The sequence below is a fragment of the Pholcus phalangioides genome, unplaced genomic scaffold (assembly GCF_987345545.1).
Source record: "Pholcus phalangioides strain wild (caught in Gottingen) unplaced genomic scaffold, Ppha-v1.0 ptg000009l_1, whole genome shotgun sequence".
NCBI classification, from domain to species: Eukaryota; Metazoa; Arthropoda; class Arachnida; order Araneae; family Pholcidae; genus Pholcus; species Pholcus phalangioides.
Genome location: NW_028301602.1, coordinates 2,560,266 through 3,070,060, shown reverse-complemented (window position 1 = coordinate 3,070,060; position 509,795 = coordinate 2,560,266). Strand labels below are relative to the sequence as shown.

The following is a 509,795-nucleotide window of genomic DNA, read 5'->3' as shown; positions in this document are numbered from 1 at the left end:
TCCCAAGTGCTGTATTTTTTATTGTGCTGTCTTCATTTCTAGCTTCATTCTCTAGCGAGTCCAAAAAAAAATGTAATTAAAAAAAGAATATATTGTTAGTTATAATTTGACAAGACAGCTTAACACAGAACAAACATGATAAGAAAAATGATTATTATAATATTTATCTTTACAATTTTCATTACGTTCTTTATTCTTTATGATGATTTAAGTTTTTTAAAGCAGCGTTTCTCAACCTTTCTGAACCGAAGGACCAGTAAGATATTTGAAATAATTAGACGGGCCACTTGTGTCCCGTATTACGGGACATTGCTGTATTTTTTATTCCGAATTGTTTTATATATTTGTCCTGTTTTTTTCACCGACATTTACTTAAATTTATAATTTTTCGTTAATTCGTGAATAAAGTGTTTTCATAACTTATGATAATTATAGCTATAAATGCAAAGATTTATCTTACATATCAGTCAGGTCAAACGTTTTTACCTCAATTTTTCAGTGATTTTAACTACAATAGGGGATTTTGTCGACTTATGGCAACGCTTTGATGGAAATTGGTGACGTCCCGTATATATATATATATATTTCACCGTATTTCATTTTTCAGTTCCCCTTATCTTTCTCAATAAAAAATCATGTCGTTTGAATGCTTTTTTCGTCAAATAATTTCTTGTTTACTCTGATTTTTAGCAGCTTTTTATTTCCCCACCCTTCCTCCATTTTTGCAGTAATTAGCCAACTTGTCGTAAATTGCATCTTTTGACAATTAGTAATATCCAGTATTTAGGATCGCAATTTCCGGCATTTTTCATGATGATGTCTGGATGATGGAGAACTCAAATATGAAGGTACAACTTTTATTTGAACCCATATCATATTACTAATATCAATTACAACAAATGAATAATTTTTACCTACCAGCTTAGGCGTACGCAGAATTTTCTCGGGGGTTTCAGATTTTTTTCCTTCTGGGGGGGGGGGGTTTATGTTTTTCCCAGCAAAATAACACTATAGTCTTGGCTCAAGTGGGGGGGGGGGTAACCCCTTTGCGTACGCCAATGCCTACCAGTATACAGTATTTATTTTTCAAGTACAGTATTTGTTGTTGTTTAAACACCGTGTCTCAACAGTTTTACACTATTTATACAGCAGTGATTCTCAAACTTCTCTTACCAGCTGCTCACCTTGTCAAATTTATGGTTCGTCTGCGGCTCCACAGAATAGTTCGTTAGAAATTTTCCGTTAAAAAAACAACCACTTCAAAGCATAAATGCACACGCAAATTAATATCTTCAGCTCACACCACGACACCCCTGACAAAGGCTGGCGACGCCCACATTGAGAAACGCCGCTTTACAGTATCAATTACACAGTCGACTTTCATTATAACGACCCCTATCGTTTCGTCGAAAACGGACGTTATATTAGGTGTTCGTTATATCGAAAGGTAACCATATAGGATATGTCTTATATGAACGCATTTGGGACTTATATCCTACCGGTCGGATTAATGGAATGGCTGCTATAATGTGAGGTCGTTATAGCTAGCGTCGACTGTATTATTCCGGTAGAATCAATGCTCTATTTTTGCACTATCAAATGATTTGATATGCATATTAGTATTGATGGGTCCCGAAGTTATTATTCTCATTATGTTGTGTACTATGGTCCCCCCTCCCGCTCTGGTATGCCATAAGTTATAATAGCGGCAACAAATTTGTATTGAACGTATAAACATACGAAAATAAAAATCTGTACAATTTTAGCCACCTCGTTGGGCATTTTGCCTGCCGTGGTCTTGTATTTGCATTTATTTGTATAGTTTAATAACACTTTGTTGCAAGTTGGTCAATGCATTGCTGCAACTCGATATAATTAATCGACTTGCAGTAATAATTATAATTTCATTACTGTAAGTTTATTAATGCCCTGTTGGAGCAAATGCTTTGCAATAATATTGTTGGAGCAAATGCTTTGCAATAATGTTGGAGCAAATGCTTTGCAATAATATTGTTGGAACAAATGCTTTGCAATAATATTGTTGGAACAAATGATTTGCAATAATATTGTTGGAACAAATGCTTTGCAATAATATTGTTGGAACAAATGCTTTGCAATAATATTGTTGGAACAAATGCTTTGCAATAATATTGTTGGAACAAATGCTTTGCAATAATATTGTTGGAACAAATGCTTCGAAGTGCATTGTGGAAGCAGGTTCTACGTCATCTATTGTTTTTTTTTTATTGGACAGACAGAACACGTTACGGAATACAAAGAAAGACAGATGACAAGACAAAAATGCATAAAAATAAAGAAAGATAAACAAAAATGGACATACATATACAACCGATTTGTGACCTTCAAGGGACTGCTTGTCCTTCCAGAAGGTCGAAATAATTTATAATAAGGTACTGTTTATAATAAGGAAGCAATTACTTCAAAATGTACTGTTGGAAAAGGTTTCGTGATAAAAAATGCAAATACAAATTAAAGGGTCACAACAGGCGAAATGCCCAACAAGGTGGCTGAGAGAGAGAGAGAGAAAAAAAAACAATGATAAGCCTGTAAAAGTAAGGATGCCAAATATACATGTATCTAAAATACAGAAACCCAAAATTATGTACTTCATTGATGTATTGTTGTAAGTGTTCATTAATGCATTTTTGCTCATGAGCAGTAGATGCACTGTAGTTTGCTCATTAAATGCAATGTCACAGATGCTCAATAAATGCAGTACCACGGGTCGTTATTAACGCATTGCTGCAACAATGCGATAGGAAGCGTATTTTTCACGAATGCAATAAAAAGAATTAGTTGCACTAATGCAGTAGGAAGCATTTGTTTCGTAAATTCAATAAGAATAATTTGTTGCAACAATACTATTCAAATCATTTGTTTCAGCAATGCGATAGAAAGCATTTGTTTCAGCAATGCGATAGAAAGCATTTGTTGCACTAATGAAGTAAGAAACATTTATTTCAACAATGCGGTAAGAAGCATTTATTTCAACAATGCAGTAAGAAGCATTCACTTCAACAATGCTTTAACTCTTTAATGCACGATTTTTTTTCTATTTTTATATAATTTATTACAAAATAATTTTTTCATGGTAATTTCTTGTGTTATTTTGTCATATTTTGAATTTAAAAGTTACTATGGGAATTAGAACAAAAGAAAAAAATAATCGAAAATATTTTATGATTTCAATTCAATATATATGTTACGCACGGTAAATGCGATAAATCCGGTTATATTATACATAATAACTGGTTATTATGCATAACCACCAAGCATTATAGCAAGTTTGATAAATTTCCCTAAATTGATCACTTTTATCGGCGATTATGCATTGTACGCCAGCGTCGTCGGTAAATTTCACAAATACAAAAAAAAAAATTATGAATTTCACCGGTGATTATTCATAATACAAAAGCGTCGCGTCGTTGGTAAACATAAAGTTTACCAATGACTCTTGGTATAATGCATATTCGCCGGTAAAAGTCATATATTTTTCAAATTTACCAAGACAATTGGTGAGTTTGCATAATAACAGGTTATTATGTATAATAACAGATTTATCACATTTACCGTAACATACACAGTATATTGTTAATATCATCATGTGATGAATGCATCAATATGTTAGTATTAGTAATGTTTATTCGGGACGTAATGTTGACTTTAAAGGACAAATCCATCATATACTGTAAACTTCATCTCAGACGAATGCACGGTGATTCACCACCGACAACTTTAAAGCCTGGATAGAATAACACTTCAACATGATCACCAGTCATAATTTTCCCTGCAATTTACCTATACAATTTGAAAATTTGCAAGTGTATTTCATTGTAATTTTCAGACTATTAGCATGAAAACAATAAGGTTACTTTAAATTGTAATTTGAGCCCACGAAATCCGGGAGTGAAAAATCACAGGCACCAAAATGATATATAAATCACCGAATCTTTTATTCAAAACACTTTACAACTAACCAGGAAAAGAAAATCATAAGTTTTCCAGTACAGATGCTTGTTTATTGCGCGTTTACTGTAAGTTTAATAATAATAATCAAATCACACATCCAAAAATATTCATTTATAGACGCTCCATTGAATTGCCATTTCTTTTCATTACCAGAAATTATGATTTTTAGGAGAAATAATTGAACTGATGAATTTTGATGAGCTAAATCAGATTTTCGCGTATAATATGATGCTTATTAGTTACATAACATATAATGTCTTGAGAAATATTACCTATGAAATTTTGATTGTGCAGAATTGCGTACATCTGCTTTGAGGGTGGACTTCACGTTTCGAAGTATGCCTTTTTCCCATCATCATCATCATTTTTAAGCGAAACCTTAATATGATTTGCGATATAAATTTGCTTTGGGCACGTGAGGAGTCAATTTCGTTCTCCCCCCCCCCCCCCCCATCTTAATCAATAACGGCTGCTCATCAATGATGAGATATTTCGCATCCAACAAGAACGTAATTTTCAAAACGAGCCTCCGATAATTACTTCGAATATGATCAGTTTCATCGATTATTTTCATAGAATAATCCCCGATTTAAAGAAATAGGATATAGATTTTTTTGCTTCATTACATTCATTTTTACGGTGAAATGTTGGTCGGATATTAGAATACAAATATCCTACCGCAGGAAAACTTCCATGTGTGTACGAACCTGCTTTTTTTGAAAAAAAGAAAAGAAATAAGTTCAAGTTTCTGTTTTTTCGTGTATGAATAATTTACTGTTTTTGCATCTTTTCCGTTTATTTCATGTTATCTCATAAAAACAGTAGCGATAATATTCAGTTCTTGCACGATTCACTACGTTTTCATGTCATCTATTACATTTTCAAAATGTTTGTGTGCTGTGAGTGGACGTGTGAGAAGAGTCTGTTTCTTGCATGGGTAAACGGAGCACATGCTCAGGTCTTGTTTCTTGCGTGAGAAAACCGGGCATGCGCTCAGAGCTTCCAAATATTCGAAGCCCATTTGGATGCCCAAATTGACACATCTTCCTTCAATATTTTAATTTTTTTCTCAAAAATAATAAAAAATAGTTCAAATTTTTTATCGTATTGAGAGGGGGGGGGGGGGAACTAATAGCTATTGCTGCCATCCGGCATTAGTTGATTGCTTACTCGTCCGGCAAGCGAGAGACCGGGGTTCGAGTGCCCGTGGGGGCATCTTCTTCTTCCTTACAATCTTCATCTCCACAAATAACCAGTCGTTCAATGAATCTTGTAATAACAGGAGATACTCAAAATTTCGCCTATTGGTATTGATGCACTACGGCGCATAGATTGCCGAACATTTTCAAAGATACCGGGCATTTTGAGGATCACAGCAGCATCGATGGCAATTCGTGCCACCTACTCCATGTCTGAATCTACTGGAGTTTCGTAAACAATGACCTTAAAGGCACCCGAGAAAAAAAAATCAAGAGGAAATAAGGTGATCTGGGGAAAAAAAAACAAAAAAAAAAACGGTTTTGTTTATTCTGAAAGTTTTCCGCGTTTAAATACTTTCTTAATCAGGATCATCTTAAGAGCATCATGGGACCCCGGGCCAAGTGATTTTTCTGACTCCCCATATGGCAAAATCTCAAAAAATTCAACTATTCCTCATTTCTCTGTGGCCCCCTCTTCTCTTGAAGCCCCCGGCCCGGGTGGGCCTATGCGCTAAGACGGTACTGTTCTTAATAGAGTAAAACTTGGTTATAATAAAATTGAGGAGCCTGCGGAATTTTGTCGTTATAATTGAGGCTCACGCCTTCATGTCAAGATTTTTTTGGTAGAAAAATATAATCAGATGCAATAAAATACAATGCATCAAGTTGTTCCAGTGTGATATTCCGGTGACAATGTTTTATCGGGAACATTGTCAAAAATTGGAATTATGAATACGGGAAGTAGCCCATTCTCGCCAAAAATGTTGCCAGTTGTCAGCAAAATCGCTAATTATTGCTCATAAATGATCTTCGGGAGGAATTAAGTGCTACAGCAAGTGAAAGAGAATTAAAATTTATTTTATCGGGAAAAAATTGTTGAAACAGGGAAACATGGCAAATATGTGGATGGATATTTATATTTGTAGTTATATTTGTGACCAAATAACTTATGAGTTATGCAAATCATTTTCATTCGCTGATTTCAGCAAATATTATCAATTGAAATGATCATTGTGAAAAAGCTGGACATTTTTACAAATGAAAAAGTCTTGAAGGACAAAATTACGGTGATATTCCGTACACGGATAATGTCCATGAGCAAATTGGCGTGTGTGTCAAACATATAATAAATCTGTTAATAAAATCATAACATTTCCTCAATTCTTGAGCCTTAAATTCCAGGATTTTTTCCAGACCTCTATAAAAACGGAAGTAAAAGTGATGAAAAAAAGGTTGTTATATCCGAGGTCGCAGTGTTTTCATCGACGTTATAACCAAGGTTCATCAGCATTATTTTCTACGCTTGCTAACCCGAACCACTGGTTTTGGATTTTATAGCCGAAGTATTGAAAAAACTAAGGTTTTTATAACCGAGTTCGACTGTATTTGTGTATTGCTTTTAAATATTCTGCTGTAAAATCGATAGTTCTTGACAATTAAAATTTGTCAAACGTGATGAAAAGATTCAAGGGTAAAAAAAAAATAACCCGTCATCAAGGGAAACCATCGTCAAAAAATTTTGATTTCTCACGCCATCTTTCTTCACCACGATCACGTACGTACGTGTCCATTAAAACACAACGATGTAATCACCAGTTGCCTTTCTTATTCCAGCTGTCACCAATTTCACGAAGTGTCATTTCGCTTCTCCAAAATTTTCTTCCGTAACTAAACCAACAACATTATTATTTTTTTCTTCCAAAATCCAGAAAAAAATAAGAATAGAAAGAATTGTAGAAAATCTATCCAGTGTGTCACCTTTTCGAGACAAAAAAAAAAGAGTAAAAAGATGGGCAAAAGAGAGACATTTGAAGCTCGGGCCGTCCCTATCAAATTACTTTTAATGGCTGCTTCCGTTCCCTTAATTCAGTATTATCGCCAATAAATGCTACATACGTACGTACACAGCCACCATGACATGATGACTTCCGTCTCCCAAAATGTTCACGCAAACACTGGGTGGTTACGGACACTCCTACAGTTCGGCCTTCGTGTCCACCTACTGATTTTCCAGTGTCACACCGTCGCCTTTTTCTATTTTTTTTCTTCGTATTTCTCCACTTGATGAGTCGGAGCGACATTATCAAACCTTAAAGCTTGCTTGATAATGGCGACTTTGACTGAGCGGGGAAAAGAAAGCCTCTCTCTCTTTTCTCCAAGAAATCTCTTTTTCTTTAATACGATACTGTCCATCGCTCACAACACTTACTATTCCAGTCTTTCTGGTGACTGGTACAGTGGAACCTCGTTTATACGACGTTTAAGATGCCAGGTAAAAAACGTAGTATAAATGCGTAAGTCGCCCAAGTAAGTGTACTTTGCGACCCCACACCCTACAGCATAAGCGTACGCAGAATTTTCTCAAGGGGGGCGGGGCTTTCAAGTTTTTTCCCTTCTCGGGGGGGGGGGGGTTACGTTTTTCCCTGCAAAATAACACTATAATCTCGGCTTGGGGGGGGGGGTGGGTTAGAACCCCAAAACCCCCCTTTGCGTACGCAATGCCCTACAGATATACAAAATATTATAAAATGGTATAACTCGATGCTTTTGATTGCATCACCAATCTGGTTTAAAAAAAAAAAAAACCAATTTCAATCATACGTGAGGAAAAGAAAAAGAAAAACAGTTGAATTTTTTTAAAATTCTATTTCAAGTCGCTTAGAGAGTAGAACAATACGTTCTCCTTCCATCTTTTGACAACAGATGAGCTGCAATCAGCGGCTTCTTGGGCTTTGGTTTTATTTCACTGTTTTGAAATCGTTTTAAAAGTTGACACAGGGATATTCAATTATTTCGCAAGATCAACTTTCGTCATTAATTCTTGTAGTTTATCTTTTAGAGAAAGCGCCTTTCGTTCTCTTGACGTTTCGAACGGCGGATTTGATACAACGAGCACAACGAAACATCACAAGTAAAATTCCACTGCATGTGATCGAAAAAATTGATACGTTACTGTTATGTGGGTGCGGTATATATCTCTTATTGGCAGACCCCTGTACCCTGTAATTGCTTACAATGGACTTTCTCCTCCTTAGGGGATAATGCTAAAAACATTGGGAGGAAAAAATTCTGGAAAAAGGACATATATGGCCCTCTTACAAACAATTAAACCCGTTTCTTCGGGAATCCGCGCGTCTGCATATTCCCAGAAACTAGCAACGAACAAATCGCTTAAGTGTCCACACTTAATGGTCATCAGCCAGCTCAACGGATATTTTCATATGCGTCAACAATCACCCTAAAATTTACGGCTTTGAAGTGGTAATATGCCATAAATGTTTCAGCACCGCGTTTCGCTGTCGGCAGAAATTGAGCGCATTAGGTGGATATAAATGAAGTTTCTTTTAAAGACAAATTGGAGGGCGAGTCGAAGTGAAAACGTCGAATAAATGAAATAATTTGGCATTAAAAATGCATAGGAATTAGAGGGCTGGTCTGATCAATCGTGTCGGTTAATCGATCAATTGTTAATCGCAGTTAAAAGTTTTAGTTGAGTTAATCGACTCAATCAATCCAATCAAAGTTCGATTAAAATATTTATTAAAAGTTTATCATTTGACTTTTATTATTCAACTATACTAGGGCCGGACAAATTCCAAGCGCCAGGTTGCCACGGCGACTGAAAAATTGGTATTGACACCTAAAATTTTTTTTGTGTAGTTACTAAATTGCAGGTTGAGAGCAGCACGTAATGTTGGGAATTTATAGCAGCATATCTGCAAATATGAAAGGATGTCACTATGCCCTGTAATGTCAAAGCATTATTTTGGACCTTTTCCTTCGGGTAAAAAATTTTTGTGCCTAAAAAATTGTTCTGGTGCAAAGATTTTTTTTTTTTTTTTTGCGATTTGTCTGGCCCTGGAATAAACTGATTAGACAGCTTAAATTATGTTCCTGTACATAACACTCCGGGTATGTGACCATATTTCGATCAAATTTTGCGACATGAAGTCGTCAGTCAGTTTCGAAAACTCAATTTAATGAAAACTAGTGAGGTTTCAGATTCAAATCAAGTTTCATGGGAGTTTTGGAAAATTGACAAAATTTATTGTATTTACTGTGAATACCACTTTTCTTTTTCAGGAAACATCCACCAGTGCCATTTGAGAGCAATTTCAAGGGAGAAAGTAGCAGTACGAGAATCAAAATTTGTTTCTAAATCAGTGACTGACCTAACCAATCGGTGATATTGACTAACCTAAAATAACTGATCCAAGTTAGTGAACCCGACGAGATCCATTATTAAGAAATTCCAGGATATAACAAGCATGTTCAACATATCAAATGGCTTTAAGCGGGCGGCCTTCATTTCTTAACCTGCATTTCTTTCTTGCTTGTTTAGGTGTCTTATGTCACCTTTTAAAGTTTTCCCATGAATTTAGAATCACCCTGTATAGTTACGAATACTATACGTTTGTTATGAATGATTAGCATTTGAAAATATTCGACCAAAATTCGATTATTCAGTCGATCAATCGATTAAAAATTTTTGATTCCTCAGTTAAACATTTTCATTGATTCCCAGCCCTAATAAGAATCAATTGCAACCGAAGCCGAATGTCGTATAACTGAGCGACGTATAAACGAGGTTCCACTGTATATCTTCTAATTTTTTTTTTTTTAAGTGATGGCCTAGATGACGCACAAGGCAAGGTCCTGTCACAGAGATTCCCATCTTATCATAAACCTGTAATAATGACGATTCGCGGCATCTTCTTCTCACAACTGGAAGAGGAGATAGTGGAGACAGACAGATAGACCCGATCTAATTGCAGCACATATTTCGAGTCTGGCATAACATATAGGCCTTGGACTTCTCGTGGCAAAAAAGGAGGGTGTAATGGAAGATTGGCAATACTCTGAGGAGGCAAATTTTTTTTTCTCTTCTCTTAAAGAGGAGACAGAGGGTGAGGCAGGCAAACAAACCATGGCGTATATGTGTCTTCACGAAGATGGACGGACTTCGTAAGTGTTATTACGGGCGAGTTGATTGTCGGGTGGTGAAACCACGAGTTCCGTCCCTAAATACAATCCCAAGATATTGCTAATGGGTTTCAAATGAGCGAGAGAGAAGAGAGAATTTTATTTTTTATTTTTCTACGAATCTGTAACCTGTGGTTTTCGTGGCATCAGGTATATAAGTAGTTAAAAGCATAATTTGTGTTTCGATGGTCGTCTCTCTGTGTTTCCCTCCTCCTCCTTCTCTTTCTTTTATGTACGAAGAAATAGAAATCTAATATTTAATTTTTTTTCCGTGTTCCTCTTTGGAAACTTCCAGCTGTAATCATACGTATAATAATAGTATACACACGTACTCAGAAGTATGAATACTGATAGGCTATTTTATTTATTTTTTTACATCAATTTTGCTAGATTTCATACAGGCCTATTCGTGGGAAGCGATCATTGATGAATTTTATGATTTATTGATATTAATTAAAATCCTGATTTTTCAACGAACTGTAAATGAATTTGGTATTGCTATAAAAGGCTGGGATTACGCAATTATATTTTCGTTTGAGTTCTTTCATAAGACTTGAAAAAATGCGATTAATAAGCTTATCGGTTACATTAGAGCAAATGGAACAGATACGATTATGTATTGGTTGCATTTGTCATGTTTTATGAAATAATTTTTTATAGTCTAATACCGGCCTAAGTGAGGGCCACATGCGTCCAGGGGCGGGGGTGGGGGGGGGGGCTCGTGATAATGAGATGAATCATGAGATTTCGTGCAGCGATTTTCGAGATTAAGTATGAAAATTTATGGATAATTGTGCTCTGAGAAACGTACCTTATAGAACATCACTTTGCCCATTTCTGTTAAAACGACACTGTTTTAAGTATCATGTTAGAATTTGTCACATCAGAGAATATTACAGACAATCCTACTTATAACGTTTTGCCACTGAGAGTACGACTTATTTTCGTGCTCCGAACTCTAAATTTCATAAATATTTCCCGTTTACAGCGTTTTCCCACTTATAAATTTTTTTCATGACGGGTTTTTTGAAAAACTTTATAAGCGAGATCTACTGTCGACTCCACTTAATCGGATAACGGTCAAGCGATACCCCGCTTATACGAATAAAATCCTTCGGAACCAAAATTTTTCCCATAGAGACAATGTTCAAGTTCCCCGCTTAATTCAGTAAGTTTAGAAACACCCCCCCCCCCAATCCAATATCATGATTCATACGACAATTTGTTAATTCACATCAACCACTATGAATGTAATGTTTTTATTGAATGAAACATTTGAAATTAATGGAAAATATATATTGCAAAGTCAGGAAAAGTAAAAAAAAGACTTAGATTTGGAAGTGAACACTGGATTCGAACTCAAGTAGTACGTCTATTTAATTATTTTATTTTTGTTCTCTGCTGATCCCACAGAGAGCGCTCACTTCTAGTAATTAAAGACTGAAAATTTTGTGTATATCACAAAACCCACACAAACGACTTCCACTATTATTTTTTTAATTCCATATAATTTTCATTTTGATGCCTGATTTATTACAGAAGCTTTACAAATATTTATCCTTCATCAGTTTTCAACATACAAACTGAACAAACAGTGTAATACAGCAGTCACAGTGTTTCCCGCTTAATCGAATAGCCCGCTTAATTGAGTAGGCCCATTGTAAGCTGGAATCGTTGATATCCGTTTAAGCGGAGACCGACTGTACGTCCAGAATGTTTTGAATGTGAATGCCTTATATATAGGTCTGATAATTTCACATTTTTCAATATCCTAGAATCGTAGTATTCATGAGTTTCGTTAGGTTATTAAGATGAATAATTTTTTTAGACTATCATTGGCCCATGAAAAGTTCAGCCTTGATGGAGTGGGCGGGTAGGTTGAGGTTCACATCACACAGGGCCGTCATTTCAACTTTTTCCAGAGGGGGGGGGGCAAAGCACATGTACTCTATATGTACTATATATATATATACATCATTTTTAGTGTATTTTCAAAAGCCAGAGAGGGCAACGGCCCCCCTTACCCCCTAAATGACGGGCCTGAGAACAGATTATGGATACTCTGCTTAGACATGAGCATCGTCTATTGTTATTAAGTTGCCTTTCAACTCAATTCAGAGGAAAAAAAATTAACCATGAAATATTAACTTCAGTTTTTAAATTTATCCCATAGAAATATTGCAATTTTAATTAAAGATTTATTATTTGTAATTGTACTTCATAAAAGGTTTTGATAATTGCAAAATTAGTCTTTAATGTAGAAAAATTACTCGGAATATTTTTTTTTGGAAACCAAAAATAATATTTTTATTTAAAAAAAACACTTTGAATATAAAGAAATGATACATATTGAAAACTGTGCATTTAAAAAAAAAATCTATACCTTTTTCAAAGAAATGATTTTAGTTTTATTTTCTCATTTCAATGATAGTAGATGGAAAGTATAGATGATTTATCATTTGTTTTCTATATTCCTTTTTTTCTTTAGCTCCCTAGAAATGAACTTCAATGCTCATTCATTAGTAGATACTTTTATTCTCATTACCGTTGACTATCTTAAGTATTACCGAGAAATCATTCACCTCAGTGGTATTAGTCCGAGAAATGCTTTCTATTTCAAGCTTTTATTGACCAATGTTGTGTTGTGTGTACATCGTTAAATCATTGGTAATTGCAGTCGGTCCCGGTTATAACGTTCCCACTTATACAAAAGAAAAAGGGCAGATTTAAAACGTTTTCCCGCTTAGTACGACTTATTTTCATGGTCTCAACTTCAACTAATTCTCATTAAGATTTCCCGTTTAAAGCGTTTTCCCACTTACAACGTTTTTTCATGACGGTTTTTTGAAAAACGCTGTGATCGGGATCCACTGTACATATCATAAAAATTTATTATTTGCCATCTGTATATCGATCGATTATACATAAAATTTCAAATTTACTGAGCTTATGTAATGACATATATGGCATATTCTTTTAATTTAACAGTTTGAATGTTCATATAAAATCCCATAACTTCTTCAAAGTTTAAAATAATATAATTTATATTCAATAACTTAAAATTTATTTGAGCCTGATTGGAGCAAATGCTATTATTATTATTATTATTATTATTATTATTATTGATTTACTTTTCAGCTTAGATGTTATAAGTAAATAGCTCGTGTTATTGAAAAATATTTTTCAGTAATTTCATAATAATTATTAGTATGATGCATATCGTCTTGTAGTTATATGTTTGAACACAGATATATTTTAACGCGTATATATATATTAGATGCACTCATTATATATTGGAATTTAAAAGACATAAGAGAGAAATGAAAATGCACCTATATTGTTGATGGGAACAGGAGAGCAAACAAAACATTGCAATATTGCACAATTAACACAATAATTATACTCGTAATAATTGTGTTTATAGATCACACCACACATATTTTTCTGTAATATACAATTTATTCATTGGTATTCGAAGATAACTAAATAAATAAAAGTGAGATTTACGGATTGAATGGCAAAGTTAGTTTGAATTTATCTTCAAGGTTTCCCTCAACACTAGTGATGTAAATCATCATCAGAACGAGTTCACATTTTTTGTTGTACTTTTTACTTCCACAGACATCGTGATCTCAAAAGAATACCAGACTCGTAATAATGATGAAAATCACCAATGTTTAGGAAAAACTCAAACCCAATGATATGCCTTTAGCCCGAGACATTAATCTTCATTATTACATAAATTTTTCCTTAAAAGAAAAACAGAATGAAAATTATTTTTTTGAAGGAAAAAAAAGAGATTTCAATCATTAGGTGCGAATCGGAAAAATCCGAAAATAGGTCAAGGCAGCCTCTTTGTCGATGCCTGAACACAGTTCTCTTCATAAACGATATTTTACGATTAAAATTTTCCCCAGTCTCAATAATCACTTTGTTATACGTAGACTTCATTATTAAACAATAATGTATAATTATTTGATATATTTATATCATAATTTCCGTGGGTCCCGGTTTCTCATTATCATATAATGCGAAAGCATTATCCCTATGTTGATATTTGCATGCCATGTACTACAACATAACAGGAAAAAAACTAATTTAATTCTTCTGGTGATTCAGCGGTTTCAGCAATAATTAGCCAATTCTTCATAAATTCATTTTTTAGATACAATTATGTACCGTATTTAGAATCGTATTTTTCTATATTTTTTATTGTTGACATATGGTTACCCAAAGAAGGTCTAATTTTCTATTTTAAACCATGACTATATTTTTGTAGTTACAATCAATTACAAAAATTCAATAATTTTTCGGTCAGTTGGAATAAAATTACCAAGGATCACCACCTGTGCCATCGTCGTGGACTACTTTCGGGCTACGGACCACAGGTTGAAAAATACTGCTATTGAGTATGACTAGGATGCTCTTGGGAGGCAATTGTAGTGTAGTTCTTCAACAACCCCCCTCCTAGAATGATCCAAGAACTGAAAACAATGTTGCTGGAGGAATGAGAACTGCAACAGGGACTCCTAAACAGTCTGATTTCCAGTATAAAATCACGTTGTGTGACTCGTATGTAAAGTAACACAGTAAGAGGGGACTATACCATGCATGTCTATATAGCAAGGGCTCTCTCACCACAGAGTGCACCAGGCTTACAACGGCACAGATATTCAAAAATTACATTTCATTCGGAATTTGAACTATAGATGGTGCAATTAAAAACTAACAACACTATATACGCACACAGACTGTTAGGTACACACACACACACACACACACACACACACACACACACACACACACACACACACACACACACACACACACACACACACACACACACACACACACACACACACACACACACACACACACACACACACACTCTCTGATTTCCGGCACAACTCAACCGGTAGTAAATTGCCCATGGCGATAGACTGGAGTTGTACGCGTTTGAAAGAAAGGAAGTAAAGTAAGGGCTGTTTCATCTCTTTGATGTTGCGCTTGACGCCTTGGCTCAGTGGGCGTGGTCTCGGAGCTGCTATGTGACGTAACGGCCCTGATACTTTTTCCGCTTTTTTTCTCGTAGACCATATCAGCTTTCAAAACGAAGGGTATCGAAGAGGAAGGTTTTATATTTTAGTGGCGTATTTCACATCTTGAAGTCAGAGATTTCTCGATATAGTGCTGTTTTAGCGTCACTGCAATGCGCGTGTGGTATTTTTATTACCTTTTTATAATCAATAAGTTAAAAACTTCTCATGTTATTAGAAGCATTCGAAATAATAACTTCAAGCATTTTGTATCAGGATTTTTTTATACTTGCTTCCCATGTATGTTCTATGTTGCAGTTGTATTGGTAACAACGAAGTCTCCAAAACTTTTAAAAGCTGCACATGATACAAATGAAAAAAGAAAGGTAATTAAAAAGTATCAGAAAGTTCAGAAGATCCCTTGTTATATAGCTCTTGGTCCTGTCGATTTTGTAAACTGTGTTAGACCGTCCGGTGTTGATACGTCGTACGCACACGATCACACATACACGCTGTTCACGATGTACAATGACTATTGCATGCTTATTTTGTTTGGTATAAAATCTGAACAAATTTTAATTTTATTCAGCTGCAGATAATCTGCATACAGCTTCGGAATAAAAATTTAAATTTTTTTCAAATAATTTACCCAAAAAAAGATCTTTTAATTTTGAACACCAGTGTAGATTTTTGAAACTATATTTGAGCTAATGCATCGGTTGTTTGTATTTGTATATTTATTTGTATTTGTATATGGATTTCATTGTCCCTTATTGAACCTTTAAATTTTTTTGAATGTCCTGGTTATTATTATGATCTTGTGATCATCATATCACAATTTATAAAATTTGAAATCTCTCGATAAATTTTCGATTTATCTGTGAGCTAAATACAAATTTTCAAGTAAAAAATCCAAACTATATTACTAAACAAATTAAAAAACAAGTTTTTAAAAGGTTTACTAAAACCATTTCTCAGTAATACCGAGGCCATATCTGCTCGATAATGAGTCATCAGTATCTGTACTGACTGTAATATCTTCCGTGTTATTTGAATCACCGGGTGTTTAAACATTAATTCGAGTGATTTACATGTTCGTAGCCTAATGAGTTTCGATGTGAATAATTGATGCATTTTTACATATTTCGATATGCAATATGCCGCTCGATGCAAACACGACAAATTGTAATTTAGTACATTTCACATTTATAGGAATCATTTCCATAAAGTGATTAAAACAAAATGATCTGAATCTCTGTAACACTTTAATCCCTTAGTACGCAGAGTAGGTGTGTTTTAATCCGCCCTCGAAAATTACCATGAGAAATCGTACACCTGATGTGCTTACACGTGTGATGATATCGCGATATGACATTGACGTCTTAATCGTACTCTGGACGTAATCTTGTTGAATCGATAGCGTACCCGGGTACTTGCCTACACGTAACTACTCTAGTAATAAATGTATTGTATAAAATATACAGATTATATTATTTTTCCCCCGGTTTGTTCAACCTCTTCATTGAATATAGAACAGCAACAATTTTCTACAAGTCAGTAATTGCTTCAATTTGTATTCAAGTGATAAATGAATGATTCTGTTCGGCTTTGTTCGAGATTTGACTATCAATAATAGCGGCACGTATACATTTTTAATTCCAGTCATAGAAACTCCCACCAAGTGAGGTGGGAGTCCATATATTGGACTATTATTGTACTGTCGGGATTCTGACTCACGGACCTATAAATTTTAAAATATGCGAGAACAATTATTATATGAGATATTTTCATACAACCTAGGTTCGGTATATTTAAAGTAGCATGGATACGAATACATGTAAATAAAATTTCACTGTTTTATTAAAAATATCAAATATTTTTGCATGTTTATAATTATATTATTTTAATATTCTTTTTTTTTTACTTGCAAACACAAACACAAAAATGCATTTATATTTACGAAATACAAAAAAAATACATTTATGTTCACAAAAAAATACAAAAAAAAACCCTTTATATTTGAAAAATACAACACCAAAAAAAACGTGTACATATAAAAAAACCTATTAGGCTTCAACGGACATAACGTCCTTCCAGCTAACCCCATGAATTAAATTGGTATATACTGCCGCCACAATGTCCAAAAACCTTATGTTGTATTAAATGCTGTGTTTTTATTTTGGTAATATATGAATTTTAGTAATATAGACATCCAAATACTTGTTATGGGGATCTTTTTCTCAGCCACCTCGTTGGGAATTTTGCCTGTTGTGGCCTTGTATTTGTATTTGCATGAATGCGTGAAAATGAAATCTAATGAATTATCACATTTCAAATATTTAAATATTTTACACAAATGAATGAGTCGAAAATTAAAGAGTCTATAGAATAAATATAACTTTGGTTTCATGTACTATTTATACATACATATACGCACATATATATACTCACACAATGCTCATACAGATACATATATAAGCCTAGTCATGATGCACCACGACACCGTGGAAACAGAAATCGAGATTAAAATTGATTAACAGCAATTGCTTAAAATAGCATATAAAAGGAATTTTTTTCCGATATTCATTACTAATATTATTATTATTTTTTGAATTTCTGGTTGCCTTGGGGCGGGGACACGAGCACTCTTGTCCCACGTACGTCTCTGGCTTGGCTTCACATGTATTTTCCACAGACTCCGCAGCTGTTCCAAGAGAATAAAAAATAAATCGATAAATTCAGTAAAAATAAATAACAAAAGTAGCTGGAGAGGGTCCGCTATAGAAATTAATTCCAAAAGGGCTCTACGAGTCAAAAAGGTAGGTTGGGAAACAGTTTTAGGCCACGGGTGCTCAAACTAATCTTCTTGTGGGGTGATATTTTACCTACTGTAGTTCTATTTATTTTGTATACCGAATGAGAACCGAATTAATTTTGAATGGACTCTCCCACGTCCATTGGAACAAAGTTAAAAAACAAAAAAAATAAATGATTTTCTTTCTGAAAATAAAGCTCATAATATCGTAGCTTCGAGGAAAAAATCGAGTGGAAAAAAGCATTTTCATTAATGTAAAATACATTTTCAATTGATAAAACTGATTTTTTCGCATTGGGAGAGAGAGAAAGAATTACCTGTTGAGAATAAAATAACTAAATGAAAATTAAACTAAAAATGTGACAAGTAGTATTATAGCACTTCGCATAACAATTCATAAAACTCGGAGTGTTGATATTCTTACTGTACAGTTCACAACCCTTATCCATAAAAAAAGAAAATTAAAAATGAAAGCAAAGAAAATGAAATAATTTTTTCCGAAAAAAAGGATGATGAATAAATTTATGGCATAAATGCTCAAATGAACGGAATTTTTTGTTCCTAATAAAGTTTACAATCTCGTACTTTCGGGAAAAAAATTGAGTGTTTTCATAAATGTAGAAATGAGTAAAAATTAGTGTCAAATATATAAACAGAAAACCAGGATATATATACACATATATATATATATATGAAAGCAATTTAAGCATACTGTACTTGTTGATTGGAGGGGGGGGGGTTGCAGATAAATTCTCTCGCCAATTACCTTCAGTTATCACAAATTTATGTACATGCTACAGCAATGCCCTATCACATTTTCAAATTAATTAAATATTTTCAAAATCATTACGCGGGCTAACTTTAATTCGATAAAAATGAATACAGTACTAGGACATGACACAGGCAAAATGCTCAACGAGGTGGATGAGAAAAAGATGCCCATAGCAAATAAAAAATATGGATGCCATATATTTCAGAAATACAGCAATTCAATTAAAAATGCAATTAATAAAAATTATAAACAATATATACACGTGATGAAATATTATACAATGCCCATAAGAATACTTATGGTTGTCTTATTCTAAGTATGGATAGCTTCTTGACTTACCTCAACATGTTATCTTATTTCTCTTTTTAAACGTATCAATCATGTTAGAATTTACTACCCCCGGTGGTAGGCCATTCCATTTATTAACAGCCCCATTAGAGAAAAATTCCCTGCGACACCACAACCTAGAATTATCCCTTACCAATCGATACTGATGTCCCCTTTTAAAACAGCCGATTGACAGCGAATTAATAAATCTGGTCCATCTTATGCATACCGTCGAAAATTTTGAACACTTCGATCATATCCCCCTCGTCTATGTACCATGGCTGAATCAGTCCATGGTCAATTACAGCTCATTGGACAACTTTTTGCATCCAACAAAGTGATTTCAAGAACATTTCATTGTTTTTAAACTACAATATAGGATGTAAAAGTATACATGTTACACGAATTAATAATCATTATGAAGATTACTGTTTATTAATCAAAACGAGTCAATCACTTTATATATTGGTTTTCAAAATTTGGCTGAAAACAAATTCTTCTCGTATACGGGTACAATTCCGATGTTTAGTGAAATAACGGCTTTTAAAAGGCATAGGCCGGGATTATACTATGAAAGTTTCAGAAATTTTTTTTTATAAAACTTCAAAATGCAATTAATAAGCACATTCGTTTCATTCGAGTGAATGCAACCAATAGGTTTATTGGTTGTTTTAAGTTTTATAAAAGAACTTATCACTCTTTTATAGTGTTAGGGCCGGGATTACACTGTAAAAGTGAAATAAAATATGTTTTACAAAACTAGAAAAATAACCCCAATAAGCCTATTGGTTGCAATTCGCTCGAATGTAACCGTTACGCTTATTGGCTAAATTTTTTAAGTTTTATCAAAAAACGTTTACAAAATTTTATGGTGTAATGCCGGCCGGGCTTAAGTAATTCAAAAGTTTGTGTAATGTGTTTTATAAAGGCATTTTGCGAGCTTAATTTACGGACTAAACCAGTAATGAACAAATTTTTTTAAAAGCGGGCTAAAAAAAAATAAGTTTTTTTGGTGGGCCGATATAAAATTTATTATAAAACCAGAGAATGAAAAATTCTAGGCACCAGGTAACCATGGTGACTAGAAAATATTTATTGGCACCAAAAATTTTCTATTAATCATTGTTAAATTCGCGTCTCTGCATGACACAAAATTTTCTGGTTCCATCAAAATCTTTTAACATAGGAACAGCATAGGCTATATTTATCATAAAACATTTCTCTACTATTATTTTGAAATCTGCGAAAGGCCAGATAGAACGTCTAATAAATGGGTCACATCTGGTCCGCGGGCAATAGTTTGTTGATCTTACTGGTCTAAAGGATTTCAAACTCTGAAGATAACCATTATAACTAAGAAATTTGATCAGCGTTCTTAAAACATGGCCTTCCAACTTTCAGATCTATGAAATAACATATCCTGACCGACTGATTCATCATAGTGAGTCAAAACCACTGAAGCTATAAGTATGAAATCTGGTTAGTAGTTTTGGTTTATGATGCTGAGCAAGGTGCACAACATCCGGCCCATGGGCGAAATGCGGAGTTCAATCCGGTCTGCGAAAGTTGTTCCGATAAAGTAATATCAATTCCCGATAAAAGCCTAGACTGACCATATTTCCTTCAAAAAATACGGGTAATTCGAATGCATGCGGGTACCGTTTGCTTCATTTCATGAACTGAACAGTTTCCTTTATTTTGAATCAATTTTTATTCTCTTATATTGATATCATGGTATTTTATCATGGGCGTAAACTCTGTTTTTAGTGAATTTTTTTTTTTTTGAAATTTTACGAAAAATTAAGTATTTAAGATACGTAAAATTTTAAACCCGCGTGGGATAACACATACAATCAAGAACATCTGCAAAAAATGTGAAATAAATAAATGGTTAAATAGTATTTTTAATGATATTTCTATTAGAAAGTAGTTTTTCACCATGTTAAAAGGTACGAGACCCCTTGAGAACGAATTCTTCAAAATTCATCCCGCTAAAGTAGTCATAAGGGGAAATTTTCAGACTACGAAATACACTCGAATGAAGTCGCGGGTAACAACTAGTCTTAAATGAAATATGTAATCTAATAAATAATGAATGTGTTTTGCAATACGATGAGAAAATGATCCTGAAAGTTTGAAAGAAAAAAGAAAAGAAAGTTGTCTGTGTGTGTATATATAAAAGATGTCAAACAAAACATTTTTTTGTGATTAGCGTAATATAAAAATCAGTAGATGGCATATTTTGTGCCGGAATCGAAGTCCGATTCGGTTCTCATTCGGTACGCAGATCCTGAGCCGCAAGATGGCCGCTCCACGCATTACCGCGCACCGCACAAAGTGTCATTCTGTGCACCGTTGGTTCAAAGATGTGATCTCGTCCGACGGGTAACGCAACAGGGCGGTTCATTTTGAGTCGTTCATTTCCATATCTGGCTGCAAAATGCCCGCCTACCTGACTATAAATTATATCACCTTTTCTTTTTCCCTCTCTAAACACGATACTATGCGTACACGTCTAGGCGTGCCCTCCTCGTGTCATGTAAGGTCTCAACACTGACGTCATGTTAGGCAGTAGCCTTACAGTTATCATCATCATCTTTTTTTATAACATAAATGAGACAAACGTATTTTTTTTTATTTTATTTTATGTAATAAAGATCCCTTTATGTGTTCAAGGCGTTTTTATAGTGGTGTTGTGGGCGAGACGCGTGTGCACGCTATACTGTACCGCAATGCTATGATAGCGATGAGAATTGTTCATCAAAGACACTTTTTATCATATAAAATGGCGTGTGTATATTTTTTGTGTGTCGACATTGACAGATTGGCATTGAATGAAAGTTTACATTTCTTTTTTTTTTTTCACACGATTCGTATTATTTTCCGAGTAGTATTTTATTCGATTTTTATCAGAGTTTTTTGTTCAATGTTACTGTCTTTTGTACGATTGTCATCGGAAATGAGAGAGAAAAAAACTGCAACACTTCATATTCACGGTCTTTAAACAGTGTTCAACTACTTGTTGGATTATTCGCTCAAATGTGTAGATAGATGGGAATGTACGGTTGTATAACGAAAAAAAAGGAGCTTCAGCTTTATGCTATGAAGTGAAGGTCAAGTTTTTTATTTTCTGATACGATCATTCATTCATTGTGAATGAAACTTGAATGAAAACAGGAATATTTAAAAAAAAGAGCTGGACTTTAATCTTTCCTCTGATACCTAAATCCTTAATTCGCGATGTGAATGAATTCGAACTGTACAGTAATCACCGAGAATATCAACACCGAGTTTTATGAACTGCTATATGAAGTGTTGTAATACTACTATTTGTGTATAATTTAATTTTCCTATAATTATTTTATTTTCAACGGGTAATGCTCTCAATTGAGAACATCAGTTTTATTAATTAAAAATTCATTTTTACATTTATGAAAACACTCAATTTTCCCCCGCAAGTACGAGATTGTAAACTTTATTAGGAACAAAAAATTCCGTTCATTTGAGCATTTATGCCATAAATTTATTCATCATCCGTTTTTTCGGAAAAAATTATTTCATTTTCTTTGCTTTCATTTTTAATTTTCTTTTTTTATGGATAAGGGTTGTGAACTGTACAGTAAGAATATCAACACTCCGAGTTTTATGAATTGTTATGCGAAGTGCTATAATACTACTTGTCACATTTTTAGTTTAATTTTCATTTAGTTATTTTATTCTAAACAGGCAATTCTCCCAATTCAAAAAAATCAGTTTTATCGATTGAAAATGTATTTTAAATTATATTAATGAAAATATATTTTATATTAATGAAAATATATTTTATATTAATGAAAATGTATTTTATATTAATGAAAATGTATTTTATATTAATGAAAATGCTTTTTCCCCACTCGATTTTTTATCCGAAGCTACGATATTATGAGCCTTATTTTCAGAAAGAAAATTATTTAATTTATTTTTTTCTTTAATTTTGCTCCAATGGACGTGGGCGGGTCCATTCAAAATACAGGATTTTTTTAAATTACTATTACAACTGCCATATTACTCTTTTCACAGTACCTTACTCTTCGATCAATAGAGAGAAATATATACTCGGTATATATACTGTATAAAATATTTTGATATTTTTTTTAAAGTGTGGAATTTACGTTATACGTCAAAAAAAAAAAGGTTACATTTCCTACAATGTAAGTAAAAAATGTAGGAAACAATATTTTATGAGAAAAATTTCTAATTTTACAGGGTGACTGGAAAGATTTTTTACATAATTGAAAGATTAATGCAGAAATCTAAATAAAGCATGTATTTCACACTTGATGTAGTCTATTATCAATTAATTCCAAATATTAGGATATGAATTTCGTGCATGAACTAATCAATGCAAAAAGATAACTAACAAGTAAGTAAACTGAAGAGCCAAAAAAACTGGCACAGGCATGCGTATGCAAATAAAGAGATATGGAACCAATCAGAGTACGGCGCTGCGGTCGGCAACGCCTATATAACACAACAAGTGTCTGGCATAGTTGTTAGATCGGTTACTGCTGCTACAATGGCAGGTTATCGAGATTTAAGTGAGTTTGAACGTGGTGTTATAGTTGGCGCACGAGAGATGGGACATAGCATCTCCGAGGTAGCGATGAAATTTGGATTTTCATGAACGACCCGTGTGAAGGCCGAGTCACGAGTGTACCGTGAATATCGGGAATCCGGTAAAAAATTAAATCTACGACATCGCTGCGGCCGGAAAAAGATCATGCAAGAACGGGATCAACGACGACTGACGAGAATCATTAAACGTGACAGACGTGCAACCCTTCCGCAAATTGCTGCAGATTTCAATGCTGGGCCATCAACAAGTGTCAGCGTGCGAACCATTAAACGAAACATCATCGATATGGGCTTTCGGAGCCGAAGGTACCCTTGCACTCATGTACCCTTGAATACTGCGCGACACAAAGCTTTACGCCTCACCTGGGCCCGACAACACCGACATTGGACTGTTGAGGACTGGAAACACGTTGCCTGGTCTGACGAGTCTCGGTTCCAATTACTTCGAGCTGATGGACGTGTACGGGTATGGAGACAACCTCATGAATCCATGGACCCTACATGTCAACAGGGGACTGTTCAAGCTGGTGGAGGCTCTGGGATGGTATGGGGCGTGTGCTGTTGGCGTGATATGGGACCCCTGATACGTTTAGATACGACTCTGACAGGTACGTAAGCATCCTGTCTGATCACCTGCACTCATTCATGTCCGTTGTGCATTCCGACGGACTTGGACAATGCGACACCCCACACGTCCAGAATTGCTAAAAAGTGGCTCCAGGAACACTCTTCTGACTTTAGACACTTCCGCTGGCCACCAAAATCCCCAGACATGAACATTATTGAACATATCTGGGATGCCTTGCAACGTGCTGTTCAGAAGAGATCTCCACCCCCCTCTTACTCCTACGGATTTATGGACAGCTCTGCAGGATTCATGGTGTCAATTACCTCCAGCACTACTTCAGACATTAGTCGAGCCCATGCCACGTCGTGTTGCGGCACTTCTGCGGGCTCGCGGGGGCCCTACACGATATTAGGCAGGTTAACCAGTTTTTTTTGCTCTTCAGTGTATAATAAGTTTATTAGGTTCTGTGCCGTGAAATGTAACGTATGCTGTGAAAATTTCTTATTCGCAACTGAAAAGGTAAATAAGAAATTTTATAAGGTTTTTAAGAGGTTTTCATAACTTAAATGTATAAATGAAAAATAAAAAGTAAAAGTCTCAAAGTCAGCTCAGCATTTTTCAGTATATCTATGCAACTACAGTTCTAGTGTAGTAATGCATGAAATTGTACATGCATTTTTCCTGGACAATAGCACCTTTATGCATTTGTCCAATTTGGAATTTTTCGCAACCTTATTAATATAAGAAAGAAAAAGAAAATGCCTGCTATATACATGATGGAACTTTCCAAGGATTTGCAAAATGAAACTAGAACATGGAACCCGTTCACGTTTAATTAAGGCCATGCTTAAATGATTTGCACTATGTGTATTAGAATAATAACAATAATTGCTTGTTTCTTTTTTAATAATAATTACCTTTATACACACATACCCATATTCAAGTTGTCCGATGTATGACTCGTTCTCGAACACTTGGCACAGTTTTGCGACAATTTATGCAGGACACTAATGTGATTAACGACAGACCGCATTCCTTTTTCTTTTCTGCGCACGTATCATAAGAGTAAGTTTCGACGAAACGATCATAAAACAATAAGATCTGCTATTCAAGGTACTTTTTGAAAATTATAAAAGTATTTTTTTTTCAAGCGTAAAAGTGTTCAGGGCCCGTAAACATTTGCTAGGACACAACACAGGCAAAATGCTCAACGAGGTGGATGAGAAAAAGATGCCCATAACAAATAACAAATATGGATGCCATATATTTCAGAAATACAGCAACCCAATTAAAAATGCAATTATAAAAACTAAAAACTATATATACATGATGAAATATTATACAATGCCCATAAGAATACTTATGGTTGTCTTATTCTAAGTATGGATAACTTCTTGACTTACCTCAACATGTTAGTTACCTCAACATGCCCATGCAGTCTTCTACATGGGCAAAAAGGGCATTTTTCCAGGGTTCTATGATTTTATGACACCCCATAATTTAATCATACATTCACTGACTGATCTTTGATTTAACTCTACAGAGCGTACTGTTGTCGATTGGCAACATCTACTTTAAATATGTTTTTTTTCCCTTTGCCAATTGGCAATTTCATGTTTGAGACTTTCATTATTCCCATTTTTCATTTTCATTCGAAATCAATTGATAGATAGCAGTATAACTCTTCAATTAAAATAAGAAATGCAAATCTTCTGTACCCTGTCAAAAAAGAAAATCGTGCTCTGTAGGGTCAGAGAATGATTTATTAGCATTTCTTTTCTTTTTTTTACGTTGAAGTTTGCAACCAATTTTTTTTTCTTTCTATAGTTTGAATCACAAAGAAGGTAGTTATGTATTTGGAAAGTAATAATACTCCAATACATTTATTTTATATGCGATTTTGCGTCCTCTTTAAGACCCTGTATATGGAGTAAAATTTGGAATAGATTTTTTTAAATATTTTTCTTGGCTTTCTGTAGGCTTAATTAATTATGGCAAAAATTATCAGCTCAAAATAAAAAAATCATGCATTGTAGGGTTAAGTAGCGAAACCTCTCTTCCTTGCTCTACCCACGGCCCTATGGTTTAAAACTTACTCAGAAAGTGTTCATAATATAGAATGATAACGAATCGATAAATAAGAATTTCCACCCGCATCATTAAATAGTTACGCTCTCTCATTTCTAGAGTATATATTTCACTTCAAATGTAATTATGATTTCGTATAATCATAATTATGATTTTATGATATAATTTTCAGTACGGAAATTATGTGATCAAATTTTCAGTATTGAAATTATGTGATCAAATTTTCAGTATTGAAATTATATGATCAAATTTTCAGTATTGAAATTATATGATCAAATTTTCAGTATTGAAATTATATGATCAAATTTTCAGTATTGAAATTATATGATCAAATTTTCAGTATTGAAATTATATGATCAAATTTTCAGTATTGAAATTATATGATCAAATTTTCAGTATGAAAATTATGGAACTGCACAAGAATAAGTACTATTTTGTCGAAACAGTTATGTAGGCCCTGTAGTGACAGTGTAATCTCCCATAACGGACGCTCCCTGTTAGCGGACACCTCCCGTTAACATACACTTTTTTGAATTACGAATTACATTGACGGGCCGCAATGAATATTACTACCCATTTTACTACTACCCTCGTTAGCAGGCAAAATCTTCTGTCTCAAGTGTGTCCGTTATCGAGAGGTTTTACTGTATTACAGTAGTTCTATCTATATACGGTATTCCGAACATTCTGACATATAATAACTTTTTTTTTGAAATAATTATCATACTCAACTGTATTATTATTCTTATAACAATATCAATTTAAAGTAATTAACGTTAATATTTTATTAATTTGGTATTAAAAATCTCGGAAATAATTTTACGATGTGAAAGCTTTGCGGAAATTGAAACAATTTAGTAAAAAACTTGATATTCTCATCGAGATATTAAGTTGCATTAAAATATATCGTTTCGAAATTCAGATGATCAGATATTAACTAATTTCTAATCAAATGAAATGCTTTATGTGTGAAAAGGTCTTTTACACATAAAGCATTTCATTTGATTAGAAATTAGTTAATATCTGATCATCTGAATTGAAATGAAAAGGTCTTTTACACACACACACGCACGCACGCCCACATCGAGATCTCACTCCCACTTCATGATCTTTGAATTCCTATATGACCGAAATAATAGATATATTCATGGAAGTGAATGATTAATTAGCGTCTGTTAAAATTATGCTATTTTTTTGTCTCCCGGTCATAAAAAAATAGATACATAGTATTTAAATTGGTGGTTTAAAAACAAATTTCACTCTTAAATTCAGCTCATATAGTCAAAGTAAATTACATATTTACGCACCTAGATTTGACTTACAAATATTAAATTTTATGATCGCATCGGGAAATTTTTTTGGGGAAAAAATATATCTGTGAAAAAAAGAAAAAAGTGGATTTAATAGAGGTTATTGTTTGTTCGTGAAAAAATTTGATAATTCGAATGATTATGAAATCCATTTGGAATGAGGGACTGGTCACTTATAGCGATTGATATCCTTGTAAATTTTACACTTATGCCCACATCTATTCTAGTAAAAGATAAAACAGAATATATAAACATTTTCGTGTATAAGTTCGTTTATGAGTCAATTATAAATTTCATAAATTAATAACCATGTGTAAGCGATGTATCAAAAGTGATAGTCGCTTCGTGTGAGCTCTGTCGGAATCAGTGACGTACAACCGCCACTGATTCCGTCGTCTGAAAGTGTAGTAAAGGGTGCTCAATCTTTGTAAAGCAATGACCACCCCAATATGATTTGATAACCTGCTGTGGGTTATAACAAAAAAATAAGATTATTTGAGGAATCACGGGCCATAATTAAATAAAACTTCGTAATTTAAATTTTTTTCTGTTTCAAATAGTGTGATGAGACTTAAATTTGACTCATGTTCATTGGGCTTTCGAAGGGGGCATACGCGTGGAATCATTCATTCATTCAGGAGCTTATGCAGAATTAACCTTTATAGAGGGCACGCTGAATTTGGGAGAGGATACAAAGAATTTCTTCTAGTGAATTTAGAGTTACTAAACTTCAAAAATGCTATCAAATTAATAGGAAAGTAGAATAGTAGATAGCGTATAAAGGTATTTTCTCCTTCAATATTTTGATTTCTTTATCACAAAAATATTAGAAAACAATTCAAACGTTGATCATTTTGGAGGGGTGGGGGCACGGGGGGGGGTCCCCTTGTGCTCCTCCCTGCGTACGCCTCCGGGCTTGCATGTGTTTTTCATCAGTGGCTGGTAAATGTTCATAATTAAAGACTCCTTGAAAAATCCCACATAGAAACCGCAATTCAAATAAGGAGTTTGATTACTAAAAGAGGGAGGAAATCATATGGTTTTTAAAATGTCAGTTTTTTCTAACTCTTATTTTTATTGATTAATTATTATAACAGATTTGGTGTCCGCTGTCACATTTTTGGCCACCATTTTTGGTCACGACATTTGGCTCCCGTAACTATGGGTCGGGCATGTATAACTTAAATCAGCGGTTCTCAACCGGTGCTCCGTGCGCGCTTCCCAGAGGTTCCGCGTCCGATCGAGGAAAATAAAAAGAATTAGCAAATTTTATAAATAAATAAAAAAAGGGCCTGTGGAGCTTCGCCATAGAAATTATATACTAAAAAGAGGTTAAAAAAGATTGCGAAGCGCTGTCCTAAATCATACCCTACGTACAAATACAAATACAACGCCACAACAGGCAAATTGCCCAACGAGGTGGCTGACTTAAGAACATCATGGATCCCCCGAGCCCCTACCTACTACTGCTACACCCCACACGCACACCCCCCCCCCCGCGGAACCCCCCCCCCAACGAATCGGTAAATGCGGGAATGTGCGTGTACATGTAGTGCAACCTGACGTATAGTTTGTTTCTGTGTAATGCTTGTTATGTGTAGTGCTGTCATCTGCCCCCAGTTTTACTAACTATGAGTGAAGTGTTATGGTTGAATGATTTACCGTTGTAGGACTGTTGCTCTCTGTGGCGAGACTTTTTAACGGGGAGATCGGCTCACATTTGCGCCTTGAAGTTGGGAACCACAGAAAACCAACTTCAGCCGACCACCACTGTGGGGTTCGAACCCGGATCCTCGCATCACGAGTCCGGCACTATAACCACTCGACCACCACAGCGGCGAAGTAGGTTTGCACGTAGGTTTTGCAAATCTTTTTCCAACTCATTCAAGAACATATATTGAGCACGTGAAGTTTTTTGAGTTAAATGATTGAGTATTTATATGCAATTTCGTAATTATATTTATATATACAAAATACGTAACGAGGTCCCACTCTCTCATAACGTTCTCTCTTAAAACACTCTCTTTCTCGCTTATCACGACTGATTTTTGTGGTACCAACTTTCACTAATGCTCTTCAAGATTTCCCGTTTAAAGCACACACAAACCTTTTATTTGGAAAATATTCTCTTGGATACCAAAGGATTTGTAAATTACAAATTTTTAAACATTTGCTATTCGAAAACACTTACTGGAGTCGTTTGTTAGTTTTTCTTCATTTCTCGAATTTTCGAATGAGAAGTAGCTAATAGAAAGCATTACATGTCCTAGTCCTAAAATGATTTTGCATGAACGCAATCGTATCTTATCAAGTAGCCATTTCATTACAAAGAAAATCCCAAATTGAAATATAATGTTGCCTTGAAAACGCCTCCAACATTCCTTGTCATTGTTATTATCCTTTACTGAGGTTGCGAGGACATAATCTCATCTAAGGTAAGGATAAATCCTATTTGTGTATGGAAACCCTAGGATCATTTTAGAATGAAGGCTATAATCCTATCAAACAGTAGCTGAAGTAATCATGTATTTTCTTTTTTTTTCTCTAATAGGGGGATTCAAAGGAGTAAAGAGGATGACTGAGATTCTTGATGCGTTGCTAATGGCTTATTTTGGATTCTCTTATTTGCTGTTACAGCCTTGCGTCACGTACAGGATACTCGAGAGCATATCACTATTTTTCAAGGAAACACCATCTTTATCCCCCAAATTTTTTTTACGAGCTTATTTTTCTCCCAAACTCGGAAATATTGAATGAATTATTTCGCATTTTGTGTGATGGAAGAAAAGCCTTACGATTTAATGCTATAACAGCTTTTCCATGCGAATAGTGAAGCATACAAAAGGGAGAAGAAAAAAAACAATTTTTTTTGAAAATTTATTCAGCCGTTCTAAAAGGCAATAAAATGCTTTTCGAATAGCCACAAGTAATAAAGTGAAAATTGAGTTTTAAGGTGACTTTTTCCCATGTTTTCTGCTTGGAAATCCGGTCCCGTCATATTCTTATCACAGAAAGAAACGAAATATTTTTTTAGAGCTAGAGGACGTTACGCGTTTTGACTTTCGGTATCCATCAAAACCTTATAATAAATCATTTATTCATGAAATTCACAAGCACTTGCTACATTATTTCATGCTTTATCACACTTGACTGTAAGATGACATACTGTTTCAGCAAGCAAATACACTATTGATTACATACATTATGCAACTACCAAAAGAAAAACTAATATTTCGATGTTTTTAGACCCGGTGTTTTAAAAAAAAAACAACAAAAAAACTATTTTTCGATAATTTGAAAATTTAAATAAATTATTTATTAATAATTGTTATGCACATTTAGAATAACTTACTAATTCATTATTAAGCATTGATTTTTTGTAAAGATTCATCTGCGAATATTTTATTTTCCCGCAAAGACTTCGGTCATATTACCAAGAGTCCATCTCTACTACAGTAGAATCTGAACAACAAAATTAAAATCACTTTTACCAGCACTGGTGGCTCAAAAGGTCGTCCGACTGGGCCCATAGGTGAATGCTTGATCTAAGAGTTAACTAATTGGTGATTTTCTTCACGAGGTACAGGAAGTAATATTTGAAATACAAATTCAAGGACACAGCAGGCAAAATGCCCAACGAGGTGGCTGAGAAACATATGCCCATAATAAACACGGATGCCATATATTTCTAAAACACAGCAACCTCCAATTAAAAATGCAGTTATAAAAACCAAGAACTGTATAGAAGTACCAAGAACATGATAAAATACTTACTGTACATAGTTCAAAAATCCGTCAGTAATTAAAATTTATCAAAATAAAATATTAATACAGATGGTGTACGCTGTTCCACATTTCAAATAACTTTTTGTACGTAACTTTCTTCTTTAAATAGTCTATTTAGTCATTTGAATTAAACCAATTCCTCATTCACATAGTTGTATGAAGTTAGAGGGGTCAATTTGTGGTTGCTCACAAGAGAAAAGATAGTAGAGTTCTAGCTCGAACTCCTGGAGAGCTCACATTATCCAGTGGATCCCGCTTATAGCGTTTTTGAAAAAACCTTCATAACAAAATGGTGTGAGCGGGAAAGTGTTTTGAATGGGAAATCTCAGTAAGCAGTGCTCTTAATAAGAAATCTTAATAAGAGAGAAGTTCAGGTGAAATGCCATAAATACCTTTTTATTTTCAAACATTTTCTTGTAAAAATGCCTATTTTGAATTTTTGCTGCCGTTAATTCCTATTTAAATATTGTTTTATATTTATTTGTGAATTTCAGAGGGCATATTCTGTAGAACTTGGATGTTTTATCATCTAGAAAATTTCAAAAGAGTTTTTTTAAAAAACTTCAACCGTTAGTGTTAAGAGGCTCTGTTGATCGCCCTCCAAATGGAAGAGTTTGAATTTTGAACGTGTTCCTGCAGCAAGTAAATTGTCCCCAGTCTGATTTTCTTCATTGTAGGTGATGGAAGTGGGGAAGGATTTTGAAACCTCTTAAACATGTTATTTAAGTAACCAGAATCATATATAAAAATTATGCGGAACTTGTGGGGTTAAGAAATCGAAACAATGAATAATTTGTTGATTCCACAACCAGAAAAAAATATTTTTACTAGGGTCCTCTGCTGTTGACTTAAAAAAATAATTTCTGTATTGATGCATATGATAGGAATATTTTTCCTCTTGATTTAGAGAAATATATGCTCTAAGTTATTATTTTAATAAAATTCACTAAGTTGAACTCAATTATAACAAAATTTGTTTCATGTCAATTTATATTTCGATTTTATGCGCACATGAATAAATTAGTTTCGTTTTTTTTAACGTCATCAATCATTGACCTTGAATACTATTTTCTAATTTTACACGATTTAGATTTTGGTCATATTTTTCCACATTCTATCGTTTTTTCCTTATTCAAGAAATCGATTTCTCAATAATTTATTATTTTTATAGTGTGCCCATTTCTAAAATAATCTAATACAGTGAAATATTGGTAAATACGATGTTTCTTCCGCTTTCACGAGCCCGAACTATTAAAATAACTTTAAAAAGTTTTTGTTCAAGGAAATATTCTTCACAGTCTATTTTTCTGTATGTCTTGCACAAATATTTCCTGTACATTTTTTTCTATTTCCACGAAAATTATTATAATCTATTATTAAAATATTAGATTCAGTCAGTGTAGTCTATTTTTTGCCATATTTCGGACCCTTAATGTCATATATAGCTTTTAGTTACTTTTCCTTTTTTTCCCATTACTTATAAATGGCTTTTTTAATGCCTATTTTAGGCATCTTCAGTGCCTTTTTGCCTGCCGATTTTGACCATTTTTAGCGGCTAAACTTTATGGCTCTATTAATGAGTATTAGTTAGAGTTAAGACCACACGAAAATAAGTCGCACTAAGTGGGAAAACGTTCTAAGAGGGAACGTTATAAGTGGGATACACTGTATTCATTAAATTTATCTTATTAATCGATTAGATAATGAATTCCCGCAAGTGTAAAGAAAAAAAATACAGAATCATAGACTGTGTCTTTACGATATGGAAACTCTGGCTCAAATGAAGCAAGAAATTTTTTTCTTACTTATTGGGTTATATTAAAATGCAGGACATACAGTGTATACTTCTTGGTGACGGACACTTATAAACTTACTTGAAGAGAATGCGGAAATTGATAATTTAGGTTAATTTTTTTTTATAATGGCATAAAAAATTGTGATAGCATAAAAAATTTAGCATTTGAAAATAATAAAATAATAGCATTTAAAATTTTTGAAACAATTCTTGAAATACAATTGTTGAAATGTGCCTACAAATTGAAGGAGCTGATGCTTCCATCAAGATAAAAAATAGTAAAATCTTGAACTTTTTTTCTCTCCTGAATCTTGTGCATTCTTTCCAAACAAAATTCTTTCTTTTGAACCTTCAATTTTTTGAATTTTTTTTAAAATCTTGATTCTTAAATTCTTTTGAAACAAAATTATTTTTCTTGAATCTTGAATTTCTTTTGGAAAAAATTCTCCAATCGGATCTTTAATTATTGATTAAAACCTAATTTTTTTCCTTCATGTGTAAATATTAGAATAAAATTATATAGAATTGATTCTCAAATAAATTTTTTAAGGGCTCTAACTCTGTGGGCTAGTCAAGGAATGTTCACAAATTTACTAAGTTATTACAGTATTTGTCGAATGAATTTTAAGGGTGTTAATAGCTGTCACTTTGACTGTAGGGCAATCAGAATGATAGCTAGAGTCCCCGGATAAGCTAGTCATATGCTTAAGAAAGTATATCTTAATTATATTAATAATAAAATTGCATTTATTGATTAAAAGAGCGAGGCTTTTCGGACTTTAATTAGCTCTAAGGTCCTCAGAAAAACGGCCCTGGTCATTTAGATATCATGTCATGATCATCTTCACATCCTATAGTCATTAGTTATTGTCTATCACAAATCTGATAAGAAATGAGGTAGGGCTATAGATGAGTATTTTTGCTTTCTACTTACTCCATTCTTGTATTACGCTCAATAAACCTTTTTGAATATGCGCAACGCTTCGTTTAAATTTTTTTTTTCAATAAACTTCCAAAAATGTTAATTTCATACAAATATTTGTATGAAATTAACATTTTGGAAATTAAAAGGTCTAATGAGTGTCGTAGTATTTAAAACAAAAATTGTTTGCAAAGAAATTTGATTTTTTAGAACTTTTCAAAAATGAAATTTTCGGAAAATTTATCCTGATTTCTCCGATCTGTATTGACTATGACCCATGACTCTATGAACAGAACTTTTTTTTTAAATATAAGAAAATAGTTGTCTGAAATTTCTTTTGTCACGTGATACATGAGATTTCCTAAAATCATAATTAACAATTGTTTTAATTAAATGAATTTAATTCATTGATATCAAGACTAAAAAAGTTAATTAATTGAAAATTTGCACTAATTACAAACGAAAACATACTGAAAATCAATATCCATTTTTTTTAAACTTCTCAAACATGCTATTTACGCAACAACCAGTTATAATATATGAAAAAAAAAAAATTCTGCAATTTTTGGTGACGAGTGATCAAAAATTTGTTAAATCGTCAAAAGGACGCGTTTTGTGGCGTTTTTTATTAGATGATCGGTTTTATTACGAGCAAGGTCTTATATGAAATGCTAGATCATAGTTTCCCAAACATTTTATTCCATCGCCCCCTTCATCAGCAATTTTTTTTTTCTCATCGCCCCCAACTCAAGTGAACCCATAAGATCCTATGTTAAGTCCATAGCTTCTATCGCCTTCCCGGACCATTCCATCGCCCACTTTGGGAAACACTGTGCTAGATCATTTCACTACTCGTATTTACTGAGTTCGACTATGCACACATCGAAAAGAAAAAAAAAATTGTGCGACTCGGAATTAATTCCTAAAAATAGAAACTAGTAACACAAAGCTGATTGTCATACCATGTTTTCATAGTATATACACGCTATGTCCAAAGTAAACGAAGTCTTTCTTGTGGCGACAGTTCGTTTGAATGGCATGGGCGTGGCCCTCTCCTAGTTTCTTAATGAATTGATCCAATTAAAAAAAATAAATCATGAGTGTTACATTTCGATTGCGTCAAATAGAAACAAACTAGTGCTGGAAAGTAAATGCTTCCTTTGACTTCTATTCTGGATCGTATCTTTCGACATCCAAGAAAAATTGAACTTCTCTTATCGCTGATTTTATGTACGAATTTGAACAGGGCCGCCCTTACTAGACGCGGAGAACCGGTTCGAAAATAATAGAGAGACCAGAGGCGTCCCAAAAATTTCAGGGCCTCCCTAGCTCCGATTTTATATATTCTGTGGGAAAGAGGAGGGGGGGGGGGTTGATCGGCACATCCAAAATGCTGAAAATTTTTCATAAAGAAAAACTTAGACACAGAGTAAAAATTTGAATTAAGAAAAAATTATGAAACTTTCTTACTGAAAAAAATTTAAATTGACGAAAAAAATAACTTTCGGAACCAATAACAATTGGGACCAAATGAAAGAAATTGTCTGAGAACTAATGCAAATTAAGAATCGATGAATCTGAAATGGAAAAAAAAAAATTTACAGAGATAAAAATCCCAGCACAAATGAAAATTCAGAATAAATGAAAGAAATAATTTCAGACCTGATGAAAATTCAGAATAAACAGAATACTTGAAAGAAATATTTCTAAATTGATGAAAAATCTGAATAAATGGAAGAACTCCAGAATTGATGAGAATTCAAAAAGTTCTAGAATTGACTAAAATTCAGAATAAACAGAATTGATGAAAACTCAGAAAAACATAAACAGAATTGATGAAAACTCAGAAAAACATAAACAGAATTGATGAAAACTCAGAAAAACATAAACAGAATTGATGAAAACTCAGAATAAACAGAATAAATGAAAGAAATACTACAATTATGGAAATTCTGCACAAATGAAACAAGTAATTCCAGACCTGAGGAATTCAGAATTACAGAATTCACGAAAACTCAGAATTTACGAAAGAAATTATCATTATCGTGGGAGTTCCTATTTCCCCCTTCCCCCAAAACGCAGGGCTCGGTGCGACCCACACCCGCCGAAAACACCAAAAGGTGGCTCTGAATTTGAATACAGTAAATAAAAATTCTTATTAGCTTTTTTATAATGTGTCGAACGACAGTGCTGGAATATTTTATGTAGTAATATTACTCATACTGCACATTTAACATAATCAAGAGTAGGAGCCAGGGGAGCACGCGGCCCATTCAGACCCGTAACTAAGCTGGAACAACCGGGGTCCCGAGCATAGCTCCACAAAGAAAAAAAGTACACTTATTTAGCTTTCTTGGAAATTTTGTGATTCTTATTTGAAATAATCTGCAAGAGAGACTTGTTCCAAAACGAATTATTGGGGAAAAAGGGAGGGAGGGGGGGGGGGGCAACCCCACCTTTTCATAGCATAACCCTTTCCAGTAGGGCCCCAAGGACAAAGACTGCCCAGGGCCCGGGCATTTTCTAAAACAAGGATTAGGAAGCGTTTTTGCACTAGTGATTTCAATCATCTGTTTGTTGTCTCTCTCTATCCAATAATTTCAGCCGGTATTTATCTATGGGTACCTTTCCTATTTTAAAGATTTAGACATGCACATGTTAAGGTGACAACGAAATTCTCGAATATTGCCCTAATCTGAATCCCAATCCGATTTGCCATTTTCCGTTTCGGGCGCCCCTGAAGAAGAAACATTTGGTGACTGAGACATTAAAAGAAATTTTTCGAAACAAGTTCAAAAACAATTCGATATTTATTAATTATCGATTATATATCGTATGTACGAATTGTATTTTTTTTTGTTTACCGAATGCATCAAAAATTCCGAAACCAGATGGCAGCACTGACGAGAGTTAAACTAAATTGAGTAAAGGACTCTAACATGGATTGAAACATTGGTGTACGCAAAGGGGGGAGGGATTTAGGGGTTCTAATACTCCCTCAAGCCGAGATTATAGTGCTATTTTGCAGGAAAAAACTTAACCCCCCCCCTCCCCGAGAAGAAAAAAAAAAATTGAAAACCCCCTTTGAGAAAATTCTGCGTACGCCTATGGATTGAAATATAATTGAATATAATATTGAATATATTGAAATATAAAAGAATTATGATTGTATTATATAAATTTTCGATTCTTTTTGAAGCATTGTCAGCATGCCCCAAGAGTGGGGCTGACAGGGTTCCAACCCGGTGTCCCGGGACATTTCTTACCATTGTTTTGCCTTCACGCTATAAAATCACTACAGAGGGACCTGTGAAAAGTCTGGTCTAGAGCAGTGGTCTCAACTTTTGGAAGCCCGCGGCCCGGTTTCATTTATTTTTGTAAGCCCGGTCAAATACACGACTAATGGAAAATGAAACGGCACATCACAGTCAGTCGTAACCCGGCATGAATGATGTCAGGGCCCAGTACCGGGCCGCGGCCTGGCGGTTGAGAAACACTGTTCTAGAGCAGTGGTTCTCAACCTGGGACCGTATGGCCCCCTTGCGGTCCTGGGATATTCTGGAGGGCCACGGGAGAAATCAGGAGAGAGGTGATCCACGACAGGTGGTGAAGGGAATCATAGAGAGCTGTGAAGAGAAATGCTTTAAAAGTGAAACGTAGTTGAAAAATATTACTACTTTCAAAATTCTTCAGATTCGTGCATAAAACCAGGGCATCTTAACCCTTGAGTCTATGTGGGCATGACCCGGGTCTTCATGTCTATAATGGAAGGATTCGTTGGACAGTCTCCTATTTTACACAGATCCTTTTTTACCATATAATTTTACTCCTGGGAGAGATGATAATCCACCATTTGAATCCGTGCCTAGCCAGGATGTTAGAGATTGATCTGATTTATTAAAATTTCATTCATAATAAAAAATAGAAAGTATCTCACTCTTGGATGAGGATAGAGGGAGCCCTGGATAGGGGACAGTGGGTCACGAGAGAATAATGTGATCCATGGGGGGGGGAGGGGAGAGGGCATGAGCTTTCAAAGGTTAGGAACACAGTTCTAGAGGACCCCCCCCCCCCCACTAAAAATTCTAGCCTAGGGCCTTGCTCTTGCTGCAGGATGTGGAGGTTATGCATTGCAGAATATTCTGTTATCCGTACTTCTCCGTACTTCTTTTCTCTGTTGTTCAGAAAGAGGGGTACGTGCTCTCCCGCAGGCGATTAAAAATTGTAAAGTTAAATTGAATTTTGTCAGTAAAACCATCTTATTTGTTGTTTTATTCAATTTGCGTTAATTTTAAATGCTTTTTGAATGTAGATTACTCAAGTACTGTGGAAAATATATTCCTTGTACCACCCCGAAAACACTAATTCACCAGTGCACTCCCAAAAGTAGGTTCCGTATATGTCTTTAGTCCACGGCATCAAAGGGGGCTTATATATGAATTTAATTAATTTATATATTTATTGATTGAACAAATATTTTTGAACATTGTCCCATTGGGGACCTACTTAATGATTTTTATGCCAAAGCCCCTCTTTCACACCAGAATCGGAACTGAATGTTATCATTTCTAGCTCCGAAGTTATACATCCCGGCATACTCACTTCGTTTCAATATTAATCACTTCCAGATATTAATAATTTCCAGTCACATTCAGACAAAGAGAGAGATGGATCGTCTACCACGGATAACAATGAATAATTTTCTTTTTCCCTTCAGAAATAGATCGGGTTCTTTTCTATTATCTTTTCTGGATTAGTGTTTAGCTCCGTGGCACCACTCGATGAATTTCGGCGGCGGCCACGTTTCCTGTTCCATGGAAATTAGGGCCAAACAGAGCAAATCTAGAGACCATTTGTCTTGTTTGACCCAATGAGCCAATTTGGGCGATTCGTGTGCCCCCCCCCCTCAATTGTGCACACAATGCATGGAGTACTAAAGGGGTACGAGGTAGGGGGGAATAAATGAAGGGGTCGAGTAAATTGACCTCCGGGTGGCAAAGGCCATCCGCAGTCTTTTAGAAAATACCGCTCCTTTGGTGTTTGTGGCCTCCAGAGAGACACGAACCCTATAATTTAGTTTCTCTTTCGGGCTCCATCTCTTCATAATATGCTGAAAGTTATAACACGCATATTCACGTTCTATTTTTTTTTATAAACCGCTGGTAATTTCTTCACGACTTCGCGTCGCCCTTGTCACTCATCCGAGTTTTTGCACCATCAAAACCATTCTAAACGAATCGTCACCATAAAGAGTATAACTGATTTTTTCTTATGTTATAAGTACCCTAAGAATCTTTTCTGGGCAATGTTTGAACACTTTACGAAGATTGACTTGGGATAAGATGAAGCGATATTATCGCAATCTATCAGTTAAAAATCTGAGTAAATATTTGATGGTTCAAAATTTTCAAATGTTTACGATATTCATACAAATTAACGTTGATGTTTCATTAAAAAAATTAAAGTAGTTTGGTGTAAGTGGTGTGTCATCAGAATTTGGTAATCAAGTTACACATAAATTAAACAATGTACAGTAAAATTCCTCGTAACAAACACTCCGCGGCCACCTCTATTTTAAGCCAAATAACAATTTCCCCTTGTATAAACAAAAATATACATTTCAAACCACTGGTTAACGGTCACTCCTCTTTTACGGACAAGTTTGTTTTTGTCCCACCTGTGTCAGCAAAAGACAGGTTTTAATGAATGTAATTTTCAATTAAGTGGGTTCAGGATATGCATCCCTGTTATCCGGGGACTTACCCGTTGGGGTAGGGTGGCTAGAGGAGGTACCTGCGAAACCGGGACAAATCCCGAAATTTGGATTTAAAAACCGGGACATAACACGGAATCCAATAAAAAAGTTCCGGGATGAAACCGAGACATTCTCCAAACCTCATTTGATGAGCATTACAGTGCGAAATTCTCAACTTACAATGTGATACGAAAATATTATCGCGTTACTTCTACACAGCGGCGCCAAAACGTGTAAAACATCAGGATTGGGCTATAATTGTCATATATCCCGTATTTACGGGAATTCGAGAGGGTACGCCAAGAAGGGACGTCGATGTTCCACTTATTTAATTACAGTGATACCTCGCTAAAAGAATAATCGATACAACGATAAATTCCACTTACGTATCATTAGTGATAATTTTATTCACCATCGTATCATCATTTTTAGAATTGTCATTCTTAAATTCTTTCTCACTGTTGTCGCTTCTGCATTCATATTTCTTCAAAACCATTTTTTTTTCAACAACAATGAAAATCTGACCTCTCTCTGGCGCAAGAGAAATTCCCATCACATGCAATTGATGCGATGATCAAGTGAAATATTATGTATTTGGTAGTGGAACTGTGTGTGTGTGTGAATAAAGCAATTATAACTGTTAAATAATAAATTCCGTCCAAAATACCTCACACAGCTTAAAGTCTGATTGGATATAGGTAACGTAAAAATCTATTGATTTCACACACAATTCATGTAGATTATAGAAGTATATTATATGTGTGTGTATACGTAGATATTTGTACAGTACATGAAAACGTATAACGCCATCTAAAGAGCTGTACATACATTAGAATTCGGCAGTGCTTGTGAGTAATCGTTAAAAAATTTTCACTCTTTTTTTTGTAACACTGTTTAAAAATAATTCTATTCTTTGATTGCGCAAGGGAAAAACTGGGACAAACATGCATCGTGAAAGACTTTTTTGGGACGTCTAGTGCCCCTGCAGCAGCTGCCAGGGCTGGGGAGCAGGCGGATTTGATGCTTCGGGCGCTGGACTCGAAGAGGCGTCTAATTCACCCTTTAACAGCTTCTTCTACTTGGCGAGGGTCGCTAAAATGCTCGTTCATCCCGGGTGACAAAGTATGTGGTCGGCCGGGGCTATCTTAACAGTACCATGGGTCTCTTGGGTGGGTGGACTTACTTATTTACCGAATACGGCGAGACTCTGTCACACGCGCAATTTAAGCACATTTTCCTAGAAGGTGTGGTCATATGGAAACATTTTTATTTATTTTAACACAGCATTTATATGTATACAGGAAAGAGATACACAGATAAAGATACACATAGAACGTGCTAAACAGAAAAGGGGAACAACTTTTGCAGCATTGAAAAATACAGGGCATGTGCATTTAGAAATATCTACACAGACGCACACACACACAAAAAATACAATATAATAACTAGAGCCCGGAGGTTCAGGTAAAATGCCATAGAAACATTTTTTTTTTGCCTATTTTCAAATTTTTTGTATAAAATGTTTTTCTTTAATTTTTCCTGTCGTAAATGCCTATTTCGATGTTGTTTTATGATTATTCGCGAATTTTAGAGGACCTTATTCTATAAAAATTAGATGTTTTTAGCATTGAGAGACCTTCACAACAACTTTTATGTTTAAAATGTCTAACCCTTAATACGAATAAATTGAGGGTGTTTGGTCGATTGCCATCAAAATGGAAGGGTTTAAATTTTAGTGTTCCCGCCGGACAGCTCGATTGCCCTGTCTGATTTTCATCATTGTAGGTGATGAAATGGGGATGGGGTGATTTCGATACTTCTCAAACGCTATTTCAGTTATCACATGTATGAATTTGGTTAAGAAATTGGAAAAGCGATCAATGTGTTGATGCGTGCACCAAAGAATTGTTTGTACTACCGTTGTACTCTGTTGTTGAATTAATACACTAATTTATGAATCGAAGCGTATTATGGGAATATTTTTCTCTCTTTTTTTGAAAAAAAAATGTGTTGCCAGCTATTATATCTATAAAATTTCAAATTTATTGTAGTTGAGCTCAATCATAGTGAAATTTGGTGGGGTCAAATATCGGTTAATTAACTTTTATCTTATTTTGTTGCGTTCAACAAGTATTACCTTTCGAAACAGTTTAAGTTTCGATTATGTTGCGTTGTCAAAATGAATTAGTTTTTTTTCCCCTAGCGTCATCTGTCTTTGTCTTTGAATATCATTTTCAAACTTTACACGTTTTAATTTTAGTCGTATTTTTTTCACTTTCGGACGTTTCTTTTATTCAAGAAATCAATTTCTCAATAATTTACAAAATAACTGATTATTTTAGTAAGTTGTGTCTACTTATAAAGTAACCGCGCGGATATCAGTTAATGCGACGTTTTTTTTGTCTTAATGTGTCAGAGCTATTAAGAAGCGTGCTATTATTGAAACAGTAGATCAAACGAGTGCGGCCAACTTTTAGCCAGTTTTCGAACCGTTAATATCGTAGCTTTAAGTTACTTTCCATTAATTACAAATACCCCCTTTTTGATGTCTATTCTAGGCAATTTTATTGCCTTTTTGCCCGCCTATTTCGATTATTTTTAATGCGTGACTAAAACTATATGAAATTAAAACTAACATGAACTAACTCTAATAATAACAAATACGTGGAAAACAGAAATGCGAACCAGAAAATGAAGTAAGGGTCAAAATGTTCCAGATACTTAAACATTTAAACTTCCCAATGCACTCAGAGCCAGTGGGCCATTTGACTTGGCACATGCAGTGAGGCGGCTCCACGAACCAATAGTACAAGGGTTGAAATAGAAATGAATTACCTTCTGGGTGAGACAATATAAACTGAAGAGCCAAAAAAACTGGTCCAGGCATGCGTATGCAAATAAAGAGATATGGAACCAATCAGAGTACGGCGCTGCGGTCGGCAACGCCTATATAACACAACAAGTGTCTGTTATAGTTGTTAGATCGGTTACTGCTGCTACAATGGCAGGTTATCGAGAGTTAAGTGAGTTTGAACGTGGTGTTATAGTCGGCGCACGAGAGATGGGACATACCATCTCCGAGGCAGCGACGAAATTTTTATTTTCAGGTACGACCATTTCACGAGTTTACCGTGAATATCGGGAATCCGGTAAAAAAATTAAATCTACGACATCGCTGCGGCCGGAAAAAGATCATGCAAGAACGGGACCAACGACGATTGACGAGAATCATTAAACGTGACAGACGTGCAATCCTTCCGCAAATTGCTGCAGATTTCAATGCTGGGCCATCAACAAGTGTCAGCGTGCGAACCAATCAACGGAACATCATCGATATGGGCTTTCGGAGCCGAAGGCCCACTCGTGTTCCCTTGATGACTGCACGACACAAAGCTTCACGCCTCACCTGGGCCCGACAACACCGACATTGGACTGTTGAGGACTGGAAACACGTTGTCTGGTCTGACGAGTCTCGGTTCCAATTGCTTCGAGCTGATGGACGTGTACGGGTATGGAGACAACCTCATGAATCCATGGACCCTACATGTCAACAGGAGACTGTTCAAGCTGGTGGAGGCTCTGTGATGGTATGGGGCGTGTGCAGTTGGCGTGATATGGAACCCCTGATACGTCTAGATACGACTCTGACAGGTGACAGGTACGTAAGCATCCTGTCTGATCACCTGCACCCATTCAGGTCCATTGTGCATTCCGACGGACTTGGACAATTTCAGCAGGACAATGCTACACCCCACACGTCCAGAATGGCTACAAAGTGGCTCCAGGAACACTCTTCTGACTTTAGACACTTCCGCTGGCCACCAAAATCCCCAGACATGAACATTATTGAACATATCTGGGATGCCTTGCAACGTGCTGTTCAGAAGAGATCTCCACCCCCTCTTACTCCTACGGATTTATGGACAGTCCTGCAGGATTCATGGTGTCAATTATCTCCAGCACTACTTCAGACATTAGTCGAGTCCATGCCACGTTGTGTTGCGGCACTTCTGCGTGCTCGCGGGGGCCCTACACGATATTAGGCAGGTTAACCAGTTTTTTTGGCTCTTCAGTGTATATACTAAAGAAAAAACCCCAGGGTTTTTTTCAAAGCTGTCTGCTAATGGTCAATATTCCAGTCTTGAAAACTTATTTGTCTCATGCAAATTGTGTATTAGTAATATATTGTTTTAGTAAACCCTTAAAGTAAAATACAGCGGCTCGTACGAAGCGTCGGTGTTTCCACCAATATATTTTTCTCGTGCCATTTTTCTAGGTGCGGCTTATTTACAGGAAACTATGTTCCGTTTATGTTCCGTTGTAAATACAGTATATCTTACCCTTTGCTCCGTATCATACTGACGAACATTGATTTTCATAGTGTTTTCCACTGCCGTAATTTCAGATTTTTGTAGCAATATGCCCCCCCCCCCCCCCCACCGGAGAAGTGACGTCGGACATCGGACGTGCTGGCTTTTCTGATTGCTCTGAGTAGGTCACTGCTGTTGCGACCTCTGCGTGGTGGCTCTCCCGGCCTGGATGCTGAAAGGCTTTTCCAGCATAACTTCTTAAATGCTTATACCCCTTTTGGGGACAGAGTGGGAGTCATGTTCTGGTTTGGTGATGGTGTAAATACAATGTAACTGCTTATTCGTACAAAAGAGTATGCACAATACTAGTTTCACTTAAATCTCAAACTTATGCAATTAAAATTGAATATATTTCTAAATGAATTATTTTAAAAACTTCAATAGGAACCCCATTTTTTACTGTGACCCCACTCTTTTAAGGTCGATCTGTTTCTGTTCCACCGGCAGGGCCATAACTAGTCACGAAAATGTACTCTGTCTCCCGGGGCTAATGTCCATTTTGGTTCTCCTCCTCCCCGTAATTTTGAACAAAAAAACAATAAACTCAGCGTCCTTGCTGATCCTGCTCCCGGGGCACCAGACCCCGATGGGGATTTAGGATTAATCCCCCCTCCCACTTCTTGATCCGAAATTATGGTTAGCAAAAACAAAACAAAAACACGCGCGCGCGCGAAGCACCCCCCCACTTGAAAAAAATCCTGCGTCGCTCTAATGGACCCTTGTAACCAATTTATAAAAATATCAAAATCCCATCCTCCAAATTTTGGAGGATTGGATTGGGAAATAATTCTATTTTCCATAGAATGGTATATAATTTAATAAATAGAAAACGCTCTCCGACACGACCCAGCCTCCTAGGAGGTAAGGAGAGAAAGTTGTCTTGCACAACAGCTCTGGCAGTGAGTGGTCATCAATCAATCAATCTAATCTCCGAAATATATACGACCACACTCTTCCATGTTCTGTTTTCCGTAAGAAAGCAGAACACATAAACTTTACATCAAATATGTTAGAAATTATAGGACCACACGGATATCTGAGGATGATGTCACTCTCCGCTATCCATACGAAGGTTTTTAACAACTCGCTGTTGCGAAGATATATTTTGGAAAGAGAGAAAATTCAACTGCCCCTGCCGGGAATCGAACCCATGCCCTAGACCACTAGACTACAGAGGCACCGAATCTCTCAATCTTTCCTTGGAGCTCGTGTACACTGAAAGGAACCGTACATGGACGGCCGGACCAGACTCAGGCCAAGCTCACAACTGCTGACGCTGCCACCAGATGGCGACAGGCCTGAATCTGGTCCGGCCGTCCGTGTACGGTCCCTTTCAGTGTAGACGAGCTCCAAGGAAAGATTGAGAGATTCGGTGCCTCTGTAGGCTAGTGGTCTAGGGCGTGGGTTCGATTCCCCGCAGGGGCAGGTGAATTTTCTCTCTTTCCAAAATATATCTTCGCAACAGCCAGTTGTTAAAAACTTTCGTATAGTTAAGGTGCTCTCCCGGCAATAGAGAGGACGTTGGTTCGATTCCACGCAATGGCAGCAGAATTTTGTCTTTCCTAAATATATTTTCGCATCAACCAGCTGTTAAGAACCTTCCACACATGGATATGTTAACTATGGGAAATGGGATAAAAAATCTTGAGCAACTTGGGAACAGTTGCCGAATTCACCAACATAGAAAAAAATCAGAATAATGTTTATAAGAAGTAAAATTGAGTTTAATAAGTGAATAGCACTTGTCCATCTTAAACAGTGCAACAACATTCTGAGTGTCTCATTAATTCAAATATTGATATTTGTTTCGTGTGTAAAATATTGAGAAACATGAGAAAAATTGGATGATCATACCTCCATTAGTTTTGAGCATATTTCATAACCTCATTTCAATTTCATAACCTAATATTTTTGGTTTGTAGAGGAATGTTGAAGATATTTAAGCACAAAAATTACAAATTTCTAAAATATCAGCAGGGTATGTTTCCGCATTGGGCAAATAGGGCACGCGCCGAGAGCCCGCAGATTTTAAGGGCCCCGAATTGGATGACTTTGTATTTTAGAGACAGCCTACACAACCACTTTCTCTGCTTACGTATCTGCTTCAAAGACTAAGCATAAGAGCCCCGAAAATTCATATTTGCCCGAAGGCCAAACTTATCGGAATATAAAATTGAAGAACTAATTATTAATTTCATCCCCACAATGAATGCCATCAAGAAAATATTTACTTTTATATGTAGCAGTTTATCAAATTATCAATCCACTTATTTGACCAATTTATGTAATTGAAAGTGTTCGAATAATTTTTATCTCCCATTTTTTTAAAAAATACACAAGCGAAATTTAATTTGAATTGACGATGTATGTGCTGCCATCAGGTAGAAATAAAGACACTTATACCACTACAAGGTTTTTTATTTTTTAAGTAGATGGCGCTGCTACATTTGATAACGGGTTGATGAATGTTATGACTCACTGCTGCCATCTGTACATCAGAATGTGAACTGTGCACTTTTCTGATTTAGCAGTTGAAGTCATTGAAAAAGATAAGGATTTTTCAATATGTTTTACGTATACTTTTTATTTTCATTACTTTTTTTCTTAGAGCTCTGTCTTGCGGCCGCTGCTATTTACTCTTTATATTAATGATTTTCCAGCCCCCCAGCGTGGCATGCTAGGATTGTTTGCTGATGATGCGATCATCATGACAAACCACGTAAAAGGAGCTAAATGCCTCAAAAATCTTCAAGAATCAGTTGAAGATGTCGAGGAATGGTGTGAGGATAATGACATCAAGCTAAACTATCAAAAATGTAATATATTTTGTTCATCAGAGGCTTTGTGTTTTTAAATACATAAATAAAATTTTTTTTTCTTTTCACAGATAGTGTGCCAGGTAATATGGGATACCATATGCATTATCTGAGTTGGGCTAGAATATCTCTTCAAGATGAAAAGTTCCGTTAGATAGAAGAGGAAAGGTCTAGAAATAATGCGTGTCCTGTTCTCTGTGGGCCCACCTTGAATGTTTTGGGGCAGAAGTTATTTCTTCGCTTCCCAGCCCAATGGGGCTGTCCGACGACTTACAAATAGCCTTTGCGGCATTTATTTATTAATTAATCCTAAATTTTAAATATGACATAGCGGCCTGTGGGTTCCGACTGAAATTGGCAATCAGTGCATACCCCTGAGTCATTTCTTAGCCATCCTGGACTAGTAGTGCTATTTTCGCCATGGTTGTATATGTTTTACTTTTAAACTACTTAGAGTTTAATATTACCCATATTGGGTTATTAATCTAGGGGGAAAAGAAAGCTTAAGTAGGCTGGAGGAGAAACAGAAAGCAGAAAGTGTCACTCAACAGGGCAGTGACAGAATGTCACTTCATCAGCCTGTTAGGACGTCATTAAGTTATAATTAATGCTATTCTTTTAACATTAATCATTCATCATAATGCATATATTACCTACTCTCATTTTTATGTTCAGCGTCAACTATAGATCATATTAATAAATGCGATTATATGTTATTAAATGCAGTTAATTATGATTATTTGATTAAATATATATTATCTACAAAATTTGATATTTTGCAGTTGGTCTAATTATTTACATCATATATAGCTGCTTATATACATTTTTCACAATCCCGGTACCTCCGGTCTTTTCATAACCAGAAAGTTTTTGGGTCTGGAAAAAGCTGATATCTGATCTTTTGGGTAAGTGGATATTTCCCTAAGATGTTGGTATTCTGACTCTTCAAGAGTTTGGAAGAGATTATTAGCCAGCTTTTGAGCAAAGGCGTGTATGGTGGGCATTCCTATATCGTTTCTTATACTTCTATTCCTTATGAACCAATTGGCTCCCAGCATAGCTCTAATTGTTTTGTTTTGATATTGTTCTAATTTAACCATGTGTTGATTGCTCGAGTAGAGCCACACTGGTGCAGCATATAAAAGTATGGATCTGATAGCCATTTTGTATACATTTAATTTGTTCTTGATTGTCAATGTTGATCTGCTTGCAAGTATGCGTTTTAAAGTGTGTTTTGCTACGTCTGCTCTTCGTATTACATAATTGCGTTGTTGCACAAATGTCAATCGTTTGTCAATTATTATTCCCAGGTATTTAGTACTTATAACAGGTTCAATGAATTTCCCCCCAACCACTATTCCGGCATCTGGGGGTAGATCTAGTTTTCCTGTGATCCACATAAATACTGTCTTGTCTGCATTAAGTTTAACTCTGCTGTTTTCGCACCATGTTTCGACTTGATCAATTAATTCTTGTAAATTACTTAATGCCTTCTGTGGTTTTCTATCTGTACAAATTATCATTGAATCGTCTGCGTACAGCGCAGTAATACCCTTAATTGCCACTGGAAAATCATTCATGTGATAATTGTGGAGGCAAGGTCCTATAACACTGCCTTGCACTATAGATGATCTAATTCGTCTAGTTGTAGATATTGTGCCATTGATTTTTACATAAAAAGTTCTTGCTGCGAGATAATGACGTACAATTTTAATTATGCTAAAGGGTAGGGCCATTCTAATCATTTTATAGAGCAACCCCTCATGCCACACTTTGTCAAATGACTTACTTAAATCCAACAGTGCAACTGCAGCTGTATCATGATAAATTCTAGCTTCTTGGAGTGTTTCTATAACTCTTAATAATTGTGTGGTTGTAGAATGACCGTCTCTAAATCCATGTTGTTCGGGCCCAATTGTTGGATGAGACTTTTCGTAAGTGTTGATACGTGTTACCACAACTCTCTCGAATAACTTTCAAAAATTACTAAGCAATGAGATGGGTCTCCAATTGTTTGGAAAGTGCAAATCTTGGCCAGCTTTTGGTATAATTTTAACAATTGCTGTTTTCCAGTTAGATGGGAAATATTTGAGCTCCAGCAATCTATTAAAAATTTTGACAATATATTCTAAAATATTATTGGGCAAATTCTTCAGTGCCATATTTGAAATTAGGTCATGCCCAGATGCTTTCCGAATTTTCAAATGTTTTATTATTGTTTTTAATTCATTGATATCTGTTGGAGTGAGAGCTGTTTGTGTTTCAGGTGGAGGATTATCAAAATATTCATTAATAGTTCTAAGCACTCTCTCGACCTGAACATTTGAAGTATTAGTGTTTGGTGAGAATTGCAGTTCAAAGGTATCTGCAAATACTTCTACCTTATCTTCATCTGTATATACCAGTCCATGCGGGCCATGTATAGATGTAAGTCTTTGGCTACGGGGTTTCTGTGCTCTATAAATTTTATAGAACGACCCATCCTCACAATTAGCATCTTCTAGGAACCTTAGAAATCGTTCACTTGTAAATTCCCTGATTTCTCGACGTGTATTGTTTCGTAATGTTGCATATCTGAGCCTATGTGTCTCTGGTTCTTTGCCACCTTCTTCTAGCTCTATTCTTTTCTCTTATCATTTCCCTCAGATATCTGGGGAGTGCTAATGGGTTGTTTTCGTTTGACCTTTCCCGAGTGGAATTATTAACAGTGTCCTGCAATTTTTGTGTTAATGAGTTTATTTCATTTTCTATATCTATGGTACACTCACTAGCATTATCTGGTGTTTCAATTCCTGTAAGCACTTGCCTGTATAGTGGCCAGTTTGTAATTTTTTTGATTTTTTGTTGTATGGGAATTTCGAAATCAACATCAATAATTGTTGGAATGTGATCTGATGAAAGTGCAGATATGACCTCTACTGCTAAAGGAACACTGAGGTTTTTGGCCAGTGTAATATCTAGGACGTCTGGTGTTCGGTTGCTGTCATCCGGATAGTGTGTCGCAGCACTTGGCCCGTATGTAATAATATTTTTATTTCTGCAATACTGCTCTAATATACGTCCTGCTGCATTGTAATTATTTGAATTCCAAATTGGTGATTTAGAATTTAAATCACCGCTAAGAATTGTTGCATAATTGCAGTCAAATATATGATTTAACAGAGAGATATCAAATTGATTATTTGGTGGTTTGTATAAAACACAAATTCGGATTTTTCTAGTGCTAGTGAGGTGCAAATCCACTGCCAACGCTTCGCAATCTCGGGAATGTGGGAGGTCAACAATGTCATAATTTAAATGCCTTTTGATATATAAGGCTACTCCCCCTCCTCTTTCGTGCGTTCTATCTTTCCTTATACAATCATAATTTGCTATCTTAGCTGTATAACATGGTTTTAAAAATGTTTCGCAAATTAACATCAGATCAAAATCTTCATCTGCAACAATTTCTCTAAATTCTTGGAGATCACGAATAATACCTCTGGCGTTCCACGCCATGATCTTGAGATATTTTATTTGTTGTGAACTATTATTGAACATTGGTGAAGTTTACCGATAATAGTTTCATAGATATTTCAGTAAAGCTATCAATAAATACTGAGTATTTTTCTTGATATGTCTTAGCTTGTAATATGTTATTAAAACATTTTCTCATTAGACCCATTAACTCCTGTAAGGGGAATGATATCTCATTATTACCGGTATTCACAATCTGGGACACCTCCCCATCTATCCTGTTGGGAGGGATCTTTGCGGTTACCTCATTATTTACACTTTCCCTACGTTCAACTGCAATAGTTGATGTGGGTATAATTTCTAGTACAGAGTATACATTATTGTTTGTTTCAGTCATGTTAACATCTTTTGATGTCATTGTGTTTTTGTTAGTTTCTATTTTGTTATTTTCCACCTCTTCGTGGACATTTGCAACTTTTGCATATGTCTTATGCCTTCTTGTAGGTCTATTATTTACTTCTGTTGGTTTTTGCTGTTGAGGTAATTCCTCAGCTTCAATGTCTATTTTCTCAATTTCATCCTCACTTGAACTTGTGACGGAAAAAAGCCTGGGCTTTGGTGGTCTAAGTTTTTGTGACCCAGTAACTGCTTTAGGACCAGATTTTTTTAAGGTTTCCCGGGTACCTTTTACATCCTCGGAAACTCGCCGGATGATTTAAGGAACAGTTTATACACACTGGTAAGTCCTTACCCTTTACCTTATCACACTGTGATGTGTGATGTTTTTCTGGACATTTGACACAGCTGGCTTCGTTAAAACAATTTCGGGCTGTGTGCCCATTCCAGGCTTGGCAGTTGTAGCACTGCGTGTACCCCTTCCTTCTTTTGTATGTTTCTACTCTTATCTTTAAGTAATTTAATGAAGATAATTGATATATTTCCTTGCTTTTATCTGTCCTGGGCAAATCAATGAGCCATAGTGGTATTGGGACCATAACCTTTTCACCATCTTTATGACGGGGGCTCTTTAGCTGTACCACACTAATAATTGTGTAACCCAACTCCACGAGAGATTCTTTGATCTCATCGCAAGATGTTGTTGTATCCAAATCCCTAATAACCACTCTTATGTTTTTGTCTGACTTTAGTGTGAATGTGCTAAAATTTACTCCCTCTTTTTCAAGCATTTTAGTCACAGCTCTATGATCATTTTCTGTTGTTACGTGTAATTGCAATGTTGTGCCAGTTTTTTTGGCATCAAAATTTGATTCACAAACACCCCTAATTTTAACTGAGAGTTCTTTCCAGTTCTTGTATTTTGTCAAATTTAATGGGGGTATTCTGACTTTTTTCTTCTTTTTTTCAACCAACTGCCACTCATTTGTGTTAGTGGGATCTGGATCATTTGTATTTTCTTTTTCAACATTTTTACTTATTGACTTTCCATTAGCCCTGTTGGGCAAACAATTATCAGGTTGCTTAGATGGGCAAGCCACCTGATCATCTGCTATGATTTTTGTTTTTTCTTGTTGAGTGTTTTGGGAAGGCTGGGATTCATCCGCAGTCCGTGTTTCCTTTTCAACAATTACCTTTTCGTTGACAATAATGCCAGGAGTTACTTTAGTTTTCTTTTTACTTCGCGTCCCTATCGGATATTTTTCGTCATCCCTACACTTACTTAAATACAATCGACATTTCTGGAAATCACGATTGTATAATTTTTTCATACTACAAAAAATTTCGGTACTAATTATTTTATCAGACGCAGCATCTTTTGAATTTTCGTAGTCTCCAACTAATTTTATAATGGTACGTAAGATACCATTAGTTTCACATTCACTATCAATTTCACATAGCCATTCACTGAACTTATTATGATTCATGAACTCTTGAATAATTGGATCCAGTTCATAAAAAATAAACTCTATAGTGTCCTGAAGAGGTAGCTTTTCATCATCTACAGTTTCTTTGATATTATCAATTATATTACTAACATTTAACTTATCATTATTTAGCAATACACTATGCGCAAAGCATACCATCATCTTATTTTTACCAACCATGGTCCGCGACATTTGCACTACTATTCACAGATGAAACTCGGCCAAAAAGAAAATGACAACAGAAGCAGCACTTACCATTTTGTCGCCACTAATACAGTTATCCATTCATCTAGCCGATATATATCCAATAGGCACTAAATGTCTCGGACGTGAAATCCAAAGTATCAAAATTTGCAGAAATACGTTGGTCTCGTTAAGACCTTCCCCTTTAATTGTCGTAAGCATAAATAAATAAATAAATAAATAAATATATATATATATATATTGACCGGTATTTTGGCAAATAAAATTTACGCCGGTATGCTGTGCAAAAATAATTACTATACACCGCATCATACCATATATTGTTCATTTTCATGTTGCACACCGGTTTTAAACAACAATCAATTTCACTTTGGCAATTATAACAGATAGTTTTGTTCATTTTGATAAATGGCAGCAATGTTCCAGCGAAAAAAATTTTCTCTCCTGCATGTGGTAATACAGAATATAATTATTACCATCTAAAATTCTTGTTGCCATCTACAAAAAATAAAAGCAAAATTCCCCTCGTAGTGCGCTGTCTGTTGCAAATTATTTTTCCTGCTGGTACGCAAAATTGTTCAGTTGATTCCACTGGTCCCATTTGATTTTGGTCCCATCCCAAATAGAAAGAAAAACTTGAATATTGGTACAAAAAGCATTTACTCAGTACGAAATACAAGCAGTTTTAGAGAAGTTTTTAATTTTATTGAGAAATTTTAAGAGTAGAGATGAATGATAAAAATAAACATCTTCGTTCTCTAAGTTAAGCAAAGAAATACTTACTACAGAAAATTTAGTTATTTATGAACGAAGTTTTTGCGATTCTAAAAAAAATCGATTCCAAATTTTTGCTCGGAAGAACGATAAACAATCGTAGAGAGGTAATCAACTCTCGCATTCTTTATCATTATGATGCATATTAATTTGCCGAAACAAAGAATTCTTCAGAAAGTTGAAAGAAAAAGATAAATATTTCTAAGCGCATTAAAAGCAATTTGAAGCTAAAACAAATACCATAATATGAATTTCAAAATGTTATTGCTGCTTGTCAGATCAATGCATATTATCATATCAATGTCTTCCCTATTCAAGTTAAGCACTCATTCAACATTTTATTTTTAATTCATACAATGATCATGGATTCGCTTATAGCAGGATTTCTATTCATATTAAAATGAATTACTTGTGAGATTTGGAATATTATCATCCGATACTAGCCATGTTTAATTATCACATTAATTATCTTCGACAGTTTACTTAAAAATTAATATTTCTTTCTCAAACAATTGAAATAATTTTGAAAATAAATCCTTTGAAAACTTATTTAAAATAAAATTGTTTTATAGAAATTTTTATACAATTCATTCACTCGTTTAATCGTAAAAGACGAAAACAAAAAAAGATAAAAACTCAATAAAACTTAATTTTTTTTAATCGAAAAAAGTGCTCACTTATAATGAAAAAGTTGTCATAGCATAATTAAATAGCTATAACACCCGCGGGGCCAGAATTTTTCTCATATACAATTATACCTCGGCTAACGATGAAGATCCGGAATCGCATTCGTTAGCCGAAACGTGATTTCCTCCTACGCTTCTATGGAAAAAAAACCGTTTACTTCTTTCAAGAAACAGCCCAAAATTTGGAGATAAGTTTTTTCAAACATAAGGAATGTTATAAAAAAAAGACCAAAAACTGACACTAATGGTGAAAATGAACAGCTTCAAAATTGAATAAATGAGAATTTACACGAACATGAGAGATTCTGAAGATCTTATTTTTCAGTATGTACACAACCACAAGTTTGCACAACCACAAGACTGCTTAGTCTACTAAAAATGTTGTTGCCACAACCCCCGTAGGTGTCCCCATCCCTTGGTGAACTTTGGCTAACTCATTCATGTTTCTGATACGTGCAGATAGGGGAAAAAAAAGCTCCTAGAATGACCAGACTTTTCAGTTTGAGGCTAACAGTCCTAAAGAACGGGAGACGACCCCCTGAGAAGCTCTGAAAGAACGCGTATTCGGAAAACATAGGCTCCTCTTTTTACTACGCATTTTACATTTTAGCTGAATCTTTCACATTACATGAAACGATTCAAAAATTACAAAAAAAAATTGAAGGTGCATCTGAAAAAAAGATTCCGAGGTAGACATGAGTTAATCGAGTTCGAGTGACGAAAAAAACTCAGGCAGAAAAATCCCGAAAAAAAATTCTTCGTCAGCCGAAGTATCCCTGTATTTCGTGGCGTTAAAGAAGTAACAAACCATTATAAAGGCATATACCTGTCTAAAACACGTTAGCGAACCACGGTGACCTAAGTAAACATTCCGAAAGTCAATGTCGAGGCACAAAATTCATCGTTGCCCGACCGTTTTTCGCCCATTTCGGGCATTTTCCCTGCTCTGACGAACTGTTAAAGTAGCCTATCGTTCAATCCGGGTCCTGCTCCGTATAAATGTAAAGTTTGGCGACGATCGGTATAACATTGTAAATTTGTCTAGAGAACATGCACACACACAGACAGACAGAAAAATATTATTACGAATAGAGACTGTAAATGAATGTTCGAATGGTTATAATCAATTTTAATTATAATTAGTCGAACATCCATTATTCGTAATAACATTAATAATTGTCACAAAATGTTCTATTTGAAACATGTTATTGGAGAAACATTTTGAGAAATATTCCATCAATACTTTCTATGAAAAGGAAGATATTTTTAAATAAATAAATTTAATTTTCTGAATTTTTCACACACACACACGCACACACACACACACACACACACACACACACACACACACACACACACACACACACACACACACACACACACACACACACACACACACAATATGTGATGATATTTTAAAACAATTTCAGTAAGACTCTAGGTTAATAATTAAAATTATGCATGAATATTTGCCATCTTTTGCACGTTAGTTATCATAATTATTTATTTACCCAAGAAACTAATGTAACACTTGCACAGTAACACTGTATGTTTATTGTAACATACAGTAACACTGTATGTTTATTGTAACATACAGTAATACTGTATGTTTATTGAATATACGTTACACTAGAATTCGGTTACCACGATACCTCTGATATAATGCCATTAAAGAGGTCACGGACCTAGGCTTTTAAAGTCGATGCAATACAGATTGTCCCATAAATTGGTAGGTAGTTAAAAAATCCATAAAAATTGAAGTTGGTATATTTGAAAGCGATTTGCGAAAAATTTTATTCTCAAGGTTTTTTTTTTCACAGGAAAAAAAAAAAATCGAGTTCCAATATTTGTCGACAAAAGGCGCTGCACGTATGCAAATCGTAATCAGAAAATTCTGGACCTAAACGTATCTTAAATCTCTTTGTCAGAAACATCCATAAAGCTTCAACTGGCGATTCCTCGGTGAGGTAAAACAACTTCATCAATAGTGTTTTACCCACCAAAGTCATCAAATCACAATGGAAATCTTTTATGTAAGCACCAGTAACAGAAAAGTTCATAAATAGCTGTCAATTTGTACACCCTGCATTTTATAATTCCGATTTTCATATTCCTAGTCATATATTTGCTTCCGTCAAAAAAAAATAAAACTCTCTTCGCGAGAAGAGAACCGCATTTAAATATACTAATTTTTTTCAATTTTTATGATTCTTTACGGATTTATGGGACACCCTGCATAAAGATCTCGGATATTACGATTGATTTTTTGGCATTTCGGTTCTAGAGTTTTACAAGAAATTCGAAATTTTGAATCTGCGTCCTTTGAAGTGTTTGCCTTGTATTTTCTATCGATTAACTATGACAACAAAAGCAGAATTCGTTGCGTGATTTATCTATCATTCTTCAATTTTCGCCAAAGACGCCGGAAAATTTGAAAGTGTTGGGATCGAAGCTGAAATTCAGAAAAGGGCGATTCTTGGAATCATTTCAACATATTGTCACGCTTTGGTGACAAAGCTAGAAACTAGAGAAGATAAATGACATAAACGTATTTCAAGACGACACGGACTTACTGGATAGGCGACGGACAATCGAAACTACTAGAGCAAATGCGCCCTTATTCCGCTTTGCAAAAAACCAGACTCCTCTTTGCCTCCTGTGTTCGTCGTCCATGGTTTTTATTCATTGTATGTCGGAACGTTGGCATAGTTCCAATAAGATATGAACTCCTACTAATGTGTTTTTCCGTCTGTAGTACCCATAGCGCCTCTGCGCAGTCGTGTGATCATAGTGACGAACTCGCATCCCTCGTACAGTATCGGTGCAATTCTTAGTATATATAGTGCGCAAAAAGTCCGTCGAAACTTTAAAAATGAATAAAATCATTCCCGAGACCTAGCAATGCTAACCCTGCAAACCGTTTTTTAATTTCGGTTATTTTTCTGGTTTTTATGAATTTTTAAATTTTTTACGGACTTTTTACCAACCCTGTATGATTGATCTCTCAAAAATGCTTGAAATACAATGACCAATGAATGACCTTGAATGACCAATAGCTCGAAAATGCCCAAAATATGATGTCATGAAAATCCGAGCACTAGTCATCATATACCAATACTAAGTCCCCTACGTATACGCCTTCCTATACAAAGGGGTTCTAACTAACACTAGCTTACAGTGGTGGTGGTACACGCTCTTTGTTTATTTCTGCATTAGGTAAATAAACCAATTCATATACTGTTCATATACATCTGATACTATGTTTCAAATAATATTATGTAAATTAGTAGTATGAGCATGACTATGGCGCTTTTTTTTCGGCACGCCCCCTGTGCTGTGGACCCTCCGTCTCAGGTGGGCGTGGTCCAAGGAGGGGGCGTGGCCATATTGGATGGTCGTGTTGTTGGACGGTGGTTTTCTTTATGTGCTGGCTGTCGTTGGGTCACGTGATGTGAACACTCCTGGGGGCGTGACGGCCATATTAGATGGTCGTGTTGTTGGACGGGATTTTTTTTTGTGACGTCATGTTGTCGTTGGACACAAGCGGCTACGCGTTGCCCTGATGGAGAATACAAATTCTCCATTAGGTCGTCCTCTGAAGGACAAACCTTTTCAGGTTCAGGAGGTTTCACCTCCGTCACCTTCTTCTTGGGCTCTCCAGCGAGTAAATCATCCCGGATCTTCTGGCTTCGGGCTTTGTTGGCCCTTGCCTTCGCTCGCCAGTCAGAGGGATACGAAAAATCCATGACAATGGTTCATGCTCGGTATGAACTCGCTATTTAAAGGATCCTGGACCCTAGGAAGCGATGTGATATGTCTGACTCCGCCCCCTTCCGCAATACAGTACGTACTGGCCTATCCTATTGGTTCTCCGCTCATGGCTTGACTCGACTTGTGGGTTTTGAAAAGTTTAGAATTTGCGCGTTGGCAACACGTGAAAAGACGATTCTATTGGCTCTTTGTGACCACGTGACAACATTCGTCCAATCGCGAAGTTGTTTGGTCCTTGGATTTACTTTGTCGACCCCGTTTCATTGAAACCTTGCTCGTGGTCTTTGCTTTTCGTCATTTTCCTGTTTGAATGCCGTTGGTGCAAGACGTCCGTCATGACCGATGCTAGTCCTCCAGCAAAGAGAATGAGATCAGAGGTAAGTTATTTTGCATACTGTGTTTATTTTAGCTTTAAAAAATATATATATATAACAAATAATTTAATTTTAATAATTTGTGATATAATTATTTAATATTATGAAAACGTTAAGATTTACTTAATATTTAATATACGTTAAGTTTAGAATATTGTAATAGATATTTTTCTGTCTCGTAGGGTTTCATCTCGCATTTAGCAACTATCGTATTTTTTCACGCTCTAACATGATTTCTTTTTTATATTTTTCAGGCTGACCAAGAAAAAATGGCGCTACCAGTTCATTTTTATTCGCTAGGAGACTCCGTAATGGCAAACGTCTGCACCTACAAAGGAAAGATTTTAGTGCACATCCGAAAATTCAACTGGTACAACGGTCGCTGGCATCCTACTGATCTTGGTATAGCTATGAGCCAGGAAGCGTTCAGTTCTTTTTTGGCATCTTCGTACAAGGTCACCTACGAGCTGGATTTCGCTACTGCAGTGGCTTACGTGAATTCTTCGAACAGCATCCAAGCAACGGTCAACCCTGCAGGAAAGACGGTCACGCTCAACAAAGAAACTACCTACAAAAGTTTGACAAAGAAGACATCTATCGAGTTGAGCAAAACTCAGTGGGAGAATTTGATGGAACAAGTGCCGCACATTCAATTGAGTGTAGAATGTTTCAAGCTGGACGATATGGACATCACTTCGTGTTATGAAGAATATGTGTGTTTCGACAACCCTCGAGAGCCAACCATGCCAGAACAGGAGTCCATGAAGGAGTGTCTCCATACTGCATTTCGTACGCACATCGTGAAGAAAGGGGACTTGAAGCCGGAGAGGTATATTGAAAAAACAAACTATCTTAACTCTCTCCCGGAATTTGTGAGTGCTGTGCAGTTCGTTCGTATTTATGATGTTATAGACGAATTTATTTCAGCTTTACCACAAACCAATGGTAATCCGAGTTTGTTAAACCTAGTGAGTCGCGATTTCATGAAGTCTATAAAATTCACTGATATTGTTATGGACGCAAAACGTCGCCTGGTTGATTAATTTGTATCTGTTAGAAGTATGTGAAATAAATCCATTGAATTAAATTTTTGTGTTCGTATTTTATTTATATTTTTTGAGTGTTTTTACTATTTATTTAAGTGTAACTCAACAAAAGTTTCATTATACTTATGGATGGCGTTAAGGCAGTTTCATTCGGTCCAGTAACCGTTGTTGAAGTTGAAAGTTATTGCAGGCGCGGGTTCTGGGCTGAGGACGCTGCGAGATTTAAGTACAGAGTTTTAGAATTTGAAAAGATCTGGATAAATACTGTGAAATGGAAAAATATACAGATCCAACAGAACCAGGTAGTTTTGGAGGAATAAATTCTTTGCATCGAAATTTAAAAGAACAAGGTTATAACGTTTCGCAAAATGAAGTTAGAAAATGGTTAGATGGTAATGAAGCTTATACATTACATAAGCCAGCGCGGAAGAATTTTCGCAGGAATCGTGTAATTGTTGGTGGTATAAATGAACAGTTCCAGGCAGACTTGGTAGACATGCAATCTCTGAAAAAAGAGAATAATTCGTATAAGTATATTCTTACCTGCATCGACGTGTTGTCAAAATATGCTTGGGCTATCCCTCTGAAAGATAAAACTGGAGAAGAGGTAACTAAAGCATTTAAAAAAATATTCAAAGACAGAATTTGTCAAAACTTGCAAAGTGACAAAGGAACAGAATTCCAAAACAGGGTAATACAAAGATATTTTAAATCAAAAAACGTGAATTTTTTCACTAGTGAAAGCGAGAAGAAAGCTTCAGTCGTGGAAAGGTTCAACAGAACGTTGAAACAGAAAATGTTCAAATATTTCACGTTCAAAAATACTCATAGATACATCGATGTTTTGGATCATTTGATCAAGAGTTATAATAACACTTGGCATCGTAGTATCAAAATGAAACCCATCATGGTGACAGAGAAAAATCAGTCTCAGGTATGGCAAGAATTATACAAAGACATCCTTGGTGAGAAAAATATAAAATTCAAGTTTTCTGTCGGTGACACTGTTCGAATAAGTCGATCAAAGATGATTTTTGAAAAGGGTTATGAACATAACTGGACTCGCGAAATATTTACTATAAAGCAAAGAATAGGCAGAGATCCCCCTGTTTACAAGATAGATGATGCTGATGGAGAACCTATAAAAGGAACTTTCTACGAGCACGAGTTGCAAAAAGTGATACCTAGTGAATATTACCAGGTTGAGAAGATCTTGAAAAAGCGTAAAGTTAAAGGGAAAATTGAATACTTTGTGAAATTCAGAGGTTACCCCAATAAATTCAACGCCTGGGTCCGAGAGTTAAAAAGGATATAAAAAGACAGTAACCACTAACTTGTGACTCATTAGGAAAAATGTCTTTCTTCCTAACACTTCCTAGCGATAGCTCAGCTGCGTACTACCCAGGTAACACGATATCTCATTACATTACCCAACTGCCAAAACCGATTCATTTGTCCGGAGATTGGGAATGTGGACTATCTGAAATAATTTACCCTCATTGCTGGTACAACGTGACGGAAGACTGCAATCTTATTGGATTTGACTTGGGTGATGGTGAACTGCAAGGACGACATATTCCAGCTGGGAATTATGAAACGGTGCCCGATCTAATAAAAGGTATTGAAATTGAATCTTTCAAAAACAGAATTACATTCCACTACAACCACAGCTCCAAGAAAGTAAAAATTATCCTGAACGATGGGGCAAGATTAATTTTGAACACTGGTATTGCTGAACTATTAGGTTTTGAGCCCACACTTCTAAAAGAAACTACAGAGAGTCCTTTCGTAGCAGACACAAATGTATTTTATCCTGTTTTGTACATTTACACCGATATAATAGAACCACAAGTGGTGGGTGACGTTCAAGCACCCCTCCTACGCGTAGTAAGAGTTAAAGGAAGAGACAACGAAATAGTTAGTGCATACTATGACCGACCACACTACTTTCCTCTTTCTCGACGAGTATTTCAAACCATCGAAATGGAGATAAGATCAAGTTCTGGTAAACGCATACCTTTCAACAGAGGTAAAGCCATTGCAGTATTGCATTTTCGCATTAGACAAATACTATAAAACTGTTAAATATACAAGTTCAAGATCATTTTCGAGTGAGATACGAAACTGTAAAGATGAAGGTTCCATATCACTGCTGTACAAAATCGTTCGAACAATATTATTTGGAGCAAGCAGGAAGAGGATTACCATACTATTCTGGAGTTACGTTGCAGCGAGGAAATGGATTAGGCAATATATTCGGGAGTTTATTCAGAGTCGCGTTACCATTTTTGAAGCAAGGAGCCAGAACTGTTGGAAAACAAGTACTAAGATCTGGAGCGGACATTGTGGGTGACGTAATCAAAGGGGATAAAATAAAAGTTGCTGCCAAGCGTCGTCTCAAGGAAGCTGGAAAGATCTTAGCCGATAAAGCACTGAACAAGACAAAAACCATGTTTGGTGAAGGCCATAAAAGGAAGCGCCGAAAGGCTCAACGCGTCATTTTTGCAAAGAAACCCAAACGGAGTACACGTGACATATTCGATTCGTGATGACTTACCGACTCAAAGATTCCCCTGAACTTGTGAAGTCCGAGCTAAATTTATTTTCTTTACCTGGCACGCAAACAGTAATAGAAGGTGGCAAATGGGTAACTTATCACCCAATAGCAAATGTATCAGATGGAGGTCCCATAGAATTTTACATTTCTGGCAGTGGAGAAGAATACTTGGATCTCACACAAACCCTGTTGTACGTCAAGGCCAAAGTGGTGAAAGGAGATGGAAAATTTTTGACCAAAGAAGACAAAGTAGGGCCCGTAAACTTATTTTTACACTCTATGTTTTCACAGGTTGATGTTTCACTTAATGATCGCCTGGTTTCGTCATCAAACAATACTTACGCTTACCGTTCAATAATTGAGACACTTTTGAATCACGGTATTGATAGCAAGACAAGTCATCTCACTACCGAACTGTATTATAAGGATACTGCTGGAAAAAATGAACATCGTTGATCCTGAAGCAAAGGACGGAAACGAAGGACTAGCCGAAAGGGCTGAATTTATAAAAGAAAGTAAGACGGTTGACATGATTGGATCTATCCATGGAGATATTTTTTGCCAAGGAAGATTATTATTGAACCTCGTTTCCCTAAAGATAAAACTTATTAGAAGCAAGCCCGAATTTTGCCTCGTATCTTCAACCTCAAAGGCCGATTACAAAGTCATGTTAGATCACGTATCTATTCAAATAAGAAAAGTGAAAGTCTCACCGGGTGTCCTCGTTGGTCATGCCAAAGCATTGTCTCACACATCCGCAAAATATCCGATAGATCGCATTGTATGTAAGGTCTACTCACTTCATCAAGGAAATATGTCCTGGATTCAGGATAGTATAGTAGTGGGCCAGTTGCCTAAAAGAGTTGTCGTTGGTTTAGTAGATAACGATGCATTTTCTGGCTCGTACAATAAATCGCCTTTCGAATTCAAGCACTATGATTTGAATTACATAGCAGTGTATATAGATGGCGAGCCAGTACCCTTCAAGCCCCTGGAACCCCAGTTTGACCAGAATCAATACGTACGAGCCTATCACAGTTTGTTTCTTGGAACAGAAAAGGCCTGCAAAGACGAAGGTATTGATATTTCTAGAGAGGAATATCCGAATGGCTATTCGCTCTTCGTGTACGACTTATCAGCCGATTTATGCCACGGTGGTCATTTCAATCTAATTAAACATGGAAATCTACGACTGGAAACCAAGTTTAAAGCACCGTTGCCTAACCCAATCTCCATCATTGTGTACTTGGAGTTTGATAACGTGATAGAGATCAACCAGACCCGCAACATATTGTTTGATTTCAGCAGTTGAATATGTATTCCTCCCAGATAGAGAAAGTGTTAAAGAATGAATCACCAAATTTTATCGGCGTGTTTCCCTCTGATAAGATACCCAAGGACATTATTTACCCGGCTTCCTTTGTGGTCAACAGCGATGATCACACCAAGCCTGGGTCACACTGGATGGCGGTTAATTTACCGGATAAGAAAATAGTGGAGTTTTTTGATTCGTATGGACAGAAGCCAGAAGCATACGGAAAAGACATCGCTTCATTTGTTGATAGGTTCCCAAAAGTTTTGCGGAATGAAACACCTCTACAATCTCTGACTTCAAATGTTTGTGGACAATATTCTATGTATTTCTTAATCAAGCGCAGCGAAGGAAAATCTATGGAAGATATTGTAAATTTTCTGAAAATGAATGGTTGTGACTTTACTTTGTATCAATATTTCAAGAAGAAATATGGTGTAAGAATGATTTTTAATAAATAAATAATAATAATAAAAAAAAAAAAAATTAAAATGAATATTTCTTGTGTTTGTCGTTATTGTGTAAATTACTGTTTGAAAATAAAAAGACAAAAATAAATCAGAAAAGACAATTTTTTACATTGTTGATTACATTTATTTTTTTTTCTCATAAATTAGTACATAGTTAACCACGAAGGGTTTTTCATTTCTTTCATAGCTTCATCAAATAATTTTTTTCCAGTGGGTACATTATTTTTATTCAATCGATTTACACGTTTCTTCTTCTTCTTCTTCATAGAATCTTTGAATAGTTGAACAATATCGCTTCCAGGTACAACTTCACCTTTATACACGAGTTCTCCTTTTTCGTTCCAGAAAATCAGTTTGTTATTTTGTTTCATTTTCTCGATCAGTTGCTTTGTCATCTGCTTTTTCTTTGGAGCTGTAGATTTCAATATAGAATTTTCATATTCTATTCCATCGGATTCTTTGGTCTCGTTGTCGACTTTGACGTCGGCTTGAAGTTCTTTGGATGAATTGTCAGCAATTTGCAAGTATTTTTGCAACACTTGCAAATATTGTTTTGCTTTCTCACCGTCATCAAGAACTTTTTTCTTTAGAACGGAATTAATATCTTTGTCCAACAGCCCGAGTTGTTCTTCGACGGCATTGAGATGTCGGTCTGCCGCAACAATGACGTACTTTTTAGCGTGTTCCATTTACTAATGTGGAGATGACGGAAATCGCAGCGGGTAATAACAGGCTTAGAAAGCCGTTGCCTTTCTGAACCAATATGCGTCTTTTTGTATATAAAGGTACCTTCTTGGCGGCTAAATTTCTTAAACTTTTTCTATACTTGCTGAGTTTATCTCTTCGGGATTTGGTAACGGGTATATTTCCTTTTAGTAAATTCAAACAAACCTCACACAAAGCTTTGATGACGCTATTACGACTTTTTTTAATCAAGTCGAGGCGTTTCTTTGGTTTGGCTTGGGAGATCTGTTGTAGGAGTTCAAGGTGGTGATGCGCGTATCGAGACATCAGGATCACAAATGGGGAAAATTTATCTGTTGCCTGCTATACATACCGAATTTTACAGCCTTGGTGAGCGCGCAGTGGTCAAAATTCGCACTGTGCTTGAAGCACTTCACGTGAACAGGGGGTAAGACAGAAACTCGGGGAAAATCTTCTAGGTCGTTGCACTCCATGTCACAAACAGAAGTTATAAACTTACATTTCTCGAGTCCCTTGCAATATAGTTTGGAATGGGAGCGGGATAAAAAGGTTAGTATGTCCGTGAGACTTTCGTAAGGGAAGTCACCGCCGGACCAAGACATGTTATGGAGATTGGCCATCACCCATACAGCAGAACACTTCTCTTTCATCGTTAATTTCGCCCATTCGAACGGTGGTTGGAAAGTGTAAACGCCGTAACTACCAGAATCTACCGAGAAAAAGGCAAGTTCCTTCACTATGTATCCCTCCGTCTCAGACTGGAACCCTTCGAAGTCAATTATTACACTCCCCATGACCGCTGCTGTTGGTGGCTCAGCTAAAACTGACTTATCTGGACTGATAGACGTAGTGTATAACGTCCCGGAAAATACCGGTTTTTAGCCTAAGCCCCTCCTCCGTAACCGGTTTTAAATCAACTAACAAGTATCCATACGCCTGTTTGGTTGCGTCATCAAAAACTTCCTGGAGAAACTTGCTTTTACCAGGGTACATCTGTCTCGCTAAATGTTGTATTTGACTACGGTCCCTAGGATTTTTAAATAAAATCAAATAATGGGCGTTCAGGGAAATTTCCCTCATCTCACTTCCTTTATGGAAAAAGTTCTGGACTATAAACACCACCGACAAATTTTTATGATGACTTCCTCGTGTGAAAATATTTGTTAATCGCTTGTCGCCACCCAATTCTGACATCAAATCGTCAATAATAAACAATGTTCTCTGACCGATGAAGGAGTTGTAATTTTCGGGTAATCCCTCAATAAATTGAACTCCTGGAATTTCTTCGTAAAATGACTGGTAGACCCCATAAAACCAAACTATTTCGGTAGGGAAAGGTTCTATCATCTGCTCTGCAAGCAACCTTGATACAAACCTAGTTTTTCCACAGGAAGTGGGTCCAGAGCATACTGCCGTAAAAGGGTGTTGAAGCTTCAACACGTCCATGTCGAATGAGAGTTACCGAAGGCTGCGATCTGCTATATAAGGAAGAAAATACATGTATAAAGCACTAAAAAAAAAAAAAAAAATCTGATCTTTATTGAAAAACACTCTTTTTTCTGAGCTCTTAAAAAAGCTTGTTAGTCAGGAATGCGATTCAGCTACACCTCTAATAATTTGGGTGGCCCTTAGAAGGGCCGTTTGTCTACAATCTTCAAAAACCTAATAACCGTATGGGATGGTTGAAAAACCGTCTATGATGACCCTCTTGTCATACACCAGACCATAATCTTTGTCTTCTGGTTTGCTTAGCACTTTTCGACTCTTAGCATCTCTGGTGATTTTACCCGGGTCGTGAGTCTTGATTTTTTTTGAGAAATCCAAATCTGAGACCAGTTCTTTCATAGTTTCGTAGTTAAGAAGCTCGGAATTCCTGTAGTTTAAGGTGAAACCTCTAATCTTGCAACTGGTACTTTCGTCATCTAACATATAGGCATAGTTTTTCGCCCCTCCTGGAAATTAAGTATAAATAGAACAGTTATTTTCTTTTCATTCTTTAATTTTTCAAAACATGGAATGAACCATTTATAAAAAAAAAATTAAAGTGGTTCTTACCTGAAACAAACGTTTTTATGTTCCGACCAGCCAGTTCATCTGTGAGATCTCCAAGAAAATTCCCCAATTTCACGTCGTTTGAACCGTCACTTTGATATATGATGCTGTCAAAGAGGATGAAAAATAAACTTTAAATATCACTTCTAATAAAATAATAGTAATAAAATGTATATAAAACTCAAATTTATAGAATTAATATGATTTTTTTTTTTTTTTTTTACCTGTCGGTATCGAAATATAAAACAGCTTTTCCCAACTTTTCAAGCTCTTCATAGAGTTTTAGTCTCGCATGGGCTGTTGTAAATGTAGCGAGAAAAATATTTGTTTTATCTGTCTGGGACACAAATTCGCCTTTGTAACTCCATTGAAGAGCTGCTACTTTGTCTGACGTTAAATACATGTCCTTAACCTGAAATAAGCAGATACCATAGCGAAAAAAACAATTAATAAACGAGTAGGGAAAAAAAAAAAGTTTTTTTAATTAAAAGAAACTTGAAATTTTATAAATATTAAACAAGATTTAAAAAAAAAAAAAAAAAAAAACCTCAATTTTGCTGTCGGCCATCATTTCATTAAACTCTTCTAATTCCGTCACGAAAGATAGCTGGGTCTTGTTTTCCGCCATTCCCCATCGTCCCCAGAAACTTAAAAAAATAAAATAAAATAAAATAATAATGTGAGTCGTTATAGGTAACAGTACACACACACACACACACACAAAATGCATTTTGTTAAAAGAAAATACATAACGTACCTATTTAGACATAGCTTTGCGACAGCTCTTTTTCCCGGATTCTTTTCAATGTTCTGTGCTTCTAATGACACTCCTTCTCTTTCTTTGTATAAATCCATATACGCTTGCTTTGCTTCCTCACTCTGACAATCAACAGGCCAACCACTAGCTTCTTGCTTGAGCTGCAGAAATGTGTCTACGTATTCGGAAAATAGCCCGACACGTGTTTCCTCAAAGTGGTAAACCTAATAGAGAAACATAATATAAATAATTAAAATAAATAAATTGTTTAATAAGTAATTAACACTCAGTAAATTACAAACTAATTAAAAAATAATTATATTAATAAAAAAAAAAAATCTCACTTCATGGATTTTATGGATTTTGTATCCTTTTGCAACGGCTTTTTTAATCTCTTCTGATACCCATGTGCCTCGCAAAGCTCTCTGGCTGTCATCGTGTTCACATTTCTCTTGAGCTCTGGTGCCTACACACGTTCGACATAATGGGAATGTTAACTTACCACTCGATCGATAAGGAAGCACTGGAAGATATAAATTTCGAGGTGGAAAGATCGTACATTGGATGATTCCAAAATAACTGTCAACGTTTTCGAAATTATCAGTTATTATCTTTGGGTGTTTGACTGGATATCTGAAACAAAAAGAAGAAAGATAAAAGTCAAAATCAACAGAAAGTAGAAACATATCATTCACATGAAACTTATATTATTGAAATTGAAAACTTACCTGCAGTATTTGTTCACCCATGGGTATAGACTAGTAAAATCCACATATTTGATATTTCCCTCGGAAAACAGTTTCACGGCATTAGTGCGACCACCAAAGAAAGAATCTCTTGGGTTTAGCCTCGGGATGACATCGTGACCTTCCAGGAAAGACTGAAGGTCTCTGTCAATCATCTTCATACGAGAAAATTCATGCTCCCATATCGATACCACCCTGTATCCAGCATCAATAATTTTTCCCTCGATGAAATCGGTTTTCTGCGACAGTTCCCACATAAACATATCGTTTACAGGATTTTTATCTGATGGGTTGTAGCAAATATTACACCCGTGCCAAAAACAACCTAAAAAATGGAAAAAAAAAAAAAAAAATTAATTAAACGGTACATGAATGATGCACAAATTACCTGTGTATATAAGGTTTTAAAAGAAATAAACCTTCATTTTATCGCTATGAGATTTAACCTTACCTTTGAATTAGTACACGACTTGTGATGCCTCACAGAAGCCGTCAACGTAATGACCACAAATTTTCTTTTCCCCTATACCATTCCTAGCATGCAGGATATTCTTATCTTCTTTGAAAGAGATGTAGTCGAGCCACTGGATGCTTGACACACTGTATCTGACGCTGGTAACATACCCATGTTGAGGTACCATTGCTATGGTATCTTCAGGGATAAAATTGGCTCTGTACGAAGCCATACAGGCACTTGCTATCGTAGTGTACGCAAAAGGATCCACTTTGGCAGCAGCAATAAATTCAGCTTGGAATTTCAGACAACACTGACGAAGGACTTCAACATCGGATCTGAGAAAAAAAGGTAAATGTAATCAAAATTAATATATTTATGTTAATGAATAAACAAGATAGAAATATTAAACTAAATATGATTTCCGAAAAAAAAATAATAAGTGAAATGCGAAAATAATCTAAAATAATGCTTTGATTACTCACCTACAATACTTCAGCATCTCTTCCTGAAAATTAAATGCATCCCGTCTTCTTTCATCATACCATGTATGAAAGTATTTTCTCATATCGACGCGCATCGAATCTGGGCTGAAGAAGTGTCTCTCCGGCAATGGACCTTTATAATCTTGATTTTCTGGAGTATTGAAGAAGTGTGGAAAAAAACCTTTGGCCACAATGTGTTCGAGACCAAATGTTTTCGGCATGTTGCTTAACGACATGGCCAGAAAATTGAAGGAATCTATCATTCGGATGGACAGAGATTCCAACTCCAATGCCATAATTTTGGAGCCGTTAGGGATGATTTTCGGTTTGAGACCCTGATCAAGCAAATACCCCAAAACAAATTGTCCATCAAAACCTTTCATATTATGTGCAATTGCCACATAACCCTTATGCTTTGGACTAAATAAGAATTTGCAAAACTTTTCGCAAGAGTCGTATCCTTTAAAAACGAACTCTGTACCGTCAGAGTACATGGCAACACAAAAATTCACCACATGTGTTCCACTGCTCTGATCTGTTTCGAAGTCAAAGAACAAGATTTTTGACACAGGAGGTTTTGGCTCAACTCTCTTCAAAAAGCAAAAATGTTGCCCGTTATGAAAATCCTTACAATTCGAACAGAAAATTTCACCGCATCGATGAAGAAGCATGGGCCTCTTATTTGATTCCAAAAACCTTCGGCACTTTGAACACTGATAGAATTGTTCGCAGTAAGACCGAATCTTACTTCCACTTGATTTGTGACGATCAAAACAATCGTTTGACCTGCACGTTCTATTGCAATCCTTGCAGAGCACTGGGGTTCCATGATCGCAATTTTCAAAGCACACGTTGCATCTCGTCACACATTTGTGGTATTGAACATGGTCGAACTTCACTTCGCAATCTGAGCAGTAATAGTTAGAGGAATAGAAAGCATTCATTTTGCGTATTAGGTCATAATGGTCATCGTGCAGGTACAAGTATATTTTTTTCTCTCTGTTCGGGCCCTTGTATGTAACCTTAAAAAATAAAAGAGCATTTAAATTTTAACAGAAAAATAAAGGAACAAATAAAATAATAATAATAATAAATATATATTACGGATAAAAATAACCAGACATATAAGACGTATAAAAAAAAAAAAAAAGACTTGCTTTGTTTCGATGATCAGCTGAGATTACGTGCACTTGCACGTCGAGATGATCTTCAAAGGCTCGGATTTGTATGGGTCCACAGGGACCTAGAGGAACACCCGCGCTGACATGCAGCTCTTCAGCCATAGTTCTCTGCATAGGCTTTCTACCATCTCTAATAGTGTTCAATTTGGGATCTTCTTCCAAGTACGCTTTTCCAACAATGATGGCACGAGCGCAGCATAGATTCGATTCATCTATTGGAATAGAAACTATAGACCTCTTTTTCAATCGATCCACCGAGATGTTAACAAGCTTTCTCTTTCCACCTCCATCTGGAACACGAACCGTAATAACTTCTATCCTCAGCGTTGGGTCATCCATGGGAATTTTGTCTTTGCTCTATGGAACAAAATGAATGAGAATTAATTCATAAGCAACCGAAAAATAAATAAATAAATATTTGTTTAATATATATTATTAAACTCAAAATGAGATTGGGCGGAAAAATGTTTTACCTGTAAAACTTTCAAGATGACAGATAATAAATATTCAATGGTCATTTCTTTCACCGTCCTCAAATTTGTAGAAATTGGCTTGTCTAATCCATCACAACTAATACAGAACCTAATAATGAAAAATTTGTTACTACGTATACGAAAAAAGAAAAAAAAAATGTTATTCATTATAAAAAAAAGAATACCGTGGCATTTGCGTAAAAGGTTTTCAGATCACACATCAGAAATCACATCAATGCGAGTTCAGAATCTGTAAATAAATATTTTGAATAAAAATACTCCAATCGAAAAATTACTCTAAATGAAAATTAATTCAATTTAGACTTAAAACAAGGCATGGAAAAAAAAAGGTTTTACCTGATGTAGTCATTTCCTGTCAGACCTTGTGTTGACCGTTCGATTATGCTGGTAAAAAGGTTCCTTAAAACGCTACGAACTGAACCCAAAAAGTTTCCCCCAGTTGATGGAGCAGGTATAGCCTCAGGGTTGATTGTAACTGTATGGATGGTTTCGACAGCATTCAATCGTCGGTTATGACGTCCAGTTCGTGTTGTAATACTAAAGGGTTGCCTTCCCGAACCAGCTCCCCTTTGTTCTGTGAAGTCGTATACAATCTAACAAAATAAAAATACACATTGGTTAGGATAAGAGTTTGAAGCCAAAAAAAGAAAAAAAAGAAAAGAAACAATAATAATGTATCGTTGAATAAAATAACTTCACACTCACGTCATTTTCTATCTGAGTCCACGGAATATTCTGAGAAAATGGGTTAATGGCCATGATCCAGTCTTCTTCTTCAATGGACGGCAGCGAATTATCTGCGAATTCCCAGTCGCAAGAGTCGATGGAAATTGAAGAAACAAATGCTTCCTCTTGCGTCCATGATATATCATTTGGAAAAGAGTTGTTTAGGAACACCATACTGACATCCTGAAAAAAAAAAACAAAAACAAAAAAACAGTTAATTTATGTAACAAGTGATTTTAAAATAATTCTAAAACGTTTGAAATGATTGTTATTCTTACCATAGAGCCTTCTTCTGGCGTCGAGTGAACAGCGAACTGAATCGCCTCTGCTTCTGAATCGGTAAACTGCAAAAGGAAAATATGAATTAGCGTCGAAATCTAATAATGAAGATATAAACAAGAAAAATAAATAAAATAAAAATAAATAAATAAATGAATTTACAACACTTACCATAATAGATTTATCAGTGACAAACGGAAAATTATAAGAACAGCGAGAAATCTCAGGAGAGAGAGAGAGAGAGAGAGAGAGAGAGAGAGAGAGAGAGAGAGAGAGAGAGAGAGAGAGAGAGAGAGAGAGAGCCTTGAACGAGCGATAAGATGAACGATCAAAGAACGGACTGAAGCTCTGGACATCTTGCTATTTAAAGGGGGTCAAGCTGTCAATCAAAATGCAATACCAGTGCGTACACAAGGGGCAGAGTCAGACCAAACAACTTCGCGATTGGACGAATGTTGTCACGTGGTCACAAAGAGCCAATAGAATCGTCTTTTCACGTGTTGCCAACGCGCAAATTCTAAACTTTTCAAAACCCACAAGTCGAGTCAAGCCATGAGCGGAGAACCAATAGGATAGGCCAGTACGTACTGTATTGCGGAAGGGGGCGGAGTCAGACATATCACATCGCTTCCTAGGGTCCAGGATCCTTTAAATAGCGAGTTCATACCGAGCATGAACCATTGTCATGGATTTTTCGTATCCCTCTGACTGGCGAGCGAAGCCCGAAGATCCGGGATGATTTACTCGCTGGAGAGCCCAAGAAGAAGGTGACGGAGGTGAAACCTCCTGAACCTGAAAAGGTTTGTCCTTCAGAGGACGACCTAATGGAGAATTTGTATTCTCCATCAGGGCAACGCGTAGCCGCTTGTGTCCAACGACAACATGACGTCACAAAAAAAAATCCCGTCCAACAACACGACCATCTAATATGGCCGTCACGCCCCCAGGAGTGTTCACATCACGTGACCCAACGACAGCCAGCACATAAAGAAAACCACCGTCCAACAACACGACCATCCAATATGGCCACGCCCACCTGAGACGGAGGGTCCACAGCACAGGGGGCGTGCCGAAAAAAAAGCGCCATAGTCATGCTCATACTACTTAAATTTCAAACTAGATTGGAGATATCGAATTTGTTTTCAAGTTTGTTGAAGCGAAATATACTGATGTTCAAAACTCCAGCGCGAAAACTCACACAATCCAACGAAACAGATTGGGATTTTCATAACTGTAAACGTTGCGTGTGTAGAATCTGCACACATCTAAACAAATATTTTTATTTTTTTGGTAGACATAACGTTGTCTTCTTTGTATCGAATTTTCAACTTGTGTTTCCATTGCTTATGTATATTTATGCGTTATGTGTTTGTTTTATTGATTTTATTTTTAACGTGTAAATTTGATGAATTATTATTATTATTTTAATTTTCTTTTATATTGTATTTTTGGTATTATTTATGTCCGTAGCGGTTTCCCATCTCTGTAATTGGGCTCAGCCAGTTGAGATGTGTAAATAAATAAATAAATAAATGCTCATATGGGGTGTCATGAGATATTTCTTCATGAAAATGAGAGGAATCGCCAATGGGGAATTTCGTTTGTTAGCAACTTTGGATTTTGAAAACTAAAACTGAATTAGTGAACTTATTTTTGTGCCGGAAAATATCTAGATGAAAACAATCACCCAGGAATAGAGATTTGCGAATTGCATTGGGTGCCACACTGTTCTGAGCTGTATTTTTAATCAATCGCAATGTTTCAAACGCATTGTTGGCACGAATGCAATGCTATTCTGTTACTTAGTGGCAGGACTTCTGCAGTATGTAGGGCTAAATGCCCTAAAGCACGGGTGCACAACCTGCGGCCCGCGTAAAGTGTTCCGGAAGAAAAGTATAAAAACACACAGTACGACAAATGCCTAGGCTGACCATATTTTCATCATTGAAATACGGGAAATCGGGATCCATACGGAATACCACCAATTATCAAGAAAAAAAATCAAGTGCAAGTGAAGTTTCCAATTATCACAAAAACATCGCAAGTAAAGTCACCAATTCTAGCCACAAAATTGTCAGAGGTAAGTAAATTTATCAGTCGACAAAACAATTGTCGAAGGCATGAAAATTTCTCGATTGCAGCCAAAGCAATTGATGAATGCGAGTAAAGTTGCCAATTACTGCCAAAAAATTGTGAAAGGCAAGTTAAATTGGCAATTATAGGCAAAAAAACCTTTTAAAGGCATTCATTTATGTCACGACTTGTAATAATGCGAATTTTTTTTTCAAAACTTTCAGCAAGCTTCGTTGAAAATTAGGGGAAAAAAATCGGACACATTTTTTTAATGAAAAAGATGGGACGATTATTGGAATGTCCCGCAAAATCACAGGTCATATGGTCACTCCTCATATGGCCTGAGATAGAATACAAATTTTTGGCCCGCGGACTAAAAAGGTTGTGTATCACTGCCGTAAAGCCTTTACTTTCAGTCTCTCTCAATCAGAACTTCAACACAATACTTGTACGACACGAAAAAATTGTCATTTGTCATATTCACTTCAAAATATGGAAGACAGATGACAGCACCATTACAAATCGAAACAAGCATAGCTCTGACAACATAAGTACGTTAGGGCCACACATACACGCAAACAACACGTTCCAGCAGGTAAGCTGTTCATTATAAATTCTTCAGAGGAGTATTTACGAGGTACATATTTGATTACGAGTAGTAGTAGTAGTATTCTCAATCCAGCCGTGTGCAAAGTTTTGTCAAAAGTAGCATAAGTCAGAGAAGTCCTAAACTTGCAAATGTATTCCTTCGAGATAGATAAAGAAGAAATACAGGTTGTTATCAAAAGCTAAAATTATCCTAAAGTAAAGATTTATAGCGAGAGAACCGCACTTGTGCTTTGGTATGAAAGTACCGGACCGTTGATAAAAGGGCACACATTGGATTGTTCCGTGTTTTTTTCTTCCAAGTTTGCTACCAAGATCGCGCATGCGCACTGTCGACAGCCGCTTTGAGATGCTTTTCGCAGCAGACCTGATGACTACCAGCATGGGGACGTCGTTGTCGGTGTAAGTTCGTTTTTTGAGGTTTTCTGACTTGAAAGTGCAAATGCGAGCCGGTATTCAAAAAAAGCAATCAAGCTTACAGCATTTTAAATTCACGCGTGGTACGTAAAACATACAAAATAAAGTGCCACTTCTCCACATTTTCCTAATAGGGTTGTTAATAAAGGGAATTGCTTAGCTCCGGGAGGCGCGAATTCCAACACAATTGACACGTTTAAAAAGAAGTATGATAAACATCTTGGGGTAAATCGAGAAGCTATCCATACTTAGATTAAGACAACCATAATTTTATTTATGAGCAGCGTATTAATATATACAGTCAAACATCGTTAGTACATCACCCGGGTAACGAGTCACTCCGCTTATATATCTCAGGTCACTTTTTATAAATCCAAATTGTCCTGTATGGGATTCTAATGTTATTTAAACTCCTGATAATACGATACGTCCCCCCACTCCGCTTAAGGAGTCACTTGTGAAAGCAACTATTTCGAAAATTACCATTCAAATCGGAAACTCTGCGCACAAACACGGTAAGTTAAGCGTTCACTCCTCCATGTTAAAGATCTGCATAGCAATTCAAGCAGAAGCCACTGAAGCTTCCATTTCTTCCCCCCCCCCCCACTGCAGAATTGTTGACAGATTCTTTCAACATTGGGCTACTTCTCAGTTAGAAAATGGTTCAGAGATAATTTTTCTTTTCTTGGCGAGTTGCGGTTCTTGGTCAGCTTTTGCTGAAAAAAAGTTTCCATGGGAGAAATTTGCGGTATTTTGTTATTTTAGAGAGAGAGGAAAAAAGTTTAGTTAAAGTCGCTCAATATTTCGGTCGGCTTAAACAAATCTCAAATGGATGATTATGGATTATCGAGCAATTGTAACCACGTGTCAAAATGTTCTCCAAATTAAAGTTCGTTCACCTTAATGACAGAGCAAAGTTATAGTGAAGAAATATGTATTAATAATCGAAATAATGTATCGGGACTGGAAAGCACAACAGACAGACTTCCAATTTCTATCTTCTTCGGCGAAAAGGATCCCTTCCTTCTTCAACTTCCAATTCCATACAAACAAAACTCGCCGGTGTTTTTTCAGTGGAAAATAAGCAATTTTTTTTTTCGATTTCTGAAGAGAATGTTTTATTTTCACTTAATGATGTTCCAAAAGAATTGTACTGCCATTCATGAGGACTATACTTTGATTTTCATAAACATGCGGAAAAAATTTGTGAATTTTCAAAAATCGAAAAAAAGTAATTTTTTATGTTGTTCAAATGCGTAATTGTGTTGAAAATAAATATTAATTAGTTGAGAAAAAGTCGAGTAATCGATTTTCATGACTGAACTCGTTTGAATGATTGAAATTTGGTTTTTTTCTGCATAAATACATCAACAGGGAGACGGGAATCAGCGCGGGTATAACTTACTCTGTTTAATGAGCCACTCCGCTTACTAAGTCATATTTTTGATCTCTCACATAAGAGTGAATTATTAACGAGGTTTGACTGTATTATTATTTTCGATTTATTATATTGGGCTGATGTATTTTAGTTAAGTTTGACATCTATATTGTTATGGACATTTTTTTTCAGCCACCTCGTTGGACAATTTGCCTGTTGTGGCCTTTGTGTTTGTATTGATTAGTAATTCCTGGAAGATTTTTTGCTTCTTTCAAGGAATTTAAAGAAATGAAATAATATAAAAAACTAAAGGTAGATTTTAAATACTATGCTATAATTATACCTCTGCTCTCTCACACATACACAAAAAAAAAACGCAAATCTATGATGATATATTTTCCAAAAAAATGTATTCAATGTTATCATTAATTATGATTGGAGTGAAATCGGATTTACCGACGAAATAATCACAGTTAAAAAAAAAAGATTTTAATGATGTTTATCAATTAATACGAAAAAATTAATTAAGAAAAATCTGCTATTTTATATTAAAAAAATTCACGTGCATTAAAATCTTCATCAAGACTTTTTCATGTATTATTAAAGATCATTAAATCGGTACCGATTAATTATAAGGTTTTGATGGGATGAATCATTAGGGGGTTTTTGTGACTCGCGAAATTATGAGGAAACGAAAGGAAACGAAATGCGCGGATACGTCATCGACGTGTAAAAGACGTGAATAAATTTTGAAATGTATTTTTTTACGTCAAAATGATTTAATAGTGGAATTTAACGACGTTGACGCGTATCCATTTTTTGGCTCCTTAATATATATCTTAGAAATATCGGGTTAAGCTTTTTTAATCTTTCCCATAAAAAATGGCATATAAAAATCCTTTTTGTTCAGCTCTACGCCTCTTTTGTTTTGCCTTTGGTTGAAAAAGTGCTTAGTTTAGATTAATGATTCACTCGAAATAATGTATTTATGTAGTTAAAAAAAGTACAATTTTTTTAAGGGGATTTAATTTTTAAAATCATCACTACCATTAAAATTTGATTCGAAATGTATGATAAGATTTCCTAGTATGAGGAAAAATATATTTTGTTATAAAATGCGAATATCTTTTCAGATATTTTACGCATAATAAGATACAACTAATGTAATTACTTCTGGTATCAATGTATTGCTTCATGAGGATTTTCTATTCATTCATTCATTTGCAAATCATTATTAAGTCTACATTTTACATTATTTCTTTTAGTTGCGGTTATGGTGAATATCCTTTATGCGGTACTGCACAAACAATATCATACTGCGGGAAAATTGGAAATTTGATGATGATTAATCTTGGCTGATGATGAAAGAAAATAAATTCGGTAAAAACTTTTATGAGAGCAATTCAATACAAATAATGAATGATGAAATTACTTATACTACAGCTTAACCATACATGCCCCTAATATACATTCCACTGCGGAATTTCTAACAAATCGGTACGTGGCGGATCGTGTTGGGTGAGTGTATGTATATGCATGGCCCTAAAGAGAGAGAGCCCATGGCTACTTCACTATTTTGAAAACGCGTCGCGGGCCACTTCATTAAGTGATCTTGAACAGCACCACAGGTCTATCAAGTGATCTGTCAATATACCGCGGGACAATAAAGTGAACTTGAAATGTGCCACTAGCCGTTTCAGTGACCTGGGACTGTTCGATTTTGAAGTAAGGATGGTAAGATGGTAAATGCTGGAATTTTCATGTTACGTAAGGTGATGAAACTGCTGCATTACTTGATTAAAATGTATTTATTCTCAAAAAAAAATTAAGAATGGAAATGAAATTACTTAATACATATTGTTACCATTCCTTGTTACGAAACCCTAACTAAATTCTCTTTTCATGGAAATCGGATATCGTGCAATTCAAAAATACGCATGAATGCAGGAAATGGTTTGAAGCGATTGCAAAAATTACTCGATAGTTCTCGACTATAATATTCTGTAATCAGTCGTATAAATCTAAACGTTTATGGAAATGATTCGTAATGGAAATTACGAGAAAGTCAATTAGTATAAACTTTGATATTTCGAGAATGCATGACAATCGAGGCACGAATCTCTATAAAATGAATTTTATATATTTATATTATTTGCTGTCGTTTAAATGCCAAAATGGAAATTAAAAATTAATGAATAAATGTATTTCAATGCAAAGTATGATGATATTTCAATATAAAGATATAAAATACATTCAAGGTATAGAATGTTATTTTTGTAAGTGGTGTTTAGGAAAGAGAATAAATGATAGATTGATGATAGACATAATTGTCTACTAATTCATGTACGATCTTTCAAAAAAAAAAAAAAAAATGTCACTCATTCATTGGCTATTACCGTGCAGTATAAATAACAAAATTCGAATTCAATGCATTTAAACGAATATTCCATTAACTGCAAGAGTTATTCAGTCAACAATTCACAGATCAAGTGTTTAAATTTGATTCAAAATCCGATTGCTTAATTAGCCGGGGGGAAAGACTAGACGCCGCATATAAATTCGTTAGCGTTTATTCAATCAACACCAGACAAATTAAAACCTTTATCGGAAAGTATTTCCTAGACGTGCGACGAGTTGTTTGGAAATATTTGCATTCATCTGGATTAATTAGTTTCATGAAGAGGTGGGCTTATATTTCCCTTCCAATGACTGCTTACGTTAATTTGAGTCCTGAAAATATTTTTGTTTTAATTCAAAATATCAGTGAAACAAAACACAATTCATATTTTCATCGTTTTAGGATACAGTCGAGAGTAAGTATCAATATTGAGTATTCAATGATTAAAAGACACGTTGCATGGTTTCAATTTAATTCTCTGATAATATTTTAAAATTGATTTTTTTTTAGGTATCTTTTAAAATCAGTTTTGTCATACAACGCTATTGTATTTTAATATTGACCCCGCGTTTAGGAAAGTCAATTTTCATATCTGAACATTTTCAAAATCATAGATGACATTTACTTTTGTATGCTTACCTGAAAACAAATACTATATCTTGAATATCTGTTTCGATATTCCTCAAAAATATTTACTTACCCGAAAGGGAAGTATGTATCCCATGTATACGAAGCGGAAAGCACTTGAGAGAAGTTCTATATTTATATGAATATTTTTCTTCATGTTTTTCCATAAAATGAAGTTTCTTGGACGTGAGCATGTACAGTTTATAATACATAGCTTTCTTTTTCTTCATTTAGTCGAGGTTTCTGCAATAAAAAAAATATGTTTTTTTTTCAATACATGCTTCAAATTTTATTTAAAAAAATATATATTTCTTCAAGATTTTCGATTTGTTCAGATTTCTTTTTCTTATCTTCTACACGCAGGTTTTTGGAATTTAGTAAAATATACATATTTTTAAAGAATAACGGAAAATAAAAATTTTCAAAACACACCAGGGATTTTCATTGTCGTGCGAAGCTCGATATTGCTTATCACTTGTATTTCCCCTGGGAAAAACGCGCATTTGTATTTTGTCCCCGTGTGTTTTAGAATTATGTTCACAATATCATGGAAAAATGATTATTTTTCAAATTATAGTTTGATTCATCGGATGGAAAATTAAAATGTATGAAAAATAATTTTTAAAATGATTTTTACAGCAGTTGAGTACATTTTTTTATTAACTTCTGTACAGAATTGTAATGAATGTTTGTATGATTTTTTTTACAAATGTATTTGTACTTCTCGGATTATCTCGAGCTAAGCTAATCTCATAGAAACGATTCTTTTTCAATTCCAGACATGTTTATCATATTCGCAAAAGTATAAATTAATTTTCATTTCCTTTAAAGATATAGCATATAGATAGATTATTCCTTTGTAAGATATCGTGACTTTTGAGGCTTCAAGAACTTAATTTTTTGGAAATGGCAAATAAAATATTTTTGACTTCAATGTAAGGAAATAATGTTAAGGCCGCGCACATGGTGGGGCGAAAAAGAGGTATGGGAGTGCGTTATAGAGACTAGTGACGAAAACAATTGTATTGTTTTCTTCTACACCGCGTATACTCGTGAAGCGAGGCGAAAGAGAAAATGAGGCCACTCAAGATGCGTGACTTGAACAAACCTGTTTGTGTTCCTCTCGATCTGCTGATTGGTTCGTTTCTTCCTTTTTTTTTCTTTCCCTATTCTGTGGAGTAATAATTATCACCACACCCTTACATTTCAGAACCACTCCGGCCATTAAGTTTGTAGCAAAAGTTTTGTTCTGAAATGTTTATGTAACATGCAGTGTGTATGCTCAGCACCTCCTAGAGATAGAAGACCTCCACACGGGTTGCCAAGTTCATCTGTTCCGTCATTAAGACTACCTAGCAAGTTTGCCACATTTTGAATCACAGCATACTATTTTGTTTCTTCTGATTTTGACGTAGAATCTTCCTAGTTGTATCACAAATTCCGCATGGTGATTGAATGTGGGGCATAGAAATCGCCAATTCTGAGCCCAATCATTTCTTTTCCGCCCAACGATGAAACTGGCACGTGCAGTGAAACTTTTTCCCCTGAATATTCTGAAGGAAAATGGGCTACTTGCTGACGTCACGAGCAAAGCCTTCTATCTCTACAAGGTGTTGGTATGCTGCGGTGTCAAAGTACTTGTTAAAAGTTAAAAGTGTTAAAAGTTTATAAATTTTATATTGTTTGAAAAAAATGCTACAATTTCAAATTTAAATTCCACAGTTCTTGAGAAATACTCTCTTTCATCAGTTGGTAAATATGAGGCTAATTTCATAACATATTTAACTAATATCAAAAAATGAATCAAAATATATTTCATTCCATAAATTTAATTGTCTCTGGTATATATCTCCAGTAATCTTACAGATCGTGGAAGACGTGTGAAATTTCTTAAACAACCATGCAACCGAAACTAAAAAAATAGAATTATTTATGAACATTCAAATTACTGATAACTTGTAAAAAATCAGAAATAAATTGAAAGTTTTAGTTTATATAACAAATTTTATGTAATTTTTTCACATAATTCCTATAACTGAAATGAATTTATTAAACTGTCCAAGCCACATGAATTCAATGTCTAAACACGAATTTCACTTTCAGAAATTCCTATGAATTACTTTTCATTTTAATCTATACATATAAAGTAACATAATATTAATGACATAATTCATCATCGTGGAGCCGAAACCGCTGAAACTAAAAATATGAAATTTGGTCAGTAGTTTTATTCCAGGAAGCAAAGACTCACTAATAAGGATTGTTTTTTCTTCGAAATTCGACCTCCAAGTCATGAGGAAGGCGGGTGTTCCATGGTTACATAGATAAATCAGGACGAGTCAAAAACCGCCGAAGCTACAAATATGATATTTGGTCAGTAGTTCATTTCATGATGAAAAAACCTCACTAAAGAAAAAACCCCATCTATATAATAAAGAAGGATTTTTCGAAATTCCACCCTTAAATTGTCACAAGTTGAATTTGAAGCTTGTATACAGGCATCACGCAGAGCCGAGCGCTGAAACTATAAATATGAAATTTGGTCAGTATTATATGTTATAGTGTAGACACCCACTAAGAGACGGAATTTTTGAAAATTCAATCCCCAAGGACATCATGATATGTTCAAATGCTATATGGACGAATCATCGCCGAGTAATTTTCAGATTACTAAATCCACGCGAAGCCGCGGGGTGACAGCTATATATAGTAGTTTTTATATAATTTTTCTCCTATAGAGGTTATTTTTCAAATTAAATATACAAATATAATTATAGAAATTTAGATATGATAAAATTAAAATTTGTGTAGGTTCAAAGAAATTTACTAAAATATCTATATCGAATACTGATAATGTACTGTATCACTCAACCCGGTACACTGCAACCATATTTAAATTATGAGGCAAATGAAACAAATATTCGAGATTAAAGACAAGAGATTCCTCAGGTTATCTATAATAATACCACAAATTTCTTCAAATTGGCATTGACATTGAACCACTTTAATATTTCAACGAGATACTGTACATCATTATCATGGGAGAATAAAAATTGTAGGATATTCACGAAACCGATTAATGCTAGAATGTTTGTAAAGATAAGATACATTTTTTTTCTAAAAATGTTTCTTGAAGCTACATTTTTGTTTTTTGGCTCGTTATCTCCATGAAACAGGTATCACAAAAAACCGATTGTTATGCTACTTATTTATTGGATTAAAAAAAAACCTGTTCGTTATTAGATAATGATAAATAAAACCTCTGCCAATCATTTGGATGATTGTCTCAAGAAGTCTACAGGCTCATGTGTTTAATTTTTTACCTTATAACTTCAAAACTAAGGTTTGAGATGTATTTGGAAAAATAGAAAACTGAGAAAATAATGAAGCCAGAAATTGAAATGAATAAATAAAAAATTAGTAAATCACAAAAATTGGGATTTAAAGGATTTTCCTTTTATACAAGTTCCCGTCAACTTCATTTCAAAATTTGTTTATTTTTTTACCCCCCGGGTTATCCAGAAATAATTATGATTTTTGGAATGCGATTTTTATTCCTCAACAAGACATTTTATTTTTTATTTTTCTACAAAATCACGCATACTTGGAAAAAAATCGTTAAGCTGCGACAATTTTTCGTATTTATCTTATTTTCTTTTATTGGAAATATTCGTGATAATTACTCGGATATGTTGGATGGAAATCATTAAAATAGGTAAAGAAAAAGGGAAAATAAAGAAACAGGCCTTTTTTAAATTAATACGGATGAAAATGGAATAATGAAGAGATCTTGTTTCCCACATGCTTTTTTTTTCCTATTTATACGAAAATTTCTTTAATTACATTCAAACGAAAAAGAAAATATCGAATCAGATTTCTTTACGGTAATGGTATCATTAGATCCCGATTCGGATTTTATGAAACTCCCAATGCATTCAAATATTTTTTATGAGAGATATATCCAAAAAAATTATTTTATTCACGTTAATAATTAAGTTTCACAATTTTTTCCAGAAAACATGGCATAATTAGTTTATATTCTGTATAATTATAGACGCAAAGCAAAAAAAAAAATATAATGACTTGTTAGATACGTATTTAGCGATTTTTTTCGAAAAGAAGGCAATAAAATTTTCTTGTTAAGGAAACAATTATATGTTGTTGTTTAAAAATTGAATATGATTGTGCTTGTAATTGAATATCAAGATATTGCTGGTTCTGATATGACTCTGATTAATGTTAAGCGTTTGTTTTAGATATGCATGAATTATTCAGTTTTTTTTTATATTATATGCGTCAATGAATAGTATTAGTCGAAGATTTGGTCATTCTTTGGAATATAAAAAGTGATCTCTCATATTGCACTTTTCTTTTCTTTGTCTGTCATTAATGAATTTGCGAAAGGATGGAAATATGTGAAAACCAATTACATGTTACAAAAAATAATTAAGAAGCGGAGAGAACGGAAATTGCGTTTATTGATGAGATTGGAAGTCATTTTGTTTTTTGAAAACCATAGAATAATTAACGCGTGATTACAATCATGAAGATACGAGGGTGGATCAAATGAAAATGGAACAGTTGTTATAATTTGGTTAATTTTTGTATGAGTACGGCGAAACCTTGTACAGAGGTACAGCGGGAGGGGTAAGGAAAGCTAACCCTACAGTGGAGTGGACTCGCCCCATTTGCTCGTATGCGCAGGACTGGCACAAGCGTTTCCACAGTGCACTCACTTTCCTGTAGTAAAGTTTCTCTGCAATGATGGCATGAACGGAACCGATATACACCCCCACCTTCTTGCTGATGTTCCTCATTGTGCTTCGTCTGTTTAGGTTATTTGCCTGGTCGACTTCTTTAACCAAAGTGTTCGTGATGACGAGTTGACTTTTACCAGGTCGCGTATCATCGTTCAGAGATTCTTCCACCATAAAGGTTACCGTTAAGGTCCACGGGTTCGAATCCGGGGAAAAGAACATCGGAAACAAGTCCTTTACCTACTGAGCCTGGGGGGCGACCACCGATAGATGACGCCTTCATTACCCATCCAACTCCATTGGTTGGAAATTGCCGAATGGCGATATGACTGGAGTTGGTTGCGGTAAAGTAGTCCTGCACACGGGTCAATGACCGCCCATGTTCACCGTGCCCTGCCTTCGTTCACCGATGCACTTTGTGAACTCTCCACCTCCTTCTACCACTAAAAAACGAAAACACCACGTTGCTCTTCTTTATTCGCAAATATTTCTCAGACGCAGATGAAAAAAGAAACTGATATGACGGTGCTCTCAGCTTATCGCCAGGACATATCACGTGATTCCACTCGACCTATGCAAAAATAAACCAAACTATAAAAACTATTCCGTTTTCATTTGTGATCCGCCCTTATATATATTAAGTTTGACATTTTTAAAATTGTTTGAGGAAAGACCTTTCGACACTCAGGTAATATACAACGTTTCATAGCTTATCATTCCTTTCCAAACTCTCCAACAAAAAATAATTTACGTTCCGACAGAAATAAACAATTAATTCGTAGCATATAAATAAATTATCAATCACGGCAGTATCTGTCAAGTAGCGAGTTTAGTTCGTTCCTGCAAATGGTTCGTATCATTAAAAAACAACGCACCTCGCGGCAAATTTAACGGAATTAATTCACTATAATGGAGATCTGTTTGACACTTTGACTGTCACAATTGACAAGAAAATAAAAAATAAAACCTTCTAACAGATCGACCCACACATTATTTTGTGTTGTGCAGTTTTCATTCACGTCATCGGCTCACATGTGAGACATTAGAACCTACGATATGTGTGTCTGGGGAATGAAACCCCAGAACAACTCTAATATGAACCACGCGGTTGCCGTTGGCGTAAATCTCACGTTCCACATCATCGAAATATTATTACTCGTACAAAGTCAATTGGCATTAATACTTTACAGCATAGTGTATGCAGCAAAATAAAAATAACTTTGCTTATAAGGTTCATAAGGACTCAAAAGGAAAGGGTCTCAAGGTGTGACGTTTTCAAAAACACGACACCTTGAGTGACGCCTTGACTTCCACCTAAGTTAGAAAACTTAAGCACTGTTTCTACTCATTCAAATATGCACAAAAATACTTTAAAAAAATCCGGCTTAATAATTGTGGCTCACTGAAAAAAAGTAAATACGTATTAATATTTTGAAAGCCAATAGAGGCCAAGAATGAATTCAGAAATCCCGCAAACATGGAGTGATGTCATTCAAACAACACATGATCAGATACAGCACAGACAAGGAAAGAGAAGGAAAGAAAGAAATGAAAAATAACTAGTTTTTTTTTCTTTCCAGGAGAGAGAATCTGAGGGAAAAAGAAACTGCAGAGCTATAGAGTGTGTGTGTGAGAGAGGGTCAAAATAAAGTTTTTTAAATAGATAAATCTCCAAGAAGCGCGAGAGGTGACGAGTAGCCAATTCTTTCAATAATTTGTTGTCATTTTTAATAATGTTTCGCAGCTTCAATAATTGCCATCCGAAGCTAATTTTTTGTTTTGTTTTTAGTGTTTGCGGGTGAATGTACTTAATTATTTTCATAATTTTTTTAGGATTACACCTTGGGACCGTTTTCTTTAATCAGTGTAATACGTCATTCACTGTCACTTTCAACTTGTTTAAAGCCCCTGAGCTTTCGTTCCTCGCAAGTTGAAGCATTTTCAGAGAATATAATTTTGTTCTCATATAATAATCACTTATAATACTTGCAAGTCAAGACAATCGTAATTCGAGGCTCTAATATATATATAAAAAAACAAAACAAAAACAAAAAGCCATTCAGATATCCTATGAGATTTGAGACATGTTGATATACAGTGAAACCTCTCTACAACGATACTCGATATAACAAGAAATCCCTCTGCAACGGTACTTTTCATATCTAGTTTGGAACTACTTATAGTCTAACGTCAAAAACTCGATGCAACGATATCCATTACAGAGATAAATCTCTGTATAACGATAATTTTTTAGAAAAATTTTGAAACCACGATATTTTTTTGTATTTTGCTAAAAATCGTTTTGAATTTAATTTTAACTTCGGCACTTGTTTTCGTTCTGCTGAAGGTGTCTAATTTAACATTGATATTTTTGCTAAAGACACAGTTCTGTGTAAGACAAAAAAGTACAATGAGGTAAACATTTTCACAGGGGCAATGCATCTAAGTGAATTTTATTAATATAAACGAACCATACACAATTATTTACGGTGAATAAATACATAAAAGCACATTTTCTGGTGGTATTAACGATGCTGATCTAGAAAAAGGTGTGACAACAATAGAACAAATTTGATCACAGGTAAGGATAATGTTGTCTCTCGATATAACGATAATCCTTCTACAACGATATTTTCTCTTGTTCCGCAGAATGTCGTTATATCGAGGTTTCACTGTATTTTGAAATCAAATTTTTATTAACTTTTTTTCTACTTTTACTCAAATTCCTTTCTCCCCTAAGGGAATCGATCATTAAGTCTCTCTCATTAGTCTCTTACGAGTTTTATACGAAAAGAAAAATTTATTTCTTGGTGTATAGAAATTTATTTTCATATTTAAATAGAGGAAAAAGGCATTGTATAGATCGAAGAATAATTTATCGTCATAATTTGATCATTGATACAGTCAATGCATCTCTTTTAGTAAAAAAGAGTGAATTGCGGAGAAAATAATCAACGCTCCATAACATCCATTTGTCGTCACGAAATATGCTGATCCTTTTATCGTTCCAGGGACTATCTCCAAGGATTAGCGATGTTTTGCGCAATATCTTCAGATTATAAGAGCTTGGATATTTGTTCCTGTCTAATCAAAAGAAATAAATACGCTGTCTCCTTTCGTGCTCTCTTCCCTTTGCCTTAGCAATAAATGGCCCTTAAAAATGCATTGAATACCTTGCGTTTATAATTCTTCTTCCTTATGGGAAGCTCATATGTATATACAGTCTCATAAAAATGGTTAGAATTACATGATGATAGAATTATATTTATAATAGACTTTAAAGAAATCTTCCATAAACAGCCCTAAGGAGACTAATTGGAATGAATATTTATAGGGGAAATTATTCTCTATTAATTATAAATCATTATTATTTTTTATTGGTACAAAGCTGTAATATATTAGAATAATGTCTGATTTATTTTAATCATTCATTTAAATGAGCATTTAGGAGCCGTTCAAGTTTTACGTCAAACAGATTTTTAGCTGTATTTCACTCCCCCTCCATCCCCCTCGTTAGCAAAATTTCGTTAGTTCTGCCCCTACCTTCTAACGCATATTGGGATCACAGACGTATGCCGAGGGGAATGGGGGGGGGGATCACCCAAACGATCAAAAATGTATTTTTTGGATGCAAAAGATATTTAAAACAATTAAAATGCCGGAAGAAAATACATTTATGAGTTATTCTAATCAATTTCTGTTAATTTCAATGCTATTTGAAGGCTAAGGACTCAAAATTTCTTTTTAAAACATTCATTGCGACTCACCCCTTTAAGACATATATGCTAAACCCATGGCCCACGCGAAAAATCCGTCCCTTAGGGTTATGCCGTCCCTTGGGGTTATATATAGGCCACCTCAAATCTAATTTTGTAAAACTGAACTAAGTGGCACATTCACAGATCACTTACGGGACTCGCGTCATGGTTCTAGAACATTTAAGCTGTCCTGGTACATTTGACTTGACTGACATGTGGCATAGTTTTAGAGCACTTGAGGGGCCTCGCGGCACGTTTTGAGATTACTTAAGGGATCGGTGGCATGATTACGGATCGATCACTTGAGTGGCACGGCATAGTTCCAGAGCTCTTAAGCAGCCGGCGACACATTTCTAGAGCATTTGAGCATTTTTCGAAAACACATTTCCAGATCACATCAAGGATCCGAAGAACATTTATAAATCCTTAGAAGACTTATCAATGGGCACCATTTGGTGGCACCTGTTGAAATTCTACCCCTTGATATAACAATGACACCTCTGCAACGACATTTCTCTTAATCAGCAGACTATCGTTACATCGAGGTTTCATGGATGAAATTATTATTCTCCGATTGTATTTTTACGTTAGTTAATTTTTCTTGATCGGCTATTGTTTGGACCAGTTGATTGAATTTTTATTATTGAATCATGCATAGTTTGTGGATGTTGTCCTACATTTTTTGGAAGATTTAGGACCTCCACGTCTTCCACTTGGATATCGTTGAGGATTTTATTACCCCACCCAACACCCGTACATTGAATATCATTATCTCCATTAAAAACCGACGCGAAAAAGTCATTGAAAACACTACACATGCCTACATTGCTCACAACTTTAGACCCACATATCGAGAGGGGAGGGGGGGGGGGACAACCCTTACATCCATTACTGACGTATCTAAAAAATGATTTTGGGTGAGAGAGAATGTTATATCGGCCAACCTAGATTCAGCTTACTTTCTACTATCCCTTATCGCTTTTTCCAACGCCCTTCTTTTATCAGTAAACAATGACACGTCATCTCGTACATTTTTATACTCTTTAAATACTATTGTCTTTTAAGGATAAAGGTTATGCACGCTATATCCATGAACCATACGGGGAGCGATGTGCAAATACGCTTTTATCGAACAAAGGGTATGACTTCGTGAAAAAAAGAGAGAACAGCTTTGTACTAAATTCTTCTCATTGACTTTTCCAGTCCGCCTTTAGTCCACCAGTTCCTGACCGTCGTGAGACAAGATGGCGATGTCTGTTCAACAATTAATCTGTATGGCCTTAGGGTTGGGTCAGGAGCCTGATATGCAGTACCTATGGTATGCATAGAACCAAAGGGGGAGTGATGTACAAACACGCTTTTTTATGAAAGGGTATGAAATATCTAAACCGGATGAACAGCTGAATCCAAAGAATAAAGTATGGGAAAGCTTACAGGATGATTTGCGGACATTAGAAAAGTGCATCGTTGAATGGCAAAGTAATAAATGGTTGAATGGCAAGGTAATAAATGGTTGAATGGCAAGGTAATAAATGGTTGAATGGCAAGGTAATAAATGGTTGAATGGCATAATAATAATGGCCTGTTGTGGCCTTGTAATCGCAGGATGACCAAATCGATGACATGCTCATCGTGAAAAAAGTGCACCGATAATCTATTAGTTCAGCGTATAGATTTATAAAATTTTGTTCAAAGAACCACTTCACACTCATTCCCATCTGAGTTGTACACTATGTAGACTGCTTCACGAGTTATTTCAATTTTACTGCTTTACGGTTTGTGGCTAAACGAAACTGAGTGCTACTTTGCTAATATATATATACATGTATATATATCTGTGCCGCTCACTGCAATATATATTTTTTCATTCTATAAACACAACAATGAAAACTAATCTGGAACTTATAAAATATTTTACAATCGGATATAATTAATTGCATGTATCATAAATGTCTATTGTTCATTGATGGATATGGAATTATAAATTCATGCGTTGATACGTTTTATGTAGGAAAAGCAAAGAAATAAACAATGTGCAATGCATAATCCTTTTATGAAATCTCATTCACAACACTAGCAAAGTAAATATGATATCGCAGTGATGGAAATAGAGACTTTCCAAGCATCGAGATTATTCCGAGCACACTGGGTTTTGAAATATTTCATCGTTAAATCTAAATTTTTAGAGAAGGGAACGCGAGGAAGTCTGAATATTAATCAGTTCGTTCGTACTGGAAAAGGTTCCAACGTGAAATGTACAAAGGCTTAGACATATATAACATCATCAGAAAATTCCGGATTCTTTGAAATCTGAGTACTTACCTCCAGTGCTACTTCGAATTTAGTCTCTAACCTTAGGTAAGAGTTGAAAATAAAGCGATAGGGAATATTCTCTACAAAGGAAACAAAATGATATTTTATAGAGTATTCTGACAAACATATATATGGTGCAAATCGGATTAAGTTTTGTTTTTATATGTGTGCATTCTAGTTTGCTCTTAGTACAGACGCGTGCTTGTATCGATATGAGACTCGATTATATAGACTCGATTACGAGTCTGCTTCTGCAGACGTTTCTATTAAAGATAAATAAATATATATGACATGATGTCGCTCTCCACTTGTTAATGCAAGATATACAGAAAACTGGATGTTGTGAAGATATTATTCGAGATGTTGATTTTTTAAGGAAGGAAAAACTCATCTCTGCCTCTACCGGGAGTCAAACTCGGGTCCCTCGATTGCCGGACGTGCTCTGACCACTAAGCTAAATAAATATAATAATTCTTTTCTTAAAAAATCTAAATCAGTAATTTTGTGTGTGTGAGTAGAACTTATTTACATTTTACCATCGCAGTATTTTTATGCGATATTAAGAAAAGTGCCACAGCTCACATTATTCTAATCATTATACTATTCACATCATTCATCTAATGTAAATTTAATTCGAATCGAGCAGTGGTTCTTAGGGATGCCTGGACCCCTAGGGGTCCAAGAACCTTGAAACTACATTCGTATACAGGGATGCCATAGATGAGACATCAAAAGCTCATACTCCCCGCCTCCCCCTCCATCATAGCTCTGCCAATTAAATGCAGTAGGTTTGGTATGAGGAAATAATGATGATGATACTTTAAAAAGAGTTATCTCAAAAATTTAGAAATGCGAAAATTTTGTTTCAGAAATTTAGAAATGTGATAATTTTTGAAAATTTTTATAATTTATTATTGCATTTAGAAAAAATATTTTCAAAAGTTCCATTTGATGTTGTGTTACTGAGATTTGAATCAAAGATCATGAAACTGATCTGTACAATATTTCGGGTTATATCAGTTTTTTTGAATGTCGAACTAGAAATAGATCAGGAGGCGTTATTGCATACGTAAATAACAAACATTCATTTTTAAGTATTGCCTTGAGTATACTCAACTGTAACTTTTCCTTGGGTAAGGTTGATAACAAAAGACTGGTCCCTTGTTTTCGGAGAACTAACTTTGATGTTTTGAGAGGAAGGTTAGTGGAAGTTTTCAAAGACCGGTTGGACTCAGTAGGGGTGGTAAGTCAATGGGTAGAATTTAGTACGAAGCTGTCCTCAGCTTCGTACGAAGCTGTATGTCGACGTCATACCCTTTGTTCGAAAAAGCGTGTTTGTACATCGCACCCTCTATGGTTCACGGATAGCGTGCGGAACCTTTATATTGAAAAGAAAAGAGCATTCAGAGAGTATAAAAGTGGACGAGGTGACCTATCATTGTTTACTGATGAAAGAAGAAGAAAGCGATAAGGGATAGTAAAAAGGAAGTTGAATCTAGGTTGGCAGATAACATTGGCTCTGACCCAAAATAATTTTTTCGATGCGTCAATAATGAATGTAAGGGGACGGTTGGCCCCCCTCTCGATAGGAGGGTCTAGGTTAGAGAGTAATGTAGGCATGTGTAATGCTTTCAATGACTTTTTCGCGTCGGTTTTTAATGGAGGTAATGATATTCGTTATACGGGTGTTGCATGGGGTAATAAAACCCTCAACGATATTCAAGTAGAAGACGCGGAGGTCCTAAATCTTCTAAGAAATGTATGTGCAAGCAAAGCACCAGGACCAGATGATATCTATCCCAGGGTCCTCAGGGAATGTGCTAATGAATTGTTGGGTCCAGTCGCACAGATATACAGAAGTAGTGTTGCTGAGGGTATCGTCCCAAGGGTTTGGAAACTTGCTAATGTTGTTCCGATATTTAAGAAGGGTAGTAGAGAAGTGGTGTCTAATTATCGTCCAGTGAGTTTGACGAGCTCCCTCTCGAAAATTTTGGAAATTATCATCAAAAGGCAGTTTGTGAAGTGGATAGACGAGAATAATGTATTGTCGGATAATCAGCATGGGTTCAGGAAGGGGAAGTCATATGTAACTAACCACCTTTGCCTCTATGATCACGTGACTAAGGCTTTGGGTAAGAGCAAAAATGTCGACGTTGTTTACCTTGATTTCCAGAAGGCATTCGATCGGGTCCAACATGGTAAACCCTTGAAGCGTTTACACGAGATTGGAATTGGGGGCAACTTGCTGAATTGGATAGAATCGTGGTTAAGAGATAGGTCGCAACGAGTTATGGTGAACGGGGAATTCTCTGGTTGGACAGGCGTGACAAGTGGAGTTCCTCAAGGAAGTGTCCTTGGCCCCATACTTTTTCATTTTTTATCGATAAACTCATCAGGGTATCGATGGGATTACTAGCAAATTCGCAGATGATGTGAAGCTGAGGGGGGTAATCGGGAATGAAAGCGATAGGAAGTTGCTCCAGACCAATCTAAACAGGATTGCAGCATGGGCAAATGAATGGAGCATGACGATTAGCGTTGATAAGTGCGAGGTCGCTCATTTTAGTTCGAACAACCCACGGTTCTCTTACGAGTTGAATGGTGTCACTATCCCGGATGCAACTAGGGTCACCGATTTGGGAATTCTCATTGACGAGCGGCTTAGGTTTTCTGAACATTGTTCAGCGGTGGTCAAAAAATCGAATAGAATGCTTGGTCTCATTTTCAAAAAAGTCTCCTCGCGTTCTCCTAAAGTCATTCTTTCGCTTTTTCGAGGTTTAGTTCGTGGACTGGAGTATGCTGTAAGGTTTTTGAGACCATATCTACAGAGAGACATAGACTTGGTTGAAGGGGGTGCAGAGAAGAGCTACGCGTGTCCTTATTGGCACACGGGGCTTGAGTTATGAAGAGAGACTTCATTTTATGAATATGTTTACACTGGATGAACGCAGGTGTCAAGGAGATATGATCGAAGTGTTCAAAATTTTCAATGGGATGGATAGGACGGACCATGAACTTTTAGTACACCGCCAATCGACTGCTTTTACAAAGGGACACCAGTATCGATTGGTGAGGGACAATGCAAGGCTATGGTGTCGCAGGGAATTTTTCTATAATAGGGCTGTTAATAAATGGAATGGCTTACCCCCGGAGGTAGTAAATTGTAACACAATTGACACGTTCAAAAAGAAATACGATAAACATGTTGGGGTAAATCGAGAAGCTATCCATACTTAGAATAAGACAACCATAAGTATTCTTTATAGGCATTGTATAATATTTTATCATGTGTATATTGTTTATAATTTTTGTTAATTACATTTTTAATTGAGTTGCTGTGTTTTTTAAATACATGACATCCATTTTTTTATGGGCATCTTTTTCTCAGCCACCTCGTTGGGCATTTTGCCTGTTGTGGCGTTGTATTTGTATTTGTATTTAGTATGAATACAGCTGAAGGCTTATATTTGTACAGTGAAATGTTAGATCTACGCATAATTTTAATTTACAGATCTCATGATTTTTCTCGAATGAATTATACAAATGAATTCAGATCAATTATTAGTAATTTAAGGTATAAAAATATTATCTATGCTGAAGATATTAATATTGATATGTTGAAGTCACCGATACGGACAGTGATGAGTACATGAGTGTCATGTCTGAACTTTTGGTTTTTTATCATACATAAATACACCAACAAGACAGTCAGCGTGTTTATATCACGTTTTCATTCGAAACGCGAAGCTGAATTATAGATATGACTAAGCAGAATCAAAATTAGAGATAACGGACCATTTACCACTGGCTATTAAATGTAATTTTGGAATTAATGCAAAGCTTTTAAATAATAAACAAAACAATAGTAGTCGTTTTTTGTTAAAATGTGGATTGTGAGAAGTTTGAAATACGTGTAAGAAATTATGAATTGATGAAAACATGCTGACATTTCACTTTTAACATTTATCACTGGTTTAAAAGTTATCTGCCAAACAGAATGTGCAAGCAGTTAAAATAAATAATACAATAGGTACATATAGGATTATTCAAAATGGTGTCCCACAAGGTTCTGTTCTTGGAATAATTTTATCTCTAATCTTTGTTAATGATATCAATTATCTGGATCTACATGGGGATTTGATAACCTATGCCGATGACAAAGCTATTGTTTTGTCAGAACAAACATATACCATGTTGAAATCTGATACTGAAGAAGATTTAACAAAAATTAACACTTCGTTGTGACATAAGTTGACCTTGAATCTCAACAAAACTAAGTATATAAATTTTCAATTATATAATATAAATATTGAAACACTTTGATGTTCTGGTGAATAATGTTTCTGCCTGATTGTCTCGGAAACTGAGGAGTTTAAATATTTAGGAGTCACTATAAACAAAAATTTGAAATGGATCTCTCATGAAATTGCACTTAGTAACAAAATAAAGACATGGAGGTTTGTTTATATTGCTTGAAAAGTATTATGTGTGTGGCTCCTCAATTTATTCATACTCTTTATTTTGCTTGGTTCTACTCGCTTATTCAGTATGCTATATGTGTTTTGAGAAGTGATTACGAGTCCAACTTGAATGTGTTAATAAGTGCTCTGAAAAAAAAAAAAACTGTAAATATTATTTCCTCTCGTAACCCTACACCATCTGCCTATAATTATAAATCTGACTATAGATTTAATATTGAAAAACTGTATATATACCGAAGTCTAATGTTTATTTATAAAAATCCTATTTGGTTTGAAATCAGGCAATGGCCAGCAAACACGTCACCGTCGGGGTTTTCAATATAATATTATACAACCTAAAAAGCATTAACCCAAACGCAATTCATATATATTTGGCTCCATTATATTTTAATAATCTGCCAAATGAAATAAAACATTAAAAAAGAATTAAGAGCTTTCAAAAAACTAAATATTAATTATATTAATCTTTTATTACAATAGGAGGATAGGAGGGTACTCCTTAGGTCCCAGTATACAGTGTTGTCACACCAAGGCGTCTGTTTGTATATTTGAGAAGAAAGATCGAGATATTCGTTGCCTCTATAATCTAGTGGATCTAGGTCACCCGGAAAGTGAAAAGACGTGAATTCGATTTCCAGTAGGGGCAGTTGAAGCAGCTGTAAAATACCTTTATATGGATAGCGGAGAGTGACATCATCTCGAATAAGTCGCCATCTGGTGGCATTGTCAGCAGTCGTGAGCTTTGGCTTGAGCATCCATGTACGGTTCCGTTCAGTACACACTAGCTCCAAGGAAAGATTAAGAAATTCGCTGCCTCTGTATTTCTTGCCTATAAGGGTCGAGGGCGTTCACCCGGAAAGTGAAAGGACGTGGGGTTCAATTTCCCGCAGGAGCAGGTGAATTTTCTCTCTTCCCGAAATATATATCTTCGCATCAACCAGCTGTAAAATACCTTTGAATAAGCTTATATATCAAATCATCAGATTTTGTCATATCGATTAGGGTTGATAGTTAACTATCGTTCAGTTGTAGAATTACAAAAAAATAACGTAAGTTAACAAAAGATAAATATATAAATGAATTACTTAAAAACTTTTTTTAATTAAATTCACTTGAAAAACCACTGCTGCAACGTTGGTTGAATATTATATGGTATAATATTGCTTTAATTTGAGAAAAATTGTATTTGTGGCGCCATCCCTCGATAGGAGTATTAAACATTTTTTTAGTTGTTTTGCAGTCCATAAGATGCTGTCGCATCACATTTCCTAGTAATGAGTAGAATGAACTCCATTCGAAAGCATTCCCGCTCGTATAGATGGCTGTAGTTTCTACTGCTATAAATGAGCAGGGGGAGGGGGGTAAATGGCACACACCAAGATAGTCTCGGGAGGGGCATGACTAAAAGTATTTGGGAACCACTGGAATTCAGCATACTCAGTTAATACATACAAGATATTTAGAAAACCGGTTGTTGTCTGTAGAGATGATGTCTAGTAAATAAAAAAAAAAATTCCTCGACTAGGATTCGAACCCACATCTTTCTCTCAGTCCCTTGTGAGTGCGCTACCACTACGCTATAGAAGAAATGAGAAATTTCTTCCATGGAGCGTTTATGCTGCACGGTATCGTGTGACGGACAGTGACAAGCAATCAAATAATGGCTCTTGAACGACATCAAGGGCACCATAGAGTGATAAATATGTTGACAATTCTCTATACAAGGCCTTGATGTCGTTTACGAGTCATTAGCTGATTGCTTGCCACTTCAAGGAAGGAATTTTTCATTGCTCCTGCAGCGTAGTAGTAGCGCTCTCGCCCGGAATGCGAGAGGACCATGGTTTCCTGTGGTTCCCAGTGGAGGCAAAAATGAAATTTCCTTTCCTAGTCATGATCTCTGCATAACAACCAATATCTTGCATATCTTGTACCGCCAATGTTCGTTATAACGACCCCTATCGTCCAGTCGAAAACGAACGTTGTATCTGAAGATCATTATATCAAAAGGAAAAACCTGTAGTTTAGTCGTTATTTGAAAAATAAAAAAAATTAGGACTTATATTACCGGTTGTTGTAATGGAACGGTTGCTATAATGGGGGGGGGTTGTTATAACGAGCGTCGACTACATTAACAAGCAAGGAAACATCTTTCTCTACCCATACTGGGTTATGAGATTGTTTTGCATTTTTTGAGGGTATGATTAATGCATTTCACAGCTTTTTGAATTCGTGTGCTGAATACTCATCATAAACTAGAGTGGAATTTCATAGTTATTTTTGTTAGACATCCATACTCATTGCGTACAATAAGTCATCATGGCTTTCGGTGATTAACTTTATCCAAATTAAATAACTTCATTTGTTTATAACCATTAAAAGGTGATGTGCTTATGACTCTGTATAATACTCATAATTGAGTTACACTCTGATGAATTCGACTGAATTCACGCAGACCAACCGTGGAAAAATCTTTACCTTCAGAAACTATTTTCCCTACTGTTTTGCACACAAGAGAGTGCTAATTTTCATTTATTCTCTATCGAGAGCTTCGCTCCCGAAAAGTGGAACAATGATGGAACCGGCAGCATTTTAATTGGTGCGAGGGAAACAATGGCGGAGAAAATTTAATTGCTTGCTAATTAGGCGTTCGGTTTTGCTTAAGAAACAGCCCCGCGCACACAAAAACATGTTCCAAACAATAAGAAGAGCAGCGCAGCAACAAACAAAACCAAAGGTTAACTCGGCCTTTAACAAAAAAAGCGCGAAATTCTTTCACGAAAGAAAGGAAACACACAATAGGCTTCCACGAACAGAAACATTCAAGAGTTCCCTTCTTTTTTAAATAAAAAAATCAATTAGTTCAGTCGCTTCTAGAAAAACGCATGTTTAAGAAAGAGACGCTTATGTCGTGTAACGTTGCGTATATTTAAGATGTTTGCTTCGTAATACGCCTAATTGTTGCTGTATCTCGAACAGAGGAATAAATTTCGAAGAAGTGCTGAGAATCTTGAATTTTATGAATATCCCATGAGTAGCGATGACATTCAAAAACACATCCTCGGGCAGAAGGAACGGCTTGTTTTTAAATAATTTACAGATTCTCATTAAAATATCAGTAACTCCTGCGAAAAATATTTAACTACTATTTTCAAGATGAAAGCCCGTGAAATCGCTAGAAACGTGAGAATTTTAGGAAAGAGCAAAAAGCTGATTTTAACCCGTATTGAATTTACATGAATTACTAAAATGTGAGGCCCTATGCAACAAGATTTAGTCAATATTATGATCGCATTGGAATACAGTCAAACTGGATTATTATAATCCAGTTTAAGAATAGGCGAAATTTCGTCGTTATCAAAATATTGCCAATGGTCGGCAAAATTGCTGATTAATGCTTATGAACAGGCTTTGGCGAGAAATGCAGTGATACAGCAAGTCTGCAGAGGTCGGAAATGTATTTCATTGCGAGTGGGGGGGGGGGGGATTGAAAAAAAGCATGGCATATACGTGAGATGAACATCTATATTCACAGTAATTATCATATAATTTAATTTATAAATTATATCTTCATTCCCGAATTTTGTAAGTGCTACAAATTAAAATAAACGTCGGTGAGAAAAGAACTAGACATTTTTATTTAAAAAAGTCGGCACGGGGAAAATTCCGAAACATTCCGAATACGCGTCATATTAGTATCCTAATTACAATAATTAATAACGAAAAACAATTGTCATTATATCCGAGGTCGTTGCGTTTTCATTGACGTTATAAGAAAATTTTATGGATATTATTCTTTATGAGGGATCTGTCGAAACCGCCAATTATTGACGTTATAACCGAGGTGCTGTTCCAACCTTGGTCGTTATAACCGATTTCAACTTATCTTGATATCACTAAATTTGATAGGGAAAATTAGTCGACAAATAAAAAGAGATACAAGAAATCAATAACGGGGACTAAAATGAAGAACGCGCGAGGTTTCCGAAGACATTTACAGGACAAACATGAATGGTACCAGCATGTTCCTACAGCTATTAACACTTCAATATCCAAGTAGGTAGGCTATTAGGATAAGAAATGATTAAGAAGCTCCATCATAGCTGTCTATTATTTTCACTTTCAGGTTAATACGGGTATTTGTAAAAAATAATAGTCGTAGAAATGTTTTTGAATTGGTTTTGGACTAAAACTTATTAGAACTTGGACAGTTTGCGCAATTCCTTACTGTTTCAGTTTATAGGAAAGCCAGTGAAAATTTTCATTAGCTCAATAGATATCATGCAACAAGTTACAACCAAATAATTGAAAAAGAAGTTAGAAGAACTATATTTAAAGCGTCACGTTGAAGTGATTGTGCTAAGAGAACTTTTATGTCTTCACTACCTAACCAAATCTGAAATAAAATTGAAAAAAAAAAATTATATATATTTCCGCGAAAATTGCTGCTCGTTATAGTTTGCGGATGCGTGCATCTGCACACATCCAGTGTTTCCCAAAGTCTATACCAGTGTTTCTCAAAGTGGGCAATATCGCCCCGGGGGGGGGGGGGGGGGTGTGATTGAAAGACCCAAGATGTAGGGGGCGGTAGAAGCTTTGGGTGTAGTATAGGATCCTACGGGTCGGTGTGGGTTGGGGGCGATGACAGGAAAATTTTTTGAAGAAAAGGGCGACGGATCAAAAAGTTTGGAAATACAGTACTATGAGAGTTTTATTGTGACCAACGAATATCGTGTTTGCTGGAAATTCTGTAGATTCTGTCCAGCCACGGACCTGAACATGTTTTGTGATGCTTGAAAGTTATATAAACCATTTAATGAAGAAAAGAAAAATTGGGAATTTTTTTTCAGTGATTGTATTTTCGGCCATTTAATACCTTTTATTTCCCAGCAAAAATGGGTGAGATTGGAATTTTTCCTTTAGGTTTAGTTCAGAATAGGCTGCTTCCAGAGGTGGGTGTGATATTCGCTCTAGATTCTACTGCCATCTATCTTTCACAACAGCAGTTTACGGATGTAACGTTGAAAATACTGATGACATGTCAAAAAAAATTTCCAAGGAAAAATTCGAAATTTACGCTCAAAGTGAGATGTATATGTCACGGTAAATGTGATAAATGCGGTTATTTTACACGATAACCGGTTATTATGCATACTTACCAAGTTTGATAAATTCCCCTAAGTTAATCACTTTTACTGGTGAATATGCAAAAAGTGTCGTAGGTAAATTTAATAAGAACTAAAAAAATATAACTTTTATCGGCGATATTCCATAAGATGCAAGCGTTGCGTCGTTGGTAAACATGAAAAGTCGTACTATATGATATACTGTATATGATAAATCATATATGTAATGTATCATTATATCGAGATCCGACTATATTCATCACTCATACAAGACTCATTTGGATTTTTTTTTCATATTTATTAAATTCACCCATTCCACTAGGTACTAGGGTATTATGAATAATCGCAGATCAAGGCGAGAAATTTCAAGTATTTATCAAATTTTTCAACGACAATTGATTGTTATGCCTAATCTCTGATAAAAATTATAGCGTTTTCAGTATTTATCAAATTTGCTAACGACACTTGGGTATTATGTTGTTACGTATAATAACCGATTCATCACATTTACCATAACATATATAACTTGGGACGAGTTTCAAACTAACGAAACGTGTACGAGACACATGTTAGAAGGCAGAGCTCCTGGAAACTCCAGTCCTGCTCATCCGCCATACTTGTGTGAAGTGTGACGTCAATATTATCGCTGCAGCCAATAGCTGTTCCCTATGTCGTTTTGTGTCAACATTAGGCGTCACTTTGAACAGAAAACCGGTTTTTGCCCCTCTAAAATGAAGGATGATGCGGCCGTTCGGTATATCCCAGAGGCCGTATTAGAAGGTCACTCCCGCTTTACTACGGCACAGGAAAACAGATGTCAGTGGGGACAGCAAAATACACTTATGGTATACGTCACTGCAAATCACCGTTGTTTCAATACGTGATATGGATATTACAGAGAAAAAACAGAGGAAAGACGTCACTATATACATTTATCGATTCTCTTCCTGTTTTTTTTTGAATCAGCCGAAGGTTATAGGGAACATATATTTACTATTAATAAAAATCTTTCAAGTTACTCAGAAGAATATTTACGAAGTGTATGTGCGGGTTGGTAGTGGTAGTAAAAGAAATCTCTCGAACAAAAAAGAAGAAATATCTCGAATGAAAGGTAGAAAAATAAATAAGGAAAATGAATTGTTCTTTTGTTTTCTCTATCAGCGATCTATCGATTCTACAAAATGAACTTTGGAACTTTTGTGAATCATATGTGAACTATTTGAAGAGCATCTTTTCAAAAAGGAACATTTCCATTTCATTTTCAAAATTCAATTTTTAACGATTTCTGAATCTTCGGAATAAGCTCTATCGGATTTGGCAACGGGGTGTATTCCAATGGAAATGTTTTTGGTAAAAATTACAATGTAAAGTTAGTCGTTTCTGCTAAAAAAGAACATATCCACCCCGTTCACTCACTTCGGTATTTGCTGGTAACGATAACGGTCACCCATGGGACCTAAAAAAATTTCCACTAACGAGGAGCGTGCGTTAATAAATAGCAAAACACACCAAGTCCAGTTGACATAATTCAAAAAGTGTTCGTTAGCGGAGGTGTCCGGTAAAGGGAGTATCCGTTATGGGAATTTCCGCTGTAGAATGATCGTGTTTCTTATGTTAATGACAAGAGGACAGTGTAGGGGTACCTTCCTGGGCTAGGTAAAACCAGCGCGATATAGTAAAAGCTATCTCATCCCTTTGAAATTGCTCGTGCCGCTTTGGCTCAGTGGGTGTGATCGCGGTTCAGGTGCGTCACTGCTCTAATACTTTTCAATTAAAGAGCGAACTTGAAATACCAGGGTAGCCAATGGCGACTAACCGGTTCTGTCAGGACAATGATTTCCGCTGGTACCGACACTCACGAATCATGAGACAGGTTATATGGCCCTGGGTAAAACCTTCTAGAATTAACAGGTGGCTAGAAATTTCCAATTTTTTCAGACTTAACCAGCTCCAATTTCAATCAAAATGGAACATTTCCACTAATTTTGTTTCAAAACGGAACATTTCCAAAATGTAGATAAATCCCTTGAATGTTGATCACGAAACGTAATATTTAAATATTCTTCCACCATCCCCGCATGCTACCAGTTGGGATTTTTGGCGATTGTGCGAGACATATCGCCTTGTTAAAAACCTCTCATTTCGGCAATGATGAGCCCAGACACTGCGTTATGTTTTTTTCACAGTCAAACGTGTGTTTCTTTCTTTCAAATTGTCAGATCAACTGCCAATTGGTAGAGTAAGCTTTTATTTAAAGTTTGATAACAAAAAGAGAGAGACATTTTTTTTACCCTTCGGGGTAGCATAGGAATCTGCGTACAGTATACAATATAACAGCAAAATTCAGAGTACCTCTCTTCCTCAGTTGTTTCTATCTATTATTCTCGAAGTTGGAGGGAAGCACTATCAGCTGCATAAAATTTGAGAAAAATATTCTTCTGGAAAAAAAAGTGTGGCATTTTATAGAGGGTTAAAAACCCACTAAAGAGTAAAGGTCGTATTTAATTCTCGTATCCCTTGGCTTATCTGCCGCATGGTGTAAGTGTTGCGGTCGGGAACTAAAAAATACTGTTTAACGTAGGTGCCGCACTTTTCAGGATTCCACTTTCATATAACATCAATATGACTCATATTCTATAAATAAACCGAATAAAACTGCTAATACTCCGAATTATTTCGAACAGGAGAAACACCAAATAATTATTAACTAATTGATGAGCGTTACTATTATTTATATAGTAAATTCCTTGAAGATTTTGTGTCGGAAAAAGATTTACCACCACAATAAAAGCCAAATCAGTATAAACACCACAAACGTAGAACAAACCGAAAGCATCGCGGCGTATAAGCCAAGAAATGTTGTTTTATACTATTCAATAAAAATATCAAATGAATATGGAATAAAATTGTATTAAATGAAGTACTGTGCTTTATTTTTATAACCTATAACATTTCTAATATCACCGTATCTTTGGGAATAGTACCTTCATATAACACGGTCAGGCTCTTGCAACATACTGAGCTTTGGTTGAGCTAGCTTATTGCAATGAAATGCATTTCATATGTTTTTTTTGTAATACCTATATACAGTTTTTAAGAATTTTGAGCATTTTTGTCTCACCACGGTCATTATTTGTACACGAAGGCTAATTTGACCGGGATCTACAATTTCTTGCTGACTTTAGACGGCAGCCTTTTTTATACTCACCGAGAGGTTGGTGCTCCAACTCCTTGATGTGGGACTCCCTGCGGTAGCAATTTTTTCCTGTGGTTATGTCACAGTTTCTTCTGAATCTCCGCATCAGGAAAGTTTCTGACTAGGACGAACCGGGTATCGAACTCGCGACACCTCTAAACATCCTTCGGTACTTCAGGCGACTATCTTATCGATCTGGGCTATCGCGCCCAAATCGATGCATAGAAAACCCTTCGGATAATCGAGGTCTTACTGTATGTGTGGCACACATTAGTCAGTTATTTTCATAGGTTATTTGTACCAGTTCCGTAAAACATTTTAGGAAATAAGGAAAAATTCATACAGAATTTTGGCGAGATGTACGATTGATTCTGTGGTTGATATTCTTGATTTCTATGCATTTCAGCCAAGGCTCAACAATTTTCTATACGTGAAAAAATTAAGACTCCCCTGTAGCTTATATATGCTACAAACAATTTTAATTCAAACGTTGCGAGAATTTTTTTTTAATTGCAATGAAAAAAGGAGCTGAACCAAAAGACGTTTTTTTGGCTTGGGCCGTACGGATATTGACATTTTTATGTTCGCGAGCAATTATTATTTTACAGAGTTTGAATTCAAGGAAAACTTTCTCAGTTTTTTTGTTCTGACGTTTCCTCATTTTTTATTTTAATTTCAGAATCAATTTTGGAATTTTCATTACTTTCGAATACTCCTGTTGGAACACTTTGCGTGATATTTTCGAAAATTTCTACTTCGAAGTTAGTACGCAGCACATAATCATTAGAGAATCACCGAGACAAGAAATATAGCCGATGTATAATGATTTATAAAGGTTTCAATTTTAATACAGTAGAATCGACAGGATAATAAATGCAGTAGGAACCTGAACAATTTGTTACCTTTGGCCTTTTATTCGAGATATTCCTATATATTGGGTAAAATATACTATCATAAACTCGGCTTAAAAAAAGAAAAGTTTGAGAAGAAATCGACAGAAATTCGTAGCAATTTAAACTTTCGTATCAAAATAAATTGCACAAATCGAATGAGAAAACTTTTTTTCTGTACCTGGTATGGGAATGAACATCGATAAAACGCCTACAGGGTTTTCTTCTTCACCCAAATACCTTATCTTAATTTTTTTCTTTGCCTTAAGTTCATCCCACACACATATATATATATACACAGAATGGAGAAAAGTTTTAACTAGAGGCGGAGTCAGGTAACGTTAACTTGAGATGCTATTGGTCAGGATGGAATGCGCTTGCGGCTCCATTCGTGTGGTGTGGGCACCGGGTGCCGTTTATAAAAATGGACTTCATTTCCATTCTCATCCGCTGTTCTGTCGTTAAAGGTTGTTCCAGAAAACGAGCTGCTGCAAAAAAGTCCGAAACAGGCGATCTTCCTGCTCATCTCACTCCCATCTACGAAATTTCAGCAGTTAAAGTAAGAGTTATTGATTTCTTTTGTGTTCATCACATTTAGTTTTGCTTTAAGGAAAATTTATAATCCGTTAAATACTTTTCAAACTTTACTCTCAAATACTTAAAAGTGTAACTTTGTTAATTACAGCACTGTTTATATATATAAAGATGCACTTACTTTGCACTTAAATTGAGAAGAAAATCATCATCTAAACTCGAAAATTTTCGTCTCGTGAAATTTATTAGCATTTCTTTTAAAATATAGAAAAGGTGTAGTAAAAAAAAGACATGAAGATAAAATACTTTCTTCTGATTCATAAGTTAATAAACATTTATACAAACGAACGAAACAATGATATTATTCGAATAAAGGATCATTTTGCAGATTATTAAACATTTAAAAGAAAAAAAAATTCAACTTTATTTATAAGACCTCATGCTTTTTCTTTCACTTCAATGAATTTGATTTATTTGATTTGATAAATTTGGTGTTCAATAAATTTTCAATTTCAACCTACAAAATGTGTATGAAATCCCTCATTTGAAAAAAAAATGTTGTTCGTAATTTATCGTGATATTTTTAAATACCGTTTCATTTACAAACAAATACGGTATTATATAGCTATGCCTTCCGGTTTCACAGTTTCGATTCCATTTATTAAAACAATTTTTGCAGAATAGAATATATACCCATATCTTATCATTTTTTGAAGACTTTTTTTAATCGATTTTTTTATGATTCCTTTTAAACAGTTCCTCGGTTTAAAATTTTGAATTAAAACGAATTTAAAAATTTTTCATAAAATTTATAAATTATATATTTATGCACGAAATATTTTGACAACGTTTTGCGCAAAAAAGCAAATATAACAAATTTAAATGGTGCAAATGAAATACCAACTAATATCATTAGAATGTGGGAAAAATATTATTTTTGAAATTCTGAACGTTTATTAATGCGCATGTAATGATCTGAGTTTTTCAATATTAGTTGAGAGAGAGAAGGAAAGGTTTGTTCCCCCCCCCCCAAAACATTAAAAAAAAATTCCAAAATTTCCTACTTTTTTCAGAACCTAGTTAATAAATTTCCCGAAGTTTATGCTCTTTTTTGAAAATTTGTTCGTTTCTTTTGTACGGTCAAGCTTTTAAGAACACTCATTAAAGACGAATGAATTGATAATTTTTCGATTCAATGCTCATCCTTCATGAAACCTAAAAAAATTACCGTTAAAGCAAATGCGATAATTGACACAATTAAAATTCACGAAAAACAACAAAAAAAAAATGTTGCATAAATATTAGGAGAATATCTGAAGTGATTTTTTTTTTATTTTATATTATTTTATAAAATTTCTTTTCAATAAAATGTCTTTTTTCCCAAAGTTTTGCTTTTAAATCTCACTTAAGTAGTGAACACACATAATATAATTTCATAAAATAGGATTTTATTACTTTTTTTTCCTTACTCCTATCATATGTTATCTTTAAATTATACATGGGAACTTGATCTTGTGTGTCGAACTGTTGAACATTTGAGTTTCATTGATGGATTTCTGATACCTTAGATTTATAGAACATATAGATAGTAAATGGTCCCAACGGAATATTGAGAGTATTTGGAAGCATCAAAAATTCGAGTTATAGAAGTTCGATTACAGTTTTAGAAAAGAGGAACAATAGCATCAAAGGCTGCAAAATCTGCTATCTTACAAAACACTGAAAATTCCAGAACTGTGTACAGTATTATGGCGTAGTCTGTGCATCTCAATCTATTTCCCATAGTTTTTCCGAACTTCCAGCAGATCATTGGGCTTTTCCAGTGCATATCGAAATTTAAATTATTAAAAAAATGTAAATACTTTCAGAAGTATTTATGAGGGTTGTATGTGTCATAATATGGAACTTATAAATTGATAACTACATTTTATGCAACGATAGACAGTATTGAAGTACATATTGTGCATTGAATATCGTACTGGTCCGTGTACACTTTATCGTACATAAATATTTCTACCAATTTTAACTTCGAAATCGTCCTCACAGATTTGCTTTCTAATGTAAGGAATGTACATGATTATATTGTAAAAATCTGCAGATAATTTGGAAAAAAAAAGGAAACAATAAAACGTTAAAATACGATACAAAACGATATATTGTATGCTATGAATTAATGATAATTACGCGGAAATAACTTCTTCTACAATTAAAAGAAAATATTTTCATAATGAATTCATTAAGGTTGTTCGTTCTTATTTGGCCTGCGAAATGGTAATTTAGCTTTTATACGACCATCAAAATTATTTCTTGCAGAAATGAGGTCAACAAGCAGAAACGTCTGTGTACCCAAGCAGTAAAATACAACACTTCTTTGATATTTTTTCATAGCAGAAATGTTCGGTTCAAAACATGAATAATTAATTATTAAAAATTAAATAAGTGGGTAAAATTAAGAAAGAGAAAAGGGAATGAAAAACGCAAGATAGAGATTCAGCTGCTGAATGACACAACGATAAAGTATGTGAGAAATACTGAACCTTTACATATTGTCAGATTTCTCAAATTTTTTTTCACGTTGGAGGTTACCCTTGAGAATACGATTAGATTGTTAAATATCTTTCGACATCCTCAAATGCTAGAACACTTCAGTGGTCCACTGATTTCAATGACAGCCCTATGTTCAGTATAATTTTGTTAATGAAATATCCGGTCTTCTTTTACAGATATTCTCGCATAGTATAAAAAAAATACTTACGGATTATGGGAAACCATAACGTGCCATCAAATATATACCAAGAAAAATCTGTTGAGGAGGCAGGTGCATGATTTTCGCTTTCTGCCTTTAAGGAACATCTAAAACTTTAAGAATTTAATTTTTTTTCTCGAATTTTTATACAATTAAACGACAGCTTTTAGGATTTTATATATCGTTGTTGGTTATTTTTTCAATCATAATTTTTTTTTTTAAAAATCACCGAAATTTACCACAAAAGTTTTATTCCATAAAATTTTTTTAAACAATTTTATATAAGAAGTCCTCTCGTTAAAGCATGTAACATCCCAGTGCTGAGAAACAAGCAAGTTTCAAGACATTCGAACTGAAGGTGTTTGAAAAACTTTTCTTTATCTAACAAAGAACTTGGTTTTTGGAAAAAAATTTAATTTTAATGGGAAAAACTTGCATATATATATAAATATATAATACCTGCCAGCAGCTTATATTAAAGTATTTTAAAAATACTTTTAGTGCAGGTCGAACAAAAACTCGAACACAGACGCAAGAAACTTTATAGTGCAACATTTATATAAAAATTGAAAAAATGTGTGTGCTTCTCTCGCCTCCCCTTAAATTTCTTATGGTTTCGCATTTTATACTTCGTCCATCTTCACAGAAATTCAATTTTTTTTTTTCAAGAGGTATATAGTAAAAGAATATATTTTTCTCCAGGAATGATCCTTCTTCCTGAATAAAAAAATGTTTATAACGCAAAACGGAAAAAACAGGTATGGCTGATTCGTACATTTTTGTATCCAACACAGCCGTACATCCATGACAAATATCACACATATTTCTTTTGAAAAAAAAATCTGATTTAAGATTCCCCAACACGAGAAAAATATGATACAATGTTTTCTTTTCCTCATGATGATAAAAAAAAACCCCAAGAAAGACGGAGCAACTGAAAAGTTTCCAGGATAGCAAAAAAAAAGTCCTATTATCAAGAGCAGATAAAAACCTTTTCCGGAAACGTGTAGATACGTCATTAAAAGGCAAGTATCCGCATGGGGGTGCTTCAAGTGGCCCCGTGTTATCAGCCAATCTTCGCGAACCCTTAAAATTTATGTCACTCGGCAATTTCTCTTTTTCTAGTTGTACATGGTGGTAGAAATGTGTTGGTTAAGAAGGAAAACGGAAAATGCTACTCTCTGCCGTCAGAATATTCGGACTGTTTTTTTGCCGTAGATTATAGCCTGCAACTAGAAAGAAAAAAAAATTGAATTTTAAATTGAAGCTTTCTATCGCGTGTAATGGTCATTCATAGTCTAGGGCAAACTATCGCTAGAAATCATGTTTAATAAAGAATAAAAGTATTAAGATTTTTTGCTTTTTATTCTTGAAAAGTTTTATGTGGATTGGTGAGAGGAGACTTTTTATTCATTAACCAGTTTATGTGAAATTTTATCCAATTCCAGAAATATTTTCAATGATTTTTCTTATATTTCTTTTGTTTTTTGATTGAAGGGCAATTGCCAATCAAATAAAAAAAAAGTAAAAAAGTGTTAAAATCGAATTTTCATTCATGGTTTTTTTGAATTTTCTAAATTTAATTGAAATAGAAATATATTTTTTGAATTTTAAGATTTTTAATAATTTTTTGTACAGTATTAATCCCTATAAAAACAGTTTCTAGTTATTTGATTACAATTCAGTAATGAAACAAGGAAATTGTTAACTTATATATAAATTTCCTTCAAAGAATTCAAGAAAGAAAATATTACAAACTTTCGGGATTTGAGTATACACATTGTATGTAATGTCACTTAATTGCATACACTGCATTCTTTATTATGGGAGAAATGGGAAGTTTTTATCTCCTTAAAGGTACGGATCTTCTGTTACGCATTACCAATTTGATCTTATTCCGGGATCTTCGGACATCTCTTTTCGTAATGGACGACAAACATTCCGGATGTGATATCTTATGCTTCAAAATACACGCGTCTGAAACATGCCTTCTACATTCTAAACACGTTTTGATAGGGGAATTTCTGAATGTGATGTTATACACACGACAACGTGAAAGCCGGTTCTTAAATCTATATTAACATTGACTGAAATTAACTTGGTTAAGTTTGCAATTGAACTAAAATACAGTAGATTGCACTGTGAAATGAACTCTATTCAATGATTTTGAGCAGAACGTTCACATCAACGCGAAACTTACTCCTCTTTTACGAACTTTTTTGATGGAACCTTTTTGACTCCGTTATATGGGGACTCGACTGGAAATGCATCGATGCTTTCTTTATTATGAAAAAGTACAATGTCATCTGACAGTCAAGGGGTTAGCGGATCCCTCTAGTTAGATAAAGTTCGAATACCGATGTGTAGCATGGAAGAAAACTTGCATTTCGGAATATTTCTTAAGTTATATTTGTCGGCCAAGTTAGTCCTCATGTGCCTAATCCTCAATGACAGTGGTGCGACAAATACAAATACAAATACAAATACAACGCCACAACAGGCAAAATGCCCAACGAGGTGGCTGATAAAAAGATGCCCATAAAAATATGGATGTCATATATTTCAAAAATACACCAACCCCATTAAAAATGCAATTAACACAAGTTATAAACAATATATACACATGATAAAATATTATACAATGCCCATAAAGAATACTTATGGTTGTCTTATTCTAAGAATGGACAGAGCTTCTCGATTTACCCCAACATGTTTATCGTAAATAACACAGGTCTGCGATGAAAAAGCTTTCCCAAAAATAATTAGTGTTTTTATATGCTAATTACTGGAGAAGTAATTAAAAAACTTCATCACGTCTAGTTTTTGAGATAAAGGGGCATAAAAATAAAGGCAGCAAACAAGCCACATTGAAACTGTGTGCTGTAAACAAGTATAGCAAGTCATTCCAAAGAATAATCTAGAGATTTTGGAGGTGCTGATTCCGAATAAATTGGTTTTGCCTTATCGGCTCTACTTTTTCAGAAAGAGTGAAACTCTGACACCGACCTCGTCTCCAGAATCTCCGTCGCAGCTATAAAAGTCCTCGAAATGCCTTTGAAAGGCTATGGCAATCAATGCGTCACCGTTGTGAAGCGTGCATAACTGTGGATGGTCAGAACTTTGAGCACTTGTGAAAGTTAATGTCTATACGTACTGTCCTCGTGTAAATATTAGCGAAATAATGAGTTTTTCCCACCCACTATCGGCCCACTATTGCTGATCAGGGGTTCGGGTTTCCGGTCATATTTCTATGTGATTCTGTTTTGTTTTTGTGTTTTCTACCTCCCCTAAAAGTCTGTACGTTGAGTTTTGAAGCACCCTGTATTTGTGGATTTGAGTTATTTTCCCCAAATTATGGAATCGCTTTGTGAAATAAAGTTACGTGATAGAAAATAAAATGTATTACATTTTTGGAAACAGCACTGAAAAGAATATGAAAATCAGTTACAGTCAAATCCCGTTTTAACGAATACCGTTATAGCGAAAATCTGGTTGTAACGAAAACTTTCAAATTTAAATGAGTTCACATACGAACAATGTATTGCGAATACGTAAATTTTTTTTCTTTCGTTTTATATGTGTTTATATTGGGTTCCTACATTTTGCATTTATTTAACCAGTACGATGAGGCTTCCGAATCTGAAAGTCGGTGCCGTTACGTATTGGTTGAAAACCCGAATTTCAAGTAGTTTTTTAATCAATCCGTGACGGAGCCGACTCGTAAAATCGGGAACCAGCGTACAATATGTTCGAACCCCTAGGAATATTTCATATTTATTCTGTTTCAAAATGAGTGGCCGCGGAAGGAAACAGTTTTCGATTAAAGAAAAATCTGAGATCTTTTCTGCAGTTAGCGCTGGAGAAAACAGGGCATAGCAACTGGCAAACCGTTGATCCTTGAGGCAAACTTCCAAAATAGCTCCAAAATCGAATTAAAAAGTTGTTGCCCTGTTTCTCCTGATGACAACAAAAAATTTCTTGTTTCCAAGTGCAATATTCATTGAGGTATTCGAATTTGAAAGCGGAGGAAAGTTGAGAAAAAATCAGCGTTAAATGCGGAAAACCCGTTGACCCGCATTTGACGCTGGTTTGTCCCCAAATTTCTTCCGTTTATCAAATTCGAATACCTCAATGAATATTGCACTTAGAAACATGAAATTTTTTGTTGGCATCAGGAGAGACAGGTCAACACCTTTCATGATGTGGATGTAACTGTCTTTACACGACATTCGTTCAAGACGTCTTCTGGAAATATGCATGATTTCAGGACATGTGCCAGTTATCAGCACACTCATATGAGAAAAGAATGGAAATTGCATGTGCTTTTTTGGACACGAAATCTTTCAAGCATTGTACGTGTGTGGGCACGCGCATGTTTTAGAGGAATTTTTGTTTCCTCGTCTTCCCCAATACTTGCACAAAAATGAAAATAAGGAAATTAAAGATCATTTGCCTCAAGTATGTTAAGCAAGAAAAACAAATCCAAAAATTATTCAATGCCCAATTTCTGAAATTTAACTTCATTCTTTTTATTATGAAAAACGCAAATAAGTAATATTTTCTTAGAATAAAATTCTGCTACAACGAAATTTTTTAAAGTCTGAAATTCCTTTATAATGAAATTTCATGACAACGAAGTGATTTCTTCTGTCCCTTGGAGTTCGTTATAACGAGATTCGACTTGTACATATATTAAAACTAAAAAAGCTTTCAGAAAGTATTTTTTTGTAGACCTGTGCGATATAACTTAGTCTGCCCCACTTAATCGGAAAACGGATATACAATCTTTTCCCATAGACACAATTAAAGTTCCCCACTTAATACGATAATTTCAACCATTTTTTCTCGCTCAATCGAATATTACGCTTCACACGTCAACTGTTATTACACAATAACCACTATACACATAATATTTTCGTTAAATGAAACATTTAATGAAACAAACAATACGTACGAAGTACGAAAGCCTGGATAACCAAGCGGAGATCGAGAAGTTGTTAGGAAAGAAAATTCACATTCCTGGTTTAGAACACTCGCCCGGACAGTGAGAGATTGGTGGTTCGATTCCCCACACAGGAATGTGAATTTTCTTTCCTAACAACTTCTCGATCTCCGCTTGGTTCTCCAGGCTTTCGTACTTCGTATGAAAAGCGGAGATTGACATCGTTTCTCTCTACAAACAATACGTGTTAATAACTTAAGATAAATACATTTGAGATTGGTACTTTACTCGAAGTATACAAGTTGTCTGCAATACGCACATTTAATTATTTTTTATTTTTGGTTTCTGTTGATCCAATAGAGGTCGCTAACTTTCCCAATGAAAGTAAAAAATTTTAGGCATTGTGATTATTGTAATTAAATATAATTTTCATTTCATTTTTGATGTCTGATTTATTCGAGAAGCTTTATTGATGTTGTTCATCAGTTTTTATTATACAAACAGTAATTACGTTGTAAAATGGCAATTGAATTGTTCCCCGCTTAATCGGATATTGTCGGCTAGAATCGTTGATGTCCGATTATGCTGGGCCGACACTCTATAGTACCATAAATCACATTTTTGATAATAAAGTAAAAGTTCAAAAACTAATTCATAAAAAGGGCGTTTGAACCGTGTTCACTAAAACCACTCTTTTGCGGACACAAGTGGGACAAAAACATTCGTTCGTAAAAGAGAGGTGACTGCATCTGAGGAGTGTCATGAGGTGAATATGAAGGAATTCTTGCTCTTTCAAAAACAGTCGAACTTCACTAATTCGAAGTTGAATGGGGGGCTTGTAAATTTTTTTTAAATTACCCAATATTTTAACCATTCCAGTCAACAAAACCGGATCCGTAAAATGCAATTTAGTAATCAACACACATTCACATAGAATTCATAAGTGATCCAAATAAACCCATTGTCCTTAAATCGGCATCACTAGAATTTCTCAACTGTACTTAAAGTCGAATTTACGAAAGAAATTCATGATTATTGGAGTGACCATTAACCGTGACCTAGTGTGCGTCTGACGTTCTCCGCTAAAACAGCGCATTTCTTCACACATCACTCCAACAATAATGCAATGTAGCTTTACAAGCCAGACGCTATAAGATTGAGAAAAATGACACTCTATTGTGTGCCGAAACGTACGTCATGACTTTTATCCCTTTCAGACCCTCGTACCACAAATGTGCGGGTTCCTTTTTTCTCACTGTAGAATTTTTTGAACTCAGGGAGTTAAGCCAGCACCTCCTAGAAATAGAAGGCCTCCGCAGTCTGCTTGTAACGTCAGTAAGTAGTCAATTTTCACTCCGAATATTCAGGGGGAAAAAATTCCCTGCTCGTACCAGTATCATAGTTGTGAGGAAAAGAAATGATCGGGTTCAGAATTGGCGATTTCTATGCCCCACATCCAAACACTACGCGGTATTTGTGAACCAATCAGGAAAGATTCTACGCCAAAATAAGAAGAAACGAAATAGGATGCTGTGTTTCAACATATGGCAAACTTGCTAGGTAGTCTGAATGACGTTTATGACAAACAGTGCAGAGGTCTTCTATATCTAGGAGGTGCTGGTTAAGGTCTCACTTACAAGAACTGTATAACTTTTGAGTTAGAAATATGGTGAATAAAGCTTGGGGGATTTTCACTTAAGGGAGTTTTCACTTTGGGGGCTTTCAAAGGCCAGCACTTGAAGTTGACCTTCAGGGTTTAAGATGGCTTCCAGGAAAAAGTGCCTCCGGGAAAAGTGCGATTCATTACATAAAATTTAGCCATAAAATAATGGAAAATATTTTTGTGTGTGACGATGAAATACACCCTGAATCATCTTGGGTGAAAAATATTGAACGATATTGAATGGAGTGAATTATTTCTTCACAATAAATAAATAAATAAATAAATAAAAATAAAATTGAAATTTGAAAAAAAATTGATGAAATGAAGATTTGCTGACATTTACGTTTTTAATGCATTTTTTAGTACCAAAAATGCAAAAACATTTTAAAAATTTATAAAAAAATGACTGCTCGGGGGGTCTGAAAGGGCTGAACGTTTATCAATCGTTGAGGGTTTATTGATAAGCATTTTGGTCGATGCAAAATGCAATATTGCTAGAAGGATTTTCTCAAACTGTGTATGTTCGCTAGTAATTACCGAATAAAAAATCACGATTCATTTCCCCCAATTTTGAATTATTCAAAACATGAAATGGACTGAATTAAACAGATAATTTCACCATTAAAATAGATAAGAGAGAGAGAGACTCAAGGGGAGATTGCAATTTAAATTTTTAGAAAATCAACCAAATACCGTAGCATTATACATATGTATGTGAGTGAGAGAAACTTAAAAAAAATCATATGGAAAAAAAACGAACTTTTTTTGAAGAATAAATTGCTTTTAAATTTCAGAATAGATAAATGCCTTCTTTTCGTTGAATATTTACGTTTACTATTTATATTACGATGTTAAAAAAATGTAACCGTCAACCCGAATTCCTCAGGTGAAGTCAGTTTAAGCGGGGGAACAAAGAGTGAGTTTTGTGTTTACGCACTATGGAAACAGTGTCAAAGTACGTCAAATAAGAGCTATTTTATGTCTACGAAACAAGCTTTCAAAAGTCACTTTTTTGACTCGCTCTGGCAAGTATCAAACCCAGCTGCCCTGGGTTTTTTATTTCCTTTTTTAGAACAAGAATAAAATCAACAGCCGGAAACATAACAGGGCTTCCAAATGCTTCTTTTGATATTCGTACAAAGTGTTGTAAATATTTTTATGTTAGGGAAGAAAAAAAAAAGGTTTTAAATGGAAATTTTGAACGCAATCTTGAATGATTTCAATTTAAAATAATTTGATAAATTATTGCACGTAGTTTCTTTACATCTGAAATTTCGCAAGAATTATACGCTCCCGAAGTAAATAACAAAATAAAAATTTAATCTTTGAATGTCTGCGAAGCGTCAGAATTTGTAATTTGTGTTTGCAATTCAGGTACTGAGTCTAAGCGAATGTCATAATCGCCAAGAGGTAACGACTAGATTAAATTCTTTTTTTTTCACCAAGTTCAGTCTAGAAAGACTAGCCTGCATGGAAATTTGAAACGATCACCTGAAAAAATATGCTGCATTCAACACTTATTCACTCTGATTCGTTGAAATTTTCACAAATTGACGTCTGATAACAAAACAACCAAACCGTTACCATTATAAGATCCTAAAATTTTATAAGCACGTTCAGCATAAGTCCTTTGGTAATATGTGAGTTACAATAACACTATGACAACCTTGATGCATTCGTCACGTCAGTTTCAACCGAATCATTAACACATGTGCAGGATGGTAATAAATAAATTGCACTACTCAGTCATATGTAGTGCCCATTGTGATGGGTGTTCTAAAGAAACTTGGTACATAGGATATATGGAACAAGGGGGAAAAGATTCGATAAAAAGAAGCATCACTTGTCCACCAAGTGAAAAGTGGCGCTTTTTTATAGCAGTTATGTTTCCCATGGTCCTATTAACGTATATATATACCAAGTTTCAATGAAATACGTCCAACACAACGGGCGCAACATAGATCGGAGTAGGGACAGTTGCATTATACTGGCATCACTCCGACCTATGTAGCGCCCATTGTGGTGGATGTATTTCATTTAAATTTGGTATATATACGTTATTTAGCTCATGGAAAAAAGATTACCGAAATAAAAAACGCCATTTTTTTCACCTGGTGGTCAAAACTGCAACTACATTTTAATTAGACCTTTCTCCTTCCCCTGGTCCATATATCCTATATACCAAATTTCATCAGAATGGGCGCTAAATACGTCTGAGTATAGTGTCAGTTTATTTATAATCACCCTGTAGTAACGCACAGTCGGACCCGCTTGATACAATCACGGCTATTACGAATTTTCACATACTACGAAGTTTTTTGTTGTTACTATATTATTATTCCTCTTATGTCTGAATATTCTGAATACATCGAAATAATAACTTATGAAAGCTCAAAGTAATAATTTGTATTGCTTATATCAGAATCAACCACTGTAGGACAAAACACGAACGCTTGACATCGTAATTTCTACTGTCTGCTAACGACCTTCTACGTGTTATAAAGGACAGAGAATGTATATTATATAGTTGCTTCGTCATTAATAACAATACAGCATTTCTCAGCAGGATCAAGTCGCGGAGAAACATCGCTCGTCTCTACACATAACTTCCAGTAGAGATGATGTTCACGGTCTAGTTGAGATGATGGTGTTGTAATGGATGTGAGAGCGTTTCATCTTGCACATTGGCCTTATTACACACTCATCCTGCAGCGGGTAAAACTCTTGTTAGTTCGATCCATTAGTTAGAGAAGTAGCACGTTTTCTTCACTTTTCCCGTGACAAAAATTATTGCGGTGTATTTCATGCGAATGAAATTATAATAATAGTTATAATAGTCTTTTAATTGCTCATACTTTTCCTCGAAAACTTGTGGGAATGGAACTACTTATAGTCGAGACAAACCTCCGGTTGAGTAGATAGGTTTGAATCTCATAGAATGTGCGTTTTCACGCTGCCATTCAGACTCGGGTTTTGAGACCTAATTAGCTCAAAGACGTGCATGAAATTCTTGTATTGGTCTTTCGATACTCGCGGAACGAGAACTATAAGCTTATTACATTTCTTTGGTACAACTGATACCAAACTGAGAACCACATTTGGTCGGGGCATTGCTTCACGTGTATTCCCTTTGTATTTATAATGTACCGTTCTCTCCAAATAATCAGTAATTACAAAGGCTGCGATTTATATGACTTTGCATATATATATATATATATATATGTATGTATATATATGTTTTGTTTTTTTGGAGTATTTCACTATTTTTATGTAATAAAGCATAATTTAATACTTTAAGAGCATTATTTTGCACATTTATTAATTTTCAATGAGAAGTAGTTTTTTTCCTTGCCATCCCATTTTCTACTAAAGACTTATTCAAGCTCAAGATAAAATAAAAGAGAATCTTAGTGTTCAGAACGTCTTTACATTGGTCTTAGTGACAGCAGTGACAATACCAATTCCTCCTCCTCGCTTTAAGCTAAAGACAGAATTTTACAAAATAGACCTGTTGCGCTAGAGAATCTTATTCACAAGGTTTCCTGGTGATCACTGAAGTTCTCCTTCCGCTGTCCTTTTCCCCCGAAGAATACAGTCGAACTTCGTTAGGAAGTTTAAAAAATGTAAAAATATATTGGAATAAACGAATTTTTTATTAACCAACAAAACGGTGAATTGATTACGCCCAACGTGAAAAATATTTTATTCGTATTAAGTGAAAATTATATTGAGCCAGTTTGCCTTGAGTAGATTCGACTGTACTTCCATTTCACCATCGAGTTCATAGTGAAAAAGAAAATTTGCAAGTTTTTTTTCACCTCTACGGAGGTATGTTTTTAGGCAATAAACTTTCAGTTTGGTACAGAAACCAAAATAATAATAATAAAAAAAGCTTTGTAACTGTGAGGACATAGAGAGGAGTGTCTCATTGGTGTTTTTTAATCGGACACACATGTGTTCCAGTGGTATTATAATAATAAGTAAAATGCAATGAACACAACTAAGTTATTCTTATTTAAATCAATTTTGTGTAAAAGAATTTGCTCATCGGACGTTTACATCCCAGTGGTAGCGAAAGGGTTATAATGGGCTATTTAAAAATTCTTAAATTATAGATGTTGGGGAATTATATTTCCACTGATTATAAAAGTTTCTTAAATTATCAAAGATTTTATTTTTACATTAGTTATCGGTAGAAATATAATTAATTCCCCAATGTATAATGTCATTTTTCTTTTGAATTGTCCATTATAGGTGTTGTAATATTTATACCATTCGATTCATAAAGATATTTTCTGAAGGTAAAATTATACTAATTAATTATTTTGGGGTCACAGAGCATTTTGTCCTCTTGCAAGCACAATTGATTGAAATACACGTAAAGCAATGCCCTCAACGTATGTAGTTATAGATTTGCTACGATTGTACCGAAGAAATAAAATGGGCTTTCGACTTAACGCTTTCAAATGTTTTCTTTCAACCCACTAGATTTGGATGAAACTGATACCTTTATATGAACCCAGATATTTTTTCAAAAAACACTTTTTTTATTCCCTCTATAAATGCCCGTGATGATACAGTCGACGATCCTTATAAGAGCGCCCCACGTTATAGCAACAATTCCATTACAATGACCGGTAAGATAAGTAAGTCTTAAAAGTTTCACAGAACAACTGTCACATATGTTTTACTATCTATATAACGATCCTCCCAGTATAGCGTCCGTTTTCGACGGGACGAAGGGAGGTCATTATACCGAGCGTCGACTCTATCAGCTTTTCAATATGCAGGTGAATTAACGTGAGAAGTTTTTCTCCTTTTGTAACACTTGAATTGCATTCACCGCATTTGTTGATATAGCATAGACGTCTATTGAGAAGAAATAATAATGAACAGTTATGCTTTATGACGAATGAATAGCTCATTTTCATATTTGAAAAGCTTATTTTTAAAAGGGGACACATTTCCGTTTTTTCTTGCACTTTCAACAGTATCTGAATCTTTGGGAGGAGCTCTGTCGGATTATGCAACATGGTTTATTCAAACGAGAATATTTCCGGTCGAAATTACAATGTAAACTGACTCGTTCCTACCAAAACAACAAGGTGTAACATTTTTTTTTTTCAGAAGCACTTTCAAAGTCGCATTATGCTGGTAGAACCTCCCCATAACGGATACCCATGGGACGGAAAAATTTGTCCTCTAGCTAGGAGTGTCCGTTAACGGGTACTATGTACATTGATCCCCGTCGACGTGATGATGTGATTCAAAAAAGTGTTCATTGATAGGTGTCCGCTAACGGGAGTGCCGATTATGGGAGTTTCCACTGTAGAATGATCATGTTTCTTATGTTACAAGAGAGTATTAAGGGTATCTTCCTTGGCTAGGTGAAACCTTCCGGAATCAACGGAAATTTAAAATTTTTTAGATTTAACCATCTTCAATTTTGATAAAAAGGAAATATTTCTACTAATTCTCCTTAAAAATGAAACATTTCCAAAATTCAAATGAAGATAACTCCCTTGAATACTGATCGAGAAACATAGTATTTAAATATTAATTTACCATTCTTACATGCTACCTGTTGGGCTATTTTCTATTTTTGTGAAGAGCAGTCCATTCCAGAGAAAAATAATTATATTTCTACTGTAAATTTAGCAGAATTGGAATAGAAATTAGAATGAAGTATCGTAACTGGCTTTTGGCATGAGAAATCGAGGGTCTTCAGATACCTTGGTGTGTTTAACAAATCGCAGTACTAATTTAAAAACACTGCAACAGATTGTGCAATATGACATTCCAGCCCCAGTTCAGGCTGATTCCGTCTATGAGGCTGAATATGCTCAAAGAATCTCTCTATTCATGCAGTTTAACGTCTATAGAGCCTTCAGTTTTACCGCTTGATGATCAGATACTCTCTTCGAAGGGTTTTAGCCCTAACTAATGTTATTTTTTATATTTTCATGCAAATACAAATACAAATACAAAGGCTACAGCAGGCGAACTTCCTAAAAGGTACACTTTTCAAATTTAATACATTTTTTAAAAATACATTTCATACAAATACAAAAAAAAGCCACAACAGGCAAATAGTCTAAGGGGGTGACTGAAAAAAAAAAGTTGCCTGTAAAAATGTAGATGGCGATGTCACAATTTAAAAGATATAAAAAAAATTCAGCAACCCTAAATAAAAGCACTTTGATGTGAAAAATATTAAACCTATAAGAAGAATATGATAGTTTGCCCACAAGAAGTTATGGTTGTCTCCATCTAAGTATGGATAGCATACCTATTTATCCCATATTGGAATCTGTATAATTTTTGTTACTTACATTATTGCAATCAACAAGCCGAATTTGCTACAATTGGCAATGATAAATGACATTTGTTAAGTAAAAAAGATCTCTTTGTGAAAAAAAAAAATTATTATAAAAAATATCTTTTAAAATATCTCTTTTAAAAAATATATATATCTTTTTTATAAATGCAATGCATAAACGTACATCTTTTCATCTCTAGAATTATGGTGATCTAAAAAAATAACCATTACCGAAAACAAAAGGAAATACAATATGTAGCAATTAAGTGCTATTCTCCTCTTCCCCTAAAGTTTTTTCTACGCTTTGTCATAGCGAAATTCCCCATAAATGATCGCTTCTAAAACTTAGCTCGATAAAGTGCTTTTTTCCGTCGAACCTACACAATCTGAACAGAAATGTTTGCTCAATTTAATTGATGTTTAAACGCTTTTTTCCCCCACTACAGATAAACGGCAAATAAGCTTTTGAAACACATTATTAAGCCGCTCTTATGAACGTTACTAAGTAATTCAATGACAAAGAAAAATCGTTGATAATATAGAAAAGTGAATGGTTATATATCAATCTTTTTGGTCATCGTAAATATTGATACAGTATTTCGCCCTTTTTCAGCGATATGTTTTGAGAGGGAAAAAAAGTTTTCTTTTAATCCTTTTGCACAAAACGCCAATTCAACCATGTTTTAAGGATTTAATAGTATTTCATTGACTTACGAGCTCATAAAGCTATCATCAAGAAAAAAGATCATCAAAGTGAAATACAATTTATTTTCTAAATACTGCGTGTGCGAGTGTTTTCATTTAATTTTTTTTTTTTTTTCAAATTATTGGAAATTTACTGAAATAGTGTTTTGGCTGCAAAAAGAAAATTGTTTTCGTAGATTAGGCGGCTGTTTCATTAATTGAATATATTGGAACGTACATCGAGAAGCATTGACTATTACACGAATGCTGGCCGAAAACAATAAATGAATAAAATAACAAAATAAACAAGAAAGGCTTTCATTGGGAGTTAAACAAAAAAGAATTATGACTCTTTTAGCAAATGGATACGAATTATTTATACATTGAGTATTTTGCGTGATACTTTACATTCGCAATTTAAACATTTATCTAATAATGCAATTAACTTTTGTATTTCAAAGTAAAAACTAATTACCAGATATACAACTCGTGTATACCATAAACCTCATAAAGTGGTTCTTCCACTTTTCCGAGGCTTAGTTCGTCCTGGATTGGAGCATGCCGTCAGTTTTTGGAGACCATACTTACAGAGGGACATTGACATGGTCGAGAGGGTGCAGAGAAGAACCACGCGTGAAAATTTTTACATTGGACAATTACAAATATTACAATTTTTCACTTTTTATCGATGAACTCGATCAGGGTATGGATGGAATTGCTAACAAATTCCCAGATGACGTGAAGCTAATGGGGGTAATCGAGAATTAAAGTGATAGGGAGTTTCTCCAGACCAACTTAAACAGGATTGCAGCATGGGCAAATGAATGGAGCATGGCATTTATCGTTGAAAAGTGCATAGTGACTCATTTTGGTTCGAACAACCCACGTTTCTCTTACGAGTTGAATGGTATCACTATCCCGGATGCAAGTAGGGTCACCGATTTGGGAATCCTCATTGACGAGCGGCTTGGGTTTTCTGAACATTGTTCAGCGGTGGTCAAAAAATCAAATAGAATGCTCGGTTTCATTTTCAAAAAGGTCTCTTCGCGTTCTCCTAAAGTCATTCTTCCGCTTTTACGAGGCTTAGTTCGTCCTGGACTGGAGTACGCTGTAAGGCTTTGGAGACCATACCTATAGAGGAACATAGACTTGGTTGAGAAGAAAGACTTCATTTTTGAATATGTTTACATTGGACGGACGCCGGTGTCGGGGAGATATGATCGAATTGTTCAAAATTTTCAACGGGATGGTTAAGATGTGTCATGAATTATAAGTACGCCATCAATCGACTGCTTTTACAAGGGGGACACCAGTATCGATTGATAAGTGGCAATTCTAGTTGAGGTATCACAGGGAGTTTTTCTCTACTAGGGTTGTTAATGAATGGAATAGCTTACCCCCCGGGGGTAGTAAATTGTAACACAATTGACACGTTTAAAAAGAAATACGAAAAACATGTTGGGGTAAATCGAGAAGTTATCCAACTTAGAATAAGACAACCATAAGTATATTATTTATGGGCATTGTATACTTTTTTATCATGTATATATTGTTTGTAATTGCATTTTTGAATGGGTTGCTGTATTTTTGAAATATATGACATCCATATTTGTTATGGGCATCTTTTTCTCAGCCACCTCGTTGGGCATTTTGCCCTTTGTGGCGTTGTTTTTGTATTTGGAAGAATACAGATGTCGGAGGATATGATTGAAGTGTTTAAAATTTTCAGTAGGATGGATAGGATGGACCAAGATTTATTACTACACCGTCAATCCATTGCTTCCTTAAGGGGACACCAATATTGTATTATTCCAGGTCGTGGTGTCGTCGGGAGTTTTTCTCTAATAGGGTTGTGAATAAATGGAAAAGCTTACCTCCCGGGGTCATGAATTCTAACAAAATTGACACGTTTAAAAAGAAATACCATAAATATATTGAGATAAACTAAAAAGATATCCATTCTTAGATAAGAAAATCATGATTTTTATTTATCGGCAGTGCATTATATTTTAAATACAAATACAAGGCCACAAGAGTCGAAATACCTAACGAGGCGACTGAGCCATATCATAGTTATTGGTTTTTTATTGCTCTTATTAGATTGCTGTATTTTTGATAGAGTTTCGATATATATTTCGACAGCCGTACTTTTCATGGGCATCTTTCCAGCAACCTTGTTGGGCATTTCGCCTGTAGTATTTGTATATACTCGTGTATAAGCCGACCTCCTCTCTTGAGGAACACCAAAACTGCAATAAATTGAAAACCAGTGTATGAAAGCCCACCCCCAAAAATTTTTCATCGGGAGAAAAATTCGTATATATTCATGTTGTCTTTAGTCCGTTCATCGCGTTACTGATGCGTTGCACTGTTTAAAGGATTTGATGATGATTTTTGTGGAAACAGAATTCCACGCCTTGTGAAACCACTGACACATTAGTCCAGACTGGTTTAGTTGAGGCAGCACTTTTTGCTATGTATTTATCTTTGGAATTTACACACATCCATACGTTCCCATAACTTCCGTTTGAACAACCTTTAAAAGGTTTGTTGATGCTCACATCTAAAAGCTGTAATATCTACCGGATAACAAAACCAACGACTTTTATGTTTTTTTTGCATTGGCTTTGACATCTTGGGTTCTGTGGGGTTTGAACATAGCTAAAAAAAAACGCTCTACTTTTTAGCAACGCATTCATAGCTACAAAAATGCCCCGCAGATTAGTGACGTCATCTGAAGTAGTCCAATAATGTCGGGAATTTTCAAGCAAGAAGTTCAGAGGTCATGTAGCTATATCATTTAGTAAAGTGGGGTCGATATTTTCCACTCAAAATCTGACCCGAGTAGAAGCCGAACCCCTACTCAGATTAGGGAACAAATTTTTCAACAAAAAATTCATTCGGCTTATACACGAGTATATACGGAATTCCCATGCTATTGCAGATATATTGTGGCATGTGATATTTTACTGCAGACACAAATAAGAACAAAAATGCCACAACATACAAACTGCCCAACGAGGTTTCTGAAAAAAGATATCTATAAAAAATATAGTAGCAATCAACTACAATAACATGGACGGGCCAGCGGCCATCCAAGTACGGAGCCATTAAACATATATATATGCACCAAAGAACAAACATTCTGATTATTATCATAGCTTAGGGGTAGAGCACTCGTCCGGAAAACGGGAGACCGGGGTTCAAGTTCCTTAGGAGGCAGACTGTAGGGCCCTGTGGACTAAATTTAACCATTTTTCCGCGAAATTTTGTATTAAAAAATGTGGGCAAGACATCTTTCTCTGTTTAAAAGAATATATCTCGAAAATAATTAAAAATATCTGCCCATGAAAAAGATTATGGTTGTTTCGAAGCTAATTATGGATTTCTCTCTCGATTTACCCCAACATGATTATCGTATTTTTTTTTAAACGTATCAATAGTGTCTTCTCACGACCCCCCGTGGTAAGCTATTCCACTTATTCACAACCCTATACCAGAAAACTCCCTGAGGCACCACAATCAGGAATTGTTCCTTACTGGTGTCCCCTTGCCGAAGCAATTGATTGACATTGTATTAGTAACGCATGGTCCATCCTATCCATCCTGCTTAAAATTATAAACTCTCCGATCATATCTACCGATACCTGCGTTCTTCCAATGTAAACATATTCAAGAGATCAAGTCTTTCTTCATGGCTCAAGCCTTGTGTACTAACAAGAGCACTTCTCTGCACACCCCTCAACGAAGTCTATGTCCCTCTGTAGGTTTATGTCCTCCAAAACCTTACGGTATACTCCAGTCCAGGGCGAACTAATCGTCGGAAAAGCGGAAGAATGATTTTAGGAGAAGTACGTACTTGTTAACCATATAGTGCATCTTTGCGGAATTTCTAACAAATCGATATATGCCTGAATACGTGTTCTGAGTATATGCTTGACCCGAAACGTATTTATGTTATCAGAGTTATTCTGGATTCGTGTTCTGCTAGTGCTGCCATCTGTCTTCCATTTTTATCGTCGGAAGGGCAGGTACACACTCTCACTCACTCACACGCATACACACACACACACGCATATACACACACACACGCATAAACACACACACACACTACCAGAATAGCATTGGGTGCGAGGAAAATGTTCTATAGATAGCAATAAATATTTTAATAATTATATAAGAGTTATATTTGTATATACGAGTGGCCAAATTTAGACTATAGGTGAGATCAGAGCCATTACTAGGATTTTTCGGGGGGGGGGGGGAGGAGGCATACATGATTTTGCGTTTCCAAGAATGACGAATGGAAAAATGTTCAAATGAAAATATAAAGGAATGGGAATATCAACTGATAATTATTTCACAAATAATTGATTAACCCCTGATTTGATTATTACTTATCCAGGAAAATACAATATCGTTGAAACATCGATGTAAGTTATAGCTCATTACGCAAAAATAGCATTTTTCAAGGAAATACAGAAAAGAATGTCATTACTTCTCAATAACTATACAAAAAATATATTTTTGACATTATTATCATTCAATAATGTTGTCAGTCGGAGATGGTGGAACGAGTAAAAAATATGCGTTGTTCCACTTGAAGCGAGCTTAGTGAGTGCGCCCTGCCACGTTTTGCAACATCTCGTTTTAATAACAATATTGGAAGCATATTTCTAGCGCGTATCGATCGATCGAACCCTAGAGAAGAAAATACAGTATGAGAAACAAGAAGAACTTTGAATAACGAGCAGATTCCGCTACCGAACTTTAGAATTAAGAATCTTTATTTTTCGATATTTTCAAACCTTATATTTTATCGATTCCATCAATCGTTTTATTTTGTGTCAAAATCATATTTTACTAGGAAAAGATAGAGATAGAGAGATAGAGAGAGAGAGAGAGAGAGAGAGATAGCTTCTGCTTCGAGTATATTTCTCAAACATTGTTATTCGAAAAATATTTTCACGAATAGCGAGAAGAAAATGCATACTCGAAACAAGTTTAATTATTGATTCGACCGATATATTTACACACGGAATTTCAATGTTAGAATTTGTAATATTTTCAACTTATTTACTTCCAATAATCAGCATTTCATATGAATTTGGAATTGAAGAACGTCACGAAATATTCCAGACAGAACAAATGTTCACGTTATAAAAATGGTATATTCGATTAAAAGAGTGATATGATAATGCAAATATTTCCAGCAGATTGGACCATTGTTTTTGCATTGCCCAGTGTCGTAGAGATTCAGATGTCTGCGGGATCGGAAGCAGTTCCACTAAATAACAGAAAACAACAATTCAATTCAGAAGAAAAAAGAGGAGTGGGTGGAGTCCATTAAGATTCTATTTGAAAGTGTTTCTCACAAAAGTGCTTCAAAGCCAACGGCAACAACTTGGATGGAAGTTTACTTGCAAACGCACTATTAGGTACATTTAACCACCCTTCCCAATACAGTAGACTCTCGCTAATCCAGCACATATCAGATCAGGGTGTGCCAGATTGCTGGAGGTCAATTGAAAAAGCCCATTTAAATAATATTAACTTGAATTGAAAAAGCCCATTTAAATAATATTAACTTGAATTGAAAAAGCCCATTTAAATAATATTAACTTGAATTGAAAAAGCCCATTTAAATAATATTAACTTGAATTGAAAAAGCCCATTTAAATAATATTAACTTGAATTGAAAAAGCCCATTTAAATAATATTAACTTGAATTGAAAAAGCCCATTTAAATAATATTAACTTGAATTGAAAAAGCCCATTTAAATAATATTAACTTGAATTGAAAAAGCCCATTTAAATAATATTAACTTGAATTGAAAAAGCCCATTTAAATAATATTAACTTGAATTGAAAAAGCCCATTTAAATAATATTAACTTGAATTGAAAAAGCCCATTTAAATAATATTAACTTGAATTGAAAAAGCCCATTTAAATAATATTAACTTGAATTGAAAAAGCCCATTTAAATAATATTAACTTGAATTGAAAAAGCCCATTTAAATAATATTAACTTGAATTGAAAAAACCCATTTAAATAATATTAACTTCTGCGCAAAGACATGCAATGACGTGGTTTCCCCCCAAATGCTAGAAGAAAACCAACCTAAAAGCACCGGATTACTGGACATGAAGGATTAGAGCATTGCGGGATTATCGGGACTCGACTGGATAGGTTTCATGAATTCTACCATTATTGACATATTCAAAAGGGAATGCGTTATTTATAATGCGATGAATCGAGAAGCAATACATACTAACATAAGACAACCATAATTTTTTATGGGGCAGTCAGTGTATTATATTTTATTATAATTATTAATATTAATAATTGATAATTTCTCTTACTGTTAGTTTCTGTATTTTAGATATGCAGTCAGTCAGCCTTGCTTAAACAGATAAAATCTTCTGGCACCAAAATCTCCCGCAGAGACAATGTTCTCAATATGACAACTCCAACGACTTTTCACACTTAATCGCTCCACACATCATCAACCACTATACACTTTAATGTTTTTATTGAATGAAATGTTCGGTAATAATGGAAAATACGTTACATTAGGTTAAAATAAATACATTTAAGAGTACTGGCCTCCAAGCATTCAAGTTGTCTTCAATGCATACATTTAATTATTTTATTTTGTTCTCTGTTGAGCCAATAGAGGGCGCTAACTTTCCTAATTATTATGAAATCTCTTAGATATGGTGATCATTGTAATTAAATATAATTTTAATTTCATTTTTGATATTTGCTTTGTTCGAGAAGATTTATTAATATTGATCCTTCGTCTGTCTTCAATTTCAAAACTATAGTAACGGCAATTGAATTGTTCCCCGCATAATCTGATATTGTGTATTGTAAACGTTGATATCCGATCCAATTATGTGGGGCGACTAAGTCTCGCTCTCTGAAAATTTCATTTATGAGACATTAACTGATTACTTATCAATGTCCATCGCACGATTCCGTTCGGCATATAAGCTCCAAGTAAGAAATTTCTGATTGCTTCTAATGTTAATTAATGTTGATCTCCTTCATCAGCTTTCAATATACAAACTATGTATATGTTAACGTTGTAAAATGACAGTTGAATTGTTATCCGCATAATCGGATATCCAGCTTAATCAGATGTTGTGTGCTGGAATCGTTGATATCCATTTAGATGGGGCCGATTGTATTTGACATCTATGTTTTTTCTTCAGCCACCTCGTTGGGCAATTTGCCCTTTGTATTTTTATATGTATTTAATTCATTAAGCCTAATCGCCGTCAAAAATTTGCATAAAAAAGAAGTTTTTATAAATGTAAGGTATATGTATCACAGTCTCCCAGAAATTCGAACGTCACTATTACTTATAGCAACGATCATGCTTCAAAATTGTTGAAAATGCCATTGACAATTCTGAGGCGTACGTAGAGAGGAAAAAAGACGATCAAAAATTTTAAATAGTGTTTTATACACAGACATGACCACTGGCCGCCCATAGAGACCATCTTGAAATGGTAAAAAGAGTGATGCCAACAGCACGCGGTGTTCCCCCTCGCAAGTACTAATCGCGCCCGATGCTGCTTAACTTCGGTGATCGGACGAGAACAGGTGTTTTCAGCATGGTATGGCTGTTGGCTAGTGTGTGGCTAGTAGTGTTTTATGCAGTGGATCTTGGTTAATTCGAATTTTTGCAAACCGCTCTTGAGTTTTATATCCAATTTAATGTAAAAATTTATTGTTTAATTCGATTATTTTTTGAAAATTTGAAATTGGAGGCAAAAAAAAAATTTAGTTTGGAAAAATTCTACAAGAAGTCAGATTTTTCTTTTCTTGATCAAGTTGTTAAACAAAAATATTTTGAAGACAAATGAAAATTTGAAAATTCTGTTTTTCTTTACTCTTTTTTCTTGATAATTACATTTGAGAGTGTAATGAATGCACATACAATATCAACATTGTTCAGCTGGAGTTGATTGAGAAAGTGAACACTTGATACCGATTGCGGTTTTAAACCTATGGATGAAGGTGCACCATTCAAAATCTGAATCTTCTTATCGTCATTAAGAGTATGGAGAGTATCGGAAAAAACAAATTGTAATATATAGAATGAAAGTATATTTCCTTGATAGCATAAGAATGAGAATTTGGGAAACAGTTTCGTAATTGATGATCGGTAACTGTTTCCTAACTCAGGCTATGAACATGGTCAAGAAATTCTGAAATTCTGCAGTGATGCTTACATTACAGAACGGTGGAATAATGTAGCAGCTAAAATCAGTTATGTAGTATATTATAAATTATTAAAATTTTGGAAAAGTTTCGCAACTGATGATAAAGTTTTAATAAATGACGATTATTATCCTATGTGAATGTTTTCATGATTAAGTTGCACAAACAATTTTTAGTCATTTTTAGGACCGGGACAGATTAATTGGGCAATTCGAACTTTTTCCCAGTATCTTTGGTTTTTGAATAATCAAGTTAGACTGCATTCACCAAATTTTCTGATGCATTCAAGTCAAGTGTTAGCCTCAAGATATGAGAATAAATATCGAATTTCAGACTGTTTGAAAGTCCATCCAATAACACGTATGCAATGCTCATTTGTGGAAGGTCTAAGTTATAATAAAATTTATGTCTGTATTTCAGACCGCAAATCACAATTATCGCATTTCAATCACTTCCGTGATCAGTGAGCTCCGACAAGCCTCTCAGCCTCATACCTTCTCGGTACTGTCAGTCCGTCGAGTGAAACTGTCAGAGAAAGTAAACAACTTCATCCCCGGGAAAGGTGTTCTGTCAGCCAACTACTGTGATGAATTTAATCGGCAAGTAAATAATCGCTCGCTAAACAGTCTCGACAACATTTTCGTATAATGAGCGCGAATGCGAGGCTCCAAATGAGTCGTGACATTAGCATTAACGGTTGGAAGGGTCAATCTCCGAGTTTATCGAGAGAAATTCTACCTTAAAATTATTCCCATGACTCGGAATAGACTTTATCAGACAGTCTTTGTTCAATAACATCGGGTTATTTCGGTAGAATAACCGAGAAATTGCGGAAATACGTTGATTCGATTTCAGTGTTTGGAAATCCTTATTATTATAATTGAAGAATTATTAACATGGTATAAGGTTTCGCTGAATGTAAATATGATAATCGATTAAGTCAATCATTGTGTGTTTTTCCATGGCTTTAATCGCATAAATATCGGACATTCACCTCCACACGCGCTAGAAAATATAAACTTTCTGGTTTTCGGAAGCTTTTCGATTTGATTGCGCTTTCTTTAGAGGAGAAAGGGGAATGGCGGTTGCACTAAAAACATAATCTTTTTGAGACTTTGCTAACAAACTAGTTTCTCTAAATCTAGGGTTACCAGATTCGAAAACTGAGAAAGGAAGACGCCTGCACACACATCGTTGCTAATGTCACTTTTACCAACTTTCACAACAGACGCATCACATCTTCATGGCAGTGCTACTAGGAAAAAAAAAAACACACCCCCACCCCCACCATAGTTAATTTTTCCCAACTAAAACAGAACCACTAAGAAAAGCAAAAAAAAAAAAGAGCAAATAATGATTCATCCCCCCTCACTTATAATGAGTTGTTCTCACAGTCTGGTAAATTTTATTGGTTTGCTCCGGGCAAAGAAAGAAGGTTTTCTTTGGCAAAGGACCTTGCCTTCCGTTGGATATTATGTCAAAGATGGCACCATGATGACGCATGAAGAGGGGTCATTTCTATAATTATTTCCAAGCTTTTTCGAGCTGTTCGGATTTTCCGAATCACTACAGTGAATCCCGCTTGTAGCGTTCTCACTTGCTTTTTTCGCTCAGTACAATTTATTTTCGTAGTTCCAACTTTTACTACCATTCATCGAGACATCCCTTTTACTGTATTTTCCCACTTACAAAGCTTCTTCAAGACGTTTTTCCGAGAAACGTTATAAGCGGGATGAAATGCGGTGTTTTACATTTTCACACCATCCACAAAGCATAAATTTCTATTGAAATTGCGATAATCAATCTACAGATAATTCTGAAGGTAACGCGGAAATTCCATACCGAAACCTCTCTGGGAGTATTCAGTCAATTTAATTTTGATGCATTCGATTGACCCCAGAAAAATAATTCGCTTATAACAATGTGAGACGTATTATGATAGGAAAAATGGCGTAGAAAAAAAATAGATATCGAAATATATAAATGTAGAGAGAAAAGAGATAAGGGAGAAGAATCTGAACTAACATCCTTCATGTTAAGGCACCAGGGCGTGAAAATAATGTGGTAGGAGTCCGTTTGATGGCACACATTTGTCAAATACATTTTTACTCTCTCTCTCTTGCCTGTTAAATGATAATGCCTCTCCATGCGGAGGAAAAGAAATATAGGAGACCTTCTTACGGAGGCGAATGAAAACGTACGAGATGCACTCAATACAAAAGAATATGGCGAACGCAAGAAACAGAGCGATCACATAATATAAAAAAAAGATGCCAAAGGGTGCCCATAATTTGCCGACTTCCAGACACTAAAGACGCCAAATAACAAGAAAAGAATTCAATACACGATCTTGTGATCTCGGTTCATAACTTTTTCTCACACACGTTACATTCATGTTTCGATAATAAAGGAATTGTCAGAAAAATTCCGAAAGAAAATTATGAATATTTCGGTTTCGGAAAAACGGAAAATAAAACCATGTTGTCTGGATAGAATTCGTGAAAAAATTTAATCGCCATCGAACCATCGTTGTGTAAGATGATTGATAAAGTTTGATCCTTCTGAACGGGAAATGTTGCTTTGTTGGGAACAGGGAAGACCACTTTCAAGGAGGTTGGCAGCAACATTTTGTTTGTCGGATATCCAATGTTAACAATTTGTAAATAAGTCTGCATTGTGTTACCGTTTAATATGTAACCATTTCGATATCTTTGAAAAAATATGAATGACAGCATCGAAAAAACTCTCACAAACAGTTTCTTTAACCCTTCAATTGGCAAACATTGAAATATCCTGAGGAGAATAATTTTGAACGGGCTATATTAATAAGTGTGCTACCAAACGCCGAGAGCTCCGGCAACATCGGAGAAACGCAGTTTTCGGGGGATACGATAGAAGTGCATGAGTTATTATTACACCGTCAATGCTTCGACAAGAGTCGAGCGGTCATAGTGAAGGACTCGCATCGCGGGGACCCAGGTTCGAGCCCCACCATCACCACACTGGTGGGAAGTTGGTTTTCTGCGGTTCCCAACTGTCAAGGCGCTAATGCGGGCCGATCTCCCCGTTAAAAAGTCTCATCACAGTGAGCAACAGGCATACAAGAGTACAAGTATTTAGTCATTACAATTCACTCACTTCACTTCTGAAATATAGATGGCAACACTGAAAAATCAACACACAACACTAGATACGCACTCAGATTGTTAGGTACTTACACTTTCAGCACAACTCAATAGGTAGTAAATTGCCCATGACGATAAACCTGAGTTGTGCTCGGTTTAAAAAAAATGTTTCCACAAGAGGACATTAGAGGATGATATCACTCTCCGCTATCCATACGAAGGCTTTTAATAGCTGGCTGATGCGAAGATGTATTTAAGAAAGAGAGAAAATTCAACTGACCTTGCGGGCAATCGAACCCACGTCCTTTCACTTACCGGGTGAACGCACTAGACTACAGGACGTGGGTTCGATTCCCCGCAAGGACAGTTGAATTTTCTCTCTTTCCTAAATATATCTTCGCATCAGCCAGCTGTTAAACACCAGTATCGTTCCGTAAGGGCAATTCCAGGTTTTGGTGTTTTTTTCCTAATAAGGACGTTAAATAGAATAGCTTACCTCCAGCGGTCGTGGGTTCTAACACAATTGACATGTTTAAAAAGAAATACGATAAACATGTCTGGGTTAATCGAGAAGTTATCATAATTAGATAAGACAACTATAATATATTTTTTATGGGCAGTCTATTATATAGTATTAATTATTAGTTTTTCTCTTTCGTGAAACATGCTTTTACATCGGGTTGTTGCATTTTGGCTGTATTTTATATCCATATTTTTATGGGCATCTTCAGCCACCTCGTTAAGAAATTTGCCTGTTGTGACCTTTGCATTTGTATTTGTATAAGTATTAAGCAAATGAGATACCCTGAATGCTATACCGTGACAAAAAAAAAACGTTGTCAATATTAAAAAAAAAAAAATGAGTTGTTGCCTGTCAGGGGGCACTCTTTTATGATTTTTGTAGATTTGAATAGTTTCAAAATGTGGTTGATTGCTTTGCCAACTTATTTTTCTATCATTGTTGAAGAATGCACAACAATATGTCTCCTCCGCACACGGTATTCCTATCTCCGAAACGTAAGGGGTAAAAATCGTTCTTGCTTGGCTTATCAAGAAATAGGTGACATGTACCTTTCAGCCATTCTGCTGAAAATTATAGAAACTTCATAAACAACCCATAAAGTGAAAATCGAATTTTTAGGAGTTGCTCTTAGAAGCACCAATCCTGAAACTCATTAAAAATACAAAATGCTTTTACTTCAAGAATGTAAGAAAAATATGTTGTGCTTGAGTGTTTCCAGAGAGGTTTCAGGTAGTCCACGAGAACCCTTTCCTTCGTCTTATTGACACAACGGGTCCGTGGAACACAAAAAGGTTATGAACCCTATATTTGGTTGACGTCTGTGTACTTTTTTTCGCTGATAAATGTCAGACTAGTGGTTAACGGTAAAAGTTCTAGTTCAACAAGTTTGAGTTCCAAGATTTAACCAATTGAAGATCTGTAAAACTTCAGTATCTGGTACTATCACGTCTCTAATCTGAAATGTAGATGGCAGAAGCTTTTTAGACATCCATGTTATACGTTAAGGAATAAATATATATTGTGATACTTGTAGGAATTTTTAAGACGTGCATGTGTTTTTTTTCGTCTTCCCTTTATCATTAAACAAACTCATTATCGTGAGTGATATTCAAGATTCGTATCAGGTTCAGTGGAGAAAGCAATCCAGTATTCTGTCACCTCGTTCAGAATCGTCTCCATCTGTATGTTTCGAATGCTCTTGACCAAAATGCTTGGAGTAATAGAAAATTTACTATTTGTGCAATGACGGTATTGACAATGACAGAGTTAGATACTCAAATACAAATACATATCGGGAAATGGTATTTTTCGTCCTCCGAAATATACTGAGAAATGTACTAGAAACTGTATGTTGTAAATGAATAAATTGATTTGATTTGATTTGAAAAAATTGAGTTTTCTGGATTTCTGGAATTTTCTGGATTTCCAAAAAATTCAATTTCTTAGTACAAATACATATCGTCTACCTTCACTTTAATGCAACCTCATCGCATAAAACATCGTCATTCCGTTTTAAGCATCGTCTCTACTACACTCAGCTGACTTAAATTTTCCTTTTAAACTTTTATTTAAATAAGTCGTGAGAAAAGATAGTAATTGTGTGTGTGTGTGTGTGTGTTGTGTTTGAAGCATCTAGTCAAATATAGACAGAATTTTCCTTACACAAATGTCAAGACTTTAAAAATTTCATGAACGATTGTTCGCATTGTATTGCTTAAAACCTAAAAATAAAAGTGCCTAAAAGGAAAAAATAAAAGTGCCTAAAAGGAAAAAATAAAAATAAGGCTTTCTCAACATCCACTGATGTATTTTCGATGTAAAACTCTCTGTTCTAATATGCACTACTTCAAATGAACATAGCTATCTATTGTTGAAGAAGTTTTTCTCAAATAATTATCAACTCACTAAATTTCTGGATCTTTACAAAGAAATCTTTTGTCAGCAAATTTTACACGAGGAATACATAATTTTTCTTCCAAATGTGTGTCAGCCCAAAACAATTTTGCTCATAAGGTGCTGTAAATCCAGTGTCGATTTTTTTTTCTTATTTCAAAGTTACAGCTGTCACACAATTAATTACAACCTTTTTTTCAAAAAACATTACCGAAGTTCAAAAGCAATCGTAATTACCAACGATAATTATTTTGCATTTATTACCTGTTCTTTGATGTTTTCCTGACGTTTCTCCGAAATTAGGGGGGGGGATTCTTTCCGCCTTTTGACTTGCTGTCATGAAATATAAGTCGTAATTTTAGTGAGAGAATACACAATTATTATTCATGATAATGAAACGGTAAGCCTCGAGAGGAAAACTGAGTTTCCATAAATATAAATTGTTGCAAGATATATCGACTTAATTAAAACTTCTTTCCAGATGAATGGAAAAAAGTCTATGGTTGATAAAATTTTCTGTCGTTCAATAACTCGATCTGAATCACAAATCCGCTAACATAGCTTAGAATCCGGAGAGAAATAATCCGATTGATGGCTTGAAATGTTATTCCGCAAACATTTATTGAACGTTTCAAGCTCTTATTCCCCATTGCATACGTTCTCCTTCATTTACGTCTCCATAAGTCTCCAGAAACCTTTACCCCACGAATTCCAAATGAACAAATGCGATACGGAATCCACGCGTTGTTTGCATGAATCTCTCGTATGAGTTGTTTTGACAATTAACGAGCAGCGCAGCTCGACACAGAGCGAACCTCCTGATGCGTGTGGTATGTATTCAGCTTGGAAAAGAGAGTTATCAAAAATATTCTCAACCTCCCTACCTCACTTCTTCCAAGACGGAATATCTAAAGACACGTGTGACGATTCCAAAGATTCTTTCATTAGGATGGGTCCCACACAAACCTCACAATTTTAATTCGAGCAAGATAACTCGGAACTTTAATGTGAAATTGCACCTCGGTGAATCTGTTATACCCGGAAAACGTTTCTTCATGCGTTATTCATGAAGCAATAGACGCTGTTTAAATGAGCCCTTTGTGAGATTCAGCTCGACGTTGAGCCACGAAAATTGTTTCAATAGGAAATTTGAATCCGTCGAGAATGTCTGTGGTAAATAAGTACGCGCGTGCAGCTTTTGTTTCTATTTTTAGCCTCACCTCTACTGAAAATATGAACTTACGAGCAAAAATTAGAAACCTCCTACCGTTTTAGAGTGTTTGATTAACATGTTATGAAAACTATACTAATTTTGTTTTGATATGTGATGTGCAATGTAACTGAATTTAACTTTGAATGATTCATATTCATGAAAAATACTTTTTAAAAGAGGTAAGACCTAAGTTTTATTATTATAAAATATATATATGATATGCCACAAAATAGTCACGTACATAGCAAAATACACTGAATGGTCACTATTATGGCCACCTGACAGTTTCAAGTAGTTTTAATGAGCTATGGCGTCACACTGTCATGTAATTTCAGGCATGTAGAAAACAATATTTTGAACTCACACTTCCCAGTGCAGATTCGGTCACGAATGTTTTTAGGGGACCAACAAAAAATTTAAAAGAAGAAAAAAAATTTGATTAATCCCGAAAAATAAAAAAGCTACAAATAGTTTTTAACTTTCACGAAACATATTACTTGCCTTTTTGCAATACTTTTGTGCATTTTCATGTTTGTAATATAAAATGTAACAATTTAATATTCGATGGTTAAACAATGGTATGAACATTTTAAGTAAATGATTTTAAATATGATTTTACATATGCGAAGTAAATATTAATTTTATTTTTTCCTAATATGGTTGTCAGATCTATAGTTCAACTTATATGAAAATTCCATTTGAATGTCACGAAAATCGAGAAAGATGTCGGCGATACAGTGAGCTGTAATATAAGTCGCTACCTGAAAGTAACTTCCATAGGAAAATCCCGTATCATCCAGCTACTTTCTGGAAATTGTTCAAATTATAGTTCACTGTATCTTCGACATCTTTCTGACTTTGCGTGATATTTAACTGCAATTTACATATAAGTTGCCTTATATATTTCAAACGATTTATGAAAAACAAAATTTATATTCCCTGCGCATGCATAATCAAAAATCTTTTACGGAAAATTCTCCTATCTCATCGAATATATTAATATGTTACATTTGAAATCTCTTTACATTGTGTCTCATGCATAGCGTCGAATTTTGTGTGAGTCTCGTAAAAAAAATCGGTCGAAAACTCCTCATACTTATAAGAAACGTGTTTATGAATATACTTGCAATATATATTTTCATGAAAATGCACAGAGTAAGTTAAATATTACGTGAAAGTTAAAAACTAATTGAAGCTTTTTATAATACAGAGTTGATCAAAAACATTTCTTTTACATTTTTATTTTTTGGTTCCTTAAAAACATTCGCGACTGAATCTGCACTGGAAAGTGTTAGTTCAAATATTATTTTGTACATGCCGGAAATTACAGAACAGTGTGACGCCACACAGCTCACATTTGCTTCAAACTGTCAGGTGGAGCCGTAATAAAGTTGCCACTCAGTGTACTAACCCCATAATCTGAAGTTTTTAGTATGCGAAACTATAAAATTCTGTTCTCACTTCATGAAAGAAATGTTTTTTTTTATAATATAAATTGGATATAATGAGAGAAATGGTGATTAAAAGCAAATTCTAAATAATTGACGAATAGTTTTCAAAATCCATTAAAATGGATTTCAACTCCGAAGTAATTACCGAATTCCCTTGCAGTTTTCGCATTAAAAATAATTAATAGAGAAAGTTAATTACGTCAAATACCAACCTTTCAATTCTGGCTTTCAATTCGTGATTTTTGAAATTTTATTCATTCAATTTCATCGAAAGCATTTGAAAAAAAAATCCGGAAGAACTTTTATGCGATTTTTCTCTAACATTATGTGAATGGCGTTAGAAGTGTTTCTATGCTTGATGATTACATAAGCGCTAAATGTAAAATTTAGAGGTGAACAATTATCACGATTGTATATTATTTATTTAATTATATGAACTGCTATGGTATTTTGATGGTCAAATGCCAATCTTCAATTTGTTCAGCAGCCCACAAGAGACGAATGAAATTGGAAACATTAGCACCAATCCCACGTGACTGAAATGGGACTTGAAAGCCATCGTCAATTTGCAGATATTGACGCTCTAGTGAATTATCAAGAATTTTGATGATATCCAATAAGATTAAACAATTCGATTCGACTCCGCAAACTTAGCTCCTGTTGCCACGGACATTATTATTCCAATGTCGTGCTTTGATAATGGACGTTTCTAATGTTATAGCTCATTCAGAATAACGTCGTCGTGTTGGTTAGAAATACTAAGAAGCGTCCCTCTCGATAGAATTCTCTCTTAATAAGAGCATATTGGCGCAGGTGAAGCTCTATAAAAGACTTGATCTTTTAGCTCAATTTCGTGAGCTATTATATCGCTAATTCACTTCGTCTCGAGTCTCTTATCATTCGGAAATAATATAATTGAAGCAACGCTAGGCAGTCATCGTTATACTGTACATGATAAGAACAGTATTTGTGCTTCGATTGCTAAATGTCTGCCGACCACAGATGCCGTTTTTGGAATTTTAGAAGCAACTGAATAAGAATTAATTTATTTATTCATTTAGGCCGGAATCTCAGAATTTGTACAAAAATTTACATTGCAAATAAATGCATAGTTTCAAGGCAACATCGAAGAGAAGAAAAAAAAATTACAAAGGGGTGAGTAAAAAGAGCGAAAAGATAAAACCAAGGGTGACAAAGGGCGTAGGGAGAGGGAAAAAAGTATTGTGCAAAAAAAACTGACTGTAAGCTACTAAAAAACAAAAGTCACATGCAATAATATGACGAATATGAAATAAAAAAAAACAAATTATGAATCAAAATACATATATCTGTACATAACATTTAAAAATTCAGATGTATTTTAATTGTTTACGAAAAAAAATATCTACATATGTATACACATATGGATGACTTGCTCTCTCTAGTATTCTCAGCTTATGGGAGAAAAATCGGGGTTTCAAAAGTGTCATCGCGTTATAAGATCTAAAAATCTAGTGATCTTATGTGGTTCATTTACCATCAAATATGCCGCCTCTGAAATCGAGACTTATTGAACATTGAGCGATAACGATCTTATTCCCTGTAGCGTGAAAATAAAATTGAAGATTTTAACTGTAGAAATGCGGGAATTTTTAGTGGGGGTTTCCTGTCACATCGATAATTTTAAAAATTACATTAAATGCTCGATTTTTGAAGCATTGAGTTCGCTTAGAGATATGAAGTCGAGAAAATTAAATATGAAATAATTCGTCGGACCTACTTTTGAGTTGGATATCCATGCAATAACATATTGATTTAAACTTTTATTTATATGACATGAATGTCGCTCTCCACTTGTTAATACAAGATATACAGAAGACTGGATGTTGTGAAGATATTTATTATTTGAGATGTTAAATTTTTTTTTTTTTTTTGGAAGGAAAAAACTCATCTCTGCCTCTACCGGGAGTCGAACCCGGGTCCCTCGATTGCCGGACGAGTGCTCTGACCACTAAGCTACAGAGGAGATAGAGATTTTCCTTCGCTAGAGCGTATATATGCCGAACGGAACAGTGCAATGGACGGTGAAACCGATCAGCTAATAGCTCATGGACGACGAGCCACCAGAGGGCTATATATATGACATGAATGTCGCTCTCCATTTGTTAATACAATCGAGGGACCCGGGTTCGACTCCCGGTAGAGGCAGAGATGAGTTTTTTCCTTCCTTAAAAAATTAACATCTCGAATAATAAATATCTTCACAACATCCAGTCTTCTGTATATCTTGTATTTTTATTTATATCTTCGCAAGCATGAAAATTAATGTCTCCGTATTGTCTTTTAATATTCAACTGCATAAATTCATATGTTTTAAAATTAATTATCAGCCCATAAAGTGCATCGAAGAAATTTCACAGCTTTAACTAAGAAATAGGCGAATGGATAACTTGAAGTTCAAGGGAGGGGGGGAATCGAAATACCTGTCCCCCTCCAAAAAAAAAAGGGAAAAATATTCATTCATTTCTACGTTTCTTTAAATCTAGATTTGTTTCTTTCATGAATCGCGCAGGAAGTCGCCATACTGGTTAACCTGGACACGATTTTTATGTCCCTCAAAGAGAGGGGGATATCACGTGATCCAAAAAGCCTCATTGAAGGAAACTCAGGCAGCGCCGGGTATTATAGCTAGTCATTAATATTGTTTAACATTTGATCAAAATAATTTGGACTGAAAAACAAAACATTTCATTTCAATACTCATGATTTCAATGCCAATGAAAAACTTTTCTCTAAGTAACACAGAGTATATGACAGAGAATTTCTAATAGCCAGTAGCCACCCAATCATATATCTACCTCTCGAGGAGGTTCTAAAACTCGGCTGAAACTCGTAATTGAAATCACATAGCAAATTTTTTACACTTACATTCAGAACGTCAGTCCAGGTTTCACATAAGAAACACACATTGCATTTCAGAAGAGTACTCCAGCTCTCTGATGATTGGCCAGAGATTCCAGATACATTCCAGAATATCAATCGCAGCGAGGTCCGGCAAATACCCTAATCTGTCGCGCGCGAGAGACGCTTTGTCCATCTGACCACCGTTACACTGTCAGATTCCTGGTCATAGCGAAAACGGTGCCACCGATCACAAGAGTATCATACTGCACTTTGAAAGAGGTTTTTTCTCTCGGCAGAAACATTTTTACCATACTCACTGAGCGTCTTTCTCAAAGTGCGGGTACGGTACGAATAGTCTCTAATGAAGAATTTAGTACCTTCAAACTTACTTGCGCTTTTTAGAACTCGTTCACAGTCCTTGTACCTTAAAAATTTACAAACAATCAAGCGAGACTGTCCAACGCGACCTCGACCTATATGGTGACACTGTTTTATCTCTAAATTTGAGACATCTAATTTCTGCTCATAGAACCGCAACACTATTTTTTCGGCCACGGACCAGTCTTCATCAGGCTCTTCAGGGACTCGCACAAATATCAAGTTATTTCGTCGTGACTATCCTCTAATTCGTTCATTTTATTTGTTTGAATTTTCAATTGATGTTCCATGGTGGTACAGAGTCTTTAGATTTCCACCAGCATCCGTAATTTCAGATTTAAGTTGCTCGGTCGTATCCTTCAAGCATTCCAAACGATCCTCATTTGCCGCTAAAGCTTCATCGATGCTTTTAAACATTCTCTCACATTCTCGAGGCCAGCGCTCAAATCCGAAATCGTATATTGCATTCGACTTGCATTTTGATTAGATAACGAAATCGCCCAGGTCGAAATCGCCCTCGAACTTGGAAAGCAGAGTTAATCTCGTCTCCTCATCTGTCGCAGCTCGCTTGAGGACACTCGATTGCTCTCCATCCCTTGGAGAGAACGCTTTCCCTCTTCCAGAAACAAGAGAAGTATATTTTTCCATCCCTAGCTGCTATAATTCCAAAAAAAAAACCACTTAAAGCCTACAGAATAGCGATATCTCAAACAAAGTACAAAGAGCAAAAAAAGCCTGAATAAGAAATGATATCGCAGATGACTTCATTTTTTTCATCTTTGAATAATAATCACTTAATTATTTCCAGTAAGTATTCACTAGCACACATATATGCGACATTTTATCACACAGAATAGATATTTTACCTTCATCGAATGTTCGAGGAAAAAATCAACAAATACTAATGCGATAAATGTTATGAGTGCAAACTTACATTTAAATTTCATATGGGACGTACAGTATTAATTAAAAACTTAAAAAATCAAAAGATTCAATTTCATTACATTTGAAAAAGAATATTTCTGTATTTAGTTTTTTCAGGACTGATATGAAAACAATAATTTCGAATGTGAATATATATGATATACTGTTTATGAATATTTTGACATCATGAAAAGAATAAAACAGTATAGGTATTTCTCGCTTTACGCGACTTCGAGAAGTTAATATTAGAAATTGCGACCCGCAAAATCAGGTCTGTAGTTTGATTTTAATCCTGAAAATGGGATTGCAAATCAGCACGGCGTAATTAAAAGGAAAACTATGTAGGAGTTGTTGATGTAGCTGAGACAAATATGGAAATCATACTCAAATCCATCGCATCAGATCTCACTAATGAGCATATTTTGGTAACACATTAACAATGGCATCAGGATTTTAATCAAAGAAAATGATCCTAAGGAATTTAGTGTTGTCGTATGTAAGAGGGATGTTCAGAATTCCGCAACTTTGCTTCTAAAGTTATTATAAAGGGATCAATAATTCGGCTTGTAACCTGAATTCCGACTGTTTCATTAGAAAAAGTTATTAGCCAGTTATAATGCCAGGTTCTTCAGAAAAGAAAACATCCACACTCATAATAGAATCATTCAAAAAAAGTGAAAATAGAAGTAAAAAGTATTAATTAAATTTATCCATATAGCCTAAATTGGTGGGAAATATTTATAAGGGTGAATTATTAATTTATTCAAAAAGAATATTTTAATGCGTTGAGACGTTTTTTAAAATCTTTCTGAAGAACGCCCCTGTATCTCTATATTTCCGATATTAAATTTAACTCGCTTTACGCAATTATTTTGGGGAACCAATTATTCGTGTAAAGATAGATACGTAAGTAAATGTAATCAGTATTTGTTGAGAAATATTTCTGGACAGAAAAAATTCTATTTAAAATATTTTTTTAAATAGAATTTCTATATAGTAAAAGAAAATAATGTTTTTTTTTTTCAAATAGTTAAAAAATAATTGTTAGTTGTCTTCAAAACTACTAACAAAAACATTCAATATCATTATTTTCAATGATTATGTTGACGTATTTTTAATCAACACAACTTTTTATGACAAATATTCCCAGTTGAGTTCCATTTAAAAGGGTTGAAAAAATAAAATGATTTAAATTTTCTTTGAAATTAAGATAAAAAAAATAAATTATATAAAATAATAATAATGTACTACCCAGTGAAGTTATTTCCTGATACAAACTATAAAAGAACAATTTCAAAGCGAACTGGAATATTTTCTTTTCTATGGGACAAGCATTACATAGATAAAGAACAAATTGGTAAGAACAGCATAAAATAAATGCATAAAATAACTTTTCGGTATAAAACTTTTTTCTTATCATTCCAGATTTTTCCCCGTTTTTCTTTTTTTCTTCAAATTGCACTGATTTTGCTTCGATAATTTTTCTTTCCTCTGAGGAAAACTCCCGCATAAGGAAAAGATCGAAAAGTCTCTCTGTCTGTCTCAAAAGAAACCGAAACCTTACGCAGCAGAATTGGTTTTGGCGTTATTTGCTCTCATCCTTCGTATGCTGTATGCTTGCTACCTTTTGTGCGAGTAATGTCCTTGTTTTGTCGTTTTCGGAAAATAGCTCGCGACAAGAAAACTCAAAGGCACGAATCTCTAAAGATATTTCTTGCTTCTTCTCATTCTACTTATTCCCGAATTCTTTAGACTCTCGATGTAATATGGAATATCTGCACCGAAAGAAGTATCGAGACATGTATTTTCCCTTTCTTTCTGTCTCTGATATGATCGAGTTCTTCATTTCTTAGATTGACTGAATCCCTGTTGATTTATCCGTATTGTTCATGACAATTGTACCTTCTTTTATCTAACACGTATTTGGCTTACAAAACAAGTGTGAATCGTACGCTGCCTATTTTTGGAATTCATCGCAATCCCAAAACAAAGCTCGTGCAAAACAAGAAGTTATACAACAGTTATAGAAACCAATCAGGAGGATGTATTCTTCAATAATGGAAATCAGCTTGCCAGTTTTATGGCTTTAATGTAGCAAGATTACCATACTATTACAGGAAAATGGGTGAACTTTCATTCTATATTAATCAATAGATAGCAAGAGGGAGAAAACTTCCAGCTACACCATCACAAACATATCCAGTATTTGGTAGCTTTTAATTAATTTCTTTACGAATTTCGTAAATTTTCTACATTAATTTTTTATTTGAACAATTTTTATTCCAAATATATTTTTACCTCAAGTTTTGTAAATCCAATAACCATGATTTTATATTTTTTTTGTATTTAAGCCAATTAAACTTTAAAGCCATTGATGTTATGCACGTAAATAATTTTTTCACCGCATTTTCAGTAAAATACTTGGAAAAAGAATTCTATAATGTCATCCGTTTACTAAGATAAAAATGGTAAAAAATGCAGCTCTTTCCGGATGGCTAAGGATGTGTTTTTTATACGCAGCAGTTTTCTATTTTTGGGATTACTCATTTTTGCTATTGAATGTGAAAATTCATATGACTGTTCTTCTGTCCCATTCTTGACTGACATTGCGTTTGCACAGCGCTCTTTAATTAAAAAAAATTAATTATGATATAAATGTTTTTTGTAAAATGTACATTCTTGAAAACTGAAAGGTCTAATGAGAGCGCCATAGTCATTTTTTTAATTGCTCATAGAGAAATTTGGTTTTTTACGACTTTTTAAAAATGAATTTTTTGGAAATTTCATTCGGATTTTCGATCTGGAATTTTTTTTTCAAGGCCAAGAACAGAAATAAATTTTTTGAAAATAAAAAGAAAGAAAAGTTTTTCTCAGTTTTTTCTTTGCCTCATGATACAAGAGGTTGCTCAAAATCACAACTACTAATTATTTAAATTAAACTACACTAATATTAAAATGGTAATGCATTAGAAATTTACATTAATTACAAAGAAAAACATGTTAAATTAGTATCTAATTTTGCGAAACTTTCCAAATATGTTACTCAAGAAACCAGTTATATGTAAAATAATTGCGAATTGGGTCACTAATTGGAAGAGCGGTTAAAAATGATCTATTTGATGTGCTCGACAATACATTAGTTTGAAACCCACTTGGAGAAATATCAAAAAGTAAGGAACAAAAACGCATCAGAGGGTAATTATTTTTCCTGGACATATCGAGTTTGAAATAACTTTTACAATGTCGTTTACATTATATTATCTAAAATGCAATAATTTCATCATTTGCACCATTCAATCATATCTAAATTTTATTTTAGTCGTTAGAGGTTTTACTTCTCAAGTGGAAAGGAAAAAAAGATAAAAAAATATTTCAAGTCTCATTTTCATATAATCAAGAAATAAACGTTCCACCCCCGCCCTGACAATTCACTCCAAAATTCAAATAATAATATTATAGTTTCGATATTTCGTATGTAAAGGATTATTGCTCTTCCCGATACTAATTGAATATCTACGGTTGTGTAATATTTATCAAGATTGAGAGCTGGAATTTCAGAACCAATAATTGAATTATTTACTAATGAACCCGACGACGCATTGGATCAACGCTTTCACTACTTCTTGTTTCTGTCTCACATTGGTTAAATATATATATATATATATACAGTATATACGAAGTCTCACAAACGCCCCCTACATTTGCAAATTAATAGCTTCGTTAAAATCGCAGTCTTTTCAAAAGAGACGTCTTTTCGTGAAAAGCCATAACTGTGTCCTCAGTGGGAATCGATATAATACTTCTGGAAGCCGCCGACTTTACGTCGACTGTTTGTGTGCGTGTGCATCACTGGGCAAGTTGTGCATTTAGACTAAATACGCTAGGGAAAACCAGACTCTTTCTTTACGGAAAGTTTAACGCTTTAAAACAGCAATTAAACATTCCTACGCACTTGGCCTTACGCCTTGAAGAGGACTCACGGTGGTTATCTCCCGGGTTTAATGCACATTGTGCACTGGAAGAGAGAGCTCACCCGAAAAATATATGCAAATAGATTTATCCCATTGCGTTTGATTTTAAGGGTTTGATAATTAAGTTCCCGTTCCTTACACACAACTGTGCTTATTCCTATTCTGGAACTATACATTGTGATTACTTAATTCCCTCGCCACATTTCAATGGCGAATCGTTGATCCTAGAGTACGGATAGTCAACCTTTTTACACATCGTGGGCCAAACTGAAACTTCCTACGAAGCCCGCGGGCCACCAACTGCTGAGATGTTTTATAATTGTAAGAAGAATCCAGATACAGGACTTTTCATCTAATTTACAGTGGATAATAGATGGCCAATTAAACAGGAACCAAAATATCGAAGACTTTTATTTATTCTGGAATTATTTTATTAATTGTAAATTTTTATAAGTTTCGAAATCATTTTTTTTCACCAATTTTGAAGGATTTTCTGATAAATTACTTTTTACAATCTCATGTCACTTTTAATGATTCCCTGATTCTTATTTCGGTAATTTTGAAATTATTTCTTCTCAATAAATCTAGAAATTATCTCTCAAAAAGTCTTGGAATTATTTCTTTCGATAATGCCGCAATATAAATTTCAGTTGTCTGCGGACTCGATAAAATTGTTTTATTTAATTTGATCATCTTTTAATATTTTTTAGCTCGTATTTTAATATTTTTGGTCTATAAATATTTGGCGGGCCATAGCAAAAAGCATCAAGGGGCCTCATTCTGCCCGCAAGCCATTGGTTGAAGGCATCCGTCCTAGAGACATACTTCCAATTAGACAAAGTATCCAAATAACGTGTAGACCTGAGATACATTCATATAGCAATTAAAATTTAAAAAAAAATAGGTAGTCGTTGTCTTTCCCGAGGCAAAAAAAACGTTTCTAAGTGAAATATTTTGCACTAAATTGTCTTTATTTGCTCATTAATGTGTTTTTTCGTTCATTCATGAAAAATTTGCACCGTATCAACCGTCCAACCGAAAGATACCCAGGCCACATCGCCATATGGCAATATCGGCTCATTGTACACACGGACAGGATACCTCTGACAATTTATTCATAAAAAAGCATACATTACAAAATATTCGGCCACTATATCAACCACTATGGGTTTCTTGGCCCCTTGGCTAATTATTTCCTCTCATTTTGAATTTTTGTAAAAGATGAAATTAATTGAAATTTGTAAAAAATATTCTCTTAGATATTCGAAATCAGAGAAAACAAATTTTCTGGAAATATTTCAGAAATGAATATAATTTTTTTTGTTTCCATTAGTTACTTCCATTATTAAAAATAATTTTTTCAAAAATACTTCCATCTGAATAATTTATGGCTAATTGTATTTACATAATTTGGTTTCGCTTTTATTTGGATCGTGCTTTTGAATAACCAAAATATTGATAAATAATAACAGAGAAAAGTTCTGAAAGAACAGAATAAAAAAGATGCGTTTTCCGTTAGTTTTTGCCGATCTTTTTCAATTTTTCAATTCGACTATCTCAGTAAACATTGCAATTGGATTTTTGTGGGGCTCGGGCGAGACAGGGCAAACAACTGTCTGATTGGGTTTTTTTTCACAGAGTGTCCGAATATAAAGTTATTTATTTTATTTTGATAACTATTCAATCTCCCTTGCACCATAAATGACGTATCTGAGGTCTACACGTTATTTGGATACTTTTTTCTAATTGGAAGTACGCCTCTAGCAACAAGGGTTTGCCTGTAATTTGTGGAGCGAGATGTTAGCTGTGCACAGTGTATATATATTATCTTAAATGAATGATAATTCAGAAATTAATATTTTCGATAATTATAAACTGTAATTAATATACTTTTTTAGGTATAACACTGCTCAACAACACTTATTTTGTTCACAAATATATTTCAGTGATATTAAGATGATTTTAACACACTAATTTCGAATCTGGTGCTGGTGTTGTTAGATTGGCTCTAATTTCTAAGATAAAGTGAAAATTAAATTTAAAATTATCTTATTAATATCTCAAAATTTCTAGAGAAAATTCGGCAAAACTAATAGCAGTTTTGAAATTTATCAGCCCAAATATACCCCAAAACCATTATAATTTTGTCAAGTATATGAATTTTTTCTGTTGAGCAGTGTGATACATGAATATGATAATATGGTCCTGAAATGGTTTTGAGAAAACCATTTGTTTCATTAGTGAATGTATTTACTCAATAATGCATAATAAAATGTTTTAATAAGTTTACATGTTATGAAATACATATTTGAAAGAAGATTAAACAAATTAAAAGAGATAAATTTCAATGAGCTGAACAATTTTTTTGGAAATATTTCAGAAATGAATAGAATTTTTTTTTGTTTCCATTAGTTACTTCCATTATTAAATATTTTTTTCGAAAATACTTCCATCTGAATAATTTATGGCTAATTGTATTTACATAATTTGGTTTCGTTTTATTTGGATCGTGCGTTTGAATAACCAAAACATTGATAACAGTTCAATTTGAAGCATCTTTCTACTCTAAAGTTTGGTTGTAATTAAATGTATATAATGTGTGTACACTTTTCAAATTCTTTTAATGAGTGATTTACATAAGAATGAATGAAGAATTTTATATTAAATTCAGATAAGTAATGAACCGAAATAGGGAATTATATGATTTTACGTTAAAAAAGTTTACTGAAAGAGCGTTATTAAAATGGCATGATATGAGAATATGTTAAAAAGAGCAAATATTCGGTGGGAATTATGGAAAATAATTAAATTTGGTATTTAATTAGAATACTTTTCTATCACATAAAGAAAAACGTAAGTGTATCTTAACACATGGGAATCGTATTCATCGATATCTTGTCGTGGTACAATTTATTTTTATTCTATGCTTTTATTAATGAAATAATTGAATTACGTTGTGCGTGTGTGTGTGCTTTAATGCATGTGTTTGAGAGACACCTTATTTTATTTTAGTTAGAATCGAAATTATTTGAATTTCTTTTCTTTTTTTATAATATTAAGATCAAATTTTCCTTTGAGTTTCAAGTTCCATTTTCTCAACTTTTTTTTGGGTAGAATCGAGAAAAAAATTCTCAAAGGAATTGGAAGAAAAAACTGAAATTCCATTAAACTTAATTTTTTTTCTTCCAATTTTCGGGCATAAAAATTGATTTCATTTTTTAGGTGAAATGTGATATTGTATATAGGGAATATCGCATTTCATAAAAAACAATGAAATGTGACATTGTACTACGTAGGGAATTCGAAACATAATTTTTTTAGAGTACATATGCTCTTTTTTAAGAGTAAATACTAATTTAAAAATTATATTCTATACCAGAATATTTAGTGGAACTTAAAAACTAAAAAAATATGATAGGCCTGTTAATTATTATAATTAAGGACCCTTCGTTTTTTTATCAAATTACTCCACTCGAAGTACTATTTAAAAAAGATAGGGCAATTAAAACCCTTGGGTAATGCAATATAATGATGAAGAGAAAGAAAATGAAAGAGGAGCTGGTCCCAGGTTTCCATTTATGCGTCGTGTTCACAAGATAGACAAGCTATAATATAAAAAAACTAATACTGGTGTTTGTTAATTTAGAGCCTCATTCTTAAATGGTGTCCTTCTTTTCCACACTTGGCAAACATTATCTTCAATGAAAGCACCTTTATCGTATAATTACGTTGCGTATGATACGAGAAATAAGAAAATTTGAAGAGCACTTTCGCCTTACTTTTGGGTATTCTTATACCTTTGTATAATACGCCAGGTGGTATTAAAAAAATACAGAACCTAAAATTGTCTAAAAATGCTTTTAAGGGTAACGTAATTAAGTTATTAAGAATAAGGCCTACACAAGAGTTTCTCTTGCACCGATGTTATTCGAACCGAAAGTAATTATAGGTTAAATTATCGTTCATGTGATAACTATCGAATTTAAGAGAGACAGAGAGACTTTATAAAGTATACGAAAAGGGATTATTCTTTACAGTGATATTCCACGCTCAAGGACTCCTTTGAAAAATTAATTGAGAATTTCACGGGTCCTATGAGATATAATAGAAGTTGTGTTATGTGAATCTGAAAAATAAAAAAGATCGTTGATCATTTTCTTGTCGAACCACTGTCATTTTCGACACATGAGGGCTAATTGGAACGGAACTTGCAATTTTTATTGCCGATTCTGAACGCAAGCGTTCGGTATTTTTGCTTTAATTTACTCACCAATATGTTAGTGAGCTGACCCCCCCCCCCCCCCCCGGTATACGACTCCCTGCGGTAGTAATCTTTTTCTGTGGTCACTGTTTCTGTTGTACCTCTGCCTCAGGAACGTTTCTGACAAAAACGAATCAGGTATCGAACTCACGACGCCTCTGAAAATGCTTTGGTGCTTTAAGCGAGTATCATATCGACTTAGTCAACCACGCTCCATATTATAAGAAACGTAAGAAATACTTACACATGAGCACGCATATTCATGCTTTTACTTCTACAATAATTTGTAGGCGTGTAAAAATTTGAAAAGTATACATTAGCCGCATCCCAAACGTAATTTTAGACAATGGAGTCTCAACTGTGGAGAAGGACGCAGTCCCAGAACTTGATTTCCTCAAAATCATTGAGATTTTTATTGTTTAATTTGTTATTGTTTGTTTTAATTTTTTTTTTGTAATTTCATTCAATAAATTACAGTTGGGAGACATTTTTTTACAGCTGATCAAATGTGATTCCATTTGTAACAGAGATCACTACCCTGGTTATGGAAACAGATTTATCACATGAAGTAGTTATCCGTTACCTTACACTTTCTACAATCGTTATGGCCACGAATTATTTTCCAATTTTTCCAATAATTGCCTAAAGTGACTCCCCCCCCCGCCCTATAGAGTTAAGTTTCGTAGCAAAGCTCAGATACCAAATAGCTTTGATGCCCCTTTAGTTCCACCCGAGAATGTATTTACTTATCGTAACCTCTCCATTTTATTCCTGCTGTCAGCTTAAACGAATTTAAATCGATGCGTATTATATGATTCCACCCTTTAATTGGTAAGAATTGAAATATCTAGAACAGAAAATTTTCGAGGGGTTATATTAACAAATGAGGTTGTGTACCCTAAATGCATATTACATGACAAGGAAAAAATTATTGTTGATATTAAAAAAATTATGGGAAGTTACACTTTTTAAGGAAAACCCTGTATTTACATGCATGTTTACATATAGATTTCAATAGTACTATATGAAATGTCATTTATTGTTTGCTAACTAACTTTTCTATCATTGTTGAAGATTGAAGAATGCACTGCAATATGTCTCCCCCATACATAGATATTTACAAGAGTCAAAAATCATTCTTGATTGTCTTGTCAAGAAACAGGAAACGCGTACTTTTGAGTCATTCTATTGGTGGTTACAGGAACTTCATGAACAGCTCTCAAGTAAAATCGAATACTTAGGAGTTCCTAAGAAGCATCAATGCCGGAACGAGCTCAAAATGTGTAATTCCTTTACATGAAAAATATAAGAAATATCTATGGGGATTAAGAACAACACGGGTAGAATAAGGGGTGAAAAAATTTGAAACGTGTACGTTAACTGGATCAAAAATATAATTTTAGATAACAGAGCCTTATCGTGACGAGAGGGGCCCAGTCCAAGGGCCCAGACACCATGCAAATTATTGAAGATTCTTATTGTTCACTCCAAGGTTTTTTTTTCAGAATCGAAAATTCTGTTCGATATTTTACCGCTATGAGGCATTTTTTACAGGAGATAATGTACTATAAGTGTGATCCAGACCCACAGATTCGTTCTATAGTAGTGTTTCTTAAAGTGGGCAATATCGCTCTCTGGGGGTGATGGAAGGCGGTAAAAGCTTTGAGTTTAGAATAGGATCCTATGGATTGGCTTGAGTTTAGGGGATAAGATTTTTTTTAAAGAAGGGGCGATGGAATGAAATGTTTGGGAAACTATGCTCTGTAAGGAACTGGAGCCTTGTTACGTTATCCTTTTATTACGATGCATTTCCTCTATCTACCCCCAGACATTTCCTCTTGGCTTGAAATATTCTTCTTAAAGTTTTGAACATTGCCATGATTCGTATACATGAATATTATTGAATGTTTTTTCTTGAAGAAAAAATTATTTCCCGATAATCTTAAAAATTTCTGTGGAAAATATACTGACATTCGAAATGCGCAGGTATTTCTAACATTTACCGAATGGGTGCATACAAAAAAATATTATCACAAAAAAATTAGAAACTTTGCCTGGTTTTAATTTATACAAAATTTGCCACGTTTTCAAGAGAAATGAATTTTAATTGGTCGAATGGTCGACGCTTTTCGGCTCTTTAATGGTGAGCCGTCATCAGGACTTCGTGGTCAGAATTCACACGAATGAGTCGTGAAGGGGTAATGTTTACGTCTAATCGTTCGAAGAGTTCGCCTTTGTATTTGCTGCGTCCGAGCGGTCTTTGGATGCGAATTGGGGAGCCATCTGTTGCAAAGTGTTGAAAATTTTGTCTCGAATGAGGTTAATAAAGCCTGTCCAAGCTGACGAAATAGGTGGTGTGTTTCTTTCATCATTAACGAGGAAATTCTGGCATGTTCTGATGAAGTATCCCTCGAGAAAATTCAGTTATGTGTTGCTTATTTAAAAACAAACGCTTTATCAAAATCAAAATTGTGTGAAAATTGCCAACAGTGTTGGGCAATACCCGAACTATTTGTCTGTCCCTTTTAAACATGCTTTCGGTGTTCGAGAACTCGAATATTTAGATTTCTCCTAGTTTGGCCAATATACCCATTTTCGCAATTCTTACATGGGGATGAAGTAGATAAAAGATTCTTTTGAGGATTCTTTTTCCAAAGAATCTGGTATCTAGAAATGCAGAGATTTTTCGAACGTTAACTGAATGCGTGCATTCAGAAAAATTTTCGAAAGTCAGGATTTTTTTTCAGATTACTCTGACTGGAAAATAACGAAAAATTCTCGTCTCTCCAATAATTGTCTTAAATGAGTTGCTTTTCTTCAGCAAGTCAAGTTTCGTAGCAAAGCTTAAATAAGGAACAACACTTGTGTATTTTGATTCAAGTGTGTATCTACTTATATTGTTACTTCTCTTATATAAGCTTAAACGAATTTAAATCGATATACGCTCAAAAAGTTTAAATATCCGCATACGCTTTTCGGAAGTAGGAATTGTAACGCTCCTTCTTGAAAGTTAATCTTGATTACAAGAATGCGTAGATTTCTCGTAAGAGGAATTCCCTGTACGGCCTCACGTCTAGCAAATCTCATTTTCGCTGCAAATTAAAAGAATGTCAATATAACCTGGACAAAAATTAAATAAACGCCCGGAATAGAGATATAGGCACATGCTTTTCCAGGGAGACTTTAATATCCGGTTCCCTGTCAAAGAAGCTGGGTGCTTGCGAAGTCAAAAGTATGCGTTGTCCGGTCAATTATTTGTCAAAGTCTTTGACACCCTCAAGTCCTGGAGGAGAATTTTAAATGCTATTAAGCAATTTACACGTCTTCAAGACTTGGTCGTTCGAAAGGCGTGACAAAACATATCGCTTGAAGAGTATGGGGGAATTTTTCGGATCAATCACAATAACGATCAGGACACGATGAGGCAGACAACAGTAATTTGTGCCTCAGGTGGCAGTTTAATCAATGTCTAGTGTGATATAAATTTATTGGTTCTTCAAACTGTTTTTTTTAATTACTTCAAGTGTCATCAGCAGGAAATGTAGTAGATGTAATTGAGCGTTTCCTTGAAGTCTTTGATGGAAGAAAAAAAAAAACCACGTCACACTCTGTCTGGCTCATCCCGTACAAGAATGAGACACGGGGATTTCACTTAGTTAGATAAAACTTTTTTGACGTATTAAGAAAACATATTGAAAATAAAAAGACGATCGTGCATCAGAAATATCATTCGAGGTCCGTAAAATTAATTTTATGAAATAATTTTATAATTCTGTTTTATTAGTTCAATGATAACGTTTTCATGGTAAAGTTCGTATTTTATACAAATACAACGCCACAACAGAAAAAATGCCCAACAAGGTGGCTGAGGAAAAAGATGCCCATAACAGATATATATGAATGTTATATATCTCTAAAATACATCACTCAATTAAAAATGCAATTACAAAAACTAGAAACAATATATACACATGATAAAATATTATACAAAGCCCATAAAATATATTTATGGTTGTCTTATTCTAAGTATGGGTAGAACTTCTCGATTAACCCCAACATGTTTATCGTATTTCTTTTCAAACGCGTCAATTTTGTTAGAATTTACCACCCCCGGGGGGTAAGCTATTCCATTTATTAACAACCCTATTAAAGAAAAATACTGCGACACCATCAAATTTGATGTAAAAAAACACATGTGTAATTAAGCAACTATTTTTCTGCAACTTTATTGCCTTTGTCGGAAGCGGCTCTGTGTTACTTGTTATTTAATCAAATTTCCGGACACATCCATCCTTCGGGAACACTTCGGTATCTCTCTGAGAGATGTGAAGTGCGGTGTCCGGTCCTTTAATATTCAATGTTTTGCAACTTTTGTTAATTTTGAAATGATAATTTCCTAATGTTTACTAAAAATAAAGATTTCACAAAAAAAATTTCAAAATTCAAATTTAACCGAAAAAATTCTAAATTTAAATTTGGCAACAACGTAAAAATTTAAATTTAACAGAAAGAAATCATTCACATTCGGTTGTATTTGCTTGACTATAACCGATGTGCTTATTGGATGCATTATTTGAATTTTATGAAAGAACGTTTACAAAACTTTTATAGCGTTATACCTGCTTAAGAGAAAAGAATTCGTAAGGATAATATATGCGTTTTCTTTCAGACAATTAAAACCCATTTCTTTGAGGCTCACCGCGTCTGCGTATTCTCAGATACAAGCAATAAGAACGCAAACGCTGGTATTACACTATAAAAATTTTATAAAAAATTCTTTTATAAAACTTGGAAATACAACCAATAACTTCATTAGTTGCACTTTAAAATTTTCATAACAGAAGTTTTTACAAAACTTTTATAATGTAATCCCGGTCTCAGACATATAAGTAACAAAACATAAATAACATTTGAGAACCTCGCAAACCTCTTTTTCAGTCTCACTACAATCCCATTTGCAATCTTGTCATCCCATAAAAAATACTATTCATTATTCTTAGATTATTAAACCCAAGTGGGATTCCCGGTCAGAGTGAATAATTATTATGTTATATTTATCCTCTGAATACGGCACCAATAGTGTGTCGAAATGCAGGAAGAACTGCGTAGTTCTCCATATATTTGTTTTTTTCGCTGATCTCCATTTGTGATTTATTGAAAAAACGAAAAAAAAATAATTTTATAGAAACTTTAACAATGTAGTATAAAGTTTGAAGTGGAATGTGCACAGTATAAACACAAAATAAAATCTCTTTTCCAAGTACACACATTATGTACGAATATGGCCCTAAGGCTGGGATTACACTACAAAAGTTTGATGAAATATCTTTAGCAAAAATTGAAAAGAAACAACCAATAGGGCTATTGGTTGCATTTTCTTGAATGTTACCGATGCACTTATTGGCTTACGGAAAATTCATCGCCCGAAAATTTGCCGACAACAATTCACAGCTGGGAAAATTCCCCGACAAAAGTTTGACACGAGTCAGTAAGTAAGAGAGGAATGCCCGAGTGAGTGAATGATATAGTACTAATTAGTGAGTTGACACAAAGTAGAAATAACGACCTATAGATAGAATATGACTTAGAGAGTGAGTAACATGGTGAGCGAGCCAGTGATAGACTGAGTTAGTGGCAGAATGAGTGACCTAGTGAGTTGGTCGGCGCAATTAAGAGGAGAAAACTCCGCCTTCCAAGCGGAACTACTACTACTACTACTACTACTACTACTAAACCACACATGTACCTCGACCATATTCCTCTGCGGAACCTCTAACGGATTGGTACATGCGGGAATGAGCGTGTACGTGTAGTGAAACCTGACGTGAAGTTTATTTCTGTGTGATGTTTGTCATGTGTAAGTGCTGCCGTGTGAAGTGCAATGATTGAATAATTAATCGTTGTAGGCCTGTTGCTCTCTGTGGCGAGACTTTTTAATGGGGAGATCGGCTCGCATTTGCGCCTCGAAGTTGGGAACCACAGGAAACCAACTTCAGCCGACCACCACTATGGCGACGGTTGGGTTCGAACCCGGATCCTCGCGATTCGAGTCCGTCATTATGACCACTCGACTACCACAGCGGCTCCAAGCAGAACTGCTAGCCATACAACAAGCAGTACAAGATGCAGTGAGCCGATGAGAACCAGCCACAATCAAAGCTGATAGTCTCTCTAGCCTCATGACCATAAAAAATCCACTAACTTCTGACGCAATGGCAAGAAGAACCTTACAAACCCTCCTCAGGCACCCTGAGATCAGACTGGCTTGGGTAAATGCTCATGCCGGCCTGTGGGGGAACGAAGAGGCTGATAAACTTACCAAAGAGGCAACCAGGAACGGAAATCAATACAACGATCCTTTACTTCCAGCCTCAGCAGCCAAAAACAGACTGTGGAGGGGCTTCCAGGGCAGATGGCAAGCTCGATGTAGTGACCTCCAGGCCTCCGGATACACAGGTCATTCTACCAAAGATCAAGACCACGAATAGAAAATGGAGGAGAGAGGTTATGATGTTCATAGTTAGCCATGGTCCCCTCGCTGCCTACCTCGAAATATTCAAGATAGCTTCTCAACGAGAGATGTGAATGTGGAGAAGTGGGGAAAACTCTTCACTACGTCAGAATACCAGGCAGTTCCACTTCCCCCGGCCGGCTGAAACCATGCACACACAATGGCTGAGCTGCATACTGCAGAGGGAGAGCTCTAAGAGGCAACTTACTGGCCTCGTACGCTACCTGCAAGCAAATCTGCAGATTGTACAGGATAAGACTAGAAACCCAGACCACGTAGAACCTACCGGACAAATGGTCAGAAGATCTACAAGGGTCAGGCGACCCTGGTTTCACTCGTGATCCGACGTAGGGGCTGTTCTTACGTGTACACCCCTTATGCAGTGCGCTCCTCACCCTTATGTATATATTGTATAATTTTATTTTTCTGTGTTTACTTGATGCCACCGCATAATGCATTATTATGTTCTACGTGTATATAGTTTCTGTATCTTGAATTGCTCTTTTTCTTCTATTTTCTATTTCATTATGTTATTTGTGTTCGCGTATAATAAAGTTCGCCACGGTCCAGCCCCATTGTTGAAATGACTAAAATTGCCCGATGGCGATAGAGCAGAGGACCGTGTTCGCTTTGAAAAAAAGAAAAGAAAGAAAGTGACATACACCACAGAGTGAGCGACCAGGTGAGTTGATGATAGAATGAGTGACCCAGTGAGTGAATGACAAAATGAACGTTCTAGTGAGTAAATGACAAAATCAGCGACCTAGAGATCAAGTAAGCGACAAGCCTACTGAGAGAGTGATCGAGGGACATAGTAAGCGACATTGTGAGTGATTAACCTGGTAAGTGAGTGACATTTTGGGTGAGTGATATAATGAGCAACCTATAATAGTGAGAAATATAATCAGCGGCCTCGTGAGTGAATGACAGAGGGAGTGACCCAACCCAGTGAATGAATAATAAAATGAGCTACTGATTAACTGAGCGACCAGGTGAGTGAGTGAGCTGACTCTAGTGACAGACCGGTTTCGCTCATTCATTCACTCACTCGTTCACGCATGTCGAACTGTTGTCGATGAATTGTTTGTTGGTGAATTTTCCGGACATGGTAAACATCGCTTGCGTTCAACATTATGTTTAAATATCGTAAGAACATTGATAAACACGATATAATTCAATTTTCAGTACAGAACAATTTTCAATGTGCAGTAGCAACTTAGAAAATTTTCCTTGACGTTTTTTCTCTCTTTACATGAAGATGAATGAACGAAGAATTTTCAATCTATTCCACGCGTTAATCAATCATGTTTCTCCGTTGATTTTGTAAACCATATTGTTATAACAACATGAAGACAAATATCTATCCTGCGCGCAAATATCTACACTGGGTGCCATACTTCAGTTCTTAATATATTTTGGCTATTTGAATTGGGAGAAAGAGCGACGGAACATGTTTTAAGCGATGGAAAGAAAAAAAAGCTTCTCAGTGCGTCAATATTTCAACACTTTTGCGAAATATTCTCATCATACATCGAGTGTTCATGAGACATCATCCTAATTACTGTTTCCAGGTTCTCGGATAATGAGATAATTAATCTTGTGAAAATGAAGTTGTTGAAACAAGGCCGGGCCTTCGTAATAAATGGAGTTGTTGGGAACACATCATCGCAACCATCATTGCGCCAGGACTTCATCGATAGTTTTTCAATCACCAAAAATGAAATATCGTTTTGAAGCATATCCGCAGAACCCACAGTGAAGAAATACCACGCGATAATGTGACGAATGTACTATATACGGGGTGTCCTCTAAGTCCTAATTTCAATTTAATATCGATTGAGCTGTGCCGGAAATGTAAGTGCTTGTGTGTGTGCACTTAACAGTCTTAGTGCGTATCGAGTTTTGCGTCTGACTTTTTAGTTGCTGAGTGCTGCCATCCATAATTCAAATTGTGAGGGGAGTGTAATGATTGGATATTTGTGCCGTAGTGGGCTGTGGCTCTTTGTGGCGAGACTTTTTAACAGGGAGATCGGTTGCTCTAGATAAACACTGCCCGTTCGGGGACCCGCACATACACTTAGCACTTTCCTGTGTCTGCTAATTCGTTATAAATTCCTTGGAAGAATGCTTAAGAAATACATTTCTTATCTAGTAGTAGTGGTGGATGAAGCACCTTCGCGATACTTCGGCACTAACTCTGGCCACAGCGTACTTGATTCGGCACATCCATCACACTTTTCTCAGCTGTCTGGTTTCTCAGACCGGGCACATTCTGCACAGTCATTACAAATACAAAACAGGGAGTGTTGTAATTTTTTTTAGTCATCCCAATACGCTACCGTCAACTAGGGTGACTTTGCTCACTTTTAAAATTGAAAGTAAGAATTTCCATTCAACCCGTTGATTAAAACTCGAAAATTAAATGTTTGTTTGGTTCATGATTCGGAGATTGGTTTTATGTTGTTTTTATTTTATTACAAATACAGCGCCACAACAGGCAAAATGCCCAACGAGATGCTGAGAAAAAGATGCCCATAACAAATATGGATGTCATATTTCAAAAATACAGCAACCCAATTAAAAATGCAATTAAAAACAATAAATATACATGATGAAATACTATACAATGCCCATAAAGAATACTTATGGAGACTCCTATTAATGGACCAACCCTCCTTTTTATGGGAAAAATAAAAGCAGGATGGGTAAAACCACCCGGCATAATGGGGTTACTTTGCCCACTACTTGATTTGTGTATATAACAAGCATGAGAGGTGATTTAGAGCAATGTGACCAGCAGGGGATGTCAAAAGAATGACAATGAAGATAACACAAAACAATGCAATGAAATTTTATTTTTGAAACATAAATGCCATAACTATAACTCTTCCTTAAATCGGTGGGGTCACGAAATATTACAATGAATTAGAAAAGTACACGTTAAAGTTGAAATTAGGTTAATTTATATATATTAAAAATCCATTTTTTGTTATATGGAGATGTAAGCTTTCTAGAAAAAAAATTATTTCAAACTCGAATTTCGAAGAGAACGAGGAAGAAATAAGAAAAGATCGACCGAACCACATGTTTCACTGCAATATAACTTAATATACACAGAAAACAACTCGACATAGTTCAAAGCTCCACAAGCACGTATTGTCTTCAGAAAATACGTTAAATCTAATATTGAAAGAGTTGAAAAAATAATCAGAAATCAGAAGGAAAACATACGATTTCACTGAAAGTTTCAGATTGAATGGTTTCATGAGTCCGTATTGGAACAAATCATGAATTAAGTCAAGCTATTGTCTGTATATATTCTTATACGAGTGGATTTCGTATTTAAAATGACTTTTTTTTGAAGCAGTTCAATAGTTTAAATTTATATTTACGTTATAAGATTTCATTCATTTATACCTTTCAAGTTGATATATCGAAGTGACCCCCAAATAATCTCCTATAGAACCTGGGGTGACGTTGCGCACAAAAATAAAAATCTTCTGGTAATAACCAAAACCTCAATTGATTTACAAATACAACGCCACAACAGGCAAAATGCCCAACGAGGTGGCTGACAATTTTAATTACATCTACTTATGATAATTTTAACTTATGGGACTCACCTGGTTATCAAAAAAGCTTCACAAATGAAAGTTTAAGGTCTGTTAAGGAAAGTTAAGGTCTTCAAATTTTTTTCGACGTATGAAATTCGTCGAAAAACCGGCTTATGGGCAATATCACTTATCAGGAAACGCCCCCTAACTTAAGTCGTCTCATTTACATGACAAAGCGAATTTCTTGACTACTGCAGCACCACAAAACGGTGAATCAAGTAAGTTTTACACCGCCAAAATCATCCTTTTTTTTCAAAACTGGGAAAAGTCACCTCAGTTGACGGTACATATTTCACAGTTCTTGTTTTTTTCATTCGAACAACCTAAAATTCTATACGGGTATAGAACATTATAAAATCTGTTAAAAGTCTATGAGCAACGCATTCAAAAATGTTCATTAAAGTTGATTGAGATGACAAATGAAATCACCTGCAAAGTATCTGAGATGAATTCAGTATACGAGACTAATCATTACAGTGAACTAAACACACATCTCTTTGGAAGGCAAGACAAAAAAAGGACAAATTTTTCCTATAAGAAGTTTTTCCTTTGATGATGATGATCATAGTACAGCAAAAATTCTTTCTATTGACTTTCATCTTTCTCTTTTCCTCTCTTTTCAGACCAATTCACGACACAATTTTCTTATTTCTTTTACCATCTTTTTCTTTCCAACTTAAACGAACGTTACGACGTTATGTCTACATACAAATCAAGCTCTTATTGATTTCACGTAAATGGCGGAAAAAGGTATAAAAAATATACAGACGGTATCTAGGAGAAGCGAGTTTCTTGTTAAAAGAGAACAAAGCGGCGGATAAGCACAGATTCCTTGTGTACTTCTTTCTTTCTAATGAACCTCGAAATCTATAAGAAAAATACTCAAACGCTCGCTGCAAAAAAAATACGGTTTATTTACCTTATTACGTAGAAGTTCCGTGGCCCGTTAGAATTTCTTCTCTTAATTCTATTCATAACGGGGTTGAAAAACACAAAACTATGAGAACTATTCAGCGGAAAATTTTTTCAACTGGAGGATAGGATTATTCTGAGCCGAGTGCTCGAAATCTATTACACTTGAGAAAATTTCTAGTCCTGCGTTTGATACATATTAAATAGTCTTTATCTGTTAAAGGAGTCAGTATGTATCGCAATTGAACCTTTGACGTTTTTGTGGCAACAAAATACTTTCCAGAAGAGGGATAATATAGTAGGAATAGTCAGGGATAAATGTTAAATAAAATTCTTTAAAAAAAATCGTTTTTGTAAAAACAAACATCTAATGTTCATAACGCGATTATTCTATTTAACTAAAAAAACTCCTGGTCGGTCCGTGACGATGGTATAGGTTGTCTGCAGGCAGATTTGATCACTGAATTTTAACTTGTGAAAAAATATTCTCGATTGTTGTAATTCATATTAGAAGTAATATTCCTTTAAGTTCAAACAAAAATTAAATATCCATACTTAGGTTGACCATACTTCATTTAAGAAAATGCGGAAAAATTGCGATCCTAAATATAGCTCACGAAAAATAGTTAATTGTAGCCAAAAAATGCAATTTACGGAAAATTTGTTAATTACCTTTTAAAATGTGCGAATGATGTTGAATGAACGGCTGATATAAATAATCGCAATAAACAAAAACTTAATTGACGAAAAAAAATTTCAAATGACTGGATGACGATATTTCATTAAAAAAAAAAGAGAACAGGGATCTTAAATACAGAATTGCCATCAGAAACGTTGCTATAAGTCGGCGAAATATCCCTATTTGAGGTTAAAATCATGAAAAATTGAGTGGAACACATTGAACCTGACGATTATATAAAATGCATACGCGTATTTGTATTTTAGCCATATAATTGCCAAAATAAGTTATGAAAATGTTACTTATTTCCGGTTTTAATAAACATTGCAAATTCGAATAAGCATCGTTTAAAAGCAGGACAAATGTACAAAAAATTTCGGAACAACAAAAAACACAGGAATTTTCCCGTAATATACAGACGACAAGTGGTCTATCGAATTGTTTCAGACAATTTACTGATCCTTGTGTTCAGAGAAGCTGAGAAATTCTGATTTAAAAAAAGAAATAATGGCAAATCGAGCAAATGCTATGAAAAAATATGAGGTTTGCATTAAAATACTTGGTTTGGAGTAAAATTTTGTTTTTTTTTTGATAAATTAGAAAAGTTGATTTCACTCACAGGTGTCACTGTAAAACAAAGTACTCGACAGTACACAAAAAATGCAACACGAACAGTGCATAATTAATGTTTATGACAATTTACGTTACATAAAACTATTCTTACATTTCAATAAGATACTCATATTGAAATTTGATAGTTTTATGTAAGGTAAATTTTCATAAATATCAATCATACACTATTTGTGTTGCATTTTATATGTCAAGTTTTCGTTTTATAGTGTCACCTGTGGTTTTTTTTTAAATTTATCAAAGAAACTCTACTCTATACTGAATATTTTAATGCAAACCGCACACCTTTCTACGTTGATTGGTTGATTTATTATTAATTTTTAAAATGTGTCTATATAGAATTTCTCATCCAACCTGGATTGTAAATTCGTTACACATATTGGGATAGTTTTAATAAATGTTACATTTTTGGTGATTGATTTACAATTATGCAATTTCCAAGATGCCCAAAGCAATTGCAATCAAAACTCGCCGTTATTCTCACCGCTTCAGGTTCGATGCGTCATTTCCATGTATCAGGACATCCGAATATTACAGACTTGGCTTGATGACAGCCCATAACTGTTTGGAGAAGGATATTTGAATAGAGATTTAGCCTTCCACGCATTCATATTCAAATTGAAATTTGACAGAGACAGAGACGAAGCACCACCTCCCCATTATTATATTGTCACCGAAAATCATTACGCTTAGGCAGAATGTCAATATCGTCCAAGGGGGAAAGATGCCAGTCTGACAGGATGCGCCATGTCAAGATAAGTTCATCAAGAGCTTGCTAAATCCCAAAAGAAAGCCATCGATACCTGTTACATAGACTCTACGAAGGAAATACCTTACGCAATGGGCGATTATTTCTCTTCTAGGAAATAACATATCGTAATATGGTGCATAAATTGTCAAAATTTATCACCACTGCGAGTAGCACACCTGCAACATTTAATAACATTCATGAACATGTTCACTTAATTAATTAATTTTAAAATTGTTGGTTTGCAGGATAGATGAAAGCACTTATTGAGCACATACAAGCGTGCTACAAACATGCATACGCCAAAAATGTAGTAAAACGCATTTCCAACTATGTTTTTTTTCTTCGGAAGTAAAATGGTAGGAAATCACCGCTCTCATGTACAAAAGACAGGATGCAAAGCGGAGACGTGTACGGGAAAGTCTCCGGAAGAAAATTTCACCGAAAACAATTCATCAGACGGAAAAATTCACCGCTACGAAAATTTACCGACAGGCATCGACAAAGGGACATAGTGAATGAATGGATGAGCAGGTGATTGAATTAGTGAGCAAGAAAGTCAGGGAGATGGCGAGTGAGTGAGTAGATGAGAAAATGAGCAAGTGAGTGAGCGAGTCACTCATACGGTTACTCACGCAATGGCTCACTCACTCGGTCATCCATACCTTCACTCGATCACTCACCCAATCACTCATACGGGTAATGACTCACTCTGTGTCTCTTTCTCTCTTTCATTCTTACATTTACTCACTCACTCAATCAATCATATGATTACTCATTCACTCCGTCACTCACCACTTGGTCACTCATTTTGTCACTGACACGATCAATCGCTCACTCAGGGTGCAACTTACCCACCCGCTTGATCATTAATACGGTTACTCACTTGCTCGGTCACTCACCCAATCACTTGATCACTCATATGGTCACTTTTTAGTTTATCGTGAGGATACTCACTCAGTCACTCATAAAGTTACCCACTCGGTTACTCATTTACTTAAATTTTTGCTAGTTCATTTGGTCACTCACGTACTCATTCACTCACTGCCTCAATCACTCGGTCGCTCACGTACTCATTCACTCACTGCCTTAATCACTCGGTCGCTCACGTACTCATTCACTCACTGCCATAATCACTTGGTCACTCACTCACTGATGATGAACTTTTGTCTGTGAATTTTCCATTCGGTGAATTGTTGTTGTTTGCGTATTTTCAAATTTTTTATTAAGTCAAGAAGCGATGGATTTCGGGAAGGAAATTCACATGCGTCATCAGGGAATCGAACCACCGTCTTCTCTCAATCCGGGCGAATGTTCTACCCTAAGCCAGAAGACTAACTTTTACTTCCCTCAGTCAGTTCTCTGATAAGTAATCAGTCCTCTCGCAAAAAATCGCAGTACCAATGGAATTTCTTGATCAATAGTCAAAAATTAGCCAAAGCCATTACGGAAAAAAAAATGAATTCAGTAACCGGTTGATATGCAATTTTTAGAAAATAAATGCCTTAAAATCTGAAGAAAGATCACAATCGTCAAATTTCGCGGTTTTCATTTCACCAGTTTCTCTTTTATTACAGTCTCGAAACGGCTTATTATACTCACGGATAATGTTATCATTCGGATTAATTAGGATTTTTAAAACCTAAAAACCGACAGAATATGCTCCATAAAAATACATTTATGCCCTCATGTCGCCAATGTGTGCAGAAACGTCCTCAAAAGATCTATGGAAGGTGTTGTACTTTGGAAAAAATTATCACAATTTGTGATATATAGTGAAATCTTGATATAACGATATTCTGGGGACCCGGAAAATATATCGTTGTAGAGAGAAATCGTTATATCGGGTATCGTTGTAGCGAGGTTTCACTGTACATTATAACACCTTGTAATGGATAAATGAGAAAAATGCAGGATTTTAGCTCAAGGGAAGCAAAAAAATCCCGTTTTATAGAATGAAAAAATGGAATGATTGAGCATTTTAGAACCAATTGAGTGGAAAATTAAGACAGAGTTGTCCTGGTTCACAAATACTTGTTTACCATACACTTCGTTCGACCAAACGTACGGTGTGGTCACAGTACTTGCAAGCGGGGCTGTTTTCGGATATAATTGTTCTTGGTTTTTTTTTTAATCATAAACTTCGAGTCACGATGTGATCACATTAAGCGGCGTTGACTCTAGTAGAATGACAAATTAGGTAAAAAATGAAGTAAGAGAACCTATGAGCGATTATTCTGTATAACAAAAAATAGTTGACATTTTGGCTGTCATTAAATATGCACAATACAAGAGGTCATCATACGTTCGTCTTGTTTTTTTTTCTCATATCGTTATTCCCTTTGCTTCGGGCAACGATGTCAAAGCAAAAATAAGAAGGCAAGAAAAAATAGAGGAATAAAATTTCTCTACTCATTAACAATGGAAACGTTGCAGATGAAAACTGTATTACAACTAATTTAGTACCCCTTTTTTTTTCTCTTCTCTCGCATCGTCTTCAAATGGTAATAGCTTCTTAGAAGTTAATTACTTTCCACCATTACCATCAGGTGGAGACTCTCTCCACCATCTACAAAAAAGAAACAGAGAGCAACTGAATTTTTGATGGACTTTTTTACTCTTTTCCCTAAGAACTAATCTCCGTAAGATACTTGAAGCAATGTCACTTTGGCTGAAGGTTTTTTTTCCCTCTTCCTATTGGATATTTCTAAGACCAAATACCTATACTGTTTGATAGTAAAAAAAATCAAAGTGAAAAACACGTGTTTTGTCGTCTCTGATTTTATCGCGAAATTTTATCTGGCATCGTGAATAATTTTTGGTTTTTCTTAAATGAAATATAGACTTCGTTGAGCAAAGCATCAAAAAATAATTACTTTCTTTTCAAACTAGATGGAATGATGGTTATGTTACGGTAAATGTGCTGTATCGGTAGTTATATGCATAATTACCAATGGTCTCGATAAGGTTGATTAATACAAATACAAATACAAATACGACGCCACAACAGGCAAAATGCCCAACGAGGTGGCTGATAAAAAGATGCCCATAAAAATATGGATGTCATATGTTCCAAAAATACAGCAACCCCATTAAAAATGCAATTAACACAAATTATAAACAATATATACACATGATAAAATATTATACAATGCCCATAAAGAATACTTATGGTTGTCTTATTCTAAGAATGGATAGCTTCTCGATTTACCCCAACATGTTTATCGTATTTCTTTTTAAACGTGTCAATTGTGTTACAATTTACTACCTCCGGGGGTAAGCTATTCCATTTATTGACAACCCTATTAGAGAAAAATTCCCTGCGACACCATAACCTTGCATTGTCCCTCACCAATCGATACTGGTGTCCCCTTGTAAAAGCAGTCGATTGGCGGTGTACTAAAACTTCATGGTCCATTCTATCCATCCCATTGAAAATTTTGAACACTTCGATCATATCTCCTCGACACCTGCGTTCCTCCAATGTAAACATATTCAAAAAATGAAGTCTCTCTTCATAACTCAAGCCCTGTGTGCCAATAAGGACACGCGTAGCTCTTCTCTGCACCCCTTCAATCAAGTCTATGTCCCTCTGTAGGCATGGTCTCCAAAACCATACAGCATACTCCAGTCCAGGACGAACTAAGCCTCGAAAAAGCGGAAGAATGACTTTAGGAGAACGCGAAGAGACCTTTTTGAAAATGAGACCAAGCATTCTATTCGCTTTTTTGACAACCGCTGAACAATGTTCAGAAAACCTAAGTCGCTCGTCAATGAGAATTCCCAAATCGGTGACTCTAGTTGCATCCGGGATAGTGACACCATTCAACTCGTAAGATAACCATGGGTTGTTCGAACCAAAATGAGCGACCATGCACTTATCTACGCTAAACGTCATGCTCCATTCATTTGCCCATGCTGCAATCTTGTCTAAGTTGGTCTGGAGCAACTCCCTATCGCTTTCATTCCCGATTACCCCCATTAGCTTCACATCATCTGCGAATTTGCTAGTAATTCCATCGATACCCTGATCGAGTTTGTCGATAAAAAGTGAAAAAAGTATGGGGCCAAGGACACTTCCCTGAGGAACTCCACTTGTGACGTCTGTCCAACCAGAGAATTCCCCGTTCACCATAACTCGTTGCGACCTATCTCTTAACCACGATTCTATCCAATTCAGCAAGTTGCCCCCTATTCCAATCTCGTGTAAACGCTTCAAGAGTTTGCCATGTTGTACCCGATCGAATGCCTTCTGGAAATCAAGGTAAACAACGTCGACATTTTTGCTCTTACCCAAAGCCTTAGTCACGTAATCATAGAAGCAAAGGAGGTTAGTTACACATGACTTCCCCTTCCTGAACCCATGCTGATTATCCGACAATACATTATTCTCGTCTATCCACTTCACAAACTGCCTTTTGATGATAATTTCCAAAATTTTCGAGAGGGAGCTCGTCAAACTCACTGGACGATAATTAGACACCACTTCTCTACTACCCTTCTTAAATATCGGAACAACGTTAGCCAGTTTCCAATCTCTCGGGACGATACCCTCAGCAACACTACTCCTGTATATCTGTGCGACTGGCCCCAACAATTCATTAGCACCTTCCCTGAGAACCCTGGGATAGATATCATCTGGTCCTGGTGCTTTGCTTGCACATACATTTCTTAGAAGATTTAGGACCTCCACGTCTTCTACTTGAATATCGTTGAGGGTTTTATTACCCCATGCAACACCCGTATATCGAATATCATTATCTCCATTAAAAACCGACGCGAAAAAGTCATTGAAAGCACTACACATGCCTACATTGCTCTCTACCTTAGAGCCTCCTATCGAGAGGGGGCCAACTGTCCCCTTACCTCCATTATTGACGTATCGAAAAAATGATTTTGGGTCAGAGCCAATATTATCTGCCAACCTAGATTCAACTTCCTTTTTACTATCTCTTATCGCTTTCTTCAACAGTCTTCTTTTATCAGTAAACAATGATAGGTCACCACGTCCACTTTCATACTCTCTGAATGCTCTTTTCTTTTCAAGATAAAGGTTCCGCACGCTATCCGTGAACCATAGAGGGTGTGATGTACAAACACGCTTTTTTCGAACAAAGGGTATGACGTAGTGCAAAACAGAGGACAGCTTCGTACTAAATTCTTCCCATTGACTTACCACCCCTACTGATTCCAACCGGTCTTTGAAAACTTCCGCTAACCTTCCTCTCAAAACATCAAAGTTAGTTCTCCGAAAACAAGGAACCAGTCTTTTGTTATCAACCTTACCCGAGGAAAAGTTACAGTGAAATCTGACGATACGATGATCACTGGAAGAAAACTCTTCCCCCACCGAAACATGTTCAACTAGATCATCAGAACTAGTAAGAACTAAATCCAAAATAGCAGTACCCCTTGTGGCTTCTGATACATGCTGATACAAAAAATTATCGAGCACCAACTTAAGAAAGTCTCTTTCATACTGATTTCCAGATGAAAAGTTCTCCCAATCAATACCCGGGTAATTGAAATCCCCTAGTATGAGAACCCTCTGTCGCTTACACATGTAGGAAATTTCATCATGCATTTTGGCAATGTAGCTTTGATCCCTATTCGGTGGATTGTAACAAACCCCAACAATAAGTTTATGACGTCTTTTGCTCTCAAGTTCAACCCATATGGTTTCAATATCACTTCTCTGCACGTTACACTCTCTAGCCTTCAAACAGGATTTCACGTATATCAACACTCCACCCCCTTTCCTATCAGATCTATTTCTCAAAAAAGTATCGTATCCTGAGATGTGTAAGAAAGATTCATCCCCATCCTTTGCCCAAGATTCTGTAATGGCTATAAGATCCAAGCCCTCCACAACTATCATAGTTTCTAAAAAATCTTTCTTATTACCCAAGCTCCTGGCATTTATTAACACACATTTTAATTTGCCCGGTGATTTAGTGTCAATCGAGAAGCCATCCAAATCAGAGGTGGGTAATTCCCCGGCAGTACTGTTGTGATTATCATTAACTAAGCCGCATTCCCGACTACGTGGTCTGGGAGTAAAAAACCTGACCTAAGACTATCGTAAACCTCCCAGACCCCTCTCTTATTTAGATGGATCCCATCAGAACGAAGCCACCTATCGGTAAATGCGGGAAGCTCCAAGAACGTGACCCCAAGTGGGGAGCAAATGTCCTTCAGGCCTATATTGAATTGGTGGATCCTACTCCTATATCCCCTACTACCCCTTGGCAGCACTGGAATCACTGCCACATCTGAACCCCCCTCCCTAGCGGATAATAGTAAATCCCGGTATTCTGACAGAGACTCACTAATATTCGCTCCTACCTGATTTGTTCCCACCCACAGAATCACCCGCAAGGGCAACTTTCGGCGATGAAAAACGTCTCGAACGTTGCCAATCTTCCCCCCAGGAAGACAACAGCGCTCGAAACCCCGAAGATCCCTACACACTCGGTTCCCAAGTTCCCTAACCATAGAATCGCCGATGATTAAACCCCTATCACTATCCCCCTCTACCTCATCCACGACCACCCATTCGCCCTCTAAAATGTCGTTGTTCGTGGAGATTGCTTCTTCATCAACAGGTGGCTCGACGACCAGAGGCTCCGTTATAACCGGGCCCTCTAGCACCCTAACTTTTTCCCGTAAAGCTTCGACCTCGAGTTCCAGCCTTTTCCTAACCAAGCACCCTTTACATTTGAAACTATCAGCTACTATACCCCTAGACCAGGGAAACCTCCCGTCGCAAGCTCTACACAACACTAGTCGAGGTCGAGGCATACTAACACTATTGCTAAAGCTAGATAATAATAATAATACTTAAAAATAGGAAAATGAGAAACGTTAACTGGAAATTAAAATAATGTAAAATACATTACTATGCAAAATATACGTAAGAGATTATACGAAAAAATTACGTAAAGTAGAATGCTCAGCACTAAATCACGAAGAATAAAATAAATATGTATATAAAGAATACAACACCACCCTCTAAAAAAAAGTATTAAGCTACGAAGTACAATTTATACTTATTAGAATTAGCTAACTATCTCAAAACACTTACACTACAACAATAGGCCCAAATGGAAGGAAAACAAAATTATTGAGAGTACCCGGGAAAAAGTATACACTGTTTGCTAACACTAACGTCCAAAAACCTACGAACTTATATCAAAGAAGCGAGCGAACCTGGCGAAAAAACAACGAAAATGAAATGCGAACGAGAAAAATAAATTTAAGTCGATCGAAAATACACAACGAAAATTAACAAAAATGAGAGCAATATAATAAAAAAAAACACTTATCTCACAATCCAACGTGCGCTGAAAAAAAGAAAATCACCGCAGAATATGACCCAAAAATAAACAACACGCTAAGTAAAACTCACGAGAACGAAGAAAAACACAAAGAAAGACACAAAAACACAAAGAAAGACACAAAAACACAAAGAAAGACACAAAATGGCACACTGGCGTGACGGTAATCCTTCGGTAATCCCCCGGCAACGGTTTCGGATAAAACTTCTTCTATTGGTCGGTGAGCGGAGCGCGATAATAGCACGTCCGTTCCCAACGACGGCGAAGACGATGTTCCTTCATTGATAACAGAGGTGGCCAGCTTCTGTGTTCGACGGCTAACGTAATAGTCAGCTGTCGCGTCGCGGGTCGCACCAGGTGTAACACTCCGTTGTATAAGCGGCATCAATAAAATGACGTGCAAAACTCGAAAATTAATATAGGGAAACACTTCAATATAGCCATCAAACTTTTGCTCTGGGCTTTGTATTCTTTCACTTCTTCATAAATTGATAAATACCTAAGTATTCATTGCTTATGTGGTTGTGTTTCCAGCTAGTTTCAATGCATCAAAAATTACAGTTTCTTCTGAAAATTGTCCCGCCCAACACGTCCATAGTTTGAATTTTACAGAAAAAATATTTATTTTTTCCAAATTTTTCTGTCATTATTTTTTTTCCTTCTTCCCTGATTTGGCATCCCTCATATAGCGGCGATGCGTGCGGCCGAACGGGTCGAATAGACGCTCAAGGTACTGGTTTACGCATCGGTAGACTTCGAGTGGTGTTTTATTAACGGGATAAAAAGAATACCAAAAGCCAGTCACGTAGACATTGTTAACCCTCGGAATAGATAATACCAAGATAAGATAAACCAGGTAAACTCTATGTAGATGGGAAAAGATGCACGCGCGGGCCAATACCTGGAGCCCCTGTACGTCCATGAGATTGCAGGGAACCGGATTTGCTATACATGAGTTCAAATTACACGCACTACGTTCTTTAACCAAAATGTCGGTGGTTCGGTTTGAAGAAAGAACAGTCTGGAACAGCATTGAATGTCACCAACTTGCCATGTCGAAAGTTAGAAATGCATGGTTCTCTGTTTTCGGTACAAATCAAATAATCATCGTAGTCGTGCGTGGAACCCCGACTTGATCAACGGCAGAATATGAACCCGACCATCAAAAAGTCCCCATTCCAAACTTCAAGAGCAATTTGTGTGCTCGCGTAAAGTCAGTTTGGTGAGAACACGGCAAATAATTTTCATTCCTAGAAATAATAAATATAAATACACTGGAATACACTGTTAATCAGGAAGTCTGCGGTTGGAACCAATAACTAAAATAATGATCTTAAGTTCAGTTTAATGCACAGTATTTTTACCTAGTTGGCCAAAGTGACCTCACAGACCAACTGTTGGCCACCCCGGATTTGTCACACTTTTACCGGTGATTATATATAAAATTCCCTCTCTCTCTCCCGATTGAAGTTGGTAAGTATAATAAAAATGAAAGTAATAACGCGGAATACAGTTTTAAATTTAATCATTTTAATAAAGTTTATTCCGTATGTGATGGGTGCACTGCACATATTTTGCTATAAAAGTTAAATTAAATAAAATTAAATGTTATAAGGACAGAAAGTATAAATTATTATCAGTCCTGTAATGTTTGCTTTCTTCACATTCAACAACATTTTTAAACATAATTAGGATCACCGATCGAAGACTGAAGTTTGAGCAAAATTTCCAGTAAATTTAAGTAATTAATTTAAAATTTATCACATTTGCCAATACGAGGTGGGGGTAATACATAATCACTAATAAATATGATAAATTCACTAAATTTAATCAAAATTCCAAATAATAGTTTAAACGAGTTTATCCTCATCTTTGAAATGGTATTTGGATAAAAAGAAATTAAAAATTATTTCAATAGCGTTTGAATTTTGTTTAAATTTTGATCACCAATTTAGTGCATTTTTAAAACCAAGGCAACACGTCGAGACCAATTCCAAGCTATTCGAATAAGATATTAAGTTTTCTAGTATCCTTTAGTTTCAAACACACCCTAAAGTATTAAGTTATTTAAGTGAATGGCTCTTGCAATCTGGGTGTTTAATCCAAATTATAAGAAAATAATTAGCAACAACAATTTGGTTCTCATCTGATCGAACAACGTCTACTGAAGCTAATAAGAAATCCAGAAACAAGAAAAGAAAGAGGTAAATCTTCGTGGTAATCTTCACTCGAGTCCCCAGCTTTAATTAGTCTGTCAATGGCACTAGTTTTGCGCTAATTTTTGCTACAAGAATGCCCGTGCACGTTAGATATGTACGTGGGACATAAGCTTCGGTTCTGTAGATAGCTTTCGCGTTTGGTTCTGCCTAATCTCTAAAAGCTATTAAGTTTCTTTACTTTGCCTGATAAAAATGAAATGAATAAATAAAAGATAGAGAGCATCTTTACCTAATGCAAGGATAGCGGGAAAGTTTTATCTTCAAGGGTCTGTTTAGTGAATTATCGCATTAGAATATATTTATGCTCGGAAATATTTATTTTTGCCGTGCTGAGGTTTTCGTTCCCTGCAGTCATTTTGTATTTAGTTTCGATCCTGCATCGTTTGCATACATTTTGTTCGATCCAGAGCCACGTTGTCTCTGATGCAATCTGTAGTTTCTTGTCCTTTCCCACTTTTTCTATTATTTCTCGAGTACAAGAGAGATCTTATTCTCGATATACGTATATGTATATAGTACGTTATTCCTCCCGGGTGTATTTAAGATTTCGATATTCTTGAAGACAGGCTTCGAAGTTCAGTCGACGTAATATAGAGATACATCCTATGTTTTTTTTTTTTGTTTTTTTTTTTTTTACAAAAATAAATTTTATCATGAAAATTTTTGATTGATAATTGTTATGATAGAATTTATAAATAAACCGGTATATTTCCTAAAATTGGCACATTCTTTCAGTTTAGACACAAATGCAGTTCACAGAATGAATCTCCGCCGAAAACATCAAGGAAAGATATTTTTCTAATGTTATGCGAAAATGGATTCAGAAAGAAAAGTCTACTGGTCTCTGTCTGAAATCGAATCCTGGTCTTCTTGCAATTCTCATTACCCTTATGCACCACAAGAAACACGCCTTCGGTTTCTTTATAACATGCACAATAGTCTGACACGCTGAAGTAGAGACTTAGCAGCCCCTCCCTTGAGTTCAGCAAATGTCTGTTCACAGGTGGCGACATTAGAGAGAACACGATTTTGTTTGTTTTTTTTTCCTCACGGTAATACATGAAGAAAAAATACTTCTTTCTGGATATTACGCCGAGATGGACTCAGGGGCGGATCTAGAAGCTGACTGTTGGGAGGGGTGATTTTTTTTACAATGTGAACAGGATAAACATACGTCCCGCATTGTTCCATATTTTCCGGGACAGTCACGATTTTTTCTCTGTTCTGCCTTTTTATTTTGAGAAAAATATCCCAGTTTTTTTCTATTTTTCGCTCAAAGTTTCCTTGAATTTGTTCTTTAATAAAAAAAATTGATACAAATAATTTTCAAAGGATTTATTAAATACAATATTATCATATTCGTATTTCTCTTGGGGGGGGGGGGCAATAACCCCGATCACCCCCCCCCCCCATAAATCCGCGCCTGGATTGACTAGAAAAGAAAGGCCTACTGGTCTAGTTAGATTCCCGGCAAAGACCAGTGGACTTTTCTGACACAGCTCATCTCGACATAATATCCAGAAAAAATGTAGTAGTTTCCTTGGAAAGTAGCGTAGATGAATTTTATTTATGGAAACAACAAAATTTTACAGTGTAGCAAACTTTAATTCACAATAAGCACATTTCGTATCATGCTTCATTTCACACGTCATCGCATTTTTGAGTCTTTCCAATAACGTAATATCGTATTCTAAATGCAGTCAAGCTTCATCATAATTATCATTGATCAATGATCCTCACATGATGATTAAAAGAAAATTCAAAGAAATGTGGCTAATAAAGTCATCAGCAGTGATGTTCGGCTGTGGTCCAAAAATCGAATAGAATGCATGGTTCATTCTTAAAAAGGTCCCTTCGCGTTCTACAAAAGTCATTCTTCCGTTTTTTCCGAGGCTTAATTTGCCCTAGACTGGAGTATGCCCTAAGGTTTTGGAGTTTATTCCTATTAAGGAATAAAACCTAGGGATAGGATCTCCAATTTGAGAATTCTCATTGCGAGTGGATTAGGTCCTCTGAACATTGTTCAGCGGTGATCAAAAAATCGTAATGAAAGCACCATGATAACAGGATCTGACGATACCAAAACTATAATAAATTTAACCTTCTTTTTAAATTTTGTACTCTAATATATTTTTTTTTGTCGCACATCATTCTGATGTGTTTAAAATATGCTTTATTTTACGGAGATGAAAAGAAAATATGAATATCTGAAACCTTCACCCATTAGCTTGAACTATCAATACACGAGTAATATTTTCATCACACTTCCTTTAATAAGCCAATGAGAAATAATGTTAGACATCACTTAATATCGAGCCACGATGAACAACACCATCGTGTTTAATGCCCTCTTTTTTCAATAGTTTACTTGAAGTAGTAGGATTTTTTTTTCTTTTTATCCTAGTTGGCGAACTTCTCGAGAATTTATACGGCATAGTACCATACGTATGCAATTAACGTTAAAATCAACAAAAGCATGAATCATACTTTCCGCACGAGGCTTTACATCACATCTTTGTCTTCTTCCTTCACACTTCTTCAAATTAGATGAATGGCTCTTGTTGAATGTTATTATTATTTTGTTTTGATGCTCGTAATCCTGTAAAACTTTTGACAGGTGATGAAGTGAAGTGTCTCTGTGTGCGGCGGACTATAATTACCTCTCTATACTGAAAATAAAAATTGGTTTTCACGTCGCGGATGGACCTTTCGCTTCTGATAATTGTGAAACCATGAAAATAATAAATAGACGAAGCTCTGGAAATCTCATTTTTTTACCTTTCTAACACGAACTCGTAGCAACATGTCGAGCTCGTCTAGAAACTAACGCAAAAATATTTTTTTTTTACGAATTTGGAAAATTTCTCTCATCGTAACAATTCTCGTATAAATTTGAGATTTTAAAAGGAGCAAAAATGCATCCGATCATCTGAACGACGCCAGTTTGAATTTCTCGGATGTGAAACTTCGAAGAAATTGATTTTGACTTTCTGAAATGTTTGAAATTTCTCTCTCGTATTTTTTTCTTTTTTTGTTTTTGCCTTGTTTTCAAAACAAAAATATTAAATACATACTTGAAACGCATTTAATATTCAAATCAGTTATTTAAGATTTCGCCGTTTTGTTTCAAGCGTTACCATTTCACAATCAAAAATTTACATGAAAAAATTTCGGATCCTTATTTTGAGCTGGAATTTTTTTTTAATGTATGCAATAGATTGCAATTTCTTGGAAAACATTTATTGCATGCCTACTTGTGGATAAACTGAAACAATGAGTATTATCATACAATGATTTATTAATGAACAGATCGGACGAAACTATCGTGGAAGGGTTATTTATTGGTTTTGTGAAACATCTAAGAGTTTCTATTTCATATTTTAAAAAAAATCTATTTTTTTTTATCTTCCTTTCAAGTATTTTATTCATAGCTAATAACTGGTGCTCTTTGCCACCTTTTTCTGACAGTTTGAAGAATAAGTGTTATGGCGCATACGAATAAATGCATAATTTACGGGATTTTTTTCGACAAGCCAATAATTTTCCGTTTGAATTTCTTTTGGAAAAGATGGAACATTAATTGATGATTACACTATAAACGTTAGGTAAAAGATCTTTTGCAAAATTCTAAAAAACCACCAATAAGCTGATCGGTTACATCCGAGCAAATGCAACCGATCGGTTTAATAGTTGGATTCTTCAAGTTTTACAAAAACACTTTTACAAAACTTTTATAGTGTAATACCGGCTTAAGGCCGGCATTACACTACAAACGTTTGATAAAAGTACTTTTATAAAACTTAAAATGCCACCAGTAAGATTAATGGTTACATTCTAGACAATGCAACCGATGATCTTATTGGTATAATTTTTCCAAGTTCTATAAAAAGACTTTTACCACACTTTTATAGTGTAATCCCGACCTATGAAAAATCTCGTTGCATCTTGGGACTACGCACGACATTATGGAGCAATTTTGAAATTTCATTGGTATAGTGTAGTGATGGGAAAACCATGATTAGCGGACCAGATTAGCGGTTCTATCCACCCAGATTTTAATATTATAGTAGAGCAATTTTTACTTTCAGTGTTTTCAAATACGAGTATCAATCCAGTACAATGATATTCTGCAGACCAAAAAAAAATATCGTTCAAAAGTATAATCGCTATATCCGGAGGCAGCGTTAACATCACATGCCACCCAATATATACTGCTTCCGACATCTTTTCCAAATTGGCATCGTTGATATCACTAAAAAATGTTTATTTGCCACGAAAAAATTGTAATTGATTAATTGATTAATAAAATTCAGTTAAATGCATTCCCCCTGTAAAGAGGTTTATCGCAGTGCACTTTGGTGTAGCACAAAAAAAGTAGCCAAAGCAACAATCGCAGCAACACTTTCGATGGTGATAGGATGCAAACTGTCGACGTTATTAGCTGCCCTTGGAAGAACGGAAACAAGTGATGAAGTTAAAATTGAATTGAAGAACAATTTTGAGCGAAATATAAAAAAATATCGCTGTAAAGGTCGCAAAATACCTTTAAAAACATCGTTATAGAGGGATTTATCGTAGTAAAGAATATCGTTGTATCGAGAGGAGTTTAAAATTAAAAATTTTTAATTTCAAATTTAATTTTAAATGAGATTGAATCAATGAAATCTCAAACTTTTGCCTCATTTGATGAACTGAACCGTTCCTTTTTTTGGATTGATTTTTATCCAATCACATTTGTGTCACGGTATTTTGTCATGGGCGCAAGCTGTTTTTATTCCTTTTGTTTTGGATATTTACGAAACTTAAGTATCAGAGATATGTAAAGCTTTGTACTTGCATAGGATAGCACGTACAATCAAAATTTTGCGTAAAATATTTGAAATAAATCAATGATTAAATAGTATTTTTTAAGATATTTCTATTAGAGCAAAGTTTTCCCCATGTTAAAAGGTTTGAGACTCCCTTAAATAGAAGAAAAGATAAATTTAAATTTTATTATGACTTCATACTAGTATAACAGCTAATTAAGAGAATCAGCCACAATAAAAAAAATCTAGAGGGCACGATATAACATGAGTGTAATTGATTATTAAATAGCTGTAAAATGAATCAATCATGTGACCAAAATTCTTTATGGATAATAACTGACTAATCAGGAAAGAAAATTGAACATTATAAATTTTACTGATTTCAATAACTTTAATTTCAGCATTGATTCTACGTAAGTCAGAAGAATAATGAAAACTAATATTTAATTTGATAAGAATGGATTTTAAGGAGTTTTTAAATTCTTCATAGCATCAGAAGATAACGCTAAAGATCTTTGTTATAAAGGTCAATGAATTAGAACAAATGGTTTAAGCAAAAAAAAAAGGTAAAATTCGTTTTTTTGTGTCGACACTTGAAACAATAAGAAGAAATATTTCTTATGTCTGTGCTTAGTTATTCCTTAATCTAACTTTGTTCTTCAATGCGAAAAAGAAAAAAAAATGCAAGAAAAAGTTCGTAAGAAATAAGAAAAAAGAATATTTCCTGATAATTATGGGACGTTTTAACCAATTTCCAACAACGTGCTTCGCTTCCTCAGGAAAATAATTAGAAGAAGTTTACTTTCCTGGTTTTATTTTTTTTTCTTCCATTTTTTTAATGTTTAATACGAATTATTCCATAATCGTCACCTCATTTATTCCCTTTGCTTTTCGTGCTAATTGCTTTTCACTAGCACGCAAATTGAATGAATAGACAATGTTCATGAAGGAAAAGAGAAAAGAAATGCCGATTGCGCTATTAACTTTATACATACTAACAGTTTTTTTCTCTTTGATTCAGAAAAATTTTCCAGTTCAATTCCTCTCAACGATGTTCCCATCAAGATTGTTTTTCATTTGATGTATTAATTTTCATTATAATACCGAAGTTTTAAAAATCACTTTTCTAAATGCCTCATTAATCCTAAATATGCATTGTATTTGTAGTACCGGAGATTATGCATAATACCCATGCGTCGCGTCTTCGGTAAACATGATAAATCGTACTATATGATATACTATACATTATAATTCATTCATGTATTGTATCATCATATCGGGGTACGATCGTAAAACTTATTATCATTATAATGGGAGAGATCCGACTATATTCATCACACATACTAGAATCATTTGGATTTTTTTTTCGTATTTATCCAATTCACCAATTGCACCAGGGTATTATACATACTCAAAAATAAAGGCGATAAGTTTCGCGCATTTATAAAATTAACCGACGACACTTGGTTATTATGGATAATCTCGGGTAAAAATGATGCTTTTTTAAGTATTTATCAAATTTACCAAAGACACTTAGGTATCATGCATATTTACTAGTAAAAGTGATAAATTTGTCTGACTTACCAAGACGATTGGTGAGCATGTATGATAGCCGATTTATGTCATATTTACCATATAAGATATATATAGATATTTACCAGAAAATTGTCAGGTATTCCCTAACTATTAATAATGTTTGGCGGGAAGTAAAGTGCTACAGTAAGTCTGCAGTGAAATAAAAAGCATTTCACGAAAGGCAGTTAAACATGTTAAATATATGAGATGGGCATTCATTACCGTATTCATTTATAAAAAAAAAAAATTTCATTCAATGGGCAAGTTATTTTCATCCCGATGCTAGTAAAGATTGAAAGTTGAAATTAGCATTCTTTGAATAACAAGACATTTTGTTAAAAAAATGTCAGGAAAAATACTACTACTAACAAACCAGACATGCACCTCTTCCATATTCCTCTGCGGAACCTCTAACGAATTGGTACATGTTGGAATGTGCGTGTACGTGTAGTGAAACCTGGCGCGAAGTTTGTTTCTGTGTAATGCTTGTTATGTGTAGTGCTGCCATCTACCAACAGTTTTTCTAACTTTTAACAGTTTTTCTAACATTCCAGTTAGCAAGTTCGATCGTCAGACATCTTATAAACATATAAAAAAAATTTTATCGTTAGGTCTCAATAGAAAATATATATAAATATAATATGAAAAAAAAATATGTATAATATATATATATATATAAATTATTCTTAATTTATATATTCTTATAAAGACAAGACAGTATTTATGTGGATCACAGGAAAACTAGATCTACCCCCAGATGCCGGAATAGTGGTTGGGGGGAAATTCATTGAACCTGTTATAAGTACTAAATACCTGGGAATAATAATTGACAAACGATTGACATTTGTGCAACAACGCAATTATGTATAACGAAGAGCAGACGCAGCAAAACACACTTTAAAACGCATACTTGCAAGCAGATCAACATTGACAATCAAGAACAAATTAAATGTATACAAAATGGCTATCAGATCCATACTTTTATATGCTGCACCAGTGTGGCTCTACTCGAGCAATCAACACATGGTTAAATTAGAACAATATCAAAACAATACAATTAGAGCTATGCTGGGAGCCAATTGGTTCATAAGGAATAGAAGTATAAGAAACGATATAGGAATGCCCACCATACACGCCTTTGCTCAAAAGCTGGCTAATAATCTCTTCCAAACTCTTGAAGAGTCAGAATACCAACATCTTAGGGAAATATCCACTTACCCAAAAGATCAGATATCAGCTTTTTCCAGACCCAAAAACTTTCTGGTTATGAAAAGACCGGAGGTACCGGGATTGTGAAAAATGTATATAAGCAGCTATATATGATGTAAATAATTAGACCAACTGCAAAATATCAAATTTTGTAGATAATATATATTTAATCAAATAATCATAATTAACTGCATTTAATAACATATAATCGCATTTATTAATATGATCTATAGTTGACGCTGAACATAAAAATGAGAGTAGGTAATATATGCATTATGATGAATGATTAATGTTAAAAGAATAGCATTAATTATAACTTAATGACGTCCTAACAGGCTGATGAAGTGACATTCTGTCACTGCCCTGTTGAGTGACACTTTCTGCTTTCTATTTCTCCTCCAGCCTACTTAAGCTTTCTTTTCCCCCTAGATTAATAACCCAATATGGGTAATATTAAACTCTAAGTAGTTTAAAAATAAAACATATACAACCATGGCGAGAATAGCACTACTAGTCCAGGATGGCTAAGAAATGACTCAGGGGTATGCACTGATTGCCAATTTCAGTCGGAACCCACAGGCCACTATGTCATATTTAGGATTTAGGATATTCTTATATATTATATAAATTAAGAATATATGTGACGTAATTGACCTCTTATTCTGAAAATGTTTTCAAAAACACCCATAAAAACGGAAGTGAGAGCGGTGATAACTGTATCCCTATGGCCGAGGTCGTTGTGTTTCCATCGACGTTGTTCGTAAAGTTTATAAATATTACTCTCTATGGGAATCGGCCGGGACCACCATTTACTGACGTTATAACCGAGTTCGAATGCATAGGGCTTTTAACAGCATCTAGAAACATGCCAGTATAAGCTTCCACCTTCTCTTGGTTACCGCATTTTTTTAAATTCAATGTAATGTAAATACACGCCATCAGTTGAATCAAGGGCGAGCGGTGTCATCGCACCTTGAATCAAGGGCGCTCGACCTTTTGAAGAGTGTGGGTCACTTCATTGTTTGAAAACGTGTCACGGACCACTTAAATGATCTGGAAAATTACCTTAGGTCATTTAAGTCATCTGTGAATGTGCCACAGGTCACTTGAGTGATCTGTGAATGTATCGCGGGTCACTTAGGTAATCTGGAAGGGTGCCGCGGACCACTTAAATGATCTAAAATGTGCCGCGTGTCAACTAAGTGGTCTGTAAATATGCTGCAGACCACTTAAGTGATCTGTAAAAGCGCCCCAGGTCTCTCAAGTGATATGACGGGCTTTTTAAGTGATATGGAAGTGTGAAGAGTTTTCCCTTAAGTGGTCTGGGAAAAGTGCCGCGTGTCACTTATGTGGTCTGTTAATGTACCTAGGACCACTTGAGTGAAGTAAGAATGTGCCACGAGCCACTTAACCAGAACAGTGAAAGCGAACTAGAACAGCGTCCCAAATCACTTAGGTGATCTGCAAATGGGTCTCGGACCACTCATATTCCCAGGAAGCTGTTTTAGATCACTTAAGCAGCCTTGGAATGTGCCGCGGGCAACTTAAAGGAAGTAAGAATGAGCCCCTTAAGTGATCTAGAACAGCGTCCCAGGTTACTTATGTGATCTGTGAATGTACCACGGTCCCTCCGGTCACTTAAAAGATCTGGTTATGTGCTGCTTGGTTAATTTTTACAAAATTGAGTTTGAGGTTGCGGGCCACATTTGTCTCGGGGGCCCAGTAGGTTGAGCATGTATGCTTCAAACCCATTATTTCTTCACTTCCATTTTCAGAATCAACTTACTTGATATATAAAGGAAATTTTGGAAAGAAACTTTCCCTAATTCAACCTAAAAATACTGTAATTAATGTCCAGTAAAGAAAAAAGAACACACGCAAGAGATTTTTCAAAAAACTCCAAATTATCCTGAAAATTTTCGACTTTCGCGCAATATTTCACACATCCTCATGAAAATTTTATTTAATATTTCCTGTCTTAAGAAAGAAAAAACGTACATAATTTTTAATAAGTTTTTGGAATTTTTCTTCTGGTGGAATTTTAGATTAAACTCGTTACTGTCGAGAAATTCTCATCCATTTGTATTCACGTTTTGTTGAGTTTCTAGTTTATTGCACTTGATAAAAGATTCCTTTCATCTTATTTGCTTTTTTCCCCTCGAAAAATGAAAGCCTCTTTTGTAATTAAACATTTTTACGATCGGAATTTCATTTGTTGCTGGAAATACGCTATTTTTAGGTGATTCTGATTGGATAGAAATTCTTTAGTAGAATTTCTGTTTTGAGTGAAGACTCGCGAGAGTATAGCGGCTTTAATAATATGTTTTGAAACGAGGCATTTATTCAATAACCAAATCGAACGTATGTATATATGCAGTTTATACAATAGCACGTACGAACGCATTCGTTGACATGAATCGAGTTTTCAACATTCATGGGGACATACTCATGCGGAATGCCGAAATGCATTTCGAGCGTTTTTCCGATGACGATAATGGAGAAGAATGGTTTTGAATAGCCCTCATTTTTTGGAGAGTCTTCTTTAAAGGTTTTTCGAGGGTCTTTTCAGTCGACTTACAGCCATGTCATTGAATTGATTTACAAATATACATGTATATATATATTTCCAGAGACATCGTTGAGCCAGTAGTTATCGACGTTGATTGTGTGAGCATGGATGGCTCTGACTTGCTCGAATTTTTTCGAAGTGGATATTTCAAACTTTTTTCAGTTGTATTTCACTGGAACAACTTTTCGAAACAAGCATTAGTTTAGAGTTATTATGCGTTATTGTGTTTAAACAAAGGACGCATCGAGCTACGGTTTGGCAATTGTGGCATTCAGTTCTATTACGATAGAATAAATAGGAAAATTTGAAATTATTTTAAATATAATTTTACAACGAGTAAATTTAGTTTGGTAAAAGTATTTTTTTTTTTGGCAAATGTGGTTGGTAAAATCGTATGAAATATAATGCCAAGTTTAATTTTAATGGATTTCTTCTTTGAAAATATTGAGAAAACTATATGTATATCACATAAATATCAACAAATAATGAAAATTATACATGACTTGCATTGTTATATGGTACGACCTGATATATATATCTGGCTGGTGCATAATTTTTTCTTCAATCCAGCCAAGTTAAAATTTTTCAATTATAGCTACACAAATATCACATTCTAACAGAAAAAAGAAAAACCCTAATCACTAATCTTCACCGATCTCTTCGGCATCATTTTAATTTTCTGATAATTTTGATCATGCATTTGTACCTTCTCTTGGCGGTTCGTAAGAATATGTGACTGGCCTTTATTCTTTACTCTAACAAAGGCACTTTGCATATATTTAATTCTGATGTCAGCTTTGTAATCAATCAAATACCTAAAATAATCTATACCAGTCACAATTGTTCTCAGAACAAGGACTAGTAAGATGTCTGAAACAATTTGATGAACCACTTATGTCCCGTATTACGGGATATTAATGTAATTTTCGCTCAGATTTTTTTATACATTTGTCCTTGAATTTTATTTATTCTTCAGATTCACCAATTACACTAGAGTATTATGCATAATCACAGATAAATTCAAAAAATTTAGATATTTATCCATTATATTCCAGATATTTATCAAATTTGCTAACGACGCTTCGTTGTTATGCATAATCGACTGTTAAAGTGATCATTTTAATAAATGCCCAAGTGGAGTTCTTATTTTCAGTTCTTGATCAGTTTTTAAAAGAAATGTTCAATGTTAGTGATAGTAAAAAATATGTTTTTTAAAGATTTTCATAAAAGCGGATATGTACTGTTAATAATTTCATTTGGTAAATTATTGTAAAGATTTGGAATCAGATAGGTGAAATGTTTTTTACCAACTGTTTTATTAAATTTTGGAATCAAATAAAAATGATTTAATCTTGGGGAAGATCTAAAGCTATATTAATTGGTAAAGAAATTTGTTTTGTTTTTTCCAAAATAAAAATAGATTTTGGAAAGTTTAAATGCCGCAAAGGGAGGACATTTAATGAAAGGTAAAGCTCATGTGACGATGAACTATAGTTGTTGGTGATTAGTCTGATTAGTCTTTTTTGAATACAAATCAAAGGGAGAAGATTAGTAATGTATTCAGATCCCCAAATTGATAGTCCGTAAAGCAGATAAGAATGACAAAAGACGTAATATAATTCCAAAAGAAATAATGAGTTGATGTATTATTTGAGGTAGTAGAATCTAAATTAGATATCGAAGTTTAGAATGAATATGCTGTATATGTGATTTCCATTTTAAGTTTGAATCGATTAAAACTCCTAGGTATTTAATGGTATTAATCTGCTGAAGATGAACAGACTCACAAAGGGTACGGAGACAATCAAATTTGTGAAAGATAAGATTAAAGCTTTGTTGAACATCTGATTGCAAAGAAAAATTAATGAATTTGGTTGTGGAAATATTTAGTTCGAGGCAATTAGCAGAAAACAAATTCCTGATTTTAATTAAGTCACTGATTAATAATGCTTTAGTCAGTGAATGGCAGTCTTTTGCCTTATAAATTAAAACTGTGTCATCGGCAAATGTTATAATCTTGCCTGCGGAATTGAGCTCACAGAGATCATTGATGAAAACTAGAAAAAGTAAAGGTCCAAGAATCAATCCCTGAGGTACACCTGATTGATTTTCATTAACTTACTAACTACATCACAGCATTTCACATATTGTTGTCTATTCGTTAGGTGGGATTTTAATTGGTCCAACGAAATCCCCCTCTCCACAAAAGTTTAATTTCTCAAGAAGTATTTTAGGGGACGCACTGTCGAATGCTTTTTTATATCGAGAAAAATAGTCAACTGTAGAGCTAAATTCGAAGAAGGCCGATTCAGTACTTTTATTTGGTAGAAATCCAAATTGATTTACTGAAAAAAATTGAGTGATGAAGAAAGGAATAAAGTCTATTTCTAATTAATGTTTCGAAAATTTTTGCGATAGAATTCACAACAGAAATTAGGTTTGTAGTTGTTTATGCCGTTTATGCCACCTTTTTTTATACAAAGGTGTGACTGCAGCACTTTTTAAGCAGCATTGGGAAAAATACCATTTACAAAACAGGAGTTTATTAGCTGAGCCATCGTTTCAATCGTTTTAATGTTTAAATAAAGTTTTTTTCATAATACGTGTATGAAGGATACCAGCGGAAACAGTAGATGGAAAATTATTGATAAATTTTTTGAATTTTATCGCTTGTGTGGGGGGAAAAATATTGTGTTTGGATGGTATGAAATAAATTGCCTGCATGTATTAGGGGAAAGCGGGAAAAATCGTCAAATTTGTAAAATGAGTATTAAAGTTATCAGCGAGAAATCTCAAGGCAGTTTTAGAGAACAATTTTGATTGTTTATCAATATTACCAGTTAGTTTTTTAATGAATTGAAATCTTTTAGACGGAGTAATACATTTGTTAAACTCAGATGTGTAGTAATTAGTATTTCAATCTTAATTCGTGATCTAATTAGTGAAACAACATTTTTGTAAGCTGTTAGTATGAGAATATCATATGGGAATCTTTTAGACTTAAAATAGAGCTTTTGTTTTATTTTTTTATGAGATTACTGAGTTCATCAATAAACCAAGCAGCATATCTACTTTTTTTAGAAGCACTTAAGTATGATTGAGTATGATTTATCAGTACTGTTTCGAGTTTAAGAATAAAGTCATAGAATGCAGTACCTGCATCGCAAAAATATGAGCCAAAATTGTAATTGGATAAATAGGAAGAAATGACATTATAATTAACAACTTTAATAGTTCTAGGCAAATTAATTGTTGGTAAGACTGTCGATCATGGTTTTTTAAACGTCAAATTACAGAGAACAGGAAAATGATCAGTTATATCAGTAAAAAATATAGCCGAATTATATTTTAAAATATTAATTAAAGAGTGGATGTGTGAAAATATGATCCAGACAAGAATGAGAAAGAGGACGGGTTATGTCAGTAATTAATGGTTTTAGTCCATTAGAAGCAAGTAGATCAATATACTGAGTATGGGTATTCGTTTCTGTATTCAAAAAATCAATATTAATGTCACCTATTAACACTAAGAGTTTGGGGATTTAATATTTCTTTATACATTATCTAATTCAACAGTAAATTCAGTAGCTGTGTAAGCATGTGATCTATAAATCTTGAGTCAGTTGTAAATCATTCAAATAAACAGCTACAGTATCAGCAGAGTGCATAGTGACGAAACTAAGTTTAGTTTGAATCGATAAATTTGCTTCGTGTAAACAAATATTCCACCAGAAATTTTATTATGAACTACAGCAATAAAACAGATCAGATCCTGAAATTGTATATAGTAATGCATATAAAATTATGGAGCTATAAGAATGAATGGCAGGATAATCAATTGATATCACAAATTGAGAATGACTACTGAAATTAATCACTATTATGGCTGTTGGTAGAAGAGGAAAGTAGCATAGATATAATGATTGCAAATCCTCCCCAGGGTACACAGACTGAATTTATTTATTTTGGTTGTAGTCAATTGAATGATTCAGATCATCAATATGTTTAATTCTGTGCACCCCGGGATTTTCAGATTTACGCAAATACACACGCCCCTCTCGTGTCCAACAAAAAAGCATAGCCATTGTCTGTCTTAAATGTTTTGCAATAAAAAAGTACCTGCTTAGTGTAATAAATGTAGTAATTATTTATTGTCAATATGTGAGACTATATATATAATATATGCTTTTTTTTTAAATCTAAGGTTGTTAGACAATATAAAAACACCTAGAAGAAAGTAAGAGAAAGAAAATGAATCGCTTGTCAGTAATCGCTTCGATCCTGCTCATGTTCGTGGTAATGGCATCATGCCTTCCAGCTCCGTCAAGTCTATTGCCACTGGACAGACAAAAGAGAGGATTCAGGAACATGGAACTCTCGACGGCCAGAGGATTTGGAAAGAGAATGCAATCTGGGAACGAGAATAGAATTTACGATGGGATGAAGCTCTTCGGTGCCGACAGAAGCAGGTAATGTGGCTCCTCGTTTAAAAAGAATTATTTTCACGGGAAAAACTACTTTCATTAACTAAAAATTCTTGAAAACAACTTGTTTTTAAACTTACGTTAAAAAATGATAACCATTCAGTAGAAGTTAACGATAATACTTAATATGATTGATAACAGATAGTATAACTAATTTGATCTGAATAAATATAACCCCGTGAAATGTCATTTTGTTCTGGGAACTCGCATGAAACCAATAGTAGAAATGTATTTAAAATTCCTGCAAGTAACGTCAAATGAATCAAAATGAGTGATATTTCAGCGTTAAGGTTGAATTCAAAATGATGAAAATTACTTTCGAGTTTTCAAAGAGAAGATAAATTTTCAAAAAAACTCTATTTGGTTCACTGGAACCTATTAGTAAAACGGAAACATTTTAAAATATCAATATGAGTTAATGCATATCTAAATACTTTCTTTTTCGAATTTTTTCAACAGTTTCACAATCTTACATTCTTAAAACTCATGGTATTTTGTCTGTCTTGTGTAGGGAGGAAGCCATCCAGTTTCTTGCTGATCTACTCAGTGCAAGGTCAAAGATATTCTCGGAGAAGAATTCTGAACCGAAAGGTATGTAATGCCTGTTGTCTCTGAAAATGCTGTGATGTACAATCGAACTTTCTTAATTCGAAGCTCACGGGGACAGCAAAAAAAAGTTTGAATTATCCAAGTTTCAAATTATCCGATTCGTCAATTTAGGACACATATACTTTCACTAAAAAAAATCAAAAAATTCTTAATGTTTACAAAAGTGTAGTGAGTGTTATAATTTACTATGCCCGTTTTCTTATTGTTGCAACTAGTGTTTGTATGCATAAAACGTAAACGAAAACTACTAAAATAACTAAATTCACTAATAAACAAAATTCACTTGTGAATTTGTAGTTTTCATTTGCCTCCTTTTTGATGCTCTTGAACATTGCACAAAATCTTCAAGTTGATTTAGAAAATGAAAGATGCGATTTTTGAGCTTCAATGGACTCATTTACTGAAACATGTTATGCTTCTGAAAGTGTTTGAATAGGGGCTTCAGTAGCTTTAGTAGATTCGTTTCCGTTCCCTTCATGAGAATATTCAATGTGATTTTATTCGCTACTTCGCCAATGTCCTCATTCGCAAATCCACAACAGCTTTTTAAGAGTTAAGCTAGACGTATTTTGACATGGTTAAAAATGTTGCTAAGCAAGATTGGTATTCTAAAGTAAACGAGCAATAATGCTAGAGACATGAATATCCAACTCATTTCACCAGCCAAATGACTGTGTTCAGCAATCCAGCTTAAACATTCCGTCTGTGTGAGAGTGATACACAACAAGCTTCGTATTTTCTGAGTAGTATTTGCATCTGCAGATATTGGCAATTGCTGATGAAGTCATCCAAGATCCGACAAAACACCAGCAACTGCCCGCGGAAAAACAAAAGCCAGTGTGTGTGGGAGACTGATAACGAAACATTGCATACAGCCACAACAACAAAAAAAATCGGATTTTTTGTTTTGTTTCCATAATATACATGTATTTTAGAAAGATCAGTAAATCACGGAATGAAGTAAAATATGAGTAAAAGTTTGTCCGGAATTCAGAGAAGAGTTATATATTATGAATGGCATATCGAGATCAAACTTCGAATTATTCATGACATTAGCAAAAAAAAGAGATCGAATTAAAACCGATAATTCCAACATTAAATTGAATAGGAAACTGAAGAAGCATTCCTAAAATTCAAAATGTTCAAAAATTCGAATTAATCAATTTCGATTTAGCCAAATTCATCTGTACATTCAGGGAATCACAGTATACGCACAAATCAGGCTTCAGATACTGTAATCAGTATTTCCGATATTTGTATAAAATATGGTATAACACGAGTGGTTATAGTGACGGACTCGCGATGCGACGATCCGGGTTCGACCCCCACAGTGGTGGTCGGCTGAAGTTGGTTTTCTGTGGTTCCTAACTTCAAGGCGCAAATGCGAGCCGATCTCCCCGTTGAAAAGTCTCGCCACAGAGAGCAACAGTCCTACAACGATATATATTTTCTATGCTTAGATAGATAATTTTTACAATTTACAATAATAATAACCCCAGAAGGCATGAAATGCACTTATACTGGAAGAAAAGAAAAAAAAAAAATAATAATAATAGTCAGTACGGGAAGCACTTCGCATACGGAGCCAGGTCGAAATCCCCAATATTGGAAGCAAATCTTGCGTAGGAGGCACATACAAGTTCTGATGGAAGACTGTTCCATATTCTTGCCACACGGCATCTATATCCGTGGAAAAAACAATCCCTTCTAGCCATTGGTACTCTTATTTGGAAGCGATGCCTACGTAGGTTAACTCGCCTGTCTATGATCTCAAAGAAAGGCTCTCTCGCTGGTAGATAAACAATTTGGTGGACTAGTTTGTAGCACATCTTCAGATCTGCAGCGATTCTACGCCATTCCAGTGAGTGTAAACCCAGAAATTGAAGTCTCTGGCAATAGGATAGACCGCTCATGCCAGGTATTCGTTTAGTAAACGACCTCTGTGGCTTTTCGAGGAGCTGTATGTCCTTGATTTTGTAAGGGCTCCATACTTGCGAACAGAACTCCAGGGTCGGGCGAACGTACACACAGAAAGCATATGACAACGTATGCGCATCACACTTACGGTATGCCGTACGTAACATATATGAAATTCTATTAGCTTTGCAGACTATGCCATGATAATGATCAGTGAAATCCAGAATGCGGCTCATTGCAATACCTAAATCCACGCATGTATCCAATTGCTGTAACGTTTCATTACCTAGTTGGTAATATTCAGGATCGGTGCGTCTACCTAAATGCATTGATCCACTTTTTGATGATGAAATAGGTAGCTTATACTGACAACTCCACTGGAAAAGTTGTTGGCATGCAATTCTTAAGCCCCTAGTGTTTTCCACTGGAGAGAATAACTTCACGTCATCAGCGAATTGCAATAGAGAGATGGGTGACACAGCCTGAGTAATATCGTAAGTGTACAAAGTAAATAAGATCGGGCCTAACACCGATCCCTGGACAACTCCGCTTGGCACCTGACATTCTCTAGACATGACGCTGGCTACGCGAACCTGATGAACTCTGTCTGACAGCAGTTCTTGAATTATCCTCACAACTTTATCCGGAACCCCCATGCAAGCTAGCTTCCTCAGTAGTAGCAATCTGTCTACTTTATCAAATGCCTTTTGGAAATCGACGTAAATTACATCAATCTCTTGTCCAGAGTCTATAGCACTCTCCCATATATCATGACAAATCAACTGCTGCACTGGTAAGGAGCGGCCAGGAATGAAGCCAAACTGAACTGAGGGGATTAAGCCCATATCGTCGGCAAATGGAAGTAACTGATTGACGATGCATCTCTCGAAAATTTTGCAGGATATATCGGTTAACGATATCGGGTGATAATTATTCGGATAAATCATTCAATCATAACACTTCACTCATAGTTAGAAAAACTGGCGGCAGATAGCAGCACTACACATAACAAGCATTACAGAGAAACAAAAACTTCATGTCAGGTTTCACTACACGTACACGCACATTCCCGCATGCACCGATTCGTTGGGGGTTCCGTGGGGGGGGGGGTTGTGGGCGGAGTGCATGTGTGGTGTAGCAGTAATAGGTAGAGCCTCCAAAAAATGGCTCGGGGATCCATGATGCTCCTAAGTCAGCCACCTCGTTGGGCAATTTGCCTGTTGCGGCGTTGTATTTGCATTTGTATATCTAACAGTTCTATATTTCCCTTTCGTATTGCTTCTTTTCTTTTCAAACCTTATTTGTATTTGGCAGTGGCAGTATTATTCTTTGTAAAACTCTTATCAACAATCATTTTCATTTTTTTCCGAGTCAGCTAATAACTTTCCAAACCTGTATTGCCTAATCACTGTATAATTTGAACGCGAAGAGAAAAAAAGGCAGTATAAAATCTAGTTTCTTGGTTATCTTATCAAATAATTTCATTACCATAAAATAAACAAAAAATCCAAGCTACTATATTTAATAATAATAATAACGTGATCAGCACGTATTCCCAGCAGGTCGTTACGATCTGTCCAGGGAATTTGTTTGTATTAGTAGACATCCATGCCCGAACCCAGACCTGCACAGTCAGAAGCTAGCTCCCTAACCACTGGACTGCCAGGCGGCGATTTATGATATATAATCATGGTAATTAAAAAAATGAATACTTAGATATTCAGTTTTACGATTATTACAATGCTACTCGGAAATGCGCAGGTAGGATTTATTTTACAGGGTATTGTTTTAATTGCTTATCGAGGACGAGATCATCAAATACCAGCAAATAGCTGACAGTAACGGATTCTGTCACCAGATAAATTGGACATCGAAGAAATAAAGTAATAGTAAATAGATTCTTTTTCTGAAAGATTCCTGTGTAAATGCGCGATCTTTATGAAAATATATATCTTGCAATGGGTGAAAATGTAGTCTCATCCACCATGTGCGTAACGTATTGCATCCATTCATAAGCATAAACATTTAAATTGTCAAAGAAAATTTGGAATCTTTTCATTATATTAGTCAGCAAAATATTTTATCAATGGGTGGACATAAATTGTAGTTACTCGTGTGAACGGGAATTTTATTTTAGTTTGAAGCATCCGTACAGATTTAACGAGAAAAATATGTTAAAAAATGGAATCAATATGAAAATAAACGACAGGGAGCTAACACTTAACATTCATCAACATTATTTTCTCCAACGGTGAAAGAAGCTCTAATCTCCTTTTACTTCCAGACTCGAATATTTTATCATCTCATAGATAAAATACGGATTTGAAGGCTATACATAACCATTCCAAACGGTTTAGCGGATTATGTTTCATGCATTTTAGACTGTGCCATATTTCAAATTAATTTAATCATCCAGTCTCTGTACGTGAATGCTGATGATTCATTTGTTTTTTTGTTTCTCAGCCACCTCGTTGGCCATTTTGCCTGTTGTGGCTTTGTATTTGTATTTGAGTTTTGTATTTATTTAAAGATCTCAGGTTGAAAAAATGACAATAGTCATCTTTCCTGTCTTGAATCAAAATTTTTATTGAAACATTAACTATAAATAGAAAAATATAGTTACTAATTTAATTTTTGATTGATTATTAATTTATTATTTTAACTATTATTTTTAATTAATTAAAATATACAATATGTAAACGTACTAAGGGAAATTAAATATCTAAATACAGTCGAATCGCATTCTAACGAACTCCACGAGACCGAAGAAATCACATCGTTATACGAAATTTCGTTATAAAGGAATTGCTGGTTTTCTGCATTATTCCTATGTAAACTTATCTGGAGGATTAGAAAAGTGTTCGTTAAAATGAGATTTTCACTACAACGGTATTCGTTAAAACGGGATTCGACTGTATATGTATTATTTGCAAAAAAAATTCATAAAAATTCTTATTTCTTGAAAATTTTAAGTATAAATATTTATTTTTCACATTTTGAAATATATATGTCAAAACCATTGAGCGCATCAATTGGGACATATAAGAATTTATATTCATTTCATGAGAAAAAATCATTTGAATATTTCTTTTTCTTCGTATGAATTTGTTAATATTCAGGTGATTTATCACATTTTTTTTAAGTTGGGGAATGAGAATGACATTTGACAGGCGTTTATTTCATGCGATTTTTATTGTCACCTAAAGATTCTCCATTTCATAAAAGAAATTAATAAAAAAGAATGTTTAAAAAAATTTGGTAATTTTATTCTATATCAACTCAATATGTATTTCTGTTTTTTTTTAAATTATTGATCTCTGTTTTAACAGACGTTTTTGGCACATCATGAGATATTTTACGGAGAACTATTTTATTTATTTATCGTCATTTTATGACATGCGAATATGGATGTCACCTATTTTACATTTTTCGCATCATATAAATATAAATTTTATTTATTTTTTTTTGCAAACGAGGGGACATCACGAAATTCTTTTTCTTTCAGTATTCGCATAATATGCAATAGAAAAAATGTTTCTCAAGTTATGAATTTTAAGAGTGTCTCTCAGAACAAAGTTAATTTTGCAAAAATATGTAATAAACCCACAAGGAAGTTATACTAAGAAGGAATTAATTTGATTCAAAATGTTCCTTTTAGGTTCTTTCAGTAAAATCGGGAAGTGTAATTTTTAATTAATCAATTTTACTCCATAAATTAAATTTGTATTTTCTCTAAGGAACGTTGATTTTCTTTGTCTTACACTGGATTGTATTGTTTTTATTATTAATTATTTTTTTATTATTATTATTCATTTCGCGTTATTATTTTTTCATGTATTGCATTTATAGTTTTATAGTATTATTTATGGTTTCAAGCCTAACAAAAATATGAAATTCCACTAGGAAAAATCTGCGACGTACGTCACTGACAATCGTGGTACCGCAGCACAATCTAGAAGAATTTTAAGAATAGCGTAGAAAATGCACACTATTATGAAGACTATTATACCGCAGAACATTTCCACTCAGGTGACGGCTCGTTGCTGAACAATGCAAAGCATTCAGCTTTGGGATTGGGAATCAAAATTAACCCATCTTGGTGTGAGAAAATTCAAATTTCTTCTTTTAATTTCGAAGTATCGAATTTAAAATTAGAAAATACAAAACAGTTTATAAAAAAAGTGTATAAAATTGTTTCAAATTTTTTATTCACTTTAACCAAGGGTATATATTTCTTATCTTGAATATATAAAATAATTGATACGCGGTGTAAAATTCAATGGTTTTTCCATTCCAACGCTAAAGGTTTTAAGAAGTTTACCGATAAAAGCATTGGAAAAAAAATTTTCTTCTGTAAATGTTCGAATTAATATGAAGCTAACACTCCAAAGACTTTCCTTGGTTATGTGTTAATGCTCCACAATGGACTCACAAGATGATAGTTATTGCTTAATGATACTTTCGCATGTTTTTCGAACGTTTCGTTGGATTTTAGTTTTTTTTTTTAACGCTGTAATCTCGGGCCCATTATTTGGTGGAATTTCACAAATAATGAAATACACGCTGGTTTTGCCCCCTAAGTAAATTGTATGTTTCTAAATTTTTATTGCAGGTGATGGAATTATGAGTCCTGACGAGTACCTTCAAGGACTTTAGATGAAAAATATTAGAAGAGAGAAGTTTCCTCTCACACATTCCACAGAAAAGATTCCGATCCCATTATACACATGTGTACCCTTTTTCCAAAGAAATATTGCCCCGAAAAATTTGTGGAAAACGAAAAAAATATTGCTTCTAATTTGATTTAAATTTATGAAAGCTTTTCGACCGTTGAACTTTTAGCGTACATATTTAAAACGTGAGTGTTCATTATACTTTAGTGACATTCTTCGTTATTACTGTATTTTCTTTATGTTTAAGAACAGAAGATTCAATGGAATTGAAGTGACGTGTAATGTAAATATTGTGCAACATGGTAATCATAAATAAAGTTGATGGTCATGCGTTCAAGAATAATGCGGTGTTGATAATTATGATTTAAACTTATAAAAATGGTCTCTTGTGTGTTTATCACTCGCTTTCGATGTAAATATTCGTTTCGGTTTTGTTAAATTTTTCTATTTTTTCTCCTGGAAGGAAGCAGAAAACAATCTACGTATTCATACTACATCATTTTAATGACATTATTTTTACTAATTCAGAGAAATCCTGATTTATAAAGCGATTCCGAGAGTTTACTTTTTTTATTATTTTACTTTATGGAATGGGTGCATTAATAGGTACTGTGCATTGCACATTTTCTCTCCCTCGATGTTAAGTCATCTGTTAATGTTAGTAAAATATGTTGTTGACGATGAGATAATTTCTAAAATACATTAATAAGTGCATGGTCGCTCATTTTGGTTCGAACAACCCACGGTTCTCTTACGAGTTGAATGGTGTCACTATCCCGGATGCAACTAGAGTCACCGATTTGGGAATTCTCATTGACGAGCGACTTAAGTTTTCTGAACATTGTTCAGCGGTTGTCAAAAAAGCGAATAGAATGCTTGGTCTCATTTTCAAAAAGGTCTCTTCGCGTTCTCCTAAAGTCATTCTTCCGCTTTTTCGAGGCTTAGTTCGTCCTGGACTGGAGTATGCGGTAAGGTTTTGGAGACCATACCTACAGAGGGACATAGACTTGATTGAAGGGGTGCAGAGAAGAGCTACGCGTGTCCTTATTGGCACACAGGGCTTGAGTTATGAAGAGAGACTTCATTTTTTGAATATGTTTACATTGGATGAACGCAGGTGTCGAGGAGATATGATCGAAGTGTTCAAAATTTTCAATGGGATGGATAGGATGGACCATGAACTTTTAGTACACCGCCAATCAACTGCTTTTACAATGGGACACCAGTATCGATTGGTGAGGGACAATGCAAGGTTATGGTGTCGCAGGGAATTTTTCTCTAATAGGGTTGTTAATAAATGGAATAGCTTACCCCCGGAGGTAGTAAATTGTAACACAATTGACACGTTTAAAAAGAAATACGATAAACATGTTGGGGTAAATCGAGAAGTTATCCATTCTTAGAATAAGACAACCATAAGTATTCTTTATGGGCATTGTATAATATTTTATCATGTGTATATATTGTTTATAATTTGTGTTAATTGCATTTTTAATGGGGTTGCTGTATTTTTGAAACATATGACATCCATATTTTTATGGGCATCTTTTTATCAGCCACCTCGTTGGGCATTTTGCCTGTTGTGGCGTTGTATTTGTATTTGTATTTGTATTTGTATTCTGATTTTGTAATCAATTGTTACTCCATCGAAGATAGAGGTATTTAAAAAAATGCAATCAGATTAATTACCAAAAAAATCGTGAAGTTGCATTTAAATTTGATATTACGGTCCATGCGCAAGTTAACGCATTATGTTTTTCAGAAAGGTTAGAAAAATTATTTTTATTTTGAAACAAAAAAAAATTGAAACCGATATTCAAAGAAAAATTAATAAAAAATTAAAATTTAATTAATTGTAAAATATTAAATAAAAAATTAGTTTAATTTTTTTAACAATAATATTTTATAATAATTTTTGTAAACTAATAAATTCTTGTCATGTTTGCAAATGTAGGAAATTAACTTGAAAAAATGGTACTATTAGATTTCACGTTTTCGATTCAAATCGATCCTTGCGCCAAAAATAAAAAAAATATAAAATAAAAATTTCCTTTTTCATACATGATTTGAATACGAAATATATATTTTTCCTATTAGTTAATTTCAATTTTTTTATGAACATTCCGCATTATAATTCACATTCAAAATGTTGGTTTTAAATGATGAAAAATATAATTACACTGCTGGCCACCCAAATTGCAACACCAAGAAAGACAAGAGATATCGCAACAATATTTATTTTGTAGATAACATGTTGACCAAGCATCAAATGATTAAATTTATAGACTTCTGTGAAGTGTGGTTCCTGCCAAAATCAGTAGCCAGAATAGCCGCCGTTGTTGGAGATCACCGCTGCCACACGCCTCGGCATTGATTCAAAGAGACTTTGGATGTGTTGTTGAGGTACAGCAGACCAAGCAGCTTCCACGCGTTGCCAAAGTTGATCTGGTGTGGCAGCTGGGGATGTAATCTGGGTCAATCGTTTAGCAACCATGGACCACATGTTTTCTATCGGCGAAAGATCCGGAGAGCGAGCTGGCCAGGGAAGCAATTCAATCTGGCGATTGACGAAGAACCTTTGGACAATGCGTGCCACGTGTAGTCGCGCATTATCCTGTTGAAATATGGCTGTGGGCAAGTCCTGAAGGTAAGGAAGGACAACTGGCTCCAACACCTCGGAGATGTAGCGCTGGCTTTTTAAAGTACCGGCAATGCGTACTAGAGGAGTGATAGTGATCTAGTACTAGAGTACTAGATATCCAATACCGCCCCATAATATAATACCCGGTGCAGGACCAGTGTGGCGGTGCATAACGCAGCTGTTCAGCATCCTCTCTCCACGGTGTCTCCAGACTCGAATCCGACCATCGTGGTGTTGCAGACAGAAGCGTGACTCGTCAGTAAAGACAATTTCATTCCATTGTGCCGTCCACATCCTTCTTTCATCGCACCATTGGCGGCGGAGACGTCTGTGGTTCTGCGTCAAGGGTAGACGAAGCAATGGACGTCTTGCGGACAGACCACTCTGCTGTAAACGGCGTCGAGTGGTACGCGCAGACACTGGATGATGCGGTACAGACTGAATGTGCTGTGCTATGGTTCGTGATGTGGCTGAGCGATCCGTCACTGCCATACGCACAATACGCCTGTCATCACGTGAAGTGGTGCACTGAGGTGGATGCGATCGAACACGTCGGTCCGTCGTACCCTCCTGCATCCAACGATCACATATCCGCATTACAGTTGTTTGGTTTCGTCCAACACGACTACCGATTTCCCTGAAAGATAATCCACAATCTCGGTAGGCCACTATCCTTCCTCTGTCGAACTCGGATACTTGATCAAAAGATGATCGCTGTTTTCTACGAGGCATAATTGATCGTTTTTTTGAAAAAACCATAAGAAAAACACAATTGCCGTACTTCAAATCGTCGAAATCTCCAAGCCTTAAATAGCGCTTTGAAGTGGCGCCACAGGCGCGCGTGATGTGCGTCTGCGCTGAAATTCTAATCATTTGCATATCTCACCTCCGCTAATGCATGTTGTAAATTTCATATTATTTGCATGCTTCCTTCAGGGTGTTGCATTTACGGTGGCCAGCAGTGTATTTTTCTAAAATAAAAATATTATTCAATTTATTTGGATTTGATTTCAAAATTAACATAGTTTAAATACATTATTTGCACGAATCTAACTAGCACCTTATTCTTAAGAAGCAAACACATTTTTTAAACGCATATTTTTTTTCGTAGTACTATCTCTGATTCTCCCTCACCATAGACTAAAAATAAATTTATTTATTTTACGTCTTGTACCTTACACATTTGATTGAACAAGTTTGATTTTGGAAAGAAAAACTGTGTGTTAGATTAGGAAAAATACTTTACGGATCTTAAGTTTTTTTCATGTACGAAATTACATATTAATCATTTGTTACAAATTATATTTCGGTTGAATTAAAGAAAAATACAAATACAAATACAAATACAACGCCACAACAGGCAAAATGCCCAACGAGGTGGCTGATAAAAAGATGCCCATAAAAATATGGATGTCATATGTTTCAAAAATACAGCAACCCAATTAAAAATGCAATTAACACAAATTATAAACAATATATACACATGATAAAATATTATACAATGCCCATAAAGCATACTTATGGTTGTCTTATTCTAAGAATGGATAGCTTCTCGATTTACCCCAACATGTTTATCGTATTTCTTTTTAAACGTGTCAATTGTGTTACAATTTACTACCTCCGGGGGTAAGCTATTCCATTTATTAACAACCCTATTAGAGAAAAATTCCCTGCGACACCATAACCTTGCATTGTCCCTCACCAATCGATACTGGTGTCCCCTTGTAAAAGCGGTTGATTGACGGTGTACTAAAAGTTCATGGTCCATCCTATCCATACCATTGAAAATTTTGAACACTTCGATCATATCTCCTCGACACCTGCGTTCATCCAATGTAAACATATTCAAAAAATGAAGTCTCTCTTCATAACTCAAGCCCTGTGTGCCAATAAGGACACGCGTAGCTCTTCTCTGCACCCCTTCAATCAAGTCTATGTCCCTCTGTAGGTATGGTCTCCAAAACCTTACCGCATACTCCAGTCCAGGACGAACTAAGCCTCGAAAAAGCGGAAGAATGACTTTAGGAGAACGCGAAGAGACCTTTTTGAAAATGAGACCAAGCATTCTATTCGCTTTTTTGACAACCGCTGAACAATGTTCAGAAAACTTAAGTCGCTCGTCAATGAGAATTCCCAAATCGGTGACTCTAGTTGCATCCGGGATAGTGACACCATTCAACTCGTAAGAGAACCGTGGGTTGTTCGAACCAAAATGAGCGACCATGCACTTATCTACGCTAAACGTCATGCTCCATTCATTTGCCCATGCTGCAATCTTGTCTAAGTTGGTCTGGAGCAACTCCCTATCGCTTTCATTCCCGATTACCCCCATTAGCTTCACATCATCTGCGAATTTGCTAGTAATTCCATCGATACCCTGATCGAGTTTGTCGATAAAAAGTGAAAAAAGTATGGGGCCAAGGACACTTCCCTGAGGAACTCCACTTGTGACGTCTGTCCAACCAGAGAATTCCCCGTTCACCATAACTCGTTGCGACCTATCTCTTAACCACGATTCTATCCAATTCAGCAAGTTGCCCCCTATTCCAATCTCGTGTAAACGCTTCAAGAGTTTGCCATGTTGTACCCGATCGAATGCCTTCTGGAAATCAAGGTAAACAACGTCGACATTTTTGCTCTTACCCAAAGCCTTAGTCACGTAATCATAGAAGCAAAGGAGGTTAGTTACACATGACTTCCCCTTCCTGAACCCATGCTGATTATCCGACAATACATTATTCTCGTCTATCCACTTCACAAACTGCCTTTTGATGATAATTTCCAAAATTTTCGAGAGGGAGCTCGTCAAACTCACTGGACGATAATTAGACACCACTTCTCTACTACCCTTCTTAAATATCGGAACAACGTTAGCCAGTTTCCAATCTCTCGGGACGATACCCTCAGCAACACTACTCCTGTATATCTGTGCGACTGGCCCCAACAATTCATTAGCACCTTCCCTGAGAACCCTGGGATAGATATCATCTGGTCCTGGTGCTTTGCTTGCACATACATTTCTTAGAAGATTTAGGACCTCCACGTCTTCTACTTGAATATCGTTGAGGGTTCTATTACCCCATGCAACACCCGTATATCGAATATCATTATCTCCATTAAAAACCGACGCGAAAAAGTCATTGAAAGCACTACACATGCCTACATTGCTCTCTACCTTAGAGCCTCCTATCGAGAGGGGACCAACTGTCCCCTTACATCCATTATTGACGTATCGAAAAAATGATTTTGGGTCAGAGCCAATGTTATCTGCCAACCTAGATTCAACTTCCTTTTTACTATCCCTTATCGCTTTCTTCAACAGTCTTCTTTTATCAGTAAACAATGATAGGTCACCACGTCCACTTTTATACTCTCTGAATGCTCTTTTCTTTTCAAGATAAAGGTTCCGCACGCTATCCGTGAACCATAGAGGGTGTGATGTACAAACACGCTTTTTTCGAACAAAGGGTATGACGTCGTGCAAAACAGAGGACAGCTTCGTACTAAATTCTTCCCATTGACTTACCACCCCTACTGATTCCAACCGGTCTTTGAAAACTTCCGCTAACCTTCCTCTCAAAACATCAAAGTTAGTTCTCCGAAAACAAGGAACCAGTCTTTTGTTATCAACCTTACCCGAGGAAAAGTTACAGTGAAATCTGACGATACGATGATCACTGGAAGAAAACTCTTCCCCCACCGAAACATGTTCAACTAGATCATCAGAACTAGTAAGAACTAAATCCAAAATAGCAGTACCCCTTGTGGCTTCTGATACATGCTGATACAAAAAATTATCGAGCACCAACTTAAGAAAGTCTCTTTCATACTGATTTCCAGATGAAAGGTTCTCCCAATCAATACCCGGGTAATTGAAATCCCCTAGTATGAGAACCCTCTGTCGCTCACACATGTAGGAAATTTCATCATGCATTTTGGGAATGTAGCTTTGATCCCTATTCGGTGGATTGTAACAAACCCCAACAATAAGTTTATGACGTCTTTTGCTCTCAAGTTCAACCCATATGGTTTCAATATCACTTCTCTGCACGTTACACTCTCTAGCCTTCAAACAGGATTTCACGTATATCAACACTCCACCCCCTTTCCTATCAGATCTATTTCTCAAAAAAGTATCGTATCCTGAGATGTGTAAGAAAGATTCATCACCATCGTTTGCCCAAGATTCTGTAATGGCTATAAGATCCAAGCCCTCCACAACTATCATAGTTTCTAAAAAATCTTTCTTATTACCCAAGCTCCTGGCTTGTAAAAAATGTATTTTTTGTGATTAAATTTGGGTAGCTAGTTATATCTACAGCATGAAAGGAGAAGTTCATATTTACTGTTAAAATTTCATAATATTCATGAACTTTCAGTGACAAATAAAAAAAAAAAATTAATGAAGTAATGTATAAGTTGTAATGGTTCGCGTTTATGCACGAAAATCTGAATATGGGGACCTTGGAAAATCCATTCTCGTTTAATTAAAATACAAATATGCTTTGGACCTGGACAAATTTTTCAATTTTTCATCCTCCTAACTATTAAAAAAGCAAATGGTGTTATGAATCTTATTTTGTAATCAGTGAAATTATAGTTATATTAGAGCTAAATATTAATTTAGAATTTTATTGTAGACATTTTTTTTATGCTCTAGTCATTACGTTTCCTGAAAACTTATTGATAAGATCCATAATCAACAACGTAATTAATGAAGCATTTACACACGACAAAAATAAGGACAAACAAATTATTGCAGCGACATTTTATTTAGAAACATAATATTACCTCATGGAGGCCGAGTTGATAGCAGCATTTGTATTACAAAATAGGATCCTACAACAACAACAACAGTGACAGAGAAATAGAGACGGGAAAAAAAACCGTATCACACAAAGAGTGAAATACATTATCAGATGCACCCTAATATAATTGAAATATCAGTTCGACCAAATCTTTGTAAGTTTTGATAATTTCTAAAATATTTCCAACAGCAATAATTTGATAGATTGCTTCATAATTTACTGAATATTCTTCAAAATTTCCAGTTGCATACTCTAAAAATATTCAGCATATCAGATTTTGAACGATTCCAAAATAATTCTTTTAAAATCTCTAACAGTTTTGACTGTAATTATTAATAAAATGTGAACGATATTATTGTAGTCAGTTTAATTTCAAGTGGCACACCAACGATAAATAAAGTTTATATCTATTGGAAATTGTATATACTTATCACAATCAATATTTTTCTCCTAAAATCCATTTTGTCAAAATTATCAATCGTTTCTTCAAGTGAAATATATGCAAAAAATAATCAATTAAACTTAAGCTATCAGATTTTCAAAAATTAACTAAAATCCTCCCGACATAAAAACAAGTTAGAAAGAATAGCGAAAATATTTATTTTATCCATAACATTTACGTGTTTTATGTTTCGTCTCTTAGGCCGGTATTACACAATAAAAGTTTGATAAAAGTTATTTCATAAAACTTGGAAAAACAACCAATAATCGTATCAATTACATTCGTTCCAATGTAACCAATGCGCTTATTGGTGGCACTTTTCAAGTTTTATAAAAGTTTGATCAAAATTATTTTAAAAACTTTGAAAAAAACAACCAATGAGCCTTTTTATTCCCCAATTACATTCGCTTGCATGTAACCGATACGCTTATTGGTTGCATTTTTTAAAGTTTTATGAATGAGCTTTTATCAAACTTTTATTGTGTAATTCCGCCCTTATACGAGAAAATTGAAAGATAAATGAACATCCTATGTGATATTATGAGATTAAACCATGCGATGAAATGAAAATGAATGCGTTTTGTAAAGCATTTATAATAATTCGTAATACATAATGAATGAATAAAAACAGATTAATTAAACCAAATAAAGTTTATAATTGAAGTTTCGCATAGAATGTGATAGTATACAGGGTGGTTAAAAAAATTGACACTAATCAGTATGTAGTGCCCATTCTGGGGGAGGTATTTTGATGAAACTTTATGTATTGGATGGATATCTGAACCATGGAAGAAAAGAGATTCAATTAAAAAAAATAGTTCAATTTTTGACCAAGAGGTGAAAAAGTGGCCCTTTTTTTCGCAGTTATAATTTTCCGATGGTCCAAATAACGTATATGTTGTTGCCAAAGCCCTAAGTGCAGCCACTTCGCGAATTGGCCGAGAGTTTGGGTCAAAGTCTTATTTTCAGAAATTATTCAAGCTTTGGCCGGCCAATTCACGAAATAGTCTGTGTTTCCTGGCCAAAGTTCAATGTGCTGATGTAAGACGGTGTGGTAGGGGAGGCCAAATCAAATATTTTTTTCATCGCTATATATAGTAGCTGTATTGAATTAGCTCTATGTGACGAGAGAGAAAAAAGAGGAATTTGAGACAAAAAAAATCATAATAATCATAATACATACAGTTTTCTGTCAAATTTTGGAAACAAAAATAATTACTGAATCGTGACGGCAGTTTGATGGGTTATCATAGCTAATGTGCACATAATTATCACAAAAAAAAAAAACGCCAACTTGGCGATGGCTCCAAATCATGTCTTTTGCTATCCGACTGTTATCAGGGATCTCCAGGCCCTTTCACGAACTGGCTGGCCGAATTCAGGCATTAGCCGGGTCAATTTACAACGAAATTGACCAATGCCAGAACTTCCGTTGTGGTGGAGGTATTTCTTGAAATTTGGTATATACATTATTTGGACCATGGGAAAAATATAACTGCGATAGAAGCACCACTTTTTCACCTAGTGGTCAGAAAATAAACTGCATGTATTTTATTTGTCTTTCTCTTCCCAATGGTCCATATTATCCTATGCACCAAGTTTCGTGTATTTTCAGTAAAACTTATTCCAAGTTTGTATTTACGTGATTAAGAACTCGTAGAATTTTTTTTACAGAAGATACTGGGTGCGTGGAAATTAATGTACTGTGTAAATGGGTCTCACGATAAGCATTAAACACCAATAATTTTATTATGAGGAACACACTTCATGGTATAAAAATTAAATAACTTTTCTTTATCACTTTCTTTTTTTCAAATTAACTCAAATTTTATTTCACCAGCTACATGCTTAATTTTAATGAAACACGGAAGGAAGAACTAGAGAATTAAAATATGATTTAACAAATAAGACTAGAGAAATCATTTTTGTTTTCCGAAAAATTCTTATATCATTGCTCAGAGAAGCAGTTCAATTACAGATCCTATAATTCTAAAATTAAACTGTCACTGAAAAAATGCTAACAAAAGCCATATTTAAAAAGTACTGAAATTTTAGTTTCGACAAATTTCTCGAACCATTGGCATCCAGCTGCTACCAATACTTGTATAAAAAAATTTGATAAACCTCAACATTTTTTTTTGGCATATCTACTACTGCACGTGATGCAAAAGGCTGGTAAGAGAAGCAAAGAATATCTTTCTTAATAATTGATATTAGTTTTGTTTTAATTTACTCTTAAATTTATACATCGTAAACTTAATATTAAAATATTCACTCAAATAGTCAACATCATATTTATAAAAATCGAAGAAAAGGCGAAATATACGGATGAATTTTTTGTATTAAATTACATTAGTGTTTGATTCAAATAGAAAAATCAGTAGTGACTATTCGGGAGAAAACTCATTTATAGCTTTGAATAGCAGTGGAAAAAAACCACTGTTTCGTTTGTCCTGAAAGGTAATAGAGAAAACTGCAATTTTTTTATGTATATAAAATTTCTATATCTTAGACTTCACACAAATTACTCACGAGTAGATTGTTGTACACAAAAAAAAGAATAATAATAATTATAAAATACGTTTTACTGACGTCCATGTGTAATCCAAATCATCTCACACAAGTTATATTATAGAAGAGCTGTAACACCAGTATTATGCAGCGATTGCGTATGTAGGGTACTTTAAACGTGAGCTTGATGGTTCCCTCACGATGACTAAAAGCTTCATTTCATAAGCACGAAATGAGAATGAAATGCATTCGTTCGATTATGACATTATAACCTAGCAAGGAAGACTGCGTGGCCTATTGCTATTATTTCATTCTACACATGCTTCTATTTATTTACTCGAGATTTATATCATCGATGTCATCAAAAAGCAGTTACAAATGTTTTACTACATTTTTTTATCTCTTAATTTATCACTGTCGAGTTACAATACATAATCTTGAATTCATATACACTTGTGATTATGCTCCTATAATAGGTTGATTAATTATTTGAATCACTTGGACGAAATTGGTCACTAAATCATTAAAACTAGAGGCATCAGATAGATAAGATAGAGAAAAAGAAAGTAAATTTGTCTAATACTGCGGATTTTAAGCACACTGAGAATGAAAGAGTAAACTGTATTTGTTACTAATACAAATTTTTTTTTTTTGAAAAATTAATAATATTACCTCAATTATGCTAATCATTCCGATATCATCTATTCTATCTTCTCGGATTTCCATACCCAAGTTCTCCATTGTCAAGCTTCAAAACGTCACATGTAGATTTAATTTAATAATAACTATTCTTTATTTTATTGCTGGTATTTAATCAACACCGTTTGCATATTTCCATGGTGCATAGTTTAATAGTTTGTCGCTGTAAATAAAAAAAAAATAAAAATTTGGAAGCAGATTTCATTTCTTACGCAATCTTAAATAACTGTAGTATATATTTCAAAATCGTCAAAAAAAAGTTCATTGACTTTTTCATTAAAAAAAAAGTGTTTGTAAAAGGAAATATTTTTTTTAATTTTCATAACCAATTGATAAATTATTTACAACAGTTTTGAATCTGCTTCCAAGACACTTTTTTTAATTTTTTTGAAGAAGTAATTAACCATAATGAGAAAAAGTGTTCAATGAAAACCAATGTAATTTACATATTTCAAAATTTATGCATTACAGGCAGAAAAATATTGTTTGGAACCTTTTTTGAACAATAAAGCATTAACTTCAATTGCTAAGTTAAATACTTTTCTCCTCCAAAATTGTGAATTGAAAAACCATAAAACAACATGTTCTTAATTCCTTCATAGTGACAAATTATGTTTCGAAACATTATATTCGAATAACTTTTCACATAATGATTTCGAATGGGTCCCTTATTTAATAACATACGCTCTGGAAAAGGTGCGTCAAGTTTGATTTTGTGCATGTGTATTTAGGAGTTGTGAATCATATAAAAAAGAATCATGCATTCGTAATACATAACAGTGGAAACAAATAATATTAAACTTTTATGAAAGAAAAAATCACGGTAACGTTTTTTTCCGAAATGATTGTTGCGCTTGCAACTACATAATCTACAAGTTACTAAAGTCGGAACTTTACATTCCTTTGGACATTACAATAACGTATAAGCAATTTTATTATTGCAGCAGTCAAGAGTCTCTGCTAGCAATATATAACAGATCTTCTTCCAACTTTATCGAAATTCATCATCAAAGTATAAAAAGTGGCATTAAAATTCGCAAAACATTCAGCAACCTCCTTCTTTTTTAATCTTTGAGCTTAATTTATCTGTAATAAAATATAATGAACTACGACTAAGAATATAAATTCCAACGAGGACAGGTAACATGTACAACATTAACATATATTCATGTATAGATATATACGAACACGAGTGATCAACGGGAATCATACAACGACGACACGGAGGAGAAGATACACACACATTTCTCTGTAATGTACAGATAAATATATACACACATACGCGTATATATTATACAAATATACATACGCAAAAAATAAAATAAAAAATAAAATAAAACACCATCATAAATATGTCTATATTTCTATTAAGAGAGAAAATTTATGAATCACAACACAATATATCTTTCTGAAATTCTGAGAATTTATTTACCGGGAAACCATATCAATGGATATTATCAAAATACATATCTATATATTACATTTTGCATTACTGATTGACTAAATACTCTCTTTGGAAAAAAATCTTTGAATTTGAGATAATTGAATATATTTATATTAAAAGAAATTGTTAATATAGCTTCACGATAACAAGTTATGTGATTACTAAAGAACTCTGCAAAAATATCATATTGATTGCTCGTTAGAGTACTAAAATCTGAAATTCAGCATAAGAAGATCAGCATAAAGATCCAATTATGTACAACGGGGGAACTTTTCTTCATATATGTTATGAAATAAAATTACTTCCCTTTATTCATTAATCACGGGGTAGTTGCTTGAAAACATTTCTTGAAATTGGCATGAATTTCGAAATGAAATAGAAAGGAAAAAATACGCTGGTTATATATTTAAAGTTAAAGTTCTGGATTTTACATTTGTATCTCTAATGCATCAACAGGCCAGTTTGTTAATGGTGAATTTACAGTTTACCTTCCCAGTAAATGAATATATTTTCGGTCAATCTTCCCGCAATAACAAATTTGTTGATATATTTAGTGCATTAACTAATTGATAGAAGATTTAATGTAAACTTTAAAACTCAACAACTTATCAATTTTATCAATTATTTCCCCAATGGCATGGTTTACTTAATGTAAATAATAATTTAATAAGGAATTAGCAACTTTATGAAATAGTAAACTGTGTGGAGAGAGAGAGACAGCAATATTTTTATTCGAAATTTTTATGAAGAGTTTGATTTCAAATAAACAAAATACACTTTGTACGAATAGATCTGAAAATATAGACGAAAGACATATTAGAAAGAGAGAGAGAAAAAACCCATTTATGAAGAAGGAAATAAATTTAGTTTGGAGGTTGACATCTAAGATATACATTCACCAATAAACTACAGAATATTATTGAAACGGCTTTGTACTAAAATAAATGGAATTTATTCGTATTCTTCTGAGTTTCAAATCATTAAAAAAGAAGCTTTATCTTCATCATAATTTTATTACAGAACTTATGACATTGAAATATTGTTTGGTATTTCCTTTGATGCAAATAATAAAAATATAGTATTTCTACATATACATGCAAGCAACATAAATATTATTTTTCTTACGTTATTATTAAAATTTAGTTTTCTTCTTCAGGAAAGTTATTCTTATTACAGAAATACAACTGTCATTTATTACTTCGGTTGGCTAGAAAAAGGTATATTTAAAATCCACATTATTAATTTAATATTTTCTTTATAAAAAAATTAAGCTATCATTTAATTCTCTTTCCTATTAATTTTTGATTTTTTTTTTTGCTTACGCATAAATTTTAATCAGTAAAAAATTCTAAAAATTTAATAAACATTTTCTTCAAAATAAAACAAATTTCGCCAAGGAGTGAATAAAGCTTAGCTGTCATAGATACTTATACACGAATGATATAAACAATGAAAAATTTCACCATAAAAACTCAAATACAAAAGAAAAATTTGATCATCTTCAAGTCAACGTTAAAGTAAACTTAAATCTTCCATTCAATCAAAACAAAAAAACAAAGCATTGACTAATTGCTGGAACAAATTCTCTACGGAGATAGATTTACTTCGATATTGTAAAACTATCTATAACAGAGCATTAATTATTACTCTCTATACAATAATATATATATATATATATATATATATATTTAATTTTATTTTTTCATTAAAATAATAACTTGGCATTTCATTAAAATGATGTAATATAGCAAGGATAACGAATAACGAAAGGTAACGCTATCGCGATTTTTTTTTTCTTTATCTTTCTGGAATTTAGAGAAATTTCAGACATAAATCCTCATTATATCCTCTTCATTGTGAATCCTCACGATAAAATTAAGCAGTTTTCATTTAATTAAAGTAAAGAAATATTTTATTATTTTTAAAAATAAACATATACTTATATTACTGATCAAAACTGTTGAATTTATTTTCTAAATTATAAAAATATTTAAAAATTAATACGTACATATCGGGTTATATTAAAAGTCAACTTTTGTTTTTTTCATCCAAAGGGAAAAAAAAGCTTTTCAAGATCTCAAGACCTCGTTTCTTACAAATTATTATTACAGATGATCGAAAAAATATATATTTCATTTTTTTCAATCATCCCTAAAACAATTATAATATTATTTTTCAACATTAAACATATCCATGTAATATGTATGTAATATTCATATATATTTATTCATTGATAACATAGAATTGAGTATATTTCTATAAATGCAAAAATTCCACAATACTCGTCAACTGGCATTTTCCAATGTATATTTTAACAGTATATTTTCAATAGCCTAACTTCAGTTAATTTAAAGTTCCACAACTGTCTGCACTATATTGCCATTCAAATTTCTTGAAAACTACCTATACATTTTTTTAAATTTTTCTTGTTGTAAATACTCTCACATAGCAAACTACTGCGACTTAGAGTTGACTTCCTTGATTATTTTTGAATGCTATGCATTAATAATTAATTTTCTGAATCACAAAGGTTTTCTAAGATATTTGGGGAAAATGCACACAAACTTCACGATTCACTCTCACGTAAGACTAATTTGATTGTCTTATAAAAATTTTGGTTCTTTTCAAGATGTTTCAGAATTCTTCTTCCGTTTTCTGTATTTTTTTTAATTGTGTACAAGTTTAATATTATTTAATGACGATGACGGTAATGTGTACGGGTAATTGATTATTTTCATTTTTGTTTCTCGTAAAAACATTTTTGCGTGGGAAAAAGGAATTGAAATAGTAAATCACGCCAGGAAAAGATAACCATATTTTTATCATAACATAATAAATAATATGGCATAATAAAATAATAAGATGACGTAATAAATAATAAACTATATCGATAAAATTTATGATAACCATCAATTGTTATTCCCAATATCTATACTACTATTATAAAATTATACCATTTATTATTAACATATGAGAGGGTTATAGTCACAGTGGTGTAAGTCAATTAAATTTTACTAGAGTTGTTGTCATAGGTTCCCACGTTCAAAATTTTGTGACTTCAAAACGTAGAGTCGAACTATTGAGACTTTATTTTTCCTTTCATTTAGTTTAGTTCAATTTCTTTAGTTAGTTTAGTTTTTTTAGTTTATTTTTTCTTTCAACTGTTTAGTACTTCTAGATTGTATTTCTAGACTGAACCCTTTTAGATTCTACATGCCCAGAGTTAAGCCCTGGTTGAAAGGATTGTGCATAAGTTAGAAATGCGGTGAATATACTTTGTGGGGGCTTTGTCTCACCAGAGGGCAGCACTTGAAATTGAAATTTCAAAGGGTTTTTAAGATGACTTTCAGAGAAAAGTGCCCCCGGAAAAAGTGATTTATTACATAAAATTTAGCAATAAAATTCTGGAAAAAAATTGCATGTGAAGATGAATATACCCTGCATCATCTTGGCTGAAAAAATAAAATTGAATGAAGTGAATTAGTTCTTCACAAAAAGATTAAAATTCGAAAAAAATATAAAGATTTGATGACATTTATGTTTTTAATGCATTTTTTGAGTATCAATATGCCAAAGCATCTTGAAAATTCCAAAAAATAAATATTCGGGTCTGAAAAAGTTCAGAATTGTTGAAAATGTGACTTATACCAATCTGACTTTTACCCCATTATATGATGCTATTGTATATAGTGGCATGAATATTATATTTTTCAGATAAATTCTAAAGTTAAATTTATGATACATCATCGATAAAATAGAATACAAATTACAAAAAATATCAAAACAATAAATAAAAAAATACGACGGCCACAACAGGCAGAATGGTAATGAGTGGAAAACTTTTAAAAAGAAATTATAATGTCCATGATTATATTTAGTGACTTTTCTCCTAATAAACATAACTGAAATGCACATTGAGCAAACATAAATGCAATAATAACAAGTTCAATCTTGAATGTCCGTATTAGTTTGTGAAAGATATTATTCAACTCCATTTAGGAATTTTACGGCAACGAAATTTACAAAGAGAGAGAGAGAAATTATTTGGTCATGAAATTGTAAGTAAATTTTTCGAAGCATTTGATTTGACAAAAGTCAAATGTACTTCTTATTACACCAAATCAACTACACTGTTTCAAAGGCACTACAAAACTTATTCGCAGATGCAAAAGTTAAAGAAGATAAAAAACCGCAACAATTTACTCAAGCGTTGTACTTAGAATATCCAAAATGGCATTTTCTGGGGTTCAAAAGATAATGATAGCAAACACTGAATGATGTGATTGAGAAAAAGAGGGAATGGAATGACCCAGTGAACACTTTGAATGAGATAATGAAAGATGCGATTATTTAAATAATAACAACAATATGCAATAAATAACAGTTCAGCGTTTTGTGGGAAATATCCAGGAACAATGAGCTGCTTTTATAGATTTTTTTATTAATGAATGAAATCCAAACTTTGTCTCGAAATCCAGTTTCTACCTTACAATAGTCAAATTTTAGAAATTGCTTAAAATGATTTAATTGTACTTTAATCAGAGAATAAAAATATAACAATTTGTTCACCATCGGTACACATATGACCGAAATTGCTGCACCTTAAGAACTTGATTTTCCTCTCCTTAAATGCTAACAAAAGTTTTAAAAAATTTCAGTTTGATGAAAGTGACATATCAAGGGCCCTTATCCGAGATGCAAATAAAATAAAATTTCCTATGATATTTTTTTCCCTTAACTGAGCTCATCGTTTTGCTTGAATTTTATCATGTGTCTCTCCTGGCAAATCAGAAGAGCTTTTATAGAGACGAAGAAGGCAAATGGTAGATTTTTGGGAGGAGATTTAAATGGAGACTATTTTCACAGGCACTCGCTTCAGAAAAGCCAACTTGCAATTTTTGAGAGCGCTAAACAGCGCTAACCTACCTATTGCGGTTCTATATCGAGGTGGACTCGACATAGGATCGCATCAAGAAACAACGGTACATTATTCTTACAACCGATCCTTACAATACACGGAAAGCTCCTGGAAATTCGGCTTCTTTCCAGAACTCTCGAACTATACAAAAAAAAAAAAAAAAACCGGAAAGGAACAAACATCTAGGAGCCATTCTCATTGCGAGGAGGAGCTGAAAAATATAAACTGCACCAAGGGCAGAAAAAAAACTCTGGACCACAGAGGACTAAGAGCAAGTCTTTCCCACTGTTTTTGACTTCGGTTATCTGGTACAAAAGACCCTTTCGGATGGAAGAGATGTTGAATAGAAACCCATTCATTTGATTTTTTTTATTATGTATGAAACGGAATGAGTGAGCAGTATATATAGTTTTGTCATTAGCACTTGACAATTTGGATAATTTTGTAACGTGAATTGCAATGTCCTAATTTTTAATAGAGAAGAAATCAAAAATATAGTAAATATTTGTTTTTCATAACTTGTCGTTTGCTTTTTTTGATTCCGTTAATCAGTAGTATATTTGTATTTATATTTATCTTTAACGGGATTAATAAAAAAATATGTTGTAGTTCTCTATAATCAACATTGAGACCTTAAGAACTTTTACTCTTAAAGATGTACAAAATATTAATTTTATTAATTTTTTTAATGTACAAGGTGCATTTCATAAGAAAACATCACAAGAAATATAGGTACAACACTTTTTTTTTCTTTGAGCTGCCTCAGGGAACAATGTACAACTGAAGTAACTAATAATTCTCCTACGGAGCTTTTCCTGCAACGTCAGAAACAGCCAGAAATCGCATGTTGCAAGATCCGGACTATAAGAGGAATGTGGTACGATTTTATTATAGCATTTACACATTATGTTTTAGATTTGAAAAGTTTGTGACAACACATATCGTGAACTGGTAGAAATTTCAGCTGTGCAGAATTTACTGAGGTAGGTTCCAGAAAAAGCCTTCTCTGCTCTCTTCGAAAAGTGGATTAAACGATGAGACCGTTAGATATCATCTGAGGGAAGATACTTTGAACAATTAATTATTTTTAGTTATACCTATATTTCTTGATTATTTATGATTTTAATCTCCGTTCTTATGGAACGCACTTTTTAGTATTATTGTATCACATCTAATGAATTTTAATGTTATAATTGGTTTGATGGGAACCTACCGATTAGGTCGAAATATTATTTTAGTGAAACAGAAAAATGTTCCATTTGAATCAGCAGATAGTTGTAATTTTCGCGAGCCGTTTTTTGCATCCAAAACACCATGAACATCATTTATAAAACCCACATACTGCCATTTCAGTAAGACCAACATGAGCCTTTCCATCTGCTCATGAGAACATGCACACATGCTCCCCTCATGACCATCCACTATCACGGCTAATTTCCGGTAATGTGTTTTAAACAATATCATATACAAGTACAGTATATCAGCGATATTGTTTCAATAATTTTTCTCTAAATTTTTTTAGACAGCTTGTTCCCGAATATTAAACCCGTTTTCACAGAGACAAGTGCAACGATATTGCTATTAAATGAACATGTACACATGCATATACACACACATATATACTGTATATCTTATGTGGAAGTTTTGTATATAACATTATACAAAAATAATTACATACATTGCCAACATTAATGTTATTTATATCTTTTAAAACTTTCAGTTATACCACCGTGAGAATTCTGTGTTTTCTGATTTTTATGTATATATAATATATTTTTTGCAGTGGATTGCTTTCACGAATCAGCACCGAGCTTTCACAGAAATGAGCAAATTGACGGAGTCCATTTGGTAAGACATTCGCCATCGCAAGAGAAAGGTTAAAGAGCACCAGAACGTTGTATTTTGTGTCATTTTCTTCTGACTTCTTACCTCTTTAATTACGTTCTCTTTGTTCGATTGTGCCACTTGGAAGTATAGGGGCCTAATTATCTTTCTGTCGTTCGTTCAAATACTTCACACAGGCTTTGATGGTGAAGGCTCCGGAGGTAAGGAAGAATTGAACATTTTTTGATCCGTTATTTTTCTCTTCTTTCTCTAAAACAAAACGTGTTGTAAAAAAAATCAATTAATTGTGGATTAATTAACGTTTACTATCTTCGCCTCTCGGATTGTGAAGGTGGTCTTTCTTCACCGTCCGGTAATCCGAAACAGGTATCCAAGAAGCTCTCCATAGTTCTGTACAGGTGACCTCTGACATTGGATAAGCTGTGGGACTCGTCGGGATACACCTGCAATCAATCGATGTGGTATAATGTTTTATTGTGACAGAAATTTCGTGAAATAATCATTGCTATGTCGGGGAATTTCAAAACAGCAGATACCGTCTACTAGGATAACTTTGCCTAGTTTTGAAAAAAAAAAATGTTTTCTGTTGGTGTAAAAAATACTCAGTTCATCGTTGCAGACATCAAAGCATTGGCTTTGAATGTAAATGAGATGACCTGAGGTTTTGGGGGCGTTTCTTGATAAGTGATATCACCAATAAGGCGGTTTTTCGACGGGACTCAATATCAAAAAAAATTTGAGGACCGAAATTTTCATTTATGCAGCCTTTTTGATAACCAGGTGAGTCCCATCAGCGAGTGTTATTATTAGTGGATGTAATGAAGATTATTGTTATGATTAGTACATGTAATGGCAAGAAATCGTCTATCTCCCTCTACCGTCCCACCTGGGGGACCATTTGCTGAAGTTAAGAGAGGCTCTAATGCCTCTACTTCAGTGCCTCAAGCCACAGTGCGTGAAATAAGGAACGCAGGGGCCATGTCTCCAGTGGTGCAGATGGTAGCATGCTTTGCCCGGTATGCAAGAGGGACCTGAGTTCGAGTCCCGGCGGAGCCAAGATCACTTTTCTTCCCGAGTTCACCTCAGCATAATATTCAAGAAATATCCGGTTCTGGATTTTTTTTTAATTCCTTCAAGATTAGATTTAATGTATTTTCTAAAGATAGTACGTGCTTGGAACACGTGCTTTGATAGTACGTGCTTTAAACATTGAAAAGTTGTTTTCTGTGTACGTTAACTGTATCTGCAGTGAAACCATCTGTTCGGTCGACCTTTCCTCATTTCTCCTTCGTTTTCTTTGAAATTCGAATTTGAAATTAATTTTTTCAAGAGAGTTTACACCCATATAATAATAAATGCATTTTTAATGTACATAATTTACCTAATTTTTACAATCAATTTTAATATGCACTTCTCTTGTTTATAGTAATGTTTCTCGTGGACCCATTTTAACCCCTTTACGATCATGGACGTAATATTGCATCCAAACGCTAGTGGAATAAATTCATGCAAGTTCTGAGTGTCTTTTTTCCTCTTTCTTCACCATCGTGAAGCTTTATAGTAACCCTATCAACTGAAGTTGTTTTTCCTTTCTCCTTTCTTTCTATACTCTTATTAATGATTTTCTTTCCACGAATATAATCTATCTTTCTACTATAAGCGTGCCTTAGAGGAGAAATGAAATATATATCTCCTGTAAGATGCATGTAAAAGCGAAAGAGGACACGTAGGGTGAGGGTAAATAGAGTATAAAAAACTCCCTATCTCTATTATACTTTTCTTATCTTAATCTTACAATTATACTTTTCTCTTTCATATTTATTTTTCCTTTCCCCCTTTTTTTTAACGTGCAGGTTAGGTTAGAACGACGTTACCAAATTTATCGCAGATTTGTCAAATGCAAATAATCCAGATTTCTTGCCAAAAGTATGTACGTGAAGTGATTGAGACAAAGTCTAATTTAAGTGATATGTTTTAAAAAATAAATTTCATTGCATTGTTTTGCATTATTTTTGTTGTAATTGGGGTTCTCTGAGCATTCCGTGTTTTCACACTGTCCTAAGTGCACTCACAGCCTTGTTATATACACAAATCAGGTGGTGAGCAAAGTCAACCCATTAGGCCGGTAGACTTTGTTCCCCGTTTTTCTTTTTTCATAAAAATGAGGGGCGGAAAGGCGACCCATAGAAATAAAATCTACATAAATCATATCTACGAACCTTGACCCAAACATTAACGTTTTATTTTTGACTCGGCATGGTGTCATTCATGATCACCTGGTGAGCGGCACGACGAACGATGCTAGCAGTGGTAGTAACTCGTGGGACATTTCCCATATTCATGGGAAAAATTGGCCAAAATTTGTCCTCCCATCAGAGAAATTTGCAGATCGCAAAGGGTTAAAACTAGACAAAGTAGCACCATTTGACGGTATTTTAATTTTATACCTCGTACTATATACATACAAAATATATTAAAAAAATTTTGTTCACAAAATTGAATACAAATACAAATACAAATAAAACGCCACAACAGGCAAAATGCCCATAAAAATACGGATGTCATATATTTAAAAAATATAGCAACCAAATCAAAAATGCAATTACAAAAATTATAAATATATATGTACATGACAAAATATTATACAATGCCCATAATGTATTTATGGTTGTCTTATTCTAAGAATGGATAGCTTCTTGATTCACCCCAACATGTTTAACGTATTTCTTTTACGTGTCAATAAACGTGTCAATTGTGTTACAATTTACTACCTCCGGGGGTAAGCTATTCCATTTATTAACAACCCTATTAGAGAAAAATTCCCTGCGACACCATAACCTTGCATTGTCCCTCACCAATCGATACTGGTGTCCCCTTGTAAAAACAGTTGATTGGCGGTGTACTAAAAGTTCATGGTCCATCCTATCAATCCCATTGAAAATTTTGAACATTTTGATCATATCTCCTCGACACCTGCGTTCATCCAATGTAAACATATTCAAAAAATGAAGTATCTCTTGATAACTCAAGCCCCGTGTGCCAATAAGGACACGCGTAGCTGTTCTCTGCACCCCCTTCAACCAAGTCTATGTCCCTCTATAGGTATGGTCTCCAAAACTTTACAGCATACTCCAGTCCAGGACGAACTAAGCCTCGAAAAAGCGGAAGAATGACTTTAGGAGAACGCGAAGTGACCTTTTTGGAAATGAGACCAAGCATTCTATGTTGAACAATGTTGAGAAAACCGCTCGTCAATAAGAATTCCCAAATCGGTGACCCTAGTTGCATCCGGGATAGTGACACCATTCAACTCGTAAGAGAACCGTGGGTTGTTCGAACCAAAATGAGGAGCGACCATGCATTTATCAACGCTAAACGTCATGAGTTAAAGAAAATTAATAAAACCACACAAGTTCCAAGCACGAACTTAGATGTTTACTCCATTCATTTGCCCATGCTGCAATCCTGTTTAAATTGGTCTGGAGCAACTCCCTATCGCTTTCATTTCCTATTACCCCCATTAACTTCACATCATCTGCGAATTTGCTGGTAATCGCATCGATACCCTGATCGAGTTTATCGATAAAAAGTGAAAAAAGTATGGGGCCAAAGAGCCAAGGACACTTCCTTGAGGAACTCCACTTGTGACGTCTGTCCAACCAGAGAATTCCCCGTTCACCATAACTCGTTGCGACCTATCTCTTAACCACGATTCTATCCAATTCAGCAAGTTGCCCCCTATTCCAATCTTGTGTAAACGCTTCAAGAGTTTACCATGTTGGACACGATCGAATGCCTTCTGGAAATCAAGGTAAACAACATCTACATTTTTGCCCTTACCCAAAGCCTTCGTCACGTGATCATAGAAGCAAAGGAGGTTAGTTGCACATGACTTCCCCTTCCTGAACCCATGCTGATTATCCGACAATACATTATTCTCATTTATCCACTTCACAAACTGCCCTAACTGAACCTAAATGTTTTTAGTTGAAAAATATGGCACATCTAAGAACGATATATAAAACACCCTAATCAGTGCCGATGTTTACAAAAATGAATAATTTTAGAAAAGAGTAAATTTTAAAAATTCCTGGTTGGTGAGAAAAGCCATTTGAGTTAAAAAAAATTAATAAAACCACACAAGTTCCAAGCACGAACTTAGATGTTTACTCTCCGCATGTAATATACGCAAGCATACGCGAGAAATATATTGTTAGGAGAGACAGGGGTAATGCCGGTCACGGGGTAGTATTTCTCAAACATGCTATGCCGTAGAGTAGCCCTGACAAGTGCTGCAGTGTCGCGACCGTGAAGGGAACTACTGACGCAACTATCGCCATCTTGTTAGAATTTATTCGGCTGCTGTGTGTGAATTGGAATGTGCTACTTGACGTCGCACGTCGCAAGAATTCACTGTTTTGACCCCGGTAAATGAACCCATTTTTGTTTATTCGCCAAATAATTTCAATCTTTCATGACACTACAATGTCTGCCCTATTCACGGTGATGTCAATGTTTCTGAAGTTTTTCGTCAGAAATTTCGTTGCCACAGTGGTGTTCAGCAGAAGTTGGTTTTTTGTGGCTCCCAACTTTGAGCTGATCTGCCCGGTAAAATGTCTCGCCACAGAGAGCAACAGGACTACAACGGTTCAATTATTCAATCATTGCACTTCACTCATATATAAAATACCTAATGGCATAGAGCAGCACACTACACATTCCAAGTATTACGCAGAAACAAACTTTACGTTAGATTCACAACACGTACACGCACATTCCAACATGTACCAGTTCGTTAGAAACTCCGTTGAGGAATGTGTACAAGGTGCATGTACGGTTAAGTAGTAGAAGTAGCACGGCATGCTCTTGACGTAATGGTAAGTCAAACCGTTTGCTGTACGAATTCAGGAATCTGCGTTTACTGTGAAGAATTCGGAACAGATGAAAAGGTGTAGTTCCGCTTTAGCTGTGAAGGATGAGCGCAACAATAGTGTTTACGATGGAAGACTGCAGAGGGGCTACATTTGTGACTTCTATTGTGTAAAAGCTAATTATATGTTTGCTCACTGTTTTTTTATTTTTATTTTTTGTGTATTTCATTTTTTAATATTATCTGATTAAATATTGCATTTATTCGTATAAAAATTGGCGTTTTGTGTTATTTTCCCCTAAATTTCATGTGATTTTAAATTTCTGAAAAGACTGGCCACCCCATCATCCCTTTTTAGCGAGTAATACCCATCAACGCTGATTTTTTATTAATTTTCTTTTATGAAAAATATATACAACTTTGAATAAATCCAATAAGATTGTTTGAAAAGAGCAGCCGCGACTCATTAGTTTTATCATGTGTTTTAGTCAAATAGCTACTACTACACCAAACACCAACTCTGGCCATATCGCTAGATTGCAATTTACTGCCATTAATGAGATGGGTTGGAAATGAAGGCACTGTCTATCCGTGGTCACCTCAAGTTCGTTATGGAATATATCTTATCTATATCCTCCCTTGGGTTCGAACCCAGGACCATGACAACAACCCTCACGGTGGTAAACGAACATCTTACCGCCATGCCACTCGGGCGGAAAAAGAGTCAAATAGCTGGCAAATAACTCATGTAGCATGAGATTATCCTCAGATCACCACCATTACCCCGGTCATCCCTAATTACATTCAGAGAAACTCCGGACGAAATGACGTTTTCAGCTTTGAATGTGAGAAAAAATTTGGATATAGTAGCATGTACGAAAAGTACGAATTTTTATATTGATCGAAGTGTAATAAGTATACTTTCAATACTTTAAATTTGAACTGCAAAATCTGTTCCCGAGTTTCGACGCTCAAAAGGACGACATATCACTGGTTCTATCTCTCGCTGAACGGCAACTCAAACTGGTAAAGGTCCTTGAAGAATTTTGGGTATCCCACCTCATCACAGCTCTGCCGAGTAGTGTAGCATCGCACTACTGGACAAGATCGTGTTTAAAATTTTAGTTCTTTTAACAACAATTTAAAGAACATTTATATCATCGAAAATATTTCAATGTCTTAGATGTCAAAGAAGAAATAATAATACAGCAAACCGAAACATACTTGTGCTCTGTACATCACCCCAGCGTCTGTGATAGCTTTCATCAGCATCAGAGATTGTTGAGCATGTACATTATCTGGAACACAAAAAATATACCAATTAAAATAGAGTGCCAAATTGATACCATATTGCAATTGCAAAGGTGACAACAAACAAAGATGCCCAGAATAGTGGTAATTTCTAAATAGTAATTCCTATATTTGAGTGCCCTGTAATTGCTATTCATTCCTAAATGCGGCAATCTTCAACTGATGGAGTTCAGTGAGCGATGAAATTACCACCCATGAAAGAATATGATTAAAATACAAAATTCTCCAAGAGTAATTTAATTTCTTTAAACATTTTTTATGCAATTAAAGTCCTTTTCTTTTGCTTGTAATCACTATACATCATTTTTATGCCAAAAACATGAATGTGCAAATTTCCGAAACGTGAGGAATCACGCATTTGAATGTTTACTCTACCCATATTACTCTACGAACGTCATTTTTTCTTAAATGGTTTTCAAGAGGGATACATATTCGCGTTTCTAAGAAAAACTCAGATATCAAAATCAGTTCTCCAACCAGCTGATAAACCCAAAAAAGTGAGAAATTGCATATTCAACGTCTCTAACACGAGGGGGGATGACATGCAAGAAGCATTAACTTTTGTTACAGCCGTTTCTCACCATCTGCAGTTCCGTGAATGAGTAGGAGTTTTTTATCTTTAATGTTTCCGGCTTTCTTGACGACATCAGCGTTCTCGTAACCTTGATAATTGTCATCTTGCCAAGGCATCTGCATATAACGTTCAGAGTAGACGGAATCTAAAAACGACAAAAAAGTATTATGGCGTTAATTTTTTTGAATGAAGAAAGAAGACATTCGAAATTAATAAAAGAACGAAACAAATGTGCTGACATATAACGCTATGGAGCAAAAAACAAAAATGTTTCAACATGCTGTACTGACTACCGTAATTTCACACAACTATGGCCCAAAATAACACCATTTTCTACATTCATCATAATAACTTCTGTATTCAAACTATTAATTTTTGTTGCTGATATTGCCTGTAGAAAGATCAACCATTAACAGTAAACACTTTTTTATTTCTTATGCAGCTCAAATATGGATTTTTTAAAAATTAAATTTTCGATCATACATAGTTGTGTTACGAAGTCCCAACTACGAAATCTATCATATGTTTCGTGTTATAAATCGCTTACGAACTTAGTTAAGAAAATCTACTTCAACTAAATCATATATTCATCTTTATCTTATTTGCTAAAACAAGATGAAGAAGGAGTTTTTCTAAATTTGACCTTGGGGGTCGAATTTAGAGTGGGGGGGGGGGAGGTCAAAAAGGAGGAGGGGTTCATACAAAAATCACACCGAGCCAAAACTACCGACGCTCATCATGAAATTTGGTTAGAAGTTTCGTTTCATGACCATGTGAGAGGGTTTTTCAAAATTCCACTGCTAAGAGGGGTTAAATGGGGAAGGGATAATAATAATAATTTGATCAGTATTTTTGTATTGTAATGCAGAGATGCACTGAGAGGAGATTTTCCAAAATTCAGCCCCCTTAGGGAGGGGGTTCAAAGATTATATGGAGCAATCATAACTGAGCCGAAATCGCTGAAGCCATAAATATGAAATTTATTCAATGTTGTATTTTATAATGTAAATACCCTCTATGACGGGATTTCTGATAGGAAATTCATTCCCTAGGGGGATTATGAGGGGTTCAAATGATACGTGGGGGAATCATCTATGAGTAATTTTCAGATTACCAAACCCAAGCGAGCGATGCTGCGGGTAACAGCTTGTGGTCCATAAAAATGGTTGGACCATAATTGAGAGCAAAGTACAATTTTCTATTATTTTTCCTATAAATATTATTATCATATGCACGCAACAGTAAAAATGTTTATAAAACATATGTAAATAATAAATTACCTGTAATACAGAACATTGATAGTGCAAAACAATTTGTTCTAGGCCGAGAAATTTTGTAGCTGGGGATTAGATGTATAACGTGAAAAACGTAACCCCAACTAACAGCTGCTTTGCCCGAAAGTATCGGAGAGAGGGCGTCCGAACGACATCTCTATATTACACTATCTATGTTCTTTGCTTTAATAATTAAATAGCTCAGTAGATGTTGTTAGCATTTCGATTATCAATGTGTGAAATTACGGTATTTATAAATAGATGTTCCGCCGAATACTGCGGAAATTTATAGCGCATACTTCCAAGTATTAGGATGTATAGTATATTTTACCATAGTAGAGCCAGCTAGTGACAGGTGCCACGGCTATTCCACAATTGAAAACTTGATTGTTTGTTGCCAAAGCCATAATTGTGCTGTAACCACCGTATGACCAGCCCCATATAGCTGTCCGGTACCGATCTATGAATGGTACTTCATTCTTGAGATAGCTGCAAACGAAGGAAAATATATATAAAAACCAAAAACCATCATATATGATAATGATAGGGATAAAAGAATCGATGAGATATAATTTTTTTAGGTAATTCGGCAATACCGCACTCAACAGACACCCCCCCTCCCCCAGATACGGTCATCCCCCTTTTACGGATGATTTTTGTTTGTCCGCCGCTGTCCACAAAACAGAGATTTTACTGTTTTCATAAATTTCAATTTTTTGTAAAACAATCTCTACTACTTGAACGTATATGTACTTCGTAAGCATTCCTCTGGAGAACTTCTAACGAATTGGGATGTGCCGGAAATTGTGTTCTGAGTCTATGTGTGGCTCTAACGAATTTCATGATGCTATCATCTGCCGTTTCCATGTTTTGAAGTGAAATTGCAGATGCTTGAATTTTCGTGTTACGTAAGTATCGTGTTGAAAAAAATCTCTGCTCTCTGCGGAAAATTTTTTCACGAACCTTAATACTAACGTAAGCACGGCCTACTTTAGACCGCGGGTTCCAAAACGAGAAAAAAACCTATTGAAACAGTCGTGCTACAAGCTGATTGCTTCAAGGTCGCATAATAGCCGATGATTTCGCCAGGCAGTAGCACTAGCTAGGCAAGTCCACCATCAATAGAGTTCTAGTATTTGCCGATAGATTGCAGCAGTGATGTTTTCATAACCCTGTTAAACACACGTGTTTTCGCTATCACCGAGCATGGCCCTTTTCCGGTGTATCTTCTGCGTTTTAAACGTTCTAGTAACAGCGTATGCATCTGCGGTTCAAATGGTTCCCTATGGCACTATATAACCACGTGTCCCCAGACGAGAGACTTCCACTTTGGCCAACTGCCAGAGTCCAGAATGCTTGCTTGGAAAATGAGAATTCTAGATAGCCCTCTGAACTTTCAACGTTTGCAGAGGTTGATTCGATTCCTGGACCGCAACCTACATCTACTCCACAATAAGACACGAGCTGCGGGATCAAGGGGACGCAATTCGCGCTCGGAGGACCCGTCTTACGAGCCAACAAGAGAGGTAACACGGTTACCTATTAAAAAGTATAATTTACGGCCAAGAAGACATGCATCGGTTGTTTCACCGACATCTAATAATCGATACAATTTACGCCCAAGAAGACAAGTGTCAACTGTTTCATCCTTTTTCCGGCGGGTGTGAATGAAATGGTGATGCCGGATATATAGACGTCAATTTATATCTTATTACAGCTTGATTGCCTAGATCGTTATATTCTAGATTGGATAAACTCACTTCCAGATTCTATCACATACAAGACAAAAATTATTCTTTGATTTTATATAAGGACTATTACGATTACGGACTGATTATCTGTGGATGATGCTATATGATCACAATTTGTACGATTATTTATTCCAGATTATTTATTGTATACATGTATATCATTGTTATTTTCACATAAATTAATAAATTTCCGGATACACCCATTCCCCGGGAAAGCTTCGATATCTCTCTGAGATGGGAAGCGGGGTGTGTCCGGTCCTTCAATGTCAAACTTTCGTTTGTGTAAGGAATCAAGTACATGTTTCAGTTTAGATAAATACCAAATTTTAAAGCCGATATCATCCTAATTAAAAATAGACAAAATCCTTTTGTTGAACTATCAAAATCTTTTGATAAAATGCATGCATAGATCGAAAATAGTCCTGGTTATTCCGAGAAAACAGGACTACTTTGTCCGTAAAGGAAACTTGGACAAAGCAACGGAAAATGCTCGAGCAACACCGGGAACAAGTAGTGGTAAAAATTAACAAGAGAGATCGGCTGACATTTGCGATCAACTTCGATGTGCAAATACGAGTCGACCTCTCCATTAAAATGTTTAGTCACAGAGAACAAAAGACATACAACGGTACAATTAACCAATTATTACAATTCATTCATAGTTAGAAAAATCGATGGCAGATGGCAGCACACGACACATATACAAATACAAATACAACGCCACAACAGGCAAAATGCCCAACGAGGTGGCTGATAAAAAGATGCCCATAAAAATATGGATGTCATATGTTTCAAAAATACAGCAACCCCATTAAAAATGCAATTAACACAAATTATAAACAATATATACACATGATAAAATATTATACAATGCCCATAAAGAATACTTATGGTTGTCTTATTCTAAGACATCACAAGCATTACACAGAAATAATCTTCACGTTAGGTTAACAGCACGTACACGCACATTCCGGCATGTACCAGTTCGTTAGAAATTCCGTAGATGAATGCGTGAATGTCTGCGAGGTACATGTACGGGTAAGTAGTAGTGAAAAAATTAACAAGTCTGTTGAGGAAGAGCCATTGGAATCAACTCCGCCAAAAATTATGGAAACACCATCTCTAGAGGAAACTTCACAATAAGGAAAATAGCAGTTGCTTGGAAAAAGGAAAACAATTTTCCAGGATCGGTTATGGAGTGCAGCAGAAACTGGCACTATTGTGGATTGCATGGAGCCTGCAAAAAAAAAACTTGGGTGTTTTCAAAAAATTGAAAGTTGTTTTTGAACTTATAAAAGACTGACGCTAAGAATATACTTAGTTGCCGTACCTATGTAGGATTTCTAATGAGACTGATGTTGTTTAGTGTTTTCCCTTTATTGATTTATAAAAATTTTTTTGTTCTAACAAAGAAGTACCAGTGTAAATAAAGTGTATTTTTGAGTTTTTATATGTACATGTGAGAAGATGGATATCTTCAAAAGATGGATATGAGATATGGATGGATATCTTCAAAAGCAATGGGTTGCCATCGCTTCAAGCATGTTGTACAGTGTTTTAAAACAGGAATATTTGATATGAGACAAAGTTAACCTAACGTATGTCCTAAATATAAAAACAATAAATGCACAAAATAAAAAAATAAATAAATTTCGCAAAAAAATATTATAGGAAGTGGATTTTTGACATCACAGTCTATTAGAAAAAGGTTTAAACTATTTGAAAATTATTTTGAATCGCTGTATTTTTTAGTTTTTTTTTTCTAGCGTAAGATTAAATAAAAAGTTTTACAAAAGTGGGCCCAAATTAACCCGTGTTAATCACGGTACCTGGCGACAGTGAGCTGATCTTCGACTTCGCTGGTACCAAGCTTCCTATAGACCTCGTGCAATCGCTTATCACCTTGGTCGCCGCTTCCTCTTCCATCGATCCACGTGTACACGAAGTTCTTCTTGCTAGCCAAATAACTGCCCCAGTTTACCGAGAACTTGTCCGTAACCATGTGGCTTCCGGGATTGCCATGACTGGATATAACACGGATAAAGGAAAACTTTTAATTATTATTTATCTTTGTACCAGAATCGCGGGATAACAAATAGCATCTACATTCTCTCACAAAAATTGTTAGCATATACACATAATACAGTATAAATACCTTTTAATAATGAGTTGCAAGTTGTTTTCGTAGTCGGTTTGTTACTAACTTTTATAGATCACTCATAAATAGGGGATCGGGTATTTATGGACCAAGTCTTCTGATAGATTAAAAAACCTGAATTTCATAGTTTCTTAACGGATTAGCGAAGATGTTTCATCTTTTGATCCCAAAAATCCGATTCCCCTACTCATAAGTAATGATAAGAACTTCATTGTTGTAAGCTACTTGTTTTTCCACGACAATTAATTTATCAACTTATTGAACGAGTATTGCAAAAAAAATCGGATCTTACACGTTTACTACAAGAGGGTATTTTATCACTTCTTCATCTTTCATTCCTGGTGGTAGAAGAAGTCTTACATTCGCATCTGGAATAGAAATGAATAGTGTAAATCAGATGCTACGAAGAAGTAGAGAATATTTTCGAAAACAATTTCATTATTACCGAGTTTAGCAAAGTGATTAATAAAGGTAGAAGAAAATAACCAGATCACGGCAGACCGTGATCTGGTTAGGAGGAGCCTGCACGCAGTAAATGTTAATTAGTTTACATATCGTTATGCGGAATTTATTTATTTTTATTTTTTGAGGTAGGCTTTGATCGCCTCTACAAGACACTTGAATGAACATTTTTGCTTTGTGAGCTCTGAAGTCAGATGACTTCAACCAGGGGTAGATCCATCGGGGTGATTCCCCCCCCCCCAAAGGGAAATGTGGTAGTTTATGAAATTTTCGGAACTTCTATATGATAATATTGCAACTAAAAATTGAACAGCAAATTCAAGAAAACTTCGACTAAAAAACGGATAGAACCGGAACATAAAAATCATAAAACCCCGATAAAAAAATCGGGATGGAGGGGGGGGGGGCGGGGACCCCAGAAAGACGGGACTGTCACGGAAGATACGGAACAAAATGCAAGATATAGGGTCACTGTGTGCTGAGACTTTTTAGCTACCTGTAAAATTTTTGCTGCACACGAAAACAACCTGTCAATGGTGTTCTATTGCATTTAAAAATGTTAGCGGAAGCTATGCCTTTTACCACTGGTAGAATATGAGGCAGGGCCACAACTAGGGGGGGGAGGCGGGTCTGATGCCCCGGACGCTGGACTAGAAGGGGTGCTGAATTCAACATTTAACCGCTTCTTCTACATGAGAAGGGGCGCCAAAATGCCTGTGTGCCACGGGTGATAAATTATATAGTTGCGGCCCTGATGATTGGTATAATAATGCGGAGATACGAGGGAGGGGAGGGGCATTCCTCCTCAGCGTCTGCATATATATATACCTCTTTTGAGGTAACGGAAGTAAGGTGCTTTGCATCAGTCTGGGGCTGTGAGCCGTTCTATCTATCTATCTATCTATCTATATATATATATATATATATATATATACATGAATTGACATCGTCATCATCATCATCATCGCGCACCCCCCCCCCCTCTACTTTCAAGTCTATTCCCGCCTATGTGTATAATAGAGAGAGATTTAATTTTCCTCTTCATAATAAAAAAAGCAAAATCGCAACCTTGTTTAAAGATTGTTTTAATTATTGTAATGAAATAACTTAATGTATATTCGTATTTTCTTTGCGTTGTCGTGGGATAACTTCATTATTATTTGAATTATAGGAAAACTACGGATTTATGAAGCGTCATCTGTTGGGAATTGAAAACAGCTCATATCAGATTTTTTTAAAACCGGACAATTTCTGTATTCTAAAATGACTAATAGATGGCGCTGCGTACTTTTCAGAAACTATAAAATTCGGAAACAAATGAAACTTTATACAGAGATCTTCACAAAAAAAAAGTCCAAATTGACATTAAAAAATATGAAACAAGCGCTATCTGTTGGAAAGAGACGAGTACTTACTATATCCTCCTTCTATAGGCACATTGAAAGTTCGAAGCTGAGGCATCGCCGTGTTATCAACAGAATGATTAACGTTATCATTACTGTCCAGGATGACCACTAACAAAGACAGAAAAAATAATAATTTTGGGCAAATAATTATAAGGGGTGCATAACATACAGAGATTATGACATTTACTGGTGAACCGTTTATCTTAGAGGTATACTTCTAATTAGAATAAGTTTCTAAATAACGTGTAGTACTTATATATGTCATTCATGTTGCAAGGGGTTGTATACTTATTATTGACTGAGATAAGATATACTAACCCCCGGCTTATAACTGAGATAAAAAAGTTCAAAATGCGGGAAAATCGTTTTACTAGCATTTAACGCTGATCCCCCCCCCCCCCCATCCCAAATTTCCTCCACTTCTCGAATTCGGATATCTCAGTGAATACTGCACTTAGAAATGTGGAACATTTTGTGTTTGAATCAGGAGAGACAGAGAAACATTTTTTTTAATTGGGTTCTGGGGCACACGTGCACTGTATAAAACGTTGATTTGTTATTTTAATAGCTATAACATACAATCCCTTGAAACATGAATGACATGTCTGAGTACAACAAGTTATTTGCAAACTTTTCTAATTAGAAGTATAGTTCTAAGACCACCGGTTCACCAGTAAAATGCCATACCCCCACTTCTTTGTTTGCTATGAACAATGTATATACAGAACGATAGAATCGTCAAAACTTAAAGACATAAAAAAAAAGAATGTGCTTACGCCTCTGATGATCGTCTGAGGACCGTAAGTCTATCCAAGGCACTCCGGGACCTAGACATTCTAGGATGTAGTATTTGGCTCCGGGACTAAATATCACATTATTGTATGTGCACTGATTCCCGAGGTCACACGTGTGGCACTGCTCTCTTTTGGGGTAATCGGATTCGGTGTCTGTGACGGAAAAAAGATGGCGCTTTGCTGGGTCATCAGCCAAAGTCGTCAAATAATATCTATACGACAGAATAAATTAATGTGGTAATGGTTTGTTCAAAAAAATGTAGACATTATTGAAGTAAGAAAATGTGCATTTCAGTGCTACTTAAAATACAGGGTAGATCAATTTTATTTTTTTAAATCGATTAACAGATTGCATTGAATAGTATAAATTCAGTGCGTAAGAATATATTGTATAATTGAATGTGTCTGTTTCCTTGAATCAATCGTCAAGGTTTTACTTCTAATTTTCAATCCCTTTCATACTCAAGCTTTCGTGTAATGTTAATTAATAAATCATGACTAACATGTAGAATTATAAACAGAAGTGTTACAAAATGTAATGTAATGAGCAGGGCTTGGATTTTTATGCCCTAAAAACTTCTAAAAACTTATCTATAAAAAAGGCGTTCATGCCCTTAAAAAACTGCAAATATTCCCTATAATCGAAAAATATGTTATTTTTATAGTATAAAAATATGTTAAACTATTCCATATGTTACTCAATAGTAACATATGGAATTACTGCCTGGGGAGTTGCTTATCAAACAGATATACAAAAGCATGATAATATATATTATAAAATAAGGTCCATAATAACAAATACCACAGCAAACAACAATGCGACAGAATGTCTCAAACTAACTATAAGATAAAACTATATTTATAGACTAATAAAATTTTCATTCTTAAACAATAAATGGCTAGAAACAAAACAAAATAGAACCTCATCTAGATTGAATAACATATATCAAGTGCCGAAAACAAATAAAACGTTATTCCAAAAGAGTTATAGATATACTTGCCCCAAAAATAATGAACCTATACCATGCAATTAATCAGACAATTAATAACATAAAATCCAATCACAATATATTTATATTCTCAATAAACACTTGTCTTGAATCCATACTACAACAATAATAGATCATAAACCAACACAAAATAAATCATTCTACGAAAAAGAGGGGAGAGAAATTTTAAAAATATAACCATTTCTGCTATCAACTGAAAAATACATGTGATGACCATACTTGTATGCCAACTGAATAATTTATTATGTTTGTATTTATATATATATAAACATATATAAGTATGCATGTTATTGTTTGTTCAGCTAAAAAGGAATAAAAGGGGAAAAAAAGTAAAAATATAAATAAGACTTTATAAACTATTTAACGAAGTAGTACATTAACAAGGCTGTTGCAAACTCTTGATTTTAATTTATATTGACCCACTGGAAGGACTTGTAGCCCCTGGGGGTCACAGAGTATCTGTGTAATTTTTTTTCTTTTATTTTCCAGTGTTATGATTGTATGTTTTATGTGTAGTGTTCAGTCCAATAAACAAAAAAAAAATGTCCTAAAAAAACTTTTCATTCCTATCTCAGATAACATTAGTTTTAGCAAAACAATATTATAATGTGATGTATATGTAATAGTGTTGATGCAGTCTAAATTCTTCGTTTCACTAACCACTACGAGTATTAGAGAATCGATATCATTGGTTTCTTTTTTTTACAGTTAATGTACCAAACGCACACATACACAGAAATTTTGTAATGTAAAAAACAGAGGGAAAAAAAGATTTTTCTCTAGTCAATTGAAGACTTCGTTTATGTTTTCGGTGTTGGAGCGGATTTCCTTTCTGCAGCAACTTTAGTTATCGCTCAGTTTGTGAAACAAAAAATTGTTTCATCTGTACAGAACATTTTTTAATCATATTCAGAAAGGAATTTCTTCAGTTGCTGTGAAGTTCTCTGCTTCACTTTAGGCATGTTGAAAATTCGATTTCACAACGTAATACGGATTTTTCACAATCGATACTAAAATTATCAACAGATACTCATCATCAATGGCACATCAGTCCTAAGACTGGTCACCTCATGATGAGCAGCCTCCGCTCATCTCTGTCTGGGACTTTGTTCTTCAGTTGGTTATAGCTGGTACAGTCTGCGTCATTTAGTAGCGTTGATATCCAGGTGATCCTGGGCCTCCCCCGGGCCTTTTCCCTTCTATCCTGCCTTCAATCACATCTCGTAGCAATCCATTGTGACGGAGAACATATCCCAAGCAATGTAGCTTACACTGGTTGAGACTGGTTGGTTAGTCTGCATTTTATCCTTTTCAGCATTTGGTGACTCTCTCCAACCTTTGTTAGTACTTGTGAATTTGATCTTTTCAGTGTCGAGCTTATGCTCTCCATGCGCCTATAGCACCACATCTCCAGCACTTCCATCGTTTCGCGTCTCTCTTGTTAATGGTCCATTTATACCATAGTTTCCCAACCTTTTTTGTCCCATCGCCCACCAACGCAATCTAACCCATAGGATCGTATGTTATACCCGCAGCTTCTACCGCCCCCCTGGAACATTCCATCGCCCCCAAGGGGGCGTTAACGGCCACGTTGGGAATCACTGATTTATACCTTAATCAGGCGTTTTCGTAGTTTAATCGGTAAGTTTTTATTCGTTAACAATCCTTGTTCAGCGCGGATATCTTGTTTAGCAAGGGTGATTCTAGATCTTTTGTCATTGCTGCAGTATCCATCTTCCGTGATCAATCCTCCTCCAAGTATTTAAACGATGTTATTTGTTGCAGTTTTTGACCTTTGATTTTTTTTTTTTTTTGTGAAGCGACATTGTTTTCGTTTCGCTTATACCAATTTTCATCCCGTACTTCTGAACCTTGTAGTGAATCCTCGAGAGTAGTGTCGTCAGTGTTGTAGGTCATTCGTAAACTTTATCGTTTTAACTATCCAGCCTCCTTATTCGTATACGAGAATTGTATTCACCAAAAGCCTCATTTAAATTTAGTCAACAGTCATTATAAGGGTAAATTCCGAAGAATTTGAAAATATTGAAGCCCCTATGACTTTTATCTGGACCTGCTCGAACTGGATCAGATGCAATAATGCTTACTCATTAGTCCCGTTCACATGTGCAAATATTGCGGTAGCATTGGGAGTTCTGGCACCAGCTTGACAATTTTTTTCCTTCGTAAGGAAAAAAATGGGGAGCAGCCATTGGTGAAAATTCTTGAAGCGGTTGTAAACTCACTTTTTGCATTTCCCATTTGAAAGGGGCTATTAAACCAAAATTTCTCTTCAAAAGATCTCCCCGTCTCTCCAACAAAATCATAGTTAATGTGCTGTCATTTATAGATAAAAATATGTAGCTGAGTATTTTTATCTTCAGAAAAGCATTACACAAAATTAAAAAAAAAATTTAATGGTTATTTTTTTATATGATAAAAACTCCATAATGGACCAATTTCAGGAAATTTTTCCCACGAGTTACCAACGCAGATTCAGATGATTAATGTATTCACAGCTACACATCAATGTCATTGAAAAGGGCTATTATTTTTTGTGCTCTAAGAATTCGGTGTCGTTGCTGATTGGTTGGGAGAAAAGAAGACAGAGCTCTCATCAGAGGCGGGAACAGAAAAACCAGCCTGAGGTGGGATTGGAATAGCGGGGAAAAAATTTACTTTTTATCGAAAATTATGAAATATGCCTTAAAATTATCAAAATATAGTCTATCACGTAAAAATAGTGAAATATCCAAAAAAATTAAAAAAAGATATACAAAGACATAGAAATCAGAGCCCTAGTAATGAGTAACGAAATGTAAATGAGTGAAATAAATAGATTTTGAGTGATTAATTTTTCATTTGTGTCTATCTGAACAAAAAACAGAAAAAGTTCAAAACTCACACAGTATGATTATCGTCAGAATGCACAAGAACCTTGGTCACATCGAACTGGCCACCTGTGAGAAATGTTTTTCTCCCATTCTGAATAAATAAAACAAATTAAATTAATTATATTTTATATCACACAGATTTACACTTATATTAACCAACTTATATTACCTTTAACAAATTTACACTTTATACGCTTTTATCATCCCATGTCGAGGTGGAACCAGTATCAGAAAGAAGCCGATACTTCATTGTTGTAACAGCCCCTTACGATCACAGGAAGGCCTCTGCGAATTTGGTTCTTTGCTTAGCAGAACTCATAAGCCAATCATAAAATTCAATAGCTAACTCCAGATAAAGGGGGGGACGGGGGTTCTTATTGCGGGGAAGGTAGAAACTCTAGTACGAACTCTACCAACATTGATAACATGCGCCACCTTTTACTATTTTTTAGGGAAAAATAAGTAATTTTTACAATAAAAAAAAGGATTTTTTTTTCACATAAAGCTTCCACTTTAACATTGCTACAGTTGTTGATTTGCATGTTATTGATCTACGCATAAAACTGTACAAGAAAACCATAGTAAGCCTTTTCCACCCCAGGTGGCACAATTTGAGGTCATTTTCAGGTTTGGCTCATGGACTGCAACAAAGCATCAGGAAACCTGTGAACCGCAAAGGGTTAACACTTTCTTCACTTGCAAAATATTAAAAATATAAAATATTCGTTTTTTATGAAATTTCTGAACTTTATTTGGTGATCCTCCGATTTCGGTTATCTGCATAAAATAATTCCTTTTGCTTCACACGATGACCATCAAGTATTATCGTGCTTCTAGAACTGTCTGCTAAGACCCTTAAGTTTACAGAAACATGATTTTCGACAGTTTCGGAGCCTGTACTGAAGACACAGAAACGTTAATTCATGTTTTGAAACACAAAAAAGAAGCATCGCGTCACATACATTTCAAATATCTATGAATTCAATTTAATTAAATCGTATAGAAATTCTTGGAGAATATAGAAAAACAGTGATTATATGAGAAATAAATTTCATCCTGGTAAGTGTTGCGCCGCTTATTCGAAGAATTACTTATACGCAAATATATTACTGCCAAAGCCCAAAATAGTACGAACTGGCATTCCCAAATGTCGAAATTTCGGGCTTTTGTCGGCCTCTATATATAGATCCCTAAAAGATACCGAAATTACGATTGCTTCGATCGTTAGGGTTACCATAGCTGACCATAATTATCACACAAAAAAAACGCCAACGCGTGGCGATGACCCCGAATCATAGGAATCGGTATATAGGGATAAATAGGAATCGATATATAAGTGTAGGCGAAATCTCGAAATTCGGACATCGACCAGGAACGTGCTTTTTTTGTGTGTGTGTGCGTGGCTCTAACATATTTCTGTTATCAGAGTTTTGCTCATTTCATGCTTTTTCTGGTGCTGCCATATGCCTTCCATATTTTGAAGACAGAACTTTAGACTCAAATGCTTGAATTATATGACTGCTGAGGAATGGAAGAGAAAAAGATAGCATACTCACACTTGTGTTGATCATGGCGACATGCCTGAAATGTCCCGCGTTTCCATCAGCAAGTGGCAAACGTAGAAAATAATATCGCTTGCTCTCGGAGAACACGAGTTGCTCATTCATGTCTACCCACCCATGACCATGGCTATCATGCCTGAGGTGCTATCATAATTAAAAAGAAACAAACATTGTAAACAAATACATTCGTGTACAAACCAAATATAAATTCGATGGTCTTTCACAAACACGGATCCATCAAAGTTTCAAACTGATGCACGAACTATTTCAGACATGTATCATAATTAGGGATACGTAAATTTCGTATTTACGAAATATCCGCGATAAATGCGGAATTATCCAATTTTAACGAATAAGTGCTGAAATTTAATTTTTTATAAAAGAAGTCTAGGTAATTTACACTTTTTCAAGTGAGAAAGTCGTCATTTTCGTTAGTACTTGTAAGTGTGCTTGAAAGGGAAACCGCAAGAGTCACTTCTCTCCCCCCCCCCCCCGACATTGTGTTAGATGTGAATACAGTCGAGTTCGGTTATTAGGTTATAACATAGCCCCTTGGTGATTTTTCCATTGTTTTTTGCAGCATGTTATATCCGGATTATTTTCTTGGTTAAGACCATTCTTTTGGTTTGTCATATCCACAGTGTATGCTTTAAGCAGGGTGTGTTATGACAGAGGTGAAAATAAATAAGACATGAATGGGCCAAATTTTAAGTATTCCACATCTGTATGTTATATCCGGGTTATGTTATAATTGTACTCGACTGTATGTGCAACTTTTGGAATTTCGAGAAAGGATGCTATAAAAGCATTTCAAAAATAAGGTTAAATTAGAAGAAAGTAGCGATATAAATTAGAAAGTAGAGGTAGAGATGTTAGTTTCATTTAAGTACTTTAACATTTCCCAGTTACACGGCCGGTTCTTCTTAAATGCGAAGTTTTTTATTTCAGCTATGTTTTATGTATTCGAGAGTTTTCTTTGTGAATGAATGTGAAATTTGTCATTTGAAATTCGTTACTGCGAATAAATGCGAAATTTCTGACTAAAACTTTTTTTTTTGGAAAATTTACGTGTATCAATCATAATCATAATCAATTCAACAAAGATAGTATAATACCTTACTTAATTATTACTCACATGAAAAGAAAATGAAAATAAAGGATAACATGTGACGAGATTACACTCACTCTATTACAAAACCAGGTAAGGCCAGCAGGATCACAGATTGAGATTAAGGAGGAATTCTGGAACCGCTTCAACCATATAACTGCTATCCTGTTGTCGTCGACCCACTGAACGGATGTGAAATAATAATCTCTGAAAATGAAATTTTGAAAATCCATTAAGCAATTTACTTACGTAAAAACTGATGACTTAGATTACTTTCACTTAATCGCATTTGAAAAGACTCTGTAGTTCTAGGAGAAATAGTGTTCATGCAATAGGGTTTGAAAATGGGTCCCAATTGAAAAAAAACCATTTAGATTTAATCTTGATTTAGATCTAGTAAATGGTTTAAACAAAATTGGTAATGTAATATGTGTATCTTTCGATTATAAACGGTGGCTTGTAAGCGCTAATGTGGACTTTATTTCGCAAACCGTCCGTCGTAGAAATATGATTCTAATTTCAAAAATTAGACGTTGAAAAAGTAACCTGTAATAGTTTTTGTTGCCCTGTCTCTGCTGAAGAAAACAAAAAAACAATTCAGTGTTTCCAAGTGCAATATTCGCTAAGATATTTGAATTCACAACCGGAGAAAAGTTGTGAAAGAACAGCAAAAACTAACGGACAAAGTATTTTCTCAACTTTTTTCCAATTTTTGAATTCGAATATCTTAGCGAATATTGCACCTAGAAACTTGGAATTTTTTTTTTGGACTCAGAAAATATTGATATACAACCTACTAACTAGAAGTTAGAGGACAGGGGGACCGCATAAAAAATATATGTTTGTGGTTGCGCACTATATTACTGGTGCAGAGCAACTTTTGAACACCTTTTGAGTATTTTAAAATTGAAACTATAACTCTACGGTGGACGGTTGATGATAGATAGATAGAACCGCTCACAACCCCGGACTGATGCAAAGCACCTTACCTCCGTTACCTCAAAAGAGGCAGAGTTGTGTCGGAAAAGTTAGCAAAGATTTATAATGATGGCTCTTCTTGCCCCGTGCTCGCAAGTTTCGAATCACTCGCGTCGCTCTTCCCACGAAGACAGCCATCAACTCGATGCAACGTACAAAGCATTAGACTGAAATGGACAGCTGAACCAAATTACTAGGGAGAAAAATTGCACGTGCACCCAGTGGCACATAAGGGCCGGAGACCGCAGCCTGGAATTTGACGGGAAACGAAGAAACAAAGCCTCCGTCCACAGTGCTGGGCCGCGTTTTGTTTCCCTTCCCTTTTACAGAATATGCAATATACACACACAGAAAACACACAGAGCCTGCACAGCGACGGGAATAATCAAACAGGACGGTTGAAGAGATGAAGGCCGCATTAGCACATAAATGATACCCTGTATAAATGGAATGATGAATTCTCAACATACTTGCCAGTGTAGTCTGTTGGAGGCACGAGTTCTTTCCTGGCATAGTCCATCCTTGCGAGATCCACTACCCATAACCTAACTTTCGGGTTTTTCTTCCCAGCCTGCGGATAAATTACATCATAAACACACTTCAGAATGTCAGCAATAGAATATCGATACGTTGAGGTCGGCGTCCGATGTTTGGCCAGTTCGCGAGATGGACAACCACTTCATGTTTCCTAGATCTAAGTTTCTCAACGTTTATGAATCCTAAAGCCAGTAAAATATCTGAAGTAATTCGATGAACATTAATTGAAATCATGTCTCTAAATGGGATTAATGGCTCTTACACAGTATGCGTTTTTTTATTTGAGCCTCAGATATGTGTGATTATGATCCTCACGATATTCGACTTTCACTTAATTATGATTAAAATTTCATGTCTGCCTGCTGACCTGCCTGATTTTCACGGATCATAAGTTGGGATGGACTATTGGCCGAAAGCCGAAGTGTATATGGAAAGCTTGAATATTTCGGACTTTCCCCGGTTATTTCGTGAATTGACCAGACTACGGACACTTGAACATTTCTATTTTAATTTAATCAAGTAATTAGTTTCTAAAAATATTTGAACGATTATCATAAACAAAAGCAATTTTTCATTCTCGACAATTTCAAAATTTACATTCAAATATCTAGAGGCTAATAAATTAGTCAATTTTCTCCGTGAAGCAGCTTCTGTAATTTGCCATTCAGAACAAAATCAGTAAAATTTTATAATTTTTGAATCGAACTTGTCAAAACCTGTGTATGGGCAAGCGATGATACAAAATTTATTATTATTCTATTGTATCATCAAAAATAATGTATAGTATAGTCGAGAGGAAATAAATCCCTTTTTATTTTCAACCCTCGCATTCTTATATACATAACCTATTTCTTTAGTTTGAGTAATGGTGAATGAAATTTAATACGCAATTTATCCATTTATAAATGTTACATAATGTAGTTATCAATGAGAGGAACTCACTTTGGGATACCTGAACCTTCTCATGTGTGGATAGATGTTTGTTACATCATGGTAGTTCCCGTACCTCGGCAGGGTCATGAAATCGACTTCGGAATCGTTGAAAGTCGCGTAACATATCTTCGTCCCATCTTCAGACCACCAAATTGCATGATTGCTGAACAATATCTCTTCTGAAAATCAGTATCGAACAATAATTTATCTGTACATTACATTTAAAATATATACACTTGTAAAAGAATTTATCCATATCCTCCTCAATCCTGAACGAAAGTTTGCATTTTAAGTTTTTTAAGTTAATTTTAAACTGCGAAACCGCCTAAAACTGGTTTGTCTTCAGATGGGCTGAATAATTTACTACCAAGTATTTACAACGTCTAGAACTAATTTTGAGGTCTCTATGAATATTTCATTTAACTAGGTGGGGTTTTTCAAAATGCTGCTTGGTGACTCCTACAGGTGATCCCAGGAGCGGGAACGGGATAAGTCCAGTGGCAAAGTCCTGGCGTTCATTCAAAAGGCGACGCCAGAACTGAAGAGGTCAATTTATCAGATATATAGAATATGTGCAGACCTTCGTATATCCAGTCAGGAATACCATTGCTGAAAACATCATCCTCTCCATCGAATGTCAAAGGCCTCGGTTTGGTGTGTTGGCTAAACTGCGGCATGTAGTACATGTTGCTACCTTTCACAAACACCTGAAAAGAAATACGTGAATTCAATTCATTATTCGATACATTCTATAACTTCACGAATCAGACTGGCAACATTCATTTACGAACATGCCTATAACAAAATATATTGAACAAATCGATGTAGTCACACCTTTCGTGTTTCTGGGCGACATTGAGAGGAAAAGAACTGTTTTGGTGCCCCATTCGGAGAAGAAAAACATTTTTGTATCATATTCGAAATGCATTATTGTTGATGAAATTACTTTGAAGCCAAATTCACCATTAAAAGTCCAAAATATAAGCCAAGCTCTTTGTCTTTAATAAATGGTGAAAAAGTTAATTTATGATGAGAGTAAGATGCTGAAGATGAATTGCAAACATGCATGTAAATAAAGCGTTAAATGATATGATTATTGATATTAAATAATATAATTAGAATTAAAAGTTTAAAATTTAAATTGGAATAAGAATTTGGCTTTCCATTAAAATATTACGTATTTTTAACAACCCGTAAACTATGTTGTGTGGCATTGATATCCTGATGAGATGAAATCCAAAATTCCACACAAGTGATGGAATGACTGGAAACGTCGTGCTGCCATCTAGCAACGAATATCCGAAACATTGTCTTTGAGGTGAAAATTATAATACACCTCCGCTAATGAAGATGATTCGTTTAGGAATCACGTTTGTTAGGAATTCGTTAGGAACATTTGTTTAGGAATCACGAATGTGATTTCCCATAGGTTTCTATGGAAAATCATTTAGTTCGTTACAGCTTCTGCTCAAATTTTGCGGATAAGTTTTTTAACACGAAGTAGCTCTATAAAAAACGCAAAAACTCACTAAAGGGTAAAATGAACACCTAAAAAATTGGATAAATGAGAATCTACAGGATGATGAGAGCTGCTGAAGATCTTTTTATATTACACTAACGTATACACCAGCTTCAGTCTACTAAAGGAGGGGGGGGCGGTGTTGACAACCCGGTAGAATTCATATTCGTCCCCATCCGTTTGTGATTTGGTCAGCTCATTTGTGTACATGTCAATTGATGCTAAGATTCTTGCAATGAAAGAACGCGTGCTCTAAAAGCACAGGTTCCTTTATTTTTCGATGCATTTTCTATTTGATGAATAGATATGCAATCTTTCATTTTGCATAAAACAGTTTAAAAACTCTAAGATATAGAATTGGAGGTACCACTAGAAAAACTTCTCTGCAATCACACCAGAATAAGCCTCTCTTGGGTAAAAGCACATATAGGCCAATGGGGTAATGAATTGGCGGATACCACGGCGAAGGAAGCTACCGAATGCGAAATCATTACTTGTGATCTGCTGCTTCCCGCATCACACGCCAAAGCAATCCTATGGAAGGATCTAATGAATAAATGGCAACAGAGGTGGGATGACAACGCAGAGCCGGTCGATCAACTCATAGGATCCTGCGACATGTAATGCCTCGGAACCATGAATGGTCACGTGAGATGATTATGTTCGTAACGGGCCATGGTCCATTTCCGGCTAACCTTCATAGGTTCAAATCAATCCCCAGTGATAAATGCTCATGTTTGGCCATAGGCACGCCTCTTCACTACGCAACTCTATGCCCCAAGACAACGGCTTTCCACTTCAGAGAGCCAGCTGAACATCTGCGAATACCTTGGCTTGAGTGCATCCTGAAGCGGGAAGATTCGAAAAGTAAAATACGTAAACTGGTCCGCTTTCTAGAGCAGCACCCTGAGGATATCAGAACTACAATCCCGGAGCCAGAACCAGATAGAGAGCCACCTATGCCAGTTAGGAGATCCACTAGACTACGACGTCAACTACACCCAGACAGCGATCTCGTACATCTGTTTAGAGAAGAGGAAGAAGAAGAGGAGCCTGAGTAGTCGAGAATAGTTTGATCCACGCTGGCTTATCGAAAAGCTGGATACAGGCAGCAATTACTGACGAATGTCTTTGGACTAAATCAAACTACACGGTGCAGCGATTAGATCAACCCAGCAGTAGATCGACAGCTTTCATTGATGTGATAGTTACTGATCCAATGAAAATCCCTGAAGAGAAGCAGATCAAATTTTATCAAGAACTATTCCCGATTATGACGATTATTATGAGATTTATAACCTGTGATTTACAATTGTGATTTATTTACAGAATCACCATTTTTCGATTACAAATTTTATACTTGTTTACTGGCGAGGTGCGTAATGGCACCTGCCCATGTATGTAATATATCTTTCTCAAGATCAATAAATGGTTAGGTTTCCCCGGAGGCACCCGAGTCCCCAGGGACAATGTGCTTATATCACTGAGTGTGACAGAGCCTGGGTGTCTCTCGGTTCCTATCACTATCCCTATCACTATCGGGAAAGAGCCTTCAAGAGCCAACTTTAAGAATAGGTGTACGGTGTACGTAGAGGCCTACGATATATATACTGTATATATAGGGTGAGAAAAAAGTCCGTAGAAACTTTAAAAATTCATAAAAACCGGAAAAATAACGGAAATAAAAACCGGTTTGCAGGGTTAGCATCACTAGGTCACGGGAATTTTTTCAAGACAGGAAAAAAAATGATTCACAAAACAGTCGATAGGTGGCGGTGACGAACACAAGTCAAAGAAAAGATACGAAAATAACGAGCACATGACCACCACCACCACCACCACCAAACCAGAACATGACTCCAAAGGGGATATAAGCGGTTAAGAAGTCATGCTGGAAAAACCTTTCAGCATCCAAGCCGGGAGAACCACCACGCAGAAGTCGCAACAGCAGTTACCAACCCCCAGAGCAATCAGAAAAGTCAGCACAAAGTTTCTTATCTTTAGCAGTACCCCATCTGGGATTTAGAACTGGTTTGACCGGTAATTGAAGCGGTCATACAACTATTTATTTTTAAAGATGAATTGGAATTTTTTTTATAATTAGAAAACCAGTGCAAAATGCTTTCATAATAATTTTCATCATCATTACTTACGATATAATCTTGATTGATCACGATTTTTTTTTAACTTTCAGATCATTGCATTTTTAAATAAAATATCAGTGGTCATATCATTATGAAACGGGATGACAATGGTCTCAGGCATCGTCAAAACTTCTACTAGACTAAAAAGTAAATATTTTTGATTGGGAAAGGCAAAAAATTTCATCTTTTTTTCCCTATCAACTAATGAAATTTAAAATTTTACACCACTGGAAATTACGACAATTATTTTTTCAAGATTGTACTTGCTGTAACTATGTATGATATCTACATTCGAAATTCAAGTATTCTATAAAAATTCAAGCCTTGGACTTGATTTAATGTGAAGGTCTTATTAAATAACGTCTTATATAAACCTTCATTATAATATTTTACAAGCACGTCACAATTATTTTAGAACGCACAATAATTTGGAAAATGACTGACACTCACCAACTGACTCCCTCTTCTTCCCCACTGTGCGAACTGAAGCATGGCGGTTGAATCGTTATAAAGTAGAGGCACAACATGCCTGTCGAGAAACATCAATATTTGTCAAAATATTTTCATTTTGAGGAAATCAAAATTAATCAGTTTATTAATTATAATCAAATTAATTCGTTTATCTAATGAATAGTATTAGTCAATATATGTTTCATTATTTTATTTATTTATTCAATATTGTTTGGCTAATGCCTATACAAGATGTTACGTGAATCAAGTGGAGGCGGCCTTTCATTTGAAAAACGAAAGGGGTTATCTCATCATAGTCATGAACACATCGTCAATATTGAATTACACTTCGAAGAAAAGTATCCATACTATCGAACAACTGGTTGAGGCAGCACCTCTCTTATAGGCATCCGGGTAAAATAGATGCTCTACCCTCACCCCAGCTGGATGTATCAATTGGCATTGTGAACATTTACATCCATGAAAACCACGGCACCAAAGGGCCCTTTTACACTTGAAGCAAAATTCATGTCCCCCCACAAAATTCTTAGTTAAGGCCCTGCCGGGTGGACCCGTGTGTTAAGAAGGCCCTGGGGTGAAGAAATTGCCTCGTATACGACGTACATACAAGTGAAGCTTCTGGATAATTGCTATGAAAATATTTTCCTACTTCTCTGTAGATAAAAGTATGAAACTGAATGATATAGTTGTTATGATAAATACGATGAATCCAGTGATTATCCAATCGCCGGCTAGTATGCATAATCACCTACTACAGTCAACGATCGTTATAAGAACCCCACGTTATAGCAGCCATTCCGTTACAATGACCTGAAGGATGTGAGTCATATTTTTCATAGAATGACTGTCATATATTTTCACTTTTGATATAGCGCCCCTTCCGACATAACGTCCGTTTTCGACGGTATGAAGGAGGGACTCGTTGTATCGAGCGTCGACTGTATTTTGTTATGTTTGATAAGTTTTGTTCATACCGTGTGAATTTATCATGATAATTACAGGTGATTACGTGTAATCACCGGCTAGCATTGGTAAATACTCGTATGGTCAATCGTCAGTGAAATTACCGAAATTTACCGGAATCACGTGATCATGAATAAACTTCAGTCTTTGATGTGAAATCAACATTATCAGGCATAATAATTTTGTTTTCATTTTCTCGACTAAAATTATCATTTAATTTTTATGACAAAATATACGCGTTGTGTACGTGTAAAAAAATTAATATATCAACCCTCCATCGGGTGCAGTATATTGATCACTGAGTTCGAGCGCAATGTGCTTGATGGGTATACATTCCAAAACATAATGAATATTCAATTAAGTTCATTTACACAACTGACAAGTGAATAATAAATCTATTGACACTCCTAATAATAGCTAACATCATTACTAAGAGCGTCAATAGAAGAAAAAACCCAAAAGTTTCTGCAAAAAGCCATATATGTATATATATATTTGACATAAAACCAGTCGTACAAATTTTAATGCGGCGTGACTATAATTTAAACCATGTCGGTGAATACCGCCCTTAAGAGACAGCCAATAACTAGCACTAGTGTCAGTGCTATCTAGGAAAGGCGAGAGAAGAGAAAATGTACGAATAAGGCTGTACACCCCCCCCCCATTAGATCAGTTGAGCCCGACGGGGGGGGGGGGTAAATGACGAAAAGAGAGCTGATAATGCTTTTCCATATTCATCAAATTTACCAACGTCATTTGGGAATTACGTATAATCACTGGTGAGAGAGATAAATGTATTGAAACTCAACGTACTCTTAATGAGACGATTGGTGATTACTCACATCCGCCACTAGATGCTTAATAATATGCGGATATATTAAAGGTTCAAATTTGCGCACTCTCTGGTCAAGCGCATGGAGCACCAGACCCCACTGTTCCCCCTTCATAGTTTCGGCCCTAATCTTGCATAATCACCGATTCATCACCGTCACACCAAAATTATTATTAAGATGAAGCTCCGGAATTTTTGCACTTCTCTCATATCGACAGATGGCGCTGCACGATTCAACTTTATTCTATTCGGAATTCGGAATCATTTGGCGACGTTTGGCAAGATAAAATTTGTTACTAATTGCCAATGAATGAAACTCACAAGTGTGTGTGTGTGTGTGTGTGTGCAGTATATGAGGGAGAGTAGCAAGGCAGAAAAATGGGAGTTATACGATGTTCAAATACAGCAGGCTACTGAATATTCAAAGGCACAAACAAAATAACCGAAATATATTTACTCACTCGTTGCTTATATTAAAAATCTTGTACTTCGCAAGAAAAGAATGGCTGTACACCTATAAACAAAAATGAATTGTTTGTCATATTATTAATGTCAACTAGGCATTTCGAAAACATGCACATATCTTATTGTTCTACAGAATGAATTTTGCGAAGTATTCACGATACTAAACAATATGCAACCACACATGCAATGTCCGGAAATACATTACTTGTATGTGTTTCAGAACATTGTATTTGTCTTAGGGCTCATACGATGAATCGGGTTACTCTACATAGCATTTCAGATAAGCAACCGTATTTAAAAATGTTTGAATAAATAGTTTGATCAGATTTTTGGGTATGACAAACATGCTCAGCATATCGTCCCCCCCTCCCTATGCCAGAGACATGAATGTGCAATTTATCACTTTTGAGCTTCTTAGCGGTTGGATCACTTATTTTGCTAAGTTTTCGCAGAAATGCACAACCGTGCTTATCCCCTATTGAAGCACATTTTAGAAAACAATTCAGTAGAATAACTTCCATAGATTAACATGGGTAGAGTATGTGCAAATTTCTAGAAAACATTCAAAAAAGTCGTTTTCTAGAAATTTGCACATTCATGTTCCTGGCACACAAGTTAATATTACATAGTTACCAACACTACGTTGGCACGAATGAATAGCATTTAAAAATATTCGATTAAAATTCGAGCAATCGGTCAATCAATCGCCTAAAACTTTTTGGTTAACAAGTTAACAATTTTAATCGATTCAGCCCTAATTTGTTTTTCTAAAATTTATTATCCAATTTTTGTTTCTGGGCAGAAAAACGTTTTCTAGCTGTGTTTTATAATTTGGTAAAATAAAAATAAAACTTTAACCTCTTAACGTACAGGTGCTAGATCTTGTATGTATCTTTGTAAATATATCTACCCTAGACTCTCCTATCAAGAGTGGGCCAACTGTCCGCTTACATCCGTTATTGACGCACCTGAAAAAATGATTTTAGGTAGTAGACCTCAGATCCATCATTCATTTTGTAAGAGTTAAAAAAAGACATGGAGGGAGAGAGAGAGAAGCGTTGTCAGTTTATGCTGTCATTTCCCAAAATTTCTCTGAATTGTGAAGCCAAATATCTCAGCGAATATTATTGCAACTGAAAACCAAGATTTCTTTGTTGGCCTCAAGAGAGACAGGACAACAATTCTCTAATTGGGGTTTTGAGTAAACGGCGTCCATATAAAAAGTTAACTTTTATATTTTAATAACTATACAAGCCCTTGCAATATGAATGACGTTATCTGAGGTCCACACGTTATTTGGATACTTTCTCTAACTGGTAGCATGCCTCTAGGATCAACAGTTCGCCAGTAGGCAATTAAGGGGAATCATGAAAGCATCCTGTACATTTTGATGAATTACTTGTTCAAAAAAAATGAGTAACTTACTTTTTTCGAGTCTATTGCGAGAAGAATATATTTCCTGTCAGGAGATATGGAGAATTGATGGACGTTCATTTGGCGCTGAAATAAATACAAATCATACAAATAAATATAACCCCATATTGCAATTCTAAATATGCATATATTTCATATAAGTTGGCATACACTGTATATACGATCAATGATACTTTGCATTATGCATTTCTTTTTTTAAGCTAAATCATGGAAAAGAGAATTCTCAGCGAATTTGGTGAAACTGAAATGACAGATTTTGACATTTAATTTATCACTAAAAATATTTATTATTCTGTTAAATTTTGATTTGGATATTTATTTTCATAAAAAAAAGAATAATATATAGTACCTTGTGATCGGTCAGAAAATAATCCACCAGATTATATGAAAATTACTGTTTCTCAAATACAGTGTAATTATATAAGTTGGTAAAATATCTATTAAAAGTACTGAAGGACGATGCAAGAGTTTTGAAATTGCATATAAATCCCTTCCTTATAATCATCCAGATGTGTCCTGTTGAAGGCTTTTGCGATCTATGAACTTCGGAACATTCGTCATTCTGAGAACGAGACACGAAGAATGCGCTCAGGATGCGTCCCACATTTCATGGTAATTAGCAAAATTTTTCTGAGAAAGAAAGTTTGGTACAGAATGGAGTAAGTGAAAGTCTGATGGGGATGATCGAGGGAACTATGAGGGCTTAGAACAAGTTCCCAATTCAGAGTGCGCAATTGTTTTCCCGAGTCCTTAAAGTATAAATATGGTCTGGGAAAACATCTTTATTGGCATTGCAGTCTTTCCTTAGCTCTGCCGTTTCTCTACTCAGCGCATCGTGATACTGTGAGTCTGGTAAGAAAGGAGAAGTCGCGTTTTCGTAGAATATTAGTTAAAGCACTTGCCCAGATTGCAAGAGGATCGAGTTCAATTCCCGGAAGAAGCAACCACCAATTTTTCTGTCGAAAACGCATTTGGGCATTAATATCCTGACACGCTCTTTCCTTAAATGAGTTTAGACTATTGCATTTTTCTTGCTCGTTGCAAACAACTTCTAAGGAAATTGCAGAAATATATATATGTTCAAATTTGGGTCTAAGAATGTCGTTGTCGTGAGACCTACGATAGCCCTGGAGAATAGCCTCACGGCAATGTACTGTTATTACTGAACCGTACATGCACCTCTTACACATTCCTCTGCGGAATTTCTAACGAATCGATACATACCGGAACGTGTTTTGTGCGCGAAAGTATGTCTTCCGTGTACAGAAGTAAGGAAAAGAAGAGCTTGTGTGAATTTTCATGTTATGAAAGTATCATGTTGATAGTCTGCTTATTCTTTGCAGAGAGACATGCCAATGGGAAGATGATGTCACTCTCAATCCATCCGAAGGTTTTCAACAGCTGGCGGATGCGAAAATATACTTAGGAAAACGAGAAAATTCAACTGCGTTAGCGGAGAATCGAGCCCACGTCCTCTCACTTGCCGGATGAGCGCCCCAGACCACTAGACTACACAATTAACGAATACCTCAATCTTTCCTTAGAGCTCATGTGTACTGAACGGGACCATACATGGACGGTCAGACCTAATTCAGACCAGAGCTCACAATTGGTGACACTGCTACCGAATAAGTCTGAGCTCTAAGGAAAGATCGAGACATTCGTTACCTTTGTTATCTAGTGGTCTAGAGCGCTCACCCGGCAAGTGAGAGGGCATTCGATTCACCGCACACACAAGGGCAGTTAAATTTTATCTCTTTCCTAAATACATATTCGCATCAGTCGGGTGTTAAAAACTTTCGTGTGACGTGAAAATACACTGCCGAAAAATCAGAATTTTTTACTACCTTTTGTTTTGTTTTATTTACTACAAAAGATGGCATGAGAATACTTGTTTATAAGATTTTTTACAATAGAATAGCGAGTTGTAAAATTGTAGTAGTGAGAATCAATACAATGGGCGCCAAATATTGAGATTGTGCCTAAAATCAGAACACGACTGACTCTAATAATGTTTTTCAACTTTTTTTCTCCAAACACTGCACACACAGTTGGTATTTGGTACTTCAAGAGCTTTAATATTCCTCTCTAGGGTGGGCTTAAAAATATATATGGGTAAGGTATAGTTAGTTAATATTAGTTTAAAATGCAACAAAAAGTGCGAACAGAACTTACGAATGTAGTATTAGGCATGACAATAGTTTTGTTTAAAGTTTGTGCATCAAAAATGGCTGCTGCTCCATCGGCGTCCCTGTATATGAATTCAAAATCTGAAAAAAGACAGGGGGAAAAATAAGATTACTCAATCACAATTATTATTATTAGACGGAAATTGAAACAAAATTCTTCTTTTAAATCCATGATCAATATTGAAATGAATTATGATGATTATAATTTATGAAATGGATTATAATCACAGTATGGCCTATTTCAACAGTTTTCAAAACTTTTTATTGGATATTTTGACGTTCTTCTTGAGTCTTTAACGATAATTGCAGTAGTCTCTCAACGATTCGGCTAGTAACTAGCAGGGCTACTGTCCGCCCTAGTTAAAAAATAATTATGATTCTCCCTAACACATGACAAATAATTTACTTTGCAAGGCATTGCAAGTGTAATGAATTTGTGTAATCATTTATCAATCAAATAAGTGAAAATAATTTTTGCATGAATTAAGCCTACGTTTTATGTTCGTATATTTTGTTTATTTTTACTCTTTCCGCGTCTTAACTAAAATCACTAGACCCTTTGAAAAATGTCATATATTTTTTTAATGAAATAGACTTTCTTCGGATTTTCAGCAGATGCAAAGTAAGGTATAGGGTGAACTGGTCCATTGAAGAAATCCCTATACAAAATATCTGAGCTTATCAATGCTAAAATACGGGGCTTTTAAATAGCCGAGATATCTCGTCAATGCCGCTGAGAGGGTTGGAAGTGTTTATATGCGTACTGTACAGTATGCATGATTTTACATTTCCGTACAACATTTTTATTATTTTTTACATTCATAAAGTACTGACTAGTATTAAGAAGTTAAGAAATATTTATGCGAGCAGGTTTTGATGTAAAAAGGGTATTTTTAATTGTATGGTGAGGGGAGGGGTTAGAAGTGTAAAATAAAACTCCGGGCTATCTACTATAGCCTACTGCAGGGGTGCACAAGCTCCGACCCGTAGGCCAAATGCAGCTCGTAAAGGGATTCCATCCAGCCGTCGGTAGGTGTTCCGGTAGAAAAATATAATTACACACAAAACGGTAAATACCTAGAATGAGCATATTTCATTCATAAAAATACGGGGAATTGGACGGGACTGAATAACAGCCAAAAAAGTTGTCAAAAGCAAGTGAAGTTGCCAATTACATCGAAAAAAATTGTCAAGTACGCAAGTATATTTGTTAATTAAAAATAAAAAAGTTGTCAACACAAAGTTGCCAATTATATCGTAAAAAAGTCGAAGGCATGTAAAGTTACCAATTACAGCCAAAAGAATAGTCAAAATCAACTAAAGTTGCCAACTACCGCTAAAATCGCTAAAAAATTTGAAAAAATGATGGGAAATCCAAAGCAAGTCAAAATGGGTATAAAATTTAATTCACCAAAAAAACCGTAGATGTTTAACAAATATATCAGATAAATATTATTATACGACTATAATTAGTTATGATAGTCATAATTATAAATAGTATGATCTTTAAATCATGAAAACAATCTTAATTAACTTAGAAGTTTGAGCAAGCCTCGTTCAAAATAGGGGAAACAACTTGACATTGTACAAAAATTTGGGACGAGCAAAATTGCTTGAACGTCGTTTAAAATGCGGGTTATATGATCACCCAATGTATACAAGTTTCTGGCCCGCGATATCGCATGTTCCCGTGGACTAGAAAGGTTTAGCAGACCCCACCCCTGGTCTACTGCATTGTGGTCAGTGAGTTAGCTGTTGTTGAACTCAAATACCACACATCAAGAAGTACAGGGTGCCCTGTAAGTGCTGATGCGGACTTTATCTCATCAACCGTCCGTCGCAGAGATGCAGTTTCAATTTAAAAAATGATCAAAAGGCGTTCAAAAATTACCCTGTACCAGTTTTAGAGTGAAAATACAGTGGTTTTTTTTTTCTTTCCGCCGAGTAACCGAAATGAAAGATTTGGTACTCAATCCAAGTGGGAAACTCGGTTAGCATGATACTCTTATTCTCTGAAGACGACGCCCATAGCGTGTCGAAATGCATTGGGAATTTTATAATGCAAGGATTCCCTGGTAGTTGCCTTATTCGTTGGCGAATTTTTGAGTAAAATACAGTGTGTAACGAAACAAAATAAATCTAAATTTTTATACGGTCCCCCGTCCTCTAACTTTCAATTAGAAACGTGTTACCCCGTCTCTTTTGATGCAAACAGAGAAAAAAAAATCCAAGTTTCTAAGTGCGATATTCGCTGAAATCTTCTAATTCAAAATGAAACAAAAGTTAGCGAAGGACAGCATAAATGAGAGTAAATTCCCCTATCCTTGTATTACTTCCCCTATCAATGTGCCTAAGTCAGCTTTTTAATGATGTACATTCTTTTATTTCTGTTCTGTAAAGTGTCGTTTTGCCCCAGCTATGCACAAATAATTCTCCAGAATACATGTTATGCACAATTCGCAAATTTAAATGTTCGTACAGTGTGCTTTTGTATCATTTCATTTTACATATATTTTGTTTTCTGATCTTCTTATCCTTGTATGCAATATTTCGAACCATGTTTGCATATGAGCCATGTTGCTTGTTTAAATTAATAAAATTTCTGATTTTGAGGACTCTGTAATGACACCACGTGGTCTGTCACAGATATTATCCTCGTGTAATTTTTTTTTTTGCTGTCCAGCGCGTCCCCTATACATTAGAAATTCCTCAGGATTATTAACGTGGGAGCGCGTTTGGTTTAATAAAGCATAAATGAGGGAAAGGAGCGTTGTCCATTAGTGTTGCTGTTGTTTCATAATTTTTTTCCAAAATTTTGAATTCAAATATCTTAACGAATATTACAGTTAAAACATGGAATTATTTCTGTTGGCCTCAGAAGATACGGGGCAACAACTTTCTAATTGGAAGTTAGAGGACAAGGGGGAACGTTTAAAAATTTAGATTTTTTTATTTAATGACACATTGTATTCTTACTCTGAAATCTAGTACAGGTTTATTCTTCAGGGTAGAACCTTTTGTAAATTGTAATCGTACCTCTTGTACGGATGGTTGATGAGATAAAGGCCGCATTTGAACTTACAGGACATCCTGTATAAGTGTGAGAGGGATAAAAAAATGTACGGATTCAAAAACTGCTAGTAAATTTTGAAAAGACTCATATCTGCGTTGTTTTATTTATTTGAATAACTAGTGCATGAACAAATATTTTTAAGAATACAGCTTCTAAAGATGTATCAGATTATTTAATACCGAGGCAGAGTAATTCCCATACGCATGCTCCCACGAATAAGCAGATGCGTGACGAGAATATGCGACAGGAATGATGGTATGCAACCGACGAAGCTGATAATATCTCCTCCTCGATAAAGAACCGAAAAAGCGAAGGGACACCGCAAACCAAGGAAGGCGGATGAAAAGCTTTCTCTGTATACACATAATATCTGAGAAGAAGGATCAGGAGAAGGAGAATCTCTTGTTGATGGACGACTTGGTACTCATTCGGAGAGAAATGATATCCGAGGTAATATTTCACGCTGATAAAGACGCAGTAGGAAAGGTTTTGGGCAATTGCGCATCTCTCAGTCTCTCGCATCGTCTTCGGAGATAATGCTCAAGAATCACCTTAAGAAGCGAAGGGAAACCTTATAAGTCATGTCACTTTTATTCTCGAGGTTTCTCTTCTTTATTCTTCTTTTCTCTCGTCGTGATGGTAATTAATGGCGATCGATACGAGGAGGGAAATAAAACAATTCATAGCACTTATCTTAAAGTTTTTAACAACACTTGATCATGTCTTTTTTTAACAGGATATACAGTCAACGCTGCTTATTCAGTTAGTTCAGTCATTCTTAAGAAGGTGTCTTCGCGTTCTCCTAAACCATTGGTGCCATATTCTCTCCAACTTTTGAACAATCTTTTTCTTATCAATGATTGATTTGTAGGCTGCCAAAGCTATATTTAGTATGATAGACACTCTTAAAATAATGATTATGTGATGACTTTCTATTCAGTTTGTTTCTGTTTGGTTTTTCTTCTTTGGGCATGTTTGCTGGACGTCTCATGTGTACGAAGTTCGAAATTTTATCTCGGTATCACGCTGTTCATCAACTGAGTTAGCTCTGTGTACAAATCAGGGAATTGATGTACACCGATTCCTCATCGTAATTCTACGACGATTGGAATTGTTTTCGAACGCAACATCTAGTCGGCATGAATGTTGAGTCTCTTGCAATTTTGTTTCGAATTTCGGTGAAAAATGTCGGAAAAAAACTTGAACTTTGGAGGTCACAAAGGACACTTAAGATTTGCCTCTTTTTCTACTAGAATATCTAACATTCACGTCTTTCATTCGAATTTAAATCGCTGATTTTTGGTGAAAATAGAAATCAAATATTTGAAACTAACAACCAATTTCTTTTCATTTCTTATGAAAAACTCAATTAAAATGTTTCATTCCAAATCACCAAACTTCAATGAAAAATTTGTAGCTCATATTTGATCAAATGCTCAATTTTAATCGATTTTAAAGAAAAAGAGTCATTAATAAAATTTTATTAATAAATATTTAATTTTTTTCCCTAAATTTACGCATGTGTTCCTCTTTTACGTTAATTTCTTTGAAGTTGATTTGTAAGCGTTTATGTAGGCGTTTAAGATAATGTATGTTCGCATTTCGGTTCGCAATTGAGGTTCAAAGTTATTGAATTCTTTTCATAAAAATGTTGACTTTTCTAGAGAATTTGTTTGATATGATACGAATACTATGTAAATAATCATAAAAAAACCGCCAAATAATTCTATATATGTATTATAATTTTAAAAAAATAGTTTGCGGTGCTGTGAACTTTAGTTCGAACGAATGAATCCCATTTTGACAGGAATTTAAGGATTTTCAAGAATATGGTCTTTTGTCTAGAAACAGACAATGAAAAACCACCATTGAATGGAATTCCACATTCACGAATTCTCCGCGAAATTCTTTTCAGTAGTAGTAAGCGTATGCGTGGATATTATTTGAACAAATATCCCGGAATAACAGTAACAAAAGAAAGAAAAAAGATAACTTCATGAATAAATAAAATTAATGACGCCATGAAACAATGTAACCATTTTTGGAGGAAATCGTTGCTGCGGCACCGATAAATGGTCTTCCTCCATGTCGTTAAAAGGCATGAACTTGATCGATTGGGGGGGGGGGGAGATGGAAAAATCTTTTGAAAATCGCGGAAAACCCAATAACTCCGCGAAATAATAAATATTTAAAAAAAAAGAGGATTTCCATTTAGCTGATGAGAAAAACTTCGTTTCACATCAGCGCGAATCTTATTAAATAGAAAATGGGATTAATGGTTGTGCTGGTAGCCTAGACTTTTTTCCCCCCCTCATCAACTTATGTTTGCTTGTGGTTAAGCATTTTAGTGGTGGTAAATAATGAAAAAAGAAAAAAATATATATATGTTATCATGATGTCTATCACGGAATAACGTCACCAATGTGCTGTGAATATCGTCGGAAAGGAGAAACTGTTTCTGATCATCGACTGTTTGACGCGAATCGCGATTATTTTAGCGGTTGATGCTTTGTTCGGCGTATGATATGCCAACATGAATATGTAGATTTTTTCCACTTTCAGTTGAATCTACATGTTTTTTTAATTATTTTCCATAACCAAATAAGCATTATATGAGAAAAATAAACGGATACTTATTTTCTACCTAAAAATATTATAAGCTGTTGCTTGAAACATACTCGAAACTCTAAATCTGTGCACCTGCTGAAGGACCTACAAGTCCCTTAAGATCACAAAGTGTACGTGTTTTACGTTTGTATATTTGTATCTACGTATTTGTTTTTGTCTGTATATTCAGTATGTTAGTACTTTGCGCTTTTTGTTGTATTTAAAAAAAGTACACTGACTTGAAAGATTTTAAATTACCCTCTGGTCCCATATATATTCCAGTGTACATGCCAAATGTATGGTGAAAGAACCCATTATACCAATTTATTTTATAAACTATTTTGTCATTTTAGAAAGTAAATCTCTTCGTGTTGCATCAGTGAAAATAGTTATATAAGCACAATATTTTTTTTTTCCAGAAAGATTTGATTCCCAATCTATGTCATTTTTTGTGAACTGCTAAAGTTTTACGTGTTCAAAGATTTATAAAACCACACCAAATTGAGAAGGAATCAGAAATGAAATTCCAGGAAACAATCATCCAACTTTGCTGAGTATATAACTTATCTGTTTAAAGACAACAGTAAAAAATAAAGACAAACCATATATTTCGCTTTTAGTTAACCATTTTAGCTAATTACAAAATTCCTTCCAAATTGCTATGCTGATATATTGTTTTAATCAAAAATACGCCAGCCAAACCAATTTACATCCATTTTTGCAAAAACGTTTTCTTTTCTTCAATACGTTTTCATGGGAATGAACCATAGATAGCGCTAATGACTTGCGTGTATACCACGCATTATGTACATCGAAATCTAACCAGTAAATTGGGAGTGATAGTATCTGAAGCCACTTAGCTTCAACATCACTTCTCTGCACGTTACACTCTCTAGCCTTCAAACATCATTTCACGTATATTAAGACTCCACCCCCATTTCCTATCATACCTACTTCTTAAAAAGTGTTGTATCCTGATATGTGTAAGAATGATTCATTACCATCGTTTGCCCAAGATTCTGTGATGGCTATAAGATATTGGCCCTCCACAGCTATTACAGTTTCTAAAAAAAAATCTTTCTTATTACCCAAGCTCCTAACATTTATTACTACACATTTTAATTTTCCCTGTGATTTAAAGCCATCCAAGTCAGAGGTGGATAATTCTCCGTTATATATAATACTGTTGGGATTATCATTAATTATCCCACATTCCTGTCTACGTGGTTTGCGAGTGAAGAAAGTCTCACCTAAGCCTATCATAAACCTTCCAGACCCACTCCTATTTAAGCGAATCCCATCCGAACAAAACCACCTATCGGTGAATGCGGAGAGTTCCAAGAGCGTGACCCCAAGTGAGGAGCAAATGTCCTTCAGGCCTGATTCAAAGTAGTGGGTTCTACTCCTATACCCCTTACTACCCCTTGGCAGTACTGCAATCACTGCCACATCTGAACCCCCCCCCCCTTTCCGAGAGAATAATAGTATGTCCCGGTATTCTGAAAGAGAGTCACAAATATTCGTTTCTACCTGATTCGTTCCCACCCATATGGTTACCCATCCAGGTAGCTTCCGCCTACGAAAAACATCTCAGACGCTGTTAAACTTCCCCTCAGGAAGACAACAGCGCTCGAAACTCCAAAAATCCCTTCATCCCTGTTCCCTACTATAGGGTCATGTATATCCCCAGTTCCCCAGGACCCTAACCATAGAATTTTCAATAATTAAACCCTATCACTACAACGTCTGGGAATGGGTAGTTGAAGATGAGGTTTTATCTCATCCTCAACCACCCATTCCCCCTTCCAAACTGTCGTTGTTCATGAAGATTCCTCCTTTAACAACTCCGTTACACCCGGGCCTTACAAAACACTAAGGCCCCTTTCACACGAGCACTAAAGATGCTGGCGAAAGTTTGAAATTCGTGCATAAAAACTATTTTTTTCGCAATTTTTGTAATTATTTTTCTCCTTCACCCCTGATTCAGGGCCCATAGGCAGACAAGAGCCATTCTTTGGTGGTTTAATATAGAGTCCCACAGAATATGGGCATAAATGCCTCCAATTCGATCCTCACAAGTAAATATCTAGAGAAAATATCTTAAAATATTTTCAAAAGGTTTTGACAAAAAAAATCTAAGATCTATCTTTTTGAAAAATATGAAAGAAAAATTCCAAAAACATCCAATGATGTTCCAAACAAAAAAAAAAACAGGAGATATAAAAAAATTTTCAAGTAGAAAAAAGGAGAGGAGTGGAAACTTTCAAAATGTCTGTGCTTAGAAATATTCACCTCACAATTCTGTCTTAAGCTCGCATTCAACTATACAAAGTTTACAATAATTCTTTTACAAATGTAACCAATGAGCTGATTGGTTGCATTTGCTCGAATGCAACCAATTTACGGGATAGACGTATGTGGGTACATCATATTTGATGAAAGGGACCTTCATATGGTGTTTTTAAGGATATTTATGGCAAATAATTAAAAAAATTCCGTGCAAAATCATCTTTAAAAAGTAACCAAAGATGCGGAGGAATTTGACCCGCATCCGCGTCGTGTGAATAGCTCTGAATAACGTAATTTACAAAACTTGTATGTGCGGATGCGGAGTCCACACTTAGGTTTTGACACATGTGGACGACGTCCGGACACTTTGAAGTTGAGGGCGAATTTCGCCTCGTCTGTGAAAGTCTCCGTATATACCAATTGTCAAAACTTCTTTCGGACCCGCGTCCGCATCCGCATCCGCTCCGTGTCAAAGGGGCCTAACCCTCTCTCGTAATGCTTCGACCTCGAGTTCTAACCTTGCCCTCTCTAAACAACCCTTACACTTTAAAAAAAAGATTATCCATTACTATCTGTGTATATATTGTTTATAATTTGTGTTAATAGCATTTTTAATTGGGTTGCTGTATTTTTGAAATATATGACATCCATATTTTTATGGGCATGTTTTTATCAGCCAACTCGTTGGGCATTTTTCCTGTTGTGGCGTTGTATTTGTATTTGTATTTATCTCCTAAATTTAGATCAGGGAAACCTCCCTTATCAAGCCTTACGCAATACTAGGTCAAGGCGTTCTAACACTATTGCTAAAAACTAGATACTAAACAATTACAGAAACAACTTAAAAAGTAGGAGAATGAGGAACGTTAACGTTATTTTTACAAAAATTAAAAAAAAAAATTCATTTGTGTATTTTCTCATTTTTGACTTCCAAAGCTTGTTTTCGCAAAAATGTCGGGGAGAACTGATGGTAAATTTATGCCTATTCTTGGCTTACCATCATTAGAAACACTTTTGCTGGTTGGAGAATTGTGGGGGTTCCCCCTTGAGAACGACCTCCTCATTGTTCCATTTTAATTTATTTTGTATTTTTCGTCTCATTTTTCTTCTAATTTTATAATTTATAGTTATGTGTATATAGCTGCCTTTGGAGCTATACTCTGGCTTTTGAATTGTTTCTAACACATTTGGTTTTTAATTCGGTATTTCTTTTAGAATGCATGTTTATATACATATAATAAGAACATATACCTAAAAATAGGAACATATACCCAAGTTATATTTTGTATTAAAATACAAAATATAACTGTAGTTCTTAGTATTAGCCAACGAGATAACCTAACTAGCTATCTTATCACTAACACTACAAAAATTAGACCCTAAGCAAAACAACAAAAATTACAAAAAATACCAGCGGGGGGGGGGGGGAAGATCTACTCTGTTTGCTAATACTAACGCCCAAAATTCCTAAGCAATGTGTATCAAAGAAGTGGAGGGGAAACAACAAAATGGCAATAAATATTGATTCAAAACAATGAATCAATGTTCCCTCTTATAGGAACACGTGGGCAAAAATTTCAATATACACAAACAAACGACGAAAATAACCTAGAAAAAGTACAAAGAAAATTAAATAAAAGCGAGAGAAAAAACAAATATGAACCGATCGGAAAATATGTCAATAAAAATTAAAAAAGAAGGAATGCAAACACTAAACCCACAAATTAACCCTAACCCCAAAAATGAAATGCTACGTTTGTTAAAAAACTCAAAAATCAAATTAAAAAAAAAGAAATAGGTATAATAGAGAAAAAATATGACCATTTAACTTCTCTCGGACACATGTGCCAGTTCCAACCAGTACCAGATAAGCGTAACTTCTTTCCCCCGGAAGCACAGCAGCTAATCTCCGAACAATGGGACGAAGAGATCTAACTCGAAGAACAAAAAAGTGCGTAGGATCCGTACCGAAGCATAGATAAGAATAATGAAATAAGTCAGCGGCTAATAATGCTGGACTGTACAGTGTTGCAAAGAAAACTATTTCTGTTCTGCACAGAATATATTACTGTTCATGGTAATTGATTTTCAATTGAGTGCTAATAGCGTGGAGGATGTGGATCGAATAAGAATTCTGCATTTATTTTAAATAGGAAAGTTTTTCCTCTAAAAATACGAGAAACTTTCAAGAATGATTTAAACTTGTAGCACCAGACATCACTATATCCGAGAACGAAAAGTTCAATATACATTTGTCTTTTAAATATAGAACGACACTGATTGAGAAATAGTCTTAGATGTCTTGGAAAGTTCATGATTAGGTTTTGGAAGAACTATTGAATTATTTGAGATGGGAGTAAAAAGTGTTGAAAATGTACACAATACCTGAAATCCAGGTGCCGTTGAAGAGCCTTGGCGTGTAGAGACCATCGACGAAATCGTCCAGTTCCATCAGAGGATGTTTTATTCTAGGACCTTCGTCTTCTATAATAAAACGAAAAAAAATATTCTCGTATTTTTCCTCTATAAACCGTAATCACAGATCAATATCTCTGCAGAAAACACAAAAAGTGACAAAGTTCTTGAAGTTATCGATATAGAATAATATTCTTACTCGAGAGTACGATAAATTTGGTACACATAGGCATACTTGTGCCTGAAAGTTTTAAGGTTTTTAATTGTACATGTGCATGGGATCTCACGTAGTACATGTTTGCATGCTTTTCGTCATCCCTGTATAGTTTTTTCAACACGTGTAAAAAAATACTCCATCCTGGAGTTTTTGATGCATGTTTATATGGAATATTGAAGTTCATGCAGGAAACTATCTAAATTAAGTGTTTTATTATCGATCAGGGAAAAGTGGTGTGACAGATGTGTGCCGTGACCGAGCACTTGATTACTTTCTCAAAGTCAATATCTTCCCACTCTTGGCTGCATTCCATATATTGGAATATTGAAGTTTCTGCTTTACTTCCACGATACACATCAACAGTTTCCCCTTAACCGGGATCCAGTAACAACTTCTTTTGATGCCGCGTTCCACAGAAATTTTACAGGAAATTTTTTTATTTCACTTTTATTTTTCAGATACTGTGCCTATAATTACAGCCAAAAATCAAGTTTGCATTAATATATAATAACTGAAAGCATTGAATCTTATGAAACAAACTCCAATTTCACATAATTTCGTTAATAATTCAGTATTTATAGATATGAGCTTCTTTTATCATGAACAATATAACATGTGAGCAATAACACTCCAAGACAGGGATCTTCAACGCATGGTCCGCGTGTCAAATGCTGTCCTCAGAGTTTTCTGTCTGGGCCCATCAACTGTTTTCAGAAAAAAGCTACCTTACATAGAATGATGGTCAAATTATGAAGAAAATTCGTTAAAGAGTGCTGGACACAGAGATCTGTAATGTATAATTTAGAATGAGATGCTCTTTGCAGATTCAATAGTAATGCTGACAATTTGATACATGGACCGTCGATGGACCCGGAAATTTAGCAGTCACATGATTTCATATAGGCCTATGGTTCCCTACAGTGAAAAATTTATGTTTCAATACATTGCAGACCAAGAAAAATATCGTTGTAGATGAAATTTATCGTTATATCGCATATCGTTGTACGGAGGTTTTTCTACAATCCATCTGTATTTCGAAAGGAAAAATTCAACTTCCAAAAGGTATGCATAATTACAAAAAAGCTGAAAAACACTTTAATGAAAGAAGTAATTTTAAAATTATTGAAAAAAATAATAATTTATCATAATTGATGAAAATTTATAGTAACTGAAAAAATCAGAAAATTAATGAAAGAAATAATTTCAAAATAAATAAAAACTCAAATTTAAGAAATAAAAAAAATAATTTCGGTATTATTGGAAAAAAAAAATCATAATTGACGAAAATGTGTAATTAATGCAAAAAGAATTTTGGAATTACCAAGAGAAATATTTTCAGGGCCAATAAAAGAGCTAATTCATCAAAAAATAATAATTCATAATAGGTGAAAGAAATTATTTCACCTATTAGTTTTTAAAATTCATATTAAGGAAAGAAATAATTTCATAATTAAGAAAAATAATTTCAATATATATATATATATATTAAAAAATAAATAAATGAAAATTTACATAAATAAAAAAGTAATTTCATGACCAATAACAATAATTTCATAATCAATAAAAAATAATTTCATAATCAATAAAAAATAATTTCATAATTATGGAGAGAAATTTCAGAATTAGTAAAAAAAATTAATTCAAAATGTTTCATAAACAGTGAAACCAGTTTTTTTTAAATAAATGAGTTCAAATTTAATTAAAGAATTAATTTGAATGTAAATCAAGGTGTTTGAATAGTTGGTGAACCTCTGATTAACGATGGGGCGCAGCACAGTATGTGTTGTGGACCCACGGGGTTCCTGGGAAGTTTTAATTTGGCCCGCAATGTCTGAAAAGGTGAAAATTCCTTCTCCAAGATAACTGCAAGTAAATTTCAAACTCTCAGGTAAACGATAGCAATTACTCAAACGGGCACAATTGATGATGGTAATAATAACCGCAGTGAAATAATTATAATCATTAAACCTCCTCCACATGCCCGGTTCAGGAAGCAAATTAAATTCTACAAACACGTAAAAAATATTGCTTAATATCATTCATGGCATGCAATATATCAGCCCACATTGTATACATAGAACTTCTATTGAATTTTCAATAATTAGTTTCTTCCGGGGAAAGCGTTACGTTACAAACTGCAGTATCGCAAACGGAGCAGACCACGAAACATTAGCTTTCCGTGACTTGTTCAATTTATAATTCTCTAACACAAAACTGGATTCCAGTGTTGTGTTAGAGAATTATCCATGTATATGCAGGTATATATATTTATGGTCATCCCCTTTTCTGCCGTAGAGAAAACGAATTCCTTTAATTAGAATCTATTGAACGGGAAACCCTCTCCAAATACAATTGTATGAATAGAAATTCCATGGCGATTCTGTAGTCTATGGGGCGCATTAATTTTCGGATCGTGGACAGGTTCGTTACTCAGTTGGATAAGGATGATAACAAGGGTCAGTATGTTGATGACATTTGCATTTTTTGCATTTGTCCACACATTTTTTTCGAGTTTTAGGACAGTGTTTCCCAACGTTTTGAGATGTCATGGACCCCCGTTATAGCAAAGGTCAAAACACCACGGACCACCTTAGAGAAAGTCAATGCTCAACGGACCCACTGTAGTGAAGATTAATTTCGAGCGATCCCGCTCTCACGGCTGTGAACTCTACATCCTTCAGCTAAGCCAAATAAAGCTGGGATCTTTGGCATGCCCTCTGAATAGATTTTCATGGGCCCCTGCCTTTTCAGTCCCACGCTTGGGGGGAGGGGCATTCATCGATCAATCTTTCGCTGCTTTCCTGGACATACCAGGAAAGAAGCTGACAAAATTATGTCGATTATGAACTCTATTCCCCATGCTTAAGGTTTAAGTGATATGTGTTTACCTTTATCACCATTCTCGCGATTATCAATAATTGTCATTTGTTCACTGGCGATGTGCATGAATAGTTTACACACCTGCCCATGTACGTGTAATTCGTTTAAGCTGTAATAAATTGTTAGGTTTCTCCCTGGGACAATATGCTTACATCACCTAGTGTAACAGTGCCTGGGTGTCGCTATCCCCATCACTATTAGTGGCGTCAGAGTCGGGGTGCTGTGGATGATTGAGCACCACTGTAATTTGTGGCACTGGTCTGAGCACCCCCCAGAATGGATTCGCAAATTGGAGAGAAATTTCCTATATAAAAGTCAAGATGAGCACCTACGGGTTCGAAACACTTCCGACGGCCATGATCACTATCACATGAAAAATTCTCGCCTCAGAGAGCAGGTAAACGTATCACTATCACCATCAGTTAACTGTGGGTAGATCAGATTTTTTTTTTTATTTCGCAATATCCCCAATAACATCTGTTGATCGTGAAAAAAAGTTTGCGTTGGTATAAACTCGGTATACTTGTAGAAATGCATATATTTTGGCCTTTCAGATTCCATAAATTCCCTCTTAAATTAGAAATTTTTTATTCGAGAAATTACATCTGGCAATTTTTGATGAAAATTTAATGTTGAGAATAATTTTTTTTTTTAATGTGTTTAATGCTAAATTTGTTGTGTTGCTTTTAATACTATAAAAAAATTCTTTGACTTTCCGAGACAATGGCTTTCTAAAGAAAATTGTTTTGTCATTTTCTCTCTCTCTACGGCTTTTTGTTTTAGTTATTATGACATTTTTTTTCCGAGTTTTTAGGCATTTTTATTGCCATTTTTTAGGATTTTTTAGATCAAAACAACATTTGAGCCTTCACATAATATCATTCATGGCATGCAATGCATCAGCCCACATTGAAGAACCTCAAATTGAATTTTGAATAATTAGTTTCCTCAAGGGAAAAGCGTTACGTAACAAACTGTAATATCACTAACGGAGCAACCCACAAAACGTTAGCTTTCCGTGACTTATTCAATTCATAATCATCTAACACAGAACTAGATTCCAGTGTTTGCATATATATGTATATATTCATGGTCATCTTCCCTTTCTGTAGAGAAAACGAATGCCTTTAATTAGAATCTATTGAACGGAAAATCCTCGCCACACACAAAATACGATTCTATGAATAGAACTTCAACGACGATTCTGGTAGTCTCTGGAGCGCATTAATTTTGGTATCGTGGACTGGTTCGTTACTCAATTCGATAAGGAGGATAATAATCTATGTTATGCCTCTGAAAGTATAATGAAAGAAAAAGGAAATTGCTGCCGTTTAATCTACTGGTTTGGTTCATTTCCACATTGTACGAGTTCCACCGATATAATGTCTACCACTATTATTATTATTCAACCTCACGGAAACTTCCTATTTCCCGAGGAGAATGTCTTCATATTTCGTCGGATATGCTTCAACATAATCCGTAATTATTTTAAAGGATTACCCTGGTACCGGTGGCAACGCCCCGTATAATCTTCTCTTATTTCTTTTCTATTCTTTTATTATAGAAATATTTGAAGACATCGTTTTTTCCCCCTCCCGAATTCTCCGGAAAAGAGCCAATTTTAGGATCAAATAACGTCTTTCTTTTTTTTAATGTATATATCCATACATAGACGTCTGTGATTCATGATGAGAGGAAATGATAGAAAACTTCTTTTCTCTCTCTCCCTCTCTCCTTGAAGAAATTATTTCTTGGATATAAAAGAAATTGTCCGCACATAATAGTGTACATAATTCCTAACTATCAAGGATTTTTCTAAAGGAGAAATGACTTTGAAAAAAAAAATTGAAGGAGATTAAAAAAAAGTGAAGGAGATAATGAATTTGAGCATGAGTTAGCCTCAAGGGGTTATTGATTGTTTTCTTTCAGAACAAATATTGAGATTTTCTTTAAAATTATTCGTGTGAAAGGCATCGATATATCAGTCGGTGGAGATCGATTATGCTTATGTGTAAGGAAAGCTGCTAGAAAAATGCTTAAAGTCTGCAATAAAAACAAGCTACGCGCATATTTGTTTTATTCTATGAGATGGTTTTGATACTATGTATATTCGCAAGTTATGTAAAGTTTCCGTAAGTTTAGTTTCTTTTACAGGTGTGAATTATAATTATTCGATTCGTAAAAAAAAATCGTAAAAATTTTTTGTCAAAGGATGACGTCACTCTCCGCTATCCATGCGAAATGGTTTTTTAACAACTGGCTGATGCGACGATGAATTTAGGAAGAGAGAAATTCACATATCTTTACATCAGTCTGTTGTTCAAAAAAAACCTTCGCATGGATAGCGGAGGATGACGTAATCCTGTGATAAGTCGCCATCTGGTGGCAGCGTCAGTAATTGTGATCTTGGCCTGAGTTAGGTCCGACCGTCCATGTGCGGTCCACACGAGCTCCAAAGAAAGATTGATATTTTCGTTGTTTTTGTAGTGTAAGTGGTCTAGGGTGCTCACCCGGAAAGTGAGAGGTCGTATGGGAGAGGTCAACGGCTTTTGAATTTTCTCTCTTATCTAAATTCATCTTCGCATCAGCCAGTTAAAAAAAGCTCCGTGAAAAATTTCTGACTCAAAATCTAGAGGAATTGCAGAACTTCAAACAAATTGAAATACTGCCGGACCCCTGTAAATGGATATTGTTTGAAAGGATGAATAGATTTGAGTGGATATTTTTTTCAGTTCCCCATCCCGTTTCCATACGGGGTGTCCCATAAATTTGTAAATAGTTTAAAAATTCATAAATCTTGAAGGAATTGGTACATTGAAATGAGGTTTGCAAAGAAAGTTATTCTCACAAAGGGGTATTTTTTTTTGGTACAGGATAAATGGATAAACTTTTGTCGATAGAGGGCACTGCACGAAAGCAAATCGGGGGTGATTGGACTCGAGCCTCTTTTTATTCTTGCGTTTCACGAAACATTCGTAAAATTTCAGTGTGTCATTCGTGGCCGAAGTGATTTATTCACCAATGTCAACATTATCACAATGAAAAAGTTATGTAAACGCCAGTAACAGAAGAATTTACAAATGAGCTGTTAATCGTACACCCTGCGCTTTATACGACACTAACAAAATAAAACCTTTTCGAATAATGTTTCTCTTGCAAACCACATTCAACTATACCGATTCCTTCAATTTTTATGATTTTAAAAACTATTTACGAATTTACGGGGCAACCTGCATAATTAGATTGGCAAGGGAAGTGACATTGGGACAAGGTGGACGAAATACTCCCATGCAATATCAAAATATTATTAGAGGCGACGGAAGTTTTATATCCTCTCAGTCTATGTTAGAGTCTCTGACACACATATACAACAGAAAGTAAATAATTTAATTAAATCATGTAGAGAAAACGATCGTTTTGTGGCAAAAATGTGATGTGAAAAAAAAAATCTGATTATACTGTATATCAATCGAGTAAACAGATTGAATAAATGAATGTTTTCGTCTGAAATATTCGAGAAGGCAATGTTAATTACACTCTACTGAGTAGATACTGTGTATTTCTGTTGATTTTCTTGTCCACCCGTTTGCACAAACTGTATAGAAAGCATGGGTTCAGCAGAAACATACACGTAAAATGCAATATTTGTAGAACTTTCTTTTGTAATTAATTCGGACACAAAGTATGCGCGAATCCAGTTGAACAAAAACTCTTCATCTTTCATGATTATAAAAGTGGATAAACAGCAGAAATGTTTTGAGCAATTTTCTTTTCGAAACTGGAAGACAGAAGCAGCACCTAGCCACATAACATGCACCATACTTATATAGACGCACAGGTATGTTGCACAGTTAATAATTGATTTCATCTTCAACGCAGCCTATTGAGAATAATTCGGGTGCACCAACAAAAGCTGCTTCTCGAACAAAGCGTTCGTAACCTTGTAATAATAAATACGCTGCGCCACCACATATACACAAACAACATTTCAGTACGCACCAATTCGTTAGAAATTCCACTAAGATTAATGTTTACGAGAGGCGCATGTACGGGTTAGTAACAGTTGTAGTAATGCACGTACAAAAGCGATGACTAATAATAATACCGGAAGAAATTTTATAACGCGTTCTTAAAAACAAATATATATTGAATAAAACAGGGCAAAGTTTCTTCTTGTGTATTAATAATAGTATGTTTCGTTTTAAATTTCTTTTGGGTATTTCTAAATTTCATCATTAATTCCGATTAGATGGGTAATTTTCTCTAGTGTGTTTGTGATCCAAAATATTCCTACCAATACCCATAAATTTCAAAGTTTTCAAAGATTTAGGTTTGAAAACTATCAAAAAATTATACATGCCAATAACTAATCTCTGAACAAACGCAATGGTTACTGTATGTATATGCAGGTTTCTGCTAATCTTAAAAAATTCAGCGTTTCAGTTTTGCCTAAATAAAATTAAAATCTCTATAAAATTACAAAAAACCTTATTAAGAATAAATAAGCTCACTCCGAATGATTACTCTTGAGATCTACAAAAAAACATATAATATATATCTAGTTCCCAAAACAACAAACTCTTTCTTATCCTCAAGCGAAAAAATAAACAATTGTTCACAAACTAAATGAATGTAGAAAATTTTTAAATCTCTTATGCACGATTCAAAGTAAAACCCTTAAAAGCACTTCGGCTTTATGTATTTTTGTAAAAAGATTTTGTAAATCCTGGCTATATTTGTATATATCATAAACACATTTACAACTAAGGAAAACTATTTTTAAACCCCTTTTAACTTATACGTATAAGGGACATTACATTTTTATACATTCACCATACGTATCAAAAACATAGCAAAGATACGAACTAATTTGTTCTATATTTGCATTTAATAACTTCATAGCATATCATTTTCGTTTATGCTTTATGTAAAAAAATATCTCTATGCATAATAAGTCACGATGTTTTCCAGACTGAAATAATCTTTTAATGGGTTTCAGCCATGTGTGAGTGAATATTATTTTCAGGATAATCATAACCAAACATATTCGAATATATTTGATGTTTCGAATTTTCTTGGAAAAATTACAAAAAGTATCTAAATTAAACTCCCTCTTTGGATTCAATTAATTTTCTAAAATTTCTGGATAGGAGAAAGGTTTTTCTCTCTGAGACATTTATGCCGAAGAAAACTGAAAGAAATATACGTATTTTGTTTTGTTTTTTGGTTGAGCATAGAGTCGTCTTTTTTGATTTCTTTCTCGGCTCATTGATTTCAACGTTTGGCCATTTTCTTGCATTTCGGGGGGTGCTTCTAACGATCTCTTCATTGCAAAATTAACGAGATACCAAAAAGACGTCATAAATCTATCTCGAGATTCTTGGAGATGTCTTAGAGCTTCTTGAAGCCAGCGGTGCGCGAAGACACTCGAGAGATCATTGGGACGACGCGTCATTTGCTCTGGGTCCTCAACGTCCCAAAACGTGACTTTATACTGCATTTCTATTTTAAGAAAGTATAAATTATTCTTTTTGTTTCTTTTAAGAAAAAGGTTAGTATTGAATAAAACTTATGGAAAAATTAGTTGGATTGAGATATACCTTAATTATTAACACTACACATTTAGAGAGATTTAGATGGCTTTTTTCTCAGCCAGAGATATCAAGGAAACAGTTATTTTCCGGATATTATGCTGAGGTGAGCTCGGAAAGAAAAGTCATCACGTCTCCGCCGGGACTTGTAAAATAACTGTTTCCTTGACTACACATTTAACTGAAATAAGCATTTTGTTTTGGTAATTTGCTTCACCAATTTTTTACTTTAGTCCTACCGATGTCATTTCGCGCTGCTATGGACTACTACTACATCACTACATTGCCGTTAACGAGTTGGGTTGGAAATGAGGTGGAATTTATCGAGTGTTTGTTGGGGAGGGGGAGTCTACTGGGCTGCTGCTACTACTACCACTACTTAACCTTTCATGCACCGCGTACACATTCCTCTACGGAATTTCTAACGAATTGGTACATGCCGGAATATACGTGTACGTGTTGTGAATTTAACGTGAACTTTGTTTCTGTATAATGCTTGTTATGTGTAGTGCTGCCATCTGCCATCACTTCTACCAACTATGTGTGAAGTGTAATGACTGAATAATTGTACCGTGGGGTAGTAGGCCTGTTGCTCTCTGTGGTGAGACTTTTTAATGGGCAGATCGGCTCGCATATGAGCCTCAGAGTCCTTACTGGACTACTACTATGGTAAAACCTTCCCCTAACGGACACTCCCCGTTAGCGGACACTTTCGAAATTTCGAAAGCGGACAGTAAAATCAGGCAAACTAATTTCTTTCATATATTCATCATATTCAACTAAGATTATGTTTAATCCCCAGCTCGTGCTCATAAGTGCAACAAATCGTCAGTTAATTACTTTGATAAATCCAGATGGGGCATAAAACTCAGAAATTTTATTGCTGTGAATTTAAACGGGAATAAAATCACTAGGATTAAAACTCATTAAAGAATTATGAAAACACTTAAAATAACTACGGAAATGGAGCAATTTCATCTAATTTTACTAATAATTACACTGCTCAACACTGATTTTGTTCCTAAAGATTTTCAGTGATTTTAGGGCGCTGATAAGGATTTTTTTTAATGACGTGATCCTCACGTATTACCAAGGGATCAGCATGATTCGTCCAGGGAATTTGTTAGTGTTAGTAGACATCCATGCCCGAACCCAGTCCTGCACAGTGAGAGGCTAGTTTCCTAACCACTCGACTGCCAGGTGGCAATTGTTTTGTCAGATCAACTCCAGTTTTTGAGATAAAGTGAAAATTAAATATTGATAGTAATATACATATAAACAGCATACAAATTGTATTAAAAGTGTGTGAGGTGTACGGGGGGGGGGAGGATTGTAATTAAAGTTACCGTCCTCTGAATATACCATATTTCAAAAGCTACTCATCCGAATAGAGCCAAATTTTCAGGATGTCTTAAAGAGACCATGAGCCATGGGAGAGAGAGTTATGCGATAAAAACAAAGTTCAATTTATGTCCACCAGGTGAAGAGTTGGTTCTTTTTTATTGAATTCCCCTTTTCCCCCATGGTACATATAGTTTATATACCAAGTATCAGAACGGGCCCTACGTAGGTCTAATCCATGTCAGTATACTGACGGGCGCTACACTGATCGGGGCAGTGTCAGAATATTGAAATTACTCAGACCTATATAGGGCAGTTTCTGGTGGACGTATTCCATCGAAACCTGGTATATACGCTACATGGAGCATGAGGGGAAAAAAGGAATGTAATAAAAAAAAGAGCGACCCTTTTGCTTGGTGGTAGAAACTTGAACTATTTTTATTGCATAAATCTCTGCTCCATGATCGCAAGATATCCAGAAAATTTGGGCGTATTTCGGATAAGCAGTTTTTGTGAAAAACTAATCAGGGTACAGAAACTTTAATTACAATCACCCTGTAAATCAATAAAAAACTTAATATTGATAAATAAAAACCAATGATGTCTGATCATGATGTAAATGTAATAATATATTGAATAAAAATGAAAATAAAAAAATGGAAGTAGAAATTATAACGCAAAAATTATTGGCTGCAGACTACGGGTATATTAAAATGTTGAGAGTATGCGCTATCCCAAAAACTAGAGTCAATTCGGCAAAACAAACACAGTTTTAAAATGAGCAGCCCTAATATACCCTGAATCCGTTAAAATTTCCTTGGGAACGTGAAAAAAAAGCTTTCCTCTTTCGTTTAGCAGTGTTATTATTAACAAATAAAGGTACTTCTCTAATATGAATTTACATCAAATGACTTTACCCTAACACTTAAAATGTTTTTTCTTCTATATATCTTTATGATGATAAGTTAATTTTTACCGTTCACGTCTGAAATATTCTTATTTTGATTTAAATTTTTGAAATGGAATCAATAATTCATAGAATCATGGAAAATCTATGACTACTATACTTACTTTGTGAAGTATAACATAGATTTTCCATGATCCTATGAATTATTGATTCCATTTGAAAAATATACTTACTATGTCAAGTATGGCATAGTAGTCAGTATAATAGTAAGTAGTAAGTATTACATAAAATTCATTTACTTGAAAAAATAAAGCTACAGAATAATATAAAAAAATGAAATTAAGTCTTCGATAATAAAAAAAAGAATTCGAACAGAAATTGTGATGAAAAAAGAAATGAAACTACACACAAAATGTATTCGTTTCGTTATTCACAAATTCATAAGTCCTATTATATTCATTAATAATTAATGTCGTCAACTGAAACATCAAAATGGATTATTTTTCAGAGGAAAAAGATAACTGAATCTTCAGAGTAAATTTGAAGCCAATGATTAGGTACTCCATGCGATATTTTGTAATTAAGGTATTTCATTTTGAAAAGCACTCTGTGATGTTTCCTGGAAAATCTCATTTTCGATCCATTAATTTGAATATACAAGACAAAGAATAGTAATTAGACTAACGGAAAAGAAATAGATGAAATTATTTCTCGACCGGAACTATCATGTGGAAACTATTCGCGAATACTTTTATTTGAGTTCATTCCTTTTAAAAAAAAAGGTCCAAAATAATTCGAATAAAAGGATTTTAAATTGAATTTCGAGTGTACATCAAGCCATTCTTGGAAGAATTTAAAATTAAAATCTGAACTTCATATTGCAATCTCCATCCCGCTTTAGAGAGACTTGGTATTGATTTTTCAGGTTATTATTCTCCTTAAGGAATGCTTTCCAAGACAGTCTCTTCTTTTTTGATGAAAAAATAGCTCTCGACAAAAATAAATTGGTAGTCAGATTGCTCGGATTAAGATGCGGAGAAAGTGAGCTTATAAATTCATTTCTCTTTCCTCCTTTCATCTTTTGCAGATAATTCGCATTGTGTGCTATGTATAGCGGTAATAAAATAAGAATAATGAAAGTTCGATCCATATCTCTTCATAACAGACAACGATACTGATGTTGGAAATGAAAACTTATCAATATTTATTCTGTGTTTTTATGTCATTTGGTTTTTCATCATCAAAAGAAATTTACTACTAATATATTCCCTTCACTTCCGTCAGAATTAAGATAAAAAATCTCCATCTATTCAAATAAGGTAGCGGGAATACCCGGGGCTTTTCCTTATTTCTTCAGTGTTAAAAAAAGATTTGATTGAAGCATCTGAAATATGGAAATATATTTATCCAAAACTGAATTGTGAAAACAGAAGGGATGTGCAGCAACGGCCTCGGACGCCACTTCGAGCAGGTACTTTGACTCCTGGAATAGATTTATAAATAATGAAGTTTTGTTCTTTTCCCTGTTAAAATGTTGCACGTATTACTTTATTGTATTTTTACTTGAATTTTCGGCTGATGTTGCATTTACGCAACGCTTTGTTTAAAAATATTTTCCATGCAATTTTCATAAATTTTTTTTATAAAGTGAAAATTTTTAGCAACCAAAATGTCTAATGAGTGATAATTAAAATTTCATTTTTTCTTCAGAAATTTAATTTTTTATCCAAGTTTTCGATTTGGAATTTTTTCAAGACCATTAACAGATATTAATTTATCAAGCAAGAAAGGAAAAAACGTTCTTTCTCAAATTTTTCTAGCACATGGTACACGAGGTTCCCCGAAAAACCATAATTACTAATTATTTTAGTTAAATCAATTTATATTAATCAAAAAACTAATTATATAAAAATTTACACTGATTACGAAGATAAACATGCTAAATTAATGTGTAATTTTTGAAACTTATCGTATACAGAGTGGACGAGAAATCCTGGACGCAGTTTAAAAATGGTAACAAATCACCCAATTGATATATAACAGGTGCGGTATACACTAAAATACTTATGGCCTAGAGTTTTTCTTTCCGATTAATTTAAGAAAAAAAGTTCAAATTTTATTCACAGGTGGCACTGTAAAACGAAAAACTCGACATAATAAATAAAATTCAACACGAAGAGTGCATAATTAATGTGTGTGTGTGTGTGTATGAGAATTTTCATTACATACTACTACCATATTTCCACATGAGCGCCCCCTTTTATCTGTTTAGATGTAGCCCGGGCTAAAAAGGGCGAAAAATTGAAATTTGATAGTTTTAAGTAACAAAAATTGTCATAAACATTGATTATATACTGTTTACGTTGCATTTTATGATTTATGTCGAGTTTTTCGTTTTACAGTTTTTATGTTATGTCAGTTATTAATTGTTTATGACTTGTTATTAATTTTTAAAATGTACCCAGGATTTCTCGCCCACGCTGAATGATTTAACCCTCAGCGTGCTCCATCATCCTGAAATGATCTGAAATTTTTTGACATGAAGTTCTTATAATGGTGTATAAAGGTCGTACGCATATATATTCTAGTTTTTTTTAAATTATTTCTCTGTTCGCTAACAGGTTTGCTTGTACAATGTCAGGCGATTGTATATTGTTAAGAAGTGGCATGGATTCTGTCTACCCAATCGCTACTTGTTTTTTGGTGATTGTGGGCTCGAACCCGATCCGCTGTTTGCATCAAATCCCTTTTTTTTTATTATATTATACCAGGGGTGGGCAACTTCTCTCTGTTCGAGGGCCGACATAATGGTCAGATGCAGTGTCGCGGGCTGCACCAGGGACAAAACTCCGGTATATAAGCCGCATGAACATTTTAAATTAAATGAAATAATCTCCATTTGATTAAATACAATACTAATTATAAATTATTATTAATGAATTATTGTTAAGAATTTTTTTTTTAATTCTTTCTTTTTTATGAATGTTAATGCTCTATAACACGTCTAAAGTTTATCAAACAAAAAATAATTTGGTATTTTTTGAAATCCCTTTTATTCTGAATTTCATGCAATGCTTTTCTAGTTTGCTTTTCTTTTTCCTGCTATAGATAAATACTTGACTGAATATTTTTACTAATTTTAATTTTTATGATAAACTTGAAAGGAAAACTTTTTGATGGAAATTTTGCTCGTTGAGCTTACCATCACTGAACTCCGATGATTGCGCAACAAAATCTGCTACTGCTACTTCCATAACTCCCACTGTAGGTTTTTAAATCAATCCTGTGACCTGTGTGTTTAAGGACGTTTTGTGTTCGTGTGTAAAAAATACAAATTGTTTTTGTTCTAATGAGAATTTGTTTTTACATTAACCACAATTTCGTCAATCAAAATTAATATAAAAAATATAATAGTTTTTCATCTTGTCACGGATCGCAGAAAATTACCTCGGAGGCCGCATGCGGCTCGCGGGCCAGCTGTTGGCCACCCCTGTATTGCACAATGACACCTGTACGAAACAGAACGTCAAAAATTTGAAATAATAGTTAATTTTAGACAGGATTCCGTTTTAAAAGGCGCACCCACACATGTTAGCATTAATCAATGAAGGGACTATTTTTTGATTCAGTCGAAGACATGTTTCCGTTTCATATTAAATGTCCGTCTCACATAGTGATACCTCGGCTAATAAACATGATTCCGGAACGAATTATTCTCGTTAGGCGAGGTATCACTGCATTTGTAACGAATGAGTTTGAAAATGCCCTCTATCTTTTCCAAAAGACAACTCAAAAAGGTGACTTTCTTTTTAAGCAGCCCTTTTTATAGGAGGTTTTCTCCAATTTTCCCGCAGCTTAGGTGTTAAATGACCAGTCATCACGTATAAAAAATTGTGGAATTCATTAAGGAATCGAAAGTGCGTTGAAAATGGGATTAAGACTTTGGGTTTCATAGCAAAAATACTCTGTCTTGACGAGTACCAGCTTTTCTATACTTTTGTCGGTAAATTTTAGAAATATCATGATCCAGAATGGGAATGAAAATAAAAACTTCAAAAGTCATTGTTGGAACAAAGAGGCCATTTTTGTTGGATTTCTTACGTATGCAAACATTTTAAAATAACCAAGTTGGCTCCTGTTCAGCAAAATTTTGTTTATATTCGTCTGAAGAATTCACAGATTGAAATCTCATGCAGATAGGAAATCAATTTTATGTATACGTAGTAACATTAAATCAAATAAAAATATAGTTTTATGCCTTCAAGTGTTTTCAACTGAAAAAAAGGATCGAAAAAAATCACATATATATTTCTTTTATTCTTCACAACATGTTGTTCTTTATTCAAACGCGTACACAACGAGATAGTCTCCAAGGTGCGCATTATCTGAAACGTACTGTCAGAAACTATCATGAAATGTACCATAAAAACGGGAAATGTGTTTCTTAATATTTCTTTTATGTATATCTCTTCCGGGTATTGTTGCTGATATACTCCCTTTATTTCCTGTATGTCTCGATATTTATTTTCTTTCACTGAATACTGAATGCATGAAAGGAACAGCTTTACAGCCTAGGAGTGAGTATAGTAACAGATCTCTCTTTCGCGTAAAATAAAATTGGAGAGATATCCCTTCCTAAGACACATTCCGTTTTTCTTATTTTTAGTTTAGGATTCTCCACACGTGTTGTTCGGTACAAGAAGGTAAGAGAAAGGGGAAATTCCGGAAATATTTTTCGGAAACGGGGAAAAAGACGAGAAAAATAAGAAGAAGAAAAAAGAACATTAAACAAAAGACTGTGAGAAACACGCAATTTTTGTCGTTCTTCTGCGAAAAAAAAAAACAGAAGGAAATACAAATCTTAAAAAATCCTGTCACGAGAAAAGAAAGTTGTTTTCTCCACTTGACTTTTCATTTTTCATGTATTGAAAAACTGAAATAACAGAACTTTTTTCGTTCGAAATAGAAATTATAGCTCACACGAACAGAAAAATTTCCAATATTTCGGGAGCGGAAAATAAAACTGCATATGCAGTACAGTTTCGCGCGTGTAGTGAGCTATAAATTTTTTGTCCATACTGCCATTAAGATTTATATTATAGTATACGTATGTTACGGTAAACGTGATAAATGCGGTTATTATGCATTCTCACCAAGCATTTTGGTAAGTTCGATAAAGTTCCCTAAATTCATCACTATTAGCTGTGATTATGCATAGTACCTAAGCGTCGTTGGTAAATTCAATAAGTACTAAAGAATTATGACTTTTTTGGTGATTGTATATAATACCCAAGCGTCGCGTCGTTGGTAAACGTTATAAATCATACTAAATGATATACTATACATAAAAATTCGTACATGTATCGTTATGTATGGTTACAATCGGAAAATGTATCATTATATCGTGTCCAACTATATTCATCACACATACTAATTCATTTGAAATTTTCTCTTATTTATCAAATTCACCAATTACACTAAGGTATTATGCATAATCACAGATAAAGGTGATACATTTCAAGTTTTTATCAGATTCACCAACGAACCTTGCTTATTGTGCATAATCGCCGATAAAAGGGATAAATCCATCAAATTTACCAAGACGAATAATTAATAACCGGTTATTATGTATAATATATACCCGATTTATCACATTTACCGTAACATGTACAACATTTGTCGATCGCCATGAATAATTTGATATGCTACTGTTTCATACCCGAAGAGGTGAGTTGTTGGACTGCGGCCTAGAAGTGTACGTGTGTGAGTCTGATAGTACGTGTGTGAGAGATGTGTGTCTTTAGAATGAGCAGGGAGTGATTGTGATTATGTGTATTTGAAATAAAAAAGCTATTATATTGTACTTTCATTCTTTCCGAGCACCAATCCGAAGTATGGCCTTGGGCAATTTACGTACTACCAAATGAGTTGTGCTCTCTCTGGAAGTGTGTTCGTTAACATAACAGTCTGAGTGCGTACCTAGTGTTTTGTGTGAATTTTTGGTGCTGCCATCTAGTTTTCAAACTACGAGCGGAGTGTAATGATTGAATATATTTGTATCGTTGTAGGCCTTACTGCTCTCTGTGGTGAGACTTTTTAACGGTAGATCGGCTCGCATTCATTCCTCGAAGTAGGGATTATATTGCAATGGTAAATGTGTAAAGTTGTACATAAAATTTGGGATACGAATTCAATGAAGGAACATGTACCTAAAAAGCCCTGAAAATATAGATATTACTTGATTGCACAGGGTGTGAGGATATTCTTAACACCCTTTATCTTTTGAACTGTTGCTGACAAAAACATATTTGGGATTAGAAATATATTCAATTAATGTGCCTATTTTAGATATGTCATCTTTTTCCACAAGGGACGATATATGTATGAAAAAAGTTCGTTTATTATACGCTGCACTGTTTGTCCAACTTCCGATTGAAAAGTTCTGACACCCTACCAAACCTGTCCGATCTGAAACCGTTTTAGAGTTATGGTGGACAACCGATTATAGAAAAAAATGGGTCAAATCTGAAAAAAACTAGAATTTGTGAATCTTATGAAAAAGCTCTACGCAAACTAAGCACACATGCTATAAGATGATACCAATGTCATCGGAATATCTGTTCTAATGGCAAGCTACAAGTGCTGAAAGATTGGCAAAGTTCAAAATCAAATTGTCGCAAAAATTTTTAATTACCAAATCTGGAAACACCCTTCTAGCTGCAATCCGTCAAATTTGTCAAAAACTTGTCTTTTCTACCAGCTTCCGAGAAAGAGCTTACAATAAACCGTATCGGTTTCCTGGTTAAGGAGAAATTTAGTCTTTTGTTTGCAATATATTACTGAAATCTGCATTTGTCGAAGTAGATATTTGACGACAATTCGTAATTGGTGGTTACAGATTCTGGCAACAATTTGATTTTGCGTAAAAAAGCCTATAAGGTGGCGCTACCTCTACCTACAAGATATCTGTATTTAATGGTGTGCTGAGAGATCGGTGAAGGGAAAAATCGAATTGTCGCCAAAAAAATCTATAAAATTACTTCGACGAACGCAGACTTCAGTGAAGTATTCCAAACAAACGACTAAATTTCTACTGAAATAGTTGGCCAATTTGGTTTATTCCAAGCTCTTCCGAAAGCTGGTTTATCTGATAGGTTTTTGGCAAATTTGACCGATTGTAGCTAAGAAGGGAGTTTGCGGAATTGGCAATCAAAATTTTGACGACAATTTGATTTTGAACTTCGCCAATCTTTTAGCGCCTGCAGGTCGCCATTAAATCCAGATATTTCAATAAAATTGATATGACCTCTTATAGAATTTTTTCTGCGCTTTCCAAGTATGTGCATAGTTTGCATGTAGGTTTCTCAAAAACCACAAATCCGTGTTTTTTTTTCTATAATCGATTATCCACCATAACTCGAAACGGTTCGAGATAGGACAGAGTTGGTGGGTTGTTTCATGATCCACTCGATCTCGTCTTTCACCCCGTTCCGTTCGGCAGAATAGGTCGGATTCACCCTGTATATAAATTTTGTAAAAATCTGAATCTTAAAGCATCAGTAAACTCTATCTATTCTTAAAATATTATTTTTCATACATAAAACAACCTTGCAACAATAAAGTAGATCATAAGTACCTTTTAATCAAAATTATATTTGTGATTCAGCAAAAGTTCTTCAATTTTTTTTTTTTTAGTAGTTTAATACACTCAACGCTAAATAATTATAATGACTATCAAAGTTCACACACAAAAGTTCCGTTTCTCCTGTTCGACAAGTTTTCTCAACCAGTGTACAATTTCCAAACAATGCTGAGATTCTCGAAACAAATCAAATTAATGGTGTTACGCACTGATTTTGTTTCGTAGGCGGGAGAGAAAGTATTCATGCTGGGAGAAATGAGCTGAATCAGCAAAGTCCGAAAAATAATCCAATGAAAGTCTTCTAGCATCTCATTCACGCTATACAGCAATTTTTCGGCCGTGAATTAATTACTTGGATCCTCACTAGTTTCAATCAAATTTTCTAATTTTGTGCCGGTGGATAAGCACGAAACATTCATAAGAGGTTAGGGAGACTAAAAGAACATGAATTTGAGATTATCTCGCAGAGAATCTATTGAATCTAAAGAGCAATCACATGAATACGCATTAAAGGAGTTTTTCATGCGTGAAATTCCTTCCGGGGTTTCATGTTTAAAATGTCTCACATGATAAGGATAATGATAAGCGGTATAATATAATGTTCATTGCGTGCAGATATGCATGTTAGACCCCCCCCCCCGTAAACATGAAACTCGTAAGAAATTATCACACTGGTTGAAAATATACCTGACTGAAATAATTCAGGATCTTCCTTGTTGGTTCAACCCTTGTGCTAAACCAACATGGAAGGTCTTAAATTATTTGGATGTACATGTATTAACTGGTTACTCGGTGTGTTACGCGGAGGGTACAAAAATTTTCAAAATATTGAAGATACACGAATTACAAAATTATAAAAAAAAAAATTGAAACTATTTTCAAAGAACAGCTCAATTTTTTTATTTGAATTATAATTTTTCCAGGACACTAGAAAATTTCTTCACAAAATTGGATATTCGGAACATTTGCTGAGTCTAAATAAGAACAATAATAAAATATAAGTGGCACGAGTGAAAATTTTCAACTTCCGAAATAACACGCGTTAATTTAAGGGTAAGGCGTAGGTGGAGTATTTTGGCTTCCCATGTTTTCCCTATGTGAAAAACCCGCTGCTTTTAAAGGAGTATTTAAAATTTTTCTATTCACTTTAAGCACTCAATTTCATTTTCTCAAATTTTGAGAACACTTTTATAAAATTTAACGAGGGATTTTTACAGTTTTAAAATTTTAGGTTATTCATTTTTTTCTTCCAATTTCAACTTCAACAACCTGCAACTACTAGAAAAATCACGAAAATTCACCCATATTTTGTGGCATGAAATTTGTTTGAATCATTTTAGTAAAAAATCCTCTCGTTGAAGTACGTAATGTAACACTTCAATTCTAAGAGACACTCAAAGTTTCCAGACATCTGAACAAGTGGTGCTTGAAAAATACATTCCTTATCTGGCAAAAAAGAGAGTTTTGAGAAAAGAGCATTTTAATGCCGATGAAGAAAATGTATGTTTTTATTTGCCAAAAGCATATGGCACCCAGCAGTGCAGAAACGCGTCAGGTTATTCAAATTATTTTATTATTTGTCTTAAAAACGTTGTTCAAATTGTAATTTTTCTTTTTGATTATTTTAATTAAAAAATTAGCATATATATTAGTTTATATTAAAATATTTCAAAAATACTTCTAGTGCAGGTGGAAGAAATGTCTAACGCAGCTAGACGCAGGAAAATTTATAGCATTTGAAAATTTGAAATATTGTTTTTTTGTCAAATTTGCTTTCACGTACACCCTTAATCGATTCGCATCTAGATCGATTGCGTATTGCTAAAAAGATACAAAAATAAAAATTCAAAATTCCCAACGAGGTTTGCTGGAAAAAAAAGATGCTCATAAAAAATTTGGACACCAAAAATAACCAAAATACAGCAACCCAATATGAAACATATCAAAAAAATACTTCTAATAGTTCTTTAAAATATATCATGAAAGTACTAATAATTAATTCTATATTATGCATTGCCCATAAGAAACGATTATGTTTGTCTTATCCAAGGACGGATAGCCTCTACATTTATGTGTTTATCGTACTTCTTTTTTAAACGTGTAAATTGTGTTAGAATTCGCGACCCCCGGAGGTAAGCTATTCCACTTGTCAACAACCCTCTTGGAGAAAATTTCCCTGCGACACGACAACCTGAAATTGATCCTTACTAAACGTTACCGGTAACAGTATTAATAGCTCATGGTCTCCATCCTATCCATTCCATTGAATATTTTAAACACTTCGATTGGATCGTATCCCCGCAACACCTGCGTTCCTCCAATGTAAACATATTCAAGAAGTCAAGTCTTTCTTCTTAGCTCAAGCCTTTTGCGCCAACAAGAGCACGCATAACTTCTCTGCACACCCCCTCAACCAAGTGCCTTTGTAGGTATGGTCTCCAAAACTTTACGGCATACTCCAGCGCAGGACGAAATAAAGGCCTCGGAAAAGCGGAAGCATGACTTCAGGAGAACGCGAAGAGACCTTTTTAAGAGTATTCTATTCGATTTCTTGACCACCGCTGAACATGTTCTAAGAACCTAATCCACTCCCAATGAGAATTCCCAAATTGGTGACCCTAGGGTTTGTTCCCTAATTGCTAACTCATGTCACCAACAACTAACCTTTGCAATATAATCATAAATACAGTTGTGATTATGCAAAACCACCATACAGTTGTGATTAAGTTGCAATGAAGACCACTAATGAGCGATCAATAGGACATCTTTCACTTGAACGAATTTTCTAGGAATTATATCCAGACGGGTGAGAGAAAACTAATATGCATATGTGCTTTTTTAACTTAATCTAGTAATAACGCTCTAAAATATGGACATTTTTTAATGCTCTAAAACATTTTGTTTCGTATTAGGTGGGCAAAAAACGTATTTCTATCCGAATAAAGTACGCGCAGGTGTGCATGAGAGATATTGCGTTTACACACGCATTCGTTCCAAGTATATGCTTCGGTATTCACAATGAACTTTTTCGTATGAAAGTTTATTTCTATATCGCTCAAGAATTCTTTCTCTTTCATAAGATAAGAGAGTTTCCACGTGTTTTATGGAATGTAGTAAAACTGTTCCATCTACGTTAAAAGTCCTTTTCAAGTTTTATGGAAGCCAGCGTAAAATGCAATGAACGTCAGAGGGAGCTCATGAATATGTAAAAATACTGCCCAGCATTCATATATGATACGCATTGGGTATTCAGAGAGTGAAAGTTCCGTAAGAAATGCGCGTGAGGCCCAAAAAAACTCGAAAGTTTCTTTGATGCAATTTTCGTAAAGTTCCTTTGAAAGAGAGGAATGAGAAGAACCATGTATTAAGCGATGCAAAAATAATAATAAAAAAAGAGACGCTTATTTCCGAAGAAAAAACGAAAGAGATTCGCTTTCATGTGTCAGAATAGAAACTTGGCTGAGACATCAACTGAATTCCATGGAGGATAATTGAAACTGACGTGCACACAATAAGTGTCAAGAGTGGCAAAAGGAGACACGGACACCGACTAAAGGGAAAGCAAATACGAATGAGTTACTTCTGTATATACAGTCGACGCCGCTTATTAGAATCACGGATAATTCGGGTATTTTATCACTTTTGCAAAGAATGGAATACGCCAATATCCTAACATGGGAAAACATTTGTTTATAGTTATCGCGACTTCGGATAACGTTATCTTTTTTTCCCGTCGGACTTTTTTTTTGCGCATTCTGAAATTAAGGTTTAGCCAAACTAATTTTTTCCTCCCTGTAAGTTATAATTATCAGGCTGCTAGACTATGTAGGAGGTTGGAACGGGAGGAGGGTCTTAAAACTTTAAAACTTTCAAGCCAAATTGAAACTTCCACACAAAGTTCGCGGCCCATCAACTCATGTAATTTTGTAACTTCTTCGTACACATGTCTTAAAACCTTTTCTAGTCGCGAGCACTGCCTGTACCCATCATCAAAAGAAGAGGATACTTACGGCATGTTTGACACACGAATGCATGAAATCGGGATGATTTTTATCTTTGAATGCAATTTGTACAAGGTGTTTAATTGGAATGTCGATCAAGTGCTCACGAGCACCAACTCGGACACGAGCATCGAACCCTGTGGGTGCTTCAGGGAACACCGTGGTGCTCGCGAGCAACGGGTTGAAGATGCCTGTCTTAATACAAGAGGCCAACGAGACCCCGAGTTAGAAAGAGACAAAAAATAATTGAAGGCTCTTTTATTTATTCTCAAATTATTTATTCTCTTCTATTAATTATCAATTTTCACACATCAATTCTAAAATAATTTTTTTCCTAATTCTGAAAAAAATATTTTGATTAATTACTGATTAAATTGATTAATTCTGAGATTACATTCAATCTTAAATCACTTTAAATGGTTCTGTAATTACTCATTTCGATAATTCTGAAATTATTTTCCTTCTAAATATTTCTTGAAATCAATTATGTTAATTGAATAATAATTATCCAATTATTATTCAATTGATTGTGAAGAAATTGCGATCAGGAGAATTACTAAATTATTTTTCTTATTTATTTATATTATTTTTTTACTAATTCTGAAATTATTTGTTTCAAAAATTCAAAAATTATTCCTTTCAGCAATTCCGAAATTATTTCTTTCATTAAATAGTTTTTCTCTGTTTTCATTCATTTTCAGAAAATGATCGACGAACCACGACGAAAAGCGCTGAGGGCCAATTGTGGCCCGTGGGCCACACGTTGAAGGTGTTTTCTCTCCCCTCCACCTATGTTGACAATTATTACCGTACTCAATGTCTTATTCAGTCCGTAGGATTCACTGTGATGTATATACGCATGAAGCTGCTTCTGCAATGACCTTTTCTATAGTGAAAGCGAATTTATGATGGAAAAAGCCATTTTGTTCAGTTCTTGATCAGTTTCTTCCAGTTGACCAGATTCAAGGGTTTCTTTTTCTTTCCGAGAGACTTTCTTCGGGGATCTATGAAACGTATTGCACGCTATAAAAAAATATTGTAATTCGTAGTATACATTAGACAGTTCCATTCGAACGCCTCACAATGACTAAATAAAAAAAAATACAAGATTTTAGCTCAAAAGGAAAAGAAAAATTCCCGTTTTAGAATGGAATTTAGAAAAATTTAATGATTGAGAGCATTTTGCAAAATATTACGTGGGAAAGAAAAGTAAGAGTTGTGTATTTTAAACAATACCCGTTTATCATGCTTCCCGTGCGACCAGACGAATAAATAGTCATCGTACTTGATTTTTCGGATCTAGTTATCATTAGGTTATTGTTATCAATAGACGATGAGTACCGATGTGATCACATTAATCGGCGTGGGCTGTATTACACACATAGGGAAAAAAGACACATACTTAGAGAAATATTGGATAAGATATTTAAAGTCAATCTCAGTTATAAGACCCCGTTTATTACGACACCTCGGCTATAACAATAATTGGTGTTCCGGATTGATTCCCATAGATATTAATGTTAATAAACCTTGCTTAATGCGTCGATGAAAAGCAGTGACCTCGGATACAATGACAAATTTAGTGCCACTTTTGTTTCCATATCAATTACGTCTTAAAATTAGAGCTGATCACATCCAGGGAATGTTCACTTGTTGTTCTATCTATACCTAATGTTGAATTAGGTATAGATAGAACAGCATTTATTACATGTTTAATTCTCCGACTTGATCATTGACATGACCATTAAAGATACGAAACCTTTTTCCCGCGTATTTTCCCCTTACCGACTTAATTTTTCCTTATTGGCACACGGTGCTTGAGTTATGAAGAGAGACTTCGTTTTTTGAATATGTTTACACTGGATGAACGCAGGTGTCGAGGAGATATGATCGAAGTGTTCAAAATTTTCAATGGGATGGATACGATGGAACATGAACTTTTAGTACACCCCCAATCGACTGCTTTTACAAGGGGACACCAGTATCGATTGGTGTGGGACAATGCAAGGCTATGGTGTCGCAGGGAATTTTTCTCTAATAGGGTAGTTAATAAATGGAATAGCTTACCTCCGGAGGTAGTAAATTGTAACACAATTGACACGTTTAAAAATAAATACGATAAACATGTTGGGGTAAATCGAGAAGCTCTATCCATTTTTAGAATAAGACAACCATAAGTATTCTTTATGGACATTGTATAGTATTTTATTATGTGTATATATTGTTTATGATTTTAGTTTTTAATTGGGTTGCGGTATTTTTGAAATATATGACATCCATATTTTTATGGGCAATCTTTTTCTCAGCCACCTCGTTGGGCATTTTGCCTGTTGTGGCGTTGTATTTGTATTTATCATATAAAATTAGTTTTTCTTTCCACGAAGCTTGATGTGCAACGTTGGTTCAATTCTTAATCTTTTCTTGAATCAGGAATAAAGGTGATTTGCATAATTAATGAATTGTGTCAAAATGAAAAGTACCACAAATCTCACACACATTTGCCAATTCCGTGTTTTTTTTCACGTGAAATACATTTCAGCTGACTTGGTGTATCGATGTATTTCTTGCCAAAGGTTATTTATTGGCATTATTTCGCTGACATTTGGAATCATTTTTGGCGAGAATCGACGTATTAATTAATATTTCCTGTATTAATCATCAAGATTTCACGTGGTTTCTCAATGAAATATAGCCGAAATGAAAACTTCATGGGCAGTATTTGATTCCCTCTGATTGAAGTTTTCTGCAAAATAAATCTTAAAAACGGCACACACTTGTTTATAAGAGCACAATTTCGAGTCGTCGATATTATTATAACCGAGTTTGACTGTAGTATAAAAGACAATGAGATAAATCGTAATGTAAATCGGAATTTTTTCTACGAGAGAATAAAAATTAAATTTCTCTCATAGCCTCTTCACGTTTCTGCAATGATTGCGAAAAAGGCATCATTTCGATTCACTTAACGATAAGTGATAATGTAAATAATGCAATAATCTAAATTGAATTTCTTATGAAGAGAAAGCGTTGAAAGTTTTCATTAAGTACGATCAGAGAACTCATCATTACAAGCCCGTAAAGTTCTTCGAATTCATGATACCCCAGTATAAATCTTTTATGTGTTAAAGCCTGAAATTCATTGATCGTCCCTGTGACCTTCTCTCTCGTCACCAGAACATAGACAGCAGAATTCACTCTTCTCGGCGAGAATTTTTCATACCATAAAAAGTTCTTAAATCTCGCTTTGATTTTCATAGTGACCTTTAATGACCTATTCGTGTCATTCCTCGAACATCCTCAGAAAATCATGAGCTTTAACGTGTCTTTGATGACTTCAGAATAAAAAAAAAAAGAGACATTCGTGGCTGGGAACATATTCTTCGTCACTTTGAACAATTTCTATAAAAACACTTCCTTATCGACAAAGAAATTAAAAGAAAATTAGTGACAAATCGATTCAATGTGGAGTTATTGATTCTCTTACATATAATAAACGGGAATTTAATTGTCTTCCTTGTCTCCTTACTTTTATCTATTACGTTAAGGAGGAAAAAAATGTGCTTCACTAAGCAGTAATAGCATGAGAAATATTTGTAGCTGGGCAACTGGAATACAAATTCATACAGGGTGTCCCATAAAGTTGTAAATAATTTGAATTTTTTCAAAAATTCAAGGAATTGGTATATTTGAATTCGATTTGCAAAAATGCTATTTTTACGAAGGGTTTTTTTTTGTTTTGTTTTGATTCAGGAAAAATTAGTTCCCATATTATTGATAGAGGGCGATTGATTTACAAGAAAGTAAAGCATTGATGACTAAGCCTGCACCATTTTTCCACCTCTTCTGTATCTGAAACGTTCGTAGGTGGCGATTCATGGCCGTGAAAGTTCACCAATTATGCTTTATCCACCTACGTCAACACCACAATGAAAACCTTACGCAAATGCAAGTAACAGGAAAATTCAGAAATTATCTACTAAGGAACACCCGGCATTTTATAGGACTTATTTGCTTTCGTGTAACATCCTCTTTCGACAAAAAATTATCTAATTTTTTTCTGCATCAAAAACAAAATCCTTCTTGGTGAGAATAAATCTTTCGAAACCGCATTCACATGTACTGATTCCATCAATTTTTTAAATGAACTTTTAAACTATTTACGAATTTGTGGGACGCCCTTGAAACCTTTAATGGTGGAACTAGGGTTCTCGCTGAATATAGGTAGGCTCAGCTTATAGCCTTTTCATCATATCTGTGCTGATTCGGAAGCATTAGTGCGCTAAGCAAATGACTTTAATAAGGTGTAATAGAAAACATTTAAAATTTTCTGGCGCACTTTTTGGGCTGAAAAAATGCAACGGATTCAGTAAAATCAAGTTAGACGGTAGAGGGAGGACCATGTCCTTACCAAGTATAGCATTATCATAGGTTATATAAAATAAGAAGAGTGAATATGATATTATATCTGTTTGATGATCACAAAGTGAATAATGGTGGAAATATTGTGAAAATAAGATATATGATCGTTAGAAATATATTAATGTATACCACCACCTAAAATATTATCATGATGAATATTTACATGTGAAACAGTAGTATTATGCTAATGTGGTGAAACTGCGAATATATGAAGCGAACATATGAATTATTTACACATTTTAATCCTTTCATGTCGGATCTAATTATCGTCAGAAAATGGGACAACCTGAGTGTATTATGAGGTGACTTAAAGAATTTTTCCTGCTGAATAAAGTCGTGTGAACACACTTAACTGTACTTTTTGGGGTAAAAAAGATATGGATTTGAATATTCTTAGTAATAATTATTTTTAAATAAAACGGGGGGATTCAAAAATTAAAAAAAAAACTGTTTGCTTACTGATGGAATAAATACCCATGGAATAAATTTAAATACAATTTATAGATACTTGGAACGAAAGTGAGATCAATAATTAACCACTATAACGAAAATCCGAATATTGTTCTGAAAATTTCGCGAGGGTTACTTTGTGTGATGTTTTTCCTGGGGTGTTATTGGAATGGTCATTTTTTAGGATATACTAGTTACCGGTTAGCTGTAACTTTGAACGGGGCCTTTTGTCTTCAATCAAATGGCTCTTTAACTCCATTATCATGGCCCCATCATCATGGAACTAGGACTCTAGACCGAAATCTTCGGGCCCACTAAGAAATAATTTTTTTTATTGCCCATTCTATAACAAATTTATAGTGAAAAGAAAGATTCATCCCGGGTTCCCGAGCTGGAGTTCTGTCAGCACCACCACGCAGGAGTCATACCCACTACTAGAGTTTGGTGGCCTTAACTCTCATCCACCCGTTGACGCGAATTTTTTGTGATTTCCCGTTCCCGAAATCCCGAGAAAAATTTCCAGTATCGGAAAAGTTACTGTTGTGTCACACAGTTATGCTCAAAATGGAATGTAAAGGATTTTCAAAAAAAATATGAATGGGGGAATATTTGTTTTTAAAATTTAACTAATCTTCTATACCTAAAGCATAGCATTGCTTAGGAAGGAAATAGGGGGATAGAGATCGAGGGGAGAAAAACGTGGAGGGCAGAGGCTTCTAGTTTGTGTAAACAGTAGTACCAGCCCTGCCTTCTATGACATCCGAAATATTACTCTTTCCGGAAAGTTGAAACAGGACAGATGAACGTAGGAAATAAGGATCTCTGAAAAAAAAAACAACACATGGTTACGATTCTGGCCTGTTGTGATTTCTAAAAATGTGCTATAGAGAGAACATCGATGGCAATCGCAATTATTCTATCTGTGGGGGTCCGTCCATTTCTGAAAAAAGAGGGAAGTTCTCTGCTATTTTAAAGTCAGACATGCATAATACTTTTATATTTTTCTCACTCATCAGCAACCCTTACTTTACGGGCCTCCTTTTCACCTGGAGAATAATTGTATAATACTCTTCAATACTTTCTTTGCCACCCACACACACACACACACGCGCGCGCGCATGTAATACTTAAAAATTTATCCCTTTCATCCTTTTCCTCTAACCACTTGTCAATGATTGAGAAAAGAAATTTTATGGCTCTATGTGTGTATCATGTGAATCCTTTCTCTGGGAAAATTTGTCGTTCACGACTACACCCACCAATTTTTAAGCAAATCCTACAGGAAGATAAAAGACCTAGATTATAAAAAACATTCCACCAGAAATTATCAAAAATTCTCCCATCGCATCTACAACATTAAAGAACTTAGTCCTCAGGAAAATTTTGCTTTTCGTATAAATATACGAAGGTTACCATTTAAGAGTAGTATTTTCAATTTTAAAGGATGTTCTAATGTTACGACCAATTTTCCCGAAGTCTCAGCACTTTGTGAACTTATGTCTCGCCAATGTTCGCAGTGGCTGGCACTGTATTATACAAATACAAATACAACGCCACAACATGCAAATTGCCCAACGAGGTGGCTGACTTAAGAACATCATGGATCCCCGAGCCATTTTTTGGAGGCCCTACCTACTACTGCTACACCACACATACAACCCCCCCCCCCCCGCGGAACCTCCAACGAATCGGTACATGCGGGAATGTGCGTGTACGTGTAGTGAAACCTGACGTGAAGTTTTTTGTTTTCTCTGTAACGCTTGTTATGTGTAGTACTGCCATCTGCCACCAGTTTTTCTAACTATGAGTGAAGTGTTATGATTGAATGATTTATCGTTGTAGGACTGTTGCTCTCTGTGGCGTGACTTTTTAACGGGGAGATCGGCTCGCATATGCGCCTTGAAGTTGGGAACCACAGAAAACAAACTTCAGCCGACCACCACTGTGGGGTTCGAACCCGGATCCTCGCATCGCGAGTCCGTCACTATAACCACTCGACCGCCACAGCGGCCACAAACGTTTTCTCTTCGGAATGCATGACGTAATCTACGAAATTCCCTTAAATTTTCTCTCGATTGCATTTTGAAATTGTTTCAGAACATTATTTACTACTAAATAATCTGTTACGAACGCTAAATATTTTCTTGTAAAGAGGAATTTACCTGGCGTGAGGAGCACTATGGCAGTGATGATGAGGGAGCAAACACTCGCAATGACGAGTAGAGCAATTCCAATGCCCTTCCAGTTACGCTGATCGACGTCATCGGCGACTAACTCCTGTATAATAACGACACAAGGAAAAAAAATATATAAGAAAGTCTATTCGGTCAAAGCACCCTGTTTCATTTTAATTGAATATTAAATTTTGCGTTAAATTCCGATAACAAAAACACCTGAAATGAACACGAACTCATTAATTTAATAATTTAATAAAAAAATCAATTAAAATAGTTTTGTTATTTGGAATACGATTTTTTCAATCCAAAGAAATTAATACTCAATGTTTTTATAATTTTTATCGATCGTATAATTAAAAAAAATTTCTCTTGAACGTTCAAGAACTAAAAATACTTTTTTTTTCTGATTAACGTATTTCTACTTCTCTTTTTTATGCGATATAAAGGATTTACACCCACGAATGTTGTATTATATTTTAAAATTTTTAATGAAAATATTTACATTTAAAATTTTATTATTTAAATATCTTTCATCCTGGGGAAAAAAGTTTTTATACACAAAAAAAGATAAAATATTTTACGAAGAAGAAACTTTACTTCTTACAATTTTTTGGAGTTTTTTTAACCGTCGCATGAAAATTCTGTTTCGGAGATTGAATACAATGGGTTTTTATAAATTTTTATACGGAATACATTCATTAAAACAGAATAGAGGAAAAAAATTTCATTTCTTCTATTTATATATTCTTGATATATATATATTTGTTTATGTAAGATCAGTGTTCCAATTACGCTATATTAGTTTCATTTATTTATGAAATTTATGCCACATTATTCAAGTATTTATTACAATATTTTTGATTTACTTATTCCTAAACATGTAATAAAAATTCTCATACAACTTATATATAAAGTTTTGTTTTTATTGTTTTTATAGAGAAAAATTACGGCAATATCTCTATACAATATGAGAGATTATTTTTGCTGGAGTGTGCAAATTTTTCAATTTACATTGATAATTATTTTCTCTATAACAATTGTTTCGATGGAATTACAAAATTTACTTTTCTTTATGGAAACTCAAGTGGATGTGAATTTTTCTACATGATAAAAAATATTTTATAGTCATGTTTTCTCAGTATATTTCTTTCTGTTATAATCCATTTTTTGACAGTTAATTGACGAGTTTTTAGTGCAGAAAAGTTTTTACGGGAACGCTCACATTTTCATCGGATTTTGATGAAAGAAAACAACTGTGTAATAAAACACTCGTTTGGTTTGTATTTATGATATTTTGGTTATTAACGAATTCAATAATTTAGTCAATCAAGTTTTTAATCCATTATTTATTATTAATTTGATGGTTGAAAAAAATTAAAATTGAACCAGTTAATAAAATTTTCATTTTTTTAAATATATTGCAAATTTTTTTTTAAAAATATTGAAACTGAATTTAGGGTCAAATAAAATATTAAAGAATTTATATTTTATTTTACCAGTTCTTCTAATATGCATTGAGATTAGTTGGTTTTAAATTTGCCATCGAAATTTATTAAAAAATACCAAGGATTCCAATGATGTTGGTGGATTTATCGCAAACAAGTGGCATAGCAAATGACATTATAAACAACGTAAGAAATAGAATAAATATACAACGAACATCAAATTGGTCATTGGTTATGCAATCTTACTCGGATTTACAAAACGTTGTGCTAATGGTATCATGGACTGTGCATAGGGTTTTTAATGTCATTTTATTTTTCTTATATTAAACAACCAAGCTTACAATTACAGGCACCATTTAAATAACATCCAAACGTCACTATGGTCATTAACACATGCTTTGGCCAAGCTGTTTATTTTTTTTTTCATGATGTGCTATGGTATATGCAAGACACACAGAACATTCCAGGTTACATCGACACATAGTTGCGCGGCAAATCTTTAGCACATGCATTATAGTCAACATCTATGCATTAGCACCAATGTCCAGACATTTAGCGTTCTCAACATGTTTGGCTACACATATAGCCCGACAGGAAAAACATATATATACACACACACACATATTTAATATACATCCACGAAGCTAAAAATATCAAAAATAATAACAAAAACACATGGGCGCAACGAAAATAAAATTGGACGGAGTTTCAAAAACAAAAAGATTTGTTTTTACCATTTACAATCGTAGTTTTTAATAAAAGATCTCGTCCAGCTCATTGATTGCCAAATATACCTGAAATTTGTTTTTTTCAAAAAATTAGATCCTGTGTCATGATTGCCGTCAGTCAGATCGACTATATGTAAAAAATTTCAAAATATTTCAAATTTTCCAAAAATATAAATATACATAATTTGATATGAAAGCTTTATAATCAAATAAAAAAACGATTGATGAAAAAAATATAAAAATATTTTTCAAGCAAAATACACCTTTAAATGAATTTTTATTTTTTTTGGAATAAGACATTCAGCGATATGTTTCTTTAATGCAGCGTGTTTAAAGGAGTACTATCCATCAAAAAATAACAATATCAACTCCATAAAAACTTAATAGTTTTTTTTTACCCATTTTGACAATCACGATGCTTACAAAAAAATGCAAAACTACAAAACTTAACAACGAAAGTTAAGTACAAAACGTGAGAAAACTGGAAAAAAGAGCAATTTCGTCTAATAAAATCGCCTCTAGTAAAAACATAAATTTTACTCGTATAAATACAAAATAGGATTAATGGAATTCCAATTATCAGGATTACAAGCTTTCCATTACGAAGAACTATATTGGAGGAATAATTTTACAATATAAAGAATAACTAAATTCCGTTTTAACGCCTGGGTAGTATCCACGGTCTTCAAGCACATAAAGGTTCCATAACAATCCGTAATTACAATTATTAACACATATCGCGCTTAGTAGTGACCGCAGAGTAAATGGCCTCGAGGCAAATCACGAATACAACCTGGACTGTACTAAAAAATTATCCTCCGCATATTCAGAATCGGATTGCCAATGGTTGCTCACTAACTTGTTCGAACAACAGAACCTCTGAATGGCCACATAAGTCAACTTGAAATGGAAGGCACAATAGATACTGATATTTTATCAGGAATTCATTTTACATGCGACTGATATGGATGTCCAATGACCTTTTTTGTTGTTGAAAATCTTTGTATACAAGAGTTACTACTAGGTTATTAGACAGATAGAAATATATATTTTCGCACTCAATAGGGTTTGAAAAGAGATTTGATATGAATTTCCAATCTCTCTCTCACTTGGAGGTCTTTTTCAGTAAATTCTGAAACAACGCCTTTTTTAATCGTATTTTAAGTTATGCTATACGGGTTGGTTCCATACATTAAATGATTGAAAAGACCCAAGGAGCAATGGGCGTAAGTATGAACGACAGAGGATAAAGGCATCAGTAATAAAGTTGTTATTATTTACTAAACCTATTTTCTTAAATCTCCCGAAATCCGATCATTGAATCGTTGAAAGCATTTGCTGCATTACTTTCAGCAAATAAGATAAAATAATAATAATTTACTTATTAGCAAAAACCAATTGCCAATTATTCACACTAGTGAATGTTTGTTTGAATGTATATTATAAATTTCTCCGTTATTCAATTTCAAATAATTATAGAACTGTAGAATATATCCTAGGTTTACGATAGTTAGTTTTCTACAAATATTGGTCCTCTTTCTGCACAAAAACACAAATATTTATGTTCTACAAAAATATAAAATGCCTTTAAGATGACCCAGTGAAATGTGTGAAATTCCTTTACATAAAAAGTAAATAATTCGCAAACATTTCTTCTATTTAGCACCTAAAATTTATAATACATTACCTCAATATTTTTCAACTAACACTTTATACTGTGTGTTTAAACCATATTTGTTTTAATATCTATTAACAGTTTCAAATATTCATGTTAAATTTTAGATTTTTTTGTGGATTTTAGAACGCATGTATTTCTTGGCGTTGTCACTGGCATTTATGTTTTTATATGCACCATTATCCCATTTTGTATAATAACACATGCTCCCACTAGCCGCTTCGCTTTCTGCCTGATATTTCCACTGAAATATATATTTTTTTAATATTTATTTCTTCTTGTTTTACTTTAATGTCCATATAATTTATACCTGCCACCGAATTGCTTTAAATTATTGTTTAGACATTAACTGTATCTAATTTTAATCTGATTGTTGGTATTAGTAAGACCTCTACTCCTTGACTATTTGTAAACATAATTTACGTTTTTGTACCTAGTGTTCTAATCTTGCTTCTGCATTTATTATTTATTTACTTGTGTCTGTAGTCAGTAATTTTCTATATTTATCGTTTTCAATCTATAAATAATTTTGAATTTTTAACAAAAAATATTACACAGCCTTAGAAAAAAAATAATTGATAAGGGAAAATACGCATATTTCATTTAAAAAATATTTTCAAAATAATTCTTAAATTTAAATAAACATAGTATTTAAAATACCATTATGCATTGATGCATTTTAGCATAAGAAATATATTCCCACTATGCCTGAAACAAATCTATGTCAGTTCAAAATTTCGCTGCAGCATGGGATATTCCACTTGTTATATGTGAATCACCCCCTCCTCGAGAAAGAAATATATATATTTTTTTCATCGATATATTTTTTTTGGACGGATTCATTTCGATGGCCACGAATATGGCTATATTGAATGAGGAACGTATTTTTTTTTCTTCCGATATAGGCGCTGGAAATCTGGTCTTGCTTCGGAAATGATATCCGAGTCACGTTCGGCCTTGTTCCGAAATGACGGTGGCCGAAATGAAAGATGGACGGAGAACTACTCAAATATTAGAGTGGCCCAGGTTATAGGGTGAGGTTGATTCTCTGCCGCTCCATCTGGAAAATGAACGGGACGTGGTCGTTGATGTAGAACGAGGAAAGTAACATAACATATAGATATAAAAACTAGACCGAAGCACAACGTGTCTGTCCTTTGTTCTAACGCCCATTGAATTCGATTGAAAAAAAAAAGTTTCTCTATATCGCCGCATTTATGAATTTTTCATACACCACACTACCCATGATAACATCCATTTATACATGAATTCTTTGAAATGATCGCATGAAATATTCAAGGTCTTCACTCTCTTCGGTCTGCTATTTCGAGACGGATAGTCAATTTTTCCATTCATTGAAAAATACAGTCAATCATTTTATAGGGTTAAGTTAATTCTGTAAAATGCATTTTGTTCATGACTATAAGAGGGAAATCATTTTAAAACAAATCAGGGCCGTCCTCAAGGGATGTGTAGCTAGGTGCGAAACTAATAGCATGATCAGATGCTTGCTGACAATTTCAGGACCACAAAAATGTTTGGGCGCCCCCCCCCCCTTTAGCCCCGATATTATTATTATTATTATTTATTTTTTTAGTGGGGGGGGGGGGGCGGAACGTCTTCCAAAAATACATAGTTATTACAGAATACATAGGAATGACAAAAAATATGAAGACACAACTAAATGTAAATTAACACAAAAGTTCATAAGAATTTCGAACTGATAAAAATCTATTGCCGAAGAAAATTTTAAATCGATGAAAAGTTTATGCCAAAACTAATGAAACTTTACAGAGTTAATTAAAGGGAAAATCCTAGATTTAATGGGGGAAAATTCCAGAATTAATGGGGGAATGAATTCCAGGATTATGAAGACAAATAATTCCAGGTTTATGAAGACAAATAATTCCAGGATTATGAAGACAAATAATTCCAGGATTATGAAGACAAATAATTCCAGGATTATGAAGACAAATAATTCCAGGATTATGAAGACAAATAATTCGAGAATCAATGAAAATTCAGAATTAATGAAAGAAACTATTTAAGAATTTGTGAAAGTCTCCAGTAATTTGGAATGTTCCCTGTTTGATGCAAACTCTGGGTCCCTTAGGTCCACAACCAGAAACAAAAATGCATTCTACTCAGTGCAAGACTTTTGATTAAAAAAAGGTTAACTTGGCAACTTTTCGATTCTGATTCCATGAGTGCTTCCCCCCCCCCCCCGAAAATTGCGGGGCCCAGTGCGTCCGCACCTGTCACACACCCCCAAGGGTGACTGTGAAATTAATTTATGTTTGGTTCGATATTATACTGTTAAAGAGGAATAGATCGTATATCACCTTACATAATGACATGGCCCCACTGCTATTTTACGCCAAGAGAGAAATATTGATCCACAGCTAGCATGAAATTTTCGAGATGAATTAGTGCTTAGGTATAACGTTATCATTATGATAATATTATTACAAGAACGCTGAAGGTTATTATCAGCTCTCGGTTCGCACATCACGATAATTAGAAAGCCGCGTATACCTAGTGTATGACTAGTAGTATTTCCTTAATATTAATTTGTTATAAATCTTGCGATTCAGTACATCATGACGTAAGCAATCAAAGCACGTAACCGGATTTCGTTCTTAAAGAACTCATGTTTAAGACCAGTCTGAAACACGAGACTTTGTAGCCATTAGAAATTGGCATTAGTCCAGCCAGCAGTAAGTGACAGTTGCCATTATCTTTAGGTGCAGAGGAATGACCTCAGTATATTCAAAGGCAGGGGGATATTTACCAGTAGTGTTAAAACTGTTTTGTTTCGAATGATGTTGAAAGAAGAATATTGTTTGGGAAATAGTAATATATAGTTATGTTATATATAAAATGTTTATCATATTCATAAAAAATAAATACTTACATCCCTTTGAATGCGTCGTGAAATTCATATTTTCCTCTCCCATGGACAGAAATGAAGTTGATAAATAACTATCATTTGGTTGGGATGACGCAAAATCAGAACTGCATTAATCTTCGATATTATTTTACGATTATTTGAAAACAATCGCGTGAGTATACGAAATCAAAAAATTACCCACTGGGACATATTTGTCTCGTAAACATTTTATTATATTATCATCTTTCTCTCTCTCTCTCTCTCTCTCTCTCTCTCTCACACACACACACACACACACACACACACACACACACACACACACACACACACACACACACACACACACACACACACACACACACACACACACACAAAATTCATTTGAATAAAAATAACTTAGATGTTCATTATATTTTCATCATAATTACAATACCACTGGCACATGTGTCCCAACCCAATAAGAAACCACCAAGGGGACAAATATGTCCCCTATATTCTCTACTTCCCTAGTGACTTTTTTTCTATTTTTTTCAGCATATTTATCGATATTTGTATTCTAGTTGATTTATTGAAGAACTTATTTTTTTTCTCAGAAAAAAAAATGGTATCGAAATAGTTAAGGGCACAACACAGGCAAAAAGCCCTAGAAGGTGATCGATAAGAAGAACTGTTTGAAATTAAAAGCGATAATTGAGGAGCTTTTATTTTCCAAAGGGACCATTTACACTTTTGCTAAACTTACAGTAGATGTAAAAAAACGTATTTCTTTCTTCAAAATAAGTTTGCTTTGCAAAAGTAGCCCAACCAAAGGTAGCAAGCATATAAGAATTGTAGAAAAATATTGTGTTTATTGAACAACATTCAAGAGTGTTATCTACATTTGAATTTCGGAAATGTTCCATTTTGAATGAAAATTAGTAGAAATGTTACCTTTTGATTAAAATTTGAGCTTATCACTCAAGTCTGAAAAATTTAAAATTTCTACGTGACCTGTTGATTCCAGAAAGTTTTACCTAGCCCTCTAGTCAGTAATATAAGAAACACGATCATTCTACAGTGACCCTCCCACAAAGAACACTCCCGTAAGAGGAAATTGCACTAACGGGCAATTTTTGAACTACGTCGATGGGACTCGCAATATATTTTAATATCCAATAACGGACACTCCTCGTTAGCGGACCAAATTTTAGATCCCATGGGTGACCGGTACCGAGAGGTTCTACAAAAATACCGAAGTGAATGAACGAGGTGGATATGTTTCCTTTTGATGGAAATGATCAACTTTATATTGTAATTTTTACCAAAAATATTTCCCTCATAATAAATCCTGTAGTATAATTCTACGGAGCTCATCCCAATGTGTGTGATTAAGAAACCATTGAAAACTGAATTTCGAAAGATAAAAGTGGAAATGTTCCCCTTTTTTAAAAAATAAGCTCCTAAACTATTCTTAAATGATCACTCAATTCCACATAAGCAAAATATATTTTGCGACTTTGCCCTTCAATATCAATTATTCATACTAAGTCTGAGATTGTGACGGGTGGTTGTAATTAGATTGTCATTATTCGGAGAAAGATAGTTTAGTCCTGTAGGTTAGTTAGGTGAAACTGCACTAAACTGTTTTTAGAAAACAAAAGGGAAAGGAAAAATTGTTTAAAAAAACTAATAACATTGAAATATATAAAGCAGTGTATTCAAATTTAACGAGTATACGAAAGATGGAAAAATAATTCGGTAAATAACTCGATAATCATGACGTGTCGTCGCCTGAGCTGAAGTTTTTTATAGTAATTGTGTGAAAACATATAATACAGGGTGGGCAAAAAGTCTGTAGGAACTTTAAAATTAATAAAAGCCGGAAAAATAACCGAAATAAAAAACGGTTTTCAGGGTTAGCATCGCTAGGTCACGGGATTTTTTTTGAGACAGGACAAAACCCTCAAAAACAGCCGATAGGTGGCACTGATGTACACAAGTCAAAGAAAAGATACGCAAATAACGAACAGAATTCCTCCAAATCGTTTATTACAGCAGTGTGTGTTCCACATGACCACCACTACAGGGGATAACATTGCAGGCGAGTCACAAATCCAGCAACGGCAGAGTCCAGCAGGACCACATACACGGTTTACAACGGTGAACTGGTCATGGATTAGGAGCGCAAGTTCTTATAACCGTCTCATTTGCATAATTCCGCCGAAGTCGCTCGTACCAGTGCCACCTATCGGCTGTTTTTGAGTTACATTTTTCCTACATTAAAAAAAATCCCGTGACCTAGTGATGCTAACCCTTCAAACCGTTTTTTATTTCGGTTATTTTTCCAGTTTTTATTCATTTTTAAAGTTTTTACGAACTTTTTGCCCGACCTGTAATACAAGATTGCAGTTAAAAAAGATTTTTAACTGCAATCATTTTTTTATTCATGGATACCATTACATATAACCATTTTTATACATAATTTAGACGCTGATTGCTTTTTGTAACCCCATATTTGTCCCAGTCGCCTATTATTTAGCAATTTTCTTTTTGCAAATTAATTTTTCCACGATATAAAATTTTATGATAAGAAAAGTTTTTTTTCACTTGCTGTTTCGTTCGCAGCACTCATGGGCAAAAGTTTAACAGATTCTAGAACGTATCTCAAAAACAAGTAATTTTCGTCAGACAATGCATATGCACAGCGCAAGTGGTGAACTGCTAGGTGGATCTGTCATTGAGCGCATAAAGTAGTGGTTTTGTCACTTATCGTCGTTTCTATCTTGAATTTCAGAAAGGATAGCTGGTTTCAATTTTGACCATTCTCACATCTCTCCCACTTCAACATGCCAGCTTCTTTTTATTCTTTCTTTCCCACAAGTCTTTTCCACACTTCTTTCGACATCCCAGGCTGTGGTCTCCGGTCCTTATGTGCCACTGGGCGCATGTGCAATTTTTCTCCCTAGACATTGGATTCAGTCACCCATTTTTGTCAGATGGCTTGTATGTTGCATTGGGTTGATGGCTGTCTTCGTGAGGAGAACGACGCGAGTAATTCGAAACTTGCGAGCACGGGGCAAGAAGAGCCATCACTATAAATCTTTGCTAACTTTTCCGACACAACTCTGCCTCTTTTGAGGTAACGGAAGTAAGGTGCTTTGCATCAGTCCGGGGTTGTGAGCGGTTCTATCTATCTGTTTATTTATAGCTGGTTTCACGAATCAGGAAAAGTTGGACATGCATTTCATGTGTGGACGGGAATGCTCTGGTAGCTCAAAACTGCTGAAACCAGCTTCTTGAAACCAGGCTTCCTTTTCACTTCACGATAGAAACGACGATGAGTGACAAAACCAACGCTTTACGCAATTAACAACAGCACTGCCTACCGGCTCATCGCTTCCGTTGCGTCCATGCATTAAGCCTGATAAAAATTGCTTGCTTAGATTTTTTATATCACACATTAAATATGTTTTTTCACATAAGTTCTGTATAACCATTATTCGCCAATGCGCATCTAGACGCGTGATTCACGCATGAAAATTCAATTTCACTCCTCTGAATTTCGTTAAGCAGTGAAAATACTCTTGCAAATCTTAGGTATACAAATACAAATACAACGCCACAACAGGCAAATTGCCCAACGAGGTGGTTGACTTAAGATTCACTTCTTAACTTAAGACTGACTTAAGACTTAATTTCTTTTCTAATAGTTATTTTCCACTGATAAAAAAGTATACCCCTCTTTTTACAAAAATAGCCTTGAAAATATTGTAGAGGGGTGAAATTTATCTTCAAAATTTATATTATATCGGATAACGCTGTGCATAACCTGATATAGAAAAAAAAGTTACAGCCCTATTACACATGGTTATCACTTGACAATATATAGCTACAAATCGTTCTGTGAATTCTGTTAAATAATGCTTCAGACAATATCAGCAATACTTAATGCTCTTATATGAATACATGGATAAATATTTTTCTTCCAGGAATTTTCCCAATGCAATTTAGAAAATCGATGTCAGAATGCGGTTAAAAATTTTTCCCCTGTTCCAAATTTTAAAATTTGTAAAGAAAAAAAAACCATGAATTTCGAACGAGTTTCGTTGGAAGTTTTGCAGCTTCCCTACTGTTTATTCAGTATCAATCTTTGTTTGTGTCATTTCCAGGGAAATATTGATTCTCAGATTAAGTTGATGGATGAACAACATCTTCGCAGTTGCCGGTGTTGTTCGTAAGAAAAATCGATCCGCAATTCGCCTCGTCTTTTTAGAAATTTGGACAACCGTGATTTTGAAGCGTATCCTTTCAGGGCGAAATTAATGACGACGGTTTTGGAATTTCTGATCTAGGCGCACCAAATAAATCTTTTCTTGTTTCTTCTTCTCAAGGAAACTAGATTGTGGAATGTCCATTAAAAGAAAACAGCCTCGGGAGCGAGAGTTTTCTTAAGCTTGAGAACAAATACTCTTCGAGTTGTAATCTCCTCTTGTTTCCGCTCCTTGTATTTTACTGCGATTTCCTGAACACGAGTTGATCTGGGAGTGATTTATTTGGGACTCGCATTAAATATATCACCAGGAGAAATACGCTAAAAACGAGACTCTTTTTGTGTTGTTTTGGTACAAAGTTTTTATAATATGCATTCTATCAGATACAGGTAGCTCAAATAATAAACTGAATTTCAGAATCCTATTTTTTCACGTTCATCAAATTACAGTTAATTAACATTGTTCACTTTCATAATATTATTCTTGTTTATTGACAGTTAAGGTAGTTTTCAGGTGAATAAGAATATTTTAAAACAGTTTTCTTTCTTTTTTTAAATATGCAGCAATTCAGTTTATTTTCAACCCAAATTCAACCCTAAAACCTTGAATGGTGGACCGAGGATGTTCGCTGAGTGTAGGCTCAGCTGATAGCTTTCCATCATATCTATGCCGATTTGTAAACATTAGTGTGATAAGCTAATCACTTGATAGGGTACAAGAGAAAATGCTTTAAATAAATTTTCTGGCGCTTTTTTGGTGCTGGAAACATACCATGGATCCAGTAAAATGAAGTTAGACGGTAGGGGAGGCGCAAGACCTCTCGTCAGGTATAGTATTATCATAGGTTATGTAAAATAAGAAATGTGAAGAAGAAATTTTGTGATGATCAAGGAGAATAATGTTTAAAATATTGGGAAAATGAGATATGATTGTTAGAAATATTTATGTACTTACTCCACAAAATACAAATACAAAGGCCGGAACATGCTTAACGAGGTGTCCATAAAAATTGTGGATGTCAAATACAACCAAAATACAGCAACCCAATATAAAAGCATATATTGTATCCCTCCCAAAACATAAAAGTAATTAATACTATATAATATAATGTCTCATCTAAGTAAGTGTGACTTCTCGATTTATTCAACTATGTCTACCCCACTTTGTTTTAAACGTATCAATTGTGTTAGAATTCACGACCCAAGGAGGTGAGCTATTCCATTTATTAAAAACCCAATTAGAGGAAAACTCCCTGCGACATCGGTATCTGAAATTGTTCCTTACAAACGATACTCTTGTCCCCTTGTCGAAGCAGTTGTTTGATGGTGTATAAATAACTCATGATCCATCCTATCCATCCCGTTGAAAATTTTAAACACTTCGATCTTATCCCCCGACACTTTCGTTCCTCCAATGTAAATATTATGATGATGAATTCAGAATATTTACTTCGTTATTTACGCAATTATAATCGTTTTACGTCAGGTCTAATGACCGTCAGAAAATTTTCAGTTCTTTGTGTACATGGATACAGATTCAAGGAGTGAATGCGAGCCGATCTCCCTATTAAGAAGTCTCTCCTCACAGAGCAACAGACCTACAGCGGTACGAATAATGAATCATTAAACTCATTGTTACAAAAATAGATGGCAACACTATAAATTCACGCACAACACTAAATACACACTCAGACTGTTAGGTATTCATCCACACTTCCAGCACAACTCATTTAGTAGTAAATTGTCCATGGTGATAGATTGGAATTGTGCTCGGTTTGAAAGAAAGAAAGGACATGGAAAGTCTTTGGAAGATTTTCAGAAATATCAGTATCTGGCCGTGATTCAAGGTAGTTTTAAAAAACTATTTATCAGGAGATACCTAAATTAGCAGCCACGTAATCGCAAAACATCATTGATTTTTGCGGTGTTGTTAAAAGATTTGAAAAGTGAATTTTAAAAATAATTTAATGCAGTGTTTCTTTCACTTTCTTGGGAAGAGCACTTTGAGTAAATTTAATAAAATCTAAGTAAAAAAAGTAAATGTAAAACATCAATAAAATTCGAGCAAAAAAAAAATTAATGTAAAATAGAAATTCAATAAAATCTAAGTAAAAAATTGGAATGTAAAAATTCATTATCGTCCGTATGTGAAGCGTTCGCCTTTTGGACACACACACACATCTAACCAAAGCATACTATGTGTCGCGTTTATGTGGCCAATTTGCTACCATTCACATTAATTTTCAAGTGACTTGTGCGGAGATTGTATGTGTATTAATACTTTTTAGTGGATCAATCGTTTTGCATTTAAGCGGCGTTGATGCCTCAAAATAATTAATTTTCCGAATCATCATCTTATCCATTATATACTTTTGCAGACGTCCACCTGGATAGAGGCTTACTTTAATTAATAACATTACAGCGTTTCACTCTGCTGATAGATTCCCAAAATATAACTCCCTTTATCACACACAAAGAGAGAGAGAGAGGTTATATATATATATATATATATATATATATATATAAATTTCATTCAATTTTTCTTCCATCCAAATATTTTTTAAATTTTAAATTTATACACATGTATAAAATTTCGGAATTGACTAAATTATAAAATGAAAAAGAGTCCTTGAATACTTTTAAAAATAATGCATTTTTCAAAAAGGAATATGGAGGGAAATGGAATCTAGAATAGCACGTTTGAATTTTAAAGAGGACAAAAGTACATGGAAAACAAAACGAAATCCCGTTAAGACCGAAAAGAAATCCGGAAAATCTGGTGATGTTAAACATATTTAGAAACCATATATACATATTAGATTAAGTAACCACGTATTTTCGACCGTTAAATAACCATCATTTTTATTGCGAGACGAGATAGAAAAATTTAAATGAATAGAAAAATCTAATCATTGATGAAAAAAGGGTATAATTTGATATTTTAGCTTCTTTATCGTTACTAAATAGCTTTACAAAACTGTTATGTTTCAATTTATGGTCGTATTATATTTCAAGATACCAAACGACGATTTCTTTCATGTAAGACTTTCGCAAATAAAAATCAAATTAGTCTTAAATTCTTTTTTACTTAAATTTCCTTACCAGAAAAAGAAGATCAATTTAAACGAAAGCTGTAATTTAAATAGCATATGAAATTTTATATGGATACTTTTTAAAAGCAATAAAGATGGTTAATACAAGAATACATCTGCATAATTTTTTTTATATTTTTCTCATGACGAGAATATGAGCAATACTTTGTCAATGGAACATACTGGAAAAAAATAATTAAATGATAGAAATTTATGTAGCGTTGATTTTTTGGATTATTTTCTTCTTAAGGCATTCTTAAACATGAATTAAGAAGAAAAATGTACTTTGTATTAAATTATTATTGATTGACATTTAATAAATGAAATGATGAATAATATTAAAATAATATATCGCAATTTTAATTCGTCATTTTAGTAGGACAGATTGTGCATTTGCCTGTCATGAATTTTTTAGGAAATAAATTCCTCTCTAGCAAGAGTTCAGATTCACGAATAGCGTACTTTGTCTACGATATAGTGTTTTTCAACTTTTTTTTATCCCGCGGCACACTTGGTCTAATCAATCCTACAGTTGAGCTTTCGCTCGCGGCACACTAGAAACAGTATTTTACAGTAGTTTTAATAATTTAATTGCCAACCCAGATAAAACAATTCATTATTATTGTTATGAAAAGACACAATTAACATTTCTGGAACAATACTTAATTACTAGTTATTAAATGATGTAACGAATCTATTTTTACAGTATGGACATTTTTACTGACTCTCTGTGGCCTTATATCACATGATGTGTTTTGTTTGTTTATACGTTGTTAAAAGAAGGTGAGAAGAGAAAATCTATCTTCCAAGAGCAGAGAGCGTGAGTTGGAATGTGGCTTCCGTCCTGGAAGGTTGTCTGTTTTGAGTGTGCTTCGAAATAGTCTTTTTCTTTAAGTTCCGTAGTTTCGCGCACTTATTGGAAACACTTCCAATAACAAGTGTCAGGAATATTCCCTCACTTCAGGGAAAAGAGACGCACCTCCGCCACGACGTCCCCTTATAATGATGTTTTTCTTCTTTAGAAGTAGTTATAAGTCAATTTCTTTAAAAAAATTTCGCGGTGAAAATTCCTGGTCTATGTTTTTTTAAACTAATCTAAATCTCTGTATGTTGGAAATGAATAAATTTGATTTGATGATTTGATTTGAAATGTACGAAAATTATTCATAATGAATGAATGCTATTTTGATCCAAAAATTATACTTCAGAATTTTCAATTATAAACATTGAAATATATATAACTGCACATCATCACCTAATTAATATTCCTCGAGGATCCTCCACCGGCTTACCGAACTTGCAGTAAAGCGTTGTAAAATCTAACCGTATGCATGTGTGTTGTGTCTCAAAGTAGAGCCGCGGCTCCTAGGGAAGGCCGTCGAACTTTTTCAGGGACATCACACGAAGCTAGAGATATTGATTTGGGTGCATGTTTATTCTTTGAAATAGTTCTTTTATAAGTGAAAATATCATCTATAAATTATTCTGGGGAGCCGCAAATAAACCATAAATTGACCAAGGAAGTCGCGGATGACAAAAATTTAAAAATAGTTGGTGGTGCTGCCCTCTATCTCTCGAAATGAAAATGAAAATCGAGAAATGGATAACCTTAATGAACGTATTTTTCTGTTGAAGGATTGCGCTATATCCCATGATTGCTAGCTGTGGTGAGAAGTGCTCTTGTGGATAAATGAAAGTTGTTTTCTTGATTGAAGATAGGAAATTTTTGCACAGAGTGCAGACGCGGAGGAGCTTTCACGATATTGCGATAAGAAGCCATGGTGATACCCAAAAACAACACGGTAGCCAAATAGTAGGACTGAAGTTTTGGATTGGCAATTTTGACTGAAGATTCCTGGATACAATACAATACAAATACAACACCACAACAGGCAAAATGCCCAGCGAGGTGGCTGAGAAAAAGATGCCCATAACAAATATGGATGTCAAATATTTCAAAAATAAAGCAACCCAATTAAAAATGTAATTAGATACATGACTAATCTTTTTTTCTCTCTCATAATTCGAAAGCATATTCCATTGAAGTTGCAGGAACTGAAATCAAGTAACATGGCGGATATTAATTTAGTTCCCCCCGTATGTTATTTACACCAATAGAACATATTTATTGTCATAAATCACTGTGCCAGATCTTATCGTGGAAGCCGTTATAAAATAAGGTCCCCGCATGATCCTCACGGATGGGGGGGAATCTGACATGGCTCCAGCTAGGAGGCCCGAGATGATTTTTACCACTACAAACGCATAATAGAGGGGCCTGCTAAAGATCCCAGCCCAGGGTACCCACGCCACTGCAGGATGTGGAAGCCATTTTTCCCCGTACTGTGCTCGGATGGGACTCATGTGTTTAGAGGACCCTGGGTGTTCCGGTGCACATGTGGATTCTACAATCCAAGAATCCTCACTTCTAGTGGATAAAAATTTCCAAAAAACGAATCAAGCTGTTTTATTACAACCATTATCACACAGAAGAAAACCTTCCTTACAAGAACTCTGACATATTCTTTAACAGGGTTCCGCGGAACACCAGTTGGAAACCTATGCCTTAGACCATGGCCTAATAGCCCGGAAACTGCTTGTAAGTGATTGAACGCCGGCCATGAATGTCTCAGACAATGATTCGGGTTTCGCACTGGTTATCAGAAATGGGTTTTTCTCTTACTGACAATTTTAATTTCCCTTCATTTTTGATGTCTTGGAGCGTATACTGTATTTGTACTTTGGACATGAGATTGGACTTGATTTTTGTTTACTCTAAACAGAGACACACGCGCATGCTTTACATTTACATGTACAAGTTTGTCTTTCACAGCTCTTAAGAAATGCTAATTGTAAGTCGTTCTGACAGACTCATCAGGCTGGGAAACGACGAAATAAACTAAATTCTGTTTAGAAAATCCGATTTCTTTATCCGGTTTTACCGTGACATGCAGGATATTTGGAAGGTTGTAAAACGATACCGAAATTCACTTGAAGTAACGCAAGCAACATCCATCACATTAAAAGTTGGCTTATTCAGAAGCGTTGAGTCGGAGGTAGTTCGGTCATTTCATCACACTAAACGTCATTCACCTACCAACGTTCTGGAAAGATACCATTAATGGACTCATTAATCAAATCGAGCCAAAGTGCAAACTAGATAAATATCTCAGAATATATACGCCTTTCTTTTCCACCTATTTGCCTCGCAATAATAGAAAAAAGGGGAGTTATATTTTCAGACAGTATTCTCTCCGTTTGCCATCTATTGATTTATTTCAGTTAGGGGAGATTATTGATCTCGAACCATTCGTTTCATGGAATTCTTGTATCCTCTTCTTCGTTGTTGCTGCCGCTTATAGAAATAGACAGAAATATCGATTATTTTCCACTTGCCTGTTCGTACTGTATTGCACATTTCCAAAGACGAATGACAGGATCTCTCACAAAATGGGAAGCTAGCTGCTTAACGCATACACTTGAAATACGAATGACAAGAATTCGCGTTATCTAATTAAAGACGGATCAAGAAGAGTCTTCCATCTTGTCTACTACGATATATTTAATTTATTTCCGTATGCTGTTTACACGGATGAGCATTTCTGTCACCGTAACATGAAATGTTCTGAAACATTCCAGTAAATATACCAAGTAGATACAAAAATATTGATTCTTCTACAAGTTACCATCTTTCTGTTCCATTTTATATTAGAAGTTGATTGTTTATAGGTTGATTTTAAATTTTAAATGACTGGCCACATTTTAAAAATGTATAGTTTCAAAACTATTACACATAATATTAACCAGTGATACGTAAAAATAAAGAGAAACATCCCAAATTTTCTTTCAGTTACAAATGTTTGATGTGTGAACCTTTCACAATACGGCAAACATCTAATATGTATTCAAGTTTATTCCACAAAATTTTGCAGTTTCACACTATATATATATATATATATATATATATACTGCAAAATTTTGTGGAATAAACTTGAATACATATTAGATTGAGAAGAATGAAGAACCATCAATATATATATATGTATATGTTGATGGTTCTTAATTCTTTTGTTTCTCAACTGTTAATGGTACTGATATTTTAAGTGATTTATGAAGTTAGAGTAGTCTAGCAATGTAACGTGAGTAGTCTAGCAATGTAACGTGAGTAGTCTAGCAATGTAACGTGAGTAGTCTAGCAATGTAACGTGAGTAGTCTAGCAATGTAACGTGAGTAGTCTAGCAATGTAACGTGAGTAGTCTAGCAATGTAACGCTGCAGAACTGCACTGCGGGCCGCTTTAGTGCTATAAAACTGTGCTACATTTTTCTTAATGGATCTCTTAATGTGCAATGGACCGCGTAAGTGTTCTGGAACTGTGCAGCGGGTCACTCAAGTGATCTCTGAATGTGTCAAGGGCCTACTTGAGTGATCTGAGAATGTGATACGGACCGCTTAAATGCTCTGGAATCGTACAACGTGTCACTCAAGGGATCACTGAATGTGTCACGGGCCTACTTGAGAGATATCTGAATGTGTCACGGGCCTACTTGAGAGATATCTGAATGTGTCACGGGCCTACTTGAGTGATCTCTGAATGTGTTATGGGTCTACTTGAGTGATCTGAGAATGTGCTAATGGCTGCTTAAATGCTCTGGAATCTTGCAACAGGTCATTTAAGAGATGTGTAAATGTGCTGCTTAGTTTATTTTTACGAAATTAAGTTTGAGGTAGCGGGCCACATCAGGCAACCCCGAGGGTCACATTTGGCCCGCGGGCAATGGGTTTAGCATATGTGGCTTAGAGGGTGTGTCGCAACGAATTTCTTAAAGATAAATTTTAGAGTTCTTGTTTATATAATGTAGTTTTGAAGTTTTTGAAATCCGGCAATTCATTTATGCCAACTCTGTGGAATTTAAACTATTACTGAGATTTACAGCAATATCAATGCAGAATTATTTATTTTTCGTAAAAGTTAATATAAATACATCATGTAAATATGTATGTGATTATATAATTTATGCATTTTTAGTCTTCCAGTTTCACGAAATACTCAAATCGGACCAAGTGTGAACATGAGCTTTGATTCTTTTCTTTTGAACAACAACATGCGTATGAAATGATTTAATTTATGCAATGAATAATATTTTTACATGCTTTATGATTTTCTACATGCTCTCACGTAGCTTCTAAGTCACCCGTTACTTTGAAGTTTTGGGTTTCTAAACTTTCTATCCAAGTTAGCTTTTTTAGAAATGAATGTATTTTGCAAAAGTAGTATTTTTTTTCCATGTTGATCAATTTAGTGACAATACGTAAAAACAGATTACGAAATAATAACGTTATAATACGAAATATTTTACGTTAAAAAACTTTACGAAAAAACAGTGTCAGTTATAGATAAATAAAAAGTTTATACATAAAAAACATGGTTTTATCAAATCGCTGCCATTTTAACTCTTTGTATCCGACATTGTGAAAAGTGGAATAGGAAGAATATTATAATAAATTACGAGTAAAATAAAATATATAGAATGATAATAAACTGAATAGTTGACATGCAAATTATTTAGTTCTAATTAAAGACAAAAAACAATGTTTTTGATACAGTTAGTTAGTTTAAATCAAATGATCTGACCTGGTACTTTTTGAAGTACCGTCAGGATATGAGGTATTTAATCCTTTAAATGTTGTAAATAAACCAAAATCTGTTTACAGGTTGTTTCACGAAAGTGTCCGAAAGGATTGAAAGTAAAATATGAAAAATCAACACCGGAAAGAGAAATCAACACCAATGAAATAAATATGTTAATCTTTTTTATTGTACTAAAAAAAACAATCTGTGATGTTTGAATGAAAACTCATGGGGGATCAAACCTAGATATTAACTATTTTCACGTGTTAAAATAAATGTTTTAAAGGACTCGATGATAGTCAATATCAATGATCATGAAAAGAAAGGCGAAAATTGAAAATTTCAATGACTGATATCCACTAAGTTTTTCACAAATAATGTAAAGTTACTTTATAATATAATATTACTTTTAAAAATATTTAGTGATCTTGTAATTTGAAGTTGAGATATCATTAGTTTATGAATTTTTCTCATTTTCGAATTCAATCTGGATAAGGATTTTTTTCTAGTTGAAAAGTTATGATTTATATCTTAATGAAAGATTCTGAAGATTTCAAATTTACCTCTGAAAAACTTATACAAGTCAATAGGTATCGCGACAGTAAGTCTCTTAAAATTTAGAGACAGATATTTCAGATATGCCACGCGTGCCTAAGATTTCCTGTGGACATTTCTTTAGATGTTGTAGAAGAGAGTCGCAAATTTACTGATTTTACATTTTCATTGATTGATGAGGACATGAAAATTTTAATTTATTCTTTCATTTTTTATTTCATTTCATGAACACTTGTTTATAGCTCTTCAGCAATGAAACTGTCTTAGCTTGATTCTTCTGCTTATGCTTTCTTTCTTTCAAACCGAACGCGGGTCAGGTCTATTGCCATGGTCAATTTACTACCGAGGGATTTATGCTGGAAGTGTGCGCGCGTGTGTGTGTGTGTACCTAACAGTCTGAGAGCGTATCTAGTGTTGTATCTGGGTTTTCTCAGTGCTGCCATCGGTATTTCAGAAGTGAAGTGTTATAATTGACTATTTGTCTCGTTTGTAAGCCTGCTGCACTATGTAGCAATACTCTTTACCGGGGAGATCCACTCGCATTCGTTTCGTACCTCGAAGTTGGAAGTCAAAGAAAACCAACTTTAGTCAATCACCTTTACGGTGATGGTGGGGTTAAAACCCGGGAACTCGTGATGCGAGTCCGCCACTACGACCAGCACCGCGACATTCTGCTTATGCTGATAATTTTTTTTATAGTTTACTAAGATTTTAGTATAAATCGAGCATCTTTTAACTCGTTGCTTCAGACGCTCCACCACGAAGTTTTCCGAAACATCCAGAGCGCTCGATGCTCGTGTCCGATTTCGTGCTTGTGAGCACTTCATCAACATTTCAATTGAACACTTTGTACGAATTGCGTTCAAGCATCAAAATCTTTCTGATTTCATGAATTCGTATGCCAAATTTGTTTCAAGGGTGCTCTTCATTTGTACAGTTGGTAGAATCAGTGTGCTTGCGACTAAAAATAAAGTTGAAGACCTCTGGTATTCTGGTATAAATCATGATTTTCCACTTCATGCGGACATCTCCGGTTTCTACCCTACAGTGTAATGAAAGCATTCCCACTACTCTATACACATCTTAATCTTTACGTCTACCTTAGATTGCTGAAACAAACACGCGATGAGTGTTAATTATTGAATGTGAAAACATCGTTCGTTCATCAAAATAAGTCATTATTAGGAAAAGAAAGGTTTCTGTAGCGTTAGTTAGTTATCAATGAATGTTACCATGACATTTTTACACGAATCCAGAAAATATACAAACATTCCTTTTCCTTTTTATGACCTTTTTATCGATTTACAAAAGCATTCCCTTTTCCCACTTTCTAGGAAGAACAAGTTACCAGCATCCAGGACTCGTGTATTTCTAGAACAAACTACCTTTCGTCAAAACAATTAATTTTATTAAAAGTGCCGTTTCTCAAAGTACATTAAAGCGTGTTTTTCCACAATGTGAGACAACTCTTACTTAACGTTAGCATTGAAATAGTGTTTTTCAATAAAATTTCTTCGTGTGTGACTGGTATTTAACAAATTTAGAAAGGGGGGAGGGGTTGTATGTGATACTGTGTAGGATGCGGACAGGGTCACTTGCAGATATATAAGTGGTAATTTTGGATAACATTTTTTTTCATTCCTGTCCCTTATAAGATATGATAATATATACCATATATTATATAGACACGTTTCTCTAACAAGTAGGACACGGGCAATAATGAGCTGTATGGAACTGATAAGTTGGGTAAAGCCCAGATCGAGTTAAAGAAATATTCCACCGATGCAGCGGTTCTCAACGTTTCTTCAACTCACGGAGCGTTTTTTAGTAGTATATAATTTCTGCTCCGTAGGCATATACAGTTGTACTCAATTATAAAGACTTCGGTTGTAACTACAACTCGGTTATAACGTCGTTAATTGATGATTCTGACTCATTTACATGGAGAATAATGTTAATGGACCTTGCTTAGAACGCCAAGTAAAACGCAACGAAATCGTATATAACGATGCATTTTTTACCTTTATTGAGTTTTATCATAATTAAGGTAATTAGGATGATTAGGAAGTTTTTCCATCTAGTAAATATCACAAACGAAATTAATTTTATTATCATACGGCAAAAAACTGAGCGAGGTAATTTCATAATTTGCAATTTTCCGAAATATAGAGCTTAGAAACCATTTTTTAGCTGTCATCAGCGGGTTTTTTCAGTGCGAATAAATTAGAATAATTAGAGGTGGGTTTTTTTTTTCTCCTCCTCAGTGTCAATTAGGATTATCCGAAGATGATGTCACTCTCAACTATTACTACGAAGGGGTTTCGGCAGCTGGTTGATGCGAAGGTTAATCCAGAAATGAAAATTCAACTAGCATTGCGGAAAATCACTTTTTTTTGAAATCTTGCTTATTATTTGTTGCAGGCAATGAAACTTGTTTCGTTTCGCATATTTCCGAAAGGACAATCTTTTTTCAAACACTGTATCACTACAGGGCCCTGGAGAAAATATAATTTACCCCAAAAAGTAAAAAAACTTAATTTATTTAGGAAACAGTTATTTTCCGGATATTTTGCTGAGATGGACTCGGAAAGAAAAGTCATCACGTCTCCGCCGGGACTCGAACGCTGGCCTGCTTGCATACCGGGCAACCATGCTACCATCTACACCACTGGAGACATGGCCCTGCCTTCCTTATTTCATGCCCTGTGGCATGAGGCGCTGAAGTAATATAACTTATTTGTTTATGTAAACGTACCGTAATAGAAATGTTTATATAATTTAAAACATTTTTGCAATCATTACTTGTTTATAATCAAGTGTAACAGTTATTATAATCAGGCGTAACAGTTATTATAATCAGGCGTAACAGTTATTATAATCAGGCGTAACAGTTATTATAATCAGGTGTAACAGTTTTATGTGCATGCATTTCCCTTATGGTTTGTGTCATTTTTTGAGACTTGGAGTCAAAAAGAGTTTGACACGTGAAGAAGGAGTGTTATCCGCGCAAGTAGAACCTTATTTTACAAGTCTGGATTTTAACTAGGATGTAGATTTCTAGTTTAATTACAAATACGTATGGGATAAATTAAACTTTAATTGAGTGCAATATCATAAAATATATTAATATAACTATAAAATCACGAACGAAAAGAGCCAGAAGCGTTGCAAAAATGCTTATATGCAGTCACTAGGTTCATATATTATTAATATTGATTGAAGGAATCCGAAATTACGTTTCGCCATCTCGCATACAAGTGATTCACTTCAAATATATTACTCGATTACTAGTTTAAATTGACAAGATGGATGTTCGGTGGTTAATTGATTCCAGTCAAAGGTAACTCGTTAAGTCCAGTCCCTTCCCAAATAAGGAATTGAATCCGAGGAATCGCTACGTCTTTTCCACTCGAGTCACTTCTTGTTTAATCTGAGAAGTGCTTATTAGAGGAACGTTCTCGGGATTCGTAATGAAGATTAGAACGAGCCAAAGAGAGAACCCTTTTTTCCCACCGATCATCTCCCCACTTCGGGAAATAGTTCGTTTGCGAGTTATCGGCTAATTAATGCAAAGTACAAGGCGGAGTAAACGCCGGTCGATTTGCTCGAGATGGTAATTGGACGGTCAACGTTTCAGCCCAAGTTCCTTATCCGTGTTTCGAAGAGTCTTGTTCAAGGAAATTTCCATTAGACACTTCAGCACGAATGGGAATCCTTTGCTGTTCCGTGACATAAAATTTTCCTGGAACCAGAGACTTGAGGCGTAAGAAACGCTTTTGTATGTTATCGCTATTTCAGAGAATGCTATTATCGATCGTCGAATGTATTCCTAATGCGCTTATCTGTTTACTCTGTCATCATACACCCCCTACGCATTTTCTGCTGTGCGTTTTTGATTTTTAATGTTCCACCGCAATTACTTTTTTACGTGTCTTTTGAATATCACGATAAAATAAAGCAATTAGTACTTGGTATACCCACACAATATATCGCAAAATACAAAAAAAAATTAATTTTAATTAAGAAAATAACGTGAAGCTGCTCACCGAATATTCTTTCTGTAATAGACATGATGTTATGGAGCATAACCTGTTCCTCTTATAGATTTTTTTTCTCATGCGTTAATGGCTTCAAACTTTAATTTCAGAGGACACTAATTGAGACTAAATAAAAGTTTCATTTACAATGTATTCTTGTGAACTTCTTTAGACTGAACGCGAAACTGTATTTTACTACTAACATTCGTTGGTCTCCCAAGAGGGAAGAGCTTAGGCAAATTAGCCCATCGCTCTGGTATTTACTATTAACTCAAATAGTAAATTAACTATTGATCTATTTCCCCTAAAATGTTGAAAATTGCATGTAAATACCCCATCCGTTTTCTTACATCTTATTTTATAGATACTTTTGTTCCTCGTAAACAAGTACTGATTGCAAAAATGTTTTAAATTAGGTAAATATTCCTATTAGGGAACTTTCACATGAAAAAGTAAATTAAGTCTTGAAAAATGTAAAAAAATAAACGTTAAGAATTTTTGGGGGTAACTATTTTCCCCCAGGGCCCTGTATTGATACAGTATTTTAAAAAGGATTATCCTATCGAGAATATGCCAAACAAAGCAAGCTTCATTGCCGTACGAAAAATAAAAACCGAGATTTAAAAAAAAAGTTTTCAAGGGAAAATTTATTGAAAAACTAAAATATTTTTTGTATAGTAACTCTCATCAACTAATCTGGCAGTACAAAAATATTTCAATAATTATCGCCCAGTTTCGGTTCTTTCCATTTTTTTCTCAGTCGATTGAACGCTTAGTTAAAACAAAAATTATGCATTTCTTCCGGTCAAACTCTTACTTTATATATTGACACACAATTTTGATTTTTGGAGAACAAAAGTACTGTGTGGGAGATGGCTATCTTAAAACTTACATAATCTATTTATAAAACAATCAAACAAACAAGCTGAAACTCTCTTCTTAGACCTAAAAAAAGCATTGGATACAGTAACTCCTTGAAAAACTGTTTTCCTCAGGAATTACAGGTTTTTATCTACAATTGGTTTAAATTGGTTTAATTGGTGTGTCCACCAATATGGATCCTATAGGATCCCTTGATGGATTTTTCTTTTATTTGATTTATGTGTTTCGTAACAATAATGAGACAAAAAAATTGAAAAAGAAAGAAAAAAAAGTTATTTGTCAAATCGTATATGCTAGGCGCAAACATATATACCGAGATAAGCAATTCTATATTTATAATTAATGACGTTTCACACAAGGATCTGTGCTGGGTTCCATTTTATTTTTAGTTTATATAAATAATGTAAAATATCTCTTGAATTACATGGCAATGTCATAAGCCATGTTGATGACACAGGCCCCTTCATTATAACTGAAAATAATCATTTGGCATTAAAAAATCCTACTGAACATGATCTACTCATTTTAAATAGTTGGATAATAAATTATCGTTGAATTCGATCAAAACTAAATGTATAAAATTATACTAATACTAATGAATACTGATAATCTCACCATACTGATAATCTCATATTTTATTGACGTAATAAGGAATGCTTACAATTGAACTGTACTTATCTTATAATCCATGAAACTGAAGAAATAAAATCTCTTGGTGTAACTGTGCTTAAAAATTTTAAATGGAAGGCCATGCTCTGACGTGCTGCTAATAGACAAAATTACATAAATATTCGAATTTTCGGTCTCAAAAAATATAGCTTCCATGAATTTCCTTCTTACAATTTATCATGCTTGGGTACTTTCCCTGATTCCGTATATTATCTGTGTCTGGGGAGAAGACTATGAATCAAACCTATAAATCCGATTAATATTTCTTTAAATAGAATATTTTACGTATAAAGCTTACGACCTCTATTTACCATTCAAATAGAGGTCGTTATCGAAATGATTTTCGTTTTAATCTCAGCAAATTACATATGGTTAAATTATTAAAGTTTTTACAGATAAATCCCTCAAAGTTTCTAAGAAAAACTAGATGAAATCCGGAATTTAATATCATATTCCGAAACCTAAGGAAATCATTTTCCAAAATTAGTTTATTTCGCCCCCAGAAACTGCAGCAATTTTAACCACGATTTTGAAAAATGAAAAGAATTTAAAGTATTTTAAGAAGTCCATTATCAACTATATAGATAACCAATAAAATAAAACTTTTATACAAGATATACAGAAGACTGGATGTTGTGTAGATATTTATTATTTGAGATGTTAAATTTTTAAGGAAGGAAAAAACTCATCTCTGCCTCTACCGGGAGTCGAACCCGGGTCCCTCGATTGCCGGACGAGTGCTCTGACCAACAATCGAGGGCAATCGAGGGACCCGGGTTCGACTCCCGGTAGAGGCAGAGATGAGTTTTTTCCTTCCTTAAAAATTTAACATCTCAAATAATAAATATATTCACAACATCCAGTCTTCTGTATATCTTGTATTGACAAGTGGAGAGCGACATTCATGTCATAAACTTTTATACTTTAAATCAAATATAATTAGAGTCGGAAACATTTAAAATCATAATGAAATTGGAATTGGATCGTAGTTGATTGCGAAAACCGTTGTTTAAGCGCATGCCTTATCACTCTGTTTCATATGTGTGTTTGCCACCAACATTGACATTTAGTACTGCTTGGACGGATGTACTGATCCCTCAGAAGCTACAGATGTAGACCATGTCTGTGTGCGTGTGTGTTAATAATATACGGGGTGATTATAAAAAAACTATCCCGACATATGGGCCCCTAACTATCATACCATTCACAGAAACTGAATGAAATTTTGGCATAAGATATTTTGAGGTATGCGCTCAAGAATGATATGGAAAACAACAGTGTCACTCTAACAGTTACGGTTACAGTGAGAAAATTTCGAAAATATCAAATGGCAACACCAAGTTTTTTGTATTGGAATGCGATCTCCATACTGAAAAACACTAAATAGCGTTGGAATGGCACCTGTAGCACGAAAATCCCGGAGCTAGGCAAGGAAAAAGTAAAAAAGACTTTGCCGTGCACCAGAGCATTAATGTTCATTTCATTCGTCACACCGTTTCTTCGGCTGAGATCCCAGCCTGATTAGTCCTCCACAAGGTCATGTGGAAAATTTGTCAAACACAATAAAATGCTTTATTTTATGCTGCTTCTCTGTCCTTATTGGTTGTCCTCACTTTTAGCCTATCTACCGCCGGTGATTTTCATGGTACAGTTGCCGTTCGAACGCTATTTAGGGTTTTTCACAATGGAGATCGCATTCCAATACAAAAAACTTGGTGTTGCCATTTGATATTTTCGAAATTTTCTCACTGTAACCGTAACTGTTAGAGTGACACTGTTGTTTTCCATATCATTCTTGAGCGCATACATCAAAATGCCTTAATCCAAAATTTCATTCAGTTTCTGTGAATGGTATGATAGTTAGGGGCCCATATGTCGGGACAGTTTTTTTATAATCACCCTGTATATATTTTTTAATTTTCAATATTCAGTTGTGTCGGTATGTGTCACCGACATATTCAGCCTTGCATGCGCATTTGGAGATTATTATATCATACAATTTGGCCAGGTTTGAAATAATAAATGACATATTTTATCAATAGAATACAATCATACACATATCTATTATATACAAAAGTATGAGGGAAAAAACCGAATATTGTACAAGCTTATTGAAGGAAAAAATTATTACCATTGGCTGATTGATATTTTTAAGAAAAACCCCACATTTTACCATATTTTTCTTAAATTTACGATTTTTCGTAAGCAGGAAGGACAAAAACAGTCTTCAAACATTAATATTGCTTAAAATTGTATTCACAAGAACAGCAGGGAATTTCATGTCAAAGATATATCAAATGAAAGTACACAGTCAAACTCAGTTATAACGACACTAAAGCCTCCAATAAATATTTTCTTTATAACAGCGGTGTCGTTACAGTCAAGTTTAACGTCATCAAAATGTTTTAAACATGAAAAATGTGATGGAGGCGAATACTAAGCATGAAACTATTTCACTATGATTATGAATATAGCGAGAAAAATACTGACAATTGAGATCATGAATACGGAAAGTAGAAAATTCTCACCAAATATATTGTCAATATAAATAACGCTTGGTGGAAAATAAAGTGCTATAGCAAGTCTACAGTGGATTAAAATGTATTGCAAGGGGAAAAAAAGGCTAAACATGATAAATATGAGAGATGAAAATTTATATTTCTAGCCATATATTCACTAACACCCGAGTATCGTGGTGGTAAGATGTTCAACAAAACCGAGGAGGTTGTCGTCGCCTGTCACGTTCGAACTGGGGAAGCAATATGGAAAACAATTTATGTTCCCCTAACGAACTTGAGACGAACACCGATAGATAGCGCCTTCATTCCAACCCAACTCGATAATGGCAGTGATTTCCAGTACAGCCATATGGCTGAGTAGGTGTGTATTGAAGTAGTAGGAAATTTTTATTATATCAATACAACTTCACAGGTGCAACTCCATTCTCCAAGGTTTCGACAGCTGGCTGATGCGAAGATAGATCTTGGAAAGAACAAATCAACTGGCCTTGCGAGGAATCGAACCCACGTCCTCTCACTTACCGAGTGAGTGCCCTAGACTACAAAGCCAACGAACCCTCTTTCTTTAGAGCTCGTGTGCGTTGAACTGGACAGGACATTGTCAGCCGAACCTAACTCAGACAAAAGCTCACAATTTCTGGCTCTGCCACCAGATGGCAACTTATCCGAAGGTAATGCAACTCTGCATATATAAATCATGCAAATTATTTCCATTCCAATTTTGACAAAAGATTTCTTGATTAAAACGGGCCATTTTTATAAGTAATAAGGTCAGAAAATTTTAAAAGAAAATACGGGACTGTCTCGTAAACGGATTATACCAATCGGCAAATCGGAGCGTTAAACACGTACGCTTCATCTTTTGGAATAAACATTTGGGAAAACCTGTGTCGTTATATCCGAGGTCAACGTGATTTTAGAATTATAAGCAAGGTTCATTAACATGATTTTCAATAGGAATCAACTGGAAACTCCATATATTGCTGTTATATTTGAGGTGTTGTTACAACCAAGGTAGTTATAACCAAGTTATAAAACCTGTATATATTTGTAATTAATTCATACTTCTTTGAACAAAAATCTTCTTAACATGCAATATTTTATACAGATGCAATTCTACCAGTTGCATCCCATAAATACTTAAAAGAAAATCCAAATGCAACAGGATGGTGTGATATCACGATCGATATGCCGAGTTTTAAGGGCCAACTTTTACGAGGAATTTTCTCGTCGACTTTTGAGGATAATGTGTGTGCCTTAAGAGAGAGGGAGGAGATAACATTTTCAAGCTCATTCCTTATTAGAAAATACAGGGGAAGAGAGAGAGGGAAAGTGAGGGCCAAAGCATCTTCTTGTCATGATCAACACCATTTGTGACCTCACACAAGAGATTCCTTCTCTCCAATCCTTTCTCTCAACCCGCTTTAACTAACACAGTTCGATTTCGTGACGTCATCAGCACCAAACTCTGACGTCAACGGCTCGCGAACGATTTTTGCTAGGCAAAGCCGCTCTTTCATGGTAAATTCAAGTCATTCCCATATATTTGTACTCTCATGTATGCACGCACACACACACACACACAGTCTTTTCTCTCGAGTTTGCCGAAAAAATGCTGAACGGGTTTTCCATGAAGAGGTGGTTGGAAGGAGCGTGAGCTAATTCCATTCTCGTTGAGCTAATTTGCATGCAATGAGTAAAATTTGGTTTGGTGGGAAACTTTCGTGGATAAGGAACTACACTCTCATTTTTACTAAAGTATTTCCTTTTGATGTACTAAATTATATCTGCTGGAAATTTATCAAAAATACTACTGAACCTGAACCCGAAGAAGCAGATGCACCCAGGTTCCAATCACTTATGCTATTTCGAACAAAAAATGCAACTGAATTAAAGGGTTCAGTAACTATAAAAATTATTATTATAGCCTACTCCAAATATTTAAGATGAAGAAATGTGTATCTTGCGTAGTAATGAACGATATTGGTATATTTCATTACTACACAACAGCCACTTCGTTGGGAATTTTGCCTGTTGTGGCGTTGTATTTGTATTTCATAAAATACAGGAAATACTGGGGAATTGAAGCAACATTTTACGAATTTACAACCCAAAACAATTATGGAAAATCGAAGAAAATATGAGTTCATATTTAAACTTTTTTTTTACCCTTCCAGTGTACTACTTCACCATAGATATCTTCTATATATATAAAATTGATTTTCTGTGTGTCTGTGTGTGTGTGTGTATGTTCTCTATACAAATCTACAATTTTAGATCGATCGTCGCCAAATTTTGTATATATACCAAATGGGACCCGACTTGAACGATAGGCTACTTTAAAATTTCGTCAGCCCAGGGCAAATGCCCCAAATGGGCAAAAAACTGTCCGGCAACAATGGTTTTTGGGCCTCAACAATCACTTTCCGAACGTTTACTTTGGTTACCGTGGTTCATTAGCGATGAGTTTCAGACGTGTATATGCCTTTACAACGGTTTGTCACTTCTTTAATCCTGCACATACACATGACTTAGTCCCGATATGCAACGCCCCCCCCCCCCCTGCGACCCTCCAAATGACGGGCCTGCCCAAGAGGTTAACGTAGCCATGCTGGAAATTTTTTTTCCATGAACCTCAGAACAGTTGTTAAATTTCATAGGTTTGAATATATATTAACAGATACGAATAATAAATATTTTTGTCAAATAAATTAACAATCTCTAATTTACTGGTAAAAACTTTCCTTTTCTTTCTTTTTTTTCAACTACAACGTGGGTATTTGTGCCCTTTTCAAACCAAGTAATCCTTCTTTTCTCAATAAGCTATTCTTCTTTTCAAACATTGATGAGTTTGGGGAGGAGAGGACTGCATTGTTGCAGGAAGGGGCAGTTTGACGACACTGTGTACCTGTCACTAACCGTACAATGAGATGGGGGAAGGAACTGGTTCCTGGCGAACGCATTTATGAGTTCGAGCCGAAATGACGGTAGTTGTCTTGGAACTCATATATGAGTCTTCACCGTTTAGAAGGTTAATCCTGTTAGTATATGTATAATAGTTTATGCCTTTATAATTGTTTGCAACTTTCTCTATCCTCCCAGTAATGAGGCTTTTCGAATAGACGTCATAATCATCATCAGCATCAGTTTGAGGGTCAGGCCAAGAATGATTCCCGTAGAAATCAGTGTTAAAATTTCCGATTTTACTGTAGAAATGCGGAAATTTGGTGGGGTTTTCCACCCCATCAATAATTTTAAAAGTTGTATTTTATCCTCGATTCTTGAAATATTGAGTTCGCTTAGAGATATACGAAGCCCAGAAAATTAAGTATGAAGTGATTAGCCAGACCTACTTTCGAGTTCGATATTCATGCAATAACATTGATTTCAACTTTTTATTTACATCTTCTCAAGCATGAAAATTAATGTCTCCGTATTGTCTTTTGATATTTATTTGCATAAATTCATATAGTTTAGGATGTTTTTAAAATTAGTTATGGGCCCCGTAAAGTGCATCGAAAAATTCCACAGCTTTAATTAAGCATTTTTGGAAGCTGAAACAGGCAGAGATGGATAACTTGAAGTTCAGGGGGAGGGAATCGAAATACCTAACAAGCATCAAAAAAAAGGGGGGGGGAGGGGACTATTCATTTCTACGTTTCTTTAAATTTAGATTTGTTTATTTCATGAGTAGCGCAGGAAGTCGCCATATTGGTTAACTTACAACTACAACTACTACAACTACAAATACAACGCCACAACAGGCAAATTGCCCAACGAGGTGGCTGACTTAAGAACATCATGGATCTCCGAGCCCCTACCTACTACTGCTACACCACACATGCACCCCCCCCCCCCCGCGGAACCCCCCAACGAATCGGTACATGCGGGAATGTGCGTGTACGCGTAGTGAAACCTGACGTGAAGTTTTTGTTGTTGTTTCTCTGTAATGCTTGTTATGTGTAGTGCTGCCATCTGCCCCCAGTTTTACTAACTATGAGTGAAGTGTTATGATTGAATGATTTTTCGTTGTAGGACTGTTGCTCTCTGTGGCGAGACTTTTTAACGGGGAGATCGGCTCGCATTTGCGCCTTGAAGTTGGGAACCACAGAAAACCATCTTCAGCCGATCACCACTGTGGGGTTCGAACCCGGATCCTCGCATCACGAGTCCGGCACTATAACCACTCGACCACCACAGCGACTTAGACACGGTTTGCATGTCCCTCAAAGAAAGAGGGAGATATCGCATGATCCAAAAAGCCTCATTGAAGAAAACCCGGGCAGCGCCGGGTATTGTAGCTAGTCTTATATATAAATGTGAAAGTATGTATGTATGTTCTTCATACAAATCTACAGTTTTAAACCGATCGTTGCCAGATTTTGCATATATACCAAACAGGTCCGGGATTGAACCGTAGGCTACTTTAAAAGTTCGTCAGAGCTGGGCAAATGCCCGAAATGGGCAAAAAACTGTCGGGCATCAATGGTTTTGGGGCCTCAACAATCACTTTGTTACAACGTTTACTTTGGTTACCGTGGTTTCAGACGGGAATATATGCCTTTACAATGGTTTGTCACACCTTTAATTCTGTTATTATAACAGTTTATTCCTTTACAACGGTTTGTCACTTTTCCAATCCTCCCAGTAATTGAAGAAAACCCGGGAAGAGCGCCGGGTATTTCTGCTAGCCTATATACAGGGTATCCTGTAAGTGCTAATGAGGCCTTTATCTCATCAACCGCCCATCGTATAGGTATAGTTTCAATTTAAAAAATGCTTAAAAGGCGTTTGAATAATATTCGCTGCACAAGCTGGACGTATGACGTCGCTGGCAAAACTGAGAATAAAAATGTTCAACGCCAACTGATGAACTCAATGCTTGCCTCAAATCATCAGCACTCTGGCACGAAGTTAAAATATTATAATTATCCACCAACATGCGAGTTCAACTGCAAAATGACTCAGCACTGCTAGCATTTTCACATCACTTGACCAACCAGTAGACCCAAGCACTGGACCGATTACGTTCCCAAATGGATTTTGCCAGTTGTTAGACTCAGTTCAAGAACTTGCAGACAAAGTCTTCCCAAACATTCAAAAAAATGACCAAAACCATGAGTGGCTTTGTGAGAGAGCGATTCTGGCACCGAAAAATGACAGTGTGAACAAGATCAATGAAAAAATCCTAAAAATTATTCCAGGAGACTCCACATCTTACAAATCGGTTGACACTGTCACAGACATTTAGTTCTGTATCCTGCAGAATTTCTGAACTCCTTTGGATATTCCGGGTGTGCCACCACACAACTTGACCCTCAAAGTCGGAGCACCTATAATGCTTTTAAGAAATTTGGAGACACAGAGACTCTGCAATGGCACCGGACTCTGCGTGAAGAAATTGCACAATTGCATCATTGAAGCAACGATTCTAACTGGTGTGAAAAAAGAAGTCTTCATTCCACGTATCCCAATTATCACCAAAGAAATGGCATTCACTTTCAAGCGATTACAGTTCCCGATTCGTTTAGCTTTTGCCATGACAATCAACAAAGCTCAAGGTCAATCGTTAGCAGTGGCAGGTATCAACCTACTTGAGCCCTGTTTTACACACGGACTGCTTTACGTCGCCTCTTCACGTGTTGGTAATCCCAAAAATTTGTACATCTACACACCAGATGGAAAAAGAAAAATTATTGTGTATCCACAAGCGACTGCCTGAAGATTTTAATTAAAATATTTAAAAATAAAAGTAATTTTTTCTTACTTGATGCAAAAATTTTTTTGATTAAGAAATAATTAATAAGCTATACGTATATAATTTTTTTACGGGGCGGGCAACGTCGCCGGGTATCAGCTAGTAATGATATAAATATCCGGTCATATCGCTCTACCACAATTCATTGACGAGCTGGATTGGAAATGAAGGCGTCATCTATCGGTGGTCGCCTCAAGCTCATTAGGGAAAATATCTTGTTCTGTATTCTTTCCCTAGTTAGAACTTGCAGGAAACCTTCACGCTGATAGACGAGCATCTAACCACCTCGCCGCTCAGGTGTCTGTTCATTCACTAGCTCCTTCTTTCATTGAATTTTTTTTTTCTTTTTCATGCAAAGATTCACCGAAAGTGTAAAGAATAGTCTGGAGAAAACGGGGAAAAAGATATTGTTCTAGACAGATTTTATTTTATTAGAATGAATAGAGGATTACTCGCACAATATAGATATTTGGAGACGTATGTGAGTGAATATTTGTCGTTAGAGTTAAGTGGAGATATTCAGCCGAGAAACAAGTATTTGTTATCATTTTCCCCTTCTTTTCGAAACAAGCCTCGTTTTTTGTTTTGTTTTTTTAAAACGACAGACTTTAAAACGTCCAACATTAGGGGCTGTTTATAAAACTTAACAGGTGAAACTGTTGCGTCGAAGCTATAAGTGCTCACGCACTCCCAGTATTTTTTTGGCAGGTGTCCTAGCATACCAGAAGTTATTAAAAAATCAGAATTTTTACGTGGATCTCAAGACGAGCGCCAGTGCTCACGGGTCTAAAACACATTCGACACCCATGAATTTAATTCCCATAACTTATTAGATTTATTAGCCAGCCTTATTAGCCAGCTTTTAGATTCTACCACCAAGAATAAATCAGACGCGGAATAAAGTAGTACCAAATAAAAAATAAAATCAATAAAATTCTTAGATTTGATATGTTGTCGAAAAAGAACTATTGACTATCAGATAACTATGGGTAATATCAAATAGACCGCTAGCAAATTATATACTACAGAATTATACTGCAGAATTATATCGTGGGCGTAAACTTGTATCTGGCCCGTTATCCCGAGCCCACATAATATCCGCCACCATCTTCATAATACCTAAAGAAATGTTGCATTTATACTCCCCCCCCGAGTAATTATTGTGAGCCCTATCGATATGTTCAATATTTTCAACGCGTCTTTGCATATTGTACTTGTTGTATTTCTGATTTGATTACCCAATAGTCAGTTTTAAAAACCCCCTCTATCTGCGAAAAACAAAGACAAGCAGAGAGAGAAAAAATATTTCGAGTGTAAAACGTGTTTTTTTTTTTAATTAACATAAATGATTCACAGGGTTACTTCATATCTCAAATGTGAGCCCTCACACTTATAATAATAGCAGCGAAAGAATGGTCGCTATGCAGTCGTGTGAGCATCGTGATGGATTCGCGTCGCATAGATCCGGGTTTGAACTTCCCCCCATGGCAGTGGTGGTTAGCTGAAGTTGGTTTTCTGTAGTTCTCCAACATTTAAAAAAATTCACGCATGGGCACAACAAACAAAATTAGACCTGTCCAGTTTCTTCTTCCGAATTCTGGAGACAGATGGAAGCGATATATAAATAACAATCATTCCCAATTAACAAATTTCATGTTAGGTTCACAACACATATACGCGCATCCCACTAGTACATACTCATTCATTAGACATTCCATAGAGGAATGTGAAAGATGTGTATGTGTGGTTCAGCAGGAGCGAGAGAAAGGCGTTTTGTATTTCTTCCATAGGGCTCCCGGCGCAATATTGCATAAAAAACACATTGAACGGGTTAATATAACACCTTTTATACAATCATAATATTTTTAAGGAACATTTAATTAGAAATAGTTGCAATTAATATACATTTTTTATAACATCAACTCTTATAGTATTCTTATTACATTATATTTAGCAATAGTAAAGTGAAACATTGTAGAATATTATGTTTAGCAAACTTAATTCGTATATTTTAGTTAGATATGGTGACGCACACTGGAGCTTTTCTCGTCTTGGTTGTGTAATTTAATTTCCTTGCTTTTCAATATTTCGGGCCGTTAGAGTCTGTCGGAAATCACACCATACGTATTTCTCATATTAAGCATCTGTGAATAAAAGGCACTTTTCTCTTTCCATTAAAAACATTTTCCCGAACTTGTCACCAAGACTTAAGAAACTGTGATTGGAAAACATTTCTCTCTCAAAGTCGTTGACTTCTGCGAAAGTCTCGAATAAGCAATTTCTACGTTTCAATCAAACGAAAGAGGAGAGTGCAAACACAGCTTTACGTGCTCATTTTAAGATTAGTGCTATAGTTCTTTGGTCGAACGGCAGGGGGCGTTTCCTTAATGATCTCGAGCATGCCACCTACCGAACAGGAAACTATTTTGTGTGGAATAAACTCTCTAAAACAAAGATTAACTCATCATCAGAGTGAATTCATCGCTTAGAAGAACACTGAAAATGTTTTTGGGATGCCTAATTAAGGAAACTGAAATTGGCTCTAACCCAAGAATTGCACGTGAGTATATATGCACATAAAACACACTGGAAAGCATACGGAGTTCTCTGAAAAAAAGTGAATTTCAACTATACAATTTATTTGAGTTTCCAAATGACGGTGAGTAAAGCGATGGAAATGAGATGGAAGAGTACTTCCATCATGTTTTCGTGATAATAATTCTTAGCAATAACTTGGAATTCTTTCTGACTTCATTATTATTATATTTTCATTCTTTTTTTCCTGTAAAAAAACTGAAGGAAATGGTTATTGGATAATTACAAGCCCAAGAACCAAGAAAAAATTAGTCTATTCAATTCAATATTTTCTAAATGTAGAAAAAATTCATTGATATAACTATTATCTACCAATGTTTCCCAAAGTGGGCGATGGAAAGGTCCAGGGGTCGATAGAAGGTACGGGTATAACTTGAGATCCTATGGGTTCACTTGATTTGGGGGGGGGGGGGACGATGGAACAAAAAGTTTGGGAATCTGATTTACATTTCATATCAACATAAAAATACAGTCGGTCTCACTTACACGGATAAAATCCTAACGGACCAAAATTTCTCCCATAGAGACAATATCATACCGCATAACTACCGTCGCTCGTGAATGAGAATTCCCAAATCGGTGACCCTAGTTGCATCCGGGATAGTGACACCATTCAACTCGTAAGAGAACCGTGGGTTGTTCGAACCAAAATGAGCGACCATGCACTTATCAACGCTAAACGTCATGCTCCATTCATTTGCCCATGCTGAAATCCTGTTTAAGTTGGTCTGGAGCAACTTCCTATCGCTTTCATTCCCGATTACCCCCATTAGCTTCACATCCTCTGCGAATTTGCTAGTAATTCCATCGATACCCTGATCGAGTTTATCGATAAAAAGTGAAAATATGTCGTTATATTGTATGAAAAATAAATATACAAATGCACATACAAGACCACAACAAGCAAAATCCCAATTAGGTGGCTGAGAACGATGTTATGATAATTTTAAGACTATAAATATTCATTTCACAGATTTGTCTTATTTCAACGTTTTTTCTCAGGAATGATATAGAGTGAATAGAAAAAAATTTGGGGGTTATCGTACCGGTCGTAAAAATAAAAAATACACAACATATGGAATTCGACGTGAGTTCAACAAAAACTGATATTCCAAAAATTTGATTATTATAAAATTTAAAGTAATTAATTTACGAAAGATGTATTATTAAACATGTAAATTAATTTACAGTCTGATGTATAATTGTCCTTCCTTATTTGATTAAAAGCAATTTTAATTTCAAATTTTGATAATGGTTGTTCATGTGAATTTTCAAATAGATCTTAGATAATGTGGTGTCGTATGGCATTTTTAAAATAGTTCGTTTTTTTCAACATATAAAGTGGTTTATCTACTTTTCATCTGTATTCATTCTCATAACTATTATTCCTAACTATGAGAACTCATATCATTTCCATCGCTTGGCAGAAATTACGTCTGTGTAATAACCACAAGATATGATTTCAGAAAGCCCTTATCAAATTTTTTGCATAAAATATTGCGGTAAACTATCTTCGAAAAGATACATTTCTTGAATAGAAAATAATTTCCCCCAATAATTTTAAAAATTGTGATACTGGGTTTGAAATCTCACCTCGAATTTATGGCAGAATATTTGATAAGATAAATAAATTTATCATAGTGTAAGCATCGCAAAGCTGCACCAGACACTGTTTAAGACCTTTTTCTCTTTAAGATCGATATAAACTTGATAAAAATTCATGAGTATGCAGCTAAGAAATGTTAGTTTTACCAGTCGCATCTGGAAATTTTTCATTTCAAGCTATAGCTCATGTGTGATGAACACACACATCAGAGCTTTTTTTCCCCCTATATCCAGAAGGTTATAAGACGGTTCCTTCTAAAAAAGAGACAAATATTCCAAATTCCCTTACTGAACACACATTTATTATTTTGATAAATCCTTGTCCTGTGAAGTGAGTTTTTTTTCTCAAATATGTAGATAAGAGACTTTTCCGTCCTCCGTTTACTGCTTTAAATTCATCTCCTAGGAAAAGAACGTTCTAGAGTCTTGAGGAAATAAGTCATGGGGGAGGGGGTAACTTTAGAAATAAATAAATCCTCAAAATATTGTATTTTCAATTCTTGAGAAATAAAAAAAACTGGAAAGGAAAAGTTTAACAGAAGTGCGAGAAAAACCGAATAGGAAGGATATATGCAAATGGATGAGGAGATTCGGACCTTTACTCGACACCATGGCACCGAAAACAAGACTACTTGCTGAATTCCACAGTAGACAAGAAGGAAGCTTTACCTGCATAAATCAAATGTGAACAGAAAAAAAAATAAGATTAAGTCTTCTTGTTCTGAGCCCACAGCTACTCAGAAGTGACTTACAATGAAGTCGAGCGAATAGCGAGGCTTCGAAAGAAAAGAAAATTCCCAGACACATTTCTAGTTCTTTTATTCCGTATATTACATCCACTTCTATCCGGCAGGTATATCCATAAAAGCAGTGTGATGAAAAGTGAAATGTGTTCATCCAAGATAAAAAAAATATATAAATTTCTCCCGAGAACAAAAACTGACTTTAACGATGTCAATATGAATTTCAAGCTTATAGGGATATTTTCGGCCATTCAATGGTAAAAAAACTAGCTAAAAAAAGAATACTTTTTTAATGGAGGATATACGTATACAGAGATGAATCAAAACTGAATTGTCCTAACAGATAGAGAAAATTTTAGAAAAATATATTGTTTAGATATCCATTACTGTAGATAAATGGCAAACGTTCTAAGCCAATCGTGATCTGAATGCCTCTAGAATCCAGAGTCTAGTATCTTGAAACCAATACTTGAAAATTCTAGGAAAAAAAAAATGTTCTAGTGACTTGAAAAAAATAAGTCATAGGAGAAAGAAAAAAAATGAAAGAAAATAAAACCCGATAATCTTTAAAATATTGTATTTTCAATTCTTGAGGAACAAGAAAGACTCGAAAGGAAAAGGTTAAAAGAAGGGCGAGAAATATCGGATAGAAAGGGTATAGGCAAATGGATGAGGAGACTCGGACTTTTTTATTCGACACCGTGGCACCGAAAACAAGGCTACTTGCTGAATTCCAGAGCACACATGAAGGAAGCTTTACCTGAATAAATCAAATGTGTACAGAAAAAAATAAGATTGAATCTCCTTGTTCTGGGTGCACAGCTGCTCAAAGTGACTTACAATGAAGTCGAGCGAATAGCGAGGTTTCAAAAAGAAAAATCTGTGAGACACATTTCTAGTTATTTTATTTATTATATTGCATTGATTCCTATATCCAGCAGGTATATCTATAAAAGCAGCTGAAATGTGTTCATCCAAGTCTAAAAACAGAAATAGAAATTTCTCCCACGAACAAAAGGTGACTTTAACGAGCGAGAGATTTTTCTTTATATTGACTTCGGTACAACCATGAAGATGAATTTCTAGCTCATTGGGATCTTTTCGACCATTCAATGGCCGAAAACTCGCCGAAAAAGAATACGTTTTTTATTTTATTTTTTCAAAGAAGGATTTACTACATAGATGAATGAAAAATGGATTGGCCAAACGGATAGAGGAAAGCTTTTATTCTTTTCACAAAAATATATCGTTAAGATATCCATTACGCTACATAAATTCAAAAATTTCTAAGCCAATCGTGGACTGAATGATTCTAGATGACATAAATGTAGGGAAAAAAATGACCCATGTTATACGAAGAAAACAATTTTTTATATATTTTTAGATAGGGAGTAAATTTTCAATTGCGAATACATTGCAATTCATTGAAAAGTGCATAATTATCCTATTATTTGACTCAAATTATACGGATGTCCGTTGTAACGACATCCCGGTTATAACGTCAATATTTATCGGTTCCTTCTGATTCCCACAATCTTAATCAACCTTCCTTCAGAAATCACCTACGACAGAAGCGGAAAAACACCAAATTCCTAATCCATTTCGACACACCATAGGTGCCGTTTTCGGAGGGAAAATATGATATGTTGACCTCATGGGTAAGTTACCAAATCCTAACTCCCAGTTGCGGAATAATGCAACTGGAAAAATGCGTCGCGCTCGTGAATGTGACTTGTACAGACACATTTTTCTGCTGAGCAGCGGAGTCAAAATTTGGTGGCCGATCCAAGCGATCAGCGTAATAGTAGTTACATTTTTCCTCTGAAGCCGCCACCCATGACGTGCCGAAATTCTTTAGGAATTTTGTATTTTTCCTGGTATAGGCTTTTTTTAGCATTATAAGGTTTTTTTACTCTTCATAACCTCGCTTATAACCTCGAAGGAAACGCAACGGCCCTCGATATAACAACACGTTTTTGGTCGTTTTTGCTTCCGTTTTTATGTTTGCCAAAGAAATTGCTATAATTAGAGCCGTTACTGATAACATTCAGAGAATGCACATCTCTTATTCTATTGATACCTAAGCATGAAAACAAAGCGAAAGATTCATACAGTATATCATGTATTGACGCTCTGACTCTCCCATTGATATAACCCATTTACGGAACACGGGACATTCCGTGTTTCTCTGCAATTTGGCCATTTTTGACTTTTTAAAAAAAAATTAAAATACTCCGTTTTTTCCCCTGTTTTTAACGAAGCTTATTTCAATTTATAATCTTACTGCAATCGCGATCGAACATAGTTTGCGTAATTTATAAATTATGTTATAGGGCATATGTTGTGTATAAATCACTCTCTCTCTCCGTATAAATATTCATCACACATGCATGTGTGATGTTCAAATTCTTCCCCGTGAATAAATTTTAGTTTATGTAAACAATAAATGATTCATGTGTATCAATAAATATACAGTGAAACCCCTCTTAGCGGGCACCCTCAGATGCGGTCACCCTGCTTTTCCGGACGAATAATTTTTTCCCCCACGGTGTTTGCAAAAGAGAGATTCCACTGTAATTCATATAGGAATAAATAATTCATATATATATATATATATATATATATATATATATATATATATATATATATATATATATATATATATATATATATATATATATATAGTTTAATATTCAGATACAAACAGTGCTTATAAATTCCGGGTTACAATTTCAAGCTGGTCCGCAGGCAGACTGTTAATTTGATTCTAACGGAATGAACAATTATTCATCTACTGAAATTGATATTGATATTTGATTATTCGTATGAGTTCAGATAAAAGTTGCACCTTCATATTTAGGTCCACCTAGGGCCGTCTTAAGAGTATCATGGGCCTCCGGGCCAATTCATTTTTCTGAGAAAAATGAAAAACAAATCTCGGAAATTTCAATCAGATCACATTTATGTGAGGCCCCTCTTCGCTTGAGGCTCCCGGGCAGTGCCCGGGTGGGCCCATGCCTTAAGACGATACTGGGTTCACCATACATGATCAGGCAAAATCCTTATTCGGGATATATCATTAATTGTAGTCAAAAGATGCAATTTAAGACACATTGGCTAATTTCTGAAAAAATTGTTGAAGGTTGGGCCTGCTATATAAAAATCACAGCAAACAAAGAATTAATTTGCCAAAAAAAAAAGCATTCGGAGACTAGATGACCATATTTCTCTTGAGGAAAATAAGGGAAGTAGGACTTTAAACCGGGTAAAATACGGGATGTCGCTAACTTCCGTCAAAAACGTGGCCACAAGTCAACAAAATCTCCTAATGTAGTTAAAATCGCGGAGAATTGAGAGAAAACGTTGAACCTGACAGATATGTAAGACGAATATTTGTATTTACAGCTACAATTATCATAATGAGTTATGAAAAAACACCGTTTATTCCCGATTTTAGTAAACATTACAAATTTAAGTGAAAAGTATCGTTGAAAAAACTGGACAAATGAATGAAACAACTAAAAATACAGGAATATCCCATAATATGGGACACAAGTGGTCCGTCAAATTTTTTCATATATTTTACTGGTCCTTGGGTTCAGAAAGGTTGGGGAACGCTACGCTGATATAACGTATCGGTAGATTCAACGGCTTCAAAAAGATTAGTCTCGAAATTTGAGGATAAATTTAAATTTCTTCGAGCGCTCTCCTGAAAACCTAAATAACATACAATTTAGAACAAAATTGACTTCAGGGAACATCTTCATACCCTCATCGTTGAATATATGCCCGATTTGCTTATGTTCATTGTCATTTGAGATTGATCCATCTCGGAATTTTATGAATTTCTCTATGCCACTGAATTCACCGGGATTTTAAACGTCAGCATTTTTGATGGTGGATCTCATCCATACTATAAACATTTGAATACACGTATCTTCTCTAAAGCAAACAATATCTTATCTTTAATTATGCAAAATTTCAAAGTATATCAGAGTTCTCTCGTATATACAGCTGAAATCAGTATTTTAGAATTAATATATTCAGAGGATTTTCTTCGGATATACGATCGATTTTAATCATCTTCTTTTATTTTTGCCAATCATTTTGTGCGTCCCAATTTATTCCAACATTCAATATTTATCTAATGTCGACTCGATAAGGGATATTAGAGATAATTTTTATATTTCATTTTGTATAATTTCATGAAATATTCCCATTATTTATTATCAGTTTTATGTATTTCTGATATTCATTAAAATTTTATTTTATAATTGCTATTAATTATAAAATGCAAAATAAATTGAGGTTCTTTTGGCCATAAGATTTTTTTACCGATTGAATATTTTTGAAATCCTACGTGAAAATTTAATATTTTCAAGATTTTGTTACATCCATGAATTAAAATGTAACTGAAAACAAATTAATTCCAAATTGGTCTATTGAAAGTAAGAATCTAATAGTAAAATGTGTTCCTAAAGAGACATTTTAATTCTGTTTACGGGCACATTATAGTAATGAAAATATGGTTGAGCAAATAATTAAGAGCAAAGACTTACTTTCATTAATTTCTGTTGATAATTAGACATGATCAAATCTCACCGGATAAGATTGAGACAAAAAGGATGAGAGAAATGGCCGTTGCTTTGTCTCACTTCTTCAAAAATTATCAGTATAAATGTCTAGTGACGTGAGAAAAAAAAGTGTGCAAAGCTCTCGTTAAAACATTTCCTTAGTACCTTAAAACTTGTGAACAAAGGGGGCATATGGCTGAGAAAGAAAGAAAAATAGCCACCATATATAACACCTCTTACATATGCGCACGGATGGGAGAGGGCGGTAACCTATGAATAGCCACACTTAAAGCGAAAACTCAAAAAAAAAAAAAAAAATTTTTTTTTTAGTTTTCATATCCTTTTTTCCCCCGCGTGAGAACTGACGCTTACCAGAAAAACCGCACTCCGATGCGCGTAAAGTAAATAGTGACAATGCGAAAAGTCTTCATTATATATCATTTAGTTGTATGAAAACAGAAATATAGTCTGGGGAACTGGGAGACCAGAGAAGTACTTAGAAATCTTGGTCATGTGCTCTTTCTAAAACTTTCAGATGTTATTTTTTATTTACTTATTTCGTCGACAGTGTTTCAGACCAAAGTCGAGGTAAAGGGTTCCGTGTGCCGAGAAATATCGAGGGAGACCAGCTTGCCCGTGTTTTCCAGCATTCCGAGAAATTCGAGTTTCACGTTTCGGATCATCCACAAATTATCTGCACTATACGAACCGATTGAATTTGGTTAATTTGAACCCTGTCTGCCCTCTAGATTTTAGGATTCTTTTTGCTTTACGAACAAATGTCTTCAGCTTCATGTCTGCTTTTGCTGCCAAAAATCTTAAATTATTAAAAAGTTTGGACACTAAACATTTTTATTCGCATAGATTAGAGGTGTTTAAGAGAAATACTTTATAAATACTTCTGTATTACTTGATCATGTGCATCAAAACTGGAATAAGCACGGCGAAAAATAAAATGATCGCACTGCGAAACATTTCTTCAATCTCTTAACATGCAGAAAAAAAGTGCAGAATGCAGTATCAGTTTCGTATTAGATTGAAGATAAATAATTTAGAGAAATAAGCAAATACTTGAACATATTTGTTCGAACTTATTTTGCTTTTGAATTCCTGAACAAAACACGTTTACTAAGGCAATAAGCAATCATTATTTTATTCTTACTTGCTTATTCATCTCAAGTATTTTTTTTTTTTTCAAATTTATATCGGTTTTTGACAGATATAATGGTCAAAATGCATGCCGGGAATGGACCAGATTCCAGCATTTAACAAGTTGTGTCCGTCACCACTTTTTAAATGTTAGAGGTCCGTTATTGGTGTCCTATTTTTCCGACATGACGGCGAATGTGGAGAGAATACGGCATAAGATGATAATTTTTATTTCATGTTTCGATTGCAACAATTTTCTAATTTTCAGATGGGATAGATTTTTTTTTCATAAATATAGAAGTAAACAATATTCTAATGCAAAAATTTCCTATTCTTATAAGATAAGAAAATGGCTTTATATGTATTAAGAAGGCAAAGGAAGAAGTATCCGAAGAGCAACTCCTAAGAAATAATTTTTATACATTCTTTCCTCCCTAGTTCTTGCCTTTGCTGTAGAATAAGAAAAAGTAAAGTAGAGGATGGCTTCCCTAACAACAGAGAGTCGAACACAAGCACGTCAGAGTGATATCATTAACTAATCCGGTGGTTCATAACCAGGGGTCTTAGGAGAGATTCCAGGAAATCTTTGATGAGAAAACAATTGACTTATTGTTTCACATTATTATGTGCTGAATATAATTCGGTAAAGGGGTCTGTGGAACACAAAATGCCAATAATCCCCTGAGCTAGTCAATGTTCATGTCGAAAATCGGAGTCCGACTCGACTGGTCAGTATTAAATTCAAACCTACAGGATAATAATAATTTTTATTTCATGTCTCGGTTATAGCTATGAAAAAAATATATTTTTGAAACTGTCAATTGCGGATCGGATACACTGATTTGTAAAAAGATGCAATGTTTTTCTTTTTTTTGTAATATAAGTAAACAAATTTCTAATGCAAAAATGTCTTATTCTTAAAAAAGAAAAAATATTTTATGAATTAAAAAGGCAAATCAAGGAGAAGCATCCCAAGATCAACTGGCTAAGGCTGCGCTGATAGTGGGGCGAGCTGCATGTTACAAGAATTTCGACTAGATAGAAAAAAAAATGCTAAGGGGTGGAGGAAAAGATGTCCGCACAAAGTAAAAGAGGAGGAGGATGGGGGAAATGACTGGAGGGTGTGATGATGATGATCCTTCCGCAGAAGTGGGAAAGATATAGGAGGGAGAAACGGACCAATCAGTAGATCGAGGTGAAAATAAACAAGTTTGTTAAAGTCGCGCATCAAGTAGAGTGGTCTATCCTCGCTTCTCCAGTATGTGCGGTGTAATACAAAACAATACGATTTTATGTATTTAAAAGACAAAGCAAGGAAAAGCATCCCAAGAGGAACTGGCTAAAGCTACGCTCATAGTGGAGCGATCTTGGTCGCTGCATAATGTGCACGATTTAAGGAATAATTTATACATTCTTTCCTTCCCGTTTCTTGAACTCTTACTATGCTGTAGAACAGAAAAAAAGTAAAGCAGAGGATGTGTTCTCCAGCAATAGAGTCGAAGGCAAACACGTCAGAGTGGTATCATCAACTAATGCGGTGGTTCATAATCAGGGGTCCTTGGAGGGATTTCAGGAAAGCTTTGATGAGAAAAAAATTGACTTAGTGTTTTCACATTATTATGTGCTGAATATAAACACGTGTAATTTGGTAAAGGGTTCCGTGGAAGACAAAAAGTTAAGAACCCCTGAGCTAGTCGATGTTGATGTCTAAAATCGGAGTCAGTCACAATTACGTCCCCGAGCGATCTGGCGATAAGATGCTCGTCTACCACAGTGAAGGCTGCCGTCAGGTCTCAGATTCATACAGGGAGAAGAATATAGGTAACAAGATATTTTCCCTGAAGAGGTTGAGACGACCAGCGAGTGATTTTGTCATCATTTCCAACCCAACTCTATAACGTTAGTAAATTGTAGTGTAGCGATGTGGCCGGAGTTGGCGAGTGGTGAAGTAGCCGCAATAATGCAACTCGACTTAAATGAAAGCCCACAAGGTAATAGTAACTCAAGTCTCGATTACATCAATCAAAAAACATTTCCGAAATGGTCAATTACGACTCGGGTATTCTAAGAGAGGACGGAATTTTTTTATTTTTGGTAGTAGAAGTAAACAAATTTCTGAAGCAAAAGTGTCCCGTTCTTATAAGGGGAAGAATGGTTTCATATGCATTAACCCTATCGACGGCTCAGGGTCGAACACAAAACCTCTTCAAAAAAAGCTACTTATTTTCACGAAATCTTTTCAAAATGACCACAGGGTCACGTGATTCTAGAATGCTTTCCCCCCAATATGTGACAATGGGTAATTGGCATGCATGATAAGCCGTCGAGAGGGGGCTGAACCGAAGTGACAGGCTGGTAACGCCCGGTGATTGACCCTTTCTTCCCAGAAATGTACTTTCTCCTTTCATTCTCCAAAGTTTTTCTATTTTCCGAACTAAATAAAAAACACATAAAGGCGGGATATACGCAAAATTTTGAACGAAATTATTGTAGCGTGTTTATAGATGCTCAGCATTCTATGGTAAATAACTCTATCAATATAGATTAGATTTAACAGGCAATAAAATTTACATGCTTTCGCTTGTGAAATATTGATATGATTAACTTAGTAACGGAATGTCAGAACGTACTAAGAAGAAATTACTAACCCATCCACTAGGTATTTAAAAATGTCCCAATATGTTCAAGTTGAACACTCTAAGTATTCTGAATCTCGAGAAGCATTCTATATATGTGCCCCTTAATATTTTAATTGTATTTTTTAAATTTGCAAGTGTTGCAGTATGTTCTCGCGATTTTGAGGTTCACCTAAAATGTAAATTTTTTTTGAAAATCGCAAAGCTTTTTCGTAAATAATGTGCGTTGATTAAATCAGTGTTGTTGGAATTACTACTATTCGAGGCAAGGCATTGTAACCAAAATGTTGTAACACCAAATCTATTCGAGCAAAACTACAGCTACTTCCCAACCTTGGAACATCATTAAATAATTAATTTATCAAAACTTTCGGGTATAAAACTGCTTCTCAATGCTTTACTCACATTCTTTTTGAATATTCATTTATTTTTTTCATGATATCTTATGATCGTGGAGTTAATTTCAATAATGAGCGTAGGTTTAGTGAGATTGAATACGCATATTAGATATACAGTCATTTGCATCGGATTATAATGAAAGAATTCTCTCTGAAATATATAAATTTGGTGCATTAAATCATGTTACAAAAAAAAAAATACATGAAAACAAGTAACATACTGAGAAAATGTTTAAATACGCAAATACTAGAAGTAAATAAAGTCTCTGGAATTCAAAACGGGAAAGAAAGTTGTAACTAGAGCCCGGATGAAACATGCACTAAAAATAAAGTTTAATCTGCATTTTTAAAAATGTCGAAATATACCATGAAATAAAAACATCCGATCTTTTTCAAAAAATTAGAACACCCTAGAAATTTACGAGAGCAGTTCATAAAGAGCTCAAGTTGGAAAGCTCAAATTAAGGGTATGGGTGTAATTTACATTTTCATCTTTCCACCTATGTGACTTGCTGCAGCAATTAAGTAATAGCTTAGAAAGAGTCAAAATCACGATAGAAAATGCAATTTCTTTCTCCATACCATACGTCTTCAACTTCTGGAATCAAAAGGTAGAGAGCCTAACGTTCACACCTCTATCTAGAAATGTCTTCTAATCCATTGGCCTCTATTTTTTGTTTCCTCTGAAGACTTCGTTTGAAGATGAAAAACGCAGATAGTATCAAGAATTCGCCAATGTGTATCAAACCTCATCGATATTTCGATGGTTTCGTGATATCTGATGATTGTACCTGATACTAGTCTTATCAAGAGATTGCGGACTCGAGCTAAAATAAATAAATTAATAAAAACTGATCAATTGCAAACCGCTATCGGGGAGCCGATAGCGAAGATGGAATTTATAGCTGAGGCCCGATTCGGGTCTGTGCCGTGCCGGACACTCATAAATTGAATGTCTTGATGCATAAAATCCATGACCAAGACCAAAGATGGCCACAGCACAATGTATTCGTACGATATCAGCACGCGTCCCCCCCCCCCCCCACAGTCCTAGCAAATACATTCGTAATTTTCTGCGTTTTTCAGAAATTTCCCGTTTTTCTACCCGTATTGCGAACATTGAATGCTTGTAGGTTTGCATACATAACGAGGAAAGACATGAAACTCTTATTCGATCAAGTTGATGTAAATTTGCATGAAAAAATTCATGTAATACAGTAATAGGTTTTAAGACAAATGTTCTAATTTTCTCAAACAGCATTCGGAGTGTTCCAATTTTTTGAAACAAAGAGGAAAAAATTAATTTGGTATTTTACGACGCGTTTAATCTACTTTATGCAAATTTTTTGACACCGATATGCTCAAGATATGAATGCTCATATGATATGATCATGGTAGAAAAGGAAAATGCAAATTAAACTGTACTGCTACAACCTTGAACTGCGCTTTCCAACTTGAATATTTCATGAACTGCTCTCGTAAATTTCTGGGTGTTCTAATTTTTTTGGAAAGGATGTATATATGCGAAAAATTGAAACCATCGTTGAATATTCCCGAATTATGGCATCAAAAATGAAAAAAAAATGCACGCAAAATTGAAAAAAAAGTTACATATGCATTTGAAAGAGATAAAAAATGAATTGGAATGTTCCAACAAATCAAAAAAAGAAGCAAAAATACTCATATTATAATGCCGAAATATGCATAAAATATAAAAATATGTGCCTTAAAAATGCGTTAATATGCCTGCCCTAAAGGCTCAGAATATGTAGGGGGGGGGGAGTATTGAAAAATATACGTATAATTAAAATATATATATATATATATTTATTTATATATATATGTATTTAAAGTGGGGAAATTTCCCTGAGAGGAAATACACCCAGGAAAAAAAGAAAAATCGTCCATTTCGGAATTCAGAAATAAGTCAGAAATGAAAAATATGCTAAAAAAAAGAAAACGCATTTATAGTGCAAAAATATGCATTTAAAAATTTCCAGAAATATGCCTCAAAATGAACAATAGTCAATGTTGGAATACTTTATTTAAAAAAAAATTGAGTTATCTGATTATATCGAGCGAAAAACAGAATGAGGGGAAGTCATTTTACTCGAGAATCGAGTAATAGTTTGGTATTTTTTATTTTTGTGAAAAATGGCATGGAATCCAAGGGAATGACTGAATTCGAATTCAAAAAGTAGCAGATCACATGGGCGGAGATACGGGGAGGTGGCATGAGGTGCACTGCGCCCCCCCCCCTTCCCCACCAACGTCAAAGGTTAAGTCGACTAGTCTAATGTATATGTGTATAGATATCATCATCACCTTGCTCCCACAGCAATACTGGCCGTGCCCCCCAGACTTCCAAGTTTATCACCGCCTAAGGCGGATAATCTTATCACAAGAGAGATTTCTGCACCTTTTCCAGGAAGTTTACATTCCTCAACTTTTTTTGGGGATCGCGAATCTTTACAAAGAAAACTATTAGTAACATCACAATAAAGGAGAAAAAACAGGACATGCCATCTTTGCATCAACCATTTTGACAAAAAAAAAAGGGTTTGCCAACTTGCCTCGGCGTTTATTTGATACAATACAGGTTCCTTTTCTGAGAAAATGCGTTCACTAGTTCTCTTTCTCTCTCTCTTTCATTTTCGATTTATTTTTGTTGCACCATGGTCATTTTGGGCACACTTATCTGTTGTACCTACTGTGGGTACTAGAAGAATAGCCAGTTTTAAGAAGTCCGATAAAACAGCTGTTGTATTGGCACACAATAGACAATTGAAAGTGCAACAGAGATGTGATTTTTTTTAACTCAAGCACCTGTTATTTTGCTGTATTTACAAGTCTGGATTTACTGGTTCGCAAGTAAAATGACATGCATTCTGTATAAGAATATCTTAATACTAGGGGGGGCAGAGCCCCCTGCCGCTTTTGGCGGCCAATCCCCCCTTCCCTTCTCTTCACAACATATTTTGTTTATCTAGTCCCACTTCATCAGAGTGCTATAGAAAGGGACACATGAAAGCACCAGCTTACTGAAGAAGCGAATTTTACAATAATAAAGCAACAAAAAACAAATGTGATTCATCAAGTAACCCCACAAAACTTCTCCACGAGGGTCCCCAGACTCCAATTCGCTGAATTTTAGTGAGGGACCCAGACTGGATTCATCTCGGGCTTCTGCTGTTGCAAAATTCCACGGAAAAAAATGATATTCATCCATGGCCCGCCAAAATTAATCCTGTCAATTTCCACATGGGGCCCCCGACCTGGAAGCTTGTCGGTCATCCCCCGCTGCGAGTGCTATGAAATATTTTCATTTGTATTCATTTTACCAACGAATAAAACCCATAGCCCCCAACAAAATACGTTTACAAAATACATTTATTTCGGACTTCAGCTGTTGCAAGTTCCACTATGTTAAACAAAAGACAACAATGAGATTAATCCAGGGCCCCCAAAATGAAACCTATCAATTTCCGCATCGGTCCCCGACAGGCTCGTCATTGGGGGGGGGGGGGGGGGTTATATATATATACACATACATTGAGTACATGTTCTTTGCCCCCCCCCCCCCCGGAAAAAGCTAAATGACGGCCCTGGTCCCCGACCTCGAAGCTTTACCGACTTCCACAGCTGCGAGTGCCACGAAAATTTTTCATTTGTATTCATTTTACCAACGAATAAAACCCATCGCCCCCAACAAAATACGCCGGACCCAGAAAAGAATAAGATTCATCCAGGGCCCCCAAAATGAAACGGGGTCCCCGACTTGGAAGCTTATCGGGTATACCCCTGTGAGGGCCATGGCAAATTTTCATTTGTATTCATTTTACCAACGAATAAAATCCAGCGCCCCACGCAATCACTCTGGACCGAATTCGCAGATTTTTATGAGGTGGGGGGGGGGGCTGGACTGGAAATATCTTGGGCTTCCGCTATCGGAAATTTTTCAGTTTTAAAGCAGCAAGAAAACAATGAGGTCCATCGAGGGCCTCTGGAAATTAAGCTTTTTAACTTCCCCATGAAGATATATGTGCAATGCCACCCCCAGGTACCAAGATCCCGTGTGTTGGGAGCACCGGTGATTTATGTATATTATACAATGTCGGCATGACCCCCACAAGGGCAGGGCTGACAGGGGCTGGAACGATTCTTATCACTTTTTGATTTTTCACACTATAAATTAACCACAGAGCGGCCCGTGAAAAAGCTGGTTTGGGGCCCGCTATCTCTACCATCCTAGGGGCCCCTACTGTAGGAAGTAGGAGCCTCTCGGTACTTACACATAACTTAGTCCCGATGGGGGACATGAAAGAGTTGGTCCCAATATGCAAGAGTTAAATGAAAACTTGAACCAAAATTGTAACCGTAAATGCATACGGAGCACCGGTTGAGAACCGCTGCCCTAACCAAGCTACTAACGAGTGAATTAGCTCAAATATAATTAGTAATAACTGGAGAAAGAACTAATAACTAGTTCTCTTAGCACAAGCTGTAGCTTTCTGCGTGGATGATGAATGAATTATTGGATTTGGAATAAACCTCAGAACAGTGGTTAAATTTCATAGGTTTGAATATATATTCAAACGAATATTCAGATACGAATAATAAATATTTTTGTCAAATAAATTAACAATCTCTAATTTACTGGTAAAAACTTTCCTTTTCTTTCTTTCTTTTTTTCAACTACAACGTGGGTATTTGTGCCCTTTTCAAACCAAGTAATCCTTCTTTTCTCAATAAGCTATTCTTCTTTTCAAACATTGATGAGTTTGGGGAGGAGAGGACTGTATTGTTGCAGGAAGGGGCAGTTTGACGACACTGTGTACCTGTCACTTACCGTACAATGAGACGGGGGAAGGAACTGGTTCTTGGCGAACGCATTTATGAGTTCGAGCCGAAATGACGGTAGTTGTCTTCGGACTCATATATGAGTTCAGGCCGAAATGACGGTAGTTGTCTTCGAACTCATATATGAGTCTTCACCGTTTAGAAGGTTAAAGAAGGCAAAGCAAGGAGAAGTATCTGAATAGCAACTGGCCAAGAAATAATTTATACATTGTATCCTTCCTAGTTCTTCTCTTTTCTGGAGAATAAGAAAAAGTAAAGCAGAGGATGGCTTCTCTAACAACAGGGAGTCGAAGACAAGCACGTCAGAGTGATATCTCCGTGATATCTTTAAATGGCGAACGATTGCCCCTGGACGAATGCCAAGAGCTCCTATATCCAATTTTATTGCTCCTGGTTCCTTTTTATTTTATTTTGTTATTTTGCTTTAGTTATTTCTTACGACCTCAACCAACCCTAACACACGCTCCATACTTTACTACCTATCCTTTTTTTATGCTGTTCCTGTCTGAAACAGAACAGGAACAAGACATTTCTGGAAATCTATATCGTCCAGTGTATATACTCAGTATATTCTGTATATCTCGATGAATACATCTCGGGCGGCCATAACTCGTTTTCTTTTTTCAACCAGTCCGAAAACATTTCAAATAATCTTTCGCATTGACTGCATTTTATTGATATGAAGAAGAATTTTACTCCGGAGATAGTTTCAGAAAAGCGAAAGACGGAGAATAATTCAATATCGAGATAATTTATTATCAATTATTGTTACTATTTGTATTTCCTCGTCATCTTCGGAGTCCCAATTTAATAATGTCTGAAATTTTTGAAGAGTTTCATCTTTGTGATTATTGACTTTCTCCTTCTTTTTTGAATTAAAATATTCTGACATTATTAGAAAGATTCACGTCGCAGAGAAAATTTTCTAAATTTTCTATCCGAAATATTATTGATTTTGAAAATTCTCATTCAATAGAGAGAAAATATTCAGACATTATTTTCAGTCTTCGAAACTAGTTTCATGGATTATTAACAGGGCAGCCACAAGCCTTATTTTTTACATGTTAACTGGTGGGAATTTTGCCCCCACTATCATTTCTACTTGGCCCACCACTGGGGTGGTCACTGATGGACCACTGCCTTTTTCCCGTAGCTTTTTTGAATGTTCTTCAATTTCTAATCCTAATAATGTGACAGAGAGTTGAAGATGAAATTTAAAGAAAAAAAGTTTTTACTGCACCAGTTTTATTGCAGATTTCCTATGACCTTATTTGAGGAAACAATCATCATCAAAATGAATGATTCGTCAGCAAGGGTCCCGTTCAGTAAAACACCCTATTTTCGGACAAAACCTTTTAAAGTCGGACATTGGGTGACACAGGATCCTGAGAAGAATGAACAAAGAAATATTGCGAGTGTGCAAGTGGCGGAACAAAGCTTCACAATGATGTTGCACCATCTGTCTTTGATGGAACTTTTAGTGACAGCCAGTGGTCATTTAATTAGGGCAATAATTACAAACCACACTGTTATAAAAATTATCAATCAAGACCTGAGAGATATCGCTTGGTGAGTTATAATGAAGCCTTTTGGAAGAGCTGAGTATGTTACGAGACTACCTGCTTATATCTTTCCGTTGAGATAGAAATTTCTGATTAGAAAGAGGAATATAGGTTACGATGAAATGAGTTGAGATAATGAAAACCACAGGGATTTTATTGAGAAAAATTTAATACTTTCATCCGAAATTACTTGTTCGGATTGTTTGTCTTCTTCCTTTGAGGATGCTTTTCACATTTCATTTGTATTGGAAGGAAAGCAGAATGAATCGCCTTTTACACTTATGTAAGGAGCGATAAAAAAAAAAAAAAACTTCCATCTCCTGTGCAACTACACATTGAAATTTTCTAATCGCCGTTTTCCAAGGCCAGAATTAGAGGTGGGGGCAGGGGAGCAACTGCTCCACGGCACAACTAGGGGAGGGGGGTGGCAGGTTTAAGTGGAAACAAAGAAAACTTATAAAATTATCGAATTTTAATGTTATGGGGGCGACAAGATCATGTTTTCCCTGGGCGGCAAAAATCCTAGTTACAGCCCCTCGTTATCTCAATTTAAAGGTCAAGGGCACATAATGTAACAGAAATGTTTCTTTAGTGCCTGAAGAAGTTGGAGTTCAATATTGAGGCTTTCACTCAAAAGTACCAATAGAAAAAGTGGTGATTTTCCTTAAGTCATACTAATTTTTCAAAAAAGAAATTGAAAATCACTTAAAAAGATGCAGGTCTCACGCATTGAAGTACGAAACACAAGTTAAATACAGTAAAACTCCGCTACAACAATGCTGCATACAACGATAAATTCCTCTTTTTTTCATATTGTTTAGACAATATTTTTGCCTATAATGTTAAAGTCCTCTCGATACACCGATATCTTTTAGTACGACAAATTCCTGTGTAACGATATTTCTTGAGGAGATTTTGCAACTCTGCTTCAATGATATTTTTTATATTTTATATTACCTTCAATATATTTTTAAATTGCTCACCAGTTTTTTATTATTTCGAGGGTGTCAAATAACATCGGTATTTTGAACACACACACACAATCTACTTTACTTCTGAAGTTTCCGTGAAGCTGCTTTCTGCGTAGTAAACATTAGCATTGGTGTAAAAAATTGTCCACCTTATTTGAATTGTGAGTTCCCTTAGTAGAATTATTCTTAGTTTAATGTAATCAAACAGAAGCATTTGGATTATGATTGTATAAAAATAATAACAATGGTGCATGATAAATAAATTAAATTTTAATATTACTAGATATGTTTTTATTAAATCAGTAAGAAGTTGGACGAAATATAAAATTTGCATCCCTTTATGTTTATTTATACAAATAAAAATACTACAATAGACAAAACGCCCCAATGAGGTGGGTGAAAAAAGATGCCCATAAAAAGAAAATATTCTTATTCTCGTTTTATTCTCAAGACTCTCCGTGATCTAGGAGTTTTAATGAGATTCATGACATCCCATCGAAATTGCTGAAGATAATTACGCTGAAAAAATATGATTAGAGTATCACTTGTTCTCGAAAATTTCGCCGTTTTAAAAATTATTTTAGATCCACTTTAATCGAATTTTTTCAATAAATTTTAAAATTTTTAGCAAAGGAAATATCTTATGCACTCACTGGGACTCGGATTTTTATGATCTAAAAAACATGAAGATATTGCCTTTAAATTTAAAAATATGACCTTTATATTTAATAATTTTCCCATTATTTTATCTCTTCTTTTTCAGTTATTGCTTCTTATCTTATTACGTTAACAAATAAACATAAAATACACCAATTTCAGGCTTGTGATAAAGCAGACGTCTAGTTTCTGCAATCGCGTTGATTGTTTCTCAAGCTGAATTGTAACGCTACTGTACATTAAATAGGTTTTGTGCTGGAGCTTTTAACACATTTTTAACAAAATGAAATATAGTGGTACCATTGGCCCTTTTACACAGAGCACAACTCCGGTCTACTGTGATTTAGCAATTTACTGCCTTTCTATCCGCTTACAGATGTGAGTTGAGCTGAAAAAGTATGTTCTATACTATGGTTCCCAATCGGGTGTGCGCGCACCCCTTGGGGTGTGGGAGGGTATTTTTGGAAGTGCGACATGAGAAAAAAAATTACATGTGACTGATTGTTTAGGAAAATTAAAATGATGATAAAAATTGAATTTTCAAATTCCTAAAAAAGTATGAATCATTCCAATACTTTGATGCCTCATTCTTCTGACTTCTGTTCACAGAAATGTGTCATATGAATTTTGTGTTGCAAAAGGTTTTTTTTTTCGATTAGCGATCGTATTTGTTTTCCACTTTGGTTGAGAGAAAATAATTTAAATAATTTAAATATACAATTTCGTGGTTTGTTTGTATTGGTACCTCGAGCTATTTGCATGCTGAGCTCAGATACTGTCGTGAACACACATGACTCAGGAAAAACGCCAAAAACTTCAGTCAAGTGTGAAAGAAACATTAATTTACAGTTGTTACGGCTGGAATCAATAAGTGAAAAACTATTCAATGAATCTTTTTTTCCAAATCTAAAAAAAAGTAAAAAATACTGTTTTTTTTAGGTTTGTGTCTGAATTACAGTAATTTTCAGAAAAAAATGAAGCCAAAATTAAACATTAGCTATAGCCGAAAAGATGTTAAACAATTTATAAAGAAATTCATAGAGATTAGTTATTGGATAATTAATGTAATCAATTACCAAAAACAAAAACCTGAAATTTCTGACATATAAAAAATGTATTATCCAAGGGGATACGAGAAGGTAAGTCACATTGTGCTGGAGGTGCGGGAAGGAAAGAGTTTGGTTGAAGGAAAAAATTAAAAACCCACTGTTCTATATACCTAACTGATATACTTAACTGTCTGCGTGCATATCTAATGTTGTGCATGAAGTCAGTGTTGCCATCTGTGTTTCGAATTGTGAGTGAAGTGCAATGCTTGAAAATTTGTACAGTTGTAGGCAGTTCCGAAACCGGGGAAAAGCGGTGGTGAGTGGTGACCCGACAGCTGGACCAGGGTAGGCGGAAAGTTTGTTTCTCATGCGTTCAAAATTACGATGATGGTGTGGCTAAATCTGTATTTACTTTCGCGGGTGACAAAGATAATTTTTGTTTTTTGGCTGCACCCGTGGTTGCAAGATCTGTCACACTTTTCAACGGGGAGGATTGACTCATATTTGCAGCTGTAAAACGACAGAAAACCAACTTCGGTCAACCACCGGTGGGATTCAAACCTATGTCTTCGTGATGTGAGACCCTCACGATGCCCACATGACCGCACAGGGGCTACCATCGGTGCTGAAATTATTCGTCCCAAAGTCCTGGAAAAAATTCCGTAACTGGCTTTGAACAAACTTCAGGCGGTGCCAGAATTGAAGAAAGGGTAGGGCGGGAGATTAACTACCAAACATGAGAAAGGAGCTCGTTTTTCCTATAAAATTTTATAGGGAATAAATTGGAAAAAACCCCATAAATAAACATAATGCAAAAAAACCTTTTAGAGCTTTGGAATTTTACAGTGACAGGGAATGGCAGTTAAACCGGGTCTGCCCGTCTCACAAAAATCCCTGTGTTTAGGCATGATGAAAATGTATTGGACGCGAAGATTTCCAGCGTCCTAATGAACAAAATGTTTCGCAAGTGCTTGGAGTGTCATTCAGAAACATAGCGAAAGGATCTTCAAAGGTCCAAAGGACAAATAAAGTGGCCACACTGGGAATGCAAAAGTTTCCCCCACCTCCAAAGAAAAAAGAAGACGAGAATTACTTACAAATACAAATACAACGCCACAACAGGCAAAATGCCCAACGAGTTGGCTGAGGAAAAAGATGCCCATGACAAATATGGATGTCATACATTTCTAAAATACAGCAACCCAATTATAAATGCAATCAAAAAAACTAAAAACTATATATATATATACTTAGTATATATATAGTTTTTCTATATATATATACTAAGTATATACCACCGTATATGCAAGGGGACACGGGTTCGATTCCCGGAGGAGGCAAATCACTTTTCTTTCCAAATATCAGTTTCTGCATAAATCCAGAAAATTCATTTTCTCAGTATATTTCATGCCGAAAAAAAATACCATCTCTAATACCAAACCATAAATATGTTCTATGGGCATTCTATAAAATTTTAACATGTATATATATACATGTTAAAATATATATATATACATGTTAAAATATATATATATATACATGTTAAAATTTTATAGAATGCCCATAGAACATATTTATGGTTGGCTTATAATTAATTCATCGTAGTGCATTCATTGTAGAACTACATCTCTGAAGAAAATGTCTACAGGTAAAAATTCCTGGTGATGAATGAACGAAACATATGACCGATTGCTTGAAAAGTCCTAAAATATGGCCGATCACTCAGAAATGCTTAAAATATGACTAATAGCTCAAAAATGCCCAAATAATGACTTGTTATAAGAAAATATGACGTGCCATAAAAGTTCCAGCCTCAGCAAAGACTATATTTATGATAGAAAAAATAATTTGAAAGAATAGAATATAATATTTTCTTCTTAAATTTTTGCAGTTCTGGATTGAATTTCAGCAAAAACGAATTCACAGCATTTATTTTTATAAAGATTGTTGTTCATTTACTAATTCATTATATCTCATTAAAATAATTCAGGTAAAATTGCATATAAATAAATTTGTCGCTCTTTTTCCATATCTTCAGAGTTTGTTCTGAAATTTCGATAATATACTAGTTGTTGCACTGACAATTAAAATAAACCTTTTATATATTCAAAATGAATGACACATGATGATCTGCGTACGCTTCGTTTTTGGATGTTAATCTCATCGCAGTTATTTTATGCAACTTGGTAGGCGAAATAAACTCTAATCTAAATTTCAGAAACTATTGACAAAACCACTGTATCCATGTCTGAATCCCTAACTTGTTTGAACAGAATTGATTCGCTTAAGCAACGAATGGTTTGCTTTCTGCAGTTTTCCAAGTTCAAATCGCGAATATGGAGTGGCCTCCAATTTAGGAACGTCTCTTCTCAGAGATCGGGCAGACCTTCAACACTATAATTACATAATCTGGAATTACAGGTATACGCCACTTATACTATAAAATATGGAAGACAGATGGCAGCACTACTAGAACATGAAACTCTGACAACATAACTACGTTAAGACTTTGCATACGCTCAGAACACACGTTCCGGTCCGTACCAATTCGTTAGAAATTCCCTAAACCAAGAGTGTTCAACTATTAGGAGGGCACGGGCCGCTTCATTTATTTGAAAACATGTCACGGGCTACTTAATTGAGTGATCTGGAACAGTATCGCAGTCTGCTAAAGTGATCTGTAAATGGGCCGCGAGTCACTTAAGTGCTCTGAAACTGTCCCGCTTGTCAGGCTCAAGTGATCTAGGAACGTGCCACGAGTCTGGTCGATAAGATGCTCGCCTAAAGTACCAAAGGATGTTTAGAGGTGTCGCGAGTTCGATACCCAGTTCGTCCTTGTCAGAAAACTTTCCTGACACAGGGGTACAACAAAAAACGGCGACTTGACCGCAGCAAAAATTGCTACCGCAGGGAGTCCCCCATCGAATGGTTAGCGCACCAACCTCTCGATGAGTATGAAAAACAAGCCTGCCGTTCGGAATCGGCAATAAATTGCAGGTCCCGGTCTAATTAGCCCTCGTATGCAGAAAATGACCGTGGTGCGACAAAAATGATCAAATGTTAAATACTCCCTTAATGTGCTGCGGATCACTTAAGTGATGTGCAGCGGGCCGCTTCTGTAAATACGATTTTTTTGATGATTGTATTTTTCAATACTTTTTATAAGGGTGAACCTTATAGAGGATAAAAATGAAGATTTTGGTAGCTAGCAAAAGCCTTTCTAATTCAGCATGCAAAAATGAACCGTAGACAGCCCCTGATAATGCTAGCCACCATCGTTGAGGAAACGTTGCGAAGTAAATTAACCTGTACCGAATTTATCCATTTGCATCGAAAACAGTCTCTTTCAACAAATTTCGTACACAATTCGTACAATTTTTCAGTTCTTCTAAATGTAACGATGTAGAATCTGAAGGACAGAATATATATATATAGTTTGGTTTATATCAAATAATAACTACTTTCGAGCTGTAAAACAAATTTAAACAGACATTCTGTAATTTTTATGTTTTTCATATTTCATATTTCGACTAACTTTAATTTAAGCGAGCTATACCTATACAATATTTTATCATTGCCCATTTGAAGAAAAGATATATGGTCTCTAGGAAACGCATTTTGATTTGAAAGAAACTAACCGATTACATACGAAAATTTTTAGAAACTTGCGACCATGAATAGTCGGCCAAATATAATTTGGGTTTCACGTTAAAAGCGTATGTTTGTTGTCGCAAAAACATTTTCCATTTCCCGCATCCATTAAGATGATGGCTCAGAGAGAAGTGGCTCCTTTGCCACAATAACGAATTTTCATTGAACATTTCCAAAAATGGGATGAAGCGGGAAGTTGTTCCATTTACGAGCGAATCCTTTTTAAGAAAATGTTTTTCGGCTTTTGAAGGTCATTAAGTCGTTTAGTAAGAAAAGCTATCGAAACACAACGAATAGAATTTTACTCACATATCGATTTTTGTTTTATCGAGGAGAAGAAGAACAATTCAAGCGATTCTAATGTTCTGAGTCTTCCGTTATGTGCGTTTTTCCGATTTTCCTCTCATTTTACTCGGAAATAATTACGTCAAAATCGATCAATCGTGATGGTCAAAAATGTCGTTTTCCTACTATTACATTCGAGCACGTTAAGAAGCCACGAAGTTATTATTCAGCGAGTACTTGAAAAATCTAAATGGATTGAAATTGTTCGTCATTTAGGAGGTAAATAACGTAATCGGAAGAGTTCTTGACTTCGAATTCAAATATTTCAGATTTATCTTTTAAGCGCACTACACACACATGATAACATTTCATTACAGATAGTATTGAATGGATTCCAAACGTGGTGAAACTGAAAGTGATAAAGGAACACAAAAAAGTTCCAACTAATAAGTTGTTTCTTATTTTTATCGTGTTTTGGAAGATCGGACAACCAATAGAAACAAAGAATTATGGCCCTTCATAAACATCCGATTGAAGACCTAATCCTAACACATCCCGAGTAGTTCGGATTAGAGGGCTTTTACTACAGTACTGAAAATCAATTTCAGAAATAACTCGTTTCAATCTCCTCATTGGCACTTACCAAATATCTTGCCTAACTTGATTTGAATTTCTTCAGTTACTAAACATCTCGCCTCCTTAAAACTCTCTTATTTCGACGAGCCCTGAGAGCTTTGCAAATTTTTTTTCTCCATAAAACATTTTCCCCAGCCTTTCAGATCAGCTGACAATGTGGGCGGAATCAGATTTTGCTCAAATTTTGATATTCGAAGGAGGGAGTCGTGTTTGAAATAGGTCTATTTTCCTTTGAAATAACTCTATTATTTCCCTTTGAAATAACTCTATTATTTCCCTTTGAAATAACTCTATTATTTCCCTTTGAAATAACTCTATTATTTCCCTTTGAAATAAGTCTATTATAACTGTATTAATAATAGAAACGTCTTTTCCTCTGTATATTGATCTCCGAGTTCGGGATTAAGAGTACTATCATCTGCGCACAAAATCAGGAAAAAAGTTTTACAGAGAGTTTATTTATTTCCGATTTGTGAGTCATAATGCGGATCAGTGATATTTATAAAACAGCGGGAAGGGTTGAACGAATAAATGACGAAATACTTGGTTATTATTATTATATTATAATTATAATCTCACTAATAGTTGTATATATTTATAACTATATTATATTCCACAGGATTGTGTTAAATTTACACTACTGAACAATAATTGGTTGATAAATACCAGAATAAAAATTCAGCTAGACATAACAATATATCACGTCCCAAAAACCAAACACTTTCTAAAAAAACCGTAAAAATATTCAAATATTTCAATAGAATTATCACAATACAATTCATGTTACAAATATTACAAAAGGCATTCCATCAATTAGAAAAGAAATTGAATTATGCAGATATAATACAGTTTGATTCATTTGCTGTTAAGAAAAATCTGAATTTCATGAAAAGAACAGATTTTGATCTCTCTCACTAGCCCGCCTGAATATTTCTGAGATAAGATTAACGAGGGCAAAACCATGATAACTAATTAAAATACGATAGTATCCAACGCTATAGCATTGTAACAATGTTGTATCTTATCGAGACCTGATGCAAGGAATACAAACTCTCTGCAGGCCACAAAATGTATGTTTTATTCTTTTTTTGTTGGTTTTTGTCTATATTGCATTGTTTTGTATTTTGGACGTCCACTGTGTTTTTTTTTGTACTTTTGTCTGATTGAATGTATTTGAAATTGCATTACGAGTGATTGTAATTGAAATTTAAAAAAATGACTCATCGCCCTATCAATTGAATCTCGATAAATTTTAAGAAAAAAACGCAGCAAAATAGATGCATAATGTGAATGGCAATCACACATTTCTTGTTTTCCATAAATAAAAACTTTTTTAACCACAAAATGCTTTACACGGTACCTTTTACGATCATCAAGAAAGGTTAGGAACATGTTGTTTTCATTGTAATAAAGTAAGTTACACACTGAACTTCTCGATCCGTTCTCAGAGAAACAACCAACTGTAGTTGAAGGGTGAAAAAATATTAATTAGTCGCAGCGAAAGTAGTTCTCGAGTACTTACAACGACCCCGTGTTTGTCTCAGTTGCTTTTTCCTCGACTCATCCACTCTTTTATGAACGTCAAGATAAGACGCTAAAGCGGAAATTAAAATTCTTAGAAACTTAGGACAGAGAGACCATCCTCCCAACGGTACAATTAATCACCCCGAACAAGACTTCAACAAGCTTCGAGGATACAACACACAGACTGAGTGATTTTCTTCGTGATCTTGTTTTTGTGAAACATTTTCGAAGGAAACAAAGACTTTGCTATGAGATGACGTAATTTCATACCCCTTGAGTTTTCTTATGTTTTTGTCTTTCTCGTATTATGTCTTATTCCTTGTCAAGATTTCATTCGACGATGCACCAAGATACACTAAATAACCTTGTTCATTCGATAACTTTTCTAATATAAGAATTGCATTGAAGGAAGCAAAAAGTGAATATTCTAACTCTGCAAAAGATACAGCATATCTTTGTATGTTTCTTAACATTCTGTTCATGTGGAGAGGGGAATAAATACTTGGGAACAAAATTTAAATGTCTGTGAAATTAATTTAATTACGAATTAATCTCATTTTTAATGCTCGAACTAAAAATAAGCTCGATAATTAACCCATAGGAGTAAGACGAAGTCTATCGAAATCTTTTAATCACTTACCACGTAATTTCACTGCTATATCCACATTTTTATTCGTTTCATTTCACTATTAACTTTTATCGACTTCTTTCTTTCTATTCTTCCGTATAATTTTAAAACTTCTGAAGAAATTGATTTTACAATTAAAAACTGTTACTTAAAATTGTTCAAATAGAATAATGATACTTGATTTAACATTTTAGTATTTATCCATAAAAATAATAATAATAAAAGAGCATATTATTTTTACGGAAATGTCTTTGCATTGAAACTAATTTCAAACAAAATTTAGAATTATTTATTTAAAGATAATTTATCGAGTAATGATACATAACCGTATATCCGTGTTATTTTTGAATTGAAAATGTCATGAAAGGTGTGAATCGGTGATTGCCAAATGATATGCCACAGCACTTCCTTGTATTTTCTGCGATACATGTTTTCTTTCATTTTATTTCTAGAAGTTTTATAGAGAAAAACATTTTTTTTAACTTGTATAAGATAATTTTATTCATTTTTCTTGCATTTTCACCCTAGATGTGAAATTTACTTCGAATAACACTATTAAACCACTGAATAAACTGTAACACAAGTTCCCGGTGCGTGTTCTATCTTACTTTATATGAGTTTTTTAAAGTACAAAAATTTATCTAATATTCATGAAAGTAAGATTTTCGTTATCGCTTTTCATTCATAAAAACTACTTTTTCGAAAATTATCAGTTACTATGTTCGTCTAAAAAAGAAAAAGAAATACGAGGTATATCTAAAGTATTTTCTATATTTCAATGTGAATTAATGATCTGATTCGAAATACTTGCATTCAAACATTTATAAAGATTGCATTTTTGAATATTTATCAACATACATGTCAGTAAAAACTATTTTATCTGAGTAAAGGTTAAGAGTATTACAGCATTGCAGCATGTAGGAACACGAATATTCTAATCCATATAAGTTGAAGTTGATGATAAAATGTTCTTTCAAATAAATTATTAAACTCTGAAGCATATTATAATAGGTAATATTGTGTTATATACTAATATCAATAAATCCATACTAATCATATATACTAATCACACGCATGGTAAATGCAATATCAAAATTAAGCAAATATGAAACACGAAAGCTTCACAATAAATCGATGTATAGAATTTATCGATATCTGTATCCTATTTCTGTAAACTATTGAAATTTGATATAAAGACCTGATATAGCAGAGAATAAAATTGACAATAACATAATAATTTTTAGATTAGGATCAGCACATAGCCGATAGCAAGACCGACGATAACGAGATAAAAAAATTTTAACAAGCACAATATGTAGATCCACGAAATTGAAAATCAATCTATTTCTTCATATATTTTTCTATTTATTTCTTCATATATTTTTCTATCTATTTCTTCATATATTTCTATCTATTTCTTCATATATTTCTATCTACTTATTCATATATTTCTATGTCTATTACTTCATATATTTCTGTATCTTTTTCTTTATATTTTTCTATCTATTTCTTCACGTATTCCTATATATCGGTTTCTGTATATATATTTCTAAATTTCTATCTATTTCTATTCAATTTCATTTCCATTAATTTCCCTAAAGTTGAATTTTTACTTAAAATGATGCACATTTTGAATTGTCAAAAGTTTTTGAAGGGAAAGCTTATCAGTTGTCATTCAGGTATATTTATTAGCTCTTTTATTTTTATACATTAAAATTATTTGTACATTATGGAAAAAAAATGTTTTAAAGTTCAAAAATATCGAAATTCCCAATGTTTCGGTAGAAACACCCATAAAATTTGTGTAAAATAGTAGTTTAATAAATAACCATTCCGTAACAAACATAACAATCTTATTTCCTACAATGAACGTGTTTAACGATTTAAGTAATCAATCTCATTGATCAATATGATGTATCCGAATAAAAATAAATAGTTAAAATATAATCACCCCTTAACAAGTGCGCGAATTGAATAACAATACTAATTCCATAATAACTAATTCTCATAAAATTCAGCGATTATAATAAAAAAATGTGGCAAATATTTAAAAAAATTAAGACGTTAATTCGATCAGAATTAATAAGTAAATAAGCATGTGTAAAGTACTATCTTTCCGGTGAAGGGTGTTTTTTCTTCTTCTCCCATTTTACTAACAGAAAAATGAAACGTCTGCTGTAATAGATGCTCCGAGAAATCTTGAGTGAATACGATCAGCAAAAACCACTTAACTTAATAACGGTGAAGAAATAAATAGATAAGCGAAGAGAAATAAAAGAATGATGAAGAAAAAGAAAGAAAAGTTACTATTTATAGTCATTTCATCCTACCTCATTGTCGTAACTGGCGTAGTTGTCGGTCATGGCTGTGCACCACTCAGCTTCTGATGCTGATCTTCGATTCACCAAATACCGAAGATTTCTCTTTGCCTATCATGCGATTATAACAAAAACCAATTTTTTTTTCTTTTCCTTCAAATTATTTATAATTTCTTCAATTCTCTCTCTCTCCTCAAGATTAGGATATTCGAAGGCACGGGTTAATATAAATAGACAAATATATTCGTGTATAAGAGGACGCCGAGAATATAGAGGACAGAGACTCGTATATAATAATTATTATTATTATTATTTTCTTATAACGACTTAGTCATCCTCCGAAAATAAAATCTTGTTGATGCAGGATATTTCCGGGAAATCGAAACTCTTGTTGCTTTTTCTTTGGAGGTCGTGCCACAATAATATTTCCTTTATTGCCGAGATCTCGTAAACATGGATGATGATAAGAAAGGACGGTGGTGCCCACACACAAGAAAGAAGAAGAGATTATATTCTAAGAAAAAGAATTTTTTTTTCTCTCAATTGATTGTTGCTTCGCGCTTCTTATTACTTTTTTTTAATATCTAAAAACTAGATCTTTCCACCACAAATTTGTTGTTGTTGCATTAAATGGCTCTTTGAATGGCGCTGCTGCTGCTGCTTCGACCCCGTGTATTCAATATTATTGTTGTAAAAAAAAAGAAATATTTTCTGTGACCCTGGACCCTTGTTTCGGAATTCGCTTTGAAGGTGAACGCGATACTGGTGCTGCTTCTGCAGCGCGTTTTTTGGAAATGAAAGAAAAGATATACTGTGTACACACACACACACTCTGGCAAAGAGTAGAGAAGAGAGAGAGAGACAGAGAGATATACAGTATTCTCTTACAGAGAACGGTGAGAGTTTCTCACGGTTAACGTGGATCAATAGAGCGTCCAGGAAGGGCAATCGATCCTTCTGCCATCTAGTGACGAGATTTTGTACGAGATAAAGATTTGTTGATACTATTTACTATTTCTTAGTGCATGAGATTTTTTGATATATTTTTTTTTCTTGGCATCTGAATCGATTTTGGAAGCCATGTTCAATATACAAACCGCTCACCCGTAATATAACTACACATCTTTCTCTCCTCTATACTTATTATTCATTCGAAATTTTCAAACATTAATGATTTTAATTGATTTACTTCCCCTATAGTAAATCTCTTCTAATTTGTTAAACTCATATGTAACTGCACTTATTTTTATTTTGTTGTCATTTAAATTGTTAATGACAATTGTGATAATAATAGTTATCTGTGGTAACTGCAGTCAGTTTCAATTTATGGTAATTTGTGAATTTTGATTGATGGTCATTATGGTAAATGGTATTAATTCTGTTCATTCACTTCTGAATGTATGTGACGTACATTGCAAAATCTGCCATCTAGTCTCTGTTTGGCGTCTCTCAATTATGACACGTTTTTCGTGGAGATTTTTGGGTAACACAGCACCAGCTACTCCCCCCCCCCCCCCCCCAATGCCAAATTTTCCTTCAGACTATGATAAATATTTGTCCTGATGGGCGCTCTTGTATTCAACGATCCCACTTGGATTGACATAAAAATTACTTTCTCTGCACATAACCTCACTACACTACTGACGCACAAGCACAATCTTGTCTTTCCCTTCACATGGCCATCCTAGGCGATCTGTATGTCGAAAGACAGCTTGCAAACGCTAGAAACTGACGAAAACGTTCCATTCTGTTGTGGTCCAGTAAAATTCCATTTATTCGTGATTGTGTTGTGTCACAAAATCTTATCTTAGAGACACTGATTACTCCTTATATTATTTTTCTAGTGTCTACGAACCTTTGGTTAGTCGGCATAGATTTTCCGCTGATTTGTCAAATTTTCTTATAACTGAATTTCATAATCTTTACGATATAATTGTAATGAAAATTTTCTTAATCCCAGTTATTATTTCCAACGTATTTATGTCGTCAGAGTTGTTGTGCCCTGACAACATAAATACGTTAAGACCACGCATATACGTGACAACACGTTACGACATTTACCGATTCAATAGAAATTCCGCAGAAGAATGTGTCCGAGGTACATGTACGGTTAAGTAGTAGTAGCAGTAGTAGTATAGTTCTAAAATTAAATATGTCATTAAATTATTAGAAATTAATAAAAAAAAGTATCATTGAAAATATTATAAACTGATATTTATAAATTTCCTTCAAAATGATGCTTATTCTTTTTTAGGTACTTTGCACGTGATTTAACCCTTTAACCGGCATAGCATAAATCATTAAGCCCTCTGTAAAATGCCTTCTTTGTATGAAATAAGCTATCTTCTGATTTAAAGCAAGTGCAAAGTAAGTGAGATGGGAAAATGTTTCATTGAGAAATTAGCTTTATTTACAAAACGTCTGGGTAGTCATTCCTAAAATGTTTTTAAAAAAGCAAGATATAACGCCTATAAACATGAGAGAGTTAAGATCACTATATCATTCTAACGGTTAAAATACGGAATGATTTACAATAAGTGGTTAAAAATCAGTGGCCGTTCCTAATGCATATCTATGATCGGGAGAAAATAATTTATCTGATTTTATTGCAGAAGAAATAGAACGGATAAAAATTTAATTTTACTTCTGATCCATCAAAAACTTATTTTTGAATTATAAAACTACGTCCACACACACATAAAAATTGCATTAAAATATAAATTTCAGTATATTTTCAGTTCACAACTCGTCATTGTCAAATCGCATAAAACAACGCACACAGTAGCAAAAAATATATACATGCATGCACCCATAAGAAATTTACCTCTGCACCTAAAAACTCTGTAAATGTCGTTTTCAATGCTATATAAATGATTAAAACCTCATCCTCAATGCCCTTATTGGGCTTCACTCTACTAGCATGACCACAATGAATCTTTCAGCATTTAAAAATACATGTGAGCTCACTGATGTGCAGTGTTAACTGAATTCTCTGCTTTGAGACTATCGTGTGTCCTATGAACTTCGAATTTTTTTTTTTTCCGACGTACACGATGGCATTACGGTCAATTTTCTGATTTCAAGAGAGATCACAACATTAACTCAAGAAAAAAGCTGGTGAGTCCGACAGATATATAATAATATAGATAACAAAGCACAATCCTTGTCCCGGCGTAAATACATTCAGGGACAACCTCAGAAGACGAGACTTCTACTCAAGGTCATATGCTCATTTAAAAGTGTATTGCTGCTGCCACTAGATCTCATCAAATCTCGTTTCTGGGTCACTTTCGAGGAACTGTTGAACAGTGAGTCCGTAATCCTTGAAATAAGCTTCTCTTGAAATCTCGAAAATAGCCAATTTTTTAGTAGCGTCAGTCTCTTGAAACTTCTAGGAGATTTTTTCTTTGCTCTAGAAAGAGCAACAGAAAAGAAGGTGGCGTTTAGCATCTTCATCTTGATTACAAAAAATAATACAGTTCTTAAAATATCAGAGAATTCGATTATTGGAAATTTGGACACAACCAAATTTTCAAAAATTCTATACTGATAGGTATCTAGAAGACTTCATGGTTCGTGAGGAGTTGATTTGTATGAAATTCCTCGACAATGCAGTTGGTGTTGAGCTTTGAAGGCAATTCATGATTCCAACAGACGTATCAGCCACATCTGTTAGCTTGTTGTCCTTGACTGTAGTAAATCACAGAAGTGAACCGCGACCGTCGTAGAGGATCAGGATGCTCTGAATACACAACTGCTTCTTGGTCCCTCTTATGTTGTGGCGCGGCACACAACCATCACACCTGTTGTGAGACTTTCTGTTACCATCTGTTGAACAATCAATCTCTTAAAGTTTTTCTGAATGATTATCATGTAGAGCAACTGGAGAAGAAAATTTCGACTGTGCGTCGTCCTCTATAATTATGGGAGAGACCTTCAATGGTAATATTTCGATATTCCATCACTGCTCTGCCGATTCAACAAGCAGCAGTGCAAAATGCCACGGCTAGATAAGTTAGCTAATTTTTGTGACACCTTCGGTTCACCTCACGATTTAAGGACCTACAAGAGAGGGAAAACAACATAACTGGGGTGAAACTGATGATAAAACTTTTTATTGTCTTATGTGAATGTTGATACTTAAGTTGCATTTTATATTCATTTTATGGAGCGCAAATGCGAGCCGATCTCTCCATCAAAAAGTCTCGAACTTTTATAAGTGAATCTAGAAAAAGAGTCAATACCATCTCCAAATGAATCGTCAGTTTTAAGAAGGGAATAAGTTCAAAAATCTTGTTTTTGAGTAATCGAAAAAACTGTATGAGTGGAACTTCTTAAACTTCAAGTTTTTGCAAGATCCTATATCTGCTTCTAGGGCAGGGATTTCCAATTGGTGTTCCGCGAAACCCTGGAGTTCCGTGGCAGCTTTTTTGGGTTTCGCATAATCACACGACACGGAACCCTTTCAAAGAAGAAAACTTTATTGTTACAAATACTCGCAAAGCTTTGTTTTTTTTTTTCAATTTTAACGAGAGAATGAAGTTTGAAAAAAAATCAGACTACACTCTATGATGACTGATCAACTTAAAAATAGCAGCATCACATTTTTGAACCAGAAGATCATGAATCTATTTTTCTGTTCCATTGGGAAATTATAAGTTTCAAAAATGAATGGTTCTTTTTTTGGAATTTTTTTTTTATCGCTAGTGACATTCATGAGAGTGAAGATTCTTGAACTGTGGAATTAACCCGTACTCTACGGGACACCCAGGGCCATCTTAACACGCAGGAGTTCCACCCGGGCACGACACGGGGAACTCATTTGTATAGGAGCTTCCACGATAAGATCTAGCACAATTACGTAAGACAATCAATATGTAAAGTGAGAAGCGGTGCCTTAACTCTTTTTTATTTTGCACTGCAGCAAAGAGACGGCAGTAGGGACACATTTTTTTTGGAAAAATGTTTGACAAAAATCTGTTGACTTCCGTAGAATAGCTTCACTATCATCAAGGGCTCCGCAAGAAGTTCTACATTGGAAACATCTAGCCTAGAGAATGTACAAGCACGTGAGTGATCAAAACAGTGTTCGCGTAAGCGGGTGACCAAAACAGTGTTCGCGTAAGCGGGTGACCAAAACAGTGTTCGCGTAAGCGGGTGACCAAAACAGTGTTCGCGTATGCGGGTGACCAAAACAATGGTTCGCGTATGCGGGTGACCAAAACAGTGTTCGCGTATGCGGGTGACCAAAACAGTGTTCGCGTATGCGGGTGACCAAAACAGTGTGCATGTATGTGAGTAATGAAAAGAATTACTGTACCTGGTGAGCAAGGACCGAAAACAGTGACGGGTGTGAAACCATGTCAACGACCAAAAGAATGACTTAGACGCATAGGCAAATTTACGGTGTCGAAAAAGAGGGGGCGCTAAGTGAGCGATAGTCCAGGGCGACTAATTTGGAGGAATGAGTCCAGAAAACTACACTAGAATGGGTGAAGGGTGACAAAATTTGTGTGTAGCTCCTCACTGGCGTTAAAACAATGATCTGCCTCTGGAAGGGACCTCGGGTAAAGCTGCAATCAGAGGGCCCCATAATTACGTGACCCTTGTGAATTGCTCGAATTTCCTGGTAGAAAATGGAAGCATTTGCCCGTGCTATTTATCACCGCACCAGATCCTTTATCGTGGAATGTCCCTACGCACACAAAAGGAAACTTCCGAGCTCTTGCTTTTAGACGGCGTGTATCATTCGAAAATCAGACAATGTCTTCCTTCTTCTATTCAGAAGCAAACAAAATGGGAGTAACAATACTCAATGACTGATAAATAATCAATACCCTCCGTTGCGAGTTATTATTATTTTTTTTAATTACACAAATGCAAAGATTACAAACATGTATACATATACAAACACGTAATATAATAAAATACACACACTATTGACCTCAAGGGACTTAATGTCCTCCCAGCAGGTCTATGATGGTTAATTGGTGAATATTAGTTCAGCAACACTTAATATATTAATAATTAAACACTTAATATATAAATCTTATTACTGCGGTTTATACAGGCTGGTAATTTTTTACCAGCTTTTGTATTGAACTTTTGTATTACTGAAACAAAGAAAATGTACATGCAGATCAGTTGTTTTATTGTGTTGTTATATTATCGTTGCAATAAATAATGTAGACTGGTGTTTATAGAAAATATAAAAATATTGTTATTGGAACTTAAGCTATTATTTGTATGATTGATTACGTGATATGGAGTCATTATATTTGGAGAGGTATAAAAACAAATACAAAGGCCACAACAGAAAAAATGTCCAACGAAGTGGCTGAAAAAAGACGCCCATAAAAAATGTGGATGTCGAATATATATTTCAGCCATATCAAAAAAATACAGAAACTCAGTAAGAGCAATAGAAAAAACCAATAATTATGACAAAATAAAAATATACTGCGCATAAAAAACATTATGGTTGTCTTATTCTAAGTATGGATAGCTTCTCCATTTATCCCAATATGTTAATCGTATTTCTTTTTAAACGTGTCAATTGTGTTAGAATTCACGACCCCAGGAGATAAACTATTCCATTTTTTTCCAACCCTAAGCCCCGTGTGTCATTGAGAGCATGCGTGGCTATTCTTCGACCAAGTCAGTGCCTCTCCGTAAGTATGGTGCCGAAAGCCAAATTGCATATTCCAATCCAGGATGAACTAAGCCTCGGAAAAATGGAAGAATCTCTTTTGTTGAAAACACGTAGAAACCCTTTTGAGAATAGTCTTCTTCTATAACACAACCTTTTGAAGTATATATTTTGGAATAACGTTTTATTTAATTTCGGAACTTGATGTATATTATTGCATCTAGATCAGACCTCGGCAACCTATGACCCGCGGGGTCACCGATGACCCATTTCATAATTTCAAGTGACCCACTTGAGTTCCGAAAATAAAGCGTAATTATATTCGCGTATATACTTTATATACCAGAAACGTCTTCTTGATGCACACAGTTTAGTTGATTTTGAACCGCAGCCAAAAAAGGTTGCCGACCCCTGATTTAGATGATCCTCTCTATTCTGTTTCTTTTCTAACCATTTATTGTTTAAAAATGAATATTTTATTAGCTTAATAGCAGTTACCCGCGACTTTGTTCACGTGGATTTGGTAATCTAAAAATTACCTGACAATGATTCCCCCATATAACATTCGAATCCCCTCACGGCCCCTCGGGGGGGGGGGTTTGATTTTGAAAAATCCCTTTTTTAGTAAGTCTCTATATTACTTACAAAATAAAACACTTAGGAAATTTCATATTTTTCACTTCGGTGGTTTCACCTCGGCGTAATGCATCTGTATAATCGCGTGATTCCCCGCCCCCTCCTTGTGGCCCTTTTAAGAGTGGAATTTAAAAAAAAACCGCTTTATACTGTCTTTGCATCATGAAATGGAACTATTGACCAAATCACATATTTGTATCTTCAACGGTTTCAGCACGCCGTGATTTCTATAAGAACCCTTTGAAACCCTTCGGAGTCGAATTTCAAAAAAATCCCTTTTTAGCTAGTCCTGAAATAAAACTACTGACAAAATTGCATGTTTATAGAAGGTGGTTTCGGCTCGGTGATGATGAATCAGTAAGTCAGTCAATGAATCAGTCAGAGCATGTTATTTTATATGTATAGATAAATGTAGTTTTGTCTTATAGTTAGAGCTTATAACATTCCCTCTTGTATCGTTGTTCATTACTTGGGATCTTATTTTGTTATATACATATATACAGTATTATCTAGTTTTTGTATATTTGTTTGCTATGCACCTCCCCAGGCAGTGATTCCGTATGTTGCTATTTAGTATCAAAGCATAAAATAAATCTTTTTGAGGGTTATTGTTCATTTTGTCTGTTAGTCTATACAAAATTGCTGCATATATTCCTGATTATATTTTCATATGGTGAGAATAGAAAATGCATAACCGAGGGATTCTTCGATGAAATAATAATTAGATTTCCTGACACTCTCGAATGCTCTATCGGATTTTTATTTAATAAAAGTCGATATATCAGCTGTTTATATACCTCACAAGTTGCTCAAATCATTGATCAAAATCATATTCAAAAGTTTATTATAAACGTTTACGTGGCTGATTAAATAAATACGTCATCTCAACAAACGTTATCATTTATTTGGCCCGGTATTAAAGCGACTGCCTCCTTCAAATGATAAATTTCATCAAAATTTATGAAATTGTTTTCAGTTGTTCATTCGAAAGAGCAGTTCTTCTAAAATCCCAAACTTTTTCATTTTCAACTCCACTATAACTAAAAGCGAAGTTATTGCTGATAAAGTAAAACGTCTTTGATGTTCTTAGAGTTTGAAAATAAAATCTTTCAATACCTTTTCTCAAAAAATTCGTGTTTTTCGCTCCTTCACTTCGCGAAAACCTTGTTATCTCAAGAAGTTTTCCAAATACCACATGGAATTTTCTCACTATTTTAAAAAGGTTTGGAATGGGCAATGAGCTTAAAACTAAGCAATATGTTCAAAATTTTTTGATTTGCAGCTTTCAGTTCATTGCACAGAAAAATTTCTTAGCAATAATCTGTGTTAAGGACATGTTGATACAGGCAGTAGTTTTAAGTTCAAAATATCTGGCAGAAGTACTAAAAAATACTATTTTTTGCGAAAATATTCATGAAATGACATTTATTTTCTTAATTTTATATCATACTAGCTATAATACCCGGTGCTGAACGGGTTTTCTTCAATTACTGGAAGGGTGGAAAAAGTGGCAAACCATTATAAAGGTATATGTTTGCTCTTCTATGATCACGTGACTAAGGCTTTGGGTAAGGGCAAAAATGTAGATGCTGTTTACTTTGATTTCCAGAAGGTATTCGATCGGGTCCAACATGGCAAACTCTTGAAGCATTTACACGATATTAGGATTGGGAGCAACGTGCTGAATTGGATAGAATCGTGGTTAAGAGATAGGTCGCAACGAGTTATGGTGAACGGGGGAATTTTCTAATTGGACAGGCGTCACAAGTGGAGTCCCTCAAGGAAGTGTCCTTGGACATATACTTTTTCACTTTCTATCGATAAACTCAATCAGGATATCGATAGGATTGCTAACAAATTCTCAGATGATGTGAAGCTAATGGGGGTAATCGGGAATCAAAGCGATAGAGAATTACTCCAGACCAACTCAAAAGAGATTGCAGCATGGGCACAATGGGCATCACGTTTACCGTTGATAAGTGCATGGTCGCTCATTTTGGTTCGAACAAAGACTGGAGTATGCCGTAAGGTTTTGGAGACCATATCTACAGAGGGACATAGACTTGGTTGAAGGGGTGCAGGGAACAGCTACACGTGTTCTTATTCGTAGAGAGACTTCTTTTTCTGAATATGTTCACATTGGATGAACGAGGGGTGTCGGGGAGACATGATCGAAGTGGTCAAAATTTTCAATGGGATGGATAGGATGGACCATGAACTTTTAGTACACCGCCAATCGACTGCCTTTACAAGAGGACACCAGTATCGATTGGTAAGGGACAATTCTAGGTTGTGGCGTCAAAAGTAATTTTTCTCTAACAAGGTTGTTAGTAAATGGAATAGCTTACCCCCGGAGGTAGTCAATTGTAAATTCACACGTTTAAAAAGAAATACGATAAACATGTTGGGGGTGAATCGAGAAGCTATCCATACTTAGAATTAGACGACCAAAAGTATATTCTTTACGGGCATTGTATAATATTTCATAATGTATATTTATTGTTTGTAATCGCATTTTTAATTGGGTTGCTGTATTTTTGAAATATATGACATCCATATTTGTTATGGGCATTTTTTTTCTCAGCCACTTCGTTGGGCATTTTGCCTGTTGTGCTGTAATATTTCTATTTATACATAAACGGTTTTACGTCATACTTTGCATCATTAAAGAAGTGACATACCATTGTAAAGGCACATGCACGTCGGAAACGCATTGCTAGGGAACCACGTTTACCAAAGTAAACATTCCGAAAGTGATTGTTGGGGCCCAGAAACCCGACATTTTTTCGCCCAATTCGGACATTTGCTCTGCTCTGACGAACTTTTGAAGTAGCCTATCGTTCAAGTCGGGTGCCATTTGGTATATATTCAAAATTGGACGACGATCGATCCAAAATTGTAGATTTGAATAGAGAACATACACAAACAGAAAATTAATTTTATAGATCTAACCATAGATCTATTGATGAACCAAAACCATGTGCGTTATATCCAGAATGACTTTTTGTTTAAAGAAAAGCACCCTGAAGAAGGGCATTCACCTTAATTTATATGGCTACTGTTTATTCAAATGCAGGGTATCCCATAAATTCGTAAACAGCTTACTTAATTAATACAAATTTAAGAGGAATTTGAACATTTGAACACGGTTGGCGAAAAAGTTATTCTCACGAAGGGGGGGGGGATTTTTTTCTTTTTTTGGCACAGAAAAAAATTATTTCACATTTTTTCGATAAAAAGGACGCTGCAGAAAAGCAAATCATTTTAAATATACAAATCAGAGTTTTATATATATATATACTATACATATATTCGTGCATAAAACGCTATTAGTGAAGTTGTTTTATCTCAGCCACGGATCAACGGCTGAAACTTTACGAACGTTTCGATCAAAGAAGAGATCAGAGAAATGTTTCGGCCCAATAATCCCTATTCGTGAAAATATACGAATTCCTCCATTTTTTCTGAAATTTTAAGCTATTTACGAATTTATGGTCCTACTTGTATTTTTAGAACGCAATAGATTGCTGTGATACATTTTCAAAGAAACTAATTACATACTCAATATACTCAATTACACCGCTTATTTTCGAACCAAAATATGTCGTGTTAGAATTTATAAATGCAATTTAAAAACCCCGGCATTTTGAGAGACATGATGGAATTTTTTCAGTCTATGGTGATGTCAATGTTTTTCAGTCAGTGTATCAGTTTATGGAAGCCTGACCATTAGAAGCAAATGATGCCCATACAATGAATGAAGCTTCATTTTACTATCCATCTGGAAGTTCCTTTTTTTTAGTACCACTAAAAAAATAGGATATCAAGTTATTTTTCTCCATAAAACGTATGATTTCTTGCCCATTTCAGTCTCTTTTCTCGACCTCTATTTGGTGCTGCTACCTTGTGACAGTCGATTTCCTAACCACTCTTTTGTGAATCAAATACAAGCTTCTCTGATTTGTTTATAAACTATATGTGTTGAAGTTTTCACTCTAGGATCTTTGTATAATTTCAGGCAAGGTCATTTTTTTGCGTTGAAGCCAATCTTCCAACGGTTTGGTTTTCGCCTAAACTTATACTGCGTTGCCTACCACAACCAGGTTTTGGCTTTTGGGACACATGTTGGGTTGATCAATACACGTCAGATTTCGACCTACTCATAGTAGTAGCAATGCCTCGTACAGTGTTTCTTTTTGCTTCTAAACGAAGACTCGAAGGATTTATCGTAAAAAAATATGTGACGAGTTCAGCCATTTTTTTTTAATGAAAACCAATCCAATAGCTTTCTATTTTTATACAATCACGTCTCTGATACGCCACATAGACGCAATTATCGAAATTTGCATATACAGTCAAACCTCGTTAGTGCGTCACCCGGTTAACACGTCACTCCGCTTAATGGGTCACTTATTGGAAGTCCGAATTGTCCTCAGGCAGGAATTGGCACAGCTAGGGCTTACTCCGTTTAACGAGTGACTCCGCTTACTAAGTCATTTTTGCTCTCCCAAGAGTGACACATTAACGAGGTTTGACTGTAATCGGAAGTTCTTCTAAACTTTTGAAATAGCTATATTTTAAATTTTCAGTTTAAAAAGTCCAAAACTTGTTTTTTTCGAAAATGACTGAAGGTTAAAGTAGGTTTCTGCCTACTGATCACAAGCAAAAAAAAATGAAATCAAAATTTGGAACGGTAGCCATGGCGCAGCTAAAAATCTATAGTGCCTAAACTTTTGAGGCGGACTGTACTTCAAGAAGAAAAAAATTCTAAGCTAATTCTCCGAAGACATTCGTCGTCATCAAATAGAATATACGAAGCTAATCCACTCCGACGGTATTTTCTTCATCCAGGAAAAAAAATGTTCTTTGGAGAAAAGAGAATTGAAATGATCAGCTCAATTCGGAATGCAAATTTTCTTTTCTTGTATTGCGAGGCGCTTTTCCAGAGCACTTCGAACTCATTTACATTCAAAAGGCTGCGAACGAACGCTGTTGTAATTCTAACACAGATTCAGAGCGAACGCTCGGGGCAAATTATATACGAAATGCGCATTGTCGATGTGTGTGTCTGTCGCTCACTCGCTGGATGACGACGACAAATCAATTTCCATGCATTTCAAAAACTCTTCCGAATAGTCTGAGCGGCGACGAAAAGCCTTTCAATAATAATTACACGGCACTCTATGTATTTATTCAAATTTAACGTTTCTGTCAAGAATATCTGTGATTATTCCACCGATAAACTTAATTGTTCGACGATTGTATTATTTGATCGTCCGAATTGTTGTTTAGTCGAACGAGATTAGATTTATGGGAGTTTTAAGCGTGAATTAATACGTCAATGTCAATATATCTTTAGTATGTGGATTTATCCAGTGGCCGCTGTGGTGGTCGAGTGGTTATAGTGCCGGACTCTTGATGCGAGGATCCGGGTTCGAACCCCACAGTGGTGGTCGGCTGAAGTTGGTTTTCTGTGGTTCCCAACTTCAAGGCGCAAATGCGAGCCGATCTCCCCGTTAAAAAGTCTCGCCACAGAGAGCAACAGTCCTACAACGGTAAATCATTCAACCATGACACTTCACTCATAGTTAGAAAAACTGGGGGCAGATGACAGCACTACACATAACAAGCATTACACAGAAACAAACTTTACGTCAGGTTGCACTACACGTACACGCACATTCCCGCATGTACCGATTCGTTGGGGGGTTCCGCGGGGTGGGGGGTGCATGTGTGGTGTAGCAGTAGTAGGTAGGGCTTCCAAAAAAAATGGCTCGGGGTTCCATGATGTTCTTAAGTCAGCCACCTCGTTGGGCAGTTTGCCTGTTGTGGCGTTGTATTTGTATTTGTATTTTCGTCCTGGGGTCCCATATGCGTCGTCTATCGTCCCATATCGTCCTTGTGGTTTTTAGATTTTAGCTTTCGGGATCACTAGGTTTTCACCAGTCTAAGCCACAGATGAAAATCTAGTAAAACGGGAGCTACGACATGTGCCTGGGGGGGGGGGGGCTGCAGAGAACTGTGAGGAAAAAAATGGCTCTGAAGAAATAAAGAATGAAATATATTATATATAGTGGGCAAAAGTATATGCTTACTTCAGAACCCAGCTAAGCTGCGCATAGAGCTTGGGCCGACTCAACGAAGAGGCTATGTCCATACGGACATGGACATGACGCTGTGGCTCTTCTGTTCAGAGGAGGCTTATATGATGAGATCTGGTACATGATCTTCTCGAATGAGTATGTTAAATGTGTAAGTTCTTACTTCTCCAGCTAAGTATGTGACCGCAAAACACCATCAGCCCAGTAGGGGGGGGGGGGGGGTGAGTGGCGGATGCACATGCTTTTGAGACTTTTTCCTGCAACGAATCTCCTACAAAAGAAGCTCATTGAAATCTAGCCGAGCCCGGGGCAGTCTCGATCCAGGATGATATGCCAGTAGATGTAATTTGTTGCAAAGGTTTTTTAGATCGTCACAATATTTAATGGGCCACACCACTTTTCCCGACATAATTTGACTCTTGGGAGAGATGATCACCCCCCCCCCTCCCCCTCTGGATCTGCACGTGGCCCATGGGTCCAGAGATCAATCTTGCATAAAATGTTTTGTTAATCAATTTATATTCGATTCGCTGAGTAGCTCCTGGATGGGTCTTTTGGCTCCTTTGGTCTCGCTGCTGGATGAGGATGGAAGGAGTGTGGCTGTGGGTAAGTCCGGGGGGGGGGACCAATGAGAAGAAAATATGTTACAGTGGGGTTCGTGGGCTGAAAAAGGTCAGCACTGGATTACGCCATCATAAAATTCTCAAGAAATGTTTTGTAGGTGCAAATTTCAGCTGCTACTGCTTTTTCCTGCATTTATGTCATTAAAATAAGCCTTCTAACACACTGAACGATTAAGGAAACCGAACGCTTATTGAGATGTCCGATCTTTTTCAAACCGAACATAACTCCGGTCTATCGCCATGGGCAATTTACTACTGAGGGAGCTGTGCCGGAAGTGTGTGTATTTGTACCTAACAATCTGAGTGCGTATATATAGTTATGTCTGATTTTTCAGTGCTGTATCTATATATCAGAAGTGTAATGATTGGATTTTTGCACCATTGTAGATCTCTAGCTCTCTGTGGCGAGATTTTTTTAACTGGGATACCGGCTCGCATTCACGCCTCGAAGTTGGGAACCACAGAAAACCAACTTCAGTCAAACCACCACTGTGGCGAATCAGGGGTTTCAAACCCGTGTTCTCGCGAGAGCGGTGGTCATCGTCGGCTTCGGGTCCTCGCGATGCGAGCCCGTCACTATGATTACTCGATCACCCCAGCGGCAGATGTGCAATTTATGTTTCATTGGTGTAGATTTTCATTGGTGTAGATTAAAAATACTTTTTTTGCTGAATATATGACATCAAAAATGACACTCTTCTAGGACATTTTTTAAACCATCGCCCCCTTCTTCAGAAATGTTTTTCTCCCATCGCCTCCAACGCACTCTAACCCATAGGATCCTATGTTATCCCAGTAGCTTCTACCGCCCCCTATAACATTCCATCGCCCCCAAGGGGACGTTAACGCCCACGTTGGGAATCACTGCTCTAGGCACTCGGTATATAATATCTTTTTTTATAATCAAAGTAGTCGAACGTAATTCGTTCACGTGATTGAATGAGCACTTCCATAAATTCGTGAAATTCTAAATCCACGAATGTAAGAATGTCTAAAAGAATGTAGATTGGACCGCGCTCTTGACCTATGTAAGCATATAACAATGCGTTGGAAGCGCAAATATAAAAAAAACGATGATTGTAATCATTCGAAACTAGAGATTTTAAGCATTCCTGAAAGTATACTTCAAAACATTTTGGAAGAATAAGTGGGAAAATGGTATGAATTCAGTGTGTGAGACATGCTTTTAAATCCAAACGAAATGAATCATTTTTCATATGTCCCACAAAACCAATTCCATGAGCTAGAATGGTGTATTTAATCACTACACACTATCCTGGACAGATATCACACATTTTCATTCATTTGCTCCTCTTCAGGGCTCGATTTCCGCATAAGTGACATGGGCATTTGCCCAGGGGCCCCCGTGTTTTAAGGGCCCCATATTTATAATAGTATACATTTTATTCAATTTTTTATTGGTAAAATTTTAGAAAATCAAAATATTTTCTCCTAAGTCACATCATAGCATTTACAAAAAGTGTCCATTATTAACAAACCCTATTAAGTATCGATTTTAATTTTATAACAATCAGTAATAGACTTCACACGGCATGTACATTACAGCTATCGCAATATCAACTCCACGACACAAATATGTTTTAATGTGTCGCAGTCCTTTGTTCGATTCCTCAGAAATTGACATTTTTTTTACCGTAAAATGATTTATGAAACGATGACAAGAAAGTTCGCATGCTTGATCAACATGAAATCCTCAAATGTCCATAAAAATTCTGTAAATTTGCGAATTGCAAAACTTTATGCATCTGATCTTGCAAACACTACTTTTTCCAGAAGAATTGCAACAGATTTCATTCTTGGTTCAGGTTGTTGGCGCAATGCCAGAATTATTTTATTATTATTTATTCAATATTGGTTGGCCGAGGCCTATACAAGGGAATGCGGTGATGAAGTTGGACAGAGATGATTGATGTCACAAAGAAAATCGGAAATTGTTTCACAATCAATCTGAATATAACGCAAAACCTTGAAAACGCAATAACGAAATCTCAAATAACGCAAGAACTTTAGAAAAGAGGCGTTTCCAAAAGTTGAGACAACATTGAATTCTCATTGGCAAAATAACCACTATCAAACTGCTCTAGAAAAAGTTCATTCTTCTCATTAAAAAGGACAAAATCATCAGTTCGCTCAAGTCTTTTACAGGAAAAACAGTAATCACTTTAGATTTATTGTATGTTAAAGCTGACATAACCCAATAATTGGATTTTGATGGCATTATCATTGATTTTGCTGATATGAGAGTGCCAAATACATTTATTGTAAGATAATTTCATATCAAGAATTTTAGTTTGCACTCCTCATTTAAGATAGTGCATATTCGTTTTTTTGATGTGTTTGCAAATAACATGCATTGTATTTTCCAACGTATCAAACTGCTTTCACCACACTCGGGGGTCCCACCTCTTTTGCCAAGGGTATCATAAAGTCAAAGTCGGGCCCTGCTTCTCTCCTTTATTTCTCAAAGCAATATTGATATCGTTCAAATACAGTGATATCTCAGCTAACGAATGCCTCGGCTTACGAATTTTTTGGCTAACGGAGTTTATTTTTTTCGCGGTATTTCTACCTCAGCTAACGAATACGGATTCTGCCAACGAACGTTTTGTCTGACGTGGATAATGCTCGGGTAATAAGAAAGAATTTTTTAGATGTATCTCTAAAGCAATCAACACAAGCATCAAAGGAACTGAGAGAATTTAAGATTTAAAAACATATTTAACTTTCCTTTCTACAAGTACTGTATAAAACAGAATAATTATTATGCATCTCTTCCCAACTCCATTGCTGTTTTGGTTTGTGTGTCATTATTTTGATAATTCTCTACTTCAACACATGATTTATTACTTATATGTTATATACAAGGTGCATAGGTGATATGGCGTATGGCATTTTATTGGCGAACCATTGATCCTAGAGGCATACTTCCAATTAGAAAAAAGTATCCACATGAGGTGTAGTACTCAGATATGTCATTTATGTTGCAATTGGTTGTATAGCTATTAAAATAAATTAATTAATTGTTATACTGTCCCCAGAAACCCCATATCCCCCACAAGGCCTGCTAGGCTGCAACCTTTGGCGGACGCCTCGCCAGACATTTTACTGGTCCTTCCATAGAAAATTTATAGCATGAAAAATAAAAAATTATGATAATTGTCCCTGCCCCAGTCAGCCATATCCTTGTGAGAAGGAGGATGAACAACCCACTTAGAAAGTTGTTACCCTGACTCTACTGTTGCCAACAGGAAACTTCCACGTTTTTAAGTGCATTATTAGCTGAGTTATTCGAATTCAAAAAACGGAGGAAAGTTGGGAAAAACAGATGCTGGTAAATCGTGTTACCGCATTTAAATTTGTTTTTTACGAACTTTCGTTTTCTGAATTTTAATATCATATAAATATAAGTGCAAATATTTTATATCAGATTAAATAATTTTTTACAGCAAAAAAAACATACAAAAAACGCGTAATAACAAATCAATATTAGCGCTCAAGGCAGCTAGAATATATAGTGAGCTAAATAAAACGCGACGAAGATGAATTCTGAAAGCAAATGGCTTAGTGCAAAAACGAAATCAAAATGTAATTAAAAATATTCAGTCGAAACAAAGTAGAAAAATGCTTTGAAGAGAAAAAAAGCCATCTCTGGGTTCTTTATCGAGGGAAACACCACAGAGAATGGCTGAAATAGCAAAACTGTTTCTGAAAGCACTTCAGGCCTGATCCTTAAACAAAAGTTCTTGTTCCCATTGGTTTTTGCCAATGCAGCACATCAGAAGTCCAACAAACGAAATCAACAGCGAAAAACCCAATCACACCGTACATACACACTTTTAACATGAATAATAAACCAGAGATGCAGGAAATAGATGAAAATATCACATGTAAAACAAGTTTACCCTTTCATATAGCAAATAATCATTTTTGTGAGTTAATGAACAAACTCACGTGGTGCTGCCTCTGTTGAAGATATTTGAAAGTGAAGAAGGGTAGCTGTTGCCACCTAATGGATTTCTTGAGGTTGCTTATCGCATCAAAATGAGAGAGAAAGAGAGAGAGTTTGAAAAATAATGTGCCGAGGTATAAGTCTCTCCCATATGTGAAATCATTGCTGCAAACCAGAACTCTTTTAATATTTTCTAGTCGCGAGCACTGCTTTTATCCATCATCAAAAGAAGAGCACCCTTACGGCAAGTTTGACACACCAATAATGCGTAAAATCAGGATGATTTCAATCTTTCAATGCAATTTGTACATGGTGTTTCTTTGACCCTTGATAGAGTGCTTGTGAGCACGAAATCGGACACGAGCATCGAGCACTCTGGGTTCTTCAGAGACTACCGCGGTGTTCGCGAGCAACGGGTTCAAAATGCCTGCTGTAAACGTTCTTCACAAAATAAATTATGATAATTACAAAAACAATCATTCCATTGAATAACCCCGGCAGGACTATCCTATCACACGTACCGTGGAGGCATTTTTCATAGTCAGCTAATGCATACCAACAGAAGCTTAAATAAATTTTCGCATTTTATTAGCATAATGCTTCCAAACTTACTTTATAACAGGGGAAAACCCATTATAAGATGGATCTTAAAAGGGAATCGAAACTTTCCTTCGCAAAGTTCACCTCCATTCCATCTTGATGGCATTCCGAATTCAAATTCAACATTGACTTACTTCTCCCAATGCATCAACACAGCACTTCCAGTAGAACGGCATCAATAGACACCTCTTTTCACTCTTTTAATGAGAATCCGAGGAACATTTACTTAAGAATATATATATATATATATATATGTGTGTGTGTATAGAGATTTATATATTCCGATTGCCCAAGAATGCATGATGATGAGACATACGATTTCGAAAAGTTAAAATATATATTTGCTGTACCTGAATTTTATTTTTTCAGAAGGTGCTGGATTTTTTTTTTTAGAAAAAAGCTATGCATATCAATTCAGCAGTTGACTGCCAAACGCCGCTGTGGTGGTCGAGTGGTTATAATGCCGGACTCGTGATGCGAGGATCCGGGTTCGAACCCCACAGTGGTGGTCGGCTGAAGTTGGTTTTCTGTGGTTCCCAACTTCAAGGCGCAAATGCGAGCCGATCTCCCCGTTAAAAAGTCTCGCCACAGAGAGCAACAGCCCTACAACGGTAAATCATTCAACCATGATACTTCACTCATAGTTAGAAAAACTGGGGGCAGATGAAAGCACTACACATAACAAGCATTACACAGAAACAAACTTTACGTCAGGTTGCACTACACGTACACGCACATTCCCGCATGTACCGATTCGTTGGGGGGTTCCGCGGGGGGGGGGTGCAGGTGTGGTGTAGTAGGTAGGGGCTCGGGATCCATGATGTTCTTAAGTCAGCCACCTCGTTGGGCAATTTGCCTGTTGTGGCGTTGTATTTGTATATTTGTATATTTGTATAAACAAAACAGTACAACACGCATAAATCAACTCCCATTTCTTTCATTGCGGGATTTATTTATTCATAGATAGCAATATACAAATTATCAGACCAAGACTAATTTTACGCTGCGATTGATATTGAATAAGATGATTTTGAAAAATAAAAGATTTTCATCCTGAGGTTGCTTCTTTACCTTAACTAATCTGAATCAGGCTATGATTTAAGATAAGCACTGGAATAATTCGTTACAAAGTCACTGTTATTCATACTGATCGATATACAGAGTGTCCTGCAATTGCTAATGCAGCCTTTACCACATCAACCCTCCGTCGTAGAGGTATGATTCCACTGTAAAAGATGCTCAAAAGGCGTTCGAAAATTACCCTTTACCAGTTTTGAGAGTGGAAATACAGTATGTCACAAAATAAAAATAAAATTTAATTTTTATATACGGTCCCCCCTTTTTCTCCAACGGTCCCCCCTTAACTTCCAAGTGGAAAGTTGTTGCTCTGTATCTCCTGGGGCAACAGAAAAAAATTCATGTTTTTTAACTGTAATATTCGTTAAGATATTTGAATTCAAAAATTGGAGGAAAGTTATGACAGAACGGAAAATACTATAACGGGCACAACGCTTCCTTCCTTTATTTGTATTGTTCTTTCTCATCTTTCCACGGAATTTTGAATTCAAATATCTCAGTGAATATTGCGTTTAGAAATTTGGAGTTTTCTTATTGGCCTCAGGAAAGACAGGGCAACAAGTTTATAATTGGAACTTAGAGGACAAGGAGACTATATAAAAATTTAGATTTTGGGACGCGGTAGCCCAGGTCGATAAGATACTCGCCTAAAGTACCAAAGGATGTTTAGGGGTGTCGCGAATTCGATACCCGGTTCGTCCTTGTCAGAAAACTTTCATGACACAGGGGTACAACAGAAACGGCAACAAGACCGCAGGAAAAATTGCTACCGCAAGGAGTCCCCCATCGAGGGGTTAGCGCACCAACCTCTCGACGAGTATAAAAAAAGAAGCCTGCCGTTCGAAATTGGCAATAAATTGTAGGTCCCGGTCAAATTAGCCCTCGTGTGCATAAAATAACCGTGGTGCGAAAAAATGATCAATGATTAAAATTTAGATTTTTTTTATTTTGTGATGCACTGTATATCACTCTCAAAACTTGTTCTGTGTAATTATTGAACGCTTTTGAACATCTTTTGAAATGAAACTACATCTCTGCGCCGTCACGAGATTCGCGTGAATGCCTTTGGCTATACACGGCGATTCAGAAAAGATGGGAAAAACTTTAAGAGGTGATAGCACACACGAACTGTCCTCAAAGAATGAATGTATGGTCTAACATGAAACGCAAACGCTTTACCTCGTTTCAAACCGGTCGCTCCGCAAAGGTTAAAACGACATTTCTGTTGAAATTTATCTTGAGGAAAAAGAACACCATGCATGCAAATGTAACCTGAGGAAGAAGAAGAAACCGTATGCAATTCTGCGTCACAAAAGGCGTGTATACCAGCCCTGTGAAGTTATTTCAGCGTGCAATCGTTCTAACAGTTCTAACGTACGGGATAGCTTCACTGGGCTGAAGTCCGCGCCTTTTATTCACTGTGACGCAGATTCGCATACGGTTTCTTTTTCTTCCCCAGGTTACATTTGCATGCATGGTGTTCTTTTTTCCCTGATAAATATCAACAGGACTGGTATTTCAACGTTTGCGGAGTGACCGTTTCGAAACGAGGTGACGCGTTTGCGTTTCATGTTAGACCATACATTCATTCTTTGAGGACAGTTCGTGTGTACTATCACCCCTCAAAGTTTTTCCCCATCTTTTCTGAATAACCCTGTAGATGGTGTTGTGTGTGAATAAGCTGACAACAACTTAACCTACTCTACTTCACCAAACACCAACGCTGTCCATAACGCTATATTGCAATTTAGTGCGATTAACGAGTTTGAAAATGAAATCCCCCATCTATCGGTGGCCGCCTCAAGCTCATTAAGGAAAATATCTTATCTATATTCTCCCTCGAGTTTCAAACCTGGGACCGTGATGGCAACCTTCATTGTGGTAGACGAGCATCTTACCAGCACGCCATTCGGTAGATCAGATAAATGCCGCATTAGCACTTGCAGGACACCCTGTATAATCGTAGACCATGGATCGTTAAAGGGTTGAACTGCTGAGGCGATACAGTTCCCACACTGAAACTTGTGATCCTGGTCCATGGTCCGTATTCAATGTAATCATAGACTGATAACTTAGATAGTGTTATTAGTCTTTGACAGTATTTCTATCGGAGTGTGGACCGTCCTTGGGACACCACCATCTACCGTCAAGGGCATTGCGGAGGGATTTCCTTATTAATGCGTGCCTGTTCAATACCATGGAGTGGTTATTTATTAGACTACTCTACGGAACCGCGGATGCATGTTCACTAGGACAAGGGGGCCACGGAAGAGAAAAGTTTGAGAATCACTGGTATATGATATTTATCTAAATCTACGTACTGGAATAGTATTTGATTTTCACGTTGTGTAGAATTACTTCATCTACGAGAGCTTAAGATTGCTAAAAATATGTATTATATTTAAATGTTAAAAGTCTCTTCAAATAGGTAAGGCGATTTTTGAATGTCATTCTGCGTCACTTGGTAAGAGCTATTTGGTTTCGACTGATGTTTGGATGCTTAAATAAAGTATCAGTGGCTTCTGACACTTCATAAATACACTTTGCAATACCAGAACACTTTAGACCTGCAAACAGCTGACGATGTCAAGCATTAGTGTGTGGACATTGAAACATTCAGGATGAACTCGTACCAATAACGACCTTCTAGCCCGACAAACTCTACTTTCATCGACGGCGGCTGCGGGAAAACTCTTCAGTTATCCGCATCTTATAATTTGCTGAATAATTTTGAATGGTGGTAAATGATTAGGTTTCCGCGGCCAACGTCAAATACATGAGGAATTTTCGGGCTTGAAAGCAGTCTATTTTTGGGTCCCGTCCTCGACGTTCCCTCAACAATAAAAATTAGAATCATCAAGAGGAATGGTAAAAAGACAGGAACAAACCTTTTTCTGTTCTGAAAATGTAATTCAGTTCTGCCTCTGAAATATTCGTCGAAGCATTAAGAACTTCAATTATCGATATCCTAACATAGATGGGCATTTCGACTAACTGGATTATAGTGAATTTTATAGCTGATCATAGCATTCATTTTGGAGTAATGCTGGACTAAATACCGTACGTGCTTGACTTTTGTAACATCGTAAACATTCTCATTTTTCGCTATTGCATTTCAGAAATATGTTCATTCACTATGTTAATATAGATGGTTTACAAAAAAATTTGCCGGCAATAATGCAACACTGGGAAAATTCACCGCTAAGACAATTAACCGACCAACAACTCATCGACAGAAAATTCACCGGCAACAGTGCGACACGAGTTAGTGAGCCAGTAAGTGAATCTACTCACCAAGTGAAGTACTCACCAGTAATTGGTGAGTGTTGGGGTTAGAGTTGGCATGTGAGCAAACTAGTGAGTGAGTGGTGACAGAGTGAGTGACCTAGTGAGTGAGTGGGTGAACTCGGGGGGCCTGGTGATTGAGTGTGTGACAGAGTGAGCGAACTAATTAGTGAGTGAGTGATTTAGTTAGAGGGTGAGTGATCTGGTGAGTTAGTGATAGAATGAGCGACGTAGTTAGGAAGCAACAGAGTGAGCGACCTTGTTAGTGAGTAAGCGAGTGAGAGTCCTAAATAGTGAGTGAGTTTCAGAGTAAGCGACCAGGTGATTGAGTGCATAACAGAGTGAGCAATCTAGTGAGATGATGATAGAATTAATGACCTAGTGAGTGAATGACAAAGTAGTGACCTCATGAATAAGTGAGTGACCTAGGAAGTATATGAGTGACCTTGAGATTAAGTGAGTGACCTTGAGATTAAGTGAGTGACCTTGAGATTAAGTGAGTAACCTAGAAAGTAAATGAGTGACCTAGGAAGTAAATGAGTGACCGTGAGATTAAGTGAGTGGCCAGCCTACTGAGAGAGTGATCAAGTGGCATAGTGAGTGACATTGAGTGAGTGGCTTATGAAGTAAGTGAGTGACATTTTGACGTAGTGAGTGAGATAATGAGCAGCATCCTAGTGAGTGAGATAATGAGAAGCATCCTATTGAGTGAGATAATGAGCAGCATCCTAGTGAGTGAGTGACTTAGGGAGCAAGCCTGTGAGTTGGTGATATATTGAGCTAACAAGGGATTGACCGAGTGACCCTGTGAGAGAGAACGAGCTAGCGCTTGTGACTGGCCGGTTTCACTCACTCACTTGCTCAAGCGATCATTTTTTCACTTGATCACATTCACTCACTCAATCACTCATTCACTCGCTTATTCACGTACTAACTCGATCATTCATTCATTCGTGCATTCACACATGTCAGTGATTTTTCCTAGCGATGAATTTTCCATCCGGGGAATTGCAAGTCGATGAATTTTCCTGGCTGTGAGTTTTTTTCTAACCGTGAATTGCATTGGCGGTGAATTTTCCGGACTGAATATAGATACTGATGCCAGAAAAAAAAAACAATCAGACACAGGAAGATATTAGAAAAAATTCGCCATTTATTCGCGCGAGAATACTAGTTCTTTCAAAGAATGGCATCATATAACCTGGTGAAACTATTCTGTTACCACTCGTTAATCTACACAGTACTTTAAATTCATAATATAATTCAAAGTAAGAAAATGAACTAATTAGAAGAAAAAGTAAAATTTATGATAGACTATTATAATGTCGATTCTTACAATTCTGAGGAACATTAATTAAGTAACACGAGGAATTTACATTGCACGTCCCAAGGCCGTAGCGGGGGGGGGGGGGTCTGGTTCCCCCGAAATGTGAGAAAATGACCGAAAAAAGGTGGCCAAATCTATTGTTCTATCACTTTGGTCTCCACCCCCCCGAACGTAATTTCTGGCTACGAGCCTGGCACGTCCTATGGCCACGTTTCAAAATAGTACCCTGCTTCAGCTGAATTATATTAGAAATTTTTAAGAGCTCGTAACAAGAATAACTGATGCTATTAACAAAAAATTCTAAATTATATTCAAAGTTTCTAGAGTTATGTCGGTACTGGGAATAATATTGGTGGAATCATAGTTTGACACGACACCGATGAGAACCTCAATATTATAACGTTTATTCATCGATTTGGAAGTTAAATTGAATTCAAAACACCAAGGGTAGATGGCAGCACGTATGCCTCGACCGTCCTGTAGTGTTAACTAGATTACTTCTGGCAAAAATAGTTTAGGCACGGACAGGGCCGTAACTAGAATTTTTGCTGCCCCCAACAAGCTTTAAAATTCGATAATTTTATAATGGTGTTCTTTGTCCCCACCTAAAATTGCTGGCCCTTAAATTTTGCTGCCTGGGGCAGTTGCCCCAACACCCCTTTTGATTCCGACCCTGGGTACGGATATATATCACTTTCAGTACAGGGGCGGATCTAGAGCTCACTGTTGAGAGGGGTGATTTTTTTTTCACACTGTGAAATAGGGTGCTCATACGTCCTGCATTGTCCTGTATTTTCTGGACAGTCACGGTTTTCCTTTGTTCTGATTTCTTTTGAAAAAACACCCCAGTTTTTTTTTGGTCAGTTTTCTTGAACTTGTCATTCAATCAAAAACATTGATACAGATAATTTTCAACGAATTTATTGAATGTAATATTATCATATTCCCCCATGATATTTTCTGAGCAAAATGTATACATGTTTCTGCCAAAACTTGAAGTTGGCCACTTCCACGAAGTGGCCAGCCCGATTGGCCCGGCTAATGCCCGAAATTCGGGCTTTTGCCGGACCTATTTCCCGGATTCCTATACATCCTATATATCACTATTCATATTCCTTTTATAGTAGGGGCTAATTAGCTAACCATAATTATTATGGTTAATTAAGAATAGCCATGATTATCACAAAAAATACACCAACGCGGCGATGGCCTCGAATCATAGGGAGCGATATATAGGGGTCGGCGAAATCCCGGATTTCGGACATTGGCCGTATCAACTGGGCTGGCTACTTCATGAAGTGGCTGACATCGGGCTTCGTGTGTGACAGTAACACACACACACATATATATATATATAAAAAAAAAAAAAAAAAAAAAAAAAAAAATATATATATATATATATATATATGTGTGTGTGTGTTACTCTGTCGGAGTAACACACACACACATATATATATATATATATTTTTTTTTTTTTTTTCTGATAAAATATATTTTAAAGTGATATACATGTCTTAACATATCCATGTCTTAACATATCCATGTCTTAACTACAGAAATCTCATTTAAACACTCATCTAACACTTTTTTTAAAACTTTTCTGATATAAAAAAAAAGATTCGTTGAATAGTTTTCTACTTATTGATTACAGCCGCAGCAACTGTAAATTAATGCTTCCTTATTTATATGTTTATCACACAACCCAGTAGGCAAGATTGCACTTACACTGGTAAGATTCAAAATTAAAAACATAAGAAAACATAAGTCAAATAGAAAAACACTTCATATAAGGTGTAAAGTTAAAATAGTCCGAGCAAGAAACGAATCTATCATAAGAGGCGCAAAAACAAGACTGTTCCACAGTCTAGCTCAACGGCATCTAAAGCCACAAAAATAGCGGTCGCCTCTGGCTACTATAATTTTCATTTGAAGACTGTGTCTGCGGAGGTCAAGTCGTCTGTCCAAGATTTCGAAAAAAGAGTTGTCGGAAGGCAAATATGCCACGTTGTATACCAGTTTATAGCGCATTATTAGGTCAGGTCAAGCCTTCCTCCACTCCAAGGCCAAGTACCTCGTGTCTCTCTTGGTATGATCTTCAACCGATTCGTTTAGTAAAAGACCTTTGGACACTCTCGATGTTTAGTAGAATGTCCTTGACAAAATTTGTTGACGTTTTTCCTGAGTCATGCGTGTTTACGACGGTATCAAATCTAAGCACAACATGCTAATAACACGACGTACCAATGTAAACAAACCACAAAATAGTTTGGATAAATAATGATATTTTTTTCTCGATAGGAAAGGAAAACAAGTACGATCGCTAATCGAAAAGGGACTTTTACAACTCAAAACTCGTATGATGCATTTCTGCTAGCAGAATTCAAAGGACGAGGAGTCGAAATATTGGCACGATTCATATTTTCTTCTTAGGAATCGAAAAATTAAATTTTTATCAACATTTTAAGTTTTCTGAATAATCGGTCAAAATGTTGTAATTTTTTTTCCCAATCTCGAACCCTCGAAGATGCTCCCCCACACCCCCGCTTGGGAACCACTGCTTTACACTTGCTTTTAGCCACTGCTCTCCTCCACTGTCCCAGTTTTCTTCATCATATTATGAATCAACCGTGTCCATTCAAATATCAATTTTACTTTCACTCTTCGAATTTTCTTTCAAAACTGTAAAATATGTAATTTAATTGTAAATAATTCTAATTTGTACAGTTTTATCGTAATTGACTGGGGACAAATAAGTTATGTTATGTTTTGTTTCTCAACCTTTCTGAACCCCAGGATCAGTAAAATGTCTAAAAGTATTCAACGGACCAATGTACGGGACATAATTGGTCCCAGTATTTCGGGTTGTTCTGATTTTTTTATTCTTTTTTGTCCCATTTTTTCCCTTATTTCGTAATATTTACTAAAATTGGGAACAAAGACATATAATCGTCATAACTTATAAATTACATTATGAAAATTATTGTTAAAAAATAAAATAATCTATCTCACATATTTGTCAGGTAATGAGAATCAAACTTTTTCCCCCGTGCACTACTTTTCAATTTACCACAATTTCTAGTGTCCCTTAATTTCATTTTCCATTTCAGCAATTTTAACAACAATTGAGGATTTTGCCGACATATGGCATTTTTTTTGATGACCATTGACGATGCCCCGTACTTTAGATTTTAGTGTAACAGTTTCCCGTATTTTTCTGTGTGTGTGGTGTGCGTACGTGCGTGTTTTTTTTTTTTTTTTCGAGAAATAGCTACACTTTGGTTTACTGTGATTTATAGTTAGCCCGTACTGCCGTTGTGGTGGTCGACTGGTTATAGTCACGGGCTCGCATCCGGGTTCAAACGTAACAGCAGTGGTGGCCGGCTGAAGTTGGTTTTCTGCGGTTCCCAACTTCGAGGCGCGAATGCGAGCTGATCCTCCCGTTAAAAAAGTTTCACTGCAGAGAGCAACAGGTCTACAACGGTATAATTATTAATTGATTACACTTCGCTCACTATGAGTTGAGAAAAACTCATAGTTTAAAAAAATTGATTGCAGATGGAAAAGCACCACACACAACAAGCATTATATTTCACGGAATGTTCACTATACGTACACACACATTCTAACATGCAACCAATTCACTAGAAGTCCCGCAGAGGAATATGGACAAGGTACATGTCTGGTTCAGAAGTAGTAGTTAGCCCGTACGTCAGCAATTTAACGAATTAAAGCGAATAGAATGTTTGGTCTCATTTTCAAAAAGGTCTCTTCGCGTTCTCCTAAAGTCATTCTCCCGCTTTTTCGAGGCTTAGTTCGTCCTGGACTGGAGCATGCTGTAAGGTTTGGGAGACCATACCTACAGAGGGACATAGACTTGGTTGAAAGGGTGCAGAGAAGAGCTACGCGTGTCCTTATTAGCACACAGGGCTTGAGTTATGAAGAGAGACTTCATTTTTTGAATATGTTTACATTGGATGAACGCAGGTGTCGAGGAGATATGATCGAAGTGTTCAAAATTTTCAATGGGATGGATAGGATGGAACATGAACTTTTAGTACACCCCCAATCGACTGCTTTTACAAGGCGACACCAGTATCGATTGGTGAGGGACAATGCAAGGTTAGGCTGTTGCAGGGAATTTTTCTCTAATAGGGTTGTTAATAAATGGAATGGCTTACCCCCGGAGGTAGTAAATTGTATCACAATTGACACGTTTAAAAATAAATACGATAAACATGTTGGGGTAAATCGAGAAGCTCGATCCGTTCTTAGAATAAGACAAACATAAGTATTCTTTATGGACATTGTATAATATTTTATCATGTGTATATATTGTTTATAATTTTTGTTAGTTGCATTTTTAATTCGGTTGCTGTATTTTTTAAATATATGACATCCATATTTTTATGGGCATCTTTTTGGTGGGAGGAGGTGGGGAGAGTAGTGGAACAAATAAGTTAAAATTAATATTAATTAATTGGTAAAATTAATGTAATAAGTTAGAATTCTTCTCCATTCCCAGAATCTAATGGTAAATCTAATGAGTTTTTTTACTATTATTACTCTACACCAGCGGTTCTTAACCTTTTCTGACTCGCGGAGCCCTTATCAGTGAATAATTTCTATGGCTGATCTCTGCTTAACACGAGGAGCCCTTTTTAGTATATTATTTATATGGCGGTACACCCTTTAGGCCTCTTTTTTTGGTTTTTGTTTATCAAATTAATTGATTTATTTTATTATTCTCCAGTAGCCGCAGTAAGCCGCAGCCCTGGGAAAAGCACACGGAGCACCGGTTGAAAACCGCTGCTCTACACTATAAATTTATTAGAATGGAACCATTGCAAAGAACCTGCCCCGCACGGTTCGCAGAAATTAAAGCTATGCTACGTTAACATGCTAACTACGAGGTGGAAAATATTAAATGTTCATAAGAAAAATATTTTAATTTCATTTCTTTTCTTTTTTTTGACCGAGAAGAAAATAACCGTGAAAAGTAAATTTTGCCAACTCTATAATTATAAAAGCAGTGCTTCAATTAGAACATGTCAAATGTATATGTTAGGGTAATTGTGATAAACTGATAATTATGCATAATCAACAATCGTCTCGGTGAGTTTGATTTAATAAATTTCATCTCATTTATCCCTGTAATATCATTCAAATGGGCATACGATAGCATGGTTCTGAGGTACAGAAATATTGAAGATGTATAATTGCTCAATATGAGCGATCATATCCTATCAAATTCATCATCCTATATGCTGAAGTCCCTGACAATTCCGGCGTGTTTGAGTAATTTCATTGACGATTTATCATATTTACCAACACGTTCTGTGGATCATACATAATGATCGTTAAGCATGACAAATTTGTTAAATTTAGCAAGCTCTCCAAAATGTTCGGTTATTATGCGAAATAACCAGCGGTTAAGCATGATGAACGATTTATCACATTTACCGTACATATTTCCCGAGATATAAATACAGTTCGAGCGATTTTTTTAAGTCTCATTCGAAGAATTTTAAATTGAATATCATGTGATGAAAAGTTAAGAGAATTTTACTTACTTCGACACACGATTGATAACTCTATATCTTTTAAAAAAACCTCATTAACTAATGCATGAATTCAGCTGAATCAGCGATTTCTGTTTCCCGCTGAGCTTTGCCTTTCTTGTGACGTCTCCCCCCCCCCCCTCACATTCTCTTCCTCAAAAAATTCAATGTATAAACTCCGGTATTCTGAGATGGAGAAAAAAAAGTAAAAAGAATGCGACGTCCCGAATGAGATAAGTAAGCTGCTGCCATCTATCAACAAAGAGATCAACTCGAAACTTGACTTTAGAAATCGATACTACCCCTTGCCTACAATTACTCACGACTGAAACGATGCAGAAATCGTTGGTTTTAACAAAATATCGATTCACGGCTGCGTTGTGTGTAGTTTTGCTTCCTCCCACTCGGTACTGAGGGATGAAACTCAATAGCCTGGACCATTTATCATGCTCACAATACACACACAAAAGCCTCAAAGCGAAAGCATAAAATGATTTCGAAATGATTTCGAGCTATTTTTTCAGGAATTGAAAAATTAACGTAATTTTAAGATTTATGTAATAAAATATCATGTCAAATTTTCCAAAATACTAAAGATATAATCAGAACATAAAATTTATCTATTTGCAACTAAGTTAAAATTTATTTCACGAACCTTTATTCGTATATCGGGGTGCCGTAGATGAGACTATATTTAACGATTAAATTTACAGCTTGAATGATTTATAATTAATGTTGATAATACTTTAAATAGTCAAGTTTTTCTTCAAAACTTATTTATTCTTATTTGTTCTAATATGAGTTGATATTATAACAAACGAATGCCCATTATTGTATTATCGGAAATCTTACGTAAAAACTATTTCTTTAACCGTATTCGTGGCACGGTATAAATCCCTAAACACCCCTCTAAAATCACAAACGAAGAACAACGAAAAAGGCAAATATAGTCGAGCCCAATTGTAACGCCGCCATCCGTCTCACAGAATTTGGGCACTACAACGAGTTTGGCGTTATATCGGATCACGGTCAAAATAGCGTTTCAGAGAAGCTCCATTACATACATTCACACGTTTATTATGAACTGCTGTGTATCTCAGTGTCTTATTAGTGCTACTTCATAAATAAAATAACCTATTATATATGAATTCAATTTTAAGATGAGAAAATTCGTAAAATTGCAAACCCTGTACACTTATACAATTACTTAGATATTTTTTGATACAAAAACCTGACAGAAAAGCATACACTTACCTTCCAAATCATTTTAATTCAGCAAAAATTCAGTGACGCATTTCATAAGCACAAAAACAAAATATAAACAGAGACGTAATTTCTTTTTTATTCCGTATGAATTTATAATCACAAATTTACTGCTTGTCAGATATTCAGAGAATGACCAGTAAGTAAAAACATGCACTGTCGAAAAACTTTTCTTGGCAACCTTGGACAATTTGATGCAGTACCCTACTTATGCACACTTCCACTTATCAATAAAATCCGTTTATCCGAATACGTTGATTGTTTAGGTCCCCACATGCGTCCAGGTATTCAATTCGATTTCTTTGACCCCTTCCGACCACCAAGTTGGTGCTAAAACGGGTTGTTGGCATTATAATCCCTATATGAAATGCTTGTTTACTAAAACTTTGTGGTGCTAAGTGGGGTTGGCACTTAATAGAATTAAATTTCACATGGAGAATGCGAAACGCGAAATTTCTAATGCATTTCAACACACTATGGAAGCCTTTTTCAGAGTAAAAATATAATGTAATCAGTATCACGCTGGCCGGCGATCCCACTTGAGTTGGTTATAAAATCTGAACTTTCGTTTGCCTAGAGGAAAAAGATACGTCTGTTCAAGTCAAACGTCATGGGTCAGAATGCGGTCGTGGTCCATATGAAAATGCCATATCTTTCTTAGGGTGATACTGAACGACATGGGTTTAAACTATAGTCACAATTTTTGGATAGGAGATCAACACGATTCGGTTAAATTCAAGTTATTAACCAATACCGCCCTTAATGAGGTAGGCTTTCTGTCAATTTTCAGCAAGTAAGGGGTATGGGGAAAAATATCCCATTGAAAAATCAACTTTACAAAATATCTGGCACATCAATGTTAAAAATAAGAAACTTTTAATGAGGCGATATTTCGTGAATGCTCCCCAAAGGGTTGGTGTCTTTTTTGGATATATAACTGTATAAATGGCCAGTTAACTGTCGGTCGACACTTGAACAAATAATGAGCAGCAATTCGAAGGAAAAGACCATTTGGCTGAGGAAGAACAACATATTTCTGAACAAGAACAGCATAGATCAGGTTACGAATGCGCTGATATTATAGGCCACATGTAAATAGGATATTTTCAACAGAATATGATTATTAACTTTCGTTTGATAGGGAATAGTTTTAAAATTGAAATGAATCTTGCCGCCACTGAGGAAATCAGCTCAGTAATTCCTGAACACAAAAATGCACAAATCAAACATGTCCACCCGATTTCAGATTAAAATTATGTAAACCGTGTTTTTTTGCGGAAAGGATAGAATTTTAATCATGAAGTCTGAAAAACAAATATTACAAATATGCTGCAATAAACTTCCTAAATTGTGTCATGAAATTCAATGTTTGCTAAATTTGCAAAAAATTCTATGTAGAGAGCATTTAAAAACAAATCATGTGTCACAGTAAAAAAAATCATGACTGCATCAACAAATAACAATGATACGTATGTGCATAGAATTCTGATTCTCTCATTTGCTCTTTTTTCCTAATCAACTAATTTGCTATAACTACTAAAACTCATGTTATAATTCATTTGTTTCCGTATTCAATTGAAATCTCTTCAAACGGCTATTTGAAATTACCTGTCATATAACAAAAGCTAAAAAAATTATAAAGTCTCTCCGAAAGATCCTTAATATTTCCAAGCTTCAATGACATCAATAAAATATCCAATGTAAAAAATTCTCGTGAAGAGAACAAACCCCGTGCTTTCAAGCATCCAAAAATATTGAATTTTAAAAGAATCCGAAATTGAAAGAAGACTGTGTGAAGATCAATACGCATCTAAAACATAAGTCATTATTTTGCGTAATGCCCACGATATACATTGAATATATTTATTTAATAATATATTTATTTAATTTGTATTCATGATTATATGTGTGTTTGAACTTATATATACATGTATTTTTTTCCCATGAAAAGGTTACATTAGTTTTTGATTTTTTTTTCATGATTATAACCCCAGTATTGGCAGCCACTTGTCTCTTGGATAGTGTAATTTTTTGAGAATGTAACTGTTATTTAATAAAATAAAATGAAATAAAAAGGAAAAAAAAATTTCAATACAGAGCATTTGAATAGAAGAGAGATTTTAAAAGAATGACCGAGAAAATATCTCATACGCATTGTAAAAATATCGGGAACAAAATTTAATTCCTTTGAGGTTTGATTGTAATTTTTCTTTCCATTAGTTAATGGCTGGAAACGGGGAACAGAGAAGAATAGAATCGGGGGATGTCTTCAAGAAAGATGAAGATTCCGCAACTAACGGGAACTTGTCAAACACACAAAAGAGGACAGAATTATGGATAAAGAATTTAAAAAAAGAAACAGAATTATTTGTATGTATCCGGAATACGATAAAGAAATATCCGTCTTAAAAGAAAAATTAAAAAAAAAAATAAAATATTCCAACCGAGCCTTAAAAGTATTAAGAAAGTTATATCAATATATGATATGGTATGCATACAGCATCTTTTCTCTGAATTCTTCTTCTTATTTCACTTAATCTAATTTCTATATCGATTCCTTTTTCTTCTCTTTGGACGTTTATTGACGGCATTTGAAGAATACAGCCGGGAATATCATCTATTTTAAAAGACATGCAGCAGAAAAGACTTTTTTCACAGTCAATTGAGTAACTATAGGCAAAGTATTTCTTCGAAGATGGTTTTCTTTGAAAAAAAAAGATATTTTCTATGTATCCGATTTCTATTTTTTAATGTTTTCAATCTTGTAAATAGTAGGTATTGTATACTATTACCAGAAAAAAAGATTAGTAATAACTATAAAAGAAACTGAGGAATTTACTGTGTGATTACTTGAACTTAATCTAATCAAGTAAATTGCAGCCAAAAAAATTGTCAAAACCCGAAAACACATTTATAGTAACGGATTGCTAATTCAGTTTCGAATTCGAACAGTCTACCCCTGTAGGATGTTTTGTTTGCGATATGGTTGTTATTGCAGTGAAGCAAAAGTCGGGATTGCACAGGCGCAGTTTAATACAATATTTATGAGTTTTGAGTTTATGTACAAAAACGATGTTCGTTTACTCCAGGAGTGTACAACCTTTTCAATCCACGTGCCAGATACTCGATATTTCTGCTGCTCGCGGACCAGAAACTTAGATATGTCAGGGGTGATAGTGATAGATACACCCAAGCTCTGTCTTATGATATAAGTAAACTACATTGTCCCGAGGAACTCTTCTTCCAGGGATTCTTCTGAATCTTCTAGAAATACTCTAAACTTCTTTACAGGGATTGTCATTGAGTACATTGTGAGGAATCTGGTTTCATTTGGTTACCATTCTCCCGTTTTGGTAACTGAGTCAGTCTGCATCAGGGTTGTTCCAATCCCGCTCCTCCTGCTCTCTAAACAGATGTATAAGGTCGCTATCTGGGTGTGCACATGACGTCTTATTCTAGTAGATGTCCCAACAGAGATGAGTGGCTCCGTATTAAGTTCTGGTTCTGGGGCTGTCGCTCTGATTATCTCAAAGGTGCTGCTCTATGAAGCGGACCAGTCTACGTATTTTACTTTATAAATCCTCCCGCTCCAGGATGCATTCCAGCCAAGATATTCGCAGATGTTCTGCTGGCTGTCTGAAGGGGATGGCTGTTGTCTTGGGGCAACTTTTTGCGTAGTGAAGAGGCGTGTCAATGGCCGAGCAAGCACATTTATCACTGGGGATTGATTTGAACCTATGAAGGTTAATCGGAAACTGACCATGGCCCGTTACAAACATTATCATCTCACGTGACCACTTTTGGTTCCGTGGTGCAACATGTCGCAGGATTCTATGGGTTGATTGACCGAGCGCTGTGTCGTCATCCCACTTGTACTGTCGTTTATTCAGCTGATCCTTCCAAATTGACTAAATTGAGCTCAGTATATTTGTATTTGTATAAAGGATTGCTTTGGCATGTGATGCAGGAAGCAGCAGATCACCTCTCTTTGCAGTGGCATCAATCAATTCATTGTCCCATTGGCCTATACTTTTATGTACTTTTCCCTAAGAAAGGCTTATTATGGTATGATTGCAGAGAAGCTTAGTTATTTTCCTGACCATTTCATGTCTTGAATATCTTGGCTGGATTAGAGACCCCCTGTATGCTAAAGCGACTGTCAGATCTAATTAGGACCGCTTCTTGATATAAGGAAGAATCCAAGGCCACGTTTTAGATGGCAAAAAGCGTAGCATGGAACATGAAGTTATCATCCTTTAGCTTATACTTGTTTACCTTTAATCTTAACATACGCAGCTCCAGTCCCTTTCTCCGACTTGCATCCGTCCCTATAGTATATAACAGTGGATAACGCGAGCAGCTCAATTTCTTTTCTTAGGACATCAAAACGTATTTAACTAATCTGCAGCCCGACTAACGGGTGGGATGACCACCCCCTTTATCTTGCGTTTATATGCTAGAGGATCCGATGTATCCTTCGTTGAGACTATCTTGTGGAGCTGCAATGGAAGAGCCGAATTATAGCTAGAAACCCCATTTTCAGGGGAGACCCAAGCTTGTCCGAAGTGCATTTGTCGGGGTTGTACTATAAGTTCCCCGAAGTGTAAGGCAGATATCCTCTCTGAATTGAGTTCAGCCTATTTCATAGCTGTACCCGAGGCGATGCACGCCAAATTAACTAACGCTCCGTAAGCCATAGTTCGCTCTGATACCGTCATATAGAGGATTCTGTGTATTTCTTGATTGATGCCCCACTTTGCTTCGGCCGTATGGCGTATCTTCTGCAAGGCAGTGGTTACTTTATCTTTATTGGTTTATGGAAATTTCTAAATACTACTACTATTACTTAAACGTACATGCACCTTACACGTCGTACCCAAGGAATTTCTAACGAATTGCACATGCCGAAATGTGCGTGTACGTGTTGCGAAAATAACATGCAGTTCATTTCTGTGTAATGCCGTTACCTACGATCCGTTTCTCTAAAAACTGCAAAACTCCTAGATACTTCAACACCTTAGCTCTTTTTGTAGTCTTCCCCCACCATCCAAATCGATGGGGTCGCTTCTTTGAGATCCAGAGAAATCCCATTTTTCTGGTTGATAAGTAAAAGCTATGGACAGATAGCCAGTTTGTGATGGATTTGAGTACTTTTTCCGAAAGCTCTGTGGTTCTTTTGATCGTCTTTGATCAACGCTATGACAAGTATGTCTTCCGCAAAGGCCTGGACTCAGATATTAGCTGACCACTCTATTTCCAGCTTTAGATTTACTTTGCTGCAGCTCCTTTTATCGACAAAAATTTGAACTAATTTTTTTCTGTATTTAAAAAACTTCCCTTCGGAAAAAATGACTTTGTCGCTAATGGTATTCAAATATACTAATTATTCCAGATTTTATAAATTTTTTAACTTGCACCCTGTATTTCCACAGTTTCTTTTGTATTCATTGAAGATGGATGACTCGCTATATAATAAAGATCGACGCTAATCAAATATAAAGCTTACAGTTTCAATGGAACAGCCTATTGGATAAAAAGACGGAAATGACTATAGATTTTGCAGACCATTACCGAAACAAGCTCGATCTAATTCGATCTGATGCAATCTCATTTATCAGAAATTTGTTGCAAGTACGTAGCTCTTAGGCACTTAAAACGTTACAAGATGAAAGTGAGAGAGAGAGAGTGTATTAGTTTCTATTGGGTAGCCTCGTATTTACCTTAGGGATCACCTAATTATTCACAGAAATGGTTTTACGTATCCCTCCTCTTTCGGGACTATATATATAGTATGTGAACGTATCATCAGTGGAATGTATGTATCCTTCCCCGAAAATGAACTGAAGAGCGTTGGGCATCAAGGAAACTCTGAAGGGAAAAGCACAAAACCTAATGGTCGCGTTATGAATAAAACATGATTCTTATCACCCGAGTCAGGAATTCTCCCACCATTCCTCATCGACGTTCTAAATTTATAGCAAAAAAAAAAAGAAGTAACCCATCAGCATCATCAGCACCACTGAAAGCTTTCGGAGAAGCCTAACACGAGTTCAGATGAGCAGTGAAAACACTAAAATGCACGTCTTTAGTCAGTGAACATATAAAATTTATTTTTTTACAACTATGTCTATTTCTTACATCCGAGTGAATGATCACTCGAATCATGACTAAATTTCAAATTTAAATGGAATTTTGAATTTTTGATCTAACTCAAATCAAATTTTAAAATTTTGACTGAATTAAAAATCGATTTTTGAGTTTTTAATTGAAATTCAAATCAATTTTTGAGTTTTGAATTGAATTCAAATCATATAATGAATTTCGAATTGCATTCAAATCATATAATGAATTTCGAATTGCATTCAAATCATATAATGAATTTTGAATTGAATTCAAATTGCATATTGAATGGAATTCAAATTGAATATTGAATTGAATTCAAATCAAATTAGGAATTTTGAATTGAGTTCAAATTGGATATTGAATTGAATATTGAATTGAATTCAAATCAAATTAGGAATTTTGAATTGAGTTCAAATTGGATATTGAATTGAATATTGAATTGAATTCAAATCAAATTAGGAATTTTGAATTGAGTTCAAATTGGATATTGAATTGAATATTGAATTGAGTTCAAATTGGATATTTAATTGAATATTGAATTGAGTTCAAATTGGATATTGAATTGAATATTGAATTGAATTCAAATCAAATTAGGAATTTTTAATTGAGTTCAAATTGAATATTGAATTGAATATTGAATTGAATATTGAATTGAATATTGAATTGAATATTGAATTGAAATGAAATTTTAAATTTACATTTAATTCAAATGAAATTATGAATTTTGAATTGAATTCAAATGAAATTATGAATTTTGAATTGAATTCAAATGAAATTATGAATTTTGAATTGAATTCAAATGAAATTATGAATTTTGAATTGAATTCAAATGAAATTATGAATTTTGAATTGAATTCCAATGAAATTTTAAATTTACATTTAATTCAAATGAAATTATGAATTTTGAATTGAATTCCCATGAAATTTTAAATTTACATTCAATTCAAATGAAATTATGAATTTTGAATTGAATTCAAATCATCAATTTGCACTAATTTCTTATCGAGTTTTGCATTCAATTAAAATCGATTTTTGAAATATGAGTTTTCAATGGAAATTAAACCAAATTATGAATTTTGAATTGAATTCAAATCGCAAGTCTGCACTAAATTCTCATCGAGTTTTGCATTGAGTTCAAATCGATATTTGAATTATGAATTGAATTCAAATCGATATTTGAATTATGAATTGAATTCAAATCGATATTTGAATTATGAATTGAATTCAAATCGATATTTGAATTATGAATTGAATTCAAATCGATATTTGAATTATGAATTGAATTCAAATCGATATTTGAATTATGAATTGAATTCAAATCGATATTTGAATTATGAATTGAATTCAAATCGATATTTGAATTATGAATTGAATTCAAATCGATATTTGAATTATGAATTGAATTCAAATCGATATTTGAATTATGAATTGAATTCAAATCGATATTTGAATTATGAATTGAATTCCAATCAAATTTTTAATTTTCAAATGAATTTAAATCGTGATAGATTTTTTAATATTTATAAATTTGGAATACATTTTTCAGTATTCTTCCTAAAATACTAGTTCGGTAAATAATAATTAAAAAAATTAATATGCAAATGTTCATGAAAGTTTCAAATAATAATGCACTGCGAAAATGTATTATCATTTCAATATGCATTATATATTAATTTTTGTAATATGGTTTCAAGATAATAAAAGTTCCAAAATAAATGAAAAAAATCTTGTGCATATATAGAGAGAGAATAAGAGATAATCTAACAAAAACAACAGAAATATGTTGGAAACTTTAGAATATCAAAAAAGGTTGAAAAAACCACCAAAGTAATAATACATCCTACGCCAATTAATAATTAATTTTAATTATCCTAATCGAAAATGATATTTGAGAGAGAAAATCTGATCAATTTTTCGTCATTCAACTAAAAAATAATTATTATTATGATCCCTCGAAAAACCTTTTCATTGTGTTTTTGCGAAACAAATTCATAATTTTCTATGTACGTAAGAGATAAAAATGAATAAATTACTCAGATCTGATGAAAGTGTCTTTTTTTACTCTAAGACAAAAAATACGACTTAAAACGTCTCTCTCTTATTACACATATTAATAATTTTTTAAATTGCAAAATAATTGTTTCAAAATATCAAAATCGTATCTGAGTTTTATTAATCAGCTAAACTACCTTTTTACTTATTCATTATTATTATTATTATTTTCCTTGATTTAATGAAAGAATCCATTAGTTAATCAGCCGCAAAGTCATCAATAACATTAAGCAAATTCATGCAACAAACACATTATAGTTTTTACTGACGTGAAGTTTGTAGCCAGCTATAAGCTACATGCATTTGATATTCTCTTTGAAAAGCATGTTTTTTTTAATTTGGCTAAAGACCAGCAAAACCTATTGTATCGAATATTATTATAGTCTTAGAAAACATAGTACTATATCATACCTCTAACTGACAACACAATTTGCTAGGCACATCAAAGCGACACACAACAAACCCGTTGACTTACCTGCAAGAAAAAAACATATCAACTTATATCAACGTGAAATTGTATGTTTTATGTGATGTAAGAATTTTATAGATTTTCATTTGCGTTCTTCCATCATGTCACATGTTTTATACACATAAGATTTGTTTGCAATAAGTCACATTTTCAGAATCGACCTATAGCATTGGAGCGTCTTCAAAGCAAGCTGCTTGATTCATAGTTTTACGCAGGCAACTCTCTAAAACATGTATAGTATTTTAAACATGTACAGGATGTCTTGTGAGTCCTTACTTGGCTATTAATCAAACATTCCATTGTAGAAGTATGGTTTTAATTCGAAAAATGATCAAAATGTGTTCAGAAACAACCTTGTACCAGTTTCGAAAGTGAAAATGTAGCGTCACAAAATAAAAAATTTGAATTTTTATACTTTCTCCCCCCCTTCTTCCTATAACTTCTAATTGGAAAGTTTTGTCCTTTCTGTTCTGAGGCCAACAAAAATTAAATCACGTTTCCAACTTCAATATTCGCTGAGATATTTAAATCCCAAAATAGAGAATATGTTGAAAAGAACAATATAATGAGCTTGTCCGTTAGTTTATGCTGCTCTTTCTCATCTTCTCTCATACTTTTGAATTAAATTAGCTCAGCGAATATTGCACTTGGAAACGTGACTTTTTTTGTTCAGAAGAGAAAAGAAAACGATTTTCAAGTTCATCAACGAGTTCTTAATTACGTAAATGACTGTGTAGGGTGGCTACAGATAAATTAACACTTCTCAGACATATGTAGCACCCATTATGTTGGAGGTATTTTGATGAAACTTTTCATACAATGTATTCTGTAAGTGCTAATGCGGCTTTACCTTCTAATTGAACTGTTCTCATGGCGGTATGATTCTAATTTTAAAAATGCTCAAAATGCATTCAAAAATCACCTCGTACCAGTTTTGAGAGAAGGAATACAGTGTGTCACAAAATAAAAAAAATCTACATTTTTATACCGTCCCCCTATGCTCTAACTTTCGATTAGAAAGTTATTGCTCTGTCACGCCCGAGGCCAACAAAAAAATCCATGTTTTGACACTCAACATATATTTTCAAATTAAGGGTTTTTAACCGCTTTTATGGCTGAGTGTACTCAGAAAACTTGAGAGGCTATAGAGAAAGTTCTAAAGGTAATCATAGCTTGCCGTCTTGCATCGCTTATGTTCTGTGTAAAACGTGTTAGTCATAGGACAGAACAGTTTCCGAATGACAGAAGAAACAGTTAGAATGTACTAAAAAAACTGCCGTTTCAATGTCTAACTAGAAATATATTTTTTATATCATCGTAGAGGTATGGTTGTAATTTAAAGGAAATACACTCAAAATGTGTGCTCTACCTCGGTGGGCATTTTCACTGTGTTGTGGCCTTGTATTTTCATTTATTCAGAAATCACTATTTACCAGTTTCTAGAGTGAAAACATAATGTGTTATTAAAAAAAATGAATTTTTTAAGGGCCCCCCCCCCCCATGTCTTCTAACTAAAAAGTTGTGAGAGAAAAGGGGAGAAAACGTCATAAACTAACGCACAATGCTCCTTTTTCCTCATTTATGCTGTTCATTCTTGGCTTTTCAACGAGATATTTGAATTCAAATATCTCCCAGCGAATACCGCATTTAGAAACAAGTAATTTTTTTAGTCTCAGGAGAGACAGGAAAACTTTCTAATTGGGAGTTAGAAGGCAGGGGAAACGTATAAGATTTTAGATTTTTTTTATTTTGTCCCACGCTGTATTTTCACTCTCAAAATTGGTACATGATAATTTTGAATGCCTTTTAAACATTTCCAGAAACTTTCAATCCAAAGTCTTTAATATTCTGGAATATTCAGCCTGCCCAGAAAGTCCACGTTCGTGCTCCTTTTCTTTTTTTTCTTTTCAAGCGTTGGTTATAGAAATGTACTTTCAATTGAAAAAAAAAGGTATCCTAATAACGTGCCCATTTTAGATATGTCATTTTTTTGACCAGGAGCCGTATATGTGCTGAGATGCAAAATTTTATTTTCTATACGGTCCTCATGTCATCCAAGTTCCAATTACAACGTTATTGCTCTGCCTTTCCTATTTCCAACAAAAATATATCATGTCGTTGCCACGTGCAATATAAACTCAGTCATTTGAGTTCAAAAATTATTGAAAATGAAAGGAAAAAAACAGCACATATTTGGAGAAAACCTCAAGAAAAAGTTTTAAACATTCTTATTCAGTTTGCAGTTATTGAAACTTTTCTAAATTTTGAGATGCCCTTCAATTTTTGTGAGAAATACCTCAGCGCGAATATTGCAGGTGTAAAGATGGAGTTCCTTCTGTTGGCCTCAAGAAAGACAGGGCGACAACTTTCTAATTAAAAAGTAAGATCGCAAGAGAACTTTATAAAAAATACAATTTTGTACCTCTTTACATATATATATATATATATATATGTAAAGAGTATATATATATATACGGTCGCTAGCAAAACTATCCCATCTAAAACGGGCTATTTGGATACTTTTGTAAATAGAAGTGATTCCTATAACCGGAGGTTGACAAAACAAGGCCTTGATTGAAAATTTCTGGTCACTTTGTATCTACAAATTCAAGCAATACATGTTATGTGACTGTATAATGTGTTGTATGACTATTTATAAACGAATTTTAAATAAAAATAGGAAATTGCATATAAGTTTATGATTAAGGGACATCGAGTTGGGAATATATAACAAGAAATTTAAAAAAAGGTGCTTGATACTAAAGAAAATCAACGTTCAAAGGTTTACAAAATCATTGGAAAAAAATAAATAATAAAACTTGCAAAGAATCTCATGAATTATTTTTTTTAAATACCATCTGGCGAAATTTCTTCGAAACATTTATTTAAATTATATCTATCAAAAAATTAAACTGTGAGTGATTCTAATAGCAAATCGAAAGTAAATAATAAAATGAACAAAGTAAAATAATTAAGTAGCGAATAGAAAGTCCATTCCAATAGTAATGGTAAAAATTAAAAAATAAATAAATTTTAAAAAGAAGAGTAACTGTTTTTAGAAGACTGGTATTTTGTGTCTAAGGATTTATAGCATTTTAAAACCTGGAACGAAAAGCATATAACACTGTTTCTTTTTTGTTTTTTGTTTTTTGTTCTTTTAAGAATGGCCATTAAACCAAATGGCCAAGAAAGATACTCCGCTTCAATGAACGCACTAAACAAGAAAAGTAAGAAACACGGACTCTTAAAAATTCATGAACTTTTGCAAGCTCTTCGTAAATGACCGAATGCTAAGAAGAAAACGTTATAAAACACGAACGTGTTTCTGTATAGCATAAACAATTTTTTTTTAAAGAAATATATATTGTTTTTAAACTACCGAAAGAATTTGAAGTACATAAGTATAGCTCCATGGTAGAAATAAAACTTTTAGATTTTTATTTGAATGTTCGTATATTTGATCTCTAGAATCTAAAATAAAAACTCCAGGCATAGATGTTGAGTTTTTGATGAAACATATATTCTAATATTCTAAGAAAAAAATATATCCGGCAAATTTTTCGCATTCTTTTGGCATTAATACTGAAGTACCAAACACAATAAAGATGTCAACATCATCCGATTTGGTATGCAACAATACTGTAAAACGAAAAGACGTCATTAATGATAAATGATGGAGAAATATTTGATTAAGTTCTTTGGACTTACACACACACTCACAAAAAAAACAAAAAACTTTATTTCGATTAAAATGAGCCATAAATAAATTGGGAATAAAATGTCGACAGAGAGAGAAACATAATAACAAATAATACACAGCAATAAAAATAACGTTTGCTATAGAACAACGGATGTCATCAAAATATTGACATAAATGATTTCAAACGTTTGCGCCTGATTTTTCTAAAACATGTAATCTAGGTCTCTTTTATGCGGGATTGTTTACATTCAATTACTATTACACGCATTCTTAGGAATTAAGACAATGATATATTGATGAATAATATGTTTAAAAAATCCTTATTTACTGATTATTTTTTCCTACATTATCTTCTTCAAACTTTATATTCATCTCCCCTGTCATGCTTTATCTATTCCCACCCCCCATATGTTCAACCTCTTTACGATCAGGAACGTAATATTGCGTCCAAATGCCAGTGGAATAAATTCAAAGCATCTGACTGTTTCTTCAACTTTTTTTTCTCATCGCGAAGCTTTATTGTGAACCTATGCAATGAAGTTTGGTACGTGTTTCCTCCTCCCCCTCTTCTCTTTATTCTCTATAGCATCGTTCTCTTTCATTTTCTTGTGAATTTGCCACTTAAAATTTCGCACAATTTTTAACCACTTTACGATCAAGGACGTAATGTTATGAGAGTGAAAAGAGAAATCTATTTCGTGTACCTACTCTCTTATCGGTGTCCTCTGTCTTATCTGTTGTACCACCATGGATGTGGCCTCAAGTAATAATTACTATTCAGAACCACATGGTGATAATATTTATTAATATTTACTCATCTGACTCCATTAACCGCCACTACCCCAGATCTTGGTAAATTGAACGATTAATTTATTAAAAACATGACTTCAGAACAAACTGGTTAACATGTAAAAAAATTTTATAACTTAAAATGAATAACGAGGATACATAGTGGGAAAAAGCAAAAAGTTGAATGCTGATTCCTGCGCGCAAAGAGCGAGTCGTCAACAGCATTTTTATATAACACTAGCGGTGACGTCACATCAACGTAATATAAACTGCGATGACGTTACAGCAACATGAAACTGTCGCAGCGACAATTAAACCGTAATTATCTATCATTTATACTGTTTTTTCCTTCCATTTTTTTCCTCCCTTTTTCTCCACTTTTTTGCCCCCTTCAACTTCTCTTCCTTTTTCTAACGTGCCGTTAGAACAAGGTGACCATATTTATCGTCCATTCGTGAAACAAAGACCTCCCAATTGTTTGCCAAAAGCTTATAAGCGAAGGGGTTAAGAACCTCCCTCGAAAGCATATTTCTCAATAATGCGATAGAAAATGCTTCAACTTATTGAATTGATCAGTTGCAAAAAAAAGCCACGTTAGTATCATTTTTATCTCTTGAAATTAAAGAATAAATACTCAAAGAGTGAATATAATAAAAATGTGAATAACTCTTCCATCTCGATTTTATCAGTTTTAAAGCTCGTCCGCAAAGATACAAGAGAAACTACTCAATCAAAATTGCTCAAATTATGTAGAATATTTATAACACTTGTTAACAAGACAGATATAACTTATAGAAGACAGATCATTTGTTTTATAGATTAAACAAGTAGAAGCTACTAAAATTCAAAACTTTTAGCAATTTAATTCACCATTTTGTACTTATCTTTTCAACACACTTTTGTTGGTTTCCCTAAATATTTCTTTTATCTAATTTGTTGTGTTATTTTTATTTTAATAATTTTTCATCATACTCTTCTTTTATTGTTTCATCTCTGAAAATCATCTCATCAAAGAGATGAAACAATAAAAGAAGAGAATGACGAAAAATTATTCTATCAAATCTTTCCTACTCACGATTTACATAACATTATTCCTGTTTTTCCCCCCTGTTCTATACAAGTTGTCTTGTAAGTTCTAATGTGGCCTTTATGTCATCAACCGTTCATCGTAGAGGTATGGTTGTAATTTAAAGGAAATACACTCAAAATGTGTGCTCCACCTCGTTGGGCATTTTCACTGTGTTGTGGCCTTGTATTTTCATTTGTTCATAAATCACTATTTACCAGTTTCTAGAGTGAAAACGTAATCTGTTATTAAAAGAAACTGAATTTTTTTATGCCCCCCCCCCCATATCTTCTAACTAGAAAGTTGTGAGAGAAAATTGGGAAAAAACGTCATAAATTAACACACAATGCTCCTTTTTCCTCATTTACGCTGTTCATTCTTGGCTTTTCTACGAGATATTTGAATTCAAATATCTCTCAGTGAATACCGCATTTAGAAACAAGTAATTTTTTTAGTCTCAGGAGAGACAGGAAAACTTTCTAATTGGGAGTTAGAAGGCAGGGAAAAAACGTATAAGATTTTAGAATTTTTTTTATTTTGTCCCACGCTGTATTTTCACTCTCAAAATTGGTACATGATAATTTTTAATGCCTTTTAAAAAATTTTGAAACTACAACCATACATCTGACGAAATGTTTATGAGATAAAGTTCGAATTGGGACTTACAGGACACCCTCCATATCTTATCCAAATTGCGAAAGCTCTCTCCCTCAAATATTTTGTTTGTGAGTCTTGTGTATAGCCATAGCATTGCTGAAGTAAAAACCATGAAGTTAAATTAAATTTTTGGCAAGAAAAAGTTGAAAATATTTTGTTTTTTTTATATAGACTAAACAGTCAAAGTGCAATTTAATGTAACTAGTTAAGCTTAGATTCATCCAGGGAATCATTATCATACCATAGTCATTCAGGCCTTGATCAATTTCATAATTCATGTTATCGAATATTACGGATCACTTTCTAATAGCGCAGTGTATAAAAATCTTAAAAATCGATCAATCCGGTGAATCAGGTCTGTTCATAGAGGTAAAATAAAATTCATAATTTATACTAGTAAATTAGGAAACCACGGCCCGTGGACCAGATGCGGCCCGCCTAGGGGTTCCATCCGGCCCACCAAAGGTATTCCATTAGGAAAGTATAATCCACAAAACAATAAATTCCTAAGCTGCCCACATTTCCTTCATAAAAATACAGAAAACAGAAAATCGAGATCTATACTTGTACACAAATCATCGCAAAAAAATTGTCAACTCAATTAATTGTCAATTAATTAATTAATTGCCAAGTTAAATTGTCAATTGCAACCAAAAAAATTCTAAGGACAAGTAAAGTTGCCCACTATCAGTAAAAATGCTGAAAAATCGTCAATGGCGTGAAGTAGGGAGCTTTTACAAGACGCAATTGGTGAAAATTTGTGTAAACCACCAAACAAAACGTACATAGATACAGGGTTTTTTCTCAGCCCAATATATCAAGGAAAAAGATATTTTCTAAATCTTATGCCGAGGTAAATTCAGAAAAAAAAATCATCTGACCAACACCCGGACACGAGCCCTTGCATTCCAGGAAAACATGCGACCGTCTACACCACTGGGGACTCTGGCTTCCTTATTTCAAGCACTCTATCCTGGCGGAGACCAGATGACTTTTCTTTCGGTGTTCACTTCAGTAAAAAAATACATAAAATATGTTTCTTTGAAAACGCATATATTTGACAAATATGCGAGATGAATACGTTTATATATGGCAATTAATTATGATATAATAGGATAATTATGACTAAGTCATGAAAAATTCTTAATTCTTGATTGTAAAAATTCACGTGAGCCAAAATTCAAGTCACTGAAAATAAGAGAGGATAACGGGAAATTTTATAAAAGTTTTGGAATGTCCAAAATTAAAGAAATGTCCCGAAAATACGGTTACACTAAACATAGAAGTTTCTGGCTCACGGACTGAAAAGTTTGCGCACAACTGATTTATACTGTTTTAAACTGCATATTTTGTTTTCAGTTTATTTCCGAATTAAATTCAGGGAAAAAACTTAATTATACGTATAAAATTGTACTCGAAGATTCCGATTAATATCGAAATTTCTATGTGAGAATGACAGAAGACATTTTTTCTCTCTCTGAAATTGAATTACATCTATTCATCCGAAGTGAATATGAAATACGCTTCGAAAACAAAATGTTGAAATATAAGTTTCTTTAACCCGAATTTCTTTCCCATTTCTCGAAATTATATGTAGAAATTCGTCCGAAAGAAAGTTGCAAGACGTACGTATATTCGTCCCGAAAATTCTGTCCATTGCAAGACGTACAGACATGACAGACGAATTCGTTGAAATGGAACTTTTCCGAGAAGTGGCTGTCAAACATCTCTGTATGTATGAATATGTATGGATGTGATTGATCACTTATTTCGCCACCCTGACGAAGCTTGAATATAGTCAGTGTCAGCTGCAGGAGTCGTGAAAATAGATGACGGTTTTGTTACGGGATAATTTCCCAGGAATTCTTTTCCCCTCTCGTGACATCAATGAATTATAACACTTTAGCAATGCTCTTCGCTGCCTTAAATGGATGAAAATTCCCAACACACACGTATTGATGGATCAATAACATTATAACGTTATCAATCACGAAATTTGATGCCGAGTTTATGTCTCGTGCAATTCGTTTCAGAAACGTCTGGTAAATCATGTCTCTTTCTTCAGCATTCATAACTCTAATTTTAGGGAATAATGGCAACTCTCTTATCAATGGGAATAAAGTACGGTATTACCTTCAGATTATAGCCGAAATATACAGGGTCATTCCTTAATTGCCTTAGCCCCACTTTACTACTGAGCCGTTCATCCCGGAGGCATTATTCCCATTTGTAAAAGTATCCAAATAACGTGTAGAACTCATATACGTCATTCATATTCTGAGGGGCTCTATACAAATACAAATACAAATACAAAAAATACAAATACAAATACAAATACAACGCCACAACAGGCAAAATGCCCAACGAGGTGGCTGATAAAATGATGCCCATAAAAATATGGATGTCATATGTTTCAAAAATACAGCAACCCCATTAAAAATGCAATTAACACAAGTTATAAACAATATATACACATGATAAAATATTATACAATGCCCATAAAGAATACTTATGGTTGTCTTATTCTAAGAATGGATAGCTTCTCGATTTACCCCAACATGTTTATCGTATTTCTTTTTAAACGTGTCAATTGTGTTACAATTTACTACCTCCGGGGGTAAGCTATTCCATTTATTAACAACCCTATTAGAGAAAAATTCCCTGCGACACCATAACCTTGCATTGTCCCTCACCAATCGATACTGGTGTCCCCTTGTAAAAGCAGTTGATTGGCGGTGTACTAAAAGTTCATGGTCCATCCTATCCATCCCATTGAAAATTTTGAACACTTCGATCATATCTCCTCGACACCTGCGTTCATCCAATGTAAACATATTCAAAAAATGAAGTCTCTCTTCATAACTCAAGCCCTGTGTGCCAATAAGGACACGCGTAGCTCTTCTCTGCACCCCTTCAATCAAGTCTATGTCCCTCTGTAGGTATGGTCTCCAAAACCTTACCGCATACTCCAGTCCAGGACGAACTAAGCCTCGAAAAAGCGGAAGAATGACTTTAGGAGAACGCGAAGAGACCTTTTTGAAAATGAGACCAAGCATTCTATTCGCTTTTTTGACAACCGCTGAACAATGTTCAGAAAACTTAAGTCGCTCGTCAATGAGAATTCCCAAATCGGTGACTCTAGTTGCATCCGGGATAGTGACACCATTCAACTCGTAAGAGAACCGTGGGTTGTTCGAACCAAAATGAGCGACCATGCACTTATCTACGCTAAACGTCATGCTCCATTCATTTGCCCATGCTGCAATCTTGTCTAAGTTGGTCTGGAGCAACTCCCAATCGCTTTCATTCCCGATTACCCCCATTAGCTTCACATCATCTGCGAATTTGCTAGTAATTCCATCGATACCCTGATCGAGTTTGTCGATAAAAAGTGAAAAAAGTATGGGGCCAAGGACACTTCCCTGAGGAACTCCACTTGTGACGTCTGTCCAACCAGAGAATTCCCCGTTCACCATAACTCGTTGCGACCTATCTCTTAACCACGATTCTATCCAATTCAGCAAGTTGCCCCCTATTCCAATCTCGTGTAAACGCTTCAAGAGTTTGCCATGTTGTACCCGATCGAATGCCTTCTGGAAATCAAGGTAAACAACGTCGACATTTTTGCTCTTACCCAAAGCCTTAGTCACGTAATCATAGAAGCAAAGGAGGTTAGTTACACATGACTTCCCCTTCCTGAACCCATGCTGATTATCCGACAATACATTATTCTCGTCTATCCACTTCACAAACTGCCTTTTGATGATAATTTCCAAAATTTTCGAGAGGGAGCTCGTCAAACTCACTGGACGATAATTAGACACCACTTCTCTACTACCCTTCTTAAATATCGGAACAACGTTAGCCAGTTTCCAATCTCTCGGGACGATACCCTCAGCAACACTACTCCTGTATATCTGTGCGACTGGCCCCAACAATTCATTAGCACCTTCCCTGAGAACCCTGGGATAGATATCATCTGGTCCTGGTGCTTTGCTTGCACATACATTTCTTAGAAGATTTAGGACCTCCACGTCTTCAACTTGAATATCGTTGAGGGTTTTATTACCCCATGCAACACCCGTATATCGAATATCATTATCTCCATTAAAAACCGACGCGAAAAAGTCATTGAAAGCACTACACATGCCTACATTGCTCTCTACCTTAGAGCCTCCTATCGAGAGGGGACCAACTGTCCCCTTACATCCATTATTGACATATCGAAAAAATGATTTTGGGTCAGCGCCAATGTTATCTGCCAACCTAGATTCAACTTCCTTTTTACTATCCCTTATCGCTTTCTTCAACAGTCTTCTTTTATCAGTAAACAATGATAGGTCACCACGTCCACTTTTATACTCTCTGAATGCTCTTTTCTTTTCAAGATAAAGGTTCCGCACGCTATCCGTGAACCATAGAGGGTGTGATGTACAAACACGCTTTTTTCGAACAAAGGGTATGACGTCGTGCAAAACAGAGGACAGCTTCGTACTAAATTCTTCCCATTGACTTACCACCCCTACTGATTCCAACCGGTCTTTGAAAACTTCCGCTAACCTCCCTCTCAAAACATCAAAGTTAGTTCTCCGAAAACAAGGAACCAGTCTTTTGTTATCAACCTTACCCGAGGAAAAGTTACAGTGAAATCTGACGATACGATGATCACTGGAAGAAAACTCTTCCCCCACCGAAACATGTTCAACTAGATCCTCAGAACTAGTAAGAACTAAATCCAAAATAGCAGTACCCCTTGTGGCTTCTGATACATGCTGATACAAAAAATTATCGAGCACCAACTTAAGAAAGTCTCTTTCATACTGATTTCCAGATGAAAGGTTCTCCCAATCAATACCCGGGTAATTGAAATCCCCTAGTATGAGAACCCTCTGTCGCTTACACATGTAGGAAATTTCATCATGCATTTTGGCAATGTAGCTTTGATCCCTATTCGGTGGATTGTAACAAACCCCAACAATAAGTTTATGACGTCTTTTGCTCTCAAGTACAACCCATATGGTTTCAATATCACTTCTCTGCACGTTACACTCTCTAGCCTTCAAACAGGATTTCACGTATATCAACACTCCACCCCCTTTCCTATCAGATCTATTTCTCAAAAAAGTATCGTATCCTGAGATGTGTAAGAAAGATTCATCCCCATCGTTTGCCCAAGATTCTGTAATGGCTATAAGATCCAAGCCCTCCACAACTATCATAGTTTCTAAAAAATCTTTCTTATTACCCAAGCTCCTGGCATTTATTAACACACATTTTAATTTGCCCGGTGGTTTGTTGTCAATCGAGAAGCCATCCAAGTCAGAGGTGGGTAATTTCAAGTCAGTACTGTTGTGATTATCATTAACTAACCCGCATTCCCGACTACGTGGTCTGGGAGTAAAAAACCTGACCTAAGACTATCGTAAACCTCCCAGACCCCTCTCTTATTTAGATGGATCCCATCCGAACGAAGCCACCTATCGGTAAATGCGGGAAGCTCCAAGAACGTGACCCCAAGTGAGGAGCAAATGTCCTTCAGGCCTATATTAAATTGGTGGATCCTACTCCTATATCCCCTACTACCCCTTGGCAGCACTGGAATCACTGCCACATCTGAACCCCCCTCCCTAGCGGATAATAGTAAATCCCGGTATTCTGACAGAGACTCACTAATATTCGCTCCTACCTGATTTGTTCCCACCCACAGAATCACCCGCAAGGGCAGCTTTCGGCGATGAAAAACGGCTCGAACGTTGCCAATCTTCCCCCCAGGAAGACAACAGCGCTCGAAACCCCGAAAATCCCTACACACTCGGTTCCCAAGTTCCCTAACCATAGAATCGCCGATGATTAAACCCCTATCACTATCCCCCTCTACCTCATCCACGACCACCCATTCGCCCTCTAAAATGTCGTTGTTCGTGGAGATTGCTTCTTCATCAACAGGTGGCTCGACGACCAGAGGCTCCGTTATAACCGGGCCCTCTAGCACCCTAACTTTTTCCCGTAAAGCTTCGACCTCGAGTTCCAGCCTTTTCCTATACAAGCACCCTTTACAATTGAAACTATCAGCTACTATACCCCTAGACCAGGGAAACCTCCCGTCGCAAGCTCTACACAACACTAGTCGAGGTCGAGGCATACTAACACTATTGCTAAAGCTAGATAATAATAATAATACTTAAAAATAGGAAAATGAGAAACGTTAACTGGAAATTAAAATAATGTAAAATACATTACTATGCAAAATATACGTAAGAGATTATACGAAAAAATTACGTAAAGTAGAATGCTCAGCACTAAATCACGAAGAATAAAATAAATATGTATATAAAGAATACAACACCACCCTCTAAAAAAAAGTATTAAGCTACGAAGTACAATTTATATCTATTAGAATTAGCTAACTATCTCAAAACACTAACCCTACAACAATAGGCCCAAATGGAAGGAAAACAAAATTATTGAGAGTACCCGGGAAAAAGTATACACTGTTTGCTAACACTAACGTTCAAAAACCTACGAACTTATATCAAAGAAGCGAGCGAACCTGGCGAAAAAACAACGAAAATGAAATGCGAACGAGAAAAATAAATTTAAGTCGATCGAAAATACACAACGAAAATTAACAAAAAATGAGAGCAATATAATAATAAAAAAAAAACCACTTATCTTACAATCCAACGTGCGCTGAAAAAAAGAAAATCACCGCAGAATATGACCCAAAAATAAACAACACGCTAAGTAAAACTCACGAGAACGAAGAAAAACACAAAGAAAGACACAAAATGGCGCACTGGCGTGACGGATGATCCTTCGGTAATCACCCGGCAACGGTTTCGGATAAAACTTCTTCTATTCGTCGGTGAGCGGAGCGCGATAATAGCACGTCCGTTCCCAACGACGGCGAAGTCGAGAAAAAAAAAAAAAAAAAAAAAAAAAAAAATAATATTAATTAACTATAATTATTAAAATGGAAAATTAAGTTTTTAATGTATTTTATACCCAATTAGAGAATTGTAGTATGGTCTCTCTTGAGGAGAAAAAAGAAAAAGCCACGTTTCCAAGTGGATCAATGTTCAGTGAGACATTTGATTTTAAAAATCGACAGAAGGTGGGGAGGAACAGTATACAAGGATACAAAGGATACAAATACAACGCCACAACAGGCAGACTGCCCAACGAGGTGGCTGACTTAAGAACATCATGGATCCCCGAGCCATTTCTCGGAGGCCCTATTTACTACTGCTACATGCACCCCCCCCCCCCGTGGAACCCCCAACGAATCGGTACATGCGGGAATGTGCGTGTACGTGTAGTGAAACCTGACGTGAAGTTTTGTTGTTTCTCTGTAATGCTTGTTATGTGTAGTGCTGCCATCTGTAAACCAATGGTCTTCAAAATTTCAGAAAAGGCGGGCCAAACTGAAACCTCCAACGGAGAACGCGGCCCAATAACTCATGAAATTTAGTCACGTTTCAATAGCATCGCAAGTTAAATAGGGGCGAAAATTAGTTAATTCTGAAAAAGTTTGATTAATTAATTTTTATCTAAAATTACTTTAAATGATTCTTTAATTGATTATTTTGGTGATTCTGAAATTTTTTTTTCTCAATATACTTCTATATTATTTCTTTCAATAATTACCCTTTGTAATTGTTGTACCCTTTGTACTAATTGTAAAATAATTTCTATCAGAAATAAAAAAATATTATTTTTTTCATTGATTTATAAATTATTTTTTCATTAATTCCTAAATTATTCGTTTCCAAAATTCAAAAATTATTCGTTTCCAAAATTCAAAAATTATTCGTTTCCAAAATTCAAAAACTATTTATTTCAGCAATTCTGTTTTTTTTTCTATGCTGGAATTATTTGTTTCATGAATTTCGAGCTTTCATCGATTTGTACCAGAATCATTTCTTTCATTTATTCTAGAATTATGTATTTCATTAATTCCGAAAATGTTCATTTCATTAATTCCGAAAATGTTCATTCATTAATTCCGAAAATGTTTATTTCATCAATTCAGAAAATGTTCATTTCATTAATTCCGAAAATGTTTATTTCATCAATTCCGAAAATGTTTATTTCATCAATTCAGAAAATGTTCATTTCATTAATTCCGAAAATGTTATTTCATCAATTCCGAAAATGTTTATTTCATCAATTCAGAAAATGTTCATTTCCTTAATTCCGAAAATGTTTATTTCATCAATTCCGAAAATGTTTATTTCATCAATTCAGAAAATGTTCATTTCATTAATTCCGAAAATGTTATTTCATCAATTCCGAAAATGTTCATTTCATTAATTCCGAAAATGTTATTTCATCAATTCCGAAAATGTTTATTTCATCAATTCAGAAAATGTTCATTTCATTAATTCCGAAAATGTTTATTTCATCAATTCCGAAAATGTTCATTTCATCAATTCAGAAAATGTTCATTTCATTAATTCCGAAAATGTTATTTCATCAATTCCGAAAATGTTTATTTCATCAACTCAGAAAATGTTCATTTCATCAATTCAGAAAATGTTCATTTCATCAATTCAGAAAATGTTAATTTCATTAATTCCGAAAATGTTATTTCATCAATTCCGAAAATGTTTATTTCATCAATTCAGAAAATGTTCATTTCATCAATTCAGAAAATGTTCATTTCATTAATTCCGAAAATGTTATTTCATCAATTCCGAAAATGTTTATTTCATCAATTCCGAAAATGTTCATTTCATCAATTCAGAAAATGTTCATTTCATTAATTCCGAAAATGTTATTTCATCAATTCCGAAAATGTTTATTTCATCAATTCAGAAAATGTTCATTTCATTAATTCCGAAAATGTTATTTCATCAATTCCGAAAATGTTTATTTCATCAATTCAGAAAATGTTCATTTCATCAATTCAGAAAATGTTCATTTCATCAATTCCGAAAATGTTATTTCATCAATTCCGAAAATGTTCATTTCATCAATTCAGAAAATGTTCATTTCATTAATTCCGAAAATGTTATTTCATCAATTCCGAAAATGTTTATTTCATCAATTCAGAAAATGTTCATTTCATTAATTCCGAAAATGTTATTTCATCAATTCCGAAAATGTTTATTTCATCAATTCAGAAAATGTTCATTTCATCAATTCAGAAAATGTTCATTTCATCAATTCCGAAAATGTTATTTCATCAATTCCGAAAATGTTTATTTCATCAATTCAGAAAATGTTCATTTCATTAATTCCGAAAATGTTATTTCATCAATTCCGAAAATGTTTATTTCATCAATTCAGAAAATGTTCATTTCATTAATTCCGAAAATGTTCATTTCATTAATTCCGAAAATGTTTATTTCATCAATTCCGAAAATGTTATTTCATCAATTCCGAAAATGTTCATTTCATCAATTCAGAAAATGTTCATTTCATTAATTCCGAAAATGTTATTTCATCAATTCCGAAAATGTTTATTTCATCAATTCAGAAAAATGTTCATTTCATTAATTCCGAAAATGTTCATTTCATTAATTCCGAAAATGTTTATTTCATCAATTCCGAAAATGTTCATTTCATCAATTCAGAAAATGTTCATTTCATTAATTCCGAAAATGTTATTTCATCAATTCCGAAAATGTTTATTTCATCAATTCAGAAAAATGTTCATTTCATTAATTCCGAAAATGTTCATTTCATTAATTCCGAAAATGTTTATTTCATCAATTCCGAAAATGTTCATTTCATCAATTCAGAAAATGTTCATTTCATTAATTCCGAAAATGTTATTTCATCAATTCCGAAAATGTTTATTTCATCAATTCCGAAAATGTTTATTTCATCAATTCAGAAAAATGTTCATTTCATTAATTCCGAAAATTTTCATTTCATCAATTCAGAAAATGTTCATTTCATCAATTCAGAAAATGTTCATTTCATCAATTCCGAAAATGTTTATTTCATCAATTCAGAAAAATGTTCATTTCATTAATTCCGAAAATGTTCATTTCATCAATTCAGAAAATGTTCATTTCATCAATTCCGAAAATGTTCATTTCATTAATTCCGAAAATGTTATTTCATCAATTCCGAAATTATTTCTTGCATAAATTCTAGGATTGATCATTTTTCAATGTTTGCAACCATTTTCTGATGAAAATGCGTCCCGAGGGCCATGCGTTGAAGATCCCTGGCATAAACCAACGAGCAACGATTTTTTCTTTTCGTTTATGTTGTTCTTTTCCAACTTCTTTTCTCGGTTTTTAAATTCAAATAACTCAGCAAATATTGGACTTGGAAAACATGGAATCTTCTAGGCCTCAGGAGACACCACGTAACCACTTTCTAATTGGATTTTTCAGCACAGTGCATTCATATAAAAGGTATTTTTATTGTTTTAATAACTATACAATCCCTCGCAATATGAATGACCTATCCGAAGTCTACACGTTATTTGGATACTTTTCCTAATTAGAAATATGCTTCTAGAATCATTGGTTTCGTCAGTAAAATGCGGCTAAAGGAAGTAAAGATGCCCTGTGTAGTGAATGAGGTCTAAATTAACTGGCCATTTTACTGAGTTCTCAGAGCAAAGACAAATGGTCGTCATTTTGTATTTATTGCATTTCGCTAGACGGTTGTATTTTCTCGAATTTTTTTCAAACCATCTATTACGGCATTTGTAATTTTCTCATCGTAGTTAATACAAAAATAAAAGACCGGATCTTTCGAAGACACACCCAGACTTTGCCGAATCTACTATGTACCTGAAGTTCCCAGTCGTGTTCTAGCGAGACCTGGAATTTGGGATGCAAATGTCTGAATGATGATGAATACGTTCCTCGTTCCCCAGGGCTAGAGATCAAAGTCAAAGTGGAAAACTGTCAGAAATTGTACATATTTTGAAATAGAAGTTTGCGATCCTATATAGAGAAACTCATTCATCAAAGTCTAGACAATGCGATACCGAAACAAAGAGAGATAGACACATATAATTTGAGTGTCTCGCATCGCCGTTGTGAGAAAACGCCCTACTCCGAATAAAGGTAGGATAAAGCTGAGTAGTTGTGTTTTTTTCGGAGGAATTTCGGCTCGTTGTCATTTAAATCTTATAGAATTTCCTTTTTATTATTAAATGTTTTATCATGCTATTAGTAGAGTAAAAGGATATTGTTTATTCGTGTTTTAGTTATTCGTTTTTCTATGTTATATTCTATTGAATGAAAGTATATAAGTAGGTCGTACAGAAATGTTTGATACAATGCAGTCGCAGGGTGGCAAAGTTTGCAACCGGTCTCCCATTTGAAAAAAAAAAAAGATTCTTCACAGAGAGCAGGCATACCTATACTGACATAACATGAAAATACAAGCATTTCCATCTTTACTTCAGAAAATGGAAGACAGATGGCAACATGAACACTGAACAAGCGCAACTCAACAACATAAATACGTTAGGGTCATACATACGCTCAGAACACACATTCTGGCATGTGCCGATTCATTAGAAAGTTCTCAGAGGAATGTGTACGAGGTGCGTGTATGGTTAAAAAGAAGAAATCACTAGGTTGAAAATATTTTATTCACAAAAATCGATTATTATATCAATTACACATACTCTCTATTCAAGTCTATGCACCTCTGCAATTTGGCTGGGAGTTTTCGAATGGCTGCAGGGAACCATTCCGTGGCTGTGTTGAGGGACATCATCTACGGACAACAGCCTGAAATTCTCCGTCACATTGCAGTCGTTGACCTCGAGGCGTGGATTTGAGCCGATCTTCCCTTTAAAATGTCTCGCCACAGAGAGCAACAGGCCTACAATGATGCAATTATTCTCTCAATCATTACACTTCACTCATAGTTAAAACATTGATGGCAGATGGCGGTACTACACATAACAAGAATTACAAAGAAAGAAACTTCACGTCGGGTTCAAAACACCTACCCGTACATCCCAACATGTACCAATTCGTTAGAAATTCCACAGAAGAACATGGACGATATGCGTGTGTGGTTTAGTAGCAGTGGTGACATGACTCTCATGGCGTCCTTCATTTTTTCGTGCAAGGCATAGTCCAAGGGATCAAATGTTAGTCCGCTAATCAAATGTTATGCGCTTGTCCACAGTAATCAAACTTCACACGGTATCCACTTTTGCTGTTAGACGTGATGTTGAAGGTCGTAATGTGCTCACATGAATGACTGCACTTTTCCGTCCACAGTTGACCTTGCCAACCAGGGGAACACAATTTGCCTTGAGGGTGCAGCATACTAACACCATACGACGATGGATATCATCTCTTGAAACCCCCATCCCTGTTTACAAAAACTATTCTGTCCATCGCTGGCAGTGATAATTAACCTTCCATCTTTTTCGTCTATGTTTTCAACAACGGCGATGGAAATAATAACCACTCTCCTTAATTTTTCACCATCTTGTAGCACCATCTGAGCATTCCACGTAGTTCACGATGCCTGGTGTCCATTTGACTATGTTTCACTGTAGTTTCTTTATAATGCGATAGGGCTTGTGCTAATCATTTCTGTACGACCCAAGTATAAACTGAATACGGTGCGTGTGACCATACAATATTTCTCTGAGTACGTGTCTAATTTCAAAACCGTATATGGACGGGAAAACTTTTGGTACTTCGGACCAGCTTTGTAATGAAGCTTGTGGTACCTCCAAACATATCCTTTCGTCCTGGTAGATCATGGCTCTCCAAGCCGGCCTGTCATTCACAGCATTTCTCAGTTGTGCTAGCTTCGTTTCAGTGTTTTGCAACACCTCTTCTATCCATCTAGTGCTTGGTCTGCCTCTTCCTCTCATTCCCTCCATTATTCCAAGCATTACCATTTTTTCTAGTGAGCCTTCTGTACGCATTACATGGCCAAAGTAAGAGAGTTCCTGTTTAATAAGACTGTTGCTTCTAGAGAATAGTCAACCTTAACTTCTTCGATTACCAATTTGTTAGTCTTTTTAGCTGTCCATGGAATTCTCAGCATCTTCCTCCAACGTCAAAGTTCGAAGGAAACAATTATCTTTTCTTAGGGAAGTTACACACGTAAAATGCTCTGGTATATCGTTGCTGCATTGTATGTTACATGTATTTGGCAGTCGTATAATAAGTTATTATGACTGCCAAAAAAGTCTTCAGCTTCCGTAACCCATTCCACATGTAGTGAATAGCAAAATGTGTTCAGAGATCATTCAAAAGGATATTTGATGAAGATGTGTAAGCCTTATGGTCTTCTACAAGTCTGGACACTCTCCGTTCCTCCCAACCAATCACTAGTCGATGACGAGCATGCGTTGCACGATGAGATTCAGTTTTTTTGACTGACAGTTCAATCTTCGAAATCTTTAATTAAAAAGGGGGATTGGTGCATGATCCTAGCTTCCCATGCTTTGCTATGGGAAAAATCTCCTGTTTTGAAGGAACATTTTAAAATTTTCTATTCGATTTAGACACTCAATTTTTTTATACAATTTAACGAGATCATTTAGGATTTCAATTGTTGGTTATCTTTCGAAGTTCAACTTCAACAACGTGTAGCTTTTTCAAAAGTCACTGAAATTTACTTATACTTTGTACCATAAAATTTCTTTATATCATTTTAATGAGAAATTCTGTCGTTAACATATGTAGCACCTTAGTGTTGACGGACACACAAAGTTGCAAGACATTTGAACAAGTGACGTTTGAGAAAATGTTTCTTACCTGACAAAAACTCAGTTTTGAGGAAAGAGCTTTTTAATGGCAAACATTAGCATATATGATTCCTGTTTATGTTAAAATATGTTGAAAATACTTCTAGTGCATGTAAAACAAAAAGTCAAACGCAGTTACACGCGGAAAATTTTATAGCATTTGGAAATTAAAAAATTCGAAAACATGGTTTTGAAAAACTTTGCGTACACATCAAACTTCCCTAACAACAGCTGCTCTTGAACAATTCTCAAATGTAGTGATTTCGCTGATTCTCGCTTCACGACTCCGAGCTCTAACAATCGTCTCACGTTTCAAAATATAAAAACCCCAGTTGTTCACCCATATCTTCACGAATAAATGACTTCCACTAGTACCACAAGTGAAGATTTCTCTTCACAGAGAGCAGGCAGGCTTTCAACACGATACTCACATTACATGAAAATTCAAGCATTCGCCCACTTCAAAATATGGAACACACGTGGCACACCATTATAACATGAACCAAACATAAATACTTTTAGGCCACACATACACTCGGAACACACATTCTCGAAGGCACCGATTTGTTAGAAATTCTACAGAGGAATGTGTACGAGGTGAATGTGAGGTTAAGTAGTATTAGTGTGAGCACACGGGTTCGAACCCCACCGTCGCCACAATTGTGGTCGGCTGAAGTTGGTTCGCAACGTCGAGGCACAAATGTGAGCCGATCTCCCCGTTAAAAATTCTCACCGCAGAGAGCAACAGACCTACAACGGTACGCTATTCAATGATTAAACTCCATGCATAGTTAGAAAAAATGGATGACAGATGGCAGCACTATGCATAACAAACATAACACAGAAACAAACTTCACGAAAGGTTCGCTACACACACATTCCAACGTGTACTAGTTCGTTAGACGTTACGCTGAGGAATATGGACGAGGTGCACGTCAGGTATAAAAGTTGTTGAGTAGTATTATCACAAGCACTGAGCTTCCTTATTCACTCTGGTAATTTACTTTAGCGGCAATAGCGTGGAGCCATAACTAATTTGCTCAACACTGATCATAATAAACTGGCCACTGAGTGTATTACCGTATAGACCAGTGATTTTCAATGCTAGTGCGGACACTTATCATTAGCCATTTCGGATCACACGACGTTCACTTACAATTCAAAATGCGTTCGTTGTTTTCCCATACACATATTTTTCCACAAATTGTTTGTTCTCATAAATATTTATTGATCGTACACATTTTTTTTAGAGAGAGAGGTTTTTTTTTAAATAAATACTGTACAAAAATATACACAATGCTGTAGCCGTTCATCTTCACATGCTATTACAATGTGTAAAAATTTCTGTGAGGGTATGCATACATTACCAGCTATACAACCGTTGAGATTGGGACTCCCGATGTACATAAAAAAATAATAATTTCCATTGTTATAAAAGCACAGGTATAGACCATTGCTGTACGAATCGCAAGAAAATCTAAGAGCCAGAAAAAACTTTTAGGCACCAAAAAGTTTTTTAATTAACGGAAAAGGTCCAAAATGATGCTTTTGACTTTGTCAGGGCATAGTGGCCCTCTTTCACGTTGGCCCATACACTGCTATAAATTCCAAACATTCTGTGCTGCTTTCCACTTGCCATTGAATAACTACACAAAGAAAATTTTATGCGTCAATGAATTTTTTTTGTCGCCATGGTTAGCTGGAGCTTGGGTTAACTCCAGCCCTGGTATAGACCTTACCTAATCAATAGCATGTCAATTTATAGTTGATAAAATGCTCGTTGTTTTCCTTAATTTTTGTCATTCTGGGGTTGTCCACATTTTTTTTATGGGCAGCATTGATAGAATAAAAACTTTTCCCAGGCTGTAACAAACAATTTTTCGGATAATTAGAGATCTCATTTCAATCATACCTTCGTAATTCATATCTCTTCAGACGGGGAGCTAAATAAGCCATTTACCCATCAATATTTGCGCAGTTCAAACAATATTATCCAGCATAAAACGTGAGGCATGTGCCCGACACACATATTCCCTAATTGTTTACAAGTGCAAATGGGATTTATTATCTACAGCAAACAAATACCGACGTGTTTCGACCTATAACACTCCAGAGAACAAATCCTGGACTTGTAATTACTCGTGTACTTTGCGAGTTTCGGTCGTCCGTGAGAGATGTTGTCCCAAAGATGAGCTCAGTCAGCCTTTTATGGTGTTATTGTTCCACCGTCTCGCGGATATCATCTAAATATATCCTGGAGGAGTATATGTCTTCAAAATGACTTCTTGGATCTCTCGTTCGGGGAATTGAATTAACCTACTCCCGAAAGGGAACTGTCCGCCATTCACGAATCTTCTTTCACCGACCGAGTCGTTGCTTCTCTGGATTCAGTCTTAAGTTAATGAAACTAAATTGGAAGGAATCCAGACGAAATAGAACGAAGTTAGTGAGAACCTTTCGTTTTCTCAGAAGCTGCCTCCTCCTGACTTATTAGATGAGAGTCTACTTTGGACGAAGTAACTCCACCTCCGCCCTGCAATTCCGGAAAATTTGTGAAATACCCTTTTAAGTACTTTACTAACGACGTCGAATATCATCTTTCACTTATCTTCGCCCACCGAAAACGCATTAAATTCTAAACTGAGGAAAAATGGTAAATAAGCCGTAAACTGAATTTTCATACCCCGGCAATTCCAGGAGAATAGACTCTTCTTCCTCTCTTCGTCATTTTTTTTATTATATTATAGTTCATTTCTACACTTGAGTATAATTATCTTCTCTTTCTCTTATTTATTTATAGGTAGCTTTATATACTAAAACTCTATAGACAAAAGCATAAGTATATCCTGAACTGTACCGTCAAAATAAAAGTGCTCACTGTGAAAGTCAAAACAGACAATTTTTTGTTGTCAATTTTCCTTTTCAGTTAGAAAAATAGGACACAGCATGCACTGGAAAAATTTAACACAGAAAATAAGGAAGCTTTACGTTTTATGAATCAATTCTTGGTGTCAAAGTGATTTCTGAAAGTGTCAAAGGAAAGATTGTCACTCCTTTTTGAAGATTTCTGGTGTGTGTAGTCACACTTATTCAAAGTGCCAACAACTTATTGAAAGTGTCTAACCTTCAAAGTGTACTATAAAGGTAGTGTTTGGTAGTGATACCAGAAGCTAATTAGATTTAGGTCTGAAGATAGAACAGGCCAAGCCGAAATTCCACTATTCCCACTACACCATTTTTTTTGCTTCCCGTGCATTGACGGTATTGCACTCGTACGTATTTTGTATCACACATTATACGACCAAAAATGCTTGTTTAAGAGTCGTATATCACCTCTCAAAGTTTGTCCCATGAATTCACAATCACTCTGCGTATTCATGTCATCTTGGGAAATCTCAGTTGTGAGAAAGACTGGACTGATGTGTCATGTACGTTAGCGGTATTTGTATCGATTAAGCGTCTTTAAATGAAGCTCCCGAGGGGGGTGGGGGGGGGGTGCTAATTCTGATCCGTACAAAATCGAATTCAAGGCATCACGAATCAGCTGAGTAGAGAAGACATCAATCTTCAACCGAAATACATCATAATATATCATCGTGCGCGTGGGATATTAAAGCACGCACACCAGAACCTCAAAGATATTTTTCAATGAAGCTATTAATGTAAAAATAAGGAAACAAAAATACATAAAAACCCATAAGGGAAAACTTTCGTCCAGTATAAAAGCTCAGGGATGCAAGGAGCGGCATCCATCGGAAACTGTATCAAATCGACTGCCGCTCGGAGAGATGCGTGTGTAACTGTTATCAGTCACGGAAATCGATTCAGTTACATTACTCGGAATAAAACCGGGAGAAGAGAAATCTCAGGGATTTTGTCCCGGAATCTCGTGACCAGGCAAAGATGGAAACTGAGCCCGCACGCCGGTCGACCGGCTGTCTTATTATTGGACAAAGCTCAAGGACTAGATCAAACACACGCCGCAGTAAGCAACCAGCACGCACATCGCCTCGGGAAACAAAATACATACATAACAGTATATACGAAATGAAGTAGGTGGACCAAAAGAACTAAAAAGAACATTATGATTTCGCCTTATGCAATGCATTCGTAAGGAACGATCGGGGGGGGGGGGATTTATAGATGTTTTAGGATGGAGAGAAAGCGAAAAAGATGAACCATCGATTTCGCGAAGTCAAAGGGATATTTTTACAATGGCAGAATATCGAGACAGTCTTTGATACCATATCATAAAGTCAGCGCCTTATTTCTCTCCTCTTTTGGGATCTTCTTCCCCCCTTTGAATGTTATCTCAAGTTTTATTATAACCATAGCGAGGAGATATTTCAGACATCAATCGCTAGAAATAGATTTTATGGGTATCGTGATAAAGGGGTGAGCTCCATCTCTCCTTTTATCTCTCTCTTATAATGCACAATTTTACAGGTGATACTATAGGGAGACTTTATAATAGCCCATGTCGTAAATACTCCGGGAAATCGGACGGTTATTTAGACATTCTTTGAGTTACTAAAGGTGATGCCGAATATCGAGCTCACAAAATATTGACGCGTATATTAGAACAGCTATTTTTTCTCGGTTTCACACATTTTCCTCTCATGATGCCCATTCATTCAAGTGCCTCCAAATGTGAAAACCGTAAAATCACTGTATTTTCTATGTCCAGTCGAGCTTTGATAATTCGAATGTTGTTATTCCGAATTTTAAGAATTCCTCTTGAGTATTCTATTTAATTTAATGTTAAAATATCTGTTTGATTCCAATTTTTTCCCCTAATGTTTTAAATAAGTCGAAGTTTCATTCAGATGTGTCATATGAAAGATGTTCCTTTTCTCAGAATTTCTGGCAAATTCTCTTAAATTTTAGCGACTCTATATTTTTTATTCCGTGTGGTTTACCGATCTTTCCCAAATCACATTGAAAAAAGATACACGTTCTCTTAAAGTGTCATTCTTCATTTGCCGCTGTGGTGCCGCTGTGGTGGTCGATTGGTTATAGTGACGGACTCGCGATTCGAGGATCCGGGTTCGAACCCCACAGTGGTGGTCGGCTGAAGTTGGTTTTCTGTGGTTCCCAACTTCAAGGCGCAAATACGAGCCGATCTCCCCGTTAAAAAGTCTCGCCACAGAGAGCAACAGTCCTACAACGATAAATCATTCAATCATAACACTTCACTCATAGTTAGAAAAACTGGTGGCAGATGGCAGCACTACGCATAACAACCATTACAGAGAAACAAAAAAACTTCACGCCAGGTTTCACTACACGTACACGCACATTCCCGCATGCACCGATTCGTTGTGGGTTCCGCGGGTTGGGGTGTGTGGGCGGGGTGCATGTGTGGTGTAGCAGTAGTAGGTAGGGCCTCCAAAAAATGGCTCGGGGATCCATGATGTTCTTAAGTCAGCCACCTCGTTGGGCAATTTGCCTGTTGTGGCGGTGTATTTGTATTTTTTCGAACCTTAGTCCGTCCTGGACTGGAGTATGTCGTAAGGTTTTAGAGACATTACCTACAGAGCGACATAAACTTGGTTGAAAGGGGGTGGGGTGCAGGGATAGAGCTACTTATGCTCTAAGGGACGCAAAGCTTGAGCTATGAAGGAAGACTTGATTTCTTGATTATGTTTACATTGGAAGAACGGGGGTGTTTGGGGGGGGGATATGACCCCCGAGTGTTTAAAATTTTCAACAGGATGGATAGGATGGGTCATGAATTATTAAAATACGTCGCCAATTGACTGCTTTGACAAGAGGACACCAGTATCGATTGGTAAAGGACAATACCAGGCTGTGGTATCGCTTTTTAATTGGGTTGCTGTATTTTTAAAACATATGACATCCATATTTGTCATGGGCATCTTTTTCTCAGCCACCCCGTTGAGCATTTTGCTTGTTGTGGCGTATTTGTATTTGTATTTAGAAGGTTTTTCTCTGATAGGGTTGCCAATGAATAGAATAATTTACCTACGGGGGATCATAAATGTTAACACAATTGACACGTTTGATGAGGATTTTAGATATCTAACTCATTCTCTCTCACCATATTACTGGATTAAATGTACTTCGTGAATCACACATCACTGAAGTAAAATTTTAGAAATGAAACATCACAGTTAAAAAAAATTAGACTTTTAGATAAGACCGGATAAACCATGTTTTGAGAAGCTATCCGTATTTTGATAACACAACCATGATATTTTTTTATGGGCAGTGTATTTGTACATTATTAATTATTAGTTTTTTGTGATATATGGCCTTATTTCGGGTAAATGCAGTTTAATTATATTTGACATCTCCATATTTTTATGGGCATCTGTTTTTAAGACATTTCGGTGGACAATTTGCCTATTTGCCTGTTGTAGCCTTTGTGTTTGTATTTGAAAGTCACGCATTACAGTTCTTTACATTTTTAACCTGACAGAGCTCTCGCCCTGTCGCTACAGAGAAAATTTATTACCATTTTAAACTAAGTAACCTGTAGATGAAATTCCCAATAACTTCCAGAATCGATGAGGCAGACTCTGAGCAATCAGAAAACGAATTTCAGAATATATACATAGAACGAGGGAATTGCTGTTGCCGATGGTTCTCCATCACTCCACGTAAACGACAGCAAGTAGAGCAGTAATCGACAACACGAAGCTTCAGAAAAGCCGTCTAGTATTGAACTCTCATACCGCTTAATTAGGTTACGTATTAGCAATCAATGTAAAGACTATAAATTAACGCTCATTAGGTGGGCCCTTATTTAACGCATTCATCCAAACGTATCTAAATGCAGGGAGATGCGATAGAAATACTTAATATACGAGATACTTTATTGGAAATCCTGGAAAGAGGTCTCGGGAGCGTTAAAGGAGCAGTTTCTACTTGATCTTTTAATGAGCTGTAAGGAAAGCTCGTAATCTCTATCATTGCCGTTTGAGAGAAAAACAAACAAAAAACCTAATCAGTTCTCTTTGTAATTAAAAACTTTCATTTTTCTCCAACTTTGTGAAAGGCAATCGGATCGTTCTCGATGGCAAATGAAGCTCATCATATCAAATAGTTCGATCTCAAGAGCTTTTCTAGTAAATACTTCAGCCGTCGGTATATATATTATAATAGTTACTATATACAGTTTGTAAACTGTATTGATGAAAAAATAGTCTATCTTATTTCTTGAAACAAAAGCCCTGACAATTGTTATAGAACAATCATTATAATGAGCATGAAAGTGAAAATTAATTTGAAGAATTGAGGAAGTAAACTTTGAAAAACAATAATTGAAATTGAAGTAATAGAGAAAACAAATATGAAAAAAACCGTTATCATAAATCAGATTTTTTTCAATAGATTTATTACATTTCATTATTTGTACGTCTCTTCCCTCTGAATTTTTCCATTTTACTCGGTAAAATATAAAAATTATTCTTTTCAACAACATTATCGATATGGGCCTGAGGGACATTTGCTCCTCGCTTGGGGTCACGTTCTTAGAGCTTCCCGCATTTACCGATAGGTGGCTTCGTTCGGATGGGAACCATCTAAATAGGTGGGGGGGGGGGGGTCTGGGAGGTTTACGATAGTCTTAGGTCAGGTTTTTTACTCCCAGACCACGTAGTCGGGAATGCGGGTTAGTTAATAGTAATCACAGCAGTACTGACGGGGAATTGCCCACCTCTGACTTGAATGGCTTCTCGATTGACACTAAACCACCGGGCAAATTAAAATGTGTGTTAATAAATGCCAGGAGCTTGGGTGATAAGAAAGATTTTTTAGAAACTATGATAGTTGTGGAGGGCTTGGATCTTATAGCCATTACAGAATCTTGGGCAAACGATGGGGATGAATCTTTCTTACACATCTCAGGATACGATACTTTTTTGAGAAATAGATCTGATAGGAAAGGGGGTGGAGTGTTGATATACGTGAAATCCTGTTTGAAGGCTAGAGAGTGTAACGTGCAGAGAAGTGATATTGAAACCATATGGGTTGTACTTGAGAGCAAAAGACGTCATAAACTTATTGTTGGGGTTTGTTACAATCCACCGAATAGGGATCAAAGCTACATTGCCAAAATGCATGATGAAATTTCCTACATGTGTAAGCGACAGAGGGTTCTCATACTAGGGGATTTCAATTACCCGGGTATTGATTGGGAGAACCTTTCATCTGGAAATCAGTATGAAAGAGACTTTCTTAAGTTGGTGCTCGAAAATTTTTTGTATCAGCATGTATCAGAAGCCACTAGGGGTACTGCTATTTTGGATTCAGTTCTTACTAGTTCTGAGGATCTAGTTGAACATGTTTCGGTGGGGGAAGAGTTTTCTTCCAGTGATCATCGTATCGTCAGATTTCACTGTAACATTTCCTCGGGTAAGGTTGATAACAAAAGATTGGTTCCTTGTTTTCGGAGAACTAAGTTTGATGTTTTGAGAAGAAGGTTAGCGGAAGTTTTCAAAGACCGGTTGGAATCATTAGGGGTGGTAAGTCAACGGGAAGAATTCAGTACGAAGCTGTCCTCTGTTTTGCACGACGTCATACCCTTTGTTCGAAAAAAGCGTGTTTGTACATCGCACCCTCTATGGTTCACGGATAGCGGGCGGAACCTTTATCTTGAAAAGAAAATGGCATTCAGAGAGTATAAAAGTGGACGAGGTGACCTATCATTGTTTACTGATAAAAGAATACTGTTGAAGAAAGCGATAAGGGACAGTAAAAAGGAAGTTGAATCTAGGTTTGCAGATAAAATTGGCTCTGACCCAAAATCATTTTTTCGATACGTCAATAATGGATGTAAGGGGACAGTTGGCCCCCTCTCCATAGGAGGCTTTAGGGTAGAGAGCAATGTAGGCATGTGTAGTACTTTCAATGACTTTTTCGCGTCGGTTTTTAATGGAGATAATGATATTCGATATACGGGTGTTGCATCGGGTAATAAAATCTTCAACGATATTCAAGTAGAAGACGTGGAGGTCTTAAATCTTCTAAGAAATGTATGTGCAAGCAAAGCACCAGGACCAGATGATATCTATCCCAGGGTCCTCAGGGAATGTGCTAATGAATTGTTGGGGCCAGTCGCACAGATATACAGGAGTAGTGTTGCTGAGGGTATCGTCCCAAGAGATTGGAAACTTCGTTGTTCCGATATTTAACAAGGGTAGTAGAGAAGCGGTGTCAAATTATCGTCCAGTGAGTTTGACCAGCTCCCTCTCGAAAATTTTGGAAATTATCATCAAAAGGCAGTTTGTGAAGTGCATAGACGAGAATAATGTATTGTCGGATAATCAGCATGGGTTCAGGAAGGGGAAGTCATGTGTAACTAACCTTCTTTGCTTCTATGATCACGTGACTAAGGCTTTGGGTAAGAGCAAAAATGTCGACGTTGTTTACCTTGATTTCCAGAACGCATTCGATCGGGTCCAACATGGCAAACTCTTGAAGCGTTTACACGAGATTGGAATTGGGGGCAACTTGCTGAATTGGATAGAATCGTGGTTAAGAGATAGGTCGCAACGAGTTATGGTGAACGGGGAATTCTCTGGTTGGACAGACGTCACAAGTGGAGTTCCTCAGGGAAGTGTCCTTGGCCCCATACTTTTTTTCACTTTTTATCGATAAACTCGATCAGGGTATCGATGGGATTACTAGCAAATTCGCAGATGATGTGAAGCTAATGGGGGTAATCGGGAATGAAAGCGATAGGGAGTTGCTCCAGACCAACTTAAACAGGATTGCACCATGGGCAATTGAATGGAGCATTACGTTTAGCGTAAGTTTAATATCTTAGGGGCAATGAAGGAAAGCTCTTTTTATATAACTTGTTATTAGGTTTTGGCACTTGATAAAATCCATTATATTTATTTGAAAGTTCTATTTTGATTTTTCGTTAAGTATTTTTCATTTAATTATGAACATTTGAAACTCTGTACAAAATGTTTTGTCTTAAAGAAAATGTATGGCATTGAATTTTATAAAATGTAGGGTATTTATGAAATGCATGTACAGTATCCCCATGCACTGATTGCATAATTAATAATTCAATGCAATCGATTCCCGTTTTAAAGAATACTATTATAGCGAAAAAATCTCGTTTCAACGAAAAATTTTCTAATCCCATACATAAGTTTACATATAAGTAAAATGTAAAAACCTGGAGTTCTTTTATAACGAACTTTCGCTATAACGAAGTGATTTCTCCGGTTGGAGTTCGTTATGACGGGATTTGACTGCGCATCTATTCGTAAAATAAATCTTCTTAAAAAATGTTCATCGACCAAATTTTTCATTTTGTAAATAATCACTGCATATTTTCTAATAGTTTTTTTTAAATCAAAATATCACACTTATATAAATTAATTTCTTAAAATATTAACATCTCACTGAATATGCAATGTTTTCATTTCAAATTGCAGTATACTAGTTTTTTATACGTTGTGAAGTTTTGGTAATTTGTTTGAAAATCCAACATGTTATAAACAAAAAACATGCGAGAAAAATTAAAACTTCAGAAAGAAATGTTCATGTTTTATTTAATAAAAATATGCGTGCTAACTAAATAAACGTGAACACAAACATTGTAAATATGCAGTATTTTGTGAAAGTTAAATTTAAACTCAAATGTGCACACTGACTCATGGCTATACAGTGTACGGACGTCAGTGTAATCCAAAAAAATAATTTTGAAGAGTAATTTCACTTCTCTTCAAAATTTTAAGGGGTCGCTTTGTAGAAAGAATGGTATTTTTTCTATTAAAAACGGGAAATAACTCAAGAAAAATTTAAAGGAATACCTTCACTCTGCAACGAAATTTGGAGAAGTAAAATTGAATTTTGATGTGTGAATAACGTATCTAGATGCGTATTGACGAACACTGAGGAACCTCGAACGCCTGATATCACTTTCAGTTAATTTCCAATGCCCCTGTCGTCTTTGCCACAGTGCTGACTACAGTGATGGCGAGTTGATGTCGCATTTTCCCGGCATGCAAGAGAAGTCGGGTTCGATAACCGGAGGGGAGAATTAACTTCTCTGTCCAAATTTTTGTATCTACAAAACATCCAGAAAAATACCTTCCCAAATAAATCACATGTTGCTTTCCAGAGCCTTCACTTGAGATTGCACCATTCACTCCACAGTGATGTTACCTTGTAATTTCGAAATTAGCCACATTTATTTTTCTTCTACTATCTTCAAACTTCACAGCATTCATTATAGAATATGTGACATACTCGAAACAAAAGATGTTTCATACATTCAAGAAACTCAAATGTTCGTTATTATATGTATTAGAAATAATATATAGAATACAATCTGAAAATTATTCTTTTACCTTGTATTCATATAAAGCTAACAATAAAAAAAAACTCGGATTTGAAAAAAAGAACGTTGAGGTAATTCAGAATTAGTATCGTTACAAGCTTATATATACAATGACAATATAAATACAAAGATTTCATTACAAAAGAATTTTCACTTTTCAGTGAACCATTATTCAGGAGCTGAACGGAGAAGAAGAAGAAAAAAAAACTGCCAGAGAGAGATAATAAATAGCAAAACAATCTTCACTTGAAATTAATTATTTTTTAAGGATAAATTTCAGGTGCGTGAAACACAAAATAAAATAGGAGAGAATAAAATATCACGGGAAGGGAATTCATTTCCTTTTTCCAATTTTTCTTTTTCCTAAAGAACGGAAAAAATATTTAAAAGGTGGGGAAAAATAGAAAAGAAGCCAAAATGAATAATAGTGGAGGTTTTTTTAAATATTTTTTCCCGTAAAAAGACATCCGTATACACGATATGGGCGTAACTCTATTCTCGTAGAAAGAGTGAGTGCCGTCTAAATTACGGGCTGAGTATCATTATCTGTTGAGCTGCGTGATATGGGGGAAAGAAAAAGACTACTTTAATGATTGCCATGAGGAAGACTAAAATAAGAATAATAATGCAAAAAAAAATCATGAAAGTAATTCTTAAGAAAAAGTACTCATACGTATGGAAGAGCGCATTTTTATCTCTACATTGAAAATGTTTTCTCCTGAAATGCTTCCTCATCCTTGAAAACTTGCTTCGGCATTGCTCTAGTTCCTGTTTTTTAGTGTGTACTCGGAACTTTTCCATGTATGTACTGAGAGAGTATATGAAGTTTTCAACATTCTATTTAAAATTCTCGTTCCTCTTTATAGTAAGGGCTGTTTACTCGGTAGTGTTTTCTGAAGCGTGTTCTACAATGAAAAATAGACGACTGTTCATTTTGAGGGACTGGAAAGTTTTATGTTTAAATTAATTATTTAATTATTTTTCTCTCAGATACTACACATCTTCGGCTTCTTTTTATTACGTAGGCACTGTTTTTGTTGAAGCGTTTTTAGTTTTATTAGATAAGTTTTCACAAACCGGGGAGGGAGTCTTCAATCTTTTAGGCCACACACACACATTGCGGGTCAAATTAAAACTTTCCATGAAGCTTGCGGGTCATCAAATCATACCGTGGTATTCCTTGTAAAAAACCGGTTTCCTAAAAATGTTTTGAAAACTTTTCTTTGCTCTGAAAATATTTATTTCATTTAAATTTGAATTTTTATTTAGTTTGAAATACGTTTTTTCACCGCTTCCGATTTTTTTATTAATTATTTCTTTTAATAATTCTGAAATTTTTCCTGATAACTCTCTAACTACTTTTCAGATAATTACAAACTTTCATTAACTATTAAATAATTTTTTTCACCACTTCTTAATTTTTTTTCATTAATTATTACTTTTAAAAAATCCAAAATTACTCTCAATAATTCTGAAATTATTTCTTTCAGTAATCCTGTAACTACTTTTCATTAATTATAAATTTCATCAGCTAAGAAATTATTATTTCTTAGTAATTTTAAAATTATTTCTTTCATGGAGGTTTTTTCAGCATTTTTGTAAATTATGTATAAATGCATATCTTTTGGATGCCAAATTTTGCATATCCAGCACTATTTAATAATTTCTGTTTTTGTAATTTAATCGATTTTTTTTATTGCTAAGTAGCTATTAAAAAATAAAAATTGTCGGTGGGCCAGGGAAAAATGCTCCGAGGGCAACATTTGACGTGCGAGCCACTGATTGAAGACCCCTGTCGTAGACCATGTCATTGCAGTGAGCCGCCAGATGATATGACGATTACTAGACTGTTCACTACATTCTGTTTTTCTGTTTGTTCTCCGTTTTGAACATTTACCGGAAAATAAAAAAAAATGACTTTTGAACTTATTCAAGTGTTTTGCCGGTAGATATCATGCCGTATGGGAGAAAAATAAACAATGATACATATTGCTAAACCTAGTATGTATAATTAAAGAAAAACTAAATTACTCAAAATAAATTTTGCACTTTGTTATTACTGTAAAAAAATTAGTCTTACTTTAAAAACACATCGCAAATTCTTGGAATAAAATGCGTTTTGTTTAAGAAACCGGTAGTTTCATATTCCTTAAACAACAGTAATGAATTTCTATTTAATTCCCAAATCTAAATGAGTAAACATTGTGATAAATTATAGTTCCCTTTTTTATAAGAAAATTAACAAAAAAAATCTTTAAATGCACCTTATTTCTCCTCGCATAATCCGCATTGGAATCGAAATAAATATTTAAAGAATTAGTTTGTAAAAAACAGTTTTTAAAGGTTATTTTTTTGAAATAGCTTACACGAGTGAATAGAAAAAATATACAGCTTCTCTCCACGCAAAAAAAGTGATAAACAACATTTCTTCTTACTCATGACTTGATTATGAAGAATTAAATTTGCATATTCGCGAACTACTATATGCCGCAGCGGAATATATAATGAAGTTTTTCTTCAAAATAGTAAGAATTGCAACTACGGATTGTACGCCACCACGGATAAGGAGTCATTCAAGTATTGAGTCAGCATCGATGGGTGGGGGTTCTCGGGTTTGCTGGCTTTTGATGACGGGGGTTGGGGTTTGAATGATGCTTAGGCCATCAACCACCCTCTACAAAAATATCAAATATTCTTAATGGATTCTTACTCGGTGTGCCAAAAACAAGAAAAAAACGTTTCGTTAGTTCATGGGCACATCGACTAACATTCTTACTATTGGCAAGTCCTTTACTATAAGAGCCGCTTCAGTGATCTCTAAATGTTCCATTGATCCTTAAAGTGATCTGGAAATGTGTTGCGGGCAATTTAAGTGCTCTAGAAATGTGTTGTGGGCAATTTAAGTACTCTAGAACTGTCACTCCAGTGATTCCTAATCATCCATAATTATCACTTGAGTAGTCGAGTAATCCAGCAATGTAACGTGAGTAGTCTAGCAATGTAACGTGAATAGTCTAGAAATGTAACGCTGTAGTTTTTTTTTAACTACATTTTTCTTAATAGATCTCTAAATGTGCAATGGACCGCGTAAGTGTTCTGGAACTGTGCAGCGGGTCACTCAAGTGATCTCTGAATGTGTCTGTGTTACGGGCCTACTTGGGTGATCTCTGAATGTGTCTGTGTCACGGGCCTACTTGAGTGATCTGAGAATGTTCTACGGACCGCTTAAATGCACTGGAATCGTACAACGAGTCACTCAAGGGATCTCTGAATGTGTCACAGGCCTACTGGAGTGATCTCTGAATGTGTCATGGGTCTAATTGAGTGATCTGAGAATGTGCTAATGGCCGCTTAAATGCTCTGGAATCTTGAAACGGGTCATTTAAGAGATGTGTAAATGTGCTGCTTAGTTCATTTTTACGAAATTATATTTGAGGTAGCGGGTAGGTGAAACCTGACATGAAATTTTTTGTTTTCCTGTAATGCTTGTTATGTGTAGTGCTGCCATCTGTCACCAGTTTTTCTAACTATGAGTGAAGTGTTATGATTGAATGATTTATCGTTGTAGGACTGTTGCTCTCTGTGGCGAGACTTTTTAACGGGGAGATCGGCTCGCATTTGTGCCTTGAAGTTGGGAACCACAGAAAACCAACTTCAGCCGACCACCACTGTGGGGTTCGAACCCGGATCCTCGCATCGTGAGTCCGTCACTATAACCACTCGACCACCACAGCGACATATGAATGTTTCATATATTTTCGTTTAGTTTGTAATTTTTTTTCACTAAATTCAAAATTTAAGTAAAATCAAAACTAAAAGTTCACTGCTTAAAAAGAAGAGAAAACAAGCGTTCCAAAAAAGAAATAATGGCAAATAATGGGTAAAAGGAAATATATAACCATTGAAAAGTGAAATTGAACAAATTTCTTTTAGGAACTTTCATAAAGATTTCTAATTGAAATATCAGTCGGACGTTGAGACCCGAAAATCCATGAGCTAAAATTGAGTAAACACATAAAAAAAAATATTTATTCGTTAGACGTTTTTATATGTTTAAATATTTTATTTCCAAGAGTTAAAATTTAGTTTTTTCTATTTGTTTTAAAATTGTTTCGTTTTCTTTTTTCGCAGAAATCAAGAAGTAATTCCTATCCACCATTGAAACTAGTATAGAAACCATTAATATACCATTACATCGTCTAAACCGAATTATGTAGCCATCACTTCATACAAACGAAATCATGTGTCTGGACAACGTAAAAAAAAATGTTTTGATAGAGATTCACACACATAAAGAATAATGAAAGAATAAGCATTCCAGACGGAAACAACAAAAAAGAGCTGTCTATTTTTATGAAAATTCATGTCCCGTTTTTTTATTTTGTATTCCGCCGTAAATTTTATTTTGTTTTCCCGTTTGGAAAAAATGCATGAATGGGATAGGGGTGCAGGCTCTCTCTTACCTCCATAAAACGCTGCAAGATCAGCCATTAGAAGTACATTAGAGAAAAGAAGTGACAGCAAGTCAAGATTAATGCCCCGAACAAAACAGTTTATCAACGTTCTTTGTCGTTGTTCTGCCCGCGATGACAAATGCGAACGCATCAACTACTGCTTGGCGTTGATGTTTGCATTTCTTCCTTGAATAAAATAAAAATTCCTTATATTCTATGCTCTATTTATTCATTTTTTTCAATGTTTATTGTATTCTCTACATACACTCTTATTGTTTTATCTCGGAAAATAAAATTGAATTGTCGGAATGTTTTGCGTAGGACAGAATCTGTGTGGACGAAAACAGTTTTTGCAGCACTTTTTTATGTTCGAGTTTCAGTTCTATATGAAATCTTTCCTGTAAAATGATATTTACGAGGTAAAACATTTTCTAGAAAGTGTCGTATTTGTGTTTTTTTCTTTTTTTTTTGGTTCATGGTTTCTTTTATAAATGCAAAAATAAATGAATAGCAACGTTATTAATTGTAAATTAAATCTGAGAGAATGGATAAAATACATTTAGATTTCTATCAGATATTGATTAGAATACACTATGAGTTATCAATTATTTTGAAAAATTATAAACTGCCTACAAGTAATTTATCTTTTGAAAATTATTTAATTTTGAAACCCTAAAACCAAGAAAGTTTTCTATAAACGTATGGTTTATAATAACTGCGTTTTCAAGTTTATTTACGAAAGGCACATGAAGAAAAAATACTACAACGTAAATTATGTGCTTCCATTTACTTCGTTACTGAAAATTTTTTCCCATCTTTATGTATTCAAAAGAAAATACAACAACGCCGATGTAGTGAAAGAAAAAAGGGCATACTTTATTTATTCAATTTTTCCACAGCGAGCCTGAAGTGATTGCAAAGGAGCCATTTTATACTAAGAAATCACCAAGGAATAAGGAACATATACGGAAAAAAACAAAACAATGAATTTTCAAATATATGACATCCATATTTGTCACGTACATCTTTTTCGCAGCCACCTCGTTTTTGTATTTGTATTTCGACGCACAGTGGGTGTCTTGTTCAGAGGAAAAATATGCAACAACTAGTCACGTTGACCGAGAATTCCACTTATGTTGGATACCTAATCTTAACTCTCGGTTGATCAGCGAAAAAAGAAACTTTGTTCACTTCAGCTCTTCGAGTTTTATATTTTTCCGTATACAGTAAAACCCTTCTTAACGGACACCCCTCAGATGCGGTCATCCCCATTTTACGCCCTAATTATATTTTCTTCCTTGTAAAAAAAGATTATGCATTTCAAACCCCTGATTAACGGTCACCCCTCTTTTACAGACGATTTTTTTTTAACTTGACGGTGTCCGCAAAAGAGATGTGTTACTGTATTTGAATTATTCCTTGGTGGTTTATTAGTATTGTTGGAAAAAGGATGATTCCACACTCCGCTATCCATACGAAGGTTTCCAACAGCTGCTGACGATAAGATAAAATTAGGAAAGAAAGGCAATTCAACTGCCCTAGCGGGGAATCGAACCCAAATCCTCATACTTGCCGGGTGAGTGCATTAGACTACAAAGGAAACGGAAATCGTAATCTTTCCTTAGAGCTCCTTATTTCTAGCATGGATAGCGGAGAGTGACATCATCCTTGAATAAGTTGCCTTCTGGTGGCAAGTGAGAGGACGTGGGTTCGATTCTCCGCAAGGGCAGTTGAATTTTCTTTCTTTCCTAAATTCATCTTCGCATCCGCCAGCTGTTGATAATCTTCGCAAAGTTAATTTACTCTTCCATTGAGCCATTTGACGTTTTGTGATAATTTTGCAAATAATTTTAATGAATGGTAAATATCTTTTGTATACCAACCACTTGTATAGAAATAGATTAATTCATAGCTATATGTAAATTCTGGTTTTTCTAAGAAAAATTGAAGCTCATCTGTATATGATGCATATTCAGTAACTTACAAGAGTTAAGTTAAAATTTTTAAAAAAAAAGTTTCTTCAGTTTAAATCTAAAAGTTTTGGTTTTTCGAATTTTTTTCACCGTTTTTCTAAAGCCATCTACTATCAGCGCATTACACTGTTCTGAATGAAATATTTGACCTTTTTAATGTCCAGCTCATGGAGTGCCTAAGATGGACATTGAAAAAGTCAAATTCACAAGTATTGACACAGGTTGGGGGAAAATTCACCAAGAAAGTACTTAAAATTTTGAAAAATATTGCTTGTGCTCTCCTAGGCCCCTTTGAGTAAAGAACCGCTAGTTACGTAATATTCATGAAAATTGAAGTACGAAAATTATGAACTTTTTGAAATGTGAAAAATTGTTTAGCACCCGTAAATCATGGTTTTTTTGCAAGTCCTTTTTACTGTTATTTTAGTTAATAAAAATTTGAACAACAATTTCGTTTCAGTTTTCATCTCTTATCACCATCTTCCCAGTATTTCGTTTACCATTTACCATTCTCTATTACCCTCACTTTCTTTAGTCATCAGTCATCAGAATGTCTCTCGAAGGTAGTTCTCATTAACATGTTTTTTCATAGCTTTCACATCCACCATTCCCGTTGTTTTTCTAATTTTTTCTTTGTAATCAACAAAGTCGAAGTATCAAAAGTGCAAGCTGAAAGTGCATTATTGTCGTCAGTTTTTTTTTCTATCGGAATTTTCAAGTCTATATAATAATAATATGAGACACAAATATTTTTGACATAGATAGTATCAAAATATTAGGATAATTCTTTTTTGAATCTATTTCGGATAACTTTTCTTTGTGGAAAGAGAGTTTTATCTTTATTGGATGCATTACAATGAACTTTACCTCCGGGTGTCGAACTCATAAAATTTGGTGGTTCCCGCTTCAAATTGACCAAATAAATTTGATGGAACAGAGTTGTTTCCCGATCTTTATTACCGTTAATTCCCAACACTGACTACATAGGAGGAACGACATTTTCCTGTCGTAAATTGCTCATCTCTTTGCTTTATCTCTCTTTATCTTAGACGAGGCAGCACTGGGAGATAGAAAGAGATATTCGCGTGATATTTAGTCATCAAAATGTACGAGAAACACACACACACACAATGTAGCGCTTAATTTTCACAAAGCCGTTAAACTTTGCTTTCAAGTTTTGGAGAATTTGTAATTTCATTGCTACGTGTATACACATGCGCTTGTAGAACATCTCTTCGGTGGTGATCTTGATGAGAAATCGTTTTACGCTTATTTCATGCAAAATTACGTGATTTCCAGTGAAAAAAGGTAAATGCCATGATCGTATTTGAGCCTGAAATCACACTCGTTCAACAAAAAACACTCACGTTTATAATCACACTTGCGTTAAGTATATTTTATTCCCAGTCTTATGATTTTCTCGCGCTTATGATATGACACGTTCACCAAATTATTCTCCACTGATGAAAAAAAAATTCTAAAAGAATACCTATCTGATGTTCATTTTGGTGTCTATTCTTGATGCAATGTTAAATAGTGAGCTGAACTGTTTTCTATTCACAATATTAATAATTTCTGCTAAATAAATATGTAGAAAGTTCGAGAAATATGGAACAACACTCTTATTTTTTCGATTATTTCAATTTGAAACATGGCAGAAACCTGAAAATTGCATTTCTATGAAATTTGCATTTTTGTCTTTGGAACAGCGGAAAAATGCCTTGGCTAGGGCCTGTGTCGATACAGAAGAGTTTATATATACCCGTTTTGGTGGACGAGTGGTCATAGTGACGGATTCGCATCGCGGGAACCCATGCTCGAACCCCCAGTGGTGGTCGGGTGAAATCAGTTTTCTGTGGTTCCCAACTTCGAGACGCGAATGCGCGCCCATCTTCCTTTCAAAAAGTTTCGGCACAAAGAGAGCAACAGCGCAAGTGTGATTATAAACATGAGTGTTTTTTTATTTGAAAGGAGTGCGACCTCAGGGTCAAATACGCTCATGGCATTCACCCTTTTCACTGGAAATCACGTAATTTTACATGGCATAAGCTTAAAACGATTCCTCATCGAGATAGAAAAAAGGTAAAGGGTTTCAAAGAACTTAACTTCACACCCTTTTATATTTGAAATTAAAATCATTAAGAAACTATAATAGCAGATATTTTCATCGAATTAGTATATTTGTTGAATAATTGAAATTCAACTGCAATATGCGTTCTGAAATGGAAGTCACGTTTGGAATTTATACACAAAAAATATTTTACTTTTTTTTTTCTAACAGAATCATAACGAGGAAAAGATTCAGAAGTCATTTCACTATTTTTTTTTATTGATAAAATCCATCAATTAATAATGATGAGATTCACTTCATTTCTAAGAAAAAAGTGTATCTCAAAAACTCAATCGCGGTGAAATCACGCAATTCGAGAGGAAAAATGAAATAAAATGATTCAAACTTCGTGGAAGAAAAATAAAATCGATCGATAAATTGAACAATGAAAGTAATTTGAAGAAAATGGAGAAATGCCGGGACGTCATTTAATGAGAAAAATTCGCCACTGTTTTTTATTTTCCACTTTTAAAGAAAAAAAAATATATAACCAATATATTTTATTTCATTTTATTTAGGACGGGATCCTAATTTAGAGAAAGTTCAAGTTTTTAATTTATTTCACACAATTTAAATCGACATTTCTTTTATTAACCCATAAAAATAATATCATTAAATTATATATTCAGGTTATATGTGAAATTTCAAGTTAGTAATCGGAATTGAAATTAGTTTTTGATTAAATTTTGCGAATCTATTTTGTTGTACTGTCTTCGACGATAATGAAGTCGCAGAAATTTTTTATTATTTTTATTGCATCACTATATACCGTATATTTAATTATCCAGTGTGTGCTGTGTTGCCAATGTGGCCTTTATCTTATCGACCGTCCGTCGTAGAGTTATTAAATAGTTACCAATTTAAAAAAATCATCAAAAGGCTTTCAGAAATTACCCTGTACCACATTTGGACCCCTGGGACCACTTTCTTAGATGATTTTTTAAGGTACAGTATTCAGCGCAGTTGATGTTTAATACAGTGCGATAAATACAAATACAAATACAACGCCACAACAGACAAAATGCCCAACAAGGTGGCTGAGAAAAAGATGCCCATAACAAATATGGATGTCATATTTCAAAATACAACACCCCAATGAAAAACACAATCACAAAAATTATAAACAATATATACACATGATAAAATACTATACAATGCCATAATGTATTTATGGTTGTCTTATTCTAAGTATGGATAGCTTCTCGATTCACCCCAACATATTTGTCGCATTTCTTTTTAAGCGTATCAATTGTGTTACAATTAACTATCCCCGGGGGTAAGCTATTCCATTTATTAACAGCCCTATCAGAGAAAAATTCCTATCGATACTGGTGTGCCCTTGCAAAAGCAGTTGATTGGTGGTGTACTAGAAGTTCATGGTCCATCTTATCCATCCCGTTGAAAATTTTAAACACTTTGATCATATCTCCTCGACAGCTGCGTTCATCCAATGTAAACATTCAAAAAATAAAGTCTTTCTTCATAACTCAAGCCCTGTGTGCCAATAAGGGCACGCGTAGCTCTTCTCTGCACCCCTTCAACCAAGTCTATGTGCCTCTGTAGGTATGGTCTCCAAAACCTCACAGCATACTCCAGTCCCGGACAAACTAAGCCTCGAAAAAGCGGAAGAATGACTTTAGGAGAAGGCGAAGAGACCACCTTGAAAATGAGACCACACACACAAGCATTCTATTCGATTTTTTTACCACTGATGAACCATGTTCAGAAAACCTAAGCCGCTCTATGAGATTCACTCGTCAATGAGAATTCCCAAATCGGTGACCATAGTTGCATCTGGTATTGTGACACCATTCACCTTGTAAAAGAAACGTTGGTTGTTCGAACCAAAATGAGCCACCATGCACTTATCAACGCATGCTCCATTCATTTGCCCAAACAAGATCAATGAAATTTTAATTCAAGAATATTTCATACTAGCTGATACCCGGTGACGTTGCCCGCCCCGTAAAAAATGTATATACGTATAGCTTATTAATTATTTCTTAATCAAAAAAATTTCTGCATGAAGTAAGAAAAAACTACTTCTATTTTTAAATATTTTAATTAAAATCTTCAGGCAATCGCTTGTGGATACACAATATTTTTTGTTTTTCCATCGGGTGTGTAGATGTACAAATACCAACACGCGACGTAAAGCTATCCGTGTGAAAATCAGGGCTCAAGTAGGTCGATGCCTGCCACTGGTAACGACTGGCCTTGCGATTTGTTGATTGTTATGGCAAAAGTTAAACCAATCGGGAACTGTAATCGCTTCAAAGTGAATGGCATTTCTTCGGTGATAATTGGGATACGTGCAATGAAGACTTCTTTTTCTTTGTCGCATCCAGTTAGAGTCGTTGCTTCAATTATGTAAGTGTGCAATTTCTTCACGCAGAGTCCGGTGCCATTGCAGAGTCTCTGTGTCTCCAAATTTCTTAAAAGCATTATAGGTGATCCGACTTTGAGGGTCAAGTTGTGTGGTGGCACACCCGGAATATTCAAAGTGTTCAGAAATTCTGCAGGAAACAGAACTGTCTGAGCTGAGTCTGTGACAGTGTTAACCGATTTGTAAGATGTGGAGTTTCCCAGAATAATTTTTTGGATTCTTTCGTTGGATTTTGTTCACACTGTCATTTTTCGATTCCAGAATCGCTCTCTCACAAAGCCACTCATGGTTTCGGTGATTTTGTTCAATGTTTGGGAACACTTTGTCCGCAAGTTCTTGAACTCAGTTTAACAACTGGCAAAATCCATGAAGGAACGTAATGAGTACAGTGCTTGGGTCTACAGGAATTCTTCCATTGCCAAGTTTGATCAACTGATGTGAAAATGATCGCAGTGCTGAGTCATTTTGCAGTTGAACTCGCATGTTGGTAGATAACGATAATTTTTTAACTTCGTGCCAGATTGTTGATGATTTGAAGCAAGCATTGAGTTCATCAGCTGACGTTGAAAATTTTTATTCCCTATTTTGTCGTCGCAGTTGTTGTTCTCTGTTGTTAGTGACGCCATAGGTCCAGCTTCTGCAGCGAATATTATTCAAACGCCTTTTTAAGCATTTTTTAAATTGAAACTATACCTCTACGATGGGTGGTTGATGAGATAAAGGCCGCATTAGCACTTACAGGACACCCTGTATATAGGCTAGTAGAAATACCCGGCGCTTTCCCGGTTTTCTGCAATTACTGGGAGGATTGGAAAAGTGACAAACCGTTATAAAGGAATAAACTGTTATAATAACAGAATTAAAGGTGTGACAAATCATTGTAAAGGCATATATTCACGTCTGAAACGCATTGTTGGAAACGACGGTAACCAAAGTAAACGTTCCGAAAGTAATTGTTGAAGCCCCAAAATTTGTTGTTTGTTGTCCGACAGTTTTTCGCCCATTTTGGGCATTTGTCCAGCTCTGACGAACTTCTTTTAAAGTAGCCTACGGTTCAATCCCGGTCCTGTTTGGTATATATGCAAAATTTGGCGACGATCTGTCTAAAACTGTAGATTTGTATAAAGAACAGACATGCATACAGACATACTTTCACATTTATATATAAGATAGACGATGCATATTATTTAAGTTTTCAATTCCTTCAATTTCAATTTCAGCAACGTTTAAATAAACATAAAAATTAAATACAACGCATATAATATATAGTTTCCTGTAAGTGCTAATGCGGCCATTATAATTAATTATAATTACAATGCGGTCCATCAACCTTCCTTCTGGTAGAGGTATGATTTCAATTTAAAAAGTGTTCAAAAGGCGTTCAAAAATTACTCTGCACCAGTTTTGAGAGTGAAAATACAGTGTGTGTCACAAAATAAAAACTGTAAAATTTTATACGGTCCCCTGTGTTCTAATATCCCATTATAATTTGTTGTTCCATTAAAAGTTGTTACCCTGATGCCAACAAAAAAAATTCCACGTTTCTAGGGGCAATATTGACTTAGATATTCGAATTCAAAATCAGAAAAGTTACGAAATAAAGCAAAACACTAACGGGCAACGTTCTTTCCCATCATTTATACTGTCCTTTTAAGTTTTCTCCGATTTTCGAATTTAAATATTGCAGCAAATATCCACTTAGTAACTTGGATTTTTTTTTACCCTCACAAGAGACATGACAACAACTTTTTAATCGGGAATTAGAGGAGGGGGGGGACCGTATAAAAATTTAGATTTTTCATTTTGTGACACACTGTATTTTCACTTTCAAAACTGGTTCTGGATAATTTGAGCATTTTTCAATTGAAATCATGCCTAAACGGAGGACGGTTGCTGAGATAAAGGCCGCATTAGCATTTACAGAACACCTTGTATACATTATTATATGCGTTACATTTAATTTTTATGTTCATTGAAACGTTGCTGAAATTTAAATTTAAGGTGTCCAAAACTTAAGTAATATGCATTTTCTATACGAAATATTCTCGAATTAAATTTCTAATGATCTTGTCTATCGTAATTTATTGATCAGTTCAGGAAAGTTTCTGACAGTGACCAACCGTGTATCGAACTTGCGACACCTCATCCTTTAGTACTTTAGGCAAGGATCTTATTGAACTAGGCTACCACGCCTCCCTAAAAAATCCAGTCCCGGGACATTTTGAACATAGAGACCTTGTATTCAGAAATTTAATTACGTATACATTGGAACTTCTGTTAGAAGCAACGTAAAGATCACTGATTCCACTCGAGAGTGTAATTTCTCTTATTCACAATGAAAAAAAAGAGGAGTAATAGTAATGGTTTCTAGAGCTTCTTGTTCCGTCCGACGTAAGAAATTTCGATGAGAATTGAATGATGGCCGCTCTTGGCTCGTGGGAAATGGGCGTGAAACGCTGGAATGAAATTTTCTTGAATTTCCATTTCGACAGCAAGAGGGAGACTTAAATAAGGAAGAAGAAAAAACGAAAAGTTTCTTTCATGGAAATTTCCCATCAATGCATTCTCCGTGAAATAGGATAGGCGGAGCCTCTCCTTATCCATCTCCTGCGCGATGGTATACATTCAGAATCTTCTCTGAAACAGACCGTATATAATCAGAGCTACCATCTCATTTGTCTTTCATCTTATCCGTAAATATACATTTCTTTCGAACAAGAATTACCAAAAAAAAAAAAGAACAGTTTTGATCGATGTATTTGAGTTCAAAATTATTGTATTCATACTCAAGTGAATGTCAAATTTCGTTTGTTTCTGAAGCTTAGACGTGTGTGTGTGTGTGCAGTATAATATGAAATGATAAAATATTTCTCAAATGAAACATCGTAAATTTTCTCTTTTTGTATTTGTATATATTCTCAAATATTTAGATTTATTAAATTATATTCTGCTTAACATTTTACTGGGTTTTTTAGAAACAAGTGTGCAAATACCTAAATCCATTTCCAAATGCTTCAGTTTCACAGAAGCCTGATGGAATGAAAACATTGTTTCTATCAAATTTATGCTGTTTAATGTATAGTAGAATCTATAGCAAGTTTGTAAATGCCAAAGTGACAGAATGAATGGTTATGCTATCTTTAATGAAAATGACCTATCGTTGAAGACTTTAAAAGAAGTTTGTGCGCCAAGTACTTTCCTTGTGTACGCAATTTTGAATCTCAAGAAGTGTTGGAAATATCACCGAAAATAAAATTCGGATACTGTGTCTGCTAAAAATCGAGGATCACTTGAAAACTGAGAAATTACGGAAGGTTTTTTAGGAAATTACGTTGAAGTTCATCCCGTTTCAAATTTTTTCTATTGATGAAAAGGATGCAAGACTAGACTTTGCACCAGAGTTGAAATTGCAGTCACAAACGATGTGATGTGGAAAAGTTTGCCAAATGCTTATTATCAGGGTTTACTACAGTTGCGTGGAAAAATTCTCATAAACCAATCCGACTTGCTCAGGTATGAATCTGTTATTTCACATGACAATCATGCGTGAATTTCAGGATTTTTTTCTCAAGCATGATTGGAAAATGTTTATCAATGTAACATACGATTTAGGTATGAATCAACCAGAATTCGACATGATTCGGAAATCGAAATATCCATGATAAACATTTTTTTTTCATTTCATCCAAATCAAGTTTTGGTTCAAACTAAGGCAAATTAATGTTTGCTGAAGAAGAAGAAGAAAAACCCAGGCCAAAATAATACGTTCCCCGGACTAACGAAATACAAATACAAGGCCACAACAGGCAAAATGCCCAACGAGGTGGCTGAGAAAAAAGCCCATAACAAATATGGATGCCATATATTTCTAAAATACAGCAACCCTCAATTAAAGATGCAATCATAAAAACAATATATGCATGATAATGTATAAATACACTGCAAGATTCATTGAAAGACTGGTTATTTGTGGAGATAAAGATTACAAGGAAGAAAATTCATCACTGCCCCCACGGGGACTCGAACCGACTTGTGGAGAGGACATTTCTACGCGCATGTGACCATCGGGTGGCCTATATCAATCACGAGTTATTAGTTGATTGCCGAGGCCGTCCATGTACGAATCCTTTCAACATATATACACGCTGCAAGGTTGAAACATTCTATCTGCTTCCATAGCTTAGATGATAAAGCACTCGTCCAGCACGCGAGAGACAGAGGTTTGAGTCCCCGTGGGGGCAGTGATGAATTATCTTCGTTCTAATCTTCATCTCCACAAATAACCAGTCTTTCAATGAATCTTGTATTAACAAGTGGAAAGGACATTCCTATATGTGAAAATATACTGCCCATAAAAAAATTATGGTAATCTCATCTAAGTATGGATAGCTTCTCGATTTATCCCGATATATTTATCGTATTTTTTTTTAACTTGTCAATCGTGTTCGAATTCACGGCCCCCCAGAATTAACCCATTTCATTTATTCACAACTCTTTTAGAGAAAAATTCTTTGTGACACCTTAATTAGAATTTTCTTTTTCCAATCGATAGTGATGTCACCTTATCAAAGCAGTCGATTCAAGATGTATTAATAATACATGGTCCATCCTATATATCCCGAAAAAAAAACACATCAACACCTATCCCCTCTGCACCTGCGTTATTCTAACGTAAACATATTCAAAAAATGAAGTCTCTCCGCATAACTCAAGCCCCGTGTGCCAATAAGGACACGTGTAGCTCTTCTCTGCACCCCTTCAACCAAATCTATGTCCCTTCGTAGGTATGGTCTCCGAAACCTTACACTATACTCCAGTCCGGGAAGAACCAAGCCTCGGAAATGCCTAAGAATGACTTTAGAAGAACGCTAAGAGACTTTTTTGAAAATGAATAAAAAATTCTATTCTCTTTTTTTTTTACCACTGCTGAATCTTTCTTATGACCCAAGCTCCTAGTATTTATTAGAACACATTTTAATTTTTCCTGTTATTTAGTGTCAATCGAGAAATCATCCACGCAGGGGTCAGTAATTCACCGTTAATACTGTTATGATCATCATTAACTAATCCCCATTCTCGTCTACGTGGTCTGGGAGTATAAAAAACCTGACCAAAGCCTATCGTAAACCTCCCAGACCCTCGCCCATTTAAGTGAATCCATTCCCAACGAAGCCGAAGGCGGAAAGCTCCAAAAACGTGACCCCGAGTGAGGAACAAATGTCCTTCAGGCCTAAGTTAAAGTGGTGGATCCTACTCCTATACCCCCTACTACCCTTTGGCAATGCTGGGTTGCAAATATTGTATGTTGTTTTCGTAATTGTTTCTTGTTGAAAGAAAACGTTATGTAAAACAAAGAAAATGCTTCTTACGAATTTTTCTCGACAAATTCTTACATGCACGCGTATCAGGGAAGTTTCACCGCTATATCCATTACCAGAACGATTACTCATTGAACTACATCGTGTATACACTATAAATTTTCCCTCTGTTTCCTCTCCAACCAAATTACGGAACCATAGCACACATACCCACAAATCGAAATCGAGTTAATTTCCTGTTATCACGATTGCTATTAAATGTTAGGAACTGTTCTTGTTCAAATAGTAACAAAAGATTTCTCTTCTCGTATGTGTATTTGTGAATGTTCACGAATTCATGTCGGACGTCGTCCGCCAAACACTGCATGAGATTCAATCGTTAAAACTTTTTTTATGTCCTAAAAAAATGTCCCAACAGCAGCTGTTATCCCGAGAGATTCTCACGCTATCATGTGGTAGGTACCTGCTGAAATATGTAAAAAAAGAAGGAAACGCAATTTATCTCATGAATTCACTAAAGCTGCGTATCTCTCACGTGCTGAGATGAATAATAATAATAATAATAACAAAAATCGAGCTTTACGCTCATAAAAAAGGAAGAAAGCTCATAAAAGTGTAGCGGGAATGAGCGTTTGTTTCATTGTCAACAAGGCGAAACGCGATCTTTTTCCTAAATGAATATTGAATGTGCGGAAAATAAAAAGAACCCCGCACTGAAGTTTTAGCGTTTTAGCATTCAGCGTTTTTCTCAGTGTTTCTTTTTCAATAACATACGGGACTCATAGCAACAAAGTTGGATGCATGTTTTATTGCTGTACATACCGAAGTATAGAGCTTTTCTACTGCGCACTTTTATTTATGTCGCATATTCTTGATCACATGCATTGTAAAACTTTAATAAAAATTCAATTGAAATGTTTTTCATTTTGCTTGAAGAGTGTACCGTAAACTCTACTGAAACTTTATTGATGTTTTGTTGTTGTGGTGCTCTTGTTGTTCAAATTCCTTGTCGTGAGCTGCAAATGCCTGACAAAATTAAACCGTTCGTCACTTGTAAGATAAGGCCAGCTATTCACTTTCCAAAAAATAAGAAGAGATTATGACAACAACGGAGACGAATCATCATATTTGAGATTTGTGGTCTCAATTTCACGAGTAAAAGTTCGTAAATGAGTGAAACTGTTTGAGAAAAACCAATAGAACGTAAATCAAGTGTCTAACGCATGTACCAACGTTTAACAATATTCGTTTATTCGTTCATCTCTTACACATTTCCCCTAATTATCTTAAGCAATATCATCTATTAACAAACTTTGCCAGTACAATTCCGGCCACACGTTTCGCAAATTTGGTTGTGAATCTCTGCGTCTGTGAGGTCCGCAAGCGAATAATGAACTTGATGAATGCAAATACAAATCCGGCTACTGCAAAATACAAAATGCTCAACATGGTGGCCTATAAAATATTGTTGACATAGTCTGAACAAAGTAAGTTAAGCAGTAACGCAAAGTTAAGAATAATTCAGAGAAATAGAATACAAAATACGTAACTTGAAACATAATACGTTGCTCTCATAAAAAGATATGGTATTCATTTATTTGAGACTCGCGGCTTCGCACGTGTATTTGGTACTCCGCGGATTTGGTAATCTGAATATTGCTCGGCGATATTTTCCCCATATAACATTTGAACCCCTCGTGAACCCCCCTTTGAGGTTGAATTTTGAGAAATCCTGTCTTAGTGAGTCTCTGTATTATATAATATAATACTGACCAAATTTCATATTTATATCTTCAATGGTTTGGGCTCAGCGATGATTGCCCCATAATCTTCGAACCCCATCCCCTTATGGTGCCTTAGGGATTAAATTTCGGATTAAATAATTAAATCCCTTTAGGGATTAAAGCTTCTTTGTGAGTCTTTAAATCACAGAGTAAAACTCTTGACCGAATTTCGAATTTATAGCTTCAGCGGTTTTGACTCGGCGTGATTTGTTTATATTACCTTTGAACCCCACCCCATGACCCTCTTAGGAGTTGAATTTGGAAAAATCCCTTCTTAGTGAGGCCTTAAATTATGAAATAAAGCTACTGATCAAATTTCATATTTATAGCTTCAGTGGTTTTGACTCGGCGATGATGAATCAGTGAATCAGTTAGGACATGTTATTATATATACAGAGTGCATAGCAAACCGGGAGTATTTCATTTTATTGGCGAACCGTTGATCCTGTAGGCATACTTCAAATTAGAAAAAGTTTCCAAATAAAGTGTACTCAGATATGTATTTCATGTTTCAAGTGGTTATTAAAATATAAAAATTAACGTTTTATACAATCTCTGTCTGAACAAAAACCCATTAAGAAAGTTGTTGCCCTGTCTCTCATGATGCCAACAAAAAACATCCATGTTTCTAATTGAAATATTCGAATTCTAAAAACGAAGGAAAGTTGAATCCGAATTCGAAAAAACAGCGTTGAATGCTGGTAGAACCATACAAAGTTTATATTTTTATTTTAATAACTATACAACTTCTTGAAACATGAATGACACTGTTATATATATAAACATCCTACCCCAGAGAGCACCATTGACAACTCGAGAGCAGCAATTTGATGCCCCGCGAGCTTACAATAAGTAATTTACATTAAAGAAAAAGATTAGCATATATTATTACAATAGCATATTATTAAATCAGCATATTATTTCATTAGCGTATTGTCAGCATATTATTTCATTAGCATATCGTCAGCATATTATTTCATTAGCATATCCTCAACATATTAATACGTTAGCATATTGTCAGCATATTATTACGTTAGCATATTGTCAGCATATTATTACATCAGCATATTGTCAGCATATTATTACATCAGCATATTATTTCATTAGCGTATTGCCAGCATATTATTTCATTAGCATATTGTCAGCATATTATTACGTCAGCACATTATTTCATTAGCGTATTGTCAGCATATTATTACGTCAGCACATTATTTCATTAGCGTATTGTCAGCATATTATTGCATTAGCATATTGTCAACATATTAATACGTTAGCATTTTGTCAGCACACTACTACTAATGCACCATGTGTGTAGCTATGAATTATATAGCTTACAAATACAACGCCACAACAGGCAAATTGCCCAACGAGGTGGCTGACTTAAGAGCATCATGGATCCCCGATGGATCCCCGAATATGTAATGTTCTAAACTTTTTTTCCATTATTTGCTTTATGAGATCCGGTCTTTTTGTTTGTTATTTGTGCCACAATGGTGGTGCTTCCATTCTTAAAATTGATATCCTCTCTATTTATCCTCAAAGCTTCGCCTTTATATAATAAGATGTTTAACATCACTTGTCGCTTTCTCACAAAATATGCATTTGGGAGATCTTTTATGAAATCTTTTTTGGTATACACCAAACGCGCCATGTTGTGTTAAAACTTCAAAGTTAGAAATGCACGAGGTTCAGTGGCACTTTTGGAAATATTCCATAAACAAATTTTACATTTGATGAACAGTCACAATGTTTCTGCCAATTTCTCATTACGGATTTCTTTATCATGTTTTTCGATTACATCGATGAGATTTTAACTATTACATCTGTTCCAGTCTTCTCTGTTGCCTTCTTAGCTTTTTGATCTAAATACTCATTTCTTAGGTTCCGATGTTATGGGCCTTAACCCAATGGAAAGTTTTTGCATACATTGCATTTTTTCAAATCGTGCGTAAGATTAAATAAAACTGGAGCGAAATTCCTGAAAATTCATTGAAATATGTATACGACACGTATTTGTGAAATAAATCTAAAATGTGAATATCTGAACATGTCTTAAAATGTTTTGAATTAAAAAAATTAATTATATAAAAAATTCATGTTCATCATATTTTTTTTAAATATATCCAAGCAGCAGTCAATTTATTCATTTATTTTGGTTTATTTTACTAACACAATGTCGAATAAACATTTTTACAACATTTCAGCATCTTTGGTTCGTTGATATTTTTTAATCAGCAGATTAACTACAAAAACTTCATAATTCCATCTGAGAAAAACGCGTTGAAAGTTTGTATTTTGGTCACTTTTGGGAGACACTGTTATTCATTTTCTTTTATTTTGAAAGAACCAACTAACAGATCGATACTGAATAAAATATCTTTCAAAACCTGAAAAATCGACTTTTTGAAATCTTAGAGTTCGTGAGATCGTCTATGGGATTTTTATGTATGGATAGGATCTCGATTTTACCCAACATGCTAATCGTGTTTCCTTTCCTATCGTGGGAAATTTCACGACAATAGAAAGAAAGTTATTCCATGCATTTACAATCATGTAAATACAAACATTACATCCAATTCAGTGGCTAGTGAGATTTTTTTTTAATTTCCATCTTCGACACGGATTGTACGCGATTAAACGTGGACGGATTGGTTCCGAACACGATTAAACATGGCTTCCATTTACAGTAAAGGCAATGCCGGTAGACCTTGATCATGGACAAGATTGCGAAAGCGGTGTTCTCGAAACATACTACTACTACTACTTAGCCGTACAAGCACATCTTCTAACGAATTGGTACATGCTGGAATGTGTGTTCTGTAGGTGTGGCTCTCTCTTAATTATTTTGTCAACATTGTGCTCGTTTCGTATTCTTCTTGGTGCTACAATCGGTCTTCCATATTTTGAAGTAAAGATAGTATAAATGCTAGAATTTTCACGTTACGTAGTATCATATTGCAGGCCTGTCTGCTCTCAGTGGCAAGACTTTTTTAAATGTTAGACCGGCTAACATTCACGCCTCGACGTTGGAAAACCACGGAAAAACCAGCTTCAGGCGAGCACCACGGTGCGTCAACGAGGTTTGAAAAACCCTGGAATTTTTTTTCCGAAAGATACTGCCGGACAGTCCTTACACTAAAAATATTCCTCATGCTATGAAATTCGATGAAATATTTGTACTATTTTCATTCCTGGAGTTTCTTAAATTTGCAGTTCATGTTTTTGAAATGAATGGTCTACAAGTTAATTTATACTTCATGCAAAAGAGTTCTCATCAAAAGCATGAGAAGTAATACACTCATGCCCATAAATTGAGGATAATGCCAGCTCCGGCAAATAAAAGTTCAGAAACAAAACAAACGTTACTTATTCATAAAGCCCATTTATTAAACAAAAGATAAAGAACAAAAACGATGGTGTGTGTATGATACCATTCATAAAAACTGCGATTTTTGCTCCCTGGAGCAATTGTAAAAAATATCTCCTTCACAAAAACTTACTATTACATGGTTGGTATGATGGTTAATACATTGTATGGCTCCCATGAGGATGAAATACAGTCCGTACAACGCCTAGGCAGGCTGAGTATCAAATTATCAATCTGATCTTGGGGAAGATCACTCCACTCAGCAAGCAACGCTCTCCGAAGTTCCGGTACACATGTAGGAGGTGGTTGACGGCTGCAACTCGTCGGCCAAGCATGTCCCACACATGCTCTATCGGATTCAAGTCAGGTGAGAATGCTGGCCATTCCACACTGGTTATATCCTCAGATTCAAGGCATTCGTTTACGATGATTGCTCGGTGAGGACGGGCGTTGTCATCCATAAACACAAATTCTGCGCCCATGGCACCCCTAAACAAACGTACATGTTGTTCCAGAATGATGTCCCGATAAATTTGGGCTTTCATGGTTCCGGTTTGAACATGCAAATCTGTTCTGGAACCCAGTATAATTCCACCCCAAACGAGCAATGCTGCACCACTGTAACTGTGTCGTTCAATGATGTTGTCTTGGTGGTAACGGGTACCTGGCGTTCTCCATATGAAAGTGCGACGTGAATCAGACTGCAAGCTAAACCTGGACTCGTCGGAAAACATCACACAAGCCCACTCTGACGATGTCCACATTGCATGTTCTCTACTCCAGGCTAATCGCTGTCGACAGTGAGTTGCTATGAGCGGAACACATCTGACAGGCCTGCGAGCATATAGACCAATATCTCCAAACGATAATTCTACCACGTAAAAAATCATCCACATGCGTCCTCAGTGCCACTGAGCGCCTTACAGAACTCTTGTGAACAATTTCACTTCTTTGCCACCATTCCTTATATACCACCCCCCTTTCACTCTCGTCATTGTGGCATACTATCGACATCATCTGGTGGCGTCCTGAAATTTGCATATCATTCTTGCAGATGTGTGTGATAATTCTACAGGTGAAATTTTTACTTTAGATTTCGATTTCCGTGTGATTCAGAATTATCTTTAAATTTTGGACATGAGTGTATTAAAGACATCCACGTGGATAGAAAGGGCGAATAAAAATGAGATAATGCCAAATATATATCGCAAAAGTAGTTAGCTCGAATCTCGGAACGATAAGAAGGAAGTGCCACCAAATAATGAGCCAATTCTACGCAGTTCCCACGTTTCTCATGCCAATATATATATTATACATACCGCAGAATAGTATATTGGGTTTTTTTCTTTCTTTTTATCGTAAGAAACGATTCTTTTTTTCGTTTTTGTTGTTTGGTCAGCGAATGAGATAAGTGGAGAATGATTATGTGTCTCCGCAGACATCTCTGTGAATGAATGAATGGTTTCGGTCTTTGCGGTTCAGATTATCGTCATCATCCTTCGTTGGTCTTCCTATCACTTTGAAGGCTGTTCGTTGTGCTGTTGTTCGTTGTTGTGCGACAAGAGCTGCAGCAGCAGTGACGCCCGCCAATTTATCACCGAGTTCTTCTTTCTCTCTTGGGCGTATTGTATGGCAGTTATGGAAATGAACTTCAGACTTCTATCGTTCGAACGAAGTATGGCGATGTATAAAATGATTGGAAACAATCGGAATTTCTGGACGATCAATTTATTGCATAGGCTTCGTTGGGGATACTACCTGCGGTAGCAACTTTCACTCGCTGTGACGGTCGAGTGATCATAGTGCTGGACTCGCATCGCGAGTACCCAGGTGTGAATCCGCACCCTAACCACAGTGGTGGTCGGCTGAAGTTGGTTTTAGGTGGTTCCCAACTTCAAGCGTTAATGCAAGCTGATTTTCCCGTTTAAGAGTCTCGCCACAGAAAGCAGAAAGCAACAGGCTTACAACGGTAAAAATCATTCCTCTTCATGCGCAGTTCAAAAAATAGATAACGGATGACAGCACTATAACAAGCATTAAACAGAAACAAATTTCACAACACGTACACGCACATTTCAGCATGTACCGATTCGTTAGAAGTTCCGCAGAGGAATATGGACGAGGTTCATGTCTGGTTTAATAATAGTGGTAGTAATGATATTGTTAAAGTTTCTTCCAAAAATTTATTTGTTGTGGCATTACTCGACACAAGTATGAAACGTTGTTTTAACCTCTTTTCAATCCACAGTATATGGCTGCTAATGCGTTGCATTTACTGGTACTGGATGAAATGTGCTCTATTGTTCAGGAATATTCTCGCTATACATAAAGCTGTAGTTTCTGCTACTATAAATAGGGGTCCACGGTAGACACCAAGATTTCCAAGTGGAGGGCTTTTACTTTTAAAAAATATTTGGAGATCGGCCGCTGTACGGTCGTGTGGGCATCGTGCTGGGTTCTCGTCCTGAGAATCCAGGTTCGAACCCCGTTAACGGCACAGTGGTGGTCGGCTGAAGTTGGTTTTCCAGCTTCGAGACACGAATGCAAACCGGTTTCCTACTTGAAAAGTCTCTGCGCAGACAGCAGGCAGACCAATAACACGGTATTTCGTAACATGAAAATTTAAGCACTTCCATCCTTACTTCAGAAAATGGAAGACAGGTGGCAGCATAAGCACGAAGCAAGCGCAACTCAACATTATAAATACGTTGAGGGCCACATATACACTCATAACACACATTTCTGCATGTGCCGATTCGTAGACGTGCCGTAGGGGAATATTAATGAGGTCCATGTACGATGAAGTAGTAGTATTATTCGAAAATCGCTGTACTGTGTACGATCGTTTTGGTGCCGTGTGTGTAGAACGTCTGTCTCAGGATAGATTCTGAGGAGTAAGATGTTAAACTCGGGACAGTTTTTATCATTTTCAGCACATGCGGAACCTTGCAGGTTACGAGAATATTCCATGGAACCCTTGATGATCAAGAGCTGTTCTATGAAAACTAAACAAACATGAATATTTGTGGGAATATATATAAATTCCATTGTAACACACTCACACCAATGAAAAAATTTACAGAACCCCTCAAAAGTTTAGTGAGGGACCCTAGGTTTTCACAGAACTCCACTTGGAAACCTATGCGCTCCGCGAATGTAATGTTCGCTATGATTATTACATTTTTTTATCTGCTGTTAACTTGATATTACTATAGTTTGTGTGATGAAACAATCACGTTCTTATTTTGTTCATACAACGATTTTGTGTAACGATGTGTTTCGATTTATACAACCTTCTTTATCGTGTAAAGTGCGCGGTAGCCCGGGTCGATAAGATACTCGCCTAAAGTACCGAAGGATGTCGCGAGTTCGAAACCCTGTTCGTCGTTGCCAAAAAACTTTTCTGACACAGGGGTATAACAGCAAACTGCGACATGACCACAGATAAAGTTTGCTACCGCAGGGAGTCCCACATCGAGTGATTTGCGCACCAACCTCTCGGTGAGCATGAAAAAAAAAGTGCCGCTCTGAATCGGCAATAAATTGTAGGTCTAGGCCTAATTACCTTCGTGCGCAGAAAATGACCGTGGCGCGAAAAAAATGATGAAATTCATCGTATTATTTTGCGTAAATAATTCGCGGACTACATTTATTTAAGAAAACATCGTCACTGATAACTTGATGCGGATTATAAGCAACTGCGGCTTATCTGCCGATTTTTGTTTCTGGGAAGTTTTTTGGAATAGAAATAAATATTTTTTATATATTAATTTCTAGAAAATATATTTTTAATATTTATAGATGGTGTGTACGTAGAAGTGTGAATGCGATAATTTCGGCATTTTTTTACAAAAAAAGAAAACGGGACAAACAACTCTTTGAGATTCCATTTATTGATGGATAAATGTTTACATGCAGATAACAGGTAGGAAAAGTGATTTCGTCATTGCTTTTAACAATAAAAGTATTCAGTCTCAACAATAATCTGTCGTCTCATAAATTTAATGGCCGATTCCCCGATAAAAAAGTTAATGAATCGCAAAATGCATTCACCAACTCATCCGTTACATCACAAGGATTTCCGGATCATTTAAGTTTTCCTCTCATTCACACGCTCTATCACAATTTTTCCTAGTTGAGTTTTCTGCGTATAAATAAATCTGAAGAGAAAAGTTTTCGTGTAAAAATACTTCCAGCGTAAAAATATGACAAGGATACGTATGAGTGTTTATGAAGAAGTGGGGCCCCAGGGAGTGAAATTTTAATGACTAAATTGTGCCGGTTTTTCTCCAAATAAATTATCCACCGCAGTGTTATCCCTAGTGCAACCTGCGACGCTGCGGCTGACTCTTTGGCCCTTGAATAGTGACCACCCTCTGCTATAGCCAATCTAGATATTTAGTGAGTACAGTAGAATCCAGACTATTCGGACTAATGTTGTGGAAGAGCTGGCCGGATAATAGAAAAAGCCGGATAGGCCAGATAAATGCTCACTTCTCACTTCCACCATATCATCAAAAACACCATTTTAATACCAAAAACCGCTCCTATTCGTTTCTCGTGACCTCTTGGTACCCGTCAGTACTTTATACATAAATGTATATATGTTTAATGTAAATGTTCGCTAAATGTATTGCACTGTACGTTTTAAAAATTTATTACAGAAAAAGGATGCTCAAAAATATCTAAATAATGTTACGAAAATTGTGTAAATAGTTCCTATTTGTCATTTATTTTGTCACTTTTCACCTGTAAATAGTCATTATCTTACGTAAAAATGAAAATTAACGCGTTCCTCTGTAAACATCGCTCAACTGGCAACACAATTGACTTGGTTTGGTGACAGCACCAATGATTTAGCAAAGTCATGGCGCCAAGAGACTTTACCGGATAGTCGCGAGCCGGATAGTCAAGATTCTACTTGAGAAAACTTCAAAATACGTTGCTCTATTGAATCTGCCGTATTAACTAAATAGACCGGACCTGACACAGCAATAGACTGATATACGCGAAATCAGTTGAATATACGGTCTCATGGAAGAGTTGCCTGTCACTATCTATCCAACTCGTAGTTTTACCCATGTTATACCGCACAAGTTTGTTGATCTAACGCCCTAGTGATTCGGAATGTTTCAATCAAACACGCAGAAGCACGCACGTTACGGTGAGAGGGAGGGGGGAGCTGAACTTCTCTTCCTCCCCCTACTAAACTACAGATACAGCGGACGGCCTTCATTAAAACGATGGGAAGCAGAGATGTTTCGACACATATTTGCATTAATTCTGCACCACGCGACGGCCCTTTGCGCACACGAAGATAAACCGCCGCTGGAACAGAACAATTAGAGCCGGACTATAACGGACACTCGATTAAGTTTCGGACGTGTATTTTGTCGCGAATTCCTAATCAGCATATCAAACGAGGATGTACTGGAAAGATAGGCATCGTCACACACAAGTATACAGGTTCATGCCCTGGAAAACGGGAAATATTTGGAAGAGTTAATAATACACTGGTCTCTCTCTATCTATCTATCTATTCTAAGCTTTAATGAAGGAGGATATGAATCAATTTTGTTTCGTGCCACAAACACTGTAATTTGACAGCTGTGAGTTCGTGTGGCAACATTATTTTTCGAGAAAATATTTGGATCTAACAACGAGAGATTTAGTATTTCGTACCTCCCTCTTACAGTCAGATTCCTTTGCCTGATCATATACAAATGGATATTGTATATAATGGCAACTAACCTAATGCAAGTCTGTATTAAATAAAACTAATGTTTAATAAATTAGTGATTAACAAATTAACGTATAGACTAGCTTTTCAGCCTTGAATAAAATTATATCCACAAGTTTAAAAGAGAGGTTCGTCACACAATTGCACTCATTTCCCACAGTATGAAAACGCTGCGAAAAAGGCAATTTATAAGCAAAATGAAATGTGTTGCCTAGTGATAGTTATTAGACGTGTGTCCATAGGCATATGTTTTTACATATACAGGGCGTTTCATAAAGGAATCCCTGATTTTTAAATACTCGGAAGCGGTGAATCGATTGAAAAATAAAACCAATGGTATGTTTTATTAAAGTTGTTAAAACCTGATACGGAAGTTTTAAAATTAGTTTATAAATGCTATTGACAGGTTGTGCTACATTTGCAGTACAGGGTCCGAGAAATAGGCTGTAAAATGTCCTTTTCAAACAGCGGTTGCAATCGATTCAAAATGAGCACCTTTCGCAGCACAGATAGGGCGAAAACGAAGAATGAAACTTTCAATCACTGTGTAATGTCTCTCGGAAATGGACGCACATGCCTCACAGATCAAATCGCCTAGTGTTCCAGGATTGTTTCGGAAAACAGTGTCCTTCAATTTGCCCAATATATGTATTCCAATAAATGTGGAATAGTTCCATGCAATGACTCTATTTGAGAAGTGTTCCTCAAGAAAGGCAAAACTCATTGTGGCACGGTGTGGTTGGGCCCCATCTTGCATGAACCAAGAAGTGCCTCGTCGATCCTCCAACAGAGGTGATAAATTGCTTCGAAACTGCAACGTACTGTGCAGTAGTGATCGTTTGCGCCATCTCTGTGCTGCGAAAGGTGCTCATTTTGAATCGATTGTGAGGTGATTACGACGACCGTTTGCAAAGGACAGTTTAAATCCTATTTGTCGGGTTCCGTACTGCGACTACAGCGTACAGCACCACCTGTCAGTAGCATTTATGAACTGATTTTTAAACTTCTGTATCAGATTTGTGTGACTTTCAAAATAAACATACTACTTGTTTTATTCTTTCTAGCGCGTTTCAATTTTAAAATAGAGGAGTGTTTTGTGTGATTGCATAACTCATGAAGAAGATTTGGTCAGTTCTACATGCAGGCACAAGCTGCATAGATTTAACCTATTCAGTTCTGATGTCACCTGTAGGAGACAATAGACAACACTTTTGATAAATTCCACCCAGCTAAATGAATGTGCTCTCAAAGACCTCAAAATTAGATCCAGACCTAATTAACATCCGGTAGTCTATTACTCCATAATCATCTTTCGGCAGAAACTTATTGCAGGCGGTTCACGCTTAACTAAAGAAGAGTTACCTTCGGGACTGATGTTGCTGCAAATTGATCATTGATCATTTTTTGTCGCACCACGGTCATTTTCTGCACACGAGGGCTAATGTTGCTGTAAACTTAGAGCGGTGTCCTGAGAAATTGAATTTTCTGAAGTGACTCCTCCAGGAATCGAACCCGGGTCCCCCTTGCATACCGGGCAAGTTTCGCATAACATCCAGAAAATTAATTCAATTTCTCAGTATATTTCAGGCCGAAAAAATACCATCTCAACGACCGGTGTCGTTCCATAGGACGATGATGTTCGCTCCGACTGAATTTTACGTTGCCTTAGGGAGTTCCAAGCGGCTCCTGCAGTTTCGTTCTTATCCATGCATGTCCTTTTGGAATTTTTTTTCTCGAAAGTCTAAACGAATTATAGCCACTGCTAGCAGATCGGTGATATTACTACCAGGAAAAACGTGCAACCCCCCCCCCCCCCTCCACTTCCCGAATCTCTATGAGGAATTTTTGCATTCGAAGTTGGAAAAACCACTTCATCTGATACTTCGGATACTGCATCTTGAGAGTGCATGAACATCGTAAACATTCTTTCGTGGAATTTCTTACGAACTGGTTCATGCAGGATCGTGCGTGTGCGTCGCCCTAACGTATTAATTTTGTTACAGTTATGTTTGTTTTGCGTTATACTGAGATGCTGCCATCTGTCTCCCAAATTTTTAAGTGAAAATTAACTAGCCTAGAGCCTGAATTTTTGTGTAATGTGAGCGTCGTGTTGAAGGCAGGTCTGCTTGCTCTCTGCGTAGTAATCGTGGCTCCAGAATAGGTGATACAAAACTTCTCACTATTCTCGTGCTAAAGCGTACTTCTCAATGTTCCCAAAAAGACAACGAACGTACTGGACTGGCGACTATGTGGTCCAGTTTGGACCTCATAGTCGCCAGCTCACCAATTGTGTCATCACTGTGGGTTAACCACAGTTTTCATTCACCGACGGTATCGGTCTTCAACTCAAAAAATTGGATTTCTATATTGACTTCTAAATGAAACAAAAATGCATTAGGTTTTTTTATGAACTATGCACCTGCCAATAAATGTATATTTTGTTCAAGCTAAAATAAATGGTTGGATTTCACGGAGGCACCCGAGTTTAACCATTTTGTCCCTGAACGAGTTGTTCATGGGACAATGTTCCTACGCCACTTAGTGTGGCAGAGTCTGGGTTTCTCTTGGTAGCTATCACTATCACCATTTTTATCCGAGTATCTGGATCTAATGGCGAGCTACAACAACTGAAAGATTGAGAAAATTCAAAAATAAAAATTCGAACTGTCACCAAAAATTTTTAATCGCCAATTCCGCCTTCTAGCTACAATCGGCCAAATTTACCAAACACTTGTCCATTGCATCACTTTCGAAAGAGCCTAAATTAAACTATATCGTTGCCCCTGTGTGTTCAGAAAAAATTCAATACATTTTGTAATGCAATACATTACTTTATGTTGTTCACGTCTTCGTTTGCAATACATTACTGAAATTCGCGTTTGTCGAAGTAGATATTTGATGAAAATTCGGAATTAATGGCTATAGATTTTGATCACAATTTGATCTTGCAGTAAAAGTTCTATGAGCTTACACCACCTTTATCAGGATGTATGCATTTAATGGAGAGCTTCAAGAGCCGATAGATTGGCGAAGAAAATCGAATTGTCGCCAAAATCTACTAAAATGTGTACTTCGAGAAACGCTGATTTCAGTGATTTATTGCAACGAAAAGAACGAATTTCTCCTGAACATAGACAACAATATACACTGCTCAAAACAATTAGGGGAGCAAGCAAAAAAGTGAAGAAAACCGTGCGAGACAGCCACGTATTGGCATACAATGGATAGTACACGCGTATCAATGCGCAATACAGAAAAAAGACGTAAAAAAATTTGGAATTAAGCTTTAATTCTTTGAAAATATTGAAAAAACATGAAAGGATGATTTAGGGCAACAATTTGGTTACATGTAAACGATAAAAAAAAGTACTGTTTAGACATGATGCATGAGTTTTAATAGGGCGTGTGGTCTCCTCGAACAGCTAAGACTGCCGCACACCTGTTTGCCATGGATGTGATGAGGTTATCGATCAGACTTTGGGGAATACTGTTCCACTCCTCAAGAAGTGCAATCTGCAAGTCTCGGACAGTAACAGGCGGCCTTGGTCGCGCAGCAATGCGTCGTCCGAGCATGTCCCAAACATGCTCGATTGGATTCAGGTCAGGAGAGCACGCTGGCCATTCCATACGCTGTATTGTTTCAGCTTCAAGCATGTTCTTCTCCACCAGACGAGCTCTATGCGGTCGGGCATTATCATCCTGGAAAACAAAGGAATCTCCAATGGCTCCAGCATAAGGGATGACATGAGGTCGCAGTATCTCGTCTGCATACCTTCGGGCCGTCAAAGTGCCATTCCGAATGATATGCAGGTCCGTACGTCCGCCTATGCTGATTCCACCCCATACCATCCAACCAGCTCGTCTGTATTGTGACCTTTCACGAACGAATGCGGGGCTATTTCGAGTGTCCCTGTCCCTCCTTACCAGAACACGTCGGGTGTCACACTCCAGACTAAATCGGGACTCGTCTGTAAACAGCACTTGGCTTCAATCATGTTGCTCCCAATATCGATGTTCAGCAGCCCATCTTCTTCGGGTCGCACGGTGGCCTGGGGTCAACGGAATGCAGACCATTGGCCTACGTGCATAGAGCCCTCCCTCATGAAGCCGATTACGTACTGTTTGGCTGGACACTCTTCGTCCTGTTGCCAAGAGCAACCGTCTTTGTAGCTGCGTAGAATTCTCTGCTCTGTTTCGACGGGCTGTTAACCGTATATACCGGTCATCAGTTGCTGTAGTGGCACGTGGCCGACCTTGCCCAGGTCGACGTCTAACATTTCCTGTTTCTTGGAATCGATTCCACAGCCTTGCAACAACACTTCTGGCGACTCCAACAGCGTCCGCGACACTACGTTGTGTTCGCCCGGATTCCAGTCTGCCTATAACACGCCATGCCATGGATTCGGGTAAATCACGTTGTTGAGACATCCTCAAGTCACCTTGTCTCAAAAAAAAAAAAAATACTGAGCAATCGAATTTCACAGTTACGGCAGTAAAACAGACGTTTCTGCAACATCCCGATTTCTGCCCTTATCTCCTTTTTCTGGTTTTTGACGTCATGAACTTTGATTTGCATATGAAGTTTTCTTCTTCCGTTTCCTGCTAGGCTTTAAATTATGGATGATTCATTTTATGTTACTTATCGGTATACATCTTTGCGTAATTTTGTTAAAATCATGTGCTCCCCTAATTGTTTTGAGCAGTGTAGTTTATTGTAGGCTCTTTCTTAAAAGCTGGTGCAATGAACAAGGTTTTGGTAAATTTGACTGTCGGCTGAAACGGTGTTGCGGAATTAGCGATAAACGGTTTCTCGACAAGTCGATTTTAATGTTTGCCAATCTTTCAGCGTTTATAGCAAGCTAATAAATGCAGATATTACGATGAAAATAGTGTCACCTGATTCTTTCTTTCTAATTACGTGCTGGGTTTGCTCGTAGGGTTTTGAGAAACTTCATAAATTAGTGGGGTTTTTTTCAGACAAATTACTTTTTTTTCCAGCATTTTTTTCTATAATCGATTATCCACCATAACTGCAAACGGTTCAAAATTGGGCAGGGTTGGTAGGTTTTGTTCCACTTGGACTCGTTTGCTTATCCCCCCCCCCCTTTCGTTTGGCAGAACAGGTTAAGTGACGTGTATATAGATAGATTTATTTAATTATGCCCACCATCAGAAATAATTTTTCGCCGGTCCCTTTGAAGTGTTTCTACACTGATGACCTTTTTGTAGATTTAACCGAATATATTTTAGTTCGCCAGTCTTCAATCTTCGCATTTTTTACCGAAACCACAATATCCATCGGCGAGGGGGAAGGGGGAGGGGCTTGGTTAGAGTTAAGTAATGTACAGGGCATGACAAATACACGTTCTCCTCGGCCGATGTAATTGATCCTTCGCTCATAACACGTTCCTTAACGGTACGATGAGTTTCAAGATATTTTGGCTGCGGCCAATGAAGAAGATAGTTGTAGCGTGAAACGACTTCAAAGAGATAGTGGAAGGGAGAGTCACTCGGGGATAATCAGCAAAGTTCTCATTATCAGAGACTCGCGTGATTTATAGAAGTCGTTCGCCAAGGCATAACAAGAACCCTTCCCAGGAATGATTTAGAAACAACTTGATTAGGTATTTGGTGCGGGGAAACCCCCCTGTTATTTCAACAAAGAGAAGAAAAACGGGTCCCGTGGTAACCAAAGATAGGGTTAAGTTATCGATGAAATACGGGGCTCGTATTTATTCAAGATACTCTCTCTTCTCTATGCTTGTCCGAGTTCCCTCTCCAACCTCCTCGTCCTGCTCCCAGTATTTAACGCATGTCAAACGCTGTAACGGACATGGAATGTTACGATGCAAAACACGCAACATAAATTCCCCAGTTGCAAAGTTCACAGACGAGTAATTCTTACGGATAGGCGAACAGAAAATGTTCAAAACGTTTGAAATACGGATGAGCGGTGGAATTTCGACTCTTTCCTTTGCTCATGTCTCATTCACGAAAATGTTCCAAGAAAGAGACTGTTTTGTTCGTATTGACTTGATTCTCACCATCACGGTTCCCCGAATGACTTCATTAAAATTCTTTCCATTAACAGAATCTTCTTATTAATCAAATAAATTGAATAAAAATTCATAAAAGCATAAAAATCATATTGTCAAAATATTGATTTCACTCATAAAGAATATCTGTATTCGATTTCAAATACTTCAGCCTAGGTCGATAAGATAGTTCCCTTATTGCTCTAAAAGATGCTCAGAAGGGTCGCGAATTCAATAATCTTCACATAAAGCCAGTTTTCTGTAAATCTTGTATTAACAAGTGGAGAAAATATCTTTCTCTACATATGTCACCATCTTGTAGCCTTGATATCAGCTATGAGTCATTAGCTGATTGTTGTCGCCGTCCATCGCTCGGTGCCCTTTGCATATATACTCCCCATGGAAGAAATGCTCTATCTGCTTCTATACCATAGTGGTAGTGCACTCGTTCGGCATACGAGAGTGCGTGGGGTTCGAGTTCACGTAGAGGCATAGAGATGAATTTTTCTACCCAGTAAAAAATCGGCATCTCTACATTTAACAAACATTCATTATATTGCGTATAATAATATAATAGTTTTTTATAACATTCTGTATATTTCGATAATAGATTCATCTTTATCAGAATCTTTCCTGTCGTGGAATTACAACACAGAAACGGCAACAAAATAACCGCAGAATGCATTGTTATCCACGCTACCCGCTAAAGTTTCCCCCACCACTTGAATTAGGGTTAGCTCAGCAACCTTTATTCAAGACATGAAAAAGAAATGTTGAGCACTGTCATTCGGAATCTACACTAAACTGTAGGTCGTTCAAATTTACCCTCGTATGCAGAAAATGATTGAAAATGACACAAAAATTATTGAATTTTTCTCGGTATCGATGACTCAACGAGCGTGGTATCAGAGAATGATAACACAAAAGCATAGTTAATGAACCAAAAGACGCGTGCAGTCTGTCGCAGAACTTCTGATCGGAGGAACTGATTCTATTCGTAAAAAATAAATAATGCCAAGATGCTTAGGACGACTGTAAAATGTCCATACACATAGAGGCACAAAATACCGTTTGGAATCATGTCCATGAAAGTGAAGTAATTGTTAAATTAGTTTTCTTTGCTTGTAGCAGGCATCTAGAACTAACAAAAAAAAAGGATTCCAAGGTGACTTCTAAAAGTCTCGGAAATTACTCTATGATTTTACTCCTTTAAATGTGCAAAAAAATATAAAACGGTCTGGTGTGTGGAATTATTATAAATCACTATAAATAATTGTAAATATTGATATTTTGAACGCCAATAGATGCGTAAAAGGAATTTAGAAATGTGTCGTGACAAAAACGATCAAATGATCAAGTTGCATCGAGCAAGTACAGGGTGGTCATAGAATACATTTGGTCATATGCGAGCCCCTAACGACCGCAATAATCAACAAATACGAGTGAAGGTCGGGATATAGGTGCATGCGCTCAAGAAGAAAAACAAAAACCTTGAGCTACATGCATACGCAATCAATATTCAGTGTATATATATAAAATAGCATGTCCTGACTGACTGATTCATCATCGCGAACAGAAACTTCTGAAGCTGTATATATATATACACACATACAGCTTCAGAAGTTTCTGTTATATATATATATATAATTTTGCCAATAGTTTTGTTTCATAACGTTAAGACTCACTGAGAAGGTTTTTTTTTAACACTAGAACCGCGGCACTTTCGGTATACCTAGAACCGCGGACTGGGTCAAATTGACCCAAACTTTGAAAAAACAGTGTTTCATAGCGAAAACAGGATATTTATTTTTGGTTTCTGGGTTTCTCCCTACTCTTAATCAATGTTATTTAATTGCGTATTCATAATGGAAAATTATATTTGTTTATGAATATAAAATGGGCTTCAAAATTAGCTAAAAAATGATGTAATTCAGTAAAAATAAGTTTTAGTATGCATTATTTACTCTATTCAGTCCAAAAACACTTTTCAGTAATCCCATAATACTACAAAGATGCGTGTCAAAATAAGCGTGTCAAATAGAGCATGAAAAAGTCTATAATATGATTCTGTCAAATAAGTATTGATTTCTTACTGACAGTGGAATTTATGATGAGCAGTTGAGCAATTTTTTTTTTTTCAATATTCTTGCACATTCACCGCATGTTGAAGTTGTACAACCCATGCAAAAATTAACAGTTTTGTTTCCATATTTTTATGTTGTTACCTGACATTTCAGTATCATTTATTTTTATTTAATATTATTATTTTTTTTTGATCGCTCACGAACAGATACATGATCAAGAGCGCACGAACGTTTCCTTTTGCGCAATGACAACACGTATGATGAACGCAGCTCTTCAATACGATATTAGAGGAACTGCTTTCAAAAAATAGTTCTGGCTTCTGTACTACTCTATACAAAATACAGGAATATTTTTATAGTGAGATCCAGGATGTTACAGAAAACGTCTATGATGCCGAATATTTTCTGAGCATTTGATCGCTACAACTACGATCGTTACACTTTGTTGAATTTTAGTGTGAAATAGTTTCTGTGTGTGTGTGAGGAAGCTTTTTAGGGCTAACTACTTCCAATATCAACTGCCAGATGAAGCGTGCTGAGTAATAAAAAACTTATATCGTTCTTTCCTTGATAAATTGTCATTGTGACATCATCGTTCCATACAACTGTAGTTTCACTATCTTTATTGTGTGAGATAATATTGCTCTTCGATTTCGTCTCATCGTCTCTACTAAGCTCGTATTTCTTGGCTTTTAGCATTTGAGCCAGCTTCAGTGTAGGGAAAAAAGGTGTCGGTTGAGGCATTTCTGCCCTTGTTCTCAAATGGCTTGATCAGTTGCATCACTATGTGCTCTGAAAGAGAGATTCGTTGGACGTTGATACTTCCCAAGGTTTCGAAATCCGTGAAAAACATATTTGGTGCAAGCCAGAAGTTTATTCTTTTTCTGTGGCATCATTTGCTTACAGAAACTTCAACTACACGTTTTTTTCTAGAATTAAGCTTTTACTCTCCCAAAATCTTCATTGAGTCCCGTCAGAATTCCAGGTATTCAAGTTAACAAAGGAAAAAAATATTTAGCTCTACTTGTGCCATTACACCATTGAAAAAAAGATAATCTTCTCTGACAATGAATTGGCCTTGACCTTGAAAGACCTTTATTTTCTTCATTATCTTCATTTACAAAAAATTTTAGAAAGGGAACCACTTCCAAGAAAATTCTGCACCCCCTTTTTTCCTATAGAATAGTACGTTGGGTCAAAATGACCCAAACCGCGGTTCTAGGTATAAGTGCTTATAGCTCTGAAACACGAAATGTGAAGATGATAAAATTTTCGTGAATTAATATTCATATGATATCATGAAAAGTCACAAAATTTTTTTAACATCCGCATGTAAGTTTTTCAGATAAATGAAAACGAAGTTTGATTTGAGTCAAATTGACCCACTCCGCGGTTCTAGTGTTAATTCGACCCCTGAAAGGATCATAAGGGTGGTTCAAAGGTAAAATAGAGAAATCACGCCCACCCGAAACTGCTGATCATCATGAAATTTGATCAGAAATTTTGTTCAAAAGACGTAAGTACTAACTAAGAAGGGTTTTTTCGAAATTCGACCCCATAAGTGGGTGTGGGGGGTCATAAGAGAGTTCAAAGGTAACGAAGAGAAATCACGGAACCGCTGTATCTATAGTCATGAAATTTGGTCAGAAGTTTTATTTGATGGGTTCATTCCAACTAAGAATGGGTATCTCGAATTTCGACATCTGAAGGGTGGAGTCATAGGTGGAGGAGGGGGGGGGGTTAAAGGTGACATAGAGAAATCATGCCAACCCGAAACCACTGAATCGATAGTCATGAAATTTATCAGAAGATTCAGGTCGTGACGTAAAGGCTAAGAAGGGGTTGCAAAGATGGCATTCATGAAATTTATCAGAAGTTTTATTTCGTGATGTAGATAAGAAGAATGTTTTTCGAAACTTTATGGCCCTAAGAGGGGTCTGAAGGGGGTGCAATCAAAAGGGAGTGGGGTCATAAAAAGAAATCACGCAGAGCTGAAACCGCTGAAGCGATAAATATGTAATTTGGTCAGTATTTTTGTATTGTAATGTAGACTCATTGAGAAGAGATTTTTCAAAATTCAACCCACTGTGGGGTAGACCTCAAAGGTTATATGGAGCAATCATCACTGAGTCGAAATCGCTGAAGCCATAAATATGAAATTTAGTCAGTATTATATTTTATATACCCACTCTAAGACAGGATTTCTGAAAATTCATCCCTCAAGGGAGTGATGAGGGGGTTCAAATATTATGTGGGAGAATCATCGCCGAGTAATTTTGAGATTACCAAATCCACGCAAGCGACGCTGCTTGTAATAGCTAGTTATACTATATGCAAATACACTGAAATGCGTTTTTATGTTTACGTACCTATTTAAATTATCCGTGAGCTAGATTGATGCATAGTTTTCAATCTTTCACAATGCCATCTATACTAGCAGGAAATGCAAATATTTTGGGCCCTATATTCCCAGTTTGCTTCATAAATTGATACAGCGTTGTCACAGGGATGTTTGTCATTGTTCACTGTTTCTTTTTCTAGTTCCTCAGAATCATCCTCTTCTGTACTTTCATCACACCATACTTGTAATCGTCCATACATTCAGCAATAATTTCGGTATCAGTGAAGGTGCCGCAAGTTTGTAGTGAACACTCTGCATTTTCACAAAATCAAAAAAAAAAAGGCATTTCTAGACTCAACCGTATTTTGGAAATACTCCAATGATCCGAAAATCCTAAACATTCTCCTGTGAATCGTTGAAATTAAAGTCAACCACAAGATCATGAAGAACCCTCATCACTGAGATGATTGCTTCTAAACAAAGCTTTTTTTATGCAAATAATGAATTTTCCGTTGGCTGTACATTTTTTCATGCTGAACAAGCCGTCCACACAGCATCCACCCCTCCCCCCCCCAGTCAATCATAGAATCCGCAATCCGCCTATAATTGACAAGATCCATCAACAGAATGAGTTTTTTTATTTTGTTTTTTTTCAAACCGAGCACAACTCAGGTCTATTGCCATAGGCAATTTACTACCTAGTGAGTTGTGCCGGAAGTGTAAGTGCGTGTCTAATGTTGTGTATGATTTTTCAGTGCTGCCATCTATATCTCAGAAGTGAAGTGAGTGATGTGTAGTGGCTGAATATTTGTACTGTTTGTAGGACTGTTGCTCTCTGAGGCGAGACTCAGTTGTAATACGATAATCATTTTCTAGAAGTTTCTTTCACCTCCTTTAAAAAGGTATATTTAGACGGAAGAAAAGGAATTTCATCGTGGCTTGGTGTTCGAGATAAAGAGGTTTTCGAAAATTACTTCGAGATAGAGAGACAGGAAGAGAATTCAATTTTTTACTAATTTAATATAGATAATGTTTAAATTATCTTATTTAATTATTATTAATAAGGATTTAATACAGTAAATGTAGAAATTTTTCTCTTCTTCGAGGTACATAGTTTTTGAGAAAGAGAGATTTGACTGTAGCACTTTCTCTCTCTGTCTCTTACTTTGACTGTTCGTGTACAAAAAAAAAAGTAATTGAATGATGGCACGACGGTTATGTATGAATAAAAAAGTTGTGGTATGAATTTTCATGCAAATAATAGACGTATTACAGATTTTTTTTCCTTGGGATCTTTGAAGAGGTTTTCCAGTGAAGAAAACAAATTATTATGAGTGATAATGGATATGATTAACAAATTTTAAATTTCAATTCACTTCATAAAAATAAAAATTCAATATAATTTAATTCATCATTAGTTCATTCATTGCTATTAATAACGGATTTTAAAGTTTGTGTATCACAATGATATTGAATTTTTGTGGGGTTTTCTTTTTGTGTTTATATATATATATATATATATATATATATTCAAGCAAACTAAATTAATATCAAATTATTCGAAGGATTAACCTTTTAACTGCCAATGTTTGGAACATCGGTTTTATAAATTATAAAAACTATTTTTTCGCACATTGCGGCACTTTATTTTCTTACTCCTGAAGGTGTGAGATTCCCAAACTTGATTTACAAAACAAAAATTTCATTCATTTCAGCACTTATGCCATAAATTTAATTAAATTTAATCACCCGTTTCTAACGAACAATAATTTTTTTTTGTTTTGTTTTCAATTTTAGTGTTGTTTCTATGGCCATGGAAAAAGTCCAGAAAATATACTAGAAATTTTTTCCCATGAATTTTTTTGGATTTCTCTTAACTACAGAATCAGAAGAGGAAATCAAGAGGAAAAATTAGAAAAATCAATCTAATTCCTAATTCGGTCGGTAAAAGATTAAAGAGGCTATAATATTCATAAGACACATTTAAGAGCTACGTAAAACTTTATGGTTTGTTTGAAATAAAAATAAATCTAAATTATATCAGAGTGCAATATAATTCATTGTATGAAATTTCTCTATTCTTAATTTTTGTAAGATCTTCTTTCAGTTTCGCTGGTGAGTCCGGAAAACTGTGCAGATATATAATATTTCGTGTGAGTGCGTCTTTCTCCCCGTCTCTCGTTAGCAAATTATTACTCTACAAACTCCGTGTTTTCTTTTAAAACAAAGTGACACCATTAAAAAAGTTTTGTTTTTTTTTACTTGAAACTTTGAAAAGTATTTTCTCCCTAAATTTTTTTTTCTTCTAAATCGAATAGACGTTGTCACGTTCATACGTTGTTTCTTGTTCTCTACTTTTAGGGAAAATAACAAGGACATTTTTTTCCTCCCGTGGCTATATCACGCTGATACAGACACAAAAGCCTTGTCAACGTCAGCAGGATAACTACTTCATAGCTACTTCATAGAATTATGAGCTAGAACATGAAAAAAAGAACGGGTTATTTTCTCGGCGGTGATGGCAGATTATGATATAGGGATATTTTCAATGAACGCTATTTAGTTGGAGGATATTCAATCAAACCCAGGCTATAACAAGATACTATGGGCTAGAACAGCTATTATTATTCTTCGTTTTTTGCCGCAGTTATAAATAATAGTCATTAGCGTTCAGGTGATAAGATCTAGCAGTAAAACTCATCGTGGATGAACGTGTTAGACACTCAAATCACTCGTGTAATAGTTATATGTCGCCTAAATTGCCGTTTAATATAGTTACTTAATGTATCTCTCACGTAAATTGTGAATCATTAATCTCCGTTTAGAATATCGGAATAAGTTTTTATTTCTTTTCGTCTATGTGAATATATTATAATGGCATCTATTTAAAAAATGAAAAATTTTCTACAGGTATATTTCTGCGAATATATGAAAAATATAAAGTTAAAAATATATGCACACATTTAAGTCGATTAAATGTTCAAAAAAATATTATTGATTATGTTTTCTAAAACATATATATATATTACATATATAACATGTAAATATTTAATACCACATTTTTTTTCTGGAGCAACGTTAACGTTTTAGGAGCATGATTTTGGATTCTTGCGGTGCTTACAGTAATGCCGCGTGTACATTACGTTTCCATAAACACATGTACGATTTCGAAATTTAAATAAAATATTTCTTTCCTCATATGTTCGGAAGTTGTTTTCTTTACCAAGTATTTTACGAATGCAAGTAAACAGTATTTAAATGAAAAATTAGTTTTATCTTACTATGGACACACCGATGCGGGGATTACGTTAAGCTCACAAAAACGTTTCGTGTTTCTGCATGCTACGGCGGATATTCCGAAAAATACGGTAATTGAACGAAACGAAATATTTCTATGAATCAGAAAAAATTGTAAGTCAGCATAAAACATTAATTAACTGTAATAACAATGCATTTGCAATTAATGTATCGAAGAAGGCTACCTCCCACATAGGAGCCAAGATAATATTTCTTGTGGACTTTAAACTGTTCCCATCGCTTGAACACGGCGGACGTGGACTAGAAAACTGTTTCGGCACTTAATTAATGATATGAATTACAAATGTTTAAATGGCGTTTTGGCGACAACTAGTCCTTTATGATTTTTTTATCGCCCTTCTCTGGCCTGGCGGTTGAGAAATCAGTATGACTGGCTTATTATAGCCTCGCCAATCCCTTAGTCAAGAGGATCTTGACCAACGATTCATGGACCTCTTGGTTGTCCTCGAGAGATTTTAGGGGTCCGTAAGCTGAGATGGGGAAACAACTGAATCATTGTTTTCACATTGCTATACATTGACCATATTTTGTAACTCTCCGTGGCCTCCATTCTATTAACACAGGGGGTCAGTGGACTCAACCTTATTCAAAGTATCCGTAGAGTATACATGGTTAAAGATCCCTGCCTTAGTCTGTTTCTTATACAAATGTCATCTTTTTCAGAAATGGAGAATTACATAATACAACCTCCACCAAACAACAAAAATAATAAAATCTTGCGTGTGTGGAGGTAAATTCCCAACTATTTCGACGTTTTAATTGTTTAGTATTTTAGCAATATGAAATATCTATATATTTTCTTTGTGATCTTTATATGGGAAAGAAAGAGGCATTTACAGTGTATAAGAGTGGAACAGGTGACCTGGAATAATTTACTGGAAAAAGAAGCATCGAAGAATGTGATTAAGGGAAAGTGAAAAGAAAGTTTAATCAAGCTTGTCAGATAACATTGGCGCTGACCCAAAATCATTTTTCAAGTATGTCATCAATGGATGTAAGGGGACAGTTGCCCCGTCGATAGAAGGATCTAGGGCTGTAGAGCAATGTAGGCATGTGTGGTGCTTTCAATGACTTTTTCGCGTCGGTTTTTAATAGAGAATGTGAAATCTAAAGTGCAGTGTGTCATCGGATGATAAAATACTCAACAATATCCAAATGGAAAATGTGGAGAAGTCCTAAAATTTCTAAAAATGTATGTGCAAGCAAAGCACCAGTTCCAAATGATATTTATCCTGGGGTTCTTAGGGAATGCGATAATGAACCGTTGGGTGGGGCCAGTCGCACAGATTTACAGAAGTGGTGTTGCTGCGGGTGTCTTCCCAGGAGATTGGAAGCAAGCTTGCCAATGTGCTTCCGATATTTAAAAAGGGTAGTAGAGTAACCATATCGAATTATCGACCAAAAGCGTTTTTGCGAAGTCCTCTCGAATAATTTGGAAATTCTCATCGAAAGGATGTGACCACTTCAGTGGTGGTCAAAACAGCAAATTGAATGCTCGATTTCATTATTTAAAAAAAATTCGTCACGGTCTCCTAAAGTAATTCTTCCGCTTTTCCTTGGCTTAGTTCGCCGTGGGCTAGAGTATGCCGTAAGGTTTCGGAGGCCATAACTACAGAGGGACATAGACTTGTTTAACGAGGTGCAGAGAAGACCTACGCGTGTCCTTGTTGGCACCCAAGGCTTGAGCTATGAAGAAAGACTTGATTTCTTGAATATGTTTAAAGTAGAAGAACGTAGATGATATGATGACGTCAGAGGGGATATGATCCCCGAGTATTTAAAATTTTCATAAAGATGGAAAGGATGGTCTTGAATTACTAATACATCGTCAATCGAGCTTTGGTAAGGGGCACTAGTATCGATTGGTAAGGGACAATTTCAGTTTGTGGTATCGCAGAAGGTTTTTCTCTAATAGGGTTTTAATGAAATAGCTTCCTTCCGGGGGTTAGTAAATTGTAACACAATTGACACGTTTAAAAATAAATATGATAAACATATTAGGATAAATTGAGAAGCTATCCATACTTAGATGAGACAACCATAATCTTCTTTTATGAGGAGTGTATTTTATATAGTATTAATTATTAGTTTTTTCTTTCGTGATATGAGCTTTTATATTGGGTTGCATCTGACATCCATATTTTTAAGTCAGTCACCTCGTTGTGTATTCTGCTTGCTGTGGACTTTACGTTTGTATTTTGTATTTGTAAACTGAAACCTTTATCTTCAATCTCGGCAATTATTTATGTATCAGTTTATGCAGTTTATTCCACGAGTAATTCAACGTAATTATAATTATTACTGTATAAAGACTATTGGTTTATTAAGTGACGGACACTATTTTCCAATACGACTTAAAACTTCATTCCTATGAAAGAGGGTTCATTTCGTAAAAGAAAAAAAAAGAAGTAGCTCTCTCAACAATGGAGTCGTTGAAAAATGAAAGTAAAATAAAATATGTACCAAGAAAAAAAAAAGAGCTGACACCAAAAGAAGAGCTAAAACCGATAAAAAGCTTTGTTGCTCGGAAGTAACCGACCAGTAAAGTATGAATGAAAAAGAAACACAGGAAAAGGAAGCCAAACAGAAAAAATAGTAAAGTTACGACTTCATCTATCTTTTGCGATTTTTCTCTCCCGCTTATTTTGCCGCGCATCGTAACAAACAAAACTCAGCGAGTTTTCAACAACGAGTTTTATTTCTTATTTCTCCGCTGAATTCTTTTTTAAGAAAATCTCAACTCGTTCCTTTTTGTTCGTTCGACTTATTTTTCACGTATTTTCATGTTTTCGCTCCGATGAGTCGAATGCATCCTCACCTCACCTCGTGAAATACAAAGAGCATTTGCTGATATGTTCAAAGTAACAGCGAATAAGTCTTGTTTGGCTCTTTTTTCTCTCTCTCTCTTTTTTCGTAATAAAATTTATCTCAAAATGAAACTCTACAAGCATGAAGAGATCACGTGAGGAAACGGCTAAAGACATTCATCTCTTTCAAGGATATCTAAACAAGCGATATATCTTTCCTAAAATTACATCTCTCGAACTTTAAAACAGGACTTAATCCCGATGAATTTTATCAATAATTGACTGTATGGAATAATTAATTTGACCTGAATTAGTTTAAGTAAATAATTTCTGAAACGTGAGAATTAGTGAATTTAAGAGTTTTTTTGAATGTCAAAAAATTTATAAACTTCTAAAAGTTTCAATGAATTTAGGTAAATTTTCTATGTGTTAGTTCGTGCGAACAATTTTAAATAAACAACTATTTAGTTCATTCTTTCGTTTTATTTTGAGGTTCAATACGTTGGATTTTTTTTCTATCTGCAAAACATGAAGTGATTAGGGAAAGTCCCCTTGACTGCAACGGAAATTCAAAGAGTAGTGACACGTATAAACAATTAGATATTATACAAAAATCGTCACCAATCATGTGGCTAGATCCCAATAAAGCCCCAAATCTCACGTCAAAACTAACCCTTCATCCGAAAGGGTAACGGTGACTATTTGATGGTGCGCAGTTGGTATAAATCACAATTTTGTTTTGATACGTGGTAATACGTAATACTATCAAATCATTGGGAGATACTGCACCCAGTAGTGAATGCACCAGAAATTAAGTTGAGCGCCTTAGTTTGCCACCAGAGATAACGTTTTACTGCCACTCGACAACGCAAGGACATGCGTTGAGAACAAAATCAATAATCTCACACTTAACCAGGCACTATGAGAATCTTCTCACTCACTATCTTCTCCAATGCTCAATTATATATCAGTTATTTGGACCATTTTTTGACCTAGAAAAGATTCAACAACGAAGCTGGGAGTCAAAAACGCTTTTAAAGAGTTTCTACGGTCGAGACAGAAGTATTTTATAGAACTGACACTAAAGAATTTTTATCTGGATGTTAAAGATGCATTTCATCTAATGGTCCTTATTATATCACACGTAGACACAGTTACAATAAAAGTAAGGTTTGCTTCTTTTAGTTCGTTTCTTTATTATTTATTACTTTTATTTGGAGTTCTACCAAATCAGGAGCAAAAATTTAATATATATATGGCAAGATGATAAACTTATGAAAAAGCATGATGAAACCATAATAACTCAACAAGCTCATGTTCTAATTCATTGAGCGCAATATCGATAATGTGCAATGACATGAAGGGATATAACTGTAAATATTTTCACACACTGTAAGAATTCGTATAAGTCTTGACCAGTGACACTCTTTACATCATGGCTCGAGGATAGAGAACACTAATAAATTATCACTAGGGCAAGGGGATGTTGCTTTTAAATTCTCACCAGGATGAAATAGCATTGTTTAAATGATCACTAAAGCAAAAGAAGCCGCAATTATACGATTGCCAGGAACAAAAAAAGGTGGCAAATGATCGCTACGGCAAAGGAACCACTTGTGCGTCTCGAAACATATCTATAAAAAAGGCTTATTGACTTTTCCACTTCATGAAGCTTTAGTTAGACGTGAAAGAAGCTCATATAAAATATTTGTTTATAAACATATAAATTATCATCAAAAGGTTTTCGGAGATTAATCGCGCAAGTGTTTTAATCTGTCGTTATTTGAATGTTCACGCACAATTCCCACAGAATCAGAGTCGAAAATCAACAACGTGTCGCAACCAACCATTAACACCTTCTGTAATTTTTACGGGTTCCCCCTAGGTATTGGGTTAGAAATAAAGTCTGAATGATCTTATCCAGCGTCCTTCACTCTCGCATCTCCTACAAATCCATCGTGTAAAAGACGCCAAAGAGGTAAAAGATGAAGCAGCAAACATTTAATGAACACACACACAAACTCCCTCACCCCTGAATGTGACAAGTAGAAATGCGATACTGAAACTACTCAAAGCAATAGGTACCTGTTTCTTGGGATCCTTATCCTTCGTCTCTTTCCGTTTCTTTTCATTTCCATCGGCTATTTTTAGCGCATTCGTCTTAATGTTTCCAAAGCTTCTTTTTCGCCTCCTTCAGACCCCCCACAATCCACCACTGTCTTAGTGCCTGACGGGCCCCCTCACAACGTAACTCCTCCTCCATAATCTACTGCTTCTCCCCCTTACCGTGATTCCATTCTACCTTAGGCTCCCTGGTCACCGGAGGGAATCGATCTATTGCTGATAAATTTTAGGGCGGATAACGTTAAATCATTGATCACCTCTGGCCTTTTTTCCTTGGGAGCGGCTTCGGGAGGTTTTGTTTTGGCGCCCCCTAGCCCACAAACCCCCTTCCTCCCCCCCCCATCACATCACAGACAGACACTTCTGGGAATATCCCCAGCTAAAGTGCATCGTTTCTGTTATCGGTGGAGACTTTTACCAATTCTATTGATGTGGGGATGGGGCTTCTAATTAAGCATGTTAATCGGGAAGAAAAGAGGCAAAATTAAATTAATTTCCCATCGAGTACATTAAAGGTTAATCAATGCATATAAGAGAGAGAAAGTTACAAACTCCATTGCATAAAGGATAATATTGTAGAGAAGATTAAAGATTTCAAAATCTCGATTCTTTTTGCGTATTCATAATATGGCTTCACACGAATTTAGTTGTATTTTTTCCCTACCATTCTTTTTATTGATATTTAACAAAAAATTACGAAAAGGGTTTCCATTATGTGTTGTGTGTGTGATGAATGCTTTAATTATCTTGGAATGTAGTTCGTGGACGATATTCTAATTAAAATGAGATTATCAATTTTTACGAAATGTTCGGAAAAATCCCCATGATTTTAATTAATATTTTCTTGATAAAAGAGGAAATCCCCCCCCCCCGCATTTGTTTTATTAGAAATTACAAATAAGATTGTTTTTTTCAATAAATTTTGGAGAAGAGTATGAGATTGGATTCGACGGATTTGATTATTGGGTTCGAAAAATGTGTTTGTAGGATTTCCAAACTACTAGCATTTAGCTGTTTCAGTAGAACTATTCAATTTTGCGTAAAAACAAACTCCCCTCCCCAAGTCAGTCTAAAAGCATCATAATGAACACTAATCATAATGCATTTGTGTTCGTTAGGAAAAGTCACAGAACGTATTTAGTATACTACATATTAGGATATCATTTGTGGAGAAGAATTTAGGTTCGCCCGCTACATCAACACATCGAACTAGCTACGTCAAAAACGTCCGTCACAGACTTGGCATTTTATGGCCCACGAAAACCCAGAAAACCTGCCTTGGGGCAGTTCAAGACAACCACTACTTGATCGTACATACACACCGTAAACATTCCTCTGGCGAATTTCTAACGAATTGGTGCATGCTGGAATGAGAGTTGTGAGTGTACGTGTGGCCCTAACGTAGTCATATATATTACCGTTTTCAGTTGTAGCAAGAGGTTGTCCATGGAAGAAGGAATCCGCTATAGAGTATGTAGTAACATGGTGCTGAAGCGTCAGGCTTACATGATGCCGGACCGTAGATAGCGCATTTTGCGATTTACGCTGGCTCCGAGTAGGACGTCGTCGTAGCAGCAACATCAATTTGTGTGGTATCATTTTGCTTTACTAATATGTTCGTGGTCATCTCGCTAGCTTTGTGGGAGAAGCTTAAATACGGAAGGATAGGAAGATTCTCCTAGGGCTATATAGTAAGGGCTGTTTCATGTCTTTGTTGTTGCGCTTGCTGCCTTAGCTCAGTAGGAGTGGTCTCGGAGCTACTGGGGGCATCACGGCCCCACTTCGTTTTTCTTGCAAACAACAGCTTACAAAACGAATTAAATTAAAGAGGATAATTTAAAATTTTAGTTCCCAATTTATTGTTTTAAGTGAGTGATGTCTCGTTTATGGTGTTGTTTAGTGTCACAGGTATGCACACGTGGCACTTTTATAATCTTTTTTTTCTTTAACCTTAGAAATTGATTAAATCCAAGAAATAGTTGGTAAGTAATAATATCTATTGATATTAGCATTCAAAATAATAATAGTAACTTGAAATATTTTACATTAAGATTTTCTTTTATATTCCGCTTTCCATGTTTTATGCTGCAATTGTATTGTGGATACAGAAGTCCAAGGCTTTTAAATACTACCCCTAATGCAAGTGAAACGTGGCACTTTTATAAACTTTTTTTTATAGGAAAATATTCACGAAGGAAAATATTCGCAGCAGAAGTTATCTCGTAAGCAAATGCAAAATCTTCTTATTTTATGTTTAAATGGCTGAACAAAGCAATCCAATAAATAAACAGGTACTAATTACAATAATCGAAGAGGTAATTTTGGAAAAAATTTAGTAAAATGGGCTGCGAACTACCGTAATTAACAATGTAGCAAAGTGGGCGCACTCGGTTCTGCAGGGGCATGGCGTCACGCATTATGTCAGCTGATACCGACTCCAGTGCCTCATGAGACAGCCCTTGTTATAGGGCCCAGAGATTCTCGATTCTTGATAACTATCGATAACCTCGATGTGTATACATGATGGTAACTATCGACCGACCAATAATTTTACACACGTGATTCCTTGTGAAAAACTAATAAAGAAAAGTATTTTCCGGTTTTTTTAGGATCGGACGAGTATTAAGAGAATTATAAAATTTTGAAGTTTTGTGAAGTGTCATTTTTCCAACAGTCAGTCCGCGCGAAACATACGAATGTCAATTTCCTCCTCAGCAGGGAAGCGTTGCCACTTTTCGAAAAAATGCACAGAAATATTCAATCCCGTTAGAAGTCAAATTCGATGATCCTCTTTCATGATTGGCACTTTTTTCTTTTCGTGAAGAGTAATGCTTCATCACCTTGTTATTACGTAATTAATTCGCCCCTCTATATTGACCAATTTATCGCCACATATGTACTGTTAGCCAAATGAGATCTATTTGAATTTTTTTTCCCAAAATAAACCCATTGTTCTCCTTCACTATTAAGTGACGTTTTTTAACGGAAGGTGCGTACAGTTCATAGTGTTTGTTGCGCGATAGTTTATTTTACGCTGTCGTTTTAATCAGATTGCATGTTGATCAATAAAACCGGGCAATATTTATAAGTTATTTTAAAATTTCATCGAAACTTCAATGAAGATTGATTTTTTTCCTTCAAATTTGAAGCCCAAAAACATCGGGGGGGGGGGCTTTCTTTGCATATTAAAATACGTTACATCTACGCGATTAAACGAAGGAAGAGACCTAAATCTACATATTTCTACCGAAAGGCTTTATGTTATCAGTGGATTTGAGAGAAAGAGTATACTGATAAGAGGAGAAAATCTTGATCCACTGATTCCATCTTGAATCCCCTGATACAGACATGTAACTACATGTGCATATTATTCTTTAACTTATCTTTCTTTACCTTTCCATACCGTTTCCGTCGTCGATACTAACTAAATTCCTTGGTTGCATTTACTTCTTATCCCAGAATCCGTGCGTCGGATTTATAAATATTGTATATATCATGTATATACGTCTGGAAACTCAATAGAGTGGTTGGAGAAAGAAAAAATGCGCAGATTCTTCGTAGCTCAGTCTAAATACATTCGCATTCTACCTGCTTCGAAAGCCCACTCGATAGAATCTTTATAAAAGAGTTTGGCCGGAAAAAGTTTCTTTTATACTTAAAAACACTTTTTTTTTTCCTTTGGATACAGTTTTAGAAAAAATTATAACATTCCATGCATTCAAAGAAAATGTACATGGAATATTTGCTTTTTTTTCTCGATTTCTTAAAAATTTGTTGTTCAAACGATTTCTCCATAAGGGAAGTTTGCTAGCAATTGAGTTGGGTAGAGATTTCGTTCTTCTCTCTAGAGAAAATATGTATTTCTAGAGTGGCAACCCTAGTCGTGGTATCAACATTTTTCCGCAATGCCAGCTTCGGAATGGAAGACAGATGACAGCATCACTAGAACACGAAACACTTGTAGCTCTGACGACACAAATGCGTTAGGCACATTCTGGCATATACCAATTCGTCAAACTTCCCCAGAGGAATGTTTACGAGGTGCATTTATGGTTGACTAATAGTAGTATCAGCATTTACAGAAATAAATTGTTGCCTCTCTTTTCCCATTCATGAAAAAATTACTAATTGATGTAGATCAAAATTCGAACCCATTCATGACTGTGTTTCTGAACTGATATTCCACCGCCTGTGTTATTTTTACCCACAGTATGACTGTTGATACTTATGATCTACTGGCACTGGCAGCATAACTGAAAATTGTCAACTACATTGATAAATTACCTACAGATATTCAGTCAACAATCTACATCATTGAAAAAACAGCACCGTAGAATAACGATGTCAATTGGTATTTCTTTACCAATTTTGGGGGATGTTATGACATTTTAAAGGCGAACCGTAGATCCCAGATGTGCACTTTCAATTAGAAAAGGTATCCGAATAAAACGTGTAGTACTCAGATATGTCATTCGTGTTGCAATGGGTTGTATAGTTATTAAAATAAAAATTTTAGTTCCTTATACGAACACCTTGTGCTCAAGAACTCAATTATAAAGTTGTTTCCCTGTCTCTCCAGATGCCATCAAAAAAATGCGCGTTTCTAAGTGCAATATTCTGAGATATTCGAATTCAGAAAACGGAGGCAAGGCGAAAAAACAGCGTTAAATGTAGTTTTTTTTCACATTTGATGCTGTTTTTTTTCCCCAACTTTCCTCCGTTATCTTAACTCGAATATCTCAGTAAATATCGCAATTAGAAACGGGGAATTTTTTGTTGTTATCAGGAATGACAGGGCAAAAACTTTCTATCTCGGTTTTTGAGCTCTATAAAAAGTTAATTCCTTCATTTTCTTATGTGTATGACCCCTAAAATTAATTTTCAGAATTTAAGTAACTGCACATCATTTGAAAACTTTTTGTAACTGAAAGTATGTTTGTAAAGCCAACGGTTATAGGGACATCCGCAGCTCATACAATTTGGGACAGCCTATATCTTATATATAAATGTGAAAGCATATATGTATGTATGCATGTTTATTCTTTACACAAATCTACAATTTCAGACCGATCGTTGCCAAATGTTGTGCCAAACAGTACCAGGATTGAGCCATAGGCTACTTTAAAAGTTCATCAGAGCTGGGCAGATGCCCGAAATGGGCGGAAAACCGTCGGGCAACAATGATTTCCAGGCCAAAACAATCACTTTCGGAATGTTCACTTTGGTTACCAAGTTTCCCTAGCAATGTGTTTCGGGCGTACACATATCTTTACAATGGTTTGTCACTTCTTTAATGCTGCGTCAGTATGATATTTTATTCCATTATAATGGTTCGTCAGTTTTTCAACCCGCCCAGTAATTGAAGGAAACCCAGGAAGCACCGGGTATTTTTGCTAGTATGTTACATATAGAAATTTCCACGACTTATCTAACTTAAAGGAGAGGGGCAAAGAGAGGTGTTCACTTATAGCTCTTTTTTCAAAGACTTTAATCAACTAAACATTTCAAAAGTGGAAGGTTAATTTCCTCATTCAAGAATATGAACTTTAATTCTAGTTTCAATTTAAACGCATTGATACAAGAAATGCACGGCGTATTTTAAATGGAACTATTTCAGCAATTATGAGTGCAACAAACAAAACTACAATTAGAACGAAAGAGCGTCTTAATGCGCATACCACATACGAATTTCGAGCCTGGTGGCTCTGATCCTTCATTTGTTCTTTTTTCCTCGTGTTTTTTTTTTAGCTTGATTAATCAATGACATCTAATGAGTTTACGAGTACTTTTAAGTGAATAACATCAAGAAGAGAGAAAAAAATCCAATTTACACGCTTTCAAGAGATAATTAGCTCATTTGCTAATTAGCACTTAATCAACTTTCATCTCTTTCTCTGTTTGGGGGAAAAAACTCGAACTAATTTAAGCTATATTCTGAGAGAGGAAAATAAAATTGAATCAAAAGTGTTGGTGAATGAGATTCCTAAAATTAGATGATTTTTTCCGGTCTATAAATTGTAGATAGTACGAAATAAATCCCACAAAATTAAACATTGTCATACATGAATTAGATTTTTGCGGCCGTCGCCAAATTTAGAACAAGTTCTTGCGCTAAAGAACTGTTTGTCAATGTACAAGAGTTTTTCAGGCCTAACGACCGTTTAACAATGGAATAAAAACTCATTCAAATGCAGAATATTTATATATTGGGATCTAGGGCCGTTTTTCAATAAAAATAAACGTTCTCAAACGTAGAAGAGTATTTTAGGTTGAATGGGCATATCTGAATATTGCAAAAAAAAAAAATAGACATTAGAGCCGTTTGCCGATGGGAAAACGAATTTGTTACACGTAAAAGAGTTTATTGGGATAAAGAACCGTCATGAAATGCGAAAGTTTGGCTTGGTCTAAAGCAGTGTTCTTCAACCGCTGGTCCGCGGACCGGTGCCGTTTCGTGGGAATTTCCTGCAGGTCCGCCAAATTCTTAGAGCCACTATTCACTAGCCTAGAGAAGGATGCTGTTTATGTGAATTATGCTTCTATTTATGTGATAAAAGTTATTGTTTAGCCCTTCTGGTATTAAAACAAATCAAACAAAATAATTCAATGGAACTTAATGGAATTTTTATGTATCCAGGACCTACGTAAGAAGTGGATGCTCAACTACTGAAAAAATTAAACCTGTAACTTCAATGCGAACATCGGACTGTCGTAGGTGAGAGACTGTAACAGCTCATATCCTTTTCATCACCCTCAATTGTCATTATTACATTTTCATCGATATCTTTTGCTGAGGGGGCCCCTTTGGCTTGATAACTTCTGAGGAGTGATGTGCGACAAGCCAAACATGTCTCCAAAAGTTTGAATGTGTCAAAAGAAAACATTGTTGTCTTGAACACCGACAAATTTGAGTTCAAATTCTATTCGTTTCCCATTCGTGTGTTATTGTTCTAAAGAGAAATGCGCATAATATTGTTTGAAATAGAGAAGCGTTTGGACTCCTGATGCCTTCTGTGGAATAAGAACAAAACCATTTGTTTTAAAATCTCAAAGCGAAATCGGTTGTTGGTTCTAAACCGGTGTGCAGAATCATATATGGTATGATATTGCATATGGTTTATTTCTATGCTGTATACATTGGCGTAAATCTTATGCACTATCTTATGCACTAAAATTCCAGTTGCTGTGTTTTATGTTTGCTATTTAGAATCACTTTTTTGAGCAAAGTAATTCTATGGCAAACATAAAGCCATGATCACTGGTATATATATATATATATGTATATAGTATTATACCACATAAATGTTTATTTCATACTGGTTTAAAATAAAAAATCCATTTTACTTGAAGAACTATAACAAATAGTTTTGTTTTCATTCGATAGATGGAGCACGGGTACCAGTTTTTCTTTTGTAGATAATAATAGAGTAATAACATATTCTTGTTGCACTGAAAAAGTAATCTATAAGTAGTAAAAAAAATGACTATTGTGTGTGATTGGTTGTTTGCAGTAAAATATCTTGTTGCCCGTTGATTTCAAGTTCAACTCTTGCATATTCGGCATATAAAAAAAAAGTAGTTGTTAGAACTTTGCGGAAAAACATAAAAACATAGTAACCAGTGTTACAGAGCCTAAAATTTACACCGTGTTCAGCTTGAAAATGAAAAATTTTATGATATAATAATATGTATTCATTTTCCTGCTGCAAACCGATTTAAAACCAACAACTAATTTTACTTGAAGAATTATACAAAATTGTTCTGTTTTAATTCGATAGGCAACGGCAGGTTTCTCAGCTCAACGATGTTCCTCGCATGCATAATGATATAATATGAATAGGAAAGTATTTGTGTATTTTAGTCAGTAGGTAAACTACTGTGCTGTTCCTTTTTTTTTCTTTTTTTTGCAAATTATTTCTTTCATTTATGCTTGCTAGAAAAACTCATTTCACTTAATTTCATCAGTTCGCAAGTAGAAAAAGATTGAACACTAGTCTACAGCTTATATGCTCAAACTACAGGCCACGGAAGAAATGCTGCTCTTTAATCCGTCTGATGTGGCCCACGACCTCAGACCTAATTTTTTAAAAGTAACTAAAGAATAATTACTCATACAAGTATTGTTTGGTCTCTCTTATATGATGATGATTGAACAGTTGAATAATTCTACCCTTTCGCTGTGGATGCAAAGGAGCTTGTGTTTGAAATGGAATTAGGTTCAACTCAGATACCTCCCATGTGAAAATATAATTCGAAAATGTAATCTTGAGAATCCGAATACTCTGATGGAATTGAGTATTTCCTAAAAATTGCAAATAAACTTCAAAGAAATTTCGCTACCTTGTGAATCAAATTCAGTGAAAACTCATTGAAATATTGTAAAATGATGTTCGGAAATAGAAATATTCTTCCACTCGAATGAATCAATCTCCCAATAATTTTTTGGGAGATTTGTACAAAAGATTTTTTTCCTCCTATAGCCGATTCAAAGCAATTTATTACAAGAACAGCACTATTGAATAGGGATCGGGTTAATTCTATTTTTTTATTTCTCCAACGCTAACCACCCATTTACTAAACAGACGCAAACAGTTTGGCCATAATCCAGGATCTCTGTCTGTACAAAGACCAAAGTCTGGGAAATAGTTTTGATTCTTTGCTGTTTCATAAAAAATAGAGAAGAATTTGCCAGTCTTGAAAGGAATGAAAAAGAAAAGAAAATGTATGGACAAGATTTATCCCATCTCTTGGAGGAAGCAAGTGTTTCTTCTTTTGGTTCGTCTTTTTTCTTGCGTTCATGTGTGGCTAGTTCTCAGAAGACAAGGAATTATGACCTCATGAGGAAGATCGATGATACCAGTTTAGTTCAGGGCACTTTCCGCACCCTCGATGTTCCTTTTTCCTATGTGTTACTTATTCCATTTGGTGATTTAGATACCATCTGCTTCTGACGTCAATGGTCATGTGTTCACTACTAACAAAAAAGTGTTTTTGAAAAGATTTTGATGAAATTCTCATTCCAGATACTTTGTAACTTTCTAAAACTTTTAACGAAACGAAACTTTCATTTTATCGCCATCGATGGATAGATTGAAATGGATGAAATAGATTTAATTGACATATTGAAATAGATGGATTTTTGAAAATAGTCAGTTCTCTATTATTAATTAATGAATTATAAGATCTTAAGCCCCTAGGTTCAGCGTATATTCGAATATACGTGGTATGTGCATGATCAAAAAACCAATTTCTTTTCTTGACTTTTTAGTATTTTAGAAATTGCATGTTTTAGTGTCATTTTAGTATAAAATGCAGCTATATAAGTACGATAATTCTTTTTATATAGACAGAGTTGATTTCTTGTTGGTGTCATTTTTTGGGAGCTACTGAAAATTTTACGTTTTTCGGAACATAAAAAGCAACAAGTTGAAAAAACTGGGAATAAAATTCAAGAAAAAGAACAATTCAACTTTTCTAAGCAAGATTTATAGGTAATAGGTACGAGTTATAAGTAATAGATAAAAACTCCATATTTTTTTACCCTTATTTAATGATTAAAAAACCATATAATTAATTAAATTACTGTATTGTTTCAATTAAAAATATGCTAACAGCGCCACTTTATATACGCTTTTGCAAAAAAAAATAATTTCAAATACGTTTGTGGGGGGGGGGGGTGTGAACTATAGAGAGTAAAGATTATCCACAACTGAATTACCGGTCTTCTCATTTTAATCACGTTTCTGAAAATTGCAGCTTATACACAAAGTTTTACGAATATAAAATGCCTATAAAAATTTTAGAGTATCTTACAGTTCGGTGCACTATATACGTAAGCAAATGCGATGCACTTACTAATTTGTAGGAATTTTATAAAGTTTAGTACTCTTTGAACTTTGAAATTTGAAATTTTGCAAAAATGTTTATTCAATATGCGTTAGTAAAATAACTTCGATCTTGGATATCCGTCTATTTGTTAGAATTTCATGAATTTTTAAAGTTTCAAAACAATATATGAATTTTAAAAATCTGAATTCAACGTTTTTTGTGAAAAATACTTCCCGTTAGTCAACCGCAAAAACGGAGGATCATTCAACTAGCGCGTGTGAAATAAACATTTCTGCAATATTTCAGAACTTGGGGTGTAGTATGTAGTTTTTTTTTTTTAATTCTACAGATGAACTCAATATAAAATTATGGTTAGTCACTTGTCGGCGGCGACGCCACAGTTGTTTCTTACATTCATTTACACTATATAATTGATTCCTTCCTTCTTTTAGTGTTAAAGAACATATTAACCGATTGACACGAAATTTTTTGCATTTGGTTTGCAACTAAAGGAAATATTTTTAAATTCGTTTTTGAAAAAATGACTTCAGGGGTCGTGCCATCCCTTAATCAAAAGCCGTTCAGAAAGATTAGGCAATGTAGATCCACATCCCATCTGATTCGAACTCAACTGCGTAAAGTGGCTTAAAGCTACTTCAATAAAACATTGTAGCAGAAAATACTTCCCAGCCTCGGTACGTTACAGCTTCCCCCAAAGGACCGATATACACTTTTCAAAAATAAACTAACATGGAGGATACATATTTTTTAAATAAAACTATATATGATTTAGAAGTTGATTGGGGGATCCACATCAAAATACCGGCTATAACATCAACATTAACATCGGCTAGATTCTAACGAGATTGTCTCAAGGCAGGGGAGCAATGTAGTACTACCAGTATGAATTAAAAACGGAAAAGATAGAGACAAAGAATTTCAAAAACTCGAAATCGAGTCTTAATTTTACGCTTTTACCTATCTGAACCATACACGTCCCAGGCTCTATTGAATATTGCCAATTTCAAAAACTGCCCACCATTAAGGCACGGGAATCCTCGAAATCGAACTGTTAAACGAAATTAATTTTAAAATATATTTTCCTCATTTTTTCTTAATTTTATCTCTTTCAGATAAAACTCGTAAAGTCATGATTTTCTATTCAATTATTTAATTGATAAAAACGAAATCATCACTTTTTAAATTGACATCACAATACAACTAATACATCAGCACTGATATTCATTTCAAAATTATGCATCAGATAGTAAACTGCGATTATTGAATATTTATAAGTAACATTTTTTTCTTTCTTAAAGAATTTACGATGTTGTCTAATTAGTCTGAGATTTCTTCGGATATTTAAGGATGGATACTCGAGATACTTTTCTGAACAAATATGTGTCCACGTACAGGGCGTGGTCAGCATCGAGATAAGATCGAAATATGACGTAATCGAGGCGATCTCCCAGATCGAATCTCTCCACTTCCCTATATGAAAGCCGTCTCTTAATATTTCTATAAATGCGATTTCTATTTTGTACCTCATCAATTCTTCACACGGAATTTCATTCTCGTCCGCCCTTGGTATCACCAAATGAAAGAAGATCTGATGGTCAGTCTCTAGTGAAATATTTCTGTAGATGGACTAAATGAAACGTCAACTACATTATAAACTTATCGACTTAAATTCAGGCGTAATGCTCCAAATGCGAGAGTCATTTATGAGGCAGAAATTCCTTTCAAAAAACATTTTCACAAAATTTTTTCATGAACTTTGTTTCATTAACATTAATTAATTATGTTCCATTAATGAAAATGGCGATGGAATTGTTACAATTTAGATGCATTCATGCAGATCATTAGGTAATTTCATAACCGATTACTTTTCATGTGAACTGAAGATAAAGTATTCCCAATACTATTTTACAAACTACAAATGCTTGAGTAAGTGCTACAGTGAACTTATGGTTTGAAAAAATAAATATTTAATGAAATTCAATCACATCGATTAATTTATTGTAACGTTTTTCGGGAAAACATTAATATTATCTGAAGATCCTCGCCTTGAAATTGTCGTGGAAGTCTTGATATTATACAATAGTTATTTCTGTGTATTTTAAACAAAGTAATGAAATAAAACAATAGTATAATGTGAAAATAAATTTTATAAGACTTACGCAATTTTTTCATGGCATGCATTACTAATCATACTGTTTTCGATCCATATTATGAATTATTATTGGTACAAAACATTAGTTGAAATATTACCACTGCCATTTTCGTTCTATCTAAATTCTAGAATTCCGGTTAAGTGAAATTTGTTTAATCCGATGACATTATTAAAATATATAATATTCTTTTCTGCGATATGTAAGTTATTCTCTGAAACTACCAGGTCTTATATACCTGGTTCGATATAACTTTTTCCTAACAATATACAGTATTCACAGTATCAAACATTTCTTCCAAGTCTTAATTTTTCCATAAATTAAATCAATTATTAATTTTCTTGAGAATAGTTTAACTTCAAATCTTCATTTCTTTTAAAAGAAAGAAATCAATCTTTCTTTTTTAATTACGCGTGATTTTTCCATGACATCGAAATTCAAAAGCATCGAGAAATCCAAATTATGTAATTTTAAAGAGATTTTCATTTTGGCGGGATTTATAAATTAGGAATGCACTTTCACATGCAAACTAATCTCATTTACAACGTCAAAATTAATGTTAAATCTGAAAGGCAAAACGCGGAATTAATTTTATTTCGGACAAATACCATTAGATTAAATTTTGACTACGTGTTGCTCTAACTTGATGTATATTAAATATTGTATTGAATATATTGAAACTGAAGTTGGAGCGCGATTTTCGGAATGATATTGACTGAAATATTAGTTTTGATATTAATTTGAACAGCCAAAGTATGAATTCAAATCTGTATTTTTCAGAGTTTCAATCAAACAAATTGTAGTATACCTTTTCAAATCACTATATAAAGTGCTCCTGGAGTGTCACGTGAAAACAAGCTATAAATATATCTTCGTATTTGAGTTTTCAAAAGAATACAAATAGTATAATTTAAAAAGTTTGTGAAGTGAGGAGCTCACCTCATTATCCATCCCAGGCTTTTCCGACGCCGCATTTTTGGTGTTCTTGTTCCGCCCGACATCTTTTTGAGGAATATTAGTTACGGTTCCGCTGGAGTAATTCATGTTTCCATTATGTTGAACATGGGTAACGCATAAACGGCACGAGAACAGCACACGGATGAAGTTACAGTCGCGATTCCCTGATTTTTCGACATTTACATAGAGACACACACAAGACACACGACAAAATATTTACTACTTAGAAAGCTAAATTTCAGCTACTACCAAAATATAATCTATTCGAATCACACTATATATTGGGGCACATTTTATTTATTTATTTATTCTTCTACTCGAAACCCCGCCTAAGTTTTACGCGTTATTAAGGTAATCGTGTAGCAAGCGGCCCAGACATAAGCTGAGGAAGTTATGATGATCCTGGCACCGGAGGGGGCCTCGACCGTTCCCCGGCCCTGGAGTTTCTTTTCTTGTTTTTTTCCTCCATTTTCCCGTCCCGGATCCCGCCAAGTTGGTGCTTGGGAGATCTGCCAACAACCGCCAAAGCGTAATATCGCACCTCTTAAAGGTCAATGTTTAAGGACCACTGCACTGCAATTTCGTCTCTATTTCGTGAGTCAGTCGGTAGCACGAAATGAGGGGAAGAGGGATTCCGGGAGTTTGTGGGAGAAAACAACTTCAGGTGCAAAGAAGAGTCGGGCATTTCGATCTTTGTCATCCCTCTTGCACAATCCCAGAATCTCCCAAACGCACGCACACGCGCGCTTTCGCTTTTTCTCTTGTTTAACAGAACAGCAAACTGTTGCCCCGGCATTTTGCCGCCAGCAAAAGTCAATCAAAAACTTTCCCGTTATTTTTAATGTAGAGCGTAAACTTCCCGAATAGTGAATATTCCAGTAAAGCGTAATTATCCTGCAATAGTCTAAGGCCGGGATTACACTATAAAAGTTTGATAAAAGCTCTTTTATAAAACTTGAGAAATCCAACCAACGAGAAAATACAACTGATGATCTTATTGGTTGCTTTTCAAGTTTTATAAAAGAACTATCAAACTTATATAGTGTAATCCCGGCCTTAGTCATCTTTCATTTCAGAAGAAAGACTCAGTTGCATCCTACAATGGATAATACAGTCGAATCCCGTTATAACGAATTCCAAGACACCGGAGAAATCACTTCGTTATAAAGGGAATTCCAAGCTTTGCATTGTTCCTATGTAAACGTATCTGGGGGATTAGAAAAGTGTTCGCTAAAATGAGATTTTCGCTATAATGGTATTCGTTAAAACGGGATTCGACTGTATTCAAAAATTAATTCTTTTTATGAGTCACTGGGAAAAATACATTTTTTTAACTTTAGGTGTGATTATATATTTTCTTTCAAAAATTGATTACTTCATATGCTATACCCTTTTCGGACCCCGGTGCGATCCCTGGATTGCTTTTCTCCTCACTGTAGAATTTTTCTTTTGACCTCAGGGAGTTATACCGGACTTGAAGGATTGGGTAAGTTTTGAGTTAGAAATACGATGAACATGAACTTTGTGGGCTTTCATCAGAGGGCAGCACTTAAAGTGGAACTCTCAGGAGGTTTATAAGATCGCTTCCAGGAAACACTGCCTCTGGGAAAAGCGTGATTCATTACATAAAATGTAACAATAAAATTATGGAAAAAAATTGTATGTGAAGATAAATATGTCATGCATCATCTTGGATAAGAAACTGAACGAAATTAATTATTTCTTCACGAAAAAAAAAATTGAAGATTTGAATTTTTTTCTAAATAAAGATTCCCCAACATTTAATGTTTTTAATGATTTTTTGAGTATAAAGTTTTACAAAAACATCTTGAAAATTCCAAAAAATGAATGCTCGGGTCTGAAAGGAATACAGCAGTATTTCTCAAAGCGTGCGTCGTAGCTTCTAGGGGCGTCGTGATGAGCTGACGAGATTGGTGTATACCTGTTTAGTACCTTGAAGTGGTAATTTTCGGGTAGCACTATACCGTTCTAGGGTGCGTGGACATACAATGAATGGACAAGAGAGCCGCGAGTTGAAAAAGTTTGATAACCACTGTTATACGAAATCCCATCATTTTGGGGGATGGGAGGTTATTGCCGTTAAAAAATAAAATTTTAATTAAGGATATTGTTCAATGTGTGTGTGTGATGAAAAGTCCTGGACACATTTTAAAAATCACTAAAAAATCAACCAATTGACATAAAAAGGTTCGGTTTGCACTAAAGTACTTATCATGGCCTAGAGCAGCGATTCTCAACCGGTGCTCGGCGGAGCCCCAAGGGCTCCATGTGCACCTCCGAGGGGCTCAAGGGAAATAAAATGACGGCTCAAGGAAAATAAAATGAACTAGTAAATTTGATAGATAAGTAAATAAGAGATGCCTACAAGGTTCTGTCATAAAAATTAAGTGCAAAAAAAGGGCTCCTCGAGTCAAACAGGGATCGGTCATACAAATTATATACCGAAAAGGGTTCCGCGAGTAAAATAAGGTTGAGAACCGCTGGCCCAGAGTTCTTGTTTTTTTAATTTAAAAAATTCATATTTCATACACAGGTAGCACTGTAAAATGGAAAAAAGAACTGGACATAACACATAAAATGCAACACAAACAGTGCATAATTAATGTTTACGACAATTTGCGTTTCATAAAGCTATCACATTTCAAAATGAGTATCTTGCTCGGGCTACACATCTAAACTGATGAAAGGGTGCTCATGTTGAAATATGGTAGTTTTATGTGACGGGGCAAATATTGTCATAAACATTAAAACTTGCACTGTTTGTGTTGCATTTTATGTGGGTTTTTTTTGTTTTACAGCACCATCTGTGAGTGAAATTTGCAACAAAAATTCTAGGCCATTATAAATATTTTAGTCAAAACCCCAATTTTTTTTTATATCAATTAGAATTGATATGTAATTAATTTTGTAAATGTGCCCAGGACTATTCGTCAATCCTGTATAATAATAAAATAAGTTGCAAATTATATGGGAAAAGACATTACTGTTTTAGGTAAGCATAATGTCTTTAAAATAATAATATAAAATGCTCCTATAATATAAAATAATTAAAATAAATAAATAAATAAAAAATAATAAAATATAATATAATTAGTATATAATGCAAAATAATTTCAAAGTACAAAGTGTGTTTTTCTTAAAACAGCACACTAGAGAACCACTTCTATCAATAAAATCTACTTTTGGTCTACCAGAAAATTGCGATTCACACGGGCTCCAAGGAAAGATTGAGAGATTCGTTGCCTTTGTAGTCTAATGCGTTCACCCGGAAAGTGAAAGGACGTGGGTTCGATTCCCCGCAAAGGCAGTTGAATGTTTTCTTTCCAAAAATCCATCTTCGCAACAGCCAGTTGTTAAAACTGTATATAAAATTACCTATTCCATACATTATATTTATTTTGCATTTGGATATTGAAATATATGAAGAAGAGATCTAAATGTGAATTATAAAAAAGAATACGTTTTCCCGTTTTTTTTTTCTATTATTACGGTCTTATGCGTGTAACTATCTTTTACCCGTGGATTTGGTAGCCTGAAAAATACTCGGCGATGATTGATTCACTCATATAGTATTTGGACCTATCATGATCCCCTTGGAGGGTTGAATTTTCAGAAATCCCGTCTTAGTGGGCGTCTACATTATGAAATATAATACTGACCGAATTTAATATTTCTAGCTTCAGCGGTTTCAGCTCGGCGCCATGATTGCCCCATATAACCTTTGAACTGCCTTATGATAACCTAAGAGGATGAAATTTGAAACGTTCCTCCGTAGTGAGTCTTCACATCATAAAATAAAACAACTGACTAAATTTCATATTTATAGCTTTAGTGATTTCGGCTCAGCGATGATTGCTTTATATAACCCTAGGACCCCCCTTAAGGAGTGACTTTTGAAAACCCCTTTTCAGTGAGTCTATATATTACAAAATAAAAATACCAAATTTCGGGAAAAAAACCTTCTCAGTGAGACTTTACGTCATGAAATAAGATTACTCACCGAATTTCATGTTTATAGCTTCAGCGGTTTCTTCTCGCCGATTATGAAGTCAGTCAATGAATCAGTCTGGAGCAGTCGATACCTCTCTCAGGTGTCATACTGCCCTGAACCGATTTCCAATCCATACGAAAGACGAGGGGTTATAAAAATATAGTTCTCCCGAGTTATAAAGTCTTTTTCCTCACTCATGAAATTTGAATAATTGTTCGATGAAATAACTCTGTCAGTTGTGTGGACTGCGAACCATGACTCTTGAAGGGCGATCCCGTTCAAGTTGACATTTATTACATTAAGTTCAAGGATGGAGGAGAGGAAAAATTAATATCCGGCTTTTTTACTTGAAAAAATAAAGGAGGATTCCTTTTCTCATGAAGAAGCCACCGAAACTCATTAATCACGACCTGACATCTCGGCACCGAAAACTCGTCTTAGCAAATAAGAAATGAACGATAAGTGGAATTCCGGAATTTCCAAGTAATTTATAAAACAGCAAAAATATATACAGAATTCCCGTCCCTTTATTTAATTTTCCGGGGCATTCGAACTTCCCAAACATGTAGCTTTTGGATAAATGAGATATAAAATTATCGGTTTCCGATGTTCGAAACGTTTACTATTATAAGTACAAACAAACTTTTTGGCAGGGAATCAATTTTTCAACATTACCTGCGGCGATATACAATAAAAAATTTACATATAACTCATTTTTTGATCGTGGTTAGCAGGAGCTTAAAAGGTCTGAAGTAAAATAAATTCGAAGCTTAATAATGCTGTAACATCACGTCAACATGGCATCAATCATGATTAAAGCTGGTTATTGATCTAATTATGTAAATATCGGGCTTTTTTTATTATTATTATTAGAAATTAAAGTAACATGCGATAAATGTTTTATGTAGGATTATTGATTGGCTTTTGACAAGCTTGTGTCTGCCATCGATTAGTTTATTCTGGAATAAATACGTTAAAGCACGCATAACTATTGTTTTTTTTTGCATGAAAAATAAATTAGGATATAGATTACATGACCTGGCATGCTTCTGATTTCAAACCATTGCCATCACGTTGATATTGTTGGTTCTTACGGAATGTGATACAGTAAAACCTAATCTAACGCCCACCTCCGAACAAAACAACGGCCCCATTTTGCTGGAACCGAACGTACCTCATAGACTTAACATTACAGATAACCCCTTCGAAAAACTGTCGATTTGGACATTTGGAGTCGGAAAAAATACACATATCGATATGAGAAAAATAATTTTCGAGCTTATTTTCATGGCAGTCCTCTCCCCGCGAACTCAATGGGGGACAAATATTATGTATGCTTTCTTATCATGGACACAAATGCTAGATAGGTATATTTAATGCATTGGAGAGGGTGAGAAGGAGCCACTTAGTGATCTATAGTTGGTGCTGTGGTGTGATCTTTAAATGGACCTCGGGTCACTTAAGTGATCGTCATCTATAAATGTGCCGAGGGTCACTGAGGTGATCTGATAACGTGGTGGTTAGCTCATTCTTACAAAATTAGGTTTGAGATCGTGGGCCACATCAGATGACTCCGAGAGCCGCATTTGGCCCTTGCCTCATGGGTTTAGCATGCGTGGTCTCGTTGAGTGTTTTCCTAAGTGGGCAATATCGATCCCTCTGATGGGCGATAGAATGGGCTGGGGATGGTTCCACGCGTGGATTTGGTATGGGATTCAGTGGGTGAACTTGGTTTTTTTCTGGGGGGGGGGTGATGAGAAAAAAAATTGAGGAGGGAGCGATGGAACCAAAAGTTTGGGAAGCTACGGTCTAGTTGATGCCCTCAGTTAACCATTTTATTTATTTATAAAATCCCTCTAATTAATAAATTGTTGTGTGGATGTATTGTTTCAGTTAAAAATGTGGTAACAGCACCCATTTAAAATCCGTATTTTTTGCAGGGTGTTTCAAAAAAGAATCACCCGATTTGAAATGCGTGTATTACGAAAAATATTGAACACATAGACACTTAAGATTAATTTTTTATTGCATGGCTAACCATAAAGTTTTTTTACAAACTAAATTAAAGGTGCTCAATATGTCCACCTTGGGTTGCACGGTAGTGTCTAGACGGTAGTCGAATTCATTCCAAACTTTTGCGAGCATGTTTGCATCCACTGCGAGTGGATTTCTGTGGACTACGCGCGAAACTCTGCCGAATGTGCTCCACATTTTCATCGGACATGCGGGGACGGCCAATGGATTTCCCTTTACACCGACAAACCGGGTCTCGGAATTGTTTATACTTTCCCATCGCCTAATGCTCTGAGCGGTAGGAAGTTCAACACCAGGGTATTATCGACTAAAAGCACGATGAACAATTGTTACGGACTCATACTTCGCGAAGCTTAGAGCACAAAACCGTTTCTGTTGTGCAGTCACCATCTTGACAAATACTGAAGTGGTGGCCGAAGGAAGAGCGTTAGCTCTACCTGTCGACAACGGCGTGAAACGCGAGATTTCCCTCTTTCTACCTATACATTATTGGTCAAAACGGATTAAAAGCTGAATAATTATGATTTTTTTTTTTAATCGGATGATTCTTTTTGAAACACCCTGTATTTATACTTTTCAACTTCAATACTTTTTTATTGGAGTGAACCACAGAGAAGGTTGAAAATAAAAAATTTAAATTTTTTAAAGAATGGGAGGACGAACGGAATTTCTATATAGTACTAGATTTCAACTCAAAGTATTGATATCAATTGAAAGGATGGGTATCAATTGAAAGTATTTATATTTTTTGAAAGTATTGATATCTCTCAATTAAAATTACATATTTATATCACTTATTTACAAATACAAACACAAAGAGCCACAACAGGCAAAATGTCCAACGAGGTGGCTGAAAAAATATGCCCATACAAAATATGAATGTCAAATATAATATTATTAAAATGCAACCCAAAATAACAGCAATTATCTATTTCAAAACAATTATTCATTTCTAAACAATTATTAATATTTTCAAAACTATACAATAGTTTCTAATGATTGCTCCAGTTTTAAACATGAAGATATAATTATCGGATATTAGATAATGGCTTCTCTTCAATGAATGTTTTACTGCCGCGCAAAGAGTAATCACCACGAACAATCTTTTACAGTCAAAACGAATTCCAAAAACTCACGAGGCTGAAAGCTCTAGAAAATCATTTTTTCAGGGCAATAATTTTTGTGGATGGCATGATTAAGAATGAGATCGAGAGTTTGTACAAATGTGATTTACAGTCTGGTCTCAGTAATTGCACAGCGGAAAACTAATTATTCCTTTTCCAAAACTCAACAGCGAGGAATTGTCATCGAGCTTTTGACGGAGTGAACAACTTCTTTCCGAAAGATTAATAACATTTTTCATCTTGTCACAGAAAAATTTGGAGCTTTGGGCAGTTTCCAAATCAATAATATTTCCCGATATAAATTACATTTTTTCTCCCTTTATAATTCATTGATGACATTTATTTCGAACGAAATATCTGACAGATATCGTAATGAGGAAAGCATTTATCTTTCTATTCGTTATCATGTTTCTATACCATAATCAATACAAAGTCGTTATTTTTTATGTTCAATGGGCACCTCTTCTCCGGGTTAAATTGAGTTGATTGTTCACTTACTGTAGTGTTTCTCAAAGTGTGCCGCGCGGCTCTTTGGGGTGTCGCGGTGAGCTGAAGATAGTGATTTCTGTGCCTATTTATGATTTGAAATGGTTAATTTATAAACGTAAATGTCTCCTCAACTGTCTTGAAGAGCCATGAATTGGACGAGAGAGCAGCGGGTGGCAAAAGTTTGAGAACCACTGACTTATGGGAGTTAGATTTGGCCTAACTCTGAAACTGATCCTGGTTCTGGAAAGTGAGAGAGAAAACGTAAAAAAACAATCTTTATTAAGGTCTACGGCAATTTTTACTATAGGTGTAACAATGGAAACTATTCTTGTTTCATCGAGTGTTGAACAAGCGATACATTGTTGGTTAATTCAATTGCTGAGAGCTTCCGAGTTTGTGACAGGAGCAATTTGTTTCAATTTCGACCCTCATTGTGCCTGAAAAGAAAAACGTAATTACAGAGATTGATTGATCACCACTGCTCCAAATTCTCGGAAGAAAAATTTTATTTTGGGAAACATTAACGAGTTAATGAATCGCTGTGCTTTTGGAAGCTACTAACGACTAGTTCAGTTTTCATTGCTTTTAATTAAGTTCGGTTTTTTTCCCTTTACCCACGGCGCCACGTGTTGTCCTTATGATAACAAATAGATGTCGCTCAAACGATCAGACAATTCAAAAACGATTCTGATAGATGGAAGGTATATTCTATCACAAAAAATTCAGCTTCCAATCACTTGTGATCCGTGACATAATATTTTTCTTTATATAACTTTCATCATTTGATCAAAATGGAAATACAATAGAATCTATACCTCTCATTTCCACCGAAAAATAGTATGTATTTACTGGGTAATTGGTTATAAAGAAACTGACAAATTTCAGACGCTTGTAGTGGCCATTCTGATGGGTGTTTTTTGATGATACTTGGACCATGGAGAAAGATTCAATTAAAAAATAGTTAATTTTTTACCACCAGGTGGCGCATTTTATTGTAGTTATATTTTTCTCATGATCCGAATAATAACATTATAAGCTATGTGGGGAAGGACATCTAGCAGCTATGTACGATAACAATATTTAAGTGGAAGATCTGGGATAAAATATAGGATAAACATTCCCAATGGTATAAAAAAAGGGAAATTTTTGTAAAGTAAATAATATATGCATGTAATTCCAAAGGGAATGCCCAGCACTGTGGACGGAGGCTTTGCTTCTTCGTTTCCCGTCACAGTCGAGGCGCTAGTATATATGTAATTTGATCATTCTCAAAGCTCTCCTACTTCAAAACATGCCAGTTTCTTCTTTCTTGCCCACAAGTCTTTTCCACATTTCTTTCGGAATCCCAGGCTGCGGTCTCCGGCTCTTATGTGCCACTGGGCGCACGTGCAATTTTTCTCCCTAGTCATTGGATTCAGTCACCCATTTTTGTCAAATGGCTTGTATGTTGCATTGGTTTATGGTTGTCTTCATGGGGAGAACGACGCGAGTAATTCGAAACTTGCGGGCAAGGGGAGCCACCACTATAAATCTTTGCTAACTTTTCCGACACAACTCTGCCTCTTATGAGGTAACGGAAGTAAGGTGCTTTGCATCAGTCCGAGGTTGTGAGCGGTTCTATCTATCTATCTATAGGATAGACACAAAATAAGATTCATTCACGACATAAAACGACCGTCTACAACAGGGGTCTTCAACCTTTCAGGTTTTGCGAGCCAAATTAAACTTTCCACGGGAAGCCAGCGGGTCTCCAAGACATACCGTGGCATTCTCGGTTATTAAATGGGGTTCCACAAATTTATTAAAAACTTTTATTTGTTTTCAAATGACTTCCTTTATTTGTTTTCAAATGACTTCCTTTAAATAGTTAATTAATTACTTTCAATTAATGAAATATTTCTTTTTTTTTAATCTGAAGTTTTTCCCGCATAATTCTGAAATTATTTTTTCAATAATTTTAAGGTTTCATTAATAGTAAAATTATTTCTCTCAAAATTTCTTAATTTCGTTTCATGAATTATTTATTACTTATGACAATTGTGAAAATTACTCTTGACAATTGTGAAAATTACTCTTGACAATTGTGAAAATTACTCTTGACAATTGTGAAAATTACTCTTGACAATTGTGAAAATTACTCTTGACAATTGTGAAAATTACTCTTGACAATTGTGAAAATTACTCTTGACAATTCTGGAATTAGATGGCTCCTTTCTCAGCCAGAGATATCAAGGAGAAACAGTTATTTTCCGAATATTATGCTGAGGTGAGCTCGGAAAGAAAAGTCATCACGTCTCCGCCGAAGCTCACCTCAGCATAATATTCGGAAAATAACTGTTTCTCCTTGATATCTCTGGCTGAGAAAGAAGCCATCCATATCTCTCTAAACCGTCCCACCCGGGGGCCATTTCCTGAAGTTAAGAGAGGCTACTAATGTCTCTACTTCAGCGCCTCACGACACAGTGCGTGAAATTAGGAAGGCAGATTCATGTGTCTCCAGTGGTGTAGATGGTAGCATGCTTGCCCGGTATGCAAGAGGCCTGGGTTCGAGTCCCGGCGGAGACGTGATGACTTTTCTTTCCGAGCTCACCTCAGCATAATATTCGGAAAATAACTGTTTCTCCTTGAATTCTGGAATTATTTCTGTATCAGTAATTTACTTCTCAGTAGTTTACTGCACACAATTACTTCTTTCAGTAATTCTGTAACTACTTTTCAATTAATTATACATTTTAATCAATTACGAAATTATTTTTATCGATAATTCTAAAATTATTTCTTTCGTTAAAGCTTTCTTTCATTTTTTAGCGTTTCGTTAAATTTCGTAATTATGTATACCTTTTGGATGCCGAATTAGGCCTCTCGAAATATGTAGCCTGTATAAAATCATAGGCCTTAATATACTGTTCGGGTCAGGGTTTCCCCGAATTCCTTACGAAAGTACTTTTAATGTATCAGCATTATTATATTCAATCTTGAAGAGAATATCATAGTTCCAAATACGGCAGTACAGATTTCAATTCGGCCTGAGCTCTTCAATTTTCTTAAAATTTTTAATCGGTTTTCTATGCGAAGTAGATATTTTATAAAAATAATCAACGGGCCACATTTGACCCGCGGGTCATGGGTTGAACACCCGTGGTCTACAACGTCTTCCAACACGTCTGGTCGCGTCTCTTCAACTAAAGGCCCGTTTACACGAGGCAAGTGCTTTAGTTGGTACCTTAATTTTAACTTACCGATTCTTCTTGAAAGTGTCCACACGATAAGTGGTAAGTAGACGCTCATTGGATAATTTTTACGGAGGTGAGCGCAGTTAGCGCATGCGCGCTTCAGTCTACTCAAATCCACGGAGAGAGAGAGACGCAACGCGCGGGAGAATAATAGTAATATTTTTTTGTAAATATCGATTATATGATATTTTAATCGAAGTTAAAGAGGAGATAAATTATGAATTATGTAAGCCGAAAATACGGGAGAAGATTCTTGGCATTCGTAGGAAATTCTAAGGGTTAAAAATTAAATAATAAAAATTCTCATTAAACATAAAAATTATTACCAAATTTTCAAAATTATTATTTTTTTTTAATTTAATCTATAGAGATGATATCTTTATGTTAAATATTTGATCATGTATTTTTACAACAGATGGCAGCAAATTCGTTCTGGACGAGAGAAATATTCGAAACCCGCCTCCAGTTTTTAATATATCCTAAATCCTCCACACTCGATATATATTTTTGAATCTTCAATTTTTTTCAACTCCTGACATCACGTCGACAGAATATTCCATAGCTTTTTCTAACATCGAATAATTTTTAGCTTGTTTGTTAACGTAATTTTCATTTCTATAGTTCAACAAACATTCATGGCGAAGATATTTTTCAACAAACTTGAACGTTGTGTCCCCTGGCCACCTCACCATCCAATATTTCCGCGGAATTCTAGCGAAACTTCAGGAGACGACGGAGCATGAACAGGTTCACGCTTGAGATCAAAATAAACCCCTCCGTGAGAGAGCAAAAAGACCCCTCCAGCGCGGCAGGTCACGCCCACTGGCGCATGCGCATCGATCTACTTAACCGGAAAAAATAGAACCGTTCGTATTCACTTACCAACTAAATCACTTGCGCACTAGCACTTGCCTCGTGTAAACGGGCCTTTATATACGTCAACTGCTTCTGACGAGCATGCACTATCAACCTCAGTGACCGATGTCTCCGTACACATCACGAAGATAGAGGGCACTCGCATCCAACCGAGAAATTGAACGTCTTCATCCCTCAAATAGCAAGTGTTAAAAAATGAAATACGTCCGCTGCAAACGGGCGCTACATGTGTCGGAGTAGTGGGAGTATATAATTCAGGGGTAAGGTGCTCGTCTTCCACAAGGTTACCGTCAAAATCCACGGGTTCGAATCCACACAAGAACTTCATAAACAAGTTCTTTACCTACCGAGTCTGGGACGACCATTTATTTAAACGTGGCACCTTCATTTCCCACCCGACTCCAGTGTTGGTTATGGCCGTATGATGATCAATGACCGGAGTTGGTATAGGTGGTTGGACCGGTGCGGTATAGCATAATTCATCTGACACTACTGAGCTTGCTATAAACAGCGCCACTTTTTCACCTGGTGGTCAGAAATTGAACTATTTTTATTGAATCTTTTTTTTCTTCTCATCATCCATATAACCTCCATACCAAGTTTCATCAAAATACCTCCATCGGAATGGCGGTATTTTGAAATAACCATAATTTTAAATACCGCCGACATATTCTATGATACCAGAGCACAGAGGTGCAATTTTGAAGTGTTTGTTCACTAAATCTCACCAGTTTGGTGCAATCATTGAATACCCTTTCACAACTTCACGAATTTTTTTTCTCATTTCTGAATTTTTTTTTATTATCCGATGGAGCCCATTTCCCCCCCCCCCCATTTTTATCGAATATGTGACGTTCTACTTTTCTTTTAGCATTTTTTCCAATCGTATCGATTCACATTTTCGACATTAGAAACGTCAGAAAAAGAAATCGAAAAAAAAAAAATTCTGAAAAAAAGCACTCACTTCTATTCCTTTAAGCAGAGAATTCTATGAAATCGAATGGGATTCGGCCACACCTTTTTCTGATGTCGGACAGCGAACCATCATTGATGGCAAGTAACTAATCGACTAGAAATGTCCAACAAGTATATTGGGGAGGAAAGAAGATAAGAGAGAAAACATATCCTATCAATGTTACACGTCAAGAGCTTTTTTGAAGGGTAATTGATCAGTGACATGTCGAAAAGCTTTATATCATGATGGAAAACATTAAATCATTTTACGATAATTCCGCGTCAAATCATCCATCAATCAATAAACAACATGAAAGAAAATTACGAATTCTTTATGAAAATGTAGTTCAGTTTAGTGTTAGGACGGAAAAAAAAAGTGTAGCTCCTATAGATAAAGATGTATGATATTCTGGAGGTTTGAGTGGTTATTGGAAATCGTTTTCGGAATTTTCCCAAACATCTTGTCAATGAATGATGATGGTCCTCTAAACGAAAATCGTTCAAGTTGAGAATGAAGTTTGGCTGTTTGTTGGTCACAGTTTTATGCTACTTAACACGTTGCTTCACTTCGATATTTATTCATACACATTTTTCAATACGCTTTCTTGAAACTTTGTTCACGCATAGGTTTCAGTCGTCTAACTGGTATTATTAGATTATTAACTTCCTTTATCCTGATTTAATAATCAGTTCCATAAATATCGTACATCATATTTAGCTCTACTTATCGATTGCCAATACAGAATTTTTCTTGCCCCCCCGTTTATCTTAAGGGAAATTTTTACTTATCAAGAAAATGTTTCTAGAAGATGTGTTATCACCCATAACCTTAGAAGTAAAATAAAATCACCTCAGACGTAATTATTTCAAGAATTATATAAAAGTACACTGCATATTAATGACTACAACTACTTCATCACACACCAACTCCGGCTATATCACTATTCTGCAGTTGACGAGTTTTGTTGGAAATGAAGGAGCCATCTAGCGATGATCGATTCAAACTCTGGACAAACCGAAGACCTGGCGGCACCCTTCCTGGTCTTACACGAGCACCTTACCACCACGACACTCGGGCACACTGCTACTATTTTACTGGACATGAACTTGGTAAAAATTCCTCCGCGGAACTTCTAGTGAATTAGTGTATGCCGGAACGTGCTGTGTGTATGTGTGTGTGTTCGTTACTCATAACCCATTTAAGATGGAAGATTTATGCGTGTTTCGTATTTTTATGGTGTTGCCATCTGTCATCCATGTTGTAAGTGAAAGTTTATGATACTACTGACTACGTGTGGAAAACGGTATCTTTTTTGTTAGTGGTTCTGAATCGTTCAAATCACAGAAATGAAGCCGGCTCTTCCACTCTTCTGAAAATCCCATCCCCTCATAAGTTCGAGTCCTGAATCAATATGTATTTTTGGAGCGTACGCAAGGGAAGGTGGCACGTGGACTGGGTCTAAAATACAAAATGCAACCAATTTTGGGTCCTGAAAATATCCACATTCTGGGCACGTGAACCGTTTTTCCCATGCAAGATGCAGACCCTGGTCAGAAGTGCCACCTAGTGACACTTTCGGTAACTTCCATAGCAACCCCCCCCCCATTCGCCATATAAATTAATTCATTATAATTTACCTTCCAAATAAAAAAAAAATATTAAGTTTCTAATACAATAATTTTTTTTCACCGTGCGGGGTTTACATTAAAAAAATACAGTTCAATCAAATGAATGAAAGAAAACGAATAAATGAATATCAAGGCTGACGATTAACCGGAATATCAATAAATACGAACATATCGTTTCTTATAAATGTGACAAACATGAAATTAGAGTCTCATTGAGATAGGAACACTGGTGTCCATAAACTAAGGAAATGCTTTAAAGAAAGCAAAGGTTGGTGAAAGGGATGTGACTATGAATTTTTAAATTTGAAATTCAGTTAGACTTGAAATAAATTTATATGGGAAAATATAATAGATTACCGTGACTATATAGTGGTCTAATATATGCGGCAAAAGAAGAACAACATTATTGGATTAAAACAAAACTTTCTTGGCACTGGGAATGAAGTCCCTCTTCAGTTTAGAAGGGTTCTCCATCCCATTGCATCGTTTTAAAACAAAATAAATCCGACCACAAACGCAAAAGAAAGTTCTAGAATCCGTCGATAGAATTTCGTTACATTTTGTTCAAAGAACGCTCTCGGAAGAGCGTCATTTGAGTAAACAGAGAGATTGATCGTACAAATAATTGAATCCCCGGAAGGGTGAAACCAGATTTCTTCTCGAAAAAGAGGCCTTCAGCCATTCCAAACACACAACGACGAGGTGGTGGTGGTAGATTCCGTTCGGTCCAAGATAAATTTTCTGCGTAAACGATCAGCGGCCGATCCCAACGACACAGGAACGACTCTCCAAAGAGCAAACACGGATGATGATACATTCCTCTCTTACCCAAATACGCTTATTCACTCTGGAATATCCGAATAAAATTTCCGACAAGAGCCGTATATAACCCCTAAGCAGCATTTAATTCTACTTATACCCTACCTCTTCGGTTTTCGACACAATCTGGGATTTCAACACGTCAAAACTCGCGTTATGAATAGTCTCTCAAATGTATCGTAATTTCCGAAAGTCACACGATATTAGATATTTATAGTCAACAGCCATTAAGGTGAGCCGCGAGCATGCTTGTAATTCTAGCTCCGTTCTTAAGCCGTTGAAAAATATTCTGCAATCTCGCTAATCTCTGAATACAACATTTATTAGGAGTATAAAATCGATCTGGATTTGCAAGTGATGACGATATCTTATAATTTAAACTGCGTGTAACTTTCATTGTTCCGTGAATGAACTGTTTCCGCATCATTAAACTTTTCGGTCTTTTACTGAAAATAGAAGATTCAGCGAGAAAAACGATAACAGGTCATTTATTTTTGATGGAAATAATCGACATAAATACAAGGCCGCAACAGGCAAAATGCCCAACGATGTGGCTGAGAAAAAAAAGCCCACAACAAATATGGATGCCATATATTTCTAAAATACAACAACTCCCAATTAAAGATGTAATCATAAAAACAATATATATATATATGATAAAATATAAATATACTGCCCATAAATAATTATGGTTGTCTTATTCTAAGAATGGATAGCTTCTCGATTTATCGCAATATGCTTATTGTATTTTTTTTTAAACTTGTCAATTGTGTTCGAATTCACGACCCCCAAAGAAAACCTATTCCATTTATTCACAACTCAATTAGAGAAAAAATTTCCTGTGACACGATAACCTAGAATTGTCCCTTATCAATCGCAGAATACGACAGGCAAAGTAATCATCTGAGTTGTTTGCTTCCGCACTCGAAAGACATGACAGCACATCTTGAACACATAACAGGCATTCCTCAGAAACAAACTTCACATTAGGGACACGACAAACAAAAAATCATTCCGACACGCACGGATTTCATTTGAAATAACTTTGAGGAATGTGTACGAAGTGTATGCGTGGATTAACAGCAGTATAAGTAGTAACAATTGCATAAATAAACAAATTATGCCCTGAACTGGACTGAATGCAACACAAGAATGGACCATTTGTTTGGTTTCACCAAAAAATAATTCCGATGAAACTGATCTTTTTGGGGATAAAATGGCAGAAAATTACCTCATTCATAGTGAAGAAAAGACTATAACTTGATAAAAAAAATCTAGAATATGATTTCCCCCCCCCCCTATAGGTAGTGAAAACTAGAATATATTCGAAAACAATAACCGGATAATTAACCCGATTTTCACAGCTTCATTCATTCAATTGTTCACGATTTTATATTCATTCAATTGAGGGAGTATAAAGTTATCTATATTCACGCTTCCAGAATATTCTTAAATGTCTCGGTAACTTATGCACATGCGTAATTGCCGGTTCAAAAAAAAAATGATTTATCACGATGTCTTTGATAACGCTAAAAAAAATTAATTAAAAATAAAGGAAAACTATTCGTATTTGTGAATCTTTTATACTATTTGTGTCTGGAGCGTGACGTAATAAATGAGGCCATAAAAGAAAACAATAAGCGGCGTCTTCTTGAAGGGAGTAAATCCTCGTGAATTTGCTCGGTGATTTGCATAAGCAAACGATATTATTCCTAGTACTTTCTGACCTCGAGATTAGTAATCAATTTTAGGGGATTTCTCCTTACTCTCAGTATAAAATTAAAGGATAGAAATAGAAAATACTATTTCCCTAGGAAAAGAAAATCTGTTTCTTTTTATATAAATACGGGAAATGAGGATTTGCAACTTACAACAGAATCGAGATTGGATCGATTTCCTATTATTTTAAATTTTTATTTAGTTTTTAAAGCACATTTTCACAGATAAACGGCAACAAATTGAAGAAAAAAAATGATTTCGCATTGTATGAAGAAAATTGTGTTTTTAATTCTAATCTTATCTGGTCCTTTTTTCATAAAACAGGAAAAGTTTTTCGACTATTTCGGAAATGACAGACTTTATCTACCTTTGAATTTTTTTTTGGAAGTTCGCTTCAATTTCATTCTTTTTTCTATTTAACTTTCACATTCTTTGTTGCTGCGTCTTAGATATTGAATTATTATTATTATTATTATTATTTTCTATTCAATCATTAAAAACTTTGAAATACACTGAAAAGAGAGAGGAAAACAAAAATTTTGTTCGAAGTAAAATTTATCAGAACATGTGATATCGAATGATATTTTTTCGTTGAATGGTTATATAAATTAGCAGTACTATAATACCGGTGAGCACTGATATTTTCCAGTTGTCGAAACATCTTGAAATTACATTTTGTAATAAGAAATTAGATTTTATTGCATGCATTTTTATAGAAAAAAAACATAAAATCTCGAATTTTATCTACCACATTTCGGGAAGTAGAATATGAAGATAATGATAATAAATACGGAATAAAAATACAATAATACTTATGAATAATTTTCATTTAAATTATTTGGCAGGTCATTTTAGTTCTAATTAAAGACGAAAAAATACTGCTTTTCAAACAATTAATTTGTATGTAATGAATTATATAACCTAGTACTTTAGAACCGCGGAGTGGGTCAATTCGACCCAAACAAAACTTCGTTTTCATTTCTCTCGAAAACTTAAGCGCAGATGGTAAAAAAATTTCGTGACTTTTCATGATGTCATATAAATATTAATTCATGAAAATTTTATTCTCTTCGCATTCCGTGTATTCCAGAGCTATAAGCACTTATACCTAGAACCACGATTTGGGTCATTTTGACCCAACGTACTGTTCTATAGGAAAAAGGGGGTATAGAATTTTCTCGGAAGTGGTTACCCCGTTCTAAAATGTATCTCTAAAGAAGATAGTGAAGAATAAAAGAGTTTGTCAAGGCCAATTTATTGTCCGAGAAGATTTTTTTCAATGAAAGGAATGGCAAGTAGAGATGAATATTTATTTTCCCTTGTAAACCTGATGAATACCTATTATTCTGATGGGACTCAACAAAGGTTTTGGGAAAGTAAAAACTCAACTCTAAAAAAAACGTGTAGCTGAAATTTCTGTACCAAATATATTTTGAATTGACTTCCAAACGTAATGAAGAACCAGCGTCTGACGAATCTCTCTCTTTCAGTACACGTAGTGATGCAACTGTTCAAGCCATTTGAGAACAAGGACAGAAATCTCAATACTGGAAACTTTTTCACTACACTGAAGTTGGCTGAAATGCTAAAAGCCAAAAAAATACGAGACAATACCTGTAATACGAGACAAATACCTGACACAATAAATATAGTAAAACTACAGTTGCATGAAACATCACTATTGGAATACAATGATGTCATAATGAAAATTTATCAAGATTAAAAAACGTTTTTTAGCTGTCGGCACGGCTTCATCTGACAGTCGATATCGACAGTGGCAACCCCAAAAAGCTTCCCCAGAAACTATTTCACACAAAAATTCAACAAAATTTGCCGTAGATGTACCGATGAAATGACCGAAAAAACATTCGATGAAGGCATCACGGAGGTGGCCCCTGCTCGCATTTTCTACAACATCCTGGTTTTTACTATAATAAAATCCCGGATTTTATATAGAATAGTACAGAACGACGAAACTATTTTTTTTTCGGACGCAGTTCCTCTAAAATCTTATTGAAGAGATACGTTCATCATATGTGTCACCCTTGCGCAAAAGGACAAGTTCGTGCGCTCTTGATCGTGTAACTTTGCGAACCACCAAATAGAAAAACGAGTCCGACTTTAGGTAACATCGAAATGTGGAAACAAATGTTCATTTTTACATTAAATTGGCATGGGTTGTATAATGGCGGCATGGGTTGCATAAAAACGACCTGTTTCATGAAGCCGTATCTGAAAACAATCAAAAATCTATGGTTTAGTTCTAAAATGAGAGAAAAGTACGAAAAACTATCAGCAAAGCAACATAAATTCACATGTGATAGTGGTACTTTCTTAAAATGACAATGGGAGATTGGCAGCATATAAATAAAAACTTTCATAGGGTTATTGAAAATGGGGAAAAGAACAACATACGAAGTATATGAATAGCATGGAACAAGCTTGTCCCATAATATTCACTGTTGTTTTCTTCGTTTTCAGAAAATTGCAATTAAAATATCTCGGCTACAATTGTAGTTAGAAACTTGAATTTTTTTTTTTTTATTTGCTGCTGAAGGAAGACAGAGAAGAAACTGATGCAGGTGGAAGTTAGAGAATTGTGGGGAAGTAGTCACATTATTTAAATGATTTTTTAAACTATGTTTTTATAACCAAGGGTTCACGAGTTATTTGAGCTGAAACGGGCTTGTATATGTAACGGTAAAGACCCGAAGAGACTGGTTAATCCCAGGTTTCACTGGCAAGACCTAGGTTTTTTCAAACACGAGTTGGTAGAAGCCAGAATACGCTCGTAAACGTTTCGTTTCGGACTTTTAGCAATCCTAAACAGTTTTACCGTCATAAGCGGCTCCTCTCGCTTATTAATTAATCAATAATTAGAACTATTAAATGTCTACTAATTACCAAATGAATTACTTAACCAACATGTATTTATTAGTTCCTGACGCTAACTAAGCAATCACAAATAACCATAAATTAAGTAATTATTTAACTAATTGATTTACTCCAACAGTAAAAGTTCTTTTTTAATGAATAAATGACGCTTTTTGGTTAAATAAATTAAATTTCCCTTCATTAAAAACGGGCTTTTACTGTTCGGAGTAAATTGATCAGATAATTTATTTCGAAAAACAAGAACTTTAAATCAATTAGTTACATAATGATAATTATTATTTTCTTAAATAGCGTAGGGAACTAATAAGCTCATAGAGATTAACTAAGCGATTAGTTAATTATCAATTAATTGTGGTAATTAAATAATTATAATTATCGATTAATTAATACGCGTCAAGAACTAATAACTTCACATTGGTTGATTGATCATATTAAAAACGGGCTCTGATTTGACGTGGTAAAATTCCAATCTGAAAACGATTATAAACGTAATTGGAAACGTTATTAAATCGTTTTGGTAAATCTTGGGTCTCACCGGTAAATCCTAGGTTTTACTCGTTTTCGGACTTTTACCGTAGCATTTTTAGGAACTGTGCAATTTTCGCAAGAATTGGAAGAGTGGTAAAAATGGGTAAACAGGAGTTCTAACATCATTAGAGATTTTAATCTTATATATAAATGTGAAAATGTAGCTGTCTGTTCTTAATACACATCTACAGTTTTAGACCTATCGTCGCCAAATTTTGCATGTATATAACAAACGGGACCGGGATTAGGCTACTTTAAAAGTTCGTCAGAGCTGGGAAAATGCCTGAAATGGGTGAAAAACCGTCGGGCAACATTGGTTCCTGGGCCCCCAACAATCACTTTCGGAATGTTTACCGTGGTTCCTTAAGAATGCGTTTCAGACATGCATTTACAATGGTTTGTCACTTCTCTAATGCTGCTATTATAACAGTTTATTCCTTTATAATGTGGTTTGTCACTTTTCCAATCCTCCCAGCAATTGAAGAAAACCCGTGCAGCGCCGGGTATTTCTGCTATTTGTTTATACGGATGTAATAATATGTTTGTTTTATGTAATCGGCAGTTACAACAAGAGTTAAACAAAATTCTGATAGACAAGAAAAATACTTTATTCTTTTTTAAAAAGAAACATCTTACGACTTTCTCCTCCTGATCTCACGTTATTAATATTTAAAGAGAAAAACGAAAACCCATGGAGATAGTAGAGATACGTACACGATTATGAGGCTCTTTCGCGGACTGTTTGAAATTCCACGAAGACGCTTCGGGGCGTTTTCGGAGAGGAATAATATATTTTTTTTCTTTTGTGAATTTCTGTGAATGTCGATCAAGAATTCGTGTCTTCAAAAGAAGTAAAAAAAAATGTCTTTTCTTGGATGTTGTGACCCCCACACACGAAAAGAAATACTCTTCTCTCTCTCTTCATGAAACTCTCCCCGCGGGGAATTCCGATAAAAACATCATTTCTCTCTCTTTTTCTTCGAAACTATTTCTATCTCTTTTACTTTTCTCTACAAAAAAACCAACCGCGACGACTCTTTCTGCTTTGATGTGAAAGGAAAACACCACCTAATATTTCCGTTACGGACACTGAAAGCCATGTTTTTCGAGAAGCTTAATAATTTCTACGAACAAGGTCCAACTTCTTTTTTTTTTTACTTTTCTACTCTTCTAACTCACATACAAAACTCTGATATTCTACCTTTGCGTGTTAGGAAAATTGGAGGGGAAAAATTATCATTCTTTTATGAAACCGGCCTCTGTACAAGCGAATGTTATCTTACGATAGGAAAAAGGTAGATCATATGGAATTAATGCTGAAATCAAAACTTTCGTTAGAAAGATAATGCATACATTTTTCTAATATGCTAGCATGTCTTTTCAGGAGTATATAGTCTCCCCCCCCCCCACCTTACGAAAGAGAAGAATATGCTAACTTTACTTCTGGGTATATCAAAACGCGAATCTGTTATCACATATTGAAACACATTACACTAAATATTTTAGGAAAGTTTTATCCATACAGTACAAATACAAATGCAAAAGGCCAGCAACAGCAGGCAAATTATCCAACGAGTTGTCAAATACAGCCAAAATACAGCAACCCAATATAAAAGGATGTATTATATGCTTTTATTTTGGGTTGCTGTATTTTTCTGTATTTTTTCTCGTAATAATAACGAGAAAAAAAAAATTAATATTATATAATACACTGCTCGTAAAAATATTATGTTTGTGTTGAAATCTAAGTATGGATAGCATTTCGGTTCACCTCAACATGATTATCGTATATATACACACATATATAACCCTCTAGGAATAATAACTTTTATTAAGTAATCAGATAACATGTAAATTCGAGTTTAGAAACACACGTAAAAATTGGTCATAACGGCATCGAAAAAGAGATTTTGTCGTTGCAAATGAGGTTGACGTTTTCAAGAACTCTTTTGACGAAAACTATAATCATATGCGATCGATACTCTGCATGAGGTTGTCATTTCACTCGGGGACCATATTTAATCGAGAAAATACTGGAAATTGGGTTCATAAATACGGGATATTGTGATATATTGAAAATTACAAATTTCTCAAGGAAATCATCAAATATTCCATATATTTCTTCCTCAAATAACTAAAAATGATTTAACTCAAAAAATAAAATGACCTCTACAAAATCCATGTATTATTACATCGTATCTGCGCATTGTGTACTTTATGCTGAGGAACGAAGGGTCCTCAATTACCGTTCATTTTCGGTACATATCACGGAATCTAATGTACGCTTATACAAACATGACCATTCGGGGCCAGATTCCACATGAGCATTTTGATAAAGGCACCATATTTTATGGGGCGTCAAATTTATACTAGTATATATTTCACTCAAATTTTTATAAATTTTATTAAGGAAAATTTTGGAAAATCAAAGAATTTTTTCTGAATCGCATCATACTATTTAAAAAGTGCCCATTATTGGCAAACCCTATTTAATATCAATTTTAATGTGAAACAAATTAATTAGTAACAGACATTATACTGCATGTATTGCACTTATTGCAATAATTACTCCAAGACAAAAATATGTTTAATTTGTCAGTCTTGTTCGATTCCTCAGAAATTCACGGTTTTTTTTTTACCGTAAAATGATTCATTAAACGGTGACAAGAAAGTTCACATATTTGATCAACATAAAATCCCCAAATCTTCATGAAGATTCTGTACATTTGGAAATTGCAAAACTTGATGCATCTGATCTCGCAAACGCTATTTCAAACGAACTACAACAATTTTCATCCTTGACTCAGGTTGGTGACACAATTCCACAGAGGTAAAATAAAGCTATATGTTTAGAAGAGACGTTTGCGAATTTTGTAACAACACTGAATCATCATTGACACACAACATCGCCAATATCAAACTCTTCTAGAGAGTTTTACAGATCATATTCTTCTTATTAAAAAAAGATAAAATCATCAGTTCTCTCAAATCTTTATAAGAAAAACCGTCATCTTTAGCTTTATTGTGTATTGAAGCTGGATAACCCAAAAATCAGATTTCAATTAGAATTTGATAATCAATGATTTTACCGGTATGAGAGTGTGAAAACACATTTATAGTAAGTTATTTCATATGGAGAGTTTTACATTACATTCCTCATCCAAAACAATGCATATCTTTTTTCGTGTGTGTTTGGAAACTTGTACTGTATTTACTAACGTACTAAATTTCCTCGACCATAGTCCTGGGAAGGGGTCCAATACCTCTTTTTTCCAAGGCCTCTTTCACATCAAAATCGGGCTCTGCCTCCATTATTTTATTGAATTTAATAAAAAAAAACATTTTAATATATTACGTTTAAGTTATAACACTGGGTCGAACCCCAACCCAGACTGCATTCAACGTCTTCTTCACTTCAGAAATTAAAAACGTATTTTCCCGTTTTCCTTCTGCAATGAATTAAATATATAAAGAAAAATACACATACACACAATAAAATTCTCATTCAAATGCGTGAAACTATTTCTCAAGTTTAATAAAAGAGACGTTTGTTCTAAGAAACTGAAGAAATCCTTTTTTCGTCTTTTGAGTGAAAAAACTTCATTTACTTTTTTCTTTTTTGTCAAGGAAAAAAAATCCTCTACGACTTCGTCTCATTTTTTTTATTTCTATTTGGCAAAGCATATTTATTCTTTAAGAAAGTAGAAAAAAAAATTAATAGAAAAGTAAGAGGGAGAGGAAAAAAAAGATAAATAAAGGAACAAAAAAGGTACAAACTCTGCTTTTCCTCCCTCCGAAGGAATAATTGCATCGAAAGGTTTCTTCAGAAAAATATATCCAGAGGACACAGAAGTACATATGACACACAACGCGAAGATATATATTAGTTCTACTGAAAAAATCGTCAAAAGAGATATGAAAATTAATTATTTTTCGAGTTTTACAAAATGAAAAATTCTGTCATAAAAATTGAATTTTTTTTCCAAAATGTATCATGATGTATCTCAGTACTTATGGGAGTTAAACTGTGCTTCGAACAGGATTGAAATTTATCAACTATGTCGTATGTATCTTTGCCTAATTTTGTCCAAAGTTAAGTATAATTTTGCAATTACAGGGTAATCAAAAAGACCGTAGAAACGTTAAAAATGAATAAAAGCCGGAAAAATAACCGAATTGAAAAACGGTTTGCAAGGTTAAATCGCTAGTTTACGAGAATTGTTTTAAGACAGGAAAAAAAATAACTCAAAAAACAGCCGATAGGTGGAACCAGTTCAGCGTTATATTGACGAAGAACCTTTGGACAATGCGTGCCACGTATGGTCGCGCATTATCCTGTTGAAATATGGCTGTGGGCAAGCCCTGAAGGTAAGGAAGGACAACTGGCTCCAACACCTCGGAGATGTAGCGCTGTCTTTTTAAAGTACCGGCAATGCGTACTAGAGGAGTGCGAGAGTGATATCCAATACCGCCCCATACCATAATACCCGGTGCAGGACCAGTGTGGCGGTGTATAACGCAGCTGTTCAGCATCCTCTCTCCACGGTGTCTCCAGACTCGAATCCGACCATCGTGGTGTTGCAGACAGAAGCGTGACTCGTCAGTAAAGACAATTTCATTCCATTGTGCCGTCCACATCCTTCTTTAATCGCACCATTGGCGGCGGAGACGTCTGTGGTTCTGCGTCAAGGGTAGACGAAGCAATGGACGTCTTGCGGACAGACTACTCTGTTGTAAACGGCGTCTAATGGTACGCGCAGATACTGGATGATGCGGTACAGACTGAATGTGCTGTGCTATGGTTCGTGATGTGGCTGAGCGATCCGTCACTGCCATACGCACAATACGCCTGTCATCACGTGAAGGGGTGCACTGAGGTGGATGCGATCGAACACGTCGGTCCGTCGTACCCTCCTGCATCCAACGATCACATATTCGCATTACAGTTGTTTGGTTTCGTCCAACACGACTACCGATTTCCCTGAAAGATAATCCACAATCTCGGTAGGCCACTATCCTTCCTCTGTCGAACTCGGATACTTGATCAAAAGATGATCGCTGTTTTCTACGAGGCATAATTGATCGTTTTTTTGAAAAAACCACAAGAAAAACACAATTGCCGTACTTCAAATCGTCGAAATCTCCAAGCCTTAAATAGCGCTTTGAAGTGGCGCCACAGGCGCGCGTGATGTGCTTCTGCGCTGAAATTCTAATCATCTGCATATCTCACCTCCGCTAATGCATGTTGTAAATTTCATATCAGTTGCATGCTTCCTTCAGGGTTTTGCATTTACGGTGGCCAGCAGTGTATTTTAATATTTAATAGCGAAATCTTTATTACTTTTATGCCTGCATGTGTCATAATTCCATCTAATTCAGAATCTGATGATATTCATTTGAACGTATTATATAATTTTATTTGAATACAATGGATGTATTTGTAATTGTATATAATTACGAATGTGTTCATGTAAATAGTTATTATTTATACTGTTTGATGTAAAGATATATGCGCTTTAACACATTTAGCATCTGCTCATTCCTTTTACTTATAGTTTGATTATGAAAATTGTCAACGACCGCCTGTACAGGCCTCACCCCTTTGGCCACTAATAATATATTATACATTGTAATTTATGACATAAATTGAACTGGAAAAAATAAAAAATTCAGGTTTGTGCGATTATATTCCAGACGTTTTCTCAGAATTAGTGGTCACGTAGCACTCGTTTATATTAAGTCGTGTAAATAATAAAAGGCGCAATGCTTCCACTTCGCAAACATGGATGGTTAAACCAAAATCTCCCAAAACTAGCCCTCCTCTATCAGTGAGAACTAAAAAAAGTAATGGCATGCTGAATGTGTGGTTACTTGGTAGTTTTTTCTCAAAAAACGGCAGTGTCAATAAATAGCTTTTTCTAGACTTGCATTGCTTATTTATTGGTGGGAATGATAAGATGCTTTATCTTTCATGGTCTTATAGCCTGGAGTCCAAATTAACACATTTTTGGAAATATTCTCCAGTTTCTTTGGCTAGAGATATGTACCGGAGGGGTTTTCTTCTTTGTCCCGCAGATCTGTGTATGGTCTGCTTTCCCACTGTATCATCAATGGCAGCTTCAGGGAAGAGGCTCCTTAAGATCTTCAGCATGAATCTGTACCTGTAGTACCTGAGTAAGCTCATCTTTTCGGTTGCGTCTAATTTACCCGGAGTCGGGAATTTCACAGGAGTGAAGATCGGAGCTCCGGAGACTGGACCTTTTTTTCGGCTTACTGCGCTTCCTTGCGGCATCGCAGGACTCAGCACAACTCACGTTTAACGTGTAGAAGTTCTCAAAGACATCATTAGAGGCTTTGGTACATTCCCCCAATGATTCCATGGAGTTGAGTTCTCCGAATAATGTGAATGATTTCAGAAACAGGAAGTCATCTCTGCATGATTTTTTTGTCGCCGGGAAATCAGGGATCTCCTCTGCTTCGGATTTTAGTCCAGTGAAGAACTTCTCGATCATCCCGTTTCGCTTCCTTCTCGTTTACGTAGGAGTCATCATCGACGGAATTTTTCAATTATTTTGTCAATTTTATCCATTCCTCAGAATGTTTTGGAATTTGTTTTGAACGCTGGTGTGTAACAGCATTTTAAAATACCGCTATCCATTCCCACGCAAGACCTGAACACAAGAGCTTGAGATCGCTAAACTGACAATGATAGTGGAGCACGTAAGAAAGTGCGACCACTCGCTACGATATCTCAACAGAGAGTTTTGAATTTTTTATCTACAATATATTTTCTCTCCTGAGAGCATCCCACACATGTTACATTGATTTGAGATTTGTAAGACATCAAGACAGGGGCCATTCAAGTATTACGTAAGCAGATTTTAAGCCATTTTTGACTCCCCTCCCCCCCTTGTCAGCAAAAGTCAGCAAAACACTGACTCCCCTCCCCCCCCCCCCGTCAGCAAAATTTCGTCA

The 509,795-nt window shown here is 35.2% G+C and overlaps 4 protein-coding genes and 1 pseudogene across 6 annotated transcripts; 3 read left to right on the top strand and 2 right to left on the bottom strand.

Annotated features, from left to right (window-relative positions):
- Window positions 1-57,860: 57,860 nt before the first annotated feature.
- Window positions 57,861-59,731, top strand: LOC149081628 (uncharacterized). Its single transcript, XM_089236834.1, has 2 exons — window positions 57,861-58,297; window positions 58,549-59,731. Exons 1-2 carry the CDS (start codon window positions 58,256-58,258, stop codon window positions 59,335-59,337), a joined length of 831 nt encoding a protein of 276 aa, XP_089092960.1. The 5' UTR covers window positions 57,861-58,255; the 3' UTR covers window positions 59,338-59,731.
- A 2,157-nt stretch (window positions 59,732-61,888) lies between these two features.
- LOC149081627 (uncharacterized protein F54H12.2-like) lies at window positions 61,889-62,353 on the top strand. Its single transcript, XM_089236959.1, has one exon. It carries the CDS (start codon window positions 61,889-61,891, stop codon window positions 62,351-62,353), a length of 465 nt encoding a protein of 154 aa, XP_089093085.1.
- Window positions 62,354-104,023: 41,670 nt separating this feature from the next.
- On the top strand, window positions 104,024-194,156 carry LOC149081625 (uncharacterized). Its single transcript, XM_089236835.1, has 4 exons — window positions 104,024-104,134; window positions 186,335-186,599; window positions 187,126-187,205; window positions 193,753-194,156. Exons 2-4 carry the CDS (start codon window positions 186,382-186,384, stop codon window positions 193,794-193,796), a joined length of 342 nt encoding a protein of 113 aa, XP_089092961.1. The 5' UTR covers window positions 104,024-104,134; window positions 186,335-186,381; the 3' UTR covers window positions 193,797-194,156.
- On the bottom strand, window positions 127,996-128,104 carry LOC149081626 (5S ribosomal RNA; annotated as a pseudogene).
- A 15,104-nt stretch (window positions 194,157-209,260) lies between the features above and the next one.
- On the bottom strand, window positions 209,261-482,877 carry LOC149081624 (inactive dipeptidyl peptidase 10-like). Of its 3 annotated transcripts, XM_089237042.1 has the most exons (22): window positions 352,751-353,012; window positions 288,946-289,005; window positions 286,752-286,866; window positions 257,112-257,210; window positions 246,744-246,838; window positions 244,560-244,634; window positions 243,131-243,183; window positions 240,854-240,932; window positions 237,321-237,447; window positions 236,750-236,919; window positions 235,741-235,841; window positions 234,370-234,499; window positions 233,179-233,328; window positions 231,634-231,713; window positions 227,704-227,933; window positions 226,937-227,035; window positions 225,352-225,427; window positions 224,731-224,925; window positions 221,482-221,639; window positions 219,884-220,021; window positions 219,216-219,289; window positions 209,261-213,564 (listed from the first exon to the last, which is right to left on the bottom strand). In XM_089237042.1, the coding sequence occupies exons 2-22, from the start codon at window positions 288,946-288,948 to the stop codon at window positions 213,427-213,429; spliced, it is 2,385 nt and encodes a 794-aa protein (XP_089093168.1). In that variant the 5' UTR covers window positions 288,949-289,005; window positions 352,751-353,012; the 3' UTR covers window positions 209,261-213,426. The 3 variants fall into 3 exon arrangements, with proteins under 3 accessions (XP_089093168.1, XP_089093165.1, XP_089093166.1); XM_089237039.1 differs by lacking the exons at window positions 288,946-289,005; window positions 352,751-353,012 and adding an exon at window positions 482,491-482,877; XM_089237040.1 differs by lacking the exon at window positions 288,946-289,005.
- Window positions 482,878-509,795: the final 26,918 nt, after the last annotated feature.

What these genes read in the sequence shown, in the direction of transcription:
- LOC149081628 (XM_089236834.1), top strand. Translation starts at nt 58,256, where the DNA reads ATGACCGATGCTAGTCCTCCAGCAAAGAGAATGAGATCAGAG. An exon ending in CAAAGAGAATGAGATCAGAG is followed by an intron (nt 58,298 to 58,548) that starts GTAAGTTATTTT and finishes TATATTTTTCAG; the next exon opens with GCTGACCAAGAAAAAATGGC.
- LOC149081627 (XM_089236959.1), top strand. Translation starts at nt 61,889, where the DNA reads ATGACTTACCGACTCAAAGATTCCCCTGAACTTGTGAAGTCCGAGCTA.
- LOC149081625 (XM_089236835.1), top strand. Translation starts at nt 186,382, where the DNA reads ATGAATCGCTTGTCAGTAATCGCTTCGATCCTGCTCATGTTCGTGGTA. An exon ending in TTCGGTGCCGACAGAAGCAG is followed by an intron (nt 186,600 to 187,125) that starts GTAATGTGGCTC and finishes TGTCTTGTGTAG; the next exon opens with GGAGGAAGCCATCCAGTTTC. An exon ending in GAAGAATTCTGAACCGAAAG is followed by an intron (nt 187,206 to 193,752) that starts GTATGTAATGCC and finishes TTTTTATTGCAG; the next exon opens with GTGATGGAATTATGAGTCCT.
- LOC149081624 (XM_089237039.1), bottom strand. Translation starts at nt 482,595, where the DNA reads ATGAATTACTCCAGCGGAACCGTAACTAATATTCCTCAAAAAGATGTC. An exon ending in GAAGAAGAGGGAGTCAGTTG is followed by an intron (nt 237,448 to 240,853) that starts GTGAGTGTCAGT and finishes ATTTCTTTTCAG; the next exon opens with GTGTTTGTGAAAGGTAGCAA. An exon ending in GCCTATAGAAGGAGGATATA is followed by an intron (nt 225,428 to 226,936) that starts GTAAGTACTCGT and finishes TTTCTATTCCAG; the next exon opens with ATGCGAATGTAAGACTTCTT.